Source organism: Canis lupus, chromosome 19 (genome assembly GCF_048164855.1).
Source record: "Canis lupus baileyi chromosome 19, mCanLup2.hap1, whole genome shotgun sequence".
Classification (NCBI taxonomy): Eukaryota; Metazoa; Chordata; class Mammalia; order Carnivora; family Canidae; genus Canis; species Canis lupus.
This window is the reverse complement of record NC_132856.1, coordinates 45,105,967-45,610,785: the sequence shown is the minus strand read 5'-3', so window position 1 is coordinate 45,610,785 and position 504,819 is coordinate 45,105,967. Positions and strand designations below refer to the sequence as shown.

General features: G+C 47.9%; 17 protein-coding genes, 7 long non-coding RNA genes, 3 other non-coding genes and 2 pseudogenes across 73 annotated transcripts in view; 11 read left to right on the top strand and 18 right to left on the bottom strand.

Moving 5' to 3' along the window:
- Positions 1–4,384: 4,384 nt before the first annotated feature.
- Positions 4,385–30,979, top strand: NCAN (neurocan). 3 transcript variants are annotated; one of them, XM_072786604.1, is made up of 16 exons: positions 4,385–4,521; positions 8,935–9,014; positions 10,296–10,709; positions 12,524–12,698; positions 12,809–12,936; positions 13,472–13,765; positions 14,612–15,202; positions 15,400–16,338; positions 16,651–16,839; positions 20,824–20,940; positions 21,975–22,088; positions 23,400–23,558; positions 24,578–24,660; positions 26,843–26,987; positions 28,155–28,337; positions 28,590–30,979. In XM_072786604.1, exons 2-16 carry the CDS (start codon positions 8,942–8,944, stop codon positions 28,733–28,735), a joined length of 3,750 nt encoding a protein of 1,249 aa, XP_072642705.1. In that variant the 5' UTR covers positions 4,385–4,521; positions 8,935–8,941; the 3' UTR covers positions 28,736–30,979. The 3 variants fall into 3 exon arrangements, with proteins under 3 accessions (XP_072642705.1, XP_072642703.1, XP_072642706.1); XM_072786602.1 differs by having other exon boundaries at positions 15,400–16,839; XM_072786605.1 differs by lacking the exons at positions 26,843–26,987; positions 28,155–28,337; positions 28,590–30,979 and adding an exon at positions 24,771–25,314 and having other exon boundaries at positions 15,400–16,839.
- A 5,020-nt stretch (positions 30,980–35,999) lies between these two features.
- HAPLN4 (hyaluronan and proteoglycan link protein 4) lies at positions 36,000–41,329 on the bottom strand. Its single transcript, XM_072786600.1, has 5 exons — positions 41,172–41,329; positions 40,127–40,244; positions 39,449–39,811; positions 37,528–37,869; positions 36,000–37,126 (listed from the first exon to the last, which is right to left on the bottom strand). Exons 1-5 carry the CDS (start codon positions 41,172–41,174, stop codon positions 36,735–36,737), a joined length of 1,218 nt encoding a protein of 405 aa, XP_072642701.1. The 5' UTR covers positions 41,175–41,329; the 3' UTR covers positions 36,000–36,734.
- Positions 41,330–42,468: 1,139 nt separating this feature from the next.
- TM6SF2 (transmembrane 6 superfamily member 2) lies at positions 42,469–49,532 on the bottom strand. Its single transcript, XM_072786601.1, has 10 exons — positions 49,349–49,532; positions 47,627–47,730; positions 47,099–47,196; positions 46,927–47,030; positions 46,454–46,536; positions 45,939–46,063; positions 45,312–45,413; positions 44,903–44,995; positions 44,102–44,221; positions 42,469–43,220 (listed from the first exon to the last, which is right to left on the bottom strand). The coding sequence occupies exons 1-10, from the start codon at positions 49,441–49,443 to the stop codon at positions 43,014–43,016; spliced, it is 1,131 nt and encodes a 376-aa protein (XP_072642702.1). The 5' UTR covers positions 49,444–49,532; the 3' UTR covers positions 42,469–43,013.
- A 2,477-nt stretch (positions 49,533–52,009) lies between these two features.
- Positions 52,010–83,464, bottom strand: SUGP1 (SURP and G-patch domain containing 1). The gene is made up of 14 exons (XM_072786596.1): positions 83,216–83,464; positions 81,135–81,309; positions 77,004–77,104; positions 75,018–75,218; positions 72,814–72,937; positions 72,387–72,487; positions 71,330–71,453; positions 62,342–62,697; positions 55,375–55,481; positions 54,323–54,500; positions 53,847–53,953; positions 52,672–52,817; positions 52,463–52,592; positions 52,010–52,207 (listed from the first exon to the last, which is right to left on the bottom strand). The coding sequence occupies exons 1-14, from the start codon at positions 83,247–83,249 to the stop codon at positions 52,181–52,183; spliced, it is 1,911 nt and encodes a 636-aa protein (XP_072642697.1). The 5' UTR covers positions 83,250–83,464; the 3' UTR covers positions 52,010–52,180.
- LOC140611510 (U6 spliceosomal RNA) lies at positions 53,261–53,364 on the bottom strand. Its single transcript, XR_012012661.1, has one exon. It is a non-coding gene; the product is annotated as a U6 spliceosomal RNA (small nuclear RNA).
- Positions 83,465–83,558: 94 nt separating the features above from the next.
- Positions 83,559–111,018, top strand: MAU2 (MAU2 sister chromatid cohesion factor). 3 transcript variants are annotated; one of them, XM_072786598.1, is made up of 19 exons: positions 83,559–83,880; positions 91,153–91,170; positions 91,569–91,634; positions 92,309–92,404; positions 93,582–93,676; positions 95,397–95,424; positions 95,721–95,876; positions 97,084–97,230; positions 97,317–97,407; positions 98,626–98,729; positions 99,311–99,388; positions 99,685–99,750; positions 101,799–101,882; positions 103,258–103,307; positions 103,498–103,575; positions 103,778–103,889; positions 106,594–106,684; positions 107,567–107,694; positions 108,076–111,018. In XM_072786598.1, exons 1-19 carry the CDS (start codon positions 83,605–83,607, stop codon positions 108,148–108,150), a joined length of 1,839 nt encoding a protein of 612 aa, XP_072642699.1. In that variant the 5' UTR covers positions 83,559–83,604; the 3' UTR covers positions 108,151–111,018. The 3 variants fall into 3 exon arrangements, with proteins under 3 accessions (XP_072642699.1, XP_072642700.1, XP_072642698.1); XM_072786597.1 differs by having other exon boundaries at positions 83,560–83,880; positions 101,799–101,885; XM_072786599.1 differs by lacking the exon at positions 91,153–91,170 and having other exon boundaries at positions 101,799–101,885.
- On the bottom strand, positions 109,866–128,631 carry LOC140610486 (uncharacterized). Its single transcript, XR_012012126.1, has 3 exons — positions 128,351–128,631; positions 121,393–121,456; positions 109,866–117,827 (listed from the first exon to the last, which is right to left on the bottom strand). It is a non-coding gene; the product is annotated as an uncharacterized lncRNA (long non-coding RNA).
- Positions 121,460–236,108, top strand: GATAD2A (GATA zinc finger domain containing 2A). Of its 10 annotated transcripts, none has more exons than XM_072786587.1 (14): positions 128,706–128,886; positions 169,092–169,180; positions 172,036–172,162; positions 194,572–194,840; positions 220,391–220,523; positions 220,652–220,783; positions 222,034–222,123; positions 222,935–223,066; positions 223,566–223,733; positions 225,607–225,886; positions 230,993–231,288; positions 231,960–232,034; positions 232,336–232,531; positions 234,582–236,108. In XM_072786587.1, exons 3-14 carry the CDS (start codon positions 172,049–172,051, stop codon positions 234,710–234,712), a joined length of 2,016 nt encoding a protein of 671 aa, XP_072642688.1. In that variant the 5' UTR covers positions 128,706–128,886; positions 169,092–169,180; positions 172,036–172,048; the 3' UTR covers positions 234,713–236,108. The 10 variants fall into 10 exon arrangements, with proteins under 10 accessions (XP_072642694.1, XP_072642690.1, XP_072642688.1 ...); XM_072786586.1 differs by having other exon boundaries at positions 128,709–128,886; positions 230,990–231,288; XM_072786593.1 differs by lacking the exons at positions 128,706–128,886; positions 172,036–172,162 and adding an exon at positions 121,460–121,482 and having other exon boundaries at positions 230,990–231,288.
- LOC140610484 (uncharacterized) lies at positions 129,675–174,114 on the bottom strand. 2 transcript variants are annotated; one of them, XR_012012125.1, is made up of 4 exons: positions 174,079–174,114; positions 169,057–169,202; positions 149,579–149,665; positions 129,675–130,335 (listed from the first exon to the last, which is right to left on the bottom strand). It is a non-coding gene; the product is annotated as an uncharacterized lncRNA (long non-coding RNA). The 2 variants fall into 2 exon arrangements; XR_012012124.1 differs by lacking the exon at positions 129,675–130,335 and adding an exon at positions 149,131–149,369.
- Positions 236,109–242,386: 6,278 nt separating the features above from the next.
- Positions 242,387–243,809, bottom strand: TSSK6 (testis specific serine kinase 6). The gene has a single exon (XM_072786584.1). The coding sequence runs from the start codon at positions 243,657–243,659 to the stop codon at positions 242,838–242,840; it is 822 nt and encodes a 273-aa protein (XP_072642685.1). The 5' UTR covers positions 243,660–243,809; the 3' UTR covers positions 242,387–242,837.
- Positions 243,810–243,953: 144 nt separating this feature from the next.
- NDUFA13 (NADH:ubiquinone oxidoreductase subunit A13) lies at positions 243,954–252,972 on the top strand. Its single transcript, XM_072786585.1, has 5 exons — positions 243,954–244,603; positions 250,794–250,872; positions 252,035–252,106; positions 252,487–252,556; positions 252,780–252,972. The coding sequence occupies exons 1-5, from the start codon at positions 244,510–244,512 to the stop codon at positions 252,897–252,899; spliced, it is 435 nt and encodes a 144-aa protein (XP_072642686.1). The 5' UTR covers positions 243,954–244,509; the 3' UTR covers positions 252,900–252,972.
- LOC140610478 (uncharacterized) lies at positions 248,047–264,328 on the bottom strand. Of its 2 annotated transcripts, XR_012012119.1 has the most exons (4): positions 263,977–264,328; positions 257,942–257,974; positions 255,748–255,903; positions 248,047–249,154 (listed from the first exon to the last, which is right to left on the bottom strand). It is a non-coding gene; the product is annotated as an uncharacterized lncRNA (long non-coding RNA). The 2 variants fall into 2 exon arrangements; XR_012012120.1 differs by lacking the exons at positions 255,748–255,903; positions 257,942–257,974.
- LOC140610479 (uncharacterized) lies at positions 249,191–253,489 on the bottom strand. The gene is made up of 2 exons (XR_012012121.1): positions 252,758–253,489; positions 249,191–252,166 (listed from the first exon to the last, which is right to left on the bottom strand). It is a non-coding gene; the product is annotated as an uncharacterized lncRNA (long non-coding RNA).
- On the top strand, positions 253,071–261,309 carry YJEFN3 (YjeF N-terminal domain containing 3). 2 transcript variants are annotated; one of them, XM_072786583.1, is made up of 7 exons: positions 253,113–253,331; positions 253,560–253,631; positions 257,067–257,175; positions 258,950–259,060; positions 259,316–259,429; positions 259,499–259,649; positions 261,028–261,309. In XM_072786583.1, the coding sequence occupies exons 2-7, from the start codon at positions 253,573–253,575 to the stop codon at positions 261,234–261,236; spliced, it is 753 nt and encodes a 250-aa protein (XP_072642684.1). In that variant the 5' UTR covers positions 253,113–253,331; positions 253,560–253,572; the 3' UTR covers positions 261,237–261,309. The 2 variants fall into 2 exon arrangements, with proteins under 2 accessions (XP_072642683.1, XP_072642684.1); XM_072786582.1 differs by lacking the exon at positions 257,067–257,175 and having other exon boundaries at positions 253,071–253,331.
- On the top strand, positions 261,852–270,885 carry CILP2 (cartilage intermediate layer protein 2). 3 transcript variants are annotated; one of them, XM_072786579.1, is made up of 8 exons: positions 261,852–262,008; positions 262,995–263,093; positions 264,062–264,334; positions 264,978–265,133; positions 266,197–266,475; positions 267,224–267,332; positions 267,527–267,684; positions 267,926–270,885. In XM_072786579.1, the coding sequence occupies exons 1-8, from the start codon at positions 261,945–261,947 to the stop codon at positions 270,259–270,261; spliced, it is 3,474 nt and encodes a 1,157-aa protein (XP_072642680.1). In that variant the 5' UTR covers positions 261,852–261,944; the 3' UTR covers positions 270,262–270,885. The 3 variants fall into 3 exon arrangements, with proteins under 3 accessions (XP_072642680.1, XP_072642681.1, XP_072642682.1); XM_072786580.1 differs by lacking the exon at positions 264,978–265,133; XM_072786581.1 differs by lacking the exon at positions 266,197–266,475.
- Positions 270,886–286,356: 15,471 nt separating this feature from the next.
- Positions 286,357–323,186, bottom strand: PBX4 (PBX homeobox 4). Of its 4 annotated transcripts, none has more exons than XM_072786570.1 (8): positions 323,020–323,186; positions 310,099–310,172; positions 293,738–293,985; positions 293,269–293,459; positions 292,670–292,805; positions 289,599–289,755; positions 289,274–289,380; positions 286,357–286,735 (listed from the first exon to the last, which is right to left on the bottom strand). In XM_072786570.1, exons 1-8 carry the CDS (start codon positions 323,169–323,171, stop codon positions 286,643–286,645), a joined length of 1,158 nt encoding a protein of 385 aa, XP_072642671.1. In that variant the 5' UTR covers positions 323,172–323,186; the 3' UTR covers positions 286,357–286,642. The 4 variants fall into 4 exon arrangements, with proteins under 4 accessions (XP_072642671.1, XP_072642672.1, XP_072642673.1 ...); XM_072786571.1 differs by having other exon boundaries at positions 293,269–293,418; positions 293,739–293,985; XM_072786572.1 differs by lacking the exon at positions 323,020–323,186 and adding an exon at positions 319,622–320,022.
- Positions 323,187–326,462: 3,276 nt separating this feature from the next.
- On the bottom strand, positions 326,463–330,128 carry LPAR2 (lysophosphatidic acid receptor 2). 5 transcript variants are annotated; one of them, XM_072786576.1, is made up of 4 exons: positions 330,024–330,128; positions 328,069–328,810; positions 327,821–327,922; positions 326,463–327,345 (listed from the first exon to the last, which is right to left on the bottom strand). In XM_072786576.1, the coding sequence occupies exons 2-4, from the start codon at positions 328,808–328,810 to the stop codon at positions 327,032–327,034; spliced, it is 1,158 nt and encodes a 385-aa protein (XP_072642677.1). In that variant the 5' UTR covers positions 330,024–330,128; the 3' UTR covers positions 326,463–327,031. The 5 variants fall into 5 exon arrangements, with proteins under 5 accessions (XP_072642677.1, XP_072642675.1, XP_072642676.1 ...); XM_072786574.1 differs by lacking the exon at positions 330,024–330,128 and adding an exon at positions 329,617–329,874; XM_072786575.1 differs by lacking the exon at positions 330,024–330,128 and adding an exon at positions 329,621–329,874.
- Positions 330,129–330,659: 531 nt separating this feature from the next.
- GMIP (GEM interacting protein) lies at positions 330,660–340,122 on the bottom strand. 5 transcript variants are annotated; one of them, XM_072786568.1, is made up of 22 exons: positions 339,965–340,104; positions 339,556–339,681; positions 338,972–339,056; positions 338,435–338,510; positions 338,265–338,322; positions 337,827–337,952; positions 337,674–337,738; positions 337,458–337,565; positions 336,975–337,055; positions 336,694–336,864; positions 336,468–336,605; positions 335,949–336,145; positions 335,529–335,635; positions 335,366–335,455; positions 334,924–335,001; positions 334,701–334,855; positions 334,293–334,481; positions 334,059–334,196; positions 333,762–333,958; positions 333,014–333,401; positions 331,576–331,639; positions 330,660–331,445 (listed from the first exon to the last, which is right to left on the bottom strand). In XM_072786568.1, the coding sequence occupies exons 2-22, from the start codon at positions 339,581–339,583 to the stop codon at positions 331,072–331,074; spliced, it is 2,913 nt and encodes a 970-aa protein (XP_072642669.1). In that variant the 5' UTR covers positions 339,584–339,681; positions 339,965–340,104; the 3' UTR covers positions 330,660–331,071. The 5 variants fall into 5 exon arrangements, with proteins under 5 accessions (XP_072642669.1, XP_072642667.1, XP_072642666.1 ...); XM_072786566.1 differs by lacking the exon at positions 339,556–339,681 and having other exon boundaries at positions 336,694–336,786; positions 336,960–337,055; positions 339,965–340,122; XM_072786565.1 differs by lacking the exon at positions 339,556–339,681 and having other exon boundaries at positions 339,965–340,122.
- A 1,626-nt stretch (positions 340,123–341,748) lies between these two features.
- On the bottom strand, positions 341,749–358,175 carry ATP13A1 (ATPase 13A1). The gene is made up of 26 exons (XM_072786564.1): positions 357,759–358,175; positions 355,456–355,545; positions 355,152–355,342; positions 353,575–353,647; positions 353,194–353,349; positions 352,970–353,039; positions 352,785–352,891; positions 352,086–352,215; positions 351,906–351,961; positions 351,229–351,355; positions 351,011–351,148; positions 350,810–350,930; positions 350,304–350,461; positions 349,723–349,898; positions 349,542–349,652; positions 348,415–348,540; positions 347,511–347,619; positions 345,839–346,038; positions 345,660–345,756; positions 344,136–344,296; positions 343,949–344,063; positions 343,653–343,849; positions 342,717–342,859; positions 342,384–342,495; positions 342,155–342,298; positions 341,749–342,069 (listed from the first exon to the last, which is right to left on the bottom strand). The coding sequence occupies exons 1-26, from the start codon at positions 358,158–358,160 to the stop codon at positions 341,959–341,961; spliced, it is 3,621 nt and encodes a 1,206-aa protein (XP_072642665.1). The 5' UTR covers positions 358,161–358,175; the 3' UTR covers positions 341,749–341,958.
- On the top strand, positions 346,718–359,086 carry LOC140610472 (uncharacterized). Its single transcript, XR_012012117.1, has 3 exons — positions 346,718–346,974; positions 354,301–354,373; positions 356,948–359,086. It is a non-coding gene; the product is annotated as an uncharacterized lncRNA (long non-coding RNA).
- Positions 359,087–369,910: 10,824 nt separating this feature from the next.
- Positions 369,911–379,994, bottom strand: LOC140610465 (uncharacterized). Its single transcript, XR_012012113.1, has 3 exons — positions 379,573–379,994; positions 379,076–379,168; positions 369,911–374,708 (listed from the first exon to the last, which is right to left on the bottom strand). It is a non-coding gene; the product is annotated as an uncharacterized lncRNA (long non-coding RNA).
- Positions 379,989–394,191, top strand: LOC140610464 (malignant T-cell-amplified sequence 1 pseudogene; annotated as a pseudogene).
- A 14,054-nt stretch (positions 394,192–408,245) lies between these two features.
- On the top strand, positions 408,246–437,667 carry LOC140610456 (uncharacterized). Of its 15 annotated transcripts, none has more exons than XM_072786561.1 (5): positions 408,339–408,458; positions 419,684–419,773; positions 420,203–420,874; positions 421,395–422,957; positions 434,819–437,667. In XM_072786561.1, the coding sequence occupies exons 3-5, from the start codon at positions 420,820–420,822 to the stop codon at positions 435,412–435,414; spliced, it is 2,214 nt and encodes a 737-aa protein (XP_072642662.1). In that variant the 5' UTR covers positions 408,339–408,458; positions 419,684–419,773; positions 420,203–420,819; the 3' UTR covers positions 435,415–437,667. The 15 variants fall into 15 exon arrangements, 14 of the variants coding, with proteins under 14 accessions (XP_072642654.1, XP_072642662.1, XP_072642649.1 ...); XR_012012108.1 differs by lacking the exon at positions 434,819–437,667 and adding an exon at positions 424,501–424,794 and having other exon boundaries at positions 408,340–408,458; positions 421,395–423,239; XM_072786550.1 differs by lacking the exon at positions 434,819–437,667 and adding an exon at positions 415,825–415,956 and having other exon boundaries at positions 408,365–408,458; positions 420,761–420,874; positions 421,395–424,794.
- Positions 436,473–436,579, bottom strand: LOC140611503 (U6 spliceosomal RNA). Its single transcript, XR_012012653.1, has one exon. It is a non-coding gene; the product is annotated as a U6 spliceosomal RNA (small nuclear RNA).
- Positions 437,668–438,382: 715 nt separating the features above from the next.
- On the bottom strand, positions 438,383–444,473 carry KIAA1143 (KIAA1143 ortholog). Its single transcript, XM_072786562.1, has 3 exons — positions 444,296–444,473; positions 439,524–439,668; positions 438,383–438,851 (listed from the first exon to the last, which is right to left on the bottom strand). The coding sequence occupies exons 1-3, from the start codon at positions 444,452–444,454 to the stop codon at positions 438,637–438,639; spliced, it is 519 nt and encodes a 172-aa protein (XP_072642663.1). The 5' UTR covers positions 444,455–444,473; the 3' UTR covers positions 438,383–438,636.
- Positions 444,474–444,505: 32 nt separating this feature from the next.
- The window catches only part of KIF15 (kinesin family member 15), a 78,293-nt gene continuing 17,979 nt past the window's right edge, over positions 444,506–504,819 (top strand). For 3 of the 4 annotated variants that reach the window (XR_012012106.1, XM_072786545.1, XM_072786547.1), the window contains exons 1-24: positions 444,506–444,682; positions 456,663–456,705; positions 457,212–457,395; positions 459,623–459,699; positions 465,847–465,884; positions 468,208–468,305; positions 470,467–470,646; positions 474,654–474,863; positions 477,596–477,721; positions 477,888–478,010; positions 480,488–480,611; positions 484,609–484,685; positions 484,915–485,124; positions 486,371–486,542; positions 490,749–490,890; positions 492,367–492,508; positions 497,507–497,704; positions 498,531–498,638; positions 499,067–499,172; positions 500,097–500,262; positions 502,892–503,042; positions 503,250–503,335; positions 504,317–504,386; positions 504,762–504,819. The exon at positions 504,762–504,819 is cut by the window's right edge and continues 29 nt beyond it. Coding sequence is in view for 3 of the 4 variants with exons in the window: in XM_072786545.1 (XP_072642646.1) it covers positions 444,664–444,682; positions 456,663–456,705; positions 457,212–457,395; positions 459,623–459,699; positions 465,847–465,884; positions 468,208–468,305; positions 470,467–470,646; positions 474,654–474,863; positions 477,596–477,721; positions 477,888–478,010; positions 480,488–480,611; positions 484,609–484,685; positions 484,915–485,124; positions 486,371–486,542; positions 490,749–490,890; positions 492,367–492,508; positions 497,507–497,704; positions 498,531–498,638; positions 499,067–499,172; positions 500,097–500,262; positions 502,892–503,042; positions 503,250–503,335; positions 504,317–504,386; positions 504,762–504,819 (2,908 nt within the window). In the remaining variant the exon portion in view is untranslated. Of the gene's footprint in view, positions 444,683–456,662; positions 456,706–457,211; positions 457,396–459,622; positions 459,700–465,846; positions 465,885–468,207; positions 468,306–470,466; positions 470,647–474,653; positions 474,864–477,595; positions 477,722–477,887; positions 478,011–480,487; positions 480,612–484,608; positions 484,686–484,914; positions 485,125–486,370; positions 486,543–490,748; positions 490,891–492,366; positions 492,509–497,506; positions 497,705–498,530; positions 498,639–499,066; positions 499,173–500,096; positions 500,263–502,891; positions 503,043–503,249; positions 503,336–504,316; positions 504,387–504,761 lie in introns of those variants that run through there. The other variant, XM_072786546.1, reaches the window with a different exon arrangement.
- LOC140611491 (U4 spliceosomal RNA) lies at positions 462,196–462,329 on the bottom strand. Its single transcript, XR_012012645.1, has one exon. It is a non-coding gene; the product is annotated as a U4 spliceosomal RNA (small nuclear RNA).
- LOC140610461 (uncharacterized) lies at positions 474,453–477,854 on the bottom strand. Its single transcript, XR_012012111.1, has 2 exons — positions 477,709–477,854; positions 474,453–474,819 (listed from the first exon to the last, which is right to left on the bottom strand). It is a non-coding gene; the product is annotated as an uncharacterized lncRNA (long non-coding RNA).
- LOC140610458 (SREBP regulating gene protein pseudogene) lies at positions 486,571–487,926 on the top strand (annotated as a pseudogene).

Below are 504,819 nucleotides of genomic sequence, written 5' to 3'. Positions count from 1 at the left end.
GGGTGGGGGCTGGCTGGGAAACTGGGACACCAGCGGAAGGGCTGCCCCATCAGCCCCGGCCTGCCAGGACTTCCTGCATTCAGTCATGGCTTGGTGCCATCTAAACCTGGCTCTGTTGGTCTCAGGGCTGGGGCCAGGACTGCAGGCGGCCAAAAAGACCTCTTTGCCCCCAGATGAAGGTGGGAAGACCACGGACCCTGGAGGGCCCAGATCCAGTTCAAATCCTGGGTGGGTCACTCTCTCACTGGCCATGTGATCTTGGACAAGCATGTTGACCTCTCTGACCCTCAATTCCCTCACCTGTGAAATGGAGGGAATTCTATTTATAGGACTGCTGTGTTTGACTTGAAGCCACATTTTGTCACCATCCACTGGTTCTTTAAACCTGCTGTACTGGTCCATGTCACCTCCATTTTACAGTTGAGGATATAACCAAAGTCTCCCAGGGAGGATATGCATGGCCTTAGGGCCCCCCCCCATGCCACTCTTGGTCTTGGCATGGAGCCACCTTGCCCATTGGGTTGAGGCCAGCTCAGTACCCTCTTCCCGCCTCCTCACCCCACTGGCGCCTGGGCATGAAAGAACCTCCTGTTTCTCCAGGGAATTAGCAGCTCTAAGCTCCCAGCAGGGCAGCCAAAAGTGGTCCATTCATTTGCCCAGTGAGGAGAGACTAGGCACTCCCTCCCCCCATCACCCTGGGGATTGGGCAGAGGAAACTCTGGAAGAGCCAAGAGCTGCAACTCCAGTTCACTGAGGGAAACTGAGGCACAGAAAAGCAAAGTCGTTTGTTTAAGGTCATCCAGCAGGACCAGGATTCAAACCTCAGTCCGACTCTGGAGTTCTCTCCCACTGGGCTGAGTTTTCCATTTGTCAAATGAGGAAGTAGAGGCTGAGAGAGTGAGGTATTTGCTGAAGTCACACAGCAAGTATGGATCAGTAGGGACTCTCTCTGGAGATGCGGCCCTCCCATCCCCATGGGCAAAAAACAGGTCCATTTCCCATGTGTTTGTTATAGTGGAACAGGGTAGAGGAAGGCCTCCAGATAGCTTCAAGCCTTGGTCTCCCCCTGGGGGATAAGTGTAATGATTGCTTCAAGGCCCCAGTCCAAAGAGTATGTGGGGGTGAATGTGACAGTTCCAGCCCCCAGTGGGGCAGGTGCAGGTGGCATTTATCTGCCAGCATCTGCCTGGGTCCAACAGGGCATACCTCGGAATAGACAGATGCACACTAGGTGCCAGCTGGGCTTGTCAGTCCTGGCTGGGTGCAAGCCTGGGAGCCTGGGAAACTGGAGGTGATAGTAGGAGTGGGAGGAGGTGGTTAGGTGAAAAAGGACTAAAGTGAATGCACTAAAGAACATCCTGGGGCCACAACTGGGTGTGCTGAAAGTGCTGAATGGTGTCCATGAGTGGCTGTGCTGTGAGGTTGGTCTTGGGAGGACTATACACCTCCGTGTTGGTGCAGGGGTGCCCAGTGATCATAATTGAGTGCTGGCTGTCTGTAGGTGCGCCCATGCCTATAAACATGGTGGATGTGAGTGATGTGGGGCAATTGTGGGCTGTGTGTGGCTGCCAGGAAGGTTAAGATGCAGTAGATGTGAACCGTGGTACGTCTATTTGAGTGTGAAGGGACTAGAGGTACAGCGGGGATCATAGGTGTGAGTTTGGTTGTGCAACACACATGACTTGTGTGTGACCAAATGAGGTTGTATGTGGTCTGTGTGACTCATACATGGCCTTGCCTCATATGGTTGTCTATAAGCCACCTGTGCTGTCACTGTGTGTGGTTTGTTGGCGACATTGTGTGACACATGTGAATGTGGTTGCCTGCGTCGTGTCCATGTGTATGGGTATGCTAAGAGGCACTTTGGGTATGCTAAGAGGCACTTTGCAGGGAATCTGTCTACCCCCGAGACCCAGATCTCCTGGAAGGCCCAATCTCTCTGCTCCTGCTCTGGCCCACCAGCCCCCTCCCCTGCTTCCTCCCCCAGCTTGCTCCAGCCCCTGGCCTGGGCCCCAGTATGGGGGGAATACAGAGAAGGCAGTCAGGGCTGGCAGGGGTGGCTCACCCAATCCCAGTGCAGGCCTATAAATAGCTCTTTGAACCCAGCAGATTCCCAGGCAAGGTTGCCTCATTCAAGCCCCCAGCAACAGCCCGCCCCCCGCCACCTCCCCTGGGCCCCAGGCCAGCCCCTCTAAGCTCAGCCCTGGCACTGGCCAGGGAGACCTGGAGGTGGAGAGGAAGGGGTGTAGAGAGGTGGGGACAGTCAGGGATGAGGGCCAGCTTGGCTCTGAGGCCATGAACCTAGGCTCCCACTTGGCCCGTATACATACTGTACAACCTCAGGCAGGTGGTCCCATGCCTCTGAGCCTCAGTTTCTCCAGATGGAAAACGGGCAGCGTGACAGCAGCCCCCATATGCTGTGTTTACTTCCCATTTCATTCTCCCAGCAACCCTGTAAGACAGGGACTCTTCATTATCCTCCTTTTAGATAGAGTAACGGAGGCACAGAAAGACAAAATAGCTGGCCCAGAGTCACTTATTAGGAGTGGCCCAGAGTCACTACTTTGAACCTTGGACTCGTGAAGGCAAAACTGCTTTGATCCCTTGCGTGTCACATAATCCACCCAGACCCCTGACCCCTGACTCCTGCACCCCAATGCTGCCACAATCATCCCTTCATGCCAGCCAGTCAACTGCAGACACTTATATCAGGATGATCCCTGACTCCCATGTCTCTTCTGTGAGGAGGAATGAACAGTAAGCATAGCTCCCCAGTGTGTCACTTTGGCCCCTCGGGCCATCACTCACCCACTCCTAGACCAGCAGACTGGGTCCACAGGCATGAGATACTGATCTGTACAGATGCCTTGGGGCAACATTGCCCCTAGGGTTCTTCCTCAACCTTCACTCATTTCCACCCTCCCTTTGCTCTTTGGTAATCTTGCCAAAACCATCTTATCACCTGTTTACTTCTCCCCTCATCATCCTGAGACAACCCCCCCACACACACACACATTCACATATGCAGGACACAGTGTGCAATGCAGATGCTGTGCCCAGTGCATCCCATTCTAAGCACCTAAGAGACTAAGACCTTGAGAAGGAAGGTGGGTGAAGGGCTGACCTCCATAAGCTTTTGATCCTCTCCCCCTGTTTCCATTATTTCCATTTTTCATTGTGGTAAAATACACCTGGACACAAAACTTACCATTTTCTTTTTTTTTTTAAGATTTTATTTATTTATTCATTAGAGACACGGAGAGAGGCAGAGACACAGGCAGAGGGGGAAGCAGGCTCCCAGCAGGGAGCCCAATGCAGCATTCAATCCTGGGAATCATCCCCTGGGCCGAAGGCAGGCGCTAAACCACTGAGCCACCCAGGTATCCCAAAACTTACCATTTTCAAGCGTACAATTGGGTTGCATTAATTATCTTTGCGTTATTGTGCAACGATCACCACTATCTAGTTCTAGAACATTTTCATCATCCCGAAAGGAAACCCAGTACCCATTCGCAGTCATTCTTCATTCCCTCTCCCCCCAGCCCCTGGTAACCACTAATCTACTTTCTGTCTCTGGCTTTGTCTAGTCTAAACATTTCATAGAACTTGAACCATACTGTGCTGTGGTCTTTTGTGTCTGGCTTCTTTCACTCAGCATGCTTTCAAGGTTCATCCATGTTGTAGCCTGAATCAGTGCTTCCTTCCTTTTTATGGCTGAATAATATTCCTTTGTTTTGGATCTAGCCGTCTTAAGGTTGAAGTCTCACTCCAAAGACACACACATGCCCCCTGCCGATTGCAGAAGTAGTCCTGTGACAACAGTATCTGCTCCCACACCCGGTGATCTATAAATGCTCACTGGATAAAGGAATGAATGAAAGAATGATATGTTCAGGCTGCAGCCGCTGGAAACAGCTGTGGGGTATGACGGGCCTGGGTACCAACACTGCCAGTCTCCTACCAGCTATGTGCCCCAGGGATCTTCCTATCCTCTCTGAGCCTCAGCTTCCTCTCTATACACGGGATAAAACAGCAATTGTGGGCAAAACTGCTTCAAGTGTGAGCCCTGGAAAGGCAGGCAGGCTAGGGTTGGAATCCCAGCTGGGCCCTTCCTGTCTGCGCTACCTGGAGTTACTCCGGCTCCCTGAGACTCAGTTTCCACATCTGTAGGATAGGACAGACCCTCCCATGGAGCGCCTGGGAACATTTAATGTGACTCCTGGGGCAAATGGGCGAATCGGCGGGAAATCAGACTCAATTTTGCCCTGGGGTGGGGTGAGAGGTGGAAGAAGTGGGAATGGGATTTTAGGTAGGGAGAGCCCCCTCTCTCGTGCAGCCGGAGGCCTCCAGCAGGCAAGGGCGCATGCGCAGAGCAGCCCCGCGGCCCCTTTATAAGCGCTGAAGCGGCTCTGGGGCGAGCGGAGCGCAGGGCGCAGGGGCTGGACCCGGCGCGAGCGAGCAGAGCCGGAGCGTCCTTTGTGCCGGGCGACCGCCCCGGGATGCGTCCGAGCTAGGAGTCAGGTGGGGGGTCCGTCGTGGGGAGGGGGCCGCGTTGGGGAAGAGGTCCTCGCGATTAGAGACAGAGCACGGGATTGGGGAGGGGGCCTGGGATCAGAGAGAAGCCCCCAGAACAGGGAGGGGACTGAAAAGGGGGAGGGGAGACCCAGGTTGGGGAGAGAACGCTAACTGGGAGGGCGCTCGGGAATGTCAGGGGGACTCAGATTTGGGGGTCAGTCCCCGGGTTATCCGGGAAATGCAGAGACAATCTCAAGGTGGGGAGGGGGCCGGGCTGGGGGTGGGTCTCAGAATTGGGGAGGGGGCACTGGGAACCAAGGCTAAGGGAGGGAGGGCACCCCGACTTTAGAGAGATGGGGACAGCCAGATGCTATATGAGGGGCTCCAAACTGGGTATCCGGGTGTCCGAGCTGAGACACCCCAGGATTTTAAGTGGGGATTCCCAATTTGCAGATGAATGGAGGAATCCAGGCTGGACTGCAGCGGGGAGGGGACCCCTCTTGATTTGCCTGAGTCCGATGGAAGAGGGTCTTCCCTAAGTGTGAATGGCCATGGGGAAGGGGCGCCCTACTGTCTCCCTCTCCTTTTGGCCCAGGTCCTGTCACCACATCCCCTTCAGGGAGGAGGCTCTGGGGGGCTTCATACCAAGGTGGTCCCTGTTGTTCCCTTAGATCTGGAGTTGGGGTGGTGTCCCTTCTCCCAGGGAGTACACCGGGTCTCCCAAGTGAATGCTGGGTGTGAGTCCCCAAAAGCCCCCAGTTAGGATCCCCAGGACCCATGAGGGGCACCCAGTCCCAAGAGGGGGGCAGCTCCCAGCACCTCCACATCTGACCGTGTCCTCACTGAGAGACACAGACTCTTGCCTCACCCCTTCAGCTCCATATGTCCATATGGATGTTTGTGGAAGTCCTGGCGTTTTGGGGGCACAGGCACTAGGAAGTAGAGGGCTGGGACCCCAGGCCCAGCCTAGGCAGGAGCGACCCCCATTTCTGTGCACGGGGCTTTGTTCCTCTCAGCAGCATTAATGGGAGACAGCCAGGATGAAGAGAGGGTTGGCGCTGGGCCCCAGCGGGGGACGTGGGGGAAGGGCAAAGAAGGAGGGGTGGGCAGATCGTGGGACCTCAGAACCCAGCAGCTTCGCTGGCTTGCAGACATTCTCAAATGGAAGGTGTCCCTCCCCCCAGGAGGTGGGGGCTTTGTGTGTTTGTATGTGTGTCTACCCCATGCTGAGAGAGGTTGTGTGCCCGTGGAGGGTCTGGGGTCCTCTGTGAGTCTAATGTGATCGAGGTTGTGTCTTTGTCAGGAAACTTATGCCAGGGGCCACATCACCAGGTGGCAAAATGATGTGTGCCCGCCAGTCACCAAGGCCACATTTATCCAGCCTGGTCTGTGCCAGGGACTAGCATCACCATGTGTGAGTGTGTGTGAGGAACTGTGTCTGACGGTATGGCCTCATCGAGGGGTTTATGTGGGGAGCCTGAGACTGTGGGTGTGTGTCTTTGTGCAGAAGACGTGCTGCCTGCCTTGTAAGTGCCCATATTGTCTCTCTTTGTTAATGTCACTGTGAATCCGAGTGTGCGCGTGTGTCTCCCAGGCTCTGAGTCTGGGGTGTGTGGCTGCATGTACAGAAAGGGGGTCCTTTCCATGGGATTGGAAGTGTGGACCCTGACCAGAGGTGACGTGAGATATGGTCTGTGTGCAGAGTTGGGGAGCTAATGGGGGGGGATGCTGGGGTTTAGGTCCCAAAGGGGCAGCCTGAGATGGTTTAGAAGCCTGACTTCCATTCTCCTCTGAGGAGTTCCATGATCATGCCCATGCACACAAACATGCCCTGACTCCAAGGCCAGAAACACACACATGTGCTCATGGTCTCTGCGGAAGGGCACTTGGACCTGCAAATCTAAAGACCACAGTGGATCTCTTATGCTCCACGCAGTACACAGAGCTGCTGCAGACCCATGCACATATCCACACATCACAGGGCACAAGTTCACATCCTTGCCTGGACACACACCCCGACGCACACCCAGGCACACAAAAACGCCTGCTGGCAAACTCACCCACATTCAGTTCCCACTGAGAGAGGCACGCGCGCGCGCGCGCACACACACACACACACACACACACACAACCTCTTTCCAGGCCGCCCCTCCTCCAAGGCCCCACAGGCCCCTGATTGCATATGCATGAGGCTCGTGCATTATTCATGAGGGGACGAGCCCCAGACAGCTGTGTAAATGCTCACCTCTGGCTGCTCTGGGGAGGAGGTATTTTAAGAGAAGGGGTGTGGGTGTGTGAGGGTGCAAGTGGAGGGAACAGAGTGCATCTGGGAGGGCATGTGTGCACGTGGGAGGGTGCACCTGAAACTCACTGTGTTGGATCACCTCTGTACATTTGCATGCGTACATGAGGATTTGTATACGAAAAACTGATTTTTTAATTTGACATTTCTAGCACTTCACAAGCTCATTCCACCCTCTGTGGTACATGCTGGATGGTCTCCATTTTATAGGTGGGGAAACTGAGGCATAGAAGATGAAGCAGCATACAGTCATACAGTGTATGGAAAATAGAGGCAGAGCTTTTTTTTTTTAAAGTAATCTCTACACTCAACGTGAGGCTCAAACTCAGGACCCCAAGATCAAGAGTCACATGCTCCTTCAACTGAGCTAGCCAGGCACCCCTGGATGTAGTCTGTGCTTTTAACCAGTCAGTGTGTGTGTGTGTGTGTGTGTGTGTGTGTGTGTGTATTCTCTGAACTCACCCCTTCCTAAGGCCCTCTTGGGGCAGGTGCAGCCCAGAGTCCTGCCCAACCCTCTAATACCTTGCCAGGCCTTGAACAACCATCAGGGGACACCATACTTATTTAAGGTTCCAAGGTGGAGAAATGAGGACAGCCTGGAATGGAGGCAGAAGTTGCTGAGGTTTATGGGTTGGTGGTTGGGGGCACCATCCCAGGGCCTGGACTCTGCCCTGCTGTGCAGCCCTAGGCAAACTGCTAGCCCTCTCTGAACCAGAGGAAGGCAAGGAGACCAAATGGGCAGTGTCTCCGCACTGCCTCCCTAGAGTTCAGCACCACGGATAGGTCCCTGGCTAGCCTCCCAGTAGGGCCTCTGGGAGCTGGGAAAGGACGCTGGGGATGGGACCAGTTGTCCTCCACAGCCCCCATTCTGGCTCTGTCTACACTCCCCTTCTCAGGGCTGTTTTTATTAGGGTAGGGGGGCAAGAGCTGAGTTTATAGAGGATGCTCTAACTTGCCATTTGTCCCCACCTCCTGAACCCCAATGAGGGGAGTGGTACAGAAGGCTGGGAGACTTTAAGGAGGGACTATCTCCCCAGGGTTTCTGGTCTCTGGAAGAATGTGAGGGCTGGAAGGGCACTGCTGTGTCCCAGTGCCTGGATTGGGTCTTACTTATAGTTGGCACTCAATATAAAATATGTGCATTTTATTCCTGAGAGCCATAACCCCTAGAAAAGGCTGGACCTACAACTGGAGTTTCTCTGTAGACCTAGGAAGCATCTTCACTAGGCAGTATGAAGTCAGGAAGAAGGTGGGGTGGGCAGGGGTGAGGCCCCTGCCTCCAGCTGGGACTTGGCAGCCTCTCAAAAATCTCAGAAACCAAGAATAGAATCTTGGCGACAACCAAATCCTGGAATTGAAGCTGAGAATCGTGTCAGTCAGCAAACCCAGATTAAAGGCTGGCTTGGAGGCCAGCCTACTGCCAGGACTGGGAACCCCAGGCAGACTGGGATTGCCACCTGCCCTCTAGGAGCCCCCAGTCTTACGGGTGAGGCCAGCCTGAAAAATGGGATTTTGATCTTAGTTGTGTTAAGGTCAATATTAATGAAAACAACAGCTCAAGGGAGCTTTGCTGGCTCAATTGGAAGAGCATGTGGCTCTTGATCTCAAGGTCATGAGTTTGAACCCCACGTTGGGTGTAGAAATCACTTAAATTTAAAAAAATTTTAAATAATAACAACAGCTTAGATTTACTCCTTCATGCCAGGCAGTTCTAGGCATTTTAAATGTAGTGACTGTGTTTACACATTTATTCCTTCCAACTACCTGATGTTAACCCTATCTAACCTACAAAGAAACTGAGGCACAGAGAAGCTAATCTACTTGCTCCAGATCACACAGCAGGGAACAGGTAGAGAAACAACCCCAGGTCTGATTCACTCCAGCACCCATGCTTCTGATGTGAGATTTCACTGTTGGGATTCTGAAGTCAGCTGGTCCTGGGTTTAGATCCTGGATCAGCCCTTGCTTGCTAACTATGTGACCTTGAGTGACACACAGGCCTCTCTAAGCCTCAATTTCCAGATCTGTGAGGGGGGGCACTTGGTCCTTCCACACTGACTGTCTGGGAGGACTGTACGTCTCCCCCATCTTCCCTCTCTTTCCATCTTGTTTTCCAGGTCCAGGATGGGGACCACATCTGTCTGGGCCTCAGGCCTCCTGATGCTCCAGATGCTGCTGTTTGTGGCTGGAGAACAGAGTGAGTTGGCTTGTGAGGTGGGAGAGGTTGGGTTCGGGGGTACTGACCAGATGGGGAAGCTTTTTAACTCTGGAGCCTTCTCCTGCTGGCTCTCTGGCTTGGTCTGGAGAATAAAATGAGAATAGATGAAAAAGGTCTTTGAACAGTCAAAAGCGAACAAGACACCTGAGAAGTTATTTTTAGTCATTGCCAGTGGAGGCTGGAGGTTTCTGCCTCTCACTGTTTTGCTGAGATGAGCTGAAGAGAGAGAGGGAGAAAAAAAAAAAAGAGAATAGTGCAGAGATTGATTGGTGATGCCTGCCATGGGTGGGGCAATAGCAATAAGGTATATGTGACTCTACCTGGCATCTCCCCAGTGGTAGTTAAAAGCCCAGGCATTAGAAATGCCTCCTGATTTGCTCTGTGATCTTAGGCAAGTACAATGATGTCTCTGAGACTCAGTTTCTTCAACTCCCCTCCCCAAAACATGATGTGACATGGCCACCTCTGCCTATAGTTATGAAAATCAAGTGAGCTGGGGCACCTGGGTGGCTCAGTGGTTGAGGGCCTACCTTTGGCTCAGGTCATGATCCTGGGGTTCTGGGATTAAGTCCCAGATCAGGCTCCCCCCAGGGAGCCTTCTTCTCCCTCTGCCTCTCTCTCCGTGTCTCTCATGAATAAATAAATTCTTTAAGAAGAAACAAATCAAATGAGCTGATTGCTATGTATGAAGTGCCCATTAAATAGAAGGTACTCCACAAACACAAACATTTCCCTTCTAATGGCTGCCTCTTACTTAACTTTGGGGAAACTATGACTCAGAGAAGGATAGTGACTTTCCCATGGTCACACTGTGTGTCAGTGACAGAGAGTCAGTTTCTGGCAGCCAAGATCTGGATTTTTAAAAAGATTTTATTTGTTTATTCATGAGGGACACACAGAGAGAGGCAGAGACACAGGCAGAGGGAGAAGCAGGCTCCCCATGGAGCCTGATATGGGACTGGATCCCAGGACCCCAAGATCACTACTTGAGCCAAAGGGAGGCCCTCAACTACTGAGCCACCCACGCATCCCCAAGATCTGGATTTTGAGTGGAGGCAGAACTGTGAAGGTATCTGACCCTATTACTCCTCTTGTGCTCACAGACTGGGGTGCACATCACAGATCTGTTGACTGCATTATGATGTTGTAGGCAACCTACCCTCTCTGGCTTCAGTCTCCCTATCTGTAAAGTGAGGGGAATAGCAGTCCCCACTGGTCCTTGTCTTTGAGTCAGTCCCCTTTCCACGTTCTCCACTCCAGGCACACAGGACTCCACTGCTGCTGCCTCCGCCAACATTGACAAAGGGCTCCACATGCAGAAGGTGGGGTCAGGGTTGGTCCGGGCTGCACTGGCAGAGCTGGTAGCCCTGCCTTGTCTCTTCACCCTGCGGTCATGGCCGGGTGCAGCCCGAGAAGCCCCTCGGATCAAGTGGACCAAGGTGCGGACTGCATCGGGCCAGCGACAGGACTTGCCCATCCTTGTGGCCAAGGACAATGTGGTTCGAGTGGCCAAGGGCTGGCAGGGACGCGTGTCACTGCCTGCCTACCCCCGGCACCGGGCCAATGCAACACTGCTCCTGGGACCCCTGAGGGCCAGCGACTCTGGGCTTTACCGCTGCCAGGTGGTGAGGGGCATCGAGGATGAGCAGGACCTGGTGCCCCTGGAGGTGACAGGTCAGTTGGGGGCAGGGGAGAGGATAAAGCTGGGAGGGGGAGGGACTGAGCCTGAAGCTCACCCACAGAATGTCACCTTAGAGATCACTCCTTGAACAATGATTCCCTTTCAGTTCTTCTGATAAATTCCCAAAGAAAGTCTCCTCTGGGACTTCCCTTTCTTTCTCTAACATTTCTCTCTCTTTTCACTAAGAGAGAGCAAGTTCTGGCTGTCTCTTGTGGATCACAGTATTTTATAGGCTTTTATAACTTTTTTTAAAGTCCCTTTCATGGTTACCTACTTTCACATAAGACAAAGGATATTGACTTTCTATTTTAAACAGGAATGCCAATTTCCTTTTGCAATACATTTATGTTTTTTTAATAAAATAAATTTGTTTTAAAGGGTGAGGTTTTCTTTTTAAAGTCAACTGAAAAATATATTAAGTAAATAACAGTTCTCAAATACCTGTTTAACCAACTCCTGTTTTAAATTCTTTCTGTTGAAGTATCTAGTGTTTCTCATTTCCTAACTGATCAAGATAAATGAAATAAAACAAAATTTTAATTATTAAAGCAAAGTCCTAGAACAGGGTATGGCACAGTAGAGCGCAAAAAAATAATTGACAGAGGACTAAGTGAATGACCATTGTGTGGAAAACATCCTTGGTGGATGTGGCTCCTTTGTGTGGATTCTTGCTGGGAAGTTAATTTCCCTTAACCTATGTTGGTCATGGGCAAGTCCCTGCATTCCCCCAGCCCCCTGGTCTTCCTCCACCCAACAGTGTCTCACTGCATATTTTATGGGACCAGCCAACTATCCCCTTTCCAAGGCCTTGCTGCTCAAAACTGATAAATCTTGAAGAAAACTGGTAAATGGTGAAGGAAGTAAATTCCACCTCTGGGCTTCAATTCATTAATTCAACTAAACACTTATTAACACTACCATATGCTAATCTGGTGCTGGGGACATAATCATAACTGAGATGCAGCTGTTGCCTTCCAGGAATTCTGATAAAATAGAATAAAAGGTTTCGTTCCTTTGTCTTGCTCAGACATTTCTTTCATCCCCAAAATGGAATTGGAATTTCACTCACAGTGAGCCCATTATTGATGTTTCACATCCTGACTTACATGTCGCCTCCTGCAGGAAGTCTTCCATGACTCCATTTCCAGGCTGAACAAGAAACACTTGATTTCCCATTGCCACCTGTGCTTCCCCAATCAATGCATGTACTTAATTCTTTTTTTAAAATATTTTATTTTTAAGTAATTTCTACACCCAATGTGGGGCTTGAACTCACAACCCCAAGGTCAAGAGTTGCATACTCAAACAACTGAGCCAGGCAGGTGCCTGCCCCAGCATGTACTTATTTCTTAAAAGGCAGAAACTCTCTCACTCTTCTCTATGCCTCCTATCACCTCCAGGGTCTAAACCTGGGCATGGAGAGTGTTATTTTTGAGTCAGATCATCCCGGATATGAATTTTGGCTGTGCCTCATACTGGCTGTGTGGAACTGGACATGTCCCTCAAACTCTCTTAGCCTTAGTTTTTTCCTCTGGAAATGGGGATAATCATAGTGTTGTTGTTAGATTTCAGTAAGATCATGCTTATGAATGCTTTTTACACGGTAAACATTTGACAATTTCTAGCCCTTTATGGCCATTGTTATCAGTTATCTAAAAATAGGGGTATATCATCTGGAGTGGTACAAAGCAGCATAGGGGAGCAGGTCTATTATTATCAAACTGGGGGAAGGGACTTTTTGCAAGAGGGAGGTCTGTTCTTGAAGATTCCAGCATAATCAGCTCCTCTCCTGGATGTTCCCCTGCAGGTGTTGTGTTCCACTACCGGGCAGCTCAGGATCGCTATGCACTGACCTTTGCAGAGGCCCAGGAGGCCTGCCGTCTCAGCTCAGCCACCATTGCAGCCCCACGGCACCTGCAGGCTGCCTTTGAAGACGGCTTTGACAACTGTGATGCCGGATGGCTCTCTGACCGCACTGTTCGGTGAGGGGGTACATAGAGTTGGGACATGGAGTCCTAACCCCTGGGAAAGATGGTCATTGGGGGCCCCAGGTGCACACATTTGAGAGGGACCCCCCTCCTTGTCTTGTCAGGTATCCTATCACCCAGTCCCGTCCTGGTTGCTATGGTGACCGTAGCAGCCTTCCAGGGGTGAGGAGCTATGGGAGGCGCGACCCACGGGAACTCTACGATGTGTATTGCTTTGCCCGTGAGCTGGGGGGTAAGTCTGGGGCTGGCAGGACACCCCCACCCCCACTTCCCTGAACCCCCGTTACCTTCCCCACCCCCATGCCTCCCTAAGTCCTTGCCTAGCTCTCCTAAGTCTCATCCCTCTCTAAACCTGCAGCCAGAATCTGGGCTTACCCTTCTCTGAGCTTTCCTTCCCTCCCTGAGCCCCCCTCCTTCTCTGTGCTCCTTCCCTCTCTCTGAGACCCCATCCCTGCTCTGAACCTTTTTTCTTCCCTGGCCCAGCTCCCTCCTCCTACCCTCCTCTCCCTCTCTGAGCCCCCCACGCCAATCCCCTCCGTTTCTCTGAAGCCCAACACACTCAAGGGTCTGAGTTACCTTATTTGTAAAAAGAAGCTAAGGCCCTCTTCTTAGCACCGCTTGAGAAGTAAAGACGACGACCCGGCGGGGCGAGCCCATCTGCCACCACCCAAACCCGGCCCTCCTGGGGTTTAGAGTGGGACCCCCTTCCCGGGCTCCGGGGGAGGATCCCCCAGGCCCGCGTGACCTTCACCCGCGCCTTCCCGCAGGCGAGGTCTTCTATGTGGGCCCGGCCCGCCGCCTGACTCTGGCCGGCGCGCGTGCCCAGTGCCGCCGCCAGGGCGCCGCGCTAGCCTCGGTGGGACAGCTGCACTTGGCCTGGCACGAGGGCCTGGACCAGTGCGACCCGGGCTGGCTGGCCGACGGCAGCGTGCGCTACCCGATCCAGACGCCGCGCCGGCGCTGCGGGGGCCCAGCCCCGGGCGTGCGCACCGTCTACCGCTTCGCCAACCGCACCGGCTTCCCGGCGCCCGGAGCGCGCTTCGATGCCTACTGCTTCCGAGGTGCGTGTAAGGGCGCGCCCCGAGGTTGCAAGCCCAGGTCAAGGCCACGCCCCCGGGAATTTTGCTTTCTAGTGGAGGCGGAGCCCAGACGCGGGAGAAGATCCTTGGAAACAAGGTCTGCGATAAGCCACGCCCTCGGGGTAGGCCACGCCCCCAGTGCTGGCTTTTCCCTGCAGTCCCGCCCTGGGGGTAGGACCGCGGCCCGAGGCGGCCAAGCTGCCAGCGGGAAGTTCTGTTTAGAGAGTGGGGTGTATCTCTGGAGATCCCTGAAAGACACGCTCCTGGGTGGAGCATATTTTAGCTGGAGGCTTGTGCATAAATATCCCCTGGGGAGGAAGTGCTGCCTTGATTAACCATGGCCCCTGGACAGGGTCACACCTCCAGGGACTAGACTAGGGAAGACCCCAGTCCTTGGAATGGGACCAAAGCTTCAGAAGCTGCACACCTGACTTCAAGGACCCAAGTCCAATGTGCAAGGGGAAAAAATATACTTTGTAAGAAGGCAACGCTCATTAGGAGCTTCCCCCCCCGTTGGGCGGAGCCACAGCCCTGGTGTGATCTGTCCCCCAGGATAAGTGTCCACTGCCTGAGCTTTACCCAGGAGCCATGCTGTCTCTTGACCTTGACAGTGGGTCCTAGCTTGAACTGTGGGAGTGATAACTTCACACCTCCCTCTCTCAGTCTGGGGGATCCCAGAAACCACCCAGAGGTTTCAGAGACAGAGGGGCGCAGAGAGAGATACACAGAAGGTCTGTGCTGCAGCATGTTGGAGTGGGGGTAGATTTCAGCCAGAACTTCCCAGCCAGCCCCTGGACCGAACACAACCTTTTTGGCTTTCTCTCATAGCTCATCACCCAACACCACATCAACATGGAGACCCAGAGACCCCCTCATCTGGGGATGAGGGGGAGATCCTGTCAGCAGAAGGGCCCCCAGCCCAAGAACTGGAGCCGAGCATTGGGGAGGAGATGGTCACCCCTGACTTCCAGGAGCCTCTAGTGTCCAGTGGGGAGGAAGAGCCTCTGATCTTGGCAGAGAAGCAGCAGTCTCGGGAGACCCCCAGCCCTGCCCCTGGAGGCTTCACGCTAGCCTCAAGGCCCTCCCTGGAGGCTGAAGAGGCATGGCTGAGCCCAGCGACCCCCAGCCCCAGCAGCCTTAGCACTGCAGTGGGCACACACACGGAGGCAACTCCAACTGGCCCCATACCCAGGAAGAGGGGACGCTTTAAAGGATTGAATGGGCGCCACTTCCAGCAGCAGGAACCCCAGCAAGGCCTGGAGATGGGGCTTGAGGCCGGCACCCAGCCCCCGACCCCAGAGGCTCCTGGGAATCACGTGGAGCCTCTGCTGGCCACCGGAGCCACAGATGCCTCAGGGACTAGCCGGAGCCAAAGCCCCTGGGCTGTGCTGACCAATGAGGTGGATATGCCTGAGGCTGGTGAGTGGGGTTCAAGGGGGAGGTGGGACCTGCCTGGGGATCTGAGGGGGCACAGGAAGAGGCTCCAAATCCCAGCTGGGTCCCCAGGCCCCACCAAGCCTCAGAAGCCCCCTCTTCCTTGGGCCTGGAGCCAAGGGCACTCAACAGAAGGAACTGCTGAGAGATAATTAGAATTACTCTTGTTGATATTGTTGCAGGTTCCCCTGGTGGCAGGAGCCCTCCAGAGTCCTGGCTGTGGCCCCCAACCGTGGTCCCACCTAGCATCCCAGGCCCCAGCAGGGTCCTTGGCCTGGAACTTGAGGAAGCCAAGGGCCCCAGTGTGAGGCCAGCCACTCCTGACCTGCCCTGGTCCCCCTCAGAGGGCACTGCCCTGGCACCCAGCCCCTCAGAGGGCCCCAGCTCTGCTTCCTGGGAGGTAGCTCCCATGGTCTCTTCCCCAGACCTCCCTGTCATGGCCATGCTTCGTGCCCCGAAACTGTGGCTTCAGCCACACCCTACACCCCTCCCCACGCAGGCCGACAGGGTCAAGGGGCATAGTGAGGCCATAGCCACCATCTCACCCTCTCCTGCCTCAGATACTGAGGTTATCCCCCAGGACCCCATCCATCCAGAGGTGCATTCCTTGTCCCTCTCCTCAGTCCCAACAGGACAGGGTAGAGAGGCCACATCCTCAACAGTCGGCAGCCACAGAGCGGGATATCCAATAGGTTTCTCGCAGACAGCCACAGACACACAAACTGGACCCAGTCCTGACTCTCCCAGGGCAGACTTTGGAGAAACTGGGGGGACCAGCCCTACTGGGCTCAGCAAAGCTGAGCTCCCCAGATCCACTCCACAAGCTTCTGTGGACAGGAATGTGGAAGATTTCGCCCCCACTGAAACAGCCATTGAGCCCCCAGGAGTGAGAGACATCTCGAGGTCTGACTCTCAGGCCACCATGGACGAGGCACAGGGCACGTGGCCCTCACTGCACAGTGAGGGGTTGGACTCTCTCCCCACATCTGCACCCTCGGGGGTCCCCAGAGTCTTCTTGATTCCTGGGGTCACCCCAAGTTTGGAACCTTGGGCTGCTATAAATGGAGAAGCCATGTTGGGGCCCACGGATTCCACAGCCAACCTGGATCCCAGTGATGCTGGTAGGATTTGGGAACCTGGATCCCATGTGGTTGAGGGAGCCGAAAGCCCCCCAACCTTGAGCCCTCAAATGGCTGTGAATTCGAGCATGGCAATGTCCCTCTCGTCCCCGGACCCAGGGGACAAGGTTGGGGTCCTGGCTGTGTCCACAATGACCTCCTCAAGCTCCCAACCCCATCCAGGGCCAGAGGGCCAGGTGGTGACCCAGGGAACACTGGGAGACTTGGCCCCTTCACATGAGGGTAGTCCCCCAGGGGAGCCTGGTTTTCCTCCTTGGACACCGAAAGCAGCTGGCATGGACAAGCCTGTCTCAGTTTCCTCAGGAGAGCCTACAATGCCAGGGGACACCCCCAGCACCCATCCGCCTGCCTCCCTGGACCCAGAGGAGTTTGAGCTGGAGGTCCTGGCAGGGAGCCCAGATGTGGAGGGCTTCTGGGAGGAGACAGCAAGTGGAGAAGAGCCGACCCTACCAGGGATCCCTGGAAACAGGAGTGCAGAGGAGGGTGAGTTCAAAGCTTGTGACCTCCTCCACTGTGGCCAGGGCTTGGGGAAAAGGGGCTGGGGAGCCCAGAGCTGGAAGGAAGGGTTATACACAGGGGCCCAGGAAGGTTTTTAACAGGGGAATGATGTTGGAGCTCATCAGGCAGAGTTGAATTGCAGAAAGGGTGTTCCTGGAAGAGGTACCAGCTGAGTAAAGGCCAGGAGGTGAAGTTGCACCATTGTTTTGATGCACAATGAGTAATGGGGGAATAACGAGGCATTGGATGGAGTTTAACTTGGGAGATGATTCCAGTCAACAGATCATGCTCGTGTCCACTCTGAGCCAGACAGTGCTGTGAGATACTGGGGTCTGGCCTTCAGTGATGCCTCAGTCCGGAAGACACCCCGGGGTGGGGCTGGAGGGAGGAGGCATGGCAGGGAGGGCTTTTTGGTCAAGTGGGAATTGCAAGTAGACCTCCAGGGAAAGTGGGTACTGGGAAGAGGCAGAAGGGGTGGGCATCACCCCCATTTTGTAGAGAGCAAAATAAGGCTTAGGGGAAGCATGACTGCCTCCTACTCAGTGGCCACACTTCAAGCAGAGCCCAAGTCTGTGGAACTCTTAACTGTTCTATGTCCAGAGGAGTTCCGAGAAAGCCGAATGCCCTATTCTCCTGGGGCCAGCTCAGCCTGCAAATTCTGGCTTTTTTTCCTCCCCTTTGGCCAACTGAGCCTTAAAAAAAAAAAGAAGAAGAAGAAGAAGAAGCAGCTAATTAAAAGACACTTTTTCTGAGTTCCAAAACACTCTTATTAACACAATTGGTTTTACAGTTGCTCCTTTTTTCGAAGGCTAAGTGTCTTGGCGCTGCAAATAGCGGATGCAGCGTTTCATTGCCCATCCTGTCACTCTGGGCTGTGTCTAGGACTGCTCCTCTTTTCTCAGATGCCCAGGAGGCAAGTGGACTCTGGGCAGAGGCGTGAGCATCAATAAAGGCTAATGCTTATTGGTACCTGCTGTACGCTTGGCTTGTTTTGAGCACTTTACTGGAATCAACTTAGTTAATCCTTAAAATGTCCTGGTGGAAGAAGTTCTAGCAAGAGTAGAGAGACTGAGGCATGGGAAAGTCAGGTGACTTGAGCAGAATCATATAGCTGAGGAGTGTAGATGATAAGATTTGAATCCAGGCCATGTGACAACAGTGTGTCTCCAACACTAGGTAGTACTTGTTTCATTGCTATAAAACCAAACAAACACCTAAGGTCCTGGGGAGGGGGTGAGCTCACCCAGGCAAGGAGCAGAAAAGAGAATGGTGGTGGGGGATGGGCAGAGGGAAGGAGGCTCAAAGCTAAAGGAGCTAGAGAAGGGGTGATCAGAGAGGTGGGAGGGAAAACCATGTATAAGGGGGTGCTAAGGAAATGCTTTGGGTGGAGCCCCCAAGACCACAGCTGGATCTCTCTTGGATTCTGCTGGTTTCTTGGCTCCAGACTGAAGCCAGTGGCAGCTTGGGTGGAGGGAGGCAGCCAACGCTGGGGGAGACCCAAGCGCCTACCCACCCGCCCGCTTGTAGCAGAAATGCTAATGAAGCCAAAAATAAAAGCAGCACCAGTGAGCGACTGAGTCACCGCCAGCCCGTGGGTAGGTGTCGGCAGCTCAGGGCACCTGGTAGGGCTCACGCGTCCCGGCGCCCGGCAGCCCCATGCGTGTGCACACACGTGCTGGGGTGGCACCAGGGACAGATACAGCCAGCCACAGGCCCCTCTGGCCATCCATGGGGGCACCTGCCATCACCCCACGGACAGGCGTCAGCCACTACAGGAGGGCCAGCAGCTTTCATTCAATTAACAAGCAATTACTGAATGCCTGCTGTGTTTCAGGCCCCATCTTGAGACCAAGTCCCTTGTCCTCTGGAAGCTGACATTCTAGCACTTTGCCAATGATGGAAATGTTCTGGAGCAATGCTGTCTAATATGGTAGCAACCAGCCACGTGTGGTTACTGAGTCCTTAACATGGTTCATGTGACTGAGAAACTGCCTTTTTACTTTTATTCCATTTTAATTTAAACTTAAATAACTATATGTAGCTGCCATGTGGAACATCACTGCTCTGGGGAAAGGCACCAACAAATAATGATAAATCTAGTAAATAAGAAATTATATTGGAAATCAGAAAGTGACATGGGGCAAAGAGAAAAGTAAAGGGTGGGGGATGCCAGTGGGCATTTTCTAGCTGTGACAGGGGGTCAGAAAGGCCTCTCTAGCCAGATGAAATTTGAGCAAACCAGCGGAGGTGAGGGAAGAGCCATGGGGAGATCTAGGGGAAGAGCATTCCAGGCAGAGGAAGTAGCCTGTACCAGGACACTGAGGCAGAACCCGTGCCTGGCATGTTGTAGGAACGGCAAAGCCAGTGTGGCTGGAGCAGAATGAGCCAGGGGAAGAGAGGAGGAGGTAGGGCAAGGAGATGTTAGGAAAAATTCCACAGGGCCCCGTGGGTTGCAGTAAGGCTTTTCCTCATAGGGTAATGGGGAGCCATAGAGGGACCTAAGCAGAGGAGGGACATGACCTGATTCAGGTTTACATAGGCTATCTCTGGCGGCTTTTGGGGAAAACAGCCTGTGGAGGGTGACAGCAGAGATCACACCTGTGGGTGTGAGAGAGGAAGCAACTGCTTATCACCATTTCAATTTCTTATGAGTCCCTGGACTAGGCAAAAACAGAAACAAGTTCTAGGTTATAGGGGCCAGAGAGAGGGCCTTTTTTTTTTTTTTTTTAAGATTTTCTTTATTTATTCATGAGAGACACAGAGAATGAGAGGCAGAGACACAGGGAGAGGGAGATGCAGGCTCCCTGCAGTAAGCCTGATGCAGGACTCAATCCCGGGACCCCAGGATCACGACCTGAGCCAAAGGCAGATGCTCAAACACTAAGCCACCCAAGTGCCCCGAGAGAGGGCCTTTAACTGAGCCTCCAGAGCTTTGGAGGGCAGTCTTGGTTCTTGTACTGTTCTGCTGTGTTAATTTAAGCCAGGCCCTGCTCTTCTCTGGGCGACGGGTCTAGTGTCTGTGCAGTGGAAGATGAGATACTGTCCTGACAAGGGATAGGGGTGGCCTGGGATAGGATGAGAATTCTTGCTCTTCCTCTCCCAGGCCCCAGGGTGGAGACCACCCACAAAGGCATCTGGCCTCTGAGAGGGGAGAGGCAGAAGGAGACTCAGCTGCCTCCCAGGAAAACCCAGCTGATGGGGGTAATTATGGAGGAGGGAGACAAGGACACATATTCCTAATGCTCCCTGAGTGTCAAGTCCATACTGAGCAATGCTGAGACCCCTTAAGATGCCTCAAATTGATATAGACAGAGCCAGACAGGGCATTATGGTCAGAACTGGGAAAGAGATGAACTGTTTTTATTTCTATCTGGTAGATGAGACAACTGAAATTCAGAGATGTAATTTGTCCAGGGTCCCTAGTGAGTGGCAGAGCCAGGGATTGAACTAACCTCTCTGATTCCAGAGCCCATGGTTATAACTACTATCATCTACCACCTGTCCATACTGTAACCACTGAGACTGCATCAAAAAAGATTGAGCCACGAGAATGAGGGAGGTGATGATTCCCACTATTGCTAGTGATGCTCATACCCCACTTGGGACCTTATGTCCACCTCTGTGCTCCAAACTGTGGGAAGTACAATGACCATCAGGGCATGTCCAGAAGAAAGGGACAAGTCAGGGAGGCTCTTAAACCCACATTCCAAGAGACTTCCAAAAAGAAGCTTCAGGAAACCCATTCCAGTTCAGTTTGCATACGCCGAGTGGTCTATAGCTGCTCTGGACAGTTCCTGAGGGGAGCAAGATCCTCATCACAGGAGCATGCAAGAGGAAATTGGTAGCTGCCTGTGAGAAGTTATAGAGGGGACTCCACGGAGAGGGTTTTGGGAGTCTTAGGTCTGGATTCTGGGAAGGCAGACAACATGGTGGCCTACTTCCTCTCCACACTGCCTGTCCATTCTGCAGCCCCCTTGGATCCATGCGAGAACAACCCTTGCCTGCATGGCGGTACCTGTAAAGCCAATGGCACCATGTATGGCTGTAGCTGTGACCAGGGCTTCACCGGGGAGAACTGTGAGATCGGTGAGTGCCCCACATTCGGAATCTGAACCTAGACTTGTTTGAACCAGAGCCCTGGGGTCTACCCTAGCGGACATTCCCATGAGGATTCAGGGATCACAAAATGCTGGCTTCAGATGCTCCCTTCCCCTCTCCCTCTCCTTGGATCCAGTAAATCGGTCTCAATTAGCTGAACCAGCACCAAGCAGCTGGGGATCAAGGTTCAGGTGTGCTGCCTCCCATTACTACCAGGCAAGGATTAGAGGGGAAGATGAATGATAAGGCTCAGACTCCTCCCAAATCCAAGGGGGCTCTTCCTAGCCCCCAAAACCCCAACACAGGAAGCATGACAAATTATGAAATTTTAACTTAAGTATAAATGATATCAATCTTGAGCTCTGCACATTATTTCATTGATTTCCCAACCACACTACTAATTATAGAATTATAACAATAAATATAAGCAGTATAATTTATTGAGCTCTTCTTTTGACCCTCCACTTACAACCACCCTTGAAAAGGTGCTATTTTTATCATCACTTGGCAAAAATTAAAATGAGTCCCAGGGAGGGGAAGTGACTTGCCCAAGTCACACATACTTCAGGCACTGCCTACACAGGAATTGGTAGGAGAGCTCAAATGATATCTAGCTCCACCTACAAACAGCTGCATGCCTCTGTGCAAGTCCTTGCGGGTGCTCTGGAACTCAGTTTCCCTAAGTTCCACATTCTGAAAAGACCCTCCATCTTCGACATTCTGTGAGTCTGCTTGCCAGAGTATAACCTTCAGTGTTCTGAAGTCCAATGGAACATTCCACACACTGGCTCTCAGCTGGCCCAGTGGCATCTGCTCTCATTAATGCTAATTCATGTTAATTGTGTGAGGTTCCATCCCCTTGACCTCCAGAGTCATTGGGCCATCTGTGCAGACCACTGTTGCTTCACTCAAGTCCAGGATGGATGGTAGGATCATGACCTCATCTTCTGCCTGGTTCCTTATGGGGACTGGGAACCAAGGGGAGGCTGACCTCTGACTCAGTCCCATCCCACCCTCCCCAGATATTGATGACTGTGTCTCCAGCCCCTGTGAAAATGGAGGCACCTGCATTGACGAGGTCAACACATTCGTCTGTCTTTGCCTCCCCAGCTATGGGGGCAGCCTCTGCGAGAAAGGTGAGTCTGCCAAGACCCTAGAAATAGCACCAAGAGTGGGGTGGGCTGCTGGGCTGCATGTGTCCCTCACATGCTTCTATTTCTGTGGCCATGAGTTGAACAGATGATAAATTGTTGTTTTGGGATAAAACTCACAGGATATAGACTTATCCTTTATAAAGTGTACAGTTCAATGGCATCCAGTACATTCATGGTGTTGTACAACCTCTCCCTATTCCCAAGACGTTTTCATCACCCTGATAGGGAATCTTGTATCCATGAGCAGTCACTCCCCATCCACCTCCTTCAGCCCCTGGCAGCCACTTGTCTACTTTCTGTCTATGGATTTGCCTGTTCTGGACATTTCATATCCATGGAATCCTGCACTACATGTCATTTGGTGTCTGCTTTCTTTCACTCAGACTGATGTTTTCCAGATTTATCTATATTGTTGTGTGAATCAGTGCTCTGTTCCTTTTTTATGGCTGGATAATATTCCATTGTAGGGATAGACCACATTCTCTTTATCCATTCATCACTTGGTGGATGTTTGGGTTGTGTCCCCCTTTGTGGTTAATGTGAAGAGTGCTACTGTGAACATTCGATATAAGTTTTTGTTTGGACACTAGATTCCTTTCTTCTCATCCCATTCTTTTTGTTTATACCTGGCTGAAATGGCTGGGCCACATGGCAGTTCTGTGTTTAACATTTGGAGGGACTGCTAGACTGTTTCCCACAGTGACTGCACCATATGACATTCCCACTGGCAATGTACAAGGGTTCCAGTTTTTCCACGTCCTCACCAACACTTGTTATTTTCCTTTAAATTTTTTTTTTTTAATTTTAGCCATCCTAGTGGGTGTGCAGTGGTGTCCCATTGTGGCTCTGATTTGCGGCGTTTCCCAATGACTAAGAATGTTGAGCATCTTTTCATGTGTTTATTGACCATTTGCGTAGCTTTTTGGGACAAATGTCTACTCGATTGAGCCTTTTGCCAGGAGAGAAATTTTAGGTAGTCCTGAAGCCCATTTTCTGAGTTCCCAGATCCATACAGAGAGTACAGCCAGATCAAAGAAGGAGACTTTCAGAGTTGGGATGAGAGGGGTGGGTGTAATGGTCTCCAGTAGAATCACTTCCTGCAGCAGAGAAATATGGGAGAGGGGAGGTGACTGAGGTAGGGAAGAGGCTCAGGGGGATGGGGACAGGAAAAGGGGTGATCTGGCCCCACAAGGACCTTGGGTTTGGCCCTGTCTATGGTGCACTTGCTCATGGCCAGCGGGGTAGGGCGTGGCCCAAGGCCAGTCTCCCTCATACTCCCATCCCCCCTCTCAGACACAGAGGGCTGTGACCATGGCTGGCACAAGTTCCAGGGCCACTGCTACCGCTATTTTGCCCATCGACGGGCATGGGAGGACGCCGAGAGGGACTGCCGCCGCCGAGCTGGCCACCTGACCAGCATCCACTCGCCTGAGGAGCACAGCTTCATTAACAGTAGGGACTTTGGGGTGGGAGGGTCCCTTTGCCAGGGCATCCTCTAGGGTCCTGAAGACACTACCTTTCTGAAGCTGTGTTCATTAATGCAAGCCCTGACCACTTTAATTCATGTGTCCATTTATTCACTTATTATTTCACAGATTCACTTCATTCATTAAGTCACCAAATATTTACTGAGTATCTGCTATGTGCCAGGCACCATTCCAGGTGCTGGGACACAGCAGTGAGTGAGACACAGATTGTCCTGTCCTCAGGGATTGGCATTCTTATATGGGGGCTATAGGCGAACAAGTAAATATCTAATTAAATAAGTCTATACTGTAATTTAGCTGGTCCTAAGTGCACTGATGACAAATAAAACAGAGCCAGGGGAAAGAGGGCAATGAAGAGGCATCTGTGAAGTGGGGGATGAAATGAGGATGGAGCTCTGCAAGAAATCTAGAAAAACCGTATTGCATCAATTAAATCTGGCATTTATTGATTTATTCATTATCCCCGTGCCATTTGTTCATCCATCCAATTATTCACATTTCCCCCATCCCATCCCCTGGTAATTCTTTCATTTGTTAATTCCCTGGTTCCCTCATTGTTGTTGTTGTTGTTGTTTTCTACCCTGAATGTAATCAAACACATGCTTATCCTCAGTGACACTCAGTGACTAACTCCCTCACTCAGCCACCTGCCTGCCCTGTCCAGCCCTGCCTGCTGGCTCTCCTATCCCTTACTCCCGTTTCTGCAAAGATCTGACGCATCTCTGTTTTTTCCTTCCTCTGGCTGTTTGCTTAATCCACAAATCGTGGCAAGACTGGGGCCTAATTCCAGCCTTTTTCATGCCTCCTCCCCGACCCCCACTCTCATCTGTGTGGGAATCGAGGAGACCAAGGGCTTCCGGCCCACACAGAGGCTGTGGGAGGGGCTGGGGTCCTCCTTTCCCACACTTTCCACCACTCCTCCAGCCCATACCCGAGGCTGGGGAGGGGTCGGAACTCCGTTCTCAGGATGCCCCCACCTCGCAGGCTTTGGGCGTGAAAACACCTGGATCGGCCTGAATGACAGGATCGTGGAGAGGGATTTCCAGTGGACGGACAACACAGGGCTGGTGAGTGCCAGAAGCCAGGCTTGGGTCTCCCTAGAATGGTGGGATGTGTATGAGCCTCGTGGGCTCTGTGCTTTGGCCTGATTTTACCCTCTTGTGCAAATCAACCACAGGTCCTTGTGGCTCTGAGATTCTGGAGTTGGCAGAGGAGCTTCAGCAAAGCCCCAGATGGCCCTTGACTTTCCAGGCCTTTAAACACTTGGCCCACCCAGTGGCTGAAATTATAGACCTAGGACCAGGACCTGAAGCCTCCTCTTGCTCACTGTCATGCCCTCCAGCCGTAGACTCCAAGATATTCCCACTTCCTGCCGTCTCCTTTATCACCTCACTAGGACCTCTGCAGTAGCCTCCCAGCCCCCTCCACAACACATGCACTTGCTACCTACATTCCTGCCCCTCCACCTGGCAGCCATGGGAACCTTATTTAAAAAATTGTGGTGAAATTTACATAACATAAAAATAATTCTAAAGTTTTCTTTTAAAAATTTTTTATTTAAGTAATCTCTACAGCCAACACAGGACTTGAACTCACGATCCTGAGAACAAGCATCCCACTCTCTTCTGAGTCAGCCAGGCACCCCAAAATTAATCATTTTAAAATGTGTAATTCAAAAAGAAAAAATAAATAAAAAAATAAAATGTGTAATTCAGTGGCATTTAGTACCTTCACAATGTTGTGCAACTGTCACCTCAGTCTAGTTACAGAATATTTTCATCACCCCAAAAGGAAAACCTATATATACGGAGACCTTCTAAAAATCATACATCAAAAACAAATTAATTAAAAAAAATAAAAATAAAAATCATACATCAGATCAGGATTCTCCCTGCTTTGAGTCCTCTCAGACTCCCTATTGTTCTCAAGATAAAAATCCACCTCGTCCTGCTGTGGAGAACAGTCTGGCAGTCCCTTAAAAAGGTAAAGTCGAGCAGAATTGCCACATGACCCAGAAACTTCGCTCCTAGGTAGATACCCCAAAGAAGTGTAAGCAGGTACTCAAACAGGTATTTGTACATTCATGTCCATAGCACTCCAACTCACAACAGCCACAAGGTAGAAACAACCCAAATGTCCATCAGCGAGGATCCCTGGGTGGCTCAGCGTTTTGGCGCTTGCCTTTGGTCCAGGGCGCGATCCTGGAGTCCCGGGATCAAGTCCCACATGGGGCTCCCGGCATGGAGCCTGCTTCTCCCTCTGCCTGTGTCTCTGCCTCTCTCTCTCTCTATGTCTATCATGAATAAATAAAAAATAAATCTTAAAAAAATAAAACAAAAACAAATGTCCATCAGCAAATGAATGGAGAAACAAAATGTGGTCCATCCACATGAGGAACACTATTCAGATAAAAAGCTGATATGTGCTACCATGTGCATGAAACTTGAAAACATTGTGCTCAGTGAAAAAAAGCCAGAGATAAAAGGGCACATGTTGTATGATGTATGATTCCATTTACGTGAAATATCTAAAATAGGCAAATTCGTAGAGACAGAACGTAGATCCGTGGTGGCTTGGGGGCAGGCCAGAATGGGGAGTGATTGCTAATGGGGACAGGATTTCTGTTTGAAAGGATGAAAAAGTACTGGGGATAGACAGTGGTGATAGTTGTACAGTGTTGTGAATTGTATTTATGCCAATGAACTAGACACTTAAAAATGGTTAAAATGGTAAATTTTCTGTTACAGGTATTATACCCCAGTTTAAAAGAATCCATCTGTTCTACTGCAAGAACTGGCCCTTGCCCACTCACTGACCACACTGCAACTCAGTCTAGCAACTCTGACCCCACTGGCCTCTGTTCTGTTCCTCAAACAGGATGAGCACTGTCCTGCCTCTGGGCCTTTGCACTAGCTGTGCCCTCTGCTTGGAATTCTCTTCCCTACCCGCATCGTTTCTACCCTTGGGTCTTCAGCTATCCCCTTGCCTCCTCAGGGAATCCCTCCTGGACCTTTGTTCAACTATTTGTGTAACAGTGACCCATGTGGAAAATAGCCTATCAGGGAGAAAGGAAGAAGGTAGGAGGGCTAAAGGAGAGGTGACGCAATGCAGTGGAGGCCACTGTCAGACAGAATGGTGACCACTGTGGAGATGGAAACACTGAGTCCTTAAAGTTTGAGTGGTCTGGCCAGGGGAGTCCTGCAGTAGGCAGTGACAAAGCCTGAGCCCCCCTGTTTCCCATTCCTGCAGCAATATGAGAACTGGCGGGAGAATCAGCCTGACAATTTCTTCGCGGGTGGGGAGGACTGTGTGGTGATGGTTGCACATGAGAGCGGCCGTTGGAACGATGTTCCCTGCAACTACAACCTCCCGTATGTCTGTAAGAAGGGGACAGGTATGCTGTTGCTCTCTCTCCTCCAACTCCCCTCCAACTCCCCTCCTGCTTCTCACATGCACTGCTTTGTTGTTTCATTTAAGTTTGTAAATATAAGTCAGCCCTGCCCAGTTTTCACTACAGTGCTGTGTGAGAGTGCCTGTTTTTTCCCACTTTTGCCAACTCTATGTGTTCTCCAACTTTTTGTTCTTTGTTCATCTAAGTGGGGAAAAAATAGTATCTACTTGTTTTAGTAGTTTGCATGTCTTTAAGGATGAGAATAACCAACTGTTCATACGTCGATAAGCTGTTTGTATGCCTTTATTTTCCTGTGACCTGCTAGTTCATCTCCTTTGCATAACTTTTTTTTTAAGATTTTATTTATTTATTCATAGAGACAGACAGAGAGAGAGAGAGAGAGAGAGGCAGAGACACAGGCAGAGGGAGAAACAGGCTCCACTCAGGGAGCCCGACGTGGGACTCAATCCCGGGTCCCCACGATCACACCCTGGGCTGCAGGCGGTGCTAAACTGCTGTGTCACCAGGGCTGCCCTCCTTTGTATAACTTTCTATAGGCTTGTTGGTCTTACTGATTTGTAAGAGCTATTTACATATTAAGGGAACCCATATATGCATCTTCATGTCTACCTTTCTCTCATATTTTTGTTTATTTTTACTTATGTTTCTTTGCCAGTTTTCACATCCTTTCTTTTCACTTGTTCAGATTTATTCTTGACTCCCATCTCCTTCATTGCCATCATGTATAAGAATTGAAGAGGGGATCCTTAGATGGCTCAGCAGTTTAGCGCCTGCCTTCGGCCCAGGGTATGATCCTGGGGTCCCGGGATTGAGTCCCACATCAGGCTCCCTGCAAGGAGCCTGTTTCTCCCTCTGCCTATGTCTCTCTCTCTCTCTCTCTCTCTCTCATGAATAAATAAGTAAAATCTTAAAAAAAAAAAAAGAAGAAGAAGAAGAATTGAAGAGAGTGGGATGTATCTAGGAGGTTTCTGCCCCTAAGGAGCTCTTGGTTTGGGTAAAGGAGAGAGACACAGTCACTTCTAGACATGTGAGGCCACAGCTGGGCAAAGGGCAGGACCTGCTGAGGGATGTATTAGTCCCAAAAAGAGAGGAAACCAGTTCAGCCCCAGATGTGGCCACTTCCCTAACTTCTGCTTCCTCTGTCTCCAGTGCTGTGTGGCCCCCCTCCAGCAGTGCAGAATGCCTCACCCATTGGTGCTCGCAAGACCAAGTATAATGTCCATGCTACTGTACGATACCAGTGTGATGAAGGATTTACCCAACACCATGTGGCCATCATCCGATGCCGGAGCAATGGCAATTGGGACCAGCCCCAGATTGTCTGCACCAAACGTAAGTGGTTGTCCCGAGACACCTCAACACAGATTGCCAGCTATTTGTAGTCTCCAATTAGAATATCTTATTACTACACATTTTGATCTGACTAAATGTATCCCTGATACTACAGCCTTGCAGATAACTGAGAACTTACCAGTCTGCCCGGTGCTTCCTTCATTTCTCCTCCCCCTGAAAAGGGTCACTGCATCAGGCCACCTGCCTCTCATTCCTTTTGCCACTTGCTTGTCCTCCCTTATTTCCCTGCAGCCAGACGATCCCATCGGATGCGGCGTCACCATCACCACCACCAGCACCATCACCAGCATCACCACCACAAATCACGCAAGGAGCGTAGAAAACACAAGAAACACCCAGTAGAGGACTGGGAGAAGGAAGAAGGGAATTTCTGCTGAAGAACCAGGCAAAAGGAAGCACAACCCCCTTCCCACACCTTCTCTGGAGCCTTCACCTGGGGAGACAGAACCCAGAGAAAAACAAAAGGGTCTGGAAGCCCCCTGAGCCCCAAACCACATCCCCCATCCATAACCCTTTGTAAAAAGCTCCTCTCTCCTCTTTCTTATATACACAAGGTCCTCTTGGCAGGCATAGCCATGTGTCTGAAAAGTCAGTTCTAGTCAGGCTGAACTCTGGGAGCATCTCCCAGTGAAGGGAAAGCACAATTGGCAAAGATCATTCTTTGCACTGGTTAAGACTTTTGTTGGCACAGCTGATCACCAATTGTTGAAATAAGGCTTTGATGAGGGTGCAAGAGTGCATGCTTGGATTCACACTAAGGAATTGCTTATCACACCAGAAATTCAGGCTTAGTAAACCAACAGATGTCCTAAATGCAGGCTGAAGCTTTTAGTTAAGGTCGTTGGTTTTGGGAGTTGAAAATTACATGGAAGCACACCGCTTGAACATGACAGCTGCTGTTCCTTCACCCTGGACTTCAGCCCAAGTTCCGTCTTTGGTCTTGGTGGATAGACGGAGTGTGGAACTCCTATGTACTGAATTTTAGGAATGTTTTAGAACAACCTCCTTCTGTGCCCTCAGAGTTAGGGATCAGAGTAGTCAGAGCAATATATGGGCAATGGAGGGAAGGTGTATTGCTTACCCTCCCAGGTCCTAGTCCAGTGCTGAGATTTGGTGGTTCTGTATGTGTGGTGAGTCTCTCTCACACACACAGATGAGAGGATGTTTAGGGCTGGATGAGCCCAGATTACTTCCCCCTCCATCTCTCAGGGAGACAAAGAACCTCCTTCCTGGACCAAGGAGGTGCCAAGTTTTCTAGCTCAGTACTCATCCCCATCCCTCAAAGAGACGTTGGTAGTGCCCCTGCCCTGGGTCCCACTCCTACTCCTGCCCCATCCCCGTCTCCATTCATTGCCTGGCGGACTAGAAACGCTTAAAACTTGAAGTAGTGACATCGACCTGCGGTCATGTTGTAGAGAAATGCACAGTGTTAAATCCGAAACACACACACACACACACACACACATTTTTCTCTCATCATTTTTTAAAAATCTTTTAAATGGGAAAGAACTGACTAAATCTCTTCCCCCAAATCTGCAACCTGTAAAAGAACTTTCCAAGCCAAAGGCTGGGATTCAGCTCCCTGATCTCTGGCAGGAAAAACCCACAGCTTATCCTCCATGTTTTGTCCACTCTCATCTCCTCTACTCTGGGCAAAATCTGTGGATTTGTGTTAAAAACTACAATGAGGAATGGCCCTCTGCATGATAGAAAAATAAACAAACATGTGGTCCCAGGGTTCAGTAGAAAAGGAAATGTGTTCATTGAGTCTATATTCCTCCTGGGAAGTAATAATAGTTGACAACTATGGAGTCTATACTGTGCTAGGGATTCACACACTATCTCCTTGAATCTTCTCAATAGCCCAGTGATTTTGGAATCATTACTTCCCCATTTTACACATAGCAAAACTGAGGCTCAGATAAGAGAAAGGCACTGGTTCGAAGTCACAGCCAAGACAGGAGCAAGGATTTGGTCCTGCCTCTGTGACTTCAAACGTTGCTCTTTACTTTGGGGGAAGGGGTTGAAACATAATGGCACTCTCTCACGTACACAGGCAGTTTAGGAAAGGATTGAGAAGTGCAAACTAGACCCATATGCTTGACCATGGTCATCAGTCTTCCCTGCTATAGACATTATCCACTGCTCCACCTTATAGTTATAGAGTAAGCCCAGGGATGTACATTTGTCTTCTTGCTTTGATAATTTCTTTTGATTTAAAAAATATAATAACATATCTTCAGTAATTCATGTCATAAAATAATTTTCCTTTGGGGGTGGTGCTGGGGATGCAACTTTTTTGGGGGGAGTGGTCTTGGTTTATGCTCCCTGCCCTTGGCTCCCTTAGTCCCTTACTCTGCCTCCACCCCAGCTCCATGGTGGGAGGGGCTCTGGTCTTTTCTAAAGTGGGTGGTTTGTCTTTTAGTCTTTCCCTTTGGGATGTGCGTGTGTGTTTGCGTGTGCCGCGTGTGTGGCATGCGTGTGAGTGTGTGTGCGTGTGAACAGCTTCGGGTTCTGCTGGTTTTGCTGTGAGCTGCAGTGTTCTGTGGGTCTGTGGTATCTGACACTGTGGACATTAATGTACTTCTTGGACATTTTAATAAAATTTTTTAACAGTTCAACCTGCCTATCGCCTCCTGCAACCTTTCTTCATTCACTCAGCAAGTCCTTACTTAGCAAGTATTATGAGCTGTGTACTGTGCTGAGTGCTGGGATGATAATGGTGAGCAAGGCAGACTTGGCCACTGGGAGGTGGTCAAGGAAGGCTTCCTAGAAGAAGTGGATGGAATCTAAAGGAGTAATGTTAACTAGATGAGGAGAGAAAGAAAGGAAGACAGTTTTAGGCAACGGGAAGAGCAAAGGCAAACGTTCTCTTGCAGAAAGGGCATGGGTTATTTGGGAAACAGCAAGGAATATGTATGGGCTGGAGCAGAGTGATAGAGGTAGATAGTGGAAGGAAATTTGGGTCAGAGATGCAGAGGATGGACCATTATGGGCCATAGAGGCTGCAGTGAGGAATTTAGGCTTTATTTAAAAAGCAATGGTGGCAAAAACAAAACAAAAAGGAAAACAAAGTCAAAAGATAAATGCCAAGCTTGGGAACAAATTTTCAAATCAGAAATAGAGGACTTGTCTTAATATATAAAGAACTCCTACAGGGATGCCTAGGTGGCTCATTTGGTTAAGCGTCTGCCTTCAGCTGAGTCGTGATCCTGAGGTCCTGAGTTTGAGCCCCACATTGGGCTCCCTGCTCAGTGGGGAGCTTACTTTTTTCTCTCCCTCTGCCACTTCCCCGTTTGTGCTTTCTCTCTCTCTTTCTCTTTCTGTCAAATAAAATCTTAAAAAAAAAAAGAATTCCTACAAACTAATAGGAAAAAAGACTAATAATCTATAGCCAAATAGGCAAAGTACATGAATAAAAAGTTGACAGAAAAGAAAATACAGAGGCTCTTAAACTACAACATATACTCAACAACATAATACACATTTTGCAGAACACCAGGATGAACAAAGAGCCTATTTAAAAAGAGAATCAAATACATCTAACAAGAGAGGGAACTTGCCATTCATCAGTGATGACAACATACCCAAACCGCAAATGATTTATGGCTTCCTCAACCACCTGCATCTAAGGTCAAAGTAGAGGATGTTTGTTCAGCCTCACACATAAAAAGAGAATTGCAAGTGACAACCACAATGAGATACCATTTTTTTTCTTCTGGCCACGTCGGAGGCTGGCCGTGCACCCTCGTGTAGAGCCCCAGCACCCGGATGGTGGACCTTTTTTTTTTTTTTTTTTTTAAGATTTATCTATTTATTCATGATAAGGCAGAGACACAGGCAGAGGGAGAAGCAGGTTCCATGCAGGGATCCCGACGTGGGACTTGATTCCGGGTCCCCAGGATCATGCCCTAGGCTACAGGCAGGCGCCAAACCGCTGAGCCACCCGGGGGATCCCCCATTTTTTTTTAACCTATTGTGTTGGCTAAGGTAAAAAGTGATAACACACTATGCTGATTAGGAGGTGCGGAAAGAGGCAGGTATATCTATTATTGGTCGGGGTATAAATTGGCCCCATCTTTAAAAAGAGATGGAGATCGCTATCAAAATGGGAAGTTTGACTCCTTGATTAAACAACTCCTGATGTCATCCTCCAGTTATACCTGGACTTGTGTAAGATGATGTGGGTACTTATTATTAACAGCAAAATAGGGGAATCTAAATGCCTGCCATGAGAAGACGGGCTATAAAAATTATGGTGCATCCAAACAATGAACACTCTCCTAACCTTCAAAAGAATATGGGGACCTTTATATGGTGATTTGGAACTATTTAAAAAAAATACTATTAAGTAAAAGAAGAGTGACTTTAAAAGTATACAAGGCACATGAATGTTCATAGCAGAATATTCACAATCGTCAAAAGGTGGAAAAACCCAAATGTCCATTAAATGAATAAACAAAAGGTAGTATATACATACCAAAGAATATTATTCAACCATAAAAAGGAATAAAGTCTTGACACGTGCTACAACATGGATGACCTCAAAAACATTATGCTGAGTGAAAGAAGCTAGACACAAAATGACACATATTGTATGATTCCATTTTATTTATTTATTTGTTTGTTTATAATTTTTTTTTGGAGAGAGAGAGGGTGAGAGTGAGCGGGAGGGGAGAGGCAGAAGTAAAGGGAGAAAGAGAATCTCAAGCAGGCTCCTCGCCCAGCTCAAAGCCAATGCAGGGATCTCGGATCTCTGAGATCACAAATGGAGCAGGAATCAAGTCAGATACCCAACCGACTGAGCCACCCGGGGGGGCCTTTATAGGATTCCATTTATATGAAACATGAAGAATAGACAAATCTATAGAGACAGAAAGGAGATAAGCAGTTGCCAGGGCAGAGGGGAGGGGGAAAGGAGGAATGGGGATCCTTTGCTTTACGGGTGTGGTGTTTCCTTTGGGGATGACAAAAATGTCTTGGAACTAGATAGATATGCTACAACTGTGTGAGTTGTGTAAATGCCATCTGTGTAAAAATGGAGGAAAAATACATATGCATGTTTGCTTGAGTGAACATAAAGTATCTCTGGAAGGGCTTGTAAGAAACTGGATGTCTCCTGGCAGTGAACTGTGTGGTGTAGGATGGGAAAGAGCGATTTTTCTGAATAGCCAACGTCAGAAAGGGCTCTATCCAGGTTGCCATCCTTTAGCTCTCCTTCAGGTGGGCCCTAGAGACCTCCACTCCAACAGTGCAGCACCTCCAGCAGAAAGATGGTTCCCTCGGCCCCATACATAGGTCCACCAAAATCCCAGGGACTCAGTCTCAAAGTCCGCCTGCCTCCCTGTCCATCCCTGGACCAATCAGGATTTCCCAGGGAGGGTGCCACAGCAATCATTGGCTGAACTGGGAGGGGGTGGGGTCAGGTCCTACGAGTATCATTCTAAGAGTGGTCGTTAGACAGTTACATTTTCCTGGAAAAACTAGGAAACTGGAACCGCGGAAGGGAGAAAGAATGCCAGCAGGGGAAAGGTCGGATGAAAGAAATCCCGTGCACTCATGCCTGGAAATATGCCCCTTACCACTCCCCTCTTCAGGGAGGCGAAGGCCCATCAGCCCAAGGTGGTCTAACCCAGTGGCTGGGCCACCTTCAGGTGAGTGGTCGGAGTCTCTAAGCTCTGTCACATCGGGTATTGAGGGAGTGAGCAGTGACATCGACTATCTCACTTCGATAACCTGATCACTTTTACAGCTTTTTCTCTTTTCCCTGGGCTTGTATCCAGAAACTTTCAATGTTTTTCACTCCACCATCCCCCCACCCTCACTCCACCTCTGCACCAGGGATAACTTGCAACCTCTCTGCCTTGCTGGTGCAAGAACTTTCTGTCCAGTTTTTGCACACTTTGTACCTAGGGAATTGAGAGGAACCACTGGATGTGTCAATGACCCAAGCTGGACTGGGCTGAAACAAGCCAGACACATGGGGGAGGATGCAAGAAAGAGAGTGAAGGCAGACTGGGGGAAAGGAGGGGAGATATTGTTGGAGAGGACAGTCCTGGGGAATGACGGGGGTGGCTTCCCGACCAAATCATCACCACACACCCCCAGCTGGGAAATACTTTGCCCACCTAAGTGCATTCATGAAGTAATTACCCACCGGCTGCCATACAACAACAACAACAACACTTTTTTTTTTTTTTTTTATTGAGCCCCTGCTATATGCTTTGCACTCACTGGGACCTCAGAACAGCTCTGGTACAGAGGAAGAAACAGGCTCAGCGGGTTGTCACTTGGTCATAGAGGCAGGATTCGAACCCAAGCCCACCTGATTCCAAAACTCATAGATGGGTTTCCTTAAGATGGGTGTGACAGTAAGGTGAGGAGTGGGATGCTTCCAGGAGGGCCCTCAGTGCTACTTCACATAAGACCTTGGAGCTGAGGTCTCCCATAGTTGGGGTGGCTTTGTTCTCGGACCATCTCTCCTGAGCTGGCTCTCAACATGGGGGTAAGGGGTGGAGAGTGGGGAAGGAGGGGATCTGGCTGGGTCCTAATATCTTAGCACAAATTGTCCTTTAGAACTGGGGTTCACTGCGGATTTTGAAGTTTAAAAACATTCCATCTCTCCTGGATCTCTAAGGAATGAAATGAGGAGCATGGGGCCGTTAGAGGAGAGAGGAGCTCAGTGAAAATGGAGATGTGGTCTCAGAAGGGAAAAGGGGAGCCCAGAGCTTGCACAACATAAAGGGCCAGGGCTGCCAGAGTCGGTTTTCTCATCTGTGCGGCAGCAATGAAAACACCTGGGGGTTGCAAGAGTGTCTCATGCACTGTTGTCTGGGATATAGTTAGCGTGCAGAGGATGTCCAGCAGCTCCAGAAGTCCAGCCATATCTGGGGATGCTGCCTGGGGCTGGGCCTATCTGGTTAAGGGGCAGACATTAAGCTCTATGGGGTGCAGTTACAGCCCATAGTAAGAAGTTCCTGAGAGCTGGGAGTTGGTTGTCATGGGGACGATGCAGACAGTCTCTATGGTGATAGCTCGGTGAGGGGGTGCTGCTGACCTGGGAAAGCCTAGGGGGAAAGGTGTTCTGTTACCTCAGACACCAGAGTTTGGTTTCCATAGCAACAGCTATGGGGTTTAAGCAGCTTGGAGGCAGAGTTTGGAGGGTGGCAAGGAGCTGGCATGCACCTGGGGAAAGGGACAGGGTGTTTCCATGGTGAGAGCCAGGGAACTGAATGCTGGGTCACTCTTGGGACAGTTAGAGGGTTGGAAAGGGTGGTCTTCCCGACTGTTGGTCAGGACGGGGACATCCAGAAGTGAGTAGTAGCTCTCTAATGTCCGGAGGGGAAACGTGTGGTAACCATGGTTACAGCTGGCGGAGGAAGGTACATCTCCATGGGTGTGACTGATGAGGGAAGGGCTGTGTGACTAGGTTACAGGTAGAAGTTGGGCTGGTCGCCTTGGTAACAATGGGAAGTGGGACAGCTTGTCTCCATAGTGAGTGACATGGATCCTATAGATCCCTGGGCCCAGGGGATGGTCTCTTTGGTGACAGCCAGGAAAGAGGCCATCAGGTAGGAGCAGATTTGCTCCCTCCAGAGATACCTGAGGGGCGGGGCATGGCCACCAGTCATGCGAGCCAGCTGGGGCATGTCAATCTGTTTTAGTGGGTGACAGACAAGGCAGGTCTTCCCTGAAACTGGAGGGGTGGGGGTATTCAGGGTGACCTGGAAACATGGCCTGTCATTCTGCACACTTTGAGGGATTCACAGGGGAAGGAGGAATAGGGATACCCAATTTCCAGGTCATCATTGGGGAGAGGACAGAAGCCCAGTCTCCATGTGATCATGGGGCGTGATCACCGGATGAATTCGGAGATTTCCATTTTTTCTACATGTAAGGGGGAAAGGGGTTCAGTGTCCAGATGACCATAAGGGATGATAATCTTCAGTCTCCAGGGAGATGTAGAGGCCCTGAGGCCAATCTCCAGATAATCCTGGGGGTCCAGCCTCCAGGAGACCATGGGGGATGGTTCTGTCTGTTTTCAAGTAACCTCGGGAGGCGTGGTCAGTCTTCAGGAGACCTCAGGGTCTGTTGCCCTCCGGGGTGTTCAGGTGGCATGCCCCATCTCCTGGGGAAAGTCGAGGGAGGAGGGGAAGTCCACTGTCCAGGAGAGGTGTGGCCTTGATCAGTCTCCCAGAACTGGCTAGTCTATGAGGACCCCAGGGGGCGCAGCCAGTGTTCAAGACCACAGGAAGCCCCGTCAGCCTGCAGGGCGCCGCAGGGGGCGTGGCCAGTCTCCAGTCACGTGGCCGGTCTCCAAGAGACCGCAGAGCACTCGGCCAGCCGCCAAGCACCCCAATCATCTGCGCCCAGGGCCTAGACGCGCAACGGGGTCCAAGCAGCGGGGTCGCGCGCGCCTCCGGCCCAGCCACCGCCTCCGGCCCAACCCCAGCCCCAGCCGCCGGGCGCGGGGTCCGGCGCACCGGGCGCGCGGTAGCAGTAGACGCCAAAGAGGCGGCGCGTGGCGTCGGGGAATCCTAGGCTGCGGACGCCGGGCCGGCGGCCGCCGCAGCGCGCGCGCGGGTTCACGATGGGGTAGCGCGCGCTCCCGTCGGCCAGCCAGCCCGCGGTGCAGCGGTCCAGCAGCTGCAGCTTCCACGCCGCGAAGAGCTGTCCCACCTTGGCCACGGCCGCGCCGCGCGCCGCGCACGCACGCGCTGCTCCCGAGAAGGGCACGGGCCGCAGCGGCTTCAGGAAGAACACACGTCCTGCAGTGGAGTGGGGGAGAGTGCTTAAGGCCAATCTCGGGAGCTGGCCTCCCCAGGATTCAGACGCTTTCCACCTCCCACGTGCCTGCAACCCAGGACCCGAACCACAGGACTCGGGAGCACCCCCACCCCTGCAGTCCTGGATCCCAGCCTTGGCCGGGGCAGCGTCGGTGCCAGGCGATGCTTGACTGCCGCGCCTTGGCAGTCCGGGGGTGGGATATCCCGGTCTGGACCCCCCGCCCCGAGGGTCGGAGTGGATAGAAGGGGCTAAACGGAGGAAACTGAGAGGGCGGGAAAGAGATTGAGAGGGAGGACTCTCAAGGGGCGGGGCCTCGCGGACAGGGCGGATCCCGAGCCTGCGGGGGGGCGGGGTCTCCTCCCCGGGGGCGGGGCCTACACACCCGGGAGGTTGGATGTGAAGCAGAAGGCGTCGTAGCGTTCCTCGGCGTTATGGCGGTAGCCGTAGTTGCGCACGCCCCCGGAGGCGCCGCCGCCGCCGCCGCCGGTCCCGGCGCTCCCGGCTCCGCCCAGGCCGCCGCAGGGCTCCCGGGGCTGGCTCACCGGGTACTGCACGGAGCCGTCGCGCAGCCAGCCTGCATTGCACCAGTCCAGGCCATCGCGCCAGGCCGCGTGCAGCTGCTCTGCCGACGCCAGGATGCCGTCCTGCTCAGCGCAGGCGCGCTGCGCCTCGGTGAAGGTCAACTTGTAGCGGCCTCCACGGGGGTGGTAAGGGAAGACAACGCCTGGGAGGACAGACATAGGGCTCAGCTCGGGAATCCCAGCCCTCCCCTACCCACCTGACATCTGAGGTGCTGCGTAACTCTTCAACCTAGAGTTTCCACTCCATCCCTCACTCTGGCCTTAGTCCTACCACACGGGTTCTCAGCTCACTTCCCTGTGGTTCTCCTTGCCTTACGCATGGGATTCACTTGACCTTCCCTTTTATTTACTTAATCATGGCCACCCACTTCTACCACTGGAGACCTTTGCTTATGTACTTTGTTTTCCACTTTCCATCTGCTGCACTCCTATTCATCCTTCAAAACCCAGCCCCCACCACCCTTCTTCCTTCAGTCTTTAGTGCTTCGGACAATTCCTCAGCACTGGGAGCTTCCATCTGGTCAAGCCCTGAGCTCATGGAGCTGGGAATGTCTGTGACCACTGCTGACTCACCCAACAGGGACCCGAGACCTCTTTGATCCCCAACATTATCCAGGGCAGTTCCCACTGGTTTCTCTTCCACCTTCAGTTCTTATAACTTGTCCTTCATTGGACCTACAGTCAACTCAGCTCATCAGCATTCTGTGTGTATGTTTGAGGGGCAGACCTTGGAGATGGAACATGCATCTTTCAGCAGACTCTGGGAGGAGCAAACAGGGGCCAGAAAGAAGACCTGGAGCCTGAAGGCGGAGGCTCGAGTTCTAACTCCGCCACTCACTTGCATGGGCAAGGCTCTAACCTCTCTGAGCTAGTTGCTCATCTGCTGGTAATAACATCTCCCTCAGACTTTTTGGGAAAATTAAACAAGAGACTTCAAAGACCTCTTCAAGCTCTTTGAAAATGTCCAATAAAGAAGAGGTGCTGCTATTATTGCTGTCATTTGCTATTGTTGGGAGGTTCAACAAGTAAGGGCTCTGAAATCTCTCCCAGAATCTTCTCTGGGGGACTGAGGAAGGCGACCCAAGTGGGAGATAACTCCTCAGATAGAAACCCCACTTTCCAGCTCCACAGTCAGAGCACCCCATCTCCCAGCCGCAGTGATTGGCTCATGGATGGACACATGACTCAACCTGGGCCAATGAGGGACAACCCTGAGACTCTAGCTAGCACTGCTAGGAAATTAATAGCTAAGTTGGAGGAGGGAAGCCTGGCTCTACTTTTTGGTTCCATCAGGGGAAACCTGACTGAAGAACACTCACTTAGGGAAACAGAGCTGAGGGACGAATTCCTGACATGGTGTGAGTGGATCTCCCTGGATTTCGCTGGGCCTGGATACTACCCCCAGGGTTTCCCAAAGCCCTTACTGTTGGCACTTTAGACTGGATCATTCTTGGGGATGTGAGGGGGGAGAGACACGACTGTTCTGTGCATTGTAGGATGTATTGCAGCATCCCTGACCTCTGCCCACTAGATGCCATCAGCAACCCCCTCTAGCCATTGCCAATGTTCCTGGGGAGGAAATTCACCTCAGATCAGAACCATTACCCTACCCTACCAAGCCTCAAATTCTTTTAGGCCAACTTGATTTGGTTTCTGTCCTTTGCAATACTTCCTACCCTCCTCCCTTAGAAACTTGCTTCATCCTGTCCATAAGCTGGTTACCTTCCAGGTCCAGCTTGACCATGCCAGTGTCATCCTCCAGCTCATTGGTGACCTCGCATTCGTAGCGCCCGTAATCCTGCAGCGTAACATTTCGGAGAACCAGGGAGGCATCCCCGGGTCCATCGCCCTGCAGTTCGGCCCGCCCGCGGTAGCTGCCAAATGCTCGGTGCTGGGGCCCCAGCGCCACGAAGACGTCGGCAAAGGCCAGTGGATCCACCACCTTGGTCCACTTGAGGCGCACCCCGTCGTGGTCGTGGGCGGCTGCCTCATAGTGGTAGCGGCAGGGCAAGACGATGGTGCCCCCCCTGTGACTGACCACCTGCCCAGGCGCCGTCTGCACCACCACGGAGCCCGACTCACCCTCTGCGGGAGGGTCAAGTAGGGTTCAGAAGAGGTCCTAGGGGGCAGGGTGAGGAACCTGGGGAAGGGAATCCCGGGAAAGGGAATTCCAGGGAAGTGCTGTGGGAAGAAGGCTTGGGCGGAGGTCAGGGGGTCGGAAGGTTAAAGGAGATCAGGAAAGGGAACTAGGACTCAGAGGGTGAGGGACTTGGGGGGGGGGGGGTGTCTATGACCCTCAGGAATGCTCCATGCCTACCCACTGTATCCTCCCTGCTCCCAGGCAGTCACATTCGGGCAGGACTCCTGCAGGGCAAGACCCGCTTCCGCTGTCAGACTCACCGAGCACGTGCACGACCTTCTTCCGTCCGCGCTGCGCCCCTGCGGGGGCCGTGAGCAGCAGGACTCCCCAGGCCGCAGCCCAGAGCGCGCCGGCACCGAGGGCCGCCCGAGCACACACCTGGGGGCACAGGGTACTCGGTCCCGCCTCCTGGACTTGGCCTGTCGGAGGACCAGCCTCCTGACCTTCCTTCCCCACCGCGAGGACTTCTCGCGTGCCCAGGTCCCCACCCTGGCCAGGGTCCCAGAGGACTCGCCCAAGGAGAAGGCTGGCGGACCCTTCCAGCCCTCCCCCTCCCCCCACCCCCCTACCCCCCTACCCCCGCCGCACTCTCCCGGGACTTCACATTCCCGCTCCTCCGCCAAGCCCACGCCCCCGGGCTCACTTGCCCAGGGTCTGGCGCCCGCAACCCGCCAGCTCCCCTAACCCCAACCCCTAAGGCTCGGAGCTCCGCCCCCTTCCGTGGCCGGCCCCGGCCAGGATTGGGAGGGAGGGGGGAGGAGCTGGAGCAGCGGCAGCGGCAAGGTTATCGGTGCGCCAGGAGACTGCAGCAAAGCGGCCGGGGTGTGGGGGCGGCGGGGGAGGGGGGTGCCAGGGGGAGAGTCAGAGAGGGGTAGAGACGCGGAGAGAGGGCGAGGAAAGGGAAAGAGACAGAGAGAAAAGCAGGGAGAGATGAGGAGAGACGGATGGAGAGAGAGGGAAAGACACAGAGAAGGGTAAGGAAAGATGGAGAAAGGGTAAGGAAAGAAGGGAGAGAGGAAAGAGAGCAAGAGGGGCAAAGAGAAGAGAGGGCTTGGAGGGAGGGAGAGATAGAGACTCGGAGGATGAGAAGAGGGACCAGGAAGACCAAAAGAGGGAGAGAAAAGTAGGGAAAGGAGAGGCAGAGTTGGAGATGCAGAGATAGAAGAGGGTGAGAGACGGCAGGGACGGGAGAGACGGAGCGGGGAGAGACTGAGAAGAGAAGCACGGAGGGACGCAGGTTCAGACACGGAGCCAGACAATCCCAGAGAGGCACCTACCGGGACCCGCGCCCGCGGCCCCACTCACCATCTTGCCCGTGCGGCCCCCGCCGAGCGGCCCCTACGCGCCGGGACTGCGCTCCCCGCACACCCAGGAAGGACTGGGCAAGTCCCTTCGGGCGGCGCAATCCCGGCGTCTGCCTGCAAGGGGAGGAGGGAGGCGAACGGGGGTGCGGGGAGGAGCTTTAAAGGGAACGCGGCGACGCGCACTCGTCGAGGAAACCCGGGCGCGGGCGGAGGAAGGACCGCACTGGACAGTCAGTGCAGGACAATGATCCTGCTGGCTGACCTTGGGTGGGCAGAGGAACCTCTGGGCCTCAGTTTAACTCTCTGTAAAATGGAGGAAGGGGGACTGACGGAGTCTTCCATCTAGGATGCCCAAGGTGAGCCGGGGGGCTGAGTAACCTGGGAAAGGGGCGTGGCCTGCAGGCCTCAGTTTTCCCATTTGTCACTTGGTGGCCATCGAGGTGTCCTGGGCCCTGGCACCCAAGAGGGGCTCACTCGGCGGGGTGGGGGCCCACAACAGTCACACACTCTGCAGAGGGAACATGCAGCAACAGGTCCAAATCTGACTCTGCCTTTTACCTATGTAGGACCTTGGAAGAGAGACTTGGTATCTTTGAGCCTCAGTTTCCACCTCCAGGAAATGGAGTGCTGTTTTTTTGTTTTTCAGGTTTTATTTATCTGAACTAGACAGAGAGAGAGAGAGAGAGAGAGAGAGAGAGAGCATGTGCAGACAGAGGGAGAAGCAGACTCCCTGCTGGGCAGGAAGCCTGATGCGGAGCTCCATCCCAGGACACTGAGATCATGATCTGAACTGAAGGCAGATGCTTAACCGACTGAGCCACCCAGGCACCCCAAGTACTGGTTCTTTGGTGAAGATCCAAAGGTTAGACATACAATGGGTTCCTAAAAAATGTTGGTAGGGGTGGTGAGCAGGGGAGCCTGATCAAGCCTCTGACCCACTCTGGGCCTGAGTCACCCCGAACCTGGCCCTTTACCCAAGTTCAAAAATCAAATCAGGAAAAAAAAAAATGAGCCTTTCCCCCCAACCCCTTGGCTGCCTCCTCAGCCCCAGTTTCCCCAAAATATGAGCCAATCATACAGCAGAGTCAAGGTTATAGGGTCCACGGTTGGATGGGCTAGGCCAGGGCTCAGTCCTTTAGCTCAGATGCATCCAGGAGCCATGACCTCTGATCAGGACATTTGCAGCCTATGAGCTCAGTTTCCCCATCAGGAATATGGGGTGAGATCCAGCATTATAACACTTGAGGTTAGCCCTTGGTAATGGTATATGGTAGGTGCTTAATAACTGTGCCACACCATTTGTTATTATAATTTATTGTCAGATTTTGGGTGTTTCTCTCCTGACTGACCTCAGGCTGGTCTTTGGACCTCTCTGAGCCTCCATTTTCCCCATCTGGAAGATGGAGCTGTGCACACCAGCCAGAGGCTGACTGCTGCTGTCCAGCACCTCTGGCTCCTGGTGGTCATGCTGGCAGTGATGGGTAGGCCCTCATGGGGTGAATGAAGCAAGTCCTTCACCTCTGAATCCTGAAACACTCAGGCAGCAGCAATATTTGGGCATCAAAAGGTTTTTTACTAAAAGGATCCATGGGGGTATGATGGGTAAATTCTGGAGTAGAACAGTCTGTATGGGATTGGGGTACCATGACAGTTGAACATGTCTAGGCCTCAAGGGCACATGTGTCCCCTGGGTCTCCCATCCAGCTCATTGGCCTGATACCACCATAGCCAGAACCAAAGACACCTGGAGATGTACTTTCTATCTCTAAGAGACCCAGCCCACCCTTCCCACAGCAGGGCTGGCTGGGCATGGAAACCGAGTCCTGGGTCGTCTCCAGCCCTGTCAATGCTCCTTCTTGTGGTGTGCCAGAGGACCAGGGGGTGGGCGCAAGAAGAAGGCAGGCCACCACAGGCAGCGGAAGGCCAGCAGATGGGGACCCAGCGCATATAGCAGGTTGTACCCGAAGAAGCTGGCCCAGGCGTCGTCAGGCACGCGGTAGGTGAAGGGCGTGCGAAGATGCATGGAGGCACCCATGTGTGAGAACTGTGCCTAGTGGCCACACAAGGAAGATGTATGTCAGGAGCCAGGAGAGAACAAGTCCCAGCAACATCCCACCTTAGGGAGCCCAGGGGGTCCCTGTCCCTCTCACTGGCTGCTGACATGTCTCCCCTCTCTAGTTCATCTGTCTGCCTCTAAATATCTCTGGGTCCACATTTCCTGTCTGTCTATGAACCTCTCCCCAGCTGTCTAACCATTACCATCTTCACACTGTTGGACCCTGTTTTCCATCTCTGACCTGGGTCCAGCTCCTCCTCCCTACCCCAGGCAGCTGCCTTTGACACAAATCCTGTTGATTCTACCCCAGAGATGTCTTCCAGGTCTCCACTGCTCGGGCCTCAGGCTTCATAACTTTCCATCAGGAATCCTGAAACAGGCCCCCCAGCTCTGACTGGGCCCTCCACAGCTCAAACACATTCCATGGCTCCCCCAGCTCAGAGTTCAAAGCCTTCAGTATCTAGCTGTCAAATTCTCTTGCCTCTGCCTCTGTGTTGTGGTTCTACTAAACCACTATCCCCCTCTATGTCTTTATGCTGTTCCCATTTCTGAAATGCTCTTCCTTGCCTAGAGAATTCATATCCATACACCAAAACCCAGCTCCTATGCCCACTCTTTTAGGAAACGTTCCCCTTCTGGAATTGCTCTCAGCCCCTATCCTTTCCTCTCTCTAGTTATGACCCCATAGGGTTGGGAGTGTTTGGGTCAGGTACTTTCTCCCCGTAACTAGGGAATCCTAGGGTACCAAGCTGGGGCTGGGGCCTCTCAGAGGCTCAGCATCACTCTGTTCAGGGAGAGCACAAAAGCAATTGATGGGCAGGCAGAAAATTTCTTCCCTACAGACCCAACCACACCTCCCCCGCCCCACACCACACCTGGCCAACAGCTCCAGCAAACACCAAGGCCCAGTCAGGCAGCCAAGAACAGCCAGGGAAGATGAGGGCATAGGCAGCCAGGCCATAGAAGGGCATAACGTAGAACATGTACACCAGCATCTGAAGGACACACAGCCAATAGAATGAGCAGCAGCTGCCTTCCTGACACCCCTGAGGTGGAAGCCCCAGGGAGGATCTGACCAACCTCAGACCTCAGGCTCTCTGCACATCTCAACCCTGTGTACATCGCTCCTCTGTTTCCCTTGCGTATCCAGCCCCCTGAGCTCCACCACATACATACATACACACACTGAACCCACCCACGTTATTCCAGAAGTGGCAGGTGACCCTGGCCTGGCCAACTGGAACACTCCAGTCCCCCCTGCCCCCCGGCCATAATGATCAGTGACAGGATGGGCATATTATTCAGTGATGATGGCATGTGGGCCAATCAAAGCCTGCCTGAGATTTATGCTTAAGCTCTGGAGATATAAAAGCTCACATTCCTCTGGGGTGGCTAAGTAGGGCAGATGGCAGCCTGGCGCTGCCCAAGACTATCTCTGCAATCCCACAAAGTGACTACTTGGGAGTGGAGTCCATGCAAAGAAAACAGAGCCCAGAGACACAGGTAGCCTTAGCTCCTAGATCCAGCCATACTTGAAGACCATATCTGTCTTCCAAAATGAATTTTTGATAGGACAACAAACTGACTTGTGTTTCTGATACCTGCTTCAAAGAGGACTTGCTAGACCTCTATCCATGGCAGGACCATATGCTCTCTCTTCCCATCTGTCCTCTCACCTGCACCTTCGGATAGGCCACGGGGTCCCGTAGGTATGGCTCGTACTGATAGATGTAGACAAAGCAGGCATCTGTGGGGCAGTCAAGCACCACCTGGAGCAGAGAGACAAACCAACAACCTACCTCAAGAAGCCATTTTTCCCACAAGAAGCCTTTTCTACCCTCCCAAGCGAGTCCCATACCCCTTGCTCTGGCCTCCGTTAGCCTTGGTTCTCTCTCTTTGGCTGGGAAGGGTACAGAGAATGGGGCTTTGTCATGGAACACTCAGATGAGACTTGATGAAGAACTTCCCTGGTTGATGAGAAAGGCAAGCAGTGGCCTTTTTGCATTGGCTAAAGGAACACGGTTGACGGGGACAGAAGAGTGGGCTGGAGGCAGAAGAAAGATCGGTTGACAACTGCAGACTCACCAGGCCCCGGAAGAAGGTGAAGAGTCCAGTGAGGGTGAGGTATATGACAAGGGCCAGGTCAACTGGACGTCTCAGGATGCCCTTTCTTTGTTCCTCCTGTACCTGCCCCATAGGAGACAGACAGTGTGAGAAGTCTGGTATCCAGCAGGCACTCAATAAGGCTTCATCCCTTCTTTCCTAATGGCCAAGGAGATGCTTCCAAAGAGGCAATGTTTCTTTTATTTTTTTTAATATTTTATTTATTCATGAGGTATACAGAGAGAGAGGTAGAGGGAGAAGCAGGCTGCCCGCAGAGAGCCCAATGTGGGATTCGATCCCCAGACCCCAGGATCACGACCTGAGCCAAAGGCAGAAGCTCAACCACTGCATGACCCAGTGCCCCTACCACCCGCTTTAAATATTTTATTTATTTGACAGGGAGAGAACACAAGCAGAGGGAGCAGCAAGCAGAGGCAGAGGGAGAAGCAGGCTCCCAGCTGAGCAGGGAGCCAGAGCAGGGACCCTGGGATCATGACCTGAGCCGAAGGAGACACTTAACCGACTGAGCCACCCAGGCACCCCCAAAGAGCCAATGTTTCCGATCAGAAGTAACTCTAATGAGGGACACTCGGGCATGTTGGCACTTACCATAGTGGGGTTACAGCAGGTTGGTGCCCTGGACTGGTTGAAGATCCTCATGCCAGCCCAGCATGGGACTAGCACATAGGGGATGGCAAGGAATAAGGTAGGTCTGACCTCTGAGCTGTATTTACCTATCATGGTAGGAGAGAGGGAGTATCACTCAGTGAGGATCACCCAGGCCTGGTGTGACCCATGAGTCACACCAGACCCCCTGGCTGGAAGTAGTAATTCCCAAATGCAATCTTTATTCAAGCTCTGGCACCTCTGGCTCCCCAGTGCTCATAAGGTGGTGTCCATGTTCCTCAGCCCGGCCTGCTTCAATTTACTTTCTGGATATGGCTTCTATGCTTCAGCTGTTCTTTGCTCCCCTTTGATACACCCTGGGTGTCCCTCCTGCTCAGCCACCCCCACATACTGGGCTGCCTCTCCCCTCTACCTCCCAAGACCTACTTATGAACCTTCTAGGTGTAGCACAGTGACCCAGACTGAGGAGATGGGATCCTTCAAAACCAAGTCCTTACCAAGGATGTTTCCTGGGAGGAACACGAGGATGGTCATGATGAAAGATCCCAGCCAGTATAGTCCAAGGTTCCGGTATCTCTTCCTGAGGCAGGGGATGTGGGGTGACCAATAGATGCCTGTTCCCCAGTCTCAGAGCCCTAGCAAGGGTCTACCCTGGGCTCCTCAACTCTAGGTCCCTCCCAGTTTTGTCCAGGACAGAAGAGACAACAGGGAGATGAATGAGGGACTGAACAGATCGTCTGTCTGAGGACAGAAGTGGCTGCCTAGGCACAGGAGTGTACAAGACAAGAGAGCTGACTACCATTCACTCCTGTGACATTCCCTGGAAACTTCTCCTGACCACTCCTGGCTGGAGCCCTAGAGAGGTCTTTCCTCTACAGACGCTTCTGATTGCATCCAGGATTGGGACCCCATCTGAGGACTTGATCTCCTTCCCAGGATCCAAGTGGCACTCACCCATCCCCCCACGAACCTTCTGCGGATGGCACCAGCCATGGCCAGGTAGAGGAGGTAGTGAACCGTGCCATCCCAGTAGCAGATGAAGATTCCGTGTGCAGTGCGCAAGTAGGGCTCTCCCTGCAGGGGCAGGTCAGGGCTCAGCTGGGCAGAAGGGCAGGAGGCATCCCTGGTGACCCCCTACATACCTCCTTGTTATAGAAGTCCATGAAGCCCACCACGTAGCCATCTTCCTGGAGAGCAATCAGGAGGTCCACCACAGAGGTGAAGGAGAAGACAGCAAATACTGTGGGGAGAGTGGGCGGGGCATGGCCCAGGTGGGGGCGGGGCCTGAGGCAGTGTGTCTGGGACCCAGAGTCCAGGTAAGGAACTAGGCTCAGCTGCTCCCAGTCACCATTCCACAGGTCACATGACCCACAGCCCTGCCTCTTGAGGAGGCACAGTCCCTGCCTCTGGGAGTCCTCAGGCTGAGAAGGCACTGACCCTGCCCTCAGGAAATCCCAAAGTGATGAGGAAGTATGGTCTTTTAGGGGCTCCCAATCTGATGTAAAGATACAGTCCTGCTCTCAGGAGCCCCAGGTCTGAAGTGGGAGGTCCTCTGAGGTTCCCCAACCAATGAGGTTTCTCCAGTCTCTTTGAAGTTCTCCAGTCTGATGGAAGCCCTTTAAGGGGATGGAGGAGGCCCCTGCTCACACCGTTCTCTCCTACTAACTTACCAGCATAGAGTGGGTCATAGTAGATCTCGCCGGGGGACAAGTTGTAGATAGTCACAAAAAGAAGACCCAGGATCAGGGCACTCATCAATGCCAGCCCCAGGGGGCTATAAAGAGGGAAAACAAGTCAGAGAAGCCAGGCCCAGTGCTGAGGCCCCACCCCACCCTGGTGAGGGCAAAAGCAGGTTCCAGGATGCTCCAGATATTGAGACTGAAATTTTTCCATCCAGGAATCTCCTATCCTGAAACTGCCCTTTCCCATCACTAGGCTGTTACCTGAGCTGTTTCTCCCTCCTGGAAACTCCTTCCAGAAATCTCTTCCACTTGGCAAACTCCTACTGACCCTTTATGGCCTATCTTTCATGGTTCCTCCTCTAGGAAGCCCTCCCTGACTCCCTAGAAAGACTCATTGCCAAACTTAGGCCAAGTACAGAGGGGGCATCAGTTAACTCTTTCTGACTACACAATCCATCCCGTCACTTGCTGATATATGTTTGATTCGGTTTGCTGCCAGTCATTCAACACCACAAAGCCACTGTGTGGCCAGACCCAGCTTCTAAACCTGTCAGGTCTCTAGTGCTCAGCACTGTACACCTCACTTTCTGAACCTCCTGACTCCTCCCAGCTGAAGTCCAAATGCTTCTATCAACTCCACCCAACCCCTGCCCAGATCTGTCCCAATCAACCAGGTAAGACAGGTCAACCAGTTGCATAGATAATAAATAGAAGCCAGGATGGAAGCCTCCAACACTAGTGGGAAGAGTGGGAAAGCTCTCCAAGGTCCTACACTCCCCTACACTCTCTTCAAGCTCCTACCTTTTCACGGACCCCTTTGGCACCTAAGATCCCCATCCTGGCCCTATCTGACCAACAATGACAATTATACTAATCAGATGAGACCACACAAGCCTATGCACATGATTTGTAATCCTTAACTGTAACTATGGGATGAGGTCTAGGATTATATTCATTACACACTGAAGAAACACAGGCTCCCAGAAGCAATCAGGCTCACCCAGGATCCAGGGGGATGGAGGCAGGAATTTGTACCCAAGGAGCCAACCCCACAGTCAAGACTCCCTCTACCCCATGTCTTGAGTTGAACTAGGTTGGGGAGTGTGAGGGCTTGCAGATGCCCGGCACCCTAGTGACAAGATCCACAGGGCTGGGGTTAGGAGACAAGAGAGGTCACAGCATGTGGGGGACACTGAGGCTAAAGACAGGGTGGGCCAAATTTTAACAGAAGAAAGTCTCAGGCCTGCGATAGGCGATGGAGGGGTGGTGGAACAGAACTCCAGTGTGCGTGTGTCAAGAGCTGGGTAATCAGAACCTTATCTGGGGCAATACTTTGACCTTTGGTAACTTTGGAGCTGGGCACATCCCTGGGAAGATCCCAGAAACCCTCCAAAACTCTGCCCTGGGGGAGGGGGGGTCCACTCTGTTTCTCAACCTCCTTTCCCTTCAAGCCCAAAATGTCCTAGGAGCGCCCCCCCCCCCATCAACACAGAGCTGCCAGGCCCGCGGAAAGGGGCCTTCAGGTTGCATGGCGGGGGACAGTTCTGGCCTAGCCCTCTCCCTCCCGGCAGGAGCCGCGCAGGGACTCAGGGCTCGGGGGAGCCCGGCTCGCCGCCCGCGCATCCTCGCCTCCCGCCACCGCCGTCCCGGTCCCCCGTTCCCCCTCCCCCGAGGCCGCCCCGGCCCCTCCTGGCCCCTCCCCTCACGCACTGCGAGAGCGCCGAGACGTGGCTGAGCACATAGGACAAGGGGAGGGCGCCGAGCGACAGAGCCGCGATCTTGCCGGCCAGCGGCGGGATGTCCATGGTGGCGGCGCCTGGACCCAGGCTCGGTCCCCGCGCGGCCTCCAGGGCGCTCCGCAACTCCGCGGCCCGCGCGTCTAGGTGGAGGGGGGGTCAGCAGGGACCTGGCCGGCCCCGCCCCGCCCCGCCCGGCGCAAAGGTCGCCCCCCGCTGCGCCAAGGGCTGGCTGCTGTTCCCTAACAGGCCAGCGCGTCCTGGGGAGCCTGAGGCCCCTCGCCCTTGCAGCGGTCCCTTCCCCCTCCTCTCCCCTCACTTCTCAGTAGCCTTCCCCGCTGCCCAGCCTCAGTTTCTCTAGTAAAGGCTAGAACACCTTGTCTCTGGACGCTTCCGCTCTTGAGGCGGGGGACTGCAACCTGGAGACCCTGGGCTAGCAACTTCGTTCTAAGTGAATTTGTTCTCCAGGCCTCCTTCTGCACTTCTGCTCTCTCTGTCCTAAGGACCCGTGTACCTACCTTGACCCTGAACTGGTCCCGTTTTATTTTTAAGATTTTATTTATTCATGGGGCAGAGAGGCAGAGACACAGGCAGAGAGAGAAGCAGGCTCCCCACCAGGAGCCCGATGCGGGACTCCATCCCAGGACCCCAGGATCACGACCTGAGCCACCCAGGTCCCCAAAAGGGGTCCCTTTTTAATTCCACATTCCCTAGACATTCCTCCCTCTAGGATCAAGTGGGCATTGGAGGCATTCCGCGCTGATGGACGAACCTCCATTGCTTGGACACAGAGTTTCCTTCAGGGCCCTTAGATTTGAACGTTCACAGTGGCCACACATGTTTAAACGTGTGTCCCAGTGTAAAGTTTTGACTCTGGGGATCATCTGGAGGCAGGCAGCCAAGGTCAAGGGTTGGGGAGTCCCTTGAAGGACGTGTGTGCTGTGTTCCTCCCATATAGCCTGGGCACCTCAGGGCAGCGTCCCTGCTCAGTGGGTGGGGTCAAAGGGAGGGAGTCCTAAGGATGGGTTTAGATTAGGTGTGGATTGCTAGTTTGGTGAGTTTGGAATATGTTTCTGCCCAGGAGAATGGCTCTGGCCTGGGGCCGGGGTGTGGTTGGGGGGCTCAAAGGGGAGAGTTGAGGGAGGATTCTGAACAGCCTACAGGAGGCTGGAATGCGTCCAGGGGAAAATGCAAAGGGTAGGTGGGGCTGCACCAGGGAGGGGACCATAGTAGGGTGGGGCAAAAATTAGGAGACAGCAGTCTTTGCCACTCCCTCCAACCAGCTTTGAACTCTGGCCCATGTGGTACTTGTGGTTACTAGGAAACAGTGAGCAGGTCTCCACTCAATACCTGCCCTTGAGGGGGCCCCCAGTCTGCTGGTGGGGAAATTTCTAACCCTCACCCTTTTTCCATGCAATCCCTTGGCCTTGTGCCAGCTGGGTCCCATCTCTGAACCTGGGTGACAAGATGATATTCTGGCCACCAACCTGACAGCTTCCCTCCCAGTTGTCCATTGCCCACGGGGTTAAAGTTCAGGTTCCTCTGGGCTGACCTGAGGCTCCAGTCTCATTTCTTGACTTTTCCCAATTCTAGTGGTGCCGACACCCCCAGGCCTCTTTTCTGTCTGCAAGATGGACCCTCTAGTATTTCCTCACCCCTTAAAGCAGATCCTAATATCCCTTCCTCCAGGAAGCCTTGCCACCCTAGCCCACCCCTGCAGGGCCAGGGGTGTCTGATCCGGTTCTGTCTAGCAACCTGGCCTTGCACCTGTGTTCAGGATATGCCTGTACATGCACATTGAATTTGGGTGCCATTCTCTTCCAACTCTCCACTTGCCTGGGAGTCAAGTCCATGGGCTGAATCTGGAGAGCCTCCAGGTTACTAATTCAATTGAAGGGTGACCTTGACCTGGATGGCGAGATACCTGTGACCAAGGCCTAGGGTCACCATCAGGGGAGCTTCTGGCTGCCCAGAGCTACTTTTTTTCCCCCCAGAGATACTCTTGTGCTAAAGACCCAGGACCACTGGGTAGCCTCCACACATGCGAATGTTACTCTTTGCCCTGCCTTGGGAACAATGTCCATGGAGGGGATGACAGGGTGGCATATGTCATCCCAGGCTGGGCTTTGCTGTTGAGACCCCCCAGTCCTGGATGCACCTGGCATGCTTCATCTGTCCACAAAGTTGTCTCCCAGAGGCACAAGCCCCAGGGCCTCATGTGTCCAACCCATTGGCAGGACAGGACCCAGGGCTAGTTGCAGGGAGGGGCTGTCAGCGCCACCTGCTGGTGAGGTGACTGGCACAGGCGTGCCCTAGGTCCACCTGCCCAGCAGATCTGAGGATAGCTGGGCAGTGTCCTGGGACCCCTTCCAACCTAACTCCTGCAGCACAGTGCTACACTGGAAGATCCTTGATGCCCCTCGTCCAGGTGCAGCCAGGTCTTAACTGATCAGCCACCAGCCCCTCTCAGAGGGTCTGTAGATCCTCCCAACTCTAACCTAGGCTGATGATGGCCCCATAGGCAGACAAAGGTCTAGGTGGTTCTCTTGTATTTCTTAGGCACTAGGGAATCTTCCCAGCAGCATCCCAGCCCCAGCTGCCCAGTCCAGCCCCGCTGCTAAAGGAAACAGAGGGGTTTCTGGTGATGGCAAAACCAGGCTGCCATGGTAGGCAAGCACTGGAACTTTAATACACGGCACGACACTCGAGACAACGGGAAAGGCAGGCAGAAATGCAGGCCGGAACATTCCACAGTCCAGGGATGGTCGGTCATTTGGAAAATACATTTGTGGTTTTTCCAGAATACTCAGTAGTAAGGCCGTCTGGGGTTGTTCTGTGGGAGGCAAAAAAGATAACACAGGAAGGGGGTCAATGCCATAGACAGCAGTTCCTCCTGCCCATTAGAACATGCCAGGGAAAGCTGAGCTCACATTCTCCAGAGGGGAGGGAGGTGGAAGAGCTGCTAGTGAGACCTGGACTAGCTGGACTGGGGAAGGAGGGACAGCTCTGTTACCAGCACTGCATCTCCCCTGTTGAGATTCTGGACAGCCTAGCCAGGAGCTGTGGTGGGGGCTGGGGACACACGCACCAGGGGGTTGGGCCGGAAGCGGTAGGCCAGCATCATCCTCTTGCGGAAGGCCTCATACTCATCATCCTCCTTGGAGAGCTCAGCTGGCCGGTCAATGCCAAAGCCTGCTCCATCTACTGTGGTGGTGCCTCTGCAGGGGGGTGACAGGACCAAGTGAGTAGACCAGCCTGATGCCAGCAGGAGGATTTGCAGAGGGTGCATACACTCACTTGTTGACTGGGTTCTTGATGCCCTGGCCCTCTGAGCCCAGCCCATCGCCCTCCTTCCAGCCCATTTTCATCAGCATCTGGTAGCCGATGTTCTCCACCGTCAGCTTGAACTCCTTGTACTCTGAGTAGTCAGGCTCTCGGCCCTCCTGCAGGGCAAAGAGGTGGCTGTCATCTACCGGAGCTGCAACTGTCCCAGGTCCTGGCACTGGCCTGAACACTAGACTCCGCTCCGCCCACCACCAATGGCCTCACTGACTGCTGGGACCACCTGCCCAACTGCATCCTCTGTACCAAGTCAGATTCCTTGACAACAGACCAAGATGTTCCTTTTCAGGGTCCCTAGGGCCAGACTTTGTACCAAGCTGCCTGGGGCAAAGTAAAAGAGGGCAAAGTGACGAGTCACACAGGCCTTACCCACCACGGGAAAGATTAATGGTTCATCAACAAAGAAAAGCCCTACATTCCGAGGGCAATTCGTTGCACAGAATGCTGAGAAGATGTGGTCAATAAGGTGACCACCTTGATTTTTTTTTTTTGGGGGGGGGGGTTACTGTTTATTTATGACAAATGTCCCCCACCCGTGGTCTTCAAAAATATGGAACGCTTCATGTATTTGCATGTCATCCTTGTATAGGGGCCATGCTAATCTCTGTATCATTTCCATTTTAGTACATGTGCTGCTGAAGCAAGCACAGGTGACTGCCTTGTTGATGAGGTTACGTGGTACAAAAGCAGTTTTATAAAAATCCCCTAAAAGATAACATGGGATGTGCCCCGTCAGCTGTCTCTCCTCAGAAGCATGATGACAGCATGGGAGGAATGCGAAGTTCTTCTTCTGGAGAACCCAGTCCATGGGGGCTTCTGCCTGAGGAATGCTTTGCCTATAAACTGCACTTAATTGGCTCCACTGAAAGCAGAATTTCCTTGAAGGCTTGGGAACTGTTTCTAAAGCGGCAGCTGAGCTGCTTTTTGCTAAATCCCTCCACAGACGGTGTCTATCATCAACAGATGCCTCCTGGGCAAGAGGGCCCAGCTTATCCTGTGAACGAGGGGGGCCTTGAGGCTGCCTCAGGCGCCTGCCTCGTGAGGCTAACAGGAGGAGCTGGGCCACTTGAGTGGCTGCCTACTGGACAGCCCACAGCAGGGGTTGGTGCCTGGAGACCCTCCCAGCTCACCTTCAGGGCCTTGAAGGTTTCCATGAACTTCTCCAGCTCATCTGGTGGCAGGAAATCTCCAATAAAGTGCTTGCCACGGCCCATCTTTGTCAGCTGCTCGGCCCACTCTGCCCAGAGAAGCAGGAAAAGTGAGAGAGGAAGAGGGTGGCCCCCCAACACAGATATGAATCCTGGGAGGGTGCAGGGAGTCGTAGGAGAATGAGGGGGAGACCCTGACCCAAAACCCTGCTCCTACAGGCAGCCCTGCTAAGTGCCATGTTCAAACAGCAGTGAACACTTAGAGAACCACTCTTTTCCAAAGAGGAAACAGAGACAGAGAAGCCAAGTCTCTTGCTCAAGGCCATACAAGTTGGGCAGGTGGTGCCTCCAGGTGCCTTTCCAAGCAGGTGAGTGAGGCTTCCTGAGCCTGTGGTGCAGAGGGCATGGCCTCACCCAGGTACCCTCTCACTCCACCCACAAGGTGCTCCTTGGTATACCCCGAGTCTTGTCCATCTCCATGCGCCGCAGCTGGTGTTCCCAAGTGCCCAGCTCACTGTCCACCTCCTCATCACTGTCGTAACCATGCTGATGCTGCTGCAGGGCCTTCTCCCACAAGAGCTGCATGTCCTGCATCGCACGCTTGTGCTGCATGATCATGTCATACATCTGCTGCATCTGTGGGCGGCACATACCAGTGAGCAATGCCACGTACCACATGTGCAAGGGGCTGGCCCCTTTGCCTTACCTATGCGTGTCAGGTGCCCTCATCCTTCCCGCTTTCTGCCCTCCCTAGGACAGACACATGAGCAAGGCTTGGAGCAAGTGCTCAAGAAGATACAAAGTCTTGTTTCAGCGCATGCCCTGGGTTCTTTGAATCCCTGTGCTGAGCAAGGAGAACTCTTCTCTGTTTTCACCCAGTCTGGCCTGGAGCACAGCATGTCCTGGATACCCTTGTTATGGACCAAATGAGGGTACCGCAGGCCCCTGACCACGGAAGGGTTGAGGCTGAGGTGGCACAGCTACCAGCCTGAAGGTGATGACTGGGGTGAGCTGTCCTCAAGGACCAACAGACGGATACCTGTAGTTCCCCAGGAAAGCAGCAGAGAAGCAAAGCAAGCTCTCACTCCAACACAGCCCAACATCAAATGAGTATATGTCACATGGTTCAGGGCACCCAGTGCTAGCCAGGCCTATCCTGTACCGGATGTTGGAGGATAGTGGACAGAAAACTAAAATGGAGCCTACCTAGTCAGGAATAGCCCACAATTGCGTTGGGTGGGGTGCAGCTGCAGAGCACCAGCCTAGGGACTGCCCAGGCAGTGTGAGAAGGCCTCAACTCTGGGTTCAATGCAGGCTGGGGAAGGCCTTTGGGAGGTGGGATGGGGCCGACAGGGACATGCCTGCCCAAGGACCTCTCCCCTGAAATGGATCCACTCAATGCAGAGAAGCTCAGAAAGAATATGACATGACCGTGGAACTGTGAGACGAGGCAGGGGACAATACTCCACCAGCCCCTCTGGAGCCTGTCTGCTCTACCCCACAGACTTACCTCCTGTTGCTCCTTCAGCTGCTTCTTCTGGGCATCTGACAGCTCCGTGACACCCACCAGACCTACAGGCTTCCCTTTCTCATAGCCAAGCCCCTTGAGGTCCTGAACTGGAAATAAGACACAGGCTGGTCAGCAACAGATGCACGGGTCCAGACCGGCTCCTGCATGTGGCACAGAGCCCATGCGCTGACAACACCTGAAGCACACAGCACACATGCCAGAGCCCTCACATCACAACAGTTGTTATTCCTGTCACATGATGACCCTGAGGGCCTTACTGTGCTATATCTCGTGCACCCAGTTTCACCCTCACGTGACCTCTCCACGCACGCTCTATACCCCCATGTTGCAGATGCCAACATCAGAACTTTGAGGTCCAGGGCCTCACTCAAGGTCACATGTCTGATGGGTGACAAGACAGAGACATGAAAGTAGAAATAAGCATGTGCCTGTGTGCGTGCATTCACACATGGACTCTTGGAAATAAGCCCTTCAGGGAAAAGAAACGCAGCATAGACACACAAGAGTTCAGAGTCTGGCATAAGACTCAGCTGTGTAGCTGTTAGCTCCTTCCGGGGAGGCAGCCGACCATCCTCAAAGCAACTGACATTTAAATTGGCATCAGTTTTGGAGCTTGACTGGAGCCAGCAACACTAATGCACATGAAGATGCTGTGACAGCCCCATCTGGGTGGCGGAAACCACCACCCCTCAGGCAGTAGCTTCCTGGGAGAGAAGTTGGGCAGACGGAGGTACAGAGGAGAGGCCCTTCTGGCATGTGCAAAGAGCTAGGTCCTCCCACCACACTAGGGCTGGGGATTCACCCCCAAGAACCACCCACAAGTGCTCCCTGACCCCAAGTTTATATCCTAATACCTTCCTGAAAGGTCTGTGTGGGAGCCTTGTGAACAGGGCAAGAGAGTCAAGGTCTGAGCAGTCCACTCTGTGCCTGGACATTGCCCACTGTCCCTCTCCTTGGGCCTTTTTACCAGCAAGCAAGCAGGTAGGGGCTGCTCACACTCTCCCAGGGATGACATGGGCCAGTGGCATTTAAACCTGGATGCGAGCCTTTAGAGCCTATGCCTGTACACTAGACCACAGGGGAGGCTTCCTCACCAGCTAGGAGCTGGGGCCAGGCCTCAGAGACAGAATCACGAATCACGACATGGACGCATCAGAGCAGCACGCAAGGCTGAGCACCCTCCATTACAGCAGGCACCAGAGTTCAGCACTTGGTGGCAATCTGACATGAAGCACCCTCAATCCTGGGGATACCTGCTACCTAGAACCCCAGGGTGTAGGAGAATCTTCACTAGCTTACTCCTTGGATTGAAAGACCACCTTCAGAGCTGGACGGGCAAGGCCAATGGGCAAAACTGATGGGCAAGGCTGACAGGCCAGCCATGTGACTTGGGTGAGCTGCCTTCCCTCTCGGCCCATCCTTGCAAAACAAATGTAGTGTCAGCACCAGGGCACCTATGACTCCTCTATGCTTGTCTGTCCAGGGGTGAGGGAGGCTGAGAGGGTTCAGACTGCAGCACAGGCTGAGTGGAGGACAGTAAGCTAGATGCCCGCAGATAGTCTCTGTCACCTGTTCTCACCTGCAGAATGGGACGACAATAGACTCCCTAACCTGGTGGGTTTGTGTTAGAAAAGGAGAAATGAGACCATACATTGGCCATCTCTGAAATTGTCAAGTAGGCAGATATTGGAGTGGACTGTGCAAAACTGACTGTGGCAATCATGGTACTTATCATCATGTATTTCCTGAGCTTTCTATGACAAGAATGGATCCAAGCACTTTAAAGCTTAAAGGAGATAACAGGATCCATGTAGATGCTATCTACAAGAGACTCGCTTTAGATACAAAGTCACAAATAAGTTGAAAGTGAAAGGACAGAAAAATGTACTTCATTTAAACAGTAACCAAGAGGGGGATGGGATGGTCATACAAGTGTCAGACAAAATAGACTTCCAGTCAAAAAAGATTACAAGAGACAAAGAAAGAATTTCTATATTGATAAAAAACTTGAATTAGAAAGAAGATAAAACAAATATATACCAAAAATGGACAAAACTGAAGGGAAAAATAAACAGTTCTACGATACTAATTAGAGACTTCAATACCCCATTTTTAATAAGGGACAGGATATTTAGATAGAAAATCAATAAGGATGGAGTGCCTGGGTGGCTCAGTGGGTTAAGCATCTGCCTTCTGCTTAGGTCATGATCCTAGGGCCCTGGGATCCAACCCTGTGTCAGGCTCCCTCCCAGGAGTCTGCTCATCGAGGAGTCTGCTTCTCCCTCTCCCCTCTACTCATGCTGTCTCTTGCTTTCTCTCTCTCAAATAAATAAAATCTTTTAAAAAAAAAGTCAATAAGGATATAGAAGATTAAACACCATAACTAATGAGACCTAACAGATGTATATAGAACATGCAACCCAACAATAGCAGAATATAGTCTTCTCAAGTGCACAGGGAACATTCTCCAGGACAGATTACATGTTAGGCTACAAAATGAGTTTCAATAAATTTTTTTTTAAGATTTTATTTATTTGAGAGAGAGCGCATGAGCAGGGAAGAGGAGAGGGAGGGGGAGAGAGGGAGAAGCAGACTGCTCAATGAACAGGGAGCCTGATGCGGGACTCAATCCCAGGGCCCTGGGATCATGACCTGAGCTGAAGGCAGATGCCCAACTGACTGAGCCACCCAGGTGCCCCAAGTTTTAGTAGATTTTAAAAGACTGAAATCATAATCTTTTCTGATCACAATGGAATGAAACTAGAAATCATTAACAGGAGGAAAACTGAAAAGCTCACAAATATGTGGAAATTAAACCGCACACTCTTAAACAATCAATAGATTAAAAAGGAAATCACCAAGAGAGATTAGAAAATATTTAAGAGGTGAATGAACATGAAAGCAGAAGACACCAAAACTTACAGGATGGAGCAAAAGCAGTGCTACAAGAGAAATATATAGCTATAATCACACACATTAAGAAAGAATTATCTCCAATCAATAACCCAACTATACACCTTAAAGAACTGAAAAAGAAAACTAATTCCAGAGCTAGCAGAGGGAAGGAAATAAAGATTTGGGAAGTGGAGAATAGAAATATAATAGAGAAAATCCACAAAACCAAAACTTGGGTTTTTTTAAAAGATAACAAAATTGACATACCTTTAGGCAGACTTCCTAAGGAAAAAAAAAAGACTCACTAAAATCAGAAATGAAAGAGAGAATATTACTAATGAAATTATAGAAGTAAAAAGAGATCATAAAAGATACTTTGAATACCTGTTTAAGCCAACAAGTTGGATAATCTAGATGAAGTGAACCAATTCCTAGAAACATATAAGCTATCGATGCTAACTCAAGAACAAAGAGAAATTCTGAATAAACTTATAGCGAGTAAAGAGATTATTGAATCAGTAATCAAAAATCTCCCAACACAGAAAAGTCCAAAACCAGATGGCATTACTGGTGAATTCTACCAACCAACCATTCATTGATTCATTTATTTATTTTTAAAAATTTTGTTTATTTATTCATGAGAGACACAGAAAGAGAGGCAGAGACACAGGCAGAGGGAGGAGAAACAGGCTCCATGCAAGGAGCCTGATGTGGGACTTGATCCCAGGAATCCTGGGTCACACCCTGAGCCAAAGGCAGACGCTCAACCACTGAGCCACCCAGGCGTCCCTACCAACCATTTAAAAGAACAATTAATGCTAATAATTGTTCCAAAAAATTGAAGGGAGTATTTCCTAACTCATTCCATAACACTAGTATTACCCTGATACCAAAAGCAAAGACACCACAAGAAAACTACAGACCAACATTCCTTATGAATATAGATGCCAACAAACTGAATACAGTAGCATGTTAAAAGGATTATTCACCATGACCAAGTGAGATTTATCCCAGAAATGCAAGGGTTGTTTAAATAGAGTTCTGGTACCAATTCCAATGTGTGGGTGTGTTGGGGGGATGCAGCGGAAGGTCCCCCACACCAACGAGCAATTTTCAGACACCTGCTGAGTATCCAATAATTCAACTCAGTTCTGACACTATCCACCAGGAGGTAGTAGCATCAGATTCCATGGGTTAAGGTATCAGTCTTATAAGACTGCTCCCCTCCCCAGCCAACTTCAGCTGCCAACTGCAAGCCAAAGTCATCACCTATGCTTCTGACTGGCTATAGATCAGAGGTTCCAATGATCCCCTCCTGGGTTCAATTAATTTGAGACTGGCTCACAGAACTCAGAAAAACATTTTACTTACCAGATTACTGCTTTACTTATAAAAGGATATAAGTTAGGAAAGCCAGATGGAAAAGATGCCCTGGGAAGGTATGGGGAAAGTGCCCAGAGTTTCTATGCTCTGAGCATGCCACTCTCCCTAAACCTCCACACCATCACCAAACTGGAAGCTCTCTGAGGCCTGTCTCTTTGGGTATTTATGGAGGGTTCAGTGCATAGGAATGATTGGTGAAATCACTAGCCACCGTTGACTGATTCAACCTCCAGCCCCTCTCCCTTCCCTGGAAATTAAAGTATGGGAAAATTCCAACCTTCTATTCATGGTTGGTTCCCCTGGCAACCAGCCCCCATTCTTAGGTGCTTTCCAAAAGTCACCTCAGTAACATAAACCCAGTTGTGGTGGAAAGGGGCTTATTATAAAATAACAAGACCCCCATTTCACCTTTATGGCTCTGAAGCATTTTCATGAACTGAGGACGGAGACCAAATAATACAACAAAAGATGCTCCCATTGCTCTTATCACTCAGGAAATTCCAAGGGTTTTAGGAGGAACTGTGAGCCAGGAACTGTGAACAAAGACCAAATACATATGAGAAATATTACTTTGGTCATCTGAATGGCCAAATATGTATTTCTTATAAACCACAATATCACATGGGTCAATATAAGAAAATTAACCAATGTAATACACCACATTAATAGACTGAAGGAAAAAACCCATCCAATCATTTCAACTGATATGGAAAAAGCATGTGACAAAATCCAATACCCTTCAATGATAAAAGTATTCAATAAACTAAGAACAGAAAAGAACTTCCTCAACATAATAAAGGCCATATATAAAAACACACACCTAACATCATATCATAGTGAAAGACCGAAAACATTCCACCTAAGATCAGAACTAGGGGAGGATGCCCATTTTCCCCACCTCTATTCAACTTAGCACTAGAAGTGCTAACTAGAGAAATTAGGTAAGAAAAAGAAATGAGGCATCCCACTTGGAAAGCAAGAAATAAAATTATCTCTATTTGCAGATGACATGATCATAATTATACATATAGGAAAGCCTAAAGAATCCATCAAAAGATTGTCAGAGCTAACAAGTGAATTCAGCAAATTTAGAGGATCCAACATCAACACACAAAAATCAGTTGTATTTCTATATATTACCAACCAACAATCCTAAATGAAAATTTAAAAATTTATTGCTGTTTACAATAGCATCAAAAAAAAAAAATCACTTAGGAGCAAATTTAACCATGTAAGAACACATACAATAAAAACTATAAATCATGTTGAAAGAAATTAAAGAAGACCTAAATAAACGGAAAGATATCCTGTGTTCCCAGTCTGGAAGACTGGTTATTGTTGTAAGGAAGACTTAAATATTGCTATCAAGTCCATAAGGCCCAAAGCGATCTACAGACTCAATGCAATCCCTATCAAAATCCCAACAGTGTTTTTGCAGAAATGGAGAAGCCCACCTGAAAACGCAAGACCCTCAATAGCCAAGCTTGAAAAAGAAGAACAAAGTTCGAAGACTCACTCCCAATTTCAAAACTTACTACAAAGTTACAGTAAGCAAATAGTTGGTACTGACCTAAAGACAGACACTGTTACCAGTGTAACAGAATAGAGAGCCGGGAAATAAACCCTTATATCTAAGGATAATTGAGTTTAGACAAGGCTGTCAAGACCATTCAATGGGGAAAGAAAAGTCTCTTTAACAAAAAGAATCCAGGAAAACCAATCTCCACATGCAAGAGAATAAAGTTGGATCCTTACTTATATCATATATAAAAATTGCCTCAAAATAGATCAAAGTCCCAAAACTATAAAAAACTTAGAACACAGGGGCAAATCTTCATGACCTTGAATTTAACTATGGTTTCATAAATGAAACCAAAAGCACAGGCAACAAAAACAAATTGAACTTTGATGAAATTTAAAACTTCTGTGCATCAAAGGACACTATTAAGAGAGTAAAAAGACAATCCATAGAATGAGAAGATATATTTGCAAACTATGTATCTGAATAGCGGGTTAATATCCAGAATATATAAAGAACAACTCCTACAACTCAACAACAAAAAGACAATTGTCTTAAGCTATCACTAATTTAAAAGTGAGCAAAGAACGAAAACACATTTTTCCATATAAGCTATACAAATGACCAATTAGCACATGAAAAGATGCTCAACACCATCGCACATTAGGAAAGTGCAATTCAAAACTACAACGTGACTTCACTTCATAACTGCTGGGATGGTTATCATAAAAAGGTATGGATGTGGAGAAATGGGAACCCTTGTGCACCGCTGGTGGGACTATCAAATGGTACAGGTGCTGTAGAAGAGTTTGGCAGTTCCTCAAAAAGTTAAACAGAATTATCGCAAGACCCAGTGATTCCGCTTCTAGGTATAGACCTAAGAGAATCAAAATCAAGGATTCAAATAGTACTTGCAGACCAATGTTCACAGCAGCATTATTTACAGTTGCCAAAAGGTGGAAACAATCCACATGTCCATCAACCGATGAATGGATAAAGTGTAGTCCATCCATAAAATAGAATATTATTCAGCCATAAGAAGGAATGAAATTCTGACACATGCTATAGCACAGGTGAACCTTGGAAACATTATCTCAGTGAAAGAAGCCAGATTGTCCTGACAGAGGTGGGGGAAGGGGTTCAGCCCACCTGACAGAGGTGAGGGAGAGGCGTCTACATCCCTCTGTACCAGCTCGGCGGGTGGGAGTTCCACCTTGTCCTCTTCAGGCCCCCACCGGCTCTTTCGCTTCTTTTTCACAGTGGCTGTGGTGGCTGGCTTCCCAGGGATGGTTGGAGCTGGAGTGACTGCGGGCGAGGGGGCAGATGAGGCAGGGCAGGCAGCAGCTGGGGGCAAGGACCCCGATGGGGTCTCAGGAGGGGATTTGCGTTTCAGGCTGAGGTCAGGTGCCATGAGAGTGCCTGTGGGGCCAGCCTTAGCTTTCCGGAACTCCTCCAGCTTCTGGCGGTAGTATTTGTACCCTTGGCTGTTGGGTTCGTATAGAAAGCTGCAAAGGAGAGGGGGAGGGGGGCACATTGTCAGCTGGGCCCAAGCCCCCTGCCTGATTCTGGGCAGGAGCAGCTTGGGCCTTGTGCACATGTGCCCAGGTTAGCCAGGGTCATATAAGGGTTGAGATCTCCATCACAACATCCTGCATTTCCAGGCTTCAGTAGCTGCTGGCTCTGATGGCCCAAACTTGAGGAACAGTGTAACATGCTCACAGCTTGTTACCATGCCATTCCTGTGAGCCACTGGCCATTCCAAGTCCCTACACCATCTCTATCAGGCACTCCTCCTTCAAAGGAAAAGTGGTGGCTCTGTCAGACCTTCCCCAGGCTCTGCAGGGCTTCTTCCCCTGTTGCTCTAGATGAGCACACCAGTGCCTTCAAATCAAGAAATCCTGAGTTGGGAGAGACACCTAATGCCACAAAGGGCAGGATTTGCCTTAAACCTGACAGCTTGGCACATCTATGCTTCTCTCTGATGTATCCTTGAGAGGCATAAATAGCAAATGAAGCCAAAACAGAAACAATGAACATTGGAATGGACAGGGACTAGACTCCAACTGGGCAAAAGCCCCCAATTCATTGGAAGTCCAGGGTCCCCTTGGTGTCCACTTACCAATCCTACTCCCAAGTCTGAAGCAGGTGGCGCTGGCTTCAGAGCTGGCAGAAACTATGGCTCCCTCTGCACCTGCCTGGAACCTCTCAGATTATGCATGTCTTGAACTGACAGTCCCACCTCTGGGGTCCACATCAGAGGGAAGAGGCACAGCTCAGCTCCATGAAGCAAAACTTGTGTACAGCATGGGCTATACAGCTCTTGACAAGAAGGGGCTAGACCTGCACTCATGAACTTGGAGGTTCCAGTCACAGCGTAATGCTCTGCTATAAAAGCAGTGTGCTTGAGGTGCCTGTGTGGCTCAGTCAGTTGGGCAACTACCTTCGGCTCAGGTCACGATCCCAGGGTTCTGGGATTCCAGCCCCATGTTGGGAGCCCTGCTTAGCGGGAAGACTTTTTCTCCCTCTGCCTCTCCTCCCACTTGTGCTCATTCTCTCTCTCACTCTCAAATGAGTAAGTAAAATCTTAAAAAAAAAAAAAAAAAAAAAGCAATGTGCAGGCTCAGGGATGTGGTAAATTCTTTTCGTACAAGAAAGATAGCAGAAAGAAACCCCAGCTCTACTAACGTTGGTACCTAAGGTGGGATAGAAAGACAAGGAGATGGTGGCATCTCTATACTCCTTCATACTTCTTTGCCCTAGAGATAGACAACGTGAACAGTTCTACTTCTATTAAAGAAATTAAGTGGGACGCCTGGCTAGTTAAGTCAGTAGAGCATGTGACTCTTGATCTTGGGGTAGTGGGTTTGAGCCCCATGTTGGGTGTAGAAATTACTTAAAAATATTATAAAAAAAGAAAGAGAAAGAAAGGAAGGAAGGAAGGAAGGAAGGAAGGAAGGAAGGAAGGAAGGAAGGAAGGAAAAGAAAAAGAAAAAGAAAAAGAAAAGAAAAGAAATTAAGTAAGTAATAACCATTCAAAAACAGAAAGCAGGACAGCCCCGGTGGCGCAGCGGTTTAGCGCCGCCTGCAGCCCGGGGTTTGATCCTGGGGACCCTGGATCAAGTCCCACGTCAGGCTCCCTGCATGGAGCCTGCTTCTCCCTCTGCCTGTGCCTCTGATCCCCCCTCTCTCTGTGTCCCTATGAATAAATGAATAAAATCTTAAAAAAAAAAACAAAAAACAGAAAGCAGTAGGCCTACAGGAGTTCACTGGTGAATTCTACCAAACATTTAAGGAAGAAATGGTATCAACTCTCTACAATCAATCCCTTTCACAGGATAGAAGAAAAAATACTTCCTAGCTTATCCAATTACCCTAATACCAAAACCAAATATATCACAAAAAAACTACAGACCAGTATCTCTTACAAACATAGATGTAAAAATTCTTAACCAAATATTAGCAAACCGAATCCACAAATGTGTAAGAATTATCGGGGGACAGAGGGACAGACAAAATACATGAAGTTTAAGAGGTACAAACTTCCAGTCATAAGTCATGGGGATGAAAAATACTGCATAGGAAATACGGTCAAAAATAACTTTGTGCGGTAACATGTGGGAACTTCTGTGAGCATTTTGTGATGTATGTAATTGTTTGTTGTTGTTGTTTTTTTTAAAGATTTTATTTATTTATTCATGAGAGACACAGAGAGAGGCGGAGAGATACATAACTCTATGTTATGTATCAACTATACTTCAATTAAAAAAATTTTTTTTAAAGATTTATTTATGATAGACATAGAGAGAGAGAGGCAGAGACACAGGAGAGGGAGAAGCAGGCTCCATGCCAGGAGCCTGACATGGGACTCGATCCCGGGACTCCAGGATCGTGCCCTGGGCCAAAGGCAGGCGCTAAACTGCTGAGCCACCCAGGGATCCCTAAATTTTTTTTAAATTTTAAAAAACTACACACAGTGAAGTTTATTCCAGGTATGCAAAACTGATTTAACATTAAAAAAAAAAAAGTAATCCATCACATCAAGCTAAAGAAAGATCATGCAATTATACTGAGAGCTGCAGAAAAAGCCTTTGACAAAACCCAACACCCATTCATGATAAAAACACTCAGTAAACTAGAAACATAAGAAAACTTTCTCAACTTGATAAAGAGTATCTAACAAAAAATCCTACAGCTAACATCAAACTAATAGTGAGAAACTAGAAGTTTTCCCACTAGGAATGGAAACAAGGTCAGAATATCCCACCCCACCAATAAGTTTTAACACTAGTACATGTACTAGAAGTCTTAGCTAATGCAGTAAGAAAAGGAAAGAGCAAGCACACTGACTGAGGAAGAAATAAAACTTTGTTCACAAATAACATGATCATCTATGTAGAAAAAAATTGATTAAAAAACTCCTGGAACTGGGGGATCCCTGGGTGGCTCAGCAGTTTGGTGTCTTCCTTTGGCCCAGGGCTTGATCCTGGAGTCCCGGGATTGGGTCCCAAATTGGGCTCCCTTCATGGAGCCTGCTTCTCCCTCTACCTATATCTCTGCCTCTCTCTCTCTCTCTGTGACTATCATAAATAAATAAAAATTAAAAAAATAAAAAATAAAAAATAAAATATGAACAAATTCTATGAGGAAAACTATACAACTCTGACGAATGCATTCAAAGAACTAAATAGGGGATCCCTGGGTAGCTCGGCAGTTTAGCGCCTGCTTCTCCCTCTGCCTGTGTCTCTGCCTCTCTCTCTCTCTTTCATAAAATCTTTAAAAAAAAAAAAAAAAAAAAACAACAACCCAAAAACAAAGAACTAAATAACTGGAAAGATATTCCTTAATCATAGATAGGAAAACTCAATATTGTCAAGATGTTGTTTTTTTCCTTTTTTAAAAAAAGATTTTATTTATTTGAGAGAGAGAAACAGCGACAGAGATAATGAGAGCATGAGTAGGGAGGAGAAGGAGGAGCAGGCTCCATGCTGAGCAGGGAGCCCGACATGGGGTTTGATCCCAGCATCCTGGGACCATGACCTGAGCCAAAAGTAGGTGCTCAACTAACTGAGCCACCCAGGCGCCCGGATGTTGCTTCTTTCCAACTTGATTTATAGATTCATTGCCATCTGAATCAAAATCCCAACAAACTCTTTTGTGGATATTGACAAACTGATTCTAAAACTTACATAGGGACAAAAGACCCAGAATAGCCAAAACAATATTGACTGAGAACAATTTTAGAAGACGGACATGACTAGATTTCAAGGCTTACTGTAAACTACAGTATCAAGGCAGGGTAGTTTAGTGAAAGAATAGAGAAACAGATCAATAGAACAAAGGGCCCAGAAAAAAACCCATATAAACATGGCAACTGATCTTTGACAAAGGAGCAAAGGCAGTCCAATGGAGCAGATTCTTTTCAAGGGGAATTGGATATCCCCCCCCACACACACACAAAGGATCTAGACACAGACCTCACACCCTTTACAAAACTTAACTAATAATGGATCATAGACTTACATGTAAAACGTAAGACCATAAAACTCCAAGAAGATAACACAGAAGAAAACCAGATGACCTCATAAATGGTGATGACTTTTTAGATACATTCAAGGCACAATCATGAAAAAAATTGATAAGCTTCACTTCATTAAAATTTAAAACTCGCGGGGGCAGCCCGGGTGGCTCAGTGGTTTGTTTGTTTATTTATTTATTTATTTATTTATTTATTTATTTATTTATTTATTTTTATTTTTATTTTTTTTGGCTCAGTGGTTTAGCACTGCCTTCAGTCCAGGGCCTGATCCTGGAGACCCGGGATTGAGTCCCACGTCAGGCTTCCTGCATGGAGCCTGCTTCTCCTTCTGCCTGTGTCTCTGCCTCTCTCTCTGTGTGACTCTCATGAATAAATAAATAAAATCTTTAAAAAAAATAAAAAAATAAAATAAAACTCCGGGATGCCTGGGTGGCTCAGCAGTTGAGCGTCTGCCTTCGGCTCAGGGCGTGATCCTGAAGTCCTGGCATCAAGTCCCACATCAGGCTCCTTGTGTGGAGCCTGCTTCTCCCTTTGCCTGTGTCTCTACCTCTCTCTGTCTCTCATGAATAAATAAATAAAATCTTTAAAAATTTTTTTTAAAACTTCTGCTCTGCAAAAGACACTATCAAGAGAAGACACACCACTGACTGACAGGTAATATTTGCAAAAGGCACATTTAGTAAAGCACTGTGATCCAAAATATACAAAGAACTCTTAAAACTCAACAATAAGAAAAAAGACCAATTAAAAAATGAGCTGATGATTTTAACCTACACCTCACCAAAGAAGATACACAGATGGCAAATAAGCATATGAGAAAATGTTCCACATCATATGTCATCAAGAAAATGCAAATTAAAACACCAAGATACCACTACACATGTATTAGAATGGCCAAAATCCAGAACACTGAGAACATCAAATGTTGGCGAGCATGTGGAGCAACAGGAACTCTCACTCACTGCAGAGGGAAAAGCAAATGACACAGCCACTTTGGAAGACAGTTTGGCAGTTTCTTACAAAACTAAACATACCATGCAATCCAGCAATCATGTTTCTTGGTATTTACCCAAGAGTTGAAAACTTATGTCCACACAAAAACCTGCACACAGATGTTTATACCAGTTTCCTTCACAAATGCCAAAATTTGGAAGCAACCAAGATGTCCTACTGTAGCTAAATGGATAAACAAACTGTGGGACATCGAGACAATGGAATATTATTCAGTGCTAAAAAGAAATGAACTGTCAAGCCATATAAAGATACAGAAGAATCAGTCTTAAATGCATATTACCAAGCAAAAAAAGCCTATCTGAAAAGACTACATACTACACGGCTCTAATTACATAACATTTTGGAAAAGGCAAACTGTGGAATCAGGAAAAAAAAATCAGTGGTTGCCAGGAGTTAGTGAGGAAGAAGGAAAGAATATGTGGAATATGAGTGATTTTAGGGCAAGGAGAATACTCTGTATAATGCCATAATGATGGATACATGTCATTGTACATTTGTTCAAACTCACAGAATATACAACACCAAGAGCAAATCCCAGAGTAAACTATGGACTTTGGGTGATTATGACATATTAATGTAGGTTCATCAGTTATACTAGTCTTGTGGGGAATGTTAATAATAGGGGAGGCTGTACAAATGTAGAGGCAGGGAAGGGCATGTGAGAAATCTCTGTATAAATTCCCTTCAATTTTGCTGTGAACCTACAAGTGCCCTAAAAAAATGACACCTTAAAAAAAGTTAAGAGACAAAAGAAAAAAAACATTTTCAAAGATGGAAGAGAACCGTTGGCTGGATTTGAAAAAAAGATGCTTAGTAACCAGAAAGAGACTAATATGGATTTAAGAAGAGCCAAGTTGAGGGACCTGCCCGCTGAGGTAGGTGGGCAGCTCCTGATAGGGAGGTTTTCTCTAGGCTCACAGACCCTAGCCTTGTCTTAGCTGCTGGTTTGCACTGGGTCTCCTCCAAGTTGCCTTAAGAGGCAGCATCCAAGAGCTCCCCATGGGTCTGTGATGGGGGAGGGATTAACAGCTGCCATCACACATGGGCTCTGGGCAAGAGTGCAAAGGATTCTATAGCAAAGACACCCTTGGGTAGGAGTGATCCTGTCCCAGGTTAACCAAAGTTGACACTGTGGTGTCTTTTATTCCAGTCTTTTTTTCAGCATAGATTTATCTGAACAAAGTTCTGATTCTATTTTCTGTATTTTTATTTTAAAGATTTTTTAACTTGACAACATAAGGCTTTCCTGTTAGAATGGCATGGAGTGTGGTGATGAAGGCACCTCCTCCCACCGGTCTCCAAGCCTCAGTTTCCTCCCCCTTAAGAGGCCAGCAACAGGTCTTTGAAATGAACATGGCTCACCCAGGTGACTAACAGGTTAGAGTGGCTTGTTGTAGATGCTGTGCTTGCTGCTACAACCTTCATCTAAATGCCTTCTGATGGCCACGATTCCACTGAGGAGATGCAGTTATTAAGAATTTAGCCCACTGAGGCTGGACATTCAATTTGTGACTCATTTTTCAAGACTACAGATGACTGTATATAACATTATTTCTGGGGATGGCATCTCAGAAGTGGGATGACTGGTCAAAGAACGGGTGTTTCCAGTTTCTTTATAGATAAGCCATTGTTACAGATTGTTTCCTGAAACACAGAGCTGCTGGGGTGTGCCTGGCCCACATGAGGAATCAGGAGGCAGGGAAGGCCAAGAGAGGTAAATACCTGAGCTGCTCCTGTTACATTTGGTGGTGAAAAAGGTGGCCTCACACCTGACTCTATGTGGATATTAAACTAACCTTTGGCCATTTTCCCACCAAGCACCCCAGGCTCTGCCCTTGCCCTGGCACCCCTTCCTACTTCCCTCTGGCCTCCATCACAGTAGCACCCAATGAGCTGGGCATCCAATGAAGCCCCACAGAGGAACCAGAGCTGCCTGTGCTGAGCACATCTCTTAGTTCTGACCCCAGTGGAAAGGCTTGGCCAGAGCTGCTGGGCCCTGGACCTCTCTGACCAAGGAAAGCAGTCTGGGCTCACAACTCTAACAGAAATCCACAACCTTGCTCACTTTACCTGCCATAGATTTTTTACAGTCAGCTCTACTTATGATGAGTGAAGCTAGACTAAGTGTCCTTAAATAAACTTATTTAAGTAAATCGGTTTTAAAAAAAAGTGTGGTGAATTAAAGTAGACTATTACGTCAACTCTGGTTTGGGCGGTGCGGAGTGGCGGCTGATATCACAACCATGTGGTATCTTAGGGGATGTCTAGGCCAGGCAGACTGCTCTCTTGAACTCCAGACCCAAACACTCCATGGCCCCCACAAGGGCTCCTGGCTGCCCAGGCCGCACATGCACGGATGCCTGAACACCTCAGTAGCCCTCTTCCTGTCCTTGTCCACTGAGTCACTGAGCCTTGGCCCTCCCTCCCCTAGTTCCCATGGATCTATCAGCATCCCCCTCTCTAGTTGTTTCTCCTCTGCCTATCTGCCTTGACCTGGTGTGTCTGACCACCGGCACGACTGTGGCCAGTGACCTTGGAAGCAGAGCTTACCCCATCACTCTATGCAGACCCTCTCTAAAGGCTCTCCATGAACACCCACCCTCAGGGACCTGGTCCTGCCCTGGATCCAAGGCCCAGGGACACTGCACATTGATGCTCACCCTACACTCTAGTCACATTGGCATGGCACTTGATCTCTGCTGTTTCACTCTTGCTTCCTTTGTCCCGAGTCTCCAGTAGTATCTAGAGTCACTGAATCAACTAGCCGAGATTGTTGCTCCTGGACTTTTTGTTTTTTTGTTTTTGTTTTTGGACTTTTTGTTATACATGTCCTATTTCCCTACTTTCTGAGTCAGAACTTGTGTATTTGTGGCCAAAACAGTCTCAAAGGTACATCACCCCTACACTGAATTTGGCATCCACTTCATAAGCCCCTATGGTCCCTACCCAGCAGCAGTGATTGCCCAACTCCCACTCCAACCCCCAGCCCCCATGGAACCACCCCCAGCAAAAAGGAGGTGCTGAACCTACCCAACGAATGAACGGGTAAACACAGACCCAGCCTGAAGGGGCTGGGATGTGGCTCCAAGGCTGGAGACAGCAGGGAAGCCAGTCTGCTTGTCCCACACCCTCCATGGAACCTATATACAGGCTGAGAGTCCCCACTTTACAGAGCCTAAGGTACCACATTCCCACTTTCCTGCCACTCCCTCATTGGAAAGCTATGACCCTACAAATGCGCAAAGTGAGCAACAGTTCTGTGAGTTTCTGTGCCCAAGAGCCTGGCTCTCCTAGCCTAGGGCTGTCATCGCTGTTACAAAGGGAGTCTGAGGAGTCCAGGAGACTTTCTCTGTGAGGCATGTCGAAAACAAAAGACCCCAAGGCCCTTTGTGCCTGCCTCAGAGATAATTTGGGCTCTGACAAGTAGTTGTCCATGGGATGGCCAACCTGGGCTTAGGGATCAGAGCTCCTAGGCCCAACCGTGCCACCTTCTAACTGTGGGATGTTGAGCCTACTGGGAGTGGGGAATGGTGGTGCTGTGATCAGGGTGTGTGAGGGGTCATTTCTCTGTTTAGTTCCTCTCTTACCTGAATGCCTGGTTCTCGCGATTGTTCTGGAGAGCAATGGTTTCCACTTCTGGACCCCCGTCTGCTATGAACCTGGCTAACTTTTCTGCAAGGTTCTTGGCCTCTTCATCCTCTGGGGGTGAAACTTTAAGCAGGCTGTCAGTACTGAGCTCAACTCACCACACCCAACAGCCTAATTTCTGCTAAGAACCCCATGGGCAACAAGAGGGGTTTATTTTAGGAACAATGCAAAGAAAAACAGGCAAATGGGAATCAGATTACTGCACTGGGATCAAATACCAAAATCAATATTACAATATATCTTGAGCCCCTGACCCCACCCTGCACCTTGCCCCTGCTGCCCACTCCCATAGATCATAGAACGGAATATAAGAGGTCTGGATTCAGGCCAGAGGAGAGATGGGAGCCCCACCTCAGTCTTTCTGCCAGGGATTGCCTATCCAGGTCACACAGGGAAGTGGGCCTGGCCCTCTTCTCCTGGGGAGACAGTGAGGGCACAGGGTGGCAAGAGATAGACAAAACATACCAACCTCTGTGGCCTGTGTTTGGCCTAAACAATGATGCCCCTGCCACCCACTATAATCTGGCTGGGATTTTACTTCATGACGGCTGGAGACCAGCTAGCACCTCCCCCTCCCCTGATACTCATCCCACGAGGAGCTCACCAGCTAATCCCTTCTGTCCTCTACTCCCCTCCCCAACTGTCAGGCACATTTGTTTCTAGGTCCTCAGTGCCAGACAGGCAGCAGGAGTTCATTAATACTTACTTAAATGACCAAGAACCAATAGGCAACCACTCTATCCCTCTGCCCCCTATACATGCACAGAGCTGAGCTCTTGAACTTAACAATGACCTTGACCTTGACCCTCACATTCTTCCTCACCTCAGACCACTCATGAGGAGGGCAACCAGCATGACCCCAGTTGCCTAAGATGGCACAGACCTGGGCCACAGGCACCACCCCATGTATCACAGCCTCCCAGAACCCCGTCTCCACATGAAGTATGGGTTGTCCACATACCTCCCAAGAACGTCCCACCCCCTCCACCCACTTACCTTTCTGAGAGGATCCCTGCAACTTCTGTGCTTCCTTTCTTATCTCAGCCACCTTCTTTCTATAGTAGAGGAATTCTCTGCTATTCTTATCATGCAAAAACCTGGAGAGTTTCACAAAACAGAGGAAGGTGAACAGTGGGGATGGGCTAACCCAAGCAGCTTCTGAAGAACGTTGTACAAAAGCAAGCTGATGAGCAGAGACACCTCGATGAGGCCCAAGACTAAGTCTCTGCACCATACCGGAGCCCCTGTGACCTCTGGTGTGAGTTCGAAAGCACTTGGAAACTCGGAACAGTGCCTGGCCCGCGCGAGCAAGCACCCAGCCCCGACCAGCCTCAGTAACCAGTAAGGTTTTACAAGAATGCACATACTACTGTGTAACAAGAACATTAAGAAGTGGTGGCCTTCCCCTCCCAGAAATACTTACGAAAACGCCGGGTTATCCTTGTAGTTCTCCATAGCTACTTTTTCTAACTCGGGGCCTCCTTCTGCCACAAAGCGGGCCAATTTCTCTATCACTTTCCGAGTCTCGGCTCCCTCTGGGGGTGAAACTTTAAGGAGGCTGTCAGTACTGGGGTTCAACTCACACACCCCACAGTCAACAGGCACACTCTTTCTATGGACCACAACGACAGAGGGGTGGGGGAGAAGAGGGTGAAATGCGGGAGGTTGTCGGCTGTCCTGGGTCCAAGCACAAAGCACTGTGACGATAGGGGAGGCAGTCTAAACAGTCTTTGTGAGATGCACTGTGTGGGAGAGAAGTTTGTGACCCCCTAAGAGACCAAGTTGATCCCCAGGCGGGGAGGGAGATGTCAGAAAACATAGCCAGTCTCCTCCTTTTTAATGAAATGCTTAATTCTTTTATTTACCGGGGTTCAGTTTAACAAACTGGTTTCCTGTCACCCTTCAGAGATGACAAATTCCTTTTTAAAGCATCATCATTACAAACTCTGATTTGAACACATTGAGTTTCAATCCATTTTGAATGTATCAGATAGGTTTTGATCCATTGCAATTTATGTCATCACAGAAGTTCAATTGTCCCCTCTGTGGCTGGTAGAGCTTCTTCAAGCTGGCTCCTGAGGCCTGTATGCCTGATCCCAGGAGTCTCTGGCAGCCTCCTCATTATCTGCTGGGATAGGATGCTTCAGAATCATCTCCTACACTTCCTGACCAAACCTAGAACCAACCATTTCTCCAAGAAGTCTTGGTTTCCATGAGGGAGAAAGTGTGTTTTCAGACCACCATCTGGGTGCCGGGGTACTCACTGCAGCAGACTTAATCATTACCTCAGGGCCTTTACAGTGATAAGAACTATAAAAATATTCTTCTTGTATTTGTATTGGCCTCCCCTTTGATCTGCATGGAACTTGCTTTTGTATTTTATTGCTGGCCTATTCCTGAGGCATCTGCCAGGCAATTTACAGCTCATGTCCCTTTCATGAGCACTCTTGGGAGAAATTTCTCCCTGCCACCACCTAGAAATGTTCACTGCTCTCAGCAACAGGGCTAGACACTAAACCTGCAGCCAAACTTACTCCCCTTGTTGCTATGGCTGCCAGGAAGCTGGGGGATGGGAAGTCAGGAACCTGTGGCCTGAGGAGGACCCTCAAGAGGTTGCAGGGACTTTCTGTACCCACCTTTCCCCCTAGCCTTACACTCTTCCTGAGTGCCTGGCAATGACCCTGACCTGGTTGTCATTTACAGGTGCTTTTCTGAAGCCACATCAATAGCAGGGCACAACAGGCCTCAATGACCTTGAGACATTCGCTTCCCCCTTGTAAAGCATCACTTCCCAGTAGAGTACTGTCAGAACCGCCAGAATGCCTCAGGAAACAGCACCTTCTCTGGATCCATTGTTGCCCACTGATCTGCTCAGATGCATGGCCACAAGCCAGCACCCTCATTGAGAGTAGTAAGTCTGAAGGCTGTCAGAGCAGGACTATATGGTTACTTCAACCTGTCCTCACCAACAGGGTGATAGGACTGTGTCAGCCAGTCTGAGGCCGAGGTGGCCTAGGCCTCCACATGGTTCAGGAGGCACTGAGGCCTTGTTCTGAAGGTGGATGGAGTGAGACACAGTAGGAGTGCTGCCACCACCACCCTCCACCCTCCTACACTATAGGGCCTGGCTTTCCAAGAAAAATGACCATCTTTCCCCTGGACAGGATAGCATACCCTCCAACCTGTAGGCCTGTACGTCTGGCCCAAACCAGTGGGGACAATAAGTCACAATGGGAAGACGTGCTTCTGGTGCTCAGAGGGTTCAGAAAGTATGCACCCAGACAGGGGAGCCATGGAAGCTCTTCCTCTCATGTTGGGACAAGGAAAGACACAAGTGAATGCTTCTCTGAGAATGCCCCTGCCCTGGCTGGATACCAGACCATAAGGGTGGAGGATGGTTCCCACCGTTCCCAGGATGAAGTCCATAGCCCCTCCATACTTCCCTTTCACTGATCCCCATACCCTTTCTTCACTCCTCCGCCTCCCCCAGTGGGTCCCACACTGGCTCAGCCTGGAGGGCTGGTGGCCGCCTACCATGAGCCACACTTTCCCCACTGACCATGGGTCCCACCCATGTGGGGCCGGAGGGGAGATGGTCAAAGCAAGGTGGCAGCTCCCGCACCCTACCTTTGATCTCCAGCCACTGCTCGTAGTCTTCCTCCTCATCCTCATCAGGAGACTGGAAGACACTTGGGCGGCTGGCCACAGGCAGCTGCTTGGCATGCACATAGTTCTTCACCTGGCCTGGTGGGCTGCTGATGAGAGGGGGCCTCTTCCCGGTGCGAGGGAGTACTCGAGTGGGGGCACTGGGTGTGCTGGGTGGGGCATCTTGGGATGGAAGGAAAGACACCCATGCTCAAGGTCTGTGATGCACATTTCCCCATCTTCTCACCTAACACATATGCCATGAGAGTACTAGCTGAGTCCTTGGCTTCCAGCATGGTGACTGGCAGGGGGTGGGAACTCAGGATGCCATGCTCATTTTACAGAAGAGGAGACTAAGGCTCAGAGAAGAACAACTTGTCATAGTCACCCAGCTTGGACAAGAAAGGCTCGGCTTTGCAGGCAGCAGCTCCCTAACACCTGCGCCCAATGCCCAGGGATGTGCTAGCCCTTCTGGATAAGGCCCAAATCCCCACACCTGGCTTACAACCATTCCCTCTGTCAGTGGCAAGCTAGAGACAGCCTATTGGGGCTTTTCCAACATAGCTCCTGGCCTGAGATCCTGCAGTAAAGGGCTGATACAGTCCTTCCTCCCTCTCTGTGGGTGACTTTGGTCTTAGGTTAACTTTCTTAGCTGTTTTCTAGAAAAACTGACAAAGACTGAAGGTCAGTTGTTCTGCCAGCAACTTTTTTACATTAAAAGTAAGCTGACTGAGGGGCACCTGAATAGTTCAGTCAGTTAATCATCTGATTCTTGATATCAGCTAGGTCATGATCTCACAGTCTTGAGATCCATTGCTACTACATGCTCCCCACTCAGTGGGGAGTCTGCTTAAGAGTCAATCTTCCTCTGGGACGCTTAGATGGCTCAGTGGTTGAGCATCTGGCTTCAACTCAGGGCATGATTCCAGGTCCGGGGATTGAGTCCCACATTGGACTCCCTCTGTCTATGTCTCTGCTTCTCTCTCTCTCATGAATAAATAAAATCTTAAAAAAAAAAAAAAAAGATTCTAACTTCCTCTGCCCTTCCTTCCACTCCTACATATACATGCTCTAAAATAGACAAATTTTTTTAAAAAATTAACCAAACAGGTAAACTGCAACAACCATAGATTTGTGTGGGTTCCCTGTAGTGAGGGATTCTCACATCCTGCATGTCCCATGGGGCTCCTATGGGCCAGGTGGCCCTCCTATCTATGGATGGGGTCCCATCCCTCAAACCTAGCTGCTGCTCTAACCCACGCTGTGGTCCCACATCCCTGGTGTTGGTTTCTAACCCTTGAGGGAACTTCCCTAGAATAATCTGAAACTGGCCCTCGTAACTCAGAGAGCACTCCAGATTGGTAAGTAGCAGTTGTAACAAACAAAAGGAACTTATATATGAGCCTTGTTTTGGGCAGTAGCAAAATGAATGGATCCCCGTGCCTACCCACCAAATCGTAAAAATGTATGGAGATCTTAAGTGGGTTTGGTCACATATACACACAGATATTCTTAATACCACATCATTATCTCAAGGCTATGTGCCTGAAATAGCTTCTGGGAGAGGGAAAGACAAGGGGAAGCCCACATTTCAAGTACAGGGGAAGCGGTCAGAGGCCTCTGAGTGCCAGCCAGGGTCCAGCTCACTAGTCAACTAGCAGGGACATCTTTTCAATGACATTCCCCAACATCCAGGGCATGTTCAGTCATGCCCCTACCTCCCTGGATTGAAACCTAGCTTATTTGGCTCTGCTCCTATCAGGTAAGCACCTTGAAGGCTGGGTCAATGTGCTACTCCTGGCACTTACTCTAAGGACGAACAGAATTCATCCCAATGAATGTGGGGTGATAGGAATGAATCTGAGGCAGGACCTGCTATTTCTGTGATGCCCAGGGACCTCCAAAGGTGAGAGCCAGCAAGGTGAGCCTCAGCAGAGGGAAACTCAGAAAGCAGGTAACAGCACTCACCTGTACTGGTCTGTGCCTTCTGTAACTTCAAAAACTGCTGCAAGAAGCTGCCATCATTAGCAAACTTGTTGGAAACAGAAGAGTTGTGTGCATTCGCAATTCTAGACCCAAGACAGAGGACAGAGGGTGAGCCGTAAGAGGAGGGGCAGCGGTCTGCCTTGCCCATCTCTGACCCACCCACATCTACCCCAGCATTCTCACTTAGTGGAACCCAAAACCCTCCCCTAAAGATGTCTAGGGACTACTGAGCACACAGAGCAGCCTTCGTATTAAGATGGAATAATTTTGCTCTAATCAAAGAAATACTGTCTATATTGATGTTATTGTTACCTGCATATCGACCTTTCGGGTTCAAACAGTATCTGCCTTTCTCTCTCTCTCTCTCTCTCTCTGTGTTTCTCATGAATAAATAAATATAATCTTTAAAAAAATCTGTTGTACTGATCTAAAAATGGAAACGTCAACAAAGAGCACTAGTTTTATAAGATAAACACAGGACTTCCATAGGGCAAATGGAGCAGCCCTGTAGTTAAAATTTTAGAGATAAAGTAATAAAGTACAACACTAAATGAAAAACAAAGCAGGATATAAAACAAGAACTACAGGGGTGGTTAAGTGTCCAACTCTTGTTTTCTACTCAGGTTATGATCTCAAGGTTGTGAGACTGAGCCCCGCTTGGGGCTGTGCAATGAGTGTGGAGCCTGCTTGAATTCTCGCTCTCTACCCTCCCTTAATCTTCCCTTCAAAGAAAACCAAACAACTACAGTATGACCCTATTTATGTCAAAACATATCTGAATTAAACTGTTAGAAAAACCCATCAAAATGCAACCAGCACTGTCTCTGGGTTGCAAGGCTATAACTGATTTTGTTTTTTTTTTAAAGATTTTATTTATTTATTCATGAGAGAGAGAGAAAGAGAGGCAGAGACATAGGCAGAGGGAGAAGCAGGCCCCACGCAGGGAGCCCAACGTGGGACTCGATCCCGGATCTCCAGGATCAGGCCCTGGGCAGAAGGCAGAGCTAAATCACTGAGCCACCTGGGCTGCCCTGATTTTAGTTTTGCCTTGTTTTCCTCTCCTTTATTTTCCATGAAGTCTACCATATACATGTAAAGTTGTGTGTTTTTTTTTTTTTTTTAAGATTTATTTTTTAGAGAGAGAGAAGGAGAACATGTACATGCGTGAACACAGCAGAAAGGGGCAGAGGGAGCAGGAGAAAGTGTCTCACAACCTGAGATCACGACCTGAGCCAAAACCAAGAGTCGGATGCTCAACTGACTATACCACCCAGGTGCCCCTATAAAATATTTTTTTAATACCGAAGAGAAGGTTCTGATAACCAGCCTTTGCATTAAGTAAGTGTAGACTCTGGCAACCCTGGCCTTGTCCTCAAACTGTAAGTATCTCCCTCGAGAGGGGCAGAAAGAAGGTGAGGATAACCAAAGACAAGAAAGTGCTTCAGGGCAGCAGCAAGATAGCAAATGAATCCCACTTGAAAACCATCCATTAATAGATAGTAAAGGATATTATGCAGCCATTAAAAATGGCTTGATGAATACACAAACAAAATGGGGTCCATCCACACAATAGAATATTATTTCGCCATAAAAACGAATGAAATAAAAAAAAAAAAAAAAAGGAATGAAATCCTGGCACATGCTAAAAAGTGAACAACCTTCAAAGCATTATGTCAAGGAAAAGACGCCAAATACAAAAGGCTGAATGTTACATGAAATATCTAGGATAGGTTAGTCCACAAAGACAGTAAATTAGGGGCAGCCAGGGGCTGGGGAAGGAGGAAATAGGGAGTGAATGCAAATGGGTATTGGGTTTCCTTTTGGGATGATACAAATGTTCTAGAACTAGATAGTGGTGACGGTTGCATGAATATACCAAATGGCTGCTGTGAATATAACAAAAAAAAAAAAATCACAAAATTATACAGTTTAAAAAATTAATTTTGTGGCATAATAATTACATCTAAATAAGAATAAAACTTAAAATCTATGATGGAGCTAAAGAGTTCTAATGCAGGAACTGGAGGGTATTATGCTGAGTGAAATAAGTCAATCGGAGAAGGACAAACATTATATGGTCTCATTCATTTGGGGAATATACAAAATAGTGAAAGGGAATAAAGGAGAAAGGAGAAAAAATGAGTGGGAAATATCAGAAAGGGAGACAGAACATAAGAGACTCCTAACTGGGAAATGAACAAGGGGTTGTAGAAAGGGAGGTGGGTGGGGGTGACTGGGTGACGGGCACTGAGGGGGGGGGCACTTGATGGGATGAGCACTGGGTGTTATTCTATATGTCAGCAAATTGAACACCAATAAAAAATAACTTAAAAAACTTAAAAAAATAATAAAATATGTATATACTGAAAAAAAAAAAGAGTTCTAATGCAGGGAAAAGCTTTTCTTTTAAAAAGTTGAGGAGGGGATCCCTGGGTGGCGCAGCGGTTTGGCGCCTGCCTTTGGCCCAGGGCGCGATCCTGGAGACCCGGGATCAAGTCCCACGTTGGGCTCCCGGTGCATGGAGCCTGCTTCTCCCTCTGCCTGTGTCTCTGCCTCTCTCTCTCTCTCTATCATAAATAAATAAAAATTAAAAAAAAAAAAAAGTTGAGGGGGACATAGTACATGAAACTTATCACAACTTTGTTAAACAAAGCAAAGACATGCAAAGGGAATACAATAAAACAGTTATCTTGAGGCAACCTGAATGTTCATTTATTCAGTAAGAAATTCTAACACTTGTTGTTCTAGGCTTTTACTGTTAAGAAAATAACCTTAAAAAAAAAAAAAAAAAAAAAAAAAGAAAATAACCTTATTTTTGGGCAGCCCGGGTGGCTTAGCAGTTTAGCACCGCCTTCAGCCCAGGGTGTGATCCTGGAGACTCAGGATCAAGTCCCACATCAGGCTCCTTGCATGGAGCCTGCTTCTCCCTCTGCCTCTATCTCTGCCCCCCCCCCTCTTTCTCTCTCTCCCTCTGCCTATATCTCTGCCTCTCTCTCTCTCTCTCTCTCTCTCTCTGTCTCTCATGAATAAATAAATAAAATCTTAAAAAAAAAAAAGAAAAGAAAAGAAAAGAACCTTATTTTCAAAGCTACCTGTATTATGCACCCACTCACCTGATGCTCCCTTTCAGCTGCCTGATCCTGGTGCTAGCATCCAGCTGCTTCCAAGAGATATACTTGGAAGCACATCTACAGATCTCTCCCATTTTGTGCAAGGCTTTTCATAACCCTCAGGTGACAGCCCATGAGCACAGTGACTGACAGATCACTCCATATATAGTCCCCACATTCATGAATGCCTCGGAGATCCCAGGCTCCGGGTTTCCATAAAAATAAGCCCTAAGTCCTGCCCTCAATGAGATGCCACAGGTTCTTAGAAAAGGTGGGAGCTGGGACAGCTTTATAGAGGGTTTAACATATTTCATGCTTTAGACCCCAGAGGAAGGGGCCCACCTCTGTCAATCTCCAGCCTGAAATTCTTTGATCTTGTCATCCTAATCAGACCACCCCTGCTCAAAATTCTTGGGTGCCCTGAGCATTTCTCAGGACAGGCAGGAGGAAATTGTGCCTGATCTACCTCCTGCTTGGCTTTGAAACACCTTTGATCCAAACAGCTTGAGCCACCTGACACACAAGGGCTCTCTTCCCTTCCTGCCTTTTGCTAGATAGGACTTTCCCTGGTTCCTCAATGGGCTGGCTCTGAAAACGTAGAGCCTCTGCTGGGCCCCCACACTGGCTGCTGCACTAAGGAACATGCTGCCTCATGTTACCCACTGGCAGCTCTGGGGGTAGAACTGACACCCCCTTTGTTAGTAGACTGTAAGCCCTGTAAGGGTGGAGATGGGAGTCCGGATTTTTGTTCTGAGCTACGTTTCTGGCCCCTAGCCCACAGGTGGTCAGCAGTAAATAACTCGTGAATACAGGAAGGCCTTCCTCTGAGCTCCCACAAGCCCCTCATTTGTCTTACCCCTGAGCCTCCTGAAAGAGAGCATCTGTGTCATTCCCTGCTTCATCAGGTTGTGGCCAGGCGCAAGAATACCCTGATTGCTCTTGAACACAAAACCCTCTGCCAGGGACCCTCTAAGACTGAATCCAGCTGCAGGGGGGCACTTACTCGCCAGGATGTGGGGGCTGAGGGCTGATGACCACCTGATTCTGCTTGGCTTTCTGCTCCATTTTGGCTTCAATTTCACGTTTCTTCTGAGCAATGAGCTCTTCCTGGTGAAGGATGTTCATGTTCATTTTTCCAGACTTGGGAGGAGCAACCCCAAACCACCGGTTAGCCTTTCCTAAGGAGAAAAAAAAAAAAGCATTATCAGAAATCATCTTTACTCCACAAACATGTCCAGCAGCCGTTACAGGAGCAGCCCAGTTGCTGCTGCCTGCATCAACTGACATTCAAACATCTATTCCTTCATTTGTTCCGTGAACATTTACGTAGCTATGTACTAGGCGCTCTGCTCAACCAGAGAAGGGGTCTCTGCCCATGTGGGTCTCACCTTGGGCTAAGAAGGCAATAGACTTACACCCAAAAAGTAGCTACAAAATTGAAAATTGTAGTAAGAGCTCTTTGCTAGAAACCAAAAAAAGGGGTTAGAAGAATAATAGAGAAGCACCTTATACAGCTAAGGCAGCCAGAAAATAAATGTTAGAAGAGAAGATATTTAAACTGAAACCAAAAAGATAAAGGGCCAGCCTCCTGAAAAGCCACATTGGGAGCTATCTGGGCAGAATAAGGAGCAGTCACAAAAACCGAAGGCAAAAAGAAGCCTGATATACAAGGACCAGCAAGGACCCAGTGTGGCCAGAGTGGACTGTTCCAGGAATGGAGGTACAGGTTTAAGATAGGAGTCTAGGGATCCCTAGGTGGCGCAGCAGTTTGGCGCCTGCCTTTGGCCCAGGGCGCAATCCTGGAGACCCGGGATCGGGTCCCACGTCGGGCTCCTGGTGCATGGAGCCTGCTTCTCCCTCTGCCTATGTCTCTAACTCTCTCTCTCTCTCTCTGTGTGACTATCATAAATAAATAAAATTAAACAACAACAAAAAAAGATTTAAGATAGGAATCTAGGTTTTACTTAAAGGGCTCTAGGGAGTGACAGAGTAGTATTAACCTGACCAACAGTATTTTTAAGATCATTCTGACTACTATTTGGAGAGTGCATGGCAGCAGCAAGGAGACCAATGAGAAGGCTTGCTGGCTCCAAGTAAAAGATGATGGTGTCTTCGGGTGAGGGTGTTAAGTGCAGAGATGGAGAAGAGATCTCAGAGGCTCCCCATGGGACTCAGAATAAAATCCAAATTCTGTAAGTTGATTTTCAGGGAAAGGACTTGCCTTTCTTACTTCCACTTCATTCTTGACATTCTCAGAATGACAAGCCCATCGCACCACAAAGACTTGCACTTGCTATCTCCCCTCTGCGTGGAAAGCTACCCTCCAGGCCTTCCCATAGATGGCATCTCCCCATCTCAAATGTGTTCTGCTCAAAAAGGGCTTCCTTGGCCACCCAGTATCAGCAGCCTCCACTCCCATGCTCTCACATCATTATACCTGTGTCTCTGCAAATATTTCTTCTTGATGCATTGTTTGACGTCCCAGTAGAAAGTAACCTTCAGGAAGGCAAGACCCTTTTGGGTTACCACTGCATCCCCAGCGCCCAGCATAGTGCTTGGCACACAGTATTTGCTGAATGGGTGAATGTATCCCAGGCTGGGGTGAAGGGGAGCTAGGGTTGGGAGAGAGGGAAAGGCAAGGCTTGAGGTAAAGGGGGTGGGGGGTGGGGCTCGAAACACCGAAAAAAAAAAAAAGTCTTAGACCAGTTAGAAAAAGCAGCTTTTTCAGAAAGCTGACACAGGCCAGACAGCAGCTGCTACGAACAGGGGGGAGCTGGACGGTCCAAGGTTGCTGCTGTTTCAGGGAGCAGAGCTCTAAGCAGTCCTGAAGGCGATTATTTCGGAAAGGGAGAGCAGGGCCGACCCAGTGACGGCCTCTACGGAATGCCGGGCAAACCAGGCGGTGGGGGCAGCAACTGAGTCTGGGGTCTCGGGAGACGGGGAAGATGCAGAAGCCGCCGCTTTGGAACGCCCTAAGGGCTGAGGCGAGGGGCCGGTGGGTCGAGCCTGACCCGAGAGAACGAAACGGGGACGTTTAGCGCGGCGGACCCAGACCGGCGCTTGAGGGTAGGCGGGGGCTGTTACCTGCAACATCCCGGTTGTCCATCTTGAGACTCATCCAATCCCACAATGCTCCCGTGCCACTTGAGAAGCCTTGTTATAGTACGCATGCCCTGATGGGAGATGTAGTCCGTGACGGTCAAGCAAGTCCCGCCGCTGAGTAGATACCTGGGGTTTTTTCCCAAGGAAAACAAACCTCAGTCTATTGGCAATCTCTGTTCTCAGTCCCGCGGACCAAAGGGCATCGACTTTTCGCACACTGCCCCGGAACCGCAGCCGCTCCAAAGACGAACTACATATTCCAGAATGCTCTATGCAGGAGCTCTCGCGAGAGGTGTGAGAAGGGCCCAGCCCCGCCCCGCGCGCCTGCTTCCGCCTCCCTGTGGCGGCGGCTTGTTGTTGTGGAGGCCAAAATGGCGGCTCAAGCGGCGGCGGCGGCCCAGGCGGCGGCGGCCCAGGCAGCGCAGGCTGAGGCGGCCGAGTCGTGGTACCTGGCGCTTCTGGGCTTCGCCGAGCACTTCCGCACTTCCAGCCCGCCCAAGATCCGCCTGTGTGTGCACTGCCTGCAGGCCGTGTTCCCCTTCAAGCCGCCGCAGCGCATCGAGGCCCGCACGCACTTACAGCTCGGTTCCGTGCTCTACCACCACACCAAGAACAGCGAACAGGCGCGCAGCCACCTGGAGAAGGCGGTGAGCGCGGACCCGGCCGCGAGGGAGGAGGCACGGGCTCTTTCCGGGGCCTGGGCTGACGGACTGCGACCCCAGCGGGCAGGGGCCGTCTGGCCCCTCTTCGGGTACCTGGGGCGCGACTTCCGCACGAGCAGCAGGACCCCGAAGCCGCCAGCCTCTCAGGGGACCCGAGGGCCTCTCTCTGTACCTTACTTAGCGTCCCTAGTGACAGGCAGGGCCCCAGGACCCCGCTCAGGGTATTGGAGAGTTGTCTCTTATCAGGAACAGTAGGGTCCCCAGATTCTCCAGGATTTCAGGAGAGTATCATCTGATGGTGCCTATGGGAAGGCCACCAGATCGGCCAGTGGGTCCTGCAGCTTCGAGCTCCTCAGGGCTCAGCCCCGTGAGCATCAGCTTGAACGCTCCCTCCTGAAGTGACTCAGGATAGGGCAGGGCCAAGGTGACAGTCCAGGCATCCCTTGAAAATCTTAAGTTTGGTCTCTCAGGCAACCTAGGAAGCATCCTCTCCCTGGACCTGGAAGTCTGATAAGTGTCTGGAGGGTATTGTGCCTCTATCCCTAATGCAAGGTGTCATAGATGGGAGGCAGAGGCTCAGAGAAAAGAAATTAAAATCCTGTAAGGCAGAACTGAGGGGGGCCTATGTTCCAGAACCATTTTCTACCATGGGGTGGGGTGGGATGGGGGGGGAAATCTCCAAGCTCTTGCTCTCTTTGTATCCATGGTGACTTCTCTTCCTCCCACCATGCGTTAGTCTATTCCCTTCAGAAGAGAGACCTCATCCCCCTATCTTGACTTGTGGGATTTTGGTGCTTCAAAGAATGTGGGAAAGTGGCTGTCATTGTGCCCCTTCTGGCGTTGGCATTGTTTCTTGTCATAGCAACGCTGTGCTTCTGTCAGACCAGGCCTCCATTTGCCGTTTACCTGGCCTTAATTTGGCTTAAGAGATTTCTTTAAAAAAAAAAAAAAATCAACTTAAGTTTTTAAAGTGTATTCATCTGAGGTAAATCCCAGCCCACCTATGTCTAGTCATGAATTACCTTTGGGAGAATATCAAAGAGTGTAAAGAGTTGGAAGGGGACTTTAGTCTTTGCTTGATCACCTTCCTTGTTTTAGGAGTGAGGCAGTATGGGTCTAGAGAGATGAAGTGATTTGCCCAAAGCTACACATCAAATTATTAACAAAACTGTCTCAAATTTGGGCTCAGGATCGGCAACTTCAGTGCCTAGACAATAAGTCATTATGGTTTTTATGAAGTTTTTTTTCTTCTCTTCATTCAGCAGATATTTATTCAGTTCACACCAGGTGCCAAGCTCTATTCTAGGTGCTGTAGATCAGTGATGACTAAAATAGTCCCTGTCAACATGAGCTTATGTTTTTTTGTGTGAAGGAGACAAACGTTAAATGTGTAGTAAAAGGTTAGGCAATGATAGAAGAGCCATGGAAAATATGATCCAAGGTGAAGAGATGGGAGTTGATGGGGAGCTTTTTTTTGGCAGACGTAGTGAGGAAAGTCTATCTGTAGGAGTGACATTTGAGCAAGCGTGAATGGGATGGGGAAAGCAAACCTGGAGAACGACTCAGGATGTCAGGTTAATCCCAAGAGATGCCTGAGCTGTGACCAGTTGGTGTAAGGTCTCTCCTGGGCAGTGATGAGGCTGAGATCAAATGGAGCCCCAGACTTCCCTGGGTGTGGGCATGTTGGAGACTGACTGCTCAGGCCTCATGGCCCAATGCTTTCAGTGAATTGGGGTCCTGAAGCTCTCCCTTCTCTGAATTAACAACAAATCTTGCCACCCTCTTCCCTTGTCTTGGGGGGTCATTCAGTCCTTTTTTTTTGAGCAGTGGTTCATAGTTGTATGTATTGTCACATTTTGCCTACCCAGTGCTGTGGAGGGGAAGCTGCCATGCCTCAGATTGCTTCCTTGGAGCCGCTGGGCTTCTAGATCCATAATTTAAACCATTATGCTTGTGAAGTGCCTTCCCTTGATTTTACAGAACCCTGAATCTTATGGGGTTTTCCACACAGCCACAAGGTCCCCCTCTTTAGCTCACACTGACATTGTACTTGGAAATCCCTTCCTTCCTGTCAGTTGCATCCCTAGCTAGGAATTTGTCCAGTTTTCAGTTAAAGTGCTTTTCTCCATGCTGTTTTCTTCTGCAATTGTATGTAATTTCCTATTGTGTTGCAACACAAGCATGTTTCTTTAATCTTCGTTCTTTGTTAGTCCTGTGATCCCCCCCCTCCCCACACTCAGGCTGCTGTCAACTTCGTTCCTTTCCCAGGTTCACTCAACAAAAAAAATTATAATACGTTCTTCTTTTATTAGTGGTTTGTTTCTAGTCCTGAAGAGCAAATGGCCAAATAGGTTTCCATTTCTTATTAGGGAGTCAACCCAGAATATCAAAAAGCATTTTTTTAAAGATTTTATTTATTCATGAGAGACACAGAGGGATAGACATTTTGTGACTGTTTTCTCCTTGATCATTCCTCATGCTGTTTTCTGAACTAATTTTCTGTAACTTTTGAGTGCTTCAGGTAAAACTTTCAATGGGCCTCCTCACTTACCACCACATTTGGTTTCCTTCTTACCATCTCTTCTGTTTTCTCTCTGAGAAACCCCCAACCTCCTTGGTAATCAATTTTTTTTAATATAAAGTTAGATTACCCTGTTTTTGCTTCCATCAGTGTCTCATTGCCTCAACTGCATTTGTAAACTTTGTAGAAGGAAGGTATTATCTGCTTACCCACCAACTTCATCCATTCTATCAACTTTGAAAGAATCATGTGTTCAGTGTTTCCATCAGAGGTATGGAGGATGTTTCTCTCTTTGCTCAACAGCGTTCTCTGAGGTCTCATCTGTTGGTCTCTTTGGCCCTTGCAAGCCCTTGAATCATCTGCTGGCTATTTCATTCCCCTCGATCTGCTCAGCAACTCCTGTAGCTATTGTGGCACATGACTGAACACTTCACCTGAGAGTCTCCCCCTTTTAGATTATAGTTTTAGCAGTGGTGTGTGTGTGTCATTAGGATTCTTGGCTGCTCAACTCCTGGAGTAAATAGTTCAGGATTAGAAGAGATGTTGCTTTACTCAGAAATCTCTTGGCTAGAGAATTTGTGTAGCTGTTTTCTGCAGATTCTTTGATACTGTGTTCCTTTTCATTTCATTTTCACCTTGGCTTTCCTCTTGCTACACACCTGCTCTTGTTTGCATTTTCAGTCTTTTCTTGCCTTATTTTCATGCTGTCTTTCCAGCAGACAGTTCCATTTTAGTCATTTACACATCCTCTGTGGAATCAAGAGAATCTACGTGTCTGTACTTAGTTGTGTATCTATACGCCATTAACTAAACTTTTTTTTTTTTTTAAGATTTTTTTACTTATTTGTTAGAAATGGCGGGGGGTGGGGTGGGGCGGGGAGGAAGCAGGCTCCATGCAGGGAGCCTGACGTGGGACTTGATCCCAGGTCTCCAGGATCACACCCCGGGCTGAAGGCAGCGCTAAACTGCTAAGCCACCGGGGCTGCCCCCCATTAACTAAACTTTTGATCATGTTTCTTTTTATCCCTTGGCCTAGAAAATGCATCATCATCTTAAACATCGCTGATTTGGGATCCCTGTGTGGCGCAGCGGTTTAGCGCCTCCCTTTGGCCCAGGGCGCTATCCTGGAGACCCAGGATCGAATCCCAGGTCGGGCTCCCGGTGCATGGAGCCTGCTTCTCCCTCTGCCTGTGTCTCTGCTTCTCTCTCTGTGTGACTATCATAAATAAATAAAAATAAAAAAAAAAAATTTAAACATCGCTGATTTGAAAGCTAGAGAGGAATAAATGCTACTTCTCTACAATGAATTGTTCATTATTTTTTATTACCCAGGTAGTCTTTCTTTATACACTGGTTTCTTCTCACTGTAATATTCGTGTCAGTGCCATGTTTGCTTACTCTTTGGGTTCGGAATGGAGATGCTCTTTAATGGTAGTTTTGCTCCCTGACTTAGAAAGCAGCTCCAAACTGTGCCATCTAGATGCTTGTTAATTCTGCTTCCAGGTTTACCCTGAGAATATCTGGTTTACCTTCTCAGCAAGTGATTAAATGCTTCCTTTCTCTTCTTCAGGCCCCAAAGGGCTTAGTTCTCAGCCTTTCATCAACAGGCATGGCTGGAGTATATCTTTTATCCTTCAGCATCATGTCCTGCCAAATTGCATATCCCATCTCTGGGAGCAAAACCTTGTGCAAAAGCTGTATTTTCAGAGTTTGGCATTAAGCATTTTCATGGAAGAGTGATCTGTGCTTCCTCCTGTCTTCATTTCTATTTTCTTCACTCTCACTCTCGGAGCCTCCTCTGACTTCAGGATGTGAAATCTGTCTAGGAACCATCCTTTCACGGTTCCACCAACTTGTCCTGCTGCCTCCCCTCCAACCTCTGATTTCTTCCTGTTCCTGCTTAGAAATCACTCAAGTATTGTTGTCACCTTCTACATGCCAGGCTCTGCATGTGGTCTTCTCAGAGACACTATCTCATTGAATCCTCAACAAACCCATGAGATAGAGACCACTTCCAACTTGCTAATGACAGTGTTGACAGGGGGTTTCTCATAGTCAAGGGCACACAGCAGAAGGAGGCAGGCTGGCTCTTAAGTACTGTACTTACATCCGAAAAGAGTTGCAGTCCATAACTATTTTTACACATTTTGATGATTTAAAAGCCGATCTTAAAAAAAAAAAAAAAAAAAAAAAACACAGGTTATTTTGATTCTGAGGTAATAAGAAATCTTCAAACACTGTCAGCCCTGGATGGAATCTTCCAGGCATGAGAGATGTGCTCTTTTATCCTATCCACCCTTCATGGCTTGTGCTGGCCCTGTGGTGACCCTTACTTTCCCTGAGAGTCCCAAGGTAACCCCAGGGACTTCTGGTAATTTATATCCCTGTCCCGCACCTGCAGGTTGCCCAGCAGTGAGATCTCTTGCTTTGGCTTCTTTCCTATCGTAAGGAAGGAGACAAAAACTATTTTTTACTTATTTTTATTTTTTAAAGATTTTATTTATTCATGAGAGAGAGAGAGAGAGAGAGGCAGAGACATAGGCAGAGGAAGAAGCAAGCTCCCCACAGGGAGCCCAATGAGGGACTCAATCCCCATACCCTGGGATCATGCCCTGAACTGAAGGCAGACACTCAACCACTGAGCCACCTAGGTGTCCCTAATACCTATTTTTTAGTGTTGCATAGTAAAACATATGGGTCAGTTAGCAACTTTGAATAAAGTAGCACCATTAGATAAGGTATTCTATATATTTAATTGTAAGGTGTATTTTCTGATGTGTCTATGTTTCTGGTTTGTGAATTTATGTTGCAAGATACAGAAGTGAAGTCTTATGTCTGTCTGGCAGTTGTTTGACTGACAGTCTTGGGAAAGTGACTGACTCTCCCTGACATGGGACCACTCCTGCACAACTCCTGGCCCAACCATGTCCCCAGTCACACAGTTTCCTCCCCTGGTTTCCCATCTCCTTCCAACTGGAAGCCTTCAGGAGCTTCTCTCACTGCCCTGACCGTCCCTGTGTAGAGTAGTGGTTTCTGTAGAAAGCACACTCTGACTTCTGTATTTACCAGTTGCATTGACATCACCTGTGTGGTTGAAGCTGGCTCCTCCCCGTGAGGACCCTGAGCCCCTCTTGTCCCTGCTACAAGGGGGTCCTTGAGAGGGGACACTCAAGCTGGCTGCAGAGTGCCTTTTGCCTGGGCCCTGTGTGTGTGCACATGAATGTGTGTCAGTCAGGAGCCCAGTGGTGCTGGAAGTTGTGGTCTCTGTTTCTCTCTGCCTCTCCCACAGTGCCCCCTCCTGGCCTACTTGTGTTTTGCAGGCAGTGAGTCTCAGTCTTTTCCCTGCCTCTGACTTCCTGGGCCACCATTCACCCTTGGCCCAGAGGCATCTCTAGCCCTAAGACCAGCAACTCTATGGGCCCTCTTCCTCCTTTCACATTCCCTTTACTGCCTTTAGGTATTCTTAAAACCCAGATTTGATTGGGTGCTTCTGTTTTATGCCTCTGACTGGGAAAGGCTCCAGGAATGATGTTGGGGCATTCTCATTCATAGGCAGTGCTGCCACACAAATGGCCCAGATATCATTGGGCCTTCCAGCCTAAGCTTCCTGGGCCTCTGCCTTTTTCCTAGGCTCTTCTCTACCCAGAGCACCTTACACTCCATTTTGCTTAGAGACACCTCACCCTTCAGGGCTCAACCCCAGGCATCATCCCCTCCCACACACTGTTCTCCCACGGAGCATGGTGAGTCAGGGTCTTCCGTTTTGCTCTGAATCTTTCTGCCAGCAATTGGCAAGGCTCTGTGAATGTCTGTAGGATGAGTGGGTTGGCAAGAACAGCATCTGGTGTATGCTTGGGTCCTAGGTGGTCTGACAGCATGGTTGGTGTCTTTCATGTAGTGGACTTGCCCACACACATCCTGACCGCCACCTCCTGTTGGAACATGGAGCTGCAGGGCACAGCAGTCCCCAGGGAGGAGCATGTCATGTGCTGGTGTGCATGCCAGCAGAGGGTAGGACAGTGAGCTCAGGTCTTAGAACCATCCTTGCTACCCCCTGGCCATGTTTGTACATACCACTCCTTCCTGGAGCACTCCTGCTTCCACTTTCAGGCTAACTTTGCTCATTTTCAAGCTTATTTATTTATTTATTTATTTGAGAGAGAGCACAAGCAGGAGGGAGGAGCAGGCTCCCACCTAGCCAGGAACCCAATGTGGAGCTCAATCCCAGGACCTTGGGGTCACGACCTGAGCCAAAAGCAGACACTCCATCCACTGAGCCACTCAGGTGCCTCCCAAGCATCTTTTAAATGTCATTTCTTCCAGGAAGGACTGACACCTCCAGACCCACTCTCCAGTTGTAATTGATTCCTTGTATGATGTTTTTTTCCGACTATCTGTGTACTGCAGTGAGTGGTACACAGGAGCTTTCAGCACACTTCCTTCTGGAGTGTCTCTGCTATGGTAGGAAGGGGGCTCTGAATCTGACTTGGGGGCTGACAAGATAGAAGACTCCTGTCCATAGGGGAGCAGGTACTCATTTTCTCTCCCTCAGCTGCACTCTGGTTGTGGGATTGCAGAGAAAGTAAGCCTGCCTTTTCAGGCCAAACAGGCCACCTTCTCACTTAACACCTGCAGCTTTTGGTGACAGGACAATCTGTGTAAACCCCAAAGTAGAACCAGCAAGTAGGCACCAAGTATTTAGCTGAAAATTAATCCTTTTTTCTTTTTCTTTTCAGTGGTTGATATCACAGCAAGTATCCTTTTCTTGTTGGTACCATTCCCTTTAAGGAAAGCTCCATTAAAAAAAAAAACCACCCACCAAGATTGTACTGTAAATTTGAATCCTCCCATGAAGCACTCCACAAAGATTTAGGCTTTGCCTCACCTGAAGAATCCCTTCTTCATTGTGGCTACCCCTACAGACCAACATCCTCTCCCAGGATGCCATGTTTCTCTTTGTACCCTGTCATCTAGCTCTACACCCAGCTGGCACCAACCATGGGGATTGCTAGAGGAGTAGGTGAACTTGAAGTTTCAGAGCAGGCGGGAATGTTCCAGTTCCGCCAGCTTCTGCAATGTAAGAACCCCAAGTTGTGGCCTTTGAAACTGACCTCTTTGCTGTATCTCTCCTTCCTTAACTGGATGTTATTAGATCCAGCAGTTTGAAGATGTTAAATTTGAAGCAGCAAGTCTTTTGTCCGAGTTATACTGTCAAGAGGTAAGAACACGTGAAGGTTTCTGAAAGCAAAGTCACTCTCCCTATATAGCAAAGGCGCAGTGGCAAACTGGGGCTCGGAAGTGGACTGCCTTCTTGCTTTTAATGCTTTCCATTACTTTTTTACTTCCTATACTGTGCATAGAGCATCCACGGGTCATCACTTGCTAATGAAAGCCAGCAAAATCTTTCTACCAAAGACTATTGGAAAATAGCCTTATTCCTAGGTTTCCTTGTTCCTAGCAAATCTGTATGCCTTCTTAACTTGGTTTCTAATCTCAGGCATAGCTGGAAATCACCTTTCCCTCCTTTAAGCAGCCACACATGAGGCTCCCTGAGTAGCAAGGTGTGCATGGTTCACATCCCTGGCCCCTCTCTCTGGTTGCAGAACAGGAAAGATGGCAATTTGTCTAACTTGACTGTTCAGGATTTTGGACTAAAGCTAGTTTCCAGTTTAGTTCAGTGAGGAGTTATTTTAAGAGCAATGCAAAAACTTCCCAGCCAATGAGTGAGTCCAATAAAGTCTTTTCTTCTTTTAATAAAGTAAATTGGCAACTCACAATTCCTTTGGTGAGCATGAACAGGAGTGGCCTTCTGGTGCCACAGCTGCTACATAAGGAATCCAGCTTGCTTGCCGGCTTGTTTTTTCCTCCCCAAACTTGACTGTTTCCTTTCAGAATTCTGTAGACGCAGCAAAGCCACTGCTGCGGAAAGCAATCCAGATCTCACAGCAGACTCCATACTGGCACTGCCGCCTGCTCTTCCAGCTTGCTGTGAGTACTGGGCCTAGCCAAGAAACATGGGTGCTCTGCAGGAGCTGTGACCTTGGGGCAGACCCGCCCAAGTACAAATAATAAACTCCAGGACACACAGGCTCCCCTCAGGCTGCTGCACTGAATGGGTGGGGACATAGGGATGTTGCTTTTACCTGCTAACTAGCCTCTGTCCTCAGCAAGACACTCCCCCACTCCCCCATCAGCACCCAGGGTGATGGTGGGAGTGTCCATCACCATAGGGACCAACACAGGGCCTTGTCTTCGTGTTCTCTTCCCTTCTGGTGCTTCCTTTGACCTGTGTTCATTTAAATTTGGGGAACATTTCTAGCTAGTGGCCCACTGTGTTTTGTAAAAGCTGAGCTGAGATTCCAAGGGACTGATTCCCTATCAGGCAATGAGTGGCTGAGTCAAGCCTAGACTCCATGAAAGTCCCCCACCTGGCCTCCCTTCAGTTCCCCAGACATAGGTGGTCTCTGTGCTCTGAGACTACTCCAGTGGTGGTGGGCTTTCTCAGGCTGGGCCTTCTGACTACAGTGGAGAGGCTGCCAACTAGGGGTCAGGAGAGAGGATGGGTAGGCTCTACTGTGAGGCATATTCTTTTTTTCTGGGCTCTACCTCCCCTTCATTGGCTGGCCTCCAGTCTCTCCTGTCTCAGAACCAGCCTGCCTACCAGGCTGCCCTTGCCCACCCTCCATGATAGCTCTGTCACCTGCCTATGCAGCCAAACTGTAAGTCACCTGTGTTGGTGGGTGCTGCGTGCATGCAGGAGCCCAAGCTCCTGACCAAGGCCCTGCAAGTGTATCTTCCTTTGAACCTATTAAGGCTTTTCTGTTTGAAACAGCTGTAGACACTTATCCCTGGCTGCCTCCCTAGTGACTAGCCCCCAAAGATGATCTGCAAAGCACACGATACACTCACAAAATCTTGGGGGTCTGTGCCTGTTAACTGCTGTCTGTGTGAGCCAGGAAGCTTAAACAAAGTATGCTGTAGACCAGGAGGAGTTCTATACTCAAAGCAATTAACGTGATGAAATAATTTAGTTGATGTAGCTCAAAACTGACCCTGAGACAATTTTGTTGGTATGTGGGGAAGGTTCACTTTTAAGCTACCAGCAGAGCACTAAGGTCAGGTACTATGTACTGTAAAGCAAGTGTCATTGTTCTCTCCTCTTTAGCAACTGCATACACTTGAGAAGGACCTGGTGTCAGCCTGCGACCTCCTGGGTGTAGGGGCCGAGTATGCCAGAGTTGTGGGATCTGAGTACACACGGTAGGCACCTCTGTCCACACCCCTCTCCCTCTTACTTGGAAATGGCTTGGCTGTCTTGTTCTGGACAATAAAAAGCATTGGCATTCTGTCCTGAAACGAGGATCACTTTTGCATATAGTAAAAAACATGCAGATTAAGGCAACACGAGACATCTCTTGCCCTATTGATTCATGAAGTTGGGAGGGGAGAATTGACTGACCAGGGGAACGCAGCCTGTTTTCTCAGTGCTAGCATGAATCTAGTATCTCTCTCTTTCTTTTTTTTTTTGTTTTGTTTTGTTTTTGAATCTAGTATCTCTTAAAATGAAAAGTACTCATATGATGTGCTGGGCTGGTCCCCACAGATGCAAGGACAGTGCTCCCAGAGGGTCTGCTTGGCAGTGCCTATGGGCAACCCCAGTGTCCCTGCTCAGGGTTCATTGAGGAGGGCTTGGGTGTACAATAGGAGACAGAGTAAGTGGGCCTTTGTATAAAAGAGGGGACATATGTTCATGTTACCCACAGAACTGCTTAGACCGCAGTCTGGAGACTGGTGCTCTGGGGTCAGAGGCCACTGGTGCTTCATTATGTACCCTCTGTGAAGGCCTCCAGTCTGTCTCTTTTTTCCCCTTAAAGAGCTTTGCAGTAGACAGGTACCAGGCAATGGGGCTTTTATTCTGTTGTATGCATTAGGGTTTTGTAAAGTTCCCTTTCCTGGGGACTGATCTTAGGCCATGGAGTTGTTGGGAAAAAACTGTCCCCAACTCTGTTCTCTGAACTCTAGACTTGAAAGTGCCCATAGGAGCACTTGGCTATCCTAAGGCTGTCCTGGACCCTTGGCCACCCTGAGAGGGCATCTGTCACACACACTGGCCCCCTTTGTGCTATAGCTGTCACTGGGTTTGTGGTGATACTTAGGCTCTACAGGGCATAGGGACAGCTGAACACTATGCATATTCACTCAAGAGTGTCTCCTGACCAGGCTTCTGTGCTGTTGTAGACAGACGGCCTGGGTGGGCTCCATCAGGGCACAGTAGCTGCAGGTCACTTGGCCCAGAACCTCTGACCTAGGGTGATAACGTGTGTGACACCATGGGAACCTTAATACAAAGTTCCCAGCCTTTAGATTTTGATGGCTGGACAATGGGCAGGTAGACTCTAGGGTCTGCCTGCCATGAGGTAACAACAGAGAATGGCGTGGTATCCTGGAACATAGACATCTGTTTTTCTGTGTGACTGACCTCCCCACCTCAGTCTCCCAACCCAGAAAATGGGGAGAATGGCACCTACTTGATTCTGCCAACACTGGTGAGACAGAAATTTTGATGTTGAATAAACTAGGGGCCTATGGGCTGGGATTCTTGAAAGCAGCAGCCCCTGCCTCCCACCAGCATGCTGGGGCACCTTGGGGTGAGCCCAGTGCCATCCACTGACGCGGAACCCCTCTCTACTGTCAGCCAAGGTGGAATTGTGGCATATTTGCATTCCATACTCTGCTCCTACATGCTTTCTGAGCACCTGTTTATCATGAGGTTTTTGAGCCTCATGAACATCTAAACCAAGCAAAAAAAAAAAAAAAAAATAGAGGAATATCAAACAGGATGAAGTAGAATAAGCCTTATAAATAAATAAAACAGACCACCGGGGATTGCTGCACATTAGGTCCCCATGAACTTTGGGGTGGCACGGTCATCCCAGGAGGTGCCAAAGCCTCACAGACTGACTCACCCTCTCTTTTCCAGGGCACTGTTCCTGCTCAGCAAAGGAATGGTAAGTTAAGACTGGGTGGAGTGGGGCTGGTGTGGAGGAGGCGAGGCCAGGCTCCATTCACTTGGCATAGTGTAGCCCCTTGGGGGCCCAGACCTCATACACAGCAGGCTATAGCAAGGGTGAGGCCCTGGTGCCCCTGCTCAGTTCAGAAGTGACACTCAGACTCCAGGTTGTGGGATTTGTGCTAAAGAAGCAGCAGCCTTGGGTTGGTTTTGTGCCCTCTCTGTGTGGTGCCCTGGATGGGCCCAGACCCAGGTACCCAGAGGGGCTCCCAGCATCTGCGCCTCCCTCCCCAGCTGCTGCTGATGGAGCGCAAGTTACAGGAAGTGCACCCGCTGCTGACCCTCTGTGGACAGATAGTTGAGAACTGGCAAGGGAACCCCATCCAGAAGGAGTCTCTGCGCGTCTTCTTCCTGGTGCTTCAGGTGACTCATTACTTGGATGCCGGGCAGGTACGTAGTGCCTCCCACATGAGGGCTGATGGGGAGTGAGCAGGCTGTGCATGGGCATTAGGCCAAGACATCAGCTCTGTGGTGGCCTCTTGTCACTAGCCACACAACATGTCTCTCATCGGGGGCTCACTTTCTCCTACACACCTGGTCACAGTCTGGCACTAGTGCTTTGGACCCGTGGGCAGAAGGCACTCTGAGAATGGGGGTTTCCTATTCCTAGCATTGTGGCAGAAGGAAGGGTGGCACACACACCCACTTGGCGCATGATGGTTGAAGACAGTATGTGGAATCCATGAGAATAAACTGAGGATTCTGGCATGGTGCCTGGCACACAACAGGTACCCCAGCAGTGTCTGTCTACCATCCCCCAGCTGATGACAGCTTTAAGGAATTCGAGAAGGGACTGACAGGATCAGCTGTATCTGAGAGTAGACTGTAATTCTCGTGTGGTTGGGGAGCAGCTGCATCTGCATGGGTGAACATCTTCTCTCCATCCATCTTACCCCACCCTGTCCCAGTGACCAACCAAAGGCGGGACCTCTCTGGTGCTGCTCTGGTGCACACCTCTCTGGTGTGCTAGAAGGCCACAGGTAGAGCTTAGTGGCATTGAAGGCCCCAGAAAGTGCCGAGTTGGTGTCCCATTGGTAAGGGGCTTCTTCTTTTCCCCCACCTGCACCCAGCTTTGCCTGTTGGGCCAAGCACTACACCTAACACATAGGATTATAGAGCAGACTTTCATGGGGTGCTGATAGCGGTAGAAATAGCCTATGAGGGACATTGGGATAGGGCTTACCACAATAGAGGCCAGTCTATATAAACCCTGATGCCTAAAGGACTCCCAGGGAGCCATTTCCCACCCCTTAGGATAACCAGCTGCCCCAGCCCTACCTTTCCTTCCTGGGGTTACTATAGGAAAGTAAAAATGTGACTTGAGCAGAGTCTTTGAACAGGCTTCTCTCAGGCCTTGGTATGGGGGCCCAAAACTGAGTTGTGGCCAAGCTTCAATCCTACAGATGACCTACCTGGCCCTGTCCTGTTCCCTGAAAGCTGGCTGACCAATCTGGGGGTGGGCATCATGCAGTGATAAGCATAGCAGGGGTTCCTGGGAGGAAGGGGCTGAGAAGTGGCTGGACAGGCACCTAAGAGTGCTGGCACATGGGGGGAGCAGGCAGGCCCTCAGTTGTGTAGTGCTGCTGGCCCACTCCAGGTGAAGAGCGTGAAGCCGTGCCTGAAGCAGCTACAGCAATGCATCCAGACCATCTCCACGCTGCATGATGATGAGATCCTGCCCAGCAACCCTGCCGACCTCTTCCACTGGCTGCCCAAGGAGCACATGTGTGTACTCGTCTACCTGGTGAGTCTCTGGGGAACTGGGTCCAGGGTGGCTAAGAGGGTGAGAAGAGGGTCACAGTGACCACCTCTGTCTGGTCTTGTCGCCAGGTGACCGTGATGCACTCCATGCAGGCCGGCTACCTGGAGAAAGCACAGAAATACACAGACAAAGCCCTCATGCAGCTGGAGAAGCTCAAGAGTAAGTCTCTAGGGCTGGACCAGGCTCTACTTAGCAGGTTGCATAGCCACAGCGCCCCCTGGTGGATGGCCTGAGTGCCACCTCTTGTGCTGGCCTGAAGAACCTGGAAGGGCAGCAGTGCTGAGCAGTCACCATGAGTCCCTGCCCCGTGGGTCTTGTTAACCCATTTGTAAGATAGGTGCAATCTGAGATCAGAGCAGAGCAGGCCAGGCTTAGACTTGATCCTTGATCCCTGGCCAGCAGGGGGTCTTGTGCTATCTCTGCCGCCCAGCACGCCCCCCCCTCGCCCCCCCAACCTCCCCCCCTTTGCTCAAGACGAATGTGAGGGTTGGTGGGTCCCAACCAGCGCCTGTTGGACAGCGTGCTCAGTTGAAAAAGACAGTGGCTGCTTTTGCTTTCTGTTCTCAGTGTTGTGACGTCAATCACTCTTGGTGAGGCTGAGATCAGAAATCAGATCTCCCTGACCAGTAGCAGGTCCTCTGGAGGTCATGGGTTTTTCCTGGATGCCCAACTAATCCCTCCTGTAGGACCAAGGAACTTTGATTAGGAGGACCCCAGAGCCACATGTGTCCCTGGCTGGCTCAGCATCCCTGTTAAACTGTTCATCTCCTTCTTATACCCTCATTAGTACTGTTGGGAGAGGAACCTTCAGACCCAGAGAACCAAAGCCCACAGTGATGGTGCTTCTTTCCCTCCAATGAGCTGGGAAAGGACTGTGGGTACCATCTGGCTCCAGTGTGAAGACAACCTCTCAGGGAAGCCAAGAGCTGAGTTCCTTCATTGCTGCCTGAGACCTGTTGCACAGTTTCACTCTCCTGGGCTAGTGCAACACTTCTACAATCCACTGTGTCCAGAGTGCTCTGGAGCACTCCCTTGGGTCACAGTGGAGTGAGGATGGGAGGCAAATCTATCTCTCCAGGGATTTCTTACTCTTAGAACACTCTGGTGTTCTAACACTAAAATCTGGCTCTGAGCCTGTCAATCCACCTGGATAGGGAGATGAACCCCCTCACTCTAGGGTACAGTGGACACCAAATGAGATGACAGAGCTAGTGCTAAGCAAGTGCCCAGGAAAGGAAATGGGCTTAGACCTGGCTAGCCAAGGGGCTGACGTGGTGGGAGGTGGGAGGATGCAGTCCCGAGGAGGCTCTGTGTCAGTCTCCCAGAGTCTCTTCTCTAACTACCCTTTGAGTACTCACCCCCACCTCTCACCCCCAGTGCTTGACTGCAGCCCTATCCTGTCCTCCTTCCAAGTGATCCTACTTGAACATATCATCATGTGTAGGCTTGTCACAGGACACAAGGCCACTGCACTACAGGAGGTAATGATGCCAGAGGCCACACACATGGGTGGGAAAGCTGTTGGGGTCGGCCGGGTCTCAAGTTGTCACATGGGAGAATGTAAATTTGCCTGGTGTATGTCAGCAGAATATCCAACTTTGTCATTTCAGTATGCTTTGTTAGTTGGTGATCCTGGTGGACATAACTGATCAGAGAATATGATACAGAAATCCGTGGTACTTTCCCTAAAAGTTTGCATGCCCAAGGAACATGGAGTCTGAGGATTTGGGGTCCCCTGATGGTGATCCTAGCACTCTGGCCAATCCATAATCTCTAATGTTTACCTTCTGGAGAGGGGTTAGGGGCCCAGAGTAGGGTGAAGGTGCTGTGTGTCTAAGACACATGTTCGAAAGGGAGGATAAGATGGGAGACAAGGGTCGTCATTCTCAAGGAGGTCAGGGCTGCACTTGGCCCTCATGACAGACATATTTGCTGGGACTTTGTGCCCCAGGGAAGGTAGGATGTGGGCATACCTGTCGGCATTGGGGTCTCCCAGATGCTGCTGGGACTCCAGGTCCCATGTTAGAGGCCTTGTGATGTTGAACATGCTCTTTCCTGGCAGATCTCCCAGGTCTGCCAGCTGTGCCAGCAGTCCCCCCGGCTCTTCTCCAACCACGCGGCACAGCTGCATACGCTGCTGGTGAGTACACAGGCCGCCTGCCCCCGGCCCCCTTCCAGTGACTAATCTCATGACCGCTGCCCCAGCCAGGATCCAGAATATTTCTAGCGGGCTTTATTCCGATAAGCATCTTAAGTCTGAGTTGGGTTGTGTCCCGGGAGGAGGGGGTAATTAAGCATGCCATTTTTCTGCCCCTTTGCTGGAGTAAAGCTCAGATGTAGCTGGCTCAGCAGTCACTCATCAGGCCTGTTTGGGTTTAGTTGTGCAGCCCTGGGCAAACTGCATGGCTTCAGACCCTTGACACCTTCTTCTTCCAGGGCCTGTACTGTGTCTCTGTCAACTGCATGGACAATGCAGAAGCCCAGTTCACCACAGCCCTGCGGGTAAGGTGCCGGCCCTCGCTCCAAGGGGCGGGCGGTTCTTCTCAGGAGTCGGGCGTGGTCTGTGATGAGGACAACCTCTGCACAAAACTGTGCTCCGTGGGCGACTGCAGCGCTCAGCCTGCCACCGGCTGTGACAGTAACATGCCATTTACCCGGGACTCTCCCGGGCAGGTCCGGTGCTATTCGGATGGGGCAAGGCCAGTACTGACAAAACAGTATGACAGGGACAGCTGTGGGCAGGGAGGCTTTTGGCCAGCATGGGATGGGACAACTGGAGGGCAGCCATCAGGGAGAGCCCAGTGCCCACTGGTACCACAGCCTATTCAGCCTCTTTCACTCCTGATTCCCACCCAGCCTACCTGATAGCCTGCCAGGTTGGTTTTGGCTCTGGTCAGAGCTGAAGATGCGGAGTCACTTGGCAGGGGTCAGGAGCTCCCTGGAGCCACCCCCGTGGCAAGTCCTGGGACACAAAGCAGGGTCTATTCTATCCTGTGGCAGCCTGGTTGCTCTGGGGGTCATGAAGGAGGTCTGCTGGGGCGATGTCCTCGCCTCAGACAGGGTCACAGCAGGCCCTGGGAGAAAGCTGGTGTTACGTCCTCCTGGAGAGACCCACCTCAGGCCCAGGAATTGATAGCCGGCACCAGGTCCCGGTTCTGCCTGTCTTATTCCAGGACCAGATAAGCACATCCCCATTTTGGCATCCATGTCCTCACAGGAAAAGGAAGCTGGCTACACCTTCCCCCTGGGGATCCTGAGAAGGCCCCAGACAGAGATGTTGGGGAGTAGGGGTGGCTGCATGACTCATGTGAAGTGAGTCTGTGCTGATACATCAGATGAGGGGGTGGGGGTGCTGTGTGCATCTTTCAGATGAGGAGTTCTGTCCCTTGTGCGGGTCTCCCGACCTCTTAATTCCTTGGGTTGGGCTCAGTGGCATTACTGCTCCTCTGAGATTCTCTGTGTGGATTTGGATGCTGCCACCCTGCTGCTTGTTTGGCATTGTGCAGGAGCCTCTGGCCGCATGCCATAATGTGAAGAGTGGACCAGGTGCCCACCCCATGGCCTTCTCAGCCTTTCCATCCATACCCACTCCTCTGGGCCTTAGGCAACTTACTCTGCCAGCTGCAGTGGTACCAGGACACCCTCACACAGCTGCCCTGTTACCTGCAGTTATTCCATGGCCCTATGAAGTTCTCTCAGCCCCTCCCTCCACATCTTAACGTCCCACAAGGGGCTGCTGCTGTTTTGATGGTGTGCGCCTCAGGGGAGTCCACACAGCACTCCTACAGGCCATGTGGGAAGTGGTGCAGCCAGGATACACACTCGAACCCCACGTGGCCCCAAACACATGCTTTTCCTGTGGTCCTACAGCAAACAAACCAGAGCTGTTTGCTCACTTCAGGAGACCTGGACCTCCTCAGTGCACGCTGGAGTCCTGTGGGTGGGGGCTGCATTTCCAAGGCAGCTTCAGCCTCCCAACAGCTGTGCTCACTCAGTCCTGTTGGGAAGCAGGATTTGGGTAGTGCTCAGGCTACTCAGATTGACCCCTCTCTCCACCATTCTTATTTTCCAAGAAGAGCTGAGGACGGCGGTCCGTCTGCTACCAGTCATCAGCAGCATCTCTGGTGTCTGACAGCCTGAGTTACCCTCCTGGTGGTATCCTCCCCAGGATTAGCACATGCCTCTGCTGTGTCAGCCCACACTGGCGTCCAAGGGGTCACTGGTGTGGTGTGGAGAGAGGGACTATCTGGGTCTTAGTCCCGAGAAAGAGGCAGAAAATAGACTACAGTGCAGTGTGTTCTCAGGGCAGGATCGGGGGTGGCTGATTTTCTTTTTTTCTGTTTCCTAAGTTTCTCCTAACGTGGATGATGGTTATAGAGTGAAGAGAAATAACAGCTCTATGCTCCTGGAATTCAGGAGGCAGGCAAGGGGGTCTGTCTGAAATGAAAGGACTAAAATGATTCCGGATTAGCCCCAGTGCCACTGAGTGGCCCCAGTGTGATGTGGCTGTGCCTGGCATGGCCCTCTAATAGCAATGTGTCCTGTTCTAGCTCACCAACCACCAGGAGTTGTGGGCCTTCATCGTGACCAATCTGGCGAGTGTGTATATACGGGAAGGAAATAGACACCAAGAGGTAGTAGGTGACATGCTTCATGTTTGGTATCTTTTCAACTCTTATTCGGGGGCATTGGGGTTGGAGTTCTCCTGGGCACCAGCAAATCTCAGCAGCCCCAGAGTTTCACCCTCCAATAAGTGGCACTGTCCCACCCAGAGTTGCAGGCATGCAGGGGCAGACAGGTCCAGGACAGGAACATTCCCGAGCTAAATAACACTTCTCTGTGTTGAGAGCGAGCCAAGCTTTATTAAATTGCACAGAAAAAAAAGATCCAGTTTCTTCTACCCCAACCTGACTGTTCTAGAGTGTCAGTGAGGCCTCATGTTCATTTCTGAGGAGCAGCAGCTCAGGCAGCCATTTGCACTGTGCTCCTAGATTGTCCTAATGACCCAGCCTTTAAAGGGGTAAGGGGCTCCCAGGGCTTGTCGTTATAGGACAAGTGCCCTCACACCAGGTTCCCCCTGCAACCCTCAACCCTGAAATTCCCTTCAGCCCTGGGATCCCCCCTCAGCCCTAGAATTACCTTCTCCCAATCCTGGTCTCCTGCCTCCAAATCTGAGATTTAGTTATTTTTTCATTTCCATGGCTTTCGTTTTATCTTTAGTCTATGAAAAAGTTAGCTGACCTCCCAGCTTCTGGGTTTGGATGTTTTGGGCTCTAGGGAGCAGAAAGCCCTTCAGCGGTTAGGAAGTAATGGGCAGGGTTATCATAGGGCCAGGAGTGAACTCCATGGGTCATATTTAGGGGGTCATGGCTTCACAATTGGGGAGCTGGCTTCCCTGTGTCTTTATCCTCCCAGCATCTGCCTCCTGGAGGTGCAATAGGAGACACTGGGAGCAGCTTCAGCTCACTTCAACCATGTCATCTATCCCTCCCTCCTTGTCAGCCAGAGGAGACCTAGAGCATGGGTCACATGGCTGCATATCAGAGCCTCCCAGGATCCCTGTACCTCCCGATAAACCCCACCCCCAACCCACAAGACCCATGTGGGCTGGTCTTACCACCTTGCTCTCCCATATTGGGCCCTTCTGAGCATATAAAAGCTGAGACTGAGCCACTGCCCTGATCACCCAGTCCCCCTCATTTGATGTGGGGAAGGCTGAGAGTTGACCCAACCCCAACTCTTTACATTGGAGGCTGTGATTCCCATCAGATAGGGGGTGAGGAGGTAAACAGCTTTGTGCAGTCTTCTGGAGTGCCTTCACCTATCCTTGGAGGTTCTGACCCCACTCTTTGTGGGTTACTCAGGCATGAGATTTGGGTTGAGAGCACGATGCTCTTAGGTTGGTTTGGGAAGGTGCAAGCAGCCCTAGTCAATTTAGTGGCATATTTGAGGCTGAATTTTTTCCTGTTTCAAAATGCAAAATGATCCTAACTGTTATTTCTGCCACAGCTATATAGTTTGTTGGAGAGGATCAATCCAGACCACAGCTTCCCTGTCAGGTAGGTGACCCGAGTGCTGAGTGCCCCATTGACCTACTGTCTTACGTTTTCCATGTTCCTGGGGTGGTGCCAGTGCTGGTGGGACCCAACTACCCTATGTACCCGATGCCTCTTGCTCCTCCCTCCCTGCCTATAAACCTGCTGCACTCGAAAAAAACCCACCAAAGTATTCTGCTGTCTCTCCTGTCAGCTCACACTGCCTGCGAGCTGCAGCTTTCTACGTGCGCGGGCTCTTCTCCTTCTTCCAGGGACGCTACAATGAGGCCAAGTGAGTATGGGGAGAGGACGGGTTGCCCCTTACCTGGCACCTCCTGGGCTAGCCATCCAGGTGGTTTTTGCTGTGTGACAGCATGTGCCCAGGGCTTCTATCACCAAGACAGGTGGGCCTCTGCTCAGGGCCTTGAGGTGGCCGCAGCCTCTTCCTACCAATAAGGCATCCTGATGGGCCTTCAGCATCTGTTCTCACATAGGCGATTTCTTCGAGAAACTCTGAAGATGTCCAACGCAGAGGACCTGAACCGGCTCACAGCCTGCTCCCTTGTGCTCCTGGGCCACATCTTCTATGTGTTGGGGAACCACAGAGTGAGTGTCCAGGGCTGGGCCGAGAGGCAGGGAGCCAGCACGGTGCTTACGGACTACCACCTAGTAGCACTTTGCATCCTGTGCCCTTGGTGATCTTATCTCAGTAACCTCCCCATTCCCCACTGCTCTGTGAGGCTCAGGGAAGGCAGGGGCACCTTGGCTCACATAGGCTTGGGGGGCAGGGCTAGGGGAGCTTTGGATCGCTGGAGGGTGGGTCTCTGTGGCAGATGGACCCAGTGCCGGCTGCAGGCAGTGGTCAGACAGAGTCCCACAGGCTGTCCAGAGCTGCCAGGGCTGAGGGCAAGTTCCCCTTTCTGTGTGTTAATATCCAGGGGCAGAGAGGTGTGTCCTCCCAGTTAAATCCCTTGGGCTCCATTCTGCCCAGCACACAATGTCATCCTCAGGACACCCCATGTCTTCACCCTTACCTAGAATGGCCCCCTGGGGCTGGCCCCAGTGGGATCATCCAACTCCCAAGTCAGATGAGGAACCTGGGGTGTGCTCTTACCTGCTTGCCTGCTTTTACCTGTCAACCTCTTGAGGCCATTTTTTTTTTAAGATAGCATTCGTTCACATTATGTAATATGATATGTTTATCATAGAAAGGGTGAGAAACAAAGGAGAAGATGATTTCATGTCTTCTGTCTCTTTCCAATACCTATCTCTGCCTACACATAGATTTTTTTTTTCAGGCTATTCCATAATTTGATACCTTGTCTTTCTCTGCACCACTGGGTGAGTTTTCTTCAGTAGCAGCAAGAATTTTGAAGCAACATCTGCTTCATAGTTTAGCCAGCCTCACTTTAGCTAACATGGGGTACATGTCTTGGCCCATAGAATTTTATCTGATCATACCCTCAGACTCTCTAAGAATGAGCATTTTTACCGACCTGGGCATATCCCCCTGCCTACAAACATGACAGGCGTTTGCTTTGGTCAGCGGGCCTTGAAGTTCACATCCTGGTGTCAATGGCATAAACATTGGGGAGCCACCACCCCTAAAGGAAGACGAGCTTTGGGTTCTCCCTTCAGAGTGCAGCTCTGCTCCTATTAGAATATCGTGTCACCCTATTCGTCAACCTCTGAGCACACATGAGAACAGTGGCCTTGCTGTGTGTCTAGGGTCAGATGAGAACCAGGAGCTCAACGTGAGGGCCTGCTGAGGGTGGACTGCCTACCTCATGTCTCCATGTGGTGGATGTCATTACCTTGTTTTCCAGCTGGGGAAATTAAGGTCACAGAGCCCCCAAATTGCAGACCCAGGCTTAGAACCAGACTTCACTGGCTCTCATTTGTCTAAAAGTCTGCAGAAGCCACTTTGAATGGGACAGGGTAAACAAAGGAGCTTTTCAGCTGCAGCTCTGGTTCATATTTGGGGCGATCCCGGGATATCTTACAGAGCTTATTTAGGAACCTCCACTGCTCCCTGTGTGTCTGGGCCTGTGTGGAGTGACATGGAGCCCCCAAGAGCCCTCAGACCTAAGCCTGGCCTCAAGCAGCTCCAGGTCTGAGGGAGACAGTCTGCCCTCAGCCTGCCAGCCTGGAATGTCCACAGGCATCATGAGTTTGTGAGCAGCCTTACACAGGATACCTTTGAGAATCACACATCTTCATACCAAATTCTGTGGGGCCACAAGCTGGCATGGGGCAGCCTGCTTAGGAGAACCAAGAGCTTCATATTATGAATATACTTGATATATACTCCTTCTGGCAGTTTCCAAACATGCCCAAACCCAGGCCTAGGGGAGAAGAGATTTTTCGTGTTCTGTTGGCACTCTGGGGTCTTGGAAGGACTTTATTCAATCTTGAAAAACTTTGAGACCCACCTGGAGCTCATCTTTGATGTGCCAGCCATGAGGCAGTGTGAAGTCATTGGCTTTTGTGTCTTCACATAATCCTGTCTTCACATAATCCTGTCTGTGTTGAAGCTAGGCCTCAGGAGTTGGTTTTGATGGTTTGTAAATCTCTTAGCCACATGGCAAGTACCTGCCAGGGGCTGCTGGATAGGGAGTTCCCCCATGTCACCTTGAATCCAGCATTCAGGCCAGCAAAGCTTATTGTCCCTAGGTTGAATGGGGTCGGAGCAATGCTGCCAATCATTATGGGGTCCGGGATGGGTGTTTATGGCCCTGCACCCGCCCTCAGCACATCCTAGATATTGATGGGAGCAGAGTTGTGCAGTCACATAGTCCGTGTTGGAGAATTACCATGCCTTGGTGTCCCACAGCCCCATGTGATAGGTAACCTCCCACAAGAATGAGTTCATATGTAGAAGAGAAACCTCCCTTCCTCTTTTCTCTATGCATTCAGCCCTCATCACTCCCACCAGGGCAGACTGTTTCCTCCTCCCAGACCCTGGGACCTCTGAATGTGCATTTCTAATCAGCTAATCGGAGTCCAGAGCTGACTACCACCAGTGCCTTTTGCTCTAGTTAGAGACAAAGGCAAGTAAACTAATAGCCAGTGGTACCCTGATGAGGAGGTGCATGCAGAGCTGAAGAGTGGGGGCAGTTTCTTTTCTCCTGAGGTAGTTGAAGAGTACATCAAAGGAGGTCATTTGAGATGGGCTCTGAAGTAGAAGTAGGAGCAATCCAGGCAGCAGGAGGAGGGCACAGCCTGGGGTGGGTGTGGCGGGTAGGTCCTAGGCTGTCCCCGCTGCTCGCCCCAGCCCCCACTCCCTTCCCTGGCTGCTCTCGGTCAACAGGAGAGTAACAACATGGTGGTGCCTGCCATGCAACTGGCCAGCAAGATCCCAGACATGTCAGTGCAGCTGTGGTCCTCAGCCCTGCTGAGAGGTGAGTGCAATAACCAGCCCTTCCCAGAGATCAGGGCTGCTGGGAGCCCAAGTCTAAAAGATCTCGGGTAAGCCCTGATTAGCTTGTGCTCAGACTGGGCCTCTACACACCACAGTCCCAATTCTAGCATCTGCTCAAGCTCCACAGCAGGACCTGTTTAGGGGCAGTGGGCACTAGGCTTATTCATGACATCAGCTCAACACAGGATCGGATCACTCTTTCCACAAGGCTGTTTCTTGGAGTCTGGGTGAAGAATTAGGCTGTGAGCCCTAGCCCTCACCCTTGGTTTCCTTCTCCCTGAATAGCAGTTGTCCCTGTCAGACAGTACTGGCCAGGATGCTCTGGGTACCAGAGCCTGGGTAGGCTCTCAGCAAGCATCAGTGTTGTTATTGCTGCACCCCCATTTATAGATTGTGCTAGTAAAATCCAGAGACTTACCCAGGGCTCTGGGAAGGAGGCAAAGGGCAGGCTGCAGTGGGCTTTGTGGGCCCATTCAGTCTTTCTACCTCAGGAGTGGGGTATTAGGCGCCCTGCTCTAGTGAGTTCCTGTATGCCTGATGGTTGGCCAGCACCTCCCCAGGAGGGCCAGTGTCCACAGGGAGCCCTGAGGGTTTTCACTGCCCAACCGACCCTTGTGTCTGTTCCCTGGGCCACACTGCTTCCCCAACTCCATGTGACTCAGGAGCTCAGGAGGGCATATGTGAGGGCTGTTGGCAGGTGGGCTTCGCTGACCCTGAGACAGGGCTCAGGACAGGTGACATGCCAGATACACAAGAACTCACTGGTAGAATGGGGTTTGACCTTAGGGCTCTACCCACGCCCAAGAGGAGGATGTGGGGCAGGGCAAGGTAGATCCACCCTATGCGTGTGTCCCACCCTTAGACTTGAACAAGGCCTGCGGGAATGCCATGGATGCCCACGAAGCTGCCCAGATGCACCAGAACTTCTCCCAGCAGCTGCTCCAGGACCATATTGAGGCCTGCAGTCTCCCTGAACACAACCTCATCACGGTATAGGCACTGGGTTTGGGGAGGCAAAATGAAAGTGTCAGTTGACTTCTCAGGGCCTTCTCCCTTGGCCTGCAGCCCCCAGGGGGTACGTTCCCTAAGAAGGGAAGTATATGCTTGGCCGGCATCTCCCTGCATGTTTCCAGCAATCCCTAACTCAGCCTAGCCTCAAGGGCCCCCTCAGATGGGGGTGACGGCATCAGTCACCCAAGTGGGTGATATATGGTGCTTCCCAGGGGCCCCGCTGACTCAGGTGTGGAGGACAGGGCCCTGGCTGAGCAATCTGCCCAAAGAGAACAATAGTCCAGGACAAAACACACAGCTCACCTCATCTCTGCTCCTTCCTAGGAAAGACCTCACCTATGTATTCTCTCCCCTCTACAGTGGACGGACGGCCCACCCCCTGTGCAGTTCCAAGCTCAAAATGGACCCAATACAAGCCTGGCCAGCCTCCTGTGAGGCTCCTGAAGGGAGCCGTCCAGCTTCTTGGGGCCTCTGTGGGGCCCAGTGTGTCCCCTACTTCCATCCAGACAGCACTTGAGCTTTCCTTGGAGGTGTGCTGGAGTGGGTGTCCCCAGGCTTCTTTTCTGACTGTCTCCAGAGCTTCCAAGTCCCTGGGGAGTATGCAGGGCTAATTCAGCCCTCCCAGGAAGGGCTGGCCAGCCATTCCCACCATATAACAAGACCCCAGTGCTGAGGCTTGCAGGTGGGGATATTGGAGCCAACTTTCCAGAGCCATCCTTTAAAGTGGACTTGAATTGCCAGTTCTGCTTCCACATCTAAGTCACGCCTTCGAGGGAGCGTGTCTGGGCGGGGAGTGGGGTGCCAGTTGCCAGGGTGGGTGGTACCGCTGGTACATTGCCACATGACTTCCATCACCTGGGCCTCTCTGCCTGGCTCGAGTGTTTTCTCTGCTCATAGCAGCTTCCAGAGCCCAGAGGCAAAATGCCAGTTTCTGCCCCAAAATTGGAGGGAAGAAGTGATGGCGCATGTCAGGGACAAAAATGCACATCCCACCATAACACTTTTCCCAGCTTGCCTTTCTGTCCAGTGTCTCCCCCCCCCCCCCCCCATCTGACAGCCAGCGCCTCTGGTCAGGAACCCGGGGGGCCCAGGAACTCGGCTTCCAAACATCTGCACCTTGACTGGATTCAGTGTCCAGCCATGGAGGTGCACATTCTTGTAGACACGGGTGTGCATGTGTGTGCGTGCGTGTGTGGTGATTCACAGAGCTGGAGCTGGGGCCTGAGACTCCTATATTTGCACCAGCTGCCTTCCCCCATCAGCGTCCATTCTGCTGGGCTGGAAGCAAAGGAGAAGGGAGGGGACCCTCCTCAGCCCAACTCAGGGTGCCTGAATGAAAAAGGGGCTGCTTCCTGGCAGCTCTGCAGCCTCCTCAGCAGAGGACGTTTGCAGATGCCTGGAGCTCAGCTGGCCAGCAGGCAGCAATTCCCCTGGCCCCTCACACTGCTCTCAGGAGGGAAGATGAGGAGACCTACCTTCCTTGGGTCTTGGGACAGCGTTGAAACCTCTTCCTGAGCTAAAGCTGACCCCAGGAGTCTGCCAGGCTCAGACAACCATGCTCGGTTCTGTGCTCCTCTCGGATACTTGGGGAGATAACCCAGTGGTGATGGTGGCATTGGGGGCAGTTGAAGTAGCCACCTCCTCCAGCCCCCAGTGCCTGGGAGTGTCCCCCTCACAGAGGAGTGGTGAGTGGTCTTGCTAGTCAGGGTGGCTTGTTAGTTTGCATCTTGTTACCCTTGCACTGTGAGGGCTGCTTCTCAAAGCCTCAGTGTCTGACAGAAGGAACACTGGGATCACTCAGGTCAGCTGCTCAGGCCCTGAGGCCTGAGTGTGCCTTAGCCGCAAGCAGGGCTGTCAGCAGACCTCCCTGCACAGGGCCACCGCCCCTACCAGGCCAGCATCAGGCCCCTGCTGCCCACAGGGGGCCAGCGACAGGCGTGCACAGTCAGCTGCTGATTGGAGGCATGGGCTGGCCAGGGCTTGTCCTAAGAGGACCCACCATCTGTGTGACATCCTGGGTCCCCCAGGAGAGCCTAGCACTGTCCGGTGCAGCTCAGGGCCAACTTCTTGGCGGACCCCTGGGCTTGTGAGGCCTACAAGAGGAGGGTATGACGTGACCACAAGCTGTCCTGTCCTGTTTTCCTCTCCCGTCAAGGCTATCCCCTAGGCTCTCCCCTCTATCCATGGGACAGAGCTCCCCTCTTTCCACAAGCTACCCCTGTTGGCCTAGACCCCGCACTGTCTGACCTCTCCAGACCCTCATTACTTCAATCACGCTGTACATCATGTTTGTCTCTGCGTATTTATTTAAGCCTTTCTTTGCTTCTAGGGCATTTTTTATGTAGAACAGTTGAAATAAGAACCTCAAAACTTAACATCTGTCCTGATGTTAAAGTGCTTTTAGTGACCACTCTGTTATCTATGTTCATGTAAAGTTAAGGATAAGTTTTTATGTTTACAGTTAAAAATTCAGTACTTTATATTTAATATTCCACTCTAGCTTTATGGAAGCCAAACTGCGTGTACATGCTTTTCTGCATGTGCAAGCTTTGAACCTCCCCTTCACCGTAGCATCTTCTGGTTACATAAAGCTGTCATAAGTACCTTCCTGTGAGTCCAAATGGAGTGCCTCGCAGTTTTCTCACTCAGTCATAAGAATTTAAGACCGGCAGCAAGTGAGCCCCCAGGGAGACCTTCTGCAGTGTCATAACTGTTTAGATAAAACAGATAAATAAAAACTCCAAGCCTTTAAGTGTACAGTGTGCAAGGGAGGAACAGAGAGATCCCTGTTGGCAGGTAAATTACTGAAAGCTGGTCAGCCTCTTTGTGTGTTCCTCCCACCTCCTTGGGTCCTTAGGGCCTCTGGATCTGGGGGACTGGTCCAGGAGATACTAGGTTCCCTGGCACATACACACCACTGCCTCCCCTGTGCTGGGTCTTTGCAGCCATCCATGGGTGAAACGAGGGTCCTCTCCCTGGGGTAAGCACTCCCCACCCCACTTATTGGGAACACTGGCAAAGAAATCAGAAAAGGGCTGCCTGGTGCAGTGGGTGAATTTGTTGATTGCATCGTCTCTGTTTTGTTAAGGGTTTTTAAGAAGTATGTTTGACATAATGTCTTTTAATGGGTTTGTAATATCTTATGGTTTTAGCAGCCTGTAACTTCAGCTGGTGCTTTTAATCAGGAAAAAATTTTTGTAAATACAAAACATTGTTTAAAAGACATAACCATAGAACATAGCTTCCCATTTGTGGATTTCTTTTCCTATATATTCAAAGTAAAATAATTTGCAGGAGCCATCACTTGTTTTGTCTTTGTCGTGTTGTCCCTTGTGTGTGCCAGAGATGGCTCTTGCTTGCCCTCTTACCAGGCCAGGTGGGGCCACTCGGTGAGTGGGCATCAGGAAGTTCTTTGAACCAACAGGGTGATGAGGTTATAGAGCCCCGTACCCTGGACCAGAGGACCTGGTGGAAACCTGAGTCTTCTCTGCTGCTGACGGTTCCTCCAGAACAGCCCCGCCTGGAGGAGAGGAGGCCCCTAAGTAAGACATCAAACGTGGTCCACAGTACTGCCTGTTCCTCTCTGGCCCTTCTACAGACACATTTGCTTGCTCACCTGGTGTCCTATTTCCTGTGTTCTTAGAAAACCCATCAGCTAACCTCCAGGTGCCTAGTTGTTTTGGGATTTTTCATTTTTTCTTTTTAACATGAAAGTCATAAAATTAACCATTTAATATGTACAATTCATTGGCACCGGGTGTATATTCACAATGTGGTAAAACCAACACCTGTCTAGTTCCAGAACATTTTCATTACCTCAAAAGGAAGCCCATCCCCATTAACTGTCAATCAACCCCCCAGCCCCTGGCAGCCTTAATCTGATTTCTGTCTCTGGATTTGCCTGTTCTGGACATTTCACGTAAATGGGATCATACATGTGACCTTTTGTGTCTGGCTTCTTTCATTCAATATGACTTGAAGTTTCACTGATGTAGCACAAATCAGAATATCATTCCTTAAAGCTGGATAATATTCCACTGTATAAATTGACCAGTTTGTTTATCCACTCATCCACTGATGGGTACTTCGGTTGCTTCTTCCTTGTGGCTTTTATAAGTAGTGCCGCTGTTGTGGATGTGCCCCTACACATTTTTTGTTGTTTTAAGATTTGTTTATTAGAGACAGAGGCAGAGACATAGGCAGAGGGAGAAGCAGGCTCCATGCAGGGAGCCCGACATGGGACTCTATCCTGAGTCTCCAGGATCACACCCTGGGCAGAAGGCAGCGCTAAACCGCTAAGGCACCGAGGCTGCCCTGTTGTTTAAACAAGTATTTTTGATTCTCTTGGGTTGTGCCTTGTTTTTAATGTGCAGGGATGGTGCCTAGCTGCCTCCCACACTACGTCAAGGCCCTTGTGTCGCTCTCATCCCTGTGCTCCTCAGTAACACCAAAGTGCTCTCAACTGCTCACTCCTAGGGGCACGTCTGAGCTTTCCTTTGGGCTGTGATCCTGAGGCAGAACCACTGGCCATTGGGCTTATCAGTGATTCCACGTAGCCGTGCCAGGAAGGCCCTCCCCCAGCACAGCGATCCTACCATGCCCACGTTGATGCCTGCCCCATGACTGGCTTTATCACTTGGGGTGGGTTGGGCCTGCCCTGTTGTCGGCTTGAACATCGTTTTTCCCACCTCAAGTTTCACACCTTTTCTGCAGGAATCACATCCTGAGCCCACCCAACCAGAGCACAGCCACAAATCTGCCATGTGACAAGCCCCCCACCAGCAGGCATGTGGCCACCAGCTGGGAATGAATCACGTGTGACAGTCCTGAGATGGCCACTGTTTCACAGGAAGTAGGCTCATTTGGGTGCTGCAGAACAATGCCCTGGTTGAATAAATCAGTTCCCAGAAAATTTTCCACTAATTGCCAGATATTGATGAACAAAGAATGGCTGCCAGAGTCATAGATTCAGGGGAACCCCTCACTAAAGCCAAGCGGATTCTTTTCAGCAGGACTGGCCAGCACAAATGGACATGGTATGGAGAAGTTCTACGAGGTCCACAGGACACACTTGGGAAGTTGATGACAAACAGCCAGGAAGTAGTCACAGGATGAGGGGGGAGGACAGGAGTGGGCCTCACAGAGGCCAGCGAGTGGCCAGGGCAACCGGCCCAACCACTGAGTGAGCAGGCCGGAGGTCATTAGTAGTCCTTCACACACACTCCATCCCTCAGAAATCCTGCCTGTCGACCCACCCATTTCTGGCTGTCTTCATTGCCCCTCCCCAAGTCACAGCAACATCTCCCACCTGGATGTTGTCCAACCTCCTCCCTGAATGGTCCTGGAACACTGACTGTGCTTGCTCCCACCTGTCCCACTGCCAGGGGCACTCTCCCTGTGGCTGCTCCACTCGGCAGCTCGACATCAGCCAGGAATGTCCCAGCCCAGGCCTGGCGCATGCTGGCAGGTCCGTGGGACAGCCCAAGAGGAAGAGTACAGGCAGTTCTGGCAGACGCCATGTGGACACCTGCCTATGTTGTCTGCAGGTGTCAGCATGCTTGGTCGCTGTGCCTGGGTCCCCCCCAGAAATGCCAAGAGGACCCTGCTGGGTGAACTTCACACCCCCAGGCCAAAGGGTACTGGGGGTCCTGGGAATTAAAAATGATCACAATGGGGCGCCTGGGTGGTTCAGTCGGTTAAGTGTCTCCCTTTGGCTCAGGTCATGATCTCGGAGTCCTGGGATCAAGCCCCAAGTCAGGCTCCCTGCTCAGTGGAGAGTCTGCTTCTCCCTCTACCCTCACCCCCTGTTCATGCTCTTCTCACTCTCTCTCTCAAATAAAATATTTTAAAAAAATGATCAAAATGTATCTTAGCTTCCCCTTTGGCCTAGCTGAGCACGTTAGATCTACATTTCCCCACAAAGGAAGCTACTCTGGGAGAGGCAGGCAGTCAGGCCCCCTGTGGTCCTGTTTAGCACCTGACATGGCTTCCTTGATTTGAACCATGCTGATTGCAACCCCAGTTAGCTCAGAGTTGCCAACTGGACACAAGAGGCTGAAGTGCTACTGGGGTCAGAGGAGAGTGGAGTGTCCACCGAAGTCAAGGGACAAAGGCAGGGGCGAGGGAGCTGGACTGTGAGGGCCATGGGGGCTCTACTCCCTCATCTCCCACCCTCTCCCACCCTCAGGTCCCCAGAGAACCAGGCAAGTGGAGGAGGAGGATTGCTGAAGAATTTAAGTTTGTTTCACCCAAAGTCATGCTCACATGGTAAGATTACAATGCAATTGGTTGAGAAAAGGAAGGAAAGATTCATTTCTATGTTAATTTGATTTCCTTAGTACTTTGATATTTCAGGTACTTTTTTTCAAGGACCAGAAAATAGTTAAAGGGACTATTACATTGGTGCTTTATGAAAAATACGATACTCCCCATGAATTACAGCTGCTACAATAAGTGTCATTTTTAAAATCACAACATTCCTACACTAGGTAGGAGTTTGTGGGAGAGAGATGAGCATCATTTGCCCCACCCCTGTCCTATGTATTCTGAAAAGCTCTCTGAAACACAGCTCTCTAGAGATGGGCCACTTTGTCAGGGTGTGTTTGTTTTAAGTGTCTTTTTTTTTTTAAGATTTTATTTATTCATGAGAGACACACAGAGAGAGGCAGAGACACAGGCAGAAGAAGAAGCAGGCTCCATGCAGGGAGCCTGATGTGGGACTCGATCCCAGGACTCTAGGATCACACCCTGAGCCAAAGGCAGACGCTTAACCGCTGAGCCACCCAGGTGTCCCTTAAGTCTCATTTCTAACCAGGATTCTGCACACCCAGTGCAAACAGGAGTTCAGCCTCCATCTGCAGTTAGGCACACTCTGTCCTGAGTGAGCCTGTGGTCCTGAGAAAATTCTGCTAGTATAGAGCTCTGCACAAATGCTCCACTAAAGGGTTAAGTACAAACTGCTCAGAAGTATCACTTTGAACCGGAAGTGTATCTCCTACTCTGTCTTCATCTGCATGTGTCACCAGTTGCTGTGGGCAGCTCAGCCTGCTCCATCCTCAGCCACCAGGGGGCGAGGTGGCCGGGGCGGTGTTCCCACCAGGTAGGACAAACGGGAGTCCTGAGCCTAGCTGGGAAGGATGGGCTGGAAGTTGCCAGTCCCCAGAGTGGCCTGGCCTTGTCCTCATTTGCACGGATGTGGAATAACCTTCATCACAGAGTCTCTGAGTTCCCCTTCTGTATCATGTGGGATCGGAAATGCTCATCCCCAGGGTGCTCCAAGTGTTAGGCTATACCATTCCCTCTTTTACTTGCCTCTTTTATTTGGCACCTACTGGGTGCTGAATACTGGGGACACAGTAGAAGCCATATCAGGCAAAGTCCCTGCCCTCAGGGAGCGGACATTCTACCAGGAGTCTGACAATGAGCCTCAAGAAGGAGGGAGCCATGTCCAACCTGTGAGATGAGAGCAGCACATTGTAGGATGGAAAACCAGGGACAGGCACTGTGACAGGACAGAGGGGAGACCTCCTTCAGCCAGTCAATCAGAGCTAGTGACGTTTCAACTTCTGCTACATAGACACCAAGATTGTGGGGAGGGGATGGGCCAGCCCTTGTGTCTGGCTACTCAAAAGAGGATGCTGGGTAGGCATGGGAGCTGCCAGCCCTCCTGTGGCATTCTGGAAGGCAGCGGCTGCCACAAACACCTTGAGTACAGCTGATGCCTGGGTCATGTCCAAGAGGACACTGATGGTTGGAGAAAGTGGCTGAGCACCCATTTTCAGAAAAGGGATCAAATCCCTGAATCCCCTCAGGTCCTTCTCCCCCACCACTCTCAGGCCTATATCCCAGAAACAAACTGGGGGGTGAGGGCTAAATGCGCACAGGGGTGTGGGTCAGACAGTAACAATAACAAAGATGGGGGTCACTGACCCTCTTGTATAATGCAGACTCCAATTGCAGGGGCCAGGGGCCAGGGTACCCCTGACATCACCACAAATCAACCAGAGCAGATGCTTCAGAGCCAGGTCCCTGATCCAACTTCTCCTAAAACCCTGCCCAGCAGCTACCACACTGTTTCCTGAGCCACCCCCTTCCCAGGAAAGGGGAATTCATCTCTTAAAGAAGTTCTTCCTGCCTCCAAAACGTTCTTCTTCTGGTGCCAACAGAAGGAAGTCCCAGCTGGGCCACACCCAAATCCCTCATTCACAGGATCTGTTTCTCTCTCAGCATCTAGTTCTCCTCAGACCCAAAACCTTAAGGAGATTATTTTTCAGGGATTATTTACCCCTCCCTGACTGTGTCCTGAAATGGACACAGGCCACACTTGTGGTTGGCCTGGCTATGGGACACTCACATGCCTTGACTGCAGAGTGCAGGGCCAGGTGGGCTTTGAACACAGAGACCCCACAGCAGTGTCAATTCAGTCCCTGTGATGGGAAGAGCAGCCTGTTGCCACATCTGGATTCTTCCAACCTTCACGCCTACCCTTGGTGCTCACAGCCAGTGAGGACAGTGGATGAGTGCCAAACATGTTCCCCTGCCTTCTCTCAACATCCATGAAAAAAGTCAGAACCTAGGGCAGCCCCGATGGCCCAGCGGTTTGGTGCCACCTTCGGCCCGGGGTATGATCCTGGAGACCTGGGATCGAGTCCCGAGTCAGGCTCCCTGCATGGAGCCTGCTTCTCCCTCTGCCTGTGTCTCTGCCTCTCTCTCTCATAAAAAATATTAAAAAAGAAAGTCAGAACCTAGATCCATCTGAGAAACGTGATACAACGTGATACATGTTTGTGGCACAGGGAATGCCAGAGGCATTTCAATCAATGCTATGTGGGCATTTAATAAGAGTTGAAACACCCAAAATAATCACCGGTTCAGGGACACCTGGGTGGCTCATTGGTTGACGGCCTGCCTTTGGCTCAGGGCATGATCCGGGGGTCGTGGGATTGAGTCCCATCTCAGGATTCCTGCATGGAGCCTGCTTCTCCCTGTGTGTGTGTGTGTGTGTGTGTGTGTGTGTGTCTCATGAATAAATAAATTTTTAAAAAAAATCACCGGTTCAAGGTCATAATTTGGGGCCAAAGTGGATTTTTCAAGCTGGTTCATCTCTCTCTCAAGCCACACCATATTCTAACCTTCACATTTGACCAGTTCCTCCAAAAGCACCAAACTATGGAGATCATGTGAAATGGATTACTCAAACCCAGACTGACTCCTAGCTGTGGCCTGGCACATGGAAGATAACTCTGACATCTTCGGGTAGATTTATACTAAAGGACTATCCATTGTTGATTGATCTGAAATTCAAATCTGACTGGGTGGGGCAGCCCGGGTGGCTCAGCGGTTTAGCGCCACCTTCGGCCCAGGGTATGATCCTGGAGTCCCGGGATTGAGTCCCATGTTGGGCCCCCTGCGTGGAGCCTGCTTCTCCCTCTGCTTCTGTCTCTGCCTCTCACTCTCTCTCTCATGAATAATAAATAAAATCTTATTAAAAAAACAAACAAACAAACAAATCTGACTGGGTGTCATATGTTTTCATTTGCTACGTCTGGCCACCCTGGAGCCTCAATAATATCCTTGAATAAGGGAACGTAAGCCTGCAATCAGAGAGCTGGAAGATTACTGAGTCCAAGTAAGGAATTTTACTGGTGGGGAAACAGAACTCATAGGGCTTTGCAGTACGCTTCCTTCTTCCCATTAGAATAAAATCCCACCTCCTCCCAAGCCCAAAATATCAGACAGCCTCTCCTACGTCATCCCTGCCCACCAGCTTGCCAGCCGCTCTGTCCCATACTTGTTGCCATCTCAGGACTGTGGCACTCACTATTCCCCTCTGCCCAGAATGTTTGTTTCCAGTTTAGTAAGATTCAGGTCTCTGCTCAAACCCACCTGCTTGCAAGCCCATGACTCCTACCCTGGCCAGAGGCCTCCCCAGTCACTGTGTCACACCCTTGATTACTTTTCTTCATCTTCATCATCAGTAGTTGAAATTATCTTCTTCATTTCTTTGTTGGTCTGTCTTTTCCCAATCACCTTACTACTCACCACAGCATCCAGACACTTGATCACAGGCCTCTGAATATCCATGGGTGACAACCCCAATCAGGAACCTAAGCCTTAAAATAAAATAAAATAAAATAAAATAAAATAAAATAAAATAATAAAATAAAATAAAATAAAATAAAATAAAATAAAATAAAATAAAATAAAATGGAACCTAAGCCTTGGGCAGCCCCGGTGGTGCAGCGGTTTAGCGCCGCCTGCAGCCCAGGGCATGATCTGGAGACCCTGGATCGAGTCCCACGTCAGGCTCTCTGCATGGAGCCTGCTTCTCCCTCTGCCTGTGTCTCTGCCTCTCTCTCTCTCTCTCTGCAGCTCTATGAATAAATAAATAAAATCTTAAAAAATATATATGAAAAACATAAAATAAAAATTAAAAAAAAAGGAACCTAAGCCTTGCACTGAAACTCCTGCCAGAGGGCCATCTCCCCCTGTACTGCAAGCTCCTGGATCTCAGCATCACCTGGAGCAGACATGAAGCTTTCTAAGACCAAGCAGTTCTAGGGACTCCTATACTACTAAGAAGGAAGGTAAGTTAGTCTCTAAATCTAGGCAAAAGTTGTGATTTAGCATTTCCCAACCCAGGACATGTAGAAATAAATACCCCTGCTCCAAGGGTCCTAGCAATTTCCTCAGTGCAGGAGCTTCTAGGACTTTCTATGGTGGACAGCAAGGTGCTTGGTTCTCAGGAACATTCTAGAGGCTGGAACCAAACCCCACAGGATAGTCCTGAATCACTGAGGCTGCTGCCTTGAATCTGTGGTGAGAAGCATCACACACCAGACCACTTGCTTTCAATTTAAGAAATTATAACCTACGGTCTGAGTGTATCTCTCTGTGTGCACAAAATCAATGTGGGCCCCATACTTCTGTATGTAGAATAGAACCACTTTGGAGGATGTGCAAGAGCCTAATGTCACAGCCTGTGGGCCAGGAGACAAGAGGCCCGAAGTTCAGAGGGAGGGAGAGATGCCTTCTCCCTAGTGTCTATGCCCACAGCTCTGCCTCAGGATGTCTGGCCCTTATTAGGAGCTCATTAAACATTTGCAGCATAAATTAACATATGAACAAATTTGTGAGCTTTTGAAAGATTAGAACCAAAAGAACAAAATGAGATGGAGGCACTAGGTGTCCTTTTTTATTCCAGGCCACCCTCGCAGTGCTCATTTTGCCATCCATCCACTGCCAGCCCTGTGCCTATCTGCACAGGAGAAAGAGGAGGATCCCTGCTGATCAGGTCTATTTCTATTTTTTTTTCTATATTTTTTTATATGTCCGGGGAAAAATCTCTTTCTCCCAGCTTTCTTGTCTATGCTTCAGCAACAATCCAGGAGAAAATTTTCATAAAGACTAGAACCTTGGCGATCAGATATGTCAGAGGCTGAGCAACAGGAAGGACAAGCCTGGCCCAGTTTGGGTGGAAGCCAAAGGCAGGGAGCCCTGGTGGCTGCTTCCCCACAGACTGGCCCAATGGCCTTAATATGGAGGACGGAAGTGGCAATGACAAAGAAACTTTCTTCACTAAGACACATGTGTGACCCTCAGGGGCACGGTCCCTGAGTGCTCAGAGCTCCTTGGGGACTGCTGAATTCCACCCAAGAGCACAAACCCTGGATCCCTAAGCTGCCTGTTCTCCCCACTGGAATTCAAATAACCATGAAAGTACAGTGAATCTATGGCCTTTGAGACTCAGTCAGGCTTAGCCCAAAGACCAGCTCAGCCCCTGTCTTGCTAACGAACTAAGTCACACCCTCTGTGGGCACTCCTCCCTTGGGAAATGTAGAAGGTGGACTGGCTGATTTCTTAACTTCTTCTCTGCTCCAATAGTCCCCAACATGGGATTATCTACACGAAAAGGGGACAAGGAGGGGAGGCATGAGGAGAACATGGGTGACCCAGGCAGTTATTTTTGATAGGTAATTGGCCATGAGAATATTAAAGGTATATGTGTACTTATAATGTGTATATTGAGGATTATGGTGCTATCCTCTGGGAACGTATTATCTAATGAAGATAAGGAAGGAAAGAAGGATGAAAGGAAGGAAAGAAGGAAAGAAGGAAAAAGAAAAAAAAGAAAGAAAGAAGAAAGAAAGAAAGAAAAGAAAGAAAGAAAGAAAGAAAGAGAGAGAAAGAAAGAAAAAAGGAATCGGGGGGTAGGGAAAGGGAGAGAAGGAAGGAAGGAGAGCCATCTTACCCACTTTGTGTGATGAATTAATACAAAATGCACACACAAAAAAACAAGGGATGACGGGATGCCTGGGTGGCTTAGTGGTAGAGCACCTGACTTTGGCTCAGGGTGTAATCCTGGGGTCCCAGGATCGAGTCCCACATCGGGTTCCCTGTGTGGAGCCTGCTTCTCCTTATTCATGAGAGACACACAGAGAGGCAGAGACACAGGCAGAGGGAGAAGCAGGCTCCATGCAGGGAGCCTGATGTGGGACTCAATCCCGGGACTCCAGGATCACACCCTGGGCCGAAGGCAGGCACTAAACCGCTGAGCCATGCAGGGACCCCCTCTTTGCACCTTCCTGCCTTTCTGTGCTGCAGCCCAAAGACCTGTGACCATGTTCAGGTCTAATTTGAAGTAGCTGGGAGGACTTTGGGGAGAATGTGGGCAGCAGCTAAGATTTCAGGATTGGAATTCAGAGTGAGGTTCTGGTTTTATTTATTTGTGACCCTGGTCAAATCAAAATCCCTGAGCCTCAATTGTATCTCCTCCAAAATGGGGCACTATCCCGTAACCCCATACATTACTAAGAGAGGGGGATGCAATAAGGGGTGGCAGAAGCTGGCTTAGCCAAGGGCAGCATGTGGAACCAGCCCTTCTGAAATCATGAACCATGTTCCCCTGACTGTGAGTTCACCAGGAGGTTAATGGGTGTTCTTAGAATAAAAGAAAACAGGGGATCCCTGGGTGGCTCAGAGGCTGAGCATCTGCCTTTGGCCCAGGGCGTGATCCTGGAGTCCCAGGATCAAGTCCCACATCGGGCTCCCTGCATGGAGCCTGCCTCTCTCTTTCTCTGTGTCTCTCATGAATAAATAAGTAAAATCTTAAAAAAAAAAAAAAAAAAAAAAAAGCTCACCTTGTCAAGGAAGTTTGCAATACACCATGACAACATCAATTATCAATAGGAAAGGTTTAGCAAAATCTTCTAATTGAAAAAATAATTTTGAAACAGAGAAACTAATCACAGAATGCCTATTGATATCTTGAGGCATTCTGAAGTCCCATGGAATCCAGAGAGGGACATTTTGCCCTGATCAACATATCCCCATGGGGGATACATTCCAAGACACCCAGTGGATGCCTGAAATCATGGATAGTACTGAACTCTGTATATACTATTATTTTTTTCACGTATATATATATCTATGATAAAGTTTGATTTATAAATTAGGCACAGAAAGGCACAATGACTGATAACAAAGTAGAATAATTATAACAATGTAATAGAATAAAAGTTAAGTGTATTTGGTGTCTCTTTCACATTCTCTCAAAATATCTTATTGTATTGTACTTATCCTTCTTGTGATGATGTGAGATGATAAAATTCATACATGATGAGATGAAGTGAGGTGAATGATGTAGGCATTGTGACATAGCACTGAGCTACCACTCACCTTCTGACAATGCTTCAGAAGGAGGATCATCTGCATCCAGACCAGCATTTGTCCTTGGGACAAACTGAAACAGGGAAAGCGAAACTTCAGGTAAGGGGGTACTATTGTAAGGCATCATTCCTGAATGACACATTCCAGGAAGAAACTGGAGTGAAGGGAAGTCCAAAGAGATAACTTTGAATGCCAAGCCAAGATTCAACCTTTGGTGATGGTGGGCTTAAAAAGATTTTTTTTTTCTTTTTCTTTTTTTTTTTTTTTTTTTAAAGATTTTATTTATTTATTCATGATAGTCACAGAGAGAGAGAGAGAGAGGCAGAGACACAGGCAGAGGGAGAAGCAGGCTCCATGCACCGGGAGCCCGATGTGGGATTCGATCCCGGGTCTCCAGGATCGCGCCCTGGGCCAAAGGCAGGCGCCAAACCGCTGCGCCACCCAGGGATCCCAGATTTTTTTTTTCTTGATTACAAAAGCAATACAAGACAGCCTTCTTAAAAATTGAAGTTTTTTTGAGTAGGGGTGTGACATGGTTCTTGATTTAAGAGAAATCAGTCTAACAGTTTTCGTGTAATGGATTACCAGAGAGTCATTAAGAGCAGTTGGGTAATGGGTGGTAGCAACGGAAATCAAACGAACAGAAAGAAAATCAAGGGGACGAATCATAATATTGAGCAACTAAGTTTGATGAGTGAGGGATGCCTGGGTGGCTCAGTGGTTGAGCGTCTGCCTTTGGCCCAGGGCGTGATCCTGGAGACCCTGGATCGAGTCCCACATCAGTCTCCCTGCATGGAGCCTGCTTCTCCTTCTGCCTGTGTCTCTGCCTCTCTCTCTCTCTCTCTGTGTCTCTCATGAATAAATAAATAAAATCTTAAAAAAAAAAAAGTAGGGAGGCACCTGGGTTGCTCCGTGGTTGAACATCTGCCTTCCACTCAGGTAGTGATCTCAGGGTCCTGAGATCGAGTCCCGCATCAGGCTCCCCACAGGAAGCCTTCTTCTCCCTCTGCCTAAGCTTCGATCTGTGTCTCTCATGAATAAAACTTTAAAAATTATTTATTCATGAGACACACACACACACACACACACACACACACACACACACAGGTAGAAGAGACATAGGCAGAGGGAGAAGCAGGCTCCATGCAGGGAGCCTGATGTGGGACTCCATCCCGGGACCCCAGGATCACGTCCTGGGCCAAAGGCAGGTGCTAAACCACTGAGCCACCCAGGGATCCCATCAACAAAATCTTAAAAAAAAAAAAAAAAGAGAGAAAGAGAGAGAGAGAGAGAGAGAGACAGAGGAGCAACGTGACAGAATTTCCAGGTAGAAGTTGGATAAAGACTGAACAGGAGACTAGAAGACGGTTAGTTCCCCAGAAGTCAAGAAAGACATTTCAAGGAGTAGGGAGTATCTGGAGGCTGGAGGTTGGAGAAAATGCAGACCAAGGAGAATTCCTGGAAGGGGAATCACTCAGCTCTCAGTAATTTGAGAGAATGATTTTAGTGGCAGGATTAGACACCAGCCTGACAGGGAGGAAGGAATGGCATAGGAATGAAAGCAGTGGGCCGGGTCCACAGGCGTGACATGCATGTCACTTGGAGGCAGAGAGGCAGTCACTTCAGTCCTAGGGCACAGGGCTCTTGTCTGAAGGCAGAGAGAGGTTGGGGGGAGGATCAGAAATGCAGTGGAGGGACGCCTCAGTGGCTCAGTGGCCCAGTGGTTAAAGCATCTGCCTTTGGCTCAGGGCGTGATCCTGGGGTCCCGGGATTGAGTCCCGCATGGGGTTCCCTGCAGGGAGCCTGCTTCTCCCTCTGCCTGTGTCTCTACCTCTCTCTCTCTCTCTCTCTCATGAATAAATAAATAAAATCTTAAAAAAAAAAAAAAAAAAAAAGACATGCAGTGGAAAGCCCTGACCTGGGTTTTAGGCTTAGATGTAAGGCTTGTTTAGGATGCTAAAGGCCTTCAGATCCCACAGAACCTCAAGGGGAATTCTTCCTCCACTGGTGGCAGTAAGGCGACTCCTTCCCATCTAGCACTGCAGTTAGCTCCTCTGTCTGCCCACAAAGTAGCCAAAGATGAACTCCCTCCTGTTCAGAAATGCTTTCTATCCTGGTTGGGGAAGTCACCCTTTTGACTTAGTAGTCTTCTAGGCTGTAGGTGTAGGTGTAGACCATACTTTTTGCTTCAGCAAAAGGGTTATCACTAATCCCATTTAATTACGTCGATAAGAACCAGGTAAGATTTGTTATTACGGTCCAGGTTTTTGACCTAGAGACTAAAAAAGCCTCGCAGAAAGGGCTCCTGGGAGACACCTGGGTGGCTCAGTGGTTTAGCGTCTGCGTTCAGCTCAGGGTGTGATCCTCGAGTCCCGGGATCCAGTCCCACATAGGGCTCCCTGCATGGAGTCTGCTTCTCCCTCTGCCTATGTCTCTGTCTATCTCTCTCTCTGTATTTCCCATGAATAAATTTTTTTTTTTTTTTAAAGAAAGGGCTCTTGGGCTGCATTTGGACTCAATTCCAGATTTTCTTGCCAACCAACACCAATAAAACTACACTGTGCTTCCCACCCCTGGATAATTTAGGTGCCACCTGACTTTCTCTTGGGGGAGCAGGAGGATGACTTAGGTCAAACCCTTGATTTGGTAGTGTCTATTTCTCTTTGAAAACAGTCACTGACGTTTTACCATCCTTTCCCTGGGAGAACCAGGGCCAATTCCAATGGCCTTCCTAAAGGATGCAAGTTTTAGCAGATTAGCAATTCACGTATTCGAGCTTCAAAGTGTTTGGCAATCCCAAATGAATTTTGCAGTCCAACAATCTTAGGAGGCAATGATGGAAGGACACTTTGCTCTGGTCACCTGAACTGCCAACTGACACTGGAGGATTTTAACTTTTGTGCTTAGTACCCTTCCCACTGGTATTAACCAGCTATCATTCTTCATTGTTAGTGACACTCTTCCTTGTCTAAGACCCTAACACCAGTAGGGGGTCTGTAGTCTGGCACCCACCAGGCCCTCATTTTTCTAACTACCACTGAGGCCTTGCCTTCCTTGCTGCCTGTGCAGTCACCTGGCTCAGTTCCCATTTCCCTATTTGGATGTGAATGTCACTTAGCCAGTTTGCCCACATGATTTCCCAGACCCAGGAAGAGACACGCCTTGATGTAGAGATGCAATCACTACTACCACTGTGGAAAGGAAAGCCATCCTTGGTATGGGTCACATGCCCTTTTCATTTTTTATGTCAGAAGCTGTGCTCTTGTCATCCAACTTGGTGGGGCATTTCACTCCCTCTGATGAATGCCCCTTTGCCTTAGACTCTTCCAGGATACAATTTCCCAGCCAAGTGGGGCTCTTGTTTATGTTTAGGATTCCAGACTTCACAGACATCCCTTAATCCAACATCTCTGCCTCTAGGCAATGCCTTTTTCCAGAGAATAAAGAAATTCTGTACATTCTTAAAATAAAAAGGTGAAACATAATTATAGGTCTTGACATTTCTAGGGATCAGTCTAGAAATTACACAAGATAACCCTGAAATAATTTCACTTCATTTGCAATCTCTCTTTGACAAAGTGAATTTCAGTGGCCTTGATTCTGGTTATGGTCCCCCACTTGCCCTTTGCTCTCGGAGTTAGGGGATTCCAACAGACCTGTATCCAGAACTTTCCCACGGCTTGTCTAAAGGAGAGATGAAGCTCAGGAAGTTTCTAGTTCTTAACATGTCTCAACATGGCATAAGGACTCAGGGGGATAGCTCCCTCTTCTCCCCTTTCCTGCACATTGGCCCAAAGTGAGATTAAGACAATGCAAGTTTAGGATCCAGGCATAGAGTAGCAGTGGGATGTGAACAAGTCACAGTTGTCCTCTATGCCTCTCCATTTCTCATGTATAAAATGAAGTGTTGGACAATGAGCTGCTCTTTGATCCCAGTTCAATTCAGTCATTATAAAAGCACTGAGGGATTACTTAAACGAATAAGACTGGAGTCCTACTCTCAGAAAACATCCTGCTTAGTGACTGTAATGAAAGGAAAAGCTCCTGAATCCTACTGTGCTCCATACAGGGTACAAGGCACTTTGAGCTTACACTCATCGGTGCAACCTTTAGAGACTGGTGTTCTCATTTCTGATAGGCTGAGGAAAGAAACTGGCCTAGCTCCTGGGAATTCAACTACAGCTCTGCTAGCCACCAAATTCTGAGTGTTTATTGTCCACCCAGACTGCCTCAGACACTTGCAGAATGTGGTAAAAAAGAGGTGCAAACAAGGGACTCTGGGAACACGTTGTCTTCATGTTTCCAGTGGCTTCCTTCCCTAGCCAAGGACTCCATCCACCTTGCCACTTGGATCCCTGCTGAGCTCAGTTAGGCAATCAGGCCCCACAGGGCTGCCTGCCAACCTCCCATTCCTGGGACTCTCAGAATTTATCCTTTACTTTTCTTCTAGGAATGTTAGCCCGCTTGTAACAATAACAATAATCCCTTCCACTACTGCTTCACGGTTTACAAAACAGTTTCACATCATTATCTCATTTAATCACATTCCTACAACATCTTCTTGGTATCTCTTTAGTATAACATTCTGCCTTGCCTGACAGGCCTGTTTCCCTTTATTGTGTTCATCTTGGCTCACAAGCTCCCTTCTATAATTCAGGTATCTCAGTACCTTGCACATTTCTGTGCACAAAGTAGAGGAGATAAAAGTTTGCCATATTGAATCGTCACAGTGTTATGGGTCTTTCTCATTGTAGCTTTCTTCACCTCTTTGATTCAGTGGTCATTTGGTTGTCTACAAAGGGCAAAGCCATTTTCTTGTTGTTCTTTTTTTTTTTTTTTTAAAGATTTTATTTATTTATTCATGATAGTCACAGAGAGAGAGAGAGAGGCTCAGAGACACAGGCAGAGGGAGAAGCAGGCTCCGTGCACCGGGAGCCCGACGTGGGATTTGATCCCGGGTCTCCAGGATCGCGCCCTGGGCCAAAGGCAGGCGCCAAACCGCTGCGCCACCCAGGGATCCCTTTCTTGTTGTTCTTATTTATTTATAAGTAAGTAACCTCCACACAATGTGGGGCTCAAACTCACGACCCCCACAATTGAGAGTCACATTCTTTTCTGACTGAGCCAGCCAGGTGCCCTAACGCTGGGTTCTTTGAAATATTTTATTTTTAAGTAACCTCTATACCCAATGTGGGGGCTTGAGCTTACAACCCTGAGATCAAGAGTTGTATGTATTACCAACTGAGCCAGCCAGGCTCCCCAAAGCTGGGTTCTTTGAGGGGGAAATCAGACAAGGAATTCAGATTAAAAGGGGGAAGACAGAGACAAAGGCCTCTGACACCAGGTGGGCCATGGTACACATCCTACAGCAGAGGTGCAAACAGTGAAGTGTGAGTGACTGATGAGTTTTGTCTGGGGGTGGGTGGGAAGCAGGAATGCTGCTTGGAAGGGCCCCAGCCTATAGAAAAGGGAAACTGAGGCTGAAGAACTTGATAGAGGACAGAGTCAGGAATGGCAACAGATTTGATTGACCCTTGGGAGAGAGAAGAGAGCTGCACAGAAAAACACTCTCAAAAAAAAAAAAAAAAAAAAAAAAAGGGGAAAGAGGGCTAAATGGGTTGCTTTTCCAAAAAGGAAGTATTTAACTCCTCCAAATTTTCTAGGAGTCAAATGGTCACAGTTCCTAGGAAAAGCGGAACAATTACTGCAACACAGAGACTAGTTAGAAAAAGTTTGGGGGAATGCCTGGGTGGCTCAGCGGTTGGGCGTCTGCCTTTGGCCCAGGGCATGATCCTGAAGTCCCGGGATCGGGTCCCACATCGGGCTCCCTGCATGGAGCCTGCTTCTCCCTCTGCCTGTGTCTCTGCCTCTCTCTGTGTGTCTCTCATGAATAAATAAATAAAATCTTAAAAAAAAAAAGAAAAGAAAAAGTTCGGGGAGCACAACTGCCTGACATTTCTTCAGTAAAGGGATGGGGGGAGAGGGAGAGCATCAATTTTCCGGGATTCCTCTCAGGAGAAAAAAGAGGTGTTTGAAGTAGCAAATTTCTCTTCTGGTCCCAGGAGGGACACACAAGGGTAGGAATTTCCCGAGTTATCTTTGGATATGAAAACCAGGGCACAAAGCCCACGCTACCCTTCAGCCGAGGGAGGCAGAAGGCTAGTGGCCCCTAATCGTGCTCAGAAAAGAGGCAAGGTATGCTCTCCAAATAATCTCCAGGAAAAAAAGTGGGACTTGAGTTCCCCAGATTCTCCTTAGGAAAGGGGGCAAGGGCCCGAACCTCTACAAATTTTCTTAGAAAACAGAATCGTGAATCTACAAAATCATCCTCATCCTGGCAATTCTCGGAAAAGCAGGCAGGGCAAGAATCGCCAAAACTTTCCTCAGAAGAGGGGCATAACAGGAACCTCCAAGATTCTCTAGAAGAGGGGCCAGGGGCAAGATTCCTGGATTCTCTTCAGAATGGGGGCTAGGACACGAATTCCGAAGATTCTCCTTAGAATGGGACCAGGGACAAGAATCCTCAAGATTCTTCTCAGAAGAGGTCGAACCCACAACTCTTGTCAGAAAAGAGCGCAGGAAGGTAATGAATTCCCTCGGGAACAAGGCCGAGGCCAGTGCTGCCCAGTCTCCTCGGAGCGCGCCTCACGCGGCCCCGCCCACCGCCCGGCGTAACCGCCCCACGCCCGCCCTGCCCAGGCCCTCTCCGGTGCATTGTGGGTGGGGCGCCCCTGCTGAGCACTGCGGGGAACCCCCTGCCCAGCCAGTTGTCGGCCGCCGGGCGGCCCAGCCGAAACGCCCTCCGGGGTCGGAGTGAGCCGGCCAAGAATTGACGCGTCTCCAAGTCCCCGCCCCTTGTGGCGTTCCCGCCCCGAAGCCGAAGCCCCGCCCCCACAGGGCTCTGACTGGCCCTGAGATCCGCTCCACTCTCCCACTGGCAGACCGCTTGTCAGTCACCCCGTCCCACCTCCTCGGGCCCGCCCAGATCGCCGGCGCGATCCCGAGGGCCAGCCGGCTCACGCTCTCGTTGGCTGTCGGGTCCTGTCCATCGTAAGGCTGGCCACGCCCTCCGTGGGGCGCGGATCCCCGGAGCCTCGGCCGGACCTCATTGGCCTGCGGCGCCGCCACTCGACGAGACGCTGCTCAACCCGGAAGTGTGCGAGGCGAAATCTGCCTAGCAACCGGGGAAGCCGGGCTGCGAAGCGGGCAATTTCAGTGTGAGAAGGAGCGGCGAGACCGAGCGGCGGCTCCGAGCGCGGCGCGGCAGCTCCTCCCGCCCGGGGTCAGCGCCCCGGCGCGCGCACGCGCACCCCCGCCACCCGAGCGCGCTCCGCGCCGCCCGCGCAGTCGGTCGGTCGGCAGTCCGTCGTCCTGTCTCCGCTGCCGCCACGGGCGCCACCTGAGGGATCCACTGCCGCGGGACTCGAGCGGACCGGACCGGACCCCACCTACCGAGGCCACCCGGGGCCCAGCAGCCGCCCGCAGAGGCGCCGAGCAACTTCGGTGAGTGAGGGGCCGGCGCCGCTGGTGGCGGGTCCCCGGCTTCCGGTGCTCCGGGCTTCTCTGGGGCTTCCGCTTCTCTGAGGGGACCGCCTCCGGTGCGCAGACCCTCTTGTCTGAGGGGACCCCTGCCTCTCTGAGGGGAGAACCCCTTTTCCAAGGGACCCCCATGTCTCTGAGTGGCCCCCACTTTTCTGAGGGACCCCACCTCTCTAAGATACTCCACTCCTCTGAGGGACCCCACTTTTCTGAGAGGTGCCCCCCTTCTCTGATGGACACTCCACTTTTCTGAGGGACTCTTCCGCCTCTGCGAGGGAGCCCACCATCCCCCCCCCGTGTCTTTGAAGGACCGCCTGCTTCCCTGAGGGCCATTCGCCCCTTCTCTGAGAGCCCTGCCTCCCCGCGAGCCCCCTTCTAGCTTCTCCAAGGGGCCCCCTGCTTCTCGGAGGATGTGCTCTGTCCCTGAGGGGACCCGGCGATTCCTTGGGGACCCTTGATTTTCTCAGGAGACACCCTGCTTCTGGGGGACCCTCCTCACTTCTCTGGGAGACCCCATCCTCTCTGAGGAGACCTCCCTGCCTTTCCAGGGACACCCCCCCCCCAAGCTGGAAAGCCCTGCTTCTCTGAGCTGTTGTCCCTCTTATTCTTCGTGTTCCCCCTTTGCCCTTGCTTTTCTAAGGTGTCTCCCACTTCTACCCTCTCCCTTACCCTCTCCCTTTCTGAGATGCTCTCCTTGCTCTTTGTCCCAACTCCTATGGGTGACCTCCTCCTCCTCCCAGTCGTCCCCCAACTAATCCGAGGTGTCAGAATCCCTCCTGTACGTGTTCCCCACTTTTCTGAATTATCCCCACTCTTGATGGGACCCCCTACTTTCTGATGAGTGCCTTCTCTCTCCTGAGGGGTCCCCCACTACCCTGAACTGCTCATTCACCTGACTGGATCCTTGGTTCTTGAAGGAAAAGTTCCCCACTTTTCCAAAATATTTTCTTTTGGGTTCTCCAGTAATCTATGGAAACCACACTTTTCTGAAAGTTCCCTAGCTCCTTCAGAGCTTCTCCTTAATATGGGATGTCCCTCTCCTAGGGAATCCTCATGTTTCTTAAGTGTGCCTCTACTTTTCCAAGATATCTTCTGCTGGGATACACTGTGGATTTCTTTACTTCTCTGATGGGTGCCCCTGCATTCTGGGGAGTTTCCCTCTCACTTGACTCAGGACGTTTCCCCCTTTCCTGAAGTTTTCCTCCTGATTCTCTAAGGGAGAAACTCTTCCTTCATTTTCCTTGGATCCTCTAACTTCAAGGTTCCCCTGTTCCTGTTTGGAGCACTCTCTTCCTCCATTCTGGAAGGGGAGACCAGAAATGTGCCTCCTCTTCAGTCTTCTTTCTTGCCAGATTGGAGGAGGAGTTCTTTGAACTCTTACCTCAGCTTCCAGGGACCTGGAGAATTTTGTGGCTGGAAAGGAATTTGGGAGACAGTCAAAAAGTGTTGTTTTCTCTCGTTTTTCTGAGACCTGCTGGATTTGAGGGGGAGCAGGAGCTGTTGCCAGATGACCACCTTGCTTACTCCATTTTTGAGCTGTGGGCCACCACAGTGTTGTCAGGCCATTGTGGAGACAGGAGGGACAGGGCTGGAGCATTGTCCTCCCACTATCCCCCATTATCACACTGTTTGGCTGTCGGACTGACCCACTTCCTGTCCCATCCCTCAGTCCTCCCTCTGCATAGTGTAATACACCATTCTCCACCACCCCCCACCCACCACCCCAAAAAAAGGAGAAGCAAAAACAGTCCTTTAGGTCTTCCTGCTGTGTTTTCTCTTCTTAGGTCCTCTGATTCACCCCTTGATCTCTAGAGGATTTTCAGTTTGTGGGCCACTCTGCTTTGAACGGAAGGCCAAGAAGCAGGAAATGGGTCACCTTATATCCAGGAAGGGTGGAAAGGAGGCAAAGGACAGGGAATTTGACAGCATTTCTCTAAGTTTTAGGTAACTTCAGCCTGGCCCAAAGGAAGTTTTTACATGACTTTTACAAATCTCCTATGTACTTTTTTTAATGGCCCACCCTGGATTCCAAATTCACTCCAGTAGCTAATTTTATCTGCTTTGCCAAACGCAGAGCTCTCTGGAGCCCAAGTAGATGAATGCTGGCATTGAGAGATGGTCCAAAGGACAGGAATGAACTCAGTTTGAAACCTGAGTAACTTGTAACCACTTCGTGTCCATGCACAAATCTCAGGCTAAAAACGTGGGGAGAATGTTCTTGAAGTGGAGTTCTGAAATGTAGGCTGAACTGTTTGGTTTAGCATTTCAACAAGTTCTTCTCTGACTCTGCTAGAACTGCAGTTCACTTTACAATGTGACTTAAGGCTGTCTCTCTCCTGTTCGTTTCCATCTGGGTCTTGCTTAATTTGAGTCCTTTGTGAAGATTCCTGCCGAGGCTATAATTTGAGTTCTAAATCTGTCGGTGGACCATGTGGACACAAGTTTCAACTCGAGCTATTTTCTTCTGTGGAGAAGCGCTTGGAGAGTTTCCTGGGCCCTCTGCTCCTGGGGTAGTCAAGTCCAGGCAGGAAGGTGCTGCAGACCTGGTTGTTCTCCTACTGCCTCTTCCTGGTCAGTTGTAGGCACTGCCCTGAGGGGAAGGGGAAGAATAGTGGGGAGCTTGGAGCTTAGGGTTTCCTGAAACAGGGCAGAGAAGTGCTGGCACATATTTATTATTTTGAATGAAACCCATAGCACCGGCAGGATGAGGTGTTGAAAAGGGAAGCAGGAGCTTTGAAGTCAGAAGGACCTGATCAGGTTTTGGTCTGTCCTTCCTAGTTGTGTGATCTTGCACAAGTTATAATGCAAAATCAGCACATTACCAAATATTTGAGGGGTCACATATCTATGAATGTGTGTGAAGGTGCCTACATATGGGAAATGCTTCCTAGACATAAGAATGAATGAATCTGAGGTAATGAAGGGGAGGCAGCCAGCATAATGCCTAGCACATGGTTGGTGTGCAATAAAGGTTGGCTGTTGTGCTCAGGAGATTAGGGTTCTGGTCTGGACTTCCAGACCAGGAAGCATTTGACTTTCTGCCAAGGCTAAATATGCCTATAGAGAAAGAAATGTGGTATGTCTCTTGCAAAATCCATTGCCACCCTGGGTCTTGTAGCATATTTCTGTGTTCAGATAGCAGATGTGAGACGGATTTGCTGTGTAGCAAGCATTTGTGTTGCCTTGGCCTTGCCTTCTGCCTCTGTAAAATGGGGTAATTTGTGAGTTGAGGGCAAGTAGGGAGATGTATTACTATAATTAGACTGTAGGCAAAATAGAAGATTATAATGAACTTTACGAGTTGTGGGAAGAAAAAAGTAGGTGAACTATACACCTAAAGGATCATATCCATATTTTGGGACTGTTTGAGTAAAATACAGCAGTTACTTGGTGAGTGTCTCTTGCACATTAGAACCTTGAAAGAAGAATGTTCTTTTAGAGTAATAGATCAGATCAGAGGACAAAAGACTGGGTAAGTGATGTACAAAGGCATTTGATGTTCTATAATAATAGTGCATTGAGAGGGACAGTGTGTGGCTTAGAGCCCACGAGGAGATCAGAGTTCACCTTGAGCTCCCAGGACCTAGAGAGCTGTAGAAGATGCTAACTCAGCCTCTGGGGTTGGGGGTGGAGGTAGGGGCTATGGTGGACAGGAGACTTTTTTTTTTTTTTTTTTTTTTGAGAGGATTCTTTCTTAGCAATTAATGAAAGCCCTAAAATCGTGGCCAGTGAGTTGGGCCTACCTTTTTCACTTACTATGGTGGTGACAGATGGCATTTGCCTCTGATATCTAAAACCCAGGGGGAAATAATGGGTAAAAATCTGAGCTAGGCCCCCATGGGCTACTCCCAGGTTTGAGGGATTCTCCTCCATCTTTGAAATTACACCCTCTCCCTGCCTCTTTACCTCCTTCCTTCCCTCTGCCTGCCTGTCTGTCTCTGTCTCTCTGTCTCTTGACTTTGTTATTGAGGCAAATAATTTACCAATCTTAAATTTCTCTTAATTCTTATAAGGGTAGTTATTCTATTGAAGAAAAACGAACAAAGTTTTATTTTTAAAATATAAAAAATAAGATAAATAACTTTAAAGTGATCACTATCCCTTTTGAAATTATGCTGTCTTTTGTGTGCCACAGACTTCACTCTGGTGGATAGTGGCGCCACCACCAAGTCTCTTTACTCTAACAGGAAGTTTTTTTTAACTTTTTTTTTTTTAATTGAAAGATCCTTACAGCAATAAATACCCTTGGATAGTTAGAAATGATATTGATCTAGGTACATTTATTAGATGTAATGTAACATGGTTATCCGTTGGTGGGGAGCTCTAAAAGGCATGTGGGTCCCAACACTGCCCAGCTTCTAACTCTGGACGATAAACTGTTGATTTATATAACTGAAATAGCTAGGGAAGTCAGGGTTTCCTTCCTGTTGAAGACAGCACTGGGGGCACTAAATCCCTGTGGATCTTGATAAGAAAGAAACTGACCTTCTCTGGAATTGGGAAATAACTACTGTATGAAGTTGTTCCATCCAAATGAATGAAAGGTGTTATTTTTAATTTCTAGTATTAATTTTGGCTTTATCCTCTCTGCAGCCTGGATGCCTTTGTTTATTGTGGTATGTTATTTGAATAAGAATTTATTCCCTCAAACTGGCCTATAAGGGACAGTTTGAGCACTAAACTAAACTCCTGTGTGGCCATAAGGTAGGGCATGTTTTTCTTTTTTTTAGTGCAACTTAAATTGGATTGAAAAATAGTGTTAAATATTCTGGCTTATGTAACTTCCCATAGCAGCAAATAATCTAGCAATAAGTGTGTTCCTACAATGCACCAGATGCACCATGCTGGGTACTGTGGGCCTTGGAGTGAGTAGGACAGATAAAGTCAGCTCTCAAGGAGCTTACATCCCAGTCATAGACCAGAAGACAAAAAAATCGAATAAAAGACCATTGCAGTGCTTCTTTGGGAGCTTGGGGTGATTTTCTTGGAGGTTTGCAAGTGAAACCTCACTACCCTTCTAATTTCCTCACTGGGCTTCTTGCTTCTGTTTCTTACCTCTAAAAGGAGGCAGAAATCATGGCTTTTTCCTGGTTGATTGTTGGCCGTTGGCACTAGTTGATCCAGGATGACTGTGACTGTAATCTTGGAGAAACAAGAGAGGATCTGGGATGGTCACTGCTAGGAGCATTTTCAGCTTTTCTTTTTTTAAAAAAGATTTTATTTATTTATTTATTCATGAGAGACACACAGAGAGAGGCAGAGACATAGGCAGAGGGAGAAGCAGGCTCCCTATGGGGAGCCCGATGCATGCAGGACTCGATCACAGGACCCCAGGATCATGACCTGAGCCCAAGGCAGATGCTCAATCACTCAGCCACCCAGGTGTCCCCAGCTTTGCTTTTCTTGAAGTCAGTGGCAGTGTTTTTGGAATCCTGTGGCATTTCTTCATGGCAGTGCATATTACACAAAGAGATAAACAGCTCTAAAAGCCCTTTCCACCTTGTTTGAAATCTTAAAAACAAATTGAGACAGAGTGTTTGGCTGTTGTTGATGGCATAGGAAAGAAAAGTGAGATTTCAAAGAGCTATAGATTGCTTTGTCGTGTATTAGTAGGTTCCTGGTGCACAGTTCCCTCTGCCCTAGGGTTCCCTCTTATACTGGGACTGGGAAAGCACTATTTTGACTTTCTTATGTGTGGTCAGGTGTTTTTTGTTTTAAGATTTTATTTATTTATTAGAGAGAATATGAGCAGGGGGAAGGGAGAAGCAGACTGCCCACTGAGCAGGGAGCCCAACCACACAGGGCTCAATCCCAGGACCCTGAGATCATGACCTGAGCCTAAGACAGATGCTTAACTGACTGAGCCACCCAGGTGCCCCTGTTATGGTCAGATTTAATGTTAGCCCACATAGGTCAATTATGTGACAGGTGCTTTTCTTAAGTAAGTGTATTTGTGAGGGGTGGAAGCAAAGGGCAGGGGTGGGTATTCATTCAGGATACAGGCTCCAAGGGGAGAGGGAGAGTATAAGGAGAGTTTCTGGTAGTCTGTCTTTTCTTTTCCTTCAACCAGAGTACTGACTTGGAGGTGAAGAGACAGGCTCTGGCCGGAAGTGGGCGTGGACCAGTAATGCAACTGTGCACGTGACCAGGCTCCCACCTCTGGGCTCTGCTGCCCTTGGGAAGTGGATGCTTGCTCCCTCCTAACTTCCTGTTCCCTTGCCCTCCAGTGGAGTTTTTGGGCCCCAATTTGAGCATAGAAAATACGTTCAACTTCTCACTTTTCCTCTGGTAAGCTGCTTTGTCAGAGCTGAGAGTCACCAGTGGACTTGTACTTGGCAGTTCTGGGGGTTCAGCTTAATGTATTCACAAACTTAGGACTGTCTGGCAGGATGGTTTCCTGTGTATTACCACAGGAGCTTGCCTGCAGAGGGCTGCTCTGGAGAGTATATAGAACTCAAGGAAGCAGACAGTAGAGAGTCCTTCTGCAAGAGTCTGCTTTTAAAGAGTGGTTTACAGTTGTCTTCATTATCTTATAAAAGTACCATCTGTGCAGTAGAGTCAGACTTGTGTTTGTATCCAGATTCTGCCACTTGCTGGCTCTGTGACCTCAGGAAAGTAGCTTAACTGCAAGTGGCTTAACTTCTTTGAGTCTCAGTTTTTCATTTGTGAGGTGGGGATGGTAAGCAAATGGCCAGATTGTTGTAGGTGTCTGATAGAGGTAGTGGTTATGGAATCAGATCAAAGCTTACTGGCCCTCCCTCTTAAGATTGGCACCCAAGTTTGGATAGCTACCTATGGCAGTTAGTACTGTTTGAGAGCAAACCAGTCCATGTTGGGGCCATAAGCTGGGTGCAACAGAGGACTGATAATCTAGAGGTTCCCAGATAGGCTGATTTTTCCCAGTGAGTTTCCTCAGTTTTTTTTTTTTTTTCTTTTTAAAAAAATTATATATATATATTTTTTAAGATTTATTTATTCATGAGATAGAGAGAGAGAGAGAGGCAGAGGGAGAAGCAGGCTCCTTGCAGGGAGCCCGATGTGGGACTTTTTTTTTTTTTTTTTTTAAGATTTTATTTATTTATTCATGAGAGACACAGAAAGAGGCAGAGACACAGGCAGAGGGAGGAGAAGCAGGCTCCATGCAAGGAGCCCGATGCGGGACTTGATCCTGGGACCCTGGGATCATGACCTGAGCCAAAGGCAGATGCTCAACCAACCTAGGTGCCCTTGACTTACATTTGAAATAAAAATCTTTTTCTTCTCAAACCAGGAGTTCGTAAAATGTAGGCCTGATCAAGTCAGCATGCAAGAAGGCATGGGTGTTTTGTTACCAAGCTGTGAAGGAGAAAATCAGAAAGAACCAGAACCATCCCCTCTATTTTTTTTACATTTATTTTATTTATTTAATTTTAAAGATATTATTTATTTATTTGACAGAGAGAGAGAGAGAGAGAGAGAGAGAGAAAGCGCGCGCGCATGAGCGTACCAAGCAGCGAGAGTGACAGGGAGAGGGAGACAGGCTCCCTACCGAGTAAAGAGTCTGATATGGAGCTTGAAGCTGAAGCCCCTGAGCTGAAGGCAGATGCTTAACCTACTGAACCACTCAGGCACCCCCCTGATCCCTCTATTTTTTATAGGAAATACTAGGCACTAGGGGAGGAGACAGGGATACTCTATCAGGAAAACTTTTGGGAGGAATATTTTTCTTCTTTCCTTTGTCAAGTTGGAGGATTTGCGATTTAACAACCATGGAGTTGGGGGTATGAATGGAATATCAAAGTTTTTTTTTTTTAAGATTTTATTAATTTATTCATGAGAAACATACACAGAGAGGCAGAGACACAGGCAGAGGGAGAAGCAGGCTCCATACAGGTAACCTGATGTGGGACTCGATCTCGGGATTCCAGGATCACGCCCTGGGCCGAAGGCAGGTGCTAAACTACTGAGCAACCCAGGTGTCTCAAATATCAAGTTTGTATTTATTTATTTAAACAAATTTTTAAAAAGATTTTATTTATTTATTTATGAGAGAGAGAGAGGGAGAGACACAGGCAGAGGGAGAAGCAGGCTCCATGTAGGGAGCCTGATGTGGGACTGGATCCTAGGACTCCAGGATCATGCTCTGGGCTGAAGGCAGACACTCAACCACTGAGCTTCCCAGGCGTCCCTCAAGTTTTTAAAACATATTTTTTTTATGTCTAAATCATGGATATTTATTCACAGACCAGTGATATGACTAGTACTCTTTCTTTGCTAAGTAGGTTTGAATAGGTTGATCTCTAGACTTAAAACTGACATGTGGCCTTTTTTCTTTTTCCTGGTAGCTTTCTGATTTAATTTTTTTAATTCATAGAAAACAGTTCACCTACTGTTTTCAAAGACTTAAAATTGATCTAAATTAGGTGGGCATTTTTTTTGTAAGACATGTAAAGACACAAAGGAGATATTCCTTGCCAACTGTTGACACATGCAGATGAAGACAGAGTGGGAGATATACTTCCAGCTTCACAGTGATACATCTAGCCATTTATATTTAACCCTTCAGGGGAGCATTTGTGCTCAGAACTCTATAGTAGTGGGATTTCCTTAGGGCCACACAGAGACTAAGTACAGATAGAGCCTGAACTCCATGTTGCCCAGACACTAAGGATATGGAATTGTGGTTAGAAACGGCACTCAAAACAAACACATGCTGACAAAGTGGCCCATCTCTAGAGAGCTGTGTTTCAGAGAGCTTTTCAGCATATATACGCAGGGATGAGGCAAAGGGGTACAGATCTGTCTCCCACAAACTCCTAATATAGTGTAAGAATGCTGTGATTTAAAAAATGACATTTGGGGCAGTCTGGGTGGCTTAGCGGTTTAGCGCTGCCTTCTGCCCAGGGCGTGATCCTGGAGACCTGGGATCGAGTCCCATGTCAGGCTCCCTGCATGGAGCCTGCTTCTCCCTCTGCCTGTGTCTCTCTCTCTGTGTCTCTCATGAATAAATAAATAAAATCTTAAAAAAAAAAAAGACATTTGTTGTAGCAGCTGTAATGCACTGGTATTTTTCATAAAGCACCACTGTAATAGTCCCTGTTAAAGGGACTATTGGTACTTGAAAAAAGTACCAAGAATATCAAAGTACTAAGGAAAATCATATTAACATAGAAATGAATGTTTTCCTTCCCTTTCCCAGCTAATTGCACTGTAATGTCACCATGTGACTATGAATTTAGGGTGAAATAAGAAACTTTTAAACAATTGTCTCTTAGAAAAAAAAAATCGTCTCTTAGAGATTGTGGTTATGTTTATCCCTAACTCAGTGAAAACAGTTTTAGACTTCTGAGTTCTAAAAATGTGAGGTATGAAGGCACCTGGGTGGCTTAATCAATTAAGGTTCTAACTCGTGATTTCCGTTCAGGTCATGATCTCAGGGTCATGAGATTAAGCCCCTCGTTGGGTTCCATACTGAGTGTGGAGTCTGCTTAAGATTCTCTCTCTGCTCCCCACCCCAAAGTGCCCCCCCCCCCGTCAAAATAAATAAACATTTAAAAATAATAAAAATACAAAGTAAGGAAAGTGGTCAGTGTTCTTTTTCATAAAAGTACTTCTAAAAAGATTTGGTATACTTTTGAATGAACAACCTGTTTATTCTTTAGAGATCTCAGAAAACAAGTGGGAGCCTAGTGTCACTGATAGCAGTAATCTCAAAATTAAACTCTACAGAACTAGGCCTGCTTAGCCTTCAAATTTAAGTAGATAACCATTCTGTGTTTTGAGAAAGAAAGGGATCTACAAAGTTTAGAGGGTAATGGATCCATCCCTTTTTAGCCCTTTCTGCTCCCAAAACCTCACACTCCAGGTGTGGCCAGCTTTGGCTTTTGCCTCTGCTATTCTGGATGCCTGGGATGTTCATCTGTTAAGAATTGGCTCAAATGTCACATCCACAAAGATTTCTCAGACTCCTCCCCAGGCAGGAGAGCAGCTCCTTCCTCTGTGATTCCTGTCTTTTCTTTTTTTTTTTTTTTTTAAGATTTTTTTTTTAAATTTTTAATTATTTATGATAGTCACACAGAGAGAGAGAGAGGCAGAGACACAGGGAGAGGGAGAAGCAGGCTCCATGCACCGGGAGCCCGTCGTGGGATTCGATCCCAGGTCTCCAGGATCGCGCCCTGGGCCAAAGGCAGGCGCTAAACCGCTGCGCCACCCAGGGATCCCTGATTCCTGTCTTTTCTATGAATGCATTTTCTGCATTGAAATCATTCTGTGTCTGCCACTGGCCTGTGAACTTTTGGAGATGGTACCTGCAGGCTCTCTCATACAGTTCTTGTCCATCAGTGTTTATCATATAAGACATTGTGAATTTGTCCACCAGAAACTTTAAGGAAATCTCCCAATTAAAAATAAAAAGTACAGTACCTTAAACATTCAGTAGGTGATGCTACTCCTTTTTAGTTTCATGCTACTGTGGAGCCTTTGACCAATTTTCTGCTATAAAAGAGGCCATGAACATGAAATTTGGCCCAAATTTCTTTAGTCCCTCTGTTGTGCTGAAACAGGCTCAGATGATATTTAGAAGTTTATCTAACACTACGTTAGAAAGATAATTAGAATATTTTTGCAGTGGTTAAGATGGAAGGAGGCCTGGCTATTATTAGCAAAGATCTGATCTTTGAAGGGTATTAAGTTTAAAATGAATTTGGAAGGAAATTTTACTTAGCTAAATAACAAGTATTTTTAAAGTATCATATTAACTGATATCTCTAAGTATTAATTGACTGCCTTGTTTTTAGGGCAAAGGGAAAACTTTGGCAAAAACATGGTTCCAGCCCTATTTGTCTTTTAATTAGTTTCTTTAGCTTTAGAATGGAATCTAAAGGTGATTGCATCATATTTCATAATCAGCCAGCTGTTTAGTCCAGTACTAGACACTGAGGTGGCAAGGTCTTCAGTCTGAGCAGCCTTAGCATTTGCCTGCCTGAGTTCTGGAGACCCCAAACAGGTCTGGATTTACTGTCACTTTTTCCATCTACACACCTGGCCCTCTGTATTGCAGAAATAAACCCTGTAACTACTTCACCCTACCCCCACCCCTGCTTTCCCAGCTGGAGATGTTGCCACTGCCCTTTGGAGCAGCCCACCTGTCACCAGTGCACACCTCAGTCCACAGGGGTGTGCCATTAATATGTTGCAGCTGATGCCTCTCTCTTTAAAACAGGGTGGTTGTCACCTTGGTGACTCACACAGGGCTTGCCAGCTCAGACTCTGGAATCTCTATGTCTATCTCAAGTCTCGGGTCTCCCACCTGACCACACATTGCTGTGTTTGTAGTTAATTAAGTTGGCGTTAATCAAGACCCAGGTGAGGAGCAGTGAGGTAATATTTTGCTTGTATTGCTTTAATATGCATCATCTGATTAATAGTCCTAGAGTAAAGAAGTTCTCAAAATATAAAGCTGCCAAATTACAAATTACAGTGAAAATTCTGGATATTTGCTTTTAACTTGTCCTTGTACATGGAGTCAGGGAGCCTCTTGCATTCCTATACCAAGTCACCTGTTTGAGAATAGGACTTTTTGTTTGGTTTTTGAATTTGAACATTTGAAATTCTTTGTAGCAAAGCAAATTGCTGACAAAACTGGGTCAGGGAAGGCGTTTGGGGGTCAACAGTTTGTATTTTGTATCATTTTTAGTTTGAGGAATGCTTTGCTTTTGGCCCAGGGGAGTTGTGCCAGATGTTGCATTAAGCAGTTGGAAGATTTGGGGAGTGGAGTGGGGGATGGAATCAAAGACAAGATATTGCTAATTATGTGTGGAACTCCACACAGAATTAAAATGGACTTTTTTGAACTTCTTATTGTGAGGGGCACACAGAAAAACAATTTTATTTCTTTTTTTTTTTTAACAATTTTATTTCTAAAAATTGGTCTACATTGTTTTTCAGGTTTGGATTCAAGACCAATGGTGGGTTGAAATTACATTGAATCTCTTTTAAAAAATGAAATAGAATAGTTAATATCAGGATACACTGCAAGTAGTTAAAAGTATATTTGGTGTAACTTTTGTTTCAGTTGTATGATTGTATATATATATATATATTTTAAATATTTATTTATTTATTCATGATAGAGGAGAGAGAGAGAGGCAGAGACACAGGCAGGAGAATCAGGTTCCATGTCAGGAGCCTGATGCGGGACTCGATCCCGGGACTCCAGGATTGCGCTCTGGGCCAAAGGCAGGCGCCAAACCGCTGAGCCCCCCAGGGATCCCCTTGTGAATGTATATTAAAATGTGTTATAAAACAAATTAAAAGTCACCAATTAGAAGTCTAGGAGTCTTATGAATTGTTTTAACTCTGGAAAAAGAACATGAAAAGGGCCTTTTTGGGTGATTTTCAAAATAATCTTGATATTGATAGCCTTGTAATATTAGATACCTAATTTTTCTTTTACTTCCTTAAGATTTTATTTATTTGAGATAGAGCGAGAGAGCAAGCACGAGCTGGGGGGGGGGCGGGGTGGTGCGGGCAGAGGGAGAAGCAGACTCCCCACTGATCAGGGAGCGAGGCTGATGTGGGGCTCAATCCCAGGATTCTAGATACTGACTGAGCCACCCAGGCACCGTAATTTTATTTTTCTATTTAAATTGTGTTCCCCTTTATATAGTTTAACATAGTGAAAGCCCATCCTCTCTCAGGTTAGACTGTTTCTCGTGTTTCCTTCATGTGACTAAAGAGGGAAGGGTGCAGATTTGCTGTCTGGTGTGTGTGTGTGTGTGTTTCACCTTCTCCCAGGGGCACGGGGTGGGGGGAGTGGTGCAGATTGGGAAATAGCTAGAGAGGGACAGCAGTCATCCTCAAGTGTCTAGAAGTGGGTGGGTCTGGAGCTTACTTAGTAGAACTGTTCATTGCACAGAAGTGATGGTTTGGCCGATACCTGGGAACGCAGCTTCTGTGTGACGACCCCCATGGGGATGGCATTCTAACCTCCGTTTTCAGAAGAAGCTGACTTGCTCCAGGTCATGTAGCTCAGCTGGAGCGAGGTCAGTAGTGAGTACATAGTGAGTCAGCCCTGGGCGCGGTTCGCCAGGCTCTGCTGCCGGTGAGCTGGCGACCACCCCTCGGCCCTGCGGAAAGCGCTGGGACTTCGTGGGGAGGGAGTCTACCTGAACCCGCGTGGGAAACCAACGGGCGTAGCAGGGCGGCGCGTGGAGCGCCGTCGCGAGAGGCGGCGTTTCCGGGGCGTTGCCGGCCTCCCTTGCCCCGCCCTCCCCGCAGCATTGCCCCGCCCCACCGTAAGGCCCCGCCCCTCAGCCGTCTGTCCCCGCCCAGCCGGGCGCGGGCGGGCGGCGTCGCCTTTAAGAGCTCCCCGGTGTTTTGGGGGCCGCGGGCCGGGCGCGCTGACCTGGTGCGCATGTCCCGGGCGGTGACGCCGGCGCCGGGCTCCATGTGTGCGGCCGAGGGGCGCATTATCTGGCCGGCGGCGCGGGCGGGCGGGCGGACCGGCGGAGCGAGCGCCGCGGGCCCGGGCGGCCCCACAGGCGGAGCGAGCGCGCGCGGCCCGGCGCCCCCGGCCCCTCGGCCGCCCGGCCCCGCAGGCGACCCCGGCCCCACGGCCCCGCGAACCCGCGCGCTGCCCTAGGGCCCGGCCGGCCCGCGGCCCGGTAAGTTCTGGACCAAACTTGGCGGGGCGCAGGGGTCGGGGGGTGGGGTCGGGGCTGGGGTCGTGAGGTGGAGCCTGGAGCGTCGGGGTGGCGAGGGTCGGGCAGGGTCGGGGGTCAGTGGGCTCTGAGGGACCCCCCCGCGTGAGCATGGAAAAGTGAGAGCGAGCGAGTGAGTTCTATCTACTCCTTGTATTCTGGGAGCGTCTTCCTAGCGCTACCCTAGAAAGTTCCGCGCTCCGACGCCGCCCAGGCACGTGGGGGCCGGGCCGGGCGGGGGTCCCGGAAAGTCTCGGCGTCGCCCCCCTTCCTTCGCTTCCTCCGGGGCCGGGGGAGGGGCTGGGCCTCCAGGGGTCGCTTCCGAGCGGCCGGGACGGGCGGGGGAGGGGGTGGCGAGAGGGCGGCACGTGGGCGCGCGGGGCGGGGGGTCCCAGGCGGGGGCGGGGGGCGGGGGTCCCGGGCGGGCCTGGCCGCTGCGCTGAACCCCGCGGCGGCGGCGACGGCGGCGGCGGAGGATCCCGTGTCAGAATAAGAGTCCCCGCGCGCCCACGCCTGCAGGGCCGGCCCTCTCCCAGCTCGCGCCCTTACTGCCTGACCCCCGGGAGCCGCAGGACCCTTCCCCCTCTCTGGACTTAAGCCCTTCATGGGGCGGTACACTTTAAATTTGCCTCCGCGTTTAGGCGGTGGCTGTATTGATTTTTTTTTTTTTCCCCACCTGGAATGGGTCGGCATCAGTGACTAGACAGCAGCAGCTGGCCTTTTAAAGGGATTATTGCCAAGAATCGGAATTGATCACTTCAACAAGGAAAGGCTTATGGGCAGGGCCCCAGCCTAGAGCGTGATTGACACTTGGTGTGCGTGCACACACTGGGCCTCAGAAATGAATGGGGATCCCTCCATTAGGAACTGAATGTCAACCCTTAGGTGCGCATTTCTGTCCTGCCCTGGGAACTTTGCAGGGGCTGTTAAATTTTGTGTATTTGACCCAGCGTCTTTAGCTCTGTAGTTCATCCTTATCTCGAGAGCTTTGGATTTTTTAGATCAAAGTCCGGATGAGTCAGTTGAGTCTTTAATTTTTCTTTCTTCCTCACCCTTTTACTTCTTTCAGTTTTCTTGAGTACACAGTGCTTGTCTGGTCCTGTGTGTCCATTTCGCACAGTGACACCTTCTGGCTGTGGCAGCACAGATAAACTGAGGGACAGACAGCCTTCTGTGTAGTTTCTTTAGACTTGTACTGATTGTCCTTTGATGTTCTTTTTTTTTTTTTTCCTGGTAATAGTTACAAGTTTTCTTTTAAGTTAGATTAGGTGAAATAATGTTTGCTGGCACCAGATCAGGATGCTAAAATTAGTAGCATGTTACACCTGACAGCAAGCCATGGAGGAGGGCTGGATAAACCATACCAGTCCCCAGATTTGAGTGCCTGTTAAATACAGGTATCTTCCTTGCCCATAACACTCCAGTATGGTGGAGGATATAATCCCTACGTTACAGGCGAGGAAACTGAGGCTCTTGGAGGCTAGGCTGCTTGTCCAAAGCTACTGAGTGGTGCAGGGGCAGAGCTTGGCTTGAGCCTGATGTTTTTGAGATACGAGCCCAGGAATGCTCCTGTTTGCAACCCACTGTGTGAGCATTTCCTGGGCATTGCTAAAACAAGAAGCCATGTACTTGTCTAGCCTCCGTTCTACTTCTCCTAGGAGTTGGGGGATGGATGACCTGATGACTTAGGGACACCATTGTAACCCTCTGATGTCCTCAGCAGAGTTACCTGCTGGCCTTGAAGGAGCCAAGCCACAGACCTGCCCCTTTGCATTTGCTTCCTCAGCTTCCAACTCAGAAAAGTTGGCCCTTTTCTAGAGGAAGTAGTTTAGAATGGAGATTTTGAGAGCATGAGAGCAGTTTGCTAGATCCTTTCCTCATGTAGTCTCCCATTCTTCGTCTTCATCCCATATTACTCCTCTAAAATTCTGAAGCTGATATTTACAGAAGATTGCCTCTCATCTTGGATGTGATGTAGAAATTGGGATGGGCCCTGTGTTACCAATTTGGATGCATTGTTATTTCCATTCAGATGACATCATTTTTTTTTTAATGTCAAGTCATCTATATTAATGCAGTATTATTTGGCAGATCCTACAATCGTATATTGTGATAGTGAAGAAAGAAATAATGCTACTTTTGGTAGAAAAAAAATCCTGGAAGGATTTGTACCGGAATGATAACAGAATTGCTGGGTTAGGGTGAGGAGTGTTTTTTTTTTTTCTTAAACTTTTTGATATCTGTGTATTTTGTGATTATTTGAAAAATAAGAAACATTTTAATTTTTTTATTTTTATCTTTTCAAGATTTTATTTATTCATGAGAGACACAGAGCAAGAGGCAAAGACATAGGCAGAGGGAGAAGCAGACTCCCTGCAGGGAGCCTGATGTGGGACTTAATTTTAGGACCCCAGGATCATGACCTGAGCCAAAGGCAGACGCTAAACCACTGAGCCATCCTAGTACCCCAGAAACTTTTTTTTTTTTTTTTAAGATTTTATTTATTCATGGGCGGGGGTGGAGGGTGGGCAGAGAAGCAGGCTCCATGCAGGGAGCCTGATGTGGGACTCGATCCCAGGACTCCAGTATCATGCCCTGGGCCGAAGGCAGGCACTAAACCACTGAGCTGCCCAGGGATTCCTCAGAAATGTTTTTAAAAAGACATTTTTATTCCGTTACCATTTTTTTAAAAAGATTTTATTTGACAGAGCACAAGCAGGGTGACTGACAGGCTCCCTGCTGAGCAAGGAGCCTGATGTGGGCCAGGATCCTGGGATCATGACCTGAGCTGAAGGCACCCAGGTGCCCCTATTACTGATGTTAAGTAACCTCTACACCTAATGCAGGGCTCGAACTCACAACCCTGAAATCAAGAGTCGCATGCTCTAGTGACTGAACCAGCTAGATAGATGCCTCAAGAAACATTCTTAGAGTAATAAAACAGATTTTATTCAATTCTCAGTTTTTCAGTAGCTTTCACTTATTTTGCATTATTTATTTTGTGAATTTCTGTATTGCAAGGAGTGATTTTTGGATAGGTTTATTCAATAAATATCAGAGTTTATACTATTCCTCTGACACTGTGCTAGGAATCCCTGCTCAGTGGAGTTTACCATGAGATTAGTGGGAGAGAAATTATAATCTCAAAAACATGGAGAAAGTTTTAAGGGCAAGGAGAAAATGATGCTGTGACCTGGTGAGCAAGACTCAAGGGGACCTTTCTACAACTGAGATTGGAGGATGTATAGGAGTTAAATAGGTAAAGAGAAAAAGGAAGAGCATCTTTGATAGAGTATCTGGGACTGAAGGAAGATTGGGGTGGTTGGAGCAGAGAGAGACACACACAGAGATTAGAGGGTCTGGGATCTACTTTAAGAGCAATGGGACCCCCCCCCCCCCCCCCGGTCTAAGAGGATAAGGCAGGGATTCCTGGGATAGTGTTCACAGGACCACCTTGGGCTTTAGAGAGACCACTGAAGGATGCTTCTGAAAGACATGGGTGGGAAAGTAGCGAAGCCATTCGAATTGCCTCTTTCTTCTTCAAGAGATTTCTACATTTATTTTCTTTCTTTTTTTTTTTTTTTTTAAGATTTTATTTATTTATTCATGAGAGACACAGAGATAGGCAGAGGGAAAAGCAGGCTCCATGCAGGGAGCCCTTTGCGGGACTCGATCCCAGGACTCCAGGATCACGCCCTGGGCCAGAGGCAAACACTTAACTGCTGAGCCACCCAGGCATCCCAGTTTTCTTTATTTCTTAAGTAATCTCTATGCCTAACGTGGGGTTTGAACTCAAGACCCTGAGACCAAAAGTCACATGTTCTACCAACTGAGCCGGCCAGGTGCCCCAGATGTTGGCATTTTCTGATGTTTGTCTTCTTAAGGGAAAATTAAGAATGACCGTCAGAGTCTTGAATATGTCAATTCCCAAGAGAGACTAAAATGTAATGGCCTTGCCACTGAGTTCAGTTAAGAACTATCAGTGTGCTAACAATCTCCAACAAAAGCATGAGCAACTCAGATGCTTGTCGAGAGAACTGCCTGCTTGGACTTGTGATGTTTCTGTGCCATTAGATGCAGTGAGCAAGGCTATTTTCCCTAGACTCCCCCCTACCCCCCGCCATAATTGAGTTAATTTATGCTCCTTGTAGAAAACCAGAAAGATTATGAAACAGGTGATTAGGTGAGGTCTTTATGAGCAGTCGTCTTGGGGTAATAGAGCATCTCTGGGATTTCCTTGTACAGTTGTTGGGGTGGGAAGTGTGGCAAAACCAGAAGAACAAGTTGACAGTGTCATAGTTTGAGGCTCATAGAACTGTGTTGCTTGCTAAGTGTGGTTGATTGTTAGAATGGATGCTCTTGAGTGAACTGTTTTAGAAGGTTAGCCAGACAGTCTGGCTTCAGGTTGCTATTCTTTTGATAATGATGTTCTAACTGTGCAAAGCTACATCTTGCATGGAATTAGAAGGCCATGTGTTAAGGTTGAGAGAAAAGACGGGACCTGAAGTGGTGGCAGGGAAGTGGAAGTATTGAGGCTGGTGTTCTTAGAAACAAAAGTACCAGCTGGGGACAGATTCTGCATACTTGTGGATGCTGGCAAACGCGATGCAGGACTTTTTAGTTAAGAGGAATGTCAGACCATGGGCTTATTGCCCCTCCCCTCGTTTTCTAGGCTGTATTTGTGACCTCTTTTTGTCTGATGAAAATGTAGGTTAGTCTTTTAGAAGACAAAGGAACTTACTCTAATTGAATACCTGCAGGTAGCCTTAGGAAGTGACTGGGAATCCTCTGGAACCCTCTAGGGTGGCAGAGGAAAGAGCCCTTGCAGCTTCTCAGTGCGCTGCACCCACTTTCTTTTGATCCTCAGAAAGGTAACCCTGTGTCTCGGGCAAGTTTGTCAGGGGCTTTGCCTTCTTGTTTCCTGGTTCCTTATATGAAAGGACTGAAGGCTTAATATCTGAGAGTTAGACCAGTGTTTGAGATAGAATGTGTTGACATTGGACAATAACCTGCAAGTGGGCTTGAGGTAGGAGTTTTGGGGAAGGTTTGAAACTGTTGCATTTTGAGGTTGCTTGGCCTCAAAGATAGCTAGCTGCAGCTGGGGATTGAGGGGCGGTAGGGGCAGTTGGGGAGAGGGTAGAGGCAGCGTGGGGTTGATAAAGTCTCCACTTGTTGAAGGTTGAATCTTTCATTTCAGCCTTTCCTCCTGCAGCTTTGTCTCCAGACATGGTACTACCTGACCCATCATACTGATCAGATCTTTTGATTGGAATCTTTAAGTTTAATTTGGTTTAAATGAGGTGATGCCTTTAAGTCCGCTTTAAAAAATACTGCTGTGCTATTGTGGCCAAGCAGTCCTCACCCAAGGCTTCCTGCTGTTTGCTGAGTGAGAAGTGAGCCCCTGTACCTATTCCCAGGCAGCAGGTCCCTGCAGTGGTGTCTTAGACCCCTGGATTTGCCTTAGGTTGGGTGGGTGTAAGTTCCGCTTGCCACTTCTTGTGATGTGACCTTGCTGACTGAACCTTATTCTCTGTTTCCGGTTTCTAAAAAGGAGATAATGTCTTCCTTGAACAACTGAGTTGGAATGTGATAATAAATGCAAGTGGCTTAGCACAGGACCTAGTGTATATACAGTTCAGTGAGTGCTGTTACAATGAGAATGGATGAGGCAGAGCACAAAGGCACTGCTTTGCTTCGGGTGTGGAGCACCTCCACACTTTCAGGACAAACTGTCACGGCTTTGTGCCCCTTGGAGCCGTAGCCTGTCCCCATGTTCCAAATGGAAGAAGCCAAAGTCCCCTACAGAGGGTGACACTTTCTAGGGCCACTTTGCTGATTATTCTACAACGGAGAGTGGGTTCCAGCCTTTATGAGTTCAGATTTTGTATGTTTTTTCCACTAGCCTAGGCGGGACCCTAGTGATACAGAATAGCTTAGTTTGTGGGGCCCCACCAGGGGGAAAGGAGGTAGCCCCTTTTCTGTCTTTGCTAAATCTCATGTTCTCACTTTCAGGAATAGTGCCTCCATCTGTGGGATAGGAAGATGTTTGCCAGGCAGATCTGTCCTCCGGGGTCTTGCCTTTAAGAGGCTACTTGCACTTCTGGCTTTATCACAAGTAGTCTCTGGCCAGGGATGGGAAATGGGTTGCCTCCTGATGGTGCTTGTAGTGGCAAATGGGAGAGTCCAGGACTGAATCCTAGTCTCCTTCCAGACTTACAGCTCTTAACCTGGCTTGGGAATTTGATAGATCTGGCTTTGCTGAGTAGTTTACTGCTTTTCAGCCTTGGGTGAGTTGCCTGGTTACCAGGCCTCAGCTCTCCTATCTGTAGGCAGGGAATATATCTTTGATCTCATAGGATGGCTGTGAGGACAAATGGGAAATGTTCGCAAGTAAAAAGTATCTTAGCTCCTGACTCCATTCACCTCTAAGACAAAATTGACCCCCAGATGACAACTACATGATGAGCCCCATAAGATCTTACATGTCAGTTATCACACACAATGAAACACTCAGATTGAGGAGTTAGATTTTCTTTATAACAAAATCCTACCACAGCCTAACAATTTTGAGGTTTTTAGAACTCATTGTAAGGAGCTTTCATCTAAAAAGGTCATCAGGGATCCCTGGGTGGCGCAGCGGTTTGGCGCCTGCCTTTGGCCCAGGGCGCGATCCTGGAGACCCGGGATCGAATCCCACGTCGGGCTCCCGGTGCATGGAGCCTGCTTCTCCCTCTGCCTGTGTCTCTGCCTCTCTCTCTCTCTCTCTGACTATCATAAATAAAAATTAAAAAATAAAATAAAATAAAAAGGTCATCAAATTATTTGGAAGGGAATTGGAAAAAAAAAAAAAAAAGAAAGAAACCCTGTGGTTTTAAACCTGCATATAATCCCAGCATAACGTTTCCTCTAATCCCAGTTATTCTGTGTAATTAGCCTTTGAGTCAGTGGCTTTTAAATTGTATTCCACACATTCTTACCTTGGAGGCAGCTGCTCAACATAACCTTGGAGGTGGACAGGTTTCAGGTCAGTATTCTCTTCACTTGAGATTCTAGCTGGTGGATTTCTGTGGTGGTGATAAGAGGTTTTTAGTTTTCTTGTGTGTTTTGGGCAAGTTTACTCAGCAAGTTCTGAAAACTTTGCCACTGCAACCTTATTCACATCCACAGAGAAAACACATTTTTCCCAACTGCTCAATGATTTGGGGAAAGTAGGAGTGTAGCAAACTGAATTCTTGGTTTGAAGGCATTGGTTGAATTGGTCAAGCCATTCCAGACCTGTAATATTCTCAGGTTTGTGTATCATTGACAGTTCAAATGATTGAACTTCATTTTTTGTTGTCTCCTGTGTTATTCTGTGCATGTAAAGGGTTTGTACCTGCCCCTTCAATGGCCCTGTTTTTTTCAGAGGATTCTGAATCCATGCCCTCCCTGGGATTCTCTTATATGCACTGGAACCCTGGGTGATTTCCAAGTTTGATTAGTGTTTTCCTTAACACTTTTGTTTTTTGTTTCATTAACTGACCTTAACAGTTTGTATGTGGGTCATCTTTCTCTTGTTTCCCCCTTCCCAAACTTTGCAATTTCCTTTGTTGATGTTTGTCTCTGCTGAAGTCTGGGGAGGAGGTGGGAACCTAGGTGTCAATGGTAGGAGTTGCCTGGTCTGCTTTTGAAGTTTTCTTGGGCAAAGATACTAAGGTACCAAGTCTGGGTGGAAATGAAATTGCAGACTTGTAGTCAGTTTATATTTGTCAGAGCATTAGAAATGTAACTATGTTTGATACTTGGGCCCTAGACAAGTCTAGGATTCACCTGGGACTAGCTTGCTTCTGTATGCTGTTTTACTGAACGCAGCACAAATTTCAGGATGAGTGGAGCAGCTCTTGATGTTATAAACTGGAAACTGAGGCCTGAGAGGAGGAGTGGCTTGCCTCTGGTTTAATTTGCAGAAGGAAGGAGAGCATAGCTCTTTGTTCTCTCCTGGAGCTTCCTTGGTCTGATCTCTGTCATCCTTTTTTTTTTTTTTTCCTTTTAAAGATTTTACTTCTAAGTAATCTCTGTACCCAATGTGGGAATTGAATTTACAACCCTGAGATCAAAAGTTGCATGCTTTATCACCTGAACCTGCTAGGCGCTCCATGTCCTTATTTCTTTATGGCTTGGTCAGTTATTAATTAATTACTTCATTCATAATTTTAAAATTTAAATTCAATTTAATTAACACATTGTGCATTTTTTTTTTACATTGTGCATTTTTTAATAAAGATTTTATTACCAAAAAAAAAAGATTTTACTAGAGAGAGCACGCACATGCACGCACAAGCAGGCTTCTGCTGAGCAGAGAGCCCAACCTGGGGGTCTGTTCCAGGGCCCTAGGATCATGACCTGAGCCAAAGGCAGATGCTTAACCAACTGAGTCACCCAGGTGCCCCATGTAGTGTATTGTTAGTTTCAGAGGTCAAATTTAGAGATTCATCAGTTGCATATAACACACATTGTTCATTTCATCAAGTGCCCTACTTCATGCCCATCACTCATTTACCCCATTCCCCCAACCACCTCCCCTCCTGCAACCCTATAGTTTGTTTCCTATAGTTAAGAGTCCCTTATGGTTTGGCTCCCTCTTTCCATCTTATTTTATTTTTACTTCCCTTTCTCTATGTTCATCAGTTTTGTTTCTTAAATTCCATGTATGAGTAATCATAAGGTATTTGTCTTTATCTGAGTGACTTATTTCACTTAGCATAGTACCCTCTAGTTCCATCCACTGGTTTGGTCAGTTCTGTTTTGTACTAGGTCCCTCCTCAATTAGGAGGGCCATTGGCAGGTTTCCTTCCTTAAGGCCTCATCATTTTTTTTAAGTTTTTATTTTAATTCCATTAATACAATATTTTTAAAAGATTTTATTTATTTATTCATGAGAGACACACCCAAAGAGAGGCAGAGAAAAAAAAAAAAGAGAGAGGCAGAGAGACATAGGCAGAGGGAGAAGCAGGCTCCCTGCAAGGAACCTGATATGGGACTTGATCCCTGATCCTGGAATCACGCCCTGAGCCAAAGGCAGGTGCTCAACTGATGAGCCACCCAGGTGTCCCTAGTTAATACGATGTTCTGTTAATTTCAGGTATATGATATAGTAATTCAACAATTCCATGTATCACCTGGTGCTCATCAGGACAAGTGTACTTCTTAATCCCCAAAAAGCCTCTTTTTTTTTTTTTTTTTTGAGCCTGAAGTCATCAAGGTATCTGTAGTGTAGGGATGGGACAGGACATAGGGAGGAAGAACTAAGGACTGCTGGAATCTCAGGGCTGCCTTTAAAAAAACAAAAACAAAACTAGCAGTGTTTCCTGTTTTGGAATCAAGTGGGTGATGGCTTTCAATTTTGAGAGCATGAAACTCCTTTTCCTGTCTATTAAGAAAAAAGTAATGGCACTTATTTGCAGAAATCCTTCAGGTGACTTGGTGACCATTTCAAGGTCAAAGCAAGCAACTGTGAAAGTAAGGTGGAATGGGCTAAATGTCAGTTGCTGGGCTTCAGTGGTTGACTGCTAGTCCAGGGAGAGGGGTGGAGCATTAACAGCCAGTTAAGGGTGCTAGATGATTCTAGAACAGTACAATCTGGTACTGGAGTAGTCTTTAAATTGTATCACAGAAGTGGTTAGAGAGATTGAACATGTTTTGTTTGGAAGAGAGAAGTTTGGGGGTGGGGGCCATGAGGGATTCCAGGAGGCCCATTGGTGAGTCACTATCTGACAGAGGCCTTTTCTACTCCTGGTCCAGTAGGCACCCACTCAGCTCCTCAGGGAATATGGATGGGGTTCTTCTTTTCAGAGAGAATATCAGGTGACCCTACCACAAAAGGCAGTGAAAGTGGACAGATCTTCACCTGGGGAAGGGGCTTAGCATTGGGTGAGCTTTTCAGACATGCACCCATTTTTTGTGGAGGTTAAGATGATGGGAGAGCTTGTCTACTCTGTTGCCTTGTTTTATGGCTTAAGGAAAAAGGAAACTTAATTTGGATAGAAAAGTTAGGGTAAGTTTGGTCTGTTTAACCAGCCTTCTGAGTTTATGAACTACTGTTGGCCTTTTTTTTTTTTTTTTTTTTTTAAGTTAACCCACTGATATTTAAGAGCCTAAGCTGCTCTGGAAGGTGCCCCATGTAGTGAAATGCAGTGTAAGCTTCTTATCAACACATGGTGGAATGAACAGAGCAGGAGATATATTGCTGGCTGTGAGATTCTCTAGACCTTCCTAGCAGGCTAGCTGGGATGGGTGACAGGGATGCAGAGATGTCTTTGCAGCCAGGTGGTTCTAGCCCCAGGCTGTGAGTAACCCTTACTATACTCCAATGTGCTGTGCAAATGTAATTTTTTTTATATGCCATGATGTGAACAAAATGGGGCATCTGATCTATCACTCTCCACTCTCCAGCACACTCTTCTGAGAAGGGGCTGTTTTCTTGATCTTGGGAGGTCTATAGTTCTTGTGGGAAAGGTTGGTGATGTTGGACTAGACCATTTATAAGGGGTATTTCCTTGCAATGGAGCATCAAGGATGGATGGAGTTGACAGATAACCCTCCCATACCTCAGGGTTTCATGGAAAGTCATAGCGGGAAATAAGGTTAAAAATTTTTTTTCAGGTCATTCCAGTTATTATGACCTTAAATGGAAGACTGTTTACACTTCATCTGAGAAGCATGGAGAGCCCTCAGAGATTTGTGAAGAGGAGAGTGTTCACTTTAATTGAGCAGGGAAGCCAGTTAGGAAAAAGGGACATTGATAAAAGGCCTGAGCTAATACGGCCTTGAATTTGCCTGGTGTGGAATAAAAAGCAGGAACAGGTGCTAGAGACACTGTGCAAGGAGACTGGGTGGGGATTAGCTGTATACTAGGGGCTAAGGACAAATCATCCGTATATTCAGAAACTGGGGTCCCTTCCCTGCTTTGCCTGTACTGTACCCCTGGGATCTGGTGATGGCCCTTTCCTGCCCTCGGGTTTTACGGCCACATAAGAGAGATAGAATAGGGTGCCCTGAGAGAGAGGGAAGAGTGAGTAGGAGCATGTCTGAAAGGTGCAGCAGAGTGAGGACTGGAAGTTGACACAGGCTCTACATTTGTGGGTCTTTGGTTTTAGGGGTGCTGAATGTGAGCAAAGAGGAGTTGAACTGGGTCCTGGAGAAGGTGGTCTGAGGTAATGTCTACTGCCTGGGAGAAGGTGGACGTTTGTGAGACAGCCTAGCCTGTGGTGCTGGATGGCTCCTCTTTGTTTTACCTGGCTGGGAGGGAGGATACATACAGTGGGCTGAGGTCTGAATGCCCCCTGCGACTTTTAGAAGTCTCGTGATTGTAAGGGGTATGTCTGTGAATCTGCCAGATTGCAGCCACCACAATTGGGGGGAAGCTGCAGAACTTTATCTGTTCTTATGCCTCCTCTTCCCAAACTAATAGTGCTTTGTGTTAGAAGAAAAAAAAAAAAAAAAAAAAGTGAAAGAATAAACTAAGAGTGACCATACACATCTCCTCTGTTTCAAGAGTGAGGTGGGGATGGAGGGAAATTAGATGGACACAGCCTGTGGAACTGTAGCAATTAGAGGGACTAGAAAGAGATTTGATGTGATTTCAGTGTCCTAAGACCTGGTTGGTAACCTGCATTTTCTAGATTCTGAGGATTTTCCAACTTGAGATTTTGGATACTTTTCTGGAAAGACACAGAGTGATTAAAGCTCTTCTCTGAAACATTCACATGAATTATTCCAACAGCTGCTCCTTTCTGGTTTGAGAAAGTTTCCTTGTTTCATGCATTGCTGAAATGTTTTCATATCATGGCTCTTTTGGCAGAGTCCAGGGGAGAAGACAGGTGGGTGTCCAACAGAGTAACACCACCAGTGTTGAGAGGGGGAAAGGCTCATAGTTGCAGGAAGGAAAGGGGCCTTGGGGATTTGGCACTTGAAAAAAAATGACTTGAGTTCCAGAGTAGCACCTGGTAAGTGAGGAATCAGGCGAGGTAAATTAAGGCAGCAGCGTGGTGCCCCATATACAGAGCTAGGAGGGCTGGCATGTGTCCTGGCCCCTGCCCATCCTAGGAAGCCCTCCTTGTAAGGCCTGGCTGTTCCTGAGCCCTGTATCTTCTGCTGTCTTCTCACTGCTATGTCAGTGGCCAGGAGACCAGTTTTATTTCTACTAGTTTGTGTCTGCTCTGTTTATTGCCTCATACTTGTGAGCCTTGTGCTGTTCTCATGGAAAATCTGCATGTGTGCAGATTTCTCTCTGTGGGGGACTCTGGTTTGCGTCTGTGGTGTGCTAGAGTGTGGTTGGTGTGTGTACATCTTACTAGAAATGAAGATGAAAATTGGTCATGGTTTGTGACCCCGGCTGGCAGTATTGATCAAGTCCTTTAAGCCCCTTCCTTTGGCTTGTACCTTGGCAGGTAAGGACTCAGAAATATGTGCTTCAACACCTCTGAGGTGTTTTGTGCCTTTTAAAGAAAGGATGCACATGAGTAATTGAATTTGCTGCATGGTCCACAGGATACAGCTTGCATAGTTGATGCTCACTCCTCCATGAAGTTTCCAGCAACTCAGGAAAGGGTTAAGTTAGTGTGCTTTTAGGAGAGGAATTGTGGGTGTGCTGATCTTTGCTCTAGGAAATTTTCCCAGAGCCTTGGGAAGGATCCAGCCTCAGGATGGTTTCAAAGTCAGACTGTCCCTAATGGTACAGTGGTTCAGATTTTAGCCTGGGAGATAGCTGACCTGGGTTTGGATCCCTATTTGACTTCTTGGCCCTCTAACCCTAGCCAATCACGTTGACTTCTCCCAGTGTCCATTTTCTCACTTGTCAAGTGGCAGTCCCTTGTGAGAAGTGTGGGTAACATTGGAAGTACCCCCATATGAAGTATAACATTGGCAGTACCCTGGGTGAAGTGGGTAGCATTAGCAGTACCTCATTCTGTGGTTATGAGGATTAAATGAAATCAGGCATGTAAAGTGCTGGCACCCCGCCTGATATCAAATAAAAAATTCAATAATTATTAGTCACTGTTATGCTTTTCTCTTCCTCTGTTAGTAACAAAATCTCTTGTCAAGATTTTTTTTTTTTAAGATTTTATTTGCTTATGAGAGACACACAGAGAGAGGCAGAGACACAGGCAGAGGGAGAAGCAGGCTCCATGCCGGGAGCCCAATGTGGGACTCGATCCCGGGCCTCCAGGATCACGCCCTGGGCGAAAGGCAGGCGCTAAACTAAACCGCTGAGCCACCCAGGGATCCCTCTTGTCAAGATATTAAAGATGATTCTTTCAATGTCCAAGAAGTTGTTGTCTGGGCTTTTCTGTAGCAGTTTGAAACTCTGTCACTTTCTCAATGAAGAGTCAGGCCCTTACCTTCCTGCCTCACTGATGCCTGAACACTCAGGAGGAGGCTTGGACCATGGGGACAACAGAGCCCCTGCCTTGGCAGTAGTGTCACTGTAGTCTTGGGGACAGATCTGCAGGGCCTGGGTCTTAGGCTGGATCTTAGTGCTGGATGTTTAGATAGGGCATGGGTTTGTGTGAGGCAGCTAGAGGCAGAGCACGGCAGTGGGGTGGGCCTTGGAGGAAGCAGGAAGGTCCCTTGTAAGGCTGGCTCAGTAAAGATGTAGGTGAGTGAATGCCACCGCCCTCATGGCCTTGCCCCTCTACCCTGTGCTGGCCTTGCAACCTCCCTTACAGGGAGGGCTGGTCGCCTGGGACCCTGGGTGACTTCCCACAGGATGTCTCCCTTGGGGTGGGATTGTCTTGGCAAGACTGCTTCAGAGACACTAGAGTGAAGTTGTTTGGACCTGGCCCCATGTAGGACAGTGTTTCTCTGGGATGTATGGTCTGTGTTTTCAACAATTGATGGTTTAGAACTGTGCCTTTGCCTGGAGGAAAAAGTGTGTTCCAGGCAAAGGCAGAGTGTGTGCCTACATGGTGGCCTAAGTGTATTGGTCCTGATTGTGCTGATTTTGGGTGTGTGTATGCATATATGCATGTATGTTTGTATGTCTCTGTGTGTTTGTGTGTGTACGGTGGCCCTGTATGTGCATATGTGCATGTCCACTGGCTCTACTTGCTAGAGTGGAGAGTGGAGCCTGACACGTGTAGTTACTCTGGCGTGTGCAAACGGAAGAAAGACAGTCCAGTCCACGCTGGACATGGACTCTGTGTAGCAGAGTCCTGCCTTGTGGGGCCTTCAGCTTATTTGGGTTAGTCTCAGGTACAGGCGAAGTCCCATTGAGGGCACAGTCTGAGCACGTGTGGCCCTTGCAGATTTCTTTACACTTTTTTTTTTTTTAAGATTTTATTTATTCATGAGAGACAGAGAGAGAGAGGCAGAGAGACAGGCAGAGGGAGAAGCAGGCTCCATGCAGGAAGCTCGATGTGGGACTCGATCCTGGGACTCCAGGATCACGCCCTGGGCGGAAGGCAGGCACCAAACCGCTGAGCCACCCAGGGATTCCCCCTACACTTTCTTCTTTTAAGGCAGTTTTTGTTACATTTACATTGTATCTTGTAACACTTCTACTGTTTTAGTACTAAGAGTTCTCCTTGATGCTAAGAAGTTTGACTGGAGGCAGAAGCAAATTGAGAGACTCTGGTCTCCTTGCCATTACACCCCAGAAGGCAGGCCCTTAACTCTTCTTAAAGCTTCTGTGCCGGCAGTTTGGCCTTGGCTACTTTGTTTCACTTGGAGCAGGGTTCGCCAGGCATCTGATCTTCAATGCAGTTTCCTTCCTGCTCCTTAGATGCTAGCTCTTGGGCCATGTCAGTAGAACTAACCAGCAGGGTTCTGTGTCTACCCCATCCTCCTCTTCGTCCCTCCTCTTCCCTCTCCCTGTGACACTCGTGTGAGGGTACATGATGGGAAGTGTCCATGCGGACACTGGTGAACTCTGATGACTGAAAGAAGCCAGCTGCAGCTCACCTTCACCTCCAACCTTTTTTTTTTTTTTTAAGATTTATTTATTCATGAGAGACAGAGAGGCAGAGACACAGGGAGAGGGAGAAGCAGGATCCATGCAGGGAGCCCAACGTGGGACTCTATCCCAGGTCTCCAGGATCACACCCTGGGCTGAAGACAACTCTAAACCGCTGAGCCACCGGGGCTGCCCCCTTCACCTCCATCTTGACCTCAGTTTACCCTGTAGGGCAGGGAGTGGTGAAGACAGTTGATGGTTCTGTGAACAGGAGCCCCTCCTGTTCCTGACATCCTCTGATCATACTTCTATTGTTGAATGTATTGTCAGGAAGATATGGCATCTGTTTACATCATTTCTCTTTTTTTTAACTTAATTTTAAAAATTATTTATTTTTTAAAAGATTTTATTTATTCATGAGAGACACAGAGAGAGAGGCAGATAGAGAAGCAGGCTTCTGGCAAGGAGCCCGATGCAGGACTCGATCCCAGATCTCAGGATCACACCCTGAGCCGAAGGCAGACACTCAACCGCTGAGCCACCCAAACGTCTTTTCTCTCTTTTTTAAAAAAGATTTATTTACTTGAGAGAGAGAATGAGGTAGGGGAGAGTCATACTCACTGCTGAGAGGCTCAATCCCACGATTCTGGGATCATGACCTGAGCCAAAGGCAGACACTGACTGAGCCACCCATGTGCCCCCATTTCTCAATTTGTTCTTAATGTTCTTACATGTAGTGTAAGCCACTATTTACTGATAGATGTTGCCATTGTTATAGTTTCTTATCCTTTTGCAGCATTTTAGTCCTGCAGTTTTTGTGATTGTTGTGGTACATTATCAGAGTTTGCAGCAGTGATGAAGCGTCTGGAGCCAGGAACCAGCTCGCTGGCTTGGACTTTGCTGCAAGGCCTCAGGACTCTTGGGCTGGCCATGTGGCTTTAGTCAGGGCCATCAGTACCACAGTGTGGTTGGTGGACAGTTCCAGCCACTTCTTACAAGTTACCAGATGAAAGTACCTGCCTGGCTCAGTCGGTAGAGGGTATGACTTTTGATATTGGGGAAGTGAGTTTGAGTCCCACTTTGAGTGTAGAGATTACATAGAAATCTTCTTTTTTTTTTTTTTTTTTAAGATTTTATTTATTTATTCATGAGAGACACAGAGAGGGGGGGTGGGCAGAGACACAGACACAGGCAGAGAGAGAAGCAGGCTCCATGCAGGGAGCCTGATGTGGGACTCGTTCCTGGGTCTCCAGGATTATGCCCTGGGCTGAAGGCAGGCGCCAAACCGCTGAGCTACCCAGGGATCCCCCCAAGATTACATAGAAATCTTAACAAAGTTACCTGATGGATTATTTGGCCTGTGCCCTGATGGTCAAAGAAACTGAATTCTGCCACTTAGGGAAGCTTGGTTGGTCAGATGGTTATAGATTATTTTGTATTTAAAGACCTAGTGTCAGACTGCATTTCCAAAATTCTTCCAAGTGCACCTTCCTGTCTGAAACTCGAGGGCATCTGGAAGGTTTGTGGTTGGACACACCGACTGTGTTACCTGCCTGGGTACTCACTAGCCCCTCTGGATTTGGATTTAGGTAGATCTTTAAGGTTTGGGGAAAGGAAACTACCAGTTAAATAGACCGGAGTCACTGATTCTCAGTCTCTTATTGCCAGCTGGAAGATAGTACCCTTCTTGGGGATCAAGGTGGCATGAGGTTGCCTGAGGCTCCAGGTTCATCCAGCTATAATAGGATGGCTGGCGGGTACTTTCCTTGGCAGTGAGAAGGTGGCTGGAGGTGGAGTGGGGTTTAAAGGTAGAAGCTGGAGGTCCTCCCCCATTTATATTTCTTTGAGATTTCTGCCATCTTACCACTGCTGCTGACCAACCAAAATAGTTGTCTTGGACCTTTCAAAAAGAAGTTATGTGAACTACTGTAGGTAGATTTTGTTTAGATTTCAGGACTAAAGTTCTTTTCTTCTAGGCCCAGGTCTTTATTTGTATGTATACTTTGGAGCTGTCTTTAGAATGCTGCTCCCTCTAGGTGCTCTTGAATAACAACAAAAGCTTTCCCTTCTCCCATCCAAAGAAAGATACAGTTCTTTAAATATTGGCCAGTACTTGCAGAAGATTACCAGATTGTGGCAGTCTATCTGCTTATCCCCCTACCCCCCTATAAATTTGAGTATAGTTGACACATAATGTTACATTAGTTACAGGTGTACTAGTTGGAAGTACTGCCTCACCAGGACTGCCTGTTGTTGGAAGATGGCCTGTAGGGAAGTAAACTCAGCTCAGCCCATGGCCTTTATGCTGCTCCTTAGACTTAGTATAATTTACTGGTCTTTGCTCTGCTCATGAATATGCAGATCAGGGTTGGTGCCTGTGTTGTCACCAAATGAGAGTGAGTAGGTTACTGATTTAGGGGCTGTTCTTACAGCTTGGAGAAGGTGGTGGCTTTGCTCCTGTTCGCATGGTCATGCAGGCTCTAGGCCACCAAGACCTGGTTGAGGAAGCACTTGGTGCCTGTGGCTATGGCCTGGGATGCCTCAGTGATAATGGAAGATAACTGTCCACTGGTGAAAGGAGTCTTAACCTTTCTAAGAGGTTGCCTTTGTGATAAATAAGGTATTGCTTTAAAAAAAAAAAAATCAAGAAAACTTGGCATAAGAATAGAATGGCTGGAGGTTTTATTTTGTGACATGAAGATAAACACAACCTGGCTGCCAGCTATAAAGTTAATACAGCTGATTGAGATGCTGTAAGACATGGAGGCAGCCTGGATGATGTGTTCTTGGGAACAAGGCTGGCTGCCATTAGGTTTTCTGTTGACTGCCTTATAGATGGAGGCGATGTCTTCTGCAGGTGGGACTTTCTGTGATCCTTACTCCCAAATTTTCCTGTTTTGACTGGTCCTGGAGACTCAGCACCACTCTTTAGTTATCTCAAGAGGATTCTTTGCATGTTTTGCAGTCACAGATCACACAGGGATATAATGTGTTTACAAAGGAGACTGACTGACTACCTGCTTGACCTAGCTAGGCAGGGAACCTAAAAAACAATCATTTTTGCTCCTCTTACTTTTAATCTCTCCTGGAGCAGCTGACCAAGAGACAATGCACTCTGGGCATTCCTATCTGAAATGATAGGCAATAAAATGCCCTCCCTCTTTGTGTTGGGTACCTCATGTTGGAGTCACTTGATGCTATTTTTCTAGACAGCATCCATGGATTTAGCCAGTGTGGTGAATCCCCTGGGCCTGGCTCTGCCTCACAAGATAGGTGGGCTTGATGCTTAAAACTTTAGGGGGGCGGGTACAGTGTTTCCTTTCCACTGACAGTGATTGGGCTAGTTGCATGGGTCTCCCTTGTATAGAGTTGGTTGTGTCAGGAGTTCAGGGCTTGCACCCCTGGAGGGCCTGTATAAGTGTTACCACATCTGGCCCAGGTGCTCCAGGGAATAGGTTTGAATTGGGCTGTGTCTTCTCTGGCTTCCATTTTATGAAATGTTTATTTCCAAGATGAGCTACTCATTTTTACCATTCACCCACCAGGCATTGCTTGATTTCCTTGGGTTTTGTCTGTGAGATGGGGCTGGGAGAGATACATCCCAGAGAGATGGGATGCAATGGGAAGTCAGAGCTGGGGTGAGATAGGCATACTTAAAGTCCATCTGAGACATAATGTTACTAGTGCTGCTTGCATTTTACCGTTCTAAGTTTTTCCAGTGCCATTTTGTGTAGTTTCTTTGGAGAGTGGAAGGAAGGATTGGTTAATAAGTGGAGGATGTCAGGGACTTAGCTGGTTTGGGAAGCAGTGTTCTAGAATCATACATTTGGTTGTGGGTACACAAGGTCTATGGGCTTTGTTCTATACACATTTTGGCTCCAAAGGGTTAAAATGATATATGTGGTTCTACCTTAAGAGAGGTTGTGCTGAATGAAATAACCTAGACACAAAAAGACAAATACCGTAGGATTCCACTTACATGAAGCCCCTAGAGTAGTCAGATTCAGAAAGTCAGTAGTCCAGAAAAAGTAGAATGACATGTGCTAGAGGCTGGGGTGGATGTAATGGTGAGTGTTTAATTGGGGACAAAGATTCAATTTTGCAAAGTGACAAAGTTCTGAAAATGGATGGTGTTGGTGTTGATAGTTGCACAACAGTGCGAATGGACTTAACCGTACACTTAATAGCTAAAACGGTCGACTTGATGTTACCTGTATTTTGTTACAGTGAAAACAATCAGAACCTTTCTGAATTCAGAAATATTCTGCATCTTTATGAGCATGTATTTTTTTCTTCCCAAGAGTTAGTTTAGGGAGAAAAGAACAAAGGCACTCACTCACATTTTGATGGCTTAACTTGTGCCAGATACTATGAGGTTTAAGAAAAAAAAAAAAAGGATATGGATATGTGTGATTCTAGAACATTCATTGTAACATCATTTTGGGAATGTTGGAGCACAGGGATTCCGTAGGTGTTCTTTGGTCTCCTTAGGGGTAGGGCTTGGGTACACATTCTCCAGCTGTGTGGAGTGACACAGGACTCAGAGTCTTCAGGGGACTTAGGAGAGCAGAGTCCAGAAACAATCTGAGGTCTTTTCTGCTCCAGTAGAGCTCTCTACTTGGCTTAGAGCTTGAAGGTATTTCTTGTTTTCCTATGGCTATTTGTCAGCTGATTTCCTTAATATAGCTCATATTGGTGCACATACACAGAATGGGAGACACCAGTTCTCAGGTTCTTGTTATTAACAGAGATGTTATTTCCTCTTTTGTTCTTGTGACATTTTCTTCAGGATGTCCTTTAATAATGTAACACACCAAGCATCTTCAGTGCTAAAAACTACACTAACACTTCAGATGTTTTCCGAAGTCTCTAGATAGATATAGACATTTGATTCCTAAACATTTTAAATATGGGGGTTTATATGAAGTATTGAACTTCTGTGTGGACTTGGACAGGGCAACTGCCGGGGGGTGAGAGTGAAAACTCTAGATAGGAGTTGAAATATTTTGAGGAACAACATTAATCACACTATTCAAAGTAAAGCTAGTTGCTTCTGAGAGCCTTCCTGCACCAGGACCTGTCACTTGGTCCTCAGGATAGTCATAAGGCCTGAGGGTCTGCCCAAGGGGTCGATGGCTCCTGCAGCTAGTCAATGATTCATCAGGAGGAAGTGCTAGAACATTCAGGATGGTTTGGTGGTATGAAAGGGAGGGATTCCTGGAATGCCCAGGAAAAGGGGGTATGGTGGAGTGAAGCCTTGGAGAGGAAAGGGATCTGTTGGAAAGGCTGTGCTGAGGGTTTAAGGATAGGATAAGAAAGGAGGAGGGGAGTATAGGGTGTGGGTGCCATGAGTGCAGGGGTAGCTCATGCTTCTCAGCAGTGACAGAGGAAATCTTTCCAGATGTAAGGCTGTAAAGGCCTCTAGAACCTCTGAATGCCATTCTCCGAGCTCTTTGCCTTTCTCCAAACAGCAGCGTAAGAGAGTGGGGAGAGCTTCCCCCCAGAGGTTGTGGTGGTGCTGTGGCCTTGCCTATCTCCATGTTACTTCTTCCTGGTGTTGACTTGCTATTCTAATTAAGGGTAGAGTTTATATTTATATTGCTTTGTTTTTGCCTCAGTTCCATGGTGGAAACATAGTGTGGTTGGGTATTTATAACTGATGGAGGATGCCATTTCCTCCTTCTGTTTCATTAGGCATTGGATAAAGAGATGAACAAGAGCTTTGCTTTTTCTCAAGAGTGTTTGGGGAAAAGAGCCTAATGGGATGCTGGATGTCAAATGTCAAGATCAGCTGTGCTAAGTGTTGAGGCTATAGTCCTCACTAATAGAGAAAGGAATGGGGGAGGGACTGGAAAGGGAGAGGATGCTTGAGTAACAGGTGCTTGAGTCTGAAGGATGAGTGGGAGGACAGAAGGGCTTTCCCAGTGGTGGGAACACTATGTGCAAAGGGCCAGTGGTAGAGGCTAGATGTGGTAGTATGAAGAATTGAGACAAGGCTAGTGTAGTTGCAGCCAGAAATGTGGTGTGCGTATATACATATATACATGCATGTCAGATGACTTCATAGAGTCACTGTAGGCCTAAAGCAAGCAGGGCCTCGAAGGTCAGGGTAAGACGTTAACAAGCATTGGGGGGCTTGAGGGGCTTTAGGAATGGCTACACTGGTAGGGTGTGGTGAATGGATGATCAGTCTCACAGTGAAGGCATAGCTTACCATGGCAAAGAGAAGAAAGGCAGGGGCAGATCAGGGGCCTGGAGGGCGTATACTGGTTGTTAACCTCAGTGGATGCCTACTAGGTTTGCCAGTGGAGATAGGCCAGTTCTGGTTGCCAAGGACGGGCTTGTGTAGCTGGCCTCACTGCTGGCTCCTTGGCCCTCATGGGACTGGTTCTTCACCTCTCTAGTATGCCAAGTCATGCTCTCCCCTACTCCATGGGGACATAGGGTTAATGAGGCTCCATGCTTTGGAGAGAGCAGATACTGCTTTGTGCCCTGGGGCTGATACAAAGCTGGAGCATCTCCTTGGTGTGCCTGTGTCCTGACTTTTTGTTGTGGTGTGCCACTCTGTCTGGGTCATCTCTGTCCCTTTGATACTCAGCACAGCCTGTCAGGGCTGCAGTTTCCTCCTGCTTTCAAGGATCAGGTAGTCCATGTTTTCAGCTTCTGGGGCTGTACTGTCTCTGTTGCTGTTACTCAGTTCTGCCTTATAGATGGAAGCAGCTGTGGACAGTACATACTTGGGTGGGTGTGGCTGTATTCCAGGAATACTGTTTGCCAGGACAGCGCAGGCAAGTTTGAAGACCCCGGATTAGAAAGTGGAATCGTTGGCCCAAATTAATCATTCCCTAGCCAGCCAGCACGTGGAGCAGTATGACCTCTGGGCTTGCTTGTGATGCTTTACTGTTGTCCAGCCTCAGTTTCTCCCTTTCTGATAGAGCTGACCAGGGAATTCCCTCATTGATAATTTGGTGGTGCAGTCGCTAAGACCTTTGCCAGGGAGGGGCTGGGTAACATTTTTTCTTCAGGAGCACTCAGTTTTCATGGACCAAGTATACTTTGTGAACTTAGAGGTGGGAGAAGGTGAAAGGATATTGTTAGATTCCATCCTGGAGTTTTGGCCTAATGTTGTGTTTCCAGAACTGGATTAGAGCCAGGGTGGTAAATATTTGGTTACAGATACAGTTGAAGAATTTTTAGATTGCACAAATGTTTGATGAGTGCAGATGGTGGTAGAAGGAGACCAGGGGTGTATAGCTTCCATAGGGCTTGGGGGGGTGCCTTGGAGAGCCCAGACTTCGTGGTCAGATGACTGTGGCCCCAGAGACCCATCCCTGTGTTGGCCTTGGGTACTGTAACTGTAACTGGAGCGTATCCTCAGAACTGGAGTTCCCCAGACAACAGCCAGTTCTTGGCCAGTGCTCCTCCCCTCAAGTTTAAAGGGAGCCAACCTCACTTGCCTGAGCTAGAGAGGATGAAATGGCAACAAAGGACTTCTGTTCCCCAAAGTGCAGTGACTTGATTTCATGTAAATTACCATGGCTACCTTCTTACCAAGTGTGATCTCCCTTTGACTGAGAAATCATTGTGTTTGGGTGGGTTGCAGAGTTGAGGTGGTGTGTGTATGTGTGTGCACGTGGGTGTGCGTTTTTCCCAGGTGTGGGGTCAAAGCCAAGCCATAACGATTTATCAAGGGAGTAGAAGAGTCTCTTATGAGTTGGTAATTGTGTACTTAAGGGTTACTTGATACTGTTTTAAATGTATGGGTTGGAAATAAAAACAGTAAAAGCTCTTTCAACCGAGCCAGTGCAAGTGGATGGCAAAACAGTCCAGATGATGTATCGTAAAAAACAACTACAGTTTATTTCAGAGAAATGCTCCTGGTTTTGATGGTGCTAAGTGATCTCCACTTGGTTTCCACTCCTTTGTGAATTTCACACAATTTGAATGGAGGGACTGTTGGTGTGTGGGATCCTCAGATAGGTTCCTACTTCTTCAATGTTAAATCATCCCCACCCATTCATTCAAATATTTACCAGGCACCTGGTATGTGCATGAAATAAAATCACGCATCAGGCAGACAAGACACCCCTTTCCTTGTGGCATTTACGTTTTTATTGGGTGAGAAAGTCCACAAACAGAGTAGCTGCATAATGTGGAGTATGCAGGGAGGCTAGGCCTGTGGGAGAGAAGGAGCAGGGTGGGCCTCTGCAGAGACATTTTGAGCAGTGACTTGAGCAGGAGGGACATGGAAGGGTCTGCCATCTGTGGGGTGAGAGTGATTGAGGCTGAGGGAGCAGGTGTAGTACAAACACCGTAGCAGCTCCTGTTAGAACAGGCCATACACAGACATTTCTGAGAAACTGTGTGAAGCTGAATATGAACTGGATGTTTGCTGACATTTAGGGATTATTATGTGGTAGTTATGTTGTCAAAGGTCATTTTCAATTTGGGATGCCAGTTGAAAAAGTGATTGTTAAAATGATAAAATATCTGGGATTTCGTTTAAAACATAAAAAGACCCGAAGGTAGGGGGTTGCCTGATGTGTTGGAGGCATGACCAGGAAGCCAAATGGCTGAGGCAGGGATGAGCAGGGTGGGCACCAGAGAGTCCTCTGGGGCCAGGAGACGATAGTACTTCACTCAGCAAACACCAAACCCGGTGTGCCCAGCAGAGGTACAAGAAGCTGTTGGGCTTTAGATGTGTTTGATGGCAGAACCAAATGCAGGGACTGACTAATGGCAGTCCCTGATGGACTGGATAGTGGAGTAGTCTTATCAAGAGGACAACTCCAGCTTTTAATCTGAGCAGCTGAAAGACTGGGTTTGCTGTGACCTGAAATGGGGAAAGCTGTGTTTGAGTGTGAGAGTCTTGGACATTGCATTCTATCCCATGATGCACTCTGTATGTTGTGATGACACATTAAGATGGCCTTTTTCCTTGCAGGGTTAAACTGTCCAAGAAAATGTCGTCCAGTGTGTCTTGTGGTCTTGCAGAGTAGGATACTGGTTCTTTGTCGAAAATCAGTTGTACACGGTGCATAGGTATATTCTGTTCATCCATCTCTTGACTGACAGTCTTTGTCACACTGTCCTGAGAGAGGCAGAGGGAGAGGAGCATCTAAAGCAGTCTCTAAGCCCATTGCAGAGCCCAATGTGGGGCTTGATCTCACAACCCTGAGATCATGATCCGAGACCCGAGCCAAAATCAAGAGTCGGATGCTTTACTGACTGAACCACCCAGGTTCCAGTTGGTTACTGTAGTTTTATGGTAAGTCTTGAAATCAGATAGAGTAAGTCCTCCAAATTTGTTCCTCTTTTTCAATTGTTCTCATTATTCTAGGTCCTTAGCATCTTCGTGTAAATTTAGAATCAGATTATTGGGCAGCCCCGGTGGCTCAGCGGTAGCGCTGCCTTCTGCCCAGGGTGTGATCCTGGAGACCCGGGATCGAGTCCCACGTCACGCTCCCTGCATGGAGCCTGCTTCTCCCTCTGCCTGTTTCTCTCTCTCTCTCTGTCTCTAATAAATAAAAAATCTTTAAAAATTAAAAAAAAAAAATAGAATCAGATTGTTTTTTCTACAAAAAAAAAAACCCAAAAACATACTGGGGATTTTTTATTGGGACTGTATTCAATCTGGATCAATTTGGGGGTGTATTGACACCTATGGACAAGACATCTCCATTTAGATTTTCCTTCATTTCTCTCAGTGATGTCTTATTGTAGTTGCATTTTTATAGGCCTTGAACATCTTTTAAAAAATTAAACATATCCTGGGGTGCCTGGGTGGTGTTGGTTAAGTGTCTGACTCTTGATTTTGGCTTAGGTCATGATCTTAGGATCCTGGGACAGAGCCCCACTTTGGGTCTGCACTCAGTTGGGAGTCTGCCCAAGGGTTCTCTCCTCTCCCTCTGCCCTTTCCTCTGTGTGTGCCCTATTTATTCCAAAATAAATAAGGGTACATTTCTTTTAAGGTTTTATTTATTTACTCATGGGGGGGGGGGGGGCAGAGACACAGGCAGAGGGAGAAGCAGGCTCCATACAGGGAGCCTGATGTGGGACTCAATCCCTGTCTCCAGGATCACGCTCTGGACTGATGGCGGCGCTAAACCGCTGAGCCACCCTAAATTTTGGTTTCTTTAAAAATTTAAGTATTTCATATTTATGCTATTTTAAATGGATTTTTAAAAATCTGTGTGGAAATATTGCTGACTTGTATTGACCCTATTTCTGAAGATTCAGGGTAGGTGTTCCCTCTTTGTGGCAGAGTGAGGCCATGGCTCAGGAGATCTGAAAGAACTAGGATTAACAATGTCCACTGGTTTTTTTTTGTTGTTGTTGTTCTGAATGGGGCCAAGAAACAGCGACAGGAAGTACCCCCCTCCCCAGGAACTAGCCCAGGTGGTGGCTGCAGCTAGTGCTGGGCCTCACGGAGGAGGATGCCATGTGCTCCTTGGTGCCCAAAGGTCTTTCCATAGAGTTCACTGATACTTGCTTATTTTGCAAGTTCTCCTGTGGAAGTGTTTCTCACTATCCATGAACTGTGAATTGCTGTGAACCCAGTTTAAAAATAAAGGTTTCATATCAGAGCCAAGCTCCTGGTAGTCATGTGGGCGCAAAGAATGACAACTGAGGTGATACAGTATTCTGCAAGCTACAACTGACAGCACTGCCCTGGGATTTGGCTGGTTCTCTAGGTTTAGCCTCTGTGGGTGGAGCCCTGCATGTCTGATGTCACAAAAGAGGGGGAAGTCCTGGGGCCACGTTGTCTCTATGACCTTGAGAGAGTTCTGAACATTCTTGATCCTTAATTTTCCTGTCTGTAAAACAGGCAGCTCGCTCTTTCTCACTGGGCAGTTGTTTTATAATCCCTGTGAAAATGATCCTCAGCATAAAACTTTGAGTTGCCCTTTGGAGGTAAAGTCTGCCAGGTTGCAGGCACACTGCATCTTCATCTTTTTGAAGGCAAACCCTACACTGCTTGGAATGGTGGGTGGTTTGGACCAGGGAGCAAAGAGGGTCATGTCTGTAGAGGGAGACCTGGGTGATTCGGGGCAAATTCCTGAATATTACACAAATCGGTTCCTTTATGTGTAAAACGGAAATGATTGCATAACCCTAAGATTGTCTTGGGGATTCAAAGAGATAGGGCGTTTTAGCATGGTAACTGGAACTCACTACTGAGTACCTATTAAATTCTAGATATAACTATTTCTGCTGTTAATGTTATTACTGTTGTAACCAAAACATTGACCCATTTTCTGTGTATTCAGTATATTGGCATGTGGCTGTTTATTACCACCTCTTATCTATGTCCATATTGCTGTAGTCAGTTTTTTGGGTGCTAGTGTTTATTGGTTAGTACTATATCAGGTCATAGGTCAGAGAGTGATAGAAATTTATTTCCTCAGCCTGCCCCCCTGTGGAAGGTAGCAGAGGCATAGCTGTGGTTGAAATATAAAATTTTGCTATGTAATTACAGGGGTGGGGGACACTGAAAATTGTCTATATATTTCAGAAACTTGCCTTGGAAACTCAGTATTTCTTTTTCTGTCCTTCAGGTTGGTCAGCACGTTGACACAAGTTGCCTTTGACGTAGCTGCCGCCATGGCCAGCTGGTAGGACCAGGCCTCCCATGCACAGAAGCCAGGTGAGTGTTTGGGATCCAGTACCTGTGGAAGGAAGACTCTTAATTTGCCCAGCAAGCCTCAATCAGCTCCATGGACATTTGAAACTAAGCACTGTGGGGATCCCTGGGTAGCTCTAGCGGTTTGCCACCTGCCTTCAGCCCAGGGCATGATCCTGGAGTCCCACATCAGGCTCTCTGCATGGTGCCTGCTTCTCCCTCTGCCTGTGTCTCTTTTTCTCTGTGTCTCTTATGAATAAATAAAATGAAATCTTTAAAAAAAAAAAAGAAAGAAAGAAACTAAGCACTGCTTCAGATGCTTATAGCCACCTCCTAGAGGAAATGGAGGGAGGCAAGTCCCTCTAGGACTGTGTACTGGGCTGTCACCATGGGATCACCCAGGCCCTGCCTGTTGCTTCCAGGGAGGCCATTTGCTCTCCCTTTGTGTCTCAGGGTTCACTTGAAAAGCCCAGGCCTGAATGGAATAAACCTTCCTGGGAGTATCAGGAGTAGAGGATAATCCTGGTCAGGTGGCCTTTGCCCTCAGGCCATTTTTGTGATTTCCCAACAGTGACCAAAATGATAGAATTTTACCCTGACCACTGTCAGTGGCACAGGCCCCTGCACTGGTGCTTGGAACTGCTCACCCCTACTTAAGCACGCCTGTGAGGAAACTGAGCCGGTCTCACCCCCTGCTTAGGGCTCTCAAGTTGACTCTCAAGGGCTATCAGAACCCAGCAGGACAGATCTTGACACCTGGGTGGGATTGTTGTCTGGCCAGTCACATTTTGGCCCAGGACTGTCTATCTGGAGAATAATGTAGAACTGAGAGTTAGAACCTAGAAGGCAGCTTGGAGACCTCCTCGGTTGGTCAGCTGCTTCCTCTTATAGGCCAGCCAGCTGGTGACTTGCTGAGGAGAGTGTACGCCCCTATAACAGCGCCAAAGCTGCATAGGGTGAGAACCAGTCACACCTGGATTCACCTGCCCCTTTTTTTTTTTTTTAAGATTTTATTTATTTATTCATGAGAAACACAGGAGAGAGAGAGAAGAAGCAGAGGGAGAAGCAGGCTCCTTGCAAGGTGCCTGACGTGGGACTCGATCCTGGGTCTCCAGGATCACACCCTGGGCTGAAGGCAGCACTAAACCGCTGAGCCACCCAGGCTGCCCGATTCACCTGCTTCTTGGCGAGAGTTGGGATTGGTTTATAGCTCTTATTTACATCTAGCAAAAAAACAAAACAAAAACCAAAACCCATGAACATGGTCAAGTATCCTGGTAGTGGGAAAATATTTCCAGAATGCTTTCCTGACAAAAACAAGCTTTACCAGTGCTTTAAAAAATGTTTTTAAACACTCAAGATATAATTTGTCTACCATACAGTTCACACATTTATAGTATATAATTTAGTGTTTTTGTTTTTTTGTATATATAAAAGTTGTACAACCATCACCTCTATCTAGTTCCAGAACACTTATACCCCAAAAAGAAACTCCATCCTCATTAGCTGTCACTCCTTATCCTCCCTCTCCCTCTAATCTGCTTTGTGTCTATGCATTTGCCTGTTCTGAACATTTCCTATCAACCGAGTCACATGATATATAACCTTGTGTGTCTGGCTTCTCTCGTTGTAGTTTTTGAGGTTCATCCACGTTGTAGCATGATTCATTGCTTCATGCTCTTTTATGGCTGAGTAGTAATTCCGTTACATGGAAGGACCACTTATTCATTCATCTGGGATAAATTTGGGCTGTTTCTACTTTTTGGCAATTGTGAATAGTGCTGCTATAAACATTTGTGTATACAATTTGTGTGGATGTGTTTTTGATTCCTTTGAGTATATACCTAGGAGTGGAATTGCTGGGTCATATGGTAACGGTTGAACTTTTTGAGGACCTGACAGACTGTTGTCATGACACCTGCACCATTCTGTATTCCCCAGCACTGCCTGAGGCTCCCAGGGTTTTCTGGAGACAGAAGTGACCTAAAATCTGTGCTGGTTTCTTAGAGCTAGTTGAGGATCATCAGTGTTGATGATACTTGTTACCTGGTTCTGGTGGCTTGTTACCTGGTGCTGTGGAGTAGTGGGACATCCCAGAGTGGGCCTGGCACTTGGGTATTGACAGGCTACCTTTAGACATTAGTGTTTAAAAATCAAAGAACTTGGGGATTCCTGGGTGGCTCAGCGGTTTAGTGCCTGCCTTTGGCCCAGGGCGCGATCCTGGAGTCCCGGGATCGAGTCCCTTGTCGGGCTCCCTGCGTGGAGCCTGCTTCTCCCTCCTCCTGTGTCTCTGCCTCTCTCTCTCTCTCTCTCTCTCTGTCTATCATAAATAAATAAATCTTTAAAAAAAAATCAAAGAACTTTACATCTGAAAAAGGTCTCATTTGAAGGCCAGCCCACTGGAGTTAGTGATTGCCTTTGTCCTATAGCTCAGGTCATTTTCTGAAGGCAGTGGGCTGGCTTAGGGTTCTCTGAAGTCCTAGGGTAGGTGCTCCTGCCTCTTTCCTGTCCTTGGTTAACTCAGAAGTAGTAAGTACTTGCTGAATGAATGAATGAATGAATGGAAAAGAGGAAAGAAAGAGAAAAAGAAAGAAAGAAATCTGCTTCCCATAGCATTAGAAGCAGTTGGTTTGGGAATTTAAACTCCTGGAAGTCATCCTAGGTATTCTTTCTGACCCTGCCCTCCCCATCCAGTGCATGGAGGGGCTTGATGGGAAAGGGACAGTCTATGAACAGTTATGGCATGTGATGGCTAATGTCAGACAGGCAAAAACACTCTTGAATTTCTTAAGATTTATAAATATGTCAGCTTATACTTTTTAAAAGATTTTTAAAATTTTAAAATCTTTTTATCTTTTATCTTTTTTATCTTTTTAAAGATTTTATTTATTCATGAGAGACACAGAGAGAGAGGCGGAGATACAGGCAGAGGGAGAAGCAGGCTCCCATAGGGAGCCCGACGTGGGACTCGATCCTGGGAATCCAGCATCACGCCCTGAGCCCAAGGCAGGCGCTAAACCACTGAGCCACCCAGGGATCCCCCAGCTTATACTTTTTGTTGTGGGATATAAGTCACCTCAGCAAATTGATTGATTTTGGGTTTTCTCTGGTTAATACCACCTCACACCCACTTTTCAGTTAAATCATGGCTTGTGATCAGCTAGGGTCTCCCCATTCCTGCCACTCAGGACTCAATGGGCACAGATGAGGAGGAGGGTAGGCTCCCAGGGAGCCCTAAGGTATACACACAGCCCCCACACAATGCCCCACCTTGTATGCAGTTGCATGTGTGCACGCCTTGGGTCAGACTGCCTGCTTAGGCTAATGGATTTGGATGTAGCATCCACCCTTCAAGTTTTGCTTGTCAGGAGCTCTGTTTGTTGAGCACACTGCTCATGTGCTGAATGACTAGCCTTATGTTGGGTGTTAAGGATTAAAAATGAGTATGGCTTATAGAAAAACAGTTCACAAAGACCATGAATGCAGATAGCCGTAACCAAGCTATGGAAGATGCTCATGTCTTTCTGATATTAAGAATAATGTTCTTTAAAGCTTCCTCAAGACAACATTTCTGACTTTTTGTCCCCAGAGGTGAATACCAATCTGTTGGTGGAAATCAGGCACTGCCATATGTTGCTTTTTTAGAGGTTCACAACTCCTTAGAGATTTGCTTACCCTTTGCTCCAAAAATTCCAGTTCTGGAAAGGTATCACAAAGATACAGTGTCAAAATTAAGAATTGTGACAAGGATGTTCATTACAACATTCTGAAGTAGCAAAACTGGAAATGACTTAGGTGTTTGTCAGTTGGGGTTGGAGACAATGGGGGTGGATCCCCTGGTGGGATGGCGTCAAGCCCCTGAAGGAAGGAAGGAGGATGTCCTCATGTCATGGTGACAGGATTTCTAGGGTGAAATAAGTGGAAAAAACAAGGTGGAGGATGAAGAGATGTATGTAGCACATTTACCTATCCAAGAGAAAGGTGGGGGGCTATGGATGTATGTGTGTGTGTGTGTGTGTGTGTGTGTGTGTGTTTGCTTGTATTTTATTTTTAAATACAGGAAATCTAAACCATAAATGAACATAGTCATTTCTGGGAGGAGGGCTGAGAGGGGACAAGGTTACCAGAAGATGTCTCTGGCTTTCTTTTCTATGTAGTACCAGATGGGTGTTTTACATAATTATAAACAAAAGTATGGCGCATGTTATGAGGAGGGGAAGAGAAGCAGCCCCTAAAAAAACAAAAGGAAGTTTATATGAATCTAGGTGTATGTCAGTTGTGACTTAAATTGGTGACTTGACCTCTGAGAGAGGATTTCCTTTGCTAGACTTTTTTTTTTTTTTTTTTTTTAAGATTTTATTTATTTATTCATGATGGACATAGATAGAGGCAGAGACACAGGCAGAGGGAGAAGCAGGCTCCCTGCCGGGAGCCTGATGCGGGACTCGATCCCAGGACTCCAGGATCACGCCCTGGGCCAAAGGCAGGTGCTGAACTGCTGAGCCACCCAGGAATCCCCTAGACTTTTTAAACATTGTAGTTAGACTGTAAGCGTTTTAGTGTGATATGCCATAAGGGTAAAAACTTCTTTTAAAAAATCATTAACTATTTTAGGAATTCTTTTTGGTTTTAGGTTAATAATACCAATAGTCTTAGTGTTATATACAGTAGTGCCCCCTTCCCTACAAGGATATTTTCCAGGACCATCCTTGATGGGATGCTTGAAAATGCAGAGATTGTCAAACCCTGTATATACTATGAATTTTCCTATACATATATACTTATGATAAAATTTAATATATAAGTTAGGGCCAGTAAGAAATTGACAACAATAACTAATAATAGAACTATTATGGGTATACTGAAATAAAAGTTGTGGAACGTGGTGTCTCTCTCTCAAAATATCTTAGTACTGTACTCACCCTTCTTGGGATGATGTGAGATGATAAAATGCCTATGTGAGAGGGGATGAAGTGAGGTGAATGATGTAGACATTGTGACATAGCATTAAGCTACTATTGACTTCTAATGGTATGCCAGAGGATCATCCACTCCTGGACCGTGATTGGTCGCAGGTAACTGAAATGGTGGATAAGTGGGGACAACTGTATTATAGGAGAAAGCAAGTAACTATTGTCTATAAGAACCAGAATTTTCAGTACCAAAGAAAAATACGAGTATAAAATCAAAGCACTTAAGTTAAAATGTTTTAATTCTGAATTTACATTGGAAATATCCTGATTGTATAAGACTACCAAGGATGGGACAGGTGTCCCATAAGAATGGATTACTGAGTTGGAGCATCAGATGTGTTAATAAAATAAATCCACAGGTTTATTTATGTTGGTGCTCACAGGAGAGGAAGAAACTCACTGGTCCCCTTTGGAAAGTGCTAGGGAACCAGTTTATTTCAGAAACTGATAAATGGAGAGAAATTAGCATTTATCCTTTCTCTTTTCTATGGACTGAATTCTTGAGGAACAAAATAGTGGGTGAGAACAAGTTCCCCTCACAGGTCAGTGCTGCTCTACAGAACTTCGTAGAACTCTCTGTACCCTCACTGTCCATTGTGGCACCTGGAATAGTTCAAAGAAGTCAAATTTTCATTTTAATTTTAGCCTATTTAAATGGCCACATGTGGCTAGTGGATAGTGCAACTATTAACACATTCTGGCTAATTGAAATGATGGGATTGGGAATTCCTGGGTGGCTCAGCGGTCTAGTGCCTGACTTTGGCCCAGGGCGTGATCCTGGAGTCCCAGGATCAAGTCCCACATCAGGCTCCCTGCATGCAGCCTGCTTCTCCTTCGGCCTGTGTCTCTGCCTCTGTGTGTGTGTGTGTGTCTCATGAATAAATAAATAAAATCTTTAAAAAGATGGGATTATAAGCTTATAAATTTTCAGGCACCTGGGCTTCCTGGGTGGCTTAGTGGTTGAGCATCTGTCTTTGGCTCAGGTGGTGATCCCTGGGTCCTGGGATCAAGTCCCACATTAGGTTCCCTGTGGGGAGCCTGCTTCTCTCTCTGCCTATATCACTGCCTCTCTCTGTGTCTCTCATGAATAAATAAATCTTAAAAAAAAAAAATTTTTTTTTCAGACACTTATCCTCAGTGGCTGCCTGTTCCCAAGAAGGGTGTGTGTGCTTTAGGAATGATGTGTGCTTGGTTGGGCCTCAAAATCTAGTTGATAGTAAATTACGGGCATGTTGCATTATACCACAGGGATGCCATCAGCAAACCTGACGGTGGGAAACAGGATAAATAAATGTATGGTTGAAAGGAAAGGTTGGTGGGTACCTATAGATTTCAACTGAACATGACTGATGGAGATTGAGAAATGCTTTTTGTTAAATTATTGGAAGTTAGCTCATGAGATTGTTATTTGTTCGTGTTGTAGAGATAAATACGGACCAGGTCCTTCATAAAATGAATGCTGTGTAGAAATTGCTTCACATGAGGTTATAGAGTGTGGGGAAGGCTAAGTGTGGAAGACCTACAGCCTGGATAGTGCATGTGCACTATGAGTCACGCTCTTGCTACTTCTGTGGGTATGTTTGCAGTTTTCCATGATCAAAAATTTGAAAAATGGGCTTAACCTAGGCATTCACTCAGGGAGCTTTGTGGCATATGTCACCAAAGAGAAAGAGCAGTTTATAAAAGTGAGGGTGGTGGCCTCTTTTGGTTAAATTCAAGCAGAAAACCTTCAGCAGCGATGCTGGAATTGTTGTGAGGGTCTGTGGCTGGAGGCCTGTCAGGTGGAATAGCCTGATTATAACCTTTCTGTAATAATACTCACAGCTACCTTTCATGGAGCCTTCAGAGAGCATTAGTGATAGCCTGGGTGCTATTCCCATTTCACAGGTAAGGAAACTGAGGCGAATCAGGCATTCTGGTTTCTACCTGATGCACTGTAATGCTGATGGCACTTTCCTTTCCCTGAACCTCTGGCTTCCCTTCCCAGTACTTGGAGTTCTCATTTTATCACTACATGTGCTTCTTTACCTCAATACTTTGACTATGATATTCTATACTTTGTTTTGTGACATGATATATTTTTGATTAGAAAACAATCTCTCCTCATCTGTCCATAGCAGCCATAGGCAATCAGGAGTGGATAAAGTAGATGGTTTGATCCTGGGATCACTGCAACTCTCAGAGTGGAAGGGACCTCACTCTGTGTCCACTGTCCGCCCACCCGCCTCCTTGTGTATCTTCCCAGGGTTTCCTGGAAGGAGGCCTGTCATTGGAACCCCCCAGGAGTGTCCATGTTGGACCAGTCAGCCCCTGGTTCCTGGTAGAAACCAGGCAGTTATTTGGATGAATGAATGAGTAAAACACCTGTAAGACTGAGGCGGGTGGCACATTCCTGGGAGTGTGTTAATCTAAAACCATAGTGTGTGTTGTTTTGGTTTTAGGCAGTGTGAAGTCTGTAATGAACTTGACTTAAATCATGTTCTGCTGGTGTTAGTTGTGTGACCCCAATTGTCTGAGACCTTGCTCTCTTTGCCTTGACTCCCCATTGCTAAATTGATCTTTGCCCACATGGCCTTGCTTCTAGGCATTAGCTCTTTTGCTTGGAGGCAGTTTAGTTCCCACCTGTGTGGTGGGTTTGTTGTGACTTAAGACACTGAGAACTGTATGGTTGATTTACAGAACCTAAAATTCACCAGTTTAACCATTTCAAAGTGTACAGTTGCAGTGGCATTTAATACACTCACAATATTGTATGATAACCATTTCTGTCAAATTCCGGAATGTTTTTATCCTCAAAAGAATCTGTACCCATTAGCGGTCACTCCCCACTCTACCTCTGTGCCCTTCAGGGCCCTGGCAACCACTCATCTACTTTATGTCTCCATGGATTTGCCTGTTCTGGGCATTTCATATAAATGGAATCTTTTTTTATTCTATGTGGCCTTTTTATCTGGCTGCTCTCATTCAACACAGTATTTTCATCCACATTATGACATGAATCAGAACTTCATTATTTTTTATGAGCGAATAATATTTCATTGTATGGGATGTATCACAGCCCATGGATGTTGATGGGCATTTGGGTTGATTCTATTTGTTAACTATTGTGAATAGTGCTGCTTTTAACATTTGTATGTAAGTTTTTCTGTGAATATGTTTTCACATCTCTTATATACCTAGCAGTAGAATTTCTAGGTCATATGGTAATGCTGTATTTAACTTTTTTTTTTTTTTTTTTGTATTTAACTTTTAAGAGACTGTCAAGACTGTTACCCACATCACTGCAACATTTTATGTTCCTGTCAACAATGTATGAAACTTCCAGTTTCTCCACATCCTTGACAACACTTTTCTTTTTCTGTTTTTTATTATAACCATCCTAGTGGGTATGGGATAGTATCTAATTGTGGGTTTGATTTGCATTTATCTGATGACAAATGTTGAACATCTTTTCATATGTCTATTGCCCTTTTTTTTTTTTTTTTAAGATTTTATTTATTCATGAGAGACACAGAGAGAGAGGCAGAAACACAGGCAGAGGGAGAAGCAGGCTCCACGCAGGGAGCCTGACATGGGACTTGATTCTGGGTCTCCGGAATCACACCCTGGTCTGAAGGCAGCGCTAAACCGCTGAGCCACCCGGGCTGCCCTGGCCATTTGTATATCTTCTTTGTGGAGAAATGTCTATTCGAATCCTTCACCTGTTTTTGAATTGGATTTCTTTTTTAATTATAAGAGTTCTTTCCATATTCTATACACTAGACCTTTATCAGATATATTATTTGCTTATATTTTCTCCCATTTTGTGGGTTGTTTCCTTCCCCATCCCACCCCTTCAAGATTTTAAGTAATCTCTATACCAAATGTGGAGCTCAAAGTTACAGTCCTGAGATTGAGATTCCACACTCCTGACTGAGCTAGCCAGACCCTGCCCCCCATATTCCTATGCACATTAGATTTTAATTTTGATGAAGTCCAGTTGGCCTTTTTTTTTTCTTCTGTTGATATTGTACTTTTGATTTCACATTTAAGAATCTGTTGCCAAACCCAAGGTCATGATTTACCCTTCCGTTTTTTCCTGAGTTTTATAGGTTTAGCTTTTAATAGTTAGGTCTTTGACCTATTTTGAGTTAATTTTTGTTAAAAGGTAAAAGTTTTGTTTTTGATCTTTATCCTTTTTATTGGCATGAAGACATTTTGGTTTATTTAACTAGGCAGTGGAGTGATAGCTGGGAATTTCTTGTATGTTTAACAGATTTATATTGAGCATGTATTCTGTCCTGGGCTCTAGGATGGTAGCACTGAACAAAGAGGTGTTCCCTGTCTTATGGGAGATGGGGTTAGGAGGATACACAGAAAGACACATAAATAGAATATTAAGTGGTGATGAAGTGGGAAAGAGGTTAGAAGTCCACAGAGGGAGATAGATATCATTTTTGTGTCTCAGCTGAGAGCTAAAAAAGAGGGTAGTTCACAGAGGGGGGCGGAAGGTGGGGGAAGAGCCTTGTAGGCAGAGAGAGCAAGAAGTGCAAAGGCCCTGGGGTGGGAGTGAGGTTGACTGTCAGAGGAAAGTCAGAATGTCAGTATGGCATAATAGTATGGGGTCAGGGTGGGGTGGTACAGAATAGCAGGAGACAAGTTCAGAGAGGCTGACCTGACCTCAAGGCTGTGTGTGGTGAGGGCCTTGCTTTTACTTTGAATAGTATCTTTTAAAAAAAATTTTTTTTTATTATTCATTTATTTATGAGAGGCAGAGACACAGGCAGAGGGAGAAGGAAGCTCCATGCAGGGAGCCCGATGTGGGTGGGACATGATCGATCCCGGGACATCGGGATCACGCCTTGGGCCGAAGGCAGGAGCTAAAGCACTGAGCCACCCAGGGATCCCCTTAAATAGTATCTTTTACAAAAGGACCACTTAATGGGATATCCTCAAACCCAGCTCTGCTGTTCCCAGAGATTGTTGTAGGTATCTGAACAACTCCCTACCCAAGGAGTATCTTTCCACTCACAGGGTAGAGGCTCCACAAGTGGGATTTGTTTTCTCTCTTATAGCTGTTTAGAAAGTACTGAGAGAACTTTTCGTTGATAGGAATTATTTCTTAGTCCCATGGGCTTTATTGAGACCAGAAACTTAGTTGGTCCTAAAAGAAGTAGTTAGTTGGTCCTTACATTTAGGACCAACTAAATTTCTCTGCTGGCTCTGATCCTCCTGGGGCATTTGCCATGGTGCTGTGATACCACGGAGTATGTACAGGGAGGAGCTTAACAAGGGAAGCCCAGGAAAGGCCTCCAGGTGTTACCATATTGCTGGGCACCCTGATGAAAATGACATAAGAGGTACGCTTGGTTCCCCCACTATTTACTCCTTTCTCCTCCTAGGAACAGAGGTGACTCTTTTGGTCCTTCCTACCATTGTTTGTGCCAAAACCTCCCTGCCATTGCCAGCCACGGCCTCAATGGAGCTAGTGGTTAGAGCTGTATCTTGGCCCTGAGGGAGTTGGCACTGAAAGGGTTAAGGCTTCCCATTTTGTGATGTGACACCCCATGGGCACATTGCAGATGGCATGAAATGGCAGGTGTAACCCTTTGTAGGCCATGAAGGCACATGGCCCAGGAGGCAGCTGGGAAGGAACAGAGGGCTGTTCCTTTCCCATGGGATGCAAATGTAGCCAACTAGCCCTCAGAGTGACATCCCCACCAGGGGGACTCCTCGTTACTGTTTCCCTGTGGACATTTAATATTGCTCAGATTGCCCTTCATAGGCAGTACCTTTGTTTCTGTGTTGTGTGTTTCTCTAACAGCATCTATTTCTCTCTGACTGCAGAGTTGGGCTTTGGCCCAATGGCCCTGGCTGCTGGCCGTTCAGACGCCCTTGTGGGGCCACATCCAGGTGGGTGGTGTTGGGTGTTCACTGGATACTTTGAGAACAAACACAAAAGCCAAGTCTTATCTCCAGTATGAGCCTGGACAAGCTACTGTAGTTTTAAAGACACTTGCTACCAGTTCTCCCCCTCTTAACATGTGATCAGCGTTTAAGTGTACTTTTCTTCTACTGTGTGCTATGGCAAGAGATAAAGATGGGCTTTCTTCTGGGAAAGGGTGCTTAGAAGCCAAGGCATGGGGCTTGGGTGCAGATCTGTATGATCCACATTATTCCCTGTTTTCAGAAGTTTGCAGGAGATTGGCTGTATCTGAGGGAAGATAAAAATATATTCCCTATACTGTCTTCCTAGGATAGGACCTGTGCTTTTTCAGTACCTGAGCCGCCACCTCCCCTGTTCTCCCATGACTCCAGGGAGGGAGGTTGGAGTCTGAGGACCTGACATCCCAGACTTGGCCCTGCACATCCCTGGGGCAAGTTTGAGCAGCCTGGTGAACTGTCAGCAGCCTTGTGACCATCTATTTTCTGGAGGTTTGTCCCAAAACCTGCTTTGTTCCCACACACTCTGCTGGAGTGAGCTACTACCAGTGCTGTGTTCTTTGCTGTCTGTATGGGATTTGTGTTTAGGAATCTGAAGACCATTAAGGTTTTGTCTGTATATTGTTGATGGTCACCACTTAAGTGTGTTAAAGTTTTTGCTATCCAGGTTAACTTTGTTAAATATATTCCCAAACATTAATTCAGAGACATCATTTACAAATTTTCCACCTAAAAAAATCAGATTATAAATGTGTGTTTATTTGTAAATGTGAAAACCAGAGGTGCCAATTCTTTTTAAACTTTTCAGTCTTAAAAACTTGTTTCTCTGGATGGTTCTTGAACCAAGGACTGAAGGTGACTAGATAGATAGAAGCATTTGTTGTGGCCTCTCTCGGATGACCCCCACCCTCTTGGTGGTAATGGGCTTATATTTGATGGGTCATTAGCATTTCAGAGGGAGCACATTGTGTGGGCACACCTGGGATGTTTTAAGTGCCTTGTTAGGAGGAGACTGAGATGCTCCTGAACTTGACCTTCCCTTTTCACTCTTGGTCCAAGCTGAGCACTGCATTTATAAATGATGTCTTTTCCCAAAAAGGTTAGATATAGAGCACTTGTAGGGACTAGGGGCAGAGTGGTTCCCTGAAGAGTGCTCAGTTCTTGGTGCTCAGATTGACTTGTTTGATGGAATGACTGGAGGCACTTTATGTTGTGTGTATGTGTCTTTGGAACATACTCTGCCGTTTCACAGCTCTTAGGGCTTCCTTCCACCCTGTCCTTCAGGACCCAGTTACAGGTTCCGCCCGTACAGTTCCTCACTCTCACAGGCTGATGGCTGGTCCTGACCTCCACCCCAACCCCAGCCCCTGGATTCTTAAAGGGTAACTGGTGCCCAGGGAAGTCCAGGGGAAGCCCTGTCGTCACTGAGAGCCTCTCACACTGAATAGAAGTGGTCTCTGTAACAGGATTCCTTCTACACAATTTCATCCCATTTAAAAAACAATTGTTGAAAGTTTTGATCTTCTTTTATTTGCTTTTGTTTACTTTCCTTGGAGGTGGGTTTTCACGCACCTGTATATTTCTGCCACTCTGTCTTTTCTAGTATTTTTTCCCTTCCTCCTCTATCTTTGCAAGTCCAGAGTTTGCCTTGGAAGCCTAGCTCTAATGAAGCATTTGTAGATTCTTCCCTTCCACCAGCATGGTGAACTCTTTTCTAGTGTTGACTTTTAGTAAAATGGAAATTAGTACATAGATTTCACAGCCTTTACAAGGTCTGTGCTCCCATGAAGGTAGGAAGCTATTCTTGAGCTATTCCTGAGCTATTCTTCCTATCCTCCACAGAGCAGGCACCACTGGGTCACTGGTCCCTTGGAGAGGTCACTGTCTGGTGCTGTATCTGTATTTTTTTTTTTTTTTAAATTTTTATTTATTTATGATAGTCACAGAGAGAGAGAGAGAGAGAGGCAGAGACTCAGGCAGAGGGAGAAGCAGGCTCCATGCACTGGGAGCCCGATGTGGGATTCGATCCCGGGTCTCCAGGATCGCGCCCTGGGCCAAAGGCAGGCGCCAAACCGCTGCGCCACCCAGGGATCCCTGTATTTTTTTTTTTTAAGATTTTATTTATTTATGAGAGAAGAGAGAGAGAGAGACAGACATAGACAAAGACATAGGCAGAGGGAGAAGCAGGCTCCATGCTGAGAGCCTGATGGGGGACTTGATCCCAGGACTTCAGGATCATGCCCTGGAGCTGAAGGCACATACTCAACTGCTGAACCACCCAGGTGTCCCCAGTAACCGTATTTGTTAGGAGCCTATTAGCATCCACATCCTACTGGGCCAGACAGGCTGTAAACTAGGATATGAGATGTCCTAGGTGGTTAGTAACTGACCAGGGTCTTTATCGTGTAGAAGTTCCCTTTTGGGTTCAGACATTACTCCTATAAACAGCAGTAAAGAGTGTTTAGTTCTCTGTCTTCTCTGGAAGCTTAACTTACTGTATATGCACAAAGTAGAAATGAGCATGGTTGCAGTGCTGGTAATTTGAATATGTTCTGCTATTCCAACCATGTGTGAAATCATTTGTCTTGGACAGGGCTTGGGGATGTGTGGGCTAAAGTGGCTGAGGTGTATGGGGGGATCCATGTGAGGCGCTGTAGGGCTCTGGGTTTCTTCATGTGCTTTAGAAGTTGGAGTTTTTTCCCCCTGTGTCTAATCTCATTTTCATACTTGAAGGTTTTCATTTTTGAGACAGGTGGATCAGGAATTAAATGGGCACTGATCACCCACAAGAACTGATGTTTTGTTCAGAATTGAACAAAGAAAGACGTTTTCTGAGATAATTGGCAAGATTTGGAAGTGGGAGGAGGGAATAAAAACTGCACATGTGTGAGTGCATGTATGTGTGGGTGCATGTGTCCATGAGTATGCATGAGTGTGGGTGCACATATATGTATGTAGTGCAAAGTTGCTTGGTGTGGTGCAACTTTGGGGAGTGGGGAGATAATCTTTCAGTGCCCCAGTTTCCCATGTCCTCCTACCTATAGGATGTCTTTTTTTTTTTTTAAGGTTTTATTTATTTATGCATGAGAGACACAGAGAGAGAGAGAGACAGACAGACAGGCAGAGGGAGAAGCAGGCTCCCTGAAGGGAGCCCGATGCGGGACTCGATCCCGGGACTGCAGGATCACACCCTGGGCCGAAGGCAGGCGCTAAACCGCTGAGCCACCCAGGCATCCCCCAATAGGATGTCTATTGAGTGAGGTCAAATGATCCCAAGTCTGGGGCTTCATCTGTTCTTGTCCCCTTTTCTCTCTTATCACTACCTTCAGCCTCCCCAGAATCCAAAGCCCAGGCACCGTGGCCATTGGAGGTTGCAGTGTCCACCTGTGAGAAGCCTTTGAAAGAGTGACTAAGCCCTTTCAGCAGGACAGAAGAATATGTTGGTCATGTGTCTCATTTTTATTTAGGGGTTGTCCACCTGGTGAGCTGTGTTGGCTGCTTTTTTTTTTTTATTCATGAGAGACAGAGGGGCAGAGACACAGGCAGAGGGAGAAGCAGGCTCCATGCAGGGAGCCCGACGTGGGACTCAATCCCAGGTGTCCAGGATCAGGCCCTGGACTGAAGGTGGTGCTAAACCGCTGAGCCACCCGGGATGCCCAGTGTTGGCTTCTTTTAACACAAAGCAGAAGGCTCAGAAAACCAGCATTGAGACCCCAGGTCCAGGCAGGCCCAGTGTTCAGATAAATGTCAGCAGAAATGAAGGACCAAGGTAGTGACTGGGTGGAGTCTGAGTCCCTGACAGGTTGCCAGAAAGATCCCTGGGGTTCTATTGCTGTCCCCAGGCTGGGGTAGGCTATGGAGCTGCAGCTGCAGGCAGAATGTACCAGGTGAAGATCATGATTGCTCAAAGATCTCTGTCCATTCTGTGGGACAGGACACAGGTTGTAAGGCTGTCATAGTGCTGCCTGTCTGCCCAGGACTTGCCCTAGAGTGAGACAGTTGGGGACACTGGTATGGACCTGCATCCTCCTGGTCCCCAGAAGGGATGCTCCCCACATCCCTTCTCCCCACCTCCCTTCTCGAAGTTTCCCTGGCACAGATGACCCTTTTTTTCCTAGCCCTCAAGGGGTGAAGGTGAGTCCTGGTTACATGGAGAAGTCAGGACCTATAGCTCCCTTCCTACCTCAGGGACCCCCGGTCTCCAGCATATCAGCCCTAGTGTGCTCACGTCACTTTGTGTGTCAGTGCAAACATCCCTATTTCAAGAGGGCTCATCCCACCCCCTCCCAGCCCTGGGCCCCTTAAGGTCTTTCACATCCCCTTACGCTTTTCCTTAGAGCTTTGGTCTGATCCTCAGGCATGAGTGCTGAGGAACCGCTTGCTTTTATAACTGGGTTAAAGTTTTAGCCACTGCAGTAATTGAGTTTATAGCACACAATTTCCTTATACGACGGACCTATTTATTTTGAGAGTGTGTAGGGCTTTTAGGATTGTATAAAATTAACCCGTATAGTAAGATAGACTGACCCTTTGGTGAGCTCTCTGCCCTCAGCACTTTTTGAAACTAAATTTCTTTTGGCTTGTCAAAAGAGTGAACCTTGAATCCTGGGCTCAGATTAAATTTACATGTTCAAGTCCTTTTTTTGAAACCTACTGTCCTCTAGTCAATTCTCTGATAATGCTTGTTTTGGATAAGCAGATTTATTCAACATCATTGATATATTAAGGCACAGTTGGAGCATGACACACACATTGTATGTAGTTATGTACAGTTTTGTCCGGGAGTAATGCCATGTTCAGGTTAGGGGTTGGGAAACTATGGCCCACAGGCTGGTGGTCTGTTTTGGTAAATAAAGTTTGGTTGGGACACAGCTATGCCTGTTTGAGGATGTACCGTTACAGCTGCAAAGCTGAGTAATTAGGACAGAGACAGAATGACCTGGAGAGCTGAAAATATTTACTGTATTCCTTTAAGAAAAAGTTTGCCAACTCCTGCAATAGGTGAATCCAGAAAATTGCTCCCAGCTAAAAGAGCACCTGACACTACACAAAATGGAAATGAACACATCTCAGATATGCACCAGGCCCCCTCGAGGCCATACCAGTTTTCTCTGGGGTCAGACACCCTCATTCCAGCATGTCACAGTAAGAAAACAGCCACAGCAAATGCCAGATCTTCCTTCAGGTTGAAGGGTCAGGCTTCAGGTAGCATTTGTGTATTTCTTGGTTGTTTAACATGCTACCATTTAAAAATCAGGTTCCTGTCTTTTTTTTTATGTCATGATGAAGTTTTGGGGTGTTGCGTATCTAACCCTGTTGCTCCCATAGCCCTTTGTTTTTATTGCACAATTTGCAATATGCTCTGGTTTTTTAAAAATGCATATTTGTTGTGCTCTAGCAGAATTCATCGTATTTTATTCACAACAAAAGGTGTGATCTCACTCAACAACATAAAGTTGTAATCATTTAATATTTCATTTGGACCCTGTGAGTGAGAGGTCAAGCCCAATTTCTTACTTGTGAGGAGCTCCCAGTATTCTTTGGAAATCTCATATGTGACTCTGGGTTGTAAATGAGGTTTTTCAACTGGGACTGTCTGGAGGATGGGCTTCAGTTCCCAGCGTGTCTCACCCATTGTCTGTGTGACTACCACCTGCTTCAGTTTTCCCACCTGTATGGTGGGGGCAGATGATGGCACTTACCTCACAGGTGGTTATGAGGATCATCTGAGGTGATCCATGTGGGGTAAATGCTCAGTGATAGGTGTTTTGCTCTTAAAAGAAGACCCCATGTTTCTTTTAACAGGGGAGCGATAAACTTGGGTCACGATCTAAGTAAGGATCATGTTGAAACAGCTTGAGGTGTCTGGACCAGCCTCCTTTCCCCTGTTGGGAGCTCCTCTTCATAAAACCTGTATTTATTCATCATGTTTGTCATCTACCTGCTGTGTGTTGGACACTCTTCTCTTCCAGGGTTAGGGACATAGAAGAACTTTGACACTGAGGCCCAAACAGTCCTATGGGACAGGTACCTACAGCCTGTTACCTGGTAGTTGGTGGTGATGTCTGACTATGGGGTTCCATAGCTTCTAGCTTCAGAGTCCTCCCTGGCCTGACCACCCTGGGCAGGGCAAATCTTAATTCTCTAGGCGCGGTTCCCTGTCATTTGAGGATGAGAGGGGAGGATGGCTGTTTTATCTTTCTACTCACTAGCTCATGCATCATGTTAGCCCCACCATGTGCTGTTCACTCCAGATGAAAACAAACCATTTAAACATGATTAACAAAAGGCCTTTTGACCATATAGTGGAATGTTCACAGTGGGCAGCTTGTGAGAGTGCCAGGTGGAAAGAGGAGTGGTGGACCTGGGTTTCAGGCCCAGACTCTTTGCCTGCTTAGACTTGGATTTCCCCACCTTAGATGACCTGCTCCTCTTCAACAAGCACAGGCTCTTAGTGAGTGGTAGCTATCACCTCCAGCATGTGTGGGTATACCCTCGCCCTGGTCACAGGACTGCTGCAGAGAGGTCTCCCTAGTATCCTCTTAGCCTAGATCTTTGAAGGCCCAGGCATCTGGACCCTAGTGCCTTCTTGATGATGTTTAAGAGAGAAAACACCTGTATTTTTGGCATATCTTAGGTTTTCAGATCACTAAGGGTTAGGAACCCAGCTTCGGTGAGTAGTAAGACTTAATTCTCCTTCTGAGCAAACCTATAGCACAGGACTCACTGTTATCTCCCTTCCTCTGCCTGAGAGCCTCCTGCTCAGTGGCTTGGCCCTTTCTGTTCTGCTTAGACCATCTCCCCAGATCCTGTTCCTCTCTCAGCCTCAGTCTATGAGACTCTGTCTCTTTACATTTAGCCTACAGAAAGTCTGAACACGAGTGTGGTTTTTTTTTTTTTTTTTTAAGATTTTATTTATTTGGGACGCCTGGATTGCTCAGTGGTTGAGCCTCTGCCTTTGGCTCAGGCCATGATCCCGGGTTTCTGGGATCAAGTCTCACATTAGGCTCTATGTCTGCCTCTCTGTGTGTCTCTCATGAACAAATAAAATCTTTAAGAAAAAAAAATTTTTTTTTTTTTTTTTTTTTAGGAACTTATATCAAAGCCCTGTGTGCTTGTGGTCTCACACTTGTTTGTTTATTTTTAAGATTTTATTTATTTATTCGTGAGAGACCTAGAAAGAGAGAGGCAGAGACACACACAGGCAGAGGGGAAGCAGGCACCATGCAGGGAGCCCGACGCGGGACTCCAGGATCAGGCCCTGGGCAGAAGGCAGGTGCTAAACCGCTGAGCCACCCGGGCTGCCTGAAAAAAAAAAAATTTATTAGGAGAGAGAGAAAGAATGAGCAGTGAGAAGGGGAGGGGGGGAGGGGGGAGAGAAGCAAATTCCCTGCTGTGACCAGGAAGCCCAATATGGGGCTCAATCCCAGGACCCTTATTATCATTTTTAATATTTTATTTATTTATTCATGAGATACACACAGAGAGAGGCAGAGACACAGGCAGAGGGAGAAGCAGGCCATTCAGGGAGCCCGACATGAGACTCGATCCCGGGTCTCCAGGATCAGGCCCTGGGCTGAGGGTGGCGCTAAACCACTGGGCCACCCGGGCTGCCCAATCCCAGGACCCTTAGATCATGACCTGAGCCAAAGGCAGATGCTTAACTGAGTGAACAGCACAGGTGCCCCTGAACGCACAGTTTTTAGTGAAAGTACTTGTATGCTTCATTTTGACCTATAGGGCAAACCCGAGGAATTGTACATTTCATGAGACTAATTTACAGAAATGTAGGTTTAACTCCATACCATGTACTGAACCCGTATTATTTTGCTTCACACTGAATATGAAGGTGAATGGGAAAAAGAAGTTTCTGCTGTGGAAGAGTTTAGCGACAAGCTGGGAAAAGAGATGAAGCTGCAGAGTAGTATAGGGATTGTTGCTGTGGGCATGAGGATGAGGAACTGTGTGAAACATGAGGTCCCTTAAAGTGAGCCCACACCCCTTGCTGTTGGCCTGGTGGACATTCAGCACAACTGGTAACCCAGATGTAGAAGGTGGGCTGTGAGGATAAGATGAGGGTTTGGGGTTTACTGCTTAGAACTTGAGAGTCTCTTTAGTGGCGCAGAGGGTGTACTCTTAAGCTACATAGGCTCTTGCTAATATGGATAGGAAAGTCAGTGGCAGCAACCCTTTTCAGTCCACTGAAGGTTGCATTATTTGTCTTAAGTTCTTGGTTCTGCCTGTTGGAGGAGCCAGCCTTATGATATCCCTATATTACAAAACACCCTCCAGCCTGGGAGCACTTCCCTCCAAAGGGCGGTCTTCCTTTGTCTCACTCCCACTACATTTGTCCTTTCAGTTTTCAGCATTTGCATGTGGAAATGTTACTTTATGTAGCTCTCCTTTTTATCTTTGTGTTCTTTGAATATAAGACTGATATGAAATCATCATTTCATACAGAAATGTTGAATACAGAAAGTGAAAGTTTCTTAACAGTTTATTCTTCAGAAATGAGTGCTGTGGCTTTTAGCCCAATTTCTTTCACTTTTGATTTTCATAAGCTTTTTCAATATTTTTTTCTGAAGATTAAATCATTTTTAAGCCATGTGAATGGTATTACACTATCCTGCAATTCGATTTTCTCATTCAAGTAATTTCTAACATCATGTATCTCTTCACATAGTATGTAGTATGTCTATGAGGTATGCTTAGGTAAACTGAGGCTCAAAGTAACAAGGTCCCTTAGTCAGTTGTTCTCTGAGACCTGGCTTCTGTTCTTTGTTGTGTTTGGTAGTAGAGGCTAGCTGTTGAAATCATCCTATATCCCAAGTTAAATTACATCCCTTGTACTCGGCCTTACCAGGGTTGGATGTTTAAAACTTGAGAACTGGTGTCCTTAGTGTGAGTTCCTTCCAGAACACAGCCACTGCATTCCTGTTACTATCACTCAGATGCATCAGGAAGTGGCTCAGGACTCGAACAGAGTGAGGTCTCATTTTGGAAGGGAAGACATGTGCCTGTTAGCCAGAGGCTGCTGACACCAAAGTAGAGCTTGGCTGTTCTCTTCCCTGGCCCCTCCTCAGGTGCCTGAGTTTAACTCTCAAGAATCGGGGATGGGGGGAGCCTCCAGAGGGTGGGTAGAGGGTGTACAGGTCCTGGGCTCCTCTTCCCAGAGCTTCCTCAGATGTTGTCTTGAGGAAGGAGGATGGATAGGATTCTTGGGTTCAGGCAGGAGACAAGGGGGAGGTCCTGCAGGAGGGCAACACAGCCCCAGCCTCAGGACCACCAGGGCACAAACATCCACCTGCATTGTACGTTGCTTGGGGGCACTCTAGTGATGGGTGCCTAGCTGAGGCCTGATGGAACTACCCACCCAGCAGAGCCTATGTGTTGAGTATAGAGTGAGGCCAGTGTCTGGATCTCATTGTTGCCCAGCGTGGCATCTGATGCTTCACAGGCCCTTTTTCCTTCCTGACAGGAAAGGGTGCCCTGTGCTGCCAAGGACAGTGGCTGCCCCATGTGCAGGCCTCCACCTGTCAGATCCTCAGCCTCTCTGTGTGGGTCTGGTAGACTCATGCTCAGCATGTCCAAACTACCTTGCTCCCAGCCTTTTCCCCAGATCTGCTCTTTCCCCATCTCAGAAAATCGATTCCATCTTTCCAGTTGCTCAGGCAAAAACAAACAAAACAAAGCAATTCTTTCTCGCCTCTCATCCAGCTGTTGGCATGTTGTGTTGTCTGTATCCTCTAAAGTACCCTCAATATTTGGTCATGTCTCCTCACTGCTCAGTCTCCTTCCCATCCTGAGCCACAATATACAAAAGCCTCCCAAAACTGCTCCCCACAAAACCCCCTTCTTTAGTCTATCCGCAGATCAGCCAGATGATCCTTTAGAACAAATTGGATCTCCCCAAATCCTCCATGCTCCTGCTGAGGCAGTCCACACTTAGTACCCTCTTTCCTCCACCTTCTCATGCTCACTCTTCTCTGAGCTCTGGAAAAGAGCACCCCAGGTCCACTTTTCTGATCATCGGCTCAGTCACTTCTCCCAAGCGCATTTCGCTAAGTATTTTTCTTGTGCTTGAAACAGGAGTGTTACTGGTACTATTCCTACTGGTATGTTAGTAACAGTAGTATAAGATTTCCTAGTATGGATAGTACTAATGAGCTCCATGACTTGTGTTTCTTGACCTTTTTGTTTTTTAATTGTCAAAAGACGTTTACTGGTGTTGCGTGCTCAACTTGTGCCAGGTACTTTCTGTTGGTCTCCTGAATCTTGTCTAAAAATTCTGGTTCCTACACCATTTACCTCTTTGGAGTGGTTTTAGAACAGATATTCCACCTGAGGTTCTCAGATTAGTAAGTGTGGTATTTTACTAAAATAAAGTAGGGGCACCTGGATGGCTTAGTTGGTTAGGAAGTCGACTCTTGGCTTTTGGCTTCAGTCACCATCTAGGGGTTGTGATCTTGAACGTCACATTAGGCTCTGTGCTCAGTGTGGAGTCTGCTTGGGATTTTCCCTCTCCCTTCCCTTTTTGGGTACATGTGTGTGCACACTCTCTCTCAAACAAATAAAATAATTAAAATAGCTTTTGGTAAAGGCAGTTACAGTTTGCACTGACCCAAAGCCCTATGTCATTATACCTATGCTCTGATGGCACCTTTGCTCTGAGATTGGTCTGTGCTATGCCTGTGTGCCTCTAGTATGGCTGCAACCTCCTTTCTTTGGGGCAAGGAAGACCTGAAGACCTGGGCTTCCTCCTGCCACCTCTGCCCACCCAGCTCTCAGGATGTATTAGAGCAGGTTTTGCTTGACTTGGTTGTGTTTGCAGAGAGTGAGAAGAAGGGGCTGAGGCCAACTGGGTTCCAGCCCTGCTTCCTGGGTAACAAGCCTGTGCCTTGGGCAGCCTTGCAGCCTTGGGAACCTCACAATTACAGTGGGCCTACTGCTGTCAGGATCTGCCTCTGCCTGCAGGTAGCAGCCAGCACAGGATCCTCCTTCAGTAAGAGGGAGCTGTTCTTTGTGGACTGGCAATTCCTGAATGGACCTGTGGTAGAACCTCTGTTATCTTTCCCTTCATTCTACCTTTACTGGCCGAGGATTCTGAAGCAGATCCTAATTTGCTATCACAGTAATTCAGTCTCTTCACCTGCTCTTTAGAAAGTATTCCAGTGTACCTCCTCACTGCTTTTTTTGCAGAAATTGTAGGTCATGCTTCATTCCTTGATTATGCTTCATTCCTCAAAGCTTGTTTCTTCCCTATAGCTTTGTGGCTGATTCTGGGTTCGTGCCTACGGGTTGGTAGCCACTAGACCTAAATTGTGGGGGGACTGGTCCTTCCTGCTCAGAGGAGGGAGGAACCATTCTGAACTAGTGCCTGCCCTCCCCAGGAGCAGATGTGCCATGTGGCCTTTAACTCAGCCACCTTGCTGTGGAGTAGGCTCCACCCAAGGTGGGAAATGGAGTGCAGAGCTGGAGACACCCTCTGCCATGTCCCTTCTAGCTATGCTGGTCCTTTCTGTGGTGGGGGAGGGATGTAGCAGCCCCCCCCCTCCCCCCCCAGCCCCAGTGCCCTGCCAGAGCCAAAGGGGCTTAGAGCTGAAGGAGCAAGGCATGTGTGCGCTGCTAGGATGACTATTGGTTCTGGGGTTGGCAGAGTTCCAGCCCCTCAGCTTCAGTGTGAGCTACCCTGACACTGCGCACAGAGCATAAGCAGGCTGTGATGCGGGGACCCTGATCAGCTACCCAAACTGGGGTGCTCTGGGGGAGTTCTATGGCCCAGAGTGGTCACTGGGGCTTGAAGAAGCAGTCCTCCTGTGGGTATGAGGCTCTGCTCTGGCCCTTTGTTTTAATCCAGTGACAACGAAGTGAGGTCACTTGGGCACTACCTTGCCAGTCTGGTGACCTGGCACACCGTGACCTGATTGTTGAGGGGTGTGTGTGTCCCCAGTCTGTGTGGGCAGCTGAGAGGAAGGACTTCATGTAGGGTCTGGGTTTGGATGAGTTTCATGGATTGGAGCCTGGAGCTTAGAAGGCCAGAGACTGTGCTGGCTGGCGGGGTGAGTGAGTGGATAAGGATGCCAGGCTGGAGCAGAGACAGAGTGGGGAAGTATTGGGAGTCTTTGAGTACAGGATTGGGAGGAGGGGCATCCTCCACATCCACCTCAGTCTCTCTTCTCCTCCAGTGGGTACCAGGCCAGACTAGGAGCTTCTCCTTTAGAGACAGAATTTCTTCTGACTCTAGTGCGGGTCCTCTTTGCCTCTTTCTGGTTTCGTCTCCTCTCCTCTTTGATCCTGAGAGGCTCCTCTCTGGTCCTGGGGAGCACAGCTACCTGCTGTCCAAGACAGCTACTGAAATTGTTCCTCTTGTGTAATTCCCCAAATGTTTGACGAGCTCCTGTTTTAGGCAGTCCTCAAAAGGAAGATGATCCATGCCTCCCACAGTGAGGGAGGGGTGGGGGAGAATGATTGACACTCAGGGCAGTGACTTATCTGCAGTTTCACAGAGACAGAACTGATAGACTCAGTGAGCAGACTGACACAGGGTTTGTCGTGAAGGTATATCAAAGAGAGACAGAAGCCATAGAGCTTTAGGCTAAGCGGAACATGGGGGCTTCCCTTGTTTTCTCTGGGGGAGTTAGGAGACCATACCGACACAGAGAATGGGAGGAGGGGATGGGGGATGTTTAGGGGGTGACTGGGACTGAGCAATTGGTACAGACAGGGCGGGTGGCAGGTATGAGTTAGGATGCCAGGAGGGATTGGGGGCAGATGGAGGTCTTGTTGATATCTCATGCCCTTGAGCTTCAGAGTTCTCCAGCCCCACCCGCCATCAGCATGGATGGGGAGCATGCTTGGGGGGCCTTACCACCAGGAGACTTGCTCAATTTGACCTTTTTGGACTGCCTGTAGGAGCAGATATCTGGGTGCCCTGGCCAGGCCACATTGGCCTGACATGTATGTACATGGGCGACTCTGCCTTCTGAGCCAGGAGCAGCTGTCAGTTTCCTTCCTTTCACTCTTTAAGTTGACCAAAGAGGCCATTGGGGCAAAGCCCTGCACTATTGATCATTTGTGAAATTGGCTCCTTAAGAAGATTGTGAGTGTGTCCCATATATAATGATAATGGCCCCTTCATTGCCCTGTGTTGCCCCAGCCTCCCAGGAGGCGGGCTCCAGGATGGGATGACTGGCACTCCCCAGGACAGGTTTCCCAGAGTATTCACTGGTGAGGAAGCTGAGGGTGCCAGGTGCCCTGCCTGTATATACAGACAGAGCCAGGAGTCCTTCAGTACAGGCACACCACAGGTATGAATTGAGATTCTCTGAGGGGCCCATAGTGTTTTCCTACATGGGGCCCTGTGTTGGTACACGTGGATGCCTACTATCCTGTATAGAACTGGCACTTTGGAAATTCTAGAGCTTGGTAGCTAAATTCTTTTTTGTCCCTCCATGAACTCTGGCTTGGCTTTTTAGACCCTGCCTCTTGCAGTCTTATTTCCTGTGTCCTGCCTTGTTGGGACATCAAAGCTGGGCTCGGAGTGGCTCCTTTAAGAGCGAGCGCTTGTGTCCCAGACTCTGTTGTGGAATGCCAGCAGCCTCCCTGCAGACAGACATCACTGTGATGTCCTCCGTCCTCCGTCCTGTCTCCGTGAGGGTTAACAACACTTCAGCTTGTTGTCTGGAACCGGTTCAGACTGGTTTTCTGGAAAGTGCTTTGTCTCTCAGACTGAATCCTGGGAAGGGTCATGTGGAGCCCAGTGATGTCATGGGATCAAAAACTGACTCAGCTGTTTTTTTTTTTTTTCTTCTTTTCTTTTCTTTAAATCAAGATATGTGTGTGCTGCAGGTACAGGGTGCTGGCACGGTGCTGGACCAGCTCTCACCCCACTCAAAGTTTACTTTGCTGGCAGTCAAAGGGTTAAACGTCTCTCTCTCTCTCTCTCTCTCTCTCTCTCTCTCTCTCACACACCTTTCCCACACACACACACACACACACACACACACACACACCCAGAGGTGAGCAGGGTGTGAGGAGGCTGTCCCTCACTAAAAGGGAGAAGAAGGGTCAACCTGAGTACATTGTGGGGCTGGACCTGGGCAGTGACCATGCTCGTGGGATAGAGTTTCCCTTTGCCGGATTCCAGACACCTCCAATCCTAGGCAGGTACTCAGAATCCCATAGGCAGGGAGTTCAGATCTAGAACAGTTTTCCTCTATTTGCTTTTGAGTTTGGAACATAGAAAATTCCCCTTCCTTCAGATAAACAACCACTTTCCATTATTCCTGCCCAGGTCCCCACAGGTCTCAGCTCCCCGGATGCTCAACCAATCCTGCCCAGCCTTCCCCAGGCAGTGAAGAAAGGTCCTGGGCAAACTTTATAGGTCTTGCATTTGTTCTACCTACTTCTGCCATCACCACGTGGCAAGGAAAACTCTTCAAGCTGACACTCTGAAAAGTTTCTAAGAAGGTAGCAACTTGGTTGTGCCAAGTTTAAATGTCATGTTTTCTCCTCCCAAAGTTCAGAATGACTGAAGAAGCATGCCGAACACGGAGTCAGAAACGAGCGCTTGAACGAGACCCAGCGGAGGATGATGTGGAAAGCAAGAAAATAAAAATGGAGAGAGGATTGTTGTCTTCAGACTTAAACACTGACGGAGACATGAGAGTGACGCCTGAGCCAGGAGCAGGCCCAGCCCAAGGGTTGCTGAGGGGGGCAGAGGTGACGGCCATGGGCAGATGCGAAGGGCAGGCGGGTGACGGGCCCGTGGACATGCGTACCTCATACAGGTGAGCAGGAGGGACCTGGAACCAGGTCTCCTGGGTGTGAAGAGGTGGTGAAATGGGCATGAGGCTTCCTTTCAGGCCTGCAGGAACCAGCTTTTGGTGAGTTATGGTGAAGGTGGCTGTGGGTTCCAGTCCCGGCATTGCTGTGCTCTCCTGGACAGACCTCCCCACTAGGGCCTGGATGTCAGTGCAGAGGGTGTGGCTCTCATAGGAGGAGGGATAGTATTCTCCATTAGCTCCCCTGCAAGGCAGCAGGTCTTGACTAAACTCATACCTGTTGTCTGTTCAACTAGTGTTTTAGTTTGTAGGAAAACTTAGTTGTTAATTTTATTATGTCTCCTTTATAGATCTGGGGTTCAGGAGGGCAGAGGTTCTACACATTTTCTGAGTCTCTGGGCTAGGGGCAGAATCTGGAGTCCAGCTCAGGGATACTTCTCACATGTGTCACCACTCCTCATATGCCTACGAAGGAAGAGTGACCTCCTCTTTCAACACATTATGAAGGAGGAGGTCACTCTGTTCAAGGCTTCTGTGGTGTGGTCTTTTGGTTTCTCCTTAGTCAATACTGACTACTTGAAGAGTAACTTTCCTGATCCTCAGCTTTGTGAGGTTCTTAAGGAAAAAAATTTGAAAGAATAAAGCTCAGTATCATTCCTGTCATCTGTGCCCACCCCCTCCATTTCTTTACTCAGAAACATTCTTTTCTTGTAAGGAGAAATCTGGGCCTGGCATCTGCTGTCACTGCTCCCCTTGGAGCTCTGGTGAGAGCCATTCTTTCCAGAATGTTCACACCTAAATGTCCTTTGAGCCAAATATGCCACAGTAGCTGTGTGGGTATGGGGATGGTTTCCTGGCCAGCTCTCATTAACCCCCTGGTCTTCCCCTGCAGACTCCCTTTCATGTTTGTTTGCCCAGGGTTGGGGATGAGGGTGAGGGTGGCAGGTACAGAGCCAGGGAAGTTGGGAGCACCTTCCCTTCCTATGAGTGTTAACTAACTCCACACAGGGATGACTCTACCCTGCACTCTTCATGTTAAGTTCATTTTGGAACCCAGACTTTCAGAATCTTAAGGATTTCAGAAATCGTCTGGCTTGACATTTCTCAGCTTTTTAATTCTTAGCTCTTTGAGATAAATGGGGAAATCCATCCCCTTCTATTGGGGAAGCATGTTAGTTTGAGAGAGTGGGTAGTGGGGGGTACTTTGTGTTTCTACTATCCTAAAATACCTTTTTCTGTCTGGCTCTGCTTTTTGCTGTCCCTGTTCTAAAACCAAAGGCCTCTTTTAAAGTTTCAGAAGTAAAACTTGTAAGTCTGGGCCTCCTTTCCCTCCCTCTGACTTGGTCCTCAGTAGGTTCTTAGGTGCTGTCTCGGGTAGCTGAGGAGGAGGAAGAGCCCTTGTTTGTGAGGATCATCTGGGTTCTTCTTGTGTTCCTGGGCACCTCATGGGCATTTTCTCCTGTAATCACCTTGCTCCTCTGCAGGGCAGCCCAGTGGATTGTGAGGGAAAAGTTACCAGATCTTCCTGTTGACACAGCCTGGGGCTACATTTGGCTTCTGGGCCTCTTCCAGACTTTCCTCATTTTACCTATTCACTTCCAACCCATGATTACTAGACAATGTAATGTTTTCTGAGGCTGATGGGGATGATACCCTTATGACACAAAAGATGCAGGGAAGCAGGGATCAGAAATTAACCCAAACACACAGGGTAGGGGTGGACCTACAGGACTAGAGACCCCCCCCCCCCCCAGGGCACTCACAGAGTATGAGAGTATGGCTTTGGTGGCTGCCAGGCAAAGTTGGGGTCACATCATATTCCCTGGCTTATATTGAGCATATAGTCTTAATCTTTGTTTCTTCATTAGTAAAATGGGTGATCATATCTGCCTTGAAGATTATTGGGTGACAGACGTGTACCCAGAATTGATCCTAGTGTGGGGAGGAAGTGTTGGTGACAACTGTCCTTCAGCCTTCACTCAAAATAAGATGTTCACATGTAGAGCTAGTATTTCCCTGAGTAGAATGTTCTGTTTAATTCATTTGAGAATTACAGTTGTGAGTTTTGACAAAAATCATAAGATCAGGTACCCCTCCCATCATAGGATCAAGTATTCTAAAATTGTAATCTGTTCTGGAATGAGTGGCCCCAGTTTCTATGTTAGAAACAGGCAGTCTTTGGATGCTTCTTGAGAGCATCTGGCTTGAAAACCTTCCTTTAGGAATCTCCCTGTATCACGGTATGATTGTTCCATTGGTTCCCAGGTTAGTGTGAAATCTCACATTGGGCAGATCAAAAGGCACGGCTGTATCTAACCATAGTTTAGATTGGCTGAAGCTCTTTGGCTTCAGGTTCACTGAATTTTTATAGTACTAACATGCCAATTTTAGATTGTTGTGCTGAGAGAATTTCATTTTTGCTTTTAATGGAGAGATAGGACACATACTGAGAAGTACAGAAGGGTGCCACTTGATATATTTTCACAAACTGAACATATCCTTTTAGCTAGAATCAAGAAACAGAACCTTGAAGCCCCTTTATGCTTGCTTATTGTCACTACCCCAAGGATAACCATTTTCTTGGCTTCCAACAGCATAGATTAGTTTTTTCTGGCTTTGTATTTTAAATAAATGGAATTTTGCAGCCTATACCCTTGGCTTGCTTTCATTCACCATAGTGTTTGTGAGATTTACTCATGTTATTGAGTTTAGCAGTATTTAATTCATTTTCATTGCTGTATAGTATTCTGTGTCTTGAATTTGGTTGTTTCAAAAGTACCTCATTTTCTTTCACGTTTTTTTTTGTGTTTTTTTTTTTTAAGATTTTTTTATTTGAGTGAGAGAGAGAGTGTGTGACTGAAAGCATGAGCAGCGGGGAGGGTCAGAGGGAGAGGGAGAAGTAAACTCTCAGCTGAGTGGGGAGCCCAACTCAGGACTCTGTCCCAGGACCCTGGGATCATGACTTGAGCTGAAGGCAGACACTTAACCTACTGAGCCACCCAGGTGCCCCTTATGCTGTCTTCTCTTATGACTCAAATTAGGCTTGTTGAAAGGGAGTTTATGGTGGCTTCCAGGAGAGAGAATTTTCTTTAAAGAAGTGGCTGGTAAATTGAAATCAGCAAGATAAAACTTTTTTTTTTTTTTTTTTTACTATATTGGGGTGATATGTAGCACATATAGGCAGACAAAGGGGTAAAATCCATTCTTTCCCTCTATACAGTTCCCCTATCTCTGGCAGTTTTTCTGATTTAGGTTCCCAATTTGTGTATATTTTCAAAATAAAGCTGGAGGGTAATTTCCAGCAATGATTGAATGAGGAGAGATATTCAGATTCCCCCACCACCACTACAACTATAAAACAGGACAGAAATTGGCCAAAAAATGTCAATCGTTTCAGCATTGTGGAAATTGACCAGTCATACAACAATCTGAGAGTTTGTGTTTTAGGAACTGCTGAACTTTGTAAAAATAGTGAGAATCAGTGGCATTTAGCCTGCGGCAACTTCCACACCTTCTCCCAGTTCTACTGGTAGGGAATTGTTCTGCCTGGCAGGTACAGGCTGTGAAGGCCAACCCCTTCTCTGGAGAAGTGAAAAGGGGCTCATTTATTTTAAGAGAGCTCTGGGCGCAGCAGCCCTGCGCCTGTGACCTTGTTGGTTGAAGTGACAGTCTTAGAGATGGGCAAATGGGGAAGGACAGTGGCTCTATTAGTTAGCATAAGGTTGCAGTCATGGTTGGGGCAAGACAAAAACTTATTTAAAGACATAATGATCAAAAACATATGTGAGGAGAAACTCATCCAAGAAGCTCAACACAAACCTCAGGTAGCATAAATACAAAGTGATCTTACCTAGACACATCATAGTCAAGTTGTTACAAGCCAAAGAAAAAGAAAATCTAAAAGTAGCGAGAGAAAAAGGACTTATCACATACAGGAGAGCAGTAATACGATTAATAGCCAGTATTTCACCCAAGACCATGGAAACCAAAAGAAGTTTAATTACATTCAGAGTACTCAAAGAAAACTACCAACCTGGAATTCTATGTCCAGCAAAACTCCTTCAGAAATGTAGGCAAAAAAGACATTTTCAGATACAAATCAAGAAACCCTGTCACTGGCAGATCTGTCAGTTCTTCAGGCTGAAAGAAAATGACATATTGGTAACTTGGGTTCCCAGGAAGAAATAAAGAACACTGGAAATGGTAAATATGTGGACTGATATAGAAGACTTTATTCTCATTTCTTCTTAAAACACGTAACAGGGATACCTGGGTGGCTCAGCGGTTGAGCGTCTGCCTTTGGCCCAGGGCGTGATCCTGGAGTCCCAGGATTGAGTCCCACGTTAGGCTCCCTGCATGGAGCCTGCTTCTCCCTCTGCCTGTCTCTGCCTCTCTCTCTATCTATCTCTCATGAATAAATAAACAAAAAAATCTTAAAAAAAAAAAAAAAAAAAAAAAAAACAACCAACATGGTGTAAAGGGTTAACTAACTATATAGCACTGGTTATAAAAAATAACCATTTCAGCTTTCTGGAAATTGACCACAGGCATACAAAAATCTGTTGTATTTCTAATGGTTACAGATACAACATGTCAGACAATGATAGTACAAAACAGAAGGAATGAGGGGGATCCCTGGGTGGCTCAGCGGTTTGGCGCCTGCCTTCGGCCCAGGACATGGTCGTGAAGTTTCTGGATCGAGTCCTGCATTGGGCTCCCTGCATGGAGCCTGCTTCTCCCTCTGCCTGTGTCTCTGCCTCTCTCTCTCTCTGTGTGTCTCTCATGAGTGAATAAATAAAATCTTAAAAAAAAAAAAAAAAAAAAAGGAATGAAATGGAGCTCCATTAGGGTAAAATTTTTACATTTTTCTAGAATCAAGTTAATTTGAAGTAGAGCGTGGTAAACTAACAAGATGATTATTGTAATCTCTAGAGTAACTATTAAGAAAAATAACTTTAAAATCAGAAGAATTTGGTACACTAAGAAATGTTTAACACAAAACTGTCAATGAGGAACAGAGGAACAAAAAAGAAATGTGTGTAGAATACAACTAGCAAAATGTAAATCCAATCATATCAATTATTGTGTTAAATATGAGTGGTCTAAACACCCCAATTATAAAGACAGAGATTAGGACGCCCAGTGGCTCAGTTGGTTAAGTATCTGCCTTCGGCTCAGGCCGTGATCTGGGGTCTTGGGATCAAGTCCCATATCAGAATCCCCGCTCAGTGGGGATCCTGCTTCTCCCTCTTACCTCTTCCCCTCCCCCTGCTTGTGCTCTCTTACTCACTCACTCTCTAATAAATAAGTAAAAACTTAAAAAAAAAAAAAAAAGGCCAGATCCAGCTTAATTATATTGTCTCTAAAAGACACTCCTTAGATTTAAGGATGCTTAGCTTCTTTGGTATAATGATAGGAAAAACTATACCATAACTAACTATAGGAAAGCTAGCGTGTATCAAGTCAGCTAAAATAGACTTTAAGACCCCCCCCCCAAAAAAAATTAACTAGAGCCAAAGAGGGACATTTTATTATAAAATATCAGGGATACATAACTAAATAAATGTATACGCACCTAACAACAGAACCCCAAAATACCTGAGGCATAAACTGATAGAATTGATTGTAGAAATAGATAAGTTATCTGTTATACTTAGAGAAGTCAGTATTCCACTCTTAATAATTTATAGAACAACTAAACAGAAAATTGGTAAAGTTCTAGAAGACTTGAAGAGGATTAGCAACCCATTTGGCCTAACAGGAATCTTTTTTTTTTTTTTTTTTTTTTTTTTTTAAAGATTTTATTTATTTATGATAGTCACAGAGAGAGAGAGAGAGAGGCAGAGACATAGGCAGAGGGAGAAGCAGGCTCCATGCACCGGGAGCCTGATGTGGGATTCGATCCCGCGTCTCCAGGATCGCGCCCTGGGCCAAAGGCAGGCGCCAAACCGCTGCGCCACCCAGGGATCCCCCGCCTAACAGGAATCTATAGAACACCTGGTAACTACAGAAAACAGAATATGTCTTTATACATGCTCATGGAACATTCTCCAGGGTAGACCAAATGCTGGGCCATAAAGCAAGTCTCAAAGATGGTTGTTTAATAACAAGTATTGATGAGGATGTGGAGAAGGTGGAACCCTCATACTTTGCTGGTGGGAATGTAAAATGGGGTAACAGTTTGACAGTTTCTTAAAAAAGTTACACATGAACTTACAACATGACCCAGCATTCTATACAAGGAATATAACTCAAGAGAAATAAAAATGTGTGTCCACACAAGGATACGTGGATATTCATAGCATCATAATTCATAATAACCGAAAAATGGAAACAATCCAGATAGCCAGCCAAGGATAAATAAAACATGCTATATCCATGTATTGGATATTACTATTCAGAAATTAAGGGATCCCTGGGTGGCGCAGCGGTTTGGCGCCTGCCTTTGGCCCAGGGCGCAATCCTGGAGACCCGGGATCGAATCCCACGTCGGGCTCCCGGTGCATGGAGCCTGCTTCTCCCTCTGCTTGTGTCTCTGCCTCTCTCTCTCTCTCTCTCTCTCTCTCTCTCTGTGACTATCATAAATAAATAAATTGATTAATTAAAAAAAAAATTAAAAAAAAAAATGGGGCACCTGGGTGGCTTGGGTTGATCCTGGGGTCCTGGGATCGAGTCCTGTATCAGGATTCCCGCATGGAGCCTGCTTCTCCCTCTGCCTATGTCTCTGCCTTGCTCTGTGTCTTCCGTGTGTGTGTGTGTGTGTGTGTGTGTGTGTGTATGTGTATATATATATATATATTTTTATTTATTTTTATTTATTTTTTTATGATAGTCACACAGAGAGAGAGTGAGAGAGGCAGAGACATAGGCAGAGGGAGAAGCAGGCTCCATGCACCGGGAGCCCAACGTGGGATTCGATCCCGGGTCTCCAGGATCGCACCCTGGGCCAAAGGCAGGCGCTAAACCACTGCGCCACCCAGGGATCCCGTCTTCCATGTATAAATTTAAAAAAAAAAATTTTTTTTTAAATGAACTATTGATACATGCTGCAGCATGAATAAACCTCAGATTCACCGTGCTGGTGGGGAAACAACAGACCCAGAGACTGCATGTTGTATCATTTCATCTACAGGGAATGTCCAAAATAGACTTAATATAGAGACAATGATCAGTGGTTGCCTGAGGGCTGGGGTGGGGGCAGGTGGGAACAGTGATTAGCATCTCATGGGTACAAGCGAACTTTTGGCGGGGCGGTGGTAGATGTGTTCTAAAATTGGATTGTGGTAATGGTTGCAAACTCTAAAGTTATTAAAAATCATTGAATTGTACTACAGTGAGTGAATTTTAGTGGTATGTAAATTATACCTCAATATGGACATTTAAAAAATAAATGAGGTTAAAATAGTTTAGTTTCTGTTCTGACATTCATAAATGTGCTCACAGAAAAACAAAAATCCATGGAGGTGGAAGTTGAGCCAGCTGGTCTTGTGAGACCAACCCAAAGGTCATAGATACATGCCTGCCTTAACCTACCAGGTAAAACAAATTAGGAGTCTTAAAAGAGGCTAGAGCTGGGGCAGACAGAGGAAGTTATGTTGGGTTCTCTGTTTTGTTTTTGTGATAAGTAGATTCTACTCCTGTATTTTCCCATTGAGAATCTCTGTCACAAATTGTTGATCTTTAGAAATAATCTGGGCTACGCACAAGTAAGAACAACCCTCCCTTTGGGTGGAAGAACATTTAACTAAAGAAAACATGAATCTCTTCTTTAGAGGTTTTGTACCTGTAAGGTGAGCACCGGATGTCTTGTCACTCTGGGCCTTTGTGGTGTGGGGGCTCCATGAACAGCCACTCCAGTGCTTTACTGAAAATGTGTTTGTGTATGCCTTTTTCTGAGATTTAGCTCTCCCTGGGTTGTTAGCATGCCAGGACCAGGCTGACTCTCTGACCTGCACTGTGGTGATCTCTGGAGATAGAAATGATAGGACAAGATCTGATCACAGCCACTTTCTGGTGTACTGTAATATGAAACAATGTGCAGAAGTCTTCAGGAAAAAGACTAGAAGTTAAGCTAACTAGAAGTTAAGGGGCATGACTCAGCTGGGGGTGGAAGTCCAAGAGCGCCAAAGTAGATCATCTCCACTTCCTCATTTTACCTGGGAGGAAATGTGACTGAGGCTCCCTGGGGCCCACGGGTGGAGCTGGGGCAGACCAGTAGGCCAGCTTCCACCTCTCAGTAGCTTGCTACATGGGCCTCAGTAGCTATAGATGTCCTGATGACTTCTGGTCCTGGGTTCTGTTGGGGTGTGCGACCTTTGGGTAGCTGCCTGTTTTCCCCCTCTCTCCCCATCCCTCTTTGCATCATGCATCTCATTTGCTACGGGATGGGGTTTCACTCTTAGCAAGGGCCTACCCCGTGGGTAAAAGGGGCTCCAATCTGCCGTCAAGGGGCCCACAGCCTACTGAGGGTGGGCAGTAGCATCTGAGCCCTTAGAGCCATTCCTGACTTTAGTTTTTCTGGCTTTCTGCCTCCGTAGTCAAGCACTTGCGAACTTAGACTGAAAATGCATTAAAAGCGCCCTCTGTTTACCTGTCCTGCAAAGCAGGGTCCTTTGGTTAAACCTGATGTTCTTGATGATAAAATCACTATCCCATTTTTAGAGACTTTGGCATTTACCAAGGGAGCTGTGGGGGTGACACAGCTATAAACTTTTGTGCCCAGGGACGTTACTTTACTACTCATCATTTGGTATTAAAACAGGGCTTAGGGGTGCCTGGGTGGTTCATGGTTGAGCATCTGCCTTTGTCTCAGGGCATGATCCTGGGTCCGGGGATCAAGTCCTGCATCTGGTGCCCTGCGAGGAGCCTGCTCCTCCCTATGTCTATGTCTGTATCTCTCTCTGTCTCTCTCTCTACCTCTCATGAATGAATAAATAAAATATTAAAAAAAAAAAAAAGAACAAGGCTTCGTTGTCCTGCAGTGGGGTCTTGTATATGGGCACATCATCCACACTCATGTCAACACCTGAGTTATCTTCCAAAGCAAAAATGAACCTGAAGGTAACATAATGGTGCAGTCACCTGTTTGTAATGTGGAATTATATGGATAGCCTTGTTCTGTTCTATGTAGAAATGGAGCCTGCAGGTAAAGGTGTGCATCCCTTAACTTATCCAAGATGACTCCCTAGGTCATAAGAAGAATTCTTATGGTTTGGTGATGCTTTTTACAAGCAGCCTCTTGTGAGAGGAAGAATAAATACTGGGGTTGCCTGCCCTGTGAGGAGGTAAAGCCCAGTGAGCCTCTCCTGGTGTGTTTTTCACCTGTGTAGTCCAAAGCCTTATCAGGATATAGAACCCAGTCATCATCATAAAGTAGAGCCGTTTATACATTTCCTGTCCTTCTTGACTGGGTGTACTCTCTCACCTTAGACTAATCTTGCCTCTTTTCAGAAGTGAATTCTAGAAATGGAATCATGCATGTGCTCAGTGGGTTCTGGCTTTTCCCATGTGCTTTGGGATTCATCCCTATTGTATGTACCAACATTTTCTGAATGTCTTCTATGTGGTTCTGCACAGTGTATCCACTTACCTGTCCATAGGCACCAGGCAATCTGCAATTTGAATCTGGTGTGAGTGCAGCTACTGTGACCATTCTTACAGGTCTTTGCATGGGCATCAATCCTTATTTATCTTGCTAAATACTTAAGGGTTGAATTGTTGGGTCATAGAATACATGCATGTTGAATTGTTTTAAAGAAATTGCCAGACCTTCCCCCCAGAATGTCTGGACTGTTTGACTCACAATGTGGGGGTTCAGCTGCTTAATTCTCAATTTAGTATCGTCTTTCTTTACAGATTTAGCTACGGAGAGGTCTGGGTTCAGGTTCTGACCTGGTTGTGTGACTGTCACCTTTTTCCTGTGGTGATAGAAGGGTGATTGTTGCTGCCCTGGCTGCCTTTGTGGGGATGGAAAAGGGGTCCTCTCTCCAGCCATGTAGTGACCTGAGCCCCCACTTATCACAGCCTGGCCAGCTGTCTGCTGGAATGTGTGTGTTTTTTTTAAGACTCTATTTATTTATTTATTCATGAGAGACATAAACAGAGAGGCAGAGACACAGCCTGAAGTAGAAGCAGGCTCCTCGCAGGGAGCCCAGCACGGACTATGTGAAGGCAGACACTTAACTGCTGAGCCACTTAGGCATCCCTGGAATGTGTGGGGGTTTTTTTGTTTTGTTTTGTTTTTTTTTTTTTTGGAATGTGTGTTCTTGAGTGAGTTGGGTGAATGTGACACAGCTGTGGAGGGTATGATGGCTTAGGTTCTTGCACAGGCTAGGTAGGTGTGGTTGTGACCCTCACCCTGGCTCTCTGACAGTCTTCCTCATGGGGAAGGAAGATTCACACTCACACCCTCATGTATGAGAGCTTTGGAAGTGCTTCAGCCAGATGCCTCTTTTCCTTCTGTGTGACTACCATTACCCTGAGTCTGGGGACTCCTCTACTCTTGGGGAAGGCTCTCTGGGGCCCAGCCCCTCCCTAGCACCTGTTGTGGCCTGGCTGCTGCCTTTCACTTGCTAATTCATTGTCTTTACTGCTGGGTGACTTTCAGGAGAGGCTGGGAAGTCTTGGGCTGCAGCTCCATCAGCTCCAACTAGAAGTCTCCATAGCCTGCTTGCTTTTCTTATCTTTTCTTTTCTTTTCTTTTCTTTTCTTTTCTTTTCTTTTCTTTTCTTTTCTTTTCTCTTCTCTTCTCTTCTCTTTTCTTTTCTTTTCTTTTCTTTTCTCTTTTCTTTTCTTTCTTTTCCTTCTTTTTTTTCTTTTCTTCTCTTTCTTTCTTTGATTCTATTTATTTATTCATGAGAGACACACACACGGAGAGAGACACAGGCAGAGGGAGAAGCAGGCTCCATGCAGGGAGCCCAACGTGGGACTTGATCCCAGGTCTCCAAGATCACACTCTGGGCTGAAGGCACAAAACCGCTGAGCCACCCGGGCTGCCCACCTGCTTGCTTTTCTTAGATGTCTAGCACACAGGAGCTGAGAGGTTATGTTCCTTTGGAAATTTGTTACTGGTTCTGTGCTTCCTTCCCTTCCTTAGCTGTGGCCTCTCGTGTCATTTTCTGCCTTATTGCTTCCATGTAGGCTCTTCATCCCAATTCTGCTTTCTGCCCATCTACCTTTATTCTGGACCATATCTTATCCCAGGTTTGAAATTAATGAAATTTGAGGGGTTCACCTGTACTTCTAAAAATCACTTGATAATGCTAGGCTATCAAAGTGACAGACAATAGGTGTCCTGTTTCTAACCCAGAGAGACCCAGCTCACATGGGGCCTAGTGTAGGCCAGACTGATGACAGGTGAGAACACCTGCCCATTGCTTTTATAACACCTTCCTCTGGTTGTGAAGGTGCTATCTGTCCCCTTCTCACTGGGTAGTACCTGCCTTTTTTTGGATGTGGTAGCCCTGACAGGAACCAGAAGGCCACTGTACAGTCAGGTAAGCACCTGTAAACACTCCTCCTTAAGCAGTCACGAACTTTGCACACATGTGAATTAGATTTGTAGATTAAGCAGATCATTTTCTTTCTTTCTTTCTTTCTTTCTTTCTTTCTTTCTTTCTTTCTTTCAGATTTATTTATTTATTTATTTACTTATTTATTTATTTATTTATTTATTTATGAGAGACACAAAGAGGCAGAGACACAGGCAGAGGGAGAAGCAGGCTCCATGCAGGGAGCCTGATGTGGGACTCACTCCCAGGTCTCCAGGATCACGCCCTGGGCGGAAGGTGGCACTAAACCACTGAGCCACCCAGGCTGCCCAGCAGTTCATTTTCTTACTTTGAAATTATTTGGTTTAAATCTGTAGTTGAAGTTTCTGATATCTCTTCAGTACATATTCCTGCTAGTGCTTTGTCACATGAAGATAGGCTCCTCATCCTGTAACTGGTGCCTTGGCTGCTGTAGCAGGTCATTTAAATGTTTTACCTCTGCAGTATGTGATGGCTCTGACCAGTCTTCTGCTATGCCAGCTAAAACTGCTTTCATATGCTTTGCTTTATATCTTGCAGCCAGTTCTCTGCTGTATTGAGAACAGTTTGTACCAGAACCATAACAAACCTGGAAGGTGGGGGTGGCAAGCACACTGGCTGAGGGATCCCATCTTATCCCTCATGGCCACCTAGCCTGGTAAAAGAGTGGGATAAAGGGGGCCATGTGTGGAGAACAGATAGAAACAGGAGTGAATGCCTTACCCGTTCCCCCCCACCCCAAGGGCCTGTGTGACTCCAGGTGGGGCAAGCAGGAGTCACACCTTGAGAAGACATTCCTCAGCAGAAAGTACCCTGGAGAAAGAGAGCTGGCCTGATGGCAAGAGATTTCCGAGGTGGTTTTTTTCCTGTCAAAGAGATGAGCACATGAATTATAATATGTAACCCTGAGGGGAGTAACAGGTGGTGGAAAAAGAAAATGGGTGTCCAGCAGCCTGATTCCACTCATATCCCCATGTAACCTGGGACCATTTACTCCACCGTGATGAAGTTCATTGTCTCCTCTGAAGTGAAGCTATCATTCCTAGGCCTCAGAAGCTCCCAGCGTGGTCTAGTAAGCTTTGTCACAGTGCTGATAGAAAGAAGCTTTGGGACTTCCAAGAAAGGGAGAAGAGGGTAGGTGAATGACTGCAGACCCCTGCAGCAAGCAGATGGTGGCAACAGGATCAGTTGCCTTCATAGACATTGAGTTCCTTGTGGCCAAAGCAGCCTAGGTGTTGGTGAGAAGGGCCTGCTGGGGGCGGGGGGGGGGGGGGGGGGCGGGGGGAGATGTAGACTGTTTGATGGGTGGAGATGGGAGACATACCAGATGTTACTAATCCCCTTCCTTGGGTCCTAAGCTATAAGACTGCTTATTTTTAGAGTTTGAATCTTAAAATAGTTGTGATGTAAATAACCACTTTGAAAAGCTTTGTTCTAGTCTTAGTACAACTGAGACCTGGTGACATGCAGAGTTACTCAATGCAGGGCCTTAATAGCTTTCAAAAGCACTTTAACACAACCACACTCTAAAGAGAATAACCAGTGCAAGCACAGAGCATTACCATTCTTCAAGAGGACTTGCAGTGTCCATGGGCAGTGTGGTAAAGAGTGATCTGGTTAACATTTTAGGAAGCTCACAGCCCAAAAATTGGGATGCTCAGGGGCTCATTGGGTTTGGTAAGAAGGCCTGAGTAGGGTTATGTTGTCAGGTGGGAAGGGCAGGCCTTGAGGCACTCTCTGGAGAGGAGAGAGTTGATGCTTTGGGCCTGGGTGAAGCCCAGAAGCTTGTGGGACACCTGAATGTGAGGGTGGAGGTGGACATGTTGGGAGGAGGGAGAGGTATCTTTTTTAGGATTTTGTTTATTTATTTGTTTGTCACACACACACACAGACAGGCAGAAACACAGGCAGAGGGAGAAGCAGGCTCCATGCAGGGAGCCTGTGGGACTCAATCCTGGGTCTCCAGGATCACACCCCAGGTTGAAGGCAGGCACTAAACCGCTGAGCCACCAGGGCTGCCCGGGAGAGGTATCTTTGCCTGGAGAATAGAGGTATGGAGGGAATAGGATGTGAGATGGACAGGATAGTGTCCTGGCATTGGGAGCCTGGGGCACCAAACTGACCTCTGAGGGAGGTCTATGCTTGGCCTCCCCCATCTGCAAATGCAGACTGTCTAGGCTGCTCTGGGTGGTGCCATATTCTTTGAATTGGGTAACTCCAGAGCCTGTTCAGTTGGCCTTTTTTAAGGCCACAAGAACAGGGTTACCAAATTTGGTTGGCTTATAATTAAATAGATTTTTTAGGGAAGTTATGGGGCATCTGTGGGGTGAGCCCTAGGAAATTTTTAATATGTCTCACTTTTTTTTTTTTTTAAAGATTTTATTATTTATAAGAGACACAGTGAGAGAGGCAGTAACAGACTGAGGGAGAAGCAGGCCCCCCTGTGGGGAAACCTGATGGTGGGATTCGATCTCGGTACTCCAGGATCACACCCTGAGCCAAAGGCAGATGCTCAACCACTGAGCCACCCAGGGGTCCCTGGACGTCTCACTTTATAAAACATAACTTTGGCAGCAAGAGAAAGACATATGGGCCATGATTTGTCAGGAGGTCTCCACTTGGGAGCTTTTGTTCAGACTAGTACTTGCCGCAGGAAATCCCTTTGCTGAAGGCATTGTGCAACCCCCTTTCCATCTTGGTTATGTGAAAATATGTCCATTTGCTGTGTTAGAAATTTAAAAATATTTATTAATTCTGTCCTGGATTTAGTCATCACATCTCCTTAGACAGCTCTGTGCTGAGACAGTTTCTCAGACTTTGTTTTTGATGACCTCAACTGTTTTGAGGAGAACCGGTCAGGTGTGTTGTGGGAGATCTGTTAGTTATGATTTGTCTGATGTTTTTTTCATGGTTGGCCTGGGGTGATGGGCTTAGGGAGGACCACAGATGTGAAGTACCCTTCTTAGCATACCGTATCCACAGCACATGCCATCAACTTGACTTTTCACTGGGATGTTGACTTTAGTCACCTGGTTGAGGTAGCATCTATCAGATGTCTCCACTTTAAAGTTACTCTCTTCCCCCTTTCTATGCTGGACTCCTTGGAAGGAAATCACTAGATGCATCCCACCCCAGGGGGGTGGAGAGTCATATATATACACTCGCTCCTTGGGAGCAAAGCAGCTACACAGATTATTTGGGATTCTTCTGCTTGAGTGATTTGTGTCTTCACCCCCTGAATGATCATTTATTCATATTTGAGTTTGTAATGCCATTTAACATTAGAAAATAGTAGTTTACAGAGTTAGAGACCTTTGAAATACTGACACATTACATTATTCAGTATCACAAAATCAGATTAGTTAATGTCTGATCTCTTGGACTCATGGCTGCAAACACAGATTTTTCCAAAGTTTTATATTTTGTTTGTTGAAAGCTTGGACTTTATCATCGGCAGCAAGTACTGCTGATTGTTTCCGAAGAAATGGGCTTTGCTTTAACCATTCTGGGGAAAATGTCTGCCAAACACCCAGTTTGAATAACCACAGTGTGTCTGTCAGTCCTTCCTTCAAGCGTTGTGAACGTTCACACACATGCTTTTCTTCTGGATGGCTGTCCTGCTTTGGTAAGCAAGAAAAGTGTTTTATCTTGTTGCAGAATATTAAAAAGATGTGTACTCAGGGGTTGAAGTTTAATAAAGTCAGTAGTTGTACTTCATCCCAGGCTTTTCCTACAGCATAGTGTCACTGAGTACTGGCATTTGGCACTACTGTCCTAACTTGGTGGAAAAGACAGCTGTTGTCTCACTGTTACGACAACGACCTGGAAAAGCTGGGTGCAATGCAGAGGAGCTTAGGTGGGTTGGAGATGGTCTTTCTAGCATGGACAGAGACCAGGATGTCCATCAGGGTTGTGTGGTCCTATCTCAGGCAGTAGTGGTTAATGGCCTAGCCAGTCAGACAGCAGGAGGAAGAGAAGGCTTCATCATGAGACCTTGTCCCCAGGGACCTCTGACTGCAAAGCAGGTAGCCAGATGAGTCAAATTCAGAGCTAAATTATAGCTGCAAAGGTGATGGGGACTGTTCTGATTGTGCACATCATGTTCAGCGAGGAAGGGAGAAAGGGCTGGGGCTGTCATTTGTCAACTAGGTGCATGTTTTATGCTTTTTACATTTTACAACATCCCCTGGAGATCAATGAAATCCCATTCTGCAGATGAAGTAACTGAGGCTCATTGGGGTTTGGTGACTGGATAGAGTCCTCATAACCACAGAGATATGACTAGTGTCCCATGGTCCTGCTGGACTCAGAGCAGCTGGAACAGGTCTGTTGGGGGTGGGGGGCACCTGAGCTGTTGCTGGGAGGACAAGTTGGGATTTGCCAGGGTTAGGTAGGGGGAAGATCCAGCAGTTTGAAACAGATTTTTAGAAGGGGGCAGTAAATTTTCAGGCAAAGTAAGCACTCTCCATTTATCACAGAAGTTTGAAGTTGCTGCAAGCTGCAAAGCAGTGTTTGTTCCTGGTGTGTAGTTTTCATCTACACATCGGTGACTTTTCTCTTGCTGTGAGTTGGTGAGGGAGCTGGTATCTTGGGAGAAGTGTATTTGGGTTCATGTGATGTAGTGAATCGCTCCATGCTGCAGAGTACTCCTGTGTTCTTTTTGTGTTCCTCACTGGAGGAAGGTTGGTCTGGCATGTGGGTATGGTGACCGGACAAAGGAGGGATCACTAGTATTGTGATCACTAGTATTGTGGCATTTGGGGTCCCATGCTCCTTTTTCTCTTGCTCTCCCAAGCCTCAGGCCCTTTAGGAGTCAGGATTCCAGAGTGCCAAAACCCCACCCAGCTTTCTTGGGTAGGTGGTAGTCCATATGTAGGGAGAGTTGTTTCCCAGTCAAGTCCAAGTTCCGTATCCATGTTGTCACACCATCATCTCTTTCTCACCTCGAGGACATGGGATGTGGATGCTGCTGGCTGTCCAGGATCCTAAGTATAAATAAAAACATTTTCCTCAGGGCACCTGTGTGGCTCAGGAGTTGAGCCTTTGGCTCAGGTCATGATCCTGGGGTCCTGGGGTCGAGTCCTGCATCAGGCTCTCTGCAGGGAGCATGCTTCTCCCTTGGCCTATGTTTCTGTCTCTCTCTCTGTCTCTCATGAATAAGTAAAATCTTAAAAAAATATTTTTTCTTTAGTCCAAAAATGGTATTTGATGACCTGAGTTAGAGGTGTCAGAGTTGACAGTCATGTGGAGCCTGGTATTTCCCACCTTCTGTTTCTTTTTCTGGGGTACCGTTGAGCTCTCTGTAGGCCATGGGTACCCAGCTGTTCTGACCTGTAATGGGGGGCCTGCATCCCAATGCAGTGCGGGTACATGTGACAGCCCTCAGTGTCCCAGAGTTGGGCAGGATTGCCAAGGGTCCACAGAAGCCTAGGCCTAGTATGAGCCCAGGTTATCTGCAGGCCATACCTGTGTGACTTCGAGAAGTACGCCTTTCAGACTATTTTCTCACCTGTAAATGGAATGACGATTAGGCAATTAAGAGGATTGCACAGAAGTGTGCATCTTGGTGGTGGCACAGGGATGGCCCTTGTAAAGGGTCAGCAAATGTCCTGGGTGATTTTTTTTTTTTTTAAGATTTTTTTAATTTTTATTTATCAGCAAATGTCCTGGGTGATTTTTTTTTTTAAAGATTTTTTTAATTTTTATTTATTTATGATAGTCACACAGAGAGAGAGAGAGGCAGAGACACAGGGAGAGGGAGAAGCAGGCTCCATGCACCGGGAGCCCGATGTGGGATTCGATCCCGGGTCTCCAGGATCGCGCCCTGGGCCAAAGGCAGGCGCTAAACCACTGCGCCACCCAGGGATCCCTGGGTGATTTTTCTAAATCTAATGTATATCAAACTTTCAGTTTATGACTGTGGTCATTGGTCCCCTTTCCAAGTGCCCCTTCCCAAATTTCTGAGCAGAGTGTACTGAACTGGATTAAACTTTCCTGGTGGTATCAGATCCTTGCTAGAGATGCTGGATGCTGGCAGGATTAGGTTGCCGGTGACCTCTGTGGGTGGATGCTTGCCCAGAGGCTGCCCCATTGCCATTTGGTGGGGGGGGGGTCTTTATGTGGGATCACATCTGGTTTCTCTGGCCCAAGGAGTGCTCTCTTTCACCCATCCTTGCCTTATCTCTATAGCCCTTGGTCATTCTGCATGCTCCCAAAACTGACCCCTGTTGCTCCTATTGCATGAAGTCCTCTGGGCCTCCTTGGGCAGGCTGTGACTTCCAGGGGTTCCTGTGTTCCTAGAAGGAGCCCCAGTAGGACAGGCTGAATGCTTCCTGGCCTTGCTGACAGCACAGTGCTCCTTTGCATTTTCCATGCACCTTGGGACTGCCCACCTTTACTGGGGGCCCAGGAGGGGGGATGGATTCTCTGGGCCAGAGCCTGGCCACAGGAGCTCCTTCTCTTCTTTCTAAGATGTTCAGCGGTATCTGTGGCATGGCAGGGTGTGCCATAATGGATTCTCAGAGTAATAGTTGGACCTGAAGTCTCCAGGAAGAATGATGGCTAAGTTTCAAAAATCTCATCCCCAGCTGCTCACCTCCATGGCCTCTGTGGCCAAGAAGCAAAATGTGTTCTGACTTTCCAGCCCCTACAAAGCAGGCTCTGGGCTTTTCTCTTGACATCCCAGCCAACAGAGTGTCAAGTTACAGGGCTGGGAGAAATGGTAATGGATGCCAAGAAGGGAGTCCAGGGAATTGAAGAGGGGCCTGGGCAGGCAGGAAGCAGGTGGGCTACAGAGCCCTAAGGGTCTGGGGAGGGGATTCAGGCTCCCTGCGGTGCCTGCCATCCCCTGAGACAGATAAGTCTTCAGCTTTGGGGCACAGCCTGTGTCTGTGTGAGCAGAGCTCCCTTTCTAATCACATCAAGTGTCTCTTAGGTGAATGGCACCCCTTGAGAAAGGAGGGGGGGCTGTTGTGGGGTCTAGTCAGTAGCTCCCATGTCCAGAAGCCCATGAAAGATCCCAGAAGCATGTGTAGGGGCCTGCCATGTGATAGGACTAAACTGGGAGCTTGTGGTAACCATCTTTCTCTTGTAGGACTCTTCTAGAAGTGTTTCTGGAATGGGGATGCTTATTAGATTAAGCATGGGGAATTGCTTTCTGGTTTTGATTCACACCACTCAGTGTAGTGTTTGAGGCTATGGTGGCTCCCAGACACAGGTGGCCCCCTCCTCTCCTGTGGGACCCTCTGTTCACTTCCTTTCTTTTTTGAGCACCTCTGGTCTCTTGGGCCTTTCTGGAGCTGCTCTCCCATATCCTCTCAATTCTGCATTTGCCATGGCCATCCTCCATATACAGAGAACTGCTGCTGGTCCTTTGTGGGGGGGCGGGGGGGGTTAGAGGTTTAGCAGGGGTGGTTGCTTGTAAACTTATTTTCTTTCCCACATTCTTTCTCCCTGCTTTTGTTCCAGGGTAATTTCTAGAGTGAATCTCCTTGCTGGGGACAGTCTCTGAGAGAGATTATGGAGTTACAGTGGTGTGGGCTAGTTCCCTGGGGGCAGAGCTGGGCTGTCAGCTCTGTTAGCTTAGTGGTTTAAAATGATGATGTATTGGTGTAGCATTGTCTGTCGTGTCTGCTGATCGGATGGTCCTAGGTGGGCACTGCTTCTTGGGCTTTTATCTTTGCAGCCCTGTTTCAACCAGGCTGGATATCCCCAGTGGCTTTTTCACTCATGTAGGGGGATGGCTAGCCCTGTCTCTATGTCTTTAACCCTCTTTCTATACAGCTAATTTGACATCCTCATTGCAGTGAGACCCCAAGCAGAGCATGCATTCTCAGGGCCCAAGCAGTAACTGCAAGGCTTCTGTAACCTTGCCTCAAAAGCTTGTAGTGTTGCTTCTTTTGCATTCCTGTAGTTCAGTTTGAGCCACAAAACCCCCAGGTTTTGGGGACACGACTGGGTGGGTGTGTGAACATGGAAAGGTATAGGCAGCCTCATCAAGGTCTAGCACAGTGGTACATTGATTTGTCAATTGTATTAGGGCTCCTTAACATCGTCCAGAGTCCTGACTCACAGGTTAGGAGTTACACTTCCAGGACCTATTACTTGAAAAGACATAATGACACAATTCAGAAATCCTTTTTTTTTTTTTTTTTCCCTTTAAAGAGAGAAGGGAGTACCCTGAGCATATGGGGGTCAAGGAGGGGCAGAGGGAGAGAGAGAATTTTAAGCAGGCTTCCACTCTCAGTGCAGAGCCCAACACGGAGCTCAATCTCATACCATGAAATCATGACCTGAGCTGAAATCAAGAGTTGGATGCTGAGCCATCTAGGTGCCCCTTCAGAAATCATTTTAGGTGAATTTGTACATCCTTTTGCAGTGTGACATATGTGCATGTGGAAAGAGACATCCACATGTGCAAGGTGATTAAGTCAATCTACAGGCGTTACTGGATTCCTTGTGAATTCACAGACACCCCCCCCACCCCCACAATCCTGGAACCAGGTACTAAGGAAGAGGAAGAAGAGGTAGTTATGCCTATCAGCTGTGTTTCCTGAGTACCCACTGTGCCAGTCCCTGCTCCAGCTGGTAGGACAGAGCAGTTCATAGAACAGATCCATTCCTGCCCACCCCAGGTTTGAGAACATTTGAATATTAACCCACAATAGCCAGTTGTCTGCTGTGTGCCAGGCTTGGATTCATGGCAAGCAGCTCTTTACTGTTTGGGGCCTAGGATGATCTACAGTGTCTGAGCCTCCTCAGTACTGAGGTCTCACCTCACTCGCAATCCTGAGGGGCAGCAGGGCAGGAATTCTTGTCCTGGTATAGGGGGCACAAAGAGGGAAATGTCCTGCCCTGGGCCCTTCCTTACAAGAGGCAGAACCAGCTGAAACTCAGACAGTTTTGTGGGGGAAGCCCCCAGTGTGTAAGCTTGGTTCACAGTACCTACTTGTGTGAGCTTCTGTGAGCACAGCCACAGGCTTTGGAGGAGGCCCTGTGGCCTGGCCTGCCCCCCACTTCCAGCCAGTAGGGCACGGGGAAGACTCTGGCCCTGGGGAAGTAAGGGGCATCACCCCCTTTCTTGGGGCTATTGTGTTACATCAGGGCTGGGCCCCTCTTGCCCATTGCTTATTGGGTTAGCCTGGGAATATCTTGGCCCTCATTGGAAGCTGAGTGCCTGGGCCTCATGGTGACAGACTCCAGGTGGGGTTGTGGGGCCCTGGCTCCTGTGCCTTTGATGGCCTCCAAGCCTCTGCTTGGGTGAGGGAACCTGCCTGACAAATAGGTAATGACAATGTCACTCTGGGAGACTGTGGGGTTGACCCAGTAGAAAGGTGAAGGTACTTTTCTTGGACTAGTTTGCTGGAGTGAGGGTGAATAAACTGGCTGTCTTCAGGGAAGCCTCTCCTCTGCTCAGCCTTCAGTGGAACCCAGAATTCTGCCCTGAGCTCCCTCCCTGCCTCCATGATGCACAGTACTGGGCTTAGCTAAGAAGGCTTCCTCAGGCATGCATGCTGTGGAGGATGTTCTCCATGAGTGCTCTAGGAGTGCTGATCATGCTTCCAGGCTGGCATGTTGGAGGACTGAGCCAGCCAGGGACCTTTCTGAAGGCATTTAGTTTCAAGTGTGTCTTGAAGTGTGAGTTGGGGCTCACATGGGGGCCTCAGGAATGTGGTGGAGGGACATTACATGGAGGGATCCATAGTGAAGGCAGGAGGAACCTAAGCAGGATATATCTGGGTAGGAGCCTGGGTTACAGGGGCTGAGAGCTGGAAAAGCCTGGTGATCAGTTTGGCCTGGGAGGTGTGAATGGGCTCCAGTGGAGGAACACCCCGGGGTGGGGTGGAGTCTGGTGGAGCCAAGGTGAGTGCAGAAGTTGGTGAGACTGGTGTTAGGTCTAGCAATGCCCCCCACCCTACCCTTAAAACACTGCTAGTAGCTACTTGCCTCTCCCTACCCAGCCAGGCCCAAAAGATGAGAGGAAGAGGGAGGATTCTGGCAGGGAATGGTTTTGGCTGGCCATACCTGTCTACTTAGGCTGGCTCTGGAATTTGTTGTCTTGAGAAGAATTCATTGAGCCTACAGTCCTCGTAAGCTTCCTTAGTGTGTGCAAGAATCTTGGGGATCTGGGTACATGGGTGGCTTGGTCAGTTGAGCGTCTGCCTTCGGCTTGGATCATGATCTTGGCATGATCATGAGAGTCCCACATCGTACTCCCTTCTCAGTGGGGAGTCTGCTTCTCCCTCTCCCTCTGCCCCTCACCACTCTGGTGTGCTCTCTCCCCTTCAAATAAAGTCTTTAAAAAAAAAAAATCTTGGGGATCTTGTGAAATGCAGTTTTTGATGGAGAGCAGGTCTTTGGGGTAACAAGATGCTGCATTTCTTTGAGCTCTACTGAAGCTGTTCAGTGAGCCAAGGCAAGTTGGTGGTCCATTCTCACCTGTGGGTATTCCCTTACTTACCCCTCCCCTCCTGGTTTGAGGATCTGTCCCTCCTGATGGATCCTAAGCACAGAACTGCCTTTTATCCAGGTATTTATCCCTATTGCTTGGCATAGCACCTGCTTTCTTAGTGGGTTTTCAGCAAATAAGAGTAAGTAAATGAATGAACGATTGTGGATGAAGTATCCCTTTCCCATATGTTAGGCAAGCCCTTTCAGAGAACAAAGGTCAGAGGTGCCAAGGATGGTTTCTGTGTTCTCTTGATGAGACTGTTTCCCCTGGAATGGACTGGAAGAACACTACATTTTAACCTTATCCTGACTGCTAGTTGGTAAGCAATTGGGATGGTAGCCTGGTGCCGAGGACATGGGATCTATTGTTGAATTAAGATTATGTAATCCCTGCCTTTCCTCTGGGAAACTTGATGGAAGTTCTAAGCAGGTAACAGAACTTTTGTGTTTGTTTAGCCAGGGCTGGCATACAGGGGAGGAGATGATGAGACCATTTTTATTGACAATAGCATGGTCTGCTTTCAGGGATTTTCATAGGTCACATAAAGTCTTTTGATTTGGGGGGGGGGGGTCACCGGGTGGCTCAGTCGGTTAAGAGTTTGCCTTTGGCTCAGGTCATGATCCCAGAGTCCTGGGATCTAGCCCCACATCATGCTCCCTGCTTAGCAGGAAGCCTCCTTGCTTCTCTCTGTCCTCCCTCCCTGCTTGTCCTCCCTTGCTATATCTTTCTCATAAAGTCTTTAAAAAAACTCTTTTGGTAATAATATTTTATATAAAAGTTCACAAGATGGGCAAGATGAGCTTATTGGATTTGCTCTGAGATCATATAGCTTCCAAATAAACTTGGTGCCCACGTGCCCACCATGGACTGAAGTAGTAAAGCAGTGTACCTGGCCACAGTGCTATCCCCCTGGCATATTGGGCTAGATTTCCTCTGGTTTCGTTCTTCTGCCTAAATGGTTTTATAATTTAAAACAATTTGCCCATAGTAATTTTCAGTCTGTGTCAAAGGGGTATTCTTTTTTAAAGAACTGAGAAAGTACTGAGAAGACTTTTGAAGCACCTTTGCTTTAAAAATTGAGCTTAGGAAAGTTTTCCATGTTGGAAACTAGAGGGGCTGGTGGCCTCTCTGTTTGGAAGAGGTAGCCCTGGTCCCTGTAATATACCAAGAGTTCCTTGTGGGTTGGTGCCACAAAGGAAGTGCCTGCAGCTGGGCAGCCCCAGGGTGAGCTGGGTGCCTCCATTTTCTGACAGCACCTGAGCCCTACCTCACTTCTCAAAATGAAGGCTGCATGTCACAAACCGGTTAGAACTGGCTGTTGCCATGGTTTTCATGTTGGAAGGCACAGTTAAAGGGTCACATGACCAAGGAGGGAAATGCCTTTGTCACATGACTTTTTGGTAGCTGATTAGCATACAGGAAGTTCACTCCCTGCTGGCTGCTGGGATGCTGAGTGATCATTGATGGGGGGTGGGGTGACGTCATCTCTTGGATGAGTTATTGATTACTCTCAGGCCAAGATGAGACCTGGGAGTGCTGTGGTCAGAGTGGACGTCTCAGGAAGCTTCAGCCTCTAAATGGTCTTGATCCCTCAGCCTGCCCTCTTCCCTCTAGCAAATTTGAATTTTGTTAGATCTCAACCTTCAGAAAAAGTGCATGCCCTCAAGATAATAAAAAGTGATTACTATCATCTCAGTGCACTCTTGCTCAGGAAGTGCCTGCAGTCTGCAACTCTAGACATGGTTCTGCCTGGGCTACTGCTCTGTCCGCATGCAGCCACCTGGGGAGCTCACCTCGGCTGGGACCAGTGACTCTAGCTCCTGTGCTGGGCCCTTGTGCTGCCCCTCAATATCTGTGTGTGCATCCAGAGAATCTAGATAGAATTGGAGCTCTGGGGTCACCTTGAAAGTTGATCTTGGGCAGAGTGGGCAGACAGCAGGCAGGCACACAGAACAAGTGGTGGTTTCCAAATTGCATCGGTCTTTGGCTTGGTGAGGCCTGAATGTGACGTCCTGGGTCACTTTATAAACAGTCAACCAGTTTCTGGACTTGAGAATGCAGGTTAATCACCCCAGTAAGGAGACTGTATACCTTGAAATGGCACCTTTTTGTCCACTCCCCTGATCTCTTGTGAGAGGTTGGTCAACAGTAGCACTGGTTAAATCATCAAGGTTGGTTAGAGGTATTAAGGTGTAGCCACACTATGTGGCTCTTTAGGAGGGATGTTAAAGCCCTGGTTGAGGGGAAGGGGTCCAAGGCCAGACATGAACCCTCAGCATTTGGTCTTCTGTGCCCATCCTTCCCTAGAGACATTCCAGGAATGGAAAAGGCAGTTTGGTAGGTTATTAAAATTAATTCTCCATCTATAACTCTGTCTCTGCTTGGCTGGAGTCTAGTAGGAAGAGTGGGACAACTTGGAGCTCTCTCCCAGTTAACTTTATTGAATTTGTTCTCAGGGTCACAGTGCCACCTAGTGGGCTTGTTTGGTCTTCTGCTGCTGGTTTTCCAGCAGATGAAAAGGATCCTAACCCTTCAACACATGTGGAGGCCAGATCTTTTTTTTTTTTTTTTTTTTTAGATTTTATTTATTTGTAAGAGAGCACAAGCAGGAGCAGTGGCAGGCAGAGGGAGAAGGAGGCTCTGTGCTAAGGAAGGAGTCCACTATGGGACTCAGTCCCAGAACCCTGGGATCATGACCTGAGCCGATAACAGACACTTAACCAACTGAGCCACCCAGATGTCCTTGGAGGCCACATCTGAAGGCAAAGTTTACATTGGGCCCTTAGCAAACAGCTGCTTGGTTGAGAGTAAAGTGCTGTCTCTGGGACTTTGTGTGGAGTCAGGAACACAGTAGAAGCTTAGCATACTGTCACAGCGATACACAGGAGCCCTGACAAAAGGCCAAGAAAGACCCTGCCTCAGCCTCAGGATCCAGACCTGAGCTTTTTTCTGTTTCTTTTTCTTTTTCCTTTTCTTTATCTTTTTCTTTCTTTTTTTTCTTTTTTCTTTTTTTTTTTTTTTTTTTTGTAAGATTTTATTTCTTTATTTTGAGAGGGAGCACTTGCTTGCCCATGCAAGTATGGGGAGGGGCAGAGGGAGAGAGAGAATCTCCTGCTGAGCCCAACATGGGGGCAAGATCACAACCAGAGCTGAATTCGAGAGTTGGCATTTAACCAGCTGAGCCACTCAGGTGCCCCTCAGGCTGAGCATTTTTATCTAACACTGAACTACCTGGTAGATAAGGGTTTGAGGTGTCTTCCAGAATGGCCATATCACCCTTGAACACAGGTATCCTCAGTCTTGGGTACACAGAGGTGGGCATCAAGAATAGTCCTGGCTAGGCGCCTACCTGTGTGTTTGGGTGACTCATGGTGAGTGCAGTGAAAGTCGGTTTTGGTATGTGGTAGGGAACAATACCCAAGGAGAGAGACTGGGGAGAGTGAGTGGGGCAGCTATGCTCCCTACCTCCTTGCTGTGACTGTGTCTAAATCTGAGTGTGTGGGTGCTGGGCTCTGGGGAATGGTGTCTGGCAGAGCATCCAGGCACTCTGGTAACAACCTGCTGTCCCTGCTCCACAGTGACATGAAGTCTGAGAGGAGAGCCCCCTCTCCTGATGTGATTGTCCTCTCTGACAATGAGCAGCCCACAAGCCCAAGGGTGAACGGGCTGACGAAGGAGGCCTTGAAGGAGACCAGTACTGAGGTCCTTATGGTGAGCCTTGTCCTCATTCTGGGGGATGACCCTGCCCAACAATATCCCCAGATGGAGTTGGTGATGGTGGGTCCTGTGTTCCCTGGCAGTGGCTCTCCCTTTCAATGCTTGTTCTCTTGTCCTTGCAGAAAAGCAGTCCTGAAGAACGAGAAAGGATGATTAAACAACTGAAAGAAGAGTTAAGATTAGAAGAAGCAAAACTTGTTTTGTTAAAAAAGTTGCGGCAGAGTCAAATACAAAAGGAAACCACTGCCCAGAAGGTGTGTGTGCATCCAGTCTCTCCTCAGGAGTCAACAGGAGCCATTTAAAACAGGGGATAGAAACCTAGACCCATTACTTTGGCCCACCTCAGTACCGGGAGTTGGAGCAGCTAGTAACAGGCAGACAAGTCTCCTTAGGGGCATAAGGGTCAAGGTCTGAAATGGAAATTTGAATTTTAGATTTAGTGAAAAGGGAGTTTGAATAAGAGGATATTACAGTACGTTTCGATTTAGAATATTCTCGATCTGAGTATATAAAATTTCTTGTAGATTACAGACATCAAGAAAACAGAGAACAGATGTCTTAGAAGCCGCTGGAAGTCCTGGGTTAAGAGCTCTTTCCTAAACCCATTTACAGAGCGGCCTCTCCTACCCTGTGGGTGGCCATGCTGGCCATCAGGGGCTACAATGGTTTTGTGGACAGATTTTCTAATGCTACAGAGGCATGCCACAATGTTGCCCAGGCCCCAGAGTCTCTGTCCTGGGGCTTCTGCTCTCTCTCCCCTGGTGTCTTAGGCTCCTTTTGCTGCTTTTAAATGCAGGTTACTGTGTAGGCCAAGGTCAAGTTTGTTTTTTGGGTTTTTTTTTTTCAGCTACCCTTCCATTTACTTTAACCACTATCTCAGCAAACCAGAAAGTAAATGTATCTTGGGCAGTAAGAGCTGACACTAGTACATAGAACACATGTCCCCTTAAGGGAACAGGATAGGAAGATACTCACTGGTCTCACTTAGGGGTTGCTTGAACTTCCACTAGAACACAGTCAGTAAGTGGACATGGCCTGGCATCTTTTAATCTCCCAGTGGATACAGCCTGCCTGTTACTTGTTTGCTTTCCAATTGTTGAAGACTCAGTGGAGTGAACCAAGTCTGTCCCTTCTCTAGTGGAATATGTTACTTTAAGAAGTACCTGGACTTGATATTTTCTCACTAAGGTTGGGATTAATCTGTCCAGGTCTGGGGTCCTTTGCCTCAGCCATCACCACGAGTCCTTCACATCCCCTGGAAGGCAAAACCTGCTCTTGAACCACAAAGTGATGTCAAACATCCCCAGGGATAAAGGATGCTGGAAAATCTCTCCTCTGTCCATTTCAAACGTGTCAGTTCCTGCTACAGAATTTAGCAGGCTGGAAACAGAACCTTAGAGCTTGGTGCCTTTGGAAGAGGAAGAAAACCAATCGTCCGTCTGGATTTTGTGTGAGGGAGTGGGGCTGACGATCCCCTCATCTTTTGTGTCCTGCTCTCTTACAGCCCACAGGCTCTGCTGGGAGTGCCGTGACCACCCCTCCCCCACTAGTGCGGGGCACCCAGAACATTCCTTCTGGCAAGCCATCCCTTCAGGTCAGTATTCCCTCTTTATTAGGCTCCTGAGCAGTCCTGATCCAGTTCCTATGAAAGCCTGCCCATTCCTTCTGGTTAGATTGGTTAGGCCACTTTTGACATCATGAACAAATCATGCCAGCGCCAAGAGGGCTCCTCCTATGACAGCTCCAAGCAAAACTGGAGAGTGAACCAAGATTTGGGCAGATCAGGTTCCTTTCATTTCAACACTCCCAAGGTTATGGGACCCAGCAGGACCTCCTGCCCACAGGGTGAAAGAGGCAGAGATCCTACTCCCAGACACAAGACCAAGGTTTGAACAGGGGCCTATCTTCCCTCAAATAGGCCTGAGCTCCCAGCTCAGACCAGCAAGCAAGTGATACCCAGAGCATGTTAGCTGGACTTCTGCTGTTGTAGGGGCTGTGTGGGTGAAAATATGCTACCTTGTTGGTACAATTCACTCTTGAATGACCCCAGTCTGCACAGCTGTTGTCATAATCCATGTTCCTTGTTCTTTTGTGCTTAGAATAGATACACATTTTAGTGCCCACCCCACCTTTAAACAAGTATATACTTTTTTAAAACATTTTATTTATTTAATCATGAACTAGATAGAGAGGCAAAGACACAGGCAGAAGAAGTAGGCTCCATGCAGGGAGCCCAACGTAGGGCTTGATCCTGGGACCCGGGATCACGCCCTGAGCCAAAGGCAGATGCTCAACCACTGAGCCACCCAGGTGTCCCCAAGTGTCTATTTTTATAAAACAGCAAACTTGTTTGTTAAAAAAAAAAAAAAAAACATATAAAATCTGGGATTTGGTGCTGTTGACAGACTTCTTCAACAAGAATGCCTGGCAGTGTCATCCCACCACCCCTGGTCCGCGGTGGACAGCAGGTATCCTCGAAGCTGGGGCCACAGGCGAGCTCACAGGTCGTCATGCCCCCACTCGTCAGGGGGGCTCAGGTGAGCAGGGTATGCTTTTAGAGTGTAAGAGAGTGTCCAAACTACTCCAAACAACCAGCTACCCATGAGAACAACCCTTCCTGGTCATCAGGTTGGGGGCTATGGGTCCCAACCCTTCCCTCCATCCATTGTTCCTCTCATTATCTATCTATCTATCTATCTATCTATCTATCTATCTATCTACCTACCTACCTATCCATCTATCTATTTTAATTTTTTTTAGAGTGTGTGTGGTGGGGGGGGGATGAGTATCCATGTAGTGGGATATTACTCAGCCTTAGAAAAGGGAGAAACTTTTTTTTTGAATGAGCACACAAGTGGTGGGGTGGGGGCAAATGGAGAATGGGAGAGAGAATCAAGCAGACTCCACACCCAGCACAAAGCCTAATGCAGGGCTTGATCTCACAGCCCTGAGCCAAAATCAAGAATTGGATTACCCAACTGAGCCACCCAGGTGCCCCGTCCCTCTCATCATCTTGTTTCCTGTCCCACCCCACAGCAAATCCACAACATCAGACAACATTCCAGCACGGGGCCTCCACCACTCCTCTTGGCCCCCCGGGCCTCTGTGCCCAGTGTGCAAATTCAGGGACAGAGGATCATCCAACAGGGCCTCATCCGCGTCGCCAATGTCCCCAATACCAGTCTGCTTGTCAACATCCCACAGGTGAGTGCTGTGCTGAGTCAGAGTTGGGCATGTACCTTGCACCTGCCCTTCTTACCCCTCCTCCCACCCACGTACATATCAAGGGCCCCTGTTCCTGGGGCATAGTCAGGTCTCCAGAGTGGTATGGTGTGACCTTCCTGCTTCCTTACAGCCAGGCAGGGCTTTTTTTTTTTTTCCCCCTTAAGATTTTATTTATTCATCAGAGAGAGAGAGGCAGAGACACAGGCAGAGAAAGAAGCAGGCTCCATTCAGGGAGCCCCATGTGGGGCTCGATCCCGGGACTCCAGGATCACACCCTGGGTTGAAGGCAAGCACTAAACTGCTGAGCCATCCAGGGATCCCCTACCAGGCAAGGCCTTAAATGCTCCATGAGAGTTTGGATTGGAGTTTCTCTGGGCCTAATATAGTATAAAAGTCATGGACTGGAGTCCCGTGTTAAGAACTATGGTCTAGCAGAGGCAGATAGGTGTTGGGGGGGGGAGGTGCAGACATGAGCTTGAGGAGTTGGGGGGAGGCATCAGGTGGTATGTGTGGGACCCAGCATGTTTTGTGGGATGGATGAAACCAGGTAAAGCATCTGATGAACCTGGAGATAACTGGGATGGGAGTGCTCCAGAGCCTTCCCCACTCTCCTCCCTGTCTGCATGAGCACATGAGGGGAGTGTGTCTGCAAATGTCCTCACAGCACAGCACATCTATTCTTAGCCACAAGTCCTTTCACCTCTGTGCAGAGCCTCTGAGATGGGGTGGGTCTGTTCCCAGCCAGCAAAGCCAAGAAGATGGGACCAGAGTAAGTGGGCAGGCCAGAAGCAAGAGCTTTATTGACAGATAAAATGATTGGGTCTGCAGGGGCTTTTGCTGATGGATATATTGGCTTCTCTTCCTCCTCTGGGTTGATGGATCTTTGTCTGCCTCCCTCAGATAAGAGCCCGACCAGCAGGGTTCTGAGCAGCATTCCTACCTTCTCTAAAGTTAGGCCAGGCCAGGGTGCTGTGAAGGCTGGTGTTCTCTGTATTGGGAGGCTTCTTTAGCTCTGGACACTCTCTGTGAGGGTGGAGACCTGGGAAACCTACTGGACTCCCTGAGTCCTGTGTGTGATGTGTTGTGTGCAAGTTACTAGGTGTGTGTATTTTCCTGGAGGTGGTGTATGCTGCTTTCCTTAGATTTTCAGGAAGGATCCTCAACCCTACATAAGCTAAGAGCACTGGTGTGATCAGCTTTGGGTTTTGGCGAGAGCACTTGACAGGGTTGGGGGGCTGGGTGAACTAGAGCAGGGAGACAGTGGAGCATTGGCTCACTAGGATCCAAATGAAGACGAGAAAGTAGTATGGGAGCACCAAAGATCAAGAGGGTGGAAGGGGCAGGGGTTGGTCCAAAAGCCCCTATAACCCCAATGAGGACACATGAGCTAAGTGAAACGTCAGAGTCTCCAGAGAACCACACATAAAGATGCTTATGAAGGAAATGTCAGCAGTGCTGTAGTGATCCACTGTCATACCCCTGTGGAGGAGGCCATCTAGCTCTATGCTAGGAGGAGGGCTGCCAGACCATAGTGACCAAACAGTGGCTGTGTTGCCTGAGCAGGAGTGCCCACTGCCCTGGTCGTAGTTATGGCTTCATGGGTGTCCTCATGTGGCAAAACACAGCAGAATACAGATTATAAATGGATATCAGCTAAACCTCAACAAATATGTTTACAAGATTGGTCATCTCATAGGATGATGAGTTTAATGCTGTTTTGCCTGTTGGCTTGCTGATGTCGGGCAGCCCTGAGTTACTACCCAAAAGACTCATTAGTGCAGCTAAGAGTGTCATCCTGGGTTGTGGGATCAGGTGCCTCCAGGACCCTGACCAGGTGGTTATTTTCCAATAGCCTTCCCCAGCGTCGCTGAAAGGGACGACAGCCACCTCTGCTCAGGCCAACTCCACCCCCACCAGCGTGGCCTCTGTGGTCACCTCTGCTGATTCTCCAGCCAGCCGTCAGGCAGCTGCCAAGCTTGCACTGCGCAAACAGCTGGAGAAGACGCTGCTTGAAATCCCCCCTCCCAAGCCCCCTGCCCCAGAGATGAACTTCCTACCCAGCGCTGCCAACAACGAATTCATCTACCTGGTCGGCCTGGAGGAAGTGGTGCAGAACCTGCTAGAGACCCAAGGTGAGTGGGCCTTGAGGCCATTTTCATGTCTTGCCACTGAAGTTTCTATTACTTAGGTTATTTTCAATGCATAGCACATGGTAGAATGCCTACTGTGTACTGAAATGAAAGCTGTCTGAGGCAGGGCATCTTATGGATAACCTTTTGTTATCAGTCCTCCTTGTTGTGAGGCTTAACTTTTTGCTTATGTTTTCTAGTTTTTACATTTATTGACTGATTGATTGATAGTGCGTGCACAAAGAGCAGGGTTGGGGGACCTTAGGCGGGCTCATTCTCACGATCTTGAGATCATAACCTAAGCGGAAATCAAGAGTCCTATGTTCACACTCAACCAACTGAGCCACCCCATTAGTGCCCCATTAATTTATACATTTTTAAAAATACTTACTATTGAAATGTAGTTGACATACAATTTTACGTTAGTTTTAGGTGTATGATATAGTGATTTAACAATTTTATACATTATTCAGTGTTCACCACAATAAGTGTAGTTACCATCTGTTACTTTAGATAACTTCTTAAACATATCACAGTCAGCTTTCTTCACTTGTTGGGACCTCTACTGAGAGCTGGGCCCTAGAAAAGCCTAAGGCCCTGCACACATGGTCTAAGGGGGGGATGAGCAGCATCCCCCCAACAACTCTATGATGTTGGGGCAGGCAGAGAGGGATGAGGGGGAACGTTTGCAGGAGACTGACAGGCTTTGCTTCCAGATAAGTCTCTCCATCTAGAACTTTCCAGAGCCTTGAGTGCTCTGATCCCTGAAGGTAGGAGAGGGATACCCATGCCTGTGCCAGACTTACTTTATCCTCCTTGGAAATAGTTTGGAAAGCACCACTTGCATGTTAGGAGGTTTTATGGATAAAGAGGCATATATAGGATAGTAATCAAAAGTAAGTAACTGGGGATCCCTGGGTGGCTCAGCGGTTTCTCACCTGCCTTTGGCCCATGGCGCGATCCTGGAGTCCCGGGATCGAGTTCCGCGTTGGGCTTCTGGCATGGAGCCTGCTTCTCCCTTTGCCTGTGTCTCTGCCTCTCTCTCTCTCCCTCTCTTTCTCTCTCTGTCATAAATAAATAAAAATAAATCTAAAAAAAAAAAAAAGTAAGTAACTACATTGGAAATGGAGTGGAGGGGATCCCTGGGTGGCGCAGCAGTTTGGCGCCTGCCTTTGGCCCAGGGCGCGATCCTGGAGACCCGGGATCGAATCCCACGTCGGGCTCCCAGTGCATGGAGCCTGCTTCTCCCTCTGCCTGTGTCTCTGCCCCTCTCTCTCTCTCTGTGACTATCATGAATAAATAAATAAAATCTTTAAAAAAAAAAAAAAAAAAAAAAAGGAAATGGAAGTGGAAAGCCAGGTTGGGGCACCTGGGTGGCTCAATGGTTGAGCATCTGCCTTTGGCTTGGGTCATGATCCCGGGGTCCTGGGATCGAGTCCTGATTCTCCCTCTGCCTGGGTCTCTGCTTCTCTGTGTATGTGTCTCTCATGAATAAATAAATAAAATCCTTAAAAAAAAAAAAAGGCAAGCACGCCAGGTTGGCCCTTGGGACACCTCCACCAGATGCTGATTTGAAGATGTTTCTGCTCTGAGATTGAGTCTGTGGTGATATTGAGTGGCCAGCCTGAATCCTCACCATGCATGATCTCAGCAGATGCTCAGAGCTGAGGTAGAGGTGGAACCGAACTGGTCCAGGGCAAGGGAAAGCCTGGTAGGCTTCAGATTGCATACCTTAAATTGTCCCGGGTACATGCCGACCCCTCCCGAGGGCTACTTCTACCAGCACAGAGTTGGGGGCATTAGTAATGGGGCCTGTACAAAGGAAAAGCACCTTCTGTCTGTTTGCTTCTCTTCCATAGGGAAGGAGAGAGGTAGGTGTGTGTGACAGGGAACTGTCGTCCCTGCAGTGCCTGCTTGGTGTTTGCATGTTGGAGGGAGTGCTCTCTTCCCCTCTTTAGTCAGTATATCACAGAGGATCTATCATATCCTTGGGCGTTATATCCAATGCCTCTTGAGAGGTAGAGCCCTCCATAATCTGGGTGTGGACCAGACCTAGGGGACCAGATGCCCATCTGGCCACCTCTGATTAACTTGTAGCTTCCTTACTGTACCACATCCACCAAACCCCATTGCTCTTAAAATTTATTTCCCAACCACAAGGCCATATCAAGGACTGACCACGAGTCAGGCTGAGAGTGGGAGGCCACAAAGGGCCAACATAGTCCTTTGTAAAATTGAGGATGATGGCTTCTACTTGTCAGGGGGCCCCAGAGCTAGGCCCAGCAGGGAAAAAATGTGAACTTTTACGTGTCTGGATCCCTTTGGTGTCTTTATGATGGAGTGATGTTGGCAAAGGAGCTGCCATGAGGCCAGTGCAGGATGGGTGGGAGGCAAGTCAGGACACAATGCCCACCTATCCTCTTTCCCAAGCGGCCTGAGATGACCTCCGAAAATGGTTTGCTACTTGCTGGACCCAGAAAACCCTACAAAATCATGCAAATCGAGAGGTTCAGATCTTCGTGTTCACTTTAAGAACACGCATGAAACTGCCCAGGCCATCAAGGGTATGCATATCCAAAACACCACCATGTATCTGAAAGATGTCACTTTGCAGAAGCAGTGTGTGCCATTCTGTTGCTACAATGGTGGAGTTGGTAGGTGTGCACCGGCCAAACAGTGGGGCTGGACACAGAGTCAGTCGCCCAAGAAGAGTGCTGAATTTTTACTGTACATGCTTAAAAATTCAGAGAGTAATGCTGAACTTAAGGGTTTAAATGTAGATTCTCTGGTCATTGAGCACATCTAGGTGAACAAAGCCCCCAAGATATGACCTAGAACTTAGAGGGCTCATGGCCACATTAACCCATACATGAGCTCTCCTTGCCACATCGAGATGATTCTTACTGAAAAAGAGCAGATTGTTCCTAAACCAGAAGAGGAGGTTGCACAGAAGAAAAAGATATCCCAGAAGAAACTGAAGAAACCAAAACCTACGGCCCGGGAGTAAATTCTGCATAGAATAAATGCAAACCCACCCACCTCACCCCCCCCCCCCCCAAAAAAAAAAAAAAAAAAAAACTAATACAAAACCTTGCCCACCTATCTATACCTGTGTGCCCTGGGCATCTACTCTCCCAGATTAGCCTGTCTCTACTTGTTCTCTCACCGTGGGTCAGTATCCCTCTTGTATTGTCTAAAACAGGACCTACTAAAAAAATAAAAAATAAAATAAAACAGAACCTACTGCGGGAGGAAGCTCTGAGCCCCATTTGAAGTGTCCCCTGATGGGCAGCCCCGGTGCCTCAGCAGTTTAGCGCCGCCTTCAGCCCAGGGCGTGATCCTGGAGACCCAGAATAGAGTCCCGCGTCGGGCTCCCTGCATGGAGCCTGCTTCTCTGTCTGCCTGTGTGTCTGCCTGCCTCTCTCTGTCTCTCTCTCTCATAATTTTTTTTTTTTTTTAATTTTAAAAAAGTGTCCCTGATACCTCTCAGAGCCCCAGGCTGGGTAGTTAAGTGCAGTCTCTTATCAGTGTCTCCATTCTGATGTTGGTCATGCCCACCATAGCTGCCTAGAAAGGTATTGTGTCCTCTAGGGTTGGACATTTGGAAGGTGATGTTCTCTTTTTGTCAGAGCATGCTACCTACAAGTGAGGGCCTAGAGCTGGGGGTCTGAGATGGACCCCAGGTGGCTGGGACCGGCGATGTCTCTTCTGCTCTGTGGGGTCTCTCTGCTCTGTGGGGCTCCCTCTGACTGATTCTACAAAGCCCCTCAGCATTCTGAGGTGGCTCAGACAGGCCAAGGCTGGGAGGGAGAGGCCAAGGGTGCCCTGGCAGCATTGTCTCTGATGTTAGGAGGACGTTAAACTCTTAAGTATACTAGACACAAAAAAAGACTGATACAGAATGCAAAAAGTAACCCTTACTTTACTTTCTGTGATTCTCTTACAATTTTATTTTCTTTATTTTAGAGAGAGGGAGAGGGTAGGTGGGAAGAGGTACAAGCAGACTTGTTGGTGTGGAGCCCAACATAAGGCTCAATCTGACGACCTCAAAATTGTGACCTGAACCGAAATCAAGTCGGATGTTTAACCAACTGAGCCACCCAGGAACACGCCCCCCCCCCCGCCTTCCCCCCCCCCCTTTTTACTTCACTTTCAGTGACGAAAAAAATACTGGACTCATGCCTGAGCATGCAGCTTACTTGGTTTCTCCAGTCACCCTTCCTAGGCCAACCGAGGAGATGCAATGTTCCCATCTCTCTGCCAGCAACCCAGAGCAGTTGTTTGCCCTCACCTGGGCAAGTGTGAGTCCTGGCCCTGCCACTGACTGGCTTGTGACTCTACATGTCATTTCATCTCCCCAGCCTTGGTTTCCTCCTCAGAACAATGGGTTGGGGTGCCCCGTTAGAGCGTTACTGGGAGGATTGAACACCTTTGAATGCACAAGACACTGCATATGTCACTTGTCAGCATGAGCACTTGCTGGATGATCGATCGATCCTTAGTTGACTTGCCCACTAGACAGGATGCCTATCACAGCAAGACAAGGACCTGAAGGTGTGGGAGGGTGGGAAAGTCAATTGGGAGGAGCCAATCTGAGAGCACTACTGTTTTGTTTGTTTTTGAGAGAATGAGCGTGCATGGGAGTGCGCACAAGCAGCCAGGGGTGGGGGAGAGGGAGAAGCAGACTCCCCTGCTATGAGTGGGGAACCCAACCTTGGGGCTCTATCCGAAGATCGTGGGATTATGACCTGAGCCGAAGGCCGACGCTTAGCCAACCAAGCCACCAAGGTGCCCCTAGAGAGCACTCATGTTCTTGAGAGCTGGTACCCAATGCTAATCCATGGTGTTTTTCCAAAGCTTTACTTCCCTTCTATCAGCAAACCTTCCTCAAAGCCCAAGGGTGGCCTAGTGCCCACACACAGTTGGCGCCCAATACATGTGTGCCAAACAGTGTCTTAGGATTTGGCTGCCTGATGCCAGCTGGGCTACAGAGTCCAGAACAGTGCTCCAAATCTGTTGTGCGTTCTCATCCTGCCCTGGGATGGTAGGGGCTCTGACCCTGGCATCTTGTTCCTCTAACATGAGCCCACCTATCCTTCTCTGCAGCAGGCAGGATCTCAGCCGCTACTGTTCTGTCCCGGGAGCCCTACATGTGTGCGCAGTGCAAGACGGACTTCACGTGCCGCTGGCGGGAGGAGAAGGGTGGCGCCATCATGTGCGAGAACTGCATGGCATCCAACCAGAAGAAGGCACTGAAGGTAGAGCACACAAGCCGGCTGAAGGCTGCTTTTGTGAAGGCTCTGCAGCAGGAGCAGGAGATTGAGCAGCGCCTCCTGCAACAGGGTGCCGCCCCCGCACAGGCCAAGGCTGAGCCTGCTACTGCCCCACACCCCGCACTAAAGCAGGTGAGAGTCCGTGGAGAACCAAAGCTGCGGCCCTGTGGCCCAGTAACCTGGGCTGGGCAGCTTCACCTTCTAGGAGAGGCCTTGTTCCCTTAGGAGGGAGTTGTTGGTAGCAAGCAAGATGTTCTGATGTTCTGTCCCACGCTGGGCAGTCATCTGCCTGGTTGTTAACTGTGTGTCTAAATTGCATTTAATGGTGGCCTTTGGTGGTGAAAATACTAATTTGCAGTTTCTTTAGATTTTATAGCTTTCACTTGCAGTGTTCCGGCTGACAAGTACTTCTTGTCTAAAAGGACTTTTTCTGAAAGCCACATTGAGATGCAAAAGGGGCATTTGGAAGAAATGTTCTAGCTAAATTAAGGAGAGAAGCAAGTTTGAAATCAAGTTCTTTTGGCTGCTTTTTTTTTTTTTAATGCTTTGCTTTCCCACCCCCTATAGACCCAAAGCACCCCGTTGGCAATTTTTTGTGTCCTCGGAAGTCATTTGTAATTCACTAATAAGCACATCTTCTCAAGATCTTTATGTAGTGGGTGGCTGTGCTGCCCTCAGGAAACGGCTTGTCCCGTGGGGACTGGGCCTCATGTGGCCACAGCTGCTGCCCTTTGGTCACTCTAGGTCATCCTAGGCCGTCTGTGGATGGTGCTGACCTCGATTTCAACCCCCCATTTGTGTAGGTCATAAAACCCCGGCGTAAGTTGGCGTTCCGCTCAGGAGAGGCCCGCGACTGGAGTAACGGGGCTGTGCTACAGGTCAGAACTGCGGTGCTGGGAGCCCCTGCACCGCACCACCAACCAGCCCTCACGCCCCAGACCGTGACCACGTCAGTCGCCGACTGTCACGCTGCCTGTGTCTGTCTGTCTCTCTCTCTCTCTCTCTCCCTCCCTCCTTCCCCTCCCCCCTCGGTGTAACTTACCTGGTCTCCTGATTTTGGACTTTAGGGACCCTGTGTGGGTGGGAAGAGGTCGGCCAGAGCACGGAGAGGCTGCGCTGAGCGTCTCGCCCTCTGTCACCCTTACCCACATGAGCCATCAAACCGTCTCTCCACTGTAGGCCTCCAGCCAGCTGTCCCGGGGTTCGGCCACAACGCCCCGTGGCGTCCTGCACACGTTCAGCCAGTCACCCAAACTGCAAAATGCAGCCTCAGCCACAGCCCTTGTCACCAGGACCGGCAGACATTCCGAAAGAGCTGTGAGCACCGGCAAGGGCAATACCGCCACCAACTGGAAGAAGGCACCCCTGAGTACAGGTGGGCTGCCCCCATAGGGCACCTTGTCACGGTGAAGTCCATCCCTTCTTTTTATCTAAGACATGCACACAATGCGGTGTGAACAGAAATGGTGCAAAGAGCTCTGAAATCCTAGACCTGAGCCCTGAGAGCAGCTACTTAACTCTTCAGCTTAATCTCTGTTCATTAAATAGGATGCCCCAAACAAGGGGTAGCCCTGGGTAGATAATAATTGCTCTTGACTCAAAATGCTGGGCAAACTCAGTTCAGGTAGTGTCTGTCTGTCTGTCTCCCCCCCTCCCCACACACACACACCATCCAGTGGACACCTGTCAAACACAGACCTCTTTCTTGCCAATTCTGGCACCCCTCCCACTCCTTTCAGCCATAGCAAATGCCTGTTTTTGCTGTTATGTTAGAACTATTCTGATGCACTAATTTCATTTCTTGTTCAGCCAGATAATGTTCTTCATTCCCTGCTTTGTGGGACACTCTTCCCACCCTCTGACTTGGACAGGTCAGGTGCAAAGTGTAAACTAGAACAACATGAGGAGGAGGGTAGGTGGAAGATTCCTGGGCTAGGACTTTAAGGTGGGTGGCAGAGGATTCTGAGGGGAAAAAAAAAAAAAAACACATTTGAGGAACAACTCGAGGGAGGGGGATACATCCCTCAGGATCCTATTCTGCCACAACCCCATCATCCCCCATACCACTTTCCCTGGTTTTTATTATTTATGCCCTGGCATTAAGATGACAAATATTTGTTTCCATCAAAACCAGGAAAATGAAAGGTAGGCAGCAAAGGGCTGAGAGAAGGAGACAGGTGAGTACTTTTCACTGTGGGAGTCAGGACCCCTCCACACCCCTGCTCAAGTTTGCTGTATCCCTGTAGGAAAAGGAGGTGATGACATTGAGAGTCCTCTCCCTAGGCAGAACTGGGAAAGCCAGGCTGGCTGTGCAAACACAACACAGGAGTCTTCTGTGTGTGCAGCTGACCATAGAGTTAGAAATGTGGCCAAGAGTGAAGCTCAGGAAAGGGAGGACGTTTGTCTGGTTGCAGAAGAATCTGAGCAGCCTAGAGAGCATCTGTAAACATAAGCAGGCAGAGAGGATTTTGTACAGCATGTTAAAGTTGCAGCTAAGAACTCACAGCTGTATGAAAGTTCCTTTTGTGGGAAATTTTGAAGTATATGAAATCAGATAAAGGTGTGTACATGTATACACAGTGGTAGCACCCGTCTAAAGACCGTGTGTTTGATATTTGAAAGGGACTATGAAGGAATAAATAGTTGCTATATTCCATAGTAGGACTAGAGGTAAATGTGTAATAGCTTAAAAGCAACATTTCGCAAAAGAATTCTAGTCTAGCAGCACTCCTAATTACCCTTGGTTTCTGGGCAGGACCCAGTCAGGTTTCCTTTTAGTATGTAGAGAGGTTTCCCTTTTGCATTTGACCTCAGAACACTTGTTCCACAAAATGTAGTAATCTTCACCCAAAATACCTTTGAGGTAACACAGTGATAAGGGTAGGGGACGGAGCAGTCCTTACCCCCAGGCCAGCCAAAAACCTATGTGTGTTGGAACTGGGGAGTCATTTGCTCATTTTCTAGTTGTAAAAAAGATGCTTATTCATTGGGGAAATTTAGAGAATACAAAAAAAGAATGGTGTTTCCACTCCAGGAGAACAGATGCTGTACTTTGGGGCTTTTCCCCCATTCTGCCTCTCCACTGGTGTGTCATTTGTGTGTACCTCAGTGCACTGCAGAAGCATCATGCTCTGTTCACCATCCCGTGTCCTTCTTAATATTTTCATGAGAGGGATCCCTGGGTGGCGCAGCGGTTTAGTGCCTGCCTTTGGCCCAGGGCGCGATCCTGGAGACCTGGGATCGAATCCCTCGTCGGGCTCCCTGCATGGAGCCTGCTTCTCCCTCTGCCTGTCTCTGCTTCTCTCTCTCTCTCTCTGTGACTATCATACATAAATAAAAATTAAAAAATAAATAAAAATAAAAAATGTTTTCATGAGAGAGTATTACCAGACCATGAAAAATTCTGTCACTCTGTTCTTTTGTAGGTGGGGCCCTTGCGTTTGTCAGCCCGAGCTTGGCAGTGCACAAGACCTCCTCAGCTGTGGACCGCCAGCGGGAGTACCTCCTGGACATGATCCCGCCACGCTCCATCCCCCAGTCAGCCACGTGGAAATAGTGCGAGCCGTGCCCAGTGGAGAACAGGCTCCCTCCTCCCTCCCACCTGGCCCTGCCACCCTCCACTCGGGAAGACCTCATGCTCCCTGAGAAAATGAGTGAGCGAGCGCCAACTGCGCTGCAGAAGCAAGGGCTCCATTCTTGGCTGCAAAGTCTCGTCGCAGCTGAGGGGCTGCTTCACAGGTGGACGAGGAATATCACTGAGGGACCTTTCCCTTGGGCTTTTTTCCTTTCTTTGCCTTTAGTTTGCCCAACACCAGCAGAAAAGTGGACCTCGGGGGCTGGTTCTGCTTCCGGCCCTTCCTTTCAGCCCTCTTTTCCCGCCCCCCGGCAGGGTGCACGGACGGCTCACCCTGGACACTGTGACACGCTCGGCAAGACCGGCGCCCGGGGCTTCTGAAGTCGAGCGGAGCGTTCTGTTTTGTTTTTGCTTTTCCCCATCTTAGCCTCCCAATCTTTGACTGCCTTCCTTCATGGCAATCTTTAGGTTGACAGATTTTTTTTTTTAATCACCTCATGATGACGGAGTTTAAAGTAAACCGTGCAGACCCAGGGGTCCCTGCCGAGCACGGCCCCCACACCCCAGAGGGTGGGCCACTGACCGCCCAGCCCTCGCTCTAGCGGAAGGCCTCTGCTGCTGCTCATCCCGGAGACCCCGGACGTCCCACACTTAGCAGAAGAACAAACTGCAACCCAGACCCCAGCCAGAGAGCCTGGGATCCCAGAAGCTGCACACCGCCAGTGGAGGAGGGAGGAAAGAATTGACAGCAACATCCAGAGCCTGAGTGGGAAGTTGGAGGGGCGGGCAATTGTGTTTTTTTGTTGTTGTGGTTTTATTTTATTAAATTTTTCCTTTTCTTTTCCTACTTATTTTGATGGACAACATCCTAAGCTGCCCTGGCCTATGCTCCCGTCAGGTGTGTCTGGTGGGGATGTGCCCCTGCCCCTCCAAGACTTCAGGGTTTCCGTTTGGATCTAGTATAGAACCTTCCCTTAAAACAGAGCCATGCTGCCAGGGTTTGCCTTCAGACTTTTTTTTTTTTTTTAAACCCTCTTTCAAGTCTACAGAAATGTCTTACAAAGGATCAGGTCTGCTCTTAGTTGTGTTTCATTTTGGTTTTTCCCACTCCTTAAAATTCGGTTTCCAGGAGGATAGGCAGAAGCTGTCGTGAGTGTGCTGTGCAGGGGCCGTCTCCGTGCAGGTGCGAGGGCGCCTTGTGTGTATGCACACATGTTTATCGACGTGGAGATGGGGTACGCTGCTCCCCACTTCAGCCCCAGCCCTAGTTTTCCTATCCGTGCAGTTAGGGACTTAATTTAAAATCCTTATTTTGTAGGGCCGCCTTCTTCAAAACACACTGCTACAACATTCTAATAAAGGCTCATTTAACCCCCTCTCTCATGTTGTGTGAATATCCATGTTTAGCAACATTTTGACCCGCGGTAGAAGACCTAGTTTTGCAACATGCTAATTTTTTGTTGTGTAAAACCCTATATCTCTCACTGATTTTTATTTCGAGTGCATAACTTGGGCTGAAAGAGGGGAGGGCGGGTAAGGGTGGTTTTCATTCCAAGATCCAGGGATTTGGGGGAAAGGAGGGAAATTGACATGGAGGGTGTTTTTACCCCAAAAAATCAAAAGAGTATGCAAGCATTTCTATTTCTCACATTTTTCTGTGTGCCTGGCAAATAAATACTTGTCTTATACTACCCTGAGCTGTTAGCCCTCTCTGTTCAATGACATGGGCCAGATTTTCCAAATCCTTCAAGAAGGAGCACCAGGGCTGGCCTCTCCCACGGGCAAACAGACCTCAGTTCTATGCAGTAACTCGGGATCAGGTGTCCAGGCGAGAGTCACCTCTGCACTGGAGGGGTGTGCCAGGATTGTTGTGCCCCAGCTGGGGTTGAATGGGTCTGTGACTCATAGGCCCGAGCTGAACTGGGCTACACAGGTTGGCTCTTAACCTCAGCCCTTTAAAACCTCGCTCATCACTGTGCTCAGGAACCACCTTTACTCACCTTGCCTGGCTGGACTTCTACTGGCCTCTGAGCTTTTAAGTGGGCCTCATGAATTCAGTACAAACCCGACCGCCACGGGTGGAGGATGGGGCTACTGGCCCTAGCTCTGCCTCCTCCAGCCCAGGGTCCCTAAGAATAATCCCACCAGGGGCCCCTTACTGTGACATGTAACTTTTTTTTTTTTTAAGGGGACAAGAACGTGAGATGCCTTAATCTTTTGTTAATTTCTACTGTATCAAAACTCCCCCCCCATTTTTTTCTTTTATTTCCACCTTTGCAGTATAACTTCTGATAAGCCCCAAATGAGTAGTTTTTTGATGAGGTTTATAATGTTACAGGAAAGGCATATCAAATACCTCTCTGCATGTGGGGTTTCGACATACTAGGAAAGGATAGTAACATGAAGAGTGTTCTCCCAACAGCAAAGGCTGTCTCAAAATTGGCCACAGTGCCCGGGTCCTGGTCTCCCCTCCCCCCCACCCCAGGAGCCTCAGGACTAAAAGGACCTGGTTTGTAGGAGCAGTGAGAATGTGGGAACTCCCAGTCCCAAATGATGATAATGGTCCCGAGTTACCTGTGACATGAACTCTTAATGGCAACTGGAAACTGTTTCAGATGCTAGCCACTCAAGGGTGAAGGGTTGTATGTTTGAAATGGCCATGCATGTGCACACACACATATATGTGTCCACTTGGAGCCACCCAGTGCTCTCTGGCCATCCAGCCCATGTCACTGGATCCCCAGTGTCCCAGCTGTGGTGTTGGAACCCACACGTTTCATAAGGCCAACAGTTGCCCTTCTCCCAGGGGTAGCCTCTGGTCCTGTCTGTACCCCAAGACCTTCATGAAGCAAAACTTGGCCCCAGTGCAGAGGGAATAAAACAACTGAGTACAGCCCTGCTGTGTGTTGTGGCTCCTGTGTACCACAAGTCCTCATTTTCCTGTGGACAGAGACATGGTGAGGAGTTTTGTATATAAACACTCATCACAGGGGTGTAAATCATAGAAAAGACTATCTGTCATTGCTGCTCCACCATAGGGTTTTTGATGCCGAGTTATGCTGCATATGATGGTTGCCTAAAGAACTTGGACTGAGCTTTTTTTTTTTAAGGACAGCTGAAGTTTTATAATCCTTAACAATGAAAGTGTAATAGACAGTTACACTAGTGCAGGGTATTTGGAAGGTGGGGGCTTGGGGAAATGGGTGGGTGGGGCGGTTGTCACTTGTATTTATTGTGACTCTAAATCTTTGATAATGTAAAAGGTTGACCACCAAACCGGAATAGAAGTTCCAATAAACAGGCTGGAATCAATGGCTATACTTGTGTCATGAGGAAGTTTTAGAATATGACGGAAAATAAAGAAATGGACAATGTATTGGCTGTATTTTTCTTTTGTCCCCTCGGCCCTGGTTTTCCTGCATTATTTTTGTCCCAGCACTGGGACAGCTTGGAGACTGTGTAAGGTGTAGCAGGGTGACCCCTTGTTAATGGAGAAACAATGAGACATCTGTTTCTTAGGCTTCTTTTGGACTTCCCTTCTAAAGTGAGTGGATTACCTCCCCAAACTGGGTGCTGTGGCTTTGCTTCTCAGCCTCTGGCTTCAGAACCTGTGGCTTTGTGGCCTACTTATTCACAGCCAGAGGAAGTGAGGTGAGAATCCAGTGGGTTTTACCCATCCACTGGCTCTTAGCCCCTTCCAGCCTCCACCTCAGAGTGGTAGATTTTTCTGGGCTACTTTTCAGGCTTGGCATCTGCATTGGATGTCTGCTACAGGACATATTATAGATGTGGATTCTAGCACAGATGGAGCTACCCTGCTGGCTCTGAAATGAACAGTTTCTGATGAAAATTTGTTTTCAGATGTTGACATGCTGTTTCAGAAGTTATTCATAAAGTGAGACCTGTGATCACTGGGGAATTTTTTTTTTTAAGATTTTATTTACTCATGAGAGACACATGGGGCAGAGACAGGCAGAGGGAGAAGCAGGCCTCCAAGAAGGGAGCCCAATGTGGGACTCGATCCCGGGACGCCAGGATCACGCCCTGGGCTGAAGGCAGGCACTAAACCGCTGAGCCAGCCAGCGATCCCTAATATCTTTTAAAGGATTTATTTTAGGGGCACCTGGGTGGCTCAGTTGGTTGAGTGTCTGCCTTTGGCTCGGGTCATGATTCCAGGGTCCTGAGATGGAGCCTCACACCTGGCTCCCTGCTCAGCCAGGAGTCTGCTTCTCCTTCTCCCTCTTCCCCTCCCCCTGCTTGTGTGTTTATTCTCTTGCTCAAAATTTTTTTAAATGTATTTATTTTGGGGGGAGAGAGTACACACACAAGTAAGTGGGGGGAAAGGCAGAAGGGGAGAGGGAATCTCAAGCAGATTCCGCTGAGCATGGATCCCAATACAAGGCTCACCTCACAACCGTGCAATCACAACCTGAGCCAGAGCCGAGTTCTATGCTCAACTGTGGCACCCAGACACCCTGATCATTGGTGAATTCTTTTTATTCATTCATTCATTCATTCATTCATTCATGATAGAGAGAGAGGCAGAGACACAGCCAGAGGGAGAAGCAGGCTTCAAGCCCGGAGCCCAACGCGGGACCCGATCCTGGGACTCCAGGATCGCGCCCTGGGCCAAAGGCAGGCACCAAACCACTGAGATCCCCCATTGGTGAATTCTAATGTGCCTAAAATATGAACTGTTTCCCTAGGTGCTTTTATCTTTATTTTATTTGCAGTCTCATCTTTTTTGTTAAAACATTCCTGACTCTGGCCTGGGGGTTGATGGTCCTCTCCAACCACCACATCTAGCTAGGTTTCACATGGGCAAGGCACAGACCTGACAGAAGTCATTACAGAAATTAAACCCAAACCTTCGGGCAGCCCTGGTAGTGCAGCAGTTTGGTGCCACTTGCAGCCTGGGGCGTGATCCTGGAGACCCGGAATGGAGTCCCACGTCAGGCTCCCTGCATGGAGCCTGCTTCTCCCTCTGCCTGTGTCTCTATGAATAAAGAAAATCTTTTAAAAAAATAAAAATAAATAAAAATAAACTCAAACATTCCCGGTCTGTGACACATCTGATTGGTGCCCCATGCCCCAACACAGGCTGAGAAGCACTCTTCAGACATTTTCTCAGGGGCTCCAAATTCAGTCCTCAAGTGAGTTTTCACTGGGTTAGGCACAGGCTCCTCTACTGACCCACGTCTGATTTCAACAGGGGTGAGTCTCAAGCAGCTTCTCCAGCCAACACATGCCCCAGTCTCTAATGCTTGTCCCCTCCAAACTGAGCTGCAGGTCTGTAGCCATAAGGAAGGAGGAAACCGGGATCCCTGGGTGGCGCATGGGATCCCTGGGTGGCGCAGTGGTTTGGCGCCTGCCTTTGGCCCAGGGCGCGATCCTGGAGACCCGGGATCAAATCCCACGTCGGGCTCCCGGTGCGTGGAGCCTGCTTCTCCCTCTGCCTGTGTCTCTGCCTCTCTCTCTCTCTCTCTCTCTGTGTGTGTGTGTGTGACTATCATAAATAAAAATTTAAAAAAAAAAGGAAGGAGGAAACCCCCCCCAAAATTTAAAAAATTAAAAAAAAAGGAAGGAGGAAACCCAGACCCCATTGCTCACACAGATTAATCTATGGATAGAAAAAGGCACATGGGGCAGCCCCAGTGGCCCAGCGGTTTAGCGCTGCCTTCAGCCCAGGGTGTGACCCTGGAAACCCGGGATCGAGTTCCACGTCAGGCTCCCTGCATGGAGCCTGCTTCTCCCTCTGCCTGTGTCTCTGCCTCTCTCTTTCTCTCTCTCTGTGTGTGTGTGTGTGTCATGAATAAATACAATCTTCAAAAAAAAAAAAAAAAGGCACATGCTATACCCAAGGCACTAGGATTCCTTGTGACAAAGCCAAGGAGGGAAAAAGGTGTCAGGGAAGATGTGCTGAAGCCAAGTCTGGAATGAAGAAAAGTGGGAAAGTGGTGCAGGGAAAGGCAACAGCCAGTGCAAAGGCTCAGAGGTGAGATCAAACCTGACGGGTTGGGGATCCCTGGGTGGCTCAGCGGTTTGGCGCCTGCCTTCAGCCTAGGGCGTGATCCTGGAGACCCCGGATCGAGTCCCACATTGGGCTCCCTCTTGGAGCCTGCTTCTCCCTCTGCCTGTGTCTCTCATGAATAAATAAAATCTTAAAAAAAAAAAAAAAAACTGGCGGGTCAAGGACAAGGTAGGCAGTGTGGCTGGACCACGGAGCAAAGGGGTAAGAATGTAGGTTTCATTCTGTGTGTAGTGGGAGCCTCAAGAAGGCTCAGGGTGTGATCTTTCAATGGGCCACAGCCCTTGCCTACAACCTGGAGAATAGGTTCCCACCTCCATTTTCCAGATGTGGAACCCAAGGGACCAGAAGAGGCACCCTCCTAGTGTAAACCAGAGGGGTTGGGGTTTCTTTCTTTCTTAGCTCAGATGTGAACCAGCCAGGACTGGAGGCAAGACACTTCCCCTCTCTTAGCCTCGGTTTCCTCATCTGCCTATTTGAAGGGGGTTAGGGAAGAGCTGGCATTTAACCAGGGCACCTGAGAACCACAAAGGGTGAGTGAGCAGGAGCAGGGAATGGTCAGACCCATAAGATGACCAGCCTCCTTGAGGGACTGTGGGTTCGGAGGCGGGTAGGATTAGGGTTTAGGGAGACATCTTCCATGCACCCGAATGAAAGACAGCCGCCATCACCAAACCCCCTAACCTCATTGCAACAAAATAATCCCCAATCTCCCCCAGGCCCTGGGGGCTCTCCTCTCCAGACATATACTTTTACTGCTCCACCTCTTTGCCCTGCCTCTCCATTCCAGCCATAGGACTTTCCCAAACACACCAGCTCCAATGTATCTTGGGAACACTCAGAACACTTTCCTTAGCTGTTTCCAGCGGCTGATTCCTTCAGGGTTCAGCTCATAATGTCTGCTTCAGTCGTTCCTTGGTCACCCACCCTTCCTCTCACCCAGCATTTAGCACAAGTTACAATTCTTTTCCTTCCACACCATTCATTTTTGCTTGACTTTTCACTTGCCTCCTGAGGGGAGTGATGGATCCAAGCCTCTTTGTTGAGTCCCAGAGCTTGGCACACAGTAGGCATGAATGAATGAATGCATGAATGAAGAAGAGAGGACTGAAGTAACCAGCTTGCCCAGCAGGCTTAGGCCCCCACCCTTGATCCTCTCCCCTTCAAGGCAACTTCTTTACTGAGGAAAGGCCCTTACTAAGGAGAGTTTCCATCACCTCCCACCCCCACTCCAGCCATATCCAGTGTCAAATTCCAAATGTGTTCTTGGTTAAGTGTTTGTGTGGGCCTCAATTTCCTCATCCTGTAAACGCCCGGTTTCTGTTAAGACAGGTGCCCCTCCCTCCGCCCCCACGCTGTTCCATCCTTAAACACAGGGAGAATGCCTTGCTCCCCAGCCCCGCATCTCCATTGCCAGGGTCATCGCAACCCTAGGCCGACCCCAAAATCCCTTTAAGTCGGCTGAGGCTGGAGAGCCCAAAAGTCCGCTTTGAATCCACCCAGTTCCCTTTCGAGACCTAGACCAAGAACCTTAACAAGCTTTCCTCCACAACGGGGCGCCGCGCCTGCCTCCCCGGGGGACGACCTCCCACCCCTGCTCGGTAAAAGGGGCCACTGCTAGAGGCAGGTTCGAGGAAGAGCGAGTTTATTGCAAGTTGCAAGGAGGCAGTGCCGGGAGCGCGCCTTCGCCCACCGGCATGCGCGGCTGCCTAGAGAAGGGCGCCCTCCACCCGCGTCCACTCGCGGGCAGCTCCTCCAGGTAGCCACCGCCTGCCAGCAGCCGTCGCTCATTCCACGCTGGCGCAATGCTTCCGTTTCTTCTCGTCCCTTCCCCTCCCGAGGCCTTCTCTTGGGGAACAGAGGAAGCGCTTGCGCCCTCCTGCTCTCGGGATCGTGGGGAGAGGGGTTAGATTCCAAACAGGGGCGACTACGGCCCCAGCCGTCCAGACAGGAAAAAGGGGGAAATGCGCGTGCGCAGTGGCGCGTGTCGGCTTCGCGGGGGTACGGAAGCGCGCTTCACGCGCGTGCGCTGCGCTTGCGCAGTGCTCGGGACGGCGGGAATGGTGGGAACCCCGGCTTCTAGCCGGAGTCCCCCGCACGCAGCCAGCCGTTGCGCGCTACCTGGCCCGCTGAGGGCCTGGCAGAGGGGCTGAACTGCAGCAGTTCTGCGATCAGGGCCCTGCAGCGCTCGGACACCTCGAGGCCATCGGGGTAGAGGACGCCGCGCTTCTGGCGCCTGGGCAGACCAGCGATATCCGAGTCATCGAAGGGCATGCACCCGGTGACCATGACGTAGAGCACGACGCCCAGGCTCCACACGTCGTACTTCTTGGGGTCGTATGGGATACCCAAGAGAACCTCAGGCGACGCGTAGGCGGCGGAGCCGCAGTAGGTGGTGCTCAGGTCAGGATAACCGTGTGCCTGGCGACCAAAGCCAAAGTCAGTGAGCTTGACGCGGCGCTCGTCGGGGCTCAGCAACACGTTTTCGCACTTGAGGTCACGGTGCACGAGGTGGTGGTCATGCAGGTAGCGCACAGCCCCAGCGATTTGCGCGAAGAGGTCGCGCGCCTGACTCCCGGGGATGCGCCCGTTGCGCTGCACTGCCTGCAGCAGGTCGGTGGCGGCCGCCTCCATCACGATATACAGCTTCCCGTTGCACACTTCGATGAACTCGAAGACGTGCACGATGTGCGGGTGCCGCACGCCCCGAAGGATGGACAGCTCACGCGGCAGAAACTTGTTGACGAAGTCGGGTGGCGCGCGCCGCCGGTCCACCACCTTGATGGCCACCGTGCCCTTGTACTTCTTGGACGTGGCCACCTTCACCTTGGAGTAACTGCCCTCGCCTATCGTGCGTCCCAGCTTATAGCCGAGTTCGCTCAGAAGTTTGTCGCCCGACATGGTGGCGCCTGGGGCGCGCGGGGAGCAGGAGGCGGCTGCTGTCGGGGGGCGGCCGGACTCCAATCTCGGGCCTAACCCATGGCGCTTGGCACCTGCACACCCGCACCCCCATGTGCCCACTCCCGGGTCCCTGCCGCGGCGGGGCCTTTTATTACCCAGGTAACAATTTCTGCCTTGTGAAGTGACTGCGGGCGTCACCCCGCCTCGGGTAAGGGCCCCCTGGACCCCGCCCCACAGGGCCACTCAAGGCCATCAGGCTTTGTGACTCATAATCACTCTAAATGGTCCAGTTCCCATGAGAGGCTACTAGCAAGGGGTCCCGACCACCACTCGGGAGCAGCATCGGTGCCTGGCATTGGGGCAGCTCCTCATGAGTCAAATCTGAGCAGCAGTCGTCCCCTCAGCTTCGTGTACCCAGCCCTGGCCGTGTGGAGCCTTGGGACGCCCGCACAGCCCCGCGAAGGGGAGAAAACGAGAAAGGGGGCTTAACACTCGGTGACGTGGCTCCCTCAGAGCTTGGGGTAAATGGCCTGAGCATCGCACCAGAGGGAAGGTGTAAGGGAGGTCCTTTAGGGCAAGGACCTGGGCGACTGGACGGACTACAGCCGTCTACAGCGACTGAGGCAGCCCCGTCTAAAAGAAGAAACAGGGAGTCTTCCGCTGCAGCTTGGCCACTCAGTTGATCCCTGTAGCCATCGCCCAACCTCCCTCGCAGTGGGATCGCTCCGCTAAGGTCCTAGGTGCCCTAGTCCCCGCCCAAGACATGCGCCGTACGGTCCGCCACACTCATCATGGCGGCGGCCGCCGGACGTAACTTCCGCCCGCGGCCGGAAGTGCGGGTCCTGCGAGCATGGCTGCGTCGAAGGTGAAACAGGACATGCCCCCGCCGGGGGGCTATGGCCCCATCGACTACAAGCGGAACCTTCCGCGTCGGGGACTGTCGGGTCAGTGTCGCACAGCGCCGGGGTGTCAGAGTTGGGGCTTCGGGGCGCCGCGACGGGGGCGGGGCGTCGGGGGGGGGTCGCGGGCCTCAGTTTCCACTGCGGTGTGAAGGGAGAAGGAGCCCAGGGGTCCCCAGTAGCTTCGGTGGTAACGACGGTAACTGCTGGAGTTCGTCAAAAGCTTGCTGAGCTTTGCTTTCTTTACAGAACAGCCCAGGAGGTCGATCCTATTAATTCTTTCCATTCTGCAGTTGGTTAAACAGATGAATGTAGCCGGTGCCCCGAGCCCTCGGCCACACTTCCCTCTCACAAGCGGAGAAACAGGCCCTGGAAAGGCTGCTACCTGCCCCCAGGGCCACCCAGTGTAAAACTGGTGGTGAAACTGGAACATTGCGGAAATTTAGAAGATGTTCCTGTCTGGTAGTCCCTACCTGCTTATGTCCCAGGAATATGTATTCTTAACTTTTTCAGATGTTTTAAGGAACATTTAAAATGTTATTGGGTTCCGCACCGAAAAACGTAAAAAATAATAAAAAAAAAAAAGTGGAAGGGGCACATACTTTGAACCTAAGATTAACAGAGAAATACAGAATTTTAAACAAGAGTGAAGACATTTCCCATAATTCGTCAAACTATGTTTTGCAAATGTGCCTCAATTAAAAAATAGATATATAGTCATGGAAAAAAAATTATTCAGACAGTAGAAAAGTATCAGGTCAAGACTCAAGCTCTTCCCATCCCCTTCTTGGCTTTTTTGTATCCCAGAACGGAGATTGGCAAACTTTTTCTATAAAGGGCCAAATATTTTATGCTTGACTGACCAGATGTTCTCTGCTTGCTGCTGCTGGCTTTTTATTTTATTTTATTTTTGTAAGATTTTACTTATTTATTTGAGACAGAGGAAGAGAGAGAGGGCAGCCCCGGTGGCGCAGCGGTTTAGCGCCACCTGCAGCCCAGGGTGTGATCCTGGGGACCAGGATCAAGTCCCACATCAGGCTCCTTGCATGGAGCCTGCTTCTCCCTCTGCCTGTGTCTCAGCCTCTCTCTCTCTCTCTCTCTCTCTGTCTCTCTGTCTCTCATGAATAAATAAATAAAATTTTATTTATTTATTTATTTATTTTTAATAAGATCTTAAAAAAAAAAAGAGGAAGAGAGAGAGAGACAAGCATATTCCCCCCACTGAGCAGGGAAACTGTAATGGGGCTCAATCCCAAGACCCCGAGATCACAATCTGAACAGAAGGATGCTTAACTAACTGAGCCACCCAGGTACTCCTCTGCTGTTGCTGTTTTACAACAGTTTACAAACCTAAAAATGTTCTTAGCCCAAGCACCATTACAAAAACAGGTTACAGGCTAGATTTGGCACCACCTTGGCACTTAACTCATCCCAGAGCAGATTGAACGAATATAACGTTATCTGAATCTTTTCATTTCTTTTCTTGAAGTGCACCCCTCAGGTGTGTGGCATGAGGTCTGTTTATATATATGTGCACCTTTGTGATCTATACCCAGACCCGGCTGCCGAAAGGTCCCAACCCTTGGGCCTCCCTGGGTTCCCTCTAGTCAACATGTCTCTTTTTTATTTTTAAGTCACAAATGTGCCCTTAATCCTAGTCCTCTTCCAGTTCATGACACAGTAGTGCCTCTCATGTGCCCTCTAGACCATTATCTAGGGTTGGGCCCCCTAGTTGGACCCTGTAACACCAACTTGCATTGTAGCATATACAAACCTGCCACAGTCTCTCCTGCCTGCAGTGGGTGAGGAAGAGACCCCTTCTGGTGGCACAGTCTTTGTTACATACCATGCCACATTAAGTAGTTTATTGTTGAGTGTGCCTGTGGCACCGAACCCTGTCTGGAAGAGCTCATAGCCTAGCAGAGGAGGCAAACATACCACACCAGGACTTCCCATTTTGGCAAGACCCCAGATAACCAGGGTCTGCTTTAGCCAGGGTGGGTTGGAAGGACCTCTCTGAAAGTCCCATAGGTGGAGGAAATAGCAAAAGCAATGGCCCTTCTCTCCATCCTGCACCCCACCCCAGTCATCTGTCCTGTGCCCTCCTCCAGCCTTGCGTTTGAGCAATAGTCCCCAGTGGCCCTCTCCCTATTAGTCCTGTCCTGCCCTGCTCCTGTAAGGCACACAAGCCTGGCATCCACTCTCCTCTCTGCCTAGATCACTCTCCACTAGTGTCCTAGAACATGCAAAGCTGGCTCAAGCCACCTTTAATCCATACTGTTCCCAAAGTGACTGCTACTGCCATCTTTTCCACTCAGTTCTCCATTCTTTCCTGTGCCCAGCGGGTGGCCCTTTCTTTTCTTCCCGAGTCTTTAACTTTTTTTTTTTTTAATTCACAAACCATACCATACAATTCACCTATTTCATGTGTACAAATCACAGATTTTTATAGTCTGTTCACAGTTGCATGACCATCACCAGGATCTAAATTTATAACATTTCTGGGTCGCCTGGGTGGCACAGTCGGTTAAGCATCCAACTCTTGGTTTCAGCTCAGGTCATGATCTTAGAGTCTTGAGATTGAGCTCCACGTGGGGCTCCAAGATCAGCGTGGAGTCTGCTTCGGTTTTTCTCTCCATGTGCCTCTGCCTCTCTCCTTGTGCACATGCATGCTTGCATGGGGACACACAGACACTCTCTCTCTCTCTCTCTGTCTCTCTCTCAAATAACTAAATACACTTTTTAAAAGATTTTATTTATTTATTCATGAGAGACACAGAGAGAAAGAGGCAGAGAGAGGAGCAGGCTCCATGCAGGGAGCCCAGTGTGGGACTCAATCCTGGGACTCCAGGATCATGCCCTGGGCCAAAGGCAGGTTCTCAACTATTGAGCCACCCAGGCATCCCAGTAACTAAATGTGTAACACTTCCATCACTCCAAAGGGAAACCTTGACCCACATCTTCCTACCCCCAGCCCCTGGCATCTAACTACCAGTCTTTGTATCTTTATGGATTTGCCAGTTCTGGACATTTCATATAAATGGGCTCCATTTCTATGTGGCCTTTGGTGTCTGGCTCCTTTCATTCAGAATGATGTGAGTGAAATGTGTATGGAATAGCATGTGTCAAATGCTATTTTTTTTATAGTTGAATATTACTTTTTTTTTCTTTTTATGATAATTTATTTATTTGAGAGAGAGGGAGCACAAGCTGGGGAAAGAGGCAGAGGGAAAAGGAGAAGCAGACTCCTGAGCAGGGAGCCCAACATGGGGCTCAATCCCAGAACCCTGGGATCATGACCTGAGCTGAACCCAAGAGTCGGATGCTCAGCAGACTGAGCCACCCATGTGCCCCAGATTGTTCATCTCTTTATTAATGAATTTGCAGAGTTCTTTATACGTTTTGGTTACCATTTCCTTATCAGAGATACGATTTTCAGAGACTTTCTTCCATTCTGGGGGTTGTCTTTTCATTTTGTTGAGGCATCATTTGTAGCACAAAAGTTTTTCATTTCGGTGAAGAACAGTTCATCTTTTTTTTTTTTTTTTGTCACTTACGCTTTTGGTGTCCTAGCTGAGAAGCCATTGCCTCATCCAAGGTCGCAGAGACTAATCTGTTTCCTAAGAGTTTTATAGTTTTAGCTCTCAAATTGAGGTCTTTGGTCCATTTTCAGTTAATTTTTGTATGGGGGAAGGAAAAAGCACACTTCATTCTTTTGCATGTGGCTATCCACTTATCCAATTTGCTGAAAGACTATTCTTTTCCCATTGAATTGTCTTGGCACCCTTGTCCAAAATCAATTGACCGTAAATGTGAGGGTTTATTTTTGGACTCTCAGCTCTGTTCCATCGATGTACATGTCTATCCTGATGCCATGCCACACTGTCTTGGATACACAGCTGTGCGTTATGTTTGAAATTGTGAAGTGCGAGTCCTCCAACTTTGTTGTTTTTCAGAATTGTTTTGGTTAATCTGGTCCCTTGAATTTCCATATGAATTTGACAATCTGTTCCTCAGTTTCTGGCTGGTAAAGGGAGAAAGTTGGGATTCTGATGGGGCTACATTGAACCGGTACCTTAGTCTGGGGAGTACTGCTATCTGAACATTGAATGCCGATATTGAACACAGGATGTGTTTCCATTTATTCACATCTTCTTTACTCGTGGCCTGCACCTATTTCTGGGCATGCCCCTCATCAGCCTCCTCCACCAGAGTGGCAGCTCCTGAGGTATAGACCCACACTGAGGGTCTGGGGTCTCAGCCTCACCATTGTCAGGAGGAAGAGTTTGCAAAGGCCACCTTGGTCTTGGAATTTATCTTACACATGGGCTCACACATAGGTGCCTGGTGTGAAGACAAGGGGTCTCCATGAAGATAGCTCAGGCCTATGCCCTGGGGCTGGGTCAAAAGAAGAGGCCTCTGGGCTTCTCTATAGCTACTGAAAAGAAAGAAGCAGCTCTTCTAAGATGTTCCTGCCCAGCACAGTTGGTCAGGCATGTGTAGGAACTGTAGTTGTGCTGAGAGCTGGTCCTCGGCACTTGGGCCTCTTGGGAGAGGTTCTGCCTCCGTGTACAGGAACCATCGCTGTCCTGCCCCCTGTAACATGGAAGTGTCTTACTCTGAGCTAATGGCTTTTTTTTTTTCTTTAAGTTTTATTTGAGAAAGGGTGAGAGAGAGAGCATGAGCACAGAGAGAGAGGGAGAAGCAGGCGCCCTGCTGAGCAGAGAGCGGGACTCTATCCCAGGACCCCAGGATCACGACCTGAGCCAAAGGCAGACATTTGACTGAGCAAATGTTTTTAACAGGTTTAATTGAGGGGCTGAAAAATCTAACCATTTTTTTTTTAAGATTTATTTATACAGGGAGAGAGAGAGACAGGCAGAGACACAGGTAGAGGGAGAAGCAGGCTCCATGCCTGAAGCACGACGTGGGACTCAATCCTGGGTCCCCCAGATCACACCCCGGGCTGTAGGCGGCGCTAAACCACTGCGTCATGGGGGCTGCCCATCTAACCAGTTTCTCATGCATCTCTGGGTCCAGCAGAAATGCCAGAAAACGAGCAGGGGCTGGACCTCCCCTATTCCCCTAACAGGTCCTAGGGAGTAACCTCACCCACCATTTGCTGGTCATTTACTGGGTGTTAACTGGAGCTGGACCTGGCCAAGCTTGTCAGTTTTTTTTCCAGTAACCAGAAGGCCCATCTGGGGAAGAGACCACAGCTGAAAAGATTAGGGGTAGGGGGTGAGCCAGCCTCCCTGAGACCGCAGCAGGCCCTCAGCCTGTCAGTCAGAATCACAGCACAGGTGCCTGCTGGTGTCAGTAAATATTCATGGCAGCGTCTGTTCCCTGGTGCCCTGGTAGGGGGCTTGACCTGCTGGGCCAGGAGGCAGCCCTCCAGGGAGCCAGGGGTGGCTGGGTGGGCCCTGCAGGGCACTGCCTGCCTCTGGCAGCCCCATCCAGCCCCCTGTGGGCAGCACTCAGAGAAGTGGCCCAGGCAGCCAGGAGCCACCATGGAGTTGGACCCAGCTGTAGACCCCATCCTTCCCCATGGAAGCACTTGCTGACTGGTCACCAAACAACCTTCTAGAAGATTGTGGGGCTGGGGCCACCCAGCCAGAAACAGCAAGACCCTTGGGTTCTCCTGCAGTCCCCCCTGACCAGACTCTACCTTCTAGAAACTGTAGCCTGGGTGAGGAGAGGTGTGGCAGCTGCAGCTGCCTCACTTGTCAGAGAAAAGCTGAGGCAGCCTAGTGGCCCTCCCTGCAGGGCAGGTGAACTGAATAAAAGAGTAATCTGCAGGGGACCCCTGGGTGGCTCAGTGGTTTAGCGCCTGCCTTCAGCCCAGGGCGTGATCCTGGAGTCCCGGGATCAAGTCCCGCATCACGCTCCCTGCATGGAGCCTGCTTCTCCCTCTCCCTCTGCCTTCTCTTCTCTGCCTCTCTCTGTGTGTCTCTCATGAATAAATAAATACTTAAAAAAAAGAGTGATCTGCAGTTCGGAGGAGGAAGTCCAAGGGAAGGGGCTGGTGGATATTTCACAGGGACAAAAAAATAATCTGAAAAAATAATGCGCTAGAGATAGTACTGGCCATCTCTAGGAGGGAGTCACTAAGACTTTCTTTGAGTCAGTATTTCTGGTGTAATTGGACAGCAAGCGGATTATAATTCATAAGAAGCTATAGGGGTGTCCGGTCCCAAGGGCAGGTGCGCTGAGCTGGTGTCCCCTCTCCCCACAGGCTATAGCATGTTTGCTGTGGGCATTGGGACCTTGCTCTTCGGATATTGGAGCATGATGAAGTGGAACCGTGAACGCAGGTAGGCCCCAGGCTGGTGAGGCTGGGAGTGCACCTGTAGACTTGGAGTCCATCGGGCCATTTGTCAAACCCTCAAGGCTCAGGAAGTATGGGCCTGGACTGAGTCCATTTCTGAACCTTACTCTCAAGAAAGGACTAGTAACCAAGGAGCTCTTCACCAGGGACCCATGGGTCTGGATTAGAATAGCCCATCTGGTGGAGGTGGAGGGGCAGGCCCAGGACATGCTCTCTTAGTGGTTTTTTGTCAGTGATAACCAGACAGTGAGAACAACAAGGGCTTAGAAGCAAGACAATGGCTGTGCCAGCCACATGGGGCCTGAGGGACCAAGACAGATGGTGGCCTCCATTCAGACTCTGGCTGCCTCTGAGCTGGCTGGATGCCCTGCCAGGTGACCCCTTCTCATTGACCCCTTACTGGCTGAGCCCATCTGTCCTGCCCCACCCTCTGTTATGTGTCCTTAGCACATCCTTTGAGCTCACTTTCCCCCACAAGCCCGGGAATCCCTGAGGATAGTGCTGGAGAAAGCCCGCATGTCAGGTACTTGATGTTGAGTGAACTCAAACAAGGTCCAGCTTCCGGGGACCACCCACAGAGGTATGGACACAGTAGTGACAACTGTGTGGCTGTGATGGGGACAGAGGCTTGGAGTATGGATGCTACTGTGGGTCTGGAGGGATGAAGGGACAGTGCCAGGGGCCACTTACTGGGCCACATCACTGGGTGCCGCTCCCCCAGTATAGATGGGGCTGGTGGCTCAAAGACACAGAACTACCTGCCCTGGGCTCACACCCCAGGGCTATTTTGACATGAAGCAGATATGGTTTTAAAAGGTTCAGAGCCCTGTGATGAAGGTCCCATCCCCTGTCCCTGGTTCACCACAGTCAGCAGGCCAGGGCTATTTTTAGGATTAAAAAATAAAGTTCTTAATTGAAAAGAAAAGGTGTAAAGCCAACAGTCTTGTGGACCAGTGCCTGTGCCAGCTGTGCTTGCGCCCCTCCCCCTGCCCCCATCTTCTGGCAAGTAGAGCTTACTGCCCAAGCCCTGCCCTGCTCACTTGCCTCTCCACCAACCCCCTTTGCCATGCAACACCCTGTGGGTCTGAGGCCCGGTCATCACCCCCAACTCCAGCCTGATCTGATCTTTCGGTTTTGGGGTTTCACAGGCGCTTGCAGATTGAGGACTTCGAGGCCCGGATCGCGCTGATGCCACTGTTGCAGGCAGAGAAGGACCGGAGGTGAGGCTGCTGGGACCAGGAAGGTCACAGGCCTGAGTGTCCCACCCAGCAGTGCAGAACCTGGCCAAAATGCACATGAGGACTGACAGCTGTGTCCTTGCATACATGAGGTTGCTGTCACCCTGGAGAGAGCCCCAAACTTGACTTAAAGTGGGGACCCAAGAATGGGAAGGCTCCCTGGAGGAGGAGACATTGAGGCTGCAGCAAGAGGACAGTAAAAGTGTAGGGGGGAGGAAAGGAGAAGAGCAGTCAGCATGTGCAGGGTTGGAACTGGCAGGATGTGATGGAGAGTGGAACAGGGAAGGGTCTGGCAGGTTTGTTAGGCAGGGGTCCCTCGGGATGCTCAGGCCTATCCCCCACCTCCCATTCTATCTCCACAGGGTCCTGCAGATGCTTCGAGAGAACCTAGAGGAGGAGGCCATCATCATGAAGGATGTGCCTGATTGGAAGGTGGGTCCTGGGTCAGAGGGAGAGTGGGAGTCCAGCCCAATGCAGAAACAGCCCCCCATGGGAAAGCAGTGGCTGAGAGGAGTAGTGGGGGCCAGGCACACGGAGGGGCAGGCAGCAGCTTTTGGTGTAGGCACAGTAGCCACCAGGCCTAGTGGAGTCCCAGCAGGCTGTATGGGCCTGAAGGGATAGCTGTACTCCCACCTGTATCCCGCTGTCTCCACAGGTGGGTGAGTCTGTGTTCCACACAACGCGATGGGTGACTCCCATGATGGGTGAGCTCTATGGACTGCGCACAAATGAGGAGATTCTCAACGCCAGTTACGGCTTCATGTGGTACACGTAGGGGCCTGCACCCCTTGGACCACTGGGACCCCTGCATCCTCCCCACTGGGAAATAAATATTCTGGAGACCTGTCTGCCTATGTCTCAGCAACTGAGCTACCAGCGAATGGGGCACCATTGGGTTACATGTGGCCTGGGGACATAGGGTCTAGACCTGAGGGCTCTGCAGAAGATGACAGGTGGAGTGGCCTCAAAACATACCCAGAGTGCTTCTGGACCCATCAGTCTTGGCTCACAAATACACCTGGATTTTCCTACCTTTGTTGAAACTCTCCTTGTCAACAGCCCACCCCTCCAGTCTGGGGTTCCTGTGGAATCCCACACCCTGTGCACAACACTGAGTGGGGGACCTGAAGATCCGAGCATGGAATGGAGTGGTGCCAGAGGCAGGTCCCCTTGCTCACAGGCTGTGACCCCATTACAGGAGGAACAGGTCTGTTGCTACCTGTCCAGACTGGGTTCCCTCCGTTTCCAAGGCAGCTCCACCGCTGGCAGGGAAGGGTTAAGTCAGCCTGCACCTGCCAGCCAATGGCCGTGCGCAGCGCCTTCGCGGCGCTGTCTGATTGGCGGATGCACAGGGTGGGCGGGAGGGGAGGAGGCCCCTCTGCCTTGGGATGCTCTTAAAAGGCCGTGGCGGTGGCAGCCCGTGCAAATCTCACAGGCTCACCGCGACCATGAGCAGTGCGGCCCGCCCCGACCCAGCGGAGACGCCCGAGGAGCAGCGTTTCCTCAGGTCAGCCAGGGATGGGGATGCCAAAGCCCATGGCAGGGATGTGGCCTGGAGGCGGGGGCATCATGGGCAAGACATGGCTGGGAGGGGGTGTCATGGGCGGACAGATCAGAGGCAGGGGGATATCCAGGTTGGGTCTGGGGGTTTCGAGGCCCACCCTGCATTCCCTGGAGGTGAAGCCTGTAGCTGCTGTTGCCAACAGCCTGCTGTTGCCAACGCCTCCTAAACTGTGTTGCCAGGAAACTGCATCTGCCACAGCCCGCCCCTAAGTGAATCATTCCGCAGCACTGCTAGTAGCTTTCCCATCACCCCTCAACCCAATCCAGGCCCACCTCCCCTTTCCATCTGCCCTAGGGACCCTGGAGCTCCCATCTTTCATTCCCCATCCAGGAAGAGCTGAGCTCTTAGCTCCTGAAACGTTCACACCCCTCTTGGTGGCCCACCTACTACTGTTTCCTTGAACAGAGAAGGAAACTGAGGTCTAGGGAGGGACACGACTGCCTGAGCCAAAACTTGGGCAATTTTTGAACATATGACCCACTTGTCAATAGTTTGATTGGATTTGTGGTCTGGAGCTGGCAGCTGTGGCTGTGTTTCCCATCTCATCCTGAGTTAGCATCTTGTGTCCCTCCTTGTGACCTGGGACCCCAAACAGGGCTGTGGACCTCAGCTCATCTGTCTTCTGCCCACTGTCCACTCAGGCCCTCAGGGCAGATACTGTCCAGCGACTGGCTGATCTCCGGATTGAGCCTATAGATCTAGCACATCCTAGACAGAAGGAAGCTGAAGCTGTGATTTCACCTAGCATGGGGAATGGGGTGGGGGGCCAGCTGTGCAGGATCTCAAATGCCAACTGAGGAGTGATGGAGTACTGTGGGTGGATAGGAGTAGAACACTGCAAGCAAGGGGAGAGGAGACAATGAGGTTAGAAACAGTGGGCGTGTAGGTGTGGTAAGGAATTTGAATATTCTCTGAATATTGGGGAACCATAAGCAGGTTTGAGACAAGTGGTGATGTGATCTGACATTCAAGTTTTCAAAGCCCCCATGGCTCTTGTGTTGAGCAGTGTGGGGGCCATGAGACTGCTGTAGGCAGGTGGTGGGCTGGTGGGCAGAGGCCTGAAGGTGGAGAAGCAGGTGGAGCCAAGGATGCAGGGAGGGTCTGGAGTGGGCAACCTGGCCATGGGCTTCACCTCCAAAAGAGCCCACTCCTGGAAGCACTGGGAGATCAGGCCCAGTTCCTTTGAAAGCAGGTCACCTCAGCCTTTGTACTCTTGGGGGGGGGTGGGGTGGGGGGAAGTCCTGGTCCTTGCAGTTCCTCTCCTCTGGGGGCTGACAGTGGGAGAAGCAAGAGGCACCTCATCACTGAGCCCCCACCCTGGCCTCAGCCCACAATGGCCCTGCCCTGTCCCCCTCCCCCACGGGTCCTAATTCCTACTCACGCTCCACCTAGAGCTGCCAGTGTCCCCACCCCCAGGCTCCTAGCCGGGCGGTCCTCTCTATTATCACTCTAATGACCAGTTAGGCAGGAAGATAATGTTCCAAGTGGTGGCCTGAGGCCAAAGCTTTGGGACAGAGGAAGAAGAGGAGGAATGAGTAGTCCTGCCACCCATCTCATCTTCCCCTCACCCTCCTGTGGGGGCAGCAGCCAGAGCTGTCACAGATGAAGGTGGAGGAATGAGCCACATTCCCAAATGCACCTTCTCCAATGTTCTTTCCTGGGAGCTGGGCCAGCCTGCCCAGGGGGTGCTCTTCATCTGCCCTACCGTGAGCTCCTTCCCCCCAACTGGCCCTTCAACCTTATCTGAAGTCAGCTGGGGTTGAATCTGGCTTTGGTTGCTGGGGTGACTCAGGGCATGTGTCCTCCCTGCCCTAAGCCTCCATCTCCCCATGTGCATGGGCCCTGAAAGTGTCTTTCTGACCCAGTTTCTCAGTTTCCCTTGCTCGGCTCCAGCCACACTGGCCTCACTTCTGTCCCTTGAATCTGCCAAGCTCATTCCCACTACAGGATCTTGGCCCTCACTGTTCTTCCACATGGATTACCTCCCATATTGCTCCAGGCCAGCTCCGCCAGGAAGCCCTTCCTAATTCCCCCTCCCACAGCAGTCCTCATTCCTTACCTATGCCCCTCTTGCTGCCCGGCCTGGTCATGCTGCAAAATTGGCCGGAAGATTGTGGTCTCCTGCTCACAGGATTGAAGGACTAAAGATTCATCCCAAGAAACCTCTGCTAGATGTAGGTCTGCCTCTGCTTCTTTGCTCAAACCCTGTATGGCTCTGGAGACAGACACCAAGGGTAAAAGTCTCAGTTTTCCTACTTGCTTCCTGCATGACCGTGGGAAAGCCACTTCCCTTCTCTGAGTGGTTCAATGTTCTAAATCTTCTGGGCCTGGTTCTATTACTAACCACTACTACTACTGCTACTATACTCTCTAGGGTCTGCTGATCTGGGGGTAGATGCTCTTCCCCAGCAGAAAAGAGCCCTGCCTAGGGGAAGCTGGCATCAGGCCATAAACCCTGCCCAGCTGCCCCAAGCCCTGATTCTGGAGTGAGGAACATTTCCAATCTTCAGTGCCAGCTCTCCATCTCTGCAGCCACTAAATCCATGCCCGTTGGAAGCATGCCTGCTGGAAGCCCGTTGGAAGGTCCCTAAGCCAGGGCTAGCTTGGTCCCTGCTCCTAGAAGGGTCCAACACTTGGTTGTCATTCTCCTAAAATTCTCAATTGTTAAGTAATGGGCCCCATGTTTGCATTTCCAAATGGGCCTTGAAAATTATCTAGACTATCCTGCCTTTACTTTTGCAAAAGAGGAAGCAAAACTCAGATGTGACAGGTCCTAGTCGCTCAGTTGATGGCAGACCTTCACCTCAAATGATTAAGCCCCACCTCTCTGACAACACTTACTGAAGGGTCACCAATAGATCTGATAGCTGTGGGCTCTACATCCACCTCCCTAAGTGAGCCATCAAACTCCTCCTCCGCAGCCTTCAAAATCCACCTCCCTCAGGCACCGCTTCCGCACCCCCTCCCCCACCGGCTCCCCCTCCAGTGTTCTGGAGCTTGCTCAGTGTTTTCCACTGCATGAAATTCGCCCATCAGCCCCATCAAAGTCTTCCACGCTGCATTCCTCCTTCTGGGTTCTTTCAGCGGCGGGGGTGGGCGCATCGGGATGGGGCTCCAGTTTCCCACGCTTTGGGGCAATAGAACCTACATGCGCCACCACGCGCTCCTCGACCACCAGAGGGCGCCCGTGCCTTGGGCTTCAGCTTAAGCCTCCCACCGCTCCATTCAACATGTACGTCTAATGGGGAAACTGAGGTTGGGGGTGGTGTTATGGCCTGCCTGGGAACATTGGTGGAACATTACTGGTTCCATCTGAGCCTCTCTCTAAGTCTTTCTCTCTCTGTGTCTTTGAGCGTCTCTCCCCACTCTGTCCCCCAGCACTGAGGAGGCGGCTGCCCTCGAGCGGGAGTTGCTGGAGGATTATCGCTTTGGGCGGCAGCAGCTGGTGGAGTTGTGTGGCCATGCTAGTGCTGTAGCTGTGACCAAGGTATCTGACCCCTGCCTTGAGCCCACCAGAGCCGAGGTCTGGCTGCATGACCCTGGGAGGGAGGAACAGAATGGTTTAGGACTCAAGAAGCCCCTTTTTGTGTGGAGCTACTCCAGCCCATCACTCATATGGGGAAACTGAGGCCTAGAGAGGATCATCACTGGTCTAAACCGGCAGGGACCCAAGACCCCAGGGGTCAGTGAGAGTCAGGGCAGAGATAGGAGTCCCCAGAGACTTGGAGGTCGGGAGCAGAGACTGAAGCTGCTGGGGATGCTCCTGGGGTCCTTGAGGTGCAGATGTGACCACCCGCCTCTGCGATCTGGATCTCAATAAGGGAGACATTGGTTCCTGCAGACTGAATACCTCCAAACAACCCCACACTGCAGGTGGGGAAATGGCAGTCCAGAAGCAGGGAGTGGCCTGCACAAGGTAGGTCCCAGGGGGGTAGTAAGCAGAGCTGTGTCTGGATCTCTGGCAAAGCCCCAGCCTCGAGGAGCTTGCTAGGGACACCGGAGTAATAAGCCACAACGATGCTGCCATCCAGTGCTCTGGCCACCGTGTCAAACCATGGGCCTCTTTCCTCTTCCACAGCAAGAGCAATAAATTGACACCAGTTAATAAACACAAATGCCTTAGAGAAGTGCCCGCTGGTGTCAGGGCTCCAGCACGTAACCTTTCTCTTCCTCCCTATCCTCCTCTTGTCACCACTGCAGACTTTTGTTAAACACAATTTCTTTATGTTGGCTCAATTTCTCTTTTAACCTACCTATTTCCAAATGAAACATCCTGAGTGAAGCTCCTGAAGGAGAAGAAAATGATGACAATCAAAGCCCCAAAAGTAAACCCAGCATAGTCAACTCTTGCCTGGCCCTCACTGACCCAACATCACTTGGTTGAAAGCCCCAAGTCTGTCCCAGCCAGCCTAGACGTTGTTGCCCTCCCTCGGTCTCGGGCTCCGCGCCCAGCATGGTGGGGTCACTGGCACCCTCGGGGTGGGTCAGGACCTCACTGAGACCTTGGGGAGGAGACAAAAAAAGGAATACCTAGCCCTCTGTGTACTTGGAGGTTAGGGCCTAGCCAGGCCCCCTGGGGCGCCCTGTCTCCAAGAGGTCCCGCCGTGTGCCTGTCACTGTCAATGTCATTCCTGTTTGATAGAGGCCAAGTGAAGCTGCCAGAGGAGAGGGGGGCTGAGGCCATGCAGAGAGTCAGGGTAGGGCAGCCGCTGGAACACCAGCGCTCTTAACTCTGGTGTTAAAGAGACTGATGCATGGGCCCACAGATGCAGAGTCTGGGAAGTAGGCAGAGAGACAGAGATATGGAGACAGGTGACGACAGAGACCGATGGAGAGAGACAGGGCACCTTGGGTTGGAAAACAACCCCCACTCCACCTCCCCCCCCCAGCTTTGGGGCCTCCAGGAGGGGCCGAGGCCTGGAAATGTGGGCGGGGGAAGGGCAGCCACTGCGGTGGAAAAAGGTGGAAGAATGTCTGCAACTCAGGCCGAGAATAAACAAACCGCACTCCGGGCGCCGGGTGGTGGCAGAAGGCACGTTTTCCTCTCCAGCTTGGCCGAGCCTGAAACAGGGATGCTGCCTCTCCAAGGAGGAAACTGAGGCCCCCAGAGGCCATGCCCTGGGCCCAGAACGCCTCTCCTTCTGTTCGGTGGCCTCTAGGCCCATGCCCATCCCTTCTGCTCCTCCAGGCCTCAGCTTCCCCACTCAAACAAGGAGGGATTCCAAACATCATGCCTTTGCCTTTGCTGTGCCCCCTGCCAGGTGTTCCCCTTGCCTACTCTCTCCCGGAAGCAGAGGACAGTGCTGGTCGTGTGTGGCCCGGAGCAGAACGGGGCAGTGGGGCTGGTCTGTGCCCGGCACCTGCGGGTGTTTGTGAGTAGCAAGAACCCCCGCCAACCCCGCTTGGCCTCTGAGATCACCCCTCAATCCTGCTCCTGCAGAAATTGCTTCCTCCTCTTGATGGTGTCCCAGGGGGACACTGAGGCTGGAGAGGTTATAGACTATGCCCAGTGCTTGCCCCACGCAGGGTCTGCTGCCTGGGATCCAGGTCTGGGGGCTAAGGCCCAGTAGGAAGCCTGGAAGGGCCCCAGGGCTGACTTCTTTCTGCACTGCCCCCCCAACCCCCAGGAGTACGAACCGACCATCTTCTACCCTACACGCTCACTGGATCTGCTGCACCGGGACCTGACCACCCAGTGTGAGAAGATGGACATCCCCTTCCTGTCCTATTTGCCCACAGAGGTCAGCGCTTGGTGGCAGATGGGGGGGCGGTGCTCAAAGACTGCCCTCTAACCGTGCCTGCCCTCTCAGGTCCAGCTCATCAACGATGCCTACGGGCTGGTGGTGGATGCCGTGCTGGGCCCTGGCGTGCAGCCGGGAGAGATCGGGGGCCCTTGCACGCGTGCGCTGGCCACACTCAAGCTGCTGTCCATCCCCCTTGTGAGCCTGGACATTCCCTCAGGCATGCCAGGCAAGGGGGGGCATGTTGGGGGCATGGGTGGGGGCCCTCTGCACCCCAGCTTCTCGTGGCCCCTGCCTGTCTCTGAGCCTCGGTTTCCCTAGTGTGGATGGCTCATGCACTCTTGGTGAGGGTCATGTCCATCCATCATCTAGGGAAGACCAAAGCTGCCGCCCAGGTGATCCCATGTCCCATCCCCCCCACACACCCAGCCCAGCATGCCCGCTGCCCACCCTGGCCCAGTTGCCTGGGCAGACGTGAGCTCACTCGGCAAAGGCCTCGCCCGTCCTGGCCGCCGCCCCACGCCTGTTGGAGCCATTAGGCGACGGGCAGACGGAACAAACAGCTGCTGGCCAGCCGGACCCTCCACGGGGGTAGCCATACTCAGGGGGATGGCCCCAAGCTTGCAAGACCTCAGGGCCATCCCAGCAGGATGCAACAAGCAGGGGGTTAGCTATGAAGAGGCAGGCTGTCTGGTCCAAGGGTGGAGACTAGGGTCATAGAAGGAAGGATTAAAGTCAGAGGGAGGAGGCTCTTAGTCAGTGGCTCCAGACTCTGGTCAGAAGCAAGAGAGAAGGCAAGGGCCCTAGTCTGAAGGTAGAGGCTCATTTGAGAGGTGATAGAGGCTAGGGCACCGTGAGGGAGGGGGTGGGGTCCTGCCAAGTCAAAAGGCAAGATCTAGTCTGAGGGTGAAGACAGAGATGTCAGGTCAGAGGGAAGAGTCTCTAGTCAAAAGGAGGAAGCTAGACACTCAAGTTGGGTGGGGAGGGGGCCACGTTCTGTCAGAGGCAAGAACTGGGGATAAGGAGACATATATTATGGAGGAGGCTTGCCTGAGGATGGAGGCAAATCTGTCCTCTGAGTGGAGAGTGGGATCTGGTCAGAGGGGGAAGGCTGGCTAGGAAGCTTGGGTGCAAAGAGGCTCTAGTCTAAGTGGGAAAGCTCAAGACTGATAGGGAGGGAGGAATGGGGACAGATGCTGGGTCAGAATGCAGAGGCATGAGTCTGCCTGGGAAAGGGCAGCAAGTGGAAATGATCCAGTCTGAAGGCAGAGGCTGAGGCAGATGGGGGAGAAAAATTAGTAGCATGATGGGAGCAGGGACAGAGAAGTATAAGGGCAGACGCTCTGGTCAGAGGAGAAAGGAAGCATCTCCAAGGAAGGGGAGACACTGGTCTGAGGGAGGAGGCCCAGTTCTACGGGGGGGGGGGGGGGGCGGGGGCGGGGGGGAGGCAGGTCTGACCAGGACTCACGTGTCAGGGAGCAGAGCTGGGTCTGTTTGGGAAGGGCAAGTGGGTGGTGAGGAGGCCAGTCTCTCCCGTCTAAAGGCAAGCACCCCTCCCAGCTCCCGATTCCCTCCCCCTCCCGCCCCTCCTCCCGCAGGCTGGGACGCGGAGACCGGCGGCGGGGACAGCGAGGACGGGCTCCGGCCCGACGTGCTGGTGTCGCTCGCCGCGCCCAAGCGCTGCGCCGGCCGCTTCTCCGGCCGCCACCACTTCGTGGCCGGCAGGTTCGTGCCCGACGACGTGCGCCGAAAGTTCGCTCTGCGCCTGCCGGGATACACGGGCACCGACTGCGTCGCGGCGCTGTGACCGCCCCCCCCATCCCCCGCGTCCCGCGTCCCGGCCCCGGGCCCGCGCCAATAAACAGACGTCCCACCACCTCCTCGCCGCCTCTCTGTGCCAGCTCCGCCGCCCGAGGGGGTTGGGGGGGCTCGGGGAGGGCCCCCCCGCCCCGCAGAGCCAGGCCAGGGATGGAGGGTGGGTGGTCCTAGCGTGGACTTCCCGCCGGCCCAGAGCTGGCGCCAGAGCAGAGGCTAGATTCAGGGTGGGACTTCCAGCCTGCCTGGGGTGGCCCATCGCCCCCAAGACTGAGGGTAGACTCGACGGAGGGTTTCTCGTCGCCTAAAGGGCCGCCCGCAGCGCGAGTGTGTTGGGGCAGCTCCAGGCAGATTCCAAGAGGCGCGTCCCGCAGGCAGCCTGGGGCCGCGGGTGCAGAATGGGGAGTGGGTAGAGGGAGGGCCTCCGGCTGCCGCTGCCCGGGGGGCGGGAGGGCACGCAGGCCGACCTGAGGGCGGAGGCGCAGCCCCACGCGCCGAGCCGGCGACCCGGAGAGGTGGCTCGGCGCACCGGAGTCGCCCGCGGCCAGGGCGCTGGGCTCGGCGGGGCGGGGCCTGGACGGGGCGGGGCCTGCGGTCACCTCCCGCCGCCGCCCTCAGCCCCAGCGGCCGCCAGAGCCGCGGGAGTCAGATCCGAGCGCGCCGCGGAGCCCGCACCCTCCCTCGGACGCTCGACCCGGCCATGGCGTCAGCGCCGCCACTACTCTGCCTCTTAGTCGCCGCCGCGCACCTGGCGGGGGCTCGAGGTGAGGCGCCCCCTGACCCCAGCCCAGACCCCTAGGCGCCCCGGCAGCCCGCCTGGCTTGCAGCTGCCCCCGGGGAGGGCTCGCTTCCGCAGGCCTGGGTCCCCCTTCGTCAACCCGGGAGTGGGGTGAGGGGGCGTCGGGGAGATGGGTCCTTGGGACCAACGACGGGGGGAGGGGAGGAAGCCCGTCTGTTCGCTCTCCTCAAAGAGAGGTAGGGGCACTGGGAGTATGGATATGAACTTTAGGCTCCTCCAGGTGCCCGGGGCCGCGGGGGACCTGTCTCACCCCTAGCATTTGGCCTCTGAAGCACCCAGTCCTGGCCCAGGATTAAGGGGTCAGAGCTGTCCCCTCTTCCACACACACGTACACACCATTCAGAAAAATTCCCATCTCTGGAATGCTCAGAGGACAGGGCAGTGGATCCATTTCTCAGATGAGGAGACTGAGATACAGACAGCGAAGGGACTTGTCCGATGTCCCTGTCTAGCCTGGCTATCTGAGATAACTCAAGGTCAGAGAAGCCAGGCTTGATTCCAAAGACTTCCCAATGCAGCTTGGGCCCCAAGTGAAGGGATGGAAGGTACACTGAGGGAGGGACTTTGTGCCGGCAAATGGATGAAGGAGAAGGCAGCTCAACCTGAGGGCAGAGGCACAGCCAACTGAACTCACGGCCACTGAGCACACTCGAGGAGACCTGGGCCTGGGGGGGAGAGCAGACACAGAGACTTCCCCACCCCATGGCATCTGGGCCAGGGCAGAGGCGGGGGATGGGCTGCAGGGGTCACAGGGAGGCTTCCTGGAAGCGGGGCTGGGGGGGGGGTCCTGTATTCCTTGGGGTCAGCCAGAACTAGATTCTGGCTTCTCAGAGCCTCACTTTTCTCTCCCGTGAAATGGGGATATTCATGACAGCACCTTGCATAGAAGCAGATCACAGAGGTCCCCATCAGCATGCCTCCTCCATCCCCCACTCCTCACCCCTTCCACAGCCACCACCACCCCTGAGGAGCCCACAGCAACTGCCTGGGGCCTTGAAGGTCCATCTCTGAGCCCTGGACAGCCCTCACCAGCCCTGGAGGACTGGGAAGGTGAGTCATCCTGGGTCCAAGTCCTGGCTCTGCTGTGGACTCACTGTGTGAGCTCTGACTGGTGTGGTCATGTGAGGAGGGGAGAGAAGGCGGTAGAAGAGCCCAATACCATCCTGGTCCCCAGACATGGTGGCCCCTGGCATAGGTGTCCCAAGAGGTCTAAATTTTGGAGCAGAGGGGTGAGAGTTCAGGCTGTTTGTCAAGGGGGAAACCAATGTGTAGGGTGGGGGTGGGTGCTTCCTGCCCCCTACTGGAGGCATCATGCAGGGTGCTTCCAGTAGATTCCAGATCTCTAGTTCTAGAAACTGGGTCTCTAGTTTCCTAGCTGGGAAAAGTTACTCTGGAGTCAGGAAAGGAGTGAGCACCCCCTACTAGGGGGAAATTGCTGGAAGCAGAATCTGACCTCTGGGAGGTCAGATCCTTCCTACCTGTGGCTTCTGTGAAACAGAGGTTGCCTGGTGGCTTTAGCCAGGCAGTGAGCAAGAGCCCCAATGGCTCTAACCTGGAGCGGCCAGGCGAGGGAAAGCCACAGTTAGGGCTGGTCTCAGGCCTGACTCCTCCTGCTGCCTTTGTTATCTCCTCACACCTCAGGGGTTCTGAATTCAGAGGTGGGGGGCAGGCTTCATTCTCAGGTTGGGGACTGGTGAGGCAGTGACAAGATGTCAGCGTGGCAGAATGTCAGCCTGCACCGATGGGCAAGCTCAAGGATTGGGCAGCAGAAGTGGGGCAGGTGCGAGGGGAGGCCAACCTCCCGTGATACCTTAGAGCTCCTTCTGGCGTGGAGGAAACCTGGCTCTGGGCGGGGTCACGGATGGGCGGGCTGGGTTAGCCCGGGCTCCTTGGGGGTGGGGTGACCGTTTTAGACAGCAGGGTATGGCCTTACCTGGGAGGTGGGGGTAAGGCCCCTGCATGCACTGATGGGGCCCGACAGGCTGCGGCCCGGGTCCCAGCGCGTGCGGTGCCCGCAGAGGCCAGCGAGTGGACGTCCTGGTTCAACGTGGACCACCCCGGCGGCGATGGCGACTTCGAGAGCCTGGCTGCCATCCGCTTCTATTACGGACCAGCGCGCGTGTGCCCACGGCCGCTGGCGCTCGAGGCGCGCACCACGGACTGGGCCCTGCCGTCCACTGTCGGCGAGCGCGTGCACCTGAACCCCACGCGAGGCTTCTGGTGCCTCAACCGCGAGCAGCCCCGCGGCCGCCGCTGCTCCAACTACCATGTGCGCTTCCGCTGCCCGCTCGGTGAGGGCGGGGCCCGGGGCGGGGCCTGCGGGTGGGCGGGGCCGGCGAGAGGGCTCGAGGTCAATCACGCTGAGGAGAGAGTGGGGATTGGCCGGGATGGGCAGCGGTGGGCGGAGCCCGACTGGGCGGTGCTGGAGGCGGGGTCGGGGCCGTGCGGGTGGGGGCGTGGTTGGAAGGAGGCGGGGTCCGGTCGCCCGGCCGGGAGCCGGCGGGATCGGAGAGGGGCGGCGCTTTGGGAGGGAGGCTGGCGACAGTGACCCAGGTAGGGAACCGGAAGGAGCCCTCAGGAGTTCTTCTCCCTCCCGCTGCCCTCATTTGCTCATCTGTCACAGCTCTGTCCTCTGGGGGCGTGTTTTGACCCCAAATACGTGAGGGACGCTGGGAGAACAGCAGGGCTCACCTCCCGGAGCTTATCTGGGGTTGGGGGAAATGGGGCGGTACCTTAACTGTACCTTCGACAGGTGCGCCTGGGGGACGACAGATGGGGGCAGTGGGCAGGGCCTCTCTGGGATACCCGCCCTAGGATGAACTTAGCGAGGGGCGTCCTCCAGCCCCAGGCTGTTACACCAGATTTCCCAGGAGGCGAAGTCCCTGCGGTGGGCGGCCGCCTCACCTTCCCCCCACGCCTCTGCTCTTACCGCAGAGGCCACGTGGGGCGCATGGGGCCCGTGGGGTCCCTGTTCAGGGAGCTGCGGGCCAGGCCGTCGCTTGCGCCGCCGCCGCTGCCCCAGTCCGACTGGAGATGCGTGTCCGGGGCGTCCCCTGGAGGCGCAGAAGTGTGTCCGCCCTACCTGTCCAGGTAGGAGGGATGGGGCCCGGAGGAAAGTGTTTATTTAGAGGCGGGGCCTGGGTGTGGAGGGAGGAGGCCTGTTCAGAAGGGTACCTAGAGGGGAGAGGCTGGCTGGGACCGAGCCTGATGGGGCGGGGGGGGGGGGGGGGGGGGGGGGGGGGCTTGAAGGGAAGAGGCGGGTCCTGGAGGGCCAGAACTTGAACCACATGGAGCCTGGCCCTTCTTTCCCTTCGGGGCCCCCCGAGCAGCATTGGTGAATGTGTACATCCGGATGGGTGGACGCCTTGAAGGTCGTGTCCAGGCATGTACAGATTCCAAATGGGCATTACCTTGGTTGCACCTCGGAGTGTGTGTATGTTCTGATGGACATGGACATGCACAGAAGTTGGCTCACACACTCGGGGTGCACTCGCGTGGCATTCACAGCCACAGCCCGTCCCCCACGCCCACGCGGACACACGTTCACACCCTGGCAGACACCATGCCCAAGCCCTCCCAGGGCCAGACACCAGGCCAGCCAGGAGGCGACTGGAAATTCCGATCCGCCTGGGCTCCACAAACACGGTCTGGAGGCTGCGCCCGCAGAGCCCATGGAAGGGTGGGGGAGCACAGTGGCCAATGGGGTAGTGGGGTCCCCACCCTACCCCGCCTGGCTCTGCCCTCCTGACGCCTCTGCCCTGAAGTTTCCAGCGGAAATTTCCATTTTATGGAGAAACCGCAGGATTGGAAGAGGAGGGAGATGTTCTGAGCCCAAGCCCCAACCCCTAGCTGGGCCCCCAGCCCCTGCTGTTCAGTTTCTCTCTCTGTCCTGTGAGAGTCACCTCTCCTGCTCCCCCCTCCAGGGCATTTCCCCATCCCTCTGGACCACAAGTCCTGCCCTCTGCCCCAGTTCTGACTCCTCAACCCCGTATCCCCACTCATCCTAGGGGCTGTTCCAAGCAGGGGCATGCTGAGGCCTCTGAGGGGCGCAAGGGGAATGTCTAGGCATCTCTGCTGAGGGACTGAGTGGAAAGCCCTGCCCAGGAGGGAATGAAGAGGCTCCCCTGTCCCTCTGCCTCCATGTGTCCCCCAGGGTGCAGCTCCAAGACCTGCAAGTGCCCCAACCACGTCCTTCTGGGCTCGGTGGTCACCCCATCTGGGCGTCCACTGCCAGGAGCCAGGGTCTCCCTGAGAGACTGGTCTGGCACTGTGGCCATCACTGATGCCCATGGAACCTTCCGGATGCCTGGAGTCTGTGCCAATAGCCGGGCAAACGTCAGTGCCCAAATGGATGGCTTCTCTGCAGGCCTGGGCCAGGCCCAGGCCAATGGCTCCATCTCTGCTGTAGTCACTGTTGTCCTGAATAAGTTGGGTAAGTGCCTCATGGCAAGTAGGATTGAGGGGGCTGAGAAACTAAGAAGGAAATTCTGGAGGCACCAAGTACTTGGGAGGATGTGATGCAGCATGAGGTCACTAAGGAACAAATAAAGTGTGACATGGACATTGGAGAAGCCATAATACCAAATATGATGTCATGGGGGGGGGATGAATAAAATGAGAAACTAGAGAAAGTGCCAGGTGAGACAAGGACTTGCAGATAGGGCACCATCTGGGGTACTTGGGTGGCTCAGACAGTTAAGTGTCTCACTCTTGATTCTGGGTCAGGTCATGACTATGACCCTCAGGATCATGGGATCCAGCCCTAGTGGGGGTCTGGATTGAGCATGGAGCCTACTTAAGATCCTGTCTCCTTCTCCCTCTGTCCCTCCCTGGCTCACATACACATTCTCTCAAAAAAAAAAAAAAAAAAAAAAAAAAAAAAAAAAAAAGATGGGGCAACATCTTGGGGCACTTGGCAGGTTCAGTAAGTAGAGCATGTGATTCTTGATCTCAGGGTCCTGAATTCAAGCCCCACACTGGGCGTGGAGCCAACTTAAAAAAGGGGGGGGGCACCTTCTTGAGCAGCCTTGGGGTGAAATTGAATGGGGAGGTCATTAGAAGAGGCACAGGTGAAACAGGGCATCACTAGAAGGGAAAGGATGGGGCCCTGCCATTGGGAAGGGTTGTTGGGTGAAGCTGGGATGGAGCAGGGCTTTGACCTTTGTCACCTTTACCCCCAGAGAAGCCCTACCTGGTGAAGCACCCTGAGTCCCGAGTGCGAGAGGCCGGGCAGAATGTAACCTTCTGCTGCAAAGCCTCAGGCACCCCCGTGCCTAAAAAATACTCCTGGTGAGTGCTCTGCCTCATGCTCAAGGGCCTTGTACCCAGCTTTGTGGTTTGATTGGATTTCCCATGGCATGTGGTGCCTCGGGGACTGGGAGGAGCTGCTCTGCAACGTCCCTGGGCTGCATGTGGGGTCAGGCACAGATGCAACCCCTTCCCTGTGCCAAGGGCCTCCATAGTGTTGCCTGTCTGCCACCCAGGTTCCACAATGGGACCCTGCTGGACAGGCGAGAACACAGGTATGGGGCCCATCTGGAGCTGCGAGGGCTGCGCCCAGACCAGGCAGGCACCTACCACTGCAAAGCATGGAATGATGCGGGCACTGTACGCTCAGGCACCGCCTGGCTCACCGTGCTTGGTGAGCACCCTCAGCCCCCAACCCTGAGCATGCCCTGAAATTGAACTGATACCTAACACCTGCTAACACTCAACCCCAGATGGAGCCCCAACTTCAGACTGTCTTCTGTCCTTGCTGAGTCTGATCCCAGGCCCCCACTGAGACCCTGGGTTGAGCCCCTCACCCCAATCCAGGCCCCCAAATTTGGACTCAAATGGAGCCCTCCCCCTTCCTGTGATCTGATTGATTTCTTGCTCTGCAGGCCCAGGCCAGCCAGCCTGCAATCCCCAGCCCCAAGAGCACCTGATCAAGCTCCCAGATGACTGTGGGCAGCCTGGCAGCGGCCCCACCTACTTGAATGTGGGCCTCTGCCCTGACACCCTCTGCCCCAGCCCTGCAGGCTCCAGCCCCCGGTGTGGGGATGCAGGCTCCCGCTGCTGCTCTGTTCGCCGCCTGGAGAGCAGGGAGATCCACTGCTCCAACTATGTCCTCCCAGTCAAGGTGGTGGCTGAGTGTGGCTGCCAGAAATGTCTGCCCCCTCGGGGACTGGTCCGGGGACGTGTGGTGGCTACTGACTCAGGGGAACCCCTGCGTTTTGCCCAGATCCTGCTAGGCCAGGAGCCCATTGGATTCACCTCTTACCAGGGCGACTTCACCATCGAGGTGCCACCCTCCACGCAGCGGCTGGTGGTCACCTTCCTGGACCCCAGTGGGGAGTTCATGGACACTGTCACAGTCCTGCCTTTTGACCCCCGAGGTGGCGGCGTGTACCACGATGTCAAGGCCATGCGGAAGAAAGCCCCCGTCATCTTAGATGCCGGGGAGAGCAACAGGATCCCTCTTGGAGAGATGCAAGACGAGGCCCCACTGGGCGAGCTGGTCCTCCCACCTGGAGCCTTCCGCAGAGCTGATGGCGAACCCTACACCGGGGCTGTGGAGGCCCGGGTGACATTCGTGGACCCCCGCGATCTCAGCTCGGCGGCCGCCGCCCCTAGCGACCTGCGTTTCGTGGACAGCGACGGCGAGCTGGCGCCGCTGCGCACCTACGGCATGTTCTCGGTGGACCTCCGCGCGGCCGGCTCCGCGGAGCAGCTGCAGGCGGGGCCGGTGGCCGTGCGCGTGGACGCCGGCCAGATCCGCATGGCGGGCCACGTGGAGGCGCTCAGGCTGTGGTCGCTGAACCCCGACACCGGCTTGTGGGAGGAGGAGAGCGGCTTCCAGCCCGAGCGGTCGGCGGCCGCCCGCGCCCGCAGGGAGGAGCGCGTCTTCCTGGTGGGCAACGTGGAGATCCGGGAGCGGCGTCTGTTCAACCTGGACGTGCCCGAGCGCCGCCGCTGCTTTGTGAAGGTGCGCGCCTACGCCAACGACAAGTTCACCCCCAACGAGCAGGTGGAGGGCGTGGTGGTCACGCTGGTCAACCTGGAGCCCGCGCCCGGCTTCTCGGCCAACCCCCGAGCCTGGGGCCGTTTCGACAGCGCGGTCACCGGACCCAACGGCGCCTGCCTGCCCGCCTTCTGCGACGAGGCCCGGCCCGACGCCTACACCGCCCTGGTCACCGCCTCGCTGGGCGGGGAGGAGCTGGAGCCCGCGCCCTCCCGGCCCCGGCCGCGCGCGGCCACCGTGGGCGTGGCGCAGCCCTACCTGGAGCGCCTGGCCTACCGGCGCACCGACCACGACGACCCCGCGCTCAAGCGCAACGGCTTCCGCATCAACCTCGCCAAGCCCAGGCCCGGCGAGCCCGCCGAGGCCAAGGGCCCGGTGTACCCGTGGCGCAGCCTGCGCGAGTGCCAGGAGGCCCCGGTGACCGCCAGCCACTTCCGCTTCGCGCGCGTGGAGGCGGACAAGTACGAGTACAACGTGGTCCCGTTCCGCGAGGGCGCGCCGGCCTCCTGGACTGGAGATGTCCTGGCCTGGTGGCCCAACCCGCAGGAGTTCCGGGCCTGCTTCCTCAAAGTGCAGATCCAGGGCCCCCAGGAGTACATGGTCCGGTCCCACAACGCGGGCGGCAGCCACCCGCGCACGCAGGGCCAGCTCTACGGGCTTCGGGATGCCCGCAGCGTCCGAGACCCCGAGCGCCCCGGCACCACCGCTGCCTGCGTGGAATTCAAGTGCAGCGGGATGCTCTTCGACCAGCGGCAGGTGGACAGGACGCTGGTGACCATCATGCCCCAGGGCAGCTGCCGCCGCGTGGCCATCAACGGGCTCCTGCGCGATTACTTGGCCCGGCATCCCCCAGCCGCCCCAGCTGACGACCCTGCCGCCTTCAGCATGCTGGCCCCACTGGACCCCCTGGGTCACAACTACGGTGTCTACACGGTCACCGACCAGAGCCCCAGGCTGGCCAAGGAGATCGCCATCGGCCGCTGCTTTGATGGCTCCTCCGACGGCTTCTCTCGGGAGATGAAGGCCGAGGCTGGCACAGCTGTCACCTTCCAGTGCCGGGAGCCACCAGCAGGCCGGCCTAGCCTCTTCCAGAGGCTGCTGGAGTCCCCAGCAACGGCGCTTGGTGACATCCGCAGGGAGATGGGCCAGGTGGCCCGGGCACAGGCTCAATCCACAGGCCCCCTCCGTACCCGCCGGGGTAGGGCCCAGCAGTGACCTGGGCTCGCGGCCTCAGTCCTCTGCCTTGCCCTGGACTCCTCTGTACCTGGGAAATCTCAGTCCCTTCCCCAGATGCTCCCTTCCCTAGGTTTCTGGGCCCCCCTCTCCCTCCCCTGCCCAGAATTCAGAGTCAAGACAAGACCTACGAGTGTCCGATTGTGGAAATGCCTGGCGGGGGACCGTTGCTGTGTGACACAAAATGGAGTTCTTCCTGATGGCAGGAGCCAGCATCCTGGGTGACCACTGGGCATCTGCCTGAGGCCCAGGGGGATTTGCTCCCAGCTCACATGCTGGCCCTGATTTTATGTGTGTTTTCTACCCTGATCTCAGATATCCTGTCGAGATTCCCGACTCCGCCTGAAGCCTGCTCTGCGTATCGCTGAGCTGGGTGCTTTTTTTTTGGGTCCCCTGCCCCCAAACTTTGTTCTAGGGGTTATTTATTGAAATGAAGCCCATGGGGCTGGTCAAGGGAGTAAGAGGGGGGGTGTCCAGGCCCCGTGAAAGTCAGGCAGGGGCTTCTTGGTTCTGGGGCTAAGGGACACAATTCTCACAGGTTTGGTGCTTGGAGACCACCCCCAGGGGGGTTGGGCAGGGAATCAATTAAAGATGCTTCATTTCCAACTCATGGTGTCAGTCTTGGGGGGTGAAGATGCAGGCTAGGGCTGCTGGACCCAGACCTTGGTGGGTGGACACACGGACAGGGTGTGCAAGCAGCTCACAGGCCTCCACGAGGTCCCAGATGTGCCTCAGGCTGGCATGTGGGTCCTGGCCGAGGCTTACAGAAGTGTGTCTGTGACACGCGTGTGCAGAGCCGACGGGTGGGCAGCCTGAGCCTGTGCGGCCCTGACCGCTGAACACGGTAGCAGCCGCTGCCCTGGCCGTCTCCTCTGAGCCTGGCGGTGACCAGCAGCTCCCGGCTGGCCGTGGGCCCGAGGGCTGCAGCGGGCGGGGAGGGGCCCTGGCAGGGGCACATGCCCAGGCGGCAGGAATGGAGGCTGCTCCGGACTTCCTCAGCCAGGGCCACGCTGCCGCGCCCTAGGCCCCACCCGGTTGAGGCCCGGCCACACCTTGGCCACATGGTGACCAGGCTGCCCAAGGCCACGGTCCTGGGCCCTCTACTTCACCAGGACTCGGTCTGGAGGCAGCAGAACATTGCCTGCTGGCGCTCCATGTGCGTGGCTCTGTGTCTGCGAGTCCTCCTGGCACCCCATGGTGCAGGCACTGTTCTGACCACACCCCCACTTTCCAAAGAAACTGAGCCCCCAAAGGGGTGGCAAAGGGCTGCTGGGCTCTGGAGTGAATCCTGGCAGGAGCAGGGCTGCCTGGATGGCTCAGCAGCCCCCTCCAGCACACGCATGAGATACCCTTGGCCCCAGGAAGGCATCCAAGTGGCATTGCTGAGGACCTGACATGGCAGGCATTGTGCCTCATTCATCGCTACAGGGATGGGGTGACAGCGAGGAGTGGGGGTGCAGGGTCTGCTCTTAACCCAGGGCATGCCCAGGCCCTCTCACACCCACCCACCCTCTTCCCTTTCTACCACCTGCCTGGCTGCTCATTCACTTGCTGCCCCCACCCCTCCCATCTACCCCACCATCTACCTGTCCAGCATTTGGAGGTGTCTGATCTGTGCCAACATCGAGGGCCTAGAGAGGGCCCAGCCTTGGTAGGGATCTAGGCTCACACACAGACCCCAATGTGCCTCTAGGGTCAGGACTCAGCCCACATGGTTCTCTGGCTCTTGTCTGTCTAGAGAACCCTCAATCTAACAACCGTCAACGTCTCCAGTCCTTATGCCTTTGCTCAGGCCATTTCCTGCGTGGGAACAGCCTTCCCCTGCCCAGGGGGTGGATTTGGGGGCCCAGAGGGTTGGGGAGAATCTGACAAACCCAAGGGCCTCCGCCCCAGTCTCTGAGGATGGGCCTCAGCACTCTGCTGGAGTGGAGGTTTGGCAGTCCCTCACTGCGCACCCCGGCCTCTCCCTGGATGGGCTAACATGGACAGGAATGGAGAGAAGCTTGGAGGCCCCTCGGGAGCCAGGGGGCATGTGGATTTACCCAGAACTTACTGTGTCTACACCCCTGGCTGACAGGGGGGGCCTAACTTGGAGGGGCAGGTCCTTGCACAAGGTAACCTGGGCTCCGGGCTTACCTGCCCCAAAGCCCTGCGTAGGGCCACTCAGTGGGGTCTTGGGGAACAGCGGGAACCAGGGGGCCTCCCCCTGCAGCGGGCGGGTAATGCTGGCTTCCAGGCTGAGAGTGATGAGGTGTCAAGCTCCGTGGCCAAATACCTTTCACTGAGAGGGTGTTGGGGCTGCGGCTGCTGCCAGGCCTGGGGCAGCCGGGTTTAGGGCAGGCAGCTGGCCTCCCTTCCCTGGGCCGGGGCAGGGGTGGATGGGCGTCATCTCGAAGCCCCCTCCCCAGACGCGGTGGCTGGGGCCAGGCGTAAGAAGGGGCTCCCGGAGGCAAGTGGATCAGGGCAGGCCTCCAGGTGGAGGGCACAGCCAAAGCACATGCTTGGCGCAGGGCAGGGACTGCAGCCGCAGCTCCTCCCTGTCCCTGCGGACACTTTTTAAGAGGGCACCACTTAACTCCAAGTTCCAGATGAGGAAACTGAGTCTCTGAGACAAAGAAGCCATTGGCCTGAGCGGACAGCCCTGTGCCTGTTGCCACTGCCTTGTGACCCCATTCTAGCAGAGCCAGGCGTCCAGCCCCCCCCCTCCTGGAACGCTGGCCATCTGCCTCCTGGTAAATCCATTGCTCTGCCCCCAAACAGGGGCTGCCAGACCGCACCCCCTCAGCCTGGGGAAAGTGGGGGGCATGAGCCCCCCCAGAGACCCTGGCTCCGGCCACCCCTGGGGTCAGCTCAGGGCACAAGGAGGCCCTCGATCCCGCCCACGGCATTTTAGACTTTTATAATTTTAGAACCAGGGGTTCTTAAAATTCCTAACACCGTGAGTGGGAGAAAAATCTTGGAACAATGCTTAAAACAAGAGAGGCTTAAAACCGCAGAATCCAAGAGGAGGAAGATAATCATGAGCACACATTAAGCACTGACTGGATGCGAGCCCTCGCTGCTCCCCCAAGGCCTGACTCACTTCAAGGGCACTTAATGTACTTTTATTGTCTTGGGGTTTAAAATAGACTTGTAGGGAGGGTAATTTTCACACATATACAACCCCAGTCATTTCACGGCTGACCCCAGTCATTTCACAGGGACACTCTTGTGGGCTGGTTGGGGGGAGAGGGCAATGTTTCCCAGAGAAGGGGACATAGGTGCTGGTTTTTGACGGATGTGTAGGAGTTTGCCCCCAGGCAAGGCAGGAAGGGTGTTCCTGGCTGCCAGAAAGGTGTCTGTGAAGGAGGAGGACACAGAGAGCAGAAGCTAAAGGGAGGCACGCAGGGAGATGACCGGAGCCTTGAATGCCGAGTGAGAAGCTGAGCTCTCTCTAGCGGGTGATGGGGAGCCACAGAAGGTGCCGGAGCAGAGGCAGGTTACACAGTTTCTCATAACAAAGACTCCTCGGGAGCTGGTGCAGGATTCAGCCTGTTGGAAAGTGTTTCTTTCATGGCTCCGTGGGTCTGGCTCTTCCCACGTGGCAGCCCTTGTGGGGTCCAAGCCCTGAAGGCCGGCGCCCCCTCCCCTCCGGCTGCCTCCTGTCCTGGCTGAACATTGCTGGCTCCTCCGTCGCGGCCTCGTGGACCTGGCGCGGCCACCCACCACTTCCCCGGCCCCGTCTGTCTCTCTCATCAGCCCTTGGAGTTGGGTCCGTCCCAGGCTCAGACCCCAAAGACGGGAGCCAGCCTGGCGGGGAGACCTGGCTTCGGTCGCTGGGGGGAAGGTGGAAACAGAGGCAGCGCGCCAGTGGGAAAGAGCAGTCCAGGTGAAGCCGGTGTCCTGCTGCCTGACCCCCATCAGGGCCTGGGGTGGGGTCTACGGGGGCAGGAAGGAGGAGACCCCAGGCATAAGGGGAGCAACAGGCCCCAACATTTTGGCGTGTGTGCCCTGCAACATAGGCTGCCCGCCCCAGGGTCACCGCCACCAAGCGGCGCCTCGGGGCTGGCCTCCCTCCGCTCAGTCGCAGGATCACAGGGTCCTTGCCACACTCTGTCCCTGTCCTCTCCAGACATACCCTCCCACATCACCAGGGACGCCTTCTTGTACTCATTTGGGTGACGCTGTCACTCGCGATTACAGTCCTACGTGCAGTCACCAACCCCCCCAAAGTGCACGTGGCTAGCCTTGCCCGATGTACTGGATCCCCCAGACACGCAGGATGCTGTCCCAGGGGGCGGAATGCACCGCGACAGGCTGGCCCACGCCGCAGGGTCACGTGATGGTGCGTGCGCCAAGCGCACCTGTGCACCGTGTAGCCTCTCCCTGCCCCCCTGCACTTGGGGGTGCTCTGACCCCCAGCAGCGGCTGCCGGAGTCCGGCCAGGTAACCCCTCAGGGGCTGGCGCAGTTCAGCCCCTCCGAGCACACTGGGCCACAGCCCTGCACATAAGGCACCTCCGACCCTTCCCGAGCCCAGGGGAGGGCGTGGGCGGGGGGCTGGGCGCGGGGTGGGGGTGGGGGGCAGAGTCCCAGCTGCTTTTCCTGGGAAGCCCTGAATCCCTTCCTGCTGACTCAGCCCGGGGGCGGCGCCGGTGCTGCCAAACCTCAGGTATGTCCTCGCAGGCTGCCCGGTGGGGCCTCCGTCAAGGCGTGGGAGGGGGGCTCCCACTCAGGACTCGAGCTTCCCCGGCCCCAGCCTCCCCTCTCGCCCCAGATGACGCTTGAACTTTGACGGTGGGGCTCCAGGCGGGGTGCCAGCTCGGTGGAGGCTGAGGCTGGCTGCTTTCCCATTGAACGGCGGCGGCGGAGCAAGGAGTTTCCAGCCAAGCCAGGCTCCCTTGTAAAGAAAGGGGCCCTGCTCAGCCCACTCTCCCTGCCTGTGTAGACGCTGATGTCCCGGTGGTCTGGGGGCAGCGGGCCTGGCTGCTTATCCTGGGGCAGCACAGGGACGGGGAACACACCTATGTGCACACGCACACACGGCTGTGCACACGGGCTCCCATGTGATGTCTACATGTAGACCCGTGATGCAAATATGCTCGGTTATGCATAGACTCAGCCGCTGGACTGGCCCTCACAGAGCCCCATCCTAAAGAGCGAGATGAAGCCAGGTGTACGGACCCCAGCCTGTGGGGTCCGGTCTGGGCCAGCAGGAGGGCCGGGGGCTGGGAAAACCAACAGGAGGGCCTGGGGAAGGGTTTCTGGGAGAGAGAGCAGTTGCTATGGGCTTTGAAGGGTGAATAGGAGTTTGCCACACCAAAATCGCACATCCCAAGGTCTTGAATGCTGGTTTTACTTAATTTTTATTTTGAGAGCTTTTTTTTTGGTTGAGATTTTTATTTATTTATTCATGAGAGACACACAGAGAAGGGCAGAGACATAGGCAGAGGGAGAAGCAGGCTCCCTGTGAGGAGCCCGATGTGGGACTCCATCCCAGGACCTGGGGATCACACTATGAGCCGGAACAGATGCTCAACCACTGAGCCACTCAGGCGTCCCTTGACTGCTGGTTTTAGTTTACTTTTTGTCCGTGAAGATTTTTTTTTTTTTTGTCCATGAAGATTTTAAGCAGGGGAATGACACAGTCAGACAAACCCCAAGCCACTACCTCTTCTCAAGGACCCAGCCCATGACCTTGGGGAGCCCTTTATTCAGGTGGGGGAAGCAGAGCAGATCCAACCAGGAGGGGCAGAAGAGACCTGAGGTTTGTGAAGCCCTTGCTCTGCACAGGCTTGGAGCCCGTTAACAACCCTTCAAGGTTTCTGTTACTCGCCCCTCTTAAAGCCCAGGAAGCCAAGGCTGAGAGTACTTTGCCCCGGGTCCTATACACAACCCCGGCCTCCCACCCGACACTGGCTGCTGATCTGGTCCCAGGCTGACCCTAAAGTTTGGAGGACAGAACAGTGAGGCTCAAATGCCAGGGGTCATGCGTTTGCACCTGGCCAGGGAGCTTCACGCACAAGCTCCCCCTGGGCCTCTTCAGGAAGACTGTGCCCCATACCTTGTCATTTGGCTGCTGAGCGGCTTTACAAGGGGCTTTCAGGCAGAGCGCGCCCAACTAGAGGCCCGAGGGTGCTCCTCCTCCCTTCTGGGAGGCCTGGGCCCCTGGGCTTGGCCCCCGCCGGCCGTCTGGCCCAGCTGAACACAAACACTTGGAAATGGCCGACCCAACGGAATCTAGGTTGTGGTCAGGCTGTGGCTGAAGAAGCCACTGGAAAAACACGCAGTCCACGGGGCCAGGCCCGGCTGACGTTTCACCGAGCAGGAGTGGCCTGCCCGGCGCCCAGAGCCGAGGAATGTTCATTTTCTAGCTCTTTGGAACCTGTCCTCTGAGCAATCCAGCCGCTGGGTGATGCCACTGTCCGTCTCATGTCACCAGGCTGGGTGGGACCTGCGTCCGAGGGGGTCCCTGAAGAATCAGGGTGCTTGGGTTGGCCTCCTGGTCCCGCTGCTGTTGGAGACTCCTTGCCTGCTTGCGTGACCCTGAAGATGGGGAGTTCGTCATATGCCCTGCAGCCAAGAGCCTATAATTGGGCAGATTTCTCACAGGCAGTTCTGGCTTCCTTGACCACATAGAGGGGAGGTCAGGCAGCCTGAGGACCCCACACCTACACCCCTCAGTGGGTCCAACCCCTTCTGGGTCTCTGGATGACCCCAGGCCCTTTGGGTTCAGTGTGTCCCAAGGCGGTCCGAGTGTATCTCCCCAAAATGTGTTCCTCACCCTGTGGCCATGTTTAGTGCTGTCTGCCTGTCCACCTGTCCTGAGCCACAAGGGCCGGCCAGAAGGCCCCACACACCCATTGAGCACCTACTGGATGCTAACGCACTTTACTTACATCTCTTCACTGACTCCTCCCAGTGAGGCTGTTCCTGTTATTGCCCCATTCGCAGATGGGGAAGCTGAGGCTCAGACAGTTAACTTGGTATCCTGGGGTCACAGGAGCAGACATTGGAAGCAGAAGCCTGTGTCCTACTGGCACCAAGATAGGGGCCTGGGCAACCTGGTCTTCTGGGCTGGGGCATCCCCTGGAAGCCACAGTGGCAGCTGGCAGGCCCCAGGGTCTCCAGCTTTCCAGAGGCTCCAGTCACGCAGCTGCTCACACACTTTCCATGACTCCCACAGTCCCGCTCAGTGAGGTGGGGGCTCTGGGTGAACCCTTGCTGGGTTACCACAGAGACCTCTGAACACAAAACCTGGCCTCTTGGGTCAAACCTAGGCCCTGTCCCCAGTCAACCTCACAGACTCAGTTTCCCTCAGGTGAACAGCTGGCCTCTGCTTCTTCAGGTCTTAGTGAATGCAAGCTGGCATGCAGTAGGTGCTCACTAACTGCAACGATCACCCTCAGTAACGTGTGAAGAGAGGCAGGGATTTGAGCCGGGGTGTCCCAGGCAGCCCCAGCCCCCCTCCCTTAGCTACTGCCACTTCCAGAGCTCTGCAGTGATGTCGAGTGGGGAAGTTAAAACTCCCCAAAGCACCTAAATCAGGTCCTCGATTTCCCCACCGGCATCTGCGGGCCTCCAGGCTTCCTCCAGGGCTCCGGGTGAGGGTCTCGAAATACCGCCTGGAGTCTCAGGGGGACAGAAACCTTTTTTTTTTTTTTAAGTTTATTTATGAGAGACACAGAGACAGAGAGAGAGAGGCAGAGACATAGGCAGAGGGATCGGGATTCGATCCCAGGACCCTGAGCCAAAGAAGATGCTCAACCACTAAGCCACCCAGGTGTGCTGGAACAGAAATCTTTACTAGCATTTGGGTTTGGGCCCTCCTCAGGCGCTGGAACTGCATGTGGGGGCCTTGAAACTGGAAACTGCCACAGCACGAGTGCACCTAACTTGGGCGGGACATGCCTCTGCCACCTGGACTGGGGGAGCCCTCTAAATCTTTCCCATGTACTGGCTTAGGGGATCTGGAAGTTTCACTTAGGGCTTGCACATGGGGAGCCTCTGAATTCCCAGTTGGGGAGCCTTCAAGCCCCCTATTTCAAGGATCACACCCTTAGTGGCCCTGGGGGGTTGTGGCCATTCTTGGAGGTGGGAGACTGGGGTGCAGGGAGGGAGGAAGGGAAACCTGAAAGGGGTTTGGCCCGGGCCCTTCTGACCCCCTCTCAGGTCACAGGGCAGCAGCGGCCAGAACCTCAATCTCTGACCCTCCCCTCTGTCCCAGGTGACCTTCTAGGCTTCCCTGGGGATGGAGAAGGCCTGGGGCCTGGAGCAGCACGCGTCAGGGGAGGAGCTTCAGGGAGAGAAGGGGCGGGGCCAGGATGGGGGTGCGGCCCAACACCCCAGGTAGATGACACCGCCTGCGCAGAGCGGCTAGACTCAGGGTCAGGAATGGGGGAGACGAGCGGAGCCGGCAGAGCCCAGGTCCCTGAGTGGGGGGGGGGGGTCAGTGAGGGGCGGGGTCTAGGTGGACAGAGACCAAGCACCTGTGGGTCCCCTAACTCTGCCCCAGCCCAGGAGAGATCAAGAAATTAAACCAGAAGCTGCGGGAAACTTCGACCTAGGACCAACGTGAGGTGACTGAGGTCAGAGACCCCCCAACACACCCCGCTCTCACCTCTCAGCCCTCCCCAGGACTGCCCCATCCACCAGGCTGGCCTAAGGGTGAGGCCAGAGAGGGGCAGCCTTGTCTCTAGGGACACACAGCCACTCTCCTCCCCATGATTTCAGGGCAATTGCCCCCAGCCCCGGCAACTGCTGGAATCGCCCCATCTCTACCCCAGACGAGAAGGAGGTGCCAGGCGGGACAATGCCCCCAGCATCGCAGCTGAAGTCCCAGGATGCTGGCTCACCTGGGGGTCAGTAGGGAGCAGGGACTCAGAGGGCAGCGCCTGGGAAGGGCTGGGGGGAGTGGGGCTGGGAGCTGAGGAGAGCCTCCGCAGCAGTGCAGCCGTTAGCCAGGCGATCAGTGCAAAGGCCCTGGGGTGGGAAGGCGTTCTGGGAGGGGCGGTGAGGAGGCTGGCGCAGGGAGAGAGAACGTCAAAGACAGACCTTGTGGGGCCCTGGGGGCGGAGATGGAGGGGGGATTGGATGCTGAGAGGGAAGGGAGAGCCGGCGGGGTAAGGCAATCGGCGGGATCCGATTCACGCTGTAGGATCGCCCTCTGGCGGCCGCGAGGAGAACGGGCCGAGAGAAGGAGTCCACCCTGTGCACGTTTACCCCGGCCCAGCGACGCCGACCCGGTCCGACGAGCGGCCTCCTGTCTTCCTCAGTGTCCCCCTCGGGGAATGGGGACAAGACAGCCCGGACCTGAGAGCGCCCCCGACGCGGACACTGTCCTCAGTGCCCTACTTTCTATTCCCGCTTCACAGAGACGCCCTTCGAGAAGAGACAAGTTGAGTAATAGTAACAGTGGCGAACGAGGTCCCGTTTCTTGCCCGGAGCCCGGCCCTTTGGGTGGGTCGGCCCTGGGGCAGCACAGCCACACTGCGGGGGCGGGGCGGCGTCACGACCCTGGGGGAGGCCCGGGCTCCAGGCCCCCAGCTCGGCGCTCGCGGCCGGGTCTGCGGGCCACGGCGACCCCTGGTGGTGGGTGGCGGGACACAGCGGCCGGACGGCGGGCCCTCACCCTCCTGTCCTCTCTGTGCTGTGGCCTCCGCTTCCCTCGCCTGATGGGTTCCCTCTCATCATGCGCCTCCTAAGCCCCAGGCTGGTGGGACGACCATGAGCAGGGCTGGCTGAGAAGTGTGGTCAGAGTTTCAAGGGCTCCAACTCCTGTCCCTCTTTGGGGTTGTTAAAATGCAGGCTGCCCAAGGGTATAAGGAGGAACAAGAGGTGGCCTTCCCTGCCAACCCCTAGACCCCTGGCTTCCTCCCTAGAGGTCATGGCTGTGACCGGTGTCTCCTTCCAAAGATATTTGGATATAAGATGCCCCTCTCCACCCCATTTCTTTCTTTCTTTTTCTTTCTTTCTTTTATTTATTTATGATAGTCACAGAGAGAGAGAGAGGCAGAGACACAGGCAGAGGGAGAAGCAGGCTCCATGCACCGGGAGCCCGAGGTGGGATTCGATCCCGGGTCTCCAAGATCACGCCCTGGGCCAAAGGCAGGCGCTAATCCGCTGCGCCACCCAGGGATCCCTCTTTTCTTTCTTTCTTTCTTTCTTCCTTTCTTTTTCTTTCTTTTTTAAATTTTTTTATTTTTATTTATTTATGATAGTCATCACACAGAGAGAGAGAGAGAGAGAGAGGCAGAGACAGGCAGAGGGAGAAGCAAGCTCCATGCACCGGGAGCCCGATGTGGGATTCGATCCCGGGTCTCCAGGATCGCGTCCTGGGCCAAAGGCAGGCGCCAAACCGCTGCGCCACCCAGGGATCCCTCTTTCTTCTTTCTTTCTTCTTTCTCTTGTCTTTCTTTCTTTTTTAAATATTTTATTTATTTATTTATTCATGAGAGACACCGAGAAAGAGAGGCAGAGACACAGGCAGAAGGAGAAGCAGACTCCTCACAGGGAGCCCAATGTGGGACTCGATCCTGGGACTCCAGGATCACGCCCTGGGCTGAAGGCAGACGCTCAACCTCTGAGCCACCCAGGCGTCCCTCTTCTTTTTTTTTTTTAAGGATTCCATCCATTCACTCACGAGAAACAAAGAGAGAGAGGCAGAGACACAGGCAGAGGGGGAAGCAGGCTCCACACATGGAGCCTGACAGGGCACCCGATCCCGGGACCCCAGGACCGTGCCCCCGGCCGAAGGCAGGTGCCAAACTACTGAGCCACCCAGAGATCCCCCATTTCTTTTTTTAAAATAAAGATGTTATTTATTTATTTGACAGAGAGAGTGAGCAAGCAAGCAGGGGAAGAGAGATAGAGAGAGAGAGAGGAGAGAAGCAGGCTCCCTGCAGAGAAGGGAGCCGGATGCAGGGCTCGATCCCAGGACCTGTGATCATGACCTTAAGCCAAAGGCAGATGCTTAAGCAACTGAGTCACCCAGGTGCTCCTCTTTTTTATTTTTTTAGTTGTAAGTTTTATTTATATAAACTTCATTAAGAACATAAAAGATTAAGTTTCTTTAAAAAATCTGCAGTTAGCGCCGCCTTCGGCCCAGGGCCTGATCCTGGAGACCTGGGATCGAATTCCATGTCAGGCTCCTGCATGGAGCCTTCTTCTCCCTCCTCCTGTGTCTCTGCCTCTCTCTCTCTCTCTCTCTCTCTCTCTATGTCTATCATAAATAAATAAATAAATCTTAAAAAAATTTAAAAAAATTAAAAATCTGCAGTTAGGTACAGCAGTGTTGCACAAATAAAGTGGCAATTACCCTGTCAAAATTCAACAGTGCAAAACACAAGTAAGCCAGGGAAATCACAATACACGTGCTACAAACGCTGGGTCCTAGGAAACAAGTTAGTGACGGGTCAGTATTCAGACAGATCAGTGCTCTTTAGAATGTGTACCTGAGGAGTTCTGGTACAGTGACTAGCGGTCACAGAACCTGGACATACAACTTAGGGGAGCTTCTAAAGTCTGATTCCCAAACCAAAGTAGTCGAGTTACCTCGCTGGCGACTTGAGGATGCTTCCTGAATACAATGCCATTTAGAGAACAGGAGTCATCTCAGCTGGTTTAGTGTCACATGTGGACACATCCCTGCACACATGTGAGTGGGAAGTGGATACACACAGGCACCAGGTGAAATCAGCAGGGATGATAGAACCATCTACTGACACGGGATCCGCTAGGAAGTCTCTCTACAGCTTCCACATCGTCACATCCAGTCTCGTGGGATCCCCATTCTCTCTCCAGGCCAGCAGAGAAGCAGAAGGAAGACAACTGATTTAAACAGTCCCCAACTGATATTTGTTTTCAATATTTTGGAGTTAGAAATGTGGCAAGAAATGCTTTCATTTTGCCTTTCTTGCATACATATATTTGTATACTTGTGTACGTTTATCTGTAGAAAATTCTTAGATGGGAAATTGATGAGAAAAAAGGTGTGTGCACTTTTAATACTCACAGATTCTAGAAAATTGCCCTCTTGAGCAGCTGAATGGATGAGCAGTCCCAGTAGTGAGGCCTTCAGAATCACAGCCGTGGCTCTGCCAGTATCTAACTGGGGCCCTGGGGACCAGGTTGGGAAGCCTCTGAGCCTCAGCGTCCCTACCTGTCTCATGGAGACCCCATCAGCACCCATTCTGCTTGCAGGGCCCTCTGGGGGTGCTGAATGACTCCTCTGCATTCTTGTAATATTAATGGCTCAATTATTCTTGCGAGGCCACATTTCAGGTGTTGTTTTTTTAAAAAAGAGTTATTTATTTTAGAGAAAGAGCACGAGTGGGGGGTCAGAGAGGGGGAGAGAGAAACTGAAGCGGACTCCTCGCTGAGCCAGGAGTCTTATGCGAAGCTCTATCTCAGGGTCCTAAGATCGAGACCTAGGCCAAGACCAAGAGTCAGAGGTTCAACAGACTGTGCCATTAAGGCGTCCCTAGGAGTTTTTGAATAGCACAATATAAAATAAATGTTAATAAAGTGCGACTTTATGTGCAGAATTTGAGCAAAGGGGACGCCCGGGTGGCTCAGAGGTTGAGCGTCTGCCTTTGGCCCAGGGCGTGATCCTGGAGTCCTGGGATCGAGTCCCACGTCGTGCTCCCTGCATGGAGCCTGCTTCTCCCTCTGCCTGTGACCCTGCCTCTCTCTCTCTCTCTTTGTCTCTCATGAATAAATGAAATCTTTTTAAAAAAATAATTTGAGGGATCCCTGGGTGGCGCAGCGGTTTGGCGCCTGCCTTTGGCCCAGGGCGCGATCCTGGAGACCCGGGATCGAATCCCACGTCGGGCTCCCGGTGCATGGAGCCTGCTTCTCCCTCTGCCTATGTCTTTGCCTCTCTCTCTCTCTCTCTCTCTCTCTGTGTGTGACTATCATAAATAATAAATAAAATTAAAAAAAAATAATTTGAGCAAAGATATTCTTTCAAATTACACCCCCACCCCCACCCAAAGACCCAGCTCCAGAGAACCACGGTCCTAATTCACACCATGGCCACCAGAGGGCGCCCGTGGGCGGGAGGCCAGGCGGTGGGGGGAGGGCTCCTGCGCCCGCCGGCCGGAGAGTCGCTGCTTTGTCTGCGTCCCCGGGAACGCCGGCCTAGGGCCTGGGCCCGCCTTCCCCGCCCGCACCCTCCACCTCCCCGTCACACCTCCCTGTTGCCCAGACGACCTGTCCGGGCGCAGCCCACCCTCTCCCACCCCAAGACCTGCCCGGTGCTTGCTGCCCGGTTGGCCTCCCACGTCGCGGGGTGCCTGGCCATCTCTCCGCTGGGAATCTCCTCCGGCCCGACTGTGCTCCAGTCGCTGATTCTGTCTTGAAGCCGTCGGTGGTCGGTGGTCGGTGGTCGGTGGTCGGCGCCCCAACCCACAGGGCTGCGCCGGGCGGTCACTTCTAAATTTTTTTTTTTTAATTTATGATAGTCACACAGAGAGAGAGAGAGAGAGAGAGAGGCAGAGACACAGGCAGAGGGAGAAGCAGGCTCCATGCAGGGAGCCCGACGTGGGATTCGATCCCAGGTCTCCAGGATCGTGCTCTGGGCCAAAGGCAGGCGCCAAACCGCTGTGCCACCCAGGGATCCCCTGCATTAGCATCTAGAAGTGACCGCCCGGGGATCCCTGGGTGGCACAGCGGTTTAGCGCCTGCCTTTGGCCCAGGGCGCGATCCTGGAGACCCGGGATCGAATCCCACGTCGGGCTCCCGGTGCATGGAGCCTGCTTCTCCTTCTGCCTGTGTCTCTGCCTCTCTCTCTCTCTCTCTCTCTGTGACTATCATAAATAAATAAAAATTAAAAAAAAAATAGATGCTAATGCAGCTCCTGCTCCTGAGATCTAGCCTTCCGTCTTCCATGACATGCTCTCTTGGTTTTTGTCCCATATTCCGGCCTCTCTGGACTTCCCAAATTTCTCTCCCCTGAACACAACTAATACATCCAGCTGTGTGATAGACACCCCAGCCCTGACGGTCCAGAGCCCAGCTACCTTCCCTCCATGGCATCCTACCTACTCTCCCTGTGGCTCAGGCCACCCCACTCCCACTCAACAGCAAGTCAGATATGTGCCTCCCACCCTGCCTACCCTGCCTGCATTTGCCCACCCTCCTCCCAGTGATCACAGGACCCTCTGGCCGCCACCCCCTTCAGTCCACTCTGGGCTCAGCAGCTGGGGGGGGGTCTGTGAAGACCTGAGCCCCCGCGGCCCCCACTGCGCACACCAGCCCGGCTCCCCCCTCGGGCGGGCACCTCTCATCCCTTCCATCTGTGTGGGCACCAGGGGCAGTACCCAGCCCACCCGCCCCACACTGCATGCTCCCTGGCTCACCTCCCTAAGGTCTCGTCTCAAACCTACCTTCCTGGGTGAGATATTATCATAAAATGGAATGAAGCCCTGACACACGACGAACCTGGAAAACGTTCATGCTCAGTGAGCGAAGCCAGTCACAAGAGGCCACAGAGAATATGATCCCATGTATGTGAAATGTTGGGAACAGATAAATCCATGGACACGGAAAGCAGGGTGGTGGTTGCCAGGGGTGGGGGAAGGGGTGAGGAGTGACTACTGGTGGGGACCGGGTGTCCTTTGTGGGGGGGGAGGAAACGTTCTGGGACTAGAGAGAGGTGGTGATTTCACAACACATTGTGAATGTAATCCGTGCCACTGGAGTCTTTAAATGGTTAAAATGAAAAGTTTTATGTTATATATATATTTTACTACAATTTTTTAAAAATATATTTATTCATGAGAGACACAGAGAGAGAGAGAGAGAGAGAGGCAGAGACATAGGTAGAGGGAGAAGCAGGTTCCCCTCAGGGAGCCCAATGTGGGTGGGACTCGATTCCTGAACTCCAGGATCACTCCCTGAGCAGAGCTTAACAGCCGAGCCATCCAGGAGTCCCATCTTGCCACTATTTTAAAAAGAAAGAGGAGGGGCACTTGGGTGGCTCAGTGTCTGCCTTCAGTTCAGGCCATGATCCTGGGGTCCTGGGATGAGCCTGGTGTTGGGCTTCCTGCTCAGCAGGGAGCCTGCTTCTCCCTCTCTCTGCCCCTCCCCCATCACTGTGCTCTTGAGCACTGCCTCCCTCTCTTTCTCAAAGGGGAGAAAGGCACCTTCTCCAGGAGGTGGGCCCTGAGCCCACCCCCAGACTTCTGCTCATGTTTATTCTTTTTTTCTCTGGAATGTAATCTCACTAGAGCAGGGCCCTGGTCTGCCAGTGAATCCTGGGCTGCGGGGAGCCAGGAGGCAGGCTGCAGGAACTGAGAACAGGCCAGATCTGAGGACAGGCATCTCAGGCAGGGGGAGGGAGTCAGCTGCCACTGTATGGATGCAAACGACAGAAAACCCACATGGAGCCTTGTGAGGAGAAATACCCGCAGCAGGCAGTGCTGGGTTGGTCCCCAGCTGGCACCTGAGCAGCCGCAGCCAGGGACAGACACCAAGCGCTGAGGCCGAGGGGCTCCTGCCATGGCGCTTCATTGGCTGGAGGAAAATCCTGGCAGCCATGGAGGTGGTGGCCCCCGCAAGCTGCACCATGCGGAGAACAGCAGGGCGTTCAAAGTAGGGACATGTAGCTGGGACACATCACAGCCTGTCACAGGGCATCTGGGTGGGATGGCCTGGGAACTGGCAGGCACTGGTGGCCTCTGGAGAAGGGAGGAGGGGCCAGGGCCTAGACAGGGTGGGAGGAGGCGGCAGGGCCCATCTGAAGACGCCAGCAGAGGAGGAACTGGGGCAGCCGAGAGGTCACCCAGGAATGAGGGGGGTTAATGCCGAGGCCCTCAGCGCTGCACCGACACAGCGCTCACTCGCTCTCGCTCGGGGAGTGTATTGACAGGTCATTGGAGGATGGTAGAACTTATGTTAACAGAAAAAAAAAAAAACATCAAACCCATCCCCAGTAAAATCTGGAGCTCACAACATATGGAAGGAAACAACAGAAGAGAGCGGGGAAGGCAGCGCCTGGGGGAGCAGACCCACGAGGGACCCCAGGAGCGGCCAGATCCACACTCCGACCCACCCTGCTCGGCCAGCGGTCGCTGAAACAAACCTGATATGACCAACATTGACATGAAAATAAGTCCAAAATTTTAATGGGAGAATTTGTGACAAGTCCTAGAAGAAACAATTCACAGTCTTATCATAAAATTACTATTAAAAAAATGAACTGAATTGAGAAAATGAGCAGCATCTCAGCCCATTTCAGATCCCAGCTGGCAAGCAATGGATGGCGCCTGCCACCTGCTGCGGTTCTGGGTCTTTGAGGTAATCAACTGCACGCGCAGCAAAGACTCGGGTGCCTGCAAACCACTGCAGGCCACCCGGTCCGCTTTTCTGGTCGACTCCAAACCTTAATTAGATGCGTCTGAGTGGACGCTGCCGGGGTCTCCAGCGGGCGAAGCGGTGGACGCCGGGGGCGCGGCTCCCTGCCAGCCACCCTTGGCCTGTAAAGACAGAGACTGGGGGTCAGAAGGCCATGAACTGAGATGAACCGAGAAACAAGGAGAGGAGCCAGGAGCCAGCGGAGGGACTGTGGGGCCCTCCTGGGTCACAGCTGGCCTCACTGCCTGACCCCTGACATGGGCGAGCTTCCCCGGCCGGAATGGCCTCCACTGGCCACCCGACGAGGCTCTGGTCAAGGACAGATGTGGCATCGTGGTGCAGCCGAGGCTTCTTCTTCTTTTTTTTTTTTTTTTAATTTTTATTTATTTATGATAGTCACAGAGAGAGAGAGAGAGAGGCAGAGACATAGGCAGAGGGAGAAGCAGGCTCCATGCACCGGGAGCCCGACGTGGGATTCGATCCTGGGTCTCCAGGATCGCGCCCTGGGCTAAAGGCAGGCGCCAAACCGCTGCGCCACCCAGGGATCCCAGCAGCCGAGGCTTCTCCACACTCTGAGCGGGAGGCAGCCTGGTCTGGCCTGGAGCTGATGATAGAGCCGGAAGGAGCTTCAGGACCTGGCTGGACGCTGGTCTGGCTGCGCAGCCAGAAGAGTAGCAGCCATGGTCCCCAGGCATGGGGACTCTGTCTGCCGTGCAAGGACAGTAGCAGGTACACGCAGCCTTGGGATGTTTGCCCATGGGATCTCCCCACCCACTGTAGTGGAAAACACCACTGGAAGCGGCTCTTTGCGAGTGGTCTGCTCTGTGGTGAGTCCTGTTTGCAGCCCACGAGAGCAGGGCCATTCTGCTTCCTGACATGTGCCCGGAGGGCGGCTTCCAAGCCCAGTGGTCCCAGATGTCATACCCTCCACGTGACCCTGAGGGCTTGCTGGGTCCCTGCTAAGTTGGCGGCGATCACACAAGTTCTTCCTCACCTTCCTCTCTCTAGCACTTTCCCTGACAGGCTGAGGCCTCCTGCCTGCATCCTCTACCTCATCTGACCCCACCAGGCCGTAGACCCTGCCCCCTGCCCCCTGCCCCTCCCCACCACAGCTCCTTCCTCGCCACGTGTCCCCTGGTGCTGCCCCAGTGCCTGCGCTTCAGAGGCCAGTGTCAGGTGACTGGATCAGCGGACCACTGGCTTCCTGTGGGGGCCGCCTCATCCGTGACACGGGGCACCCTGCCCATCAGTCTGACAGCAGCTGGGATGAGCACCAGCCTCAGGGGGTCACTGTGCCCTCGAACACCCACAGGCCTGTGTTCCAGGAAGGAGGCCATGAGTGGTGAAGGGAGGGGGGGTCCATTCACAGGACTGACAGGTGACAGGCTAGTATCCAGGTGTGGGCCTGGCAGCCAGAGGGCAGCCCAGATGTTCCTTGGGCGCACAGAGTGGAGGCCATGGCTTCTGGCCAGGTGGCCTCCGCCCTCGGGGTCTGCCCTCTTAAAAAAGCATCTGTGCCCCACCCACCCCAGCACAGGTGGGGCGTCCACACCAGACCAAGGACATTCCCACTTACTCTGCTGGGTGGATAGGACCTGCCTCCTGGTCCAAGGAAGCCACGAGACTCCAGATCTCCTGGGCTGGTTCTAGGGGTAAGGACGGAGCTTGTCTATCAGCTCCCCACTCTCATACTCACACCCGCTACACCTGAGGCACTGAGCCAGCCACAGAGCTCCCCGCTCTGCCCAGGTGCTCATTATGGGGCTGTGGGGTTACTGTGGTGACAGGACATGCAGGACCCTGTGCCAGGTCCTGCCAAATGGCACCAGGAGGCATCCAGTCCCTGTACCAATTAGGGGGTAAATCAGTGGGGGTCACCTGGCACTGTAGGCTACACTTGTGTGAAGGAAAAGGTCTGCTAAGGCCTTGCCAGATGCCACACAGCCTTGAACCTATAAGACACCTCACAACTGTGCTCACAGCCTCTTCAGGATGGCCCTGTGGGTGGGCCAGGCCCTTGTGACAGCAGGGAGCTGGGGAGGCACCAGGGCCAAGAGAGGGATGGGGCCCCTAATCCTGGCTAGCCCAACACCCTGAGAAAGTTCCAGAGGGCATGTCTGAGATGCTTATGATCCCCGGCTCATTTTCCCAGCCACCAAAATGGATGTTCACTCTGACCCAGCTGGGCCCTAGGTGGGTGACAAGGCCAAGGCCAAGGCCAAGGCACTGATGTGGTGGAGGTCTGAGCCTAGTAGGGCTCCAAGTCCCAAGGGTCAGGGCCTTGTCTGTCTGTCCCCTCCCAACCCCTCCAGGTACAGATGCCCGCTGGGAAGGAGGGCTCCTTCCCAACAGCTCAGCAGCTACCGTGACTTCCTGAGTCCTGGGGCTGGGAGTGAAAGGAACATGTCTTTGCAAAGTGGGCCCCACAGAGTCGGGTCCCAGAGGCAGCTTAGCCAACCTGCAGTCATCAAGGCAATGGACTGAGTATCCAGTGGGCCCTTCTTCATTGCTGGGATTCCTGAGAGAGCCTTGGGGAGGCTGAGAGGTAGCTGGCAAGATGGCCCATTCCCAGGACCCCCTACCCACTTTGTCTCTGAGTCTCTGCCCCAACACTGAAGCAGGGACCCCAGGGCATCCTTGGATTGTGCTTTGAGACTCACCTGGGACCGCAAGCTGCCTCCTGCAGGAGTACGGCGGAGAGAGGCCAGTGTCTGTAGGGTGATAAGTGCATCCCCGGCACTGGTCAGTGGGAAGGGATCAGAGGAACCTAGAAGGGGTGTGAGGTATCAGGACTAGTGTTCCAGCTCCAAAAGTTACAGAGGCTCCTCAGGTGGGATCTACCAGCCCCTCAGCCAGGAATGCAGCTCCTGCCGGCATCTGCTCCACAGAGGTCTCTGGCAGCCCCGGCCCCTCTTATCCCTTCCTGCGCAGCTCAGCGGCATGCCTATGTGTGGAGGACAGGCCCTGGGCTGGGCAGTCACTCACCAGAGCTGGGTGTTGATGGGCAGCTAGCCTGGCTCCTCAGGCCCCCGACTTTGGTGGTGTCAACTGCCATTTTAGTAGTATAAATGGTAGCCTCTTCTTGAAACTTCCCCATGTTCTTTTTATACCGAATTCTTTTGTTGCCGAACCAGTTGGAGACCTGTGGACACCACAGAGAAAGAAGTCGCTGGAAAAGCTAACCCAGTAATGAGGTAACATGAACATATGGTGGGCTCTCTCTGAGATGCCTGTGCTCCCACTGCCCAGGAGGGACATCCCTGAGTGGCAACAAGCAGCCCTGGGGCCGGGTGAGAGGCTGGGACGGAGAAGCTGGCACTGATTGAACCATGGACACAGGAAAATGGCTGCAGTGGGTGGAGGTCACCCCAGAGCCGGCCTGTCCTACCACGTGCTGCTGGAACAGGGATGGGAAGGAGCTGGAAGGAAACAGGATGTCTGACATGTGGAAAGAGGAGCACTGTTCCTCTTCCTGCAGGGGCAGGAACAGATTAGATTCCAGATTGTTCTTTAGGGAAAGTGAGACCCAGGGAGACACGCCTCCCTGGGGACCCGGTAACTCCACTCCTGGGAATTCAGTCTAAGGAAAGATCACATTGATCCACAACTTATCAAAGGATGACACAGGTGGACGAACTGGCAGGCAGTGGAGAGGAGCTGAACACTGAGCTAAGCGCCTGTCTAGTGCTCGGAGCAGCTGGGGCAGCTGCTGTCACAGCCAATCTACAAGCAAGCAGGCTCGGCAGGTGGAGAAGCCCAGGGCTGAGCGGGCCGAGCCCAGCTGACTCCAAATCTGCACCAGGACTGACCAGGGCTTCTTCCCGGGGTCATTCTCTACCTCAGGGCTGTCCTGGACGCTGTGGGGTGCTGAGCAGCATCTCCCCCGACTAGATGCCAGTAGCGCCCCACCCAAGGGTTATGACAGTGAAAATTTCCCCTGGGGGCAGAATCTGTCAGCCCCTGACCAGCACCTTCCTGTGGAGACAGCCATGACTGGAAACACTTCAATACCCCAGACTAAGGCCTGGGGCCCTGCAGTGAAATACGTGTGGGTCAATGAACAGAAAAAAAAACAGTTGAGTGACGGTGGCAGGGTTTTGATGACCTTTTCTCTCTTGAAAATGTATTTATTTAATGTCCCTACCCAAGTGCTCCACATTATCCTCTGCATGTTAACCGCGAAAAGAAAAAGCCCTTATGTGCGCTCCCTGCCCCTCACACCGGGTCTCCTTGTGCCTGCCCCCGGGGTGTGAGGGCAGCCAGAGCAGCACTTGGCTCCCACCTACAAGGAATGTGCTAGAATGTCTTTGTGGAACTGAGTTTGCAGAGGAATGGCAGCAAGCAGTTTTCCATATTAACTGGCATTTTAGGAGGGCAGAGAGCGAGCTTTTCTGTGTGTGGGAGGCTGGCCCTGTTCTGGACAGATGGGGGACCCAGGGGCTGGGGAAGAGCAGTGTCCACCCTCTCCACGGGGAACACCTCAACATGGGCACCTCAAGCAGGCTCTCAGATATTCTCTCAGCCGGTGTGGCCTGGAGCCACTGGCCACCCCCACCCAATCCCTCTGGCCCTTCCAGCTGAGCCTGCTGCGGCTGCTGCCGAGGTTCTGCCTGTCACCTCATCTGTGGCTCAGCAACCTGCCCCTTTCTCCCTCGGGCCTCCTCAGCCTGCAGCTGCAGCTGATTCTAGCTTGAAAACGTCTGTGGCCTTATTTGTGACACCCCTTGCCCTAAGGGTGCCCCCATTACCTTTTCCTTAGGTGAACCTCACAGCTTGCACATCTGTACCTTAAATTCAGAATCTCCCCTCCACTGTTAGCCACTTCAGGCTGTCCTGAGACCTGGTGGATGCACCACACTGGGGAGGGGCTCCCAGCACAGAATTCTGCTGCTGGTTGGTGTGTGTGGGTGGGCATCTTAGGGCACTACCACAGAGGGGGAGTCACTGGGATGTGGCTAGTGCTTTTCAAACTTTTGTTTGCAACTGACCCTCTGTTCGATGAAGTCTAGACCCAAGACCCATCTGCTTTCCATAGGCTCTGGGCCTTGAACTGAATCTGGCTGTTCTTCAGAAGACAGCACAAGGTGACCAGCAAGCGCCACACCTCATGCTTCTGTGTGGCCCTGAAGCTCGTGAGGTGTGCACCTTCCTTCAGCTCTGGCCTTGGTGCTGGGGATGCCAGAGCAGTTCCAGGGTGAGTGAAGTCAGATGTGACCAGGACACCTGCAGGTTCTTCTGCCTGTGGGACCCTACAGGTTCCTGTGTGCCCCTTATCATGAAGTTGCAGCCTGGACTTGGCCTGGGCCAGGGTAGAGAGCTCTGGCTAAGGGCATGGGCTCTGGAGGCAGCCAGATTGGGCTGGAATCTCAGCCCCTCCGACTGTACAGCTGGAGGAGGGGGCTTCCTTGGAGCTGGTGGCAAGATCCAGCGAGCTAGCATTAGCGCCAGTCAGCTCTGCTGCCAGGGGCTGGGGGTGCAGCCTGACCCTGATTGGAGCTCCTGAGCTGCCCGTCCTCACCATTCCCACCTTGAAACCGTCTAAGATGTTTCTTGGGTTGTCCCCTCAGCTCCACCTCTCTCGCCCCCAGCTCCACTGAGGACACTGGAGGACCAGGCTACCAGGCTCTCCCAAGGCTGTTTGGGTCCCATCTGCAATCTGTACCACTGCTCCTCGTGTGGAGCCAGATGTTGCCTGACATTGTATAACCCTGGTCACACACTCTGGGCCACTGGAGAAACAATCAAGCATGTGTACATCCAGGCCTCTCCCAGGATAGCTGAACCAGTTCTTTGGCACAAGAGCTGGTCTATCATTTCAAGTCCTAATTTTGTTCCAAGTTCTCTTTCTTCTCTTATGCTAATATGCTAACCTTCCTTATGCAACACAGAACATCCTTGTGATACAAGTGTGACGAGGGCCACACTCCACGTGCCACTGGTGCTTGCCTCAGGGACTTCACACTCTGTCCGAGTCCATACAGTTAATGAACTTCCCTGGGTGTCCTCCTCATTGGACACAAGCTTCTCCCCCTCCTACATTCAGGGAGGCCCATCACCTGGGAGACTGTGATGCCGCCCTTCCTGGCCAGCTCTTCTTTGGCTTCTTCACTGGGATAAGGGTTGCTCAGATGGGAGTAAAAATACTCATTCAGCACTTCCGTGGCCTGCTTGCTGAAGTTCCGCCGCTTGCGCCTGCAAAGACGGACAGCCTCAGGCAGTATGTGCACCGGCCTCTCATAACGTCCCTGTGTCCCCGTCTGTGATTTCCTAGAGGTCAGCACTTTTATTTTTTTATTAAGATTTTATTTATTAGAGAGAGAAAGAGAGAGTGCGTGCACAGCCAGGGGGGAGGAGCAGAGGGAGAGGGAAAAGCAGATCACCCACTGAACAAGGAGCCTGATGTTGTGCTTGATCCCAGGACCCTGATATAATTACCAGAGCCGAAGGCAGATGCTTAACTGACTGAGCCACCCAGGTGTGCCAAAGTCAGCACTTCTGATTGCCTCTCAAGAAGCTGTGTGAGGGCTGCACACCTGGTCACAGCTGGAGCCCCAGGACAGGCTGGGAAGCCCCCAGAACTTAAACCCAAACCAGCAGCAATTCGGTTCTTCTTAAGAGACAACCCTAGGGTCACGGGAAGCACGTAGGGCCTGACCTGGCATCGAGGAACCGTGAACGCAGGGTCATCACAGCCTCGCAGGTGCTCTGCTTCAGCTGCATCTGGATGGCATTGAACTTGCCGTGGATGACACCGACCATGCGCTCAATCTCCTTGGGTGAGACGGGCCTCATCCTGCTTTGCTCCCGGAGAAGGTTGGTGACATGTGTGGTAAACTCACGGCAAGCCTGGGGTGGGAACATACATGCCAGCCTGTGACCACCCAGCCGGTGGGTTCGGGACTCCATGTGGGACCAGCCACCTGCCGCCCCCTGCAGCTCCCACACAGGCTGGCTATTAAGAAGTGAATGCAAAGGGTTTCCAGCAAAATTGGCCACCTCTGCTGTGAGACCAAGTGCATGTACTCTCTGGTCTGTGCCACAAAAGAAAGGTGGTTAGCGTTCCATGTTTTGCTTTGACAAATGCGCATTCACATGATAAAAACTCTTCCATGCAGAAAGATCACCTGTTCATATTTCTCTAGCTCAGAGTGGTAAATCTGTCGGATCTGGGACAGCTTGGCCCTGTAGTCAGAGTGCTCAAGGCTATTGTCATTTGGACAGCCACCTGGTGTTGCTGTGTTGGCCGCTGCCGCCGATCCTCCTCTTCCTCGCCTCTCCGGCCTGGATACACCCTCAGCCAGCAGCATGTTATCCAACCTCATGAGCTGAGCATTGGAGGGACCTTCTTCTTGAATGCCATGGATGCTTAACACTAGACAGGAGAGATGGGACCGAATCAGTGGAGGCTGAGCAAAAACAATCACAATAGACTATTAGCACTGGTGTCATATCTGAACACTTGAGGGGAAACAAAGGCTTCCTTTCATCTGTAAGAAACACTGAGTTCCTCACTTTGAAAGTGGTCCAGGTGCCACATAGGAGCACAGTCCAGGAGGTGAAGACAGGCTACCATTCAGTGTAGCCATGTGGGCACATATAGGAGGACTTGATAGGGCGAGTTTGGGGTGGCACCTAGCACTGGAGAAGCCCGAAGCCCTGAACCATGCCTCCAGAAGGTGGGGAGTGCACATTTCCAGATGCCCATACCAGCTCAGGCATGGACATGAATGTGACTGCCAGCCTGCTATCAGTGCGATACTGTGGTGGTGTGCATCTGTTGTGACTATGTGTGTTGGGGAGGGGAATTGGTGCTATAAAGTCAGAGAGGAAAAGCTTGATCCAGAGGGTACCAGAAAAGATGAACTAATCCACTTAGACATTTTAAGCAGAGAGACAAGACATTTGACCCTAAAACCTGGAAAAGGCATTCCAGCTGGGCTGAGAGGGTGATCTGCTGAGGGGCAGGGCTAGACAGGCAAGGGAGGCCTTGGGGAGAGCTGCCGATGTTCAGGTGGACACGGGGCAGCCACAGGGCCTCCAGAGGGAGAGTCCTCAGGATTCCTGACCACCAGATATGGGTGTGAGAGACAGGCAATTCCTAAGTTCATGTGGACAGTGCCATGGATGGCACATTCTCCCAAGCACAGTGTGCAGAGTGGCAGGTGAAAAGGCTGACCCAGCCTGAGTCCCTGACCCAGCCAAGCACAGACGTGAGGTGGCTGCTTACTGGGAATTGGGGATGAATTGACCAGTTTGGGTGGGAGACAGGTATTTGTGTGTCATCTGCATGTGGTACTTGGGACATCTGTATATACCCACCTATCCCCATAGCTATACTTATGAGAAGTAGGCCATGCCCCTCGAATGCTGGAAAACCAACACAAGGGACAGGCAGATGAGGAGATGGAAAAGAATGATCAGGTAGGTCAAGGAAAAACCAGAAGTAGTCATGGGATGAGACGTGGGCTTAGTCATTAGGAGACCGCCATTAATCTCTGCAAAAGCAGCTGCAGGATCTGGCGAAGTAGAATCTGACTAGAAAGCTCCAGGAGACTGTGGGAGCCAGGCAGTGCAGAGAAGGAAAGTGAGGCTCAGATCCGAGGGGGGCAGTCTTGTGGGACCTGAAGTTTGTTTGCTTCTTCAGTGACTGAAGAAGTGTCTGTAGCTACAGAGAAAGAACTGGGTGGATGATCATTGTGGGGGGTGGGGTGAGGAAGGAGGTGATGGTGTCCATCTAGATCTGACTTTGCAGAAAGTTTTGTTTTGTTTTGTTTTTTAAGATTTTATTTATTCATGAGGGAGAGAGAGAGAGAGAGAGAGAGAGAGAGAGAGAGGCAGAGACACAGGCAGAGGGAGAAGCAGGCTCCATGCAGGGAGCCCAACGTGGGACTCGATCCTGGATCTCCAGGATCACGCCCTGGGCTAAGGCGGCGCTAAACTGCTGATCCACCCAGGCTGCCCCAAGAAAGCCTAAGTGCTCCCCACAGGGAGCCTGCTTCTCCCTCTGCCTGTGTCTCTGCCTCTCTCTCTCTCTCTCTCTCTTTCTCAGGAATAAATAAACAAAAATCTTTATTTAAAAAAAAAAAATAGTGTTTTCTTGGGAACAGGCTCCTTTAATACTATCAGCTACTAACTGACTCCAGCACTCAAATAAAAAAGGAGTGGAGCCCTCTCAGAGATATTTACGTATGGCTTGTCCTTCACCTCTTCCTTGTATAAATGATGGACCTTTTCTGTCACAAATTTACTTGTGATAACTGAAGAAGCTAAAAAACTATCCTTGTAGGAATCTCCCTCGTGTGTGGGGCCTCTTGCCTCCTACCCCATCCCCCTGGGTCGCAGGCAGGCACTTTCTGGAAGAGCTGAGGGAGAGAGCTGTCTCTCCACCAGCTCCCCACGGCCTTCCACTGTGGAGAGCCAATTCTCTCACAACCTGCCTTGATCTCCAAGAGGCAGCGGATGTGAAACCTAGTTCCGGTGCTCTACCAGGACACCAGGACAGGGACTTGCAAGGCTAAACACATCCCCCATTTGGTCCTTGCAGACGCAAGCTCCTGGGGGCTCCTGGATGGGTCCTAAGTCTGCTCTAGAGTTAACCTGCACTGCCTAGTCTTGGTTCAGGCCCCTGTCCCCCTAATCTCTCCTCACCCAGAGTAGATAATGGACGCCCTCCTGTTCAAGTTCCACTGTTTTCTAATTCTATCAAATCTACCTCCCTTGAAATCAACTGACCATCCATCTTCTCCCTTAACACTATTCCTGGGTCCTGCTGTGTTGACCCCTCCCACGCCCTCCATGATCTGCAGAGGAAATCCCTCTCTCCATCCATCACGTACACCTGCAAATGGACTACCTTCAAACACTTGTTCATCATGCCAATCTTTTGTTCAAAGATGTCAATGACTCCCTGACTCCCACAGTTGAGACCTAGAATCTGACACCTGGCACTCAGGGACTTGCCTGACACCCTTCCAAACTCACGTATGTCTTTGTGAACCTTCCCTCTGCTGGGCCCTGTATGTGGCCCTTTGATGGCACAGCAGATACTCTACTCCTGCATAAGGTTTATTCTGCAGCTGTTCCCTGAGTGCCTATGGTCTGGGAGGGGGATCAGGAGTGGGCCAAGAGGGACACATGGGACCCATTCCCTCCCCAGAAAGGCCCCAGCATGCCCTGATGCCCAGGGCTGGAGAGGCTACCTCTTCACTTTCCATTATGGCTTCAGTTGAATCAGGGAAAGGAGTGGTCAGGGTTGAAACATGAGGCTTTAGTGAAGGCAGGTGTGTACACGCAGAGGTGTGGGCACATGTGAGGGTGAGTGTGTCTGTGTGTGCCCATATGTGCATCTGGGCTGCTGCAGGCATGTGACAGTCTTTCTTGTGCTATTTATCCAACAGCAAGCATCTATGGAGCCCATCACAAGCTGGACACCACACCAAGTGTTGGAGATTAAAAAAAAAAAAAAAAAAAAAACCCACCAAAAATACACTCAAATGAAAGTTTGAGAAATTACAGAGAAAATTCTCAAATTACAGAGAATACCCAAGTCTTTTCTCATATCTCATATCTCTCTACAGGTATGTAATGGTACAGCCATTTTTGGAGGCGAGTTTTGAAATGCTGATTAACAGTGAAAAAGTACGTATCCTTTATCTCCAAATTCCTGGTCTGAGAATTTGTCCTACAGGAACATTGACACCTACAGATGCCCTATTTATAGGACACACATTCCCTACACTGTCTGTAATTTTGAAAAACCGAAACCACCCAGATGTCCATGAATAAGGAGGCAATATGCCCGTCATACCCTAGGCCCTGTGGTGTTAGCCAGGCGTAGGTCTTGAGGTGCTGCTACGGTAAGCTACCACACCCTGTAAGCTTTATTAAGACTGGATGTCTTTTTTTTTTTTTTTTTACATTTTTACAAATGTCCTTAATTTGCAAAATTAATTTGCTTTTACTCCTTAATATAGGAGTAAAAGCAAAACTTAAAAAAAAAAAAGCGACCCCGTGCTAAGGTCACCACCAATTATAGCTGTGGACGTGGCTGTGCAGAGAGCACACGTTTGGATGTCACTTTACATGCTTGCAAAATGTGCCTTGCCCTCTCCCAACTGCCCTGCGTGTAGCTCTGTCTCTCCCTCAGCTCCGAGCGTCTGTCCTCCCAGGGCACCGAAACTGGCCTAATTATGGTCATTAGATACTCACTGCCATCAATTACAACAAGCTCATTTCCGGTAGGCTGTTCCAGAGCATCTCAGACGTGCTCCTGGGCACCCTCAAGGGCCCTCGCTGGCAACTGGGAGGCCTCAGGGACCAGGAGCTCAGCCCAGGGACACTGTCTGCTCAAGGCACTTAGAAGAGGAGGTACAATCTATAATAAAGCCCCCCAAGCCCCCACCCTGGGGCCAACTGCCAGATTTCCTTCTGTTCCCAATTTACTAAAGGTGACAGAGCACCTGATGAATCAAACAATGAAAGGAAACTGTGAATATCAATACATTATGTTTGTTTTTAAAAAAAATCATACAAAAAAATAAAAAATAAAAGAAATCATACAGAAATGTTATGGACTGAACTAAGTCCCCCTAGTTCACATGCTGCAGCCCTAATTCCAGTGGGACTGTATCTGGAGGGGGTGATGAAGACTGAATGAGGTTGTGAGGGCCTTCATCCTAGGACAGCGGCCTTCTAAGAAGAGGGAGAGCCTTTCCATTCCCCCAAAGTCGGGTGTGAGGGCAAGGCAAGAAGGGGGCTGTCTGCAAGCCTGGAGATGGCTCTCAGCAGGAGCTCAATAGGCTGGCACCTTGATCTCGGACTTCTACCCTCCAGAACTATGAGAAAACAAATTGTTGTTGAAGCTTCCTCAAGTAGATTAAGATAGGAGCATGATCCCAAGTTGCTTTATTTTTCTCTCCTTGATGGAACAAAGACATGGCTACTGGGGGAGACAGAAGGCTTGGACGGGAAGCCTCCTTCACCCTGACTTCCCCCATCCTGCATGCCTGTCCCTGTGCCCAATCAGGAGTGTTCCTATTTGGCAGCAGGACTGTGTCCCAGCTTCTTTCCGCCGAGGTGGGAGGCTGGGTACAGCCATCTGCAGGACCCATACCCACATGGGAGAAAATCTAACCCATGAGCTGAGCCCCCAGAAACCTCAGATGCCCCTAATTGGCCTGACCTCCTGGCTGCAAATGTGACCCCCTGCTGGCCACAGCTCACAGCTATGAATGGAGCTGCTCTGAGCACCCGAAGGGATGGGATGATCCACAACAGGCCTGACCTGGAGCCTGCCAGTGTGCAGAACTCAGCAAAACACTGACCTCCCTTTCTCCTTACTCCCCTCAGAAGCCTGCCCCCCTCACCCACACAGTGGAGTCTCCACCACCCACTGCCTGGATGGATGAAGCTGAGAGAACCCAACATAGAAAGATGCACTAAGGCCAAGTGAGAAGTGGCAACTGAACTGCTTTCTGAAGAGCTTTTTGACAACAGAAAGTCCAAGCCTGGTGTTGGGACCTCAGGGTTAGGGTTGTGAGCCCCAGAGTCTTGAGAACATGCTGAGCACCCACAGTCACCACTCATCTGGTCACACCAGTCCCCACATCCCCATACCCGCAGCACCAGTCTGGAAGTGACAGCATTAGTGTCTTTGCAGTCATGGGTGACAATAATCATTAGGAAGAAAAACCTGGGGACTTCCTGCTTCCAAAAACTTCTCCATGTTTTTTTTTATCCTTTGCTCGGTCTAAGTGTGGGGCACAAGCTAGGGCTTTGGGGTAATTAGTGGCTGCTGCTGCCCCCAGGGAGCAGTGGAGACCGGCGTCTCCTGCTGCTACATCTTGGCAGGAACAGGGCCTCTGGGGTGGACCCAGTGGGGTTCTCTGAGACCTGCACTGAGGTTAACGCTCCTGTCCTCATTCTCAGGCTCGAGTTCAGCTCCCACCGGCTCCAACTTCTCTTGCAGTCAAAGAAGCAAAGGTAATAAGGGAATTCTACAACCAATTCTGGCAAAATGCTAATCCCAGCAACCATGGTCATCTTTTGTGAGAGTGTTAGAGTGTTTCTTCCCTCACACAATGCCTCTGATATTGGAACATGGAAAGAGGTGGCATATGATGAATGATCTTCTGTACTTGGACCCAGTGACTCAAGAAAAAAAACCCAAATGACTCCAGCTATAGGGAAGGTCTCAATGGCTCATGGTTTCTTTCTGATTCTGTTGCATCCCCTAGGTGTCCCCTACGTCCTTCCCTCAGGGGGACACCAATGGAGCATGTACACGGGACCCAGGAGTCTTTTCTTTTCTTTTTTTTTAATTTTTATTTATTTATGATAGTCACACACACACAGAGAGAGAGAGAGAGGCAGAGACACAGGCAGAGGGAGAAGCAGGCTCCATGCACCGGGAGCCCGACGTGGGATTCGATCCCGGATCTCCAGGATCACGCCCTGGGCCAAAGGCAGGCGCCAAACCGCTGCGCCACTCAGGGATCCCGCCAGGAGTCTTTTCTTATCAGGGTAATTTCATCTGATAGGCCAGAGGTTTCCCAAACTAACTCCACACTCACCTGGGGAGCCAGGAAACTACGCACACCCCCTAAATGGTTGCAGAGATTAGAGAATCAGCATCTTCCTACCTGACATGGAAACTGGTTTGATCCAGTCTTGGTCAGTGGCAGTTGTTGTTAGTAATGGACAGTTTCTGAGCCTTAATTCCTGGGTACAGGAGCTGCTGCTGCTGTGAAAACCCCATCAAGCCACAGGCTGGGTGCCCCAGCAATGCCCCCAGCATCCCCACCTGCAGCCCATAGAAATTCTTCCCTCCCACAGCTTGGAATAGCTCTGCCAAACCTAACCTTCTGGAACTGCCATTCCTTACCCACTCTCCTGCTTCTGGTTCCAGAGGCAGAGTCCCTCCTATCAAGATATGTAAACTGTAAAGAACCCAAGAGTAACTCTTTTGTGCTCTGTGGGCCATGTGGTCTCTTGTCACTACTGCTCAGTCACTGTTCTAGCACTAAAACAGCTCCAAACAAGAATAAACAAATAAGCAGCTGTATTTCAATAAAACTTTACCAACGCTAGTCTGATGACTGACCCCTGCTCCAGAATATGCATGTCATGGAGCCTAACATGTATTTGAGGAAGAACCTGGATGCATGCAGGTCCAAGTAGGCTAATACCACTGTATTACTGCCTTCAAATGCTCCTTTCCTCTGGGCCCCCTCTTGATTCTTCTCCCTTCTTCTGTGGGTGCACTACTGAGGATTTTAGCTTGGCTAGGTCAGTTTGTATCTAGATCAGGGCTCTTTAAAACGTGGTGTCTGATTTGTCACCTGTCCATGGAGAGGCCAACACAGACACAAAGGGCTACATGCAGAAACTTTTATAGCAATGTGGTGGAGTAATTTTGTCTGTTGAATCTAATGAGACTTTTAGGCTTATTATTTTGTATGTCCACTTTACTTTCCCTTTTCTTTTCCCAGAACTTCATCCTGCTTGTATTTCACACTGGTACTGGGTGGTAGTGAGCCAAAACCCTTCTTAAGGCCAGAGCAGACTGAGCCTGGGTCACTGCCAGAAGCTTTGGCATGGCTCTGAGATGCCTCAGTCCCAGATCCAAGCTCTGGGGTCCCAGAAGAACAGTCCAGAAGTAACCCTCTAGGGGAGTAAACCCTATATTTGCAGGATTCCTGCCTCTCTGTGCATCATTACTGTCATCAGTGTTGGGGCAGAGATTGTGCTGTCCCCTGGAAAGACCCTGTGGAATTTTCCTGGGTCCTAAAGACAAGAAACTGAGGAAAAGCCCTGTGTGCAGTAAAAAGGCTCACTCTATGAGCTCCCATCAAGGGGATGGAGAGATGCTAAATGAGGACCAGAACAGCGTTTTAAAGAAGAGTGATCCATTTCCACAAGAAGACCCATTTACAGGGGAGGCAGGTCCCTCTAACTTTGAGAATGCCTAGCGACATAGTAAATGCGGCAGAAACACAGGCTGTGGGTGCCATGCTGGATTTTGGGAGTGAAGGAGTTCAGGCAAGTCTGCACAGAGGAGGAAGACCAGGTTCCCGGGCCCAGGAAGCCAAGGCAGTAGTATGGGAACAGGAGTGGGGTTTCTGAGCACCTGGGGCAGGTACCCAGAGTGGCCATGGATATGACAGGTTGGGAGAGGCCTAATGGATGCAGGGGCACCTGTTCATGCAGGAGGGTACTGGGTGGTGTGAGGAGGTGGCATGGAGGTGAGGGAGAGCAGGTCTGTGGGATGACCAGCAGGACGCCCTGGGAGCCTACACACTGAAAGAAGGTGAGAGGCAAGAGCAGGAGGTGGCCCGACTCTCCCAAGAGAACCCAAATGTGCCACATCCTTCAGAATCTGGCCCTGAGAAGCTCCCTGTCATCCTCCATTTCAGCTAACTCCCCACACCCACTCACTCCAATATGGCTTCTCTCTGGCCTGGAGCACCAAGCCATTCCTCCCTCTGAGACTCCTTCCCAGCAAGGAAGGGAAGATGTGCCATTAGGCAGGAAGAGAGGCACTTCTACCCACAGCCCCGAATCTGCACGTCTGTCTCTATTATCATTGTGTGAAACTGACCTGCTCATTAAAGACCATCACTGGTTGCTGTCATCACCCCAGCTCCTTGGAACACACCTGGCTTCACAGAATCATGTTCCAGAAATAGGAACTTCTGCTAAGAAACCTCTCCCCAAAGATCATCAGGCCATTTTATGGCTACCAGCCTCTCAAGGAAGACCACTGGGGCTTCCTTCTTCAACAAACTGCTCATGGAAGAGACCCAGAAAAAACCACACTCACCATAGAGAGACCTTAAGACAGGAGCTCATAAGGAAATCACGACCCAGCCTGACTCGTGTAAAGATGCATGACTGTCTAACTAAATGACCAGCAACCTGAAGCTAGCAGCATCTATGTATATATATGTATGTGCATAAATATATGAATCATGGCCCAGAGGATTTATTTTTGCATACAGGTGCTGTCAAACTGTCAGTGTAAATAATCAGTGTAAATGAAAATCTATCAGTGTAAATAATTTCAACCACCTAAAGGAGAAAAACTATCACTCAAAAGCTACAAAAAGAAAAAAAAATCAATTAAAACAATACCTACTAATGATCAAAATCATTAGCAAACCGGGGTGCCTGGCTGGCTCAGTCAGTGGAGCTTGCAACTCTTGATCTCAAGATTGTAAATTCCAGCCCCATGTTGGGTGAAGAGATCACTTAAAAATAAAATCTTTAAAACAAAACAAAACAAAACAAAACATGGATAGAAAGTAGACCATGGATAGAAAGAATCCTTCTTTTTTTTTTTTTAAGATTTTATTTATTTATCCACAAGAGACACACAGAGAGAGGCAGAGGCACAGGTAGAGGGAGAAGCAGGCTCCCCACAAGGAGCCAATGCAGGACTTGATCCCAGACCCCAGGATCACTCCCTGAGCCCAAGGTAGATGCTTGACCGCTGAGCCACCCAGGTGTCCTTAATTTATTTATTTATTTGAAGATTTTATTTATTTGAGAGAGAGCAAGAGAGAGAAAGAACACGAGTGAGGAAGGAGCAGAGGGAGATGAAGAAGGAGAAGCAGACTCTTCACTGAGCAGGGTTCACTCTCAGGACGCTGAGATCATGATCTGAGCTGAAGGCAGAAGCCTAACTGACTGAGCCACCCAGATGCCCCCAAGGGTCCTTTTATATTCTTGTTTCCCTGGAAATAAGAGTCCTGAGTTTTTATTTTTTATTTTTTTAAGATTTATTTATTTATTTATTTATTATTTATTTATTTGTGATAGACATAGAGAGAGAGAGAGAGAGAGAGAGAGAGAGAGAGAGAGAGAGAGGCAGGCAGAGACACAGGCAGAGGGAGAAGCAGGCTCCATCCCGGGAGCCCGACGTGGGACTCGATCCCGGGACTCCAGGATCATGCCCTGGGCCAAAGGCAGGCGCTAAACCGCTGAGCCACCCAGGGATTCCCAGTCCTGAGTTTTTAACTCTAAGTGAGGACACTTTTGAATACAGCCTGTTGGTCTTGAGAACTGCCTGCATTTACCTGTGAGGCAATGTCCCCTAGGTCAGTCCATTTAAGCAGCACTCTAGATAAATCCTCATTGTAAGAAACAGAACATTCTCAGTCCTATAGAGCCTTATTGAGACCATTCCTAACAAACACTCATCTGAAATCATGGCTACTATGCACACTAGATATTCATCAAACTGAGGGAGAATAACATTGTGCAAATTCCCATAATTTCTAATTAATCCTTAATTAGCCTAAGTGCTGAAAGTGCTCAACCAAATATGCAAATTATTTTTCATTTCAGTATACTTACACACAGTTTGGTAATAAACTACTTTATGAAGTAAAAATGATACGCGGTTTGTTTAGGTTTATTTTCCTTGCACGTAACAACAAGGCAAAAGGAAAAGACAGCAAAACACTGTAATGAAAAACACAGCCAGGTAAAAGATCTAGAAAATTAGTCCATGCTCTCCTATAAGGCTCTGAGAACAGTTAATAGCAATAGCTAAAAAAACAACACTTATAGGTGATTTCTGTCTACGTTAGACAATTTCATTTCTCATCCAAAGAAATTCTCTAATTTCAACTGAACACATACCACATGTGAGCCATGGGGAAAGACCTAGAAGCTTCCAGAGCTGGGTGCCATTGTCCAAAGTGTGACCTTTATTTTGCCAAATCCCACACAGGTGACTAGCCTGGTAATATATACATCAACCATGTCCTACCCAATTTTCCAGGCTGGGAATCAATCTTTTAGATCAGCCAATGTCCTAATCACCCTAAAAGGTATTATTCCAGGAACTGATGTTAAGTTCTAAGTGACAAGACAAAGGAACATTTTTCTGTCAAAAAAAAAAAAAAAAAAAAAGGTCACTTTCATGCCATGACCAAGTTCACTGATATATACCATGAGCGCTTGGCTCATGGTCCACACTGTGGACACACCTGCGCTTTGGGCGGCTGGCATTCAAGGTTGGGAATCAGAAAACAAACCAGAAAAAAAAGTACAGGATCATTTTAGTCAATGGCCAAACTGTAGGAAAAAACCTGAACGGGGTAATAGATTCTGCAAGAAAGTGCTGCTTTACAAGAATCTGTGTACATACTAAGGCCTTAAAGTTCCTAGCTCACTCTTTATTGGAGGTATATACTTACAACCAAAAGCCCTCAGTTCTTGAGCTTTTTAAAAGGTTTTATTATTATTTTTTTAAAGATTTTATTTATTTATTTATGAAAGACACAGAGAGAGGCAGAGACATAGGCAGAGGGAGAAGCAGGCTCCCTGCAGGGAGCCCGAGGTGGGACTTGATCCCAGGACTCCAGGACCACGACCTGAACCAAAGGCAGACACTCAACCGCTGAGCCACCCAGGCATCCCAGATTTTTATTAGTTTTAAGGAATCTCTACACCCTATGTGGGGCTCAAACCTACAACCCTGAGATCAAGAGTGGAATGTTCCACTGACTAAGCCAGCCAGGTGCCCTGAGCTATTTCTATAACAGCTTTACTGAGATATAATTCATGTGACATACAACCCACCCATTTAAAGTGAATAATTCAGTGCTTTTCAGTACATTCATAAGGTTGTACAGCCACCACCACTACCTAACATTTTCACCACCCCCAAAAGAAACTCTGTCCTCGTTAGCTGTCACTCCCTGTTCCCTTGCCCCTCAGCCTCTGGCAGCCACTAATCTTTATCTGTCTATTCTGGACACTTCATATAAATAGAATCATAGAATATGTGGTCTTTTGTGTTTGGCTTCTCTCACTCCATAAAGTTTCTTTTTTTTTTTTTCTCCATGAGTTTCCAAGGTCCATCCCCGTTATAGTGTGTGTCAGTGTGTTGTTCCTTTTCATGGCTGAGTAATACTCCACTGTACGGGTGGACCACATTTTGGTTTCTTCAGTCATCATGGACATTGGGTTTCTTTCCTAATACCTGATTTATATATTTATATATATAAATATATATATATATATAAATATATATATATATATAATTATCTATCTATCCAATAAAACTTTCCCACTGTTCTAGACTTACGCTAATGAAAGCCACCAGCCACAAGTGGCTACTAAGCACTTGAAATGTGACTAGTGTGGCTAAAGGATGCCTTCTTTAATTATAATTAATTTAAATATAAAAGTAAATGGTAAGAGGTGGCATATGGGAAGGACCACAGCTCTAGTCTACAGTTGCACAGGAGAGACAGGCTGATCAGACTCCGAGCCTTGGGGTGCTAGCTCAGTCAGTGGAGCATGTGACTCTTGATCTCGGGGCTATAAGTTCAGGCCCCAGGTTGGGTAGGGAGCCCACTTAAAATATAAATTAATCAATCGATCAATCACAATTGATAATGGCCTAAAGGCTAATTAATTGTTGGGATAAGCCCAACCATAAGGCTGGACCTACCGATCATGAATTTGCAATTGCAACAGACCCAACTAGCTGATGAGGAAGGAAAACAAAGGTAAAAAAGCTGCTGGATTACTCAAGCCTGACAGCTCCTAGCCAGGCAATGAGCAGTATGGTCAGAAAATAACAAGGTGTTCCCTTATGTTATCCATTATTTACATTTACTCCTCTGAAAGGCAGCCATCTGTGCTGGCCCAAGAACAAGGCTAGCCAAGCCAGGTCTCTAGGACTTCTGATTCCTCAAGAGACAGAAAGCACAGGACTGATCAAACCAGGTATAGATGTGAGCTTGAGACCAGCACAGGGGACAGTGACAGTGCAGAGAAGACAAAGCAGGTCCTTCTGAGTCAACTGCCCAAACACCGGGTGGCTTTTCAGGGCACTTCCTATGTACACCAGGTCTAAGCTGCCTGCTCATCCACAATCCAAGATCCAATGTTTTTACAGAAGCTGGCACTCAGTTCATTTGGAGGCAAACCCTGACCCAACCAGTGTGTAAGAATGTTCCTGTTCTGGTGCTAAATGTCACCTTTGGAATGCAGGCTCTGTCTCTGAAGTCATCAACACGACATGCCTAAAATCCAAACAATTCTCAATTCCTGTAATGCATCTAGCCCCAAGGGTTTCAAGAAAGGGATTGGGCCAGTATTTTGTCCTCCCAGCCAAATTAAAAACTCTCCAAAAGTGGTTTGTTTTCTTAGGACAGCTCTTCTAGACACCAAGAACAGCTGTTTCAAGGGAAGGATTCAGGGGGAAGGGTTCACTCCTAGGGGGTCCTTGGCCTTCAGAGACCTCTGCAGGCAGGGATGCCCAAGACACCCCTGACCTGGAAGATATGCCAGCATCCCTCCCATAGGCCAGAGGAGACAGTAGAAGGCAGTGAGGAAGTGAGATAGTGCTTCCAGGTATGTCTGCCAACACAGGGTTTACACACAGGATGGCTTTCTTTTCAGGATGATATGAACAATAGCCTTGTGTTCTAAGTCAGGCCCCAGACAATCATTCTGAACCTCATAAAATGAACAGGATGAAAAAGATTTCAATTAATAGGTATCAGTCACCAGGAACAGTTCTTCATTAACAAAAACCTAAGGTACATGGCACTGTGTGCCAGGTACCAGGACAGTCCTAGAACACAGCACATCCTAGACTCTGAGCTCACTGGAGGGGACAGGTAAAGGCCCAGAGCCATCATGAATGCAGTGAGGGCACTGGATACAGAAACAGCACTTGGGCTGGTGGATGTAGGCTGTGAGGCAGGGAGGGTTCCCTTTCTGAGCCAGGACAGGGTGTGGAAGGCAGCACGCAGCTTGGCTGTGGGCTACTGAGGTGCTCCTGCTCTCTCCAGAGGTTCAATCTGCTTATCTATAAAACAAGAGTAAAGTAAGAGGCTGCTAGAAGGGTGGGGCAATAATGCCAGGAAGCTCTGAGCTGCCTGACTGCAACCCCTGCTCCAACAATGCCCACTGGACTTTAAATGTTCTACACAGGTTTTGGTCTTTACCCTAAAGGCCTGTTGCAGACTTTAGCCAGAGGGGAATGTGAGGAATGTGGGTTAAATCAAGAAGCAGATATGCTTTGTTCCTGCATGAGGAGTCCCCGCATAGAGTCAGTCTCTCAGGATCATCAATAAGGTGGTGACCCATTGGATCAGGACCCTGAATAGTTTTCTATGGGCTAATACTGGATCATTCCCATCACAAGATTGGGAGAAGCTGAAGCAGAACTGAGATCTTGTTTACTTTCCTGCCACTCACATGTTGGATCCACAGCACTCCCACAGCTGTACTTCCTATTGATGAGAAAAGACACTTGGCCACAATGAACTTGACAACTCAGCCAGCCCATGTGGAGCCCAGCTTATGGCAATTGCAGATGGCCTACACTTTTCAAGGCTGAGCAATGCTGCCCCATTCCTGTGCTACCACGCCCCAAAACGCATTATGCAGTCCAACATTTGAGCCAGTTGGTAGAAAGGAAATCTGATTTTCTAAAGAATGCCCAGATCTGATGTGTGTGCGTTTTGCTCTGAGCCCCATGACTTCCTTGGGATTTAGCCTGGGGCAATTCAGAAGCCCCAAGCATGGCCTTTGCAGCCTGGAGGGATGGGACAGATGACAGCATGGGTTTAAATGGATACCGTAGCTTGTCCTGGTGGCAGTAAGTATCAATCCTTTCTTATTCTCCTCAAACTGATGAGTTTGAAGGTGATGGACAGTTGTACTCATTTTTACATATACAGAATCAGATGAAGCAAAAAAGATGTGCCCAGACTGCACACCCATAGCTCTCAAGAAAGGCTCTAGGAAAAAGGTCATCAAGAACTATAGCTTTCGGGATCCCTGGGTGGCTCAGCGGTTTAGCACCTGCCTTTGGCCCAGGGCGCAATCCTGGAGTCCCGGGATTGAGTCCCACATCGGGCTCCCGGCATGAAGCCTGCTTCTCCCTCCTCCTGTGTCTCTGCCTCTCTCTCTCATTATGTCCATCATAAATAAATAAATCTTTAAAAAAAAAAAAAAAAGGACTATAGCTTTCTGAGACAATGGTTGCTTATATTACTCTTTTTAAAAAATTATTATTATTAGAGAGAGAGACAGAGAGGGAGGGGCAGAGGGAGAGGGAAAAAGTCTTAAGCAGGCTCCATACCCAGTGCAGTGCCCAACATGGGGCTAGATCTCACTATAGGGAGACCATGACCTGAGCCAAAATCAAGAGTAGGATGCTTAACCAACTGAGCTACCCAAATGCCCCTTAAAGATTGTTTTTATGGATCCCTGGGTGACTCAGCCGTTTAGCTCCTGCCTGCGGCCCAGGGTGTGATCCTGGAGTCCCGGGATTGAGTCCCCCATCGGGCTCCCTGCATGGAGCCTGCTTCTCCTTCTGCCTATGTCTCTGCCTCTCTCTCTCTCTCTGTGTGTCTCTCATGAATAAATATATAAAAATCTTAAAAAATAAAAAATAATAAAATAAAAAGTTAAACAAGCAACCTATGAGAACAAATGTAGACCACTCAAACTATAATGACTTGGTAAGCCAAGTAGAATAAAAGCTTCTTGGTTACAAAGTGCACTCACAGGTAAAAGAACCAGGAATGAAATACAACCCAGGCTGGCTTTTATGAAAAAGGAAAGTGATGGTAAAGGCAACAGATACAATGTTGGCTGCTACCTGGGTTGGAAACAACACCATGGAGATCCATCATGAAGTGTTTCTTTGAAGTAACATGGGTCCCCACAAATCTCGGTCCCACCAAATGACTGAGCGGATCCCAACCAAAGTGTGAAAGTCACAGATGATGAAGAAAGACTGAGGAACCGTCACAGATCAGAGGAGACTAAGGAAACAGGGATGACTAAATGCACTGTGGGAGGCTGGACCAGAAAAAGGGCATTAGGGCAGAGACTGGGGAAATCTGAATAAAGCCTGTTGTTCAGCTTTATAAAGAGCACTGTACTAAGGTCAGTGTCCTGGTTTTGATCATTGCTCTGTGGTTCTGAAGGTGTTGACATGAGAGGAAGCTGGGAGAAGGGTACAGGAGAACAAGCTGTACTATTTTTCGAATTTTCTGCATATCTAAAATTGATTCAAAATAGTTTTTTTTTTTTTTTTTTTTTTTTTTAACAAAAGGATTTGCAGTGACAGAACCTTCCATGGGGATTACTCTGGATACTTAAAACAAATAAAACAAAATCGTCATCATTCTACTTTTCTAATTCTATCATCTTTTCCTTTTCCAAAACAACTGAATGCCACAGTGCCTCTTAGGTCTTGCTTAAGAACAATGCAGCTGCTTGTTACTCACTGGCAACAGTATTTCTCCAGTTACAAACTGCAAAATAAATGGATGTGATACACCAGAAAATGGCACTGACAAGACAGAAAGGAAGAATCTTAACCATCCGCTGCCAGAGAGAAATGTGACAGGCAAGATGGCCCATGACACACATCTGAGTCACGACCAGAGGTGCATCATTGTCATGGTACTGGAGCCATAAAAAATGTCTCTCAACAGCCTACCTGTCTTTTCCTTGATCTCACAGAGCACACTGAAGAGAGCCGGCTTCATCCGATGGCAATTCAGAGCATGCTTTCTGAAAGAGAAGCAATAGAAGAGGCTGTTGAAAAAGAGAAGTTATCCTATCCACAAGAGTAAAGACCCTTCATATTACCTCTGCCAGTTCTTTTTTTTTTTTTTTTTAAGATTTTATTTATTTGAGAGAGAGAAAGCATGAGTAGTGGGAAGAGAGAAAAGCAGACTCTCCACCAAGCAGGGAGCCCAATGTGGGGCCCCATCCCAGGACCCTGGGATCATGACCCAAGCTGAAGGCAGATGCTTAACAGACTGATCTACCCAGGCACCCTGCCTCTGCCAGTTCAGTTGAAAGTCGCTCTTCTTGGGGATCCCTGGGTGGCTCAGCGTTTTAGCATCCAGGGCGTGATCCTGGGTTCCCAGAATCGGGTCCCGCATTGAGCCCCTGCATGGAGCCTGCTTGTGTCTCTGTCTCTGTCTCTGTCTCTGTCTCTGTCTCTCTCCGTCTCTCATGAATAAATAAATAAAATCTTTAAAACAAAAAGTCGCTCTTCTGAAGTTACAGTACAGAAGCATGTCATACAAATTCCATTTTGCAAAATTCAAGGAGCAATATACAAATACTCAAAACATTTGCCTTTATACGTAGAATTTTATTTTTATTTTTAAAGATTTATTTATTTATTCATGAGAGACATAGAAAGAGAGTCAGAGACATAGGTAGAGGGAGAAGCAGACTCCCCTGCAGGAAGCCCAATGTGAGACTTAATCCCGGGATCCGGGATCATGTCCTGAGCAGAAAGCAGATGCTCAACCACTGAGCCACCCTACATGTAGAATTTTAAACAATGCAAATTTAAATAATGCACGTAAGTCATCAAGAGCTATGAACTTTCAAGGTCTGTGTTCACACTATTGCCCTGTAGCAGCACTTTGATGCATAAGCAGAAACCCCAGCCATCCTACCCCAGTGTCATGAGACATTAATTTAGTAGCTGTTTACTGAACGGCCACCATGTGCCATATATCATTCTAGTGTCACAGGTACAGACAGATAAGGTGCCTACCCATGTGGTAGTTAAGACAGAGGGAGTGAGAGACACCAAACACAAACACAAACACAAGACAACCATGAGCCATGGCAGGTGCTTTGTGGCAACAAACCAGAGTGATGGCTAGGTTTATTAGAGTTTGCATGTGTCTGATGTGACATCAAACCTGAGACTGGAATAACAAGGTAAAGTCAGGCAGGAAAAGACAAGCTGAAGAGAGTAATAATTTAGGTAGAGGAAATAGCCAGTGCAAAGGCAAAGTGAGAATACACTTGGCTTTTTTTTTTTTTTAAGATTTTATTTATTCATTCATGAGAGGCACAGAGAGAAAGGCAGAGACACAGGCAGAGGGAGAAGCAGGCTCCTGGCACAGAGCCGGATGCGGGACTTGATCCAGGACCCCGGGATCATGACCTGAGCCAAAGGCAGATGTTCAACCACTGAGTCACCCAGGCATCCCAACACACTTGGCTTTTTAAGAGCCCAGGATGTGTAAAGGGTGAGGGAGAGAGCCATGAGGTAAAGTTAGACAAGGGGCCACCTAGAAGAGACTTGGCAGTCAGGGGAATTACTCTGGCTTTTGTTTGCCTGTGATGAGAACAGTGGTCTGCAGAAGAATGGCTCCCCAAGATGTCCATGTACTGATCCTCAGAGCAAGTTCCAAGGGAAAAAAGAACTCTGTGGATGTGACTAAGGTTAAGGACCCTGAGTTGGGGAGATCATCCTGGATTACTTAGATGGGCCCAATCTAATCACACAAGTCCTTAAAAGTGGACAACTTCTTCTAGCTATGGTCAGAGAGAGATGGTGACATGGAGACACTATGCTGTTGGCCCTGAAGATGGAGGAAGAAAGGACAAGCCAAGGAATGCAGTTGGCGTCAACAAGCTGGAAATGGACTCTTCCTCTATTGCCTACAGGAGAAAGGCAGCCCTTTGAAAACCTTGATGTTAGCCCAGAGAGACTCATGTTGTACTTATAACCTACAGAAATGGAAGACAATAAATAAATGTGTGCTTTTTAAAGCTGCTATTATTTGTTACAGTGGCAACAGAAAACCATTACAGGGAGCAATGGAAATTTTACAGAGTAGTTATCACATGACATAAATTAGATTTTTTTATTAGTGTTGATTTTTTGAGATGTAATTCATATACCATAAAATTCACTCTTAAAAGCACACATACAATTCAGTGGCTATGAGGGTTCCAATTGCTCCATATCCTCACCAACACTTGCTATTGTCTTTTTCATTATAGCCACACAGCGGGTGTTGAGATAGTAGCTCATTGTGGTTTTGGTTTTCATTTCTCTAAAGACTAATGATACTGAACATTTTTTCATGTGTTTATCAGTCATTCTTCTTTTCTGGGGAAATGTCTATTCAAATACTTAAATACTTTGCTCATTCTTCAATGGGGTTGTCTTTTTATTGTTGAATTGTAAGAGTTCTTTATATATTCTGGATACTAGCTAGACTCTTATCAAATACATGACTTGCAAATCTCTTCTCCCATTATGTGAGTTGTTTTTACTTTCTTGATAGTGTCCTTTGAAGCACTGAAGTTTTTCTTTTTTTTTTTTTTTAAAGAGTTTATTTATTTATGAGAGAGAGAGAGAGAGAGAGAGAGAGAGGCAGAGACACAGGTAGAGGGAGAATCAGGCTCCATGCAGGGAGCCTGACGTGGGACTCGATCCCGGGTCTCTGGGATCACACCCTGGGCTGAAGGCGGCACTAAACCACTGAGCCACCTGGGCTGCCCAAGTTTTTCATTTTAATAAAATCCAATTTATCTATTCTTTGTTTTGGTGCTTGTGCTTTAGGCATCATATCTAAAAACCCATTGCTTAATTCAAGGTTACGAAGATTTATGCCTGTGTTTCCTTCTAAGAGTATTACAGGATTAGATCTTACACTTAGGTATTTGATCTATTTGAGTTACTTTTGTATATGATGTTAGTTAAGGGTTCAAAGTCATTCTTTTGCATGTGCAGATCCAGTTTTTCCAGACCATTTGTTGAAGGGACTATTCCTTCCCCACTGAATGGTTTTGGCACCCTTGTAGAAAATCAATTGATCATATATATGTGAGTTCATTTCTGCATTTTCAACTCTATTCCATTGATCTATTTACTTATCTTTAAGTGAATTGCATTTTATTTTTTATTTTAAAGATTTATTCACCTATTCATGAGAGAGAGAGAGAGAGAGAGAGAGGGGCAGAGACACAGGCAGAGGGAGAAGCAGTCTTCTCATAGGGAGCCCGATGTGGGACTTGATCCAGGATCCAAGGATCATGCCCTGAGCCAAAGGCAGATGCTCAACCACTGAGACACCCAGGTATCCTTATTTATTTATTTTTAAAGATTTTATTTATTTATTCATGAGAGATACAGAGAGGCAGAGACATAGGCAGAGGGGGAAGCAGGCTCCCTGCAGGGAACCCGATGCAGGACTCCATCCCAGGATCCTGGGATCATGCCCTGAGCCAAAGGCAGACGCTAAACCACTGACCCACCCAGGAGCCCCTTGAATTGCCTTTTTTTTTTTTTTTTTTTTTTAGTTGCATTTTTAAAAGATCACTGTGGCTGCTCTGAGACCAAAATGGAAGGCAAGGGGTGGAACCAGGAACACAGTCTGGAGGCTACTATAGCTGGAATGGTCCAGAAATGCTGCTGGCTTAGTTTAGAGTTATGGAAGTAGACAAAAAGTAGATACATCTTGGGGCACCTGGCTGGCCCAGTCAGTAGAATATGCGACTTGACCTTGACATCCTAAATTTGAGTCCCATATTGGGCGTGATGCCTACTTAATGAAAAAAGGAAAAAAAGGTAGATAGATCTTTTACTTCTGTGATGGAATCAACAGGACCTCCTGATAATGTGGTGTGAGATTTTGGGGACAGAGGAGATTCAAGAATAACTACTAGTTTTAGGCCTGAGCAACCCAATGAAAGGAGATATCATTAACTACTATAGGGGTGACTGGAGGGCAGCAGGTTTAGGGAAGAAGGGTCTGGAAAACAGAGCTGTGTTTTGATCAGGTTAACTTGAGATACCTATGAGCTATCCAAAAGGAGGTATGAGGTAGGTAGCCAAGCACATGGACATGGACTCAAGGTTGGAGATAAGCAGTAAAAAGATGGGGAGTCTTGGGCATAGAGATGGCACTTTAGGTCACAAGACTTGAGGAAATCACCACAAGAGAGTATACATAGAGAGAGGTCCAGGCCCCAGGCCCATGGACTTATAGAAGTCAAGAAAAGCCTACAGAAGAGACTGGGACTGAACTGCCACTGAGGAGAAACCAAGAAAAGAGTTTCAAGGAGAGAAGAGCAATCTGTGAGAAATGCTTCTTAGAGGCTAAGCAAGAGAAGAACCCAGAAGAGACCATGGAATTAGCAACATGGAGGTCACTAGTGACTCAGCAGAGGGAGGAGAAGGGTGGGATAGAATGAGTGGAGGAGGGTAAGTGGAAGCAGCCAACCACAAACTCTTTGATCATAAAGGAGAGTAAAGAAATGCAGGAGGTGCTAAAATAAAAGGTGTTTATTTTTTTATTTTTTAAAGATCTTATTTATTTATTCATGATAGACACAGAGAGAAAGAGAAAGAAAGAGAGAGAAAGAGAGAGAAGGGCAGAAACACAGACAGAGGGAGAAGCAGGCGCATACCAGGAGCCCGACATGGGACTCAATCCCAGGACCCCAGGATCATGCCCTGGTCCAAAGGCAGGCGCTAAACCACTGAGCCACCCAGGGATCCCCCAATAAAAGATGTTTAATCATGTTTTTTATTTATTTACCATGCTGCTCTAATGTTCATAAGAATTATTACTTAATTTCTGCTAGACAGCTGGAGCATTATGGACCTTCTTTCCTGCCTCACAGTCATGTTATATACAGCAAAGTCTTCCCCTCTTCCTCCCTTCCTCCTTTTCCTTTCCTTAAGTAGACTCCAGGCCCAGCGTGTAGCCCAATATGGGGGTTGAACTCACAACCCTGAGATCAAGACCTGAGCTGAGATCAAGAGTCAGACGCTTAACCAACTAAGCCACCCAGGCAAGTGTAAGACTCTGATGGGTGGCTTGCCCCATTCTGGAGTCCTTACTCCTTTTTTTTTTTTTTTTTTTTTTGGAGTCCTTACTCCTTCCCCTGTTCCCTTTAAAGCATTTACTATGACTGGTCTGGGCATGAGGAAGGCCTCAACTTACTGGTTTCAGAAACTCTAGGCCCGTACCATACTTGGCACACTAGCTGAGCAAAGACTCGTTGAACTGAAGAAGAGGTAGAAGCTAGAGATGTCAAAATGGCAGAGAATAGAAACAAAAAGTTTGAAGGCAGAGTTCTGATGTCTCCAGACTTAAACTTGGACAAATAGAGAAGTCAAAAATTGGGGTGAAAACCGCTGGGTTGCACCATCAAAGAAGGTAGCAGAAGCCAAGAGAATCACAGAGGTCTGTTGGGAGCCCCTCGTCTTGGTCTCTTTCTAAAGCCGAGGACACAGTGGGCACTCATCCACTCTAGGAATGAGGAAAAGTGTTAAGGGGTTTAATAGTGCTGCATGAGAAGAGAGAAGTAAGATCAAAAAGGATAATGGCCAAAGGACACTAGAATTGGGCAGGAGGGGGTTATGGAAAAAAAGGGAAAACTGCTTTAGTTTGAAAGAACAGGAGCCCTCAAACCCCTGGAGGGCTCAATCTGAAAGACAGGTTATAAATGAGTGTCTCAAGACATTTCTGAAGAATAGATGGTAGACAGGAGGTAATGACTATTGAGCTTTCTTTGGACCAGGACCAATACCTTAGAAAGGTTTGAATACTTTGAGAAGTACTTATACAAGGAACAGAATAAACTTTATGCTCACTCCTTGCTTGGCAAGGAATTCAAGGCCATGCTCCATTAGACAGCAGCTAAGGCAAGCAGTCACCCCATCTGAGTTCCCCTTTGAAAGCTGTGCCCTCCACTGTGCCTGATGGAGCCCCATTGCATGTCTTCATGCCCCCTGCCTTCCATGCACACATGCTTGCCCCAGCCAAGACTGTGGTGCCTTCTTTTTCTGCCTGGGCAAAGCTTTGCGTCCAGATGCATGGTCATCTCTTTGGGGCATGCTCGTGTCCCCCCGCCTCATTTAGCTAGATTCTAGGGTCTTAGCATCCACACTCATCTTGCTGCTAGGTGGCCTCCCTCAATCTTGACTAATTCCTTGTTTGGCTAATTCCTTGTCACACTTTCTCTGCCCACCCCCCTAACCATCCCCCCCCCCCCCCCCCACTACCATAGCACTCTCCTATGTCTGCTGATCCTGAAACCGTGAGCTTTCGGGAATCATTGCTGCATCCCCGGGCCTGGCACAAAACGAAGTTTTACTGAGTAAATGAGATTAAATCTGTAAGAATGAAACTTTAAAAACATCTTTAGCTTTATCCCAACTGTCCAGTTTCTCATAGCGCCTATAATCACCTTCTAGCTCCTATGAGCACGAAGTGATGTCATAGTCTAGTAAACCAGGTGTGGGGGTGGTGGCAATCTCTGGGAAAATCAGGGAAGGTGGCAGGTCAGCACCAGCGTTTCAGAGAACAGAGTCAAATCTCTGTCCAACCACTTCCTAGTTGTCTGACTTCAGGCAAGTTCTTACTCAGGTCCAGCTCTTCATCTAGAAACTATGGGAAGAACCATCCACTTTCTAGGGCTATTGGGAAATTTAAATGAAGGAAAGCATTATTGTTTTCATTATTTTTAAAAAGTTTTATTTATTTACTTGACAGAGAGAGAGAGCAAGCGAGCCAAGCAAGGAGCATAGCAGAGGGAGAGGGAGAAGCAGACTCCCCTGCTGAGCAGGGAGCCTAATGGGGGGCTTGATCCCAGGATCCTGAGATCATGACCTGAGCCAAAGGCAGACACTTAACCAACTCCCTGTGTCCCCATTGTTTTCATTATCATCAACCACTGTGTCGACAGAGGCACTCAGTAACTGTCACTAAAATGAAAGAGGGGTACTTACTTATTTGTGAAACTTTTCTAAAACACTGCATGTTGCTTTACTTAATAAAACTACTTCAAAAGGGATTTTGCTGTGACCCTAGCTAGATTTTAGATAGCTTTAGGAAACTGTATTAAAACCAACAAAATCCAACTCTTAGGAAAAACATTCCAAAGACCACAAGACTTTCCCTTTGGCACTAGACCAAGCCAAGCTAAGCTAAGCATGTTAACCCTAAGAGCAAAGCTAAAACCTATAAGTAGGCTAAGAACAGAGCGGTGGCACTAAGTTGACTGGGATCTAACAAACCTTTCTAAGGATGACGAAAAGAAAAAATTTAACTTTAATTCTACTTCCTAGGTTTGGACTAGTAGACCTTATCTTGCTAATACTATCTAGCTTTGGGGAAATTCCAAACCATAAATTCCTCCTCTGACTCCCCACATACTTTGAATAGGCATGCTGAAAGCTGAATGCTCACTGACATGCATTCCAGAACTGAAGTCCTAAATATGGGGACACAGACTTTTAGAAAAGTGGCACACCATTCAGTTGACAGTTTATGCCTTGCTACTTGAGTAAGTTCTAAGGATAGTCAAAGCCAGATCATCTCCCTTTAATAATTAGAATTTAGTCTGTATTACAGGCAATGTTAATCTGCAGAAATACTGGAGGAATTAAGTCAGTCATGTAAATTTCTACTCCTAGAAAGTATCTAACATGTTTCACATGTAAAAATCAAGTTAAAAAAGAAATTCAAAGAAATTTTTTCTTCCTAAGAAAAGCTATGACCGCCCTTTGTCATACCTATTATGCTGCCTAAAAGTGAACTTCTATTTTTTTTTTAAGATTCTATTTATTTATTCATGACAGAGAGAGAGAGAGAGAGAGAGGCAGAGACACAGGCAGAGGGAGAAGCAGGCTCCATGCAGGGAGCCCGACATGGGACTCAATCCCGGGTCCCCAGGATCAGGCCCTGGGCTGAAGGCAGTGTTAAACCACTGGGCCACCGGGGCTCCCCCTAAAAGTGAACTTCTAAATATAATCTTTTTAGTTTCAAGTATACCACCCCATATACCACACTGCTTGCTCCTAAACAGTTATGACAGTAATTATTATCCATCATCCCTTTATTCACTATATATAAAGGGTTTTTTCCTTAAAACCTATTCCCATTCCCTAGCAGTCATTTTCTATTGCATTCAAGTTATATAAACACAATGTTAGGCTGTGGTTTCATAGACACTATAAAGGAAATATAGAAACAACCTTGAAACTTCCACAATCTGATTTTTTTAGATTAAAAATGTAAACAGGGGATCCCTGGGTGGCTCAGCGGTTTAGCACCTGCCTTTGGCCCAGGGCGTGATCCTGGAGACCCAGGATCAAGTCCCATGTCGGGCTCCCTGCATGGAGCCTGCTTGTGTCTCTGCCTCTCTGCCTCTCTCTCTCTCTCTCTCTGTGTGTGTGTCTATCATGAATAAATAAATAAATAAAATAAAAAAATAAAAATGTAAACAGACCCTGAAACAACAGGGTCTTGTGGCCTCAAGCCAAGATTTTCATTAAGAGAAAAAAAAAATCAACGATTTTTTGAATTTTATTTTTTCATTTATAATTTTCTTCCTAAATTAAGTAAGCAAAACAATGCTAATAAGTGACCCTTGTGATTAACTTAAAACCTATTATGACTGCAAACACAACTCAGGCTTCAAGAAGATAAGTTTCATTTGTCAGATTAACCAACTACTAGGTGAACTGACTCATGAAAATTTAAATAAAAGGGATGCTATTATCTCCACTTTTGAGAGCCTGATGTCTCTAAGTGTGGTTTAGGATCATCAGCATTGGCACCTTTGGGAGCCTGTTAGAAATGTGGATTCTTGGGCCCCATTAGGCCCCACCGGGACCTGCTACATCAGAACTTGCATTGCAATAAGATTCCCGCAGAAATTTGCTGCATGTCCAGCCAGAGAACTGCTCTAAAGCACCACTGTCCAGTATTTTCTACAATTATGGAAATGTTCTCTATCTGTGCTAATATGGTAGCCACTAGTCACATGTGGCTACTGAGCACTTGACATGTAGCTAGTGCAACTGAGGAACTGAGTATTTAATTTTAACTCATTTTAACTTAAAAAGACATATAGTGGAGCACCTGGGTGGCTCAGTTGGTTAAGAATCTGCCTTCAGCTCAGGTCATGATCCCAGAGTCCTGGGATCAAGCCCCACATCGGAATCCCTGCTCAGCAGGGAGTCTGCCTCTCCCTCTCCCTCTGTCTTTCCTCTCCTTCATGCTCTCCCTCACTGTCATTCTCAAATAAATTAAAAAAAAAATTTTTTTAAAGAAAAGACATACAGTGAGTGGTTACCAAATTGAACTGTACAACTCTGTAGTGAATCAGTGTGTACCTGTAAGCAAAGGGTGACCACTACAGTGAAATCTGCCAATCCAGCAACACGCAGCACAACTCACCTGTCATTCCAACATGCAGAACAACTTGAAGAAAGACAAGTCTTTTTCAGCTGCTCTCCCAGAACATCAGGTGTGGAGTATGGATCTCCAGATAACACTGTTACCATTCTACTTCCTTTCTCTACCAGGTTTCCAAAATCTACCCCTCAGTTCTAGAGTTCTCATACTAATTTCTTAGAAATATTACTACTGGACAAAAAATGAGTCTACCAGCCTTTGTTGAGAGGCAGCTTCCAGGCTGTGGGGCATTTGAAGCTGAGGATCTCCAAGGGGGTGGGAAGTGAGGGAGGGCCCAGAGCTTACAACAGATTTTTATGACTCATACATTCATTAAGAACCCTGGGAGAAGGGAAGAACTTTGAGCCTGACAGTTTTGACAGAGGAGTCCTCAACCCTAGTCTAATAACCCTCCTAAGCCTCTCATAAAGGTAGCCAAAGCAGATGAAATGAATTATGCAGAAACTGTAAAATGTTGTAAAATTTATTATTATAAAAAAACAAGGCTATGCATGATAGAGCAAAATACTCAGACAATCCTTGGCAAATGAGATAAAATTTCCTGCCTGACTTGTCTCATACAAGAAATGGATGAGCTCATCATCAGGGAATGGTTCCAAATCAGAAAATGCAGAACTGTACCTTCTCCAGGAAGAGCTTAGGGTATAGCTGAAGGTCAGAAGATCATTCAAGAAGACTGCTTATCCCTCACATAGGAAGTCTTCAGCTGACTTGGGCTGAATCTAAACTAAAGTGAAATATTCCAAAGTCCCTTACAGTCCACTGTGTAGCCCAAAGGAAGAACAATATACAGTTCACTATTCCAAGACTATCATGACAAAATGAATCATGCACAAGCACTTGGAGATGCCTTCCAAATAATGCAGAAAGGTGTAAGTAAGAATTCTGGTTTAAGGAGAATAGGTGTGCTTTCCCTCTTTAAGCACGCTTACGGTGACAAAATAGTTTGAAAGGGCCTTGAATGTGAGATGAAAAATTCTTTCTTGCTAGACAGTTAAGCTGAACTGACTCCAGGGCTATGAAGGGGTCAGGGTGCACCAAGAAAGGGCAGGGGCAGAAAGACTTGCAAAAGCCTCACCCAGTCGGTTGATCAGGACAGACACAATCTGCTCCCCCTCCCAGGTTGATAATCTACCAGGCTGCAAAGTTTTACTATGAGGAAAAGACCCACCCAAGCTATCTGCCTGGAGTGGAGTAAGTGATCCACCTGAGGACTAAAGACTGTTGTCTGAACTTGGGTGGCTTTTAGAGCTATATCCAAAGAAGGGGGGCAGATCTGAAGCTTCTAAGTCTCAAAATAAAAGCCCCCGGGGCCTTTCTACCTCAAAAAGAAACCAGGAACCAGCTACCTAATAACCACGTTGTCATGCATGTATAATGCTCCACTATTCAATGTCCTAGCCTTAAAAGAAAAAGAAAAAGCTGTCTTCAAGAATAGCAAGGAAGAGGTCACTGACTGCACACCATTCTAAAGTCTATCTAGGGGAGTACTGGATTGCTGTAAGAAGAAGAGTGCACCTTGGGGTTGTAATGGGGTGACAGATGCTTGAGGAAGGCCACACCTGAGCAGAGCTAACTCCTTAAGCAGCTCCCTACCTAGAACAGAAAGAACTTGGGAGCTCCATAAACACCCAAAGCACTGTCTCTGTGATTCCTGGGTGTGAAGAGCCCATTTCCATCTCCCCAGCTCCTCCTAATCCTTCCAGAATCTGAAGTGCCACAAACTTTACTACATGATAGGTGCCAGGCATTGTGCATAGTCCTGGGAATACAAAGGAAAATAAGACAAAGCCCCTGCTCTCAGACAAGTCTAGCAGACAGGGTATCACACAGGGCACCCCCTCTCTAGGCCCATCTCTTTTTTCCCCTGGTGCCAGGAATCACCTCTAGTCAGCACACACTTATTATGATAACTATTTATAAATTAGTCTCCCACGCACCCCACTTTTCAATGATGTCTGAGAGGGCAGAGAACATCTTAGCCAACTTGGTTTCTCTAGCACCTAGCACAGTGCTCCAAAACGTAGAATGAACATAGTAAGGGAGGAGGATAATAATACTCTTAACTTTCCAGAAAGAGTCTATGAAACTGCAGAAAGTGGACAATCCACAAGAAGCAAAGGAAAGTGAGAAGAACAAATGCATGCTGAATCCATCTTTTCTTTGCCTCCTCCTTCCTGTGGCTGCTGTTCACTTGGCTTTGACATAACCCCTCCTCACTAGAGGGCTCTAGCGACTGCACCAGACCCTAGTCCCAGCCCCAGGGACCATCCTTCACACCCAAATAGGCCCCATCCTCCAAAAGGACTTTGGTCCTTTCCTATTTTCCAATAATTTGAGCAGGCCCCCAACACAATGGGTTGCCTTGTGAAGCCGATTCTACTGTTCCTGGCTGGCTGACAAGTGGTGGGTGGAAGCAAGTAGGACAGGTCGTCTTAAAACTGCTATGGTTTTTCCCAGAGCAATTGAAATAAAATCCAAACTCCTTCCTAAGACTTGTGGGTCCTGTGTGGTCTGGTGCCAACCCCTCCCCAAACTGAACTTGGGATTTTAAGTCTCTGGCTCTGCTTTCTCTTCCAGCTCTTTCCCGCTCCCGGGGGCCCGAAAGCGCCGTGTCCTCAACACCTGACTTCCCATAGCATGCCATCCCTTTTCTCAGAGCTTTTCTCACAATGTATACTTGGTTTTTGCTACTTTCTCTCCCTCACTACTAGGAGTCTGAGAGAAGGGACTGTGTCAGCAACCCAGCTGGGTGTCCCACACAGTATCTAATACATATTTGCTGAGTTAATAAAAAGGCGGCCCTCCATCCCCACCCAGCAGCTCCTCCACTAACCTTTTTTCCTGATGGTTCCCACACCAAGTCACCCCCATCTCCTCATCCGTAAGTCCCACTGCCCACAACTCACTCTCCATCATCTCTCTCAAAACTTCCCACCTCAGAAGTCTCACTAATGCATCCATTTAGCTGTCCATCCTTCACAAATCCCATCTCTCAGCCCTTACACCTTCCTTCTTTCCTCTTAACCCTTACATTTCATAAGCCTCAAACTGCCTTTCACCATATACCTCCCCATCCACAAACTCCCCTTAAACCCATCCCTCTCACCCCAGGATGGGCCCCTAAAACCCATCACCCGCTGCTTAGCCCCATAAGCCTTTCAATCTGTCGCAGTTTAACCTCATAAATCCCTTCGGCCTCAGAACCCGGCCCCCCTCAGCTTCCCCGAGCCCCCACATCTCCCCTCTCACGCTCTCACCCTGCACCCTCCTCACCCCTCAGCCTCCAGTCAACTTGGCCTTGGCCCCTGGGCCCGCCCCCTTCTCTGCCGCCACTCTGGGTGGCCCCGGCCCCCGCCCCCGTCGAGCCCGCGCAGCACCTGGCCTGCGCCTCCTCCAGGCTCTGGTCGGTGATGGCCATGATCTGCTGCAGGACCTCGCCTGTGTCGGGGCCCGGCGGGGGCCCGGGCGGCGGGCGGCGCGGGGCCGGGGGAGGCGGCGCGGGGCGCTGCGGGCGCGGAGGGGACTCCATGGGCGGCGGGGCCGGGCCGGCGCTGACACGGTGCCGCCGGGCCTGGAGCGCTCACAGGTCGCCGCAGCCAACCACCGCCCCCCGCGCGCTGTGCGCGCGCGCGCCCAGACCCCACCCCTCGCCGCTGCCTCCCGCCAACCGCCGCCAGCCAGGCCGCCGCGCCCCGCCCACGGACACGCCCCGCCGCCTCCGCCAGCCAACTGCCGCCGCCCGGGCCGCCGCGCCCCGCCCACAGACGCGCCCTTAACAGCTCCCTTCAGCGGCCCAGGACTCGGCTGGGAGTTGCCGAGGCAACGGCTCTTCGCACCCACACCCTCCTCCTTCCACCCCTCAGCTCTCCGCCTTCCTCACCAGCTCAGAGCAAGGACTCCCGCTTAGGGACCTTAATCCTTCCTGGGGCCCTCACGTCTCCTCAGAGCCCCTGCCCCTCCTCGGAGAGGTCCCGCATTTTCTCAGAGACCCTCAAGTCTGAGTCCACCGCCCCCGCCGACATCGCCGCAGAGCCCTTACTCCCCTGCAGAGCTCCCACTCCTCACAGGTCTCCACTCAGATGCCCCCACTTCCTCAGGAACCCACATCTCTTCCCAGTCCCCACTTTTCAGAGAACCCCACTCCTCCTTCAAACCACCCCTTCCTTCTCAGAAATCCTGAGATTTCTCAGATCCCCACCAAAACCCACCATCTTCAGAAGCCCTGAGACCCAGGCCCCCCCTCAGTACCCTAAGGGTCCCCTCAGTCTCCGCCCCATCAGGTGGGTCCCTAGGGCTCCCGACCTCCTGGCTCTACCCCCCTCTCCCCGGAGCTTTTGACGAGGGGTGCAGTTGTGTGTGGTGATGGTGGCTGGAAGATTTGCACGGAGAGATTTTTCTCTGCTACACAAATCAATTCTCTTTTCAAGGTCCAGCTTATAAATGACCTCTGGTTTATCCATTCTCTCCATCAACTGCAATCTGACCCTAGAACACCCAAGCAGACTTATTGAACTACTGAAGGATGCTTCCTGAGGGTCTCCTCTGAGGTGTACCCCAAGTAACAGTGAATCTCCACAAGTCTTGGTTTCTAGCCAGTAGTGCTCACTGCATCAGAGAAGGATCGTCGAGTGAGAGAAAAGGAACCGACTGGACACGAATCACTTCTCCAAAGTCACTGGGACCTGGTGGAGCCTCTGCTCTGAGGACAGATTCCAGACGCAGTCTCATAAAGGTCCTCAGCCTCTCTGCGAACCCTTTGGGGTAGGGCCCACCTTCTTCCCATTGCTGCTGGAGAGGAAACTCAAACACCATCTGGTGTGATTGGATTGGAGGACTCCAAAAAAGACAGCAGGGAATGGAAATGAATGATAGAGGCTGGTGTTAGGAACCACTTCAAAAGCTCTCTGGTGGGGTTCCTGGGTGGCTCAGTGGTCAAGCGTCTACTTTTGGCTCAGGTCATGATGGGGGGTAGGCCCTGGGATCGAGTCCCACATCAGGCTCCCCACAGGGAGCTTACTTCTCCCTCTGCCTATGTCTCTGCCTCTCTCTCTCTGCATCTCTCATGAATGAATAAAATCTTAAAAAAAAAAAAAAAAAAAAAAAAAAAGCACTCTCTGATTAAGGAAACTCAACACTGGGTCCCAATAAGAGAAAGTACTAGAATTTGTGGGGACCATGGAGGGTTGTTGCCCTGCACAAAAGTTCAGCAGCTAGTGCAGCCCTACACAGGAAGCCTAAGTTATGGGTAATTTTGGTGTCTTTCAGAGAACAGTGGTGGAAGCAGGGGGTTGAAAGCTTTAGGGATCAAAGGTTGAAGGGAAGAGAGACCTACAAGAGAGAGAAAAACCAATGGGACAAGATGCCAAAGGAGACCAGAGGACTATGGGTTAGAACTGGGGGATGCTGATGCAAGAGCAAGTGAAACACAGCTACCTTTGGGCTCTCCACCCTATAGGAATTGGTGTTGACACCCAAAGGGACATGTTTGTCTAATAGTCCTAGAGCTCCATGGAGGCAAGGAATGTATCTTTTATGGTCCTGTGCCCAGATCCATGGTGGAAGGCACTTGGTTGGCTCACCATCTCTGGAGATTCTGGCCTCAGGCCCTAGAAGATGTGCTGCCCACCTTGGACCCTGAAGTTCCCAGCAACCCAGTTCATTCTTGCCTCCTCACAGAGCTGTCTTAGGACAAAGGGAGTTTTCCCAAAGGGAAAGCCAGCCCCATTTAACATAGGACTAGATTTTTTTTTTTCTTTTTTTTTAGGACTAGATGTTTTTGGTTCTTCAGTAATATATGCTTTACTGGCTTAAGAATTTGGCTTCTAATGCACGGCCTGAGTCCAAATTCTGGCTATTTAGCATGTGAACCTTAAGTAGAGCTATAACCCTGTCTCCTCCCTGCTGAAGTAGAAGCAGAGAATCCAGATTCTAGTCTATACTGTACCTGGCAGGATGCCTCTATGAGCATCTGAGGGTGGGGCTCATCATGGCATGTCTAAAGCCTTGGAGGGCTGTGAGGTGAGGTGAAGAAAACCAGGCTGAGTTTGTGACCAATTCTGGACATTGTAGGGATCCAAAGCTCTTTCTCCAGGGGCCTCTCAAGTCTCTCGGTTCACCTCCATAGCCTTTTGAAGCTGTGTAACCAGCCACAGGCCATACTGCAACTTCACTGTCTTCATGTGAAAATAAGTGTGCATCTGCACCACAAGATGCAAGTAATGATTAAATAATGCACCTACAGTGCTTGTCAGCATGCCAGGCACATCAGAGGAGCTGGAGAAACAGCAACTCTCAAATCCTGCACCCTACTCTGTGGGCCCCACTCCCACTGTGGGATCGACACACATGACTGTAATAGTCTGGACTCAGACGAAAGGAGAGGCAGGAGAAAGAGGGCTCACACAGGTCAGAGACCACTGTGGGCTCTAGAGGACAGAGACAGATGGGGGTGAGTCAGAGGCAGGGGAGTAGGCAAAACGGAGGCAAGACCTCCAACAAGAGAGATTGAATAGGGCATCTGGCTGGCTCGGTTAGCAGAGCATGCCACTCTTGATCTCGCGGTTGTGAGATCGAGTCCCATGTTGGGTAGAGAGTTTACTTTAAAAAGAGAGAGAGCTCAAGAATAAATAAATAAAATCTTTAAAAAAAAAGTTTAAAAAAATAAAATAAAAAAATAAAAAAAAAGAGAGGGAGTAACAGCTGTACAGAGATCAAAGAGAAAAGAGAACTAGGGCTGAAGAGATCCCAGCCTAGCCCAAGCCTAGGTGCACAATTCTGGGACACAGGGACAGATGGACCATCTGAGTTGATGACAAAATGCTCTGGAGACCTCAGCAGAGAGAAAGGTTTACTCCTTATAGCACGTTCTCCCCACAAACTCCTCAATTCTAATAGGGACAGGCAGGACCCCAGAGGCTGCAAGGGTCCACAAACCTTTTCCCAGCTCATGCTCAGCACCCCTCAGTCTGCACCCCTGAAGAATCAGATTCAGGCAGATAGCGCATCCATGGTCCATCCTTGTCACTCTGTCGCACTGAGCAGAGTGGCCTGAGAGGGCTCTCATCTCTCCCATCTTAAACACCCACACCACCACAGACAGGGAAGTAGTCCACAGGGTTTACCAGGGATGAGTGGTAAAAATAGAAAATGTCGGTTAAAAACCCCCACAACCTGAGATGATTGAAGGGCAGATTCCTGAATCCCTTCTGACTCTCTCCTGGGCATTGGGAGATGACCCCACTCCCCCAGGCCCTGGGGCAGGCTGGCAGTGGAGTTGTGCCATAGCAGACTGAAGGTCTGTCCTGCAGCTTAGGTAGAGCCAGGTGCATTCACCAGTGGTCGGAGGCCATAATCTGGCATTTGCAGCACCCCACTGAAGTCCCAGGTCGGCTAAAGGGTGGAGTCCATCAAGGAGTGGCCATTCTCAGGAAGCATGATGCGAGTGCTGGCACCTGTTCGGGCGGAGGGTGCATAGCGGGCAGACTCGTGGGTGGACCGGCGTAGGCACAGACAGCAGAGGAGGCGGCGGAAGGTGCGGCGCATCTCAGCATCTCGGCACGAGTACACCACGGCGTTGACCAGTGAGTTGGCCTCGGCCAGGAGTAGGAAATACTTCTCCACCGCCAGGACGTTGCAGGACTTGCAGCCCAGACCATCCAGGAGCAGCACCACCTGGCCTGGAGTCCAGCAGACCACGAACGCCCCTATAGGATGGAGCCTGAGGTGAGCAGGGCTAGCTATTGGGGCCCAAAACCCACAGGTCAGAGCTCAGGCCTGGAAGGAGCTCCAGAGCTCAGACAACAGCCGTGTAGTTTGCAGGGCAAGAGCCGCCTGACACCTTTCTCTGATTTATCTGCCAGAAGGGATGCCTTTCCTAACCTGGTACACGGTAGACAGGGTGCTGGACATTTCTACATGAAAATTTGTTCTATGAGGGGAAGGAGGTCATGTGGGAGAGGTGTTACTTGGTGGGGGGAAAGGGGGTCATAGGGAAGAGTCACTCCTTGTTCTTAGGGGTAGGGGAGTGTATCCTTGCAGGATAACCTGGCTACCTCCCCCACTCAGACCACTCTACAGCCAGACTGACCTCATTACTCCCTACTAAGAACTCTTGAGGGCTTCCCACAGAACTCAGAACAAAATCTGACTCTTGCCTGTGCCCTTCGAGGCGGTGCTGACCTTTTCTCCTGCTTCTCTCCAGCCACACGGGCCTCCTCTCCTCTTTGGAGGCACAGCCCAGTCCTGCGGGACTCTCACCTTCTGTTCCCTCTGCCTGGAAGTCTTCCCTTCCCAGCATTCAGGTCTCTGCTCAGATGTCACCTCCTTGGAGAACATTCCCCACCCAAATCATGCCCTCCCATGCCTTGTGGGAGTTGGGGGGAAGCAGGGTTCCCGAAACCCTGGGCCAGCTGAGGACACTCACTCACCCAGGATAATGACAACGGTCTTGACCAGGCTGAGTGTGGTCTCTCGGTATCGCGGGTGGCAGCTGACGTGCTCTGCCATGCGCTGCACCCTCCGCCTCACATAGAAGAAAATGCGGGTGTAGACAGCCACCATGAGCAGGAAGACAAGCAGGCTGGACAGGGCCCAGACAGCCAGATAGGAGCGGCTGAGCAGGGGGGCCATGCGTGAGCAGCGGTCCAGGGCACAGAGGCAGTGCCAGGAGTGGGCCGGCAGCAGCCCCAGGCCCAGTGCAGCCACCCACACCCCCACGATGAGCATGACGACTCGGCCTCTGGGCAGGCGGCTGTGCAGCTGCACAGCCATCACGCTGCGGTGCCGCTCCACGGCGATGGCTAGCAGTGTGGCCACTGATGCCGTCAGGCTGGTGTCCAGCAGGCCCTGCCGCACGAACCAGCCCTCCAGCGAGAGCCGGGCCGTGCGAGGGCCAGTGTGGAACATAAGGAAGAGGTAGGCCACACCAGCAAAGAGGTCAGCCGCGGCCAGGTTGCCAAGCAGGTAGTAAATGGGCTGGTGGAAGCGTCGGTTGGAAGCAATGGCTGCGATGACCAGCAAGTTGGTCAGCAGCACCAGCACGCTGACTGTCAGCCCCAGGGCCACCACAACCACATCTTTGGGCCGCCAGTGGGAGCTGAGTTCCTTGCCACTGTTGTTGTAGAAGAAGCCGATGGTCTCGTTGTAGTAGCACTGGCCCATGGTGACCATCTGGGGGCACAGAGGGAGAGGTCAGTATAGGTGGCATTTGTTCGAAGGACACAAGAATGAGCAGCAGCCAGTGAGGGCGGGGGTCAGGACAGGAAGGGCAAGGGTCTCAGACTCGGTAAAGTGGCAGTGGTGGAGCCCAGGGTAACCGGGAAAGCAAGCTCCCTGGTGGGAGTGTGGGGGATGGGCAGCTGTTGCTCATTTACTAATAAGACCCTTACAAAGATTATCCCCCCAAATCAAATGACTGGCTGTTTGTTTTAACTTAAGCAAAATCAAACAAACGAAAACAACAAAAAAATCATCTACTACCCAAGCGCGCCCAATCTGTACTGGGGGGGTGAGTGGCGGGGAAGGAGGGACAAAGCGCCAGGAGCTGTGCAAGTGGGTGAGGGACGGTACGCTCGCTGCTGGGATCAGTGCACAAAGTAGAGCCCAAGGGGCGTGTGTGAGCAGGGTGGAGTCGCTGCTGGGACCCTGCGGGCAGTCCGTGCTTGAGCGTGGAAGTGACCGGGTCCACCAGAGCCGGCAGCGACGCGGCCCCAGAAGTTGGGCGGCGGGTGCTGGGCGCGAGCGTTCCCGAGGCGGGCGGGGTATCGGGCAGTGACGGGTGGGACGGAGGACCCCGGCGGTCTCCCAGACAAAGGGGGCGGCCAGGGAGGCGGCGGCCGCGGGGCCTCCAGGCGCCCCCAGGCGCCCCCAGGCTGGAGGAGGAGCCGGGGCTAAGGGGAGGAGGGGGCGGTGCCCGGGCCCCGCAGGCACGTGCCGCGCCCTCCCGGGGACCCGCGCCCGCCCGCCACCGTCAGTACCGGCCTCGTCTGGGCGGCCCGTCACGTCGCAGACGGGCGGCCTCCCGGGGGGACGGGGTAGGCCCCAGACCCATAGCCTGGGGGCCACCGCGGGAGCCGACGAGCGTCCGGGTGCGCTGGGCGCGGGCGCCGAGAGCCGAGAGCCGGAGGGCGGGGTCCCGCCCCTGCCTGGGCGCGGCGCCCCGCCCCCGCCACCTGGGAGCCCCGCCCCGCCCCCGCCACCTGGGGGATCCCGCCTCCGCCGGCGCGGTCGGGACGGGGTCTCCCGGAACCGCAGCCCCCCACCGTTTCCTCCCGGCCTCGCGGTCGCCCCTGCACTTCCGGCGCGGGACCCCCGCCCCCGCCCCCGCCCCCGCCCTCGCCCGCCCCACGCGCAGTTTCGAGCCCCCGGGGGCCGAGCCACTCACCGCGCCAAGTCCCCGCCGTGACCTCGCGCCGCCTGGGCGCAGCTCCGGGTGGTCTCAGGGTCCGCGCCCCCGCCCGGCCCCACCCCACCCGCTCCCCGCCGTCCAATCCGTCGCCGAGCTCCAAGCCACGCCCTGATCCGACCGGGCTCCCACCGCCGGGACCCCCGCCCCGCCTCCGCTTCCCCGGCCCCGAGATACCGCGCGCGCGGCCCCCGGGGCCCCACGGACCTCTCCGGCCCCAGCTGACCCTCGGGCCGCGCTCAAGTTTCTGGAAATCCCACCCCCACGCCCTGCGCCCGCGGCCGCGCTGCCCCCTGCCCGGCCCGGCTGATGGCGGCCCTAGGCTCCCACGGCCCAGAGCACACAGCCCCATTGTCCCGGTTATCTGCACTTTGTTATATTTGTTTGATTATGCAGGACCGGATCGGGGACGTGGAGCTCCGGGAGGGACGGGCCGTTGTGACTCAGCCGGGTGCCCGGGCCCAGCCCGTACTTCTTGTAGGTGCTCAAGGATGTTTGGGGATGAAAGGGGGCCTTAGTTCCTCCAGTGGGTAAAGTGGGGCCAAAGGATGCTGCCCTCCCCTCTCTCTCTCCCATCACCCTTGCCTGGCAAAAAAAAAAAAAGACACTCAAGGGTATAAAGGACACAGTTTATTCCCAGGCGTCAGGCCCCAGGTGCCACAGAGTCTGGGCTGCCCACTCCCTCCAAGAGCTGCTCACCTGAGGCAGCTAAGGAGGCAGGCAGAGGTGGGGGAGTGGCTACAACCAAAGTAGCAAAAGGTACCCCTGTCCCAGGGGTTAGAGACTAGAGTGGATGCCAAGGATCCCATGACTTGTAATGACCCTGAGTGTTGACCCTGACTAACCTCTGAACCTGAGTGGCCCTGATGCTTGGCAGTGACCTATGTCTAGTGGGGGAATACTGGTATATTGCTTCAAAAGGGGTTTTAGTCTCCAAGGCCATGTAGTCTTTCCTTGCAGGAACTCTCCAGTTCCCCCAACACTGAACACCTCAGTCCTTTCCCCCTTGGTCAGAAGGCTGGGATGGTCAAAGATGGTCCTCAGCTTCCTCAGGTTGGGGATCTGGGCAGCAGGTGGCCTTGGGCATAGCTTCGCTGGGTAGCTTGGAGAGAAGCCGGGCTGTCTCCTGGGTGATCTCAAAATGCTTGGGCAGCGGGGTGCGGCGCAGAGGGCTGCCCTCAGGCGAGGAGGTGACAGGGCCAGGTCCTCGCCTCCGCAAACTCCCTCGCGTCACTGATGTGATAGGGGTCTCCTCACACAATTTGGAAGCTACCAAGGCAAAGCTGGACAGCTGGTGGGTGATAGGCCGTGCTCCACCCCGGGGATATTTCACTGGCTGGCGGCTGAAGTGGCCACGGGATTGAGTCCCCAGGAGTGAGTCCTCTGGACCTTGGCTGGACACTGTGGGTTGGGATGGTCAATGATGAGCACCCCTGAGTCCTCTGGATATAACCTGGGGGTCAAACCTCAGCCAAGCTATCCCAGGCAAGGACACCCCTCTGATTCCTGGGCTACCCCCCAACATACTCACCTTCCTCTTCTTCCTTTTTGGTGTCCTCAGCCACTTCTCTGTGGTCACTCTGTGGAGTTGGAATCTGTAGGAACAAACCCAAGACCAAAACCCCAATAATAAAATCCCAGTTCTTTGAAGTTCTTTGAGAGCTGAGGGTTTTTTTCTGGACATGTAAAAGGTCTTTTGCAGTTTTGGTATCTGGGGAGGCGATGCCCTTAACAGTGTACAGCTTGTCTCCTTGTGCAGAACAATATTATTCATCTCAACTGTGGACTCCATGAGGGCAGGAACGCCCTTGCTCAGCAGAGAGCCAGGCCAGGGAGTGACTTAGCCATGTCCGCATTAGGACCAGGTGAACTATCTGTCTCCATTCTGCTCTGCTCTATAACCTCGCACCCACTTTTTAATTTATCTGTACATCCTTCAGTTTATTCTTTAGCTAAATGCTAATAGCAGCTGGAGTTCTTTCTACATGTTCCAAGCACTTTCTGAGCCATTCCATTTCTCAGAGACCCAGTGCTCACTGACAGGCCCTTTGCCAGCTCTGGGCTGCTGTGAGGGGAGGCATATGCTCTCAGGAATGGTGTGTGTAGCAGGATCTGAGGGGCAGGGAAGCCATCAGTAGGAGTCTCATCTGTAAATGGTTTTCACTAACAGTATCTACCTCTCAGGGCTGCAGTAGAGATGATAGGAAGCCTATAAAATGCCCATGCACAGTAAGTACACAATGTGTGGCATTCCACAGACCCCTCTTTGGCCTCACTTTCCACCACCTTCTCTTCACTAATTCATTACAACTCAAGGCTACATCCTACACACACCAGGCATGCTCTCACCTCAGGGCCTTTGCATTGGCTGTTCCCATTAGAACACCCTTCCCCGGATCTCCACCTGGCTCATTCCTCCCTCACATCTCTCCAGTCTTTGCTCAAATCCACCTTCTCCATGAGATCTGCTCACAGCATCCTATTTACTGCTACAAACTGCCCTCTGCCTCTCCTTGGTACCCCCAATGTCTCTTACCTTATGCTACCCTTTCTTTTATTCTCCATAGTACTTGTCACCTTGTAATGCCCTATAAACTGACTTTATACCATATTTCTTATTTGTTGTTGGTTTCTTTCCCGCTGGACTGCAGTTACCAAAAGGATGGGGTCTCTGAATAATTTACTCACTGATGTATTGGTAATGCCTACTACAACAATACTTGGTACATAGTAAATGCTCAATAAACATTCTGTTGAAAGAATAAATAATCACCTATGTTAGTAACTCTGCAGAGCTGTACCCTGTTGTTCCTCCATTATTATTACTCACCATTTCATTCCTCATGTGTAAGGAGAGAGGGAATGAAAGAGAACATTTTAAAGGCAAAGAAAGGAAGGAAGACAGGAAAGTGAGAGGATTAAATGGAGAGAAGGCCCTCCTCCTGTCTGCGGGCCCAGTGGGTTCCTACCTCAGGAGGCGTGGCCTCAGGATGCTTCTCCAAGGTACCATGGAGCTCAGAGTCTGTGTCGGGGTCCGAGGCTAGGACTAGGGGTAGGGGATCTGGGGCAAGGTTGGAGGGTGGTGGTTGAGGGTTGTTTGTGAGAGGCCCAGGAGCCGGACTGGGGTCTTGGGGCGGAGGCTCAGTGGCCACAGGGAGGTCATCCATCCCAAAGATTTGCTCATAGTATACAATGAGGAACTCAACGAGCTGGGCCTGGTGCCCCGAGTCTAGTAGACAGGTGACGGAGCCAGCACCAGCTGCCCCTGGACCGTCCGGTGGCCGCAGCAGTGTTGGCCCAAACACAATGCCCAGGTTGTTGGCAGACATCTTGTTTTCCTCAAACTGTGCAGCCACCCTGGGGATGGTATGAGGAAAAAGATCAGGGCATGGAATGGATGGTCACTGGCCATCAGGAAGGCGAGACTAGTAGGCTAGGCTAGTGACAACTTGCCCAAGTCATGGGTAAGTGGTCCCAGTCATTGAGACCAGCAGCTACACGCCCAGCAGTGGAGATCAGGGGTGAGCCCCCAAAGTCTGGAGTCATGTATTAAGATTCAGAGCTCAGAAAACACATGCAAAGATCAGAAGTCAGTGTCAGGGGTCAGTCCCAGAGGTCAGTAGTCATGTCAGTAGTCATGTGACATGTCCACGGACACAGTCACAAATCTGTGGCTAAGGTCAGAAGTCACATTTCAAGGTCAGGGACAGTGCACACCTGAACAGATGGGCCACCAGGTGCTGCAGGGTGTTGTAGTTAGAGTCAGGCAGCTGCACCAAGAGGGTCTTCAGCGAGCGGATAACCTCAGGGCTGGGGCTGGGGGTCCCAGGGTCGTGCCCAGGGTCTGCATGCAGGGTCTTAGCCAGAGAGATGAAGGCGTCGTAGAGGTGGAAGGGGACCACGGGGTCAGTGAGCTGGGGGTGGAATGGGGGGAGGGACATGGGTATAGGTGGGCTGCAGAGGGCCCTCAGCCTGAGCCCGCCCAGCCCCTGCCCCCAAGCATTGAGTACCCACCTCCTGGAGGAACCGCTTGAGAACACTCGAGACATCATGAGGCGAGTTCCCTGACATGTCCACCAGTGCTCGACCATTCTCAAAAGCCTGGCACAGCCGCTCCACACGGACCCGGGACCCGCTGACCCGATAAATGCCCTGCAGGGCAGGGGCAGGAGATAGATACTTGACTTCCGGTCTGGCTATCAAGAGGGCTGGGTCACTACTGGGGGTGGTCAAGAGTCAGGGCAGCACCTGCACACCCAGGGCACGCTGTTCTATCTCAGCCGTGCACCTGGTGATCACAAAGGGCACCTCCTCCGGGAAGTCCCTGGGCAGCTGCAGGAAGTCGACTCCAAAGAGGGGGGTCCGGGCTGGGAGGCGCTTATGTCCACAGAGGATCAGTAGAGTCTCCAGGCAGCGCTTGTGGCAGGTCAGAAAGCACTGAGAGGAAGGTCATAGAGTCAGGGAGGTCATCAGGGGTCAGTAGGGGGAAGAGAGGTCATAGAGGTCCTCAGGGGCAGGGGACTCATAGGACACTGTTAGATCAGGGTATGTCCCAAGGGCAGAAAGGTCATAGGGATTTCAGGTCAGGGAAGTGCTTAGGGTCAGGGAGGTCCTTCGAGTCAGAAGAGGTCATTGGTTGATGGGCTCAGGCCACACCTCCTCACACTCAGTCCCGCTGACCATGAAGGCTTCACATTCACGGCACTTGGCTGGGCCCCGTAGCCGTCGTAACCGGTGGGTTTGGGCCGCACTGGAGAGCGTCCACTTCCTGAAGGGGGTTCCTGGGCCGTTCTCCAGCCCATCTACCAGGTCTGCAGGGACACAGGGTCAGGGGTGCCTGGTCCACCCCCCGCCATGCCCCATCTGCTTCCAGCCTTACCGGGATCTCGCTCCTCAAAGTCATCTGAGGACTCAGTGCCTATGGATGAAACCTTCATCAACCGCCTTGTGCCAGAGCCTGGAGTCAGAGGGTCAAGGATCATAGAAGTCAGGGGTCACAGGGGTCATGGGGAAGCTGCAGGGCTAAGGAGATATTCCTTGTTTTTGGGTTTTCCAGAACTACCCACAGATGCCCTTGGGGAAAGGGTTAGAAGTCAGGAGGGAAGTCAGGTCTGATATTAGGGGTTGGAGAATGGGTCAGCAGTCTGTGGGGTCATTCAGAAATTGGCTCAAGAGAATGGATCAGAGGATGAGGAAATAGGTCAGGGGTACAGGTAGGTCAGAGGTCAAATGACAGGTTAGAGATTGAGGGTCAGAGCCTGGGCAGGGTCTAGAGGCTGGTTAGAGGTAGGGAACGGGTTAGGGCCAGATCCTGGCCTCACCTGGGCTGGAAGTGGGAGAGTCCAGGGACCGAGATTCGCTGCCACCACCCACACTGTCCACATCGCTGCCTGGAGTTGGGCCTGGAGTCCCTAGGGGGAAACAGGTCAATTAGGATGGACCCCTGCTCCAGCACCACTCCTGCCTCCTCCCTGCTATGCTCACCTTGCCAACTTATGCCTGTGTCCTCCCAAGGGCCAGCCTCAGCTGCACTTTCATCCAGCCGTGGGGGTGGGGGTCCAGAGGGCTTCTTTCTTATGTCCAGAGGGGAGCTGAAAGGAGTTTGAGGAGTCTGATAACCAGGAAACTGCTTTGGGATGACATCACCTATGCACTACATCTAGCACCTAACTCCAAGCACTTGCGTCTGCAAGCCTCGACACCCGTGAGCACCCAGTATAGTAACCCTAAAGTTTGGACTCTCCCAGAACAGGGATACCCACCCCCACAGATAAAAGCCTTGGGTACTAAACCAAGAACCGAGGCTTTGAGTTTTCTGATCCTGAGTATTCAGCTTGGTGGTGCCAACAGCCTGCCACTGTCTATGGGGCCCATTCCTGACCCTGCTCCTGGGTGGGTCCCCACCTGTGTGCAGTGGGCACGAATTCCTGGAAGGAGAAGGCAGGTGGAGGGGGTGGTGGGGCCTCAGGCTGCAGCGCCCTCACGAACTCCTGGTAGCGCTGGCCAGCCTCAAAGGGCTCACAGCACTCGGCCAGGGCAGCGAAGGCACGGGGGCCACGCTCCGCCTGCGCCCCTCGCAGCCCGAACAGTCCCAGGGTCACCTGCAGGGGTGGGGGCTAGGTCAGACTTCAGTGAGAGAGGGACAGAGCCTGACCTTTAGAGACACCCAGTGTGGTCAGGGTCTAGGGGCAGGGCAAGCAATGAGAGGCAGCTGGGGCAGGGCATGATCACATCCTGGCCCAGAATGGAGGGGTAGAGATAGGACCCCAAGTGGGTGGCACCAAAGCTGAGGTGTGGTCAGGGACTGAGGGCAGAAACTGGCTGTCTGGGGAGAAGGAGTCCTAGGCCCTGGGGATGGGTTAGGGGCAGGCAGACGGCTGGGGCCAAAGGAGAGTGTGAGGCAGCAGTGGGAAGGGGTCTCACCCGCCTCAGCACTTCATCTCCCTGCAGCACCAGCTTGCGCACATGCGACACGATCCGCTGCTTGGCAGCCTCCAGGTCTTGTTGCCGTGCGTTGGCTTCACGGACAGAGGCCTGATATAGCGCCACGGCCTCCTGAACCTAGGGAAACCAGGGCCAGGACACACGTGGGAAAAAGTGTGGGGCTGGGTGCACCAAAGTGCTGGGGAGCATGGCACCAGGTCCCCACCTTGGCCTGGGCCTCCTCTCGAGATCGCCGCCGCCGCTCCTGCTGTTTGCTGGGCCCAGGCGAGGCCTGAGGTGCCGGGTCCTCAGGGGATGCCTGGGAACGAACCCACAGGTCCTCGCTGCGCTGCACATACTGGAGCTGGGCCCTCCGCAGCGCCTGCACTGCCTCATTCTGGGACCGTGGGGGGGGCGGGGTGGTAGGGACAGAAGGGGACAGATCAGAGCCTCTTCCTCTCCTCCACCTCCAGCCAGCGCACACCCACTCACCCAGCCAGGCCTCACCATCCGCTTCTGCTCTTTCAGCCACTGCTCCTTAAACTCCTTCCGCCATTTCTCGATTTCAGTTCGTTTGGCTGCTAGAGGCTGGCAAGGACAGATGGGGGGCTGCTTCAGGGCCGCCCCAGTCTTTCTGCTCCTTGCTACCATGTGCCTTTCATATTCTGGACCCTCTTTTGGGTCTGCACTCTCTCCCCCACCCACTGGCCCTTCACCTGATCCTTTCTAAAGCCTGGACCCACATGTGCCAAAGCTCTCTGCCTGGGATCACTCAGCAACCCCCAACCCCATGCCAAGCCCTGCAAACAAACAAAAGCACAGTTTTGCAATTGCACAGGAAGCTTGGTTTGAATCTCTGCTGGGTAACCTTGGGCAAGTTCCTCAGCATCCCTGGGCCTCAGCTTCCTCATGAGCAAAATGGCACTGATGGTAGTGTCTTCCTCCTAGGGAGAGGGGACTCGAATAATGCATGCAGCAGGGCCCCCTCACCTGGTAATAATCTCTTTTCTGCTGGGCCACTGTTTCCATGGCCAGGGCTCCCAGGCTTAGGTCATGTTCCAGAAACAGGGTGTAGATGTACTGCAGTGGCATGTGGCTCTGGGGTGGGAAGGTTGGTGTTAGAAGATGCTGAGGATCTAGGGGGTCAGGGCTGCGGTTCTGGAGGGCTTGGGCCCTGGGCGGAGTGGGGGGTCTGCTCATGGCTACCTGCTGGTGGATTGACACCTTGCCAGCCTCGGCGATTTTCATGATGCTTTTGGCAAACTCTAGCTCTGGGGGAAGACAGCAGGGGTCTGAGTTGAGCACGGTGTGGGCACTGCCTGGGCCCTGGAGCCTGGGGCAAGGCAGAGGGGCCCTCACCAAGGCTGGCTCTCTTCTCGGTCCAGGCCAGTAGCTCCTTAGCGTAGCGGCTCCAGGTCTTGGCATAGTCCAGAGCTGCATCCACGCCCCCCTTGGTCCGTATGAGCCGCAAGTCCAGTTCCTCCCCTGGGGCAGAAAAGTGAACCTCAGACCTCTGAACTCTGACCTTCTGTGTTAGCTTTCCCTGAACCCCAAGATCGGCCAAACCAGAGACCCCTATTCTACACGCTATGGCTGCCCCAAACACCCGTTTATGATCTTGTCCAGGTTGCAATTTTATACTGATTCTCCACTCAGATGGGGGCTCCCTAAGGGGAGGAGCTCAGCTCTGTCCTGTGTACTGCTGTGTCCCTGGCACACAGAACAGGCAGTGGGTGATGACTAGTTGAAGGAGGGACTCCTCTCTGCCCTCATTCCCTCAGTCCCAAAGTCCCCTACCTGTTAGGGGTGCAGGACCCTCCAGGGAAGGGCCACTCCAAAGGCTGGTTTCATTGGTCTGAAGGGGAGGGAGGCAGCATTCAGGAGCAAGCAGAGCAGAGGCCTCAACCCCTAGAGCCCCTCCTCCTGGAGGACCCCCTCCTCCCTGCCTCCTTGGTTCCGCCCTTCACCTCAGTGGCTGTAGGGGTCTTGTCAGATTCTGGGTCTCCTGAAAGCACGGGGTCTCCAGGCGGCATCTCAAGGGTCCTGGGAGGTAAGGGTGTCAGGATACCACCCTCCACCCAGTCTGTCTTGGTTAGGGGTGTTGGGAGTCCCCAGGGCAATCTGAGTGGTAGTCCTGGACATATCATCTCTGTGACATCTCTTGTATCTGGGAGGCCTGAGTGGTTTTGCGGGGAACCAGATGAGTTTTTTTAATGGGACTTGAGGGAGTTAAAAGGTCCCAGGTGAATCTGGAGTTCATAGAGTAGAATTATAAGGATCTCAAATGTTTTAAGGGATCACAAGAAGACTATATGGGGGTCTTAGGACCATTTGGGGGATTTCCAGTAGGTTGGGGTGGAGGGCTGAATTTTGGGATTTTTCATGTTTTGGAGGGACCCATCTTGGACTTCTCAGGTTATTTGGTAAGTGGATCCAGATGTTATAGGTTCCTAATGAGGTACCTAAATGGTTAGGGATTTGGGGTGGCCCAGGTTTAGACTCACACGTTCCCCAGTGAGATCTCAAGGTTGTCCAGGCTCCGGAAGATGTCACTGTACCTCTTCCTGCTCTCCGGAGCCAGGGGTAGCCCTGGGGGAGGGGAGTGTCATACATGGACCAACTGAAGCTTCCCTCCACCCACAGCAGCACCTAGGCCCTTAGCCAGTTGTTTGGAGGGGAGGGAGAGAGAGACAGTGTTCTGGACCTGTAGAGAGTGTGGGGTGGGTGTCAGAGTCAGGATTGAGGCAGTGTGGCCTGGGGTGAAGCCAACTCAGGGCAGGCAGATGGACTCAGGCACAACCCAACACAGAGACAGCTGCTCAGAGGAACGGAGACACCCACACACACATGGGCCCAGAAGCAAAGCAACAAAACAGATGCCCCAGATGCAGCCACACTGTCCCTGGGGAGAGAGCCAGCTTGACAATGGAACCACATGGACCTCAGGCCAGACAGATGGAAATACACGTGGGAGAGACCGGCACAGAGCCTGTGGCACAAACAGACCAAAACCAGAAGAACATAAAGACCAAATGACACTCAACATGCACAGCAGAGACACAAAGACAGCCGGAAATACAAGTCAGACCTTGCCACATTTCTGCCACAGCCCCCATTCTAGGGAGCCCAGATCAGCAGTGCCCACTCCCTGGACTATGGAGGAGCCGAGTGGGGATCCTGCCGCGTCGCCCTCTCCATCAGCAGTCGCGACACCCTGCCCCCATCACAAATATCAGAAGCAGAAGCAGCCACTTCCCCTTCCTGGGCCCCCTCCCCCAGGCATCCGGGGTGAAGACTCCAAACGGGGAGGGGGTCAGAGAATGATGTCCTGGGCCCCCTCGGTTTGGGGGTACCCAGTGGAGGATGCCCGTGTCCCTCCCGTTTGGGACTCCTTCACCACTCTCTGGACAGAAAGGGACAGCCGAGACCACTCAATTTAGGAAGTGGGGTACAGCTGGGGGAGGTCCCTCTAGGATCCCGTATCCCGGACCGCCTACCCGGCTCTGCTGCGTCCATCGCCCGGCCCGAGGATCGCTCGGCGGGGACCGGGGCTGGGATGGGATCTCGCGCCGGCGGGGCCCAGCCCCTATTTCCTGCCGCGGCCGCTGCCGCTGCCGCCTCCGCCGCCGCCCGGGTTCCGCGTAGCCCCGCCCAGCAGAGGCTACGCCCCGCCATCGAACACGCCCCTGCTCCGCAGAAGCCCCGCCCCCCGGCTTCACCTCGGCGGGTCGGCCACGCCCCTGAGGCCCGGAAGCCGGTGCCGCTCCCCGAGCCCAAAGAGCCCAAAGACGCGGGAGATGCTGTGGGGCCAGGGCTTCCAGTGCGACCACTCCCTGGCTCCATGCCTACCAGGGTTCTCCTTGCCAGATCTCTCTGCGTGGGCCCCAAAGCCCCAGCACACTCCCTGGTCCGGAGCGCCTGTTCCCTGAATCTTCCACACTCCACCACCCATTGATTTCTCTACCCAGGTGCCTCTTGGACCCCTGAACCCATCCAGGCTCCACTGGGTCCATGGAGCTGCCCACTGGAAAGGCCTGATGTCAGGCTTTATTCCAGCGGGATCTTAAGTCCCCCAATGCTCTAGGGCTGCAGACCCCTGCTCTGGGGCACCTCTAGTGACCTTGGAAGCTGAATGACTCTTGAAGCCCTGATTAGAGCACAGCTAGAAGTGCCCCTAGCACCTCTCAGGTCCCAGAGGTCACAGATCTCCACCCTGAGCACCTCAAGAATCATTCCCAGCAAACAAATTCCAAATCTAGAGCTCTCTTCTCTGAGTTGCCTCAAATTGTTTCAGGGATTCCAAGTGATCCTAACAGCCCATCTGTCCAGTGGGTTTTGGCACCCCTAAACCTCCATACACTTTGGTTTGTGCCAAGGGCCCATGTGATGCTCACAGGCATTCACAGATGGTCCCTGACCATTCCCTGTTTTGGATTCCAAGGCTTTCCTTGGACTGTGGACCACACTCCTCCTGATAGCAAGCTGGACAAGGGACAGACTGCTGAGAATGATCAAGGGGGTGGTGAGCCCCTCACAGATAATCAGCAGTGAGAGAGTTTGTCTTGAAGCCTGGGCCTGGGATTCTCACATCCAGCTTGTCAAAGTTATACTTATGAGGCACCTGGGTGAAATCAGTCAGTCAAGCATTTGCCTTTGGCTCGGGTCACAATTCCATGCTGAGCATGGAGGCTGTTTCTCCTTCTGCTACCCCTCCACCCCCACCCCCTACTTATCTTAAAAATAAGAGAAAGAAAAACAGGTTTATAACTTTGTTTTCTAAAGTTCTTAGCTGTTGAGAAGGCAGGAAATCTCCCACGGCCATGACTCTGCTCTCATGCTACCTACTCCACAATTCCGGAGTTGTAAGGAGTGCGCACCCTCTGACAGATGATAAATGACACCCCACATAGCACAGGGCCCCTGCGGGTGTGACCCGAGTTAGTATCTGCAATGATTTGGAATCAAATCACACCGTGAGAGGAAGGAATGCAATACTTCACATATCCCTAAAGAGGAGAAAATGCCATTATCCCTAACTCTTCACTGACCAGTGCCTAAGAGAACAGAATATGAAGTTGAGACCAAAGAAATAGAGAAGTGCTTATCAAATTAGGAAATATGTACAACTCTCTGAGATTGGAGCCTGGCACCGAACAGCTGGATCCAGAGGCTTTTTAACAACCTCATGGTTTCTGGGGAGGTGCCAGGACCCTCCCTGCTCGGTGACTGCACAGCCCCACCATGACCCCTCCAGTGGTACAGACAAAGGTGGAGGCAAGGCTTCTTAAAATCGTGGATGCGGCTTTATTTACCAAAGGTGCTGGCCCTAGGCTGGTTCTGCCAGCCAGGCCCTCAAGTGGCTGCGGGGTGGTCCCAGCTCAGTTCAGTCCTGGTGGCAAGGCCGGACCTGCCTCACCACTGGGGCAGTGTTCCCTCTTGGGGCTCCCGCCCGGTGGCACCAACATGGGCAGCAAGTGCCGGCACTGCCATCTCAGGAAGGCACTTTCAGCTTCGGGGTCCCCAGGAAGAACTGCAGGACACGGTCGGCCAGGAGCGCCAGGCAGAAGTCCAGGAGCAGGACCTGGGCGATGACCAGCTTGAACTGTGGGGCAAGGAACACTGGTGAGCCGGGTGCCTGTGGATGGGCCCAGGCTAAGTCCTGGGGCCACATCCACAGGGTCACTCACCTCCACAGGGATGTCCACGAGGCCAAACTGACTGTTGAAGTCAGGCGAGGAGCCAAGGAGCAGGCCCACGATGGCCAGGAGTGACACAGCCAGGCTCCACACGAGGGGCTTGTTCTCTGGCAAGCTTTCCATGAATGGTGGGCCCTGTGGGGACAGAAAGATGAAGAGTCATGTGCTGTAGAGGCCAGGAAAGTGAGCAGGGTGAACTCAGGAAAGGGCTGGGCCTCACTTTGTAGTTGATGGCAAAGGTGGCCATCTGCATGGCCATTGCCATGATGTACACGGTGCTGTTGACCAGGCTTGGCTCAAACTCCTTGTACAGGTCCACGAACTGCTCCTGCCTGCAGCAACACACAGGGGACAGGGCCGTCTCTGACCTCCGTCATCCCTGTACAGAGCCAGGGCTCTCTGCCTGGCTGACCCCACTGGCTAGACCTTGGTTACCCCACAGGGGTAGTAATGCCTGGCTGCACATCCTCCTGTAGCCTCCACTGCAGGGACACTGCCCACTGCCTACGAGCGCCCTGCCCCTCCCCAACTCCCATGCTGGGGCAGCACTCACTTCTTGGGGCTCCGGGCCTGGGCCTCACTGTACAGGTAGACGAGACTCAGGAAGTGGACACAGAACTGGAGCACGACCGTAAGGACGGTGTACAGGTTGAAGATGTTGGGCAGGGGCCGCTCTCGGGAGAGAGTCTTGAGGGGCTGTAGTAGCAGGGTGGAGGGACATGTCAGGGTCCAGGCCCCCCTGCACCAGTCCACCCTGCCTCCTGGCAGGATTCGTGCAGAGAGCAGTCACCAAATCCTGGAGGTTATGAGTCAGCACCAGTCCCCAGAGCCCTCCTCATTACCCAGGCCTTAGTGCAGATTCCACCACACCCTCACTCAAGGCCTATGCTCCACAGAGCAGCCAAACCCACCCCTCTCCCCTTGTTCTGGAACAAACCAAAGCCCTCCCTGGGACCCACCAGATGTGCATGATTGACACAACTCACCGACCCCCTCCTCTGGCTACCAGGTGCTCCTGGCATTAGCAGATGCCCATCTATAGCCTTTCTGCCTACTTCCTGGAAGGTTCCCTTGTTCTTTATGCATCACACAGGCTCCCCTGAACAACCTAAGGCTGTCCCCTGTAGCTTATCACCCACTCTGTATTTTTCATGATACTGCATGCTTTCTGAATGGTCTTGATAATCATTTCCCCATTGTCTTCTCCTTGCCTGTGGGTTCTGTGTAGGCCACCTGAGACCCCAGCTGGTGGACAGTGCTGGGGCCCAAGTTGTGCCCCTCTGAGGAGCCTCAGCATGCACCTGCCCTGCTCAAGGGGTCCCCATCTATAACATGGGGATGACAGTTCCCACCCTGAGGGCTGCTGTGAAGACAAATGGATGACATGTAGTAGTGGTGACTTTAACAGTCCACCCTAGCTGGCCCAAAGAGGTAAAGGGTATTCCTGAGATGGGAGGGAGCCCCTGCTTTTGCCTGTGTCTCAGCCCACCTTGGAACGGGAGATGAAGAGGAAGCAGCCGGCCAGCAGCAACCCCTGCAGTGTGGCCTGGAAGTCACTGAACTTGACGCCCTCCAAGTAGAGAACACTCTGACTATAGGCCAGGATGAGGGCATTGAGTGCCAGGATCTTGAACATCTGCAGCGTGGTCACCAGTGTACAGCGGCCCTGCTTGATCACGTGGCAGACTGTAGGGGGGGCAGGGGAGGAGAGGAAGGTGTGGGCATGGGGCCAATCAGGATGGTCCTGGGGATGGGCACAGGGAGAAGGACTGGGGTGGGACTCACTGCACTGGATGGAGGAGAGCTTGGAGGTGAAGGGGGCAGCGATGCTGGCATCCCCCAGCTTCACAATGGGCATGCTCTCATCCTCTAGTTCCCGCAGCACCTGGCTCAGGCGGTCCTGTGGGGCAGGGAGCAGGGGTGAGACTTGGCCACCAAAGGGTGCCACTGCCACCCACATCCTGTGACTCACCCGCTGGGAGACCAGTTGTTCCTCGGGGGGTGGGAGCCCTGACTTCTGCTTGGCTGCCCTGGAGGTGGCCCGGACTCCACTGCTGCTCAGAACAGGGCTATCTCGCGGCCGTCGGCGCCGTTCCACAACTCGCTCGGGGGCATTGGCCAGGAGTGCCACACCTGCGGGGAGGTATGTATGTGTCTGGAGCGAGAGGGATCCAGTCACCCCAGCGGCTGGCCCTGTGTCAAGTGAGGCCCCATGCAGAATGGAGTGCCGTGTCTACTCACAGGAGCCAAACCTCCCCATCTCAGATGATCTCCCCAAGGAGTGCCTCAAAGAGCATCTATACTACTTTCTACATTTGGAAAGCAAAACCCAAATACACAGAAAACCTGAGGAGTCAAAACTGATTTCCGGCAATACCTAGGTGGCTCAGTGGGTTAAGCGTCTGCCTTTGGGTCAGATCATGATTTCAGGGTCCTGGGATCAAGCCCCAAGTCTGTGCCCTGCTCAGCAGGAAGTCTGCTTCTCCTTTTCCCTATGTCCTTCTCCTGCCACTTCTGCTCTCTCAAATAATTTATAAAAATCTTAAAAAAAACAAAAACAACTAATTTCCAAAATATACTGCCAAGGATCACAATTCTAAGGAATAACAATTAATAAAGTAGTTAAGAATCTGAAAAGCGCTTTAGGTACATCACGTTGGTTTTTTCCTTTATTTTTAGAGAGAGTGCGCATGTGGGGGCACCCGAGTAGCTCAGTGGCTGAGCTTCTGCCTTTGGCTCAGGTCGTGATCCCAGGGTCCTGGGATCGAGTCCTGCATCAGGCTCCCTGTGGGAACCCTGCTTCTCCCTCTGCCTACATCTCTGGCTCTCTCTCATGAATGAATAAATAAAGTCTTATAAAAAAAAAAAGTGCATTTAAACAGGGGTGGAGTAGGGGGCTGGGGAGGAGGAAGGAGAGAGAAAAAGAGAGAGAGAGAATCTCAAGCAGGCTACACTCAAGTCCAGAGCCAACATGCGGCTTGCTCTCACAAATCCTGAAATCATAACCTCAGCCAAAATCAAGAGTTGGACACTTAACTGAGCCACCCAAGTGCCCCATCAGATTGGTCTTGAAACCTTAACCTGACAACTGCATTCTGTTGACAGAAATCCAAGGCTGTGAACAGCTGGCAAACACCTCAGCTTCAGTTTGTGCATCCCTACTTATTCCATCTTCCCCTGCCTCCAGCCTCAGCACTCACTGCCCACATGGTCCTCCTCACAGTACCGGGAGGCCTGAACAAACCAAGCTGTGTCTGCCACCTGGAGTCCACCTGTCTTCCTATACTCCCAGAGGTCCCAGTGCCTGCCTGCCCCACCTTGTTCCTCTGACACCTATGTCCCTTCCAAAGACCTGCACTCCTCAGATCCCCAATCCCACTGGCACCTGCTCCATTCCCTGCCTCCTCAGAGAACTCGCTCAGTGACATATCTCTGATGCTAAGCTGCGCTGCAGGACAGTAACGGAAGGAACAGTCCCTCAGCTTGCAGGACTCACCCACGTCAGCATGCTTCAGGGCACCCACATCATTGGTGCCGTCGCCACACATGAGGGTCACGTAGCCCAGCTCCTTCAGGCTGGTGATGACAAACTCCTATGGGTGCAGAGATGGACTGAGTGAGGGCTGTGTGCTGACCCCAGGGCTCTGCCTGCCCCCCAACCTCCTCTGTACACACCTTCTGTTTGGGGGCCACACGGGCAAACACCTGCACATGGGGGATGAGGTGAAGCAGCTGCTGGGGGTCCTCAGCTTGTAAGTGGGCCAGGCCATCGCCCGTGAGGCACAGCGCATGCTCCAGGGCCAGTGACTTCGGGGAGCCCCTGGCCAGGGGCAGCGTGACACTGCCATCGATGGAGCGCCACTCACAGGGTCGACCTGCAGGGCCAGAGCCCAGGGTCAGGGAGGGGGTTCAGCCAGTCAGCAACTCCCCCTCACGTGAAGCCCACATATGCCGTCCCAGTCTCATCTCTCTGAAGCAACTTCTTGGCCCCCCACCTCTTTTTATCTCTACCAACCCCCATCTACACCTGCACCCTAGACCCCAGCAACCCCACAGATGTTGTTCACAGAACCCTCTAATACAAAGGATTCAAGAACCCAGAGCCTAGGCCACTGGCCTGAGACCACAGATTTAAATCTAGACAGCCTGACCTCAGGAGCAAGACACCGCTGACCCTGGGACCTGTCTGAAACCCTGCTCTTTCAGGGCCAGGGCACTGAGTCACTTTCTTGGGCCAGATACTGCTTGCCAACCACTTCATCTTTCTAGATGGCTGACCCGGGCATGGACACTGAGAAACAAGGATGGCTGAAGGAGGCCTTCTGGCACTGCATGGCTCATCCTGGGTTGTCTGGGCTGGAAGGGAAAACAACCTCCATCTGACTTTTACGATGGCTTTTTTGCTAGAGCAACTTCACTCGCCAATCAATAGTCCTGATTACCATCTCTGGGCCACCTGCCTCTAATCCCTGGGGCCGGGACAGAGATGACAGACATGTGGGACCAATGGTGCAGACTAGAAGGACTGCGAAATTCTAGAATCCAGCAGAGTTCCAGAAGCCAGTACCCTTCTCTGACCTGCAGCCTGGCAACCAACCCCATGCATGTGGCTCCCCAGGCAGGCACCATCCCCTGGCATCTGACAGAACCCATACTCTACCAGTTGGAGGTGCTGGGGTTGGACTGCCCCTCAACTGGTTCTATTCTGGGGCACCACTTGCAGCCAATTTGATTACTCAGGAGTGACCAGAGGCCATGAACTCTGGAGTCAGAACATCTGGGTTCAAATCCTTAGTCACAGTATCACTAAGGTGGGTGAGTTTACTTCTGTTTCCTTATCTATAAGGTGGGAGTGTCAACAGCACACCTGTTCACTTTCCTCCTATAGGGTGTGGGATGATGAGGCCTCCCATGTAGGGCAGAGGGGCCAACATGGTAACACAAACCAGACCCTGCCTAGGGTCTGGCCATGCTGAGGATGAGCACTAGCATCCCTGTGCTTAGAGGAGGGGAGCCCTCACTGTGTACAGGCAGCCTGCCAGGCCCAAAACAGGTGTGAGGATAGGAAACATGGCCTGGTGTGACGACAATCAACCACTCTGGTTCTAAGTCGTCACTGACCCCAGACCAGTTATTGCCTGCCTACTGCTGGACATATAGGTGTGGGGCTCCTTGGCCAGAGGGCCCAAGCATGCTGATAAAGCATGGCTATGTTCCACAGGTCTGGGTCACAGATACTGGATGACAGTGAGGGTATTCTCTCAGGCCTGAAATGCAGGTGGGCCACCAGATCAGAGCTGTTCTTGGACTCAGGGTTCCCCCAGCCTATGGACTCATGATACCTCACCTTTCTCCGTGGGAGGCTGCAGGATCAGTGTTTGTGCCTTTTCAATGAAGTGCAGTTCCTGAGCCACGTGGCAGGCAGTGAGCGGGTTGTCACCTGTGATCATGACCACCTGAGAACATAGAGGCACAGTGGGGCAGGGCCTCGCAGGTCAGAACTCCAGACCTGGTGGCTGAGGCCCCTCTAAACAAGGCCACAGAAGGTAGTCTTGGCCCCCTGATGCAGAATGGGCTTCCAAGGACCACAATCCATCCCAACCTGGTGGTGTTTTATGCCAACGATACATGTATGTGTGTCTAAAAACACTCACAGCCTTTATTTGTAATACAGACTAAGAACCAACCATTGGTGTGAACCCTCTTGACTTGGTAGCTGCCCTAGGTAGAGGGAGCAGATGCTCCAGTCTTCTCAGTTAGAGCCCGGTGATGGGAAGACGGGCTGTGACCGCTGAGGGCCAGGTGGGGTATTCACGTCACCAACTCTGAGACTGCTCACTATCCTCCCACATCCTAAACTACATCCTGAGTCCCAAACTAAAAAATAGAAACCACAGGACAGATGGATGTAGTTTGTCTAGGAGTTGCCTCTACATCTGCAGTCCAACTCCTCGTCTCTAGGATGGGGTGGAGTGGGGGAATTGCCCTCGCCTCCCAGGGATGCCGGGGGCAAAAGAAGTAACTTGAGAAGGGTGTGCACAGATCAGGTCCCAAAGGGGGACCTGGGACAGCATGAGCACCAGAGCTGTGATGGAGCTTGGTCAAAATCCAAGAAAGACATCCTTGAGACTGAGACGTGGATACCCACCCACACCTGCCCCACTGAGGGGAGAACTGCCCTCCGTTGTCACATTGCTCTCTCTGGAAAAAGGAACCAAGACCCACCCACCCTTGGGGCCCAGCAGCTGTACCCGGTGGGATGCATTCTGGATCTCCCGGATTACGGACTTAGAGTCAGCCTTGAGTGGGCAGGAGACCACGATGAAGCCAACGAACTTGAGGTTGCACTCCAGGGCCTCCCGTTTGACCTCCCGGGCCTGTAAAGGGATACAGGGTTACCCTCATGACCCATCCCTCCTCCATTTTCAAGCAGTGGAGTGGGGGTCAGGGAAGGGCCCATCCTTACAGGAGGAACACTTGAGGCTCAGGTAAGAAGTAGGGAGGGCAGAAGGTACCCTGGACCCACATGACCCTGGTTTCCCCACCACGGGGCTTTACTCCCTGGTAAACAACAACAGGGCATAAGCCTCTGTGACTCCACTTCCAAGATGGCAAAGTCAGATACTCCTTTGTTATCCATTAAGCGCATGCTCACCCTATACCTCATACCAGAAACCGCAAACTCTTGCCCTCATAAAGCTTGCCTTCTACTGGAAGAGAGTCCCAGAAATCAGAAGACTAACTGCCATAAAAGACAAACGCAGGGGAATGGGGCAGATAGGCTCAGGGAGAGGCACCAAGCAGGGTGGTCCTGGGGGCAGGAGAGTAAGCTGTGACTTGGGGTCTGAACACAGGGACGCAACCTGGTATATACGTTCTAGAAGGATTTCTCAGCCATTAGCTGTAAGTGGACTGGATGAGAACGAAGGGGGAACCAGATAAAACAGCACTACTGATGGTGGAAATGGGAGGAGCCAATAATTGGCAGGATAAACAGTATGACAGAGAACTGGGGGTACCCCAACACCACGTGGTGATTGGGTGGTCAGGCAGGGTAGGGGTAGAACGGGGCTGGAGACAGGAATCCAAGGTGCCTCCTGGTGATCCCTGGGGAGTGTGAGGATTCAAGGGTGTGGGATAAGAGGCTGCATGGAGCCCTGGTTACTCTGCAGGAAGTGGCCTCAGAAGCCAGGGTGGGATGGGGTTCCATAAGAAGCAGGTACACAGTAGAGAAGGGACAAAGGACTGAGGGCCACTCAGGGCCTCCCAAGGTAGATGCCAGGGAGGAGGAAGAAACTGTGCCTGCTCATGGTGATGCTGCAGGGAATAGATGGCGGTATGGATACAGGGCCAGCAGATGGGGGGCCTGAACCCTTACCTGCTGGTGGGTGAGGTGCCCCAGTTCCTTGTACCCCAGCGCCAGGACTCGGGCTCCTTCCCGGGAAATCTCCGTATGGATGTGGTGGTAGTCAGGTGGGCACTGGGCGAACTGCAGGGAACGCAGGGGATGTCACCGACCGCCCCACGCCCCCCTTCCCCCGGGGCCGGGGCTGGCTCACCATGGAGTGCAGGGTTTCGGGGGCCCCCTTCACAGCCGCGATGTAGCAGAGATCAGTGGAGCCTAGCTTCTCATAGGAGGCGAGCACGGACATTCGCTTTAGGGCACTGGCAAAATGAAAGCGCTGGTGAATTTTCAGCCCCTGAGTTTTAATACTTCGGGGGAATACTTTCTCATCTGGAAACAAATAAGTACGAATCCTGAGGGCCTTCGCTCCAAAGAGGCAGCCAAGCCCCCGCCTCCCCTTTCCACCCCTCTGTTCCCCCCGCCCTCAGACCCAGACCCTGCAGGGTAGGGAAGGGGGATGGGGGGCTCCTCGCTCTAGGAGGGATCAGATTGGGAGATCTGTACTCAGAGGACGCTGCCCGTGGCTTCCAGCAGGTGGGGCAGGTTCTACTTCCAAGGGGTGGACTATCTCAGGTCAGAGGTAAGCCTGTGCCCACCCACCTAGGGGACCACCAGAGCTGTGGGCTTGCCTGCCCCTGAGCTGGACACACTGTCTCTGAGGGATGTAGCCCGCCTGCCCAGGGGTGCGAGAGCTGACAGTTCAGCCCAGCTGGGCCCAAAGCTCCAGCCCCTCACCTTTGGTCAGTGTCCAGTCCACAGCTGTCAGCATAGCCTTCTCGAGTGGGTCACCCACAAGGGTGCCATCATCCAGCTGCATGAGGGAGTGGCATGAGGCCAGGGCACGGTGCGTTTCTACAGGGATGTTGGACACAGGAGTGACCTCCTTCCCATCTCTGCAAAGATAGGAAACAGCTGCTGATAGAGTGGAAGAACCCCTGGGAGTCGCTAGCCAGGATGAGGGATGGGCTCCCACTCTGGGCTCGCATTGCAGGGGCCCAGAGGATTGCACTGTCTTGGTCCTCGGGACATCTGTGCCCATCTTGTGGATGTCCCTAAAGGTCAAATGGCTGCTTGGGGTGGAGCCGGGCCCCTGTCGCTGCCACATTGAGGAACAAAAGGAGCCTCTCCGCTCCCGATCAGACTTTTGGGGTACACCATGGGACCTAGGGGTGGGTGCTATCTGTCCTTTGAGTTCCTGCAAAGCCATCTGCTGGGCAAGAGCCCAGGCCACTCGTGCTCACCTGAGCCCAGCCACTCCACGAACGACCAGGCTGTCGCTAGTCAAGGTCCCTGTCTTGTCAAAGCAGCACACCTCCACCTTGCCGGCGAATGGGATCCGGAAGGGCTCCGTGCAGTACATGTCTGGGAAGTGGGGAGTCAGGGTCAGGGGTTCTGTCAGGCCCTGGCCCACTCAGCGCCCCAGCCCTGACCCAGGCACTCACACAGCTTGGCCAGGGCGATGAGGGAGGTATTGACAGCCAGAGACAACTCAATGGGCAGTTCCGGGGGCACGACTGATGTGAGGATCAGTGTGCATTCCAGAAAGAGCTTGTAACGGTTCCGGCTAGGGTCCTTGGTGCCTGCAGAGACAGGGCCTGCCAGCCTAGGGGCCGGAGAGTGGGAGGGGGCCAGCAGGCAGGGGAGGGGCCCCCGCATATACCTTCAATCCACACATAGGCAGCTGCTGCGATGGCAAACACAAGGAGGAAGAGGATGAAAATGAAGGTCTCCAGGTTGTTTGCAGTTACCCTCTTGACTCCAAAGAGGATGGTGCGCAGCAGCTTGCCCTAGAAGATCAGAAGCTTAGAGGCCTTTTCTGCCAGGGAGGTGGCCTCTCACACCTGAGAGCACCAGGCCACATTCTCTGTCTGGATGGGGGGTGCCTGCCCTGGGCCCACCTGTGACTCTTGCACCCATGACACAGGGTCCACACAACTATGTAGGGGGCTGCAACTTGGCTAAGGGCTATAAAGACCAGTGGTCAAAAACTGGGGGTCAGGGCAAGAAGTGGCTGAGATGGGGGGACTGAGTCTTTCAGAAGGAGGTGCTGCCAATTACCTCTACAAGGCAGCGCTCACTTTAGTCAAGTTTACGGGTGTGATTCTGTTCGTGACCCCAGTGTGTTTGGCCAGTTTCCTTTCTGTGCTCCCCACCAGAACCTCAGCTGAAGACAGCAGGCCTGGTGTAGGGCTCATGTCTGCGCCCTGGCCACAAGCCGATACCTGCTGTCTGAATAAGTCTTTGGCGAGGATGTTCTGGGGTCTGAAAGAGCCACTGTCGACTGTCTGCCACCCGCCCTAAGGCCTACCCTCCCCAGAGCCAGACAAGGGGCCATACCTGGGATGTATTGAATCCAGTCCTAAGAACGTAAGCCACACACCCGTTGTCAACCGCTGCAGAGACAAACAGGACCAGCATCATTTGTGTCTGTTCATCCCAACTCCCTCACAGTCAAGCAGATGTGGAGGGGGTGGGGATGGTGGGGCCAGGACACTTCAGACCCCCCAAGGCACCTACGCTTCAGGCCCGTGGTGGCCTTCTGCGGGGGGATGTGCTGCACCACCTTGGTGCCCCCAAAGATGACATGGAGCCGAGAGTCAGCCTGGAGGTCCAGCACCCGGTCAGGGTTAAGGTCTTCAATGGGCTCCTGAGCAGGAAGGAAAGAATGGTGAGGGCGGTCTCATCTCAGCCTCCTCTGTCCCCAGTCTGGCAAGAGTAGGCTCCTGGGGCTGGGATGAGCCACTCTGACCCCTGCAGGGCTCCTAGCCTAACACAGTGCAGCTGACCAGGAACAGCAGCCTGCCATGCCTCCTCTCCACCTGCAGGTGCACTCACATTGACTCACGTCGACTCCACGTCGACTCCTCGTGATCTCACAATTGGCTTGAGGCTTTGTACTCTCTTGGTTTCCCCTCAGCCCACCTCAGTCCGACGTCCCTGGTCCCTGGCCTGGACAACTCCTGACGATCTTGGCCTTTCTGATCTCCTTCCCTCTCATTATTACCCAGCTCCCCTTCGTCCGAGGGCAAGACCAGGAAATCTGGAAGCTCCAACTAGGCACTGCACCTACTCTGCCTCTTCTAGTCTCTTAGGCCAGGGTTCCATTCCTCCTCCATCCATGCCTGGGCAGGATGATGGCCCAGCTACCAACCCTCTCCCTCCTCCACGAATAGGACAGTGACACACTGAGTACGACCCCCGCTCCCCACCCAGCACCTTCATCTGTGGCACCGACTCCCCTGTGAGCATGGCCTCGTCCACAATGCAGCGGCCTCGCAGCAGCAGCACATCACATGGCACTAGGTTTTCCTGCGGGGAGCGGCCTGCAGGAAGGGGCAGGAGGGTTAGAGAGGAGCCAAGAGAAAGGGCTCCCACCAGGACAGATCAGAATTGTGCCTCACCGATGGAGACGATGTCTCCAGGAACAATCTCATCACTGGCAATGGGCCTCCACTTTCGGCTGCGGTAGACCTGGGTAGAGGTAAGGTGCAGTCAGCTCTGGATCCTACAGTGCGCATGATGCAGGCGCATCCCTGGAGCTGATCTCACCCTGTTCCCACTGCACACAAACACTGGGACTGGCAGCCCCCCACCCTGCCCCGGCCAATCTCCCTGTTGGCCACACCTGGATCATGTGGGGCTTGTTGCCCATCTTCCGGATCTCAGACATGTTCCGCATCTGCTGCTGCACCAAGGAGGCCTCGAAGGCCACCAGCATGGAGAGTGTGAAGACGCTGTAGTACCAGTACTCATCCAGACACCAGAGCCCCACGCAAAACACCTGTAGGACACAGCCTGTGTGTCCACACCCCTGCCCGGCCATCCATGGGGGCACACGAAGACCCCTGTGGAGGCTGGGAAGGGACACCAAAGGTCATTCTGCCCATGGGCTCAGATCCATGAGGACACAAAGAGGATTTCAGGTCTGGAAATGGAGACTGCTGTGGAAAGCCCCAAGGGATGAGGGAAGGTGGGATGGGGAGAAGGGCTCAAGCTGCTGCTCTACCTGGAACACAAAGAAAGGTGCTGTGGCTCTCTCCTTGAACAACTCCGAGAAGTCAGGCACCACCATCTCAGCCCTGCAAGAGACCAGACCCCACATCCTGTTCATAGTATGAGACCTCAGAGGCCCCACCCTGACACCTTCACTCAGAGCATTGCAGGCCTCCCCAGGGAATGAGCCAGAAAGGACCCTCCACTCTACTACGGCTCTCCTTGTCCCCAAGGCACTGGGGCAGGCGTGCTAACTGTTGCCAGCTCTCTCCTCCGCAGAACCCAGGTAAAGCTTCTGAACTAGCGACAGGCTGTTCAAGCAGGCAGCCACCCACCCAAGCAGGGCTAGTGGGAGACAGAACTTATCATCAGGTTGAGTAAGAAGGCGGGCAGAGAAGGAGCTCCCTGACTGAGATGGGAGCCCTGCCGCTGTGCAGAAAAGGCCTGGCAGCTGGGCACTGTGGAATCTTCTGGGGCCTGAGCTCCACTCCGAGTTGGAGAGGGGAGGTCTGGAGCTGAAATTTTCTAAAACCTCCTTTAAATAAGCCCCATAAATTGAGGAGTAAGGCCTAAGGGTGTGTTCTGTGCCACTGTGGGGTGGCCCAGTCTGGCCAGGGGACCAGCCAGGTCAAGTAGGGCCACCCTTACCCTGCCCTTGGAGATGTGTCCTAGATATGGGGTGTAAGAAAAAGAAACCACTGTGATAACAACAACCAGACCCCATTCTGTATTATATCAGGTAACTTTGCATGAGCCAGGAGATGTGAGAAGGGACATCCCAGGCCACCACCAAGGGTGACCCCAAGCAGAAGGTAAAGGTATAAATTTCTTGTGAATCTTCTTATTAGATTGCTACTTGTGACAGTACCTCAGTTTTTTTTTTTTTGTTTGTTTGTTTTAAACCTCGGTAGTTTTTTAAAAGCAACTGAATAAGAAAAGAATTCTCTAAAGGTTCTGAGGGTTTTCAGATTGAGGACAATTATCATGGAGGCAGGACCAGGGGCTCTGGTGATGAACAATGAGCTCTAAAGCCCTGCTCTGCCCCCACCTAGTTCCATGTCAGCACTGGTGGTTTTGCGGATTAAAGGGAGGAAGTATGTACAAGGTGTCTGCCATCATGCCCAGTAGAAAGGAGAACTATTGTGATCACTGGCAACTCCTTTATCACTCTTCCTAAAGTGCTGAGATGAGTATGAGAAGCATGGTGATAACACACACTTAAAAGAAAAGCTTAAAAACAAAGAGAAATCCTACAATAATTACAAAACAAGCATCAGCAGTCAACTCTCTGGGGCGTTGGCCCAGGCTGCCACGAAGAGTTGCATGGGCTCCTGTTGGAGAGCACCTCCAGGGTCCCTGTCAGCTGGTGAGTCCAGGGGAGGTAAGACTAGAACACATTTCTCAAAAGGTGACTGCCATCTTCACCTGGGATGTATCGTTGAAGGGGCGGGCTCCTCTCCCATTTCCTAGGCACGAGGACTTGACAGGGCAGTAACAGGAAAAGGAGCCAGTGGCTCAGCCAAATGTCCATGCTGTGACCACAGGCAGAGCCCCAGCCCTGTCACAACACATGGGCACATCAGGACTCACTTATTGCTCCCAAATTTCTTCTCGGCTGCACGGATCTCTGAATCCTCCTGGAACCCTCTGTTGCTCTGGTAGTATGAGAAGGCATTTCTCACGGGAAAGGCCACAGGGAGGAAGCGCTTCTTCTCCAGGGTGTCGTAGGAATACTTGATCTTCTGGAATTCAAAGGACAGCACCTCCTGTCCATCTTCACCCTGTGGGAGCAGGCATGTCTATGGCAGAAGGCCCACACCTGGGGGTGTCTGTCAGGCCTGGGAGTCCCACCCAAGTCCTGGGCTGAGCAGCCCAACAGCTGGTCCGTCCCTACCTCATCCCGGTGCAGGGCCACGAGCTCAGTGGAACCATTGTTGGGGGTCGGCACCACCTTCACGAAGGTTGCTTTCCTGGGGTCGTACTCCTGCGAGGGGCAAAGCGGTGTTGCCAAGGCCTTCTCAACCCCCACCTCCAAAGCCCTCCTGGTGAGGTTGCAAGCACAGCGGCTCTAGGCTCAGAGCACTGGCCTGTCCACTCTCCAGTCTGTCACTGAGACAAAGATACCACCTCACCACACCTCTGGTCTCGTATCATAAAAATCGGAGTCACAGACAGCACCCAATGCTTGGGGTTCTGCTGAACTCAAACAGGAAGAATGTCCCCTGCATGACCTGCACCCATAAACCACGTGGGCCAAGTCTTGTCACAGCCCACTGGCCGGCTGCTGCTCTGCATCCCCTCTCTTAACTATTTCGTGTCCTGAAATGATGGGGGACAACGAGGCCTGTCCTTGCTTCAGCCAAGGGCCTCGGCACAAGCTGTTTTCTCTGCCTCGAACATGTGGTCCCACAATCAGCTTCAGGGCTTTGTACAAATGTCCCCTTCTCAAAAGACCTCCCCCAGAGGAGGCTCCACATAAGAGGTCCTTACAATGTTCCTCTCCTTGGCCAGGGTTTTCCTCTCTGTAGCACTGGTGGCTGAGCGCAAGCTCTACCTCTCCCACCAATACTATGAAGGCAAGAGCTTCTGTCTGTTTTGTTCACTGCTGTTTCCTCAGTGCTTAAAATGCAGAGGCAATGGATGAATATGTGAGGCCTGAAGCCTGAGCTGTACCCATCTCACTGCTGCGGCGCTGGCTCATCAGCCCCTATGGTGGGTGTGTGTGTGTGTGAGGGCAGGTGCCAAAGGGTGACCCTCAGAAGAAGGGCCCTGCCTGCCCCTTGGGAAGATCACCAGCCTTGGAGCAGGCAAAAAATAACAAAGACTTAACTACAAAAACACCATGGAAAAAAAGTGTGAAGAGCTACTCGGGGCTACTGCCAGGCCACTGCCAGGCCAGGCACTTTGCAGTTTTTCAGTTTCTTCTCCTAATGGCACGCAGTGGGTGTTACGGTTCTCAATTTACACAAAGGGAAAGTGAAACCCAGAGAAAAGAACCTGAGATCTCTGATGGAAACCCAGATCTGCTTGTCCTCACCCCATGGTGGCTTAGCTCCTCTTTTTCTTCCACCGCTGGAAAGAAAGTTAACACACATGCTTTCTAGCTGCAGGCCCAAAGGCAGCTGGAAGTGGAGGTTGGGGTGGCTGGTCACACTCCCTCCAACTTCCCTGTATTTCTTTGTCCCTCACTGGAGTCTTTCATTGTATTGACCTGAAGTCACCAAGCCCATAGTTTGAGCCCCTCCCCTGGGATAACGCTTATTGGGACAACCGAGACTTAATTCCCTCAGAAAAGAGAGGACTCAGTCCACATTTGGATTTAAAGAGAGGGAGCTTCTGTCTTTTTCTGCAGCCATTCATGCTCTTCCCTTTCCCTCTTCTTCCAGAAACACATGCCTGGGATCAACGGGGAGGCTGGCTGGACCTCGGTGCCCATGGCTCCAAACATGCCAGTGTCATCTGAGGCAGGCCCAGAGAACAGCAGTGCAGTCACCAGCAGTAACTGCTGATCCAGCTGCTCTCCCTATCCAGATCCTGGGGGTTAAGGGTCAGAAGTGCTACCGTGCTGCTATATTCCAACAGAAGCCCTCAATGTCACCACCCTCATCTTGGACACAGGTCTAAAGAGACTCCGAAACAGTTAAGTCACTTGCCCACAAATTGCTCCTGCTCCTCTTAAATGCTACGATCAAAGAACATTTCAACCTAATTTCGGTCCTAGTATGCAAGGACCTTTACACACTGGACAACTGAGTTCTCAAAACAAGCTTCACAGATACAGGAACACACCTCGAAGGCCTAGCCTCACATTTTGAAAACCAAGATAGGAGATAGAAGGAGAACATGACCGTTTCCAGGAGAAAGTACCTAGTACTCGCTACTATGGTAGCTAGCATTAACAAGCCAAATCAAAGAGCGACATATGCTGGAGCCTACACTGAGCTTTTTATAGGTATTACCCTATCGAATCTAAATGACCACACCAGGGAAGGATTCCAAGGAAGGGAAGTAATCTGCGCCAGGGTCGCACAAGTCAGTAGCGGGACCAGGATTGGGCCACCCAGAGGACACCGCTGGGGACTCAGGCCCTGGAAACAGGAGGCCCGGGATGGGGTGGGGATCGACACGAACGTCGTGACTGTGACCCGCCGCAAGGCCCGACCGAGCCGAGGGTCGGGCTCGTGCCCGCGCACTTACCGGGGTGCAGGTGAGCGCGCAGTGCGCGTGCACGGACCAATGCCCCGAGAGGACGGTGAGCGCGTGCGCGAGGCAGATGGTGGCAAGCACAAGCAGCGCGGCTTCAGGGATCTGCACCCAGCTGCTGCCCCAGCCCCAGCAGCCGGCGGCCGCGGCGCCCACCCAGGCCGGGTAGAGCAGTCCCGCGAACGGCAGCACCGTGAGGCGCCGCAGCAGCGCCAGTCGCCGGTACGGCCATACGGCTGCGACCAGCTCATCGCCGCTCGCTATGAGCGCCGGGCCGGCAGCGAGGAGGGTGCGCGGCTGCGGCCTGGGCTTGGGCTGCCCGCCGGGCCGGGCCCCGCAAGGCCGGGCCCCGCAGGGCACCGCGTTGCCCACCGCAGCAGCCGCCGCCGCCGCCATCTTTCCCAGCGCCGCGCTCGCTTCCGGGCAGAGGAACCGCCTCACTTCCGATGTTTAACTTCCGTTGAGCCCTGGGCGCCGCCATAGTAGCCGGAGGGTAGAAAGAGCCGGACAATGGAGGAGTTGGGTTCGGAAGTGGTTACTCAGGGCGCCGCCATGACAGCTGAAGCCGGAAGGAGAGGCAGGGCGCGGCCATGACAGAGTCTTGAAAGGGCTAAGGCTGCCTGCCCGCCCTGCCACGCCGGACAGAGACCGGAAAAGACTAAGCTAGGCGGGTTGGGCGCCACCTTGACGCCTGAACCGGAAGAGGGGAGCTCTTGTCCAGAACTACCCAGGCAGTGGCCAGTTTGGATCGTCAGGGGCGGAGCCTGGACCCTACGGAGGCGGGCCAATTACGGAAACGCTGGGGTTCTGGGGGCGAGGCCTGCACAGGCCCGAGGGGCGGGGTTTGTCATGAAGGCGGGACTTGCGAGGGGCAGGGTGCCGGGTTGGTTTCCCCGCGGGAGGGGCCCTTGTCTCCTGGTCTGGGGTCCCGGGCAGGGCTGGCGCGGACAGGCTTCCAGAGCCGTCACGGGACGCAGCGCGCACGTTAGGATTATACACAGAGTTACTATTTCAACATAAAAATATGAAAAGTGGGTGTTTATTTGAAATTACATCCATTCTGTAACATTTACTTTCCTGTTACATAAATGCTATTGTTTGAACAAAACCACAATAGGAATCGTTCACAGTGGCAATAGTGTTCAGTAGTACTAGTAGAAAATAGAGAAAATGTATAACAACACTTTGTTTCTTTGTCCTCTGATAGAGCAATTTGAACTACTTTTTAAACCCTATTGGATGTTTATATTTTGTAGGTTAATTGTTGCATATTCTTGAGATACATAAGTGTAAGACTTTGTAAAAGACTAGAATATGGGATCCCTGGGTGGCGCAGCGGTTTGGCGCCTGCCTTTGGCCCAGGGCGTGATCCTGGAGACCCAGGATCGAATCCCACGTCGGGCTCCCGGTGCATGGAGTCTGCTTCTCCCTCTGCCTATGTCTCTGCCTCTCTCTCTCTCTCTCTCTGTGTGTGTGACTATCATAAATAAATAAAAAATTAAAAAAAAAAAAAAAAAAAAAAAAAAAAAGACTAGAATATGGCAGCCCCGGGGGCTCAGCGGTTCAGCGCTTGCCTTGGGCCCAGGGTGTGAGACCTGAATCGAGTCCCGCGTCGGGCTCCCTGCTTGGAGCCTGCTTCTCCCTCTGCCTATGTGTCTCTGCCTCTCTCTGTCTCTCATGAATAAATAAAAAGTGTTTTTTAAAAAAGAACATAATAAATGCAATAAGACTTAGTTAATATTCTATATTTATTTTTTTAATATTCTATATTTAATAAATGTAATGATAACCTCTTTCTGTTCCAGTACGCGGGATATTTTTACTCTAAGTTTTCTTTTCCAATAATACTCGAGTGGACTGCAATCTTTAGCATTAAAGATTGTATAGTGATAAAACTCAGTCAAAGATGATATCACTGATTTGTTTCCCTGCTATCAGCCGACAATTACTCTGATTCTTGGTGTTATTCCAATGTGATAACATCAAGCTAAATATGGTCTCAACTAAAGCCTTTCAGCATGGATTTTGCTTATTAGGTTTTTTTGACTTGTATGGATGAGTTTCTAGCTCTCCAAAACAGCAGGGTTTGTTTTTGTTTGTTTGCTTTTTGGTAGACCAGCTTATTTGTCAATCAGGTCTTTGTGTATGTAAACTCATTATATGCTATGTCCAAAACATTATTTTTGAACACTCTAGAGCACATTGGATGTCACCATAAGTCAAACCTCCCTTTCTCAAGGACAATTATTTTTAAGCACATAGATAATTTGAAATTATGAAATCAAAGCTAGATTGGAAATAGTTCATTTGGAAAGAAACTGAGAATATCCTGTCTAATTTGACTGCCCCCCACCTTTTTTAAGATGTTATTTATTCCTGAAAGAATAAAGAGAGGTAGAGACATAGATAGGCAGAGGGAGAGACAGGCTCCCTATTGGGAGCCCAGTATGGGCACTGGATCCCAGGACGCCAGGGTCATGACCTGAGCTGAAGGCCAATGCTCAACCACTGAGCCACCCAGGTGCCCTGACTGCCCATTTCTGATGATGTTTTGAATTCTAAATTTTAAAAATGAGTCATTTTTCTCCCCTGTATGAATGTTTAGGGGCAGTTGCTTTGTCCCTGTTTGGGCTCCCATGGCCTCTTCAAAAATCATTAAAGTACTTTGGAAAAACAGCATGTAAATTTCTGCTTTACTATAAATTTACTATAAATTGTTTTCTCCATTCTAATCTTCAGTGCATTTCCAAATTAGGAGACTTTTGTCACTCTTTGAAACTGATTTTGTGGCAGGCCAATTAAAACAAAAAAAAAAAAACCCACCTTTATTAGTTTTAGGTTCAAGTAAAATTGAGAGAAGGGTATAGTGATTTCCTATACATCCCCTGCCACCATACTATATAGCACCCTGATTATCAACATCTCTCACCAGAGTGGTACATTGTTCCCAATAAACCCAATGCCTATAGTTCACATTAGGGTTCACTCTTGGTATTGTACATTTTATGAATTTGGACAAATACAGAATGAATGTATACATTATACTATTCTACAGAGTAGTTTTACTGCCTTGCAAGTCCACTGTGATCTGCCTATTCATCCCTCCTCCAAACCCCTGGGAACCACTAATCTTTTTAGGGTCTCCATAGTTTTGCCTTTTCCAGAATATCATAGAATCATATTATATGTACCCTCTTCAGATTGGCTTAAGTTAGTAATATGAATTTATAGTTCCTACATTTCCTTTTATGGCTCTGTATCTCGTTTTTTAATGCTGCATAATATTCCATTATCAGGATTACATCAGTTTACCCATTCATGTACATCTTGGTTCTTCCAAGTTTTGAGTTATAAATAAAGCTGCTATAAACATCTCTGTACAGGTTGTTTATTAATGACTACATGGTGATTTCCAATTTTCATGTTTATTGAGAAATAATTGCTGTGTATCATTGTGTAAATTTAAGATGTACAATGTGATTATTTGATATATGTATTTATTGCAACTTGTTTACCACAATATAGTTTTTTTTAAGATTTTGTATTTATTCATGAGAGAGAGAGAGAGGCAGAGACACAGGCAGAGGGAGAAGCAGGCTCCACGCAGGGAGCCTGATGTGGGACTCGATCCCATGTCTCCAGGATCCAGGGCCTTCAGCCCTGGGCTGAAGGCAGTGCTAAACCACTGAGCCACCTGGGCTGCCCTACAATATAGTTAGTTAACAGTCCTTTACCTCACCATGTTTTGTTGTATTTATGGTGAGAACATTAAATCTCTACTCTCATAGCAACTTTCAAACATACAATATTATTTTTCAAGTATACAATATTGTTAATTATAGTCACTACACTATACATTAGATACCCAGAACTTCATCTTGTAACTGAAAGTTTGTACTCTGATCAACATCTCTCCATTTCTTCTACCACTCAGCCCTTGGCAATCACTATTCTACTCTCTCCAGTTCATGTTTTTAGATTCCACACATAAGTGAGATCATACAGTATTTGTCTTTATCTGACTTATTTCACTTAGTATAATGCCCTCAAGGTTCAAAGGTCCATCCATGTTGCCACAAAAGGGAGGATTTCCTTATGACTAGTATATATATGTGTGTGTATGTGTATATATACGTATATTTATGTATATATGTACATACATACTAGCAATTTTTAAAAAGGATCTCATTCATTTATTCATGAGAGACAGAGAGAGAGGCAGAGACATAGGCAGAGGGAGGAGCAGGCTCCTTGCAGGGAGCCTGATGCAGGACTTGATCCCCAGACCTGGGATCACACCCTGAACCAAAGGCAGATGCTCAACCACTGAGCCACCCAGGCGTCCCATATATATTGCAATTTCAATGCAATTTTTTAAAATATATTTTTTTAATTTTTAAAAATTTATTTATTTATGATAGTCACAGAGAGAGAGAGAGAGAGAGAGAGAGAGAGGCAGAGACACAGGCAGAGGGAGAAGCAGGCTCCATGCACCGGGAGCCCGACGTGGGATTCGATCCCAGGTCTCCAGGATTGCGCCCTGGGCCAAAGGCAGGTGCTAAACCGCTGTGCCACCCAGGGATCCCTCAATGCAATTTTTATATATATTAGTTTTAGTTGTATATATCACATTATCCATTCGTTGATGGACACTTAGGTTGTTTCCATGTTTTCTATCACGCAAAAATGTTGAATTTTGTCAAATGCTTTTCTGCATCTGTTGAGATAATCACACGATTTTTGTCTTTCCTCCTATTAATGTGGTGTATCATATTTATTGATTTGTGTGTATTGAACTATCCTTGCATTCCAGGAAAAAAATCTCATTTGATTAAGGTGTATGATCCTTTTAATGTGCTGTTCAATTTGGTTTGCTAATACTTGGTTAAGATTTTCACATCTAGGGCAACCGCGGTGGTGCAGCAGTTTGGTGCCTCCTGCAGCCCAGGGCGTGATCCTGGAGACCATGGATCGAGTCCCACATCAGGCTCTCTGCATGGAGCCTGCTTCTCCCTCTGCCTGTGTCTCTGCCTCTCTCTCTCTGTGTCTCTATGAATAAATAAATAAAATCTTAAAAAAAAAGATTTTCACATCTTTTTTTTTTTTAACAACCTTTCCCTTTTTTTTTTTTTTTAAATTTATTTATGATAGTCACAGAGAGAGAGAGAGGGAGGCAAAGACACAGGCAGAGGGAGAAGCAGGCTCCATGCACCGGGAGCCTGATGTGGGATTCAATCCCGGGTCTCCAGGATCATGCCCTGGGCCAAAGGCAGGCGCCAAACTGCTGCGCCACCCAGGGATCCCCCAAGATTTTCACATCTATATTCATCAGGGATGTTGGCCTGTGTATATGTACATATACTTTAGTGGGTGGCAAAATAACACTCCAAGCATTTCTTAGGTTATACTTTATTTTTTAAGTTAATACACAGTACCATGTCATATTTGATTCCATGCTTCTGTGACCAGTTAATATTTGTTGAAAAAAAACACAAAGATTAACAATATTTATTCATTCAATGTAACAGAAGTTCTTTGGGTGATTTTTAAATAAATACTTTTAAACAAACATTAAATTAACAGCTTGTTCACATCAATATTTCAATCATTCCTTTGCTTTCTCTTTTTAAAAAAGATTTTACTTATTTTTTTAAGTCATCTCTACACACCATGTGGGGCTCAAACCTATATCCCTGAAATCAAGAGTTACATACTCCACTGACTGAGCCAGCCTGGTACCCCTTCCCCCCACCTTTCACTTTGAGCTATCCATAACAAAATTTTCCTGAGCAAAATAAACTTCAATTTAGTCCAAGTGGAATAATTAGAAATGTGGGACAAGCAGTGTGAATTAATGAGTGTTTAATGTGTTCAGTATAATTCTAGAGTATTAGAGTATAAGAAATCTTAATGTGTTAATTAAATTCTTCCAGGTTAGTTAAGGAGACAGAGGAAGAGAAAGGAAAGAAAAGAACAGCAAGGGCTCTAATCACACTATGTGGGGCCTAAAAGTAAAGTCATTCACAGATAGCCCTGGTAAAACTTTCTGACAGCAGTTCACTCCCACCTTAACTCTCACTTTAGAGAGTACTGTAATCCCCAATAGTGAAAATGAGCACCCTAGCATATTGGGCCACAGGGCAATTTGTTGTGAGAAAGATGATTCTGACCCCCTGTCCCTCTAGGAATGAACCAGCACTCGGATGTGCCTAGAAGCAACCCTTCTGTTCAGATGCTTCATGGATAGTTCAACCTTGGACACTGATTGGTAAAGTGAGTGTCTGGGCTGCTTCACACCTGTTTGGTTAGAATGGTTGTAGTATTTAGTCTCAGAATAATATACTTATAATGAAATGAAATGAAATGAAATGAAAGTAGTCATACTAGTAAATTTGTAAGATAGGAACAGATTTTCCTAAAGGTACATTTACTTTTATTGTGGTCATCTATCTTCTTACTTAAACATAATAATGCCAATTATTATTCAAGTCTGGTAGGTGACTCTATAGTTTACCGATACATAAAACACTGGACAACTTAAAACTATCACCCAGTAGTTATTTTACATCAACCAAGTGAAATCAGCCTTTCTGGTGAATCTGAGACTGCTGATAAGGAGACATCAAGAAATTTATATATCTGGGGATTTCTGAGGTTTCTGGTTTCTGGTAAATCTGAGACTGCTGATAAGGAGACATCAAGAAATTTATATATCTGGGGATCCCTGGGTGGCTCAGTGGTTTAGCGCCTGCCTTCTGCCCAGGGTGTGAATCTGGAGATCTGGGATCGAGTCCCACGTCGGGCTCCCTGCATGGAGCCTGCTTCTCCCTCTGCCTGTGTCTCTGCCTCCCTCCCTCCCTCTCTGTGTGTGTGTGTGTGTGTGTGATCTGAAATACTTTTGTCATAGCTCACATATCCCCATATGTGTTTATTTGATGAATAAATAAATAAAATCTTTAAAAAAAGAAAATGTATATATCTGGATTTCCTTATTGTGATTTTGGGCATAGAAATAACATGACTTGGTTATAAAAATAAGTGTCATGTAGAAGATGCAGACTAGAACCTAATGGAAATCCAATAAATAATCCATGCATATGTGGTCAACTAACTTTTGACAAGGGCACCAAGAATATACAATAAAGGATAGTCTTTAGTAGACTGTTAAAAACTAGATATCCTTATCTTACACCATACAAAAATTAACTTGAGATTGATTAAAGACTTGTGTAAGATATGAAACTATAAAATTCCTAGAAGATGGCATAGGGAGAAAGTTCCTGACATTGGTCTTGGCAATATACTTTTTGGATCTGACATGAAAAGCACAGGCAAGAAAAGCAAAAATAAGCAAGGGGAACTGCGGAGTAAGCTTATCTCTCTCTCTCTCTCTCTCTCTCTCTCTTTTTTTTTTTGTAGATTATCCCCAAAAATAAAGCATTTAAAAATATTTTTGATAAATCTAGGATCAATGAGAAGGTATCTATAGATAGATCCCTGGGAGTTTTTTAAAATTTGCCATAGTTTATTTCTGCATAAATAGTCAATGATCCCATCCATCCCTCTGTGGACATGGAGATTTCCATCAAATGCCAAATTGACCAATCAATCTTGACTGGTTATACTAACAAATGTGCTTTATTATTATTTTTTAAAAGATTTTATTTATTTACACATTAGAGACACCGAGAGAGAAAGAGGCAGAGACGCAGGCAGAGGGAGAAGCAGGCTCCATGCAGGAAGTGTGATGTGGGACTCGATTCTGGGACTCCAGGATCACGCCCTGGGCCGAAGGCAGGCACTCATCCAACCACTGAGCCATCCAGGTGGGTGGCTTCTTGCAAGAGATGTTAAACATTTAAAAGATTACGTGAAATACTGTTCCTAATTTGTTACCAATACTACCATAATCATATACAAAACCTCACCATAATAAAAATCAGAGAAAGAGGGACACCTGGGTGGCTCAGTGGTTAAGCATCTGCCTTCAGCTCAGGCTGTGATCCTGGAGTACTGGGATAGAGTCCCACATCGGGCTCCCTGCTGGAGCCTACTTCTCCCTCTGCCTGTATCTCTGCCTTTCCCCCCCACCCTCTGTCTCTCATGAATAAATAAAATCTTTAAAAATAAAAATAAAATAAAATAAAATAAAATAAAATAAATAAAATAAAATGTATATGAGATATAAAGGGCCAAGAAAAGCCAAGACATTGTTAAAGAAGAAATAAGTAAGAGAGACAACTCTATAAATTAAAAATTTAATAAAAGCTATAAAAATTAAGGCAGTGATACTGAAACAAGACTAGAAATTAGAACAATGGAAAAGATCACAGCCCCAAAACAAACCAACACATATGGGGATATGTGAGCTATGACAAAAGTATTTCAGATCACTGATAAAAATGCATTAAAAATTAATGCTGCTAGGTTAATTGGATAGTCATATAAAAAGGCATTTTTTTTTTTAAGAGAGAGAATGTAAGTGGGGTCAGGGGGAGCAGAGGGAGAGATAAATCTAAGCACGCTCCATGCCTAGAGCAGAGCCTGACATGGGCTTGATCTCATGATCATGAGATCATGACCTGAACTGAAATCAAGAATCAGACATTTAACTGACTGAGCCACTCAGGTGCCCCAAAAGTTAAATCTTGAAACTATTCACAAAATAGTTTTAAATCTTAAAACTATTCACCATTCACAAAAATAAATTGCAATAGAAATGTACATTTAAATATGAATGGTGGGATCCCTGGGTGGTGCAGCGGTTTGGCGCCCGCCTTTGGCCCAGGGCGTGATCCTCGAGACCCGAGACCCGGAATCGAGTCCCGCGTCAGGCTCCCTACATGGAGCCTGCTTCTCCCTCTGCCTGTGTCGCTGCCTCTCTCTCTCTCTGTGACTATCATGAATAAATAAATAAAATCTTTAAATAAATAAATAAATAAATAAATAAATAAATATGAATGGTAAAAAGTAAACCTTAATAAATTATTTTTATGATCTGCAGTTAGGGAAAGATTCCTTTTTTTTTTTTAAACTTAGCTCTTTTTTTAGTTTTATTTTTAAAAGATGGGCAGCCTGGTGGCTCAGCGGTTTAGCACTGCCTTCACCCAGGGCCTGATCTGGGAGACCCAGGATCGAGTCCCACGTCAGGCTCCCTGCATGGAGCCTGCTTCTCCCTCTGCCTGTGTCTCTGCCTCTCTCTCTCTTTCCTGTGTATTCTCATGAATAAATAAATAAAATCTTAAAAAATAATAAAAAAAAAATCTCTACACCCAATGTGGGGTTTGAACTCATGACCTTGAGATCAAGAGCTGCATGGTCTTCCAACAGAGCCAGCCAGGTGCCCTTAGTTAGGGAAAGATTTCTTAAATCACAAAAAGCAACAGCTATAAAGGAAGAGCTTGATAAATTAGACAACATTTAAATTAAGAGTATGTGTCTATCAAAAGACACCATTAAGAGAGTAAAAAGTTGAAAACAGATATATACGATATATATACCTGATAAAGGGCTCACATTCAGAATATGTAAATAACTCCTGCAAGTCAGTAAGAAAAAGACGATCTAATAGAAAAATGGGTAGAAGACCTGAAAATGTAATTGATAAAAAAAGATATTAAAGTGAGCTCAGGGCAGCCCAGGTGGCTCAGCGGTTTGGCGCTGCTTTCGCCTGGGGTATGATCCTGGAGACCCAGGATCAAGTCCCACGTCAGGCTCCCTGCATGGAGCCTGCTTCTCCCTCTGCCTGTGTCTGTGTGTGTCTCTCATGAATAATAAATAAAATCTTTTAAAAATAATAAATAGAGCTCAACTTCCTTAATAATCATGTACATTTGAATTAAAATCATAGTGAGATACCAACATCCTCCCAAATACTTGAAGAGTAAAAAGACTGCCAATACCAAGTGTTTGTGAGGATGTGGTGCAATGAGAACGCTCACTTGCTACAGGAGGGAGTGCAGTGTGTTTGACATTGTACACTAGATCTAAAAATGAGCATAGCTTAGGGCCAGGTATTTTACTTCTGAAGTAACAGAAATACACACGTATGTGTGTCAAGAGACATGTATAGAAATATGTGTATCATTATCTGGCATAGGAAAAAAAAAACACTAGAAAAATATCTCCATGAGACATCTGGTTTCAGCTTGGAAGCTGTCACTCCTGTCTTCACAATAAGACAGAAGCTAAAACTGAAAATCAACAACTTTCTTTTAGATACATAAGAAAACTGAGATCACAAGGCAAATTACTACAACCCAAATTTGAGAGAGGTGAATATAATCAGCTTACCAGGATCAGAAGCAGCTGCTAGAGACAGTGAGGGGGGTGCTAGGGGGAGGGCAAGAAACTGACACTGTCATTGACAAATCAGCATGCCAGGGGCTTGGTGTGTACAACCTTGAGAGTTAAAAATTAAAGGGGGAGGCCCCACATTTTCATGAGCTTACTCCCAGGAGCCCTATCAGGTGCTCCCTGAAGATCAGAGAAAAACTGCCTGTTTCCCTCAGGGGAAAGGAAAAAGTAAACCATTTTTAAATATGCCCAGAGTACTCTGTTCCCCTTAACAAAACCCTGCCCTCAAGGAAACGATTTTATTAAAGCGTAGCCATTCTGGGTTTTACCAGAGCCTCACAGACACAGGCGATGGGAAATAACCAACTCCAGTTCCCAGTAGCCTTCCAGTCTCACCTAAGCAGAGAGTAGGGGAGTGGCTAAGAAGCAGTTGTGAAGGTCGCAGCCTGAGGCACTGGCTTGCTAAAAGCTGACTGACTGAATCCTAGGATGGAGAGGACACTTCGCCTTCCTCCATACCTCACCACCACGTTGTTATGTATGGCTCCTGAACAATAACCAGGGATTACAGTGGCAAGAACTGCAAGCCTCAGACTTTTTTTCAGAAGTCTCTGGGAAAACCCAAAGACAACGGTGTGGGGGGAAAAATACAAGGACACCAGAGGAAATTTTAGCCTTTAACACCTTAGCTTCAGCAGATGGTAAATATAACTTTACTTCTACACAGATAAACATAGAACCTCACGCTAAAGGCATATTTACCTCAGTTCCTTTTACCCGGTACATCATGTTCAGCTTTAAAAAAAAAACAAAAACAAAAACAAAAAAAAAACAAGGCATACTAAAAGGCAAAAACCCACAGCTTGAAGACACAGAGCAAGCATCGGAGCCAGGATCAATATGGCAGAAATTTTAGAAGTATCAGATCGGGAACTTAAAATAACTATGATCACCATGCCAAGGGCTCTAATGGAAAAAGTGGACAACTCGTACATTACCCACCTGCAAGAACGGATGGATAATGTAACAGAGAGATGGAAACTCTAAGAATCCGAAGAAAGTGGCTAGAAATAAAAAACATTAAAGAAATAAATAATGCCTTTGATGGGCTCATCAGTAGATTGGACACAGTCGAGAAAAGAATCTGTGAGCTTGAAGATATGTCACTAGAAATCCCCCAAACTGAAAAGCAAAGAGAAAAAAGAATGAAACAGAACAGAGTATCTAAGAACTGTAGAACAATTGTAAAACTGTAATCATACTTGTAATGGGGATACAAAAGGACAAGAAAGAAGGAATATATGGAGTAATAATACCTGAGAATTTTCCAAAATTAAATGACACCAAACCACAACCAGGAAGCTCAAAGAATAGTAAGCAGACAAATGCCAGAAAAATCTACGCTTAGGCATATCATATCCAAACTGCAGAAAAATCAAAGACACAGAAAATCTTGAATTAAAAGAAGCCAGGTGGGGGAATACACCTTAGTTATCTAAAACGAAGGTAAGATTTTCATGAGACTTCTCTGCAAAAACCTACCAACTAGAGTTGTGTCCAGGAGAATATACTTAGAAAGAAAGAAAGAAAGAAAGAAAGAAAGAAAGAAAGAAAGAAAGAAAGAAAGAAAGAAAGAAAGAAAGAAAGAAAGAAAGAAAGAAAGAAAGAAAGAAAGAAAGAAAGAAAGAAAGAAAGAAAGAAAGAAAGAAAGAAAGAAAGAAAGAAAAGAAAAGATAAACAAAAACTGAGGGGTGATGTCACCAGTAGATCTGCCTGTCAAGAAATGTTCAAAGTTTTTCAGAGAGAAAGGAAATTGATATAGGTTAGAAACTAAGATCCACATGAAGAAAGGAAGAGCATTAGATAAGGAAAAAATGGACTTCTCAATTCACATTTTGGTGCCAAGCTCATACCTGGATCCCCAGGCCCATGCTGAATGATATCGACATGGAGCATGATGGCTCTGTTGGCTTAAAAAAAGAAAGAAGACTTGCTTTCGTGACCCACAGCTGCAGCCTCCACATTTAAAGATACTGCAATGGACATAGCAAGTTCTCTGGCTCATAGAAGGGAGAAATCTACTCCAAAGACTCTGGGCAAAATTTGTAAATAAGAAGTAAAAATATGATGAGAGCAATATCCCCCTTAGCTTTATAGAGGTTTATAATGTACCTTATTGTGTCTAATGCCACACAATATTTCCCTACAGTGTTAAAGAAAAACCAATTTGGAAGGAAAAAAAAAAAAAAGAACCGGATCTGGACAGTAGTAGTTAAAGTAGTTAGAATAGGTTTTATTCAGAAACTATTGCAGTAGGGAAGAAAGAAGCCTCCACAGAGAACAGGACCCCATCCCCAGGACAGTACAAAATGGGGATTTATAGCCAAAGAGCAGGGTCATGGTCAAGGGATGGAAAATTACTGAGAAAACCTCAGAAATAGAAAGATTCTAGTTAAACAAACCTGACAGGATTCTTGGCAGAAGGCAGGCCAGGGTAGTCAGATGCTGTGCAAGGGAAAACCCAGTCTTTCCACTCATGAGTCTTTCTCCTGTGAGTCTGTCTCCCTTACTACTCACACAAAACACTTCACTTCCGGTCACCCAATGTGTGGGTTTTTTCCCTACATGAAGCAATTCTCTATCACACCAGATGGATATGATACTACAATTCAATTCAATTCTAACATTATCTGTCTAGAGCTAGCATCAGGTTCCACAGGTCAAGGGCTCAGTGCCACAAAGCAGCACCCTCCCCTCCTCCCTTTTCAGACGGCAATCTAGGTCCAGGTTACCACCTGTGCTTCTGACTGATCAGCTCTAGAGTGGAAGTTCCAACAACCCCCTCCTTAGGTTCAATTTATTTGCTAGAGTGGCTCACAGAGCTCAGGAAACACTTGCATTTTTACCACTTCATTGAAAGATGTGATAAAGAATACGTGAATAGTTAGATGAAGAGATACACTGGGTGAGGTCTGGGAGGGTACTGAGCACAGGAGTTTGTCCCCATGGAGTTGGGGTGCATCACCCTCCCAGGGTGGATGTGTTCATCCATGTGGAAACTCTCTAAAACCCCATACTATTGGGATTTTTATAGAGGCTTCCTCATGTAGGCATGACAGATCATTAACACCACTTCCAGCCCCTTTCCCCTCTCTGGAGGATTGGTGTGTGTGTGTGTGTAGCTGAATATTCCAAGCTCTAATCATGGCTTGGTCTTTCTGATGACAGTCTCCAATCCAGGAGTCATCCAGAGTTCCCTCATTAGAACAAGACATTCCTACCACCCAGGAAATTCCAGGGGATTTAGGGGCCCTGTGTCAGGAGCTCAGGTTAAAGACCAAATATTAGAACAAGAGTTGCTCCTAGTGCTCTGAACCCTTCAGAAATTACAAGGGTTTCAGGAGCCTATGTCAGAAACTGGGGGCAGCAACCGATACATATATTCTATTTTCTCAGATACCAAAGCAGGAGAGATGAAGAATATTATCAGATATTGAGGGTGAAGAGTTCTCTCTAAACTGACTTGGCAAGATTCTTGCTACAACTGCGTGGTACAGACAGACGAGAACAGACTGCAGGGTCCAGGCCTAGAGAATGACTAAAGTTAATCAAGGAGAGTCATTACCAATAGCTATTGTAAAGACAGTTAAATTGTGATATCATTTTGACACTGATCATCCACAGTTTCAAGAAAAAAGGAATTGAATTATTTTAAGGCTCGACATCCTGGCTTTCTTTAAACACCAAAAATTATTACAGATTTCCAAACTAGACATGAAAAGGTCACCAAAGCATCCTTCAGGTTTTAACTTTTAGTAAGGTAAATATCAACCACTATAAGCCACATAAGCATAAAGGCCTTTGGGGGTGTCCCCCCCCTTTATTAAGAGTAAAGGGTTCCTGGGCAGCCCTGGTGGCTGAGCGGTTTAGCACCGCCTTCAGTCCAGGGCGTGATCCTGGAGACCTGGGATCGAGTCCCATGTCGGGCTCCCTGCATGGAGCCTGCTTCTCCCTCTGCCTTGTGTCTCTGCCTCTCTCTCTCTCTCTCTCTCTCTTTCTCTCTCTGTCTCTCTCATGAGTAAATAATCTTTAAAAAAAAAAAGAGAGAGAGAGTAAAGGGTTCCTGAGACCCAAGTGAGAAAACCATTGTGAATTATCCTTAATGTTAACAGGTCTATTTCTTATACTGACTTCAAGAGCCATCAGGAGAGAATCCTAAGCACCTCTCTGCATAAGCCCTACATCTTTTTGGTTCTTTTAGGCCAGGGACCTGGTGTTTGGTGAGCCGAGGGACTTTTGACCACAATTAACTTTTTCCCCCTTTGTTCTCTTATTTGTTTCTTTCCTCTCATCTTTATGTAGTTTGTTAGTACTGTTAGGGGGCAATTGTAGGTAGTATTGCTAGCAGTAAATCACTGAGCTGCAGGACCCGGCAGCCATCCCGGCAACCAGGAGACTCACGTTGACAACTACCAGCCCCTCGAGACTACCAGCCAGGGGCGCCTTTGCCAAGGTGAGGTTGGTCTGGCACAGCCTGAGCGGGTCAGAGGCGTCCATGAAGGTCATTAACAAGAGTCAGCAGAGCTCCTCCAGCCTCCATAGACTATTCCTTGAAGTCCAGAGCGTGAAGGCCCTGAATCACCACCCTCGAGTCATGAAACTACATGAGGTGATGGACACCATGGAAATGCTCCACCTGGTTGGTCACAGAGTACGCTATAGGCACTTGCTTACCCACTGGACCACACGTGTGTGAAAGGAGGAGCCCCTAGGCAGATTCTGTCAGATGGTGTCCACTGTGTAGTACCATCACCAGAGGGTATCGTCCACAGGGACCTAAAGCCAGAGAACCTACTTTTGGAGGCTGACCTGAACATCAAGGTTGCAGACTTTGCCTTTAGCAATGAGTTCACTGTCGGCCATAAGCTGAACACCTTCTGTGGTAGCCCCCCCTCATGCCTACGTACAACTGTCTCGCAGTGGATGTGTGGAGCCTGGAACCATCCTCTATACAATGACTGTCCAGTGAGCAGCAGGTCCCTGGCCTTTATAGGACTTCAGGGAGATGTGGCAGTGGGTACTGAGCAGAATATACCACATTCCCCTTTATATGTCTGTGGAGTGTGAAAACCTACTAGAGAAATTCCTGACCCTCAATCCCAGGGAGAGAAGTGCTTTGAAGGAACCATGAAGGACCCACAGATGAACGTGGTCCATGAAGAGGAACTAAAGCCTTACATTGAGCCACTTCCTGACTACAAGGACCCCCAGCAGAACTGAGGTGACATTACCCATGGGCCACGGGTGGGACAAGATCCAGAACCTGTTGATGAGCTGGAATTATGATGAAGTTATAGCCAACTACCTGATCCTAGGCTGCAAGAGCCCCAAGGAGAAGGGGTAAACCACTGCTGTGACTCTCCTGCCTTCAGCTGATCCTACCAACAGCTGTTGTCCTTCCCCATCCTATATGCTTCAGCCTAGGGTCTCTGCCAATGCAAAGAAATGCAGTTTTGTTGAGCCTGTCATCCGCCCCCCCTCCCCCCGCCTTGTTGTGTCTCGTAACTCAGAAAGTCAGCAGCTTGGGGAGGACTGGGAATCAGTCGAAGGCCAGCAGCCCAGCCAAAGGGCCTGCCAGTCTCCCACCAGGCCTGGAGACAAGGACCAGCCCATTCCCCAGCACAGGCCCTCATGTGGGCCTGGGGCTGCCCTGCCACCCAAAGCCTCAGTAGCAGTGGTAGAGCCCCATATGGAACCAGCTGCCCCCTACCCTGGGTTTATCCTACATTGGAAACTCCTCTGTGCTGGATGACCTGGTGATGGGAGCCCAGCCTTTCCTTTTGGCAAGAGCCAGGGCTGACATGGGAGCTGTTGGGAGCTTCTTCAACTTCCTACTCAGACAGACACCCATGTTTCAGGCTGCCTAGAAAGAACTTGTGCGGCCCTTAAAACACAGTGAGGGCAGCCTGGGTGGCTCAGCAGTTTAGCGCCGCCTTCAGCCCAGGGAGTGATCCTGGAGACCAGGGATCGAGTACCCGTGTTGGACTCCCTGCACAGAGCCTGCTTCTCCCTCTGCCCATGTCTCTGCCTCTCTGTTTCTCTCTCATTAATAAATAAAATCTTAAAAAAAAAAAAACCCACAGTGAAGCCAATGAAAGCTCACATGGTTGATAGCCAAGGTAGGGATAAAACCAAAGACTGCTTTTAAAAGAGGGAGCAATGTGCTCGCATATACTAAAAGAGCAAGAAGATCCTGAGTTCCACAGAGCCCAGTGACAGGTGTGGGAGCCAGGACAGGGCTGAGGCGACAGCTGCAGGGGTGGGAGTGGTGCAAGGAGCTTACAGCACATGTGCAGGGACACCTAGAATGAGGACTGCGTGCAGTCTAGCAAGTGCAGACTGCCAAGGTGCTCTGCATGGGATTCAAATCAAGGGAGTACCTGCACTTCTACAGCTTTCAAAAGCACTGAATCCAAAATGCTGGTGAGCTTAAAGGATGGCTGGGAGCCACCAAGGAGATAAAAGGAGAGGCTGGCCCTTTGTCCCAACCTGGATGAATCTTCAGAGGCTGGACTGTTGTCCTGGGGCACTTCTCCTCTCCTGCTCTTCTCCCTCTTCCTCCATGTTTATCAGGGAGGGGAGATACTGCTGCAGAAATAAACACAAAAAAACACATTTAATGAGGAAGCATTTAACATCTAATTTCTGAGTCACTTTTAATTTTCTTCAAAGATCGTATTTATTCATTTATTTATGAGAGAGAGAGAGAGAGAAGAGGTGGAGATATAGGCAGAGGGAGAAGCAGGCTCCTCAGGAAGCCCTATGCAGAATTCAATCCCAGGACTCCGTGATCATGCCCTGAGATGAAGGTAGATGCTCAACCACTGAGCCACCCAGGTGTCTCCGCTGAGTCACTTTTAAAGCTGGATTGTGGGAGGTGATTATTGATTTGACTGGTTCTCATTGATGTTTGTCTTACAGAACACAGGGTTGTCATTCCCTTGAGCAGGTTTGATAATAGTGATATTAACATCAACAAATAACAGTAGCATTTACTAGTGGCCACAGACGCTCTAGACCATTTCAATTCCTTTTAGGTACAAGTGCCTATTTAACAGACTAGTAAATGAATGTTGAGTGGGGTTAAGCGCTTTGTACAATCACGGAGCAGGTGAGTGGCAAAGCTTGTGTCAGGAGCTTGTGCTTTGAGCCCCAGCTCTGTGGCCTCCCGTGGCTCCAGCCTGGGGCCTCTGTAGTCCTGGTTTTGACACCCTTTCAAGGTTGTTACACTGGGTCTCTGAATTAATGGATGATTCAGTAATATAAGAGATGAGACAACCAACCACTTGGGTAGTAATCTTCAGAGCTCTGTGAATTAACCTGTCTGCAGTCCCCTAAATCCTTCTTTGCATAAGTAGGACACAGTTCTGAGTATACACTCTATCTCAAAAATGTAAGGAAGAGGGATCCCTGGGTGGCGCAGCGGTTTGGCACCTGCCTTTGGCCCAGGGCGCGATCCTGGAGACCGGGGATCGAATCCCACGTCGGGCTCCCGGTGCATGGAGCCTGCTTCTCCCTCTGCCTGTGTTTCTGCCTCTCTCTCTCTCACTGTGTGCCTATCATAAATAAATAAAAAATTTTTTAAAAATGTAAGGAAGAAAGATGAAGCTGCTTAGAGTGCTGGAAACACGGTTTCTAGATCTTGAGGGACAGTGCCTTATAGGTCCTTTAGCAATGAAGTGCCCCCCCGCCCCACCCCATGTTAGAGCCTGATCCAGATCTTTTTTTTTTTTTTTTTTAATTTTTTTAGCCTGATCCAGATCTAAACGGATCTAGGGTGGTGCCCAGCAGGGTGGCCTTAACTCTCTTCTACCTCATGTTGAAATCTTAGGAGCTAGAGAGCAGATGAAGAGTGATGGCTTTCAGATGAACTCTCATGTATTTATTTTTAAAGATTTTATTTACTTAAGAGAGAGAGAGAGAGAATGCATGTGCGAGCCAGTTGAGGGGAGGGGCAAAGGGAACAGGAAAAGGAGAAGGAGAATCAGGTTCTCCTTTGAGCAGGGGGCCCAATGCCAGGCTGGATCCCAACACCTTGGGATCATAACCTGACCTGAAAGCAGATGCTTAATCAACTGAGCCATCCAGGTGCCCCAAACTCTTGTGTATTTAAAATTCACTTACTAGAGTCAAGAGCCCCTTTTCCTATCCCAATCCTTTTTATTCATGTACAAATTAATTAGAACTTGCCTGAACTGCTCACTCACCCCAGAACTGCTGGGTCACATCTCTGCCCTGGGGGATCTGCCACAGTGTGTTCTGGGCCTCTATCCTCTCAGGCACAGGGAACAGACTTCTCATTTATGGTCAGATTTGAGCCTTTTCCAGAGTCACTCTGCTTCCAGAGTCACAGTGGTGAGGCCACTGAAGAGCTTTGGAAGGGTCCTTGATTGAAAATTTGATGGCAATTCTTTTTTTGGCACATCCTCTAGGTCAAGGTACAACCCTCTGGCATGGGCCTTTGTGATTATCAGAGTGCCTGGGACATACCAGTGGTCCACAAATAGTGCTTTTCCTCTTTATTGGAAGGGAGTTACAAGGAAAGAATTGCAGGGAAATTTTGGAAGACAGAGACAGACAACTAGGTATAACTGATGCAAGGGTCAGGAATGTTTTGCGGACAAGGCAGATTTGGAGCTGAGGCCCACCAGAACTGCTGGGACACTGAGTCCTCGTGTGAGATGGGTCACATATTCTTCTGAGGACTGCCATTTTTCCCCCCACTGCAGCTGCTGTGTCAGTTTCCAAGCTGTCTGCTGTTGGGAGGGCCTCAGCTTGTACACAACACAGATCCATTGGTGGTGGTCGCCTGGAGCCCTGGCTGGAAAGGATCTGGAAGTCAAGGTCAGGCTCAGCAGAGGGGAGTCCTGCTTGTCAGGCACCCATAAGAGTTACAGTTCCTAGAACTGCCTTCACTGTTGCTCCCACTTGTAATGAGATGATGTTAAAGGACTCCAAGACTGAGGATCCCTGGGTGGCCCAGTGGTTTTAGCACCTGCGTTTGGCCCAAGGCATAATCCTGGAGACCCGGGATCGAGTTCCACATCGAGCTCCCTGCATGGAGCCTGTTGCTCCCCCTGTGTCTCTGCCTCTCTCTGTGTCTCTCATGAATAAATAGATAATTAATTAAAAAAAAAAACGAGGAAAAGTTTCTTGTTGCTTTCAAATACAATCAGCAGACCATCAATCACACTAGTCACTCTGCAAATCTTTGGAGTGTTGGCAAGATGTATAATATATGATGCTGCTGGTCTACAAGAGGCCACTGCCACTGCACAAAAAGCAATTATATGCTAACGGCCGCATTATTTTTTAATTTAATTTTTAAAGTATGATGTGGAGAACAAAGGCAAAAGAAATCTAGAAAAAAATTAAATCTCCTTACAACTTGCAGCCTATTGACAAGCCTTTGAGATAGGCAGAGCGACCTTCCTCTAAGAACTCAGTTCAATACTTGGCTAGAAGCAAAACATAATCTTAGCTTAACATTAGCCCAATCTCCAGGATCTTCTAAGTCTTCTTAACACATAAAAATTCCTTTGGAGACAGCCCAGGTGGCTCAGCGGTTTAGCGCTGCCTTCAGCCTGGGGCCTGATCCTGGAGACCCAGGATTGAGTCCTATGTCGGACTCCCTGCATGGAGCCTGCTTCTCCCTCTGCCTGTGTCTCGCCTCTCTCTTTCTCTCTGTCTCTCATGAATAAATAAAATCTTTAAAAAATTTTCCTTTGGAAACTTCCTTTATTTTTACCCTCACCCCCACCAAGATATATGTCAGCAATCATCCTCCAAGCATATAGCCCACTGATATACATCTGATGGGTCTCATGACAAAAGTTTTACTAGACAGTAGTAAATGCTCTTTTCCTAATAACAGCTAACCCCTCAAGGTCCTGGAAACCTGGCTTCCAAATACCTTAGAGACTCAAGCTACCCCATAACCCCCTCCCAACTTACAAGTATATAATCGGCCACTCCTCACCATCCCAGTGCAGTTCTGCTCAAGGGCTCTGTCCCCTGTGCTTTAATAAAGTCACCCCCCTTTAAAAAAAAAGATTTCATTTATTTATTCGTGAGAGGCAGAGAGAGGGAGAGAGAGAGAGAGGCAGAGATATAGGCAGAGGGAGAAGCAGGTTCCATGCAAGGAGCCCGATGTGGGACTCGATCCCAGTACTCCAGGATCACATCCTGAGCCAAAGGCAGACGCTTAACCACTGAGCCACCCAGGGATCCCAATAAAGCCACTCTTTTTGCATCAAAGATGCCTCAAGAATTCTTTCTTGACCGTTCACTCTGAACCCCAACATTTTCACATCAAGCAAATTCTATTCCCAACATGGGGCTTGAACTCACGACCCTCAAGAATTGCAAGCTGTAGTGACTAAGCCAGCAGACACTGAAAAATTGTTAGGATTTTTTGATGGACTTGCTATACCTTACAATTTTTTTCTATTTAAAATAATAGGAGGGCACCTGGGTGGCTCAGTTGGTTAAGCGTCTGCCTTCGGCTTGGGTCATGATCTGGGGTCCTGGGATCAAGTCCCATGTCCGACTTAGCAGGGAGTCTGCTTCTCCCTCTGACTCTCCCTTTGTGCTCTCCCTCTCTCAAATAAAATAAATTAAAAATCAATAAATAGGGATGCCTGGGTGGCTCAGCGGTTGAGCGTTTGCCTTCTGGCTCAGGCTGTGATCCTGGTGTACGGGGATGGAGTCCCGCATTAGGCTCCGTGCATGGAGCCTGCTGCCTGTGTCTCTGCCTCTCTGTGTGTCTCTCATGAATAAATAAATGAAATCTTAAAAAAATAAAATAAAATAAATAAATAGTGGGAACTAAGGTCTCCTTAGAGTTTCTTCTAAGAGAAAGTCTTGACATTTCAGGCATAGACTATCAATCTAACAATAACCAGTGGCATATAACTTTGTAGCTTTGTCTTAGTTTTAAGTTTTTGATTACCTACCTTGGAAATTACTTAACTTCATTTCTTCCAATTCTTGTAGAATTGCTGCTCCAGAAAGTAGGACCATGGATATTTTGCTCTTTTGCATCCTCCCTGCACAAAATTGGAACTGTGCATAAGTGAGTTCAAGACTGTGTGTAGGTACTTAGTAATTGAGAGCTAGCTAATCAGAAAAAATAAATGGGCAAAATGACTTAGGAAAAACATCACTATCACCCCCGAAGGCAACAAATTATTTTTGGTTGGTTCTCAAGGAATATTTAAAAAGGGATATGTAAAGGGGTTCCAAAGGAGCCAGACTGTAGAAATTGTTATGCTATCTTCCTCCATAAACTTCCCTGACGTTTTGGGAAGGACCAAAGGGAACTTGTAGTCCTGCCGGCCTGTGTGAATGAGGCCAAGAGGGCCACTATTGGGAACCCTGTCAACCAGCCCCTGCGGGGAGTTAGAGTCATAGCTTGGGTGTGGTCCCCCAAGGGTATTAGGAGGTCACTGACCTGCCCGCCTGTGTTTCCCATCTGTACCATGCAGCTTGGGGCCTCTCCACTGTCATGTTTCTCCTTTGCACAACACCGCACTGTGCAGTCCCTCTAAGAGGCCTGATGAAGTGTGGACTGTTCAGCCAGCCCAGGGGTGCAAGAGTTGCTCTGCGGCCACACCGCCAACAGCCCATGGGGATGATTTGGGCAGCCCCCAAGGACAGAAGTGACGGCGGGAAAGGTGGCTTTAAAAAGGCAAGCTGCAGGTTTCCAGGTACCGGTATTTCCGTTGCAGCCGGTGAGTTTACGTTTCAAATAACGGCTTAGGAGCTTCCGCGCGGATTCCAAGCGACCACACCAACCGCCAAGTCCGCGCGGGCCGCTAGCTCCACCCCCCAAGCCAGGTGGCCTCAACCTGCGCGGCCCGGCGGCACTGCGCATGTCCGAGGGGGCGTGGCTCGGAGGCCTCGGCGAGAAGAGGCGGGGAGCGAGGCGGTGGGAAGGGCGGGGCGTGCTGAGCCCCGAGGCCCGGCTGTATCCAAGGCCCGCTCGCCGCAGGCTGTCAGATGTGCGCTGCGGCACTTGCTCGAATAGAAACCCGGCTTTGGCCACAAGTCGCGCCATGGGCAATTCGTGAAGATGCACTCTTACGATTACAGCGCCAGCCAGGAGGTCAGGGGCCGGCTGGGCGGTGTTTCTGGGAGCGGGGCTCGGAGGACGTCGGCGCTCCGCCCCGGGTGCTCGGGGGCGGGGCTAGGGGCGGGGCTTATCTCCCGGGCATGCTGGGAACTGTAGTCTCAGTCGTTCCGAGCCTGGGGCTTACAGGGCGCAGAACTACAACTCCAAGGATGTGCTGGGCGCTGGGTGCTCACCGTGGTTCAGCATCTTCTTCTTCTTTTTTTTTTTTTAAACGATTTTATTTATTTATTCATGAGAGAGACACACACACAGAGAGAGAGAGAGGCAGAGACACAGGCAGAGGGAGAAGCAGGCTCCATGCAGGGAGCCCAACGTGGGACTCGATCCCGGGTTTCCAGGATCACGCCCCGGGCTGAAGCCGGCGCTAAACCGCTGAGCCACCCGGGCTGCCCTGTTCAGCATCTTCTGTTTAGATTTTGTGGCTCTGACACTTTGGGTATCCCAGTCCCATTCTTATCTGCTGCACTGATTGCTTTTTTGTTTCCTAGGAGCCATTTGGTTGTTTCTGTATCTTGCAGTGTTTTTAGGGATTCCACCCTCATTACATAAATCAATATGTGCAATAAATAGAATAGCTACCTACTTGTATTTCTCACGTTTGTCCTCTCCAATGGAGCTGTGAAGAATCCTAGTTACTTTTAGCTCCTCATTCTCATGCGGTCACTTACAAAGCTGAGCATCTCTTCTTTGGTCTCATTGATTTTTTTTTTCATCTATTTTGAAATATATTCTGCTGATAACATGGACACTGGCTGGCATTTTTACATATCTAACATCTCTGTGAAGGAGGCCTGTGGTCCCCATTTTGCAGGTGAGGAAACTGAGGCTAAGAAGGGTTGAGTAGCTTCCTAAACTTCACACGATCTCTTAGCACATTTTGAATCTTAACGTGGAACTCTGTCTCTCAGGTGTATACACTCTGTGAAAGAAGATGAGTGTTTACAGAATTTTGGCACAAGGTGCTGAAAGCAAATGATTTTAATTTGAATATAGCTTTGTACAACTTCTTTCTATCTTACTTCAACCACCCAGATTCATGTAACTCTCAAAAATGCATTGGGTAGTTTCAGGGATTCACAAAACCTTTTCTTTTTTTAAACAACATTTGCATGGCTTTCATGGTGTTTTAAGTGAAGAATCGATGATGATGTTGAAAAAAAATGATGATGATGTTAAACTTTGCCAATTATCAAGTACAGAAATACCAGCCAACTTACTACTGAGCAGGTGGAGAGATCTACAGTGCCTGGTGCTGCTGATCAGTGAGCTCTGGGAAGGTGACAGGTGTCCTGCAGTGCTGGCAGCTTCTCCACTGGCTGGGCACTGTCTTCAGTAAAACTGGCCTGTGTATATGTGAGCACCTGGATCTTGTTAGGGCTCTGGATGGCTTCTTGTATTGTTTTTTAAAGATTTTATTTATTCATTCATGAGACACACACACACACACACACACACACACAGAGGCAGAGACACAGGCAGAGGGAGAAGCAGGCTCCACACACGGAGCCCAACGCAGGACTCGATCCCGGGTCTCCAGGATCACACCCCGGGCTGAAGGCAGCACTAAACCGCTAAGCCACTGGGGCTGCCCCGGGTTCTTGTTTTTAATAATAGTTTAATAGTTTGAAAGTGATAGTATAAGTGTATTTTCTTTCCTTTGTTTAAGTGTGCCTGTGTGTGACAGACATAATGAGCCTAATAATTTCATATGAACCCATGGTTGTTCTCAACTAAGGACAGTGGTGGAAAAAAAACAATTTGTGTATAATCACTGGCTTCATACTTCATACAGAGAAGACATATTTCCTATTGGAACAGCTGGTGAGAACTCTTTTGCCTTTTATATCTTGTTTGTCTGTTCTAATGTGATATTTTAGGGGCAATGCTAATGGTGCAAATTGCAGGGCTCCCATTTTTTCCTTGTTTGGGCTTAAGATGTAACATTTTTATCTTTTTAAAAAAATTATTATTATTCATGAGAGAGAGAGACAGGCAGAGGGAGAAGCAGGCTCCATGTAGGGAGCCCGACGTGGGACTCAATCCTCGTTCTACAGGATCAGGCCCTGGGCTGATGGCGGTGCCAAACTGTTGAGTTACCCAGGCTGCCCACATTTTTATCTTAAATGGCAAAAGTATCTTTGTTGATGAAAAAATTCTATTGCCAAATACCTGTACTTTAGGAAAAAAGCAGAGCTCAAATATACTTATTGAAAACAAACTGCTTGCTTTTCTTGTTCTGTTCCCCCAGATCTTTTTTTCCAAAAGAGAATTTTCTTTTTTTTTTTTTTTTAAGATTTATTTATTTATTCCTGAGAGACCCAAAGAGAGAGAGGCAGAGACACAGGCAGGGGGCAAAGCAGGCTCCCCGCAGAGAGGCCGATGTGGGACTGGATCCTGGATCCTGGGATCACTCCCTGAGCCAAAGGCAGATGCTCAACCGCTGAGCCACCCAGGCGCTCTCCCCCCAACATCATTTTTGTGCACTTAAGTATCACTTAAGAAAATGGCAATATTCTATGGAAAAATCATGGTAGGTTTTAAATATTAGAGTCCTGCAGAATATTTCATTTTGAAATGAGGTGGCGAAAAATGTTGATCATCTCTGAATCCAAAGAGTGTCTAAGATTTGTTCCAGCTTCAACAGTCTTTGAATTGCTGGGCATTAGCAATAAGCCATGTATTGTATAAGTAGTAATTTTTTTTCTTTTTAGGAGGTACTATATAAATGAAATATGTAACTATGTTTAATATCGGGAAACTCAAATTTCATATTGAAAATTCTGTTCATTGAACAGAATCCTATTTAGCAAGCATGCATTCTTAATCTTCACTTTAAAAACGTCTAAGATTTAAGTCTTGAGGGCTTTCCTTTTAAACCCAACATAATTTTTCACATGCATCAGTTTAGGACTTTGGTTTCCTTCAGTAAGAAGTTCAGAGGAGCACCTGGCTGGCTCAGTGAGTAGAGTATGAAACTTGATAATCGGGGTTATGAATTCAAGTCCCATGCTGTGTGTAGAGATTACCTAAAAATAAAAAAAAAAAACTTAAAAAAAATGATTATTCTCTCCTTTTCAGCTGCTGTTTTGGTAAGCCAAAGTTACACTGTGGTTCAAGGCTTTGCAGACAGCCCTGTTTCACAGAGAGAAAATGAACACAGTTTTTGAAAAGGAGAGCATTGATAAAACTGTGGTTTTTAAAAAGACTTTTATTTATTTATTCATGAGAGACACACAGAGAGAAGCAGAGACATAGGCAGAGGGAGAAGCAGGCTCTCTACCTTGATCCAGGACCCCGGGATCATGACCTGAGCCAAAGGCAGATGCTCAACCACTGGCCACCCAGGTGCCCCATGATTTTTTTTATATAACCAGGACTATTGGCTTCAGAAAGCTGTTGGGGAAGATGATGACTATTCACCATAAAAAAATACAAAATTTAAATTATGTTTATGTTTATGGTTTTTCAGATTTTTTTTAGTGGTAAAAGGGCAGGATGTTCCTTCAGGCTTGTATGATGATGACATTTCTTAGGTCAGCATCTGTTAGGATCTGCTCTGGATGTGGGCCCATCCTGTGACTTCAATGGAGCCTGCCATCAGGTGATAGCTCATAGTTAATTTCTCTCTCTCCATATGAACACAGACTGTGTGTTACTACCTGGTAAAGTGGGCCAAGATGGCTAAGAACCAGAGATAATGGGACCATCAGGCAGGATGTGTGCTGTTACTCAGATATAGGACTACAATCTTTTCAGATTGTAATAAAAAGAAATCCTTATATCATCCTTACCAGTGTCAATCCCTGCTTTAATTATGAACCTCACAATTCTTGCATGTGAAATGGTTTAATAACCTCTTGGGTTTGTTAAGTGATTAAATGAGCTATTAGTAAAACGGCAATAAATTGAAGCTCCAGGTACATTATTCATTAAAATGTCAGAGCCTTTTGATGCAGTGTCCAGCATTTTGTATGACAAAACAGGCTTTATGTGGAACTTAGGGTCAGTAGGTGTGGCCTGCATCCTCTCAACACAAATCAGGTGTACATTACATTACCAGATACAAGGACAGGCAGGTTTAGCTTCATAGTCCAAAGACTCCCAGGACCCCTGTACTGAAGGACAGTCCTAGCCTGGCTCTTCCCGTAAGATGAGGTGTCTCACTCCTATTTTCTCTGACCTCACAGCTTCCACTGGCATTGTTTCTCCTATAACTTCATCCCCTCTCTCTGCTCACAGAGTAACAGAAGCATTTTTCAATGAATTCAAGTCTTTCCAATTCTTCAAAACTGGATAAAAATTATTTTAGGGTGAGGAGGCTGCGAGGGGAGGGTGAGAGGATGAGAGAGAATCTTAAGCAGTCTCCACACCCAGCTCAGAGCCTGATGCAGGGCTCCTTCTCACAGTCCTGAGACCATGACCTGAATTGAAACCAAAGAGTCAGATGCTTAATTGAGCCACCCAGTGGCCCCTGGCCACAATTTTCTAAATTTTACTCTACCTATTATATTCCTTTTCAATATACTTCCCAAATTAAGGAAACAATACTTCCTATAGATTACTTCCAGTTTCGGAACAAAGATTACTTATAAAGGGGCAAAAATGGGTGGTTTGGAACAAGGATGAAGAGAAGTATTTATTTTTTAGAGTTTTATCAAATATTCAACTGTATTCTAAGAAAACAAAATTAAAATCAGAAAAATAAAAAAGCAAAACTGACTCCCTACTGTCCCTTACTGTACACATTCATACAAATGTTGGAAAGAAACTGATTTTCCCATCAGTCCCTGACATGGTGCAATCATCACAGAAACATGGGAAGATGACCATAGCTCAGAGCCTCGAGCACCTTCCAGATGCACTTAGATTCTGTACTTGATCCAAGTGGAGACACCTTCCTATCTATTGGAAACAAGTTTTCAATTCAGGAGAAAGACAAAGGTCCTATTGACCTGTTTGTCACAAGATATTTCATGGATAGAGGTAGAACTACAGATGAATTGAAAAGAAACATCCCAGGGACAAAGCCTCTATCAGCTTAGTCTGTCACCACCCTCAGGAAGCTCAGTCTCATCTTTTCTCCCACTCACTGAGCCCATATAGTGGCATCTCTGTTACTGTTACTGACCTCTCTTCCCATAAGTGACTTTCCCTAGTCCAGGCTTTTCTTGTCCTTGTTAACGCCCTCAGAAGCCACGTAGGCTTCTGAGACTCTTCTGCCTCATTAACCCCAGGTTTGTGCACTAGAAAAGGTGTGTGGGAAAGTATTTTTTAAAAAGATTTTATTTATTTATTCATGAGAGAGAGAGAGAGAGAGAGAGAGAGAGAGAGAGGCAGAGGGAGAAGCAGGCTCCCTACAAGAAACCCAATGTGGGACTCGATCCCAGATCCTGGGATCACTCCCTGGGCTAAAGGCAGATGCTCAACTGCTGAGCCACCCAGGCGTCCCGGGAAAGTATTTTTGAGCAGAGATTTTTCAAATGCCCTCTGGGACAAGCCAGCTGAACCCTACTTTACAGGGAGAGACTTGGAGCAGGTGATAGCAATCATCTGAGGGCTTTAAGCTTCAGGGTCAAGCCCATAACTTGACAGTGAAGCAGATCTCTGACACTGAATGAGCCCATTTAATGTTATGTATGAGGAAACTGAACCCAGAGAGATCAGCTGACTGGTGTCATCACATAGCCTGTTCATGACCTTGCACCCAGAAGTAAAGTGCCCTTCACATTCCATTATCTTCTGTGTTTATCTTCTTCAACACCTTTATCTGCTAAAATCAGATTTGGAGGAAAACTGGCAAAGCTCCGGTGTGGAGCAGTGGTTCTCAAACTTTTTTGCACATTAAAGTCACTTAAAATAATTTTAATGTCTGGCTGCATACAAGTGATGAATTAAATCACAACTTCTGGGCTGAGTTCCAGGCGACTAAGAGTACCTAAACCAATGCAAGTAACTTGACTTGTCTGTGCCTGTCAGGTTGAGGGGAGTGGGGAAGGGTGGGAGGTGACAAGTGGTCTGGATGGTCCAGTCCCTTCTGGTGTCCTATGGGTCTAAGATTCTGGTAGGTGAAAGCAGTGGGGCAGGGGGATTGCTTAGGTCTACTGGGATTTAGGACTGTTTTCAAGTGCGGCCTCCATCTACCACATAATTTTGTTGGTCTACAAATTGTTTCTGTATTCAGAGCAGCTGGACCAGTCCACCAAGCTCTCTCAATGTTACCATTTAGAAATAAACACTCTCACTGCTTGGCAACAGGGGAAGGACTGACTATGTTCCAGGACACTCCTCCCTGTACTCTGGGGAATATTCTGACAGTGTCTCTGAAGATGGAGACAAATGTCTGCTTTGGTTAAGAATAAGTCATTGGGGGCAGCCCTGGTGGCGCAGCGGTTTAGTGCCACCTGCAGCCCAGGGCATGATCCTGGAGACCTGGGATCGAGTCCCACGTCAGGCTCCCTGCATGGAGCCTGCCTCTCCCTCTGCCTGTGTCTCTGCCTCTCTCTCTCTCTGCATCTCTATGAATAAATAAATAAAATCTTAAAAAAAAAAAAGAATAAGTCATTGGATGATTTGAACTTAGGTTTAAAAGTTACTGGTTTGGTGAAGTAGAAAACTGTAGTATTTAAAATTTAAAAGCCAATTTTATGATTTTAGAGCCAAATATACTTAGATTGACTGATAAATTGTTCAATGCAGACACTGGTAAGAATAAAAGCTAAAGGCTAAAGAGCTTTAACATTAATTTCTATTTTCCCAAACTTTACATTCATTAAAGTTTACAATTAGGGCCTATCTCTATATATTCATATATAGATATTCATATATAGCTATATATATTCATATATAGCTATATATAGCTATATATATAGATGTATATAGATATATATAGCTTTGAGATGTGTGTCACTATTTGGTAGGTGCCAATTCTCGTGCAGCACCCATACTTTCTTGCCTTTGGAGAAGTTGTTAACATTTGTTCATACTAGCGTACGTAAGGAAATAAAGTCTGGGTGGGTTAGGGCCTCTGCAATGTGGCCAAAGAAGAAAGCGAGTTGGCTAAGAGGGCTCACCCCTGGCTCTCTGGGCTTCTGTTTGGGCATCTGGGACCCTAATTCATTCTTGACCAAGTTATAGGGGATCTAGAGATCAGCCCTAGCCAGATGCCCTCCAAGCAGTTCTCTCAACTTACATCAGGCATGGATTACCCTCAGAGATCTTCAAAGTTCTAGGTTCACCTGATTTCTTTAGTTTTCCTAGGCATCATATCAAGGATGTCACAAACTAAATCAGTCTACCAAAAGATTTTGTAAAGTGATTATATATTTCTATGTCTGCCACAGTCTTCTACCTTCTCAGTCCCTGAGATAGCTGTTTTTGGTGAGAAAATATTTTATTTATTTTTTTTATTTTTATTTTTTTTTATTTATTATTTTTAAAAAGATTTTTATTCATTTATTCATGAGACACACACAGAGAGGCAGAGACACAGGCAGAGGGAGAAGCAGGCTCCAAGCAGGGAGCCCGACGTGGGACTTGATCCCAGGACCTCAGGATCACGCCTTGAGCCAAAGGCAGACATTCAACCACTGAGCCACCTAGGCGTCCCAGTGAGAAAATATTTTAAAGAATGGTTATATATTGTTTTACAATATACAATTTTATATATGGATTATAGTTATGTTATTAATCTCATTTTGTAGAGCAATTATATACATATATATTTTTGAGAGAGAGCGAGAGAGAAAGAGAGCTCAAGTACACAAGGGGGGAAGAAGGGCAAAGGGAGAAAGATTCTTAGATAGGCTCCACACCCAGCTCAGAGCCTAATGTGAGGCTCGATCCCATGACCCTGAGATCATGATCTGAGCCTAAGAGTGGGATGCTTAATCAAATGAGCCACCCAGGCACTCTGATTATATATTATTATAATATTATAGACTTTGCTACGGGCCTTCTAAGAGGTCAGCTTCTGCCTACAGGGCAGCTTCACCCATAGATAGGCCCTTCTTGGGACTGCTGAAGCCAAAGGAAAAGTGCTGTGCAATAATGGCCCAGTTGCAAAAATTGTCAACTGCGATGGCCATAGATGACTCAGAGACTTCCACAGGCTGCACCACAGTTCACCTTCAGCCTCTAATCAATCCTCCTTTCACCCTTCCCTGCCACTGAGGACGATAGTTAATTCATATACTGCTTGCCAAAATCAATCTCAACATCTGTTTCTGGAGAAACTAACTCAAGACAGATGGGAGTGGGAAGGAAGGCAATTTAGAGAGGGATTTTGGAACTAGCTTGTTCCCTGCTTGGCTGGCAATGAGAACCTCTTCATGGAATAGGTGGAGCACTCATGCACCAGATACAGCTGGCAGTCTAAGCATTAAAACTCTCACAGGTGATGAGATGGTAATTGCTAGTTACCACTGAAGCAACCAGAGATGCTTTGTGTAGCAAGAAAGCTGAGACCCAGACCCAGGACGAATTAGAGTGGCCAAATTCTACGTAAGGGTAATAAGCCACCCCTAGGAGATCTGTTAGGCTATGCGGTCTGTGTGTGTGTGTGTGAAAGAGAGAGACCCTAAAACTTGCTATAGGGACTTCAGGTGGACACCCCCAAACTTTCAACGGGATTCCTCTGAGCCTGTGGAAATGGCCCACCCCATCTCTATTTTTTTTTTAAGATTTTATTTATTTGGGGATCCCTGGGTGGCTCAGTGGTTTAGCACCTGCCTTTGGCCCAGGGTGTGATCCTGGAGTCCCGGGATCGAGTCCCGCATCAGGCTCCCTGCATGGAGCCTGCTTCTCCCTCTGCCTGTGTCTCTGCCTCTCTGTGTGTGTGTGTGTGTGTCATGAATAAATAAATAAAATCTTTTTTTTAAAGATTTTAAAAATTTTAAAGATTTTATTTATTTATTCATGAGACACACACAGAGAGATAGGCAGAGACATAGGCAGAGACATAGGCAGAAGGAGAGGAGCAGGCTGCTCGCATGGAGCCCAATGTGGAACTCGATCCTTGCACCCCGGGATCATGCCCTGAGCCAAAGGCAGATGCTCAACCCCTGAGCCACCCAGGCATCCCCACCCCATCCCTATTAAGAACAAATGCTGTCTCTCCTTTCTCTTCCTATCTCTCCTTTCTCTTCCTACAACTAGAACGATTGCTCTAGCTCTTTTTTCTTCTCAAGTCCCACCCTTTGAGCTACCAGTTCGTAAGAGAAATTGGTTGCCCTAAATAAGCCAGCAAAAGGGCACTGGATTCAGAGGAGCAGAAGTAGTCAGTTTCCTTTAGAGCTGTAAAGTGCAGCTGGCTGTCTCCCTTTCCAGGTAAGGACAGCAGCTCCGACCGACTGTCACTGCCGGCTTTCCCAGTGTCAAGGTGATGGGGGAACAGAGCTAGCTGAGGAGAAAGCACAAGCCTGGGGCAGCATACTGATAAGTCCTTGAAACAGGCAAAGGAACATTCCTTTACCAACTTAACTGCCTCAATGTTAATACTTTGCTAAGGGCAAAAGGCAATCCTGGTCCGACCCCCAGGATCCTATAAGTCTACTTTAACATATAAAAATTTCTTTAGAGGGATCCCTGGGTGGCGCAGCGGTTTGGCACCTGCCTTTGGCCCAGGGCGCGATCCTGGAGACCCGGGATCGAGCCCCACGTCGGGCTCCCGGTGCATGGAGCCTGCTTCTCCCTCTGCCTATGTCTCTGCCTCTCTCTCTCTCTCTCTCTCTCTCTCTCTCTCTGTGACTATCATAAAAAAAAAATTTCTTTAGAAATTTCCTTGTTCTCTACCCCCAAAGATTCATGTTGTCAATCATCCCCCAAGCACATGGCCCCTCTATATACATCTGAAGGGTCTCATGACACAGGTTTTATTAGACAGTAATAAGTGACCTTTTCCCAACAATAGCTAGCCCCCTCAAGGTCCTGGAAACCTTGCTTCCAAAATACCTTGGAGAGAACGCTATCCTCAAACACCTCCCAACTGCCAGGTGTATATAAGCAGCCACCCCTCACAGGCCCTGGGGCAGCAGCTCTTCCTGCCCATGGGTCCTGTCCCCTGTGCTTTAATAAAACCACCATTTTGCACCAAAGACATCTCAAGAATTCTTTCTTGGTCGTCGGCTCCAGACCTCACTCCACTAAACCTCACCTATATTCTAAAACTTCATCGAGGGGAGCTGCCGGACCCTTGCTAATTCAGATTTTCCCATTCCAGGCTCTTCCCTACTATCTCCAGCCCTTCACTTTGGAACATGTTCAAGAAGTTTGATGAAAAAGAAAATGTGTCCAACTGCATCCATTTGAAAACCTCAATTATGAAGAACCAGTTGATAGAGCAATTTCCAGATAAGGAACCATGGCCTCATCCTGTCAAAACAGTGCAGTGCCATGAACATATAGACATCCTTACAGTGAATGGATAGTTACTATTCTTTAGACAAAGAGAAGGACCTTTTTTATCCAGCCCTAAGGTTACTTCACAAATATCCTTTTATTCTGTCACACCAGTAGGTTGATAAAGGAGCCATCAAATTTGTACTCAGTAGAGCAAATATCATGTGTCTAGGCTTAACTTCTCCTGGAGCCAAGCTTTACCCTACTGCAGTAGATGTGATTGCTGCAATCATGGCGGAAGGAAAACAGCATGCTCTGTGTATTAGAGTCATGAAGATGGCTACAGAAGATATTGAGAAAGTCAACAAAGGAATTAGCATTGAAAATATCCATTATTTAAATGGTGGTCTGTGGCATATGAAAACATATAAATGAGCCTCAAAAATATACACTTGGGCAAAATATGGAATAGTACTTTATCTGTGTTATTGTCTGTGTGTGACAGCATGAAGACAGTACTTCTGTGCTTATGCTGAATAAATTCAATGGGTGCTAAAAAAGAAAAAAAGAAGAAGCATTTGTTATCACCTTGCTTGGAGACAATGCAGACATCTTCTCTGCAAGACAGCATCACTTCCTGTAAGATCTGTACCTGTCTCCTCTCCTAGCCATCAGGCTATAACTCCCCCAGAAAAGCTGCATGATCCAGATGGGAAAAGACATGTAAGACTGAATTCTCAGGGTACTTGACCCATGGTCAGACCATAAAGATGGGCAGCTCTCCTGAAATACAAGATTTAACACCCTGGCAAATGTCCCAGGAGATAGTGTGACCTCGATACTGGGATGGCTTCTAGAAGCGTGGAGAAAGTTATGGCCCAGGCTAAGTTTTTTTTTTTTTTTTTTTTTAACATTTATTTATTTATTTATTTATTTATTTATTTAAGAGAGAGAGAGAGAGGCAGAAACACGGGCCGAGGGAGAAGCAGGCTCCATGCTGAGAGCCTGATGTGGGACTCAGTCCTGGGACTCGATCCTGGGACTCGATCCTGGGACTCGATCCTGGGACTCGATCCTGGGGACTCCATCCCGGGACTCCAGGATCAAGCCCTGTGCCAAAGGCAGGCGCTAAACCGCTGAGCCACCCAGGGATCCCCAGCCCAGGCTAAGTTATGCTAAAATGCCAGAATGGCTGACTTTGGAGGGGGTGGGGCAAGATACCATATGGAGCTGTGGCACTTGCCAGAGCAAGGATCACAATGCAGGCCCCTGGGGTTCTGGAACAAGGCGGTGCTGTCCACAGTAGAGGGGTATGTGTCTTTATAAAGCTCCTGGAATTCTTACTGGGCTCTTGTAGAGACAGAACACTGGTCCATGGGAAACCAAATGGCCACACACTGGAAATGTTCATCATGAGCTGAGTTATATGAAATCCACCAAGGCTTAAAGGCCAGGCAGGGCCAGTGCCATATGCACTGCTGAGATCAGACACAAACATCAGAGGGCACAGATGAGCTGCATGAGAAAGTGGTCCAGAAACCCATGTCATCCACCACCGCTGCACCAACACTATTTCAGCACACCTATGGCCAAATGACAGATTCCCTATGACCAAGTTTGGCTGTGTGGGGATGTGCAAGCTGAAATCTGACAGCAACTTCACTGGAGTCTCACCTAGCAGTGGGTCAAAAAGACAGCGGTGAAGGAAAACACCCCCAAATGGGGAATATGCCTGGTCATCCATCTGGTGTAGAAAGAGACATGGATCAAGGTTAGATTTCATACTGACCTATAGCAGTGGGGAATGACTTTGCTGGCTGGTGAGAGGCCTGCAAGATTGAGGATGAGGAGGTGCAAGGTGGAAGTATATGGATGGATGACTGGGAAAATGCAGATTGCTGTGTCATGTTCATGCCCACCAGAGAGCATCCAGGACAGAAGAGGAACTAAACAACTAAGACAGCTGATGCTGGTCAGTCTTGGTCATTGGTCCCTCCAGTACTGGCACAACTGACACATGAATAAGAGTGGCCACAGTGTGAGGGGTGGAGCTCATTAGCATGGAATATAACTTGTTAAGGCTGATTTAGCTGTTTTCTTCACTGAATGCCCAGCCTTCCTGCAGGACACCAGTACACCAATACTGAGCCACATCCAAGGCATCATTCCCAAGGACACCAACCAGTCAGCCACTTGCAGCAAGTTGATGGTTTTCATAGGAATGGACGTTCTGGGTCTGAATTTGCTTTTCTGCTTGCAGATCCCCAAGCATCACTACTCTCTGAGTCCCATGGAGCATCTGGTCCATTGGTATGGGGTGCCACAGAGCACAGCACCAGACCAGAAGATACCCCCGCACACACTGAAGGAAGTGCAAGAATGGACTCATGACTGTGGGGTCCTCTGGCTGAGTCACACATGGTACCTCCAGAGGCTGCCTGCTTCATGGGTTGTGGGGATGGTCTGTGGTGTGGTTGAAGTGGCAGTTTGGAGGTGTGTTCCATTTAGATGGGCACTGTCTTCTGATTCTGCAATATACACTCAGTACTGAAAATAGCAATCTGGCTGCTCTCTACAATTTAGCAATATAACAGCTAGAGCAAATCTGGTCAGATTTTTCTCTGAAAATCAAAACAGCAAGTAAAGGGTCTCCTTCATCCCAAATATTTTTTTTCATCCCAAATATTGAAGCAATAATGGGTCATATATTGTTTTGGAGGGGTGCCTGCTGGGGAGATGTGGAGGTGTGTGTTTGTGAAGAGCAAGAAAGAAGAGGGGTTTTAAGTTTCAGAGTTTAGCAGCTGGAAAGTCTAGTTCCTGGTACTGTTCTGAGAGCTGGCACAGTTGGTGCTGCTGACTGCAGCACAGGGTCCCCTCAAGTCTCGAGGTTTGGGGGATGAGAGTTAACTGATTCAAATGAATAAATTGCACCAAGAGTTTCTCAATAAGACAGCCCAAGCTGAGGCATTGTTAGAAACATCACAGTAGGTTTAAATGATGCAGAGTCAAATGATCTTTCAAACAGGCTCTTTTTAAAAAAATATTTGAGAGAGAAAGACAGAGAGAGAAATGCAGCTCAAGGGGAGAGATAGAGGGAGAGAGAGAAGGAGAGGAGCAGAATCCCCACTGAGTGGGGAGCCTGACTTGGGGCTCGATCTCACAACTCTGAGATCATGATCTGAGACGAAATCAAGAGTCAGATGCTCAACCAACCGAGGACCCAGGCACCTAACAGCCTCTTGGAAGAAGTGGAGACAACCTATATGAAGCTACTTCAGTTCTGCCACTTTTTAGGAATTTGGAGGCAATGACACATGATGGGAATGCACTTTCTATGTTCAGTTATGATTTTTAGGAACATTACTACCGAATTTTCTCCACGATATAGAGCAGATGTTTTCAAAATATGTTTCCTTGTGTGCCCTGGAGTAGCTTCACTTTCATTTGCTTCCTGTGAACAATAGGCAAAGTAGTAATTGTTCCGGGGTTAACAACATCTAGAGGGCATGGAGGGAGTCATAGATAAACATGAAAGAAATGATCAAATCCAGTGTAATAGTAAAATGATTCTATAGAGAAATATAGAGAAAGAATTAATTGCTCTATGTAGTAGTGCTTCTCCCTCTCATATGTTTGTATAAAAGAAAAGAAATCTGCTTCTCGAGTAGATATTGCAAATTGAATCTTGGATCTTAACAGGCTGGGGAATATTTTTGGAATGGATTTTCCCCCTAAAAAGTTTATTATGTGTATATTTTGAAGATCTATTTATTTGAGAGAGAGAGCACATGCATGCATAAGCGGGAGGGGCAGAGGGAGAGGGAGCGAGAATCTGAAGTAGATAACGCACAGAGCATGGAACCCAACATGGGACTTGATCCCACGACCCTGAGATCAGACCAGAGCCATAACCAAGAGTCAGCCACTTAACCAACTGCATCACCCAGCTCCCCATTATTATATTTTTATTTGTGCCTGGAGTAGCTTCACTTGAAACCAATGGCTACTTCTGGGAGGGGTATGAGTTAATCAGCACACTCTGAAGTGAAGCCCGTATTCCCTTTTCAGAGGACTCGAACAGACCATTCTGATATGTGAGCACTGAAAAGCTAGAATATGGCCTGCAGAGAATACATTTTGTTTAAAAATAAAAACAATAGGGCAGCCCAGGTGGCTCAGCGGTTTAGCGCCGGCTTCAGCCCAGGGCCTGATCCTGGAGACCTGGGATTGAGTCCCATGTCGGGCTCCCTGCATGGAGCCGGCTTCTCTCTTTGCCTGTGTCTCTGCCTCTCTCTGTGTGTGTGTGTGTGTGTGTGTCTCTCATGAATAAATAAATAAAATCTTTAAAAAATAATAAAAAACAACAAAACCAAAAAAAAAAAAAAAAAACCAACAAAACCCTTCATAGAAATGCTTTTCTGTTTAGTAGACCCTTCTCCAGGGCCACAAAGGCCCAGCCATCTGAGCTGCAAATCGGGCTCCAGTACTCCAGTACTGGGAGGCAGGAACTACCTTCAGGCCTGAATCTTTAAAAAAAATAAAAAAAAGTTTTATTTATTTAAGTAATCTCTACACTTGACATGGGGCTCAAACTCATGACACTAAGATGAAGAGTCACATGCTCTTCCACCTAAGCCAGCCAGGCACACCTCCATAGCTTACAGTTCTAAAAGATTTTTTTTTTTAAGATTTTATTTATTTATTCATGAGAGACACACACAGAGAGAGGCAGAGACACAGGCAGAGGGAGAAGCAGGCTCCATGCAGGGAGCCCAATACAGGACTCGATCCCAGGACTCCAGGATCACACCCTGGGCCAAAGGCAGGCACTAGACTGCTGAGCCACCCAGGGATCCCCTGTTTTTTTTTTTTTTTAAAGATTTTATTTATTTATTCATGAGAAACACAGAGAAAGGCAGAGACAGAGGCAGAGGGAGAAGCAGGCTCCCTGCAAGGAGCCTGATGTGGGACTCGATCCCGGGATTCCAGGATCATGCCCCGAGCTGAAGGCAGACGCTCAACCGCTGAGCCACCCAGGCATCCCGGGATCCCCTGTTCTAAAAGATTTGTAGGGATCCCTGGGTGGCGCAGCGGTTTGGCGCCTGCCTTTGGCCCAGGGCGCCACCCTGGAGACCCGGGATCGAATCCCACGTCAGGCTCCTGGTGCATGGAGCGTGCTTCTCCCTCTGCCTATGTCTCTGCCTCTCTCTCTCTCTCTGTGTGACTATCATAAATAAATAAAAATTTAAAAAAAATAAAAGATTTGTAACTTGAAGTATTTCTAACTTTCTAACCAAAGAGCGTTTGATGATACCAGTACAATAGTGTGTTGCTGAATCCTTCTAAGGCTTTTAGCAACAATCCTTTTTCTCTTAAACATCAACATCTCCTCTATCAGATCTTTCCCCCATCTGTGTTTAGAAACAATGGCCAATTTCCTCTACCCTCAGAAATCTTCCATAATCTTCCCTTCTTCTCAGCTACTGGCTTTCTCATGCCCATCACAGACTCACTGGGTCTATGCTTGCTATCTCTACATTTCCCTCTGCCCATCATTCCTCAACCCATTTGGGGCTAGAGTCAACATGGCCAGATAACTCCTTGAATCTAGAAAAATGGATCATGGATGATTCTGAACCATTGACCTTGGTACTCAGGAGAGGGCATCCACAGGGGAGTGTGAAGTAGCTAGTAGAGGAGGAGAGGGAGAGAAATGTGGTTTTATCCATGATAATCATTCATGTGACCATGCTACAGAGCCCAGATGTGAGGGCAGAAGAAATCAGGGCTGGAGATAAATACTTGGGGGTCAGGGCCTAGAAATAATAGCTGAACCAAGAGATAAGAGCTCCACAGTTACGAATGCTTCTCTGTACTCCAGAATGTTCTGATTCTAGGTCAATCACAACTCCCATACTCATTCTTTTTTTTTTTTTTTTTTTTAAGATTTCATTCATTTTTTCATGAGAGACAGAGAGAGAGGCAGGGACACTGGCAGAGGGAGAAGCAGGCCCAATGCAAGGACCCTGACGTGGGACTCAATCCTGGGACTCGAGGATCACACCCGGGGCCAAAGGCAGGCACCAAACTGCTGAGCCACCCAGGGATCCCCAGCCCATACTCATTCTGTGTGTGAACTTGGGCTTGAAGCCTGGCCTCTGTCAGCCTGTTTCTTCATCTGGAAAATGTGAAAGCTCCACTAATCTTTCAGTCTCTGAGGACCCAGTGTCATACTACTATCATCGTTGTTATTGCCCTCACCTCTCCAGGTGGAGCAGAGCCAAAAACTCAACACATTTCTTTTCTGCCTTCAGCCTTATCTCCACTCTGTGAGGTCTGCTTCATAGGCATTATTCCTCTATTTTCTAGATAAGGAGACAGAGGCTCAAAGAGGGGCGGTCTTCAGGGGCCCACGGTGGAGAGAAACTTGCCCTTCCCTGCCAGAGTCCACACCCTAGGTGCTTCACCTTACCTCCAGCCCTATGACTGATAAGATTCCTGTCCATTGAGTTCTTTATGTGTGCCCTGGGCCAAGCTGTGGATGGAGTGAGATGGGCTGTCTTGGTGGCCTGGTTGAGTGGCACTTGCCTACTCCATCCCCACTGGAGTCTCTGGCCCCCAGGCTGGAACTGAGGCCATGTCAAAGGCTTCACCTCCCTGGAGAACCCCTCAGGCCATGCTCTGCTCTACACAGTGCCTTAATTCACTGTCCAAAGAAGACAGGGAAAAAGCTTCCAGGTGAGTGTGCCTCTCTCTGTAGAAGGACCAGGGAGGATGAGGGAGAAGTTCTTGAGGATTTGGCACTCCTGGGTGTGGGAAGAGAATGAGTTGTATGGTGGGGAGCTGGAGTCTTATTTGCCTTAGCTTTAGTCCTCCTCAGTTTAAATGATCTCTCCTGGATGCCCAGAGAGCCCCAAAAGGTCCTATTCAGTACCCAAAGGGTAAGCAATTCAGCGAGGTCTCCCATAGCATAGCCTGGCCACCTTTATCAGTGCTCTATAACCACAGCTCTGTCTTGGGGCATCATGCTTGGGTTGCCCAGGAAGTTAGCCACACTGATGACCAGGATTGTGGTGACATGGACTATGGGTTCCAGGTGTTCATTGCTAGGCTTATTCTTTTTTTTTTTTAATATTTTTTTATTTATTTATGACAGTCACACAGAGAGAGAGAGAGAGGGGCAGAGACACAGGCAGAGGGAGAAGCAGGCTCCACGCACCGGGAGCCCGATGTGGGATTTGATCACGGGTCTCCAGGATCGCGCCCTGGGCCAAAGGCAGGCGCCAAACCGCTGCGCCACCCAGGGATCCCGCTAGGCTTATTCTTTTGAGACCAGGCACTGATGTGGTACCATCTCAAGCAGATCCTGGGCACGGGGGTGGGGGGGCGGGAAGTAATGTCACTCAGCTCTGCAATACCCCAGCGTAGTGTCCCAGGCAGGGGTCACAAGTCAGAGCTGGAGCTCAGGAAGCTGAGGATGTAGCCTGAGCCTTGTTGGAGTAGTCCCTGAAGGCACCCACTACAGGATGATCCAGGACCCATTACTGGAAGGGAAGGGAGAAAGTCATTTGTACCCTGACCTTCCCCACAAACTCCAAGCTCCAGAAGGTGGCTCAAGTCAGTTCCTCCCAAAAGGGCATCCTCCACCAATCCTGATCACCTCTCTGGTCCTACCCCCCATTCAGATGCATATTTCACTGTGGCAGCTACAATCATGGGTTCGTTTGTTTGTCTTCCTTATAGTTAGGTACACCTCAGATACCTAGTGCTGACACTGCTGGGTGGGCAGATGAGTGGGTGACCTATGGACCTGGCTGCACACAGTCAATTTCCCTACCCCACCCAGCTTTCTATCTCTTCTGCCTCATTTAATCTTCACAGCCACTCTGTACAGTATGTCCTATTAGTGTCCATCTCTCCTGTCTGCAGGTGGACAGTAAAGGCTTCGGAGTTAAGAATAATGCCCAGGTTACATGGTTGGTAAGTGATGGAGCTGAGATTTAGACCCAAGTCATAAGAGTCTAGATCAAGGAAAGCCAGGTCTGGGGCAATTATGGCAGAAGGAAATCTTGTTTCAGCCCCTCCCTGAGAGCCCAGCTGCTCACTACATCCATCAGAGTCAGCTGCTCTGTCACCAGCTTGGGAGGGAAGTCCGTGAGGTCAGGCTTCCTCCTTAGCTGATTCTTTATGATCACATGCCAAGGGCAGGAAAGCTCTGGGACTGCAGCTGACTCTGTCTCTATTTTTGGAGCTAGAGATAAAATTCCCATTATAGCTGATATTTAAACTGACTCCATCTCAGGACCTTACACATATGCTGAAGAAGATGTTAGCACTTGCTGATTGAGGTGACACCGGCTCTGACATTTGAGAGTCGTGGTAGAAACAGATCTCAAGCTGCCTTTAGCTCCACAGTAGGCCCCTTTTCTGGTTCTACATCTAGAAGGAGCTCTGGAGCTGGTGCTGGAACAGAATGAAGAGAAAGGTTTACCTACATAACTGACTTTCCATGTGCCCTTCCCCAAACAGGAATGATCCTACTGCCTTGAAAGGAATACCCAGCCCATGAACCCTCACCCCATGTAGTCTCTCCAGATCACAAACCCCTTTGCCCTGTGATTTCTGTCTCAGTGGGCTCTAGAAGTTCTTTTTTTTTAAATGTTTTATTTATTTAATTTTTATTTATTTGTGATAGTCACACAGAGAGAGAGGGGCAGAGACACAGGCAGAGGGAGAAGCAGGCTCCATGCACTGGGAGCCCGACGTGGGATTCGATCCCAGGTCCCCAGGATCGCGCCCTGGGCCAAAGGCAGGCGCCAAACCGCTGCGCCACCCAGGGATCCCGGCTCTAGAAGTTCGATAAGTGGTGCATGGTTCTTCAGGTCTTAGTTCTGCAAATTGACATGCACAGGGGTCAACTTTAGCTTGAAACATGGATGGTGCAGGGACTGCTAGGTATCCTGCAAATTCTGGTCAGGCCAGGTACTCAAGATGAGAGGGAGGGCACTGAGGAGAGTCATGTGTGGGGCAGATTTAGAGGCCTGGCCTGTCACTCCCCACTAGGCTCCCACAGCACCCTTTTATCAGTGTGGGTCCCAGAGGATAGAGTCAGCCCACTTCCAACTCCTCCGAGGCTGTCCTTGCAGTGGAAGGTTTGGTCATTCAACAGGCCTGACAGAGAACCTGTGGACATCTGGTTTTCCCAGTGACATTCTTCTCCCCATGGTCATGGGAGAATCTACCCCATCCTCCATGCACATAGACATCAAGACTGAGGTTTGAGGTAGATTTGTGAGAGGACAGCTCACATTTTCTGTTCTGGGCCCCAGTTGTGGAGGTTAGGAAATGTGGATATGAAGAGGGGCAGTCAGAGCAAGATGGGACTATGGAAGGGACGGGTCTTTCAGGAACCGACTCAGCCCAGCCTGCACTCTGCCTCCTGGGTGGTGGAGGTGGGGTGGAACCACATTCATAGCTCTCTTTTATTCATTTCCTTTTAAAAAATATTTTATTTATTTGTTCATGAGAGACACTGAGAGAGAGGCAGAGACACAGGCAGAGGGAGAAGCAGGCTTCATGCAGGGAGCCCGATGTGGGACTCAATCCTGGGACTCCAGGATCACATCCTGGGCCAAAGGCAGGCGCTCAACTGCTGAGCTACCCAGATGTCCCTCTTTTATTTATTTCCTTATGCAGGGAAAGGCCTCAGACCTCAGCCGTCCCATGGAAGTCAAAAGACCCATGAGATCCAGGGCTCTGCTAGTCCCTCCCCAGCTATAGGCCCTATACTCTACCACTCTGCTCTGTGGAGACAGGAGGTCTCCTCCTGTTTTAGTTGGTCTTGTGGTCCATCATCATGGTCAGAATATGAGAGGATTTACCTATATCTAAGGAGGCCTCAAGGGTGTCACATCTAATGTATTGTGGATATGACTACTTATAATGTCTAGAATAATTGTCTGACTCAGACTGGAACTGAGTCCCAAAGATTGTGTCTGCTTCATCCATTGAATTATCTTAGTATCTAGAAAAAGTGTCTTCATTTATTAGGTGCTTAATATATATTGTTAAATGAATGTATCCCAACCAGGTATCTGAGTGGGCCTTGGGCTCCCCTGCCTGACTCCAGAGATCCCTAATCTGGCATACCAAGGGCAAACACCAGCTATCTGGAATCTCAAAAGTACTTTGCAAAAGGGAAAGCAGTTTGATTTCCACATGATTTTCCAAACTCAGAAAGTCCACAGCCAGTGAAGGATAAGTTAAAGAGCTTCTACATTGGGGAGAGAGTTATACTAAGCATGAAGACACACAACATGTCTAGGAGCTCTCTTTCTTTCTTTCTTTCTTTCTTTCTTTCTTTCTTTCTTTCTTTCTTTCTTTCTTCTTTCTTTCTTTCAAGTTTTTTTAAATTTATTCATGAGACACACACACACACAGAGAGAGAGAGAGAGAGAGGGAGAGAGGGAGAGAGGCAGAGGCACAAGCAGGCTCCATGCACGGAGCCTGATGTGGGACTCGATCCCAGGACTCCAGGATCATGCCCTGGGCCAAAGGCAGGTGCTAAACCACTTAGCTACCCAGGGATCCCCTAGGAGCTCTTTCTACAGAGCCAGGTTCCAGGTAAGCACCTGCCATGGCGTATCCCATGATTTCCTACAACAACAATCTATGGGGTTTATGGTCCTAGCACCCCCTTTTTCAGAAGAGCAAAGTGAACCTCAGAGAGGTTCAGTGATATTCCCGAGATATACAATCAGTAGGAGGGAGACTCACCATGGTGCTGTGCAAGGGGTAGGCACTCACGTATTGAACTGCTAGTCTGGGACCTGTTGGGGTGGTGAAAGCTTAGTATGTGCACAGGAAAGTGATGATGTAGGAGGTGTTTCTATCCTGGAATACTGGTACCAGGGATTGATTCCTTTTTATACTGGATGGACAAGGAGGGACATTTAGCCAACCACATCAGCATGAACCACCAGCAAGATCAGGGTTTAGAGCTCAAATCAGACTCTCCCATCACTTCAGGAACCTGTTGTGGCCTGGCCTGCACTGGGCCATCCTAGGCTTTCCTGAGTTACCTTAGGATACCTCCTGACAAATGTCCAGCAGCTTCAGGGATCAGGGCTGAGCCAATGTCTACAGTGAAAGAAAAGTCTCTGAGCCCCCAAAAGTAGAGACACAGCAAGAGAACATCTTGTTCTCTTGAATGCCTCCAGCCAAGTGAGCTGGAGAGGGAACTGTCCTATGAATGTGGGTTTTCTGTGTTAGGAATGGTAGGAATTTGTGCTGGTTATGCTAATTAAGCTTGCACATAGATAGGACTGGGTGAGTTCACAAATCTGTACATGATTAGTTAAAAACCAATTCCCATGATTCATTAGTCAGGAAAGATCTTCACTGAGATGGGTGAATATCTGGGTTGGTGTACCGCAGTCATTCAAAGTTCCTAGACATTCACAGCTTTGACTATGAGAATGATCAAAGTTCATGGTTGTTTATTGGCTTCAGCCGCAGGGAAACACAGTGTTACATTAATATCTCCTAGGCAAATGCTATTGCAAATGGAAAGTTTCAAGAATATTTTCAGCTTTGAGAAATGGAAAGTCCAACTCCAAATGACTTAATCAATAAGGAAATGTTTTGGCTCAGGTTATGGAATAACCAAAAGTGGGGTGATATTCAAAGTTAGGTCAGGCAAGCAGCTGGGCTCTGTTTCACCTTGAATTCCTTGCTCTGCCCTCTTCTGAGTAGTGGTTTCATCTCTAAGCGGAGACCAAGAAAGCTATAAACTGGAAAACTACCTAGAAGACCGGCAGAATTATGAAAAATTAATAAATGTTTGTTGTCTTAGGCCATTGAGTTTGGAGTGATTAGTTAAGCAAAAGCTAACTAATATATGCTCATTCCTGAGGCAATCATAAGTGGGGGGAGTTATATTACTCTTTTTTAAAAGATTTTATTTATTTATTCAGGACAGAGAGAGAGAGGTAGAGGGAGAGAAGCAGGCTCCATGCAGGGAGCCTGTTGCAGGACTCAATACCAGGACCCCGGAATCACGACCTGAACCAAAGGCAGATGCTCAACCACTGAGCCACAGGTGCCCCTACTCTTAAAAATCTTTTACGGTTATTTATTTAAGCGATCTCTACACCCAGTGTGGGGCTTAAACTCACAACCGTGAGATTAAGAGCCACATACTCTGCTAGTGGAGCCATCAAGGCACTCTGAATTATATTACTTTTTTTTTTAATTTTTTTTTCAATTTTCATTTATTTATGATAGAGAGAGAGAGAGAGAGGCAGAGACATAGGCAGAGACATAGGCAGAAGGATAAGCAGGCTCCATGCACCGGGATGCCCGATGTGGGATTCGATCCCGGGTCTCCAGGATCGCGCCCTGGGCCAAAGGCAGGCGCCAAACCGCTGCGCCACCCAGGGATCCCTATATTACTTTTAAGTGAATTAAGAGACTCTCTCAGAGCTGGGGTTAGGACCTGTTTCCAAGACATCCATGACTGTGTAGAAGAGAGTTGGATCTCTAAATAGAATAGTTTTGACAGGAAATAAAAGAAGAGAAAATGCATACTGAGTTTGACAATTAATAATAATTACTAAAGGGATCCCTGGGTGGCGCAGCGGTTTGGCGCCTGCCTTTGGCCCAGGGCGCGATCCTGGAGACCCAGGATCGAATCCCACATCGGGCTCCCGGTGCATGGAGCCTGCTTCTCCCTCTGCCTATGTCTCTGCCTCTCTCTCTCTCTCTCTCTGGGTGTGTGTGTGTGTAACTATCATAAATAAATAAATAAAAAATAATAATAATAATAATTACTAAATACATCAAGCTTTGTGTTGCTTCTCTATACAAAAAGGAAAACTAAGGTACCATTAAAAGGATGTCTCGGGATCCCTGGGTGGCGCAGCGGTTTGGCGCCTGCCTTTGGCCCAGGGCGCGATCCTGGAGACCCGGGATCGAATCCCACGTCGGGCTCCCGGTGCATGGAGCCTGCTTCTCCCTCTGCCTGTGTCTCTGCCTCTGTCTCTCTGTGACTATCATAAAAAAAAAAAAAAGGATGTCTCATAGGAAGCAACACATATTTCTGTGTAGTGAGTGTGTCATGAGCCTGGGTGAGAGTGCAGATGAGAAACCAAAACTTGGATTTCACTAGAGCAGGGATCAACAAACTTTTTCTGTAAAGGATCAGATAGTAAATATTTTAGGTTTTGTGAGCCTTACTGTCTCTGTCACAGCTTCTGCCTTTTTTTTTTCTTTTTTTAAGATTTTACTTATTTGAGAGAGAGAGTGCGAGAGAGTGAGCACAAGTAGGGGGAGGGGCAAAGGGAGAGGGAGAAGCAGACTCCCTGCTGAACAGGAACACTCCCCCACCCCCACTGGCCCCAACTTGGGACTCTATCCCAGGACCCTGGGATCATGACCTGAGCTGAAGGCAGACACTTAACTGACTGAGCCACGCAGGCACCCCTTTGTAGTGTGACTCTACTTTTGTAGTGTGAAAGCAGCCATAGGCAAAAATAAATGAATGGGCATGACTTGTTCCAATAAAACCATTTTACAAACAAGTGGCTAGATCTGGCCTGAGGGTCATAGACTGCCACCTTTGTAGGAGACAAGCAACATGTGATACACGTAATTAGCTACCACCCAACATGCACATCTGTATTGTGCATTTCATGTAATTTTGGCGGGAGGAAAGCTGAGTGACTAGCAGTAATGGAGAGAAGCAGTAATACAGTATTGTACATTGGCTGCTACATGTACCCTGATATGGGACGAAGTTTTTTTTTAAGATTTTTAAAATATATTCATGAGAAACACAATGAGAAACACACACACACACACACACACACAGACAGAGAATCACAGAGACACACACACAGAGAGAGAGACAGAGTGAGAGAGACAGAGACAGGCTCCATGCAGGGAGCCTGATGCAGGATTCCATCCATCCCCGGTCTCCAGGATCACACCCTGGGCCGAAGGTGGCACTAAATCGCTGAGCCACCCAGGCTGCCCCTGAAGAAGGATGTCTTAATCGCTATTTGTTTTTCAAAGATAAACTTATAACTCTGTGCCTAATTTTCTTTACATAACCTGCTGAAAGGAATAAAGTTAGGTACACTGCTTTCTGTAGAGAAGTACCATGTATCTTTGAGGGTGTCTCATTCTTAAATTTTCTTGGGAAGAATGCTGAGTTATCAACAATTATATTTCACTTGAGAAACAATCATCTTTTTGATCCATTGTGAATAATGCTCGATTACCCAGGTTCAGGACCTGAGCCAAAGGCAGATGCTCAACCACTGAGCCACTCAAGTGCCCCTGGTTATTACTTTTTAATTGTGTGTTGAGGTTGGAGGTGTCTCACCATATCTTTTAATATTTAGTGCTTCATAAGATCTTCTTATATCTAGCACTGGCTGTATATTCTGTGTTGTCCTCTTGAGAAGGAGACCTGAGTTACTAGCAAGGGTCTCTCACTTAGATTTTATATATGTATATATTATATATATTTTGTATATAATATATGTTATAATAATGTATGTATATATAATATATAAATGGTGTGTTCATGTTATTTGTTTTGGTGAAAAACAAAAATGCCTGAATTTTTAGTAATTATATCACACAGAGAAGGGAAATTCATCTCTGTGGACTTTATGTTTCCTGTAACCTGGTCGGATTGAAAAGCTGAATTACTAGTAGATTTATCTTTCCTAGAGACAAAAATTTTAGGTGTGTAAACCATACTTTTTCATATATTCTCCTTGAAGAAGTAAATCAGTTGGGAAAGCATTTGGCTGCATTAAAAAACAACAACAACAACAACAACAAAAAAGCACAACCAACTAGGGAAGATAGGCCAAAAGGTGTCCAGGAGAGGCAGTCTGTGGCTGGTGTAGTAACTAAAAACCATGCCCTTCTTTTTCTTCAGTCATGCCATTCTTACAATGTGATTGGCATTTTCATGCTTGCACCTCATGGTTACAAGTTGACTGATGCATCATTAGCCTCAAAACTGTGTTCCAAGGAGGGAAAAGTGAAAAGAACAAAAAACATTTCCCAACTGAGTTCATTCTTTTTAATTAGGAAAACGGTGTTCTGAAAGCTCCACCCATAAGCACTGTATATTTATCTCTTAGTCCAGAACTGTGTCATATGGCTAGCTGCAGCTAAGAAGAAACTTGAGAAATCTGGGCACAGTGCTACCCTGAATAAAGATTTGGGTTGGTTGGTAAGGAAAATGATAATGGATACTTTATGGGCAACATGTATTGTTCACCATGATGTCCTTTCTAAAATGGTGATTGTTGGATCTAAAATCGGTGTATATAGTTCTGGCCTCTTTAGATATGGTGTAATGGAAAAGGAGAAGATGTTGATAAGGACAATTTAAATCATGGAGAAGGAAGGGAAATGGTCTGCTGTAACCTGCAAAGGGCACTAGGTTTGGAGGTTGAAATTCTAGCCTTCTGATCTGATTCTTTTATTTTTAATAAAATATTTTATTTATTTATTCATGAGAGACACACAGACAGAGGTAGAGACATAGGCAGAGAGAAGCAGGCTCCATGCAGGGAGCCCGATGTGGGACTCGATCCCGGGACTCCAGGATCATGCCCTGGGCTAAAGGCAGACGGTCAACTGCTGAGCCACTCAGGTGTCTCCTGATCTGATTCTTTAACTTACAATCTGTGTGATATTGGTTGCATCAGCCTTAGCCTTTTTTCCTTGATGGTAAATTTGGCACAGAGTGTTACAGAGAAAGGGAAAAATAGATACTGGGTGAGAAATTTTGAATAGTATTGGTGGTTGTATCTTGCATAGAAAAACAAGACATCTTTATGGCATATTCTTCATGTAATCTCTTTTTGAAGGGTGGTTAAATATGATTTACCAGGAGTTTCTATTTTCCAATGGGAAGTAACATTCACCTATTTAGAGTGTGTGCCTTGGGTAATATGGGGAAAGAAAGATGATTTTCCAGGTTTTTTCCCAGTAGTTTTCCCTCTCCTGTAAGAAATATACATCTACGTGGAGGAACTACTTCATGTAACATGTTGGAACATAAACTATAACCAGGTATCCTATCAGCTATGAATCTGGTGATATTGAATATGAAACTCTTTGTCTTATGTTGTTGGTGTTCTTCAAAAATTTCATAATTTTTTGGGTCTATTTATGTTTAGGGATGAAACTCTAGATAGATCAGGATCAGTATTCAAAGTGCCTTTCTCAGCTCAAGAAAGAATTCTGATTCTGGTGGTTTGGTCAGTCATTTATGAAGTATGTATTGAGTGCCTACTTTTTTAAAAAAGATTTTATTTATTTATTCATGAGAGACAGAGAGAGAGAGAGAGAGAGAGAGAGAGAGAGAGAGGCAGAGGAAGAAGCAGGCTCCATGCAGGGAGCCTGGTGTGGGACTCAATCCCGGGACTCGGGGATCATGCCCTGGGCCTAAGGCAGACACTCAACCGCTGAGCCATCCAGGCGTCCCATGGGTGCCTACTTCATGTCAGCTACTGTTCTGGATGTGGTTAGACAGTGTGAGTAAGAGAGAGAAGGTCCCTACCTTCATAAAGCTTATATTCTACTGAAGGAAACAGCAGATGTATAGACTGAGGTGAGTAGATGGGAATATACCAACTAGATGGTCCTTCCTTTTGGATGTTCACAGACTTGCTGAATTTAATTTATGGCATTCACAATTTTCAATTTCTCAAATATGCCAATAACCTGAACTTTACTTTTGTATTTGATTAGTGGATTGGACACATATTTACTGAGTATCTTCTCTGCCAGACACAGCTTAACACTGGGATATGATAATGATAATATGATATAATAATAGCTGCAGGTACCTGCATAGAGTTGTGTAGAGATGAACTGGATCCTTCATAGTTGCCCTTAGGTGGAATATGACCCGTGTATATCTCCCTAATAATGATCAAAAGTGGACAAGTGTGTGTATTTCAAGCCAGAATTACTCATACCAGTGAGACTGGAGTGTAAACATTAATGAAGGTCAAGGATAGATTGGCACTGGGTCTTGGAAGAACCAGTATGACCTGAATGGCCAGGGTGTGGGGCAGTAGGTAGAAAGGAGGGAGAATATTCTAGAGGGGCAAGTCCTGGAAAAAAAAAAAAAAAAAAAAAGATCCGGGGTCAGGGAGGGTCAAGAGATTTCAGGGGGCCAATGGGGGAATTCACTTATGATACAGGAGAAAATGTGAATGCGAGCAGAGTTAAGAGAGATTGCTGGGTGATGATGTCAGCATGTGGGGGCCTAGAACAGGAATTTGTCCATTATTCTTAGTAAATAGTGGATCATTCAAGATTCTTACTCAGGGTCTCCCTCTGCCTGTGTCTCTGCCTCTCTCTTTCTCTCTCTGCGTTTCTCGTGAATAAATGAATAAAATATATATATAAAAAAAAGATTTTTACTCCGGGGCTATTTTTAGCAGGTGGACTACACTAGGTGCCTCGCTGAGGCAGCCTCTCCCGAGTCCTATCCAGCACGCTCTCCAACACTAACGCCCCCCATCTACAGCCTTCCTGGGGGATGAAGCGGTCACCGTGCTCCGGGAAAAGGTGGCCTCTAATGGGACGTCATGCACTTGGCTGGGGTTAGAGGGAAACCAGGCCCGGATCGCCTTCTTCGGGGACCCCGCGAGCGAGACTCAGGCAGCGGAAGGCCTCGCGGGACGAGGCGCGCGGAGCCGCTGGTGACGCACTACCGGCCGCGCCACTGCTCTTCCGGCCTGGGGGCGGGGCGGTGAGCCCGTGCCCTGGGCCTGCGCGCACCTGTGGGACCGTAGTCGCCACCCCGCGGGGAGCCCCTGGACCTCACGGTGAGCGGGCGGGGCTTCGGGGAGGGGAGGGGAGTGGCTCCGGGCGCCTTCGCCTGGGGCAGCGGGCCGGAGGCTTTTGGAGGCAGCCTGCCCCCGGCCTCGTGCGGCCCCGAACTCCCAGCGGCCTCGGCACAGCGTCCGGCGCGGAGCAGGCGGCTGAGAGGACCGTGCGAATTCGCACGAGCGAATGAGCGATGACTGACTGAGGGCTAGATGCATGGATGATCTACAGCTAGGGCTCACGTTCGGAAACGAAGCCCCAGGGCTCAGAGTTCTCGGTCTGAATACCATCTCTCCCCCGTCCTCCCACCCCCTCCCCATTAATCCTGCCTGCAGCTCAGAGACTTTTTTTTTAGGGACCGTCGTAGTAGGAACCGGCAGTAGCGTGAAGGTGGCGAGTCTCGAGTCTCTGAGTTGCAATTCCTGAGGATACAGAGGCTGTTTTCTCATCTCTAAAGTTGGACTGTCTACTGTGTCTAGTAGTCCTTGCCTTCCTTGCTTTGCAAGGCTCAGTTGACAGCATGTATGTGATAGCCCGCACGGACACGTTCATGTCTTGCAACAAAATTTTACTGTGCGTTACTTGCCAAGTTGGACACAGAACCCAGGGGCGGGACTACAGAGTGAGAGACCTTGGACCTGGAACATGCTTACAGTCTAGTTAGTGCTGGGAGATATATATGTGAACAGGTTTTTGTGATGATCTAAAACATAGTGCTAAATAGGACTGTTCGAAGCAGCTGTGCTGATTGAACCTTCAGAACAACCCATTATCTGTAGTTTTTTTTTTTTTTTTAAGGTTTCATTTATTTATTCATAAGAGACACAAAGAGAGGCAGAGACACAGGAGGCAGAGGGAGAAGCAGGCTCCCTGCAGGGAGCCCGATGCGGGACTTGATCCTGGGACCTCAGGGTCATGCCCTGGGCTGAAGGCAGACGCTCAACCACTGAGCCACCCAGGCATCTCTTATTTGTAGTTTTTTTAATGAGGATATTGAGGTACGGAGAGAATAGGAGACGATGGAAGGACATATTGCTACTTAGTGACCCAAGGCTGCAGAAGAGAGAGATCCAGAATGCTGCTACAGCCTAGATGAGTATGTTACTTGTGGCCAACTGACAAACCCAAGAAGGGCTTCAGGGAGGAGTACATTTTGAGTGTGGTCTTATTGAAGGAATTGTTTCAAATTCTCGAAAAATCCCACCTGGTTTGCCCATAATCCTTTAGCTAATTATTGAGAGGTAAAGAGGTGGCAGGAAGGAGAAAGCTTACAAAGTAAGGGGAGAGAGAGCTAGCTCCTTGTTACTTTGAACGGGATTAAGCTATTAAAAGCTCTCCTGGGACGCCTGGGTGGCCCACGGTGTAATCCTGAAGTCCCCCGATCAAGTCTCATATCGGGCTCCCTGCATGAAGCCTGCTTCTCCCTCTGCCTGTGTCTCTGCCTCTCTTTCTCTGTGTCTCTCATGAATAAATAAAATCTTTTTTTTAAAAAAATTAAAAAATAAAAGCTTTCCTTTTTTTCCTTTTACCCTTCACTGTAATACCCATCTCGCCCCCAAACGTGGATTCTGACAGATCCTTTTATCTTCTTAAAATCACTGACAATCAGATTATTCTATACTAGGCATTGGCGGAAAAACCTGTACCTTCCTCTCCGGGAAATTTATAGACTAGAGGGTCAGTAAACTATGGCCCCCAGGCAAAATGTCTATCACCTGTTTTTGTTTAAAAAAAAAAAAAAAGAAAGAAGAAAAAAAAAGTCTTACTGAAACACAGCCAAGCTCATTTATTTTTATTTTTTATTTTTATTTATTTATTTTTAAAGATTTTATTTATTTATTCATGAGAGACACACACACAGAGAGGCAGAGACACAGGCAGAGGGAGAATCAGGCTCTTCATAGGGATCCCAATGTGGGACTCGATCCCCCAACTGGGATCACGCCCTGAGCTGAAGACAGACGCTCAACCACTGAGCCATCCAGGAGTCCCTCATTTTTTTTTTTAAACATATTATGTGTGTAGTTGTTTTCACACTACAAAGGCAAAGTTGAATAGTTGTGACAGAGAGAGACCATATTGCCCCTGAAGCCTTAATTATTTATTTTCTAACCCATTACAGGAAAATTTGCAGTTTGACATAAATTGCTGACAGCTCAGATGATCCACAGTTGGAGGAGAGGGTTGTCAGCAAGATGTCTTTTCTACTCCATAGATTTTAGTATCAAACATAATAATGCCTGACCCCTGTGGAATACTTGCCATGTGGCAGATGTCTTTATAAATGCTTTACATGAATTAACTCGTTTGGTTAAGGATTCACAGAATGTTAAAGCTGAAAGGACTCATAGATACTATCTTTTCGCCCCCATGGATATTATCTAATTTGTCAGCTTTTTCAGGTAAGTAGCCTGTCATGTAGGCCCATCACATGGGCTGTGACAGAACAATTTCCTGATTTCCATTTCAATCCACTTTAATCTTACTCTGAATGAGAGGCCAATACCTTATTCACTGGATCTGGCATTTTGTTGGTTGTAACTCCTTTTGTTTCTGTTTTTTTTGATCGTTGAAACCTGTGAGCAGGAACTACAGTTCAGTCATTTTTTTACATAATTATTTCTCTAACTTTAATACATGTTTATTGTAGGGAAAGTGAAATATATAGAAGAGTATAAAGGACAAATGAAAGTAACCCATTAAATGACCTAAGGATCAGTGTGTTGACATTTTGGTGGATTTCTTCTGTCCTTTGTGTTTTGTATATGTCTGTGTATTAATAATAGTTCTTATTTATTGAATGTTTACTTAGTACTGGTACATGTATGCATATTTTTATTTTACCATTTTGTATTCTCCAGTTTTAACATATTTTCTCATGGATATTCTTTGAAAACATGACGTTTTTAAAAGATTTTACTAAAAAAAAAAAAAAAGATTTTACTTATTTATTCATGAGAGACAGAGAGAGGCAGAGACATAGCCATAGGGAGAAGCAGGCTTCCTGCAGGGAGCCCGATGTGGTACTCCATCCCAGGACCCCGGGATCATGACCTGAGCCCGAGGCAGATGCTCAACCACCGAGCCACCCAGTTATCCCAACATGATTTTTTTTTTTTTTTTTTAAGGGTAAGGAACTCTAAATCCTGAGAAGGAAAAAGTGTAATTCTTTCATAAAAAGGATGTTTGAAGCAAATTCTCCCCTAAAACTACCTCTTGTATTAAAGGTGTGAAAGACTCAAATAAGGACATTCATTGTTACCTTTTTTTTTTTTAAGATTTTTTATTTTCTTTATTCATAGAGACACAGAAAGAGAGAGGCAGAGACACAGGCAGAAGGAGAATCAGGCTCCATGCAGGGAGCCTGACGTGGGACTCGATTCCAGGTCTCCAGGATCACGCCCCGGGCTGCAGGCGGCACTAAACCGCTGCGCCACCGGGGCTGCCCTCATTCTGTTACCTTAAGCTGTGAGGCTGAGGGTTAGTTTTGCAACTCACCAAAATAATCTTTTTAAGGTCTGTTCTTCCAGAACAGAGCTCTTATATTTAACAACCGTTACATCTACCTGTCACGACAAATTGTTCGAATTAGTCAGTGAAGTCCAGGTTCTTGAGACCTGTTAATATGTACGTGAGCTATTACTGTAGCAGACTTAAAAGGTGTGCCTTTGGGAATCTTAGGTTGAGACTATCAGTTTCATTTGTGAGCTAAGACAGGATCCCTGAGAATTATGTGCTGCATTTCTCTGCAGATTAATTCACTAGAAGGTTCTCCAGTGCTCAAACACAAAATTTTATGAAGTTGTAAGATTCGTCTTTTGCCCCAGTGTCACCCCTTCCAGAGTAGTAATCATTGAGAAATAATCTTCTTCTGTAATCATTGAGAACCAAACATTGTGATAGCATTGGGCATTTTTTTTTTTAAGATTTTATTTATTCATGAGAGATACACAGAGAGAGGCAGAGGGAGAAGCAGGCTCCCTGCAGGGAGCCCAATGTGGGACTCGATCTTGGGGCTCCAGAATCACACCCTGAGCTGAAGGCAGACACTCAACCGCTGAGCCACCCAGGTGCCCAGCATTGGGCATTTTGTAGTGAACAAGACAGACAAGCCCCTTGACTTCATGATACCTAGACCAGCAGGGTGAATCTTAACCAGAATTTATATCAAAATCAAGCAGGAAGATCCATTGGGTGGCTCAGCGGTTTAGAGCCTCCCTTTGGCCCAGGGCATGATCCTGGAGTCCCGGCATTGAGTCCCACCTCAGGCTCCCTGCATGGAGCCTGCTTTTCCCTCTGCCTGTGTCTCTGCCTCTCTCTCTCTGTGTCTCTTGTGAATAAATAAAAAAAATATTAAAAAAAAATAAGCAGGCATTAAATAATTTTTCCAAAATCAAATTTATGTAACTTTCATTTGTACCTTTTTAAAAAGCTTTTAATTTTAATTCTGGTATAGTTAACATATAGTGTTATATTAGTTTCAGGTGCACAGTGTAATGATTCAACAATTCTCTACATTACCCAGTGATTACCACAAGTGTAGTCTTTAATCTCCATCACCTATTTCACCCATTTCCCAACCTCCCAGTAACCATCAGTTTGTTCTCTGTAGTTAAGAGTCTGTTTCTTGATTTATCTCTCTTTTTTCTTTGCTTGTTTTGTTTATTAAATTCCACATATGAGTGAAATAATATGGTATTTGTCTTTCTTTGACTTATTTCACTTAACATTATACTCACTAGCTCCATCCATGTTTTTTCAAATGGCAAGATTTCATTCTTTTTTATGGCTGAATAATATTTCATTGTGTATTTACACCACATCTACTTTATCCATTCATCTACTTACTGATGGACACAGGCTGTTTCCATAATTTGGTTATTGTAATGCTGCAATAAACATAGGGGTGCATGTATCCCTTTGAATTAGTGTATTTGTATTTTGGGGGTAAATACCCAGTAATGTGATTATCAGATGGTAAGGTAGTTCTATTTTCAATTTTTTGAGGAAACTCCACACTATTTTCTAAATGACTATACAGTTTGCATTCCTACCAACAGTGCCCAAGTGTTCCTTTTTCCCCACATCATTTTCAACAGTTGTTGTCTCTTATGTTTTTTATTTTTGATTTTGTATTATCCTGTTTTAACATACTGTATTTTCTAATGAATATTCTTTTTTCTAATGGATATTCTTTGAAAAAATGATTTTTTTTAAAATTTTTTATTCATTTATGATAGTCACAGAGAGACAGCGAGAGAGAGAGGCAGAGAGAGAAGCAGGCTCCATGCACCGGGAGCCTGATGTGGGATTCGATCCCGGATCTCCAGGATCGCGCCCTGGGCCAAAGGCAGGCGCCAAACCGCTGCGCCACCCAGGGATCCCTGAAAAAATGATTTTTAACAGTTACAAAATCTATCATATTAATATGCCATCAGTGTTTATTTGCTTGTTTTACAATTATAGTAATTATAGTATGTGATCTTTGTACATAAATTTCTGTGCCCATCCCTGATTGTATTTTTTCACTTTTTTTTTTCTCGGATTATAGAAGCTGTTTATTCCTGAAGGAAAACTTTGAAATGTTACACAAAGATACACAAAAGACCTTTTGTTACACAAAGGTCTTTTTTTTTTTTTTAAGATTTTATTTATTTATTCATGAGAGACACACAGAGAGGCAGAAAAACAGGCTCCATGCAGGAAGCCCGACAGGGGACTGGATCCCAGGTCTCTAGGACCACACCCCAGGCTGAAGGTGGCACTAAACCACCCGGGCTGCCCAAAGATAGGTCTTAACACAAAAGTTTACCATAATCCTGTCCTTTAGAGATGCTTATGGTTAACAATTTGATACATATTCTTAGGGATTAGAGTCTTTTAAAAAGAAAGCATATTTTAGCATACATATACAGTGTTCTGATGTACTTGAAATTTTAATATCCTGCATTTTTTCATTTATATAGAGCATAAGTATTTTTGCACATGATCACATATTTTTGTTTTAAGGATTTTTATTATAGAAAGAGAGGGCATGAGCAGGGGGAGGGGCAGAATGAGAGGGAGAAGCAGACTCCTCACTGGACAGGGAGCCCTATGTAGGGCTCAATTCCAGGACCCTGATGTCATGACCTGGGCTGAAGACAGACACTTAACTGACTAAGCCATAAGTGCCCCTCATATTTTCATTTTTAATTATCTTAATGTCTATATAATTTCCACCAAGTGGAAGTACTATAATTTGCTAAGCTGCAGTGTCCATTCATAGAAAGATTGTGTTTTCCAACAACATTGCAGGATATTTTTAATTTTTTTACAGGTAACAAAAGAATTCAGCTTTTTTCTTCTTTGGGAAGTTCTTTTTTATTTTATTTTTTTTAAGATTTTATTTATTCATGAGAGACAGAGAGAGAGAGAGAGAGAGGCAGAGACCCAGGCAGAGGAAGAAGCAGGCTCCATGGAGGGAGTCCGATGTGGTACTTGATCCTGGGTCTCTAGGATCACATCCTGGGCTGAAGGCAACACTAAATCACTGAGCCACTGGGGCTGCCCTATATTTTCTTCTTTTATTTTAAAATATTTTATTTATTCATTAGAGACACACAGGGAGAGAGAGGCAGAGAATTAGGCAGAGGGAGAATCCGGCTCCATGCAGGGAGCCTGATGTGGGACTCAATTTTGGAACCCTGGGATCACACCCTGAGCTGAAGGCAGACACTCAGCCACTAAGCCACCCAGGTGTCCCTTTTTTTTTTTTTTTTTTTAAGATTTTATTTATTCATGAGAGACAGAGACAGAGAGGCAGAGACATAGGCAGAGGGAGAAGCAGGCTGAGAGAGAGAGAGAGAGGCAGAGACATAGGCAGAGGGAGAAGCAGGCTCCATGCAGGGAGCCCGACATGGGACTCCATCCCAGATCTCCAGGATCAGGCCCTGGGCTGAAGGCGGTTCTAAACCGCTGAGCTACCCGGGCAGCAACCCCCCCCCGGACTTTTTTAAAAAATAGGCTCCAAGGGATCCCCGGGTGGTGCAGCGGTTTGGCGCCTGCCTTTGGCCCAGGGCGCGATCCTGGAGACCGGGGATCGAATCCCACGTCGGGCTCCGGGTGCATGGAGCCTGCTTCTCCCTCTGCCTGTGTCTCTGCCTCTCTCTCTCTCTCTGTGTGACTATCATAAATAAATTTAAAAAAATTAAAAAAAAAAAATAGGCTCCATACCCAGCACGGAGCCCAACTTGGGGCTTGAACTCATAACCCTGAATTCAAGACCTGAGCTGAGATCAAAAGTTGGATGCTTAACCATCTGAGCCACCCAGGTGCCCTGGGAAGTTACTTATTTATGAGAAAGTTCTTTTTTTTTTTTTTAAGATATTATTTCTCCATGAGAGACACACAGAGAGAGGCAGAGACACAGGCAGAGAGAGAAACAGGCTCCCTGTAGGGAGCCCGAAGTGGGACTCGATCCCGGGACACCAGGATCACGCACGCCCTGGGCTGAAGGTAGGCGCTAAACCGCTGAGCCACCCAGGGATCCCTGAGAATGTTCTAATAGTAGAATTATAGGTCAAAGAATATAGGTATTTTATAGACATACTAATAACTTTGAGAGTCTTTTGAGACACATTGTAGGTGTTGTATATACTTAGTATAATTTTCTGATTTCCTATACTCAAAAAAAGGATGATCCCAGTATTCCAACTGCTATTCATCCTACAACTTTAAGACCTGATTGATATATATTGCCAAATTATTTCTAGAAGGATGGTACCATCTTATATTCCCACTGCTGGTGTATGAGAAGCTCTTTTCCCCCATACCTTTGCCAGTCTTGATTTGTGGCACTTTAAAGAAAATTTCCAATTTAATATAAAAATAGATTCTTTATTGTTTCGTTTCCATTTTTTTATTACTACCAAGATGGAACTTTGTTTTGATATGGTTATTGGCCTTTTGTAATTCTTGCTCTATATGTTGTATACTTCTCATTTTTTTTAATTTTTTTTTTAATTTTATTTACTTATGATAGTCATACAGAGAGAGAGAGAGGCAGAGACACAGGCAGAGGGAGAAGCAGGCTCCATGCTCCAGGAGCCTGATGTGGGATTTGATCCTGGGTCTCGAGGATCGCGCCCTGGGCCAAAGGCAGGCGCCAAACTGCTGCGCCACCCAGGGATCCCGTATACTTCTCATTTTTTATGAGTTCATCTTTTTTCCTTAATTATTAATAAGTCTTTTATTCATTAGGTCCATCTACTTACTCTTTGATGTGTAAATCAGAAATACTTTTTTTAGATTGATTATCATTTTATTTTATTTGTATTTTGGATATAGAATAGAGATTGTTGCTTTTCTATGACCAGATTTATCCAGCTTTGTCCTTTTTGGACAAAAAAAGGATGTGTGGTTTTTTTTTTTTTTTTTTTTTTTTTTTTTTTTGCATAATGCTTAGAAAAGTCTACCCTAACCCTAAAGTCAATTATTTCTTAATATTTTATTTTGTGGGTTTTTTTTTTTATATTTAACCCTTTAACCAGCTTAGATTTATTTTGGTATATGGTATAGGTAGGAATCTCACTAAGTGTTTTTTCCAGGTAATTAAGCAACAGTTTCAACATAATTTATAAGTAATTTTTTATGACTAGAGATGCCAATTTTATCGTATATTAAAATCTTTTAGGGCAGCCTCGGTGGCTCAGCGGTTTAGTGCTCCCTTCAGCCCAAGGTGTGATCCTGGAGACCCAGGATTGAATCCGGAGTTGGGCTTCCTGCATGGAGCCTGCTTCTTCCTCTGCCTGTGTCTCTGCCTCTCTCTCTTTCTGTTTCTCATTAATAAATAAATAAAATCTTTTTTTTTAATAAATAAAATCTTTTTTTTAAATAAAATCTTTAAACAAGCAAACAAAAATATTTTATTTCTTTCTTTCAGGGCATTAGGAATCTCTAAAATCAAAAGCCAGGGGATTCCTGGGTGGCTCAGTGGTTTAGTGCCTGCCTTCGACCCAGGGCGTGATCCTGGAGTCCTGGGATCAAGTCCCACGTCCGGCTACCTGCATGGAGCCTGCTTCTCCCTCTGCCTGTGTCTCTGCCTTTCTGTGTGTGTGTGTGTGTATGTGTGTGTGTGTGTCATGAGTGGATAAATGAAATCTTAAAATAAATAAATAAAATAAAATCTTTAAAAAATAAATGAAAAAATCAAAAGCCAGTGTTAAACATCATCTTTAAGAAGATTTATTTATTTATTTATTTATTTATTTATTTATTTATTTATTTATTTATTTATTTATTTGACCGGGGGGTGGGGGGGTGTTATGGGAGGAGCCGAGCCAAGGAAGAGAATCTTCAAGCAGGCTCCCTGCTAAGCACAGAGCCCAGTATGGGGCTCGATCTCATGACCCATGAGATCATGACAGATAAAACCAAGAGCCATATGCTCAACTAAGTCACCCAGGTACCCCTAAACTTCCTTTTAAAAATGTAAAGTCATTGTTGAGGTTTTCCTAGCTATACTCCTTTGGTGTTTTTATCTGTTAGTCCCAGGGTGTTAATTACTCTTATTATGACACTTCTCTCCTCTATTCCAGATATGTATGCCTACTTTCTATTTGGATATTTATGTATTTATTTATTTATTTAGATTTTTATTTATTTATTCATGAGAGACACACAGAAAGAGGCAGAGACACAGGCAGAGAGAGATGCCAGCTCCATGCAGGGAGCTGGATGTGGGACTCCATCTTGGGACTCCAGGATCATGTCCGGGGCTGAAGGCAGACACTCAACCGCTGAGCCACCCAGGCATCCCTCTATTTGGATATTTAAAAACTGAATGTATCTTCTTTATCCCCAAAGCAGTGTTCCCATTCTCTAAAGGTCGCTGTCATCACTCAAGCTCCAAACCAGAAAATAATCTTGACTTCTCCCTCTCCCTCACACCATATTCATCCAGTCTCTTAGTTGATCCAGTCTCCCTAGAAGGCTGCTGAACAACCTCCCAAAGGGTCTTCCAGTCTTCACCTTACCTCTACACCTTCCACCATTCAAACACAGTTTCCTTCTTTGCTATTGGGCAGAGGAATGTGTTCCTTTTTAAAAAAAAAAAAAAAATTTTATTTTATTCATGAGAGACACAGAGAGAGAGAAAGAGGCAGAGACACAGGCAGAGGGAGAAGCAGGCTCCATGCAGGAAGCCTGATGTGGGACTCGATCCCAGGACTCCAGGATCATGCCCTGGGCCGAAGGCAGGTGCCCAACTGCTGAGCCACCCAGGGCCCCGTGTTTTTTTGTTTTTGTTTTTGTTTTTGTTTTTGTTTTGTTGTGTGTTTTTTTTTTTTAACAGCAGATAGATATACTCATGTCACTTTTTCCCCAAAAAACATTTTCATATTTCTTTTTTTTTTTTTTTTCATTTTCGTATTTCTTTTGTGGCTTTCTACTCACTTTAAGGTAAATTCCTTAAAATGGTCCTCAGGGTTGTATTTGATCTGGCTTTTGCTTGCCTCGAGCTTCATGTCTTACTAGATCTCCTTCACTGAGCTTGATTCCTTTTGTATATTCTGTTTCATATCTCTGGTATTTTCTTTCTTCAGCTGTTTCATTTCTATTTATCTCTTTTTCAGGGAGGCTTTCTTTCTCAAACTACATTAGGTCCCCTCTGCTCTACATTACTACATCCCATATTTCCACTTTTGTAATTCCTGTAATTGTAACTACACTTTAATGTCTCTGTCCAGCTGTAATCTAAGTTCTAGTCAGGTGGGGGCATGTTTGACTGTTTATCTATTGTCTAACTCCAATTACACTGTAACCCCACTCTACTTCATGGTTCTCTGTAGGATTGTGTGGTAGCTTCTTTCTGTGCCCCTCTTATAGAAGAGGATCAGGAAATCTCAGATAGGATCCTCAAGCAGGCTCCACACTGGACTTGCTGTAGGGCTCGATCTCACAACCCTGAGATCATGACCTGAGCTGAAATCAAGAGTCAGATGCTTAACTGACTGAGCCTCCCAGGTGCACCCACCCCACCGGAGATAGGATCCTCTTATACCTTTAAAATTCATCACAGAAGTGCAGATGTTGATGAGAAGTCCATAGTACCAGCATTATTATGTATTTCAGCAGACTCAGACCATTCTTAACATGACTTCTTAGCTCTTGATTATAGGTAAAATCATCTGTCTGTCTTCTTTTTTCCTTGAAATAATGCTGCTGATTCTACCTCCCACTTTAGGCTTATATGGGGAGACATTTTTGGATGAACAGTTGCAATTTAACATATCAAGCACCAGAAACTCTTTGTACTATTTTTTGGAACTTTCTTGTAAGTAAAAAATTATTTCGCAATTTGTTTTTTATTGTTGCTTTTTTAAAAGTAAGCTCCACACCCAGTATGGACCCCAAAATGGGGGGGTGGGGGGGCTTGAACTCATGACCTGAGATCAAACCTGAGCTGAGATCAACAATTGGATGCTTAACCAACCGAGCCATGCAGGTGCCCCCCCCTTTTTTTTCTTTTTTAAACTGCAGCCTATAATCTTAATATTGAGCTGTACCTGAAGAAAACTGTTCAGTTGATCTGACATCTAGAAGAAAGGGCAAGCAGTGTATCTCTAAGTTGTACAAATAGAGCTTCCTAACTCCTGTCCAGCTCCTTGGCATATAGTGGAGATGGGTGTATCAGATTTAATGTATTAGCCTTGCTATAAGGTCATTTCCCTATGCAACTTTTTTTTTTTTTTTTTTTTTTAAGATTTCATGTATTTGAGAGAGAGTGCACCTGCGTGAGCAGGGGAGGAGCAGCAGAGGGACAGGGACAAGCAGGTTCTGCACTGAGCATGGAGCCCAACGTGGGGCTCAATCCCAGGACCCCGAGATCATGACCTGAACTGAAACCAAGATGCTTAACCAACTGAGCCACCCTGGCATCCCTTCGTATCCCTTCCTATGCTACTTTTGATTCTATTAATTGGCCTTCATATAGATTGTTATATAAAGGCATGAATACTTCTGTCTACTTCATAGATATCTTTATTATTATAAATAACATTCTGATTTATCCACCAAGTGCTTGAGGGTTTGCTAATGTATCAGTCTGGCTGTCACTTTTTACACAGCTGACAAATGGAATTTGTGAAACTACAAGGCTGGAAGCCAACCATGATTTTTGCTGATGCGGTCACATTGCTATCTAAATAGATTTTGTGTGAATTATTAGACAGTATCCCTGGGCAACAGTTCTTTGTCATTTTCCTGTTTCCTGGGACAGTGATATCCCCTTCCCCACCTTTTTTTTCCCCCCTATGAGCAGGGCTCCCAGTTTTCCAACTCTGAAGTGTTTTTCAATCAAAACAAAGAGAAGATTTGTGGATGTTGAATATGCAAGGAGCTGAAGAGAGAGAGCTTGGAAGAGAGGTTTGTCCAGGTGAGTAGCAAGGAAAAACCAGTAGGAGAAACAGCAGGAAGAGAAACTGATTAAAGCTCAAGAAATAAAATTACCCTTTCTTTTAGGGATGTTGGGGACAGATGGTGGTGAGCATCTCTTGGGGCTAACTTTTTCCCAGTACTCATTTTGTCTCATTTCTAGCATTTGCTTTTACATTCTCCCACTGTCCATTCTGAGTAGAAACCATCTATGTTTCCTCTCTTGACCTAATCTCAGCTTGCTATTGTTTGTCATTGTCCTTTTATTTCTACCATCTCTGGTCCCTGGCTTCCTAAGTTTCTGTAGGTGCCCATTAAATGGGATTCCTTATGAATGGTGATCCCCTTACCCTCCTATAGGTCTTTTCCATGACTTGTAATTGAATGACTTTGCTCCACGTGATTTTATTGGCCCTTATTCATATGCTATTACTGAGACATGTCAGAATTAGGCCCCTATAACCTCAGAGGCTTCCACTCTGTCCTGCACAAGAGATACTCACTCTGATGTTTTCTTTCAGATTTGATGAACAAGTCTGTTCCAGAGCAGGATGCCTTTGAAATTGATTCACCAAGGATAGGAGCAAAGAGATTACAAGAGGATGCATACCAGGATTCTATATTTGAAGAAAAATATGCATGTGGGAGCATGAAGGAAAACTCTTCTGGAGAGGTTCCTGGACCATGCCTTTTTCAAGAAGGAGGTTTTGGGGAAATAACTTTTATCCACAAGGAAGCATCTCCTGAAACAATTAGCCAAGAATATAATTTTGAGAGAAGCTTGCTTTTGACCTCTAGCTTTGTTACACATCTCAGGGTTTCTACAGAAGAGAGCCTACATCAGTGGGAGACAAGTAGCATAACTAATGAGATTTCAGACCAAAGTAAATGTCCAACTCTCTCTACACAGAAAAAGTCTTGGGAATGTAACGAATGTGGAAAAACTTTTACTCAGAGCTCATCTCTTATCCAACACCAGAGGACTCATACTGGAGAGAGACCCTATGCATGTGAGGAATGTGGGAAAGCCTTTAGTCGTAGTTCCTTCCTTGTTCAGCATCAAAGAATTCACACTGGAGTAAAACCATATGGATGTGAGCAATGTGGGAAAACCTTTCGATGTCGATCATTTCTTACTCAGCATCAGAGGATCCATACTGGAGAGAAACCTTATAAATGTAATGAATGTGGGAATTCCTTCCGCAATCATTCACATCTCACTGAACATCAGAGAATTCACACTGGAGAGAAACCTTATAAATGTAATAGATGTGGGAAGGCATTCAATCAGAACACACACCTCATTCATCATCAGAGGATTCACACTGGTGAGAAACCTTATTTATGCAATGAATGTGGCTCTTCTTTTCGCAAACACTCAAATCTTACACAACATCAGAGAATTCACACTGGGGAAAAGCCTCATAAATGTGATCAGTGTGGGAAAACTTTCCAAACAAAGGCAAACCTTTCTCAGCATCAGAGAATTCATACTGGAGAGAAACCCTATAAATGTAAGGAATGTGGCAAAGCCTTTTGTCAGAGCCCATCCCTTATTAAACACCAACGAATTCACACTGGAGAAAAACCCTATAAATGTAAGGAATGTGGCAAAGCTTTTACTCAGAGCACCCCACTCACTAAGCATCAGAGAATTCATACAGGGGAGAGACCCTACAAATGCAATGAATGTGGTAAAGCCTTCATTCAGAGCATTTGCCTCATTCGGCATCAGAGAAGTCACACTGGAGAAAAACCCTATAAATGCAGTGAATGTGGGAAGGGCTTTAATCAGAATACTTGCCTCACTCAGCATATGAGAATTCATACTGGAGAGAAGCCCTATAAATGTAAAGAATGTGGGAAAGCCTTTGCTCATAGCTCATCTCTTACTGAACATCATAGAACCCACACTGGTGAGAAGCTTTATAAATGTAGTGAATGTGAGAAAACTTTTCGCAAGTATGCACACCTTAGTGAACATTACAGAATTCACACTGGTGAGAAACCTTATGAATGCATTGAATGTGGAAAATTCTTCAGACATAGTTCAGTCCTTTTCAGACATCAGAAACTTCACAATGGTGAATAACCCTGGTGTTCAGGTTATGACAGCTTCTCTAGAAAGAGTGACCAGGAATCTGGCTGGGAGCAGTGGGGCAAGGAGAGTTCTTGGAGGGAAGGATGAAGGAACATCGACCATTACACTCAGAAAAATATTTCCAGTTGTGGAGTTAGGAGCTTGGAAAATGCAGAGCCTACTCCAGCTGGGCATCTGGGAATACAAGGTGGAAAGGAAATTCCTGCCTTATGGATAAATCCTTGCCACCTGCCACTCCTTTCTCTTGTGACTCTCATATCTTAAGGTACCATTTGTTAACACTAGTGTTGCCTTTACTATACTCCTGCCCCACCTTCCCAACTTGTGACCCCTGTTCTGTGGCAGTCGGCTGGGGTATTTCCTAACATTCAATGTGAAAGTTGCAGCGGTTCTGAGGTAGAGCTAAGCAGCCTTCAGACATCTGAGGCTGCTCTGAACATGTCATCTGTAGAAGTGTTCTCATGAAGGGGAGATGGAAGTAAGGGAAAATAAAGAATCCTTATTCATTCATACAACAGATAAGGGGATATGTGGCAAGAACTGGGCTGATACATTTACAGATATGTTTGCGAAGAAGGCTTTTATCAGGGTAAGGGAGATCTTTCCTGATCCTTTCAAGCTGGAGGGCAATTTGTGGCTAAAAAGGAAGGAGAAGGTCAAGAAGAACTTCTCTTGAATGATGCTAGTTTGTGGAGTCGGATCTGCTTAGAGAGGCACAAAGAGGAAGGTCCAACCTTTGCCCAGGGGAACACTGACATCCAGGAGGGAAATGATGTGCTCTAGGCTGCTGGTGCTGAGGCCAGCACAGGAAGCTTGTGTTTGACCTTTCAGTTCACTTTCATATCCCAGCCCTGGACTAAGGTGTACACCTGTCTCTTACAAGTTTGGGTGGACCACTGGTTTGCAGGGTCCAGGGGAAAGAGACCCACCAGGGTTAACTATGTTCAAAAAATGTTAATTGACGTTTAGGGAGGAGAAACCATTAGTGAAAAAAGAAGATGGCCTTTTAGGTTGGCTGGACTTGGGGCTGCTGGACCAGTCCTTAAGAGAGTATTGGTCGTTTTAGCAGGGAGAGCTGGATTTCATGTAATTATGCCATTGGTGACTATAAGCAGATTTATTACATTTCAGATGTTTCTATTTTTATTGGACTATCTTATTCTTGGATATTTACCCTTCCCTGCAGGTTAGGAGTATCTAGGGAAACACTCATGGGATAAATTTGCAAAGTGTATTAGATAGGACTACCTCTTTTTAAAATCCCTGAATAGTACAGTTTGCCACTATGATATTCTTTTTAAGAGAAAGGGCATTTCCCCCCTATTTATCTCCTTACTCTTTTTCATGTTTTTTACTGTAACTGAGAGATTATGTGAGGATTGCTTTTGACTATTTGTAATAATTTCAATGCCCTGAAGCTTATATAGTCTTTAAAATAATGACTGTTAAAACAAAGTCAGTTGATTCTGGAATGGTTGGTTACTTAAAACTCAGCATTAGTTTTTTTTTTTTTTCTTTTTTTCCAGAGCAGCTATCCTGTAAGCAGTGGTTTGAGATATTAATCACCATTAATGGGAGTGTGGCACTCTCTTCCTCTCCAGCTACGAAGATTATATTCTCAAAACCTGCCACGGGGCAACTCATAATTGAGTAAATTAATTCCTTATGGACAAAAATAACCCTGTTAAAACTTTATGGTCATGAAAAATATTACTCAAAGAAAATATTGATGTATTTGTACTTCCTAAATGAAAATAACACTACAGAATTTATTGCTGGCACATAGTAAATGTTCAATAAATATTTGTTGAATTAATATATTTTAATCAAATTTTGCCCACCAGAAACTTTAGCAACTTCCTGATATGAAGATATTTATACACTACTGTCTATAAAGTCTTGAGATTAGAATTGGGAGAGTTCTCTTTTTGGGGGGTGGGGGAGAGTTTTCTTAAGGAAGAAATCGGAAATCTAAGGATGAAAGGTATCTTCAAGTTCTTGTTAGAATTTCCAAAAATCAAAAAAATTTTTAATCCTCAGGCTGAGAGTCTGATACCATTTTAACTTCCTGAGAAAACAGGAAGGAAAGGAACTTGTCATCTTGCCTTTCTCATCACATGTTCTCACACTTGCAAGTATTTGCTCCTAGTTGCCTCCCAGTTGTTGGTCCAGTTGCTGGCCAGTCACATGCCCAGTCACTCCAGTCCCAAATCATGGAATTGCTCTTGGTCAGTCATCACATCCAAGCAACTACTGTATCCTGCTTCCATCTCCTAAATCTAGGAGCCATCTCCATTGCTATCATTTTAGTTCAATCCCCAGTCTATTTTCTAGACCATTTTCTTATTTTCACAATCAGTCTTACAGTTGCTTGCCCCACAAGGCTGTCTTTCACAAATTTTTCTGGATGGTATTTGTAAGACACAACTGGCAGCTCTACTGTTACCTCAAAATATCCTAGCCCCTTAAGAGATATCTGAAGCTCCTCCACTGGGCCATGCCTATGCTATCACACTCAGCTGCCTTCCCTGCATTGCATGCTGTTTCACAGTACAAATTCCTGTGATTCCACATCATTGCTGGACTCATCTTTGGCACCTTTTGCATATACTATTCCTATTGCCTCAATTTCCTTCCTTAATTCTGCTTGCCTGGAAAGCTTTTGTGTCGCCTTTTTTTTTTTTTTTTTAAGATTTTATTTATTTATTCACAAGAGACAGAGAGGCACAGACACAGGTAAAGGGAGAAGCAGGCTCCACGCAGGGAGCCGGATGTCCAGGACCACACCCTGGGCTGAAGGTGGCAATAAAGTGCTGAGCCACCCAGGCTGCCAGATTTTGTGTCACTTGTGAATGTGCTCATGCAACATCTCCTTTGAAGCTGTCTCTGACCTCACATATTTTGTATTTCTGCATTTTGTATCTTCATTTTATTTATCATGTTGCATTGTAATGGCTTGTGTACAAACCTTTCTCTCCCCACTGAACTATCAGCTGTTAGAGCAGGAACCATGTGATATTTATTTATTCATCTTTGTATCCACAGTATCTGGCACTTCCTTGTGATTAGTAAATATTTGTTGAGCTCAATTAAAATATTGAGTCAGAGATTTCTCCATGCCTACCTGCAGGGTGTGACTTAGGTCCACAGTTGCCAGCAGAAAGGAGGTGTGCAGAGTATGAGTATGCCACTGAAGTGTTTGCCAGGTGCAAGAATTCTGAATCTTTCCCAAAGATACAGATTGTGCCCTTATATTAAGCAGGGGGTCCCTTAAGAAAAAGTAATATTTTGTAGCAAGAAAAAAAAAAACTTGTCATAAGGTTGTTTTGTTACAAATTAGCCATTTAAATGTCCCATCACAGTTTAGCAAAGTACTTACAGATATGTTGATGTCAGAGTCTACAGGAAGAGGCAAATGCTTGCAGCTGTAGAAGTACAACTATGTCAGCTGGAATATCCCTGAAATAGGAAGTAGGAGTTGAATAGTGTTGCTGGTCTGGCAGGAGAGCTTTTGAGTTTAGCAATTCCAATGTGGAAGCATTTCCTGAGTTCATGGCTTTACCTGGCTCCAGATGATAAAGAACTGCGATGTGTTGCTTATTCTCAGTGTGCTGAAATTTATTCTGTGATTTCAGAAGAACATGGGATGAGGCCACATCATATCCTCAGAGCAACAGTAGAGAAAACAGAAAGGTGGATGGTCTTGCCCAAGGTCACATAGCTAGTAAGTGTCAAGTGGAATTTAAACTCCCATGTCCTTTTTCACTTTTCCTTCAGATTTCTCTTTATTAGTCATACCTCTGTTCCATGATGCCTCTTTAGTTATAATTATTATAGAGGTGACCACATAGGACTTCAATTTTGGCCTGCTTGTGGGGATGGGAGGAGCTCATTTTAATATTTTAAAGTAATCTCTACACCAACATGGGGCTCAAACTCACAACCCAGAGATGACTAGTCACATGCTCTATCAACTGAGCCAGCCAGGCTCCCCTGGGAGCTCATTTTAGATCAAAAAGCTTTTTTTTTGCCTACAGACCTTCCTGTGTATAAGTGTGAGAAGTACATTGGTTTTACATTTTGATTTCACCTTTCTGCCTACATAATACAGAAGTCTAGCTTTTACCCCAGGTGGCTTTAATTTTCACTGCCCTTGAGCTAATGACCACTGCAAAGCTAAGGTCACTTTTGTGGAAAGTTTTTGGTAGCCACTCTTCCCCTGCCCACCCCCCACTCCCATTTTCCACCTCATTGAAGGAAGTTTAGCCCAAATTGTATTAAGCCACAGATTCATGTTTCTGGTAAATTGCTCTATGGTACTCCACTCCGGAGTTAGTTCCTACACAGCAGAGACTGCTGACTTAGATTCTTTGAAGCTTAAACGGGAAAAAATGATTAGGCCTAGGCTTTCTGACCTGTGGGATGTTAGGGCTTGTGCAGAGGGCTGGGGGTGGGGGTGGCGGAGAACTTGCTATTTGATTCCAAAGAAGTGCTGAGAATGTGACACTTGGTAAAAAGTAAGATGAACTCACCATTATTGTTCCCTGGCATGTCAGCTGACAGTTCTACAAAGGATCCTCTTTTAGCTGAACAGGGTTAGTGATGGCCTTAGTCTGGGGCATCTTCACTCCTAATTTCAGCCTCCTAAAGGTAAAACAGCCAGTCTGGAAATTTAAGCAGATAACTTCTCTATTGCATCTCATTCATTTTTTCCCAGTGTTTATTGAGTGCCCCCTATGGATTGTACAGTAGACAACTGTATTTCCCAGAGCTTGCACATCAGTAAGAATGCCTGTAAGTGTATCAGGTGCCCTGCCGCCCATGCCTTCATCTCAGGAATACAGTCAAGAGGAGCCTGTATGTGCAAGTATTCCTGAGCAAGTCTCAGTAAGATATGAAGTTTTGCAGCAGTGGTGATGAGGGCCTTGAAGGCTGGCAAGGTCCCGTGAAGCCAATGCAGAACAAAGAGGACAAGCTGGAATCTGTGGAGCATGATAGGACAAACTTTTTTTTTTTTTTTTAAGATTTTATTTATTCATGAGATACACAGAGAGAGGGAGAGAGAGGCAGAGACACAAGCAGAAGGAGAAGCAGTCTCCATGCAGGAGCCAGACGTGGGACTCCATCCCTGGACTCCAGGATCACGCCCTGGGCTGAAGGCAGGCGCCAAACCGCTGAGCCACCCAGGGATCCCCTACTGAACTTTTTTTAGTGCTAGTAATTACATATATTAACCTCATTTAATCCTCATGGTAACCTGAAATGCGGTGCCATTATTATTTTCTGTTCTATAAGTCAGGAAACAGCTACAGAGAAGTAAATAACTTGCCCAAGTTTGCACGCTGAAAATCAGGGACTTGACCTGAAAACAGAGCTCTAATGTTCTTAGGGCCAACTGTTGAACAAAGATCCTAAAGCAGAGGGTGCTTGGGGTGCCTGTGAGGAGGCCAGTTTTCTGGCAGGTGAGAATGTAAGAAAAGTTGAAGCCAGCTTTGAGAAGCCCTCCAAAAGTCAGTGACACGGAAGAGTTTTTAGGAAGATAAGGAAAGTTGCAGAATGAACAGTAAAAGCGCCTTGTGGTCCAGGCCAGCAGTCTCTTCGGTTCGGTTTCCTTACTCTGGGAAGGAGCGCGGTGAGGTGGGTTTACGGCTGTTTCTGCAGCTGGGGCTCCGGTGTCGGGCTGAACCCCCAGCTCTGGGCCGGGGAGGAAGCACCGAGAGGGAGCCACTCCCGCCTTCCTAGAGAGGAGACCACAGGGGTCTGACGGCGGCGCGGACTGCTGACGTCACGCGGGCCCGGCGCGGCGGGCGCTGGCTGCAAGGTGCCGCCAGGTGTCGCAGGCAGCGCCGTGCGTGTCGAGTCGGCGGTGCGCAGCTGCGACGGTTTTGTGGTCGCCCCTCCCTCGGAGCCGGGGCCGGCCCGCCGCAGCGCCTCTTCCTCGCGCGGAGACCCTTGGAGGAGGGGTCGGGTGCCGCGGGGTCCTGAAGAGAGAAAGGCGAAGCCTGTTCGAGAGCCTGTTCTGGGAATCGGGAGACCTGGGTACCCGTTGTATGTACTTCGGGGACGAAGCGAACTTCTGATTCCTTCAGTTCTCTGATTTCCAGAAGCCAGTGCTGTTTCTTGCTTTGCCACTTGACAAAGTCGAGCGGGTTGAATGATTATATGCGAGAGTTATCAACTTCCTTTAAGCTTTTAATCTCCTCTCATAGCAACAAAATAGGTACCTGTGAGGACATATAGACCCAAGACTTTAACAGCAGGTACTATTGAAGGCTTTTTTCTAAAGGCTTCCCATGTATTAACTCATTCATGCATCATCACAACCCTATAAAGTCATTATTTAGTCCATATGACGTTTGAGAAATGACCTCGAAAAGGTTAAGTAACTTCCCACTATCATTTGCTCATATATGGTAGAGCAGGGATTCAAACCGAGTCCTGGCCCCGAAGTCCACGCCATACTTCAGGTTTATCAGAGGAAGACAAATATAATCAGCGCATCAAAACAGTAGAAAGTGCTGCAGTAGAGGTATGTGAAATTCTTTGAGAACGTAAAGGAGAAAAGGCCTTGCAAAAAAAAAAAAAACCCACCTATGAGAAGTGTAGTGGTTCACATTTGAGTTGAATATTCGTACAAGTTTAAAAAGTAGTAGTTACTTTGTATACTCTGTCGAAAAAAATAAAAAATAAAAAATACAAAGTAGTAGTTTGTTCAGTGTCCGATAGGGGGTGCTAGTGGATTGGGATGGATTGGACTGGTCATCAGATCCCTGGCTTTTATTTTTTTTTTAATTATTTTTTTTTAATTTTTATTTATTTATGATAGTCACACACAGAGAGAGAGGCAGAGACACAGGCAGAGGGAGAAGCAGGCTCCATGCACCGGGAGCCCGACGCGGGACTCGATTCCGGGTCTCCAGGATCGCGCCCTGGGCCAAAGGCAGGCGCTAAACCACTGCGCCACCCAGGGTTCCCTGATCCCTGGCTTTTAATAGCTGTTCTTTCCTCCCCATTCAGAGGGAGTTCTTAAAAGCTTTCTTCCCAGGAGGTGTCCTTAACATCTTCCAAAAGACTCCCCTTGTCCTTTCTCCTACATGCTGCCTGACTAAATGCAGTCTAATTTTCCTGAAATTCCTCTACCTCTGATTCTGGTAAGATAACTGGAGGGGAGTTTCCTTGCTGTTGACTCAGCCTATTCTCTGACAGAGTACCTGTGCAGTTAGTATTTTTCAAATAAATGAATAACCAGCCTCAATCAAAGATGGACTGGACTTGAGGTTTTTGCTCTTTTCCCGTGTGTTTTTGGAATCAAAGGATTACAGAATGTTGGTACTAGTTTTCCACTTTCAATTCACAGATAAGACTGAGTGAGTGACTAGCTTTAGGTCACTGAACAAGTCAGTAGCAAAGCCCTGACTAGAATGCAGACTTCCTGACTCAGGCCAGCGTTTATTCTAATGCCCTCTATCATGGCCCCAGTTTTTGACTTTTGAAGTCAATGGCTTTTCCAGTAGGTTTGGGGAGGGGCCTTTGGATCCAACTTTCTCTCTTGTGGAGGTATTTTTACTTGAGGATAGTTCTTAGGAGGACTGCCCCCTTTCTTTGTGCAGTGTCAGGTCTCTTGGAGGACTACCCACTTACTGATTTTGGTCATTAGTGATACTTTTTTAAAAAGACTTTTTAGAGAGTGAGCATGTGCATTTGCATGTAGGAGGAAGGGCAGAGGGAGAGGGATTGAGAGTCTTAAGGAGACTCCATGCTGAGCTTGGAACTCATGTGGGGCTTGATTTCACCACTTTGAAATCATGACCTGAGCCATAACCAAGAGTCAACCACTTACCCACCTGTACCACCCAGGTGCCGCATTGGTGATACTGTTCTGATTCTTCATTCAGACTTAAAATAGTTATTCGGCTAGGGATTGGCTATTCCTGAGTTCCTCTGAGTTCAGAATAGGAAGGAAGTAGGCTTACAATTTATGGGTGCTTTTTCCTTTCCCTCCATGCCTCAGATGCCTGCCCTCCCTCAAGAGAAGGCCCCAGAAGACAAACCAGTGTTGTTTGTGTTCCTAACGGCTTATCTCTGGGTAAGTGAAATCTAACTAGAGAGCCCAGGATGGGGGTGTTCATTCACAAGTGGTGGCAGAGCTATTGTGAAACGACCCACCAGTGACCACTACACCTAAACACTGCAGACTGAAAACACAGAACCACTCGGAAATGGCCCCATCTTATTAAAATCAGACTGATTATGGCCCGTTGTGGAAGCAGGCAATAGAGTAATTGTTTTGGACAGATCAGATAATATACTAATTTTATATCACATGTACTTAAACTGTAGCAAGAATAGCTACAGTTACCTGGTAGCTACTCACTGAACTGGTAACTATCATGTCTTAATGGTGTAGCAGTCAGATATGGGAAAACTGGTAGTAAATTACTGGAAGACTCATCACAAAAGTGGTTTAAGTGTGTCCTCAAAGAATATGAATGGGTTCCTGACTCTGAAACAAGAGCCTAAGTAATAGCAACTTCCATTATTATGGGGCATCAGAAAGCAACATGGAGCTTGGGGATTTGTTAAATTCAGTAAGAACAGTATTGTATGAACTGGATTCTTAGGCTATAGGAACTCTATGAATAGACTGTGACTGTTTATGGCTGACGAACTCAGTTTAGTTTAATATGTAGGCATAATATATGTGTATGTGTTTGTGTACATGCACTGAGAGATGGCTAAAAGAAAAGGCTGTCAAAAAACCAAGTGTATTTTCACTAGGTGATAGGATTTCAAGTAATTTCCTTTGTGGACTGTTTTTTTAGAATGAGTATGCATTCTTTGTGTGGTAAAACAACAACAACACTTTCTGAGACAATAAAAATAAAGGAAATGAAAGTGTGGTTAGAGTTTTGGTTTTATGTTTAGCTGTTTAAACCACCTGGCATTAAATTTTATATACAGTGTATCTGTACTGGAAGTACACAAAAAATAAAGATAGCTATGTTCAGGAAAAATATTCAATATATTTAGCAACCAATGCAGTACAGTACTACCCAATCAGATCAGTCTCTGACTGTAAACAGTTTGTGCAGAGATACCAGTGTATACCAACTAACTCTTAGGGTAGACCCATATGTACTAACAAGAAATGATTTTGAAGACACATTCTTTAGTGTAAAAAGAAAAAAGCAATAGCACAATAGAACCTATAGAACAATTTTATCTATGTAGAGAGAATAAAATGTGTAGAAAAAAGACTGAAAAGGGATGATTGGGTGGCTCAATGGTTGAGCATCTGCCTTTGGCTCAGGGTGTGATCCCGGGATCTGGGATTGAGTCTCACATCGGGTTCCTTGCAGGGAGCCTGCTTCTCCCTCTGCCTGTGTCTTTGCCTCTCTTTCTGTGTGTTTCTCATGAATAGATAAAAATCTTAAAAAAAAAAAAAAAAGACTGAAAGAATATACTCTAGAGTTAATGTTAATTAGGAAGGAAATAGTTTGGGGCAGTCTGGGTGGCTCAGCAGTTTAGCGCCTTTGACCCGGGACGTGATCCTGGAGACCTGGATTGAATCCTGCGTCAGGCTCCTTGCATGAAGCCTGCTTCTCCCTCTGCCTGTCTCTGTGTCTCTCATGAATAAAATAAAAAAATATATATTTAAAAAAAGGAAGGAAATGGGTTTACTTGAGTAGGGTGGGATGGTGAGGAAAAAAATGACTAATTTATCCTACATCTTTCTGTATTATCTAAATATTTTAAAGTGAGGATATATTCATGTATAATTTACATTAAAAAACTAAAGTAAACAGGGGCCTTAGAGAATAAGAATGTGTCAATGTCTCTGGCACTATTCAGGGAAGATGTTGCTGATGTGTGGCACCTAAGTATCTGCTCTCAGATTCTGTGTGCCCTTATTCAGAGCATCAGGGTTTCAAAGTCTGATGCCATTCAGATCATCTAAGTATTTCTCTTTCTCCAGTTCTAAGGAGTGTCCTCAATGACTTTTTTTTTATGATTTGGTTCTTATACAGTTTTTCTATAGTGGAGAGAATGTGTCAACCAGCTGGACATTGAGCATATATATTTTTCAGTGTAGATCAGCAAAGTGACTGTTTTCTACATCACCTTGTGAATATGATTAGTATACATCAGATTCTGAAGCATTTCATTAGTATCAAAGGTGAGGGCCAGATTCTGGACCATCATGCTATAGTCAAGTTACTGTCCAATAGGAATCTCTTCCCCAAGGACCACCCCATCCTATTTTTCTTCAAACAAAACAATATTTTACTTTTAGTAAGCAGGGCTCTATTTTCAAACCTAAAGATCTTCCAGATGGTCCTAGGGAGAGAGCTACAGATGCTGAATATTTTGGAGAGAGAGTTCCAAAAAGACACCATTAAAGTGAGTGAATAGGAAGGATTAGTGTGATCGACCTAGTAGAAGTTACAACTTGGAAAGCCTTTTTTTTTTTTTTAATAATATTTAAGGGGGTACCTGGGTGGCTCACTGGTTGAGCATCTGCCTTTGGCTCAAATTATGATCCTGAGATCCTGGGATTGAGTCTCACATCATGTTCCCTGTAGGGAGCCTGCTTCTCCCTCTGCCTTTGTCTCTGGCTCTCCCTCCATGTCTCTCATGAATAAATAAAATATTTTAAAGAATTACTTATTTTTAGAAAGAGAAGGGGGGAGCAGCAGAGGAGAGGATGAGAGAGAATCTGAAGAAGACTCCCCACTGAGCACAGAGAGCCCAACATGGGGCTCGATCCCAGGACCCTGAGATCATGACCTGAGCCAAAACCAAGAGTTGGATCTTTACTGAACTGAGCCATCCAGGCACACCTTTGAAATCTTAAAGAGAAATTCTGAGTGTCCCTAGACAATGATGTAAGCTTGTACTTTCTCAAATGGCATGAACAAGATATTGTTTACAGGCAACCTAAGAAAATATAATTACTTTTCACCTATTTTTTGAGGAGTAGAGACTGTAGGTAGGTGGTAATTTTCCCTAACATGAATTTACCCAAGATTAGTATGCTTATCCCTTTCACATCCTACTGTTTATCACTCTGGATAATCCTAAATTACCTGGATTCATTTTTTAGTATTTAAGTGTTCCACAATCACAATAGGGAATTTTATAGATTTCCCAAGACCTGTCACTACTTAATCTCTTCTCCCTATTATCTAATTTTTTCTCTAGGTCATTGTGATCCATCTCCATTATTGAGAAGAGGATAAAATCAAGATTCCACAATGCAGGTCCCTTGTTCTTCATACAGGACATTTTCCTTCATGATTTTTTTTTTTTCAGGCAAGAACACCAAGCCTGACACAACAGTGTTAAATGACTTGTGGAAGCTGTGGAGTGTCAGAGAACCTGGTTGTCTGGGGTTTGCATTTGGAGAAGGTGAAGACACATGCTGAAGAAGGTGGAGGAGGCATATCCTGCAGGAATGCCCAAGAGGACAGTTCATGTACTCATATACCCAAAGCTTTCCCAGGACAGTGTTACTGTAACCATAATCATCTCTGAGAAAGCACTTTGGAAATATCATGATTTTGGGAGAGAGTTTCCTCTAAACCTGAAACTACTGGACAGACATTCCTTGTATTACAAGCAGCATGAGTTCCAGCCAGATTCCACTGCACATGAACCCTCAGAGTCGTAACATGCGGAAGAAACCTTCAAAGTGTAGTGAATGTGGGAAATTCTTTACTCAGAGATCATCTCTTACCCAGCATCAGAGGATTCACACGGGAGAGAAGCCCTACATATGTAATGAGTGTGGAACTTGTTTCCGTAAACAGTCAAATCTTACTCAACATTTGAGAATTCACACAGGAGAGAAACCATATAAATGTATCGAATGCGAGAAAGCCTTTCAAACAAAAGCAATCCTTGTTCAGCATCTGAGAATTCATACTGGAGAGAAACCCTATAAATGCATGGAATGTGGCAAAGCCTTTTGTCAGAGTCCATCCCTTATCAAACACCTGCGAATTCATACTGGAGAGAAACCGTATAAATGCATCGAATGTGGCAAAGCCTTTAGTCAAAGCATTTGCCTTACTCGTCACCAGAGAAGTCATTCTGGAGATAAACCTTATAAGTGTAATGAATGTGGGAAAGCCTTTAATCAGAGTACATGCCTCATGCAGCATCAGAGAATTCATTCAGGAGAGAAGCCTTACACATGTACTAAATGTGGTAAAGCCTTCACTCAGAACTCCTCCCTTGTTGAGCATGAGAGAACTCACACTGGAGAGAAACTTTACAAGTGTAGTGAGTGTGAAAAAACTTTCCGCAAACAAGCACACCTTAGTGAACATTACAGAATTCACACTGGAGAAAAACCTTATGAATGTGTTGAATGTGGGAAATCCTTCAGACACAGCTCAGCACTTGTTCGACACCAGAGACTTCATGCTGGAGAATAAAATTTGAGATATAACATTGTGGAAAGATTTGTATGAAAATGCCAATCTCCTACCCTCCCCGAATTCTTAGAACTTTAAGACCCAGTCTTCAGCAGGGATGAATGTTCTGTATGTTGAGCAAGACACAAAGTATCCTGAAAGTTAAGAAAACAGACTCAGAACTAGGTAGTCTTGAGTTTGATGCCTTCTCTGCCACTTAATGGGTGTAAGACCAGATCCTCTCTGAGCCTGTTTTCCCTATCCTCCTCAAAAGTATAATGAGGGAAAAAAAAAAAGTATATTGTTATCTTGAGAATAAAATGAGTTGTATATAATAAATAACTGCCATTAATTGGTTTTGAGTTATAGATGTTCCAGAAATTATATAAATCTGGCTGCTGAAAACAAGCAAAGTTCGGCATTAGATTTTGGTTCTTAATGTATTTTCAAAAAAACATTTTTTATTTTTTTATTTTTTAAAGATTTATTTATTTATTCATGAGAGATACCCAAAGAGAGGCAGAGACATAGGCAGAGGGAAAAGCAGGCTCTCTCTGGGGAGCCCGATGTAGGACTCGATCCCAGGACCCTGGGATCATGACCTGAGCCAAAGGCAGATGCTCAACCACTGAGCCACCCAGACGTCCCCCATTTTTACTTTTTATTATTATTATTATGATTTTTATTTATTTATTCATAGAGACAGAGAGAGAGAGAGGCAGAGACACAGGCAGAGGGAGAAGCAGGCCCCATGCAGAGAGCCCGACGTGGGACCTGATCCAGGGTCTCCAGGATCACGCCCTGGGCTGCAGGTGGCGCTAAACCGCTGCACCACCGGGGCTGCCCTTTTTATTATTTTTTAAAGATTTTATTTATTCATGAGAGACACAGAGAGAGAGAGGCAGAGACATAGGCAGAGGGAGAAGTAGGCTTCCTATGGGGAGCCCAATGTGGGACTCAATCCCAGGACCTCAGGATCATGACCTGAGCCCAAAGTAGATGCTCAACCACTGAGCCACCCAGGTGTTCCCTGGTTTTGTTTTATTTTATTTATTTTATTTTATTTTATATATATATTTTTAAATATGGAACGCTTCACGAATTTGCGTGTCATCCTTGCACAGGGGCCATGCTAATCTTCTCTGTATCGTTCCAGTTTTAGTATATGTGCTGCCGAAGCGAGCACTGGGTTTATTTTTAAAAAACATTCTTGAAATTGGGCCATGATTTCATGCTTAATCTACAGAAATTTATTTAAACTATGTCCAGATTTAAGAAGAATACAATTTTTTTTTAAATTTATTTATCATTTATGATAGTCAGAGAGAGAGGCAGAGACATAGGCAGAGGGAGAAGCAGGCTCCATGCACCGGGAGCCCGACGTGGGATTCGATCCCAGGTCTCCAGGATTGCGCCCTGGGCCAAAGGCAGGCGCCAAACCGCTGCGCCACCCAGGGATCCCAAGAAGAATACAATTTAAGACCAGTTTATTCTTGAGAAAATTCAGATTGAATCAGAGAAAAAAGGAAATTATTGGGATTTGAGCAGATCTTGTGAAGTATACTGCTGGGTACCCTGAAGAGCTTTCTTTGATTTGACACCTCCCGCTGTTGGACCTTATTTCACTTCAAGCTCTAGACCTCTCTTTCCATGAAAAAGGAAGTCTTGGTGATACTAACTGAATAAAAACTCATGTTGCAGGACCTTTGTGTGTTGGGCAGGGGGTCAGTGAGAAGTTATAGAATTATAAAGTGGGGTTGAAATAGAGGAGACCATAGGCATGTTGATTAGCATGTGGCTGTACTTGCTTGGAAATTTGTGAAACGGAATAAAGAAAATGTCACTTAAAAATGGAGTTGGGAAGCCAGAGAGGGGAGCTCACATATATCACACCTTACAGCCCTTTGCAGAAACAACAGAGCCATACCTTGCATTCCTAACAAGAAGCCTACTTTACTAACCCCCAGCAGGAAGAAGGAAGGTTTTCTCCTTGCCTGGCAACAGCCTAGCCAATGAGACTGTCACAACTCAGCCAATGAAAAAGCATTCCACTTCAAGCTCTCAGTATACTCCAATGGACATTTTATCACAACTCCACCAAATTCCCTCTTTCCTCTGTAAAAGAGCAATCCCCTCCTTGTTCTCCTGACTTGTCTATGGTTTTGTAGTAGCTTGTATATCCTGAATTGCAACTGTCTACTATTCTCAAACCCATGTTGCTGGTAAAATAACTGACTTTTATTTTTAAGGCTAATAAATTCTAGGAGCACAACACTAAGGAGCCTCTTAAGGGAAAAGGAGGGCAAGAGACATTGAATTCTCAAGTGTTAGCAAGTGGTACCACTGACCAACAACTTTTGGTTTATTCTTCTCATGTATCAAGTCCAGAATCCGTAGCTGGTGCAGCAGCTTCTTGAGGCATGCTATCAGGATCCAAGTGCCTTGAGTCTTTCCACTGTACCACCCAGAAAAAGGGTCTGCCTTCCTTAGGGCAAAAAATGGCACCAGTACTCCTAAGTTTCATGTACATGCTCTGGGATGTAGCAGGATGTAGCAAGGACAAAGTTTCATGCTTGCCAGACCTGCTTTCTTATATCAAACACCTGGTAGCTTTGTTAAGCAGACTTCTATTTGTATCTCTTTTTGTTATCAACTACAGTCAGCATGTTATACATTAGATCCTTATTTCTATCAAGATCATTTGTATTAGATCCTCACTTGTACAAGTTCCACTTTTATCTCTAAAATTGCCGGAGCTGTTATATGGCTACCTTTAGCAGGAGCTGGGGAACTATTCTTAACTAGGCACATTATCATCCTCATTCAAAGTGAGCTTCTGCTAATGTAGAAGATTCAATAGGTGCTCTGTTTAATGACAAAATCCTCTGTAGCAATTACGTTAAGTTTCTGAATTACTGATCTGGAAAAATGCTCACACTATAATGTCATGTGAGAAGCAGGAGAGAAAACATATACAATGTAATCTTAATTGTTTAAAAAATATAATTTACATACATACATACCCCACATGTGGGAGTTCCAAAATGTTAATAGTAGCTATTATCTACAAAGTTAGAATCATGTCAAAGAAGCATTGATAGACAAAATTTTTATCATACTAAATTTTTTCTGAATTCTCTGAACTTTCTATAATGAACCTTTATTATCTTTAAATAGAAAAAAAAAAGTCACTTTAAAAAACACCCCATAAGCTCTTGAAGACTAAGTCCAAAATATTTACACTTATGCAATTTCATCTTCATTGTCAAAAGAAAGGAGGGAACTGTTTTTTATTTGCTTTTGTGAGTTCTTTTTAACTGAGTCCTGATTATTTATTTCATCTTCCTTTGCCTTCCTCTTTTTTGAGCTTGCTGTTAAACCTGAGTATTTTTCATCTGATGAACGCTTGACTGGTTTCCGATACATGATTCTTCCATCAACTGCAGCTGGTTCTTCATCTGCAGCAAAGACAAAGTTAAATAATTTTCTTCTCTCATTATTTTGTCTTTATTGGAGAGTCAAATGGCAAGAAAATCTCAGGTGGTTTTTAAGGATGTCCTGAGTTAATTCAGTCTGGTCTTCTCCACTGCTTCTAGCTACATACCCATAAAACATGCGGTCCTTTAATAAAAACTCACGTCCTGAAGTATTCCATCATATTGCCAGTCCCCAATTAATTACAATCAGGCTGTATTTTTAAGTATTATGAAAAGTGATTGTTTGGAACTCCAGCATTTTTACTTAAGGCAATGTAATAAATATCAGGAATAATGAAAACTATACCATGTAGCATACCACGGTTCAGGCACTGATTAAATACACCTCTGTTGACTAATCTGTAAGCCTAACCACCTTTTTTTTTTTTTTTTTTTTTTTAAACAGGATGTTTTTATTTAGATTTGCACTCCTAACAACTCAGTAAGGTAGGTAACATAGTCCCCATTTTACTGATGAGGTTGCCAAGGCTCGGGGGTGAAATAACTTGTTCAAGATCACACATCTGGTATGTGTTAAAGCCAATGTTTGAACCTAGGACTATCTCTTTCAAACATTCCATATTATTACATAAGACAATTTCATATTCCAGGCTTCTTACATGGTTAGAAAAACCAGATTACTTCCAGACATACCTGCTTTGGCAGCTTTTATTTCTGCTTTAATTTTCATGACTTCTTCAACTGACAGGTCTCCTTTTTTTAAAACCACCACTTGGGGCTGTTCATCTTCTTTGTCACTGTGATCACCATCTTCATCTGGGAGCTGAAGCTGGGTTCTCTAGGGGAAAACACAAACACAATATGGAAGCTGCTAACCTTGAACCAAATATAAGTGTTCTCTGTGAGATGCTGTGATTACTAAGTGACAAGGATAACTTTATTCATTAAATATATTTGGCAATGAATTTTCAAGTAACTCTTAAGGGCCTAACCTTGCCACATTAGGGAAGAAGTCTACTTTCCAGTTATACTGGGCAGTGCCTGCCCGAAGGGATTAATTTCCATCTCAGCAGGACCCCAGCCTGCAGGTCCCAAAGTAGGGGATAGGGGGGCTCTGCTTCATGGACTGCCAGCATTCCCAGCCTCCTCAGGGCATGCTAAATCACACCAGTTCTCTCTGCTCTTCATCAACTGTTTTCACTTCCATCTCTTCTCAAAGTCTGACAAAAAAAAAAACAACAACAACAACAACAACAACAACAACAAAACACCAAAGTACTAAAAGGCAGTCTTTATTCCACCTTTGATGATCTTTCTTCCCTTCTAATAGTTTCAGTTTGGTGGGCATCTTATCAGCTATTTTCTAATAGTATAAAAATAGGGAGTATAGGAAACATTCGGTATATAAACAGGATATTGTACATATTACATGACTTGATTTCTTTTCTTTATAAAATTTCCCAAACATAAAAAAGTACAGAGAATACCAACAGAAACCATGTATTCACTATATACATGTAACAAGTGGTAACCTTTGGCCAGTTGATTCAGATTTTCAAAAAATGTCAGTTACTGAGACACCTGGGTGACTCAGTCAGTTAAGCCCTCTACCTTAGGCTCCCTGTTCAGTGGGGAGTCTGCTTTTCCCTCTCCCTCTGCCCCTCTCCTCTGCTTCTGATCTCTCTCTCAAAAAAAAAAAAAAAAAAAAAGTCAGATACCACACAAGCCCTTCCCTCCCAACGTTTTTACTCAAAAAAAAAAAAAAATCTTTGTATAACACCTTGGAATTATTTATTAATACGGAATTATCTACTTTAAAAATCACTGCCTAGTATTTAATTGTGTATATGGTCCTCTCATGGTTTATTTTACTGGTACCCTGTAAATACAAATTTTAGTGGTTTCTAGTTTTTTCCCACTATGCTTTGTTTACTTTCTTCTACTATGCACTTGTTTTTGTTCACTTTCGTGAACTTATATGTAAGATAAATTCCTAGAAGTGGAAATGCTGGGTTGAAAGGAATGCATACCCACCACACGTTATTCAAGTAACTTGTTACTCCACCTCTCAAGAGTCCTGTCTCCCCAAACAGGGCAACAAAGCCCTCATGATCTGGCCTATGAACACAGCATTATTCTGTACCACAACCACAGGCTCTGGACACCAGCCAGGTTGGAAGACTGCAGATCCATGAACATATTACATTAGCTCCTCTGCCTCCCATCTCTGAACAAGTTCCAAGTGCCTAGAAACCCCATGGCCCCTGGTCCACACCAACTTGAGCTGCCTTATAGACTTAGATTTTTTAGAAGTACATTCCTAATGTCGCCTCATCTTCTTTCTCACACTGTGCATAGCTCATAGGGAGCATGTGCCAAACAGAGTTATCAATATTTTTCTGTTTCCGCTAGGTGAGCTCCTTTGAGAGACACAGAGCCTGACAAACAGCAGGGATGATACAAGGAGTATTTGTTGGTTTACTCATGAATGACTAATAAGATGAAAAATGATGAACTACCTAAAGCCCCGGAGGGGAAGTCACTCACAGGCACATTCATTCATTTTGTCTATATCCGAAGTCTGCTCATTTGACACAAGTGCATTCTCTTTAATAATATCCATGTTAGTGCACAGATTACTCATTGGTTTTGCCTATTTTTTTTTTCTGAAAGATTCCAATAAGTCATCACAAACTAGTAAATAAGTATTTTTCACCATAGAAATGGGAAAATGAAATAAAATCATTCCTGGGGTGCCTGGCTGGCTTAGTTGATAGAGCATGTGACTCTTGATCTTGGGATTTTGAGTTCAAGCCCACAATGGGTGTAGACATTACTTAAAAATAAAATCTTAAAAGAAACAGTCAAAGAAACAGTGGCTGCTCAAAGCCACTCTTGAATTAACTCTCAAGATGATGAATAAGATAATTTAACTCAATTATGTAATTATTTCCCATGAAACTTATCTTTTTGCTAACAGATCACTAGAACAACGGTTATAATGCCAACCTAAGAGTACGGTTGGTTTCTCAACCACAGACATGGGGTGTCCCTTTATGGAAAAGTCTCTTAACTAGGGAAGTCTAAATAATTGATATGAATTGGAAAGTGCCCCTCTCCCCAAGTTTTTTTTATTTATTTATTTATTTATTTATTTATTTATAGACTTGGAGACTTGGCATTCCTTTTTTTTTTTTTTTTAAGATTTTATTTATTCATTCATGAGAGACACAGACAGAGAAAGAGAGGCAGAGGCACAGACAGAGGGAGAAGCAGGCTCCATGCAGGGAGCCTGACATGGGACTCGATCCCGGGTCTCCAGGATCACGCCCTGGTCCGAAGGCGGCGCTAAACCGCTGAGCCACCCAGGCTGCCCTCTCCCCAAGTTTTATTTATTTTTTTTTAATTTTTATTTGTTTATGATAGTCACACATTGAGAGAGAGAGAGAGGCGGAGACATAGGCAGAGGGAGAAGCAGGCTCCATGCACCGGGAGCCCGATGTGGGATTTGATCCCGGGTCTCCAGAATCGCGCCCTGGGCCAAAGGCAGGCGCTAAACCGCTGCGCCACCCAGGGATCCCTCTCCCCAAGTTTTAAAATAGCATTCCAAGCTAGAATCTTCAGGGTGTTAATTATTTACACATGATCATTACAAGAATCTCAAGCAAACCATAAAATTAGGTCTCATATTCTCCTCATTGCTAAATCTATGTCTCTTTCTTCAAATCTCATCCTTTGTCATCATTACTGGTTTGGGTCCTGGGAAATCAGTCACTCTCTGATCATGTTATCTCTAACCAAAAACGGCTCCTTGTTGCCTACTGAATAGGCCATGTGGCCTCCCTTCAACCAGTTCCTCAATCATCTCTACACAGTCCATGACTCGCTTTTTAAAAAAATTTTATTTTATTTTTTTAATTTTTTTTTTTTTATTTATTTACTTATGATAGTCACAGAGAGAGAGAGAGAGAGGCAGAGACACAGGCAGAGGGAGAAGCAGGCTCCATGCACCGGGAGCCCGATGTGGGATTCGATCCCGGGTCTCCAGGATCGCGCCCTGGGCCAAAGGCAGGCGCCAAACCGCTGCGCCACCCAGGGATCCCTAAAAAATTTTATTTTTAAGCAATCTCTACACCCAGTATAGGGCTCAAACCTACAACCCTGAGATCAAGAGTCACATCCTACACTGACTGAGCCAGCCAGGTGCCCCACCGACTCACCATCTTTATACCTTTATCTACCCTTCCGGAATTCCATCTCTACTTGCTGTCCTACCCATGCTCAAGATTCAATCTAACTATCCCTTCCTCTGTGAAGCCTTCCCTGACAATAGTCAATGCAAATGGTCATCTACTACCTGGTGCCAGACACTGTGCCAGCTGCTGGGAAAACACAGAAAGATTAAGATACTAACTTGGAGAGTTTGATTTAGTGATGATGATACACAAGAGAGCAAGTAATTGCAATGCAAAATGATGACTATAACAGCTATGAACAACGTGAAGAGATAAACAGGAAAAGCAATGCTTTGGAGGAGTTTTGAAGAGGTTCACAGAGGTAGTAACCTGTGAAGGCAGAGATGAGACAGGAAAAGTTTTAAAAGAATATGGTATTTTGGAGATTCATTTCTCTGTCCTTTCAGAGCCTAGCACAATGCCTGGTCTTAGCACATACTGGGTTGAGTAATTTCACATAAGTCGATCTTGTTTCCTTTACAAAGCTCTAAGTGACTTGAGGAGTGGGTATTCGTGAAAGCACTAGACACAGTGCTAAATGAATCCTCTATGTCGCCACGCAACCCCTAAGCATAATAGTCTCTTCCTATTGAAAGCAGCAGGGCAGGTTCTGGTGTGAACCAATTAGCCCGAGAGCACTCAGAAGTTGATTATCACGAATCCCCATCCCTAAACTATTCAGGTGTTTCTCCTCCTGAAGCTCCTCTTCTATTTAGATCCAGGATATTCTTAAACATGCTTTGAGGGGTGGAGATGGGGGGGAAGCAGGCAGTAAACAACAAAGCATAAAAACAGATCCAGGGCATTCTTCCAAAGATGCTTCAGACTTTCAGGCCTAGGACATCAGGTCATTTGATCGAGTGGCTTCGGTTTCTTTTATCTGGAAAACGGGACTAAGCTACTACTCGTCTTGCGAACTACAGGTTTTGGGATCAGCGAATAAGACAAGAGAGGAAAGGAATCTTTCTTAACCATCTACCAAGGACGAAGCGCTTTACCAGCATCAAGTCATTTTCAAGAATACAACAGCACTACGAGAAACGAGAGACTCGCGGGCGTACGAGGCTGTAACTGAAGAAGACTAGCCTGGGGGCTGAGACCCACCCAGATTCCAGGCTGGGAGCAAGTGGGAGGAGGGACCTGTCAGCGCCTGGCCTCCAAGTCAAGACAGAACCCGGAAATGGCAGGGCGGCCCGGGTTTCTGAGGTCCCGCGACTGGCCTGGGCTCACCTTGGTTTCCACAGTGGGCCCTTCCCTGTAGCCGACACGTTCCTTGAAACGGGCCAGGAACGCCGGCTCGGCTGGCCGCACGTACGAAACCTGGTTCCTCTTGCTCATGGCTGCTTCGGGGCAAACACAGGTTCCCGGCGCCGCCTGGAGATGGTACATTCGCGACGGCGCCTGCTTGTGACGTCACGTCGTCCCCGCCCCCGCCAGAGGCCGGGCAACATGGCGGCCTCCTTGCTGGCGTCAACGTCCGGCCCGAGCGCCAAATTCAAATTTGCGGCCATCTTGAGCGTGCAGAACCCCGGCGCGCTGCGCGGCTGAAGGTGGGAGTATCCGCCGCGTTGGTCTTGGGATCAAGCTGTGAGGGCGCCATGGCGCCGGGCTGCAAAAGTAAGTAAGGCGCTCAGGCTTCCTGAGTCCCAAATATAGTAAAGGATGGGGCTCCCCGCCCCCGGTTTCCCGGCTGAGCGTGAGGGACAGCAGTGGACTGAGCGGCGCGGAGCGTCTGGGACCTCTCTCTCCGTCCCTCCTACAGACAGCTGTCTTTCCTTCTCTCCGTGTATTGGCCCCACAGCACGAGCCAGGCACAGTTGTAGGCGCCTGGGCTGGGCAGTGACCCGGAGAGCCCTCCTCCAGGAGCCTGGCGCCCAGCCACCCGCTGGTTTCGTCCTTCCGTCCTCCGTTCTGCCGCTTCGTCGCTGCCCTGTTCCCGCGTCCTGCCTGGGGCCGTCCGTGTGCCCTTGCCCGAGGGCCTCACCACCTTCGGCGTATTTCCACATCCCTGGCAGTCCCGAAGGGGAGAACGGATTCTGTCCCAAGCGCGTCTTCCTCTTGTGGAGGAGGGCCTGCTGTAGAATCTCTAGATAAGCTCAGGATTAGCACAAATCCCTATTTTCTTCTCAAGGGACCTGTTCGTTTTCTTCTTGTTTTCTTGGAGAGGAGCACTGCCAATTTTTCCTTTTTTTTTTTTTTTTTTTTTAAGATTTTATTTATTTATTCGTGAGAGATACACAGAGGCAGAGACACAGGCAGAGGGAGAAAGAAGCATGCTGTCTGCGGGAAGCCGGATGCGGGACTCGATCCCAGGACGCCGGGATCACGACCTGAGAGGAAGGCAGACCCTCAACCACTGGGCCGCCCAGGCGTCCCCAATTTTTGCTTTTGATAAACCCTGTAATTTTCACTGATTTCTTGGTCTTTTGCCTTTCCGTGTACGTGCCTCATCTCTTACATTGCCTAATCCTTTAAGGAGTCTTGTTTTTTAAAGCTGATTTTGAGCTAACACATGGATCTCCCTGAATGATATGAATGTTAATGAGGAGAGGCCTATGTTAGAAGATTGAAGAAACTGAATTTTGTTTGGGGCTTTGATGAGACTTCCAACAACGTCGGTGCTTCAAGCTGTCAGTTGTAATTGTCTTCTGATAATATATTTTTTCTTTCATTTACTTTCTAGGCCATCACATCATTCACTGCCTACTCACTGTGCTCTCTCTGTCTAAAGTGTTTCTCTCCCTCTCTTTTTAAATTTTATTTATTTATTCACGAGAGACACAGAAAGAGCTAGAGGCAGAGACACAGGCAGAGGGAGAAGCAGGCCCCACACAGGGAGCTCCATGTGGGACTCAATCCCTGGCCGCCAGGATCACACCCTGGGCCGAAGGCAGGCGCCCAACTACTGAGCCACCCAGGGATCCCGGAAAGTATTTCTCTTCTATCGCCATTTTCAGTATTCAGGGGATATTAGCACACAAATTGGTATGTGTTTGGATTGAAATGTTCTCTAGGCTTTGTGCACAACCACAGTCTTTGTTTTGTAAATCTGGACTTAAGGACAATTGAGGGATTGCTGGGTGGCTCAGTGGTTGAGCGTCTACCTTCCCTGTGGTCCTGGGATCCAGTCCTGCATCCCGCTCCCTGCAGGGAGTCTGCTTCTCCCTCTGCCTGTATCTCGGCCTCTCTCTGTGTCTCTCATGAATACATAAATACAATCTTAAAAAAAAAATAAGATTTGATACCTGTGATATAATTAGAGCATCTTGTTCACATAATGGAAAGTAACATTTATATGTCGCTGTCTATTAAAGGGCTCTGTCTTGTCTATGCACATCATTTTCTAGAAGTGGTGGGAACAAGGATATTCACAACTCCCCTGTATAAAAAATGGTGGTTTTCCATGGGGAACTTTTCTGTTCCTTGTAGTCTGTTAGCAACATTGAGGTTGATGACATCCAGGTGAATGCTGCTTGCATTCCCAGCAGTCCAGAGATTTGGCGCAGGAATTGGGGAACTCACCCGGTGCTGTCCACGACTTTTACTTTTGTGCCGATGAAGGTTATTTTTTGTGACACCTTTGGCACCGTGGGTTGCTGATCGTGAAATCAGAGAAACGAGAATGTGAAGTACAATCCCAATGAAATTGAGTTGAAGATTCTCTTTCAGGTCAAATGATCCATAGGTATTTATCTGGACTGCAGAATAAGTAAAGCAACTTTTGTTTTGTTTTGTTTTAAGATTTTATTTATTTATTTACTTATTTATTTTTTATTTATTTATTTTTTATTTTTATTTATTTATTTATGAGAGACAGAGAGAGGGGTAGAGACACAGGCAGAGGGAGAAGCAGGCTCCATGCAGGGAGCCTGATGTGGGACTTGATCCTGGGACTCCAGGATCACGCCCTGGACTGAAGGTAGGTGCTAAACTGCTGAGCCACCCAGGTGTCCCCAATCTTTTGGAAGGAAGATTGCGGGAAGACCCTTTTAAAACTTTACTGTTTTGTTGAGGATTTTTTTTTGAGGATTAATATACATACAGCAAAGGACATAAATCTTAAGACTACTATGCGATGAATTTTTACATATGAATACACTCTTGTCACTGCCACCAAGATCAAGAAATAGAATGGTTCCTATGCCCCAGAAAGTTCCCTGTGTTCCTTAGTTAACAACTACACTGATTTCTATCACCATTGACTAATTTTGCCTATTCTTGAACTTCATGTAAATGATATTTATTCTTTTTGTTCTGGCTTTTTACTAAATATTATGTCTGAGCACTGTTTTATCTGTTGGCTGTAGCAGCAGTTAATTCTTTTTCATTGTTGTTTAGTGTTCCATCATGTCAGTGTGCCACAATTTGTTTATTCCTTTGATGTACATTTGGGTTTCTAGATGAGTTATTATGAATAAAGCTGCTGTAAATATTCATCATATTTTAAGTTTAGATGGATTGAGGACTTGAGAGCTAAAAGAATTTTACAGCAAATGCCTATCAAGGACCTTTGTGTCAACATTTTACAGCAGCTATGTGATAGATTTTTATACTCTTAAACCTTTGCTTAAGATACAGCATACTGAGGTGGTTAAGAGTGTGAGCTCTGGATCCTGAATGTCTGGGTTCAAATGGCAGCATTTCTCAGTGATGGCATTGCCTCAGAACTCAACGAATCTTAATGCAGAACTATCTACCTCTGTGCAATTTTTTTGTTTTATTTCACTATTGGCTTACTAACTTAGCTTTTTTCCTTTCTTTAGTAAACATTTCATTTTAGAGTAATTTTAGGTTTACAGAAAAGTTGTAACACATGTTCATCCAGTATCTTCTTGACTCAACTCGACCACCAGGTGCTATATTGGATTCCCCTTCCCTGCCTTTCAGGCTTGAAACTCCAGGGAGTTGAGTTGGGGCAGTTGAAGCCACTCACTGCCTTTATTTCCCACTCACTTTACTGTGCTGTTGTTCAGTGTCTGAAACTTGTTGTATGTATTTTCCCAGTTTCCGAGTAACTTAAGACAGGCCAGTAAATGTAGTCCCTGTTACTCCATCATGGCCTTAAGTAGAAGTCTGGATCTATTTTTGGTTCATCCTTACCCCTAGGGTGTGGCCTTTCTGTCTTCCCTTCGAAAGCATGGGCATTTATTAGGGCCCTGAACCCCAAATTTTGTTTCTCTCATCTGAGTCTATTCAAAACTCTGCCCAAAATCTCAGCCTCTTAGCTGCAGCTCGCAGAATCGTAATCTCTTTGAAGGAAGAAGCAGCCTCAGATGTTGCGCTCACATCTCTGGACTTGTGTTCCCTCTTGGGTTTTGGCTCTGTATTTGCTGACCGCCTTGGCAGGTCACCAGTGCTGTCAGGTAGATAAGTTTTCTATACTTTTTCTGCTTCCTGGGTGCTTACAGGCAGGAGGGTTGGCCTGAAGTAAACTCATCCTCTAGTTCTGGGCTGTCCCTAGTAAGGAAGGCCTTACTGTAATAAATTCAGTCTTATTCCAGGACAGAAAAAAAAAAATCTGTATCTGAGAAAGCATAAAAAATAGAAATAAGTTTAAAATATGTCTATTATCATAAAGAAAGGTTAAAACTACAATTTAGTGTAATTTTTAAAAAATCTGCTATGCTCCTGCTTAGCATCTCAACTCCTGATTTTACTAATGCTAACATGTGGTGGCTTGAACCTTTCAATTTTAAGTGGTTAAAAAAAAAAAAGCTTATGTAAAAATGTGTTTTCTGCTGTCACCTTGAGGATTCATTGTTGTAGATGATAGTTGTCTTAGTCTGTTTGGGCTGCTCTAACAAAAATAACAAACTGGTAGCTTTTAAACAATGTTCATTTATTTCTGACAGTTCTGGAGTCTGAGAAGTCTATGATGATGGTATCTGCATATCTATGTTTGGTGAGGGCCCACTTCCTCACTGAGGCTCTCTTTTTGCTGTAATCTCATGTGGTGGAAGGGAAGAGCTACCTGGGGTGTCTTTTATAAGGACCCTAATGTCAATCATGAGGGTCCTGCCTTCATGACCTAATCACTTTCCCCGCCACCTCCTAATACCACACCCTGAAAGTTAGGATTTCACCATACTAATTATAGGGAGATACAAACATACCATAGCAGTGATAAAGGGATTACTTAACATCATTTGTATAGAATTATTAAAGATTGGTTGACTGTTTTTAGCATGGTACATTGCCTTTATTTTTTTTACTTTTTATTTATTTTTTATTTTTGAAAGATTATTTATTTATTTGAGAGGGACAGAGAAAGAGCTGGGGCAGAGGGAAAGGGAGAAGCAGACTCCCCACTGAGCAGGGCACCTGACTCTGGGCTCTATCCAAGGACTCTGAGATCATGACCTGAGCCAAAGACAGACACTTAACAGACTGAGCCTCCCAGATGCCCAATAGTGCCCTCTTGATAAATTGAGGTGCAGGTTCCTGTTTGAACTGCCTCCTCCTAAAACTCCCAAAACCTTCTGAATATCTGCCTGACTCAAGCCTTTGTATTTTTTGCTTACCTTTTCTGCTGTCTGGGTATGTGACCCTAGCTCACATCATCTATTTTAATCTTTTTTCTCTTTCTCCAGCTCTTCGTAAGGATCAGACTTCAGCTTTCCTAACAGGAAAGCCTTCCTTTTGTATTCTGGCATTTTCATTTGTTTTTATTTTTGCAGAAGATACAGAAGGACTGTTGCTTTGCTGCCAGCTCTTGTAGAAACTGTGAAGAGCAGGTGGGGAATTGGGCAATCTGGTCTATTTCCCACTTCACAGACATTCATTTGCTTGAGGGAATAGCTGGAAAGGGTAGTTTCCAGAACACTTGTTCTGTGGTGAATATTTACTTTGAGCTTCTGTGCTGTGAAATGAAGAATAGAAATAAACAATAGAAAGAATTGAAATTAAGTGTTTGTGGGGTGTTTTGTTTTGTTTTTTGCTGATGTCCTAGTATTAATTTATTCAAAGATATTTACTGTGTGTTCACTGTGTGTCAGGCACTGCTCTAGGCAATGTAAACAGTTAATTTGGAGGAGAAAGAGTAAACTAATATATATTATTATGGCAGTAAGTCCATAATAGGGCCAGGAAAGGGAGTTAGAGTGATAGGTGAGTAAGTGGTGAGATCAGCTGGTGTTTCCCACCATGTGAGGTTTTGGAATGCCTTATTGAGAAGACAATACTTGAGTAAATGCCCAAAGAAATGTTCCAGGGACCCTGGGTGGCTCAGTGGTTGGGCACCTACCTTCCACTCAAGTCATGATTCTGGAATCAGGGATGGAGTCCCGCATCAGGCTCCCTGCAAGGAACCTGCTTCTCCCTCTGCCTATGTCTCTGTCTCTCTCTCTCTCTGTATCTCTCATGAATAAATAAATAAAATCTTAAAAAAGAAAGAAAGAGAAAGAAAGAAAAAAGAAAGAAATGTTCCAGGCAGAAGGTACAGCACGTGTAAAGGTACTGAAGTGTAACACGTTCTAGAAATTACAAGAAATCTAGTTTGGTTGTAGTGGAACAAGGAATGTAATAGGAAATGAGTTGTGGAAGTGGTAATGGGGGGAGGCAGGGTCACTAGATCATGTAGGTTCCTATAAGCTGTTGTAAGAACTTTGCTTTTTACTCTGAGATGGACAACCATTGCAGAGTTTTGAACAGAGGAATGACTTGCTATGATACACACATATCCTTATTTATTTTAATAGCTTTTAATTTTGCTATAATTTAAATTTGCAGAAAAATTGTGAGAGTAGTACAAAGAATTCTTGTGTAATACTCTTCACTCGTATTAACCACTTTCCAGTTTGCCACATTTGCCTTATCCTTCTCTTTCCCTTCTCCCTCACCCTCCTGATTGTGTGTGTATACACATATTTTTTATGAGCCATTTGAGAGTAAAATGGGGACATCATGTGCCTTTACCACGAAATATTTCAGTGAGTAATTTCTATGGATAGGTGTATTCTGTTGGCTAATCACATTGCAGTGATTGAAATAAAAAATTTTACATTGACATAATACTGTTATCTAATACACAGTCTATATTTTACTTTTATCCAGTGTCTCAATGATTTATTTTAGTCTTTTTTCTCTAGAACCAGATTTCTCATTGCATTTAGTACTGATGTCTGACATGTTTTAGCAGTTTGAATGAGATGTATGTCCGATACCATACCATCTGTATAAAGTGTAAAGTGGTTTTTAGTATATTCACAGATATGTGCAACCATCAGCATAGTCCATTAGAACATTTTCATCACCTCAAAAGAAATCTCATACCTTCAGCTCTCCCTCTCCCCACCTCTCTTTCTTCCATCAGACCTAAGTAACAACTACTCTCTCTTCTTATTCAAAGTAGGTTAGTGAAGTCTCCAGCTGTTATTGTTGAATTGTCTGTTTCTCTATACTTTTCTGTCCGTTTTCCCTTTGTATATTTTGGTGATATTAGGTGAATATATGTTTGTATCTGTATTATCATCCTGAAGGATTGATCTTTGTATCATTATAAAATGTCCCTCTTATTTATCTCTTTATCGACTTTTTTGTGTGGTTTTTAAAAATCTGTTTTGTCCAATAGCTACTGCAGCCTTCTTGTGGTTGCTATTTGGGTGAGATGTCTTTTTCATTGTTTACTTTCAGTGTATTTTTATCTTTGAATCTAGAGTGAGTTTCCTGTAGGTAGTGTATAGTTGGAGAATGTTTTCTCAAGTAGTCTGACAGTCTCTGCCTTTTAATTAGGTTATTTAATCCATTCACATGTTATTGATATAGTTGGATTTACATGTGCCATTTTACTTTTTGTTTTCCATGTGTCTCACAACTTTTATGTTCTGTTCTTCACTGCTTTACTGCTTTTTCTTTTTCAGATTTTTGTTTTTTTAAGCAGTTGCTCTAGGGTTTTAACATGCACATCTTATCAGAATCAGCATCAGATTTATACTAGTTTAATTCCAGTGATAATAAACATTACTCTTGGGCAGCTCCGGTGGCTCAGTGGTTTAGCGCTGCCTTAAGCCTAGGGCGTGATCCTGGACACCTGGGATCGAGTCCCACGTCCAGCTCCCTGCATGGAGCCTGCTTCTCCCTCTGCCTGTGTCTCTGTCTCTGTCTCTCTCTCTGTGTCTCTCATGAATAAATAAAATCTTAAAAATAAATAAATAAATAAACATTACTCTTTTGTAGCTCTATTCCCTCTCACCCCCTTTAGGTATTATTGTTAAACATACTGTATTTATTAATGTTATAAACCTAAGAATACATTACTGTAATTATTACTTTACCAACATTAGTCATTTCCTCAGGCCAGTACAGCTTTGCTCCTACCTACCTCATATGTATATTTCATTCCTATATGTTGTAGACCCAACAATACATTATGTACATTTTATTTTATTTGGTTTTTTAAAGCTTTTTTTTTTTTTTTTTTTTTTAAGTAGTATCTACAACTGATGTGGGGCTAAAATTCACAACTCTGAGATCATTTCAATGCTTTAAAAGTCCATTAAAAGGGGGCGCCTGGGTGGCTCAGTTAAGCGTCTGTCTTCAGCTCAGGTCATGATCCTGGGGTCCTGGGATTGAGCCCTACATTGGACTCTGCTCAGTGGGGAGTCTGCTACTCCCTCTCTCTCCACCCCTCCCCCTGCTCATTGTGCTTACTCCCTCATGCTGATGTTATATATCTCTCTCAAATAAAATCTTAAAAAAATAAAAGTAAAAGTCAAGAGAAAAGAGGAGGAAAAAATAGGCATTTCTATGTCTTCAATAATTGCATAATTACCTTTCCCTGGTGCTCTTTGATTTTTCATGTGGATTCAGGTCACCATCTGAATGTCCCCTACTTTGAGACAGGAGGACTCCCTTTACCACATTCTTGAAAGGTGGGTCTGCCAGCAGCAAATTCTCTCTCAGATTCCTTCTGGCTTCCTTTGTTTATGCTGAGAAGTCAGCTGTGAAGGTAAACAAAGATTTTTTTTTTCCCTTCTCTTCCATCTTCACCATGTTTACCATGATATGTCACTTTGTGGATCTCTGTGTTTATCCTGTGTGGAATTCATTGAACTTCCTGGATGTGTACGTTATTTTTCCGTGAATTTGGAAAGTTTTTGGTTATCATATCTCTGAATTTTTTTCTGCTGTTTATCTTTTCTCCTGGTCCTCCTCATTACATGTATATTGGTGTGTTTAATGATGTCCCACCTTTTTCTGAGGCTTGCTTTACTTTCCTTTATTCTTTTTTCTGTCCTTTGGCTTATATAGTCTCTATTGATCCGTCTTGAAGCTTGCTTATTTTTTTTTCTGCCAGTTCATATATACTGTTGAGTCCTTCTAGTGAATTTTTGTTTCAGTTATTGTACTTTTTGAATTGTAGAGGTTCAGTTTTTCAAATTAATGTCTATCTCTGTTCTCTGTTTGGTGGGATATTGTTATTATACCTTCCATTAATGCTTTAGTTAGGATTTCCTTCAGTTCTGTAAACATGTTTAAATGGTTACTTTGAGATCTCCCAACATCTGGATGCTATCTTAGGCAGTTTTTGTTGCCAGCTTTTTTTTTCCTGCTTCATGGCTCATATTTTCTTGTTTCTTTGAATGCCTGGCATTTTTTTTGGTTCAATACTTAACCTCTTAAAGGGTTTTTTTGTTTTTGTTTTTGTTTTGTTGTTGTTGTTTATTTATTCATGAGAGGCAGAGACACAGGCAGAGGGAAAAGCAGGCTCCATGCAGGGAGCCCGACGTGGGACTCCATCCCAGGTCTCCAGGATCACTCATGCTCTGGGCTGAAGGCGGTGCTAAACCGCTGAGCCACCTGGGCTCCTAGATAATAAATTATAGCAGCTTTGGATACTGATCTCTCTACCCTCTCAGGGTTGTTATTTGCTTGTTTGTTTATTTATTTATTTTAAGATTTTATTTATTCATGAACCACGGGGTGGGGGGAGCAGAGACACAGGCAGAGGGAGAAGCAGGCTCCATGTAGGGAGCCCAACGTGGGACTTGATCCCTGGTCTCCAGGATTACGCCCTGGGCTGAAGGCCGCGCTAAACCACTGAGCCACCTGGGCTGCCCCTGCTTGTTTGTTTAATGACTGACTGGATCATTTTAGTGACCTCTCTTTCCCTCTCATGGCGTTAAGCCTCTGATGTTGCTCCTCAACTTTGGGTATGCTCACAGTCACCCTGATGACAGTGTTTTTGGTGGGGATCTCTCCCTGACTACACTTAGTTTTTTTTTTTTTTTTTTTTTTAATTTTTATTTGTTTATGATAGAGAGAGAGAGAGAGAGAGGCAGAGACAGGCAGAGACACAAGCAGAGGGAGAAGCAGGCTCCATGCACCGGGAGCCCGATGTGGGATTCGATCCCGGGTCTCCAGAATCGCGCCCTGGGCCAAAGGCAGGTGCCAAACCGCTGCGCCACCCAGGGATCCCCTACACTTAGTTCTTAAACTTCAGGATCCCCTACACTTAGTTCTTAAACTTCAGGAATACTAGCTGATTGCGCTGTTTTGAACAGTGCCTAAAAATTGCCCTACAAATTAATCTAGTTAGACTCTTCACACCCCTTTTTTGTGTGGAGAGGGGCAAAGAGAGGGAGAGAGAAAATCTTAAGCAGGCTCCATGCTCTGCTGGGGCCCTACGTGGGCCTCGGTCTCATGACCCTGAGATCATGACCTGAGCCGAAACCCAGAATTAGATGTTTAATTGACTGAGCCACCCAAGAGCCCCTGACTCTTGCCCCTTTGACAGAAGTTTCTGAGGTCTGGTTTGATACTTGTGTTGACCCCAGTAAAGCTGCTCTCAGCTGTCTGATGCCCAGTTCTCTCCTGCAAATTAATAGGCCAGTGGTGTTTTTTGTACCTCCTGATTGCCTCTCATACAACCTTCATTGTTCTTGAGTGTGTTATTAGGCTTGAACTTTTCTCCATGCTCTGTTGGAAATGAGGTCAGCTCCTGAGCTAAGCTATCTGCTTTGTGGTCTGTTTTCCCTGAGGCAAGATCTCTGATCCTCGGCTCTGGAGCTGGGGATGGAGACAATGACAGTCTTCTTTCAGAGTGATGCCTCTGCTCTGGTTGCTGAGTGTTGGGGAGTGAATGTGTGTGTGTATGTGCAGCCTGGCATTCCCTTGACTTCCCTCTCCTAGTGGAGAACCACTTATTGCCTCATGAGCCTGACCAAGGGTAGATCAGAGTACCAGTGTTTTCAGTACACTATGTCCAAGGTACAGTCTCATTCTACAAGTGGAGGCTGGGTGGGAGAAGGGAATCCCACCTCTCAACCATATTTTTTGGGATTTAGCTTCAGCAACAGGCAGCTGGCTGGAGGTGGAATGAGAAACTGATCACCTGTTCCTGGAAAGAAAACCCTCCAAATGGGAGCTGAGGGGAGGGGGGGAGAATGTCTGTGTTCTTGGCTGTGCTGTTTGGAGTAGTCACCCAACTTGCTGAGCTGGAAAAGAGGGAGTGATCTTGGTTCAAGTACCATAGACTCTCACATTTGTTGTGGAATTTTCATAGATCTTCTTGACTAGGTGTTTTTTCATTTGGCTATTTACCTTTATGGCTGGTTCTAGAGAGCCTAAGTGTTTGTTGTTTTGTTTTGTTTTTTTATTTCACCAGTTTTCCTGGGCAGTGGGTCAATGGAGTTCCTCATGTGGTCATGCTGGAAGTTGATGTCTGAGTTCTTTTTTAACAAAATCATTCTCCCTTCTGGGTTGATAACAGGTGGGACTCTGGGGATGAGGGAGAGAGTAAGAGAAGCAGGAGACTGTTGTCATAACTCAAATAAGGGGTGTTGCTGGCTTGATTCCATAGCAGTGGATTTGACCTGAAGTTGTAGGATTCTGGATGTGTTGAAGGTAGAGCCAAAGATTGGCTAACAGGTTGGATATGAAGTATGAGAAAGAAAGGGGTCAGAGCTGACTCCCAAAATTTGGCCTGAGCAACTAGAGGGATGGAGTTTTCTGGATGCCTGGGTGGCACGTCAGTTAAGTGTCCAGCTCTTGGTTTCAGCTTTTGGTCATGATCTTAGGGTCCTGAGATCGAGCCCTGTGTCAGGCTCCTTGGTCAGCAAGGAGTCTGTTTAAGACTTTCTCTCCCTCTCCCCTGTCCCTCCCTGCTGGTAGCTCACTCTTTCTCTCTCTCTCTTTCTCAAGTAAATAAATCTTAAAGAAAAAAGGAGAGAGAAAGACAAAGAAAGATGGAATTGTCATTAATTGAGTTGGGAGAAGCATGTTTGGGGTGGGAGTAGGGTGATCAGTTGTTCAGTTTTGGACATTGAGACATTGACCATGGGGCATCCAATTGGAAATGTCAGGTAGGAAGTTAGATTTGAGGGTCTAGTGCTTAAAGTGGTCCAGGGAGGTTTAAATTTGAGACTCACCAACATATGCTTAGCATTTAAAACCATGAGCTTGGGTGTCATCACCAACTGAGTGGATGCAGATAGAATAGAAGGAAGATCAAGCCTGGGCCCTGGAGTGCCCTGCTGTCAAGAGGTCAGGGAGCTGAGGAGACAGGAGTTGTCAGCAACAGAAGATCAGGCTAGATAAGAATGAGATTTTTATAGTACAATTTTAAATGCCTATAGTAACTTCTTGTTTTTTTTTCTAGCTGAGTTACGCAACGTGACAAATTGTCAGTCTAACCAAACAAGGTAAGGAAAAATATCGTTGATGAGACCAAAAGAATTAGGGATATAGTATTCCTGAAACAACCATTTAGCACAGTAAGGGGTACTTGTTTCAGAATTAAGCTTGGTCCTCAGCTACCTGGAAATCTGGAAACCTCACACTTCCTCCCCAAAACTTCACCCATCCTCTCACCTTTGAGGCTAAAAGATGGAATTGGTAACCGTTCTTCCTTGGGGGTGATTTATTACTGCTACTAAGAAGGAAATCAGACAAGCAGTGCCTGAAGCTCCATGGAATCAACTCCCTTTGAGCTGATTTCAAATAAAAGCTTATGAAGATGAGTATTATGAAACAAATCTGTAAAGGGTGTGAGTCATGTGAGACTCTTTTAGAAGAAGTAAATGTAAGTGGGTAGATTTGGGGCTTTGTTGGGGAAACTCAGTATGGAAACATTAGAGGCAATATGAAACTCAGATCCCTTTTTAGTTTTCCCCCACTAAACTTAGGCTGGAACATTTTTTGTCTTTAGTAATGAAGGTGATGCCATCAAAGTTTTTGTGCGAATTCGTCCACTTACAGAAGGTTCTGGATCAGCTGATGGAGAGCAAAACTTATGCTTATCTGTGCTTTCCTCTACCACTCTCCGGCTACACTCCAACCCTGAGCCCAAGACCTTCACATTTGATCATGTTGCAGACATGCAAACCACTCAGGTATGATAATTTTGGAAACTCCATTTGGATAAGATTCTGTTATTTGTGAGGATTTCATTTCTGGTTTCTTTGGTTTGATTTCAGATAAGGACACTCAAACATTTTATATAAATATTTAGATTTAATATATTTTAAAATATTTTAAACTTAATTTTATTATTTTTCTTCCTTCATCAAACTTTGTGCCAGAATGACAAACCTGCTCTTTTTTTTTTTTTTTTTTTTTTTCAACACTTCCTTTGCTCCTTTTCATTTCGCACCGCATCCAGGATAGGGGCAGTGAGGCCCAAAGCAAGGGCTTCTCCAGCTTCATGTCCCCTAGCCCCTGATATGCACTGATAAAGGGCAGGGGTCCTGGAAGGCTCAGTGTCTTCAAGAGTCATGCATCAGCTTTGGGACAAACTCGCTTTACTTTCACTCACCATTCAGTGATAGAGGTTAGTGGAGGTGTATTTTTCAGAGCCACTTGGATGATTGATAAGTATAGTTGAACTTCCTAGTTGAGGGGAGAGTATCTTAGTTGTGGCTGCTATAACAAAAATATCAAAAACTAAGTGACTTAAACAGCAAACATTTATTTCTTACTATTCTGGAGGTTGGGAATTCTAAGATCCAGGCTAGGATACCCAGTGTCTGGTAAGGACCTGCTTCCTGGCTTGCCACAGTTACCTTCTCACTGTAGAGGGAGAGAGAAAACAAATTCTCTCTCGTCTCTTAGAATGTCAGAAAGGCACTACTCCCATCATGAGGGCTCTACCTTTTGACCTTATCTTCCAAAAGCCCCATCTCCAAATACTATCACATTGGGGATTAGTGTTTCAACATACAAATTTTGGGAAGGACATAAATATTCAAACCATAGAAGAGAGTAACAGGTTTAAGATTACTATGATGTCAGTAGCTATTTCTAATTAAGGGCAATTTAGTTAAGATCTAGTTAGCACTATCTGTTAGAACTTTCTTTAATGAGGGAAATGTTCAGGGCAGCCCCGGTGGCTCAGTGGTTTAGCGCCGCCTGCAGCCTGGGGTGTGATCCTGGAGACCCTGGATCAAGTCCCACATAGAGCTTCCTGCATGGAGCCTGCTTCTCCTTCTGCCTGTGTCTCTGCCTCTCTGCCTGCCCCCCCCCCCCACCTCTGAATAAATAAGAAATTAAAAAAAAATGTTTCAAAAAATAAATCAGTTAAAAAAAGGGAAATGTTCTATATCTGTGCTGTCCATTACAGTAGCCTCTAGTCACATGTGGCTACTTAAGTTTGAATTTATGAAGCTTAAAGAAAATCTAAAGTTTAGTTTTTCAGAGACATTAACTGCATGTGGCTATTGAGCACTTGAAATGTGGCTACTGCATCTAAGGACCTGACTTTTACATTTTATTTAATTTTAATTTCTTTGAATTTAAATAGCCACATGATGGCTAATGGCTACTGTATTGGATATCATAGATCTTGATTATTCCCTTACACCCATGGGTATTTTTGGGTGAGATATCTAAATCTTTAGATCTTTTTTCGTTTAGGACATGGATGGTCAATGGAAATATAAAGTTAGTCACATATAATTTAAAATTTTCTAGTAGTCAGGTCGTCTGGGTGGCTCAGTTGGTTAAGCATCTGCCTTTGGCTCAGGTCATGATTCCAGGGTCTTGGGATCAAGAGTGCTACGTTGGGCTCTCAGCTCAGCAGGGAGCCTGATTCTCCCTCTCCCTCTCTCTTCCAGCTATGTATTTGATGCAAAGACGAGTATAATATTAGCATGCAACGTGCTGAACAAAATTCTGTGTAAATTGTAGATATAAGCTTTATTTTTTATTTCTTTTTTTTTTTTTAAGATTTTATTTATTTATTCATGAGAGACACAGAGAGAGAGAGGCAGAGACATAGGCAGAGGGAGAAGCAGGCTCCATGCAGGGAGCCTGATACAGGACTTGATCCTGGGATTCCAGGATGACGCCCTGAGCCGAAGGCAGACGTATAACTGCTGAGCCACCCAGGTGTCCCTAGATATAAGCTTTAAATCTATAATTGTATATGAGCTTAGTGGACATAATTGTCTAATGTTTTTCATTTTAGGTATTTTAGCCTTTTTTCTATTGTGATTGTAATTTTCACATTATCACAAGCGTTGAAAAATTTAAGCACTATTTTTATTCTGTTTTAGAATGTAGTTTAAGAAAAATGTTTTCATTTCTATGAAATGTTAAAATGGTTGATGTTTACATTTGTAGGAGTCTGTGTTCTCAACTGTGGCCAAGGGCATTGTGGAATCTTGCATGAGCGGTTATAATGGTACCATCTTTGCATAGTAAGTTCCTGGCTATGTCCTTATACAAAGATACAATAGTAAGTGCTTCTGTTCATTTCCTATGGCTGTTGTAATCAATTACCACAAACTTAGTGGTTTGAAACAATACAAATTTATTATCTTTCAGTTCTGTACGTCTGAAGTCTGACATGAGTCTCCTGAGCTATAATAAAAGTGTTGGCAGGGCTGTGTCCCTTTCTGGAGGCTCTGGGGGAGAATTCCATTTCCTTCCCTTCTCCAACTTTTAGAGGCAACTCAAATTGCTTGGCTACAGCTCTCTTTATCTTTGAAGCCAACAACATGCAACCCTCTGACTCTTCTTCCTTAATCACTTCTCCTTCTGACAATGGCTGGGACATGTTCCCTTATTTAATTTTAATTAATTAATTAATTAATTAATTAAGATTTTATTTATTTATTCATGAGAGGCACAGAGAGAGAGAGAGGCAGAGACACAGGCAGAGGGAGAAGCAGGCTCCATGCTGGGAACCGGACATAGGACTCGATTCCAGGTCTCCAGGATCACACCTTGGGCAGAAGGTGGCGCTAAACCGCTGAGCCACCCCTGTTGCCCATGTTCCCTAATTTTAGATATGTGTGATTAAATTGGCCCCACCTGGATAATCAAGATGGAGGGGATTTTATTTATTTATTTATTTATTTATTTATTTATTTATTTATTTAAAATTTTTATTTATTTATGATAGTCACACACAGAGAGAGAGAGGCAGAGACATAGGCAGAGGAGAAGCAGGCTCCATGCACCGGGAGCCCGATGTGGGATTCGATCCCAGGTCTCCAGGATCGTGCCCTGGGCCAAAGGCAGGTGCTAAACTGCTGCACCACCCAGAGATCCCCGATGGAGGGGATTTTAAACTCCACCTCCTGGAGAGAATTATTTGGAATTCTTCTGTGAAGAACATTTGTCTCTTCTCCCCCATTTATTTAATTCTACTTATAGTCCAATAAATTATTTTTATCTTATTGTTCATATTGCCTGGCCATTAGGAGCGATTTGAGGTTGGTTTCTGTGTCCCTTTGACATGTCACATGCTTTTGCTTGAGCACTTCCTTACTTTATGATGCTACAGGCTGCTCCTGGCTCATCTGTATTTTCCTTGCCCTAAGCCTAGACTCAGCCATTTTGCCAAGGAGCCCTGGTTCCTTTTATTGGAGAATAGTATTTAGAAACTAAAATGTGGGCACTAGGTGTGTTTATTGATTGTTCCTGGAGTGTCCTTACTTCTAGGTCTTCTCAGCAGACAGCTAGGTGTTATATGTGTATATACTAAGTCATATATACAGACATATCTGTAATGTTTCTGTATGCATCCATTTGTATACACATTAAGCTAAGCATGAGTTCATGCTTATGTCTCTGACTCTAATCAGGGTTTAGAATCCACATGGGTTTGTTCTAACCTTTGTTTTTTATCTGTAACTTGCTTGCTGGCAGTGAGAACCCTGGCTCCCACTTTCTATCATCCCTTTGCTTATTTGTTCAACCTCAATATACACATAAGGCTCTTTCATAATTGTTATCTATATTTCCTGAGAAACAAATTTATAAACAAGTGCAGTGTTGGGACGCCTGGGTGGCTCAGCGGTTGGGTGTCTGCCTTCGGCTCAGAGCATGATCCTGGGGTCCAGGAATCAAGTCCCACATGGGGCTCCCTGCATGGAGCCTGCTTCTCCCTCTGTCTGTGTCTCTGCCTCTCTCTCTCTCTGTGTCCCTCATGAATAAATAAATAAAATCTTTAAAAACAAACAAGTACAGTGTTAATGTACAGTTTGTGTGTGTGTGTTTTGCCTTACAAATTCCAGTCAAAACCTCCATTTCTAGAGTTACTTAGGTCAGCTTCTTTGCTGCCCACCACTTCAGTGCAGTTATGTCACACACTTGTAATGTAGTTAAGTGGGTTCCATCCTGGGACCGCCAACATCCTGTTTGCTGTGGGTTTTTTTTTTTTTTTAAGATTTTATTTATTTTTTCATGAGAGATACAGAGAGATTGAGAGAAGCAGGCTCCATGCGGGGAGCCTGATGTTGGACTCAGTCCTGGGACTCCAGGATCACACCCTGGGACAAAGGCAGGTGCTCAACTGCTGAGCCATCCAGGCATCCTGTGTTTGATGTGTTTTGCTTATTTTTTAGTTTGCATTCCTGGAAGTTCACCCTTTGTGATACACAGTTAACATAGTATTTTGACAGATGCAGAGGGTCATATATTTACCACTCCAGCACTGAAGAGGACAGGTCCTTCACCTTAAAAGTTTCCCGTTTGTTCCGCTTATAACCAGCCACTCTCCTTTCGCCTAACCCCTGGTATCTAGGGTACACTAATATATTTTCCATTCCTTTAGTTGTACCTTTTCCAGTGTCATTATAATGAAATCCTACAATATATACCCTTTTGGATCTGGCTGTTTTCTCTTAGTGAAAATGCATTTAGGATGTGCCTGTGTTGCATGCATCAACAACTTTTTTCCTTTTTTTATTTCTCTAAATAGTATTTTATTGTGTGTATGTATGTATCATGTCACGGTGGGATATTGGGAAAAGTTTTCAATTACCAATAATCACACCTCAGATAAACCTCATTGGCTATGATACTGCCACTGTGCAAAGCTGTATAGATGTATCATAATCTGTCTATCCATTTCCCTGTGAAAGGATATCTTAGTTGCTTCCGGTTTTTAGTGATTATGAATACATTTTTTTTAAGATTTTATTTATACATGAGAGACATTCAGAAAGAGGGAGAGGAGCAGAGACACAGGTAGAGGGAGAAGAGAAGAGAGAGAGAGGCAGAGACATAGGTAGAGGGAGAAGCAGGCTCCATGCAGGGAGCCTCACGTGGGACTCGATCCTGGGTCTCCAGGATTAGGCCCTGGGCTAAAGGTGAGCCACCCAGGCTGCCCGATTATGAATAAGTTGTTACAAATGTTTGAATATTGTTTTTTGTGTGAACATAAATTTTCAAATCGTTTAAGTAAGTGTGTAGGAATGCAATTGCTGGACCATATGGTAAGTCTGTGATTAGCCTTATGAGAAACTGCCAAATTGTTTTCCAAATGTATACTTAAAGTGAGTCATGATCCTGAATTTTTCTTTTCTTTTTTTTTTTTTTATCCTGAATTTCTAAATGTTGGTAGTCTTGAAATACTGCTATTGATTTAATGTTGGAATGTAACATGGAGGTCCAAAAAACATTGTGACCTTGCCGATTAATTATACAATGTAAATTTTAGTAGTATTTCAGATATATTTCACAAATAGGGATATAATTAGTATAATTTTTTCTTTCTTAGCAGTAGCCTTTCAAATTTTATTTAGAACTAGAGCTTTTTAACAGAATGTAGTGAATTACATAAGACATTTAAGCGGCTGATCCTTTTTGTGTGCTCTTGTTTTGTTGATAATTGGCTCAAGGCACAAGAAAATAAAAAACATTAAAAAGTGTAAACTTTAGGCTCATATTGCATATACATCCTTGAAAATTTGCCTTCACTTTTCAGTTCAGGGAAACTAAATATTTTCTCTTTAATGGTGAGGCAGATGCCCATTTTCTCATCTGTCTTCTCAAGAGAATAAAAGATTTTTTTCACAGAATATTTTGAGTGGTAAAGTTCAAAAATGAATTTGAAACAGCCACAGTTACCAGAGATTATATTATATTTACAACTGTTATCTTTGAAGGCTTTGTAGGTATCCTAATTATGTTTAATTTGTGACATATTCACTACTAACTTAATGAAAGTTGCTTTCGTCAGAAAAAGGTAGAAATGACAAATGCTTAGAGAGGAATGAGTGTGTGGATTATTGGTTGGGGAACATACTTTCTGGTTTACCTAAGATAGTCCCAATCCTTTTTTTTTTTTTTTTTTTTATTATTATTTATTTATGATAGGCAGACAGTGAGAGAGAGAGGCAGAGACACAGGCAGAGGGAGATAGTCCCAATTCTATGGCATTATTGATAGTGTCCCTTTCACTCCCAAGTAGGAGACTCAAGAGTAACCATTTCTCTTTCTGAGTTACTAAAGACCTTTTTTTCTAGTTCTAAAGGGAAGAGGTATTAAATAAATAGTAGATCATACTGGGTTTTTTGTTTGTTTTGTTTTATCTTTTGGAGCATTTAAACAAAAACTGAATTCAAAATTTTTTTGTGTTTGTGCTGTGAATCCAAGCTAAAGACATTTCACACCCTGATGGACATCTATTTTTAACATAAGCATTTTTATTTTTAGTTGTTACTCTTGTTTCTTGGCATAATGGAGAAGATATGGCCTACATATAAAATCAGGCCTATAGCCTGAGGAATTTTTAAATTGCTTTATTTTTTATTTTTATTTTTAAAGATTTTATTTATTTATTCATGAGAGAAACAGAGAGACACAGAGATACAGGCAGAGGAAGAAGCAGGCTCCATGCAGGGGGCCCGACTTGGGACTCATCCCAGGTCTCCAGGATCACGTCCTGGGCTGAAGGTGGCGCTAAACCGCTGAGCCACCCGGGCTACCCTGAATTGCTTTATTTTAATTTTAATTTTTTAAAGATTTTATTCATTTATTCATGAGAGACACAGAGAGAGAAGCAGAGACACAGGCAGAGGGAAAAGCAGGTTCCATGCAGGGAGACTGACATGGGACTTGATCCCGGGTCTCCAGGATCACACCCTGGGCTGAAGGTGGCGCTAAACTGCTGAGTCATCTGGGCTGTCCTTGCTTTATTTTTAAACGAAGGCATTTTAGTATCATTGTAGTATCTTTAATGGCAGAATTTAGGAAAGAAATTGGTAAATTATTTAGAATAAACTGGAAACAAAATTCAGTTGCTTCTGGTTAAATGAATTATACATGCATGGAATACAATGTATCTATTAAAAATAATGAGGTAGACTTCTATTTACTGGCTTAGAAAAATATCTGAGATAAAATTAAAGGACAAAACAGATTGCAGAGGAGTAATGAGGAGCATCATTTCAGTTTTGTAAATAAAAATGAAAACTCTGATGTCTGTGTTTGTATAATCCTGAAGCATTGGGGCAGCCCTGGTGGCTCAGCAGTTTAGCGCCACCTTCAGCCCACGGCCTGATCCTGGAGACCTGGGATCGAGTCCCACGTCGGGCTCCCTGCATGGAGCCTGCTTCTCCCTCTGCCTGTGTCTCTGCTTCTCTCTCTCTCTCTCTCTGTCTCTCATGAATAAATAAATAAAACCTTAAAAAAAAATCCTGAAGCATTACCAGACAATTATTTTTAAAGATTTTATTTATTTAGGGATTCCTAGGTGGCGCAGCGGTTTGGCACCTGCCTTTGGCCCAGGGCACGATCCTGGAGACCTGGGATCGAATCCCACGTCAGGCTCCCGGTGCATGGAGCCTGCTTCTCCCTCTGCCTGTGTCTCTGCCTCTCTCTCTCTCTCTCTGTGCCTATCGTAAATTAAATAAAAAAAAAAAAAAGATTTTATTTATTTATTTGACAGTGGGAGTGCACAAGTAGGGGGAGTGGGAGAGGGAGTGGCAGGGAGATTGATGTGGGGCTTGATACCAGGACTCTGGGATCATGACCTGAGCCTAAGGTAGGTGCTTAGCCCACTAAGCCATTCAGGTGCCCTGCATTACCAGATAATTAACAGTGTAGGAGAGAAAGAAAATGAATCATTCATTCACTTATGTAATATAATTTTAAAAATATTTTGTTTATTTGGGAGAGACAGAGTGAGCACAAGTGGAGAGGGAGAAGCAGACTCCCCACTAAGTGGGGAACCCATGACCCAGCGTGATCCCAGAACGCGAGACCATGACCTGAACCACTGTCAGATGCTTATTAATCAACTGAGCCACCCAAGTGCTCCATTTTTTTTTTTTTTTAAGTAAGTTCTCTGCTCAACATGGGGCTTGAACTCATTACCCTGAGATCAAGAGTTGCATGCTCTACTGACAGGCAGGCTCCCCTACCTAATATAATTTTTAAAAAGAAAAATAAAAAAAAAAAGAAAAAGAAAAATAAGATTTTTGTGGGAAAAATTTGCACTGGTAGACCATATTAAAATAGGAGGGTAAAAAAAGTAAAAATAAAATAAAATAGGAGGATAGCCTTTTAAGTTTCATGTGTAAAAATAATGTATAAAACATTTGTTTTTACAGTGGACAAACAGGCTCAGGGAAAACATTTACAATGATGGGTAAGTGAATGAAAGATTATTATTTCCTTAATTTTTTTTTAAGATTTTATTTATTTATTCATGATATAGAGAGAGACAGGCAGAGGGAGAAGCAGGCTCCATGCCTGGAGCCCGACACAGGACTCCATCCCAGGACTCCAGGATCACGCCTGGGCCAAAGGCAGGCGCTGAATCGCTGAGCCACCCAGGAATCCCCTTATTTCCTTAATTTACTCTTAATTTACTCTTTCTGCAATAATAGCACCTAGGCACCTAGTACATTTTGGGAGAAGGCATACTTTCTGTATACAATTCTGACCTCATAAAAGTAGGGGTATTTCCCAGGCTTCTGTTAGATTGTAAATTCTATGATAGCAAAGTCCATGTTTGCACCTATGTTCCTAGTCAATGCTCAGCACAGAATAGATGCTCCATAGTTTTTGAATTGGATTTAATGACTTTTTATATATTTATAAATCTGTATCATTACCACCCAGATCAAGATTCCCAGTCAGTAACTACCTTACCTCCTTCCCCTGAAGTATATATTACTCTCACTTCTCTGTCATCATTAGTTTGCTTGTTTTTAAACTTCTGCAAATGAAGTTTTACTGTATATACTCTTTTATATCTGAGTTCTTCCTCTCAGCATTATCACCGGTGTTGTTGCATGTCATTTCTGTGTAATGTGTTATTGTATGGATATGCCACGTTTTCCACTCTAGTGCTGATAGACATTTGGACTATCTCCAGATTTAGACCGTATGAATGAATAATGAGACCATGACCGCTTTTTCTTGTATGTGTTTTGTAAAGTTCATTTCTGTTGGATACATATCCAGGAGTGGAATTGCTGAATCATAGATCCATGTATATTAGCTTTAGTAGATAGTGTCATGATAGATATGGAAGTTCTCTGAACTCCCATCCTTTTTTGGTGTTATTATCAGATATTAAAATTTTAGCCATTCTGCAGTACGTGTAGTATTATCTCACTTTGTTTTTGTTTGCAGTTCCCTGATGTCTGTAGACAGCTGAGCACCTTTCATGTATTTATTGGACATTTGAACAGCCTCTCTGTAAAAAGGCCATTCAAGCTTTTTTTCTCCCATTTAAAAAATAAGTTTGTCTTTTTCCTACTCACTCGTGGGGATTTTTTATAAAATAGGTTAACCTGTTAGCCCTTTCTGTTTATAGATAACAAATTTTATTTTAGGTTTTTCATTTGTCTTTTCAGTTAAGGTTTTTTCTTTTGCTCAAGTTTTTTATTTTCTTGTGGTTGAATTTCGGTTGTCTTTTTTTTTTTTTTTTTTAATTTCTGAATTGTGAGTTGTAGTCAGAAAGAGTGTTACTGAGTGAAATAAGAAGGAACCGTGAGACTCTGATCTTCCAGGAAGTAGGCTCTGAGTTGGGAACATGCTCAAGAGTGTTCAAAGAACAACAAAAAAAAACCCATGGGACTAAAGGAGTTTCCAGAATAAGGGGCTAGTAGGGAGGGAAATTGCAGTTATACCTTGAGGCCAGGTCATGTAGGACATAGGAGAAATTTGGGATTTTGTGAGTGGGATGTGAAGTCATTGGAATGTGGTTGTTTTTTTTTAAACTACATGATGTGATGTATAATTAAAAGGATTACTCAAGCGGATGAATGGAATAGACTAGGAAGGGCTAGAATAGAAGTAGGATGAGGAGCTGAGGCATAGAGGAGACAGGAGATGATGAAGATAACTGTAAAGAATATGCTGAATATCTTTGTATATTATTTAATGGAAGATGTTATAAAATTATCTGCATACTCTTCTATTATTTGTCATCTTTGTTTATTTACTTGCGGTTTTCCAGCTCTTTTATATATGTATATTTTAGGTACCGTTTACAAGGGCCATTTTTTTTTAAGATTTATTTTAGAGAAAGAGTCAGTGCAGGGGTGTGGGGGAGGGGCAGAGAGAAAGAATCGCGAACAGCCTTCTTGCTGAGCATGGAGCCCAATGCATGGCTCGATCCCAGAACCCCGAGATTATGACCTGAGCTGAAACCAAGAGTCGGAGACTCATCTGACTGTGCCACCCAGATGCCCCTTCAAGTGCCATTTAAAATATTCCAGGTTGTAGCACATCAAAACAGCTTTAGTGGCTATTATGGGTCCTTCCTTCAGTCCCATTGATAGGCAAGTTCTGTTCCATTTCTCAGACTAAAATTTAAATTGTTTGGGGGTACGAAGAAGGAATTGTTTATACAATGTGTCATCTTCTGTATAAATTTCCTTTCAGTATTGCCATTTTGAAGGACTGTTATGGAATAAAGATGAATAGCTACATATGTATTTTTTTTTCCTTTTCTTTAGGACCATCTGAATCTGATCATTTTTCTCATAACCTGAGAGGAGTAATCCCACGAAGTTTTGAATATTTGTTTTCCTTAATTGATCGTGAAAAAGAGAAGGTAAAACTTGTCAAAAAATAAAGTGGTTCTGTGAAATTCTAGGTTTGAGCAGTTGGCTGCTAATAATTATCTCATAACATAGAGGGTTATAGATGATACCCTACAATGTGGATAGGCGAGTGTGGCATAGGAAAAACCTTCTCAGTTCTTAAGAAAAAATGAAGGATTCTGAGGTTGTTTGTTTGTTTGTTTTTTTAGGTATCAGATGCTCAACAGATTGAGCTATCCAGATGCCCCATGAAATTTTTTTTTTTTTAAGGATTTTATTTATTCATGAGAGACCCACAGAGAGAAGGAGAGAGGCAGAGACATAGGCAGAGGGAGAAGCAGGCTCTATGCAGGAAACCTGATGTGGGACTCGATCCGGGAACTCCAGGATCACGCCCTGGGCCAAAGGCAGGTGCTAAACTGCTGAGCCACCCAGGCGTCCCAGGTTTTTAATTTTTACTAAAAATTTTTAGTTTCTAAATCTTGCATCCTCTGTGAACTCAGAATAAAAGAAGAATGTAGTACTTCTTAGGCTCTCAGATTTTTCAAGAGAGAAAGTGTAAAGAAAATCTTAACTGAGGATAACAGATTCATTAAGCCCTGTCACCTACCTTCACATAGGTTCATAGTTGACTGCAGGTGTCCCTAGATCCTCAGGGTGCCCATAGTGATAGGCCCATCCTTTGCCTCCTCAGTAGCACTTTCTACCACCTGACCATAATTTGCTTATTTCTTTTTTTGTTTGTTTAAATAGTGTGCTGGATTCTCTTTTTTTTAATTTTATTTTTAAAGATTTTATTTATTTATTCATGAGAGACACAGAGAGAGAGAAGCAGAGACACAGCCAGAGGGAGAAGCAGGCTCCATGAAGAGAGCCTGATGTAGGACTCGATCCTGGGACTCCAGGATCATGCCTTTGCATGCCCGAAGGCAGGCACTAAACCTCTAAGTCACCCAGGGTCCTCAATTTGCTTGTTTCATACATGATATGACTCTGTCATCCTGGTGATGTGGGCTTCCCTCTTTTTTTTTAAGATTTTTATTTATTTATTCATAGAGACACAGAGAAAGGGAGAGACACAGGCAGAGGGAGAAGCAGGCTCCACGCAGGGAGCCTGACATGGGACTCGATCCCGGGTCTCCAGGATCACACCCCGGGCTGCAGGCAGTGCCAAACCTCTGTGCCACTGGGGCCGCCCTTCCCTCTTTCCTTGGCTCTCAGGTTGGGCTTTCCTCATGATTGTGCTTATTTAGCTTGGTGAATTCCATGTTTGGGAGCCCTTAGTGTAACATGTTCCATTCCCTGTGTACCAAGGAGAACGATATATAACATTGGCTCACCATTTGCTCCTTTGCAGAAACTATCCATCACCTTTGCTGTTAGACATGCACCTTGGGTACCAGTGAAAGAAGTTTAGCACCCTGCATTCCTGTGGTTAAAAATCCTAGAGAGAGCATTTTGAGATCAATATTTAGCCTTTTAAAGAATATAACCCTTGTTTCAAGTAAAACTTTCCAAGGAAGTATAGTATATGACAGATAAAAATGGAATAACTCTTATCACAAGGAAAAAATTTGTAGCTGTACGGTGATAGGTGTTAACTAGGCTTATGGCAATTCTTTCTCAACATATTTGTTGAATCAGTATGTTGTACACCTGAAACTAATATGATGTTGTATGTCAGTGATACCTCAGTTTAAGAAGGTGGAATTGCCCATCTCGACTGCCCACCTCCCTGTCTTGCTTCTAAGTCGCCTCTGGAGACCTAGGCCTCCTGGGATCAATTTGGTGCTGCCTTAAGATGTAACAATGTTACATCCAGTTACCTAGGATTTTTTTTTTTTTTTTTTTTTTTACCTAGATTTTTAACTGGCTTTTAGGTACCTTTTTTTTTTTTTTCTTTCAGAGAGAGAGAGTGAGAGGCAGAGGGAGAAGCAGGCTCCATGCAGGAAGCCTGATGAGGGACTCAATCCCGGGTCTCTAGGATCACACCCTGGGCTGCAGGTGGCGCTAAACCGCTGCACCACCAGGGCTGCCCAGGTACCTTGTATTGTGTAAGGGATAACGTTTTAGGAAATATACACCTTACTAGGCACATGAAAGGGTGATGCTCATAAAAGATAGGGATGAACTCATGAAAAGAGTGTGTCTAAACAAGCTTTTACTTTCCAGGCTGGAGCTGGAAAGAGTTTCCTTTGTAAATGCTCCTTTATTGAAATCTACAATGAGCAGATCTATGACCTACTGGACTCTGCATCAGCTGGTCTGTACTTAAGGGAGCACATCAAGAAGGGAGTCTTTGTTGTTGGTGCAGTGGAGCAGGCAGTGACCTCAGCTGCTGAAGCCTATCAGGTACCCTACCCTGAGCAATTTGATCTATAACCAACATTGTATGCTGTGAAAAGCACCTTGATCTCAAAACAAGCAAGAATTGAACATTAAATGTAATTTTACAAAGGCATGACATAGAATGTTCACGAGAAGAAAAAAGAATATGACTGTTTTATAGATTTTTCCTTAGTTAAAATAGAACTTTGAGCCTCTTGATTTTGCATTATTTTGGTGCCATTCATTCCAGTCAGGCACCCTGTAACTCATGGCTGGAGGGTAGGGACAGAGCACAGTTTGTTAGTGTGGTATTTCTTCGGTGGTTCTTCCTGGGAGCTGCCCCTTTGAGGAGCTTCTGGGATTGCTGCTTTTTAAACCAGCTGGCTGTTCTCTTTCCTTTATTTTCTACCTTTGTTTACTTGTTAGGTGTCGAAAGCCAATTTATTTATTTATTTATTTATTTATTTATTTATTTATTTATTTAATTTATTAATTATAGTCACAGAGAGAGAGAGAGAGAGAGGCAGAGACACAGGCAGAGGGAGAAGCAGGCTCCATGCACCAGGAGCCCAATGTGGGATTCAATCCCGAGTCTCCAGGATTGCGCCCTGGGCCAAAGGCAGGTGCCAAACCGCTGCGCCACCCAGAGATCCCGAAAGCCAACCTCTTTTGAACACTCAGCTCAGAGCAAACAAAGCTCTTGACAGGAATTTACGAAATACACCCATTTTATCTGGCCAGTTTTTTTTTTTTTTTAAAGATTTTATTTATTCATGAAAGAAGCGGAGACATAGGCGGAGGGAGAAGCAGGCTCCCCACAGGGAACCCAATTCGAGACTCGATCCCAAGATCCCAGGATCTTGACCCGAGCCAAATGCTCAAAGGCAAATGCTCAAACACTGAGCCACCCAGGTGCCCTAGCCAGTTGATTTTAAACAGTTTTTTATCATGTAATATTTGGTACATACCAAATACTGCCACATGCATTTAAATTACTAAGCTTAATGTTAAAATGAACTTGGACTATCTTAAGAGAACTCAAGACCCAGATGTCACCAGTACTATCCTGTCTATCTGTGTGTCCTTCCCTACCTCATGTGCCTGGCTCCTTCCTAAATGTAAACACTATCCTGAATGTCCTGATCATTTCCTTCCACTTTTATTTATTTATTTATTTATTTTAAATTTTTTAAATGTTTTTTTTAGTTCTTATTTATTTATGATAGTCATAGAGAGAGAGAGAGAGGCAGAGAAACAGGCAGAGGGAAAAGCAGGCTCCATGCACCGGGAGCCCGACGTGGGATTCGATCCCGGCTCTCCAGGATCGCGCCCTGGGCCAAAGGCAGGCGCTAAACCGCTGCGCCACCCAGGGATCCCTCCTTCCACTTTTAAATCACATATATTAGTTTTTCTGAAAATGTTGGTTTTGCCTGTTTTTGAGTTTTTTTTTTTTTTTTGAGGTTTTTTTTTTAAGTAATTTTTTTTTAATTTTTATTTATTTATGATAGGCACACAGTGAGAGAGAGAGAGAGAGAGAGAGAGGCAGAGACACAGGCAGAGGGAGAAGCAGGCTCCATGCACCGGGAGCCCGACGTGGGATTCGATCCCGGGTCTCCATGATCGCGCCCTGGGCCAAAGGCAGGCGCCAAACCGCTGCGCCACCCAGGGATCCCTGTTTTTGAGTTTTAATGAATTATGTGTGTTTAGCCTTCTATAACCTTTTTTTTTTTTTTTTAAGATTTTTATTTATTCATTCATGATAGAGAGACAGAGAGAGGCAGACACAGGCAGACGGAGAAGTAGGCTCCATGTCGGGAGCCTGATGTGGGACTCGATCCCGGGACTCCAGGATCACGCCCTGGGCCAAAGGCAGGCGCCAAACCGCTGAGCCACCCAGGGATCCCCTTCTATAACCTTTTATTTATTTATTTGTTTGTTTGTTTGTTTGTTTATGATAGTCACACAGAGAGAGGCAGAGACGCAGGCAGAGGGAGAAGCAGGCTCTATGCACCGGGAGCCCGACGTGGGATTCGATCCGGGTCTCCAGGATCGCACCCTGGGCCAAAGGCAGGCGCTAAACCGCTGTGCCACCCAGGGATCCCCCCCTTCTATAACCTTTTAAAACTCAACAATGTTTATGAAATTTATCCATGTTGCGTTTCACATCATTGCTGTATAATTCATTGTATGAACATTTGTGTGTGTGTGTAAATACGTATGTATATATCATAGTGTGTTTTATTTAGTCTTCTAGCTTCAAACACATCTCCTAATTCAAACTTCTTAAACTGTGACTCTCATGTAAGATATAGGTTTTACATGTGACCCAGTGTGTGTTGTGTGTGTATGTGTGTGTATGTGTACATGTGTACATACACATACTTAAATAATGTTGAGATTTTGATTGGAATTGCATTGCAGTTATAGACCAGTTTGGAGAGATTGGCATCTTTACAGTATTGAGTCTATACGTGAATGTGGTATGTCTCTTCATTTATTTAGGTCTTTAATGTCTTGTAATCCAATAATTTTCACCATAAAAGTCTTACCTTTTTTTTTTTTTTGTTAGCTTTATTCCCAATATACCTTATATTTTTGCTCTTGTAGAAGGTAATCTCTTATATTCTATTTATTTATTTATTTATTTATTTATTTATTTATTTATCTTTATTTATTTTAAAAAAATATTTATTTATTCATGAGAGACACAGAGAGAGAGGCAGAGACACAGGCAGAGGGAGAAGTAGGCTCCATGCAAGAAGCCCGATGTGGGACTCGAACCTGGGAATCCGGGATCATGCCATGAGCCAAAGGCAGGCACTCAAGTGCTGAGCCACTCAGGCGTCCCAGTAATCTCTTTTTTAAATTGTATTTTGTTTGGTGTGTATAGAAATGTAGTTAATATTTATGGAATACTTTTATATTCCACTACCTTTATGTCTTAATAAAAATCAAGAGTGTGTGTTAAATTTTTTCAGGTAATTTTTTCTACCTCAGTTGAGGTGATTGTGTGGTTTCCCTCATTCATCATGTTAACGTGATAAAATATTAGATTATATTTGTCAATATTTTATTTAGGATTTTTTGTCAGTATTAAAGATTGAGATCGGGATCCCTGGGTGGCGCAGCGGTTTGGCGCCTGCCTTTGGCCCAGGGCGCCATCTTGGAGACCCGGGATCGAATCCCACGTCAGGCTCTCAGTGCATGGAGCCTGCTTCTCCCTCTGCCTATGTCTCTGCCTCTCTCTCTCTCTCTCTCTGTGACTATCATAAATAAATAAAAAATTAAAAAAAAAAAAAGAAAAAAAAAGATTGAGATCAACCTGTGATTCCGTTTTTCCTACTCTTTTTGTTTATTATCCCCTTTGTCTTTTCTGAAAGTCTGTATGATTGGAATGACTTGTTCTTAAAAATCATTCATTTCCTAAAATCATCTGGGCCTTGTGTTCTGTGAAAAGATTTCTAGCTACCAGTTGAAAATTCTGTATTAGAGTTGTGCAGGCATTTTACCTCTTCTTGGGTCAGAAGTTTCAGGAAGTTTTTAATTTTATTCCTAGAAAATTTTAGTTTCCTCTCAGTTTTCAAATATGTTGGCTTTTTTTTTTTAAGATTTTATTTATTTATTCATGACAGAGAGAGAGGCAGAGACATGTAGAGGGAGAAGCAGGCTCCATGCAGGGCGCCCGATGTGGGACTCGATCCCAGGACTCCAAGATCACACCCTGGGCCGAAGGCAGGCGCCAAACCACTGAGCTACCCAGGGATCCCTAAAATTTATTTATCATGTTGATTCTTAATTGCCATGGTACCAGAATATGGCCTCATGCAATGTTTGGTTTTTAAGATTTATTGAAAAATGATTTATGAATTAATATAGTGGCCAGTTTTATAAGCGTGTGCATGAGAAGAATGTATATCCTTGAATATAGGCTTTTACATTTTTACTAATTTTTTTTTTTTGTCTATATAATCTATCAGCTTAAAATGGCTGTTGTGTCACTTGGAAGTTGTGGCAATTTTCCTTTTGCCTAGGTCCTGTCTGGAGGATGGAGAAATAGACGTGTAGCATCAACATCAATGAATAGAGAGTCTTCTAGGTCTCATGCGGTCTTTACAATTACAGTAGAGTCAATGGAGAAAAGCAATGAAACTGTGAATATACGGACCTCCTTACTCAATCTGGTGGATTTAGCAGGATCTGAAAGGCAAAAAGACACCCATGCAGAAGGGATGAGGTTAAAGGTAAGAATGGAATTATGATCTTCAACTCGTGTGTAAGTTAGTTACTAGAAGTTAGTACCAAGGTAAGTGTGTGGCGGTTACAAAGGAATGAGAAAATGCTCCCATTCTAAAGGTGTAGGAATTTTTGTTGCGGGATAAGGACATTAAACATACAGTGGGATAGAACAAGTCTATCGGTAGCCAGAGTATTTGAATTCATGCCAGAAGAGATGATAGTACAAATATCTGCCAGAGTCAGAGGAAGAAGGGACTGGACTCCTTGGGGGAAGCATGGAAAAAAGTAGTTCTTGAGTTGAGTTCTCAAAGGGGGCAGGATTTGGATTGGTAGAGAGGAATAGGGACTACATGCCTGACAGGGGGACATCTTAAGGGTCATTATGGATGCTGAGTGAGTATGACATTTGGCATTTCAGCATGGATCAATGGGATTGGGTTTGAGGTGCAAGCCGGCCCGGGTCACTGAGGACCAGGAGTGTCAGGCCAGGTTTGCACTCAACTCTCTAAACACTTGGAAACACTGAAAAGTTTTGAGTGATTTCACATAAAAGCCTTTTTTATAGAAGCTTATTCATTTGGCCCACCACTGCCAGATTCATGAGAGGAGAGCCTAGAGAAAAAGGGCAGCTGTGCTGGTTAATATTTTAGGAGGAGGGCAAGGACGTAGTCCTAGGCTAAGGGATTGGCAGTGGAACCTGAGGTTCTTGGAGTATGTATTTCTAGTGTGTATATATATACTAGCATATATATATGTGCATATATATATGTATTGTGATCTGTATTATCAGTAAAATGTGTGGATACTATAGTTGAAGGTATATGAGGGCTAGGAGTAGAGTGTCGGAAACAAGGGAGGACAGTCTACTTTTTCATGGAAAGTGAGGATTTAAGCCTCCTGATGTTTTAGGCAGTTTCAGGCAGTCTTAGGCTCATGTTTCTATTTATTTATTTATTTATTCATTTATTCATTCATTCATTCCTTTATTTATTTATTTATTTATTTATTTATTTATTTATTTATTTATTTATGATAGTCACAGAGAGAGAGAGGCAGAGACACAGGCAGAGGGAGAAGCAGGCTCCATGCACTGGGAGCCCGACGTGGGATTCGATCCCGGGTCTCCAGGATCGCGCCCTGGGCCAAAGGCAGGCGCCAAACCGCTGCGCCACCCAGGGATCCCAGGCTCATGTTTCTATTGAGACATGAAACAAAGAGAAATAACCAGTGTTTGTAATAGGACATGTGCTTGGCCAGTTTCAAGTGTTTCATGTGTATTAGCTCATTTAACCTTCCCAACATCTCTGGGAAGTAGGTACTGTTATTTTTTCTATCTTAGAGGAACAGGAGTGAAATTATCCAGGGGCACACACCTAGGAGTAGATCTGGAAGTCAAGCAGAAGTAGTCCAACTCTACAGACAGTGCTGCTAACACCTTTCTTTCTTTCTTTTTTTTTTTTTTTTTTTAATTTTTTTTAGTTATTTATGATAGTCACACAGAGAGAGAGAGAGAGAGAGAGAGGCAGAGACACAGGTAGAGGGAGAAGCAGGCTCCATGCACCGGGAGCCCAACGTGGGATTTGATCCTGGGTCTTTAGGATCGCGCCCTGGGCCAAAGGCAGGCGCCAAACTGCTGTGCCACCCAGGGATCCCTGCTAACACCTTTCTGATTTACTGACTGCTAAAATAGACAGCGGCACTTGAATTCAGAGCATCTTGCTTGATAATATGCACTTTTTCTCTTTTTTTTTCTGTACTCCCACCACTGCAGACTCAGTTATTGAAGTATGATAACTACAGTAAAAACCCAGTGTAACTTATTTAATCCCAATATTTTTCCCTCCCCAAACCACTTTTTTTTTTTTTTTTTTAATTTGACAGAGAGAGAGCGGGCGCACAAGTTGGCAGAGTAGCAGGCAGAGGAAGAGTGCGAGGCAGGCTCCCCATTGAGCAGACAGCCTGATGCAGGTCTCGAATCCAGGACCTTCCGATTATGACCTGAACCAAAGGCAGACATTTAACCAACTGAGCCACCCAGGCACCCCCCACTAAACCACTTTTTAAAAGAGTTTTATTATAATTTACAAAATTACACTGACCTCTTGTAATAAGTTCATCAGTGACTTTGTGGGACATGGAGTGGGATATTAGTTATCACACTGTTTTAATGTTGCAAATATTTTAATATAAAAGGATTAAAATATATGCCTATTACTACTATGCACTACTCCAACCTTTTTCTTTATTCTTTTCTAGCTTTTATACCTACCTATAGGTCGATTTAAAACTATTAGAATCATGAGGTGGCTTTTTTTCCATCACATAATTTTTGCATTTGTCTTCGAATACTAAAATTGCAGTGTGTGGGGGTGCCTATGTGGCTCAATTGGTTAAGTGTCTGCCTTCAGCTCAGGTCATGATCCTAGGATCCAGCCCCATGTTGGGCTCTCTGCACAGTGGGGATCCTGCTTCTTCCTTTCCTCCCTGTTTGGGCTCTCTCATGATATCTCTGTCTCTTTCTCTCAAAAAAATAAAATCTTAAAAAAAAAAATTCAGTGTATGTCAAATAGGAAAAGTTAGGAGATAGTTGAGGATATTTTTCTGCTGAAAAATCAGTTATACTTAATAATATTGTCCTTACTTGACTTTCTATTCAAAATTCACTGCTAGGCTTATTTTAATTTAAAATACTAAAATGAAAGCAGTACACCTCAATTTTTGTTCTTTTTCCCCTTAGGAGGCAGGAAACATAAACCGGTCTTTGAGCTGCCTGGGCCAAGTGATTACTGCGCTTGTCGATGTGGGTAATGGGAAACAGAGGCACGTTTGCTACAGAGACTCCAAACTTACCTTCTTACTTCGGGTAAAGTAGATCATTGGCTTCCTGGGCCCTCTTTTTGGTTATGCTCACTATGGTTGGTTGTCATGTAATCTCTCAGTCTTAGTGGTAAGAATATCCATTTTCTTTGCTTACCAAAGATCTTGTGGTTTCTCCCCTGAAAATGTGTATTATTCGTATCATTAAACAGGATTCCCTTGGCGGTAATGCCAAAACAGCCATAATTGCTAACATTCATCCTGGATCCAGGTGTTTTGGGGAAACCCTGTCAACGCTTAATTTTGCTCAAAGAGCCAAGCTGATTAAAAATAAGGTAAAATACTGAGTACAATTAAGTAAATTAGAAAAATACTTGTGTCTCACTTTAATGATTGCCCTAATTATTAACACTAGCTTATATTTATTTCTCTGTGAAAGCCTAACTTTAAGCAAGATTTCTATTTCATCTTTTCTAGCTTTCTCTATTGCTCAAGTAGTTTGAGATTTAGATAAGGTCTTATTGTTGGTATTGTTTGGCTTATTTTTTCTTGAAGGCAGAGTTTTTCCTTTCTAAATTGGGTTGGAGACTAAATTTATTTACCTGTTAAACCATACTATCAGAGTTGTGTGTCTGTGTCTATATGTGTGTGTGTGTGTGTGTGTGTGGTGGGCTTCACTATACAGTTTGATATTGACAAGCTTTGTCTTTTAAGTTGTTGATACCTCCAAGGATCCCTATTTTTCTAATATATAAGAAGCTTCCTTGATATTTGTGTACACTAGTGGTCAGAAAAGTTCTTCAATAAAGGTAAATATTTGAGGCTTCTTGGACTGTATAGTGTCTGTCCCGGCTACTGAGCTCTGCCTTGGTGATGAGAAAGCAGCCGTCAACAATACGCAAACATAAGGACATGGCTGTGTTCCAGTACAGCTCTACTTATAAAAACAGATGGCAGACCATATTTGACCTATGAGCAAGAAGCTCTTTGCCAGCCCCTGGAGCAGACAGTCAAAACACCAGGGGGTCCCCCACTTCTTTTGAAAAGATTGGAGGCCCCTTTGGTTCATACAAAAGAATCATAGCACCATGAATTGGCAGATTAATTTCCTCTTTCTTTCAAAGGAGTAGTTGGTCATTTCAACCCAAGTAGACTCCCCAATCATCTTAGCATTAAGAGGGAAGAGATCCATGTTGCCTCCTCTGGTTAAGTCAGAAGATTATAGGTCTAGTTGTTCACTCATTTTATTGGATTATGACCCTGTAGGTGGGGTATTAGTAATATGAGGAGGAAAAATCACTAGAACTTCTTGACCCTGTCTCTTGGGACTTACTAGAAATTTTTGGAGAGTGGAGAACTGCAGGGATAATTAGTATTATGATGTCACTGACATGGCAATGATGTCAGAAAGTGCAGGAGTGCCTTGTAATGAGACTGGCCATAAAAATCAGAAGCAACTAGAAATGGGTTCTGAACACATCAAAAAGTAAAACCAGGAGGAGCCTTCTGCTAATTATTAGCAATGGTAAGCCATTCTGCAGCCTATCAGTGGAACATGACTAGGATATCTGGGACTTGTTTAAAAATGTGCTATTTATATCTTTCCTGATGGGCAGACCTGGCTTCAGACAAGAACCCAGGGACCTTGGGGCTGTGTCAGAGTTTTTTTTCCCTCTCTAGGATTTGGGTATTTCACAACTGAATTTTTTTTTTATCTGATTGGTAGTCAAATATTGGCTTTTATCACCATGTACGTTTTATGGGCCTTTTTGAACCTCTTAGAAATTGTCTTAAAGAAGTCATTTCTTTAAGATAATTTCTTCAAGAGACATGTAATTTTTTAAATTTTTATCTTTATTTTTTAAAGATTTTATTTATTTATGAGAGACACGGAGAGAGAGGCAGAGACCTAGGTAGAGGGAGAAGCAGGCTCCATGCAGGGAGCCCAGTGTAGGACTTGATCCTGGGACTCCAGGATCACGCTCTGGGCGTGAAGGCAGACGCTCAAGCACTGAGCCACCCGGGCGTCCCAAGAGACATTTCTTTAAAATAACATCTAGTGTGGTAATAAAACAGAAATGGAGCTATCCAACCAACTCTCGTGTCCAGGAGGACTGTTAGGAAATATAGGGGTGGATTCTTTTGGAGAAGGTTTTTCTGCTAAGCTGATGGAGCTCAGGCCAGCTGTGTAGTTCTTCATACCCATATAGTGAGCCAAGACAGAAGGGAGAGGATACTCCTTCCAGCCGGGAAGAGCTGTTTGCTCTTCTCCTTGGGGCTAGGGCTGTCCCAAGAAGAAGGCAGTGTTAGGTGAATGTACCCAGATCCTGCAGTGACCCAGTGTTCCCAGACCTAAGTGGGAGCATACAAGAGGTGTGGTGAGGGATCCCTGTGTGGCGCAGCGGTTTAGCGCCTGCCTTTGGCCCAGGGCGCGATCCTGGAGACCCAGGATCGAATCCCACGTCAGGCTCCCGGTGCATGGAGCCTGCTTCTCCCTCTGCCTGTGTCTCTGCCTCTCTCTCTCTCTCTCTCTCTCTGTGTGTGTGTGACTATCATAAATAAATTAAAAAAAAGAAATTGAAAAAAAAAAGAGGTGTGGTGAGGCGGGGAGAGTCCCTTGTTATAGGTATGAGAGACAGGTAAAAGAGGCTTCCTCCCTACTCCAGCACACTGTGATTCTAGGGGCCTTATGGACTGTTTGTGAGATGATTTGTTTAATGTTTGTCACTCCAGATCCTATAAACAAATATAAACACAAGATTGTATGACTTGAAAGTATTCTTTTAATGCTTTTTAAAAAATTCTTGAACAGGCAGTAGTAAATGAAGACACCCAAGGAAATGTGAGCCAGCTCCAAGCTGAAGTAAAGAGGCTCAAAGAACAGCTGGCTCAGCTTACTTCAGGGCGGTTAGTACCAGAAAGCTTTCTGACAAAAGGTAAGATGAACGGTGTCCTTTATCCTGAAGATGACCATGTTTGGATATTAGTATAAGAACTCTCTGATGAGGGCACCCGGGTGGCTCAGGGGTTTAGTGCCACCTTCAGCCCAGGGTGTGATCCTGGAGACCCAGGATCAAGTCCCACGTCGGGCTCTCTGTATGGAGCCTGCTCCACCCTCTGCCTGTGTCTCTGCCTCTCTCTCTCTCTCTCTGTCATGAATAATAATAAATAAAATGAATAATAAATAAAAGCTTATGAATAAATAAATAAAAGCTTAAAAAAAAAAGAACCCTCTGATGACAGGCACAATACCCACATTTCTGAACAAGTGTTTTTGTTTTATCTACGTAGGAATATGGTACAGGCATATATCAGAGATTCTGTAGATTCAGTTCCAGATGAGTACGATAAAGCTAATACTGCAATAATGCCAGTCAAATTTTTGGTTTCCCAGTGCATATAAAAGTTATGTTTACACTATAGTGTAATACATTAAGTGTGCAGTAGCAACATGCATACTTAGTTAAAAAATATTTAATTGCTTAAAAATGGTAACCATCATCTGAACTTTCAGCGAATTGTAGTCTTTCTACTGGTGGAGGGTCTTGCTTCATGTTGATGGCTGCTGACTGATCAGGGTGGTGGTTGCTGAGAACCGGGTTGGCTGTAGCAGTGTCTTAAAATAAGACAACAGTGAAGTTTGCTGCATCAATTGGTTTTTCCTTTCATGAACAATTTCTCTGTAGCATGTGATGCTGTTTGATAGCACTTTACCCATAGTAGAACGTCTTTTGAAATTAAGGTCAATCATCTCAAATCCTGTCGCTGCTTTATCAAGTTACTTTATGTGATACCCTAAATCTTTTGTTGTCATTTCAATAATCTTCACAGCATCTTCACCAGGAGTAGATTCTAGCTTAAGAAACCGAGTTCTTTGCTCATCCATTAGAAGCAACTCCTCAGGCAGCCTAGGTGGCTCAGCGGTTTAGTGCCGCCTTCAGTCCAGGGCATGATCCTGGAGACCTGGGATCGAGTCCCACATCGGGCTCCCTGCATGAAGCCTGCTTCTCCTCTGCCTGTGTCTCTGCCTCATTCTCTGTGTGTGTCTCCATGAATAAATAAATAAGTAAAAATCTTTTTAAAAAATTAATTATTAAAAAAAATGGAAGCAACCCCTCATCACTGGGGTGCCTGGGTGGCTCAGTCAGTTAAGCATCTGCCTTTGCTCAGGTCATGGTCCCGGGGTCCTGGGATTCAGCCCTGAGTTTGGCTCTCTGCCTGACAGGAAGCCTGCTCCTCTTCCTTTTACCTACTGCTCTGCCTATTTATGTTCTCTCTCTCTCTCTCTCTCTCTCTCTCTGTGTCTGTCAAATAAAATATTAAAAACAAAACAAAACTCCTCATCCGTTCAAGTTTTATCATGAGATGGCAGCAATCCAGTTCCATCCTCAGGCTCCACTTGTGATTGTAGTTCTCGTGCTGTTTTCACCACACCTGCAGTTACTTCCTCTGCTGAAGTCTTGAACCCTTAACATCCTCCGTGATGGTTGGAATCCACTTCTTCCAAACTCCTGTTCATGTTGACATTTTAGCCTCTTTCCATAAATCACTATTGTTCTTAATGGCATCTGAAATGGTAAATTGTTTCCAGATTTTAAGTTGACTTTGCCCAGATCCATCAGGAGAATAACCATCTATGCAGCTATAGCCTTATGAAATGTATTTCTTTTTATTTATTTATTCCTGAGAGACACAGAGGCAGAGACATAGAGGGAGAAGCAAAGCTCCCTGTGGGGAGCCCTATGTGGAACTCCATCCCAGGACCCTGGGATCACACCCTGAGCCAAAGGCAGATGCTCAATCACTGAGCCACCCAGGCGCCCCATGAAATATATTTCTTAAATAGTAAGAGTTGAAAGTCAAAATAACTCCTTGATCCATGGGCTGCCGAATAGATGTTATGTTAGCAGGAATGAAAACATTTATCTCATACATTTCCATCAGAGCTCTTGGGTGATCGGCTACATTTTCTTTCTTTCTTTTTTTTTTTTTTTTAATTTTATCTATTCATTCATGAGAGACACGGAGAGAGAAAGAGGCAGAGACATGGGCAGAGGGAGAAGCAGGCTCCATATAGGGAGCCCAATGTGGGACTCGATCCTGGGTCTCCAGGATCACACCCTGGGCTAAAGGAGGCTCTAAACCGCTGAGCCACCCGGGCTGCCCTCAGTTACATTTTCAATGAGCGGTAATATTTTGAAAGGAATCTTTTTCTGAGCAGTAGATCTCAACAGTGGCCTTAAGATACTCAGTGAACCATGTTCAACAGATGTGCTATCATCCAGACTTTGTTGTTCCATTTCTTGGCCATAGGCAAAGCCGATTTAGCATAATTCTTTTTTTTAATTCAGTAGAATTAAAATTTTTTTTAATTTAGCCTAATTATTAAGAGCCCTAGGACTTTCAGAATGGTAAATGAGTACTGGGTTCAATTTGTAATCATCAGCTGCATTATCCCCCAACAAGAAAGTCAGCCTATCTTATGAAGCTTTGAAGCCAGGCATTGACTTCTCTCTAGCTATGAAAGTCTTGGAATGGCATCTCCCCCTATAGTATAACATGATTTCATCCACATTGAAAACCTGTTGTGTAGTGTGGCCACCTTCATGAATTATCTTCTGGATCCCTTGCTGTAGCTTCTTCATCAGCACTTGATGCTTAACCTTGTACTTTGGTGTTAGGGAGATGACTTCTTTCCTTTTCTAAATTTAAAAAAAGTAATTAATTAATTAATTTCACTTGTTCCCTTAAACCTCATGAATCATCTTCTGCTGGCTTCACACTTTGCTTCTGCAGCTTCCTCACCTCTCCGAGCCTTCAGAGAATTGAATAGAGTCAGGGGTCTGCTCTGGCCTAGGCTTTGGCTTAAGGGAATGTTGTGGCTAGTTTGATCTATCCAGATCCTTAAAAGTTTCTCCATATCACCAATAAGTCTGTTTTGCTTTCTTTTCTCATGTGCTCACTGGAATAGCACTTTTCATTTCCTTCAAGAACTTTTCCTTCACACCTGGCTAGCTCTTTGGTGCAAGAAGCCTAGCTTTCAGCCTGTCACGGTTTTTGGCATGTCTTCTTAACCAAGGTTAATCATTTCTAGCTTTTGGTTGAAAGTGAGAGATGTGCGATGGTTTCTTTCACTTGAACACTTAGAAGGCTATTGTAGCATTATCAAAGGGCCTAATTTCCATATTGCTGTGTCTCAGGGAATAGGGCGGTCTAGGAGAGGGAGAGAGATGGGAAGAGCCAGGCAGTAGAGTAGTCAGAAAATACATTTATTATGTTTGCCATCTTATATGGACGTGGTTTTGGTGCCCAAAATAATTAACGATGGAAACATCAAAGATCACTGACCATAGATTACCATAATATAATAATAATACTGAAAAATTTTGAAATGTTACAAGAATTGCCAGAATATAACACAGAGTCACAAAGTAAAACAAGTGCTATTAGGAAAATGATACCCATTGACTTGCTCAACTCAGGGTTGCTACGAAATTTCAACTGGTAAAGAAAGCAGTATTCGCAAAGCACAATAAAATGAGGGATGTCATAGTTTGTAATCAGATATGGATACCATATGTACATCATATCCCCATTTCTATGGGATATGATAGGAAGGAGGAGTAGAAATAATTTTGAGTGATTCAATTCCCACAACTGCTAAAAAGAGATACTGATTTCATTTAGATCCACTTCTGAGATTCTTTCATATGCAACATATGTATGTTTACCAAACAGGGTAAAAGAACTTACTTTTCTTAAAAGAATCGATAACGTAGATTGGATTGATTTGAAATATGTGATCTAGTGATGGTAGTCTGATTCTTTTTGATTGAGAGCAGTCAGAGGCTGTTTTATAGCTCAATTCTTAGTCCTAAAATTTGAGAGATAAACATTTTTTTTCCGTTTTCTTTCCTACCAAATCAATTACAGATAAGGATGAGACTAATTACATGAAGTATTTCCAAGAGGCAATGTTATTCTTTAAGAAATCCGAACAGGAAAAGAAGGTAGGAAACCAAGTTGGTATAAAGGGGATTCCAGATATTTTAGGCTTTTGCTCCATGGTGTCTTTCTGAGTGAAATGGCACAAGTAAATAAAGAGAACAAAGAAAAGCTATAGAAAATCTAATTTTGCCTTTGAGATGAAGTTTCAAGTTAGTGTTTATTGCTTGGTTTGTGGAAATTTAGGGAGGCAGAATTACTTTTCACATTTAACCAAATTATGAATTTCTTAAGTCTCTGGTAGAAAAAGTTACTCAATTAGAAGACCTCACCCTCAAAAAAGAAAAATTTATTCAATCTAATAAAATGATTGTGAAATTCCGAGAGGATCAAATAATGCGCCTGGAGAAGCTCCACAAGGAATCCCGGGGAAGTTTTCTGCCTGCAGAGCAGGATCGCTTGTTGTCGGAATTAAGGGACGAGATCCAGACTCTTCGGGAACAAGTGAGTATATGACATTAGCAGTATTTCTAAGGAGGAGGGAGATCCGGGACACCTGGGTGGCTCAGCAGTTTAGCACCTGCCTTTGGCCCAGGGCGTGATCCTGGAGACCCGGGATCGAGTCCCACATCAGGCTCCCTGTGTGGAGCCTGCTTCTCCCTCTGCCTGTGTCTCTGCCTCTCTCTGTCTCTGTCTCTCATGAATAAATAAATCTTAAAAAAAGGAGGGGGGAGATCCGAGGCATATATAAGCTTGTCACCAAATTCATGTGAGTTAATACAGCAGAAAGCATTTTGAATGAATTCAGCTGACCGTATGATAGCACAACTTCTTTGCCCCAAATGACGGGGGGATGGGAGGAGCTGTGAGATACTGTATTAGCACTCCATCCCCCAGGCAAGTGTCCCTTGTCTGTCGTCCCAGTGGGCAATTGTGGTTGTCTGAATCAGCAATCTCTGTACACAGGGGCCCTTTGAATTCCTTGATGCTGGTTTTCCTTTTCCCTGGGGGAAGATGAGTAGTTAATACAGGTACGTCATTAAAAACACACACACACTGGGGATCCCTGGGTGGCGCAGCGGTTTGGCGCCTGCCTTTGGCCCGGGGCGTGATCCTGGAGACCCGGGATCGAATCCCACATCGGGCTCTCTGCATGGAGCCTGCTTCTCCCTCTGCCTGTGTCTCTGCCTCTCTGTCTCTCTCTGTGTGACTATCATAAATAAATAAATAAAATCTTTAAAAAACACCCACACACACACAAAGGAAACCTGTTTCTGGTTTTTGTAGCCTTCTGAGACTTTTTAATGCATTTTCAATCTAATATGGATATTTTTACTTTTATTCATTTTTAACACAAAAGACAACTTACCATACATACTTTTCTGCTGTTCTTCTTTTCACTTAATATATCTTGGAGGGTGTTCCAACCTGGTCAATAGAGCGTTTCGTCATTTGTTACAGTGTGTTAATGTCAGCAGCCCCTGTAGCATGAAGAGTGTACACCCTTACACTTCTCTTTTTCAAACCCATGCCCAGGTGAAAGTTCTGAGGCACAGACCCAAACATGGGATAATGGAATCATAAGCTATGCACATACTGAGTGTGGTAAAAAATGCCAGGTTGTTTTCCACAGCCCTTGCAGCCAACCACTGCAACAGTGCATGCAGCATTCCTAATGTTTCCCAATGGCTTTGCAGAAAGACTGGTTATTATGGAAATGTCTGTAAGTCTTAATTCTTCTGTGTCACAGATTGAGCACCACCCCAGAGTTGCCAAGTATGCTATGGAAAACCATTCTCTTAGAGAGGAGAATAGAAGATTGAGATTATTAGAGCCTGTGAAAAGAGCCCAAGAAATGGATGCCCAGACCATTGCTGTACTAGAGAAAGCTTTCTCCGAACTATCTGGCACAGAGAAAAGAGGTAAGGGTAAGAAATGATTGTTGTCTGCATGCCTTCTAGCTGCAGGCGGTCTGTTTGAAAGGGCATTTATATTGCTTTGTAGGTAAGGTTTTGTTTTAGCCTCTAGACCTGGTGTGGTGCTAATTTCTTATATACATACTTACGCTTTTTTGTTAACAAAAGGCATTTTTAAAAAACTTTATCTCATAAATTTCATAGTAGTGAATTGGGCTAATAGACTTATCAACGAAATACCTCTTCTGGTTCTGTTCTGTTGATGAAAGATTGACTCAGGGTGCCCGCCATGGGGAATGGGGCTGCCAGCCGCATAGGGGCCATGCCGGCCGGGCCCCGGGCCTGCCCCGCATCAACACCGGGATGGTGAACCTGGTGGTGATGGTGTGGCACTGGCTCCTCCAGAAGAGGTGGGTGCTCGCCCTGGTCTTTGGGCTCTCGCTTGTCTACTTCCTCCACAGCACCTTCAAGCAGGAGAAAAGAGCAGTAAGAAATTGGAATCTCCTCCAGGTTCAAGACCATGACCAGCCCATTCTGTGGAAGGTGCATTTTCACCTGGGGAACAGCAGTCGGCCTGGCAACCAGTGCCGGAACTCCATTCAAGGGAAGCACCTCATCATAGATGATCTAGGATACATTTGTGAAAGGAAGGATTTGCTGGTGAACGGCTGCTGTAATGTCAACGCCCCCGGCACGAAGAAGTACCGCTGTGATGGCTGCTTGCCCCATGGCTGCTGTGGTGCCTATGACTACTGTGTGTCCTGCTGCCTGCAGCCCAGCAAGTGACTTCTCCTGGAGTGCTTCCTCAACCGCGCAGGTGTGGCATTCCAGAACCTCTTCATGGCTGTTGAAGATCACTTCGAATTGTGTCTGGCCAAATGCAGGACCTCATCCCAGAGCGTGCAGCATGAGAATACCTATAGGGACCCCATAGCCAAGTACTGCTATGGAGAGAGCCCTCCTGAGCTCTTCCCCACGTGACAGGCACAGCAGACAACACACGGATGACCAGGCGCCACAGGAGAACTTGTGGCCTGAAGCCACCCTCCAGCGTTCTCTAGTCTGCATAGAAGAAGAGATGCCTCACACAGAAGTCTTGGCTTTGACCGCTTCTTGTGCTGTACTCTTTGGCCTCAGTCACCACTGGGCTCTACCTTGTGGAACTATTCTGTGAAGGAGCTTGGAAACACTAATGCATCACATACAAGAACAAACTACAGGCGAGCCTGTGGAGTTGCTGGTGCTCTGGGGCACTTCTACCGTTGCAAACTCCTCGAGTCCTTCACTGTAAATTTATTTATTGGATTTCTTTGGAGTAGTAGGAGCATGATAATAGTTCATATAGAAAGATATCTTGCCTTAATAGTCAAATATATTCAAGGAAATTGTTGTTTTCTTGTGTTCCTGGGTTTCCTGAGTGAAGTCATCCCTTTACCCCGATAAAATGTTTGGCCTTTTTTGTTTTTTTTGTTTTTTGTTTTTGTTTTTTTGGCCTTTTTGAACATGTATGTTCTCCCAAGGTAGTTGTTTTGAGTTTTGTTTTAAAAGCTCCTTCAGGAGTGGGCCCTGGACACTATATTCTGACATCTAAAATTGTCAACAACTCAAAGATACTATTCCATTCTTGCCCTCTACCAGCCACCTTGCAGGTGGCACCAGCTGCCCACAGGTTTTCTCATCATGGTATTTGTGCTTGCATTCCCTGCATGTGAGCATCCTCTGAATCAGAAATTCCAACTCCCTGTTCCAGAGGATTTTCTCATTTCCAATGCCACTGTTGAAACGATTGTGGTCTGCTCAGCCATGGTACCCTGGGAGCCTCCTCCCTTCTGTCATGGAAACCTGCTGTTAGGGTAATTCCTAGGTGAAGAGACACCTAATAACTGGCTGTAGGCAGTCATCCTTCATTGCTTTCAGCTTTGAGACATAGGACAGGTTCAGACCTTCAGTTTCCTTATGACTTATGAAGAAGAAGGCCCAATTTTCCGTCAAGGTGCTGCTGTAAGTGAGTCACTCCTACCCTCAGTGGGGTGAGCCCGTGAATGCTGGCTGGGCATGCCAGTTGTGGGTCCACATGTTCAACACTGAATTTCTCAGGCTCAAGGTCAAGAGTATTTGGTCCTCTGATAAGACATTCTGCCCCTTAAGTACTATGACTCTTTGCTCTCAGGAGACATGGACACACAGCTCTTTCCTGGAGCAAGCCCCTTACTAATCCTGGGATCAGGCCAGGTCTTTTTCATTTTTTGATTGTTCAGGCTGTTGACCTTGGAACCGGGTACTAGTTTTACAATCCACTTTTGACATTTTTTTCAATAGGGTTTTTTCTTTGAACCATGTTTGTCTTCCAGTATGTTTCTGCAGTATGTAGCAGTAATTCCCCATGATTTTCTCCTATTACTTTTTAAACCTTTCTTCCCAAAGGTGTTTGTCTTCCTTAAATAAGCCACCTTAGAGGGCTGTCTGGCAATTGTTTTTTTAATGTTTTTTTCCCAAAAAATCTATTTAGTTTGCATTGGACTTTTTGGATTCTATGTGCATTCACGGTGCTAAATCAAACTTCATATGTGAAAGAAATGTGCGTGTCTGGATGTTTTACATCTCATTCTTTTTGATAATTCGAGTCTGGTGTGTGTCTGTCTCATGTGAGTTGTCACTGGTATCAGCCTCTCCTTGGAGCTTGTTTGAACTTTTGAGCAATGTAACAGATTTAATGTGAAAATGGCTTTATTAAAAAAAAAAAGATTGACTTAGATATTTTTAATTTTTATTAAATGAAATTTTCCTATTTTAAGTATTTGTAATGAAAAGTGCTAGCCTAATCAACATGGATGAAGATGGAGATGTTTACCTGCTAGCTAAGCAAGGTTTGTTCAATGTGAGAGGTATCTGAAGGTCAGACTCCTGATCCCAGCTTGGTGGTACTTGCATCATGGAGTTGTGGGTGCCAGTTATACACTGGCCACCATACACTGTTAGTTGTGTGTTATTTCCATCTGCTTTTACTCTGTGAAAAGTGATTTAGTTGGTGCCGATTCTCACTTATAGGCTGGGCAGCTCCTGGTGTTAATGCTCTGGGATTTGGCAACAGAGTCTATGTTCGCCCCACTCTCAGAGTGAATATTTTCATGGACTTTTTTTTTTTTTTTTTTTTTAAGATTTTATTCATTCATTCATGAGAGACACAGGGAGAGAGAGAGAGGCAGAGACACAGGCAGAGGGAGAAGCAGGCCCCATGCAGGAGCCTGACATGGGACTCGATCCCAGGTCCCCAGGATCATGCCCTGGGCTAAGGCAGCGCTAAACCACTGTGCCACCCGGGCTGCCCAATATTTTCATGGACTTTTATCAGATTTCTGTCTCAGCCTTTGTCATTTCAGATTGAAATTGAAAACATTCTAATCTCATTCTGCACTTGTAACGAAGCCTGTTTGTGTCTATTTTAAATTTTCATTTTGCAAGTCTTCTTCCATTCTGTTATGACTGATTAAAAGAATAAAACATGGGTTGTGAAGAGATTGATTTTAGGTGCAAAGTTAAGATGAGGTTTGTGTATTATTTCAGCCATTTTTCACTACAGGGCTCTGTATTTTGTTGGCCATTTTGACCTCAAATAATTCCTTGACATACTACTACCTTTGAAAGATACTAATGGTCATTTCTTGATCCTACCATCTTCTAAATGAAGAGCATTTTCTAAACAACTTTAATGTGATGTTTTCCCACAGAACTCTCTCCTGTATATCCAGTTTTCTAAGCAATCCCTGAACATATTCCCCACCAGTTAGAGGATACCGATCTCCTTCAACCTGCTGCCTTTGCTGTTTGGTTCCTTTCCAGAGTAATTATTGACTGTTAACATTAGCTGTCAGCATGAATTTCGGCAGTATTCACCTGTTGACGTTGCACCAGCCTGATGTGTGTTGTACTCCATGGTTTGCTCTTTCTCCTGATGGAAAAGGTGTTGCCTTCAATATGCCCCTATATCCTGGGGCTTCCCCACTTCTCAGAAACAACTTCTGGCACTTTCTGACACACTGTGTTGGATCTTTCTTTGTGTCCTGTTGAGCCTCAGGTTCTTGATTTTTAGGGTCCTCTCTCCAACCCATCTCTCATTTTTCCTTCTTTGCTTGAAAATTGATACCTGGCAGAGAACTTAGAAAATGTGTTCTGTTATTTCTTTCAAAGACCGAGTTGTTTCCTTCTTACCAGGTCAACAAGGATTTTCTCCTAAAACTCCAAAGGAGCCATGTTCGTTAGTGAACACTGAGAAGTTGAAAGCACAACTCTTGCAAATTCAGACAGAACTGAATAATTCAAAGCAAGAATATGAAGAATTCAAAGAACTAACAAGGTAAAGTGTAAATGCACATTCATGCTTTCCTGTTTGAGTAACTTTAGTGTTGATTCATTTTAGCATTTAACATCAATTTAATTGAGCATTTTCCATTAAATACTAATTCTCATATAGCAACTAACTTGTTTTGACATGAAGAGAAAGCTCCTTAATATATTTAATGAACCTAGATGATACAGATATTTTCACTGATAACCGGGCTGCCCTAGTTACCAAATTTAAATCAACATTGTTAAGAATTAAATCAGGACAGCCCGGGTGGCTCAATGGTTTAGCGCCACCTTTGGCCCAAGGCGTGATCCTGGGGACCCGGGATCGAGTCCCACGTCAGGCTCCCTGCATGGAGTCTGCTTCTCCCTCTGCCCGTGTCTCTGCCTCTCTCTCTCTCTGTATCTTTCATGAATAAATAAATAAATAAATAAATAAATAAATAAATAAATAAATAAATAAATAAATAAATAAATAAATAAATCTTTTAAAAAAAGGAGTTAAATCAGGTGGGATGCCTGGGTTGCTCAGTGGTTTCAGGGTCTGCCTTTGGCTCAGGGCATGATCCCGGAGTCCTAGGATCGATCCCGGAGTCCTAGGGAGTCCTGCATTGGGCTCCCTGCATGGAGCCTGCTTTTCCCTCTGCCTGTGTCTCTGCCTCCCTCTGTCTCTGTGTCTCTCATGAATAAATAAACAAAATCTTAAAAAAAAAAAAATTAGTATTTTTAGGAATTACAGGTTTGTTAATATTATTTATGCTCCTTTTGTAGAAAAAAATAGAAGCTTCATTCAGAGTATAACTAAGGTTAATGCTATCCTAAAATATAAAAAAGTGTTTATTTTATTTATTTTAGAGAGAGGCAGAGAGCGCACATGAGAGTAAAGGGCACATGGGAGTTAGGGGCAGAGGGAGCGGGAAAGAGAATCCCAAGCAGACTTCCTGCTGAGGGTGGAATCAGATGCAGGGCTCAACCTCATGACTCTGAGATCATGACCTGAGGTGAAACCAGCAGTCAGACACTAAACTGACAGCCACCTAGGTGCCCTAAAAGTGTTTATTTTGAGACTAGTATATCACGTGTGGTATCACGTGAACTATTTGGGCTTTTGAGTTGGAGCTCTACCTTTTTTTTTTTTTTTTTTTTATTTTATTTGTTTATTCATGAGAGACAGAGAGAGAGGCAGAGACACAGGCAGAGGGAGAAGCAGGCTCCATGCAGGGAGCCTGACATGGGACTCCATCCCGGGTCCCCAGGATCAGGCCCTGGGCTGAAGGCAGCACTAAACCGCTGAGCCACCCGGGCTGCCCGGAGCTCTACCATTTATTAGTCAACATAGCCATATTTTACCCAACTAGAAATTGAGGGTAATCTGAGAATATCTCAGATTTAGAGAGATAAGTATCAAGTTATATAAGAATATAAACTGTACTTTACAAGGACATTACTTATTATCTGAAATACTCAATTTTTAAATATTCCTTAGGAAAAAGCAGCTAGAATTGGAATCAGAGCTTCAATCTCTGCAAAAAGCAAACCTTAATCTTGAAAACCTTTTGGAAGCAACAAAAGCCTGCAAGCGGCAAGAAGTTTCTCACCTAAATAAAATTCATGCTGAAACACTTAAGGTAGGTGGTCTGAAGCAATTCTTTAATCCTAATGAGTTTGATCCCATTTTGTTGATAATGGAGAGAGACTGCACAGATGATCCCCAGATATGCTAGACTCCTTTGCAAGACAATCAACCCCAGAGTGACTGATCCAGCTGTTCTGATGTCTGCCTCCAGTGGTCCAGTGGTCCAGTGGTGGGATGTTGTGGGAAAGAAAGTATTTGAAATCAGACCTGGGTTCAGATTTAACCTGTCACTATCCTTAGGCAGGGTTTCCTCATTTCTGAGCTTCATATTTATGGTCTCCTAAGTGGGGATGAGGAGGATGTGATTGTAAGTTTTTTAGAGCATTAAGTGAGATAATAGAGCTGTGGCACCTGGTGGATCTTGACAGCTGTTGCTATAATGTACCATGTGCTCCCAGTTAGTGGTAGAAGAATAGAAATCCTAAGGACAAAGACCACTAAAGGATCTAAGATAAAACTAGTAATAACAAGAGGGCTTTTTTCCTAAACAACCATTGCCCTCATTAAAAAAAAAAAAAAAAATAGTGAATATCTGAGAATGAGGAGAACCCAGGGAAAGCAAAAGATTAAGAAGGTGGTGTTGCTGATGCTGGTGATTGAGCTTTTGTACCAGATTCTGTGAAGGCTAAAAATATCTTTCTTTATACAGCTTAAACTTAATAATAGATGTTTATTTCTAATGGTTATTTTTAGAAGTGATATTTTTGATGTCACTTAATAGGAGACTTTTTTTTTTTTAAGATTTTATTTATTTATTCATGAGAGACAGAGAGAGAGAGAGAGAGAGAGAGAGAGGCAGAGACACACAGGCAGAGGGAGAAGCAGGCTCCATTCAGGGAGCCCGATGGACTCGATCCCGGGTCTCCAGGATCATGCCCTGGGCTGCTTGCGGCGCCAAACCGCTGAGCCACCCGGGCTGCCCTAGGAGACCGTTTTTAAAAGAAATTGTATTCATTTGTTTGAGTAGACAATTCACATGATGGGAGTTTTTAAAGGTATAAAGAGTATACATTGACAAGTCTCTCTCCATCTTCTGTCCTTCCTGCCGACTAGCCAAGCCCCTTTTTGGAGACAGTCACTATCAGCAAGTCTTTTGGGGTTTTATTTTTCACCTTTTAATTTTTTCCTTTTTTAAAATTTTTTAATTGAAGTGCGGTTGGTATACAATATTATTTTAGTTTCAGGTATACAATATAGTGATTAGGTAGTTTTTTATATTATCCTATACATTATGCAGTGCTTACCCAATTAACTGTAGTCATCATCTGTCACCGTACAGGTTATTACAGTATTATTGACTCTAATCCCTATGCTGTACGTCACATCTCTGTGGCTTATTTATTTTAGAACTTGGAGTTTGTACCCCTTTACCCATCTCACCCATCTCCCCAACCTCTTCCCTTCTGGCAACCACCAGTTTGTTCTCTGTATTTATGACTCTATTTCTGATTTGTTTTGTTTTTTAGATTCTACATATAAGTGAAATCATGTAGTGTTTGTCTTTTTCTGTCTGATTTATTTCACGTAGCAAGCTACCCTCTGGGTCCATCTATGGTATCACCAATGGCAAGGTCTCATTCTTTTTTACGGCTGAGTAATATACCAGTGTATATACGTGTGGGGATGTGTATGTGCATATATATATCACATCTTTATGTGTTTATCTATTGATGGACACTTGAGTTGCTTATATATCTTAGATACTGTAAATAATATTGCACAAAATGTAGGAGTGCATGTATCTCTTCAAATTAGTGTTTCCATTTTCTTTGGGTTAATACCCAGTAGAAGAATTTTGCTGGACCATATTATAATTCTATTTTAATTTTTTTGAGGAACCTCCATATTGTTTTCCACACTAACTGTACCATTTACATTCTCACCAGTAGTGTAGAAGCCTTTCCTTTTCTCCACATCCTTGCCAACATTTACTGTCTCTTGTCTTTTTGATGCTGGCCATTCTGATAGATGAGGTGGGGTGATATCTCATTGTGGTTTTGATTTGCATTTCTCCAATGATGAGGGATATTGAGCAATTTTCTCATGTGTCTGTTGGGCATCTGGATGTCTTTAGAAAAATGTTCAGGTCCTCTGTGCCTTTTTTTTTTTTTTTTAATTTTTATTTTTTTATGATAGTCACACACAGAGAGAGAGAGAGGCAGAGACACAGGCAGAGGGAGAAGCAGGCTCCATGCACCGGGAGCCCAACGTGGGATCGTGGGATTCGATCCCAGGTCTCCAGGATCACGCCCTGGACCAAAGGCAGGCGCCAAACCGCTGCGCCACCCAGGGATCCCTTTTTTTAAAGATTTTATTTATTTAGTCATGAGAGACAAAGATAGGCGGAGGGAGAAACAGGCTCCATGCAGGAAGCCTAACGTGGGACTCGATCCTGGGTCTCCAGGACCACACCCTGGGCTGAAGGCGGCACTAAACCGCTGAGCCACCCAGGCTGCTCACCTCTGTGCCTTTTTAATTGGATTATTTGGGGTTTTTAGGATTGAGTTATATGAATTCTCTATATTTTTTTTTTTAAGATTTTATTTATTTATTCATAGAGATGCAGAGAGAGAGAGAAAGAGGCAGAGACACAGGCAGAGGGAGAAGCAGGCTCCATGCAGAGAGCCCGACGTGGGACTCGATCCAGGGTCTTCAGATCATGCCCTGGGCTACAGGCGGCGCTAAAATGCCGCGCCACCAGGGCTGCCCTCTGTATGTTTTAGATATTAAACTCTTATTAGATATATCATTACAGGTATCTTCTCCCATTCAGTAGGTTGCCTTTTTTATTTTGTTGATGGTTTCCTTATCTTTTTCTTTTTCTGGGTACAGTATACTTTAATTGATGGTACATGACAAGGTAGGACTCCCCAAGACCCTCTCCTTCTTCAGGGAGTCTGGGGTGGAAACTAGGTAGAGTTCGGGAGATTCTCATTGTGTTGGGTGAGTTGGGACAAGGACTCCCCAGTAGCTAAGGGCCTCTCTTTCTCTTGCTTTTCCTGGGGCTGGTGGTCTGGAGGGCTCTTCTTGGAGGCAGCATGGACTGTAAGGTCCATCACCCAGTTGCTGTCGCTAAATTCATTGTCATAGCAGGAAACGAGCTTGACAAAGTGGTTATTGAGGGCAATGCCAGCCCCATCATCAAAGATGGAAGAGTGGATGTCATTGTTAGAGTTGCTGGGCAAACCTGGTCCTCAGTAGGGCCTAGGATGCCTTTGAGGGGGCCTTCCTATGCCTATGTCACCACCACCTTCTTGATGTCATTGTATTTGGCAGCTTTCTCCAGGTAATGGGTCAGATCCATGACTGACACGTTGAGGGTGGGGACACAGAAGACCATGCTTGTGAGCTTCCCATTCAGCTTGGATGACTTTCCTACAGCCTTGGCAGCACCAGTAGAAGCTAGGATGATGTTCTAGGAAGCCCCTCAGCTGTCATTCATGCCACAGCTTTCTAGAAGGGCTGTCCACGGTAGTCTTGGTGGCCATGATTGCATAGACTATGGTCATGAATCCCTCCACCATGCCAAAGTTGTCACAGATGACCTTGGCCACAGGGGCCAAACAATTGGTGGTACAGGAGGCATTGCTGATAGTCTTGAAGGAACTGCCATATTTCTCATGGTTCATGCCTGCCACAAAATGGGGGCATCAGAAAGGGCAGAGATGATGACCAGCCCCCCTCTGCTCCACCCTTCAAGTGAGCCCTAGGCTTCTCTATGGTAAATGAAGACCCCAGTGGACTCCACAACATACTTAGCACCAGCATCATCTCATTTAATGTTGATAGGATCTTGCTCCTGGAAGATGGAGATGGGCTTTCCATTGATGACAATTTCCTGTTCTCAGCCTTGGTTGTGCTGTGGAATTTGCTGTGGGTGGAATCATACTGTAGACCATGTTGTTGAGGTCAATGAAAGGGTCATTAATGGTGACATTGTCTACTTTCCCAGGGTTAAAAGCAGCCCTGGTGACCAGGCACCCAGTACACCCAATCTGTTTAGTCTGACCTTCACCACTGTGTCTCTGGGATGTGGCTGGCACTACACCAGATGTGGCTGTCTGTCAAATGGGGAGGAGCAAAGAGCCTCTTTTATGTACTTTTAAAGACCCAACGAACCTCAAGGTCATCAGCATATTCTACTTTTTTCACTACTTTTGTAATTTTCTCTTTACTTTGAGATGTTAAATCCATCTGCTATTTTATTTTTGAATGGTATTACATAGGGATTTAACTTTTTTTTTAAGTTTCTATGGAATTTATTTTTTTTAATAAATTTAATTGTTATTGGTGTTCAGTTTGTCAACATACAGAATAACACCCAGTGCTCATCCCGTCAAGTGCCCACCTCAGTGCCCGCCACCCAGTCACTCCCACCTCCCCTTCTACCACCCCTAGTTCGTTTCCCAGAGTTAGGAGTCTTCCATGTTCTGTCTCCCTTTCCAGTATTTCCCACTTATTTTTTTCTCCTTTCCCCTTTATTCCCTTTCACTATTTTTTATATTCCCCAAATGAATGAGACAGGGATTTAACTTTTAATAGTCCTTGTTTTTCTCACTATTTTGAACTTTACACATATAAATCATTGTTTTTCTATGTATTTTCTTCCTGTGTTCTATTTGACTATTCATATGCTAATCACCGATTTAAGGCCTATACCCTTATAATGTATTTTTATGTGGGTCAGGGAAGTCTTCCTAATTTGTTCTCTTTTTAAAATTGTTTTTCCTTACACTTATATTCTTTATATGAAGTTTGGAATTGGCTTAACAAGTTTCAGTTTTAAAAATCTAACTAGAATTTTGCTTGAGACCACATTGAATTGATAGATTTGTTTCTATTTAGGCATTTCTCACCTGCCTCTCAAGGATACTCTTTCTTTTGGTGATTAGAATTTCAATTTTATCCTCTCTGTTCACATAGTAACTAAATACTTTTGCTATTTTGTTCATGCGTACTAATACTGTTTCATAATCACATTTTGCTGTAGATTATGACTACGCCAACCAAGGCTTATCAACTTTGGTCTCGAACAGTACCAAAATTAAGCCCTGAAGTGGGGAGCTTTGGCCCTGTGTGCACTCAGAATTCAAGTGAGTTAGATGATAATATCTTGAATGAGCCAATTCCACCTGACATGAATGAACAAGCTTTTGAGGCCATTTCTGAAGAGCTTAGAATGGTGCAGGTAATGTTTAGTTTCAGAAAACACGAGTAAAAACAAACTTCCTTTACCGTTTCAACTCTGTAATGTTTAGTGTTCAAACCTGTATACTATTAAAATTGTATTTCTTTAAATATGGATGTGTGAAAACTCCTGACTTTGAAATCCGCTCTGATTTGCTCTTCAGTATTTAGCAAGGCCCCCTCTATAGTCTCCTGGGGCTTTGGTTCTCTCATATGTGAAGAAACTGGTCTCTTTGCCACCAGCTTCAAGTTCCAGGTCTGGTTTATGTGACACAGTACTATATCTGCTAAAGAAAATTAAAATGATTGAAAGAATCTTATTATAGATCAAATTTCAGGCAGTTTTTGGTATATTTGAAAGAACCTGTGAAATGTGCTTATTTCAGAATTCTGGTGATTTATTTTTTTAAATGTTTTTCTGCTGTCTAGTAAAATTTAGAGTGAGCCACACCACTCTCAAATTCCAGACTTTTGCCCTTTCCAAGGCATAGAGGCCATTCTGGTAAAGTCACTCACATGCGGCCCTGGGAAAACTTCTTAGAAGTCTCAAGATGGTTCTGTGATTGAATCCACTTAATTTTAACCACCTTTTCCCTTGTATTTCAAACTATTTAATTAAAAGGACCACAGGTATAATTCTGAGACCCCACAAGTCATTAGTGTCGTCTTTTGAAATTGTTTTCTGGCTCCCAACTGGCCTCTGATGTCTTTGTGCATAAAAGGTTTTGAATTTAATTTTTTGTTTTTCTAATGCCGAAGAGACAGTGGATTGTTGAGAGTTCCATTAAAAAGAATTTTTGGCAACAGAAGTTTTTGTGTTGCTGTAGGAACAGATGAATGCCCTTCAAGTGAAGTTGGATGAAGAAGAGCATAAAAACCTCAGGCTTCAACAGCACATTGACAAACTGGAACATCACTCTATACAAACGCAGGAGGTAAGGCCAGGAGTGTGGCCCCAGAAAATAACGTGAAACAAAGCCACAAAGTGAAAGGATTATGAGAAGAAAATGCCTTCACAAAGCCTCTGTCAAGGCTTATTTGAGTTGTATTTATTGTGTTACTTCACATACTGCTCTGATCATGACACACACACCCCTAGTCTGAATTCTAGCACACTTTGTCGATAGTGCCAAGAGGTCTCTTGTGCTGTTAGTTTGGAACAAAGTAAGATGGATGGACAGTCCAGGTGCTTGCAGTGATCCTTCCCTTTGTTGATCATCCTCACTGTAGCTCATGGGAACAACCAATTTTCTTCTCTCAGAGACCTTAAACTAGATGTTTAAAACAGAAACAAGGTACTAATTTATAGTATATCTTAGTACACCAATATTCCTTTTCCAATAAACTTATCTTTTTCTCAAAGCTTTTCTCATCAGAAAGAACTGACTGGACCAGACAACAGCAAGAGCATCTCTCACAATTGAATGTCCTTGAAAAGCAGCTTCAGGACACTCAAACTAAGAATGACTGTGAGTTTGAACAACTGGGAGCTTTGTCATCTGAATACTGTTAACTCAGTGTCTTTTGACTCTTGTGAATAAATCTTGCCCTATATTTTGGGTTTTTCAAAATTTTAAATTAGATGACCAAACTTGAGTCTGCACGACAGTGATAAGTAACAGTAATATGTCATAATTGGGTAATTTGCTCCAGGACTGCTCACAAACAAGTGATTGAACTGTTTGCTGAAAGTTTTAATACGGCTTTGAAAACAAATTGTCTTTAAATTATATGATGAATAATGTTTTGATAGTGACAAAATAAAGCATAAATTAGGTATTTGTATATATCCATAGTTGGGAATATCGCTTAATTCCCAGTTTTTTTTTTTTTTTTTTCAGTTTATTTCTCCTTTCATCAAAGTGTTTGCAGCAGTTTATAATAAAGCTAAAAGACAGCCATTGTGTTTTCTTTGACCAAAGAGTTACCTAATTTAGTTGGAGTTTCCTTAGAAGACCAGAAGCATTTAACCCATTTTGGAAAGTTCTGGTACATTACCAAGGAGTTTTCAATAAGTAAGATTAGATCGCTTAAAATGTGCTTAGTCTCTTGATTTCTGTCCCTTATATTAAATTTTCATGCACATGCTACAGGAGAAATGTAGAGTCAAATGGCCTGCAGATCAGAGACAGATGTTAAGTCTCCTTTTTTTGTAGAAATACATCAAAAATCTTAAGCAAAGGGGAGGAAGAAAATAATCTGAGTGCCCCTAGGTACCAACCGCTTGGTTGTTTAACTTTTTTTTTTTTTTTTGATTGTTTATCATCTTAAAATTGGTATCTTTACTTTTTTGCTGTTTGTGTGAAGATATCCCTCAAACTTATTTACCTACTTTGTTAAAAAAAAAATTATATAAAGAAACCTGTTGAGAGTTTATTTTCTTTCTTTCTTAGTTTTGAAAAGTGAGGTGCATGACCTGCGTGTAGTTCTTCATTCTGCAGACAAGGAGCTGTCTTCCATGAAACTGGAGTATAGTTCGTTCAGAGAGAGTCAGGAGAAAGAACTGAGTAGCCTTTCTGATCGACATGCGCACACACAGCTTCAACTGGACAGCGTCAGGTAGAGTTGTTCTGTTATGACGTCCCGTTGCTGGTTGGCCTGCAGCCTGGGCCTACTCGCTGTGCAAGTGCTATAAACCCAACCCAAACTAGTTAAACAAAAAGGTAAATTATTGGCTCACAATACTGGGGAGACCTAGAGGTGATTTTGGTTTCAGGAACAAACTAGATTGAGTTTCAGAAGATATCATCAGTGCATGTTCTCTCTGTCTCTGTGTCTCTGCCTGTATCTGTCTGTCTGTCTTTCTGTGTCTCTCTCTCTGTCTCTCTCTCTCTGTCTCTCTAAGTCCCTGCTCTTTTTCCCTCAGTATGTTGCCATTACTCTGTCCTACTTTTGAGAGCCTTCCTTTATGTGACAAGGAACAGATTGCCTCAGACAGCTCCATCTTCTGCCTCTTAGCATAACGATCCCTACAATGACCTCTCTCCCAGAAGCCGTGTATCAGTCCCAGGGAAAATCCAAATCAGCCTTTCGGGAGTCATCTGCTTACCTTTGGGCCAATTACTCATTGAGAGTTTGGGCCAATTACTCATCAAGAGTTTGAGATGGCATGGGCCCAACATAGTACCTTTCCAGAGGAAAAGGTGTGCTCTTACTAGAAGGGACACACAGTATGAGACTGACTAAATCAGCAGTTGTCACTATTGTCCATGGTAACTCACCTGAAGCCAGTGGGAGTCAGTGCTAGTACTCTTGAAACAAAGGAATGATAGACAGAAGTTGTTTTTACTATTCTTCTTGCTAATTTCAACCTGTTGTAAAACCATTTTGTGGTGTCAATGCCAACTTGTGGGTCCATGGCAATAACTTAATAATAGACATCTGGCATGTGATACGGTGAGTGTCAGAGACGTTGCAAAGGTTTAAATCTGCAATTTGTATGTGTTTTCCCCAAATGTAAGGAATTAAAATAGAGGAAGAAAACCTGAGGTCTGCAGACCAAATCCATATAGACAGGTTTTTACTGGGCCTGCCCAGTATGATTTGAAAAAGCTTAGCATAGCATTCTCAAAATTGAAAGCTTTCTTATAAAAATCTGTCTTTTAGCGTCCTCTGAAAATCCCATCTCTGCCATGTGAATGACTCTTGAGACAGAGTCTCACCCCATGAGACAGGGGTGTGTGCAGAGTCCACATGCCCTCCACTGCCCCTACACACTGTCCCCAGCACCAAGACTCCAGCCAGTTGCCATTTGTCATCCCTGGTGCACTGTTGTTTTTTCTTACACCTGGCATCTGTTTTCAACATCTTAGTCACTGATTATAATCTTGGCTCTGTTGTAAATTAATTTTGTGTGATTTTTTTGAAAAGGTCACTTCAACTAATCTCATTGGGTTTTAACTTCCTGATGTTCATGTCAGTTCAAATAGATCTAAAATGTTAAGAATCCCCACAATATTTGACTATATGCTTAAATTCTGTCTTAAAAATAGCGAGCATATTTCCTTGTTTTTTTTTTTTTAAAGATTAATTAATGTATTTATTCATGAGAGACACAGATACAGAGACATAGGCAGAGAGAGAAGCAGGCTCCATGCAGGGAGCCCGATGTGGAGCTCGATCCCGGGACTCCACAATCACACTCTGGGCGTGAAGGCAGAAGCTCAACCGCTGAGCCACCCAGGTGTCCTTATTTCCTTGCTTTTTAAATTAGATGCAACTTAATTTTTCTCAGTGACTCAGGTTTAACACTGAGGGCATCACTCTCTGGGCTGCTTGTACTCCATGGCCTTCCAGGCAATGAAGAGGCCCCTGCATGAAATAGCACAACACCACTGTGTGTTTCTTGAATCATTTGGCTGCTTTATATATACAGTTTATATCATAAATACATCCCCTCTTGTTCCCGTCTCTTGTCTGTATATCTGTCTTTAGCAGCTGATTTATACTGCTTTGAAATTTGCTGCTTCTGCCCTGCTTCAGTTAGTAAAGCAGATCAATCCCCATCTAATGACCTGTGTATAAGCTGGGACATCTGTTTTGGATGGTGCCAGAGTCAGGTTCATTGTTTATAAGTTCTTGGCCAAGCTCTGGATGTTTGGGTGTGTCATAAAATGTGTGGAGAGGAATGAGGGGATGAGAACCTAAAAAGCAGGAAATAATAATTATATGAATTATGAGAGTTTTGTCTGAGGGAGTTTACTCTCTTGATCAAATTAAAGCCCCATTTGCCATCTTAAAACTTTCCTAGAGTTCAGAGAATATGTGATGATGAATGGATAGAGGTGAGCTACCACCAAAACTAAGTTAAGGCCAGTCCCTAACTCACATGAGAGAGGTTTAGGTCTGGCACCCCCTAAAACGAATCCATGACCCTAACTGCCCATCAGTTGCGCACGTGCAGTTGAGACCACGGGAGGAAGAATGAGGAGGTAGGCGGCTATAGGCTTACATGCCCACCTTGTCTTTTCCATCCCTATCACACTGCTCTGTGGTCCAGTGTGTCTTATATGTTTGTGCATTGTGGGCATTCCACACAAGTTCATGAGGAGCTTTATGTCAGTCAAGGCTTCTGTAAGTTGGGAATGGTCTGTATGTAGATGGGAGAAGTGGAACTGCCGATAATCTGACTAGCAGAACTACATTTAATGTTTATATTTACCATTGTAAAAATGTTTTCCTGATAAAGATTAGAAAAGGAAAAGCTTCTTGAGAGCAAAGCCTGCCTACAGGATTCCTATGACAACTTACAAGAAGTAATGAAGTTTGAAATTGACCAACTTTCAAAAAACCTACAAAACTGCAAAAAAGAAAATGAAACTCTGAAATCTGATCTGAATGTAAGTTAAGAAGGTTATTGCTTATTGATGAATTTGTCCTGGATGTGTGATTGTTCCCTGGAGCACAGGGCAAAGTCTGTTTTGACCTCTCCCTAACTTCCTGTACTGGCCCATCATGCCTGCTGACATAGAAGATACTTGATGTGTTTGTTGATTACACGTTGCTAGTAACCATTACTTAAAATCTGATGTGACGTTGTCTTTTAGAATTTGGTGGAGCTTTTTGAGGCAGAAAAAGAACGCAATAACAAATTATTATTACAATTTGAAGAAGATAAAGAGAACAGTTCTAAGTGAGTGCTATTTATCTTTTCCGTTAGTTGACTAGAATATCATTTACTACCATATTAACTTGAGTTACTTTTTTATTGCTGATACCCTGTAAAGTTATTTTTTTTTAAGCATTTTAAAATACCAGATTCTTTTGTGTAAGAGGGTAGAGAAACTTAATTTTTCAAAAGCATTTGATAAGCAGCTGTGATACTTTTGAAACAAATTGCAGTTGGTAGTGATCAGAACCCAGGGCATTCTCTAAATAAATCACAGTAATTTTATAACTGGAAGGTGGGGAACTGATTTTTATTTCTGTCTCTACTGTTCTTTTTCTAGCTGTTCTGTTTTTCTCTTGGTCTCTTCACATGAATGCCATTGTCTTTCTTCCTGCTCTCTCCCAAGTTCTTTCCCTTAGTGATCTCTGTCAGTCACTTGGCCTCAGCCAACAGGATGCTCATTACTCTAGTGAGAAGAAATTGTATTTATTTATTCAACAAATGCTTGTAGAGTTCTTAGTATGACTCAGATTGTCTTCTGGGCCTGGGGATACAGGGGTGAATACATCTAGTGGGCCTACATCCTAGTTTGGAAGCAGTTAACATTTAGTCATTTGTTCATATACTAGGTGATATCCAACAAGCCAAGCACTATTCTGGCAAATGCCAGAACATTTATTTAGAAGTAAGACTGAACAAAATATCCCCATCCCCATGAGTTTCACATTCTAGCACACAAAGATAGGTAATAAACAAATGCTTATGTTAGCCAGCCCTAAGTGCTCTGAAGAAAAAGAAAGTCGTAGCCCAAAGATGGGATCTCCTTAAATAATTGTTGAAGAAACAGGTAGATATCGGACTCCTCCTGGAATGCAATGCCTAACACCATGTGTGTGCTGCACAGAGTTCTGTTGCAGTTCATTGAATCTTTTCTGTACAAACACACTTAATTCCTGTTTCTATTGGAATAAGTTGTGAATAAAAAAAATCATTCTTTTCTTCCAGAGAAATCTTAGAAGTTCTTGAGGTTGTGCGTCAGGAGAAACAGAAAGAGATGGCCAAGTGTGAGCAGCAGGTGAGTGACCTCTGCTCTAATTTTAGAGTTTGAGATCTGTAACTTCTGTTCCTGATGTTGGAATAGGTGTATTAGAAACACGGTTTCAGCAGTCAGGTGTCAGAAATTGGTAGTAAAAAGAAGGACTTGTTGGTTGGTTGTATTATTTTTGAACTCTTGCTTTCCTAACTCCTAGATGGCTAGTCATACTTTCTTGGTGGTCCCTTGTTGGAAACCCACAGCATCATCATTGCCTGTTAACCCAGCTTCTCGTTTTCAAGTTTTAAGCTAGAGAGCATTGTGTAATGTGAAAAGCAGATTTCACCTCCCCCCTTTTTTTTTCTATATGTGTGTGTGATTTAATTTTTTTCTCAAAATACTTCTTTTTCCCCATAGATGGCAAAAGTACAGAAACTGGAAGAGAGCTTATATGCTGCAGAAAAAGTAATCCATT

Bases quoted from the DNA above. Each gene is read 5' to 3' on its own strand.
- NCAN (XM_072786602.1), top strand. From the start codon at position 8,942: ATGGGGACCACATCTGTCTGGGCCTCAGGCCTCCTGATGCTCCAGATG. The intron at 10,710-12,523 runs GTCAGTTGGGGG...GTTCCCCTGCAG, and splicing joins GGTGCCCCTGGAGGTGACAG to GTGTTGTGTTCCACTACCGG. The intron at 24,661-26,842 runs GTGAGTGCCAGA...CCATTCCTGCAG, and splicing joins GGACGGACAACACAGGGCTG to CAATATGAGAACTGGCGGGA.
- HAPLN4 (XM_072786600.1), bottom strand. The intron at 37,870-39,448 runs GTAACCAGCTTA...CTGTCCTCCCAG, and splicing joins GGTCAAGCTGGACCTGGAAG to GCGTTGTCTTCCCTTACCAC. The intron at 37,127-37,527 runs GTGTGTAGGCCC...ACTCCACTGCAG, and splicing joins CTTCACATCCAACCTCCCGG to GACGTGTGTTCTTCCTGAAG.
- TM6SF2 (XM_072786601.1), bottom strand. From the start codon at position 49,443: ATGGACATCCCGCCGCTGGCCGGCAAGATCGCGGCTCTGTCGCTCGGC. The intron at 44,996-45,311 runs GTGAGTCTGCAG...TCTCTGCTCCAG, and splicing joins TCACCTTCTTCCGGGGCCTG to GTGGTGCTTGACTGCCCCAC. The intron at 44,222-44,902 runs GTGAGAGGACAG...TGTGTCCTTCAG, and splicing joins TGGCCTATCCGAAGGTGCAG to ATGCTGGTGTACATGTTCTA.
- SUGP1 (XM_072786596.1), bottom strand. From the start codon at position 83,249: ATGAGTCTCAAGATGGACAACCGGGATGTTGCAG. The intron at 77,105-81,134 runs GTAAGTGCCCCC...TCTTGGGTCTAG, and splicing joins CAGCCCCCACATCCTGGCGA to AATTGCGAATGCACACAACT. The intron at 72,938-75,017 runs GTAGGGTGCGGG...GCCTCCTTAAAG, and splicing joins GCAGTGGCTGGAGATCAAAG to TTTCACCCCCAGAGGGAGCC.
- MAU2 (XM_072786597.1), top strand. From the start codon at position 83,605: ATGGCGGCTCAAGCGGCGGCGGCGGCCCAGGCGGCGGCGGCCCAGGCA. The intron at 97,231-97,316 runs GTGAGTCTCTGG...TCTTGTCGCCAG, and splicing joins TGTGTGTACTCGTCTACCTG to GTGACCGTGATGCACTCCAT. The intron at 103,576-103,777 runs GTGAGTATGGGG...GTTCTCACATAG, and splicing joins GGACGCTACAATGAGGCCAA to GCGATTTCTTCGAGAAACTC.
- GATAD2A (XM_072786586.1), top strand. From the start codon at position 172,049: ATGAGAGACACAGAGAGAGAGGCGGAGATACAGGCAGAGGGAGAAGCA. The intron at 220,784-222,033 runs GTGTGTGTGCAT...GCTCTCTTACAG, and splicing joins AGGAAACCACTGCCCAGAAG to CCCACAGGCTCTGCTGGGAG. The intron at 223,067-223,565 runs GTGAGCAGGGTA...CCCACCCCACAG, and splicing joins CACTCGTCAGGGGGGCTCAG to CAAATCCACAACATCAGACA.
- TSSK6 (XM_072786584.1), bottom strand. From the start codon at position 243,659: ATGTCGGGCGACAAACTTCTGAGCGAACTCGGCTATAAGCTGGGACGC.
- NDUFA13 (XM_072786585.1), top strand. From the start codon at position 244,510: ATGGCTGCGTCGAAGGTGAAACAGGACATGCCCCCGCCGGGGGGCTAT. The intron at 252,107-252,486 runs GTGAGGCTGCTG...CTATCTCCACAG, and splicing joins CAGGCAGAGAAGGACCGGAG to GGTCCTGCAGATGCTTCGAG. The intron at 252,557-252,779 runs GTGGGTCCTGGG...CTGTCTCCACAG, and splicing joins AGGATGTGCCTGATTGGAAG to GTGGGTGAGTCTGTGTTCCA.
- YJEFN3 (XM_072786582.1), top strand. From the start codon at position 253,071: ATGACAGGTGGAGTGGCCTCAAAACATACCCAGAGTGCTTCTGGACCC. The intron at 253,332-253,559 runs GTCTGTTGCTAC...CAAATCTCACAG, and splicing joins CCCCATTACAGGAGGAACAG to GCTCACCGCGACCATGAGCA. The intron at 259,650-261,027 runs GCATGCCAGGCA...CTCCTCCCGCAG, and splicing joins GAGCCTGGACATTCCCTCAG to GCTGGGACGCGGAGACCGGC.
- CILP2 (XM_072786579.1), top strand. From the start codon at position 261,945: ATGGCGTCAGCGCCGCCACTACTCTGCCTCTTAGTCGCCGCCGCGCAC. The intron at 265,134-266,196 runs GTAGGAGGGATG...TGTGTCCCCCAG, and splicing joins TGTCCGCCCTACCTGTCCAG to GGTGCAGCTCCAAGACCTGC. The intron at 267,333-267,526 runs GTGAGTGCTCTG...TCTGCCACCCAG, and splicing joins GTGCCTAAAAAATACTCCTG to GTTCCACAATGGGACCCTGC.
- PBX4 (XM_072786570.1), bottom strand. From the start codon at position 323,171: ATGGAGTCCCCTCCGCGCCCGCAGCGCCCCGCGCCGCCTCCCCCGGCC. The intron at 310,173-323,019 runs GTGCTGCGCGGG...CTTCTCTTTCAG, and splicing joins CTGGAGGAGGCGCAGGCCAG to AAAGCATGCTCTGAATTGCC. The intron at 289,381-289,598 runs GTGAGTGACTGC...CACCCCTTCTAG, and splicing joins CCCATCAACACCCAGCTCTG to GTTCCTCTGATCCCTTCCCA.
- LPAR2 (XM_072786576.1), bottom strand. From the start codon at position 328,810: ATGGTCACCATGGGCCAGTGCTACTACAACGAGACCATCGGCTTCTTC. The intron at 327,923-328,068 runs GTGAGTGAGTGT...TGGGAAGGGAAG, and splicing joins GACCGTTGTCATTATCCTGG to ACTTCCAGGCAGAGGGAACA. The intron at 327,346-327,820 runs GTCAGCACCGCC...TCCATCCTATAG, and splicing joins GGAGAGAAGCAGGAGAAAAG to GGGCGTTCGTGGTCTGCTGG.
- GMIP (XM_072786568.1), bottom strand. From the start codon at position 339,583: ATGGGGGCTGTGGCAGAAATGTGGCAAG. The intron at 331,640-333,013 runs GTAGGAACCCAC...TTGTTCCTACAG, and splicing joins CTGAGGCCACGCCTCCTGAG to ATTCCAACTCCACAGAGTGA. The intron at 331,446-331,575 runs GTGAGTATGTTG...CCCAACCCACAG, and splicing joins CAAAAAGGAAGAAGAGGAAG to TGTCCAGCCAAGGTCCAGAG.
- ATP13A1 (XM_072786564.1), bottom strand. From the start codon at position 358,160: ATGGCGGCGGCGGCGGCTGCTGCGGTGGGCAACGCGGTGCCCTGCGGG. The intron at 352,892-352,969 runs GTGAGGCACAAT...CCCTTCCTGCAG, and splicing joins TGGAGACATCGTCTCCATCG to GCCGCTCCCCGCAGGAAAAC. The intron at 350,462-350,809 runs GTGAGCACGAGT...CTATCTTTGCAG, and splicing joins CGTGGAGTGGCTGGGCTCAG to AGATGGGAAGGAGGTCACTC.
- LOC140610456 (XM_072786561.1), top strand. From the start codon at position 420,820: ATGTTGAATATGCAAGGAGCTGAAGAGAGAGAGCTTGGAAGAGAGGTT. The intron at 420,875-421,394 runs GTGAGTAGCAAG...GTTTTCTTTCAG, and splicing joins TGGAAGAGAGGTTTGTCCAG to ATTTGATGAACAAGTCTGTT. The intron at 422,958-434,818 runs GTGAATAACCCT...GAATTCACACAG, and splicing joins ACATCAGAAACTTCACAATG to GAGAGAAACCATATAAATGT.
- KIAA1143 (XM_072786562.1), bottom strand. From the start codon at position 444,454: ATGTACCATCTCCAGGCGGCGCCGGGAACCTGTGTTTGCCCCGAAGCA. The intron at 439,669-444,295 runs GTGAGCCCAGGC...GTTTTCCCCTAG, and splicing joins GGCCCACTGTGGAAACCAAG to AGAACCCAGCTTCAGCTCCC. The intron at 438,852-439,523 runs GTATGTCTGGAA...TCTTTGCTGCAG, and splicing joins AATAAAAGCTGCCAAAGCAG to ATGAAGAACCAGCTGCAGTT.